Source organism: Notolabrus celidotus, chromosome 9, assembly GCF_009762535.1.
Source record: "Notolabrus celidotus isolate fNotCel1 chromosome 9, fNotCel1.pri, whole genome shotgun sequence".
NCBI classification, from domain to species: Eukaryota; Metazoa; Chordata; class Actinopteri; order Labriformes; family Labridae; genus Notolabrus; species Notolabrus celidotus.
Genome location: NC_048280.1, coordinates 23719373 through 24263923, shown reverse-complemented (window position 1 = coordinate 24263923; position 544551 = coordinate 23719373). Strand labels below are relative to the sequence as shown.

General features: G+C 40.1%; 32 protein-coding genes and 1 long non-coding RNA gene across 72 annotated transcripts; 22 read left to right on the top strand and 11 right to left on the bottom strand.

Annotated features, from left to right (window-relative positions):
* Positions 1-2990: 2990 nt before the first annotated feature.
* LOC117819610 lies at positions 2991-6489 on the bottom strand. The gene is made up of 3 exons (XR_004632573.1): positions 5618-6489; positions 3778-4274; positions 2991-3310 (listed from the first exon to the last, which is right to left on the bottom strand). It is a non-coding gene; the product is annotated as an uncharacterized LOC117819610 (long non-coding RNA).
* A 2906-nt stretch (positions 6490-9395) lies between these two features.
* On the top strand, positions 9396-10331 carry LOC117818878 (dual specificity protein phosphatase 18-like). Its single transcript, XM_034692003.1, has one exon. The coding sequence runs from the start codon at positions 9499-9501 to the stop codon at positions 10090-10092; it is 594 nt and encodes a 197-aa protein (XP_034547894.1). The 5' UTR covers positions 9396-9498; the 3' UTR covers positions 10093-10331.
* Positions 10332-12267: 1936 nt separating this feature from the next.
* tgoln2 (trans-golgi network protein 2) lies at positions 12268-18800 on the bottom strand. The gene is made up of 4 exons (XM_034691918.1): positions 18549-18800; positions 14961-15706; positions 14251-14334; positions 12268-14162 (listed from the first exon to the last, which is right to left on the bottom strand). The coding sequence occupies exons 1-4, from the start codon at positions 18601-18603 to the stop codon at positions 14157-14159; spliced, it is 891 nt and encodes a 296-aa protein (XP_034547809.1). The 5' UTR covers positions 18604-18800; the 3' UTR covers positions 12268-14156.
* Positions 18801-24546: 5746 nt separating this feature from the next.
* tcf7l1b (transcription factor 7 like 1b) lies at positions 24547-57256 on the bottom strand. Of its 4 annotated transcripts, none has more exons than XM_034691037.1 (12): positions 56349-57256; positions 56145-56217; positions 55929-56056; positions 37417-37500; positions 29901-30036; positions 29324-29426; positions 28672-28755; positions 26749-26886; positions 26484-26646; positions 26249-26356; positions 26029-26080; positions 24547-25463 (listed from the first exon to the last, which is right to left on the bottom strand). In XM_034691037.1, exons 1-12 carry the CDS (start codon positions 56532-56534, stop codon positions 24982-24984), a joined length of 1737 nt encoding a protein of 578 aa, XP_034546928.1. In that variant the 5' UTR covers positions 56535-57256; the 3' UTR covers positions 24547-24981. The 4 variants fall into 4 exon arrangements, with proteins under 4 accessions (XP_034546928.1, XP_034546930.1, XP_034546929.1 ...); XM_034691039.1 differs by having other exon boundaries at positions 56145-56214; XM_034691038.1 differs by having other exon boundaries at positions 26484-26643; positions 56349-57255.
* Positions 57257-72533: 15277 nt separating this feature from the next.
* Positions 72534-79703, top strand: ube2d4 (ubiquitin-conjugating enzyme E2D 4 (putative)). Its single transcript, XM_034691734.1, has 7 exons — positions 72534-72848; positions 74407-74470; positions 74603-74634; positions 74734-74811; positions 74914-75019; positions 76895-76988; positions 77100-79703. Exons 1-7 carry the CDS (start codon positions 72825-72827, stop codon positions 77143-77145), a joined length of 444 nt encoding a protein of 147 aa, XP_034547625.1. The 5' UTR covers positions 72534-72824; the 3' UTR covers positions 77146-79703.
* A 1708-nt stretch (positions 79704-81411) lies between these two features.
* Positions 81412-93961, top strand: dbnlb (drebrin-like b). 2 transcript variants are annotated; one of them, XM_034692050.1, is made up of 15 exons: positions 81412-81599; positions 84335-84390; positions 84624-84736; positions 84816-84890; positions 85181-85330; positions 87169-87246; positions 87611-87762; positions 87879-87933; positions 88125-88193; positions 88476-88599; positions 88919-89038; positions 89340-89414; positions 90084-90142; positions 90243-90330; positions 92625-93961. In XM_034692050.1, exons 1-15 carry the CDS (start codon positions 81517-81519, stop codon positions 92759-92761), a joined length of 1434 nt encoding a protein of 477 aa, XP_034547941.1. In that variant the 5' UTR covers positions 81412-81516; the 3' UTR covers positions 92762-93961. The 2 variants fall into 2 exon arrangements, with proteins under 2 accessions (XP_034547941.1, XP_034547942.1); XM_034692051.1 differs by lacking the exon at positions 88919-89038.
* Positions 93962-97250: 3289 nt separating this feature from the next.
* arid5a (AT rich interactive domain 5A (MRF1-like)) lies at positions 97251-104745 on the top strand. 2 transcript variants are annotated; one of them, XM_034692214.1, is made up of 7 exons: positions 97251-97376; positions 98541-98611; positions 100705-100873; positions 100956-101008; positions 102583-102680; positions 102761-102920; positions 103006-104745. In XM_034692214.1, the coding sequence occupies exons 1-7, from the start codon at positions 97349-97351 to the stop codon at positions 104206-104208; spliced, it is 1782 nt and encodes a 593-aa protein (XP_034548105.1). In that variant the 5' UTR covers positions 97251-97348; the 3' UTR covers positions 104209-104745. The 2 variants fall into 2 exon arrangements, with proteins under 2 accessions (XP_034548105.1, XP_034548106.1); XM_034692215.1 differs by lacking the exons at positions 100705-100873; positions 100956-101008.
* A 3627-nt stretch (positions 104746-108372) lies between these two features.
* On the top strand, positions 108373-114678 carry gins4 (GINS complex subunit 4 (Sld5 homolog)). 2 transcript variants are annotated; one of them, XR_004632569.1, is made up of 9 exons: positions 108373-108647; positions 108756-108842; positions 112805-112918; positions 113017-113114; positions 113200-113288; positions 113458-113548; positions 113672-113776; positions 114060-114395; positions 114486-114678. XR_004632569.1 is itself a non-coding variant. In XM_034693012.1 (8 exons), the coding sequence occupies exons 1-7, from the start codon at positions 108549-108551 to the stop codon at positions 113766-113768; spliced, it is 675 nt and encodes a 224-aa protein (XP_034548903.1). In that variant the 5' UTR covers positions 108373-108548; the 3' UTR covers positions 113769-113776; positions 114060-114678. The 2 variants fall into 2 exon arrangements, 1 of the variants encoding a protein (XP_034548903.1); XM_034693012.1 differs by having other exon boundaries at positions 114060-114678.
* A 1275-nt stretch (positions 114679-115953) lies between these two features.
* LOC117818417 (phytanoyl-CoA hydroxylase-interacting protein) lies at positions 115954-123904 on the bottom strand. Its single transcript, XM_034691276.1, has 5 exons — positions 123798-123904; positions 123437-123614; positions 121559-121733; positions 121241-121358; positions 115954-119596 (listed from the first exon to the last, which is right to left on the bottom strand). Exons 2-5 carry the CDS (start codon positions 123602-123604, stop codon positions 119050-119052), a joined length of 1008 nt encoding a protein of 335 aa, XP_034547167.1. The 5' UTR covers positions 123605-123614; positions 123798-123904; the 3' UTR covers positions 115954-119049.
* On the top strand, positions 116598-118049 carry zgc:77112 (uncharacterized protein LOC406459 homolog). Of its 2 annotated transcripts, XM_034691277.1 has the most exons (3): positions 116598-116672; positions 116804-116878; positions 117068-118049. In XM_034691277.1, the coding sequence occupies exons 2-3, from the start codon at positions 116859-116861 to the stop codon at positions 117936-117938; spliced, it is 891 nt and encodes a 296-aa protein (XP_034547168.1). In that variant the 5' UTR covers positions 116598-116672; positions 116804-116858; the 3' UTR covers positions 117939-118049. The 2 variants fall into 2 exon arrangements, with proteins under 2 accessions (XP_034547168.1, XP_034547169.1); XM_034691278.1 differs by having other exon boundaries at positions 116598-116878.
* A 4839-nt stretch (positions 123905-128743) lies between the features above and the next one.
* Positions 128744-133312, top strand: polr3d (polymerase (RNA) III (DNA directed) polypeptide D). Its single transcript, XM_034692998.1, has 9 exons — positions 128744-128899; positions 130591-130758; positions 130892-130935; positions 131030-131184; positions 131301-131425; positions 132099-132258; positions 132444-132691; positions 132768-132920; positions 133034-133312. The coding sequence occupies exons 2-9, from the start codon at positions 130597-130599 to the stop codon at positions 133148-133150; spliced, it is 1164 nt and encodes a 387-aa protein (XP_034548889.1). The 5' UTR covers positions 128744-128899; positions 130591-130596; the 3' UTR covers positions 133151-133312.
* A 1218-nt stretch (positions 133313-134530) lies between these two features.
* LOC117819068 (glycerol-3-phosphate acyltransferase 4-like) lies at positions 134531-150308 on the top strand. Of its 3 annotated transcripts, none has more exons than XM_034692272.1 (13): positions 134531-134734; positions 135458-136102; positions 139068-139137; positions 139239-139539; positions 141623-141697; positions 141815-141904; positions 146580-146673; positions 146818-146933; positions 147519-147574; positions 147692-147777; positions 147908-148036; positions 148304-148383; positions 148950-150308. In XM_034692272.1, the coding sequence occupies exons 2-13, from the start codon at positions 135935-135937 to the stop codon at positions 149056-149058; spliced, it is 1374 nt and encodes a 457-aa protein (XP_034548163.1). In that variant the 5' UTR covers positions 134531-134734; positions 135458-135934; the 3' UTR covers positions 149059-150308. The 3 variants fall into 3 exon arrangements, with proteins under 3 accessions (XP_034548163.1, XP_034548164.1, XP_034548165.1); XM_034692273.1 differs by having other exon boundaries at positions 134531-134738; XM_034692274.1 differs by lacking the exon at positions 134531-134734 and adding an exon at positions 134888-135076.
* A 1690-nt stretch (positions 150309-151998) lies between these two features.
* inpp5l (inositol polyphosphate-5-phosphatase L) lies at positions 151999-171385 on the top strand. 3 transcript variants are annotated; one of them, XM_034691766.1, is made up of 16 exons: positions 152000-152539; positions 159062-159103; positions 159367-159467; positions 159835-159922; positions 163957-164020; positions 164615-164718; positions 164995-165047; positions 166119-166238; positions 166494-166578; positions 166668-166763; positions 166851-166925; positions 167206-167279; positions 167377-167488; positions 168339-168410; positions 168499-168543; positions 169714-171385. In XM_034691766.1, the coding sequence occupies exons 1-15, from the start codon at positions 152480-152482 to the stop codon at positions 168538-168540; spliced, it is 1188 nt and encodes a 395-aa protein (XP_034547657.1). In that variant the 5' UTR covers positions 152000-152479; the 3' UTR covers positions 168541-168543; positions 169714-171385. The 3 variants fall into 3 exon arrangements, with proteins under 3 accessions (XP_034547658.1, XP_034547657.1, XP_034547656.1); XM_034691765.1 differs by having other exon boundaries at positions 168499-168558; XM_034691767.1 differs by having other exon boundaries at positions 151999-152539; positions 168499-171385.
* Positions 171386-173643: 2258 nt separating this feature from the next.
* On the bottom strand, positions 173644-176179 carry nkx6.3 (NK6 homeobox 3). Its single transcript, XM_034691769.1, has 3 exons — positions 175277-176179; positions 174492-174661; positions 173644-174186 (listed from the first exon to the last, which is right to left on the bottom strand). Exons 1-3 carry the CDS (start codon positions 175686-175688, stop codon positions 173956-173958), a joined length of 813 nt encoding a protein of 270 aa, XP_034547660.1. The 5' UTR covers positions 175689-176179; the 3' UTR covers positions 173644-173955.
* On the top strand, positions 173968-219111 carry sorbs3 (sorbin and SH3 domain containing 3). 14 transcript variants are annotated; one of them, XM_034691755.1, is made up of 22 exons: positions 173968-174163; positions 187441-187622; positions 201445-201500; positions 202625-202816; positions 203028-203100; positions 204760-204896; positions 205080-205143; positions 206258-206293; positions 206378-206468; positions 208735-208843; positions 210337-210387; positions 210559-210666; positions 211296-211351; positions 212788-212861; positions 213408-213469; positions 213649-213695; positions 213893-214007; positions 214112-214237; positions 215194-215745; positions 215866-215957; positions 216060-216166; positions 217554-219111. In XM_034691755.1, the coding sequence occupies exons 3-22, from the start codon at positions 201489-201491 to the stop codon at positions 217613-217615; spliced, it is 2166 nt and encodes a 721-aa protein (XP_034547646.1). In that variant the 5' UTR covers positions 173968-174163; positions 187441-187622; positions 201445-201488; the 3' UTR covers positions 217616-219111. The 14 variants fall into 14 exon arrangements, 11 of the variants coding, with proteins under 11 accessions (XP_034547646.1, XP_034547647.1, XP_034547650.1 ...); XM_034691756.1 differs by lacking the exon at positions 187441-187622; XM_034691759.1 differs by lacking the exons at positions 173968-174163; positions 187441-187622 and adding an exon at positions 188159-188297 and having other exon boundaries at positions 213411-213469.
* On the top strand, positions 178702-182586 carry LOC117818739 (E3 ubiquitin-protein ligase NEURL3). The gene is given in 5 exon segments (XM_034691768.1): positions 178702-178783; positions 179866-180003; positions 181086-181598; positions 181722-181883; positions 181999-182586. Coding segments are annotated over 4 exon segments (930 nt in total). The 5' UTR covers positions 178702-178783; positions 179866-179972; the 3' UTR covers positions 182223-182586.
* Positions 219112-221909: 2798 nt separating the features above from the next.
* pdlim2 (PDZ and LIM domain 2 (mystique)) lies at positions 221910-263343 on the top strand. The gene is made up of 10 exons (XM_034692347.1): positions 221910-222301; positions 232806-232934; positions 234834-234985; positions 238133-238202; positions 238555-238700; positions 240052-240115; positions 253952-254070; positions 258671-258819; positions 259520-259631; positions 262027-263343. Exons 2-10 carry the CDS (start codon positions 232842-232844, stop codon positions 262217-262219), a joined length of 1098 nt encoding a protein of 365 aa, XP_034548238.1. The 5' UTR covers positions 221910-222301; positions 232806-232841; the 3' UTR covers positions 262220-263343.
* Positions 263344-267757: 4414 nt separating this feature from the next.
* Positions 267758-311178, top strand: adgra2 (adhesion G protein-coupled receptor A2). Its single transcript, XM_034691016.1, has 19 exons — positions 267758-268879; positions 289949-290020; positions 302103-302174; positions 303222-303293; positions 303395-303466; positions 304008-304171; positions 304566-304779; positions 304895-305059; positions 305141-305339; positions 305449-305598; positions 305701-305862; positions 305995-306195; positions 306301-306490; positions 306942-307150; positions 307258-307385; positions 307476-307599; positions 307683-307831; positions 308559-308648; positions 308798-311178. The coding sequence occupies exons 1-19, from the start codon at positions 268572-268574 to the stop codon at positions 310215-310217; spliced, it is 4161 nt and encodes a 1386-aa protein (XP_034546907.1). The 5' UTR covers positions 267758-268571; the 3' UTR covers positions 310218-311178.
* A 3172-nt stretch (positions 311179-314350) lies between these two features.
* Positions 314351-331387, top strand: rab11fip1a (RAB11 family interacting protein 1 (class I) a). Of its 2 annotated transcripts, XM_034692043.1 has the most exons (6): positions 314351-315080; positions 324025-324461; positions 324598-325477; positions 326652-328340; positions 328716-328812; positions 329784-331387. In XM_034692043.1, exons 1-6 carry the CDS (start codon positions 314731-314733, stop codon positions 329985-329987), a joined length of 3657 nt encoding a protein of 1218 aa, XP_034547934.1. In that variant the 5' UTR covers positions 314351-314730; the 3' UTR covers positions 329988-331387. The 2 variants fall into 2 exon arrangements, with proteins under 2 accessions (XP_034547934.1, XP_034547935.1); XM_034692044.1 differs by lacking the exon at positions 326652-328340.
* A 1995-nt stretch (positions 331388-333382) lies between these two features.
* Positions 333383-338333, bottom strand: prlhr2a (prolactin releasing hormone receptor 2a). Of its 2 annotated transcripts, none has more exons than XM_034692416.1 (3): positions 338042-338333; positions 335430-335917; positions 333383-334750 (listed from the first exon to the last, which is right to left on the bottom strand). In XM_034692416.1, exons 2-3 carry the CDS (start codon positions 335894-335896, stop codon positions 334114-334116), a joined length of 1104 nt encoding a protein of 367 aa, XP_034548307.1. In that variant the 5' UTR covers positions 335897-335917; positions 338042-338333; the 3' UTR covers positions 333383-334113. The 2 variants fall into 2 exon arrangements, with proteins under 2 accessions (XP_034548307.1, XP_034548308.1); XM_034692417.1 differs by lacking the exon at positions 338042-338333 and adding an exon at positions 337642-337712.
* A 10108-nt stretch (positions 338334-348441) lies between these two features.
* Positions 348442-354822, bottom strand: got1l1 (glutamic-oxaloacetic transaminase 1 like 1). The gene is made up of 8 exons (XM_034692897.1): positions 354570-354822; positions 352678-352859; positions 352281-352401; positions 351470-351687; positions 351223-351373; positions 350564-350729; positions 350170-350312; positions 348442-349344 (listed from the first exon to the last, which is right to left on the bottom strand). Exons 1-8 carry the CDS (start codon positions 354742-354744, stop codon positions 349199-349201), a joined length of 1302 nt encoding a protein of 433 aa, XP_034548788.1. The 5' UTR covers positions 354745-354822; the 3' UTR covers positions 348442-349198.
* Positions 354823-359283: 4461 nt separating this feature from the next.
* adrb3a (adrenoceptor beta 3a) lies at positions 359284-369534 on the bottom strand. Its single transcript, XM_034692899.1, has 2 exons — positions 368213-369534; positions 359284-360157 (listed from the first exon to the last, which is right to left on the bottom strand). Exons 1-2 carry the CDS (start codon positions 369520-369522, stop codon positions 360130-360132), a joined length of 1338 nt encoding a protein of 445 aa, XP_034548790.1. The 5' UTR covers positions 369523-369534; the 3' UTR covers positions 359284-360129.
* A 43572-nt stretch (positions 369535-413106) lies between these two features.
* On the top strand, positions 413107-436727 carry LOC117818767 (AP2-associated protein kinase 1-like). 12 transcript variants are annotated; one of them, XM_034691816.1, is made up of 20 exons: positions 413113-413523; positions 413808-414013; positions 419473-419591; positions 420078-420186; positions 420836-420978; positions 421117-421238; positions 421328-421409; positions 421555-421687; positions 421824-421927; positions 422180-422259; positions 422344-422507; positions 423147-423322; positions 423718-423903; positions 424408-424595; positions 424867-425060; positions 425146-425214; positions 427384-427485; positions 428295-428462; positions 428793-428885; positions 434122-436727. In XM_034691816.1, exons 2-20 carry the CDS (start codon positions 413854-413856, stop codon positions 434964-434966), a joined length of 3237 nt encoding a protein of 1078 aa, XP_034547707.1. In that variant the 5' UTR covers positions 413113-413523; positions 413808-413853; the 3' UTR covers positions 434967-436727. The 12 variants fall into 12 exon arrangements, with proteins under 12 accessions (XP_034547715.1, XP_034547714.1, XP_034547711.1 ...); XM_034691824.1 differs by lacking the exon at positions 434122-436727 and adding an exon at positions 429447-429571 and having other exon boundaries at positions 413107-414013; positions 428796-428885; XM_034691823.1 differs by lacking the exon at positions 434122-436727 and adding an exon at positions 429447-432965 and having other exon boundaries at positions 413108-414013.
* Positions 436728-438318: 1591 nt separating this feature from the next.
* On the top strand, positions 438319-442613 carry med22 (mediator complex subunit 22). 2 transcript variants are annotated; one of them, XM_034692978.1, is made up of 5 exons: positions 438319-438452; positions 438647-438819; positions 438979-439059; positions 440483-440691; positions 442054-442613. In XM_034692978.1, exons 2-5 carry the CDS (start codon positions 438697-438699, stop codon positions 442244-442246), a joined length of 606 nt encoding a protein of 201 aa, XP_034548869.1. In that variant the 5' UTR covers positions 438319-438452; positions 438647-438696; the 3' UTR covers positions 442247-442613. The 2 variants fall into 2 exon arrangements, with proteins under 2 accessions (XP_034548869.1, XP_034548868.1); XM_034692977.1 differs by having other exon boundaries at positions 438320-438452; positions 438669-438819.
* Positions 442614-446352, bottom strand: c9h9orf78 (chromosome 9 C9orf78 homolog). The gene is made up of 9 exons (XM_034692975.1): positions 445951-446352; positions 444909-444968; positions 444746-444797; positions 444573-444643; positions 444371-444448; positions 443898-444095; positions 443612-443748; positions 443423-443527; positions 442614-443064 (listed from the first exon to the last, which is right to left on the bottom strand). Exons 1-9 carry the CDS (start codon positions 446025-446027, stop codon positions 442967-442969), a joined length of 876 nt encoding a protein of 291 aa, XP_034548866.1. The 5' UTR covers positions 446028-446352; the 3' UTR covers positions 442614-442966.
* An 8-nt stretch (positions 446353-446360) lies between these two features.
* On the top strand, positions 446361-450645 carry nfu1 (NFU1 iron-sulfur cluster scaffold homolog (S. cerevisiae)). Its single transcript, XM_034692976.1, has 8 exons — positions 446361-446492; positions 448475-448563; positions 448648-448783; positions 449413-449479; positions 449587-449704; positions 449917-449980; positions 450087-450261; positions 450366-450645. Exons 1-8 carry the CDS (start codon positions 446434-446436, stop codon positions 450402-450404), a joined length of 747 nt encoding a protein of 248 aa, XP_034548867.1. The 5' UTR covers positions 446361-446433; the 3' UTR covers positions 450405-450645.
* A 1789-nt stretch (positions 450646-452434) lies between these two features.
* On the top strand, positions 452435-467917 carry gfpt1 (glutamine--fructose-6-phosphate transaminase 1). The gene is made up of 19 exons (XM_034691475.1): positions 452435-452566; positions 455108-455215; positions 455543-455650; positions 455771-455896; positions 455986-456044; positions 456134-456268; positions 456356-456417; positions 456506-456585; positions 456674-456782; positions 456892-457055; positions 459590-459685; positions 459985-460082; positions 460310-460430; positions 460812-460969; positions 463547-463661; positions 464084-464211; positions 464431-464598; positions 465109-465270; positions 466234-467917. The coding sequence occupies exons 1-19, from the start codon at positions 452560-452562 to the stop codon at positions 466276-466278; spliced, it is 2049 nt and encodes a 682-aa protein (XP_034547366.1). The 5' UTR covers positions 452435-452559; the 3' UTR covers positions 466279-467917.
* A 2647-nt stretch (positions 467918-470564) lies between these two features.
* On the bottom strand, positions 470565-493220 carry antxr1a (ANTXR cell adhesion molecule 1a). The gene is made up of 18 exons (XM_034692222.1): positions 492714-493220; positions 490067-490138; positions 489896-489967; positions 489228-489309; positions 488956-488989; positions 488237-488316; positions 487493-487561; positions 486924-487004; positions 486035-486095; positions 484721-484819; positions 480559-480628; positions 480375-480453; positions 480050-480145; positions 477932-477973; positions 476691-476786; positions 476038-476205; positions 475181-475261; positions 470565-472224 (listed from the first exon to the last, which is right to left on the bottom strand). Exons 1-18 carry the CDS (start codon positions 492866-492868, stop codon positions 471814-471816), a joined length of 1848 nt encoding a protein of 615 aa, XP_034548113.1. The 5' UTR covers positions 492869-493220; the 3' UTR covers positions 470565-471813.
* Positions 493221-496189: 2969 nt separating this feature from the next.
* Positions 496190-508116, top strand: LOC117818610. Its single transcript, XM_034691560.1, has 14 exons — positions 496190-496326; positions 496411-496669; positions 496785-496854; positions 497083-497230; positions 497307-497409; positions 499916-500181; positions 500426-500521; positions 502913-502923; positions 504456-504778; positions 505258-505318; positions 505557-505707; positions 505813-505909; positions 506252-506508; positions 506592-508116. The coding sequence occupies exons 1-14, from the start codon at positions 496291-496293 to the stop codon at positions 506865-506867; spliced, it is 2154 nt and encodes a 717-aa protein (XP_034547451.1). The 5' UTR covers positions 496190-496290; the 3' UTR covers positions 506868-508116.
* A 2911-nt stretch (positions 508117-511027) lies between these two features.
* Positions 511028-517283, top strand: LOC117818966 (arrestin domain-containing protein 3-like). 2 transcript variants are annotated; one of them, XM_034692129.1, is made up of 7 exons: positions 511028-511448; positions 513127-513168; positions 513282-513342; positions 513520-513670; positions 514064-514160; positions 514239-514495; positions 516020-517283. In XM_034692129.1, exons 1-7 carry the CDS (start codon positions 511187-511189, stop codon positions 516281-516283), a joined length of 1134 nt encoding a protein of 377 aa, XP_034548020.1. In that variant the 5' UTR covers positions 511028-511186; the 3' UTR covers positions 516284-517283. The 2 variants fall into 2 exon arrangements, with proteins under 2 accessions (XP_034548020.1, XP_034548019.1); XM_034692128.1 differs by having other exon boundaries at positions 511030-511448; positions 513124-513168.
* Positions 517284-519010: 1727 nt separating this feature from the next.
* LOC117818967 (arrestin domain-containing protein 3-like) lies at positions 519011-522754 on the top strand. Its single transcript, XM_034692130.1, has 6 exons — positions 519011-519269; positions 519365-519425; positions 519511-519658; positions 519761-519857; positions 521474-521730; positions 522241-522754. The coding sequence occupies exons 1-6, from the start codon at positions 519011-519013 to the stop codon at positions 522496-522498; spliced, it is 1080 nt and encodes a 359-aa protein (XP_034548021.1). The 3' UTR covers positions 522499-522754.
* A 1826-nt stretch (positions 522755-524580) lies between these two features.
* On the top strand, positions 524581-527107 carry LOC117818608 (arrestin domain-containing protein 3-like). Its single transcript, XM_034691559.1, has 6 exons — positions 524581-524839; positions 524930-524990; positions 525090-525261; positions 525472-525559; positions 525651-525907; positions 526445-527107. Exons 1-6 carry the CDS (start codon positions 524581-524583, stop codon positions 526571-526573), a joined length of 966 nt encoding a protein of 321 aa, XP_034547450.1. The 3' UTR covers positions 526574-527107.
* A 3505-nt stretch (positions 527108-530612) lies between these two features.
* LOC117818607 (piggyBac transposable element-derived protein 4-like) lies at positions 530613-532649 on the bottom strand. The gene has a single exon (XM_034691558.1). The coding sequence runs from the start codon at positions 532647-532649 to the stop codon at positions 530613-530615; it is 2037 nt and encodes a 678-aa protein (XP_034547449.1).
* Between the last annotated feature and the right edge of the window lie 11902 nt (positions 532650-544551).

Sequence of the window (544551 nt, the reverse complement as noted above, 5' to 3'; positions counted from 1 at the left end):
TTTTTAAAGGACACCTATTTTTGTTTTAAAAAGATGATTAAAACTTGATCAGAAATTAGTTTTTATCAGGCCCACTTTCTGGTTAACAGTTATTTGTGTGCCAACACACATCCAACACCAAATAACAGTACAACAACCAATAAAATTGTGAAAGAGCTTAGACTGCACCAAAAAACAACTAATCCTCTAACCTGGGGAGTTGCTGCCCCCTGCTGTTACACTGCTATCATGAAATCTCATGTAAGCATCCAGCATCACACTGGAGGACTTATAGTGTACCACTATTTTTCATCAAACAATACATATTTTCAGTCTCAACATTTGATATGTTTTCTTGGCAATATTTTTAATTAAATTACCTGCAAACCATCAGAAACCCCTTTATTAACTTTTGTAGAATTGGGGTTGTACATATTAAGAGGGAGTTGACACATGGTGATACAATTGTTTCACCTTTAATTATAAAAGGACCTACAAGCACTTTAAAACTAACTCTCTTTAACTCTAACAGCATGAAGGCTTACAAACCATAAAAATGTATTAACATTTTTATCCATAACCTCAGGGGGAAAAGGGTTCTATTGGACTCTGCTTGTGTTTCACCTGCTGCAGCGGTAATCATGCTTCAGAATGATTACAGCAATCACCAGAGTAGAGATGTTATTTATCATAATGGTACTCCTGGAGGTGGCACTCCACATCACCATAGAACTAAAACCCTTTGTTGTTTAGCGACAGTTTGCAGAAAACATGTTCTTTGTCAGGACTCTGCTATATGTGGACATGGACGATTTCAACAACAGTCTGCCTGGGTGTTTTTTTGACAGACTCAGTAGATTAAACAATTTCAGGTAAATAGATAAGAGAGGAGAAGTTGTTATTTAACTGTTTATTACAAATGATACAAAAATACTTTTTTAAGACAACTGGTTCATTAGAAAAAATAAAATATATGTACATATATTATATATAGTTGTGTAGATTTAATTGAATTTCTTTACAAGCAACATGATTCAAAGATGATGCTAAATAGGGTATCTGAGGGCTGGGAGCTCATTGGATACAAAAAAGTGTGGTCGTGCATACTGTTTGAACTTTTCTTCAATATCTGCATACATTCACACACACAAACACACACACACAGACACAAACACAAACACACAAGCACACACTCGGTTGTGTTCTCACTCACACACTCATATATACACAGTCAGGCATGTTCAATCAGGTCTTTAAAACTTCATCATATTAGTACATTCAAGAGGTGACGCAGCTCCATAAGATCAGGGAGCTTTGCTTAATTCTGCCACTCAGCGCATGGTTAGTGGTTTTAGTTAGTTGTTGTTAGATGATTAGTTTATTAGTGGGTTAGTTTGTTAGTTTGCAAAAAGCTTTTATGTTAGTCTCAGTTTAGGTTGATGTTAGTAGGTTATTGGAAGAACAGAACTTGTCTGTTTAGCACAGCACCAACACGACTAGAGCCGTAGAGTTTTAGCAGCATGGTTCATCGCTAAAAAGCAGAGGATGATTTACATTAAAGCTTCCATACAATATCATTAACTCAACATTATTAGTACCACATCGCATGCTTTAATTTGTAAAAATTTGGTTTCAAAAATAAGAAAAGACGGCAATGTTAGTAAGAACACAGGAAGACTCTCCCTTGTTAGTATCAACCCCAGGATAATACGTTAGTAGTGGATTTTAAGTTGGTAGGCTTGTGCTTTATTTTTTCTCATATGATGACAACAGGCGCTCATCTGCAAAGGTTGACCACACAGAACACAGTCAGTGAGAGAAATATGTCTCCAAAGATGTGAATTTAGCTCATCAAGAGCTAACACAACTAATACCATTTTGAACCAAATCATCATTACTTCAAGTATGTGGTCAACCCAGGGTGATATCAGCAGCTGTATCGACTCCTCTTTTCATTTAGAAGTTAGAAAATTGCCTCCCCAAGTCCTGAAACCCTTCTTAACTTATCTTTTCGTGTTTTCTTCGTTAATGATCAAACTAAAGTTGGTGATTTCTAGCAGAAGGATTGCAGGATGATGAGAGAGGAGTGTGTGCCAGACTGAGGGCGTAAAGCAGAGGGTTAGTGTGTTAGAGAAAAACAAGGCCAGCCATCAGCATTCAGATTTCAGGTTAGTAATCATTGACTGTTAGCACACATTAGTATTGTTAGATATTAGTGAGGTTTCTGTTAGTAGAAGTCAGACCTGGGTTAAAAAAAAAGAAAAAAAGCTATTTGCACATAATTATTAGCATTTGTTGTAATTTGTTTAAGTATCAGATGATGGGGTGTGGGCATCAGGACAGTTTAATTGAAGCCAGCAGGCATCATTATAAAACTACACACCATTAATCTTCTCAAACATTTATGTGGTTATCTGAATCACAAGAATCCCGGCCTTCCCATCACCTCCACCAGGCCGAATCTGATGCTAATAATCATCTGTAAATACTTTTTTCTCTCGTGTCTGGTATATTTAGAGGCTAAAAGAAGAGCACTCTAGATTTTTTAACTCTACAAATCATCAATAAGCAGCTAGTAGCTTCAATACCCTTGCAAATTTCTGAGAAAAAACACATGCACACACATACACAAAGAACAAACGCACATGCACACAAACACATGCACTCCCACAGACACACACGTGCGCCCACGCACAACAGTATAAATACACAGAGTACGTATTGTTTCAAGACAAACAAAAAGCATACTGTGTGAATAACACATCATCAAAATGTGAGAAAACTAGTCATCCTTCTCACAGTAGATTTTTTTTTTTAAACATTACTGGCTCAGAATATCAGAGCTTTCCTTTCTGGATCTGGCACAGATACATGCTAGTTTCTTTGAGAAGCTAGGACAGCATTGGTGAACCTCCTCTTACACAGGGAGAAGGTGTTAGACAGTAACCACAGTAACAGAGCAGAGAGGTCACTGCACAAAGTAGAGAAAGAAAAAAAATGCACAAGAGGTGTTTGGCTGCTGCAGTGTTTTTGATCAGACAAAAAGAAAATACAGTGCAGGTGGATGAGGCTATATTAGGATTGGTCACAAGACAGCAGAAAACATTGCAGTAAATCATTTTGGACTCCAGTGAAACACCTTCCTGTTAGATGTGAACGCACTGACAGTGATTTCAAAGATTGTTTTATCTACTTGAAGCCTATTTGACTGAAACACAGATGCATCAGAAATCATCTCATGTTGCGGGAACATTGATCCTGTTCCCCTGAGGGTACGGGACAGCAAGAATGGCACCATGCGTCGATCACAGCAGGAAGTACGACACAACAGCTGTTTCAGAAACAGAAAGAAAAATGAAGGTGAACTTTGGTGTGATTTTAAAGATTGATCTGTTTCCTTCCTCCTTAAAAACCTTCACATAGGCATAATACCCTCCTAGTGTACTAAAAATGCAAACATTTCCCATATAATCCTGCATAATGTTGAATAATGATTCAGAAGAGCTGATTATGCTAATCTGATTTCGTCATATGGTCTTCACTTTCAGGTTGGTTTATCTCCTCTCTTCACTGTAATCCTGCAAAGCACAGTATAGCACATAGCAGAGAATATGGCAGTGATTTAACACATAACTAATCTCAGCCAGCATTGAGGCTTAGCGCACACAAACCCACACACACACACATACACAGAGCAACGCCTACTGTATGTGGGCAAAAGCAGTTTATATTCATCTAGACCTCTTTAACAAGTCTCAGTGTGGAGTGTAAAGTGAGTATGAGGGAAATAAAAGTCACCGTGGTGTAAATCTACAGACGGGTCCTCTTTGTGAAGCAGTGCAGCAGAGGGCGATGGAGCGATGATGCAGCTGCTGAGGTCTAGTGCGAGCCCTGATCTGCTTTTCCATCGATGTAGCTGGAGAGGAAACAGAACAGAAAGCAGCAGAAAAAGTGGGACGCAACTCAACTGTTCTCCAAAGAGACCCCAGGGACTTCTTCCCTTTTAAATTTTTGACCTCTTTTTTGAGACAAATGGGACTAAAATGCACCCACTGCTTTACCATATAAGTCACATAGTCTTGGCTCAATTAGAGTTATATATGTAACACTGTTATCCCTCTATATGTTACTACTGAACAATGAAACTGAGCCTCCTTCAAGGTTCTACTAAAGAAAACTCAGCCTGTACACATAACCTGTCCTGCTGTCGGGTCCTCCTCGTTTCTGACTTCAGATATGTCAGCAGCTCTGGGGATGAATCCACACTGTCCATGTAACACTGACCACAAGGTCACCTATAAAATAAAAGCATGATTAACGGTGTTACAAATCTATATGTGATATTACAGCAAGGTTTTATAATGCATTTGTTGTATTAAAGGGGCCTTAAATGAATCTAAATACATACGTAAAACTGGAATTCAAGATCAGCACTAATGTTCGACATGTATTTTTTGTACATTTCTTTGCTCCAAGCAGTGTAAACATATAGTGGCTGCAGCTCCTGTCATGGATAATCTACAGTAAGTGGAAATAATAAAATAATTTGCTGTACTGCAGTGGTGTACTCAGGGGCCATCATGTCTCAAAGAATATTAGCTAAAGTGCCCTCTTGGATTCCACTGTAGTAGATAAAGAATTAAAATTGGCCTTCTCTGGTGCCCTTTCAGAGTGAAATGCATGAAAAGTGCCCTCTAGTTGCCCCATCAATATAAAAAACCTAAAGAAGTGCCCCTGGATGCCCCTTAAATGTATAAAACGTTTAAAAACTCTGGATACCCATGTTGTTCATTATGTTATGTTATTTATGTGGTATAATTGATAGTTACAATAAGAAGTAACAATAATAATAAAACATTTTATTTAAAAGCGCTTTTCTCATCACTCAAGGCTACTTTACATAGGGATTAAAACACAATAAATAAAATAACAAGAAGTAAATTAATAGTTTTGTGTTTTCCTTTTTTATAATTCAGTTTCCAGCAAAAATGGTCTCATAAATATTCACCAGACCCCCTCTTGTGAACACTGCCTCAATTTTTTTTTTTTTGAAGTTTATTTTGAGGTTTTTGCCTTTATTTGATAGGACAGCTGAAGCCAAAATGTTGGGAGTTGAGAGCGGGAGAAGACATGCAGGAAATGATCGCGGCCGGGAATCAAACTGGCAACCCCTGCGACAAAGACTGTAGCCTCTGTATGTGGGGCACCTAGACCGCTAGGCCACCAGTGCCCCATTGCCTCAATACATTTAAATTCACCCTAAACTGTGAGTACCAGGGGTTTGAAAGGAGGTGCCCTTTTTTCGCCCCTGTCCTTCAAACAGCCTGAGTACGCCACTGCTATAATATAGACTGCACTGCTTTAAGCAAAAATATGACCAAAGTGTAAAATGTCTTAGTTCCAATGTAATATATGAGCCTATGGCTTTTCTATTTTAAAAAGTACATTTCCTTTTGATTATTTAATTTCATTCTTAAGCTCTTATGATTTCGGAATGAGAAAAGACTACAGACGTAGACCCTCCTTTGCACGAAGTTATTGAGTCGAAGATGGTTAGTAGCCTAAATAAACCCGTTTGATGAGCAAAAGATCAACGTTGCATAAAAAAGACGTGGGAGGATAAGGCCATTTTTCCTACCAGTGATCTTCAGCGCCACATGCACCTATCCGTAGCATCAAACCGTGAGAAACGATCACTTCTTCTTCTTCTTCTTCCTCTTCTTCTTCTTCTTCTTCTTTTTCTATTTTCGTCCATGTTGAGTCAACGCTCTCTGACCTGTACATCCACGCCGTGTGTGTGTGCTCTGTCAGCCGCCTGCAGGAAAAGGCTGCTCGCCCTCTGGACTACACGCTCCGCACTAACATGAGCCGCGGAGGAGCGTCGTGTGTCTGTATGGCTGCCGAGCAGAGACGAGCAGATGTGGGGAGTGCCAACAACAGCTGCGCAGTGACTGGTCCGGTCCGGGGAGAATACAGGATAAAGTGGGAGCCGGAAGCCACAACAGGACAAAGAGAATGGATGGGAAGTATTAAAGAGAACAGCGACGTCTTTGACGAAGCAGGAGAGCACAGAGCTGAATTAATGAGCGTGCTCGGTCTCCAGCTGCTGCCACAGGTTTATTATACTCCTTTGTATGCGCGCCCTTCATCCACCATCTGTGTTTCCCGGGCAACAGAGGACTGCCTGCAGGCTCCACCAGCAGCTGAAAGAGATCACCTCGAACCAAAAAGACACCACTAGTCTCATAGACTATAACTTCACTGACAGGGACACACTACACATTGGCTATAGTTTGTTAATAGGATTTAAAATCCTGCTGATGGTTTATAAAGCACTGAATGGTTTAGGCCCAAAATACATTGCTGATCTGCTGCTACTTTATGAACAATCTCGACCTCTGAGGTCATCAGGTACTGGTCTGCTTCCAGTCCCAAGAGTCAGAACGAAAAATGGTGAAGCAGCGTTTAGTCACTACGCACCACATATCTGGAACACACTCCCTGAAAGCTGCAGGTCCACTCCACTCCAACTCTCACCTCTTTTAAATCAAAGACTAAGACCTTTTTATTTAACACCTATCTTTGTTTATTTTAACTCATATTAAATGCAAATTTCAAAACTTAAATTTACTTTTGATATATTTCTAATTTTCCTTTTCTTTTCAATGTTTTATTATAGGTTATTTGTCATTTTAGTTGTGCTCCATTATGCTTGTCTAAATGTTGCCCTTGTGTATGAAATGCGCTACACAAATAAAGCTGCCTTGCCTTGCCTAATAATGTTAAACTTAATTGTACATGGTCGAGCTCCAAAACACATGTAATAATTTCTAACTCTGATTTATCTACAAATGGTGTTTAGCATTAATATCAGAGACACAGCTTAATCATCAAACTTAATCTTGATGATTTTTGGTGTCTTGTATATTGGGATGTTTTGCTTAATTCCCAGAATCCATTGTAACTTTTTGTCAATATGTCAGTGACATTTCAATAACTGTGATTTCTTGTCAGTTTTTGTGAAGAACTTTGTGAATCTAAAAAGACAGGTTATAATTAATAGGATTAAAAGGATTTCCTGTTGTTTGTAAATGAAATAAGACATGTGTAGGAGCAGTTGTTGGCCTCAGAGTGGAGGTAGAGGGAGCTGTAGGAAGAGCAAATTTAGAGCTCCTCATAAGATTTTGACTCATCATATGTTGGAGTGAGTTCTAAGTGTGACTCCAAGCACAGTTTAATTGTAATGTGCACAAAAATAAAGTGAAGACTTTTCTACTACATACTGAAAACCTGTTGTACATCAGTGATCAAAACTGAGTAAATGCAATGGTGGACAGTAACAAAGTAAATTTACTTGAGTACTGTACTTAAGTACATTTTATGAGTATCTGTACTTTACTTTGGTATTATTTTTTGGGGAACTTATTGCTTTTACTCCACCACATTTGAAAGACAAATATCATACTTTTGACTCCACTATTTGTCTCTGTCTCTAGTTACTCAATACTATTGCTTTAAAGTCAGCTGATGAACTTCTTTTCTTTTCTTAAATCGGATCCCAAAGACCGTAAACTGTTTGTGTACTTGCGTTTGGTTTGTCTAAATGGTGTAGCCATACCTCGGGTGAGCCTAGAGCAAAGGCAGAGCAAACCTTATTCAGATAAGTCTGTTTATTTAGTTGTGGTAATGATTGCTATGGACCAGAAGGATGATGATTCTCTACCTGAGCACCATGGACATATTTTAAGCCCATGTTTGAGGTTTTTGAAATAAAGAATGAATCGTATTGTTGTAAATCTCTGATCCGTTTACCACACAAACCTCATTACAGCCTACCAAGCATCGACATCTACCTGAGAAAGCATGTCGAGGTCTGTAGCTAACAAACTTGTTTTATTCTAGATGAACATTTTAAACCAACTCATCTGTGCTTGTAGTAACTTAGTCACTGTTAATATTTCACTGTATACTTTTTACAGATTTGAAATAATGTTTTCTAGATAAACATAACGTAGCAGAAAACACACGTGCATTTTTGACTGCACCCAAAAAGTGCTTTGAATACTGAAGTATTTTCAAAAGCAAGTACTCCAGTACTTTAACTCAAGGAATAATTTGATGGAACTACTTTCACTTGTATTGGAGTAATATTTGACCAGTAGGATCTATACTTTGACTTAAGTAATGAAGACGTGTACATTGTGCACCACTGACTAAATGTGAATTAAGCAGACCTCTAACATGGCAACAATTCTTCAAAATAGCCTGCATGATATGTTTTTTTTTAACTTGGCCTAGCTCTTTTTACTTTGAACTGCACTGCCAACTTGATAAAGACCAACTGGTTTAAACAGTAATAACAACACTTTTCAATGTATGTATCTTGAAATAATTGCATGACTTTTAGGGTCTAACCATATTGGTAGATTATAATTATGTTGTTACATTATTATAGCATTACATTAACCAACAGTTGCCCTAGTCATACTGGAATCGTATAAAAATACTCCCAGCGTGACTGTGAAAGATGTCAGCCTAATTTGTGTAACCCATCTGCGTACATTGACAGAAGTGGGAGAGACTGTACTTCCTCCACCAGCTGAGGAAGTTCAACCTGCCACAGGAGCTGCTGATACAGTTCTACTCTGCAGTCATTGAGTCTGTCCTGTGCTCTTCCCTCACTGTCTGGTTCAGTTCTGCAACCAAATCAGCCATGAGGAGACTGCAACGGACAGTCAGGGCTGCAGAGAAGATCATCGGCGCCCCCCTGCCCTCTCTCTAGGACCTGTACTCCTCCAGGATGAGGAAAAGGGCAGGGGAAATCCTCACAGACCCCTCTCACCAGGGTAACCACCTCTTTGACCTGCTGCCCTGCAGCCGGTGCTTCAGAACTCTGAGCACCAGAACATCCCGGCACTGGAGCAGCTTCTTCCCTCAGGCCGTATCCCTCATAAACAATCAAACTGTAAACCACTAAAGACTCCTGTAATATATCACATACATGTTCAATACTTTGATTTCCGGTCCAATACCTCAATATCCATGTGCAATATTGTAAATTATTCCATAACATATCTTATTATATTCATCTACTACATGTGCTCTCTGGCTTAGGCTAATTTTAACTTATTTCATATCTTTAAAAGTACTTATTTACCTTTCTTTGTACAGATAGTATTTTTATTTAGAATTTTTGGATTTGTGTTTATTGCCCTTACTGTCTTGTTGTGTCCTTACTGTCTTGTTGTTAAGTACCAGTGCTCCATTCACCACGTCAAATTCCTTGAGTGTGCGAGCTCACTTGGCAATAAAGCTTTCTTGAAACTTGAATCTTGAATAATTTGGATGTTTCTTTGTGATAAAGGACAAAAACGTAGTGAAAAGCCCATCCGGCAGGGGGCGACACAGTATGCGCTCTTATACATTTGGCCTTCCTGAGTTGCCTTACACATCCAGCAGTAGCTTCTTCACAGAGCCCTACAACACTCCCATGCTACTTTAGCGCTGTTTTGTAACTTTATGAAGTCTACCTGCAGTTTAGGAGCGGTGAACTTCACATTCTTAATGCTTCGGTCTGGACCTCCAGGTCTGTCAGGCCTGTGCCGAATCACCGACCATCTGTATCTCAGTAACAGCAGAGCGGCTAACGATTCCTCCCAGGTGACTCGGTGCAACATTACCTGCATAGTGAACGTCACTGAAACCAGGGGCAGCAGCTCTTCTCCTCCAGGGGTGGAGGAATACATACACATCCCGTTATCTGACTCCCCCGTGTCTCCTCTTTGTGAGCACTTTGACAAAGTTGCAGACAAAATTGAGCAGATTGTGGTTCAAGGAGGTCGGACTTTGGTGCACTGTAATGCCGGTGTGAGCCGCTCCTCCACCCTCTGCATGGCCTATCTAATGAAGCACCGCGGCGTGACGCTCCTGGACGCCCACAGGTGGGTGAAGTCCTGCAGACCCATAGCGAGGCCAAATAATGGCTTCTGGAAGCAGCTCGTGAGGTATGAGGTGGAGCTGCGTGGGTGTAACTCTGTCCATATGGTCGACTCCCCCATTGGAGAGATAGCAGACATTTATGAGGAGGAAGCCAGGAATATGATGTCACTGTGAAGAAGTCCCTGTGCTGCTCTGCAGGGACATAAGTCAACAGAGGAACATATTGCTCTGTGTGTGTAACATCCCTGTGGTGATTAATGATGTTTACTCAAGTAAAGGAACATGTGCTTCCCGGAAAGGAGTAATTACAAGCATCTATTCTCCTACATCTATTTGACATCTTTGTATATTGTAAATAATAAGCCTCAAACTATCAATGTATTTTTTTAAAGATTAAACCAATTATTCCTCAATGTTATTTGTCAATGATTGGGGCCTGTGTCACATTTTAGTTCAAAAGGTGGTTTCAGTTCCTCCAGATTATTCCCTGTTTGAATTTCCTGCTAGGTTCAACAGTTTCACTTAAAGAGGACAGGCGGAGAAAGCATTTAAAAATGAACTCAAGCAAACTATACTCAAAGTAAATATAATGGCTCCACCTTTAACAACTACAGCAGTGAGATGCTGCATACACACTGGATGTTTTTGAAACCGCCCACTATATTAGTAGCACATTATGATTTGGCCAACATTCAGTACAGAGCTGTCAAAAGTATTCAGAATCAGAATCATCAGAATCAGCTTTATTCGCCAAGTATGCTTGAACACACAAGGAATTTGACTTTAGTAAACTGTGCTCTCTTTGTACAAGGCATAGGAATAGGAATAAGAATAAGAACTACAATAAAAAATAAAATAAAAATATAATAACAATAACCTTAGCTATAAATACAAAGAAACAACAAATAGGCTTGACTAATATGTACAGGCCAAAATAATATGATAAAGTGCAGTGGTGAGTTGCAGAGGTAGTTTTTACATTATAAAAATAGTAGTTAAATAGTACAAAAAATAGAAATATGGAATTCTGCTTTGAGAATTGTTGCATTGTGTATCTACATGTATATTCACATTACACATTACATGTGTATTCACATTCATTACTCAAGTAGAAGTATAAATACTAGGGTTTAAAAAGACTTCTGTAGAAGTTGAAGTATCAATTCAAGCTTTTTACTCAAGTAAAAGTGTAAAAGTACTGGTTTCAAAACTACTTAAAGTATAAAAGTAAAAGTAATGTAAGGGGAAAAAATGCCATTAAGGACAAAAACTTAGGCTGTTCCACAGGGGCCTATAGTGCACTACCCCACCTCCCAAAAAAACATGTTTCTAAAGGCCATAATGACTATAATGTTATATGAATATTATAATGTATCATGTTTATACTTCTGGTCCAACCACTATCAAATTCACTCTATCCGGATGTCGCGATTTGTCGGGATACATTTTTGGAATAAAAACAAGCCGAAATGAAATAAGAGTAACAAGGCTATTTCTAAAATGTAAGGAGTAAAAAGTCAGCAGAAAAATAATTACTCCAGTAAAGTATAGATACCCAAACTTTCTACTTAAGTAAGGTAACGAAGTATTTGTACTTTGTTACTTGACACCTCTGAGTATGTAGTATGCAGTATTTGAAAAAGAACAAAATCTGCAGTATGCCAAAACTACCCAGATGTCATACTGATCCGGGAAAATTTTTCAGTATGCATCGGACCAGTCGACCCTCATGTACTGTTTCCCATAATGCACAGCGCTAACGTTACGCTTCTTCTTTTTCGTTATATGACGGGGGCACTCAGTTTTTAGGTGCTTTGAAAATTATTAAATTCAATATAAACCACTTCTTAACTTTTTAAATCTTAAGTGGTGTTAAAGAAGCAGTTGCGCTGTGTGCTTTGTCGTTGTTTACTTCTGCTTTCCGACGCCTGACCCGGCACACTGCAGAACAGATCCAACTGAATAGTCATACTACATACTACCTTTAAACGTATGTAATATGCAGTACGTACTGCATACTACATTTGTGGGTAGTAACAGGTGGTTTCAAAAAAAGACTTTCCTTGTATAAACTATTAGGTCAAACTTAATCCTGTGTAATGAAGCCAAGGTTGTTTTTAAGCGTCCCATGTGATCTTACAGTACTTCTGATAATAAGGGCCCAGTCTTCTGATGATGCTTTGTGTAATTTTGTATGCAGGACTTTTTCAACTTGCATTTGTTCTCTATCAAATAAAATATCTAAATGCTAACTGTTACACTAACTCATGGGCTTTAATTGAAGAGGCCTTAAATCAGTAATGTACTTTTTCAGCAAGCAAAAAGAAGCCAATCAAAGTCAACTCAGACTCAAATATACAAAAAGCTTTTATTTTCAGATCAGCAATCTTCTGAATTGGTTTAGCAAACAAACATCTGTGCAAACGTAGTTTTGAAAGACAGATGTATGGAAAGCAATTCCTTACCAAGTCAAATAAATAATTGTATAGCCTTGATAAACATTTTGAAAACATGCGTATTTCATGCTAATTTTAGTATGACAGTATGAAAGAATGACTCTTGATTTTAAATTAATTATGGTGCTTTTGTCACAGATGAAAATAGTAGTTTGTTGTAAACAAAATTTGAATTATAAAAACGCCAACAATTCTTTGCATGTTGCACAACAAAAATAGAAGTTTTAAAGACAGACATTTTTCTTCCAGGAAACCATTATTTATGTAAGATGTCCTTTCATTATGACATGGAAGGCTCTTGACGTTATGACTGCCACATAGTCTTCAGTGAGCAAACAGGCAAAAACAAGAAAGACAACTCACAGTTAAAATGTTCACAATTTGGCACAAGTCATCTGTTATCTCTGAACACAAACACATCTACTCTACAATTAAATTATAAGTGGTAAGCCTATCCCAAGAAAGACATTGTATCTTATAGTGCACTTCCACCAGTCCACAGTGCAGTTGTGGGCTAATTTCCTCCAACAAAACAGTTTTGAGATTCAAACCTGAAACATTTTAGATCAGAGTTTCAACGCTACAAACGGCACATAACTGGCCACAGAGGTGTTGGGTAGTCATACAGTAAAGTATTCAGTATTACAGAGAAAAATAGACCCAATATTTTTACACCAGTCTTGCCACAATCTTGTGGTTAAATAGAGGCTTTTACGTGTATATCAGACACCCTGACAGCAGCTGAAAATAATTGTTGGCTGTATTTTCATAGGATTTCTTCAACATATCTGATCGTCATGCTATTGCTAGTTTACCCGGAGTCGGATGAGAAAATGTGCCGTATTCTAAGTATGAAGCTACAGGCATCAGGCGGCTAGCTTAGCTTAGCATAAATGCTCTTGAAGTCACACACTTTCAAACAGTAACATGTTTTTACAATGTTAAGTGTTGGCCGGAGTCAAAAGAGATAATGTGTGTACTTTGGAGCTAATTGAAGCTGGATTTAGCTAACTTTGGATGTAGTCTAGCTTGCTGTTTCCCTATTTTCAGAAGTTATGCTGGGCTATGCATACTGATATCAAATGTTACACTTTACTTTGAGATATTGGAGTGATATAGTTCTTTTCATCTAACTCCACACAATCAATTTTTTTATTGTCAAACTATTACTTTAAGCACAGCCTTTATCTCACATTATATGAGGGTAAAGAGGGTTAGTACTGTTCTAACATGTCATTTGGAAATGATAGGTTTCTTTTACATTCATTTCGCCAACACTGCATGGTTATGAGCATGAGTAGAAACCCCATTGTGATACTTCCATACACCTAAAAGGACTCTTGATACATTTTAACAAACATTTCACATAGCCATAAAGGAATTACACACTGTCAGTAAAACAATGTCAGATGGCTTATTAAAGTACACAGTGTAATTACTGACGTACTGTACAAAGACTGAAGTCCACAAAGCTAATATTCTCATCTGCTACTGAAATATCCTGAGTCAAAACCTTAGTCAGGTTAAATTGCAAAATTACCTTCAAAGTGGAAAAGACACAAGTGCAAAACAGCATGCTTATAACAACCTCCACTGCATGTCAATAAATCTCTCAATAAGGCAATGGTGTCATATGCATAGTCATACGATAAGCATCTAAAAGGTAAGAATGTGGAAGCAACACAGAGCACACCAGGGGAATAGCTACAGCCAGTATGCATTCACCCACTTCAGACATCAGCCCCAGTGTTTCCGGCTGCTCCAGGCAATGGCTTAACAAGATCACATCTGGAAGAAGAAGAAGAACAAAGAATGACACACACATATAATGTATTTGATTCTAAAAAGGTAGCAATCCTTCACATCAACAACTTACATGTTGCTCAAGCTTCTGGTAATCTGAGGATTTAGGTCGACGTGCTGCTCTGGCTCTCTTTCCCTCCAAGACGAAGGCAATTATCTGGAAGAAGCAGAGGACAATGTATTGGAGAGTTTTCAATCAAACTCAAGAATACTTTCATTCAAAACACGTTATCAAAATATAGTTGTAAAATATTATTATGAAAATAAATATAAAGTTAAGATTCATCTATATAGAAGATTAGTATACTAGACAGTTTAGTTATATGAAATGCTTTTACCTAGTTTCTATCAAAGCTAAGGAACCGTAAGCTTTTAGCGTATATTCCAAATACCCATCTTTACCTGGAGTATGTGTCTTTGAATTTTTATTTGCCTGTTCAGCCTAAGAAATATATCTGAAACTCACAAATGAACACCATGTACCACACATTTAGCTGAAGGCAAATGATGCTCCCTGAATGACACTGCCATGGGTACACAGAGGAGGTAGACTTACCTCTGATAGTCTTGCTCAACTTGATTAAACTAGGGTAGTATTAAAAGAGGAGCACAAAGCTTCGTATGAATAAGTAGCAGAATGATTTCTGACTTTTGAAGGCTAAGATTAAAATTCTACCGTCTTCCTTTCTCTGTAACCTGAGCCCACAAACCAAAATGGTTTGCACAAATATGTTTGCAACTCAAATCTGGGTCAGGAAGTGTGCCAAAGTAAAGTTCAAGTACCTTTCGCTTGTTGTGGTAAGTGATGTAGAGCACTGCCACCAACACAGCAGCAGTCACAAGGTAGGCGAAGAAATGACTGCTTTCTGCGTCATTCATGTCATTTCTATTCTCTTCTTCCTTTTTTGGTTTATTTTCATTCTTTCCGTCCTCTGTTGTTGTCGTTTTAGTTTTCACAGCCACATCTGCTTTTGTTGTCTTCTCCTTCATTACCGTCTCTTTTGTCGTCATTTGTTTCTGTGTCGCCTCTGTTGTTGTCTTTATAGTCTTTGCATCCACATGTACTTTTGCCGTCGTTGGTGTATTGGCCTCCGGTGTTGTTGTTGTAGTCTTCACATCCGCATCAACTTCTGTTGTCATCTCCTCCGTTACCAGCTCTTTTGTCGTCATTTGATTCGGTGTCGCCTCTGTTGTATTTGTATGTTTTTTTGCTGTCATCGGTTTATTTGCCTCCGGTGTTGTTTTATTCTTCACTTCCAGATCTACTGTTTCTGTCTTCTCCTTCTTTACCGTCTCTTTTATCGCCACTATTGGTGTATTTATATTCTTGCCATTCCCCTCTACTGGTGGTGTGTTCTCCTTGGTCCTTGGTGTATTGTTCGATGCTAGATTTGATGCATTTCCTCCATCAGGGTCAATTGTGTTTTCTACTCCCTTGGAGCTGGATCCATCTGATTGATTGGCATTGATCTTTTGTTGATCTGATTGGATTGCAGCCCCTCTGTTGATAGTTTCCTCCAGTGCAAACCCTGCAATAACGAAAATAAAACAAAAACTGTGATATTTCGACAGCAGAACACAAACAGAAAAACACAGATGATACAATATCATCCAGTCTGTGAACCCATGACCTATTGTCTCAAGACAATGAATGTGTCAGGGAACAATGGCCAACATTTTTGGCAATCTGGCAGCCAGTGGTTAGCAATAGATGACTTCCAGCGTAAGCCTCTTTTTCTATGCACTTCATCATTTACCGTTCAGTTAGCAGCCGTACAAGTGACCATGTGGTCTGATCAAAAGCAAAACGATATTCACGCCTGTAGATGCCTGTGAAACACTCACTGTCATTTCCTTGGTGTGAACCTGAAAATTTAACAGATTTTCTTGTGATTAGCTTGACCCCAACTCAATCGAAGCAGATGGCTGTCTAACATGAGTCTGGTTCTGCTCGAGGTTTCTGCCTTTTAGAGAAAGTTTTTCCTTGCCGCTGTAACTAGCTAAATACTGCAAGGTGCAATGCTAATGGTGGAATAAGATGAGATAAGATCAAGTCGTGTCAGTAAGAGTGGACTGGATTGTATCCTGTCTTAATGTTGGGTCTTTGTTAATAATTTGACAGAGTAAGCTCTAGACCTACTTAAAAGTGTCTTGAGATGCAGTTTGTTGTGATTTGGCGCTATACAAACCATTTGGTTGGTTGATTGATTGAATTTAAAAGCCTTAAGAAAACAACTTTTATGCCTATTTGTTGCGTGAAGGTCTAATCAATCAAGTCTGATGTATTCCAGGAAGTCCGGAAATCTAAATGCTGAATAGTTTGGTGAGCCAGCCCAAGCAGATTTGTTGCTCAGTTTTAAAACTCGGATCTAAAGCAGATTTCTAGCTGATCTTGCATGCAGACATCTGTTTAGAGATAAATACATTGTCATAAGATTACCCTTGATGAGAGCCAGGATGTTGCTACAGCAGATTTATCTGATTTTCTTGTGCAGACCAAAGCCTGCTGAATGTTGCATGATTGATAAATGCTATTTGAACCAGAGGCTTTAATAAGAACTATTCCCATTGTCGTAATTTGACAGCCGGTCACGCCCCCAATTTTTTGATTTCACAATTTTTTTCTGATAACGTTGAATCGTAATGTGTCTACTATAGAATGTGCCTTGTTGGGACTGAATTGGAGAAAAATCCTAGGACTAGTTCATAAAAGTATGCACTCTTATTTGGGCGCCTTTTTCCACATTCAAAGCTAGGTGGCGCTCTTCCTGTTGGTTTTAGGATATGGGTTTTGTGCGTCCTGATGTCCTGAGTATGCATGTCTGACATTGTGCACTTAGCTCATAAAAAACCTCTATGGGGCGTTATTTTATTCTTTTTCTTAACCCTTTAGGGGCGCAATTTCTTGAATTTTTTTTGGACAAGAGCCCCAAAATACATACACTGTGTTCCAAATTGTTATGCAAGTTGCATTTTTGTGAATATTTTGAAAATGATGTCAACAGTCGTTTTCAAATTTGTCAAGAAGTCAGATAGTGAATATATTTCTTCAATTGTGTGGTTTAAATGATGCTTTTCAAAGTATGTTGGCTGTATTTTTAAATAAATGCAGAATCTGCAGAAATAAGCGTGCCAAATTATTATGCAAGTTGGTGATAAGAGCATATAACTTGTGAAAATGTAAAACTAAGCACCATTGTAAACGTTCTATTGAGTGAATATAATAAAATTTACTACAAACTTCAACAAAAACAACAGTTTTCTTTAGATTTGTATACAAAATAAAACTGTTAAAGTCTTTCAAACATTTCAGATCTAAAGTGTTTCTCAAATGTCCAATATAACCTCCTTTTCTTTCATTGAGGTTCACAGGTCACTGGTAAACTGTTTTAGTGAGGTTTCTGATGACTTCTCTGCTGACACTGTGAGCTGAACCTTGAATGGCTTTCCAAAGATGCTCTTTTGAGCTGTATTTCTTGCCATTACTGTAAATTATCTTCTTTATTATTGACCACAAGTTCTCAGTCGGGTTGATATCGGGTAAGCAGGCAGGCAAGTTCAATAAAAATATATTTTTTAAAAATAGAAAGTATCAGACATTGTCGACTACATTATTGGCTGATCATATCAACATGTTTTATGTAAGGGACATGGGCTGCTGACCTCTTGTTTCTTCTTCATCTTTTATATTCAGAATATATTATGCTCATCCCTACCTTCAGTTGTGTTTGCTCAAATTGTAACAAGCTGAGTGACATTACAAAGACTGAGGCTGGGACCAGGGTTGCTGGATGTCTAGGCGTATAATTAAGCTGCTAAGTATACTCTGTTGTGTACACTGCACTTAATAGGAGCTTAGAGGCGACTGGAGATCAAACATGGAGTAAATGAGGCCTATTGTTACGATACCATCAGGTTTCACAGGTAATACAACCACATAGTTTCTGTATCTGTCCCCTGTCAGTTCTGTTTGTGTGGACGATTTTACGATAGTGCAAATGTCGTAAAATCGTAAAAATGATAATTGGAGGTGTTTGATTGATATAAATTAATCACAGCACATGATACATTTTCAGTCACTACATTCAGTTAATTTTCATTTAACTTGTTCGGACACAACACTGGATATTTTAAGTTCACATATAAAAGCAGAGGCATTAACATAACTTTTTGTTCTATTATATATACCAAAGACAGATGGACTGTTTCTCATTCTCCCAAACCCTGACATGTTCAGTGACCTTTAGACTTCCCTCCCCCCTTGCTTCGTGAATTGATATGACTTACCGGGAAGTAGCCAAATTAGCTAATGTGGATTATTGTGGAGTCAAACATTTCTTTGAATGAGAAGAAAACGCAACTTTCACTCACCTGTGACCAAGCAGAGGCATAAAAACAATGTCAGAGACAAGACACCCGTCCTCATTGTGTCCCGGATAACGATGAACACACGAAAAGCTGTCAGTTTAAGCTGCCTCCTCTTTGTGTGTGGACGGTCGGATCAGCGTTGTTAAATGCAGGACGACAGGTTGGAGGTTGCCTCTTGGTTGGATGGTTTTGCAGCAGGCTGTTTCTGCTACCGTGTACAAATCACAAACCAGCAGCTCTTCTTCTTCTGCGGGAGAACGCACGCAGGGGAGTTGCTTACTGCCACCTAGCGGTAGACTCTGATATAACCATGGACTGTATAAAATATAACAGGGCTATGTGACTGGTGTACGCTAGTTCAGTTTATCCATCCATCCATCCATTATCTTGACCGCTTATCCCGTTAGGGGTCACGGGGGGCTGGAGCCTATCACAGCGTGCTTCGGGCGGAAGGCAGGGTACACCCTGGACAGGTCGCCAACCTATCACAGGGCTAGTTCAGTTTAATACTAATGCATTTATGGTCCAATATTTTAATCAGTGGTGGACAGTAACAAAGTAAATTTACTTGAGTACTGTACTTAAGTACATTTTTTGAGTATCTGTACTTTACTTGAGTATTATTTTTGGGGGGTACTTATTACTTTCACTCCACTACATTCAGAAGACAATTATTGTACTTTTACTCCACTACATTTTTTTATCAACGCTCTAGTTACTCACTACTTTTGCTCTGAAGTCGGCTCTTGAATTTGTGGAGCAAACACAGACCAAGATTTCAGTCAGATCAGGCAGATCATTTAAAGGTGGTAATGATGGCTATAATTCTCCACCTGAGCACCCATGGTCATATCTTCAGCCCATGTTTGAGGTTTTTGAAATGAAGAATGATACGTATCATTTGAATTGTTCACCCTGTTTCCCACTCTGCCCAAACATACAAACATTCACTGTCCAACCTGAGAAAGCGTGTTGAGCTACTTAACATTTGTTTCATTCCAGATGAACGTTTCAAAATAAGTTGTCTGTGCTTGGAGTAACTTAGTGTCTGTTTTTATTCCATGATATGGTTTTTAGAGATTTCAAGTGACGGTTTCTAAATAAACATGATGTAACAGAATGTACTCCTATGTATTCTTGACTGCATTTATATATTTTAAAAATACAATGTTTGGAGATTTTGTAAGAAGTACTTTGAATACTTAGGTATTTTTAAAAGGAAGTACTTCAGTACTTTAACTCAAGTAATAATTTAACAGAGCAACGTTCACTTGTATTGGAGTAATATTAGAACAGGAGGATCTATACTTTGACTTAAGTAATGACTCTGTGTACTTTGTCCACCACAGACTTTAATGCTCTCATTACTTTTCTCATAAGGTTTCTCATAGAAGATAAAGGAAGCAAATGTATTAGGTCAGGAAACAAAATGCTCCTAATTGTACCAAAAGTAAGAAAAAAGACCCACAGTGAGGCAGCTTTTTATCAGACACTTTTTATATATACTGCCTTATTTTAAATGATTACAGACACATATTTGATATTAATTCAGTTATTTTTCTTTTTTTAATTTTCTTTAATCTATGGTGAATTATTTTATTATTTATTTAGTTATTAATTAGATCTTATCATTTTATGATTTTTACAGATTACCTCTCAGCATTTACTTTGCTGTATTTATTTTTTATGTAGTCTCTGAGTTTATTTTACTGGGTTAATCTTTTAGTGTTTCTTTATCCCAGTAATGTGTTTTATTTTGATGAGTTTATACATTTTATTTTACTTCCAGTGTTTCCTCATTAAGTTTGCATGACAGCGTTTCCTCAGTTCGTTCGGCAACTTCTTTTTTATTTGTATTATTATTATTATTTCCATATATCATGTTCTCAATCCTACATATGGGTTGTGGTTTGGGTTTGGGGGTCGGGATTGGGATAGGGGGATGGGGGGTCTTCTTATTTTTTTGTATTTTAACTTAATTCTATTTTAATCTTTTTTTGTGTACAGCACAGTTTATTGACTGATTCATTTGAAGATAAAGTTTAAGTCAAAAGTTTGAGTCAACAGATAAAGTTTAATTCAAATCAGAATTAAATGCCAGTTTCCTCTGTCATTTCACCCTAATACATTCTGATTAAGTTGTAAGATTGTACAGCTCTTGCATCATACTCTGGAAAACCCCACTGTAGCCAGAAACCCGAACATTTCCAAGTAACAGGAAACCATCCTCCTACATATTCAGATATAATCCCATACTGTATTTATGTCAACAGCACTGCAGTTTTAATTTTTGTTTATTATTGAGTTACAGTTAAAGCTACACTGTTTCATGGGCTGCATGTCAACAATCATTATAAACGACTGATTATAAGTGATTTAAACCTTCCACCCACACATGTGTCATCATGTTGCTGTTTCCTGACATGAGACATTTTTGGGAACAGGGAGGATGTAAAGAAACTTCCTCCCCTTTACAAAAGCTGTCATTGCACAATACCCTCATATATCATTTTATTTGAGTTCCTGAGAAGTGGTGACAGCTGATTTTGTACATGCAACAGTACAAACAGGCACGAATGGGAGGATATACCTGGCTTTTTTGGCTGCAGTGTTTAGTTTATTATCTGCAAAGCACATGCCAAAATAAGATATGTGATGCAGACTCAGATAGCAATAGCAAAATCAATTTTATTATAATTTTATTTAGAAAGCACATTTGATTACACGTAAGTTCAATGTGCTTTACATGGAGAATTAAAAACATAAAAACCTTTTTCCAAACAGAATAGATAAAAACAAAAAAAAACAAAAATAGATACACCCAACATACATCAGACACTGCAATCAAACAAACAGCAATTGTGACTGTACATGCATCCAGTCACAACAGTCATTATATCATTCATACGCTTCAGAAAATATATATGTTTTGAGTTATTTTTTAAAGTGGAGACAGTTGTTATGGACCTCAGGTCAGCAGGCAGTTTGTTCCAATAAGATGGACTACAGTAACTAAAGGCCCCTTCACCGGACCTTGATTTGACTGGGTACATTTAAAAGACTTCCACCTGCTGACCTAAGGATCCTGGTCATGTTATACACTGTGAGCAAGTCAGAGATGTACTAGGGAGCTGAACCATTGAGTGCTTTATGGACTAATAATAGGATTTTTAAATGGACTCTGTATTGGACACACGTGAAGTGAAACTACTTATTGTAACTGCAGCCTATTTGTTCTTAAATTATAAAGACAAAGACAGCACTAATGACGTTTTTTGAATCTACAAGGATCTTTTTTTTTGGTCATTATGATCTGCCAGGAGGACCGAGTGTTAAACCTTTGGGTTATTACTGCCCTCTACAGGCCAGGTGCTGAAATGAAGGAGATATTCACTCAGTATGAGACAGTTGTGTCAGTATTTAACCTCATCAGCAGATGGCAGTATTGATATTTAGTGCAGTTAATGAATACAATGTGACACAAGCACATCATGACACCAGGTTATTATATTTGCAAGTAACTGCAAGACCTATAAATGCAATGTTTTCATCTAAAATCAGTTTCATGGCTGTAAAATAGTATTCAACCAGAAGAATAAAATACCAGTAAGTAAAATGGTGAATATAAAATGACTTCTTCTTTCACCTCAGCAATAAAAGGGATATTTAATAGTTGTTTAAGGACTCAAGCTGCAGATGTGCAGCAGCTTCAGAGGTGAGATAATCATGAAAATGTTAATTGGAGGTGTTTTACATCTCAGTTGGGTGCGGGGCACCTGTGGGTTCTTGTAATGAATATGTCTTAATTGTGGCAGGCTATTTGACATTTGAAAAGTCCGATGATCCCTCTCATTCTTGAACATCATTTGCATTTCCGTCTTTAAGGTCAAATGGGTATGAATAATACATTAAGGAGGTTCTTAAGCTCACAGCAGCCATACCTATCCACACAAAGGCACCAGCTGAGTGTTGCTAAGCTTGCTGAATGTTACTGAAACAATCAATTAATTTCACTTTGGGTAACCACATGTGAAGCAAAAACTGCATCCTGTTATTAATGGGAATATAAGGTCATGAGTCAATGGAAGACACATGGTTCCGCCTTTTCTGCTTAGTTTGACATAGTTCTCAATGTGAAAAACAGAATATTATGAGGAAATACTCAGTGTTGATGCGCTTTTTAGACTAGATGGGTGTGTTTTTCTGTGGTTACCAATAAAAATGATCTCCTTTTTAAAAAAAACAATCACATGACATCTCTGTGTGCATTATTAAGCATGAGAACTACCCAAGGGTTAACCTGGAATAAATTCAAGATCAAAGGAAGGCCCAAAAAAGAACCTTGGCAAGAGATTGGAAGAATTTAATGAGAAAAATTAACATGTATTAAATCTGACCTCGTGCTTACATGGCAGATGTTGAGTGGAGCAGCAACCAGGTAGGTTGTTAGAGATAAACAGCGTTGTATTACACTCGGAGAGGGGCATGGGAATCTTTAGATAATACACTGTTTATTCTATTTCATATAGATATTAATAACACAATGAATGTGAGGAATTCTAACAATGAAACTTTTGGTAATAATCATGTTGAGATTCAATGGGATTCCCTTCAATGTTACGGCGTTAATGCAAGATAATAAGCAGGCCTAGGTAGAGGACTTTACTTATTAAAAGACCAACCTATAACCAGCACATGTGATGTCACTTGGGGACTGAGTTTCATTATAACAGTCCTGTCTGAGGAGAATCGAACACCGCTCTGGATGTTTGGCCTTGAGGAGGCAGATTTTCTGGCTTTGCTGACAACTCATTACCTGTAATTTCTCTGACGGATTGGTGAAATAGGCAGCAGCAACACCAGATACGATGTGACGGTTTGTGTCGGGAATGATGTAAGAGGGATCGGCAAACAAGCAAAGAATTATTATGGCTAATGATTGCTGAAAACAGAGCGAGGGAGAGGTGACAGAAATGGAAACATGCCCTCAGTCCACCTGTGTGAAGTTATGTTCAAATTGGAAGAGACTGAAATTGACAGTAACAAATTATTAAAATGTCTGCACATTAATGATAATCTCACTTATTTCCCAGGTACTTCTGTCAAGGTGAAATCATTACATTGGCATATAACATGGAGCTTAATATCAGTTCACTCAGACACTGCACACTGATGGTACTGTCTATTACCTGGATTCTTCTCTTTACAGGTTAGTTTCATAAAATGATGGGAAATTGAAAAGCAGTATTTTCCACTTACTTGGGGGGGTGGGCTCAGTGGGTTCTTCCAGGCCGCCCCCCCCTGCCCCGATGTAATTGGTCCATCCCTGGCACCACTCCTCATCTCCAAAGCCACCAAAAACTGTAACCTACCTTGTGTATTTTTCACTAATTGAAATGCCTAATGAGGTCCCAAGGGCTCCATCCCATTACCTCTGAGTTAATTAAAGCCTAAGCCGTGTGCCAAACGGTGAATAAAGATGCAGTAAAAAGTGCGAGAGGAACAGGGAACCCGAGCAGGGTTCGGTGTGCGGGGACGAGGCTGACCTGCTTTTCTGTCATTGTTGTGGGACGCTGCACTCAGAGAGGGAGCAGATGTCTATTATTTTTTTATTTGTATTTATTTTAGGCTTCACATTTTGTTACCCTGGATCAGACGCTCATTTTCCACTGTGGTTAGCCTAATTCTGCTTTATTAATCATTAAAATCTGCCACCATCAGCAGGGCTCTGAAATGATGATCCCTGTTTTGAGCTGCAGCACAACAAGACTTGAAAAATGAAAGGTGTGTTCTGGACTTTTATATCACGTGTGTGTGTGGCTGTAATAAATTATAGGGCTCATTTAATCTACTATCCAACGCCTACAGAAGGCAGTTATCATTTTGTTGTGCTCTGTGGTTACAATTATGAGTACACTAACCCAAACCGCATGACCCTGTTAAAGAATCGTCTTCTTATTAAGTGAGAAAAACAAACTAAAAAAGCAAAGAGACATTTCTTTTAAGAAACAATTCAAATGTTTATTTAACATGTCAAAGAAGGGGCACACACTCGTGAATTGAAAGGGAGGGGCTGCAATTATTGGCCAGTACTATGACTTCAACTTAATACTAACATTAATCAGGTTTTGGCTAAAAAGAAAACATGTTTTTTGTTCCTTTTTGAGTTTTATAAAGAAACTTTATGTACAATGGTTCTTTTATACAAGAGGTTCAATGGATAAATGCATCAAAAAAAGAAACCAGTTCTGCAGTAAACTTTACAAAAAATACATTTTTGTTTTTCATTGAGAGATGTAGAAAAGGAGACGGTCAAATATTGACCAATAATAATTCTTCCTTTTCATTATTTAGAAAAAAAAACTTGTTCTAATACCTATTTAAAAGAAAAGCAATATACAGCACAATAAATGAGGGAAAAATTGCCTTTGCGGTTTCATTCAGTCGGTTTGGTAACCAGGGAGAGGGGCTGCGACTGGAACAAGGCATGATGGGAGTGAAGCGCCGCCTGATGGAAGGGAGAGGGAGGGGAGAGCATGGAGTGGTGAAGGGAGGTGAAGGGGATCGGCCGACTGAGGATGGGTGTAGTCGAATGGCTACCTGAAGTACCAATGGGGATGGAGATGGCAGGTTGGGAGGAAGAGGAGGATGAGGAAGAGGGGGAAGAGGAAGATGTGGATCCAGAAGCTTTCCCAAGTAGGGAGAAGTGATGATGCATGCGCCCCTCTGGTTTGGTGGTGAGCGATAACGGCTGGGCCTGCTCAGAGTGGGTGGCGGCAGGAGCAGCGGGGGAGGCCAAGGCTGCGGAGGGAGTGGCGGGCGAGTCCAGCATGCTGCCGTGAGACGACGCGGGACTGTCACACATCTTCTCCGAGGGCAGGTACTGCACACACTGCTTCTTGGTTCTTATGGAGAAGTCTGGGGGAAGAAAAGGAGAAGAGAAGCTGAATTATGGATCTGCTGCTGGCTGCAAATCTGGTTCATGTCCCTCAATGGTTGACTGAAGTGAGTGATTATTAAAACAGCGACGACGATGGCGGTGAAAGCTGTGAAACATGACATGTTCGAATCAACTTGGTATCACGTTACAACAGGGAGTGAAACAGGATGTTAACTCGATTCAGATGGTATGCAAAAACACGACACACTACATTAAAATGTGCACTGGGGTGTGGAACACTCTTATTTTGGCGAATTACAATGTTCACTATGTTGCAACACAGCAGACATACCTGCCACTATTAGCACTGAACCTCATAAGCTGCTTGTCAAAGTATAGAAGCAGGGAGAGAAGTTAGTGTGTGTTAGTGAGGGAAAGAATGCATGCAGAAAAGTGAGGGTAAAACTAACACAATAAAGGAGCAGGGTCACAGTTTGCACAGGAATATAAAGCTCTCACCACTAGTTTCAACAGCTTTTCTTTCTTATTCAAGTTTGTGCAGATAAAATAAACAGAGGTGGTCAGGAAGAAAAGGCCTCTTACCTTCTGGTTTGGAGTCGGGTTTATTCTCTCTCTTCCTCTTTTTCCGCTTTCCCTGCTCAGATAGAACAATGCCGTTAAAAACTGTTTTCAAAGTGAAAGTAAACCCCTCAAATGACTCAAAAGAAAGTACTATTAAGTGTTGCAATCACATTTGGCTGATTCATGTGGGAATAAAAGTGTTTATTTGACAAGATCTGATCTATGGTAATGTGTTACTCACATAGTTATCCCGTGCTGACCATCCTGGATAGAGCTGTGAGTGCAGTTGCCGCTCTTTTCTGGCCAGCTCGTAGTATTTGGCTTGTTCCTCTCTTGACAGGGAATGCCACTGCAGACACAAACAGGAGACATCAAAGGGTTGTAAAACACACACACACACACACACACACACACACAAGTATATAAATATAAATATATATTACACTCAAAAGCACATCTGTGTCTGTGCCACTTACCCGTCTTCCCAGGATCTGGTTGATGGCGGCGCTCTCTTTCAAAGTGCACTCTGCCACCACTTTGGCTCTCATCTCCTTCATATACAGCATGAAAGCATTCAGAGGTTTCTTTATATGCGGCTTCTTGTCCTCTTCTTTCTTCGAAGGAACAGGGGATTTCCTGCTAATCGGAAACGTAGAAACAATGCTGTTAATAAAGTGTGAGAAGAAATCGAGGGGGGGAAATACTGTGCACACTTTGATACACTATTTCAGATGTCCCTACGCATGAATTGAGGCGCTCATGTCATTGGGCTCCTGTTTGATGGCCGGGGAGACGATGGCAGGATGGGGAATGCCGGTCTGGTGGAGGCTGTGCGGAGGCGGAGTCACCATGTGAGGGGAGAAACGGCTGGACACCAAACTGAGGGGGTAAAAAGAGGAGAGGAGTTTTAACAGCGAACCTCCATTGACCTGACAAAGAAAAGGTTCAGTTAACTTTCCTCACTGCTGCCCTGCCTCACCCCGAGGCTGAAACTCACTGCGCCTGCTGCATCCGTCTAGACTAAATTCACCCACACAATGAAGGAAATGCTTGCTTTTTTGTTCAAATAAAGACTTTTTCAAAAGCTCCTTTATTCAGACATGGCTGAAGAAAAAGTGGAGTGTGTTGTTACCATGGCGATAGCATGGCTGTGACACCTGAAACCACTTTCCGTGCCACGTTCCAGACCACGGAGACGGCCGTCCACACAGAACACCTTCACAAAGTGTCTCCCTCTATTTCCAATTGTTCACACAAAGGAGCATTGTGATGAACGGTGGGGGAAATTAAGCTCCATATGAGTCTGTCACAGACTGGAGTTAATGATAGGTTCAAAGGAAACAACTGTTTTAACTCTTTGACATGGCACACTTTATCATGAGACACAGGGCTCAATAAAGCCTTGTGCTCACATGAGGTGAGCGCAGTCATCAGCTTTATCTCATTTTCCCCCTTTTATACAGAGACACAGTTTTCACTTCAGTACAGAGGCATTTTTAATGTTCACAACCGTCAAACACGACCACATCCGCCCAGATAAAGAAGATAAATCCTTCTCTGAATAAAAAATGTGAGTGAAGAACTTAAAATTTTAAAAAAGTCTGTAATTAAGAACTGAAATGTTGCTTTATTTTTTCATCCTGTCTTTAAAGCACTTAATAATTCATGCTGCAAGGAGGTGCCATTTTATTCCCTTAGTGACTATGTCTGTAAATATCCAGCTTAGTCCCTGATGAGAAACTCTGATAGCACACAAATATTTTGAAAATTAATCTCCCAACAGTCTTCATGTAATGTGGTCATATTTATAAAAAAAAAAGATGCCGGTGCCATTAAGTTGTTCTCTTACTTGCTTCGTTCGTTTATACTCCATAAACACAACTTTAAAATCTTAAGGGATATAAATAATATGACAATATATGTTGATTTGTGCCACATTTGGCATAAATCAAATCGGGTGCTTCCATGAGCTATGTTCCTATGGTTGTGAGCCTGTCCCAGGACGGAGCTACAACTGCTATCGATCACACAGAACCCTCTAAATATTTCCTCTCATGCTACCAGCGGAAGGCCCGCTACAAATCTTTTCTATTTCCAAAGAGGGCGAGAGAGTTAAGTCTGATGGGACGTGTAGGTTCAGATGAGCTTTGATTTGTCCTAATCGATTCTTGGCCCTTTCATCTCTGCATTATGTGAGCGTGTGCGTGAGTGTGAGTGTGAGTGTGAGTGTGTGTGTGTGTGTGTGTGTGTGTGTGTGTGTGTGTGTGTGTGTGTGGTTAAGAACACTGGCCTGACCACAGAAGTTTAGCTCTGAGAGAAAAGACAGGAGAGCAGAGCTGAATGCCAATGATGTGCTCAGTCTGTTTAAGAAGCTGAACCTGTCAGTAGTAGACTTACACTTTACTGAAAGTCTCTGCCCTGGTTATGTTTTCCAAAATATATATACTGTGTATGCTATTTTCCATTAAATATTGCTTAAGAAGCTTAGAATTTGAAACAATGCAACTTTAAAACAGCACACTCGCATTTTATTTGACTTAACGTCGAAGAAGTCTGGCGAAACAGCAGGAAAATATGATTACACCATGGGACAGAAAAAAAAAAACAGATATTAGGTTTCCCCCTTCGGGAGGGTCAGGGTGTTGCTGAACTTGATCTGCTCACCTGGACATGGATGCATTCATCGCTAGCGCTGGATATGGGTGACGGAATCCCCCCGGAGGGATGGAGTACATGGACTGACCCTGCCTGAGAGACAGAGGGAGACAGAGGGAGAGAGAGACAGGGAGACAGAGTGAGTGAAAACTGCAGTACGAGGTGGATCAAACAAAACTGACAGCGAACCCAGCAGCACTAACCCTCTCCTCATCTACTCAAATCCCCTACTTGTGGAACAGCACAGTAATAATTGATTACAGAAGCGGTAGAGAAAGCCATAAATGATCATAAGTTCTTTCTGGTGAATTCAAATGTTTGAGTTTGTTATTCTGCCGATGGTGTGCACCTTAAGATATGCAACATGAAACATCATTTGGACTATTCATGTTTTTCTTCTTGCCTTTTAACTTGAACTTGAACAGAATACTGTAATGACTCGGATATAAGACAGGGTTTTTTATCAGATATATCTGTGCAAAGTGGGATCATCTTATACTTGACTTCTAGTAATTACCAATCAATTATTATTTCTAAAATAAACAGATTTAGTCTACATCTTAAATGTTCCTCAAGCTTTACAAATTGTTTGCCAACAGCTGATATGACAACATCAGTACTTTAAATTTATAAACCCTATCTAAGATTTAAAGACACTCACTGTTGCATGAACCAGCCCAGAGGGTGTGCGATGGAGCCGACAGCACCAGGAGACAGCGGGTAGTACGGAGAGAGCTCTGATGGGTGAGGTGTTCGAGGAATACCTGCAGGTGCCATGGAGAGAAAAAAACAGCTTCAAAATGTGTTTGGCTGACATGCCACGGAAAAAAAATTTAAGTTATCACAACATTGTTAAACATCCCATAGAAGTTTATTCTCTATCCTCTTCCTTGTACTGTTGTAACTCCATCCAGTATTTACGTGAAAGGCAGCCGTGTTACTCGCAGGTAGCGAGGGTGAATCTACTTTGAGGAATTTATGAGTGACCAACTTTCAAGGTGGAAAAAAGATGTGCATAATAAGCTGCATAGAAGGTAATACTTATTAAACACATTGGTTCCTTTCAGGTTTCAAGACTTGTTATTACCCTGTAATAAGTGTCTAGATTAAATCCTGTCATGAATTCAACCTGCCTGAAGACAAAGGTTTCATTCTTATGGGCACATCTCAGGATTATGTTGAATATGACTTAAACAGATGTAGTGAAGTTAAAACAGCATCCATCCATAAGTCTTTACCTGTCTTTGGGTCGAGGATCTCGGGAGAAAGGTGTGCTGGCGGTGTCCCAGGGGAGAAGTGTTCATTGCTGTATGTGATGAGGGGCGTCAGTGGGTGCACGTGGTGGGCGTGCTGTACCACAGGGACTTTATTGGACTGTTGATGGAAGAAAAAACAGAAGAAGAAGAGACATAAATGAGTCAGTAGAGGACAATATGTAACACATATATTACACAAAACATTTAAAATATAGTGATTCATAAACCATGTATGCCTGGATACAAGGTGATATGTTATGGAGAAATTATGCTAGTAAACAGTCCATCATGTGTGTAAGCACTGCATGGTAAACATCACAGTCTGTGCGTGTGACCAGCCCTGTGATGCAATCTGGACCAGCACCAAGCAACACTAAAAAAGGCTTTACAGACACATGCCAAAACCATTACGGCCGTTTAGCTGAGGAGAGAACTGTTTGTTCAGCCCAACAAGAAAAACAACAGTGCCACCGAGTCCAAGAGTCACAGCAGAGAGCCACAAACAAACACAATCACACAAAGGTAAACTAAGCAGCCATAAACAAGTGGAGACATCATCTCCCACTCTGTCTGACACCCATGGGTGGATTAAACCACCACGTGTTACTACACTGCGACTCTTCTGTGTAACTTCAGATGAATTGTATCGACAATGATGATGATGATGAAGACAATAACAATAATAACCAGCGTCTCTACTTTCATTAGGCCTCACTCAGCCTCGCAGTCATTTCCCCTGGCTGCCGCACTGAATGGAGCACTTGTTGGCTCGACTTGTCACATGGGAGGGTCAAGGGGTGGGGGGGAGAAAGGAGTCTTGTTCCTCTAGGCTAACCTTTCTTCAATATCCCTCCCCAACCCCCTCCTCAACCTCTCGTCTCTCTCCAATGTGGTCTGCTCGGGAACAAGGTTTGCATTGAGACTTCTGTACACTCTCCTGCTTCACGCTGCTCAGAATTGTTCCAAATCTTACCTTCTTTTCCTGCCACCTATTTTTTTCACACAGTCAAACCTTTTCCTTCTTTCTAAACCTTAAGCAAATTGGTTTCTCCCCCGATCTAAAGCACGCTTTGATTCTGCTAATGCCAAACGGAGAGAGGAAAATATTTACTGGTGTTAAACATGGCTATATTAAGATCACTTTGCTGTCTTGGTTTTCTCCAGACTCGGAGCATACGAGGTCAAAGCGTGTGAAGATGCGCAGAAAACACGATTGAACACAACAACACAGGAAACGCTTTGATAAAGCTTCAAGGCAGAAATAGTGTCGACATGCCGGGTTTGAAATCCCAGGTCCCACATGTCATGTATATTTGAGTTGTGCTTTGTTGTTTGACTTGGTGCAAAATATGCCTGAGTTTTTCCTATATTGTGAGGGCTGCTCAAGACCTCTAGACCTGGGTGCCAGCACATTTTGGGAAGCACTTCAGTGAGAATTTGAAATGATGCCTATCAATTATTCATATCCTGGAATACACCAATCGTGCGCTCTAAACATATTTCTAAGTTTGAATGCACGAGTTTTGATTCAGGGCTGCCTTTCAGATCAAAATGTGGAGAAAAATTAAGTTAGCAGGTTGCACACATGCAGAACTAGTCTGAAATGTATCCTACCTGCCAGAGTTTTTCCACTGAGAACAAGGATGGCTAATTCATCAAGCAAATTCCTCTTTTTAATGAGGACATTTGTGATTTAAATCACAGTTTATCATCTTTAAACTAATTTGGATTATAAAAAGCTCTATGGAGCTCCAAAAGCACAGCATGTGTTTTTTTTAAATCATGACTTTAAACCAAACACTCATGTATCAATGCCTTCTTTCACTCTGCCTCATGTGTAGGGGTTATATTCCTGAGGCCCATGACAGCTTCATACGTCTGGTTTCATGAGCGTAATAAGGAAACCACAAGGAACATGAGCTGTGTTTTAAATATAAACAACATCTACATGATAGGACAGATAAAGGGCAACCTGGAACCAGATGGTATCTCCATCCACAGGCAGAAAGCATGCTCTCAACATAGACAGGTTTGTTGCAAACATGTCTGCAGCCGTGCATAACTCTGAGCAAGAAAGTGAAAACACCCAGAGCTGGTTTTAGGGAGATTAGACGTGGTAAGAGGAAGGTTTAAGAGGAAAAAAATACAGGAGAAAGTTGCTGAGGCGGTGCAGAGAAAAGATGTCCGTCTCTTAAGTTGGTTTGAAAGTAAAAAGGCCGAGGTGGCAGTACCTCGCCTGGCTGTCCAACTTGGAACGGCGCTAAGAAAAGCACAGTCCTTGGTCAATGTGGGTGGAGGGGTGGATTTCATTCAAGCAAACATGTTTTTGGATCCTGCACATCTGAATTGAATTACTAGGCAAACAGCCGATGGGGAAGAGAGCTTAGAACAAACTGAATAACCCCGCAGCTTTGTGTGTCTTTATGCTCGGTGATTCTGGGTGGGAGGCTCAGAGGCCTTTCAAAACTCCAGGAAAGACGGGGCTGAAAAGAATGCCTGGCATGCTGAGAAATCCAAGCCTTGTTTGTCAACGCCAACAGGAAGCGGACGTGAGAGAGGGGGAACTGGCCGTGTCATATGTCTTTAAAATCAACGGCTTTCAGAAAGTATGCCATTCATCACAGACAACGTGTGCTTTACGTCTGGTCATCGCCTCTGAAAAGGTTGATAACGGTAATATGCTAGCTTAAAGGGATGCGGTGTTGTGTTACCGATATCAGCATCCCCTGGGGTTATTGGATAAATCAGCAGAAATCAGTGTTTGTTGACATAAACATGGACAAATCTCAGTGGGATCTACTGTGCGGATGAGTATTTGCAAATAAACAAACACGTTCCGATTATTTTCTTGTATCACTCATTCTGCAATGCTAAATCTGTTCGCTTCAGAGTTTCCTTATCCAATTTCTGAAGAGGATCTCATCCCTGCAGTGGCCCAGCAGGACTGCAGACCTTCAGATCAGTATTCAGTTCAGTCCTCTCAAAGCCTTTGATTTCATGATGGATCCCGGTTGTTCACTGCCTAATGCAAAACGAGAAAATCTCACCGGACCCCCAGTCAAAGGTCTGTCCACAGAATATGGGTCGAAAGCGAGCACATGTATCGCTCAGAGAGGAGAAAAAAGCACATTTTCAATTAATATCTCAACTTAAAGCTCTGAGAGTTAGAGATTGTACATGCAGGAGGACAAAAAGGCATCTGAGGAATGCTGCTCCAGACTTGAACACTTGAATTCACTTAAACAGCTCGCTGAGTAAGTGACTTATGACAGGCTGACAGGACCAGGACCCTCTGTGTCTCAATTACTCCAGACATAAACACAAAATTTAAACAAAGAGGGTGATTCTCGTAAGTGAAGATCAGCACATTTTTGAGTCCTGATCTGATCAGTACGTGACGGACGGACACCCGGGTCAGTTCCCCCTCATTAAGGTGTCTCAGCTCGGTCTAATCCAGACTAACACGGAAATTACTGAAAGTGACTGAATGAGCTCAGAGGAGGAAGTGAGCAGCTCTGACATCATGATCAGGAGAGCGTTAATTACTGTGAATTGTCGTGCCGTTCAGGATGAGTGTGAGAGGGGAAAGGTTCAGACAGAAGAGACTTCTACTTCCCTTACTGTCCATTTCTTGTCTATCATCATCTTTCCTTTTTTTTCTTTTCTTTGCTGTCTTTTCCCCCATCCTTCTCCTCTCTTTTCTTTCTTTTTCTTTTCATCTCAAAATCAATTCCTCTCTCCTTTCCTTTAATATTTTCCTATTTGCTTTCCTCTGCCCTCTTTTCCTCTGGTATTGTTTTGGTTTCTTTTATTTTCAATTTGTTCTATTTCTTATCCACTTATCTCCTTATCCTAGTTATTTTACATTCCTCTCCTGGACTTTCCCTTTGCACCCCCCTTTACTTTGTATTCCTTTACATTGCCCCTTCTCCTTTGTTTCCTTCTTTCTCTGTTCTTTCCTTCTGTCTTTCCTTTTCTTAAATCCTCTCCTCTCCTCTCCTTTTCTTTCCTCTCTCCTCTCCTCTCCTCTTATTAAATCCTTTCCTCTTTCTCCTCTCTTCTCCTGTCCTTTCCTTTCCTTTCCTTTCCTATCCTATCCTATCCTATCCTTTCCTCTCCTCTTCTCTCCTCTCCTCTCCTCTTATTAAATCCTTTCCTCTTTCTCCTCTCTTCTCCTGTCCTGTCCTTTCCTTTCCTTTCCTTTCCTTTCCTTTCCTTTCCTTTCCTTTCCTTTCCTTTCCTTTCCTTTCCTTTCCTTTCCTATCCTCTCCTCTCCTCTTCTCTTATCTCCTCTCCTCTCCTCTCCTCTCCTCTCCTCTCCTCTCCTCTCCTCTCCTCTCCTCTCCTCTCCTCTCTGGTCCAGCTCAGCCACTCCTGATGGACTGACAGGTTCCTGTGCTGCCTCACCTGGCCCTGAAGCCTCTTTGATGTATAATTCATGAAGAGGAAGACCTCTGAACACCGCAGCTTATATGGGGGTTTGGAGGTGCTGGGTGCTGGACGTGTGTGTGTGTGTGTGTGTGTGTGTGTGTGTGTGTGTGTGTGTGTGTGTGTGTGTGTGTGTGTGTGTGTGTGTGTGTGTGTGTGTGTGTGTGTGTGTTTATGTGTGTGTTTATGTGTTTGTACGGTGGACTTCGGTGTGTTCACAGGAAAGCATCTTCCCAGTCATCCCACCACCACACCGCCCTTACTAGCAAAAAGCAGTACCTACTGAATGCTAAACAAACCTGTCTGTTGAATAATTGAGGATCTCAGGCCAGAGCGGGCTGCGATTAGCATACAGGCCTTATGGACCCAATCTGCGCTGTGACACGATGGTCTTCCCCTGGACTTTCCCGATCAGCTGAATGCTGAGATTTTCTTATTTTACATGCTCTTGGCTTGTTGCCAAAAAACACTTGACATGTCAAAGCAATTTTTAACTATAATTGCGTTGATTTCTTCTGGCATACGCAGGAATGTTAGATGATATCATTCTCAAAAAAAAAAAGACTCCGCATTGTCTGCATGTGGTGGCTCGCTAACAGATGACTGCTTCATTTGCAGAGCTGCTTAACTGAGTAGGCTTCTAAAATCTGTTTCTAGCAAACTAACATCACGCATAGTTGACATGCATGTTACATATAAGACACGCATGTGGCTACAAGCAGGTCTTGACAGATGTTCCATCAGAAAACAAAACAAAGCTGTCAGATTTAACACATGCATGCAGAATGACTGCAGGAGCACAGGTCTGCAGCTAGAGTCCACGCTGGTGTCTCCTCTCTCTCTCACTCTGGCTCCTCTTGGCCCTGGGCAGTAATCCCTGGCCCCCTGTGTGTGCCCATCCGCTCCCCCTGCTCTCATTAGTGTAGTGTGGGGGCCTGGGGAGCCTGCAGGCCTGGGGAGCCAGCCTGCTGCTCCCTCTCTCCCTCTCTCTCTCGCTCCACCTCCACTGGAGTAATGAGCACATAATCAGCCTGGCTCCCTGTCAGCAGAAGCACAGCAGAGGGGCATGTGGGCTCCTGGCCCAGAGTGGGGGGTAAGGCCACAGCGGGGTGTTTCGCTTTCTATCCTCTGTGCTCCAGAGTTCAGCGTGCCCGGTATCAGAGCCTCCCAGCACACATCAAATGACCTGCTAGCACAGGTCAGCAGATCAAGCATTGCAGCTTCCTCTTTTAGTTTACATACTGCAAGCTGTTACACTCTTCATGAACTTCCCCACCTTTAAAACTACTTCAAGATGAAGAGTAACAAGAACTGAAAATAACGTCATCTAATATTCCTCTTCTGGCGGTTTAAGTGTTTCATTTAAAGTGTGTGGCCTTTGCCTGCCTTCAATAGAGCTGCGGTTCCCTCAGTATGAAAAGAAGCCTCTTCCTAACCTGTAGAGGTATTTATCAGTTCATATGTGCATGAAATAGTCAGGGAAAGCGAAACCTTTCAAACTTCACAATGCACATGATTAAGGATATGCAAGTGAAAGCCTTCACATTCTCAGACTCGTACAATGTTTCTTCCCGTATTGACTTATCTGGTTTAATGTTGTTTAAAGAGATGAAGGCTGACAGAAAAACACAGAGCCACATGAAAAGTAGCAGCAACCACTGAAGGACAGAACAGAAACAGTCCAACACAAGAAGTCAACCTCATTCAGCGTACTTTCATTTCCTTTAAATTCAACTGTACTCATTGTTTTGACCTTTCCTCTTAATTCTGTCCCCCAGGTTTTAAGTGTGACACATTTGCTGGATTACTCAAAAAAGTGTTTCCTGCGAGAAAACATCAAACAGTAGCTTCATTGTGTTGGAGTAAAAAAATCAGCAGGGTCAACAACAGGTCAGCATTTATTCTAATAAAATATCTCTAATTGGTTTCTATTGAGACTTAAGTCAGTCCTGGATTCCCATGAGCAAACTCAGCCTCCTTAACAACAAGTTCCCTTTGACTGTGCTCAATGAAGACTTTGTCATGTGCATCACTGCGATTATGTGATCCAGCGAATCAACCACAAACTCAGCGAGCGCGTCTAGCCGGGATATGTAAGGTCAAGCAGCTGAGTCACAACAGCTCTTTTTTTTTCTTACTCAAGTGTGGTGATAGTGTTTTTTCTGCTCAACAAGACTTCCTGGACCTGAAAACACCATGATACAATCTAACAGGTGAGATGCTAGATAAACTCTCCAGGCTTTGTGTTATCTCGTGTTTTTAATCCTGAACACACACATCCCTCAGCGAGAGCCACAAACCAAACAGGTCTGCTGAGGCCCCGCATTGTCTAACCCGAGTGAGACACCCTGATGACTACTTCACACCTGTGTGGGAAAGTTCAGGAACGACAAGGAGGTTCAGACTTGAGAGATTTATGATGGAGACTGAGTTACTGTGGTAAAGACAGACGTAGTGTTCAGCAGTTCAGCCTGCGGGTGCTGCAGGGGTTGAGTAGTGGGAAAGAGATGTACACAGATGGATGGGAACTCTTGCATTTAAAATGTACACAATGACTTCATTATCAGGAATAACCACATTATGGTGAGAGTTTGATTAATGCGTTTATATGCTTTGCAGTAAACTGATTCCTCCAATAAGTTTACATGATTTGTCTGATAATTAGATGAATGACTCGTAGGAGGACGCCCGGAGGAAACATCTTATTAGTGCTGCAAAATAATGGCGGGGAGGCCGGGGACGCTGCTGGTGTTCTCATTCATGAATTCGCTGAGCTGAAGAGTTAAGTAATTTTATGTGCTTATAATTTCACTGTAGAAATGTTTGTTTCCTCTTTTATAATATCATGTGTTCTCTTGTTCTTCATCTTTCTGATGCATGCAGTCAATTAAGAAAACTGACAAGTGTGTGCTCATGAAGGAATAATCAGAAATACTGAGGATTACTGCAGCCATATTTGAACTGAGCTATGACACAAAATCCTGTTCAATACTTTTTTACTTCCTAGGCATATATACAGTGTTTAAGGCTTGATCCTGTTATTAAAAGAGATCTTTTTGTATCCACTTACTAGATGTCCTGGTGTTGGAGAACGGGAGTCTTTCAGTCCTGCAGATCCAGGGACGTCCAAAAGAGGCCATTTCATTTGCAGGTACTGTGGTTGAGAGAGAGAGATAGAGAGAAAATCTTTTTAAAACAGAACCAGGCAACAAACATCAACAACATTTAGACTCAATGCTTCTATGAGGGACTTGTGATGAGGTACCTCTCAGGGGCTTTGCTGATCTTGTCCTGTACATGCAATAGCAACGTTTTTTTTAATAATCCTGCTTTCTTGTAACTTACTTTTATACAACTCACTGTTAATCTTTACTGTGAAAATCTATGCAAAGGCACTCCTGATCCCAGAAGCCTTTATAATTAACTACAAGAAAAAATATCAGTCGTATCCCTGATTAATTCATTTGCATATGTTCATATAGGGTAATCAGGATTCATTTAGGTCTGTTTTATATTCAGCAGAAAACTCCTCATGGTAGGTTTATAAAATGCACTGTAAGGGGGACATGATGTAGAGGAGAAAAAAATTAAACTTTCAAAAGAAGAAGCATCTTTCTCTGAGTTTACTGTTGCTATCCTAAATGGACTTAATATTTCCTACACTGTGTATCAGTGGAATGAATGGTGTCCAGCCCAAACACCTGTATGAGACCCGCATTGCTGCTGGAGTCAGACAGTCAGTTTTGGCACGGGGGAAAGCAGGCAGAGCGATGTGAACACAGCGGACTGGTGGAGGACTGTGAAATTGCCGTTTGTCAGGGAAAAACAAGAGGCCAGCTGTGGGCGCCCATCGCCGAGCGGGTGGGAAGAGACAGCTGGAAGGAAGCTGCATGTACAGAGCTGCTAACATCACGCTCACTCCTGTCTGTTTGTCTCGATTGGTTCGGCCTTTTGACCCAAAGAAAACTAGTCCCCTCCTAGTTTTAGGTACACTGCTTCTCCACATAGGTATCAAAGTTATCATGACAGGTTGTGCAAGTGTTTGCTCTCACTCTTTTCTCGTCACACTTTGCAAAGACACCATGTTCCTACTGTTGTTCCATGAAGTACTGCAGAGGAGGTTTTTTTTTTATGATTTACTACTTGATGCAACAAGCTGAGCATGTTTTTTTTTGTCCTCCAGCAATGAAGATAGCATGAAGCCAGAGCTCCAAAAGCACGGCTCGACCATCTGGTTTATGAATCAGTTTAAATACCGGACACAGCAGCTTGTCATGCATGTGGATTTTTCTCCCTGGTGCAATTTCAAATTAATTAAAGAAGGTTTTATATCATGGGTTATGTTATGCTCATCCAGCCCGCATGTTGTTCAGTTCTTTATTTAAGATGCCTTTTGGGTACGGAAGTGTGTTATGGGTTATAAATTCCGCCTGTAAGAGGCTGTTGCAAAATCTTAGCACGCATCCTCTGTTATCATTCTGCAATGTATACTCTCGCTTTTATTTACATAGCATTGCGCTTATAAATTCCTGTGCACAAACAGTCTGACGTCCACCCAAAGCAAACATCTGATGAGTGGAAATGACAAGAAATAGTGCTTGACACTTAAAAAAAATGACTGAGAGAAAAAGTTAAAAACAATATATGCAAGGCTTTGTCTACTTTCCAGAAGGTGCTGCAGGATAAATGATGACAAACAAGCAAACTGGAGGAGTCATGCATTCAGGTTGTGATTTTTAAAACTTCATTCATCACTCTGGGTTTGTAAGAAGGAAGGAAGCTTGGATGGCTGTGGGTTAAAAATGGAAAAGACATTATAGCAGGAGGGGTGAAAAGGGAGAAGGGAAGGAGGGAAAAAAAACATTTTCAGGAATGAGTTTGTCGGAGCAGGCAGAGGGTATTGTTTCCTGACAGCTGGGGTCCAACAGAGCGCCCAGGCAGGGGGAAGGGGACCCTTTTTCCCTTTCGAAAAGAGGGGGAAATTCTTGGAGTTGACATCAGCCCTCTTCGTTTTCACTATACTGCTCAGGGCTGAATCGCAGGTTCCAACTAATGGGCCCGAGTCCATACAACTGTCAGGAGGCAGTTGCTTTTAGAGGCTGCTAGCTCCCTATTGAAACTTTCCTCTGCTGTGTGCAGGGTGCCTAATGAATGCTGCTCTCCGGAGAGAAAATCCAAAACAATGCAGTTTTCTCTGTCTAATCTATGTCAATCATGAGTCCTTCCACAAATGAAACAAGCGCTATTGTGAACGTTTGGTCTTGCCCCGGCCGTGCCCACCCCAGCTCTCCCACCCGATCCGTCCCTTTTTTTGACAGCTTCTGCCAGCGCGGAGGAACATACCCCCGGGCGTTTTTTTTCTGAGCGCCTACTTTTCTTTTAATTGCCAGTGTGCCCTGTGGAGAAACTGTTCACACACTTTCCCCCCCAAACATCCAGCCAGGTAATGCCAGCCGCTCACTGTCACATTAGCTGCAAGCAGCACACCGCTCTCTAACACATGAGAGGGAGAGAGAAGGAGGGGGAGGGTGTTTGGGTCTGTGAGCTTGTTTCAGGAAACAAAAGGCGAGGAATTGTGGGCCACGCTGCTCAGCAAAAACTTTCTCAGTGTTACAGAGAGAGAAAAAAAACAAGGGAAGTGTGAGGAAAAAAGTTTGAATGAGAGCCAGCACTTAAAATGGAAGATTCATACAGTTTTGACATGGCTTAAGTGATATTCTGTGTTTTTAGAGGATTAAAACTAGAGATAGGCCAATATCAATGTTTCTGTGAGACATTTAGTAATGCATTACACATGCCCTTATTTTATTGGAAACAAATACAGACATATGGTTGGGCCCATTGCAATGTCTGTTTCAGTCAGGGAGCTGGGGGCTGTGGTAAATCGACTCGGACAGAGTACTGAAAGAAACCAAAGGGAAGTTTAGCTGATCCATTTTCGTAGCTCTCTAATTGTCTTCCAGCCTTCCTGCTGCCTCCAACACTCAGAATAGACATCAGTAGATTGTGCTACTTTTACAGGACCCAGATGCGACAAAGGTGGCAGTGATGCCACTGAAATTTTCCAAAAAAGCTACACTGGAGCCCTTTGGTTTTCTGAACACAGAGAATGCAACATATGCTCAGGGGCATGTGGCCTGCCAGAGCTGGGTTCTAATTGTTACATCGCTCTCACAGAGCGCAGGAAAACTCAGCCAAGAGTCTTTGTCATCTCTGAAGTGTGTGCTGCCATACTGCAGACCAACATCAGAGCACCGAGAAGAGACAGATGTCTGGACATTTGCTGTCAAACTAAGTCAGACACTCTGCCAAAGGGGGAGAAAAATCCCAAAGTTTGCTTGCAACTATCTGCCGCTTTCAGGGCTGCAGTGAGAAGTCGTAAAAAGTGTCAATCAAACAAAAAGTAAAGTGAGAAGTCGTGTTTCAGATAACTTTTTTATATCAGGAAAAAAGGTGCAAAGTTGCAACAAGAGTGCTTTGACTCCGTGAAAAAAGCAGATGCCCTCTTAACCATTTCTGTCCAGAACAGGCATGTTTCTGCAGGCTATGCAGAATTGATTTAAGTCAATTGATCACAAGCAAACAACCAGACAAAGTCAAACAACAAATAAAAGAGCGACCGTGTATAAAGTGGCAGCTCAGACGAAGCCTGACGCTTGTGAAATGGCTTCGCCCAACTTGTGGTGAATAGCAGAGCAGCAGGAATGCCTCCATGGATCGCTCCAGCAGATAATGTCAATCACCCACTGTGTGGAGAACCCCTCCCCATTGTTTTCTTTTACCCCCCAACAGAAAACAAATGGGCCGCACAGCTTGCTGTTTGGCTGAGGTGTTAATTACCGTCCCCTGCCCATATGAACAGCAGCCTCAGACAATAGCCCTGTCAGGCCCCCTGCACAACAGACCCTCCCGGGTTTGCTCTGCTGATATCACCTGCTCATGCAGGGCCATTGACACCTCAACCTGATCTATGCATGGAACACAATTAAAGCCTCCAGGACAAAGACAATGCGATAAGCAGTCCCCGCCTTGTCTCAGAGTTTGCATTAAGGCTCATTGTTTGCCAACATTAGAGGCAATTAAATTGACAATTCTTAAGCAAACCTCTGCAGTCATTGTGCTAATTAGTGTGTAATTGATGGGGAAACGACAAGCGGCTCAGCCGGTCAAAGCTACAATGCACTATTGGGCCACAGCAAATTTTTCTGAATGGGGACCATGTCCTATTATCCGGTCCACTATGAAGTAAGTAGATTAGTCAGGGAGGAAGTTATTAATTAAAGCTATCTAAGAGGAGGTTACAAAGAGAAGAAATGAAAAAAGTTCCTTTTTTAAATCTAGGCTGTTTAGATTTCTATCTGTGCTGTGGGATTTATTTCTTCTTTCTTTAACTTCCAAAATAATCAGCTTAATCGGCTACCGTGCAAAAAATAAAAACTACCTTTTCCCTCTTTCTGCTCTGTCTTAGGTCGCACATACAGCGAGCTGTCTTAGTTTACATTATATTAACCCTGAGAAGCCTGTTGGTCCTGTGGTGGAGATAGCATCCCGCTAATGGCGACCACATTTGAAGTGTCCATTAGCCCGTAGAGGAATGAAGTTAAGTGACTATGACAGGGGCACTCCCTCAGTTTGCCGGGCTTCTATTGTGACCTGCTTGGTCGTCCCGCACTCTTATTCACAGCCAGTAAAAAAAACTGGGTCAAAGGTCAGACATCCAGAGTGCCGTGGTTTCTATGGCAACATGGCCTATTAAGGCCAGGCTCATTGGCCTCTTAACATGCTCTTGTACACAAAAGAACTATTAGTGCAAAGAGGGGAGAGAGGAGAGTGAAGAGGGGAGGCAGCGCAGGGGAGGTCCTAACAACACAGCGCCAAGGTTTGTCCAAGATTTCCAAGATGGTCGACACTCAGCCTGCGCTATCTTTGACAAGACGTGGAGGAGTTTCACGGGAGACACATAAGAAACAGGTTTATGTAGTTAAAAAATATGTCTAAAATTTCCCTTTAAGAAGGAAAGCAATGGTATCACCTGACATCCTTATGCAGATTCTGCCCAAGGCTAAACTGGCAATCAAATTCAGTTTATTTGAAAAGTCTTGGGAGTAAATTTACTGCTGTTTCGTTAATAAAGCAGCATTAACAGAACACAAGGCCAACATAAACCCCTCCAAAAAGCTTCTTTAACATTCTGTCCCATTGACTGAGCTGCCACTTCAGCAGGAGTTTGCATTTTTGCAACTCAAGCAATAATTTGCATCAGGGTTTATTTTTTTTGTGTTCCTTTAGCATGACATGATCCTGAGTTACTGCTTCCTGTATCCCCTGCTCTAAGTGCGGCAGAAGGGCTCGAATGAAGCCGCCACTGTTCTTAATCTGTCTCTCCGACTTTTCTGCTACTTCTGGTGCGATGCAGTCGAAGGAAAACTTCTCCAGCCTGCCGAAGGTTAAAGTTAGGAATGAGTGAGTAATTCTGTTGCGCAGCACACCAGCAGGTCATATAAAACTCACCGTATAATTAAACACACAAGAAAATAATTATACATCTGGTTAGTGCAAGGCCATCTCATAAAGACAGAGAGGAGGGTGCGAAGCTATTCAAGTCAATTATGTGAAGTCAGTTATGTGGTTTCCCGTACCTGGGAGATCTGCTTTCAATTGTGACAGAGCGCTTGGTTTAATGTCAGTGTGATCTGATGTCAAGACGGACTACACCTCAAATGTCAGAGATGTCATCTTTCTCCATGTCCTGTGGCATTGTTTGTCCAGGAACACAGCTTTTTATTGTTTGGGGAGTAGCCTCATTTCATTGAAAGTCACAGCCATAAACGTCCGTATAATTAACTCCAGAACACGAGGTGGTTAGCAGTGCTCGGCTGGATGTTTACTGTAAAGCCCCACTTCGAAATCAAAAGTGTGCGTCGAGATGTAAGGGTTCGCACGTCCCAGACTACGCCAATGACACACAAGTGCGAGGTGAATTTTTCATTTATGACCAAACACAAATTGACTGGAGACAGCATGGGTTACCGATATAATACAGTGTTTCCTGCCAAGGATTTTAGGAGGCAATAATAAGTCCTGCATGCACCCCTCACACTGAACAGGGCAAATACCACAGCATGGTAATCACTCCAAACTCTCAGCAAAGACACAAAAATAATCTTCAACTCTTCGTTTTCCAGATAAATATTTACCCCCATCCTCAGAGAGTACATTTGAGTGCGTCTGCTAAAAGTGTCTCTTTTTTTCTGACGGGGCACAGTGGCTGATTGTGTAGTTTTTTTTCTCGTAACTTTTCTTGGCTCTTTTTTTAAACTTCCTAAAAGCAGCTGACAGTGGCAGGAGAGGCAATGAGACATCCTGAAGGCAGAACGTCAGTTTTGAAAAACTGAGGTGGGCACAAGTGGGTGTAGCGGAGAAAGCAAGCAAGGGAGAAAAAAAAGGGCCTAAATTAAACACATTTGTTTCTGCTCTCACATACCACAAGTCTTATGAAAACAGAGGCCTGATTGTGTTCCCTCTGCAAGTCCACCCCTCCTCCTCTCTCTCTCTCTCTCTTTCCCTCTCTCCACCACCACCAAACACCACCACCCAGCTCCACACCCCCTCCACCCTGTCCTGAGCAGCAGCACAACCCCCCCTTCACTAACACACACACACACACACACACACACTCACACACACAGCTGCCTGCAGATGCCTCCTGTGTTTGCTCTCAGTGTGCAGGCGCAAATCTCCAGGCCCCGCAGACTTCTGGGCCCTGCCTCATCTCAGATTTTACTACCTGACATCCCTATCACCCCACCGCTAACCCCGCTCACTCCACTCCTCGCCTCTTTTACGCCCTCCCCTCCAGTTCTGACCAAACACACAAACACACATGTACACACACATTCAAACACTGCATGCATGCTTCTACTCTCTGCCCTGAGACTGAAATGAAACCAGGATCAGTTTTAGAAACATGAAAACATTAGACAAAAATGGTGTCATCTGCATATTGGAGAACCACAAAAAATACTACTAACACGTAATGCTTCTTGATCCTACAAATAATCTCTGTTGAAATATAATTCCTGGTATGTGACACAGGATCTAACTGGAAAAGAAAATATTCTCAAAAGTGGTTACAAACTTCTACAAGTTTGACAAAGTGCACAGCTTACTACCATGACATTCCCAAGGATTAGTTATGCGTATTGTCAGCATTCTGCAGGGAGGTCTGGAGCGTCGCCAAAGCATTTTTATACCTGAAACATTTGTAAAAGTCATTCCCCCTGCTATGAACAGGCTTCATTTTCATTACGCTGAGCACAGTGATATTGAGCCTTAAATCATGCAAACGTGATCAGTTTGGTCATAAATTAAATTTTGAGTTTGCATCAAGCAAGTGTCCTTCATGTCTGAAACTTTGTAAAGAATTATCAACAACCGTGGGCTTTGGGGGTTGGAGAAAAAGTCTAAGAAAGATAACAAGGCAAGATGAGGTTAGGTCATGAAGTCCTCTGCCTCGTTACGGTTCAACAGGTCTCTCAAAAGCAAAACAAAGGAGTACAAACACAACCAAGGGATGTTTTTTCTGCAGAGGAAGTCTTTTTTTGATTCAGTCAATATTAAATTAGCATTTTTCGAGAGGAGACATGATCTTGAGGATCTTGCCTTCATTTATTTAAGCTGATCCAGTTGCAAATTCAGTGAAAAATGTCATCCTAACACTAACCAGACGGAGAACTCATGGCTGGACGTGCTATTTAAAACAATATATACAGCTGTTGCTATCTTTCAGTTTCAATCCATTCTAACAAGAACGGCAAGGTGATTACGATCTTGGGGCTGCTGTAAATATCAAATTCCCAGGGACAGAGTTTAGGAGGCCCCTTACAATTACACAGTTTTCAGGAATGCAGAGTATGAACCGCATCAACATGGAGCTGAAGACAAAATGCTCATGTCCCATTTTGGACGTCGCTCCTAAACCACGTGACAGAGAGAGTTTACAGACAGCTTTACAAAAAACAACACAGAAAGTTTATCTTTCTTGAAGTTATCTGCAAGCCTTAAATCTGCCCCACAATACAACAAACTTCTCCACCATCCAAACTGCAAACTTCTGCAAACAATTAGTGTTAACCCCAGAACTGTAAGCTGCTCAGAGAGACAGAGAGAGGGAGAGAGAGAGGGAGAGAGAGAGGGAGAGAGAGAGAGAGAGGGAGAGAGAGAGGGAGAGAGAGAGAAGGGAGGGGGAGTGACTGGCGAAAGAGAGGGCTGCTTGTGCACAATTACAGCAGGGATTTATGGCCTGAGAAACAATTTATAAATCACAGCGCCTGAGCTAATGTGCTCCAGATTGTTCTCCATGCAGCTGCAATTTTGGTCCGCGTGAAACAGCATAATAAACCTGGCTGGAGGACATGTTTGGGTGGTGGTGCTGGTGGTGGAGGGGCAGGGAGAAAAGTTGAGATTGTGGGTGGTGGCTGATGCAGGAGAGGCTGTGGGCTTGCAGAGTTTCTGAGGTGTTTCGAACAAAGAAAACTTTTATTTTCAACAGGATGGCGTCCGATTTCACTGGGGTTCAACTTTTGATTACTGGAGTCAAGGGAAAGATGAGAAATATAAATTCTCAAGTCATGCCGTTAAACCAATGTCAGGAATGTTTCACAGTAGCTGGAAAGCATAAGTAACAAAATAAAGCCTGTTACTGAGTAATTACACAAGTTTCCACTGAAACAATTTAAGTTTAAAACCGTAAACCAACAACAGTTTTATGACCTCATTGTGAAACTGTGAAGCCGTATAATTGTTGACACAAGTGAAGATTAATTTAGGGGTATAATAAGAAAAGACAAATGTTGCAAACTGATCCCATCATTGTGGCGACCGGCCGGTGTGGACGCAGGGATCGGATGTGTGGGGGGGAAGCCTGAGCTTTTGTGGCCACTCAGCCAACTGGCCCTGAACCTTGACCTCTAACCCTTCACCCTGGGGGGCAAACAAAGCTCTGAGTGACATCTGAAACTAGACACTCTGTGGGGAGAGAGTGTCTGGACAGGACTCAAATAACCCCATTAACTCTGCAGAAAAGATTTATGGCTTTTTGTATTCTGCCCCAGCAAATCTCGAAAGCTGGAGAGTTGAGCGGGGCCGTCAAAAATGATCGAGCAATGAGAGGTGTGTGCTGGGACTCGTCTTGTTTACTGAGGATCTCTGTCCCTCACCGAGATAAGCAGGAGTGTTCCATAATTAACGACCTGGAGTGGAGTTGTGATTAGCACAGATACACACATATGCCAACAGTTAGTCTGTATCCACTAAAGTCTTCTTAATGCGACCAACATGAAGCTCATCTCGAGGCAGTTTTAAGAGTCACTGATGCATATTCACCAGCCCCTGTGATGGATTCCATACAATGGATTACGTAAACAGCCCTGGCATTAGCATGGTGTAAACAAAAACAGAGAGAAAAGTTGATGGTAAATGTGCCGCAGTTGAATGCGAGCCTCCGTCGCCAGAATGCTGAAAGCCACTGTAGTATTTAAATCAGGCGAGGAGGGAGGAAGACTCGGCCAAGCATTCTGTAGCTCAGCTGTGAGGCTCTAAGCCGTTGCCCTAGGGTCTTTGTCCTGCCTTTCAGGGCAAGTCTGAGGTAGTCAAAGACCCTATTCATGACCGGCGCTCCCCCTGCCAACACACCCATACAGCCCCAGTCAAGTCAGCCGAGAGCTATAGAGCCTTCCCATTTCACACGAGAATCAGACCTGCCCCTAAAGCCTGCTTCAGGGATTTCCAATAGCCAGCCCCTCCAACCCATGTTCAAATCAAACAAAAGGGCTCCATGGCCTACTCCATGTCATATAAGGCTGATTAGATCTTTTTTTCCTAATGTAGCGACTCTAAATTTGAAGCAAATAAGTCAGCCACATTTGTAGGGATTTGGTGTCAAGCCAAGGAAACCGTGAGGTGTGAGCTGCCATCCAGCCCCCGTCATTAATCATCTGATTCAAGGATTCAACAGAATGAGTGCAACCAAATGCCAAACCTGAGTATATCAAGTGATAAAATCCCTGTACAAAGAAACCTTATCTTGCAGCTGATCAGCTGAGTTGGGGGAATCCCACTAACACTGAAGAGTGTCTTGTGTCTGAGGAGCACAAGGCCTTCAACTGCTGCCATCACTCTTCACTTATCCAGATCATTAGTTCGCCATCTTACCGGGAAGAAGATGAGGTCAAGAAAAAGTGATGTTTAACGTCAAAATATCAGACCATCACCGTCAGAGGTCCCTGCTGTTCAGTCTTGCGAGATCCACAAGTCTGGTTCCAGATAAGGAGGCTACACATTTTAGATGACACGGGCCTTTCCTCGGCTTTAATCAAATTTGTTACACTGCAGAACATTGTGACTTTTTAACAAGCACAATTGGTTTATGAGGGTAACTGGGGGGAAAGCAGGGGCACACAGAGGTGAAGTTATTATCAACATTAGGATGAGCGGCCTGATCTCATGGGAAAACGGCAAATATGTATATGATATTTAACAATTACAGACTATATGGAGGCATAGTGTCTGGGTTTACTTTACGTTAATCCAATAATATAACTACTCCATCTTTTGTCCATTCAATCCTTATTAAACCAGTGACTTTTTCAATCATATTAAGAAAAAAACTCCCATGAGAAGTTGAGGTTGGTTAGAACTAGTTTTACTTCCCAGACGTCTTATAATACGTGCAACATTTTATACAATGCACTTTTAAACTTGGCATCTTGACAACTTAAACATGGATAATTCCCTGTTGCTTTAAGATTTACAATATATTACGTAGACAACGTTAGTTTTAAGAGTTTCACATGACAGATGGCAGAACAGTCTCATCATTTACATCATCAGTTTATGTAAGTGTTGAATCTTTATTTTCTCATTTTCTCACTTTCATAAAGTAAAGAGACAGATCTATAGTGTATTGATTGCATAAAAATGTGGGTAGGTTGGAAAGTTGTTTATAAGCCATTAAAGTAAATCGAGCATTAACTGTTCAGGATCCGTCTGCAGGAGTTTGCACGTGTTCGCAGGTGCAATGTGTTGACTTGACATGCGTCTGTCTGGGGACACGAGCCGCCCCAGCCGTCCACCGTTACAGGACAAACTCGGTGGGAAGCAGCCAAACTGATTTACAACTTCTGCTGGAAGAACAGCTGCTCTGCTCGCTGTCAACTAACCTCATCCTGGACGGATATCCATCCACTTCTTAATTTAGTATGACCACTACAACCTCCCTGATCCTGCGCTCTCAGAACGAGGCCTTTACCAGACACACGCAGGGAGGGAACATGTCTCTATGTGAAGTGAAGCAGAGCCCGATACCACTCTTACATGTACTGATGCAACATGTGCATGATCTGATAGCTCCATGCTGTATGCTGATTGGGTTGTGACTGAAAGGGAAGGGCAAAGCATTGTGGTCCACGGTGAAGAAACGGTGCTCTGTGGGAGACAGAATCCTTCAGATAAGTGAGAGCCTCGAGGTCTGGAAGTGGGCCCACTTCGGGATAACAGGCAGAGGACTAGCAGGACCCGTATCTGCCCCAGTTTATGCTCCCACCACCACATCTCATCAACAATCTCTCTCTCACTCACTCGCTCACCCGCTGCCTGCAGAGCTTAAACTGAAAACAGCTGCTTGGAATACCAGACTGATGAAACCCTGTTTAGAGCGTTTTCTTTCTCTTCCTGCTGTACAATCACGTTTTATTAGCATGGAGAGAAGCGTTTAAGGTACAATTATGGAGGGAAAACATTTCTTTATGTGTGCTAAACAGTAGTGGTTATAGCTATGAGAGGGCCAGATACACTTAAATGGGACAGTCCAATAGCACAGTTTGCTGTCACTCCACAGCACTGCCTGTCTGTAGATACAGGAGCAACTGTTATCATTAAATATGAATCAATGTATTAAAGATTTATCAATAGGTGTAACATAGCTGTAACAAGAAAAAACGACCTTTAGTGACATATCAGGTTATATCTATGTTTTTATTGTGATGCCACGGCTGACGCAGTGCGAAACACGACAGTTCACAGTACACAGCGAAAATAGCTTTTGGTGACGTTTACCACGATACAGATTATGATAACTGCGGAAATGAAAGCTGCACACACATGTAGACTCCAGCAGTGGTTTACAACCTTTTCCAGTCAAAACCCCCCAAGAGTGATATCGTGGTGGGTGTTTGTGGCCCCGCCCCCTGTTAGCCACCACAACCACTCAGCCTGTATGTGAAAAACATGATGACACAAACAAGGGCCATCAACTGCAGCCATGGTGTAGCAAACACGCTGATAGTCTGACATTTCACTTGTCACTGTCACAGGCGATGTAATGCAAAAAATGCAAGTCAAAAATGCTATTTTATATTCTATATGGGATTCCCACAACCATCTGGTTACCCTCAATAATTATCTCACAACTCCAAGGTTGAGAATCACTGGACTAGAGGGAAAAATCTGCAGAGATATGAGAGAGCACTTTTTCCACAAGGGGCGCTGACATAACACAAACCCAAAGTTTCTTACTGGAGCTTTAAATATAGAAGGGAGCTTCATGGAGGTTTACAACAAAATGATGATGATGATGATGATGATCATGACAATGATGATGATGATGATGACTAAAACCAAAGGCTACAGCACGGGCAGGGCAGGAATGTTGAGTTCATTTCTGTGTCATATCATTAATTTGATGTCTGTAACCCCCGGAGTATAATTATTTTATTATTCACTTCCTGATTCTTTTGACTGAACACTGAAATTGCTGCCAGACCGATCTGTACATGTAAATGAAATGATTGTTATATTTAAATGTCCTGTTAAAATGATTCTTCATGAACAGTTACACTGATCTGAAGTTTGTTTGAAGATGAGTACATTCACTAAAAAGTTGCAGTACAAATGAATGTGCCACATTTGTCTCATGGAAGTCATAACAGCCTTTTTCTACCACTTATAAAACCTTATCTTACACTTGATCAAATTAAATACAAATGTTTCTCAACTTATGGAAATGCTGACATGGCAAAAAAAAAAAGAGGGGGGTAGGCTCATGGGGCATTTTAATGATAAATGTGTGAGTTGTTTAATCCAAAAACAACTTGTTTCATTCCTGCGGTCACCTGGGAAAGAGTCTGACTCCCCTCCTGATAAATCCACAGGCATCCCCCTCCCCCGCCTGCACCAGGACTTCAGGTTGAAACCACAGCATAGGCATGACTAAGCTTGTGTGATACAAGTCTTTACCTCAAAATTCTAACTTTTCAAAGACTTTTCCTATTTTTTTTTTATAATGAGCAGCTGGAAAAAAGGTCCAGATAGCATATTACCTCAACCATTAAGTGTCTGAACCAACACACTGGAAAGTAGAGGCACAAGAAGATTCCTCGCACAGAGGCTAAAGATTTTGTGTTAGGTGTTTTCAAACTACACCAGTAGTGTTTGTCAATAGGATGTTGGACAGACATGCTCAACAACACACCATTAACCGTTTCAAAGCCATACAAAAGACATTTCAGGGTGCACTCAGACATGTTACAGATGCCCACCTTTGGCTTAATGTCTCTCAGCACAAAACACAAGTTCTCCCAAAATTTCCACAGGAAAAAGAAACGCACCAAACTCAACAGCAGCTCTGGCCAAACATCTCAAATGAGAAAAACACATTAATTGATAAAAACACATTTGCACACATATTCATCTCAGCACATCAAAGGGATTCATTGATGTCACTGAACATGGGGAGTGTGCGGCTGGAGAGGGGAGATGCTGGTTCTCCTTTCCTCAAAGGGTGCTGAGATGCTCCTGATGGGCCCGGCGCGCGAGGAGCCAGAGAGCGCTATAAACAGAATTTCTAATGCCAGGCGGGCGAGTGGGTGGGTTTAGGTAGTGAACTAGCGGGCTAGCAGGGGTAGCAGGAGGGATTGACGCCAGCTCATGCTTTCCACAGAGACCAGCAGTGGGAAGGAAGCAGACCAGGACTGACACCATTTCAGTCAGTTACTATACGAGTGATGTTCAGCATCCCCACTCCAACACGGAGGTTGGATGTGCAACTACTTCAGACCCAGATCACAGACGGTGAATTCTCTTCACGCCTCATACATATGGCTCATGCAGAGAGAGAGATACTGTGTATCAGGACAATGCTTGTACCATGTTACAGCACCATAACTGATTTTAATTATGTTGCACTACTCAACCTGTCCTTATTATTGACTGTTTAAAGCTGTAACAATGGAATAATCACTTAAAAGGAGCTTAAACATCAATATTTTTTAGAAATTAATAATTTTGGTGAAATTCAAACAAAATTAGTAAAGCTTTACTTACCCTAGTTTATTTTATTGTGAGCATCTGTTATAAAAATCAAAAATACACCCACTCACAATACCAGTTTGATTGTTCATCTATAGTAAACTTTCAAACTCCAAAGCACCCTCTCTTTTTTAGCAGTTGCAGTGTATTTCTCGTGATGCCATGGTTGCGCAATCTTAAATACAAACTTTGTTTTTCTTTTTATGTCTTCATCAGGAAATCTTCCTTAATTTTTCGTCTTCTGGGAACAAGTTGTTCCTTTAGTCATTTTCAAAACAAAATCTCTTCGGTTGTGAAAGAAGCTATCAGAAGACGCCACTTTTCACCCAAGGAAATCATGACGAGCATCTTTCACAACTTACTGACACTTTAGAGACGAAACAGTTAATTGATGCCAGACAAATAATCTGCAGATGAATCAATAATGCAAATAACCTGCAGCTGCAGCTCTTAAAACGCAAAAGCATAAATCTATATATCAGACAACCCGAGACAACAGTTCATCCAAGTTGTTATTTATGCAAAATAGAATCAAAAGCTTCTATTTGACATCAAAAAGTTAAATATTTTGCTTCTTCCATAAGAAAGTCATGATTACTGTTATATTTCAAACTATTTTTGACAAATTTAATTAAATATTCTCAAATACTCAACAGAAAAATCTGAAGGCTCTTATTCTCAGCCAGCGATGGCATTTTTGTGGCTGCCTGCGATCTGTTTGTAATTGAACAGAGCCACCAAACTGATGTCGATGTGTTTGCCTTTGAAGGAAAAATCTTTTAAAACCTATAAACTTAGTCCAAACTGTTGACTCTGTTGACACAGCGCTTGGCTGAGAAAATATTTGCGCGCTAACCTTCAGGAACACAACACGGAGGTTTGTCAGAATGTGAACGCAGCACACTGTTCCCTCTGTTGCAAATGTATCCACTGAGCCTCACCTGAGCGCCCCCTCCTCCTCCTCCTCCCGCCCTCCCGCCTGCCACCAGACTTTACGCACACAAACTCAGCAAGGTGAGTGAGCCACCTGATGAAAAGACGCCTCCACACACACACTTACACACACATGGGGTTTGCTTGTGCAGGGAGAGGCCCCTTTTCTTCAGCAGGACAATGTCTGTGTTGACTTTTTCTTTGTCTGCACATTTTTAAGCACCAAAAGCTGCAGAAAGAATGGATGTCGGTGAGGCATGCACATACAGCCGCTGACATGTTCAGACTTATTCAAGCCCTCCATTCATATCTCAAACTATTCTCTATTCAAGTATCATGCTCGGGAGCAAGAGTTTGTCCTAAAGATATATTTGACCGTCCCCACCTCTCACACACATGAGGCATTTCTCTCTTTAGTGACGATGATGATGCACCAGCAGAGCAATGCCAAAGTGCTGATGAAGCTGACAAGTGTTGGCGTCAAGCTCGAGTGTGTGTTCACCAATTAAATCTGGCACCAGTCTGTCACTACGGGAACAATGCGGCGATAATCACTTCAATGAGTCGACAAACAATGAGCTGGATTTGTCCTAGAAAAAAAATCCCTCTCTCTCCCGCTCCCCAAAGCAGTAAGCAGGAGTCTGATGGTGGAAGGAACATCTCTGCAAACATTAAACCTCCTGCTCAACTCTCAGCGGATTACAGCAGAATGTCAGCTCGGAGCAGGCTTTAAATCAGTTATGCTCGGCCCTCAGGGGAACTGTGCTGATCCCATGTAGGCCTGTCTCTCATTGCTCATGATAGGGTTGCCACATCCAAATTTGAAAGTTCAGGCCTCAAATCCTTCAACATGCAGCACATTGCAGAGTTTGATCACAGTTAGGCAACCCTGAGTATCCGTTGCACAGCAGTTTGTCTCATTAAATACATATATGTGCTTTATTAACCCCATAAGGGTGCATTGTCCTAGTCTTTAAGACACAAAAATACTCTATATAAGCCCAAAAGTCAAAAAGTCCATGCTACATTTCTCCTGGAAAAATAGAATAAGTTGTTTACTATCGATTGCATGATCTGCCTGAGAGGCAGAACGTAAATGTGTCCTGTGTAGCACAAGTACAACCACATACCACACCATACTCATAAAACAAATCTGTCAGTCTCAGCAGGCCTTTTCCAAACACACACCGTAATAATCAAGTGTTTGCAGGCTCTAGGGATTGTTTGTATCTCAGATCCTGAGAGGTGACTACATAAACGAGGTTACCCCGTGGGCAAATTTTTATCTCACGAGCCAATCAGCCTGTTCCACACAGTGATTATGCAAGATAAATGTTAGCCTGGAGCTCATTAGTTGAACCAAGATGACGGCCAGACGTGGGTGCAAGCTGCTGGCAAATATCACCCAGAAACCCCTGCCTGTATTGAACTTCACCCACAGGTGTAAACAAAGCAAACCTCCTAGAATGCGAGGCCTCAAAAGGTTCCAAGTCGTCAACCAATAAATCAAACTTGCAGCATTCAAGCAGAGCCATGTGCAATGCTGAGACCTTAAGACGGCTGCTTACTATGCCAGCTATTGTCTGCCTGCATGTTTTCTGCCACGCTGATGATTGACAGTGTCAGCTCGCTATGTCCCATTGACCTCATTCTTTTTCTTTCCTTTCAATATGGAGGATTATTCCTCTGAATTTTAAATCCTCTCCAATTATTTGCTACTTTGCCTCAAGCAACAGGATCAGACTTTTTTAATTTTGAACTTTGTTTTAGCTGGACAAAACACAAGGAAATAAGAGACACAAACAAAGCAGAGGGTAGATAATCAACTAATGAAACTTCAACACTTTGGAGCGTATGCTTTGTTTTCTAAAAAATAAAAGGTGTTTGCAAAAGAGTTCAGAAAAAGCACTTAAATACAAAGATGCATTTCTATTCCAGCATGTTCATATCTATGTTTTTCCTGCAAAAAGCAGAACAGACAATCTATACAGTGTTATGTATCACCTAGTGTGGGCAGAGTAGCCATTTAGTTAATGAGCCCCAATGGAGACCTCCAATGAAGCCATCAGGACTGCTCAGAATAACAATGGTCAACTAACGCCTTTCTAATTGAATGGAAGGTAAAGGGAGGCGAGGGGAGTAGTGGGCCTGGAACAGTGAAAAGGAGACAGAAAAAAAGGAGGGGAAGAGGAGGTGGGGGTGAGGGGGTTGTCTTTTCAGTCAGATGCCTGCCAGGCCTTAACGAAAGTACTTGTTTTTGGGGGGGATGTGACATGGATTGGGGGAGGGACAAGCTCGAGGGGGGACAGATCTCCAGCAGGGATTATTTCAAGGAAGTTTGCATAGTCCTGTACAAACTGTAACAATAAACAGTGTTGTTTTAGTGCTTTAAATTATGCAAATGTGTTACTAAATCACATACGAACAGTCCAATGTCTCATTTAACATTAGTGTGGGATTCATTTATGTGAAATCAACAATAAGACATGTTATTGTCTTTCCCGACTGCTGTAAAAGTATCGCCAAGTCACAACTAACTGTACTTGCTACAAAACCAATGCATATGTGGGCGATATGAAGCAACTTCTACATAAACAACACATTTTAAGACAGACTGATAACCTTATTTGAACTTTTAAAAGTCTCTGCACGACAGCTGTCACTGAAGCTGCATCGAAATATCTGACATGTATGATATAACAGTGTTGTAACTGTAGGAAATGGCTTCAGGAAAAACTGAATTTGTACATTTTTGTAAAAAAAAGCTGTGGGGGAAAAAAAGGACATAGCAGCATGCACACTAATCCTTGTATCAAACTTTAAATTTCTTGTAACTTTAAAACAAATCTTTAGAAGAACATAAGCCTCCATTCTGTGAATTGCAAGTCCCTACAGGAAACTAATAGTGCAAGCACATAAATCAGCTTTGTTAAAGAGTATAATCAAGATCCTGCGTGAGTGTTACGGAGTATTTTCGACATGGAGCTGCCATAAATCCTTCAAAATAACAAAGAATGACTAATGTGTCTGAACTTTGAGCCAAAATGAGAAGTTGTCAAGCACGAGCCCTGCGGAGGGTGTGTGGCAGTTAGACATGTTAGCTATATCCCCAAAAAAGAACAAAGAAGTAGTTAGTACTCCTTGAGAGGCCACTCAGAGGGAATATGGCGGTCTGACGGTGCACAAGGAACTTTTACGCACGGACAAAGTTTTAGTAGTGTGCGACAAAATGTGGAAAAGACAGTAAAGGGTGTGTGAGATGAGTCTATACACAGGAGCACTTACTGGTCTTGCACCGGGGGACAGAGACCCGTTAGATAGGTACGGGTTGGTGAGGTCTGGGATCATGAGAAACGGGTAGCCAGGATAGTGAGGACTCTTAAAAAAGCCTCCATCTTGCTGTCTTCTCAGTGCTGCAGGGAAGGGAAAACCTCGAGTCAGTAAAGGCATACATTGAGATAGAACTGCAACCAAAATCTAATAAAATACAGATAGTTTTACCTTCGCTGAAGAAGTCTCTTGTTTTCTCATAACTTTCTAAGTCTGGTCTGGTTCGGGGGCGCCGCTCTGCCTGCTGACACGGAGAGAAACACACACACACACACGGAGGGGGAAGAAACTGTTGAAACTTTCAACACTATTTAACCGTATTTCTTCCCATGCTGTGACGCATTGGGAACAGTTTAATACACTGAGTTTTCTTACCTCTGAGTCTGACGAGCTGCTGTTGTTTTCCGACTCGTTCACTAACGAGGATTTCACATCATCCAAATCCCTTTCCGCCGATACGTTTTCGGATATCTTTTCCTCCTGCTCCCCTTCGTCTTTGAAAGAAATCATCTCATCATTCGCCCCCAAATCATCCCCACCGCCTCCGTTCAGCTGTGGCATTTTGCAGAATGTTTGATATCGCTGAGAGGAAAAACAATCGCAAGAAGAATTTGCGTTTTTTGCTGGATCTGAGTAGTCCAAACGCGTCTCCGGAGTAGTAAACTAACTACAAGAAGCTGTTCATGGTTCAAAACTCCATATTCATCCTCTGACCAGGGTTCCTCGGTCCATGGCGATGATAATCCACAGTTAAAATTGCAACAGAGGCGCTGAAAGAAAATATCGATGAATGTTTGGCGTCGGTGGCCGGATGCGCAGAGAGTTGGCAAAGTTTGAGCTCCTTCGCAGCTTGTGGACAACTTGTGGCCCCTGTGTGTGTCTCCTTGTTGTGCTGCTGAGGAATGGGACTCTCTCACCTCCTCCTACAGAGCCCCGGGACCACATAAACTTCAGTCCAAGCCACAAAGAAGGTTACTATAGAACAAGAAACACGTCCGATTTCATCTCCTAATATCCATGTGTGAGAAACAATGGCTGGAGTCAGAAAAAAAGAAGCCAAACACAACACGAGACGGTGTGGCTGCAGTTTCCTTCAACTCAGTCTCTCCTGCTTTCTTCCACATATGCGACGATTCTCAGTTCTCCCGAACAAACACAAAAGTTTGGAAATTGTAAGAGAGCAATATGAGAAGAAAAGAGTTCAGCTGGATGTGGCCGCCCTTTCCCTCCACATTGCTGCCGGGGAATGCGCCCTGAAAACTACTTGGTTGTTCAAGTGGAAGAAAAGCGCAGCCCGTCCGTCCGTAGGGGAGGAGTTTGCGCTGAAAACCGACACTTCATTCAGCAGCATGTAGATCAGCAAGTCTCCAGCCTCAAGCCACCACACCATGAGACAGAAAAGAAGAGGTCTGAGCATGAAGAAATATTGAAAGTGTGTCTATTAATGACATGATTAGTAATCAAAACAGTAATATAGTTGCAAAATAATAACCCAAAGTTGTAACTCATATACCAAAAGCTGATGTTGACTATTCAGAAATATACACAATAAAACTAAAATGATGTATTTTCCTCATTAGATAGAATATAAACTTGCAGTTTATCATGTGGTGTGACCAGCTGATTCCCCCAGCATTACAGAGACCACACAGCCTCCATCTGTGAAAATGACAGGCCAGGCTTTAGTGAGAAAGTCATAATTACACACTGCCATGTAAATTGCACGTCTGTGTGTCCTGAAACAATACGCTGGGAAACACAAAGAGCAATAACACCTGGGATAAGCATGGTTCATTATAGCACAAATATAGGCATGACAGAACACCCAGGCCTCCTGTGACAGGAGAAGTATGGCTCACTTTTCTCCCTCTGCTCTGAAATACATTGTTGTTTTGAGGAACAGGATTGGAGGCACACTTTGGAGGAAGTCTTGAAAGAATAAGGGATGTGGTTACAACACACAACCTGAGTATAAATCTTATCATGGCCGTGATGTGTTTTTGGCCCAATGTTTGCTTTTAAAGGCTTTAAAAGTTGCCAGTTTTCCACATAAGTTAACTTTTACTCTCAAACTCTTGCAGCACATTTCCTTATCCACTCCTCTCTCCTCTTCTCTCAATCCAAATCCAGTGGACCTCAGACTTCTCTTTACATCTGATGCAATCGGACAGGCCTCCCCTGTTTGAGAAAAGAAGTCATTGATGTTGTCGACTGCGTGTCAGCAGGCTGAGCGTTGACTGACAATTCAGCAGGGTCTCCACGGGCCTCATTAGATCTCCTCTCCTCCTGGGTGTTTGTGTGTGTATGTGAGCATGCACATCCGTGTGTGTATTTGTATTCAGTTTAAAGCAACATATACGATGGTTGCATCCTGCATTTTCTATGAATCGCTCGCAGGGTCGTCATTGAGGAGAGGGTTTCTACACAGAAATGCACATTTTCACTTGCATGTGCACACACAGGTGGATATTTGCCCTCAGGGTGCAGATCATTGTTTTCCTGGGCCTCATTATGCACAGAATGTGAGAGATTGCTTCTTCCAAATGATGCTCGTGCAACATTTTGTTCATCCCACTTGATGATGCAACCCTTAAAATTGACACTGACCTACAATGCAGTTTTCTACACCCAAATCCATCCAGAAACTCAGCAAATAGGGATCATTTACACTGAATCTATCTCATGTCAGAGACTTAATGGACTATGTATGTCCCAGCAGGTGTAATTACAATTATTCAGTGCTCATGCACCATAGCATCATGAATGATTAAACAAGAAATCAAATATTAAAACAAGTCAACACGCTGAAAAATAATAATGACATGTATGAGCAGTTTCTGACGAGGAATATATCGCTTAAATCTTGACACTTCTCACACAGGCACAACTTTCAACTGGGTGCTATAAAGCACCACCGGCATGCAGTGAGTAGAAGTAAGCTGTAACAGCAGAGTGAGAAGTTACATGTCTGTGATAAATAAAATAAAAAAAATCTAGTGGATCTGGAATGTTTAATTTGAACTAAGAGCACCAGGATAAGGAAAACAATGATGATTATTACTAGTGTAACAGTTTGACCAATATGAATTGTACACAGTGCTTATAATAACATACACATTTAGAAGATGTGTGAGATACTATTTTACCATCTCATACAATACAATACAAAATGAAACGAAATGAAATGAAACAAGAAGATAGGATACACCTCAATTTTGCAACATGAACATTTAATAATAGATGGTATACTTAACTAAAATAAATAATGTGATATGTCAGTAAATGCATTGTATTTAATTTAATTGTTTTGTATCATGTCATGTCACATCGCAATATTATACAATACAATACAATACTGTACAATACAATATAATAAAATAGAACCAAATAATAAAATATGATACCGTACAATGTGATATGATGTAATACGACATGATACTGTAACACCATACAATAACATTTGACACGATGTGATCATATACAATATGATATGACAAGATACAATGCAATACGATAAGAAAAGACACGACACGGCAAGATACAATCAGTTCCATATATGATACAATATGATTCAATACAATACTACGAGACACTACGATACTACAAGACAATACCATAAGATAAGATCAGATACGATTAGATAAGATCAGATACGATTAGATAAGATCAGATACCTGATACAATACGAGACAATACCAGAAGAGAAGATACAAGATACGATAAGATACGATAAGATACGATAAGGTACGATAAGAGACGAGACAATACGATACAACATGATCCGATACAATCAATACCATATATGATACAATACGAATTAATATGAATTAATATGAATCAATACGATACTACGATTTGAGACAAGACAAGACGATACGATACAATTTGATAGAAACGATATGATCAATGCAATAAATGATACGATCCAGTACCATACAATGCGTAACAATACAATACAATGGGATCAATATATTACTTGAAAGGATACGAGATGATCCAATACGGAACAATATGACACGATACAATGTGATACAATACAATCAATACCATATATGATACGATCGACATGATATGATATGATACAATTTTATAGACGATATGATCAACATGATATATGATACGTTAAAAAACAATACAATATAACGATACAATACAATCTGATCAATACGTTACATGAAAGGATACGAGATGATACAATACAATAAATTGTCTATGACCCAAATGCTGCTACAATGTAGCTGCCTCTACTATCAATAAATTAAAACATAAAAACAAACAATGACCCACATATAAACAGGGAAGCACATGCCAATAAAATCCACAAACAACATGTATTGCACATTATCCATTTTGAACATGTTTAAAAAAAACACACAAACCTTGAAAACACAATATAGAAGTTACAGGCTTCCTTTGAGTGTTTATTTGTCAGCCCCAGCACACTGTTTTATTAACCAAAGAAGGTATACTTTTATGACAGCCAAGTATTTGAAGGTAATTAATTTTCTCAAACCTGGAACAAGCAAAAATGCATTTAATATCCCTTCAAATGTACCTTCCCCGTCCCTCCTTTTCTCTTTTTTGCTGCCTCGTTAGAGCAGGATTGGTTTTAACTGGGAGCTGATGAGGGGTCAGGAGAGATGCGAGCAGCCACAATCTTAGCCCGCGGGCAGATCGACTGGTGGCCAGAAAATTTATTCAGAGGGTGCTGTCCCTGCATCTGCCTTACTTTGAAGTTGCTCTCTCTACTCCAGCTTGTCGTACGTGACTGTGTGTTCATTTTTTTCTTCTCCCTCACTATAGAGAGCTGTAAAAAAGGCAGAGATGGGGTACTCATGTGGGTAGACACCCATGTATGTGCTCCTTTTTCATTGTACATGTGTTGCTATGTGCATGTATGTGTGATTGTGTGTGTGTGTGTTTGTGGGGAAAGGGAGGAGAGAGGGAGAGATGCTGTGTGCCAATCCATACTCGCTTTGGAGATTTCAAGGTCATTCTTTCATGTTTTGCCAACCACCGGTCAATCAGTTCCCCAATCAAAGTGGTGCTTAATTCAGCAGTAATTCCCATCCTCCTCATCACGCTCTCGCCGCAGTGTTTCAGAGGTGCGCAAGCTTTTCCCTTGTCTTTCCCTCTGATCTGCTGCAGAGTGTCCAACACATCCTGCCAGGGCCAAACCCGCCCTGTCGAGCTCTCTAATAATACTAGTTAAAGTGTGCGGAGGACATGTCAGATCACACAATGTGCTGCTGCTGCTGCTGCTTCCATCCATCTCACTTCAGGAGATGTAGGTCTCTCTTGATTGTCTTTGAAGCCTACCCAAGTCATGTTCTTTTATTCATACAATGAAAGCTGCGGAATAACTCAATTTGGTTTTTAAAGAGTGAGAACCTGCAAGGAAACTGTATGAAACATAAATCTCAATAGTTATGATAGATTCAGATCATATCTTTGTACATAAATATTCAAGATCCTGCAATGTATTTTCCCTCACATGATCCCATTGAGTAAATATCCAACGTAACAAGATGATCAACAGATTTAGAAGACCAAAAAATCAACCGTTTGCCCCTTAGACAAAAGCACCTGAACTTACACAACTCCTTATTTGCATCACCACATTAGCTCACCTCCTCAGTCATCACGCTAAGTCTGCATGGGAGTGCCTCATGCAATCATAGATCTCACAAAAATAACCTCATATCCGTTTTAATCCTCAGAAAGGTCCCCTTTCCAGGCTGGTATGGGCGTATATGGCATTTAAGACTGTGTGAGGATATGATTAGACGACAGTTTTTACTGCCTACAGGGTGTAACTGAAACACTAAACTGTGCAGGGAAGAGGAAAGAAAAAGAAAGTTTCATTCCTGCCTTTTTGCCTCTCGCTGGTGTTTTGTTGCGTTTGTGGTATCCTTTTTCAGAATGAGGCTGCCTTCAAGACAAGAGGGGAAGAAACACTCACTGCAGGCTTTAATTCACTGAGTGTTGACTTTGTTTATGATCAAATTAGAATAAAGAGAGCTTTTATCCGGTAAGACGCAGAGATGTTATCCACTGAGTACCTCCACTAATAAATGAGTGAATAAAGACCACTCAATGCTGCTCATGTAAAGCATGTCACATCATGAGACCTACAAGACATCAAACATGTCAAGGTTGTCCAGTAGGAGGGTTTGCATGGTTGCTAAGAAGAGGCTGCTCACGCCTTTTCACTGAAATACATGTTCATGTTGTTCTGTGTTGCAGGGGATGCTTTTAAGGAGCATTATTCCTGAGAACTTCAAAGCCTGCAGAAAGCACTCTCCTCTTGGAGTGTGCAGCAGCTTGAAAATGTACTTATATTTTCCAAATGGACAGGAAGAGGCCCTCACTGGTATTGAGGTGATGCTAATGCAGTGTGGTGCTAGTTTTTCGGTGTAACTCAACTTAGGGCAGCAAAATACAGCCTGTATTAAACACTATTAATCTTTTACAGGCTTTGGTTTACATTAACTTTAATTTCCCGTAGTTTTAATTACAAGAGGACAGTTACGCTCTTTATTTTGCTGTGTCTGTATGGAAATTTATGGTTTAAGGGGGAAAAAAAGCTCAGCCAACAATGCCAACAGGTCCTCCTGGACATTTTTGTAACAGCTCTGTGACTACCATAATTGTCCACAAAGCCTGACTCAGACTCTTTCCACATGCTGCACCCAGGCTTTTGGTTTTATTGATCCAGTTAACACTATCGCTCGCGGGGTCACAGTCTTCATCCGTCTGTGTTTTCACAGCTGAGGACGTGCTGCACCACTCCTCGGAGGACTGGAGATTCTTTCCTGTGATGTAAACCCCCTCGCCCAAGCGAGAGGCTGTTGTTGACTTTATTTAATATGTCCGCCAGATTTTTATGAGCATTACGCAAATGCAATGGTTTGCATTATGCGTGAACCATACATTCTGCAGAGGCATGCATGGCTGCAGACAGCTGGAAGTAACTCGAGCCACTCGGTCACTTATCAGCGCTGGCATCCCTGCCATTTCCCATAGCCATCTTCAGGCTGGAAGAATCCAACCATTGTTTCTGTCTCTGTGGGCCCTGTGTTAACTCAGCACTGCCCCGCTGATTGTTGCAGAGATATTAAAGAAAATGGTAGATTTGTCTTTGTCCATATAACCCTGTCTTGTGACATCTAAGCTCTATGTGTGTGTGTATGTGTGTGTGTATGTGTGTGTGTGTGGGTGTGTGTGTGTGTGTGTGTGTGAGTGTGTGTGTGTGTGTGTGTGTGTGTGTGCGTGCGTGCGTGCGTGCGTGCATGCGTGCGTGTGTATGTGTGTGTGTGTGTGTGTGTGTGTGTGTGTGCCTGTTAAAGGGGTTCTACTTGATGCGGTTGAAGAAAGCAGCTGCACCTGCTCTGTATGTCAACAACAGGGTCTGGAGGACACACTCAAGAAGAGAGGTGGCTTTCACACCACTGGCCTCACTGAAGCTGCTTACTTTCCAAAGACAACAATGACCACGCTGCTCTGCTGCGCCACAGAGCTCTCAGCCCTCTATAGGCTTGGCGCCTGGTCTGTGTGGCCTCCAGATTATCTCCTCTGCATACAAGCTTATTGGACTTCCTCATGTCCCCTTGTTTTTTTGCCTCTAAAGTTTCCAGGATGCTTTTTGACTGTCTGTTTTACACATAGAGACAGGATCCCCCATGGGGGTTGTTAAGAGGTTACAGGGGGGTAGTAAAGAGGTCAGGGAGAAACTGTCAGTCTATTTCCTTTCTCTGGCCTTGGGAAACTTGCACCACAAGTCCTTTGCATATTTTTAGCATCCTTGCATGGCTTTTGTCTGAGTGTATCCACAGGAGATGATAAAGTTATTCCCAGTCTGTGAGGGCTTTTCTTTCTCACATTAATTACTTATTAAAGGTTGTGTTTTGGGTGTCGTGTTTTTTTTTTTGTGTACCCACTATAGAATGACTGTGTCCAGCAGCACGCAATCAGACTAATGCCCAGCGTCTGGAAACCATCATCTTTATGTGTTGCTGTGTAAATTTTTCTTGCATAGAATAACTGCTGGTAGTTGCCTCATACTTGAGTGTGTGCAGCTGGTAGTGTGTGCACAGTCACAGGAGGAGGGGCTGCCGTGGAGGAAAAAGAGCTTGTATCTGTGTGTTTATACCAAACTTACTTCACTTTATAATCTAAATTTATGGACATGAGGAGTTATTATGCGACCACGCAGCCATATTTTGACAGGAGTTGTTTACATATTTGTTGATATGCGATGGAATGATGTGAGTAATATCATGAGATATGATCACTTTCAGGGCCATCAAAGTGGGCTCTTGTTTTTAGTGATAGTAAATGCTGTCTTTGTAGACTACAGATACATTTTGTTGGTATTATTCCATCAGAGGGGGATTTAGATGCCATGTTTTGTGGTCGTTCAAGTGGCTGTGAACTCTTTGCTGAGAACTGACACATTTTGATCATCTCTTTTCAATGTTCAGGCAGGCATGTTGAGGTAGAAAAAAAACCTGTTTATGATAAAAAATAACTCTCAGAGTACAATACGAGGCAAAGGGCTAATCCGAGCTCTTAGGTTAGGGTGAAGTGAGGTTAGTTTGAGCCTTCCTACAACTGCTGGGCAGTCAAGCTCATTTACATTCACCTAGCTCAAATAATACTGCTCGCAGACATGTCTTACCTGCTGCACCACATTTCTCGTCGTGTTATCTTCAGGTACATCAATACCTCTCTGTCTCTCTCATCCATTCTCAGTATGTGGCTCAGTGTGTGGTTGTTAGACACGGCTCCACTCTGCCTGTCTGTTAAATAACTCAAGTAATTTTAAACCACTGTACATGAGTTTACATCATCTTAAAACCATGTTGACTATTATCGTTCATTGAGTGCGACAGGCACTATTTTTGTCGTTACTCAAGCGGCTCTGTGTCATACAGTAGGTGCTGCTTCTTGTACAGTGTATTTTCTGAAATAGACTGTGGTGAGAGAAGAGACTCGAGCTCTGTGAAAAAGAGCTACTGTTAAAGTCCTCTGAGTGAAGAAAACCACCTTGAAGATATTACATAAACACAAAAAGCGTTAAACCGCATTAAAATGATGTCAACCGGGCTGTTGTTCTTGCTTTTTTTATTCCACAATACAATTATCACCCGCTTAATGGAAAGGTACGTGCCAATAAAAATAAGTAATTTCTGTTTTTTGCGTTGGCCCACCTCTCCGTGCTCTGCAGCTGCAGTACGCTGTGGAAAACAAACAGTGCACTGCAGCTGGGCTCCTCAAGACTGCGAAAGGGGAATTTTAATCCCTTTTTTTTTCTACTTTGGCACCAGTCTGATTTATTTGGTCATAAAGAAAGGAAAAGCACCCCACCATCTGAAAAGGATTGGGAAGTGAGAATGCATATGATGCCAGAGCCCCAGTTGCAGACATAGAAATGCAACAGGCCAGGAAATGAATCCCCGATAGGTCAAAGCGCTCAAAGCACAGAGGCGTCTAATTAGCTCAGATAGTGACACATTAATGAGATACCTGCACAGCCTGGATCACTGTCACACACACAGGGAACACAAAGAGCAGACAGGACAAGCTGCAGTGCAGGTTTTTACACTGATATCATTTACAGTTACACTTTTATCACCATGAGGTACATACAGCCAAAAGCTAACCTCCACATGTCTCCCATCCATTCCCTGCAGCGCAGCCTGGAAACAAACTATCTCTGAGAGCCTCAAACCATTTCCAGCTGTCACATCCCTGCTCCAGTCTCTAACTCCTAACCTGATATGACGGGGCAAGAAGAGGTGAGGGTCACGCCTCCAGGAAGATTCATAGCATGTAACTCAAACTGTGAGCATTATATTCATAATTACCTGTGGTTTTAAAGTGAAGACGGCCAAGTGCTGCACCTATTGTCTCTCACGTTACCATTATTAACTTATCATGTTTCATTAGACAGGACATGTCTTCATACAGACAATAACTAGACAATGAACAACAAGAAACCACAGCCGCGCAGTAGAGGAATGTAGCAAATATAGTTACTTGTGTACTTTATCTGAGAACAAATCAGAGTAAACGTTCACTTGTGATGATGTCGTCATTGTTTTGAATCTGCTACGTGAATGAGTAATATTGTAATTATTACCTGCAACACATTACATTCGCATGACAGCTGTAGTAATGTATCACTTTGCTGATTTTACATAGGCTACAATTAACAATAACTTAAAAATAAAATGTTGTTACTCTAGATAACTGTTCTAGTCACTGCATTTTACAGTAATTCATCAACCAATAACAAAACATTAGATATCACAACAATTACAGAGGCTTCTGTCTGTATAAACAATACCTCCATGCAGATGACACTGTGATGTAAGTTATACAAATTATGAACCTAGCATGTATGTACCATCACTCAATAGAAAGAGGCTGGCACATTTAAGAAGTTTATAGTATTACCTCTTCCTGTTGAAAATGTGTTATTTGGAAAGTACAAAACATTTTTTTGTGATTAATGGCGGACAAGATAACAACAGGGAAAATAAGACAAGAGACAGGGCTGGAGAGGTCGCCAGCATTCCTGGATCATGTTTAAATATGGTTTCCTTTGCAAGGTACAGTTTTCACCGGAACTTGTGGATGCAGTAACAAACTGTGTTCACAAACAATGCTTTGGAAGCAATTTTTAGCCCATGCAGTGATTTCCACTACAGAGTCAGGTCTTGTTTTAAGTTTCCCCCCTGAGGGCCTGATTATGTTTCTTATGTAGATTATGAAATCCCAAAATTCTTTGCAATTTCATGCTGAGGAACAGCAATTAGTATGAAGTTGTTTAACTCTTTGTTCACAGAGTCATGAGAGATTCAACCTCTCTGGAATTCCCTTTTGATATTCAGTCATGTTCTTGACCTGTTGCAAATTGACTCAATTAACTGTCAGATTTTCCACCAGATGTTTATTTTAGCATTACACAACTTTCTTTGTGTCTTTTGTCCCTGTCCCTAATTTTTTTTTTTTGGAACATGTTGCTGGCATCACATTAAGAATGAGCATATCATTTTCATAAAACATGAACATTTTCTAGTTTAACAACTGATGTGTCATCCTTGCACTATTTTCAGTTAAACTTAGGGTCTAAATGATTTTCAAACCGTCATAATCTGTTTTAATCAACATTTTTAGCGCCCTAACACTATCAATGTCACTGAATGAAAATGTGAAACTCTTGATGTATCAGGTTATCTGTTACCTCAAATGTGATGTAAAACACAGATGAATTAAACCACATCAGTCTGGGGATGGATACAAACATGAAGGATCACAGCTTTTTTTCTATGCTGTCAAGGTACCTTAGATAGCAATCCATTAGTATTAAGCAGATAAACTGCAATGCAACAAGCATCTGGAATATTGTTCAAAGCATGGGTTAGCTTAGCTCCATAAAAAAGATGAATGTGTCCCTGTGAATGTCCAGAGAATAGCATGTATCCTCATTCCTTTCCTCCAGCACACTGAGGCTCAGGACAGGCTGCAAGCCCTGAAGCTCTTCAGTTCAAGTGCAATAAAGAAATAAGACTACGGCTCAAAAGCCTTCTTCTCAAAATCATCCACACAGGATATATTGCACACAAAGACTCAAATTGAGTTTGTGTGTCATCTCAAGAGAGGTGTGAGAAGTTTCCATTATGGCAGCGCTGTGTCTCTGTTTATCATAAATGTCTGCTGCTATAACGCCGCTTATTTAATTGGGCTGCAAAAGCAGCATTTATATGGCTGTTTATGTGCTGTGCTGTTTAAAAGGTCAATGCAATCAGGGGCATGTATCTGCTGCATAGTCTCAGGCAGTGTTTAAGCTCCATCTGTGGTTAAAGTATAACATTTGTGAGGTGAAAAAGACATGATACATACACTCCATGTTTGGTTGTTTATTACTGAAATGATATGTTTTACCCTGTGTTAGTAGCTATTAATTTGAATTTCCCATTTTTGTATGTGAAAGCTTACTAAGACTCAATTAAAGATATGCAAAGAACGCAGGCGAGGGACAGAGCCCTACACATGCACACTATAAACAGTCAAGATGGAATAGTGAGTCGGAGCTTTGTCCTGATTTCATTTCCTGAATCTCTTGATAATGACTGAATGAAAAACGGTGACAAGAGAGGGAAATAAGCTATCTAGCGTTTTTGTTTTTTAAGGAGTGCATGCACAGAAAGAGAGGGGGGTCTAGCTCTTTATCAGGCCTTACTATCCAACCTCTTACCTTCTCTTTTCGAGCCTTTAGGAGCATCCTGTGACCTCCGACCTCTCGGACAATAGAGGCCAGGACGTTTCCCAGTGAGCGCCGATGGAGCCAACAACAGGAACATGAGGGGTGCTCCTGGGAAACAAACTGTTTATTGTGCAGCAGGATGGACAGCCCCCCTCCTCCTGCCCCAGTCACTTACTTTCACACACAATCACTGACACACACTGCACACCTCTGCATTGTGAAATCCTGTCAGACAACAGGTGGCTGCAACCAGAACTCAGAGAGAGGGGAGTTGCATACTTGGCTTTAGTGAGAAAAAAAGGACAACAACTTTATTATTTACTATTTTTAATACCCCACGGTCTCCAAGTATAACCATACACTGTGACTAAGATGATCCTCTGCCCTGATTGTATCAGTTCTTATGTTTCTTATGAAACTACTCCTTTTTTACAACTCTAACACAGCCAGTTTGTTTCTTCTTCTTTTCTCCTCTGTCTGCAGGCTGCAGATGATAAGTTTATATTTAGTCGGACTTTCTATTTGATAACCACTCAGTTTGTTGGTGCTGCCACTGCCTGTCTGTCTGTTTCAGAGGAAATCCCTCCTTTGTCTCTCAAGGAAGCTCAGCAAACTGGGAAAACCTGAAGTTGTCATCGGAACTCAAACAGCTGGAACGCATTTAATCACTGAGAGTCATCGCTTAAAAGTATTAGTCAACACTCCAGACTAGTTATTACCTTTGCTCTCTGGAGTGTACTCATTGCAAAAGCAGCACAGTAAAACAGTTTCCAGAGCTGTCAATCACTGTGCCAGAACTGTGGTGCAACACAGAGACACAGGGGGCTCGGGGGGATTGCTCTTTAAGTGCTTAACCCTGAAGGATTACTGGTTCTTTATGACTATATGTGTGGTTTGTGCCTGTGCTCCACATGATGCACATCTGATAAGGGTGGATCAGAGGTGACAGTCACAGGGGACGGGATCTGAGCTCATTCTTTCTGCTCTCTCTGGGGAAAAATAAATAATTAAAGAGGAATTAAAAAGAAAAACATAAATCATTTTCAGGATGATGAATCCATAACTCATGTTTGCTCGTTTGGTTACAACAATGTTTGGTGATTTTAATCCAAATGTGGAAAGTAAAGCACATTTGGATGAGATCTGTGAAGTTTGGAAAAATAGTTTGTGATTTTGTGTTACGTCATTACATTTCAGAATAAATTTTTTCACATTTTTTTAACATATTTCCTCAGTTGCTGAATTAACTTCATCCACTCAAGATGTTGCATGTTTACATAACATGAGCTTAAAAATTGGATGCATTGCAATTGTATGATCCTCTAAATATGAGTAAGTTTTAACAATTATGATAAAAAATATTCAGAGCAAACTCTACAATATTACTCTTTGTGTGCTGAAAATGAGTCTAAAATTATATTGAGCTAACAAATCATTACTCAGTCTGACATTTTCAGCAGTTGTTCTCTAAAAAACACTAAAATTAAGTATTATTTTTGTCCCAGGACCCCTGCCTGCAAATGAGACGTCCCGTAACCAGCAATGCAATTAGACCAATAAAACCTGCAGAGCTCTCTATAGCCATAGTTAAAGCTTATAATACTGTTTAATAAGCACATCCTTCAAGCTATAAATGTTTATATGATTACATCATTCAAACTTTGCAAGCCAAAAGAAAAGAAAAAAAAACGTGCAGCCATGTACCAGCTTGTTCAAGTGTACAAACCACAAGAAGACAAGCTAAAGTGAGGGAAATTTATTTACCACACTTTTACTTATTGATCTGAGGTTTTTAAACTCACTAAAGCTGAGACCCACAGAAGCAGGAGGAAGATTTGAGGAGCACTCCTATAGGTCAAAGGCCGCCTTAACACTGACAAGCAAAATCAAATCACAGCTAAGGAAATGAGCCATGAAACACTGATTGCTCCGTACATAAAGACCATTTTTCCACTTGCTGGGCTAAAGAACTATTTGATTGTGCAGAGTGCTGACTTCACTGCAAACATGAGCACCGCTTGCACATATTGCCTGAGTGTATAATCAAATCATGACCATTGATATAAAGAGTGAACAAATATCTCTTAGTACATGGAAACAATGGATCTTTGTTCCATAAGAGAGCCTTCAGAAAGCTAATACACTGACCCAAGGTAGGGACACCTCTGGGGACTGTGAGCCCAGCCTGAGCTCAGCATTAATTTGTGGTCCTTTTATTGGATAATTCAGACATTAGTGAGATCAATTTAAGTCAATTTTGAAATTTATAGTGAGCTTGTGTGCTTTGTCATGGTAAAACCATGGGAAAAGTGCCCCAAAGAGAAGTATACTTAAAGTCTGACGCTGCTTTGGCATAATTTGTACAATAGGTGGAATGCTTGTTGTGTTACTGATGATTCATGTGACCAAAAAGACACATCACTGGAGTTTGCTGAGTCTATGGTTTCAAATAACAGCACTATAGGCTATTTTCCTCATGAGACAGGTCAACCTACTCCCACCCATATCATCCCAGTTGTGACACTTTCACACCTCGGCTCATCAATTCAGAACTCAGAGCGCCTGTCCTGTAACAAAAAACTGAACTTGTGGAAAAAGGTGGGAAATTCCCCATACAGGTCACTGATATGTTGCCTTGAAGAAATAAGACATTACTATCTTATTGCTTTGTACGTTTACAGAACATCACTGAAGGGCTTACAAGTGTATTTGTCAACTACAAACCCTATAGGCTTTAACAGTAGCAAGCAAACCAATGTGATTTGAGATTTCAGAGGAAACTACTGTAAGGAGACTGTGGGAGGCTTTGTGAACTGAGGCTTTAAGCCAACAAAGTGTGGGCTTGACTGTCTGTAAACCTCATGCTGATAAATGGCCTCTCCAAGTAGACAAACTCAGAACACAAGGCCCCTGCTGCACAAGAGCCAAACTGCTACCTCTGCTGCTGCTGCTGACTGAATCTGATTACAGGCAGGCCCCGAGGACAGGCAGGTCATTGAGAGCACAGAGATGAGCAAACAATAAGATATTATCTGAAGGAATCTTCAGCTTTCCAAAGGAAAATGGTCCCTCTCAGTGTCACATTGACGATAGGATCCTCAACCTGACACTGAATCAGCCATTTAAGAAGAATGAACACTGCCACCCATTCATACACACTCACTAAAATAATGAGAGCTCTTTTTTCACTCTTGTTTAAGACATATAAAGGAGAGCTCATGAGGCTTTGCGAGACAAGGCTGTGCAGAAACCAGAGCATGCAGCTGACTCAGATGAATATGCCTTTACAATGATTGGGTATTGAATGAACAATTCTATAGTCTTTTTCTTTATTCTTATGTACATGTATATAATACACGTGTTTGGCTTCATTGTACTTTGCTGCCTCATTGTAAAGCACTTTAGCACTTTGACAAATTGCAAAACAAGAACTTCACTCCCCATTTGCTTCTGAGACTGTAATATATCAAATATAATAATGACGCTGTGAAACTTGCAGATGAACAAAAGCTTCCCGACAAAGATGATGTACAAAAAATATTTTTGCCCAGTATGCATGTTTGTGTTTTTTTGCTCTTTTCAAACAGTGACATCTTGTGGACACCTGGCCTCAGTTATAACACATGTTGAATTAATATACTGTGCCTTTTTGAAGCCATGTATAAATCTGTTGTTACAATGCCTCTTTATAATCTTGCTCATGAATACAGTGAGCTTAATAATAAGGATCATACATTTATTTAATATTGTTGGGTATTTATTTAGAAGATAAGAATAAGAAACATAACTCTTGACAAGAAATAAGGTATTATTAAGTGGCAAACAAAACATATATCAATTGTAACATCGACCAAGTTAACCAAAGATTTCTAGATATCTTGTATTATGGGGAGGTTGCCTTTTAACACTATAGCTACCTTGGTAAATATAGGTTTATTAAAACTTACACTACCGATCAAAAGTTTGGACAAACCTTCTCATTCAATGATTTTATCTATTTTAATTATTTTCAACATTGTAGTTTAGTACTGTTTTATTCCAAATAATTAAAATAAATACAAACCCTTGAATAAGAAGGTGTTTCCACCAGTGTTTGACTGGTATTTTACATGTGGGGATTTTGTGTAAATATCGGACGTAACTATCTTCGTTTATAAATGAAATGAATACAATCTTGATTTGTTGAATTGAACCGTGTCAAATTTGCTAAAGTATGAAAAATTTATATTAAAACTACAACAATGGACGCTGTTTTTGTCAGTTCACGTTTTGAAAGACAAATCTCGCGATATTAGCCCAAACGGTTTGCCAGGCACGAAGAGGAGCAGGGATGAGAGAGGAGAGCAAAATATCTCGGATGTTGTACAACGTTAGCTTTGGAAATATCGACAATTAACACAGCTTTTCTCACTTAAATTGTTGTAGAAATTCAAAAACCCCAAGCCTTATATAAGTTAGCTGTTATCTGCTGATTATACGTAGAGTGAGATTTGTAGGTACGCGTCCACAGAAGCCAAATTGTATGTGTGAAGAGCTAACTGTTAGCTGACAGGCTACCTAGCATAGCCATTGATGCAATGGCGTTGAAAAGAATTCAGAAGGTGAGTGTGTATTTCTCTCATGTTACTCATAGTACCCTCTCGTTTATTCGTTTTGCTGTGTGAAGGATGCTCCGTGGTAGTAAAACCGCAACGTATCATTTTCGTAAAGCGCATGATAGCCTCACTTGACTGCTTTTAATGTTCATTTTTTAATATAATTCACAAACAAAGACGAGCTAACAACTGGTGGCTCAGTTGGTGCAATGCTACAGTAACGCTAACTATCACCACTGAAACGAGGCCTTGCTTTTGTTGACAGCTGACAGTGATGTTTGAGAGTTTATCATTTGTACGTTTCTTTCTAAGATGGCTAGTGTTAACAAACAAGCTGAATAGAGCACTTTGACACAGCAGCTTTAAGCTAGCTTTGGTCTTTGGTTTGATGGATTGACATGATCGAGGATTGTTTTTATTTTGTAGCCTGTCAGTTGTCTTTATCCTTGTTGTTGGACACTTACAGTAGGGCTGATGATGTGTCTGGTAACTCAATGACAGCTGCTTGCTGGTTGCCAAAATTGAACCCTAGTACTGTCAGTGTTGCCATATATGGATTGGTAAATGGGGCACTGGAGCAGGCCACGGTGTGTATTTATATAACAGAATGGATACGGATGTTAAATAACGAGCTTAATTTAAATATAACCATCTGTTGTTTTGTTGTCTTTCCTCAGTGTCATTACATGGTGTATAATGTGGTTCTGTACAATGACCTTACTCCCTCTGCCTCGGCTATTCTTGTTCAACATGTTTGTTTCATGTCGCTATGTTATGTAGTTAACATCTGTTGGCTAAACTGAACTGATGACTAAAATGTTAATGAAGTCATCTGTTCCTAAAAGCACCATTTACATGTCAGCAGCTCTGCATGATGGCTGTACTGGACAGCAAACATTGCTGCCCTAAAAAGATAGTAATTGCAACTTGGTTGTACTGAGAAAAAAAAAGTGAAGAAAGTGCTCTTTACATAAAGCCAGACATTACATGGAGTACGTTTTAAAGAGGCGAGTCTGTGTCCTTAAATCCCCTCAGGATAAGTGGAAGTTTTTCCAGACTAGATTTAAAAGATAAATCATCTTTGAAATCATCTAATGAAATATTCTTCTTGTGTTTGGATCCACATGTACCCAATATAAACAATGAAATGTGATCAATATTTTCCAACTAACTTTAAATTTAATTCATTTTATTTTACCATGTAAGTCAATTGAGAACCAATTCTCATTTACAATAGCGACCTGGGCAAAAGGTAACACAGGTGGCATGACAATAAATAAAAACAAAACAAAAAACAGAGAGGACATACAGAGAAACCTAGAAACAGAACAATGCAATATAAAAATATGACAGGAGTGAACAACTTAAAAGCAATTTAAAAGCAAGTGCAGTGATGTTGAGTAACGGGGTGCAATACGTTTTTGAAAGTGGCGAGTGGAATGAGAGAGGTCAGTTTTAGGGATTGTTGCAGGTGATTTCAGTCGTTTGCAGCAAAAAACTGGAAGGAGGTGCTGCCAAAGGAGGTTAATTGACGATTTTTAATTGTGTGATTTTCTGTCTTAAGGAACTGTCTGACCTGCAGAGGGACCCACCTGCTCAGTGCTCTGCTGGACCGGTTGGGGACGATCGTGAGTCAATTTAATAATGAAACACCGCTTCATCTGAGTTTTCTTGTGTTCCTTATTAAATAAAAGAAGTGTATGCATCAGGAGTTTTAATTCAAGCTGTTATACTGAATCATTGTTAATCTTTTTTCCTAGTATTTCACTGGCAGGCAACAATAATGGGTCCGGTAGGTGAAACTTTATCTTAAATCAATTCAAATTTGTTTAAAATAAGCAAAAGAAACAGTAGAGTTGCTGTGTAGAAACTTGTCTTGTTCTTTTTTTAGAGTGACAGCCCATATCAGAGTGGAGTGTTTTTCCTCACCATCCACTTCCCAACAGATTACCCATTCAAACCACCAAAGGTGAGTTATGAGGCACACACAGTATGTCATCTCACCTAGACTAACCATTCATTCACTTCAATGTGTTTAATGTGTTCTACTTTCTTGTCTGTTTTGTCACAGGTGGCATTTACAACTAAAATTTACCACCCAAATATCAACAGCAATGGGAGTATTTGTCTGGACATACTGAGATCACAATGGTCGCCTGCACTTACCGTATCGAAAGGTAAGATTTACAGTCAGGTGTCGGCCGCATGAGCATGTTGACATTTTAATTTATTAAGGCAGCTGTGACTGTTGACTCAGCATTGACTGCATGAGGGGCCCCACCCCGTCGCAGCATAATGTAATGCAAGCATCATTAATGTTATTTACTACAGAAAGGTTTGACAAGTTCAACCACGCTGCCCACGATTGACAACATTCAGCATTTACTTTTGGAAACAGAAATGACATAATGCAGATTTTTTTAAAGGATGTTATATTTTAAATGTAAAATTAAGCGTTGTGTTCTGTTTTGCTAAGACTAAACGTTACAATGTGACTCCTCTTCAGTTGTTGTCCAGCACTTGTATGCTTTCAGGTGATGTCTTTAATGTGCTATCAGAGAGATGAAATATACTTCAGTTTGTTTTTTTCAAATCCATAGTCCTCCTTACAGTCTACAGATCATTCTGTAACCTGCTACCCTTAACTTGTACTTTCTTGGAACACTGCTATTCCCATTAATTACAAACAAAGTCTGCCTAAATGATCTATAAAGCATTGCTGACACATTCCCTCTCGTCTTTTAATCTTTTTCAAGGCATGTGCTTGTTTCAGCTATAATACTTAAGTCAGGCATTAAGACTACATCTAACTTTTTACTATGTTAAATCATGTCCATTACATGTTTAAAGTGTCACATTTAAGTGTAAAAGGCGTCTGACCAAATGAAATCCAGTGTTGATTGTGAAGTTTTGAAATAACTCTCAAGGATTTCTCCTATTAAGTAGGATTTATAAAGTTTAATGCATGAATGATTAAATCCATACCAGTAAATGTTTATGAATTATAATGAAATGTCAGCGTGCAAAAATGATATCACGTGTCTCGTTATCTAACAGTATTGTACTGATTCTTTGAATAACAATGCAACATTTCCCAACATCATAGGGGTAGTGATGATATGAATTTGATTAGATAAGGAGCCTACCTTTAATAAAATACAAAATAATAAGATGTGTCGCCAAACTGGAACAGAACCAGCACAGGCTAACCCACAGTGGGGCTTTTGTATGTATGTATGTATGTATGTATGTATGTATGTATGTATGTATGTATGTATGTATGTATGTATGTATGTATGTATGTATGTATGTATGTATGTAAAAGTATGTTCATGTATACAATATATATAACTTAAATTTAATCAATCAAACTGTATTAATATAGCACCTTTCATACAAATCAAATGCAATTCAAAGTGCTTAACAGTGATTGAAAACAAGAAGCAAAAAAAAAAATTGCAAGACATTAAAAAAACATGGACTTTAATATAGAGACTAATGCACAACAACAATAAAATATAAATGTATAATTAAAATAAGTTAAAGCATCAAATTAACATTAAGAATATAAAAAGTTAAAATAAATAAATTAAAAAGGGTAGGGAAAAGAGTTGAAGATAGAATAAAGGCTAAATATATCAATAAAATTGAGTAGATAAATAAAAAAACAAGATAGTTAAAATTAATAAAATAATAAAACAACATTAAAATCAGTGAAGACACATTAAAGTAATACAATTTTTAAACCCTACATAAAAGCCAGACTGCCTAAATATGTTTTCATTTTACTTTTTAAATTCAATGACCTTAGACATTTTTATCTTATCATAACAAGGAAACATTTGTATTTACAGCCCTAGTAAAAATTCTTTATGTTTTTGATGAATCACCCTAATCAGACTGCAATGCTTATCAAAAGTTGTGCTTGTGTAGTATCCACTGTTGGTCTAATAAAAAGAAAGAATTCATAGCATATAAAAAAAAACAAGCTAATTTTGACACTGAGATTCTGTTTATGCACACCTAACACTTTCTGGTTCCTTCTTCCACAGTATTATTGTCTATCTGCTCTCTTCTTTGTGATCCAAACCCGGACGACCCACTGGTACCAGAGATCGCTCATACGTACAAGGCTGACAGGGAAAAGTGAGTGTAGACATGAGATTCATCATATCACTCCACTTTCCTATACTGACTCATTGTGTTTGGTAGAAGTTCTGCGTCATTGACCTTTTCAAAACTTTGTGTGTTTTCCAGGTACAACAAATTAGCAAGAGATTGGACGCAGAAGTATGCAATGTGAGAACGCCAGGAAGATCAAAATACAAATGAGAACAAAAGAAACACGTTTGATTTGTAACTTGAGGCAAATGAGCAACAGAGTGGGGAAAAAAACTAGACAACATCTATCTTTTGGAGGAGGAAGCGATATAGAGGTACAGTGCCACCTGGCTTTCCATGTGCTGAGCTGCTACCATGTGCTGTCCTTCATGTACGGATCTGCTGAGCAGGACCTGATGGGCTCTTTAAAGCACTCCCATATGGAATACCGGAAACACTTCACAGCCCATACCGCCACTCTCAGACTTTAAACTGTTACTCCTGCTATTGTGATTATCACTATGATGTTGCTATTTATCGTTTTCACTGTCCATGAGTCATATCGTCATGCTACTCAGACGCAAACTATTTGATTTCTTTAGGAGGTTGGCTCTCCCTTCATTTCAGAGGTACTGTCTGTGTCCCACTGGATGTCTTGTTCTTACTGTACTTCCATGTATTTAGTGGCCTTTCTGTGTTGTTATTTTATCGGTAAATGTGCAATTGAGGCAGAATGTTCCCTGTTCAACATAAAATGGTGCGGTGCCATTACCAGCAGCTGATCTGTTGGCACATACTGTCTCTACCCCCAGACAATGTGAAAACGTTAAGAATCATCAGTCTCCATCTCCCACTGCATTTCAAAAGCGACAGTATTAAAGGTTTGGACGACACTGGTTAGCCGCTGTTACGAGCTAGCCGGCGCCTGAGTTGTTGTTGTGCTCCAGTCCAGAGGGTGAATGTCAACTTCTATTTCTCTCACATATGCAGTCATTGCTCTCATATCCCATATCAGTAACCACCCACATAGTGCACAGAATACTACTGTTGACTCGCTAATTTATGTGTAGCTATGAGCGCAGCTACTCTTCGGCCATGAGCCAAGCTGTGTGCCACCTCCTCAGTGCAGTGACTCAGGTATCTAACCAAATCATCAGCCTTTACACGCAGTGACCCATGGTGAGAAAAATGACCAGGTCTGGTATCATCAGCCTGGGAGGAAGAAAACTGATCCAAGTGTAGTGGTTTGTTCTTGGATTACAGTCACGCTTCCCTGACGAGGCACAATTATCAACGACAGATTAGCAGCCCTGATAAAATACTGTCTTAGAAGTTATTCATCATCCCAGTCCACCTCCCGTTAATATCCTTTAATTTATTTTGAACGACAGCTTTTAAATGATGCGACTACTTCTCTGATTTAAATGGCCTTTTGTCACAGCTGGCGTCACTAGCAATGGGATCTCAAAAAACTGAGCTGAGTAAATTTAAAGTCATGTGCAACTAACTTGTTTCTTCAGGTGAACAGATACACTAACCTGCTGTGACAATTGAATTAGCTCTAAATGTCTGGTACGCTAAAGTTTAAAACCATTTGTATGTTCATATTCATCATCAGGTCTGCTGAAGTATTTTGTTTTTGGACAAATAATCCATTCTCCTGGGTTACACATGCTTGATCTTTGCATTGTATTTTTAAAACTGTAGTTTTAGGCCATTATATATTTTTTCCATTGAAATCACCCAAATTCAAAACATGATTGTGATGTTTCATATGTATTATTAGTTTTAATATAATCCATTGTGACTGAAGTAGTTAGGAAATGCTATAATTTGTCTTTTTTAATCTTGGCTGACAATGTGCTGATGCTGCCAATATAAAGGGAATTATCTGATATTTTAAAGGAGGAATACATTTAGTTATTGAGGCATTATTGACAGGATTTATCCTGAAGGTCCATAGTAAAGCATGAAATATTAGAAGCTTTAATTGTATAATTAACACCATGGTTTAGGCGCCAAATATAGATTTTCACCACTATTAGCAGCTGTAGAGAAAACAAGTTGTTCTGAAACACAGTATAAACTTAAAGGTTACGAACATATATCCTCTAAATGCAGTAATTTTTTCTTTTTGCTGCCAGATCATGACTGAAAAAGGTGTGTGTAATAGTTCTAGCTCAAACTTTGTGTGTATTGTTGTTTGTTTATCTGGCTAATTTATTTATTTGAAAGCTGAGTATCTTCCAAAAGTACGATTGAATGCAGCCTCGATTCGTCATGTGAGTGATGTGACATTGACTCCCTTTGTCCACTGTGCTCAGTAGAGTTTATATAGGCAGCTTGGCATGCTTTGCACTCTGGAGAACCTCCTCACAGCCATTTGCCAGATATCAGGGATTTCGTTACAATTCATCTGCCTAACACCTCGGACTGAAATTTTAGCCTTAACCCTCATTCTGTGTATATGTAAAGAACGTTGTCATAAACTGTAAATTTGCTATCAGGGCTGTATCCCCCCCCCCCTCGAATGGGTGAGTCATGTCATCAGCAGACACAGAAATCTGCTTTAAGAGCACCAATATTTCTGTTGAAAATTTCAGCCTGGCTTTCTTCTGAATGCAGGACCAGCCTTCATGCATCCTTAAATCTGGAATATGTGTGCTTGAACTGCCACCATGAACGTCCTCACATAGCCTACACAAAATAACTATTGACCTTGTCATAACATATGAATAAAGTTCATCTTGGTTTACCATCGTCTGCCGTCATTTTTCTGATTACGATAAATCCTTTATTCATTATTCAGCACCTTGAACAAGGAATGTAAAAATGTAGTGTCTTAGTGAAGAATTTCAAAGTGTAAGATAAATGACACTGACTTTATTCCATTGAATTAATGAGATATCTCTAAACAAAGACTTTGTATCTCAAATTAGTTGCTCATTGTTCTACATAAATGCATCAAGTCCTTTTTTAGAACAGTTTGTCTCTTGTTTCCCATTAAACTGATGGAAATAGGCCTCTAAAACTGACACAAGACTTAGAATCTAATTTGTGGTTTGATACAATATTCAGAATTCAAACAGTAGCTGGATGAAACTGTGGCAGTACATTGCATGTCGTCAATCTGACGTTATTTTTCACAAAAGCTGAATAGAAGTCTGAAAAGTTCTTATTGCACAGTGGCACTACACTTTAGTGCAGGGGTGTCAAACATGCGGCCCGTGGGCCAAAACCGGCCCGCCAGAGGTTCCAATCCAGCCCGCAGAACTACTTTGCAAAGTGAAAAAATTACAGAGAAGACAATAACTGCAATTTTTCAATAAAAGTAACTACTATTTCAAATTTGTCCTCTGGGGGTAGCCTAAATCATAGTGCTGACTGAGATCACCTGAACTTTCCAGGGACTTTTTTTCTCAAAGTGAGAAAATAAATTACTTGTTTGCATAATCTGGTTCAGATTCATAAAGACTTTTTAGAGCACTATAAGATGATCGAATAACTACTAACACTAGCCTTACGCCCCTGCATACAACACTGTGGAAGCAAACTGTTCATGCTGGAGCGGAGGGGTCCACAATAATCAATTGTACCTTGTTCATTATTATAATCTCTGTTCTTTTGCTTTAAACATAACACACTGTGTCAAGTGTATTGGTAACATGTGTGTTTGGTGTGTTGGCAGCAGGTTTCAGGGCTTAAAGAGTAAAATATTTGGCCCACTATGAGACTCATCATGGCAAAAAATACAACAGCTGTTTTTGCAGAAAGATAGTTCATTGAATGTGAACATTTTCAGAATGTACTTGTACATGTTTTGCTCTAAAACAAAGGGAAACATTTAGAGTTGTCGTTATTTATAGGTTATTATGTTATGATTTTACTGGTCCGGCCCACTTCAGATCAACTTGGGCTGTATGTGGCCCCTGAACTGAAATGAGTTTGACGCCCCTGCTCTGCATAAATGCATCAAGTCCTTTTTTAAAACAGTTTGTCTCTCGTTTCCCATTAAACTGATGGAAATAGGCCTCTAAAATTTACACAGGACTTAGAATCTAATTTGTGGTTTGATACAATATTCAGAATTCAAACATTAGCTGGATGAAACTATGGCAGTACATTGCATGTCGAAGAGCTGCCATTATTTTTCACAAAAGCTGAATAGAAGTCTTGTCTGAAAAGTTCTTACCGCACAGTGACACTACACTTTAGTGCGTTTGATTAATACATGTGTCAGGCGCGGCTTTTACAATACAGACTGAAATCTCCATAATGAGCTATCTTTGTTTTTTTGTAATACCATCCAAAGTAACAGAGTCGTGTATCTTCATGATCATCGGTGAATTTATCGTGAAAATGCACAGTCGGTAACAAAACATGCTTAAAACTACAACAAGCCCCGCCCTGCTGGATCACCCTGGTGATCATATCGAGTTCACTGGTGCTGAAACGTAGCCACAAGCTAAACCAGCTTCCTGTACATTGAAAGGCAGCATCATCATCGCCACTCCTCCAGTAGGAAGGGCGCATCCCGGATAGCTAGCTGGCTAGCTGTACTCACTGCAAAACGATGGCAGTTAACCTCAGCAAAAACGGACCTGCATTAACATCTGCATTTAAAGAAGTGGTGGATGAAAAATCCAACACTAACTGGTAAGGACTAGCTTCAATGAAACAGCGTTAGCATGATGGAGCATGTAACATGTTAGAAGCAGTGTTTGCTAGCACTGAGCCAGTCCTCAAGTTAGTTAATGTTAACCTAACGACAGAGAAACTTAACCTTTCACATAGTGGTATTATGTTAACAAAAGCTGAGCTTCTTCATGTGAAAAAGTCGATTATGTGTGTTAAAGTCATCTTTGTTTACATGAGAGTTTAGCTTCCCATCTATAGATGAAGTCCCAAAGCTAAAGATGAGCTCACTGAATATCGAGTAACACAGTTTATAAGCTGAGCACACTGTCCATTTATCATGTCTGTTATTTCATGTGTCTTTGAGAAGCTTGTGAGTCATGTAACTAAACGTGAATGGGTTGCTAACCTGCTAACCTTGCTAACCCACCCACTTCCTGATCACATATCAGAGGCTAAATGTGATCAAATATGGTAAAGTCAAATCCAGGAACTTCCTCTTTGTGTTACTAATCTCGTCTGTGCTTGCCTTTATGTTATATCATACCTGCTGCTGACATTGGCAGTGTTTAATGATGACCTAAATTGATTTCTTAATTAACCCTAGACAGAGATTACACAGGGAGTCCTGCTGCTGCTGGCCCAATTACACTGAAAGTGTCTGTGTTATGAACGTGTGCCACTCTGTAATCAGTATAAGATAAGATGAGATATACTTTATTTGTCCCACGTTGGGGGAAATTATTTTGTTACAGCAGCTTGCAACAAGGGAGAGGGGAAATACAACAATGTGCTAACATAGTTAAAAAATATAATAACAATAATAATAGCAATGACAAGGGTAAAATACGATGAAGTAAAAATAAAATAAAATAAAATACGGCAACTATTACAGATATATACACACTATGTACACTTCTATCTGATAAATAGATAAGGTAAGTTATTACACGATCAAAACCTGCTGCTTCTGTTATCCTTCTCTAACAGGGAACAAATGAGAAAGACAGATTGAAGACTGACTAGTCACTGTGAGCACTTACAGACTGTAGATGTCATAGTATGAACTTAATCCACTTTAGATTAGTGAGTTTATGTTCCTTCTCTCATTCTTACCTGCATTAACACACGATGGCGCAAAACTCGCACCCTAAACAGAGTGTAATGTAACATGGAGGGTAACTATTATGTCAATAACAAAGCTATAAACGCTTAAATCACTGTAATAAAGACTGGTCATATAAATCAAGTCTCTCTATTGGCTCTCTTTGTGCTGATCAAAGCAAAGTCATGATGCTTCTGTAGTGTTTCTATCAAGAGGAGACCTCAAGCCCTGGGCTCTAAATTTATAATCAAGTAAAGGATTCCTTTGAGTGTGATTGCTTTCATCGTCATTCATCCTGTTCATTGGCTAATTGTTTTATTGATGTTTAGTTGTTGTCATTTAATGTGAAACATGCTGTGTCCCTAAGCCAAAAGTTCAGACTTTTCCAGTCATACTTAGTCCAACCAACACAACAACAAAAAACATTGATTAAATTTGATTATTGTAGATGCTTAAACCGGCACACTAGTTTCTGTCTTTGATAAAGTTATAGCTCTATACCCATCTTTTTTTCCAATTAATCAGCATTGACTACAAGGTAACATAGCAAAAATGTTAAACTTCGAAAGTGCCATTACAACAAACTTAAATAATGTAACTACACTAACCTGAAACAATAGAAGTCACTCTGGTAAGGTATCCATCTCTGATTTTGTTACTGTACAGCAGTCATAAAAATCTCCTTATACCTTACAACAGGGGTTCCTAAAGTGTGAGTCGAGACACCCTGGGGGGCCGCGATACACAAATGGGGGGTCGTGAGATGTCTTCCAGAATGTTTTTGTTTTTCAATTATTTTAAAATAGTACATTTGTCCCATTATGATAAATAATATCGACAAAAATAGTAGCTAAACTTGGAAATAAAACCTTGAAAATAGAAAGTGTAATGAGTTCTCTGCCTTTCTTTTTGCCAGATGACTCCTAAGTTTAGGGTTAGTGAACAGTGAATTATCAAAAGCATCAGTAGCAGTAGGTTAATTCATAACAACACAGGAAACACAGCCACATGCTCATTTAGGTAGGGTCATTTTCTGCAGACCAACTAACTAAAGCCACATAAGTCACTTTGAGGGACAGTGGGGATCGCAAGTCTTTGGCACCAATTTTTTGGGGGGTCGCAGGCTGAAAAGTTTGGGAACCCCTGCCTTACAGAAACCAAGAAAGCAGTTTGTCCTGTCCACATGTCGTTCAGACGGCTCATGTGTCTATATGAAGGTCACTGGAGTGAAGAATTAAGATTTCTCCATGTTAATTAAAAAGACAAAAAAGAGCGGAATGTACCTTTTACATCATATGACTCAAGTATTTACAAGAAATCCAAATCGTGCAGAGCTGTTCAATCTTGAGTTATTTTTATGAGGCCCCTTTAATTTCAAGCTGGTGTAATCTGTGCTAAAGTCACAGACACAGCTGATATAAAACAGGATTAAAACTGCAGCAATATTCAGAGTTTGTTTATTTGCACTTCTCCTATAAAGTGTATCCAGTTTGAAAAGAGCTTAAAGGTGCTAAAAATCTGTTTACAAAACATCCTCTGTTACCGTGGTGTGAAATAAAGCACATCCACCCTCTGGATTAATCCCTCCTCTGTCAGCCTGTGTGACTCGCCTAGTTGGTATTTTATTGTCCTAATGCTGTGTTTTCCACAGGGCCTTGTTCACCTATGAGGGAAACAGTAATGACATCCGCCTGGCAGAGAAGGGGGGTGAGTGACAGACTTGATTCTGTAATCACCTTTTTATGATCTGAACTCGATATTATCAAATGCGTTCAGGAATTTCATTGTCAGCGCACAGCTGCAGCACTGTAATATCAGCACAAAAGGATTGCTTGCCTTTTGCTTTTGCACCCCTTCATTTGTAGAGAGAAAAAAAAAGTCTGTAGTTACAAAACCAACCACAGAAACCGTCTGAATTTTCCACAACGTTTGTGTTTCAGATGGAGGACTGGAAGAGCTGGTTGAGGAGTTGAACAGTGGAAAAGTGATGTACGCTTTCTGCAGAGTCCTGGATCCAAACTCTGGTCTGCCAAAATATGTCCTCATCAACTGGGTGTGTGCCACGCTGAACTATTCCACATTTGTTTGTCCTTTTTCTTGTTGAAGTTGAGGAATAATTGTTTGTGTTTCAGACTGGAGAAGGAGTGAAAGATGCCAGGAAAGGAATATGTGCAAATCATGTCAGCTCCATGGCCAATTTTCTTAAGGTAACACCGAACTCACATTTTGAGTCTGATTTGAATACACATTTGAATTTCGTCCCTGGGAGGTTATTTGTGGGCTGAATTTTGAGGACTTGAAATAAAAGAAACCCAAAGAAGACAAACACTGCACAGCAAGCTGCAGGAATTCTTGGAATAATGCAACAGCTTTGTTGGATTAGTCCGAGTCATTCGCACCACACCAGCAAACAGCAAACATAAACAAACCATGGGGTGGTGTGTGCATGAACTCATCCGACTGAGCGATTAAAGAGCTTTTATTTCCCGTCTTTCAGGGGGCCCATGTCACAATAAATGCCCGCGCCGAGGAGGACGTGGAACCTGAGGTGATCATGGAGAAGGTGGCCAAAGCCTCAGGAGCGAACTACAGCTTCCACAAAGAATCCTCCAGCCGCTTCCAGGACAGCGGTCCTCAGGGTCCTGTGGTATGCAGGAGTGTTTGCTTATGCTTCATGCTAGAAAGATAAACAGAGGGCTGGATCTTAACAAGGCTCCTTAATCTGCTCCTTAAACAGATTTTTCCTCAAATGTTTGTTTTTTCTCTTTGTCTCAGGCTTTCCATTAAGCCAGCGAGTCTCCCATTGAGAACAGTTTTTCAAAACAAGCAGCACAATTGGAAAAAGCTGGCCATAAAGAATGACCTAAATTCATTGAATATAGTCTCTGTCTTATTTTCCTCCCCTGTTCTTGTAAACCATGTTCTTTTTATAACTCAAATCGACGAATGGATGATATCTGATGTTGTACCGGAAACAAAATTTGCACTTCTTAAAAATACACATAATTTATGAATAGTGTGACCTAACACATATGGTGTGACATGAGACAGAGAGGAGCTGTTTCTTCTCTCACTTCTATAAGGAGTGACTGTGTGACAAGTTGTAATAACGGAAAGAAGCGGCAACCCCTGGCTGCGAGAAATGAAGCAAGTGAGGAAGCGCTAAAAACTTCAGTTCCTTGAGTGTCCGCTTGAGGCTGGCTCTGGAAATACCGGACACCACACATACATCCATTCAAAAATGCCGATCTTTACAGCAGAATTAAAAATGTTTACTGCCTGGTACAAAAAATGATTTTAGTCTGAATAGCTCATTTCTCTATCGGCACACACTGTCCAGGGGGTGAACTTTTTTCATAACTCAGCCTTTTCCACAATGAGAGGCACAGCTGACTTGATTGACAGGCGGGAACACTGTAGCTGTTAGTGAGGAGGCTCAAAGCCCGCCTCTTTAACTCACACTAGCTCGACAGAAGTTAGGTTGACTTCAGCATTTCCAATATGGCATCCGCCGATGATTGGCTTCAAAACAGCTCTTTAGAAACAGATGGCTGACGTCACGGAGACTATGTCTATTTATTATACAGTCTATGGTTCCAACTAGAGATGTACATTTTAAGTATTTTCTGTGAACGATTTTTGGAAATGTTAACGATCAATAATCAATAAAAAAAATATCTATATATTATTCTTATGTCAAAAACAAGGCCAAATAGTGTTTTTTCTACCCAAATTATACTTTCTACAGCAACAAAATGCATTTAACTGACGGGATTGAATACGGTTACATGTTTAACACTGATTATCAATGATCAGGCTCATAAAAATATTCTCTGTGGACATATCTTATAAAGTGAAGGCTCAAAATACTAACAGAAAAGTACTTCAGACTCACAGTGTCCAATTTTCTGCCTACTCGTTCTTATTGAGAACAATAAACGTGTATTCGGTCAGGTGTTAGCCAGGAGCGCAACCGGGTCATAATCAGTCTAGCTGCAGAAAATCTCAGCCTGCTCTGATGTTCCTGCTCTGCAAACATAACGTACTAGCAATTCCCACCAGTCTGCTGGCTTTGCATCCATAGGTTAAAATGTCCTATTTAAAGTTGTCAACCTTCGTGTGCGTGTCGTTGTTGGCAGCAGTTGCGTATTGATCCTCTTTAACAAGCGGAGACCTGTCACTCAGCCGCAGCCCCCAGCTGAGCGTCTGCACTGTGAGCAACACCATTAATCAGCTGATTCACATCAAAACATGCTTTAAACTTAAAACACCTCCCTGATAGCTGAGTGTAATATGAGACCACATGATGTTTGTTCCACATGACGGAAAATTAAAAACAAAGATGCGTGTTTCGAGTAATTTCTTAACAATCAATTAATCGATAATTGATTAATTGTGTGCATCCCTAACCTGTTGTTAATCTAATTCCTCTTCATTTGGATTCTTTTGTGTTAAATGTTTGTTTTTATCACTTCTGTCTCGCAGGGTTCAGTGTACCAGAAGACCAACGCCATGTCCGAGATCAGAAAGACCAACAAAGACAGCTTCTGGGCTAACGCAGAGGTAGGAACCTGAATGTATATTTAGTATCTGCCGTAGTTAACTGAGTTCTTAGCTCTTCAACTTTGAGCATCTCTTAAAAATGTACCTCCTTGAACAAGGTTTTGAATCATTGAAAATACAAGAACTCAGTCATTTTAAGATGAGCACTTTTGGAACATTGACTTAAAATTCTGCATAGACAAATTAAAGGTAGGCAGTTTATCCACAGTCAGCAGAAGCATGCATGTTTTTCCTTTTGTTGCACTCTGCTCATCACTGTACCTGACAGTGATGCACCCTGAAAGCTTGTTCACATTACAGTTTCCTAGATAAAATATGAAATAACCCTTTCCAACCTGACCTTGGCGGTCTGTGTGTCTCCCAGAAAGAGGAGGAGAAGCGCCGCCAGGAGGAGCGACGCAAGGCAGATGAGGAGCGCCAGCGCCTGGAGAGAGAGAGGAAAGACAGGGAGGCCAACGAAGCAGTGCAGAGGGACAAGAGGGACAAAGAGAAGGCCAGTCAAATTGAGGAACAGAAGTAGGTTGCAGATGAAGGAGATGCTCACTGGTTATTAAGGCGGGTTATTTAATAAATCCTGTGAAAGGCCTCAAGTTACATTTCCTCTGATAACTGAATGGACTTTTGTTTGACAGGAAGTACCAGCAGAAGCAGGACTCTGTGAGTAAAGAGCAGGAGAAACAACGCTGGGTAAGTGTCTCGCTGTCACATCGCTGACTCTGTGGGTAAAGGGGTAACGCATGTCAAGGAAACGGACAGAGTTGGTGTGAAATTTACTTTATATTGAGTGTGTTGAAAGTTAAAGAAGTCTAGGTTGTGCACACTTAGGTTAGGAGGGTAGCTAATGTGAGCAGATCCAACATTTATACTGACATCATCAGGAGGAGGAGGAGAACGAGGCGGCCCAGAGGAAAGCAATCAAGAGAGGTGAATCTATCGAAAAGGCCAATGTGAGTTCCCCTTCCCGAAAGTGCTCTCTTCTGGACAAACTACTCCTTTTATTCCGCTACCTGGAAAAAAAACCAAGTGTTTTCTTCTTCTTTTCTTCTCCTTCTTTGCAAATCTTCAAAGCCAATTGCAGCACATCTGTCCTCTAGTCTACGCTGCATGATCTCTTTCCTTCCTCTGTGACTATTTACAGATATCAGACATCTCTCTGCTCTCTCAGTCTCTACATTATTTATAACCTGTGGTTTCTAATCATGCCTATTGTTCACTGTCTCTCTCTGCAGGAGGCGGCATCTCTCATCTCTCAACGTGCTATGAACCCCAGAGAGATGTTCAAGCAGCGAGAGAGGGGCATCACTCCCAGTGAATCAGACGTCCCCTCTGCTGCACCTGCGAGCCCCCAGCCAGGTATTCCCCCCTGTACACACATTGACCCCTCTATGTAACAGCTCTGTAACTGCACTATTGCTCCGCTGCACAGCTCTGTCAGCCTCCTCTGTCAGGTAGCGGTAGGTAGGTGTGGTTAACGCTGTCTCTTCTTAGAGCTTTGACTCTCCATCAGACTGTGTGTTGGTCTCATAGTCCAAACTAAACAGTGTGTCCCCATCATGTTGTAGCCCTTTCTTCTTCTTCTTCTCAACCTGTCTGCTGTGTTTTCTCTCTTTTCTCGCCCATTTCTTTTTTTTGTTTGGGCATGTTTCGGGGCTCCATGTGTGTCCCTGCTCAGGGCGTCTGCAAAGCCCTTTTCTGTCTAAGCCAGTGTATGAGTCTGAGCGAGCCAGCTCACCTCAGCAGCGCCAAGCTTCCCCAGTGCCAGCAGGCTCCGCCTCTCCTGTCCATGCCACAGGTGTGAGCTAACACACACACAAGCATCACTACTACATGCATACAAAGCGGGTGTCAATTTTCATACTTAAATCTGCATGCTTCATTTCTCATTGTTGATTCTGTGTGATCATCTCCATAGTCCTCAAAATCATGCATTAATCATAAATCATGCCTCCATTCAGTGTGCTCTCTATTCAGTTTTCTTTGTCCCAGATTTGAGTTTTGAATTCCTTGGTTGTGGTGGTTTTCTGCCTGTGTGGACTTGTTTTTGTGTCCCTGTGTGTACATGCATGTCTGTGCTTGTGTTTTTGGGTGATAAGAGCCTGATGTGGATGATGGACAGTCCAGGTGTGAGTATGATGAGCAGGAGCCGACCCCCGAGGAGCAGCCGAAAGGTGGGGCTCATTTTACACAAGAACCAGCCTGAGTTTGAACCCTTAATACATCAGCTTCCAAGCCCTTCCATCCGCTTTTCACAAAATGCTGTCAGAAGCACATTTTATCCCCTCCTGCTGAACCGTGCTCTCGGGATCAGCTGCTGCCACCTGCTGGTGGATAACAGATGGCTCAGTCAGCACCCTAATCTGAACAGAACATGGATGTAGTGATTCTAGAGAGTAGTCTTGAAGCCTATCGACTGCAGTTACCTTAGTTAAGGATAAGTCAACCTAGCAAGAGGCAAAGAGACAGAGTGGAATGGAGACAGGTCCTTAATATTTAAACCTCCTCACTCACAGCTACAGTGTTCCCACGTATCAGTCAAGGCAGCTCAATTTATGCAAAACTTGTAACCTTAATATCTTCAAAACTGCATATTTTAAAAATCCACTCTTAGTACAGAGTGTGCGAACAGAGAAATAAGCTAACCACACTGATAGTGTTTTTTTGACTCAGGCTGTAAACATGTTTCTTCCTCCTGTAAAGACAGCCTTTTGTAGAATACGTGTGTATGTGGCCTCCAGGGCTTCTGAGGAACTGCATCAGTTTCATTTCCCAAGACCGGAGGATGCCACTTTGTCAAAACAATCTCATGTGAATATCTTTTTTTTTTTTTTTTTCTTCAGAAGAGGCACCAGCTGCCAACTCCTATGTCCAAGAGGAAGCTCACGAAGAGCCCGCTCAGGTGATTGTTTACTCATCTCTAACAGGAAATGCAATTATTTTTCTCCTTTTATGATGCAAATGATTCTGCAACACAAAACTTAAACTGTTTCCTCTCCAAGGTGGAGGAGACTAACTCGTATGAGGTGACTCCAGAGGAGACAGCAGACAGAGGCATCTGTGCCAGAGCTTTATATGACTACCAGGCTGGTGAGTTCTTGTTTAAAGGTTCACCATTCCCTCAGCAATTGTAATAACAATAATAATAGTAATCTTTATTTATAGAGCACTTTTCAAAAACTATGTTACAAAGTGCTTAACAATGCCTCAAGGACATGTGCAAAATAAAGAGCATTTAAAAAAGCCATACATTCAGTGCAAGTGTCAACACCATTAAAAGAATATGAAATCATAAATACATAAAAACAAAGTAAAAGCCAAATAAAAGCCAAATAAAAGCAGGACCCTGTGCAAGACACCTTGATCAGATAAAATCAGCAAATGCTCTTCGATAAAAATAAGTTTTGAGCGATGTTTTAAAAGAGAGCACAGAGTCCGCCAACCTAATATTCTCCAGCAGTTCATTCCACAGCTGTGGGGCTCGGACTGCAAACGCCTTGCCCCCCCTTGTTTTAAGACAAGTTTTTGGGACTGACAATAGCTCTTTGCCCGAGGATCGCAGGTTGCGCACTGGAGTGTACGGTGTTAAAAGGTCAGAGATGAAACCAGGGCAGAGACCGTGCAGAGCTTTAAAAGTAACCAATACAATCTTAAAATCAATTCTAAAACTTACTGGCAGCCAATGTAGGGAAGCTAAAACAGGCGTGATGTGGTTGTGTTTTCTGGTTCTCAATAAAAGCCTGCCAGCTGAGTTCTGTACTATCTGCAGTCTGTCGAGGGATTTTTGATTAAGACAGGTAGAAAGGCTGTTACAGTAGTCTAACAGAGTTGATGTAAAAGCATGTAAAATAATTTCAGTGTCTTTAAAAGTTAAAAAAGATCGTATTTTTGAAAGATTTGTAAGATGGTAAAAACATGACTGTACGAGTTTTGTGACGTGGTATTCAAAATTTAGGTTGCAATTGTCTCCCTGATTTTATTTCTCAGTGTTAAAAGAATTTCTTAAATATAAATAAAACCCCACAAGCAGGTTTAGCTAGTTTTGTTAGAGGCTATCAAATTATTAATAATTTTTTATTGTGTGTTAAATCACTGAATTGTAATAGGTAATCACAATTTATCACCTTTTTTATGGCCTTGCCGTGGTTAAAATCCCATTATTTTTCATTACAAAACTTTTTTTTAGTTCATATTAATGTTGTAAAGCAGTCCTCATTAGTGTCTTGATTTGGGATTCAAATGTACCTTATGATCTTGACTTTTAGATGTATTATTCAAATGAATGCTGCACTGCTCCACCAGTGTGCTCTGAAACCATGAATTAGAGAAAGAAGGCTTCAAAGTGCTTAGCATGTGAAATACAGTGTTGTTGTTGTTTTTTAAGGATAGCACTGTTACACTTTATGAAATATGCAGCAGTGCATATGCAAAATGTGCAGCACATTTTAATAAAGTGCATGACGAACTAAAAAAAACCCAGAGTGTGGTTGAAAACTGAGGAGCGTGAGGATTATATCGTTGTTCTCGGCCTTGCACCAAGAAACTAATAAAAAAACAGAAGTCCCAAAACTGAAATCACAAAAATGAAGTGAGATGTAAAACTAGAGTTGCCCTTGGCTTATACAGTTCTTTGATTTAGCATCATCCAATGGTCTGTGGTGACTCACACACTCCAAAATAGTGCTCTGTCAGAATTTGTGAGTTTGTTTAGCTGCACTTTCATGCTTAGCTTGTAGGTGATAGCTTAAACTCAAAGTACTTTAGCGATGTTTTAGTCAGTTAGTTAAGTTAGTAAGAGTTTTCTAAAGTGAAACGTGCCATTCACAAGTGCAGTGTTATTTTCCATCACGGCGGCAGCAGGAAGATGCTGCGGTGGCTTGGCTACGGTGTGCTAAAAGGGACAACATAGTATGCAATTAATAACAGAAAAATAACTTAAATTTAGCTTCTTTTTGGCTATTATTTATAATTACTCTGTTGTTTTTATCTATCTATCAATCAATCAATCAATCAATTAATAAATCCTCGAGAAGAACCAACTCATGTTAGACAGCCATCTGCCTCAACCGAGTTGGGGTTGGAAAGAGGGATAGAGCAGAATAAGAGAGATATAGCGATGATGGTGAACTTTTAATGTACAAGCTGCTTTAAATAACAAAGTTTTATCAAAAGAAAATCAGCACATAGGCTAACCCAAAGTTATTTGAGTAACTGTTATCACCATAACACCGTCACCTCCTTGCAAATGTAAAAAGTGCCTTCAAGCCCAGACTAGCTTCAATAATACATTGGGAAACATTTTGAAATAGTCCTTTATTTGTAAAGGTTCATCAATTTAAAAGAGTGTATGCTCATATTCATGAAATGTTGCTCTCCTCTTCCAGCTGACGAAACGGAGGTCTCATTCGACCCCGACGACATCATCACCGGGATCGAGATGATAGATGAAGGCTGGTGGCGAGGCTACGCCCCGGACGGTAGTTTTGGAATGTTCCCAGCCAATTACGTGGAGCTCGTCTAGCCGAGCAAGCCCCTTCCCACCCCTCCACCGCACCCCCAGATTATCACAGTGGCAGCCCTGTTAGAGGACCTCTGCAGTAAAATAACACACAGCAGTGAGTCCCCGCACACACTCGTGAGGTGATGAGGCTGAAACGGAACAGGTGATCCTCCACATCATGGACCAATAATCGGATGGTAATCGCGGGGCCAGAAAATGTTTTCCTCATATCAAGAAAGTAATTCATTAAATTGTTGATGTTGTGAGCAGCTGACGGCATAGTTTAGGGATTTGTGAAGACCCCTAGACCGACCAAAACTTCCCCAGATTCCCCTGAAACATCCATCTCTTTACCTTTAAATGTGATGCAGTACGATATCAGCCTTCTGTTGAGTCTTAAATGAAATTGTGAGCGTTTATGGCACTTGTAGTTAGCATTCCTTACAAAGTGACTTCAGTTCTATTTCAGGTATTTTTTTTTTACTTGTAGCAAATAGGCTCCTGTACATTTCAGGAAAAAAAAAAATCAAAGATTGTGGTACCAGCTACAGTATAATCCTTTGCCTTGTTTTTGCCTTTCTTTACTGGAAGACTGAATTATTCTCTTTTTTTTAAGTGATTGAACCTTCATCCTGTGTGACTTTCAAACCATGCTTTAGTACTGATCTGACTGTGTTTGAAGTGAATATTTGCTGTGCTCTGGGTGGTCCACTTTAGTGGGGAATGCATCAAAAAGTTAAGTTTCCTTTTAACTGTGAGTATTTAACGGTTCCTTTACATTTCAAGTCCTTTATTTTTCATCTGAACCAGATTATTTCAACATATTTAACACGTCAGAGTACAGCTGCACAGAAGAAAGAGTAAGTGAGTGAATCATTTTATTTTGAATCTCGCTGGTCTGAGGTCTAGTTTGAGTGCACATAAGATCAATAATGTGTGGTATTACGGTGCCAGGAAGAAGGGAAGTGAGTGCAGTGAGTGGTGGCATTCAGATAAGAATTAGAGCACTATGTCAGCTGAATTTGAAAGCCAAATTTATGCAACTTCCTAGTTTTTATCATGGAACAAAAGTCTTGCTCTTTAAGCTTTTAGCTCTGTCCACAAGACAAAATGAATCGATCATGAATTAAAAAAAGGGCATCATGTATCCAATGCATTATTCATTTGTTTTTCCAGAGTCTATTGTAATGCACATTCTTCATAATAAAATGAATAAACAAGCCCTGTCCCTTGTCTTCTTTTAGTAAGCAGAGTGTACCAAAGTGTAGCATTACAGAAGCTGCATACATCTGAGATAATAACAGAAGAAGTCATCAGGGATTTTCAGAGGTCTAACAGGAACACAGGCGCTTACACACACACACATACAGTTTGTTCTCTTCACTCAGTTTCCTGGAATGAGCGAACAGCTGGGGAATTCACCTCTAAAGCATAGGTTTCATTTTCATATGAAATATCTGATTTTACTCTCCCACACCCTTCAGTTCAATCTGTGAGTGACAAAAGATGTGACCCGCAGAATGAAAAATATTTGATTTTATTTTAACAAAAACTTTATTTCTGCATTATTCTCATTCACTTCCCTTATTTTTGCTCTTTTACTGTACTCAGTCACCGTATAAAAAGATATATCTCAATAACTCCTCTTTAATTTTTTAGTTAATCAATTTTATCTGACTGAAGAATGTCATTGGAGATGTTGCGTTCAATGTCCAGTGTTGTCGGGGCATTTGACACTCATTTAAAATCATATTGAGCCAACTTTATTAGAATATTCCTAAAACAAAAAAAACATTGAAATTTTAAATCATGTTAGAACATGATGTAATATTTCATAACACTTTTTAAATGGTGCTTTAAATACACATTTATTTTTTAAACATTAAATACCAGCCTTTCAGATTTGAACTGTGATAATATTTTTAATATCAGCCTTTCACTGAATGAATCAACTTTGAAATTTCCGCCTACACATATACCATCTTAAACTTAAAATGTAAGAATATTAACTCCCACTTTTAAAGATTAACACCTCAGCTATCTTTAACCACAGGTCTTCTAAACAATGAACTGCATCTTTAAACTCTGTGTGTTCTGGAAAACCTCACTCTGCACACAGTTAAAGACAGTTTCTCACCATGACTGATATCTTGTTGCTTGTTCTGTAGATTGTTCCAGAGAAAGTGACTCACTATAGACAGGAAATCTTTTCTGTGCTGGATTCACAATATTTTCTCCTCTTGTTCTCATTTACGCCCCTCTGCCCTCACCTCAACCTCATATGTTTATGTCAGTGAAAGTCTGAGATGAATAGCTGGGGATTTCTTCAATCTCAACAACGTTTGTGTTTTCTCATCACCTCGACATCTGCAGCTGAGGGGAGATTACTTCATACAAGTTGTGCAAATACATAATAATTGTCAAAATAAATAGAGTAAAAGAGTACTTACCTGTAAAGCTTCATGTATGATACATTGCGTATGTGTTATTCTAGAGTATTTCATTGCACCACACACCTGATCTTAAGGTGTTTTCATCTTTACAATCAGACTTCCAACTGCTCTCATTTTTTCTCACCGTCTAACAAATCAGATCAAATCATGACTAAAAACATTGTTGTGTCTCACAAGCTAAACATATTTTTATTCCATTTTTGCAGCGAGCCTCGTTTCCACATCGAAATTCTCAAGAACACACAACAAAAACTTGTTTTTTATCTTTTGAACATAAAAAGTCCCTCTGAGTTTTGGACAGTCTGTAGATATTTGGTTATTTTGACATTTAAATGTTAATCATTTTGAAATGTCACACTCTATCCGGAGCAGATGGGGGAGCAGGGCATCCCCTTTTTAAGCAGATCAAAAACAAGCGGAGGAAATGTGGAAAGGGGAGTGAAGCTTCATTAATCTTCAGGCTTTTTATCACGAGATCTGTGTCATTCTACTGAAGGAGGGACAGTGGAAGAACGCTGTGATAAGACATCTGTTACTGGTGAAGAAACGCTATAAAACAACCTTCCTCTTCAAGTTCTGTTAAAAGTACAGTAGCGCCCAATATTACTGGCAGGGGGCCATCAACATCATACAGTAAGACGACTCTATCTGACTCATCTGGTAGTAGAGAAATAGCTGACAGTTTTATTATTATTCATTTCAAGTGGAATTAGCTTCTTCTGCAATGGCCTTGCATTCTATTTTTAACTCAAACCGTAAACTGTTTAAACAAAGGCCAGTAGAAACTCTTTTCAAGAAGTGGTTCTTTACCTCTTCCTTAAAATGTAGAGTTTAAGATCTGTGCTGCTACCAGCCAGTCTGAATTTTTTTTACCTTCATACCAACTTTGAGTGAACACCTTTGAGTAAAGAGCCTTCATACTGTTTTCAAATTAAGTGAGAGTTAAAGCAGGAGATCTTTTTTTTTTTTTTTTTTTTGAAAAGCATAAAGCAGTTTTATTAACTGTGTATTCTAAATGAAGACCACTATCTTTAATTAGAGCAACCTAAAGTAGAGCATGTCTCTAACTTTCCTCCTGCAGCACGGCGTAGAAATGTGTGTTAATGTCTCAGACTGTAAATATTTGCTGTATACAGAATAATGACATCCCCATCAAATAAGAATCCTTTTCTCAAACATAAAGGTCAGAAAATATATGTATCTCTTACAACTCTATCTAAAAAACCAGAGAGAATACACATTTAAACTGTTCATCATGTTTGTCCTACATTTTTGATCTTCTTCTTCTTCTTGGGCGATATTCTGTAAAAACAGAATGCCTTAAATAATATCAGTTCCCTATTTGAACAACATTTTTGTGTCCAATTTATTCTGAAAGTGATATAACAAAAATAAACATTATTGTATTATTTTAATCATTTCGACTAGAATGAAACGTACAGTTAATTAGGTCGTAATAATCTCGCCCCAATTAGTATTAAATGCTTAGGAAAGCACTGATGCTCATGCTAATGGTTAAATCATCTACTTAAAATAAATCATTTTGATAATGGAAATAGAGAATGGAAATTCTTCAGTTTTAGAGAACTGTACAGCTTTATTTGGACTTCAGCTCATTTGTGGTTTCACTTCCCCAAATACAGATACTTTGTTTAGTTTGAGTCCAGTCTGCACTCAGTGGCTGACCAAGCTTCAGAGCTTGTTTCACCATATATATATACATATATATGTCATAGTGAGGTTATTCTAACATGTAAACTATCTGAATGTTATCATTTAATGGTCACAATAACTTAATGTATTACAAAGAATAACCTTATATAACAGTTACATGTTTTGCTAATGGTAACAGATGCCTCTTGTGTTATTTCATCTAGAAATATGTATGAAACAACACTGACACTGCCTGATCAACGCTAAACTCAGCAACACTATATTAAGACAGGTGTTGTGTGAAACAAAGAGGATGAAACGGAGAAGAGCAATTGTGGGGGTTAAGTGACCAACTAAAAAAACACACTTAGATTCTCAGACTCAGCTGCTGCAGAGCGATCAGCCCACCAATGAAACTGCTCTGTGGAGAGGACTTCCTGTTTGGTGGTGTGAAGTTGAAGAACAGACTCGTGAACGGCTGTCACAAAACACTGTAAGAGCAATGACTGGAGGACAACTTCTGGACATGGGTAAGAATTTTTAAAATCTTTATCAAAACAAAATTATTCATACTGTCTTATATATTTTCTACAAGAGGTATTGATTCTGATTTAAATCAACTCTTTTAATGACTTTGTTATTACAATACATAAAAACTGTCTGCTATTGAATAAAAAATATTATTATAATAATTTAAGTAAAATAAATAATTGAACTAAAAATACTTCTATTCATAAAAACAATCATCAATTAAAAAAACACTTTCACAATATTTTGACTGCTACATTGTGACTTACAGACACAATGATATTGCTAATCTGGCGCTTGAGGAAGCAGGCCACTGAAATACAGCTTCAGTTGTACATCCTTGAGTAATGATACAAAATATCAAAAATAGGTCTTCAGCTTGTGAAATGCAGAACTTAGAGGCCTCTAAAAGCAGAATCAAAGGTTCAAGCCACAGCTCAGGAAACAAGTGATCTGAAAAGAGAGCGTATTGGTTTCTTGCACAAATTCTATCGCTGTGGGTAAAGCGTTGACAGGTCTTTCAGGGTTAGACGCTGTGAAAGGTATTTCATTCTCAGAATCACGTTTCTAACCAAGCGCTCATGATTTGATTCATAAAAGCCTTTTATTTTACAATGCATCAATTTGGTCCTGATTATTGAGAAATACGTGAGAAAAGAGCAAAAAATACACCCAACAACAAGAGTACAAATATGCAAATTGTTTGACTACTTCTTTTATTTTAATAAGAGAATAAAAATGTGTTAATTTTACATGCTGGTTTGCTCTGTTGCTTCAGACGGTCTCAGACTTGCCAAATACTGTAGTTTATGTGTGTTACAATATCACACAGTGCAGCACACAGGCGGTTTTATTCTTGAGGAGGAAGTGGTTTTGCAACCTGTGGTTTTATATCAGACTCAGCTGACAATATGTCCTTCAGATTTTACTCTTTTTTCCTTTTTTTGTACTTATCAATTGTCTGAAAGTTTCATGCTTTACACGAATGAGATATTCACAAAAGACACATTTTAACCTGAATGAATTTCTCATTTCTGCTGTAATCAAGAGGGTTCACTTGTGTTTCTTTGAATGGGGAAGTGCTCTGTTGTTTGACTGTAGTTCTCTGAATTCAATTTCACACCACTCATTAGTCGTAAAATGTCTTCTTCCTACTGTGTTTGCAGATCCAGAGGACCATAGTGAGACGTCACAACAAACAGTAGCCAGTGATGAAGAGCACAGGGTGGAAGACCAGGTACTGACCTCATCCTCTGCTGATGAAATATCAGTTTAAGCCCTTGCAGTTTTCATCAGTTACAGTTAATCTGTGTCTTCAGACATGACTCCTGCGTTGCATTTTCATTTCCCTTTTTTGGTGAATTTTAGATAGTGCTGAATTTTCTGAAGTGATGCTTGTGTGCATACAGTTGTTTCATCTTGATGGCTGATTGTGAAATGAGTAACAAAGATGAACTGATTCTGCTTGGTATTCTCAGGGGGCTGCGAAACGCACGCACAGCTCAACACTTACATCACGCCACAATATTTCATTGCACATACAGAAACTGCCGAAGGCTCTCACAGCCTCTGTTCTGGAAACTAGAATGAGAGGTACAATATGAGAAACTCAAATTAGCTCACCAAATTTCCATGGCTGAAGATAGTTGAAAGCAGAGCGGTTTCTGTGGTAAGTGCTGGCCTGACGATTGCATCAATCCAGCACGCCACTTACATTCATAGCGAGAGTCACAATTCAACACTTTGACATCAACATCACCCACGCAGATTTCCAAAAAAATTGTTGAGTGGAAATCAACTGAGTGTTTCACAATGATATTCAATCTCTAAGTGAGATCTATAAGAACAGGGGCAACTGTGTGTAGTTGCCCCTGCAAGTGCAGACATTTCCTGTTGGCAACCAACCATGCATAAACCTGAATCACATCTGAATCTGAATGAGCCCTTCATGAATTTCACTCAATTTTATGCAAATATCAAGTTAAATTCTGCAGTTGATACATACTTGTCATCTTTTGATTTTATGTCACAATTATCAGCAACTATCAGGACTTACAATACATTGTTGTTCAAATTGTATATATTTGAAATCTGAACATAGTACGAGTTAAAGAACACCAGTGTAAAGTTTTAGTTGTTGTGTTGAGTTGCTGTTTTAGCTGGGAACAGTTCAGCAGTGTGGAGTTGCCAAACTGTGACTCAGTCGGGGCTATCTTGGTTAGAGGTCTGCACCTTCACTATTACTCACTCTGGAGGCAAACTTCTCGGAACCAGGAACCACATAGAGGAACTTGATTCAATATGAAACCACCTTGAGCCGTTATGTTGTACAATGACTGCCACAGAAATAGGCCTCTGGTGGTGATTAAAGTTTAAAACACTGACTCTGACCATTGCGGTCTCTGCTGACATCAAATCTCATGAAGTTGTTTGAAACAGAAGAGATGTGAGATTTCACATTGAATATCTGCTATGATAAGCAGTTTTCTCTGACGTCACTGCATTAACAGAAGTTAGGATATCATCATTAGGGCTGGGGCAGTGTTCCCATGGCAGGAAATATTAGTGGTACTGGGGAGGGTTGACATTAAAAACAAATAAAAGCTTAAAGCACAAGATATAGTTTTAAAATGTATTCATAATGGTGGTAACACAAATAAGTTTTCTTCATCATTTACTTATCTTAGGGTTTCATCTTCTGACACTCTATCTACGGAAATCTGTCAACCTGATGGTTTTAATCTTCATGTCCTCACTGTTTCATTTCTCCTTTCTCGCAAACCACAAACTGTGACATTGTCAATTTCTGGCACTTGAGTTCTTGGTAGTCTTGGTTTTAGCACTTACCATCTGACAGAGCTGTTGACACATGTTATGCAGAAATACACCAAACACACCGCTCATTCTTTGAAATATTCCAAAGCAGTATCTGAACTCAAAATCTTCTCATCGGTCACCACAGATTCAGATTGTTTTCAACACTTACTGTTTTAAGATTCTGTCTTTTAGCTTATGTTTGTTTCTTGAAGGGACATCTGTGATACCAGTGTCAGACAACACTCAACCAAAAACCCCACAAGTCTGCTGCTTACTCTCCAGACAGGATGTTCAGTGGTTACCTATTGAAAGTAGCGGTGAAACCCTACTCTTCGATTTTGACGTTTCAATTCAGCATTTGCATCCCAAGAGATGATTCTGTTTTGTTTCTGTTGAAAGCACCTTCAACTGTAAACGCTGTTTGCAATGAGCTGTGTCACATTTACGGGATTGTCTTGATTTTTTGCGGAACAGAATTTTTTTCAAGTAATGTATTTGTTTTCTCTCTGACAGGCCTCTCCCTCTGTCATTGAGATTAATGACTCATTGACTGAATGTGAGGAAGACATGAGGCCCGATCTAGTGCAGATGGAGGAGAAGGCTTTTGTATCGGGTCTGCACTCTTTTATGAAGGACAGAGCTACACCCATAGAGAGGATCCCACATCTGGGCTTTAAGCAGAGTGAGTTATTAGAACTTAACAACAAACATATGAACTTTGAATGCAGGCCGTTTAGTTCAAATGCGTATTTTTCAACTTTCAGTTAATCTTTGGAGAATCTACAAAGCTGTGGAGAAACTTGGAGGATATGATTCAGTAAGTTTTTTTTACTGGTGCTTAAACATTGATGCATTTTGTGTGTGTGTGTGTGTGTGTGTGTGTGTGTGTATTTGTGTGTGTGTGTGTGTGTGTTTGCAAGTGTCTTGTGGAAAGTCAGCTATAGGTCAGGCGCTGCAGCATGGTGGTTTCTACCACACCGGAGCACTTTGCACCTCTGCTCTGTTGTCTTTGATGTTGAATCTGTGAGAAAGCTCTGAACCTGCAGCTAATATTGTAATGGCACCAAAGAGGGGAATTGACCCCCACTATCCTCACTAATGTTCCAAAATAATTTCCGTGGCTTACATGTTTATGCATTCAAAATCAAAATACTGAAAATCAGCAGACATGAAATTTAAAGGGAAACCAGACAACTGCAATCTTAATACCTCAGAGTATATTAGGTTGTGATTTAAAATTGTTAATTCTAAAAAATTGCATTTATGACAGTAGTGTACAGTACAAGTTTGCCTCTCATTGCCTCATTCCAAAACAAACAGCAAAAACAGGAGATGTGATGTTTTTTGACAGGATAGTTGGCTCATTTTGAGAGTCCCCTGGTGGCACAAACTAATCAGACCTTATTTTTGTTCATGACATTCAAGAACTTGTTTGGTTTACTGTATCCCTGGTTGCAGCGAGTCATTACAAGCCTTAATGCTCGAATAATCAATTTCGAATTCAAAAAAACTTCTATTCGGTTGTTCACACTACTGGCCAAATGTGAACAATGTGAACTGGTCATGGTCCTGAACTGACCGACAATAAAGATGACACACACTTCTATGAACACATATGTGTTTATAGAAAGCATGGAAGTTAGTGAAGTCAGTATAGTTTAAGGGTGCACAATGAATTCGATGCAGACAATAGTGCGGAGAAAGAAGGGAAAGGGTCAGTGGCATGCCCACTAAATGGGCGTGCAATTTAACCATTCGGCTAAATCCAGGGTCAGCATTTTTAATATTGGGATTTTGGGTGCGAGTGACTCCGGCCATCTCGTTTCAGTGACATCAAAGTTGCAAGCAACCTGACCTGGATGTTCAGACTGTGATCCAACCGTATCTGATTTAGGACCACATATGAAGGTGCCAACAAGACTTGATAAGATCAGATTTCACATCGTAATAAAAAATATATAGTCAGATTTGGACAAAAGCAGTGCATTTGTTTTCCCATGTTCTTTTTAAAACATTCACAAACCCTGAAAATGTCATTACTTTGAAGGCTGAATGTGAGAACTCAAAAGTTCACAATCTGCTTTTTGATGGGGGCGCTGGTGGCCTAGCAGTCTAAGTGCCCCACATCCAGAGGCTATAGTCCACATTGCAGACCATTTGCTGCACGTCTTCCCCCTCTCTCTACTCTCCACGTTTCCTGCCTGTCTTCAGCTGTCCTATCATAAAAGCAAAAAAGCCCCAAAAAATAACTTTAAAATTATCTGCTTTTTGACAGACTTCACTTGCTTGCTTGTTGAAGCATCAGTATTTCACAACCTAGGACAACAACGAAAGACAAAGAAACATTCATGGACATGTGTTGCACATTCTAACCACTTTGTCATCCAACAGGTGACGGCGAGGCGTCTCTGGAAGAAAGTTTATGATGAGCTGGGAGGAAGTCCAGGAAGCACCAGTGCTGCCACCTGCACACGCAGACATTATGAAAAGTGAGGATGATTCTGTTTCTGCTATACCTGTCCACTCCCTTCATAAACAGATTCATAATCATATGTATATTCTTCTTTAGGCTTGTGCTGCCTTTTGAAAGACATATAAAAGGTGAGGAAGATAAACCTCTGCCTCCCAGCAAACCACGGAAGCCGTACAAGAGAACTTTAGACAGTAAGCTCAACAAGCCTGAGAAGAAGAAGAAAAGGTCCCAGTTGGAGAGTGAGATGGATTCAGAGGTAATTTACTATCGAGAACATGTCTCATAAAAAGCAAAGTTTAAGTTTGTTATGTGTGTAAAGTTTACTGCATGTCATTTTATAGGGACATGCCCAGGAAAGTCCAGAAGCTGCCTGTCAAAGTGAAGCAGTATCACATCCTCACCACGCACTCTGGAGCTCTGATCGACTTCATCTGGACAGCTCTCAGCCAAAAAGAGCCAACAACACTACCATCTATACTCGCCTTGTCCCGGTCCCCACATCCAGCCCCTGGGCGGTTCATATCCCATCTACTGTCGGAGAGGTCATCTCCCCTCTAGAGAAAAAAAAGCGGATGGCTCAGGCTAGTCTGAACTTACCTCCAAGTCCTCAAAGTGAGGACAAAGAAAGGCCCTCCGTCATTCACTGCTCACAGTCTCCATCTCGGGCTTCTTCCAACCAAAACTACAACTCCTCTGATGGCTCCCCGCTGCCTTTATCCTCCTCCTCTTCTCGCAGCCCCTCCCCTTACTCTGTGTCATCAGAGGATGGTCCTGAAGGGAGTGAAGATAAACCTGCAACCGAACTGCCCAAAAACTGTTCCAGCTCAGCCAAGAATGCATCCAGCAGCAGTGTAGACAGCAAGTCTGCAGGCTGTTCTCAGGTATCTAAAGATCCTGTAGGACAGAGGAAAGGTGTTCCTCAAGCCTGTGCCCAGTCTGCAGATTTGATCAAAGTCCAGATTAAAGACACAGCCTGGGGGCCAATCCTTAAAGAGGGCGGTAAATATATCACCCATCCTTTTCATCCACCCCCTTCTTATGTGATGCCTGGCTGGCCAACATCTTCCTCTAGTTTCACCAAAGTTATTCCCAAATCTGTGCAGCTCCTTCGACCAGCGCCTATTCGGCCAGGTTATAAAATCCACCAGGACAGGTCGATGAAGCAAGACGACTCACATACTACTCCCAAGAAGCAGAACAACATGGCTCCTTGGATTTATCACACAGAGAAGAGGGACAAATCTAGAACAATGCGACAAAAAGTTCCCCTGACCCAGCAGAGTGTGCCTCATTCTGTCTCCAGTATACCGGTGTCAACTGTTCTGCCAAGCTTTGAGAGATCAGGGCGAGACCCTCGGCACCAATTACACCCTGCATTTCTCCACCACAGAATGAGACTACCTGAATCTCAGCTAATGTACCGTCATGTCCTGCCTCATTCTGGCTCTGCTGTCTACCCTTATCCCTACTCCATTCCTCTGTTGAACCCCCAATTTGGATATGCCCTACCTGCCATGAGTCCCATCTATCCTCATAAAATGTAATTCTTTTACATTTTTAACACCTGTCAAAAATGTTAAGAAAGTAAGTTAATTTTCACACTGAAGTCAGCTTTTTTTACTGCTTAGTTTCATTTGAGTGGTTTTTTTTTTCAAGTGGGACACATGCCTAATACATAGCTGTCCTCCAGTGAACTTAGAAATAAGCTGACTGACTGTTTCGACTCTCTGCTAACAATACAAATAATACTGGAGGGAGAATTTAATTTTGTTGTGTAGCAGATTTTAGCACCCAAGTTTATCGAAAGTTTGTTTTGTGTGTTCTTTTAACAATTATGGTTTAATTTATTGCAATAAAAAAGTATAAGACCCTTGATATGAAACTGAGTGGAGTTAACAAAGTCTAGAAAAAAGACTAATGCTTACAAACACCAAGTTATCTTACAGATGAAGTCTTGTGATCACCATTCTTGCACATTTGTACTCACTTGCACAATTTAGAAATATTTTATTAAAAATAAAGAACATTATTCTGCACTGTAAAGTGTGTTGAACATGATTCTGAATAAATATTACAACATGCATCAGTGTTAAATATTTTCAAAGATATTGAGTTGTTATAGACTGTTGGTGCGCCCTGGCAGTGCAACACCCATGACCTCCATGTGGCCTCATATGTAGGTTATCAAGAGATGAGCATTTGCTGCAAGGCTCGGGCTCTGTAGCTATCTTCTTTTAAATCACGTCTGAAGGCATATTTCGACTGAAAAGCCATCGTGTAACTTCTGAATTGTATTCATGGTGCTTTCTTTCTTTATTCTTTTTATTTATTTAATTCAGGCATTGTTTTTCTTTTTAAATTGTTTTTAATTATTTCTCTTATCCAGCGGTTGTTTTAAGTTGACCCCCCTTTCACTGTTAATGTTTCCATTCCTGGATTATTGCAGACATTATTGTTGGGGGTTTACATTTAGAAAGCACTTTGTAACGTCTGATAAGGGCTTGGCCTTTAAATAAAAGTAATAATAATAGTAATAATAATAATCATCATCATCATCATAATAATAATAATAATGATAATAATGATAATAATAATAATAATTCACTGAATAAATTACTTTACACTTAGCACATGATGACAGACAGGAGTAGGAAAAGTACAATTCATGTCAGGCAGGTATAGTAACTAGAAGTTTGCATAGCCTACCTAATTCTGCTCACCAAATGTTCGATTACCATTTATTTTTCATTCATCCCAGGACTGGCCTGTTTACCATCTGCAACAATCATGCTAATAACGCAACTTGTGGTGGGTGGTTGAGGGTTAACTGCGTTTTAAAAACGGGGTTTCCCTTGATCTCTGTAGGGGTATTTACCAACACATCAAAGGGTAAGAACTTGTAATTTGAGTGTCGAAATTCATATAGATGACGATATAGGCTACCTATTATGGTGGCTGGGAAGTGCAATGTAAATTTACAAAGGATGGAACACTTTTACAAAGTTGGAGACAAATTTACATTTTGGAAAACATTTTTACATTTCATAAAAGAAAATGACATTAGCAAAACACATTTACCAAGGCTAAAACAAATTTATATTTAAGAAAACAAATTTACAAAATCAGAAACACTTTTACAAGCAATGAGACAATTTTACAGGCAACTCAACATTTTTACCTGTCAAGAAACAAAATTACAAAAGGCAGATTATGACAAAAGAGAATGTAGCAACAATTTTCAAAATAAAAGAAGTTGGTAATATGAAAATGTGCAACACGGAATTAATATATACTTGACATTAACAGCTGTTTACACTTAAATATTTTGATTCAGACTGATAAGAGAACACCTCAAAATGTGTTCCTGACAATCACAGCTATATCTGATTTGGAATTTCAAAATAAAAGTATACACCAAAGGCTGATTTATACTTTGCGTCAAATCGACGGCGTAGCCTACACCGGAGGTCTGCGTAGCTTCCATACCTATGCAGAGGCCTAGGCATGTAGCTGACACGCTCCTCCTCCAAAATGTAACTACGAGTAGAATCAACGCGGACCACAAGCCCTGTGATTGGTCCGCTCGGCGGCCTTGTATTTCCCACATTTACAGCACATTGGGGATCCCCGCTCATCGGCCTTGTATTTCATCTCCTCTTCTCTATTCTTCCCTGTAATCATGTCTGTATGATAAACAGCAACATATACCAGCTGTTGATCAACATAACACGCTCTGAATCACTCTGGAAAAGTAAACAGAGATTGTAGCTGGGTCGGAAGCAGGCGACCGGCTACTAGAAAGTCTGCACTGCCCTCAAGCGTTTCGGCAGAGAATTGCTGTGCGACAGCGACACATCTTCGCACAAGTATGTGGTGCTCTTGTCCGTGTCAGCCCCTGCTGCATAGGGGCAACTCAGAAGTATAAATCAGCCTAAAATTTCCAATGGTTTTATTTTGAAAATCAAAACCAAAAACTGTCCCTGAGGGCAAGGCTCAAGAGTTCTCAATTTTTCTTTTCAAAGAAACAATTCTATTCATTTCAGAAATAACAGTCAAAAGAAAACACAACTTAGTGTTTTTTGTTAACCAATTTAATATATTTATTACAACATAAAAATCCAGTATTTTAATTTTTTCACATTATACAAACCAGAAAAGGAACCAACAAAGAGACAAAAAAATGACAAAATAGATTATTTTTGATACCCCACATTTGATACACAAATGGCTAAAAAAGTAACTTACCCTCACAGAGAGCTAATACTGTGTTATGCTTCCACATAAAGCTACTATGTGCTGGGGTTATCCAGATCAACACTAAAACACAAATCAGTTGTCTATTTGAATGTGCAATTTTAACATACTCCCCTCTGGAGACTGGAGAGCTATGGGTTTTCCCTCACATCCTAAACTGGAATTTCTCCACCAAGAGGATGGAGCTGACCCTTTACCCACTGCAAACACCTGTGCACTGAAATTATTATGGCTTCCTCTCCACCAGACCTACAATAATTTCAACAGTGCCATGAAATTGGGAAGTATGGTGCAGTGAGTGAGACCAAATTTTGAAAATTTTATTTTGTGGCAGCAATGTTACCCTAATCCAGTAAGAATGAATTATATTCTTAACGAATATGAAGAGGACAATTAAAAAAGATAATAATTATCATCTCATTCCTCTGTCTCTTGGAGTGAAAGAGGTGAATTTCACATTTTTAAATGAGACATATCCTACAAACCAATTTTGAAGACTGAATTGTAATTATAACTTATATCTCTTTTTTTAAAAAGACATTGAAGGCCTGAAGGTTGGAACTCGTGTCTTTTTTTAAATTGTGAATTAGTCTGGTCAATCTGGAAAGAGAGCGAATTTGCAAAAACAGATATCTCTGTTTTTATACATTTTCAAAAAAAAATATTTCTTTGTAATATAGATTTTTGATAAAGTTACATATTAAGATACCTCTTGTTAGTAATGTCATTTTAACTTAGTCAAAGCCATCAAACTCCAATTGATTAATAATACCTAAAGCTATTAATAGAAAAAAATATGCTTTCTGAAAAACAGTGAGTTAAGTGCAATTGAACTTGGAAAATTGGCTACAGTCTGACTAAGAAGGGAATAAAGTTTGGTCTTCTTGTTGCAAATGAAAAATTAGCCCTTGCTCTCAGGGAAAGTTATTTATTCATAAATGCAGATATATTGAAATTTAACCCGTCTTTAACCTCTTGAGGAATGAGTTAAAACTCTTTGGTAAGTCCTCTTTAAGATAGCTCTGTGTTGTATGGTATTCATTTATTCAAATTTCTTTCTTTCTTTCTTTTGTACATCTCTCGGTTTATATCTGCAGCTATTCTTGCTCAACCCGAGGTTTATGATTAAAATGTCCTGATGCTGAAGAGTTAAGTTCAATAAACATGTACAATAAAGAGCTTTGGAAAAAAAACGTGTACGGTGCAATGTCAATTTACCTCAGTTTAGACTGTCAGGAAAGCAATGGTTTCAAGCGACGCTGAAATTCGGTTTAATACAGTTAAAAAGTCTGATGTTTACTCCGACAATGAAATCAAGTACAGCTTAAATGTCTGCTGAACTAAAGCTTTTTTTGTAGTTATCTTTCATTGGTGATATACGTCGCAAAGTTCGTGAGCAACATTACCTTTAAGGCAAAACTCGGGGTTATTAATCGTACTTACATCTCGCGAGAGTTGTCCAAGTGGCGCGAATAAACAAGGAGGTTCTCGTGTACAGAGAGGTTGCTGTCTCCTGTGATCTGTATCAACTTGGTCCATTTTATTCCTTCAAACTGTGGGTCAAATTGTTAAAATAGAGTCTGAGCTATACTTTAACTTAGTATTTTATTTGTTGGCATCTTAAAGGAAAATGTCGGACCCTTTGTCTGATGAGGGGAGCGATATCCACCAAGATGACAGCCAGGAAGATGTTATGACTCCGGTGGAGCTGATCTCTAAACTGGAAGAAGTGAGCTGCTGTTCCTTACACTGCCCTGATAGTATATAATAATAATAATAATAGTATAGTATGTGATAGTAAAAATACTTATTGAAACACTCATTCTGTAACTCGCAGGCTTGGTTGAACGAGAAGTTTTCCCCGGAGTTGCTGGAGAACAAGTCAGAGGTGGTGGAGTGTGTGATGGAGCAGCTCACACACATGGTAAGTTATATTATGAGGGATACTTCAATTCTTTGTTGTGTTTACAGTATTTCTCAATTGTTAAGAAAACATTTCTCGACATCCAACATACTTTTCTCAACACTATAAGCACAATACCAAAATTTCAAACTACACTCACCAAGCCTCTGACTCTTCCTGCAAAACCAAACAATGTTGTCATATCATACCCCAAGTCAATCAAAATTACAAACAATACTGAGCAGTCATTACACACTACATCAAAAAACTGAAAACACAATGCTCAGGACATGAAGCTGTAGAAATAATGTTTATTGTTCACAGTAGGCTAAATGAATTTTGCAAAAAATAAAGAAAATCCTCTTTGAATTTAGCCTCTGTGTACAGTAACAATAAAGTGCCAACAAATATAAATGAGAAGAACATGGTATATCACAGTAGCTCTGATTTCATCAGAAGTTACTGTTTGTCTTTCTAGATTTTGCTCCCCTCCTCTTCCTCCTCGACCACCTCCTTACACACGCTCTTCCTCTGCCTCTCAGATTATTTCGGTCCATTGTACAACCTTCAACAACCAGTGCTCTCTGAACTGGCTTATATTGGTTTCCTCACATCATTAGACACAAGTGTGATCAGTTTTGAGTGGTTGTGTTTAAGCTGTGACACCTGTACTTAAAATGTGTTTCACTTTTGCTACCTGTGCTTACCATTATGCAACACAAGTGCACCACTGTGCAAAATGTGTTTTACTGAGTGAGAATGTGTTTGCAAGTTGTGTCTAACAGGTGAAAAGTGCTTATGGTTTTGCCAAAAGAGTGACTGATTCAATACATGGGTTCAGGCCGCTAAGGAATTTGGTTCAGACAATAGGGTTTAGTGCTGTAGCGATTGAGAAATACTGTAATGTATTCTCAGAAATATATGTTTGGTTATATGTCAAAACTGTGCATGTTCAGGTGCATCTCAACAAATTAGAATATCGTGAACAAGTTCAATAATTTCCATCAGTTATTTAAGAAAGTGGAAATTTGATATAGCCAAGACTCCTCATGTAGATTAATGCGTTTCAAACATTTTTTTTTTTAAATTTGATGATTGTAAAAATATATATTTTAATATATTAGATAATTACCAAAACAGTATAAATACTGTGCATCTCTCAGTCTAGTAGTTGATACACACAACCACAATCATGAGGAAACTGCTGACTTGACAGTTGTCCAGATGATAATAATAATGATAATAATACTTAATTTATATAGCACTTTTCAATACAATAACAAAGTGCTTCACAGTGGGCAATACAAGCAGGAAGAAGTGCAAAGCAAAATGAAGCGATAGAAAATAAAATGAAATAAAAGCTTAAAAAACATACAAACTTATGAAACAGACCCTTAAAATCAGAGCTAAAATTAAATAAAAGCACCCAATAAAAGCTTTCCTGTAAAAGTGTGTCTTGAGTAATGACCTAAAACACTGGACTGATTCTGCAAGTCTGATCTCCTCTGGTAGGCTGTTCCAGAGTGTAGACGCCCTGACTGAAAGAGACCTGTCCCCTTTGGTTTTCAGTCGAGTCCTTGGAACAGCGACCAGGTTTGTAGGGGGGTAAAAGCTCAGAGATATTTAGAGGGGCAAGTCCATGTTGTGCTTTAAAAGTCAATAAAATAATCCTAAAATCAACCCTAAAAGCAACGATCATTTACAGCCTCCATTAGGAGCCAAAGGAGGTCATTGCTGAAAAGGTCTGCTGTTCTTACGCTTCTGTATGGAAGCATATTGATGGAAAGTTGACCAGAAGAGAAAGAGTGGAAGGAAAAGGTGCACAAGCAACAGGAATAACCGCAGCCTTCAGAGGATTGTCCTTAAGAGTTGATCCAAGAACTGTTGAGAGGTTCGCTAGGAGTGGACTGGGGCTGGTGTCAGCGCCTCGAGAGCCACCATGCACAGATATCTTCAGGAAAGGGGCTTCAACTGTCACATTCCTAATATAAAGCCAGTCCTGAACCAGAGAGACTGTCAAACCTGTCTCACCTGGGCTAAGGAAAAAAGAGCTGGACTTTTCCTCGCAGGTCAAAAGTCACAGAAACTTTGGAGGCACACATTCAAAGTGTTTGAAGTCCAGTGCAGTGACTGCAGTCTCTGTTTGGGGTGCCATGTCCCCTGCTTTTGATAGTCCACTGTGTTTATCAAGGTCTAGCCGTCTACCAGAAGATTTAGGAGCACTTCATGCCTCTATCTGTTTACATTTTTATGACGATGCCAATTTCTTTGTCCAGGATGATGTAGCACCTGCCCACAGTGCCAAAACTTCTACCACATGGTGTGCTCAACATTATATCACTATGCTTGATTAGCTAGCCAACTGGCCTGACCTGAACCTCCTAGAGAATCTGTTGGATATTTGCCAAGAGGAAGATGAGAAACACCTGACCCAAAAATACAAACCAGCTGAAGGCTGCTATTAAAGCAACCAAGCTTCAGTCACACCTCAGCAGGGCCACAGGCTGATCACCTCCTCTTTATGCAGTATTACAACTCTGTCTGAAGTTTCGACATTGCACTTAAAGGTGACATATCACGCTTTTTTCATCAATATATATTGGTCTAAGAGGTCCCCAAAACATGCCTTTAAAGTTTATGCTCAAAAAAACACTTTGAAATCAGATTTTGGCATGCCTGAAAAGTCCTCTTCTTCAGTCCTCCTCAGAACACTCTGTTTTCCCTCTGACCACGCCCCCTCAGGAAGTGGATGTGGCCTCGGCTCTCCAGCACGTTGATCTAATGTTTACATGTTGGCTGAATATACACGGCTGCTCAGAGATCGCGTTACTTCAACCCTCTGAATCTGATCCAGAATCTGATCCTGACGGAGAGGCGCCTGTAGCAGGACCTTTCTGAACGATTGGTCATAGATTTAGTGTTTCTTGTTGTTTTATTTATCAGTATGTAGACGTGTGTCTTGGTACACAGCTACGAACATGTAGCTATGTGGCTATGCTAACTAGCGCTAGCACTTATCCATGATAAATAAAAATCATCCACTAGATCTTCAAATCTGCAGACGTGGGGAGTAAAACCGACGTCTGCCTGAAAGATAGCAGGACCTTTTATGAAGGATTGGTCACAGATTCTGTGTTTCTTGTTGTTTTATTTGTCAGTATGTCGACGTGTGTCTTGGTACACAGCTACAGCTACAGCTATGAACATGTAGCTATGTGGCTATGATAATTAGTGCTAGCACTTATCCATGACAAATAAAAATCATCCACTAGATCTTCAAATCTGCAGACGTGGGGAGTAAAACCGACCTTTGTGTTTATTAAGACAGCCTACAACTAGCATGCCTCCCTCCTAAGCTCCTTGTTAGCACACATTTGTGCAGGTAATGAAAAACGGGGGAGGGATTCAGTATTATTTTATACAGTCTATGGGCTGAACAAGCTCCGAGCTCTGACTCCGTGACAGACCGGATATTGTTGTTACGTAACAAAAACACGGAAGTCTGAAACGGCTCGTTTCACACACATTTACAGAAAGGTGGAGAAATCAAAACAGGGGCAGAATGGATTTTTTTCATTCTCGGGGGGTTGTAGACATGCCAGGGAAACATATTTCAGGTAAAGAACCATTAAAAAGTCAATTTTGCATGATATGTCACCTTTAATGCAATGTTAAAAACGTTTTTTAAGATCATACTAAAGGGTGAAAAAATGTGTTATCTATTTGTTTACCTTATTGTCTGAAAATGTATTGAGACTTCAAGACCAAAAACTGAACTGAACCAAAAATAATGTATATATTGTTCCACCCCTAATGGAAAATAAGGACACCTGATCGCTCTATGTTTCCTGTTGTCATCGTACAATGGATGCATTCTGGCCACTCAATCATATTCTAACATATCTCAAACCTTTTGCTTGTTTTTAAGAGGTTACTCTTCATTCATTGAATGTTAATATGTGACCGTACTCTGACTTTCACAGGAAGCCAACCTGCAGCGTGTGAAGAAAGGTGACGCCAAGGCCGGCATGCATCGCATGGAAATCGACCGGATACGCTTCATGCTCAGCAGCTACCTGCGCTCTCGTCTGCAGAAGGTCGGTCAAGTCGGCTCTACATCACGGAAAATAAAGCTTCCATCATAATCAGTAGTTTTTGACTGAACATGCTTGAACTTTCTGCTGCTTTGTTGTAGATTGAAAAGTTTTTCCCACATGTCCTGGAACGGGAAAAGTCCAGAGGGGAGGCCGATCCATCGCTGCTTTCACCTGAGGAGTTTGCCTTTGCCAAAGAGTGAGTATAGAGAAGTTAAACCAGAGTTGTTTGTTGATTTTTTTACAACTCTCTTGGTGCAAACAAATTTTCATCTGCTGTACAGATACTACGCCAACACAGAATCCTACCTGAAGGCTGTAGCGTTGAAGCGTATGCCCCCCAACCTGCAGACAGTGGACATGCTCAAAGCAGGTAAAATCTCCCTCCATTCTGTAAACTTCAGAAACTCTCTTTAGATTCACCAGCCGTCAATGACCCATGCTGGTTATATTGCTATTAGCATGCGCTGGCAGATGGTGACATTTGCTTTGACATTTTGTGACCGTCACACTAAGTCTGATATATCCTAATGTAATCCTAGTGCCTGAGCCCTGCCTGGACTCCTTTGTGTTCCTGCGGGTGAAAGAGAGACAGGAGAACATCCTAGTGGAGCCGGAAACAGATGATCAGAGGTACATTTGTGTAGAACTTGTTGCCACTTCTGTCACTAGGTGGCAGCGTTACGATTCCACATTCAATACAGTTGTATTTTTCTGTATGGATACTGAATAAACTGGTCTTCTGATCTCTGTCAGAGAGTATGTTGTGGATCTGGATGAGGGCTCTCAGCATCTGATGCGGTATCGAACTATAGCACCACTTGTCTCAAGTGGAGCAGTGCAGTTAATTTAAACGTGGAGGTAAGTTGCATCAAGTGTGACTGGGTAGACTTTCTCATTACCTCAACACTGCCCTCACAAACCCTCTTACACCAACATCTGCTAATTCATTTCTGCAGATCTTACATAAGCAACTGCTTTGTAGTGACATCTGGATTTATTTTTAGCTCCCCTTTTTTGGTCTGTGTGCCTTGGCAGCACATTATGGAGTAAAAATGTCTCTTTAAAGAGTCAATATACTGTTTGTTTAGAATATATACAGACTCTTTGTTCGGCTGAAGTGACAAGTCTTTTTATGTTCCAGGTTTGCCGGGTGATGTAGATGTCTCTTTTAGCTCCGAGAGGTCATACAAGAACAGTGACCTATTTTTTGTAACATTTCCGTAATGAGGAGGATCAACAGCAAAGAATACATCTGGAACTGTCTTATTGTTTGCATCCCTTGTCAGAACTAAAGGACTTGTTTGTGAGACACAAACGCAGACATTTGCGGCACCGTGTCTGCAAGTCATTGCTGAATCAACCCCGTGCACCAGACCAGCTCGTGCAGTGCTCGAGTGTTATTTTTGGACCTTTTTAATGATCAACACAAGTTTGGTTACATAATAATGTTTTCTGGTGTGATGGTCTCTGGTGACTGGTAAATACCCATCTAAGTAATCTGGTAATTTATGGTTGGTTCCGTTACTTGATCCAGATGACTCACATTGTTGGACTTTTTCCTCTGCAGCTCTATAACGGGATACATCAAGTAACCTGAGGGTGAAATTTCATCAGCTGAGTTGGCATCATGGGTTTGCCAAAGTGTACATTAATGTGTGTATGTGTTGTTTATGTTGCTCACCATGTTCATATGAGATAAAAGCTTGTATAAATATGCATTTCTGTAACTATAAATAGTAAAAAAAAAAAAGACAGCTTTACTGCCTCTCTCATCCTTTGCTTCTATAACTTAATCCATACAAACTCTAAGTTTCTTGTATTTTTAGTTGTACCTTCAAACGAAACATAGTACATGGTCTTCAGTCAGACATGATTTTGTAAAAGCATTGTTATATAAGACTTGGAGAAGGGAAATCACTGCCCATTATTTTGCCCTCACACAAATTGCCTAGTAATTGGAACTAACAAGCGACTGAGGGATAGAGGGGTTTGTAAAATTGAGCCTCATATGAACTGACTTGTACGGTGGCCCTGAAGGTCAACTACTCAAACATTCAATGAACACAAAAAAAACACTAAACCCAAATGCCTTTCATGGTATGCAAAAATAATTCAGGGACTGGGAAAGGGATAAATCAAACACTATAATAATTCAAAAAAATTTAAAATATTGCATAAAAGCACACAAATACTGATAAATAAATAATAAATACAATTTTCCCATATGTGATTTTTTTAATTAATTTTATGAAATGTTTTTGTTTCATTAATTTCTTTTCTGCTCTCCAATTTATTCTTTATTTTTTTTTTTTGCAATTTTTGAAATATTTTTTTGCAATTCATTTGGTTTTTTTTGCGTTATGTGAAATGTATGGAAAAGGTTACAGGCCACTGGGGAAAGAAATGTAAGTCAGAATTGTCACTTTAATCTCAGAATAACAAAAAAATATCTATATTGCACCTTCATTTTTTTTTCTTTCAGTGGCTCTAATCGTCTTCTATAGAAATGTGTTTGTGTTTCATAAAATACTCGTTTTTTATTTTGATTACAGAGAAATATTTTTCAGTTCAGTCATTTATTTTGTCTCATGTAACATTTGTTCAGTTGGCCTTAAAGGCCACCGTTGGGGCGCTGGTGGCCTAGCAGTCTAAGCGCCCCACATACAGAGGCTATGGTTCTCATCGCAGGGGTCGCCGGTTTCGATTCCCCGGCTGGTCGACCATTTCCTGCATGTCTTCCCCCGCTATCTACTCCCCACATTTCCTGTCTCTCTTCACTGTCCTAACAAATAAAGGAAAAAAGCCCAAAAAATATAACTTTAAAAAGGCCAACATAACCTGTTCTGCTAAAGCTGCACCCTTGTTCTACTTATGGGAAACAAGATTTATTAGAGGAAGGGAAATATCGCTTGCTTGAAATATAAGACCATACAGAGAAGTATTTAGAGGATGTGATTTAGTATGGTTCAACTAAAATGAATGCAAAGTGCTGTGAAATTTTGAAAGTGCTTATTTGGGAGGAATCAAAACAAGCATTGATTGTATTGTTTATTTAATGCAGCACTTAACAGTTTTAAATGAATCAGCTTCCTGGACTTTATCATCCAATAAGACCTAAAGATACAAATTAGCCAGTATGCTCCATTGTACACCACATTTAAGGTCTTCAAAATGTCCAAATGTGTTGTTTTAAATAGATTTCAGTAAGTGTGGATGTGTGCCAAAGGTTCTATGTAACTCAATATGTCAACATTACATGGATTCATCTTGAATATCTTCCTCAGATAGGTGAGGAGCATGCTGAGAGTTGTTTGTAATCTTGCCCTCCTCAGAGTGTCTCTGAACTCTATGGCAGTGGTCCCATCAAGACAGGAACGAGCCAGGTCTGAGAATAGAGCCTGAGATGTCTGGAACAGTTTCCACAATTTAGAGCAGAGTTACATAAAGTAGAAAAACATGAAGTAAACCGGGACAGCACATAGACATAGTTCCATATAAACCTTTATATGTAACATTTTTCTGTTGACATTGAAATATGGAATTATGAATATTAAGCATTGGTTACTCACAAGGAATGTTTAAAGGAGCACAAAACCAAAAGACTGCGCTGATTGGTCAGGAGAGAAAATAGGGAGGAGTTTACAACATGACATTTTATAACTGAGGTAGTATAAATAGGATCCAGGGCCACATTCTGCTGCGGGCAAAGGGGTGACTTAGACTACTGATGACAACTTGCTGCCTATGGAAGTGTGTAAGTCTGATTTTGGACTACTAATAGACTTCTTTTTTGGTTACATCATGATTGCAAAATTATGGACATAGATTTTAAATGCATGACATTACATCTTCCTTATACATGCATTTTTTTTTTGCATTTTTTAGAGCTCCAACCAAGTTTGAGAAAGTATTTCCATAATTTCAACACCAGTCTACCACAATGCCGATGACTAGTTTACGGTAAGCCCAGAAATTGCTCTTTCTGTCATTAAACAAATGCAGCTGTTAAATTTCTACGATTATGTTGCTTTTATCTTGTAATACTTTCCTCAATATCCTATTATTTTCACAGTTACAGTATGTACATGTGTGTTATCACACTTCTTGTGCGTCAGTCTGTATTGTAAACACTTTTTTTTTCTTTCACAGTGTCCTGCCTGTGGTTGACCTCAGGTCAGCAGCTCAGTCAGCTGGACTTGCTGAGCTTGCTGTCACACTGTGCTTAAACCAGCGTAAACAACTGTGTCCTCATGTTTGGGTCCCCATCCTGAAGCCGCAGCGTCCCTGCATCCGTCCTACAGCTTCACATCAGCTATCCCCTGACATCTTAAACCAGGGCTTCCTCAATCACCTCCTCCCCCGTTTCCTTGAGGACTTGAATGATGATGATGATGATGTTTTGATCCCAATCAAGAACAAACACGTTGTTTTCGCTGACTCCCAGGGATTGTCTCTAACAGCCGTGCGAGAGTTTTCGGATGAAGAGGAGCAGTCTGACCTCGACCTCCTGCCATCGCTGCAGGATTTGGGAAGCATGACAGAGGACGGCTACAGCTGCACCGTCAGCACCTGCTGCCCGGGAACATGCCTCAAACTGGGCTTTCCACAGCCCTCGGCAGATTTTCAGGCCTTTCGAGCCAAGCTGGCAGAGAGCATGGTAATCCTGGAGAACTGCAGTGTCACAGATCTAACCATACAAGGAACGGTCCGAGTGAGAAACACCAGCCCCCAGAAGGATGTCAGTGTTCGCATCACCTTTGACTCTTGGCAGACTTACAGAGATGTGCCCTGCACGTACCTAAAGAAACGCTTCGGAGGACCTCAGACAGACATCTTTGAATTCAACATTACCATTCCTAAAGTGCTAGATGCCAAAAGAAAGATAGAGTTCTGTTTAAGGTATTTACCTGGAGGGCAGAGTGAGCCTTTTTGGGACAACAACAATGGTCAGAATTACAGCATTAATGTGTGCGTTAGCTCGCATCTCTGTCGGGGCAACAATCTGTATGAGAGGGCATAGTTCAACCTGTCTCTTTAATAGATCACATCCTTTTTTGTAGTTTTTACTTTAAATTGTTCCTTCTTGTTTGTTAAATCATCTCAATATCTGTTTTGCATAAAAGCTTTTTAAAACTTGTCATCATCTCCAGCTTTCTTTCACATTCAGACTCAAACTGATGACCTTTGTACTCATACTCCTCTGACTGTCCTGTCACGTACGACACTTTGGATGTTCTTCCCTTCCTGCATGACTGTCATGCACCAGGGAGGGGGTTCCTTTCACTGTGGGCATCGCTGGAATTCCCATATAGGTCAGAGATTATTAGGCAGGGACAAACACAAGCCCCAAAGCAAGAGCTGAGCTAATCTTAGCTCAGCTCTGTTTAGAGAGCAGAGGTTTGCTGTCAGAGATCATAACCCGATGTTTTTTTTTCGACAAGCTTTGAGAAGCATTACTGTGTTTGACGGGGGGGACGCAGAAACATTTTAATATAAGACATTTGGAGATTAAATGTTCCTTTTTAAAAGACAGAACATCTGGCAGTGACTTTACGGAGAGAGCATTTAGAAAGTACAAACTGAAACACATTTGGTAATACGTCTGACATTTAAAACCATTAACTTATAAAGGGGCAGCATTTGCAAGCCAACATCTGCACTTCTGGGTTGTGTGAGACAGAAAAAAACAAAGTCACATCAAACTATTGGGCCATCATAACAGAAACTGAAAGCAAACACAATTCAGGAAAAAAAATACATTTGATAAAGATTGACAAAAAATCCACAAAAACACCAGAGTTCAGATAACTCAACAAATAAGGTTGACTAAAGCCTATCACATACTTCAGATTTCTTTTTTTAGCAGTGGATTGATGTAAACTGTACTTCCAGCTGTGATCATGATGAATATCTGCAGGACGCTGTTAAATCTTTTAAAAAATACTCACTATTCTATTAGAGGCAGGACGGGAGAGGAACAGCAGCATGCACACACCCCGAGAGGTGGGCTGTTTCCATGTACTCTGGCCTACACATGATGGACTCTACTGTTTTGTCCTTTGCAAAAAACGTGTCTTTTCAGTTTAGTAGGCCCAAACACATCCATATCTCATCCCACATCAGCATCTCCCTCAACGCCCTACACTGATGTTGCACACTTTGCAGCTCGGGTCCTTCTTGGCATTGGCAGTGGTCAGACTCTTGAGCTGGTGGTGCCCGCTGATCTGCTCCACGCTGCCCTGATCCAAGTGAACCGGCTCTGAGAAAAGCACCTCAAGGATGACATCACTGGCATGGCAGTATAAAGGCTCTTCCCCTGGACTCTGGGGTTCAATGTATGTTAGGAAGGGATTGGAGCCCAAGTCCAACATAGGCAAGCGGGTGCGACAAAAGGTGTCTCCTGCAGAGCCTACAGGGGCCAGCACCAGTACTACATAGTGATATGCTGTGTACATGCAGTAGAAGTCTGCAAAATACAGGCTGATGTTGGGGTTCAGTAGATGTCCAGCTGGTATCTGGAAGCGCAGGGGGCCGTAAGGAGAGTCTTTGGGAGGGAGGCCTGTATCAAACTCAGTGTTGCAGCTGAAGAACACCCCCTGCAGTTTGCCGTTGATAGGAGAGCCATGACTTCCACTGATGTCTTTTAGGGCCGGACGCATCAGACTCCCACTTTCCCTCCTAATCCAAGATTAGAAGACAAAATATTAGCATTATACTTATGGAAAAATAATCCTTTTTTAGAGATAGAACTACTAGATTTTTGTTTAATGCGTGGGTGGATACAACTTTCCTTTCTACTCTAAATTAAGCTACATGGAGAAGCTAGCCAAGACCAGAAACTGCTTTTTTAAATTTTTTACAAACACTGAGGTGTTAAAATGTGGTTTTACACAAGTTATGTGGTGAACTCTTTCTCAGCTAGGTGCAGTTACTTTTTAGAGTCTTGGAACAAAAACAACCAACAGACTTCTGGAAGTTACTGTTTCAAGCTAAGAAAGGGTGAAGTGCAATGAAACCACAGCACGCAAGCGTTTCAGCGGTAATTCGCTTTATGCAGAATAACAGGCCGTGTGGAGCATGGTAAGGATGGTACACCTAGGCTGTATTCCAACTTCACAACATATTGGTAGTCACCTCACAAAATGTTGCCTTCAGCAATGTCTTTGAACAAACACCTGAATGTAAGTGCAGCTAAGTATCTGCCCTTGGACCAACACCAACTCCAGTTATTTTCTCCTAAGTTGCCAGTAAACAAAGGCAACCAAGAGAAGATGAATTTAATCGCTAAGTGCTAGTTACAACAGAAGCCCAGAAAGTTGGCCATCGCTTCCAGAAGGTACATCGTCAAACGATAGCTGGTGGGTTCCACAGTTATTCACAGTGAAGCTTGTAAGTTGATTAGCTGCCGTTGGAAGAGGACATGCTAGTTGTTTCTAACTTTTTCAGTCTTTACACTAAGCTAAGCTAAGCTAAACACCTGCTTGTTTGTTGTTTTCTACACCAACCTTCATTAAAAGAGGTCTCAAATTGAATGTACTGTCGAAAGTAACTGGAAAATCAGTTGAACCAAATACTGAATACGGCATTGTTCGGTGTAACTCCACCCACAGCACCACTTTCTTCACGAGAAACCAACCTTCATGGCCTTTGTCACTCTTTTAGCCAGATGCTTAATATTGCTTAAATGGAAATCCCCCCACACCTCCTTCCCATATAGTGTGGTTAAAGGACATCCTTCACTTTGTCAAGCTGGAGAGAATCAGTCACTTAGTGAAAGGCTCCCTGAGGGAATTTCACAGGATGCCGGACTCGTTCTTTTACTATCTGCAGGAGCTGAACCTCTCTGATATACTTGGTTAGGTGATTACCTTTTTGGCAATTTTCAAAAGTGATGTTGAGGGCGGCAGACTGACCAATAACAATTTACTTATTTATTAATTGTTTTTATTTTTTATTTTATTTTATTTTTTTATTTATCTATTTACTTAATTATTTATTGACTTTATCTAGCTATTTATTTATACATATTAATTAGTGTATGCTTCTCTTTATCATTTAAATTTTAATATAATCTGTACTATTGTTGTTGTTATTGTTGCTGTTGTTGCTGTTGTTGTTGTTGTTCTTGTTGTTGTTGTGTGTCACTGTCTGTGTGCTGTCTTGGTTTTGTTTTGTTTTGTTTTGTTCGCATTTAACAAAATGTCGATAAACATATCTGTGGAGAAAAAAAAAAAGAGGTCTGGAATTTCTCCTTCAACATTCAACAAGAAGCAATAATTTGCTTTTAGGAGTATAATACATCCAAAGGAGAACAGCACTGACCTGACATAGTCGAAGTAGTCTGGCTGCTGGTTTCGATAAAACACAGAGAATTTCAGCAGCCTCCCTGCAGAGCCTTTGGCCTTGTCAAGGAGCTGCTGTAGGTGCTCCATTGCGTAGTCTGCAAAGTTGATATGAGATAAGAAATCATTTCAAAAGTCTGCGCTGCTTTGAAATGCAAATGACTAACAAATGCTGAGACAGAATTTATTTTTTTGTCACTTCTGTGCTCTGCAGTTCTTTGTCCTGCTCTTGTATAACTTTGGTTAGAGCTGTCAGACTGTATTACACTATCAGTGTTACTATATCTGTGAGACATACCCCCAGTGCAAAACTCCACCACCTGGCTCCACTCTGACACCTGGTAGTTACCGTCGGGCTGCCGGACAGCAGTTTGGACAGCAACACAGTACTCTGTTCGTGGGCTGAGGAACCAGTGTCCCCTCACTGCCATGGGGAGAGGCACAGCTTTGGCCACCAGCTTGGTCGGCACATCCTGGAGAACAAAACAGGAAGGAGCTGACATTAGGGACAGACTGCTGCTGTACGTATAATCTACATTTCAAAGCAAATGTAAATGCAGTTGTTAAGCCATAAACTTTGCCTTATTAGCGTGATGCTGCAATTAGAGCCCGAGCTGCAGTAACCAAGATACATCTTATCAAATCAGTGCCTTTGTTTTGACCAAGGCCTCTGAGAAGCTCAGCTAATTAACCACAGGCTCAGAGGCTTATATATCCATATATCTCTGATTCAAGTTTGTTTGTGCCTCTTTATATATCACAGAGAGAGCATGTAACCCATTCAGGAGCAACTTACCGACTCCGAACCCTGCATGACTTCACAAAAAGCTGTGAATGTCAGCTGCAATAATAGACCATAATTACAGTCAGTACTTTGCTTCTGAAGCAGAGGGAGATCAGAAATGTAAGGCTGCAGCTACTGGAGATAAATTTAGACATGAAACAGCTGAAATGCTTAGAACATTGTGACTTTTGTACATTCGACCAATGTAACAAGGTAAAATTCTGTTTTATCTTAGGTTGTATAGCCCAAAGTCACGCTAGCAGCTGAGCTACATGCTAACATCAGCTTGATAACAAGGTAGCTACAAAGGCAAAATGCTAATGCAAATAATTTTCTTCCATGACAATTTTGTTATATTTAGTGAGTTGGCATGCTAACATTATTGTTTAGAAATATATGATGAGAAAACAGTTGTTTTAAGATATTTTATTTTGGCTCAGGACAGAAATGTCCAAATTATTGTAGCTAGAGCTTAATTTTGAGGGCCACTAACACCAAATAAGCCTCCCCTATAGGCAACTATTTATTTTATTTTATTGTATTCTATTTGTTTATTTTGTCAGGGACAGTGTGCAGCAACTTAGCTGTACCACAGTTGGCTATAAGGCATTTAAATCAGTAGTCCCTGGCAGGAGACAGAGACAATGCCTCTGTTATATCAAACATTACTCCATACAAACAGCTACACAACAATACAGAACCAATGCACAACTACACAAGGTAACAAATGTCTGTTCAAGGCAATCCATCAAATTAATTTGTTGAGATATTTGAGTCCAGTGTGGTGGCCATCCCTCCAGTCAGGCCTCAGGGCTAAACCAGATTAGGTAAACACCAGTATGTTTCCCATGCCAGGGATGCAGATAATCTGCAGCTTTCAGAAAGTTGCTGCTAGCAAAATCTGCCACAAAGCAACTCCTCTGCATGAAAATCTATACATTATTAAGAAAAGATCAAGCTCTTACATTTCTTATTCATGCGAATGATGTCTGACATTTGTTAACATGAAAAGTGTTCTTTGCCGCAGAAGAATTTGTCAGTTTTTGTCCCTAAAAAAAGAAAACAATGTACAAGTGAGTCACTGGCCTCAAGCCATTGACTGGACTCATTTTCTTTCTTTTTTTGCTTGTATTGAATGTGACTGAGAGGGCACAACTGATGTTTTCTGTGCTCAGACTAATGTAGAATACCATAATGTGGTTCAACAAATCTGTTAGCCTACTATGACTCCAGCTGCATGCTTTCCGTTCTGATTTAAGCTGTCCGGTCTTATTTTGAAAGGGTGTAATGAAATATGGAGGCAAAAAGCACAAGAGGAGACACCTAGGGGGAAAAAATACATCCAGGCAAAGGTTACAGAATGGACAAAAAGGGGGTTTCACATTGTCTGACCCTGTGTTTGAAGCGGTTAGGGTCCCTGCTCTCTTTGCGGCTCAGGTCAATGAAGAAGTGCGTGGCTCTCGTTGTGTCCTGGGGCGTCATATCCCACATGATGCGGAAGGAATCGCAGGTGACCTCACAGATCTGGATGTTGCAGGGAGTGCAGAGCGGGACATCCATTATGAGTCGTCTGCCATTAAACCGAGAGATGAAAAAAAGAGTTAGACTGGATTGTAATCTGGGACTGTAATACCGGTGCTGGTAACATCTGGTAACAGGGTTTAAAGTATGTCACAAAAAGAGTACAAAGCGAACACTCAGAGAGTTCAGAAACACCCCTGACTGAATACACCTCAGACAGAATCCAATTAACCTTTCATTTAGGGTGTTTTATTCACCATCCTGCTCCTTTCTGGCCTCCTCCCCCTTTTACTGCCCTTAACTGACATTTCCTATCATTACACAACTCAATACGCTCCCAGCTGAGTGACTGGCCTCTGCTTTCCCCGCACATTTCATAATCCACCTACAGCAGTCTCCCAGCAACCGCACGTCTGCAACCTCCCTCTATCTCCTTGTCCTGTACGGTTCTCAAGAATGGAGTCGACAACAAAAACCCAGCTGCACCCTCAGCACTAATTTAAGCTAAAGGTAACTTTTCATCACTTAGGCCTCCTCGTTTTGAGTGCAAACCTTTCAGAAACAGCTGAGCAAGTGAGCTCCTTGCAGCTCGGGAAATCTTCCAGCAGCTTTTATGTTGTTTGGGCAGAAATAGGTGGGTTTAAGTAGGTATCAGCTGCAGGTGATGTATGATCATATTTCCTCAGTTGCCCATCAGTGGTTCGATCCAGGCGGCTGCACACAGCCTTGAGTGCAGGGCTGGGGGTAATCTGATGATCAGGGTGTGTTTGTGTTTGATTAGCTGTCACCGCTACTCCCATAAACTGATGCTAAGTCTCTGCAGTGTGTGCACTCTGGTCATCTCTTTTTGCCCTGAGATTTAATCCACATCAAGTTTGCTCCTAATTTTTATTCATCTAAATTGTTGCTTCAGCCATCTCCTCAAGTATTGCTTACATGCCCAGTTAAAAATGCTGCTCTCGTTATGTTGCACACTGCATTTTTCCTTTATTAAAACTGCCCTCCAACTGAGCATATGCTAAATCACAGATGCGCCTAAAAATAACCCAGCAAACAATCTTGGCATGCTCCTTTTCTTCTCTGTGTGATCCTATACAGATGCCTGCTCTGCTGCGGTGTCAGAGTCTCAGTCTGAGGTCTGTTAAGGTATCCTCCCGTCAGTATGATGGACAGGCTGCAGCAGCTCATTAAAGGCTGTGAACTGTGAAATTTGTGCGGTAGCTCGTTCACATGGGGGGCCAGTGGGGAGAGATTGTCTGTTGCATCACGCACGTGTGTTTCCACGCGTCTGTCTCATCCAGCTGCTGCTCTCATTTCTCGCCACGGAGTCTTTTCAGAGACTGAAACTGGGGCAAAAGGAAGGGTCCTCACAGGACAAGTCATCAAAGCCTTGTGTTTCTATGTGTGTCCCACTTTTTGATCGAACACATTTGAGCACAGTTCAGCAGCAGGTTTCCATACCATTCACACAATCCCATCTCCCTCATGTATAAATCATCCTGTAGAGCGAAATATCAGCCAATTATATCTGCTTGAAAACTGGCTTTGTTTCTTCTAATCATGCAACTGGGTCCAACTAATAATTAAAACAGAGACTCGCATAATAAATCATCATTTATCCGGCAGTGTGCGAGGGCTCAGTTACAATTCTCACACCACAGATATGTTGTTTTCTCTGTGAGACAGCATCATGAAAGAAGCTGCTGCTTTCATGCATATGGAGCAGGGCACGGAGAGCAACTCTGCGCTTCAAAGTCATGTTTTCTCTTCCAAGGAGAATACTTTAAAAGAGACTCAAATGGCTCAAAAGGGAGGAAGAAAAGGCACTGTTCTCTCAGTGCAGTTTTAAAACTAAAGAGGATAAAATGGCCATGCTACTGTATGAAACACTGAGAAATATTGTGCAAACTTTGACAAACAAGCTGAGACATTGTGTGACTAATACAGTTTGACACACTGCACAACTAAACCAAGCGTGAAATATTAGGGAAAAAAGCACCAATCACATCTCATGGACCAGTCAAAGCTGCTGTATTTAATGTCCTCACTGTGTCACATGAAATAGCATCAGTGGGATGTTATAAAGGCACTCAATTGGCAAAAAATATCATCACACAGGAACAGAAGAACATGCAAGAAAAAGTCATGCACTGGTATGACTTTTTGATTAATGCAACGTGAATAATGCTCAAAATAAAACACACCATTAAAGCATCTGTACAACTTCAGTTCAAAGATAACAGATTACACACTACATGTCTCTTTAAGCCAGCTGATTTGAAGTAATTCCTTACTTATGCAATGAATGATGGAGAAGATATGAGCCCGTTTGAATCCCAATATCTCCTTCTTCCCCTTTCTCCTCGCCTCCTGTGCTGCTGTTGATGATTGGTCCCCCAGGAAAACTGATAAGGAGGTGAAACGAACACACAGCCTCTTTTCCCTCTCTTCTTCCTTCCTTCCGTCTGTTTCTCTCTCACTCTCTGTGACACACAAACACTCTAACCCTCCTCCCCTCCAACTCCCTCACTCTCCCTCTCTCCCTCTCTCTCTCTCTCTCTCTCTCTCTCTCTCTCGCTCTATCTCTCCCTATCCCATTCTCATTTTTGCTCTGGGCTTTGATGATTATGTTTACTTGACTCACATACACAGCCACACTGGGTGAATTAAAACCTAAAAAAGCACAGAAAAAAAAAAGAATTGTCCAAGTGGAGTGTGACCACATTGAGAGTCAGTCAACCTTGTCAGCATCATGCTCACGCTGGTCAATCATAAACACACATCACTTGCCAGTAAGTCTTCCCTTAGGGCACAAAGATCCACACACTCTTAATATAGACTGAACACTTTACTGCTTGTCACCTCTCAGATATGGAGACAGTTTGCACTTGAGAGGAAATAAATGAAGCATTTTTTACATGCTCCAGTGGCTTCAGCTGATTCAAAAGAGATTACGCTGATTGATGCCCCAGTGCTTTCCATAGAGCACCATCAAGACCTCAACAATATACATGTGCCAACTGTTATGCCATATGGACTAAACTCCATGGGCTACCTCCCCCCTCGGCCAATCCCGAGGCGAGGGAGGCCACTGTGTGAGTCCAGAGTAAGCAGATTTCCACTGGCATTCATTTTTCTAAAGCAATGTTTTTGTACTGTTTCAACCTCGGGGGGGGGGGGGGGGGGGGGGGGGGGGGGCAACTTCATTTGGATTTCATTAGAGATTAAAAAAGAGACCCCATCCAGATTATCGCCTGTAATCTGATGATAAAACAATAGGCGTGGACATAGAGGAAGATAAACAAAGGGGTAAACTCACAGTGAGAGCAAAGTCCTTTTACAAACATGTAATATTAGAAAAATGACAAAGATATATTGCCATAATTCCACAGACTGTGAACTGTATTGAAAAGCTTCATTTCTTTCTAGCCAGCCACAGATAAGTGATACCCTCGGAGTGTAATTAAATTGCAATCATCCATCATTAGTCATGCCATGACGCTCTGCCTCCGTCCAAATAACCCTCACAGCTCCAGAGGTGGGAATAGTCTGTGTGTTAGTGGAGCGCTGGCTGTGCTTGTTTAAAAGAGGATGTTGTCCTATTTACATAAACTAGTTCTGATGTGTTACAAAGGGCGATATCTGTGTGTATTTCAGCCGTCCAAACATTAGCATTTTTTAACATTATGCAAAATTGTGTGGAGACCAAAAGAGACAGTCCCAGTGTTCCATCCATTATCAGTAGGACCAGACACCATCAGGGTGGAGAGGATGTCTGGCCTAGAGCAACAAAGAAGTCAGAAACGGCCTGGAGCAGAGATTTATTTCCCTCTTGTTCTTGAGGCAGCGTGGGACCAGAACAACTTGTACTTATGAATGTACCGATGCCCTGACCATATTTTTTATGTGTTTTTCAGATTTCTCATACAAATGTCAAATGAATGTCAAAAATTCACAATTTGTCCAATGCTGACTTAATATTATTAATGTTATTATCATTATTATTTATATATATATATAGTATGTGAATATGTATTAAACTGTCTGTGTGTCTTTTTTGTGGCTAAATCACTTTGTGATGTTCTGTCTGTGAAAATAATAATGATAATAATGATAATAATAATAATAATAATAATAATAATAATAATAATAATAATAATAATAATAATAATAACAGTTATGACCATAATAATAGTAAAAAAAAAAAAAAAAACATTTAAAAAAAAATGCTATCATTATTGTTATTATATAGCGCAGAAATTGTGCAATTTTTAGACAAACACACAAAAACCAATAACATTTTGCAGCAATTTGTGAATCAATTGTGCCAACACAACTACAGTAAAAAATATCAATCAATCAACAAATCAATCTTGATTTGTATAGTGCAAAAATCCCAAAAAACATTATCCCAAGATGCTTTTAATACCAGCTTTATTATATTATATTGAAGTGGTGTAATTAAATAAACTATTATATTGGATTCTAATTGTCTGATACGGGCGTTGCACTGATTTTCAGTCTATTGCCTATGCTGCCATTACATTAAGCAGTTTATGATTTTTTATGGGATTTCAAGTCAAGATGAGGTAGTAATGAATTTTCCTGCTTGTTTACATCAAAAGCCCACATGAATAAAAATGTAAATGTGAAACCAAAAAAACACATACATTTTGATACACTAGAAATCGTTCTGTGTTATATATATTTTTTCTTATGTCAATGTGCCATTTATATTTAAAGAAATGGCTCCTTTTTACATTTTTTGAATAAATGCCATGCTAATACAACAATTATCTCAAGGATGGAGCTAAGAATACATTTTCAACCAGTAAGAAGCACTAATACGAAAATAAGTTGCTTTCCTAATTCATGGTGATTCTGTTCACACATACTTATATGTATGTGGGTATTATTTGGGTATTATTTAACCAATTTTGGCTTATAAGTCTTGAGCGTCAAACAGTTCTCAAATCATTTCAGCAGTACTTTGTACAGCAAAAAAAGGACCAACTGTCCCATTTGCTTAATTCAAACTTAACACATCAATATACTTTTTTTTATAAACTCGTAACATTTGTTAAGTCCATTTAACAGAGAAAATATCTACATGTAAATAACTCTGACATTCTAAATCGGAATTTGATGAATATGCGGGTCCTCCTGCGCAGGCTTGACGCACGTGAACACAGGGGCTGATGACACTGCGGAAGTGTCATGGCGCCGTGCGTCATGCAGTGTCAGAACCAGCACCCTCACTAAACAACTTGTAATGACTCTTCTCAGACAAGTTTGGGATTAAAATTCAAAAAAGGACATCCCAGGGATCATAACGTGAGTATCTGGAGGAGCACAGTTGGTCGAAAGTTATACTTGACTGGGTTAAAGTTTGACATACTAGTATTGCACCCATGTATTCGTGTTTTGGTTTGGCCACGTGTTGCTGAATTTTAATGTTCTTAAGGCGAATTTATTGAATATCACGAGCCAGAGTCAAGATATTGATCCCTTTAAAAAAAAGTTGTATTTTAGGTTGTAAATAAAAAATGGCTGCCAGTTGTTTATGGCACTGATGTCCTAGCTTTGCTGTGATGCAACACCAGAGGCCCATTTGATTATGGAAATTATGTTTGTCTGCATTCTCCCAAAATAAAAGAGATTTCTGCTGAAAGAAATCTGGGGGTGACGAATGATCAGAGGTTTTAACTGTATTCCCATGTGTTTTTCTTTGTTTACCTGCTTATTGTTTTTAAGATTATTGCTCATTAGATGCAATTACTCTTTTAAAGTAAATGCTAAACTGGTTGGTCTCCAGGACTCAGAAAATACATTGAAAGTTAGAAATACTTAAATAACTATGTACACTTTGTTGTTTAATGGAAACCATTAAAATAATCAATGCAGAAGAAAAAAGTACATGTACAATGCAATGTAGTCAACCTTTTAATTCAGTGTAAAATTATACATCGTACTTACTGGACCAAGGTCAGACTTTCTCAAATTTACCCTGACATAAATCCTTTGTGTGATAGATGTAAACAATCTACGGCCTCGCTGATTCATATGCTTTGGCCCTTCTCAGCCTTCCAAAATTACTGGTCTCATGTTTTTGACATTCTTTCAAGAGCGCTGCAAGTGTCCCTACATCCAACTCCACTAGTTGCACTTTTTTGGGTACCTCCTCATGCGTTGGTCCTACCTAAAACTAGAAATTTCCTTCTAGCCTTCCTCACTTTACTGGCCATACATCTGGTTGGATCAGGGGATTCTCTTCATTTCAACAAACTAGGAAAGATTAAACATACTCTGCATTGATCCACGAAACCATTTTGTAAGAATATGGCTGCCTTTCTTTGAACTAATTAAAACCCTGCAGTTCCAAGAACCACCTCACTAAAGCCGGTTGCAGATTTGAGTTTTTCTTATTTTTTTCTCTCACCATCGACTATTTTTTCTTTATTTTGATCCTTTGAGGCTTTAACTCCCTTCTGTAGTTCAACATCTATATTCAGGGAAGAACATGTTCTGTTGTTTTGTAGATGTAGATTATCCCATGTGGTGTTATTTTTTTTAATTTTTCTGTTTGTTTGTTTATTTGTATTATTATTATTTTTTACCTTTTATACTTATTTCTTTTTTAAATATTAACCTATTTATTTTATTATTTTATTTATTTTCTTCTTTATTTTTTATTTAAAATTATTTTCGTTTATTATTATTATTTTTTTTTCATTCATTCATTCACTTATGTTCTCATTATGTTTTCTTATACAAGAAAATCAGCTCTTGCTCAAATTTTTTTACATTGATCCTTTGTGTATAATGTGTAAAATAATAATAATAATAATAATAATAATAAAAATAATAATAATAATAATGTGGTCAGCTGTTTGCTACCACTGGTAGCTGCTCCTGTTATTACATTATGGATAATCATGTGATTAAGTTGACTAAAGATGTCGATGAATCAATGATGTTTATCACATCTATATAAGGTCTCAGTTCAATTTGTTTTATGTCACCAGTTCAGGATGGCAGATTCAGGTTCAAATGACCCCAGTGGGCAACGTGTGCCAACCCCTGGAGGAAGCAGTGCTGGGATGCTGACTGGCCGCCGACCAGGTGGAGTTGGGACACCTGGCCGTCTTCCTGCAATAAGATCCAGAGACCTCACCCTAGGGGGAGTCAAAAAGGTAATATAGTAAATATATGCGACTGTTGTAGTATGTGTATAATAACATTTACATTTTGTATTTTTGTATATGTATATAATAGATTTTCAAATTGATTGAATTTAAAAATGTAATATTTTGTTTGTTGTTTTAGAAAACCTTTGCTCCCAACATTATTGGCCGAAAAATCAAAGAAGAGTAAGTTTGTAATTGACATCAGCAGAGCTCAAATATGTCATATTAAATGGATTTCATTCTGATTGTGTATTACTAACTGTGTCTGTTGTTTCAGCGCAAAAGCTGAAGGTGGGCCACGGAGAGGGAGGAGGGATGAAGGCCGCGGTCGAGGCCCCAGAGATAGAGGCAGGGGCCGAGGTCGCCCAGAAGTCATCCAGTCTCACTCTATTTTTGAACAGGGGCCTGCAGATATAATGCTCAAAAAGAGAGGTAAGAGTTCAGCCTGATGACTTCCCGCTGCTGTTTTCTCTTTTTGTAAAAACTTCATCACACATGCATAACTGTGTCGTACTTTGATTAAAAAGAGTCCCATGTATCACTCACAGGTGGATATGAAGAGGTGAGAGATGCTCCGAGCGTGGGACCCTCACCCATCATCAATATTAAGAAGGAGAAGAGAGAAACTGAGGAGGAGACCAAAGAGATTCTGCGCAGTTTGGAGCGAGATAACGTGAGCCCCATTTATTTATTTTTAACCTAGCATGAGGAGTTTGAACCATAGACTGTATAATTAACGGACGTAGTCTCTGTGACACCACCCATCTGTTTCTGAAGCGCTGTTTTGAAGCCAATCATCGGTGGGAGCCAAATTGGAAATTTTGAACTCAACCTAACTTCTGTCGAGCTAGTGTGAGGCAAAGAGGGGGCTTTGAGCCTCCTCGCTAACAGCTACAGTGTTCCCACCTGTCAGTCAAATCAGTCATGTCCTTAAATGGGCAAAGCTCGTAATCTTAATATCTGCTGCTACTGTTGTTTTAGCGTGCCTGCTCATTGCAGACTATTATTGGTACAAAATATAGTTCCATTTTGGCTCACCACGTCACTACTTCATTACTCCTCATGGTGGTGCTAATGACCCTGATCTGCACTCTTCCTTTTATGGGCATTTGTATTCCTCAATTAATCAGATATACCAGAAATAGCTAAGTCAAATCATTGCTATGGATCTTGCAACCGTGTTACAAAGAAGTTGTCTTTCTTTCACTCAAAACACGCTAAACAGATTTAGATCTTCATCAGGTGAACAGAGGCTACCAAACTGTCATAGAGTGATGGTTCTTCACAGCCACTTTGAGATCTGCTTTTTACAAGATCTTATTCTTCCTTCTTACTCTTTCTTTCAGTTTATAGACGATCCCTTCCTGAGGAGTGAGCAGAGCAGCTGCCCCGTCCAGCTCCCCCTCGCCGTGTCAGGTTGGGGATTTACGGAGGAACACAATCCGGCTGCTGTTAAAATTGAGAAGGTAGATGAGGATGCTGAACCCATGGAATCCTCGGTGGAAGGTAATTTTGACTTCACTAGGTATATTTTTAATCAGTTTTATTAATATTTCGACACTGGATAAAACCCAAAAGTCATGGGAATAGGCAGCAGCTTCCAAGTCAGCAGCTTGGGTTTCCAATATTTTTGATAGCTTGTGAATACACGTTTAAAAATCTCTCTGAAAATACACTCCTTCCTCTTTTAGTGAAACAGGAGCCAGTGGAAGTCGATATAAAGAAGACAGAGGCAGCGTTCAGGCCTCCTCCTCTCCCTGAGCCTGAGGTTTTACATGACCTTCTACACAGGTGGAGTCTGAGCAAAGGGGATGAGCTGTTCTTCATGCAGATGCCGGACTCGCTGCCCGGTCAGCCCCCCACCAAAGAGCACAGACCTGTGAAAACAGAGGTGCAGTCAGAGGATGGACAGTCTGTGCTGCTGAAAACTGAAACTCAGGTAGAAAGAGGTTTTAACTGAGTTTTAAATACATGATAGTAGTGAGGTAATAAGGTGGGTTTTTAATTTTCAACAGGAGGATGAAGAGGAAGAAAACAGCTGCTGTCTGAAAGACCTACGGGAGGGTCTTGTGGGAAAGATGCTGGTGCGGAAGTCTGGACGGGTTCAGCTCATACTGGGACAGGTGACACTGGATGTGTCTCTGGGAACGTCATGCGCTTTCCTTCAGGTGCGATAAATACATCCCACTATCTGTCTTTCTCCGTACTGTATCTGTCATTTTTTTTCTCTCCCCACGTTCTTTTATTTATAACACACCTTTCTCCTCTTCTCCTTCCCCAGGAGCTGGTCTCTGTCGGCACAGAGGGAAGAACAGGGGACTTGACTGTTTTAGGGAATATCAAACACAAAATGGTTTGCTCCCCAGACTTTGAGGCACTACTGGAGAGCAGTACTTGATGCTCATGGAAACTGATGAGTGGGTTGACTTATGATGGGTTATGTTGACACAATGTTTACGGTTTCTTTGGACTTTCTATGGACGCTGGCAACCAAACATGAAACACACATTTGAAGGCCTTTTTTTTTTTTTTTTACAAAGTGGCTTAAACAACATTAAAATACACTATATATAGAAATGACTTCATTTGCTTGTTGAAAAGACATACTAATTAAGAGTTGAAAGATGTACCAAGTTTCTGTTTTTTTCTTATTTTCTCTTTCTGCGATTACTTGAAAAGAAACTATAGATTGATGTATATGTATGAATAAATAAGTTTTGTTATTCAAATATCTTGGGTACTACCTTTTTAAATTGGCTCTCCAAATTGAGATTTGTTTAGGTCAAAGTTATGAGAGATTTCCGCCATATTTCCAAGACCTATATTTCTGTTGATCAAAGTGTTTTGCACTATATTTTAAAAGATCATTACGGTTACACAGCCCTGTACCCATCGTGTTTCCCTTCAGTCTCATCATGCTCATGCTGATGTTTCTCCTTTAACTAATGTATCCATTGCAGCTGTATAATTACCTTTAAAGCTGCTGTTGGTAGGAATACTGTAAAAAAAACGTTGCTTTTCTCTGCAGGGTTTGGAGAAAAGGTCATAATGCCCATCGGTACTCATCGGTAAGTGGAATAATTTGAGACTATTGTGAAATCTCTAATTTCTAATGCCTTTGTATCAAGCAATGTTATTATTCCCCTCATTCCTGTTATGACAGACCAATCATAGCTAATCGCCAATCCTCTGTCCTGATTGGTTAAGGGGCGGCCCCTACTACGTTCTCCGATTGGTTATGAGTCCGGAACTATCATGATTGCACACGCTGATCTGTGTTGGGGAGCTAAGAAGAAATCTGGTTGGGAGGGATAGTGTTGACATTCAAAGTCAATTCAATTAAATTCAATTCAATTTGCTTTATTGGCATGAACAAAGGTATGTTGTTGCCAAAGCACATAAGATTCATACACATATATACATTACATATTATATACATTACATATTTTATTCGCATTAATAAACAATGGTGTCACCCATACATCTCAATATCCTCACTTGATGCGCTATGCTCATAGAACCTTCACCTAAAATCAAATATTATGGGATGGTGCGTCCCTCAGGCTGTGACAGTAAGACATATTTAGCAGCCAGTTCTTCAAGTCCCTCTCTCTGAACAGATGTTTACTCTGTGACAACCAACAGCTGATTTAACTCGGTAGAGGGAATTCTTGTGCTATTACTTTCACTATCAAAACATTGTATTACAGCGCCCCGTGTGGTCAAGCTATTGTCACTGCAGTACTGTGCTTTGACCACCAGGTGTCCCTGTAGGGCTGAGACTGTAGGTGTAGTGGTGTAGTAGTCCGGCTGATGGGGGTTGGTTGATAAAATACGTAGCCAGCAGCGGGCCGCCCGTGGTCTGATCATGTTGTACGTCGGGTGGAGTTTGGCTCCAGTCCGCAAGACAAAGACACAAGTGATAGAGCTGAGAGAGCTGAGGGAGCCTACTGTACCGGTGCTGGACTCAACGTGACTTCAGGTTGGTGAGCTCTTTTACATTACACATTACAGTCAAAGCTTTAGAGAATAACCTGTTCGAATGGAGGTCCACGCTTTAAATACGAGCTTTAAAGTAAAAGAGGTTGTCTCAGCATTTCACCCGGACGGTCCTCTCGAGCTAGCCGGAGGAGGTGGAGCACGCGAGGAAACAACATTTAGCAACACTGTTAGCTCGGAGGCCAAAAGCTAACTTTTAGACTTTTAAACGTCGGTGTGAGAGCCACAGTCTGGAGTCTTGAGTCTTCAGTCTTTTATGTGCCTGTGCTAATCTGCCAGAGGCTGAAGTATCTCTTGTGGATCTGTTGGATGTGTTGTTTGTAGGGTGAGTAATGATGAGGCTAGCTAACAGTGTGAGGGCTGTCTGCGGGATGGAGCTGCTCGTTAGCCGTCCTGCTGCATCATCAGAGGGGATGAGGAGGACGGAGGGCCTCTCACTTTATCTCTGCACAGGGGATGATAACAGGACCGTTTTCATCAATACTATTCAAGCAGTGTACTGAAAAGAGGATGCCGGACTGTTAATCCACTTTAGATTATGATCATTCTATGCAGACTAGCATTCACTTTGCGCTCTTGTATTTGCACTGTAGGTAAATGGCAGCGATACACAATTACTGTCTTGCATTAATAAATTACACGTTATATTCTCGGGTTAAAGAGGACATGTTATTGGGACTGACTGTTTGTTTGTTCATCTTTGCAGGTCGTGTCACACAGAGCTGCAGACACCCGGATCTACCCCCGGACAAGGGAACCACCTGCTGTGCCCACTTTGTTTTTGTTTCATTGTTTACATCTCTGTCATCAGCGGGGAGGCTTTGCTCCAAAAAAAAAAGCAAAGGACATCTGCAGCAAGGACTTGCTATTATATCATCACATCTGCTCTGAAGACTCAACCTCACTTTCCTGCAACAGGATTCAGAATGAAGTCTGAAACCAATTGGTGAAAATAATGAAATTCATTGACATTGCCCAATTGGGCAACACCAAGATGGTCACTTGTACTCTTGTTGGTTCTCTGTTGTGTGTGAGTAGAAGTGTAAACCCATAGTGATCTTGATGAGGGCCTCTTTCTGACAAAAGACAAGGGCCGTTTGGGGCCAGGAGGTGGAGGAGCTGTGGGTCCTCTGCTGTCTGATTCAAACTATTCAATACATTTCGTAGCCCTCCTGACTTCAAGATGGTGCTCTTTTTTAACCCCTTCAACAACCTGGTGTGCATCCTGCTCGGCATCTCCTTCACCGTGTGGTTCACTTTGCTGCTGGTGTTCATCATCGTGCCTGCCATCTTTGGGGTGTCCTTTGGCATCCGGCGACTTTACATGAAAACCTTGTTAAAGCTCTTTGAGGTAAGCGTGATGCTTTATGGTTGAGTGTTTACCATTTATTTGATTCAGTCTAACTTAAGTTCAAGGTTTTGTTTCAAATGAGTTTTTGGTAGGGATGCACAATATTGGGTTTTTTTTGCCGATATGCTGATATTTTACAACTCATCTCTTTTTCATCATCTCAACTCTTTTTCCGCACACCTAAATCATCATTTCTCTTCTGTATTGGAATTAGCGTACAGTATTACGGTGATACTCTTGTCACATTTGTTATGTAATATTCATTTCTTGTACAAAATAAGAAAAATATTTAATTCCTAAAATTGCATATTTAGTCATGACAATTGCTTTCGAACAAAACGCCTACAAAAAGATTAATGCTACTTAAAACTTGGATGATGCTCTCCCTGAGACAATCATAACAAGACCCACAACCAGGGAAAATTTGGCCAATTGCACAATTTACATTGAAAGTAAACCTAACCTCTGTTCACAGTGAACATGTGAAAAGTGCAACTGTACAGCAATTAAACCCAAATTAAATAAAATGGTTAATCTTTGACAGTAAATGTGCCTAAATTAGTCAGCTACATGTACCTTACAGACTGCTGCTTAAATTAAAATTTAACTTAAAACATGAGCCCAACATGTGTGCAGCTGCTCATTATTTTATCAGTTAATTATATCGGCAGATATCAGCATGTTGGCCGATGTCCAGTAGTTCATTTTTAAGCCATTATCGGCCGATACTGATAACGTGCTGATAATATCATGCATCCTTAGTTTTTGGTATGTGTTTAAAGCTGAGGATGCCGTGGAAAAACAATCCACTCCATGTGAAACAGTTTGGGGCAGAATTTATAGTCAAATAAATGAATGATTAGCATCTCCTGCTCCTGCTGAACCATACTTTGTTAAAGTGTGCTCTATCCTGCGAGGACAGCTTGTACTGGTTACGGATTTGCTTTCCCCCACCCTTTCAAATACCTTGAGGAATTTCTGAGCTTGCAAAAACACTTGTAGATATGATTATTCAGCCTTAGTTTCTTCCTCTAACTCTGCTTGTTTCACATGCACCTCTCAGAGAAGAAGAAGACACTGATCAGGTGCAGGCTTCATGCTTCCAGTGTCCAATCAGTGGCCATTGTGTTCACTGGCTGATACAGATTAACATCTCGGCCACAGAGCCGTCTCTCCGTGGTTATGTAAGAGGAGAAAACAGGGGTACAGACCTTGTCAGTAGCTGTTATCCGTGACAGGGTTTCAACAGCCAGGGATACTGTTCATGGATTCTCACTCTCTAGAAAAGAGTTGAATCACTACTGATGGCTAATCGGCTTCAGTCATTGCAAGTTCGACTCTATGAGATGTCAGTTTTAACGATTTATTAGTCACCTCCTGAACGAGTGCAGATGTAGCTATCCAGTTTCACTCCCTCTTCTATCTGTGGCATATCTTCTCTAGCAAATCTGTCATCACTTTCCAGTCTGTTCCTCTGAGAGCAGTTCTTGTGCCAGAAATAAATGGACCAGTGGGAGATATGAGAGATGTTCTTAGCTCATAATTCCAGTAGCAACAATTAGATTTGGAGAAAAGGTCAGAGGACAGACGCAGACATGCAGACTGTATGAAGCATAGTCATATTTTTCTGGTGTATGCTACATTACATTGTTGATTTATTACTTAAGTCTTCATTTTAGGCTTTTGAGTTAAATATTGCATTTTATCATGAGCCTAACTTAGCATACAATCAATACATCTACCGGTGACGTTAATCTAAAAAAAGACCTCCAGTTGTGTTGATGTTTTTTGCAATTAGGTGGTCAAAGAATTGCATTGCTCCTCTTACTTTACAACACTATGGTAGAAGAGGTTATTGCTGTAATCCTGCAATTGTAACACTTTTAGGGAACAAAGAAGTCAAACATCCTCTTTAATACTTCAGAGATGGACCAGCTCAGTTTTATTCATGTACGTTTACTGGAAGAAGCAGCCATCTGCTTTATGTCTGCACAACCAAAGACGTAGTAGCATCCTCTGGAGCTGCAGTTTAATATGCTGACTCACCCAATAATACATCTCGTCATGGTACTATTTTGGCTAACATAATTCAATCAAAATGATTGATCACAGCTTTCTTGGACTAAATGGATTACAGTTTATACAAAAGTAGATTATCAGAAAACCCTCAGAGTGGTTCTCAGCCTGACTTTTGCAGCCACAGGCTCTCTTACTGTGTCAATTAACATTCTTGGAAGTTTTGTGAAGGTGCCCCTGGGCCCGATTCCAGTGTTATTTTGCATGCTGTCAGTGCATTCCAACATATTGATTGATGCAGACTGACTTTGGAGTTATCTCATGCTGTGGTATGAACTGAAGTGGGAGACTTTTTGGCAAGTAAAGTTTCACGAGCCCTCTTGCTTCTTCCCTAGCTGGAACACTTTGTCCTTTTCTTGCACACTCTGAGCCTGACCTGCTGGTTTTTGTCTCAGCATGCAGAGTGCAAACAAAGTTCTACATACTAAAGAAGGAGAAGTGTAAGATAAGGCGTCAGTTTCTAAAAACAAGGCTGTGGCCACAGATAAATCTTGCACTCATCAGCTTATTTTCAATAAAAGCTCAATCTTGTGTCTTTTAGTATTGTTGAAGTCTTGCACTTGACACTTTACAATTTAACCACCACACTGAACAGACAGAGTGTTGGTTGAAACCTAAAAAAGTAAGCAGTGACTCTGACTGTCATAAAGAGTTAGCATTGTTCTGTTGATTTGAGTTTCTTGAAATACAGTATAAATTTAGAAAGGTCAACTTAACAGCAGTCTGCTAATAGTAGTACCTGGCTGCTACTTGCTTGGTTTCTTGGCTCACTTAATGTTCCATGACCTTGTGTTTCAGACTCCCTCTAAGCAACTGTTAATGTTCTAACATCTTTGTAAGTGTCTCATTTGTTATAATATAACATCAAAAGGCTGTTCTTACTTTGCAGTGGGCCACTCTGCGGATAGAGAGAGGAGCAAAGGAAAAGGATTACCCCCTTTACAAACCATACTCTAATGGTGAGATGTGCTGTCAGTGTGTTTTCCTATAAATGTGTGTACTCCATATTGCTTACACCCCCCCCCCCCCCCCCCCCCCCTCTCTCTCTGGTCTGCTCCAGCTCTCATTGCCAAGGAGCCCACCTCTTTAGAGGAGGAGATTAAGGAGATCAGGCGGAGTGGCAGTAACAGAGACCTAGACTCAGCCTCCGAGTTTGAGATGTCTGACATCTTCTACTTTGCTCGGCGGGGAGTGGAGAGCATCATGGACGATGAGGTAACCAAGAGGTTTTCAGCTGAGGAGCTTGAGTCCTGGAATCTGCTGACTCGCAGCAACAACAACTTTCAGTACATCAGCCTGAGACTGACCGTCCTATGGGGACTGGGCCTGCTGATCCGCTACGGCTTCCTGCTGCCTCTCAGGTATTAACTGGACCTCCAAGAGTGGTTATTTAGTATTACATGAGCAAGCCTTTCCAAACAAGGTTTTGAGGAAAACATGAACACCTTGCAGTTCATGTAATTCTCTCACCTCGGTCTCACCCGCACACAAAAACACTCCACTGGTTTGCCCTGCCTCTTTGTGGTTTCCCTTTCATTGTATGCATCTGCTGTGTTGACCATCCCCATCGGCAGGACGTTTGATTTAGTTGCACACAAAAACAGAACTTGGGTATCATTTATTTAGTCTGCATTTCCTTTTGTTACACCAGCAGGTGAGCTTGAGAGTAAAGCATGTTGATGATGTAACCATGAAAGTGATTGAAAGCCACACATTAACTCCTGAGGCATTGGGCAGCTGCAGATGCAAAACAGTGGCATCAGGTGTGTGTGTGTATGTGAGTGTGTGTGTTAGTGTGTGTGTTAGTGTTTCATCTCCTCATTCAGATGAAGAACATTGAAAAGGCTGGCTTGTGTTGCCAGTTATTCTTTGGTGGCTGTTAATGTGTAAGATGGATATGTGGTAAATACTGCTTAGAGACAAGAGGACGACGCTTACATATTAGAACTTTATTTTGCTAGTTAAAGCTGGTATAAGTAAAACACAAATCTTGATTACTGCAGCAGCAGCAAAGTAAGTGTTCTTATCAGTTCATGCATTATCCTCTGCATGTGATAAAGTCTGCTGTGGGATCTGAGCAAGTGGCAACCTCCTGCCACGAGAATTGAAGCCAATGCGGAAGTGCTAAAAACTTCAGTTTCTCAAGTGTCCGCTTGAAGCTGGCTCCAGAAGTACTGGAAACCACATACATACCAATTTTAAAAAAGGATTTTTTTTTTCATAACGCAGCAATTTCGAAGATATTAAGATTACAAGTTTTTCATTATGAGAGGCCCAGCTGACTTGACTGACGGGTGGGAACACTGCAACTGTTTGCTTGGAGACTCAAAGCCTGCCTCTTTACCTCACACTAGCTCAACAGAAGTTAGGTTGTGTTCAACATTTCCAATATGGCTCCTGCCGACGATTGGCTTCAAAACAGAGCTTCAGAAACAAATGGGTGACGTCATGGATACTACGTTCATTATTTATACAGTCTATGGATCTGACTAAAGCAAACTTTTAACGAACACCTGTTGAGGGTTCAGCATTCAAACTTTTACTGAGAATATTTGATGAATCCACCCACAGTGCAAACATTTCATGGCTTTTATTCCCCACATCCTCAGTTTGGACTTGCATCCTGTTTTCTGTTGTAACTGCTGAAGTGTTAAAACACTTCTAGTTGGAGTGGATGAATTTGTAGGCACCCAGAGTGCTAACATATGAGCTTGACATGTTCTTTTCTGCAGCTGCTTATTGGGGACCTGTAAAAAAATTCTAATCATGGACTTGCTACATGCAGTTTGAGACTCGCATTGAGTGTTGGCACACACATCGAGTACACGAGGGACTTCCTCATTCAGGGTCAGCTTAGAGAGAGTCAGGGACAGTGACTCAGTACTAAGCCTGGCTGGCCTGTTTCCAATTGCCAGTGGGGAAACAAATCAGGCCACCGCCGCACAGGCGGACATCATACCAGCTTCCCATCCAGCCAATAGACTCTGCCATTCAGTACTTGCCCAGTTGAACATTGCAAAACTTACATGAATCTTTAACTTCTCTTGCGGTTGGCTGATCTTTGCATAATTTCATCAGCATCTTTCCAAACCATGCATGATTGCTTCATCCAGATTATGGTGACCTGTTGGCTGGATTAACTATTGCCTGAAATGCCCGACTGCAGGTTCTGATGGAAGAAAGCAGATGAGAGTACTTTCATTATATCTCGTGGTTACAGTTACTCGTGACCTTTACATGTTGTAAGAAACTTTTATGACCAGCGATCATGTTCCTGTATTGAAACACTTGTAAAAAGACGGTTTCAAGTTTGTCAAACACAAATACACAACCTTGTTTTGTGCATTACAATACAGCTTTGTTGTAAGATTCTTTGTGCAGGGATTATGTGTGACCTCTCTCTCTCTCCCTCTCTATCTCTCTCTCCCTCTCTCTATCTCCCAGGGTAACTCTTGCCTTCACTGGTGTAGGACTCCTTGTGTTCCTCACCTCTCTTGTTGGGCTGCTGCCAAACGGAAGGTAAGACAGATTTGTTTAATTTATCAGAGTTATCGGGTCAGATGCATCAATGTGATTATCTCTGATCTGACCTCTAGACACACAAACTCATCGTTATGTGCTCCTTTTTGCTTGCAGGATAAAAAACTTTCTGAGTGAGAAAGTCCATCTGATGTGCTACAGAATATGTGTCAGAGCTCTGACTGCCATTATAACCTACCATGACAGGTAAGGCCCCCACACTGTTTTAACACACCTGCTTACATCATGTGACTGCGGACTGTAGTCTTATTAACACATCCCCAGTAGTTTTTGAGGTGGAGGTTTTAACACGGTAGACTTCCGGGTAAGGCCCTAATAGGTTGTATTGGATAATAATAATAATAATAATAATAATAATAGTAATAATTATAATTATAATAATTGATAGAACAAATAGCGCTTTTCTAGGTATTCAAAGTCACTTTAAATAAAGTGTCAAAAAATAAAATGAAAAAATAATCAAACAGAACAAAGACGGAGGTGGGGAGGGAGAAGAGGTTATGTGTTGTAGGCTATTTTGAACAGGAAAGTCGTCAGGTGGTTTTTAAATAACAATAATAATAATTTTATTTTTTATTTTTCAAAAACCAAGTTACAAAGTGCTTTACTTGGGCAGCAAAATAAAAATAAAGCAGGCAGATCATAAAAACAGACAAGTCAAGATAAAGAAATAAAACATATTTTAAAAGACATAAAATTCCCTTAAAAGAAACTCTAAAGGAATGAAATTCTTTTAAAATATATTTCTTAAGATGGTTAAAATAAAATAAATTTAAATACAATTCAGATAAAACTTGTGAAGGCTCTGCAATAAAAGTATGTTTTAAGGAGGGATTTAAAAAAGCTCACTGACTCAGCAGACCTGATCTCCTCAGGCAGATGGTTCCAGAGTGTCGGACCCCTCACTGCGAATGCCCTGTCCCCTTTAGTTTTCATTTTTGTGTTAGGAAGTGAGAGTAGAGAGTCAGAGTTGCGGATGTGTGAAGGGAGACAGTTCCAGAGAGTTGGGGCAGCAATTGCAAAGGCTCTGTCCCCCAAGGTGCGGTGCTTGGTCTTGGTTAGGGGGGACAGGAGATTGGCATCTGATGATCTGAGGCGGCGAGATGAGGAATGGCATTTGAGGAGGTTGGTCAAGTATAAGGGAGTGAGGTTATTTAGGCTTTTGTAGGTGATGAGCAGGATCTTGAAGTGGATTTGGTGCTGTATGGGGAGCCAGTGAAGCTGCTGAAGGATTGGTGTGTGGTGAGCTCTGGAGGCGGAGTGGGTGAGGAACCGGGCAGCTGAGTTTTTGACATATTGTAGTTTCAGGAGTTAGAGAATGCTGATTGCAGTAGTCCAGTCTGGAGGTTAAGAAGGCTAAAGACAGGAGAGGGTTCAGGTGAGATGAAGCACATATGGGACAGTTAGTTCAGTCCAGGACAGGATCTGACAGACTGTATTCATAAACCTGACACACTCAGGTAATCTAATTATGTCAGTTATACTGCTGCCTTACTTTGTCAGTTGTGATGATAAATGGATAGTTTCAGGGTTTGGACTTTTGTTGGATCATCAAGAACAACTTAGAGGCCCAATTCAGGCACTCAAGGATGAGGAGGATTGCTAACATTTTTCGTAACTCAAACTTTTTTACTTGAACAACTTAAACAGTTTCCTACGGAGCCCCCGTAAAAAAAGATATTTTTGATATTGTGTGCACAAGTTATTATCTTGCTTGAATGTTTCTATTCTATCTGTGATATAAGGCTCTATGACTCTATTCCTTTATACGGTGAATCTGAAATAAACAAACAGATATGCCTATAAAACTCGGGAGTAATCCTCTGTTATATTGATTTTATGATTTTGCTTTTATGTTCAGTAATTTGTGCTTAAAACTCACATCAATCACTTTTTAACCTCAGCTCATCACATACCGACTGTTTAGAAATAGATGTATGCTTATGACCTTAGGGACCTTTTTAAGGTCCGTCTTTTCGCCGTTATTAAGCTCAGGTGATGTGAAGTTCCAGAGAAGTCAGAGCCTCTAATCAGTGAGTGATGTTGGATAAGGGGGCGTGTCTGACAGCGAAAGACTCTGGCTGATCCTGTTGTCTTTTAGTGAGCGAAGCAGATGATTTCTGCTGATGACAGTACCATGTCTACAAGAGCAACTAAAATATCTCCGTTGGACATACTGAGAAAGTAACATTTGATTAAATTTGTCTTCTCCATCTGGCTTTATGTTGACAACACATCTGAACTAGTTGGAGAGGTTATAATTATCTTGCACGCACAAGATAACATCCTGTGTACACAGCATAAAAAATATTTCTTTACGGGACTTCAGGGGCTCCTTTAGTTTCCTGATTAATTCCAATAAAAAAGTTGTTGTTTTCAGCTCTAGCCTCGAGTGGCTACTTGTCCATTCCCACAGAAAAATTCTAGCTTTCACATTTATCTTGATTCAGTTTGTGATCAAGAGTGTTGGCTCTTTACTATCCCCAATCACTTGTTTTTAAGGTTAATCTTTATCATAGGCAGTGGTGGACAGTATCAGAGTAAATTTACTTGAGTACAGTACTAAAGTACAGTTTTTGAGTATCTGTACTTTACTTGAGTTTTTTGTTTTTTGGGAAACTTATTACTTTTACTCCGCTACATTCAGAAGACAATTATTGTACTTTGGACTCCACTACATTTCAATCAGTGCTCAAGTTACTCATTACTTTTGCTTTGAAGTCAGCTCATGAATTTCCTTCCCTTTTCTGAAATCTGATCCCTAAGACAGTAAATGTGTTTGTGTAGTTCTGTTTGTCTCAGTGGTTTAGTCATACCTGTATATCAAGCGTCTCCATGGTTGAATGTGGAGCAAACACAGAGCAAATTTCCCTCAGATCAGGCAGTTCATTTAGAGGTGGTAATGATGGCTATAATTCTCCACCTGAGCACCCACGGTCATATCTTCAGCCCGTGTTAGAGGTTTTTGAAATGAAGAATGATACGCATCGTTTGAAATGTTCTCCCTGTCTCTGCCCAAACATACAAAAATTTAAAGTGTGTTGAGCTATGTTACATTTGTTTCATTCCAGATGAACATTTCAAATGTTTTTATTCCATGGTATAGTTTTAAGAGATTTCAAGTAATGTTTTCTAAATAAACATAATGTAACTGAATGTACTCCTTTGCATTCTTGACTGCACTCATGCTTTGCGAAAATACGTTTTGAGATTTTTTAAGAAGTACTTTGAATACTAAGTATTTTTAAAAGCAAGTACTCCAGTACTTTAACTCAAGTAATAATCTGACAGAGTAACTTTCACTTGTATTGGAGTAATATTTGACCTGGAGGATCTATACTTTGACTTAAGTAATGAGGCTGTGTACTTTGTCCACCACTGTTAATAAGTAATAACTCAGCATGGGCTGGAACTGGTTGATTACTTCAAACTCTTCCTCTACAGTGTCAGCTTATCAGCCTTGTGATTCATTTCACAATTTCTGAACTGCTTCCGTTAACCCTGTTTGCCCTATGTTTTTGCTAAATATATTTATGGATGTTAAATATACATATCATTTTATTCTAGAAGTTATTTGTGGACTACTAAACTTCAAAAGTCTCTAATCAGTTATTTAGTTTTCATGTTCCTTTAGAATATCATATTTTAATTAGGGTGCTCTTATATAACTCATCTTCTTCACAAAGCTCTGCTGTCCAAACCTGATCCCCTGCAGGTCTGTTGTTGTTAAAAGAGAAGGCTATAAATGAGATCCTATAATGGCAGATGAGTTATCTTTGGAGAACAGAAAACAGGGTGTGTGAGCAGTTGCGATCTGAGCACCCAGAGTGTAAGCATGAAAGGGAGGGTGCCTGAGGCCACACTGTCCACTTTCATGTTCATTCCTGTTGGTATATGAGCTTAGGTAAAGCACAAACCCCAACTCATCCAAACTAATGCTCTCTCTCTCACACAAAACCAGGGCATATGCTCTGTAGCTAGAGTATATTTTACACATGAAACAAAAGCTTTCACTGTACAGAGTGGATTCAAAACTGGAGCAGCGTTGTGTAGGTAGTGAGAACAGATTAAGACAGATGTCAGATTGAGAATCCATAGGATCAAGACATGAGACATGTCTTTTATGAGGGAAAATGCATCTTCAGGAAGTGAAGGAGGAAGTTGAAACTTTGTGTGGTTGCCTATCTACTGTAGTCCTTCACAGTTGATGCTGGTTTTAGGTTCACTGAAGTTCATGTTTGACTGAAGATTAAATTAAACTGTGGTGATATTATCTCAGTTAGAGGGATATTATTTCTATGTTGTCGCTTTTTAAAGGATGTTTTTTTTAAACACTCATCTCCTACAATGCCAGACAAAAAAAGATGCAGTTTCAGTGAATTTGCAAAAGGAAAAATAAATAAATATATAAGGCATTGATTGTTCGATATAGATTCAGTGTGATAAAGATCTGTCCTAATTTCGCGTGAGTTTCTGAACGTCTGCCATCAGAACGTGGTCAGTTGTGACACGTACTGCTCTCTAGTCTGGAGCTAAAAATATGCCGTGACATAGGAAGTTGTGTGCTCTCTCTCTCTCTTTCTCTATTTAAGATTGTAACTTTATCTTTGGAATGTAGATTCAGTATGTACAAGTCCTGCCTACTCTGGGGGTTGAACCTTTAACATTTCCACCACTGGCAGCTTTGAAGCGCACCACATTGTACCCTTCCTTTGAGAGAATGATATTGACCCATAGTTGCGTCGCCTTTTTGCTCAAGCACTAAACTTGTAATGCAACACCTCCTGCGTAATCCTGTAAGCCTCCAGAAAGTACCTTTTATTATGATCCATAAATGAATTCTTCCTGTCCTCATTTTTAGTGAAAACAAACCTAAAAACGGAGGAATCTGTGTCGCCAACCATACCTCCCCCATTGATGTCATCATCTTGGCCAGTGATGGCTGCTATGCCATGGTGAGTTTACTGCTGCAGAGCAGTGCGCTACAGAAAGACTGCAGTCAGTCATTTATTATCTGCAGCTTCTTGTCTATTCAAATGTCAATCCTCCCAGAAATACATTTGTTGATGTATAAATGTATTTGTGTTGTGTTTCATCAGGTTGGACAAATTCATGGTGGCTTGATGGGGGTCATTCAGAGATCTATGGTCAAAGCCTGCCCCCATGTGTGGTTTGAACGTTCAGAAGTCAAAGACAGACATCTAGTGGCAAAAAGGTAGGATTACAGATTTACTATATTATTATATTATTATAATTGTCATTGTTATTATAATAGTTTTGTTATTGTCATTATTATTATGATTATTATTAGAGTTTTTATTATTGCTTTATTTTGACATGTATTATTTTATTATTACCATTGTTTTATTTTTATTATCGTTTTGTTATAAATATAATTTTCCTTTTAACATTAAATTCTGTATTGTTGTTTTGTTATTATAGTATTATTATAGTTTTATTATTGTTACTGTTGTATTGTTATAGTGTTATTATTGCTATATTTTGACATGTATTATTATTGTTTTGTTATTACTACTGTTTTGTTATAAATATCAATTTCAGTTGATTATTAAATATTTGTATTATTGTTATTATTATTATTATTAATATTATTATTATTATTTTGTTAAACATTGTTTGATCATTTCCCCTTAGTCTTTCAGGAAGTATTTTTGGCGTGTAGTCAAAGCTACTTCTACATTAAAGTATAAGTCAGTCTAGATTGTGTTAATTCCAACTGTGCTTAGAATATCTTAAACATAGGTTTTTAGTAATAACCCTCATCCTTTCTGTTATGCAGATTGAGCGACCATGTAGAGGATAAATCAAAACTGCCCATTCTCATTTTTCCTGAGGGTAAGTTTTTTTAAGATCTAGTAGAGATAGGACTTCATAATAACAATGCAGTGTTTTGTTGTTTGATTTTTAAAGACAGCAGCTGATTTATTTCTTATGCATGCTCTTTATCTGCAGGTACCTGCATTAACAACACATCAGTTATGATGTTTAAGAAGGGAAGCTTTGACATTGGTGCCACAGTTTACCCTGTGGCCATTAAGGTAAGAGTCGTGTCATTTAGTCCGTGGTGAAATGTTATCCCGACCATCTGCATGTCTGAACTTCAGTCAACACTCTGTTTCAAAATAAAGCATGTATTTATTGTTAATTTGGTGTGTTTGATCATCCCAGTATGATCCCCGTTTTGGAGACGCCTTCTGGAACAGCAGCAAGTTCGGGATGGTCAACTACCTGTTGCGCATGATGAGCAGCTGGGCCATCGTCTGCAGCGTGTGGTACCTTCCTCCCATGTCTCGAGGGGTAAGAACATGTTCAGCTTAACCCTTGTTCACAACAAATGAGCATACAGGAGGAACAAAATGTATTGCAATTCATTTTAAATAAAAAAGGAATGTAATTTCCAGTTCTACTGCAGAGCTCTCTTTATTGCTTCAACAAGATTTGTATAGGTGGGAATTATGCTGGAATGACCACTCTCCCTTATAAGAACAAAGCATGGTCGATAGTTGCAGTGCTTTTATCATTTGTTATGCCATGACTAATTGTTCACCTGTGGTTCTTCAACAGGAGGATGAGGACGCTGTTCAGTTTGCAAACCGTGTAAAGGCAGCAATAGCTAGGCAAGGTGGACTGGTTGACCTCCTTTGGTAAGACAACACACATTCAGCTTAAGCATGTCAACCATTTTCATGACTTCAACATGTGTTACCATTCAAATCACTGGGCTGCAATTGGTTAGTAAACATTTTCACAACAGACACTTTGAGAGAGCTTTGCAGAGAAAGTGCAGGTGTATTAAATGTACTTTTTATTTTAAACTAGGAAGATCTAGTCAAATGGTTTTGGTATCAAGACCACACTTTTTTTTAAATTGTGCAACCTTTACTTCTGTAAAAAATGGTCATCGCACTTAAGCAACAGAGTTTAACAAGGCAGAGTGAGGGAAGTAGTGGAAAGTAATGTTGTTTCTCTCCCAGAAAACCATGAGAAAACTTAAAGTTGCCATACTGCCTTGTCAATCACAGTTCATTCAAGGTTATTTCTCCTTTTCCAGTCACCTTCTGTGTAAAAACCTCATATGAAAACTTTGGCTGCATATTAAACAATATGTTCGTGATGCTACATATTTGGTTTGCATTGCATTTGCATCGGAAGAACCCAATCCCAAAAGAACATGGCAAAAATTGTTGACTAATTTCAAACTCCCTTGCAGGGACGGAGGCTTGAAACGAGGAAAGGTAAAGGATACCTTTAAAGAGGAGCAGCAGAAGCTGTACAGTAAAATGCTCGTGGGCACCCAAGAGGATCGCAGTCGCTCCTGAAGGACTTCTTCGTAAAGGTGGACTGTCTCAGTGACACACCCCAGACAACTCTGACTACATGAGCAGTCAGCAGGCTCGTGTCTCTACTGGAGTTCCCTGACTGGAAAAAAATCCCTCTTGAAGTCAACAGCACTCCATTAAGCTTCCTTGGTCACTGCCTCAGCTCAGCATGTTCAGTTTGTGTCGCTGTTACGGGTCATTCTGAGTCTGCTGCCCTTTGTTGGAAAAGCTTGACTGAGCCTTGCTTCCATTACAATGAAAGCAAGGTACGCACGGAAAAAGGAGCAATGTCTTCCGTGGTGGCAGTTCTTTTTTTCTCTTGAGGGAAATCTTGTGTTATTGTCCGTCATTGAGTTCTCTGTTTGATTGTCTAAACTTTTAACTTTTTAATTTTACGTTCATGTTTGTATCACACTGCGTTAAGGTTACAGATCTGATCATAACTGGGAGAGTTATTGTAGATAAAAACTAGTTTGTTATCCAGCTAAAACCTGTAACTGAGTTGAGGTTTTGCATGACTGGCTTGTGCCCATAATTTTGTGCACATTACCAGATTTTGTTACATTTCAGATATTTTTATGGGCTTTTTCCAAGAGATGATAAACTTTTATTTTATGCTTTGTGTTTTACAAAAAGTCTTGTATCAAACCATGCGGTCACTATCGTTGTTATGGTGCTGATGAGCTCAGACATGTTGTCAGTTTCTTGTGTTTTCCACGGAATGTGAGAATCCTCACATTATGAAGTGGTGATTGTGCAGCTGCAGGTACTCTGATGGATTGAGGCCGATGTTCCTGTTTGAGCTAACAATGCAGTCCAATCACTAATTTTATTTGGGATACTTTTAGCACTGTCCCTTTTAATGCCCATGGAACAGAGTGATGTAGGGTTATTACCATGACAGTCTGTCTCCTGCCTAAAACATAGATATCACATATAGCTGATAAATACTAATACACTCCAGAAAGGCATTATGTTTTCACAGGCTTGTGTAGTAACCATCTTGGCTAATTTGTTTTAAGTAAACTGTAAAACCGTTGGTCTTTATTTCCACTTTCATCAACAATCTTCAAAGAGGGACAGTGTGCATCTTTAGTGTGTACTGTAGGCTGCAGCTGAGGGACATGGTGGAAGGCCTCAGAGAGCAGGAACCCGAGGCACTCGTCCCTCTAGTTTGCTTTTATCAGGGATAGTCTTTTTGACCGTGTCAAATCTGTTCATCAGAATAAATGTTCAAGAAAGTGACTCAAGCTTTGACTTCAGTGTTTTTTTATGCTTTGTACACCCTCTATAATGTCCTTTTTTCAGATCCCAGCACAGAAGCATGTACTAAAACCCCTGAAACATATTTGACCTAAGTGGGGCGCAAAGAGCAATATACTAAAAAATGATATTACAACTTGTTGTGTCTTCAGATGAAAGAAAATTAAATGTAACATTCAAATAAGACATTTTCACAGCAGCCTTGTTAACTACAACTAGACAACTGACCCCCAAAGTTTATGTTTATGCTTCAATTAATTGGCTCTGGCTTTTCTGTGCTATTCCTGGCAAGCGAGCGATTTCCTGTTGGAATTATTGTCCAGTGGGCACCAAGCTACTACAACACCATCTGGCCATTGGGTCTAAAGCTTTATTTTGATGTTTACTTCTTTTGTATACATTCCCCAACTCTCTATGGTGTCTAAAAAACATGTCTTTCTGTTGTTGTATGTTGCTGTTTTTTTCTCAGCATCTCTGTCCAAAAGCCAGGCCTCTCTTCCTGGCAGCAACAAGCTGCCTTGGTCTCCTTTCAGGAAGGTTTCCCCCTTAACTCTCTTTGTTCTAAAACCGGTGATGGACATGGCAGCATTCTTTAGAATCTCTGTTGCAATCGTTTCAAATGCATCTGTTGACGTTGGTGAATAAAGGAAAGAGGAGGAGTAGGAGGAAGCAGGGGGCTCAAAGGGTTGGCTGTGTAAACCATGCCATGGTTGAACAGCTCACTTACAGCACTATGGAGAAACAAAGTCAGGCCCCCGGCAGTCTTTGCTTTAGCCTGGGCTGGAGCCCAGGCAGCTGGACGGCACAGATCCATTTCCCCTCAACTAGAGTTAAGTTCTAAGATATGGAGGGAGAACTACTGCTGTGTTGAGAAATATTGTGGTTACCCTGCTGTTGTGACGACTAGAAGTTGAAGGAGGTATGCTGTTCTAGAGAAATTGCTTCACTGTAGTTTTTTTTAGATAAACCCAAAACTAGTGGTTGACTATAACTGCACAACAGAAATCTGATCAAGCAATTTGATTGGACCAGAGGCGTTCCAGAAGTGCTGTTACACACTATAACAGCACTGGGACTTAAAACTATAGGTATCAGGTGTAAGGAGTACTGTTAATGTTATGTCTGTCTGAATTGATCAACTCTTATGTTACCAGTGGTAATAGATACCTAAGGATAAATGTTGATAACGCACAGTAGTCTTTGTGTCCAAATAATCATTGCCACTGATGCTGTGCAGGTATCCAGTATAACAGCACTCCTTCTAATTTAATATTATTTTATAATATGTAGGCAAGTGAATAGCCTTTCAGTTTTATTATGACCATAGAGAAGGCAAACTGTGTGTGTGTGTGCGTGTGTGTGTGTGTGTGTGTGTGTGTGTGTGGGAGAGGATATTTCATTGAGAGAAAAGAGTTCCAAGGAAAGAAAATGACTAACTTCCTGTTAAGACAACACAGACTTCTTTGGTATGTTGACTGGTGTGTAGACAAACATAGTTAAGTCAAACTTTTTATGTCGTCTCTAGAGTCATGATAACGAAATACAAGTAACTTGGAGTGATAAAGCTTGTTAATGATATTGCATATTGTTGTTTCTCAAGCATTCAAATACGATGCGAGTAACATGGGGAAGTTTCACTTTTGGGCTCTAGCTACGATGCTTGCTCTGCGTTGATGAACTCAACACAAGGAAGGCAGAGAGAGAGACAGGGTGGAGGGAGGCGGAGCACCGAGTTTATTACCCAACACTGACTAAGTGCTCGGTCCGGTTGTCTGAGCGTTTGTCAAGGCAGCAGCAGATGCGCCGTCCAGGCTGGTTTAAGTCCTCTAAGAAGCCACTAGTCCAATTAACGCAGAGGAGGCGGAAATCCACGCATGTCGGCTATTCAACTCACTTACTGCTCTTCTGCTCGATGATGGAAATGAACACCGCTCAGAGATATGACAACGACCTGATCCTAAAGCCCGCCATCACCAAACAAGTTGGAGCGACTCAGAGTCATCACGGGGATGCTGGTGTATTTTAAGCAGTTGTAGGTGACATAATAAGAAGCCTTTTTTAAGCTCCTGGAGAGTGCCTGCCGTAGGCCTTCTGCACGCGCGTCATTTGGCGACGCTACGGAGTTTCCTCGCGCTGTTTGTGAAGGAGGCTCGTGAACATGGAGACATTCACTGATGTGCTGCTCGTCACTGCAAATGTCGGGTCACTCTTTGACAATGTAAGTATAGACTGGTAAGAGTTGTATTACAACCACTCCAAGCTGTCATGCTGCCAGAGGATTATACTTAATGCTGTTAGGCTGAAAGAGCAATAATGAGTCGACAGTGTAACATTAGAGAGGTTAGTTTGGACCTTATATGGCTTCACTTGCTCGCATACATCTTCAGGTGTAACAATGTAACAACTCGTTGCCCCTCTGGCGCTAACTATACTGTATTGTAAGCGACGTAACATTTATTACGTATCTAATACCACAGTCTAAGACCACCGTCTAAAGCCACCGTCAGAGCCGGCCCTAACCGACTTGGTGCTTTAGGCAAGATTTTAACTGGTGCCCCTTGTATTATAACCAACTCCAACAATCACATCACATATACACTGAAAGACAAGCTTTATGTTTTACAGGTTTCCTTTGTTTTAAAATAAAAATATCCTCTAAAATAAAATAACATTAATAAAATGGTAATAACACTGATACTTAGCAGGAAAATAATAATACAATTTCAAAATGCATAATGTAATAGTAGTAGAATTTGTTCAGTCAATATATAGGCTAAGACAATAATTTTCACAGTGCAGACACTTAAAACAAAGCAACAGTACATTACTGTTGCTTTGTTTAAAGTGTCTGCACTGCTTCTGCCTTTTAGTCATGACTTGTGGTGACTAAAATGCAGAAGCAAAATGCTTATTTAGGCCTAGCCTACATTTGCTATCTTAAGCTAACAGCTTCCAAAGTGTAAGGAAAACAAAAACAAAACCAAATCAAGCAAATCATGAACACTTCGAAAACTGATTTTCATACCATTATTTTTAAAGCCAAAAGTGAATCACAAGCTTTTAAATGTTTACTGGCATCGTTCCACAATTCCAAAATTAAATTAGATAAAACAATATTCTTTTCCTATTATCTTCAAATTCTCTTCCTCACTCATTTAGTGGCGCCCCCTATGGATGGCCGGCACCCCTAGCATTTGCCTATGCTGCTAATGCCACGGGCCGTCCCTGACCCCAGTCTAATACCACAGGTAGTGTTGGCGAGTCATCTCCCTCTGAGCAGCACGCGCCGAGACATTTATTTGAAATGAAAATCAGCCACGAGACCAAATTGACCCATTATTACCTGTTGAGCGTTCACATTTCATGACTCACGTTACCAGCTTGAAGTCTGGGGAGGACTACTTAGGGGCTGGTGTTGTAACAGGTTATAACTGTGGCACTGAGGGGGCAGCCATGAAGATATATTAAAATGTTCAACTAAACATACATGACCTTAGGAAAACATAAACCTTTTTATTATTTCATTTTATTTTCTATATACAGAAATGCATAAAGAAAAAGTATATTAATTTAGATATTGAGAAGAAACAAGTCGCCTAGAACAAGCAGAACAAAGACAAGCGCCTGTTAATAATTAAGGAACAAATTAGAGGTTTATCAGCGTAAAATAAATGATTTTTTTCCATAAGTCATCAGAGAAGTTTGACTCTATGCTCCCAAACATCCATGACCTGTCATGCAGGGGTGCATCTAGGGGTTGCCAATCGGGGGGGCCATGCCCCTGCTCGAAATCTGATTGGGTACCCCAATGGCCAAAAATCCAAAACTATTTATATATCTTCTCAATTTGGTGTAAAAATGTAAACTTTCTAGCTAGTGTTGCAAACATAAACTGTTTATTAAAATGGATATCATAAGCATTCACTGAATAAGAAGCGAAATATGTAGGGCTCTCTCTGCAGGTTATAAGCCTCGCCTACACCTTCTTAATAGATGAACAATGGTTTTACAATAAAATAAATAAAAAATAACATTTATTTTTCTGAAACAGGGTTTATGTCATTATAGTTAGTTTTTATACTGAACTATGTCTAAGTGGTCATTTTTCTGAGCAGTTTAATCATAGTACGTAAGAAATGATTGATTGATTGATTGACAGCTCTCGTGGGCTTGTGGCGTTCTGTATTGGATTAGCAGAGTAGAGGAAGTATGGCAGGGAAAAAATGTAGGGAATACTAACGCAAATGTCATTTACTTTTCCATCCCTTTTTCATATTTTACAATGGGTGTTAAAGTGATATATCAGTTTTTTCGAATTGGGGTCGTATGAGTTACAGTACACTATTGCTCCTGCTGGCCACAATGCGTGCCGGTGAGCTCTTCCCCTTTAATGAGAAAATTCCCAGAGGTCCAGCAGGTAAGCTAGGCTATTTTCTCTGCGGACGGGCCGCCTATTTCGCGTAATTTCGCCAAGTATGGTCCAGGCACTCATCACAGGCTAGTTTATTTTTCGGTAACACATCTTTCCTTTTGTTCTTGGTCATGGACACATATCTTTTTAAGTCCTTTACGTTTTAAACTGGGAAGATTTCATTCTACTGTATTTGTTTTTAGAGTAAAAAAAATACACACATGAACATCTTGATCATTTTAGTAGCTAATGAAAGTAGCTATAGTGGAGACAGAAGGGCAAATATATGTTTTGTATTTGTTGTACAGATATAATTCATGCCACCCTGGCAAAAGTCAGTGCTCAGCTTTGCTACTTTAGTGAAAATAATTTGGCTCCCCCTTCTCTCATGAACCTCATTCATATTCTCAACCCCCCAAATGAATCCTCTTCCACAAGTTGGAACTGCCCTTAATGCGATCAATCCCTTTAAAAAAGAACCCCAGTTGTAATGTTAAGCAGAGGGCCTGCATTACTCAGTAGTCAGTTTATAGTATACTTATAATCCTATATATAGCATGCAGGTCATCATCTTTGGTGGTAACGCTGTGTTTCTGCAGTGTTGTGTAACCCTAGACATTTCTAGAAAAATCCACATGAAGGATTTTAAGAGTATAAAGCAGATTCTAACACTTCTTAACACATGAATAAATACTGAGGTCTTTCTGTCCATGCTGGGTGAACAAAACTTCCAACATAGCAGGGAGGAGAGCTCTTACACTCATGGAAATTTGGCACAGGACCATGTTTCCGGTTGCCAGATCTGTCTCCAATGAAAACATGTTAGATCCCATTGTGGGAGTTATGTAAACAGATGAAAATCTTCCCCCGTAGGACTTGAGTTTTTCTACTAAGTTAGGCTCGCTATTCTCTAAACAAATACTCCTGAATGTACAACCAGTCTTCAGGATAAAAGCCAGACTTTAAGCACATCAGAGGATAAATCCTACAACTTTAGAATGCTAGACAAGCCAAATGTTCACGCAGAGCTATTACCCAGTGAGACAGTCAAAAGTCTATTTATGGCACACCATAGCACTAATCTGGAGATTATCATATATGTGTAACGACTAAAAATAGGCTGCACTGCACACATAAAAACAAAGCAAAAACGTTCTTTTTAACAATACAGATTGTGTACTTGCTTTTGTTGCATGACGCACTGCTATAAGAATGCAACAAAAGACTAGAAGGCACCCTCAGTTTGAAATTCTTTAGTTCCTTTTTCTTTTGACCACCACAACTGCATCCTGAGTATAATGTCTTTAAAAACATTCCCTCTGAAACACATGCTAGAATTGATTTATATGAATCAAGGTTAGTGGAAATAGTGGATACATGCTGTTGCTCCAGAGTCACGAGAGACAGCCACCCTGCCTCACTGCCATGCAAATACACTATGCAAAGCCATTTCTCAGCTAATATGAGCCCACCTGGCCTCACAAGAGATTGTTCAACTCTGCGGCTGTACTTCTGAATAAACTCAGAAGCAGGAGTGTAAGAATCAGAGACACAAGAAGCTTCTGTCACTGACAAGGTGATGCCCCACTGTTTACTCAGTTTTACAAATCCTGTCACTTGCTGCTTTTTGATTTTATAAAAGAAAAGGCCTGCTAAGTAAGCCTTAACCTTGAGTGACAGATTGTTTTGTTTAAGGTTTATTTGCCGACCTTTATTCATCATAGTTTACTCAGCTGTCAAGTGTCCATGCGAATTGAAGCTCATCATTAGAGGTGATGTATGGACCCTGGACGGATTATATGCAGCTACTCTTGAATGAGACTACATCCTGGAACACCAAAACAATGGAAAGCTCAGAGGTTAATATCTACAGACAATCCTCATTGTTTGTTTAAACATTGTCAGAGTTAATATTAGTCCAGAGTGCTTCCTTTCTGGGATTCATGACTTCCATTTGACCTGCTCATCTGTTAGCTGGCGTTGTACCTTTCAAGACAGAAGTTATACGTTTGGAGAGAGATTCCTTCCTTAAAACAGATTTTTCCAAATAGGAATGTTGTGGAGCAAGACACAAGTATAAACTCCCACATAATTTTCACCTATGTTTGTAATGAAAACAATAAAGTCTCTGAAGCATTAGTCAGCTTGCTAAGTTAGTGCTCGCTTGTGTAAAATGAAATACTGCTGCGCATCTGCAAGGAGTTTTTTTTACTGGTAACAAAACAACAAAACAGACGCAATTAAGTGCAGATGCCTGTTTATGACTACAAAATAAGTCAGACTCTTATCTAGAAGATCATTTTTTGACAGTAAGTTTAATGCCTGTCAAAACAGTCACCAGGTTGGATTTCTGAGAAGCATACAGTACGCAGAACAAAGAGCCTTTGTTTAAAATTGGCCACACCAATTTTTACAGCTGTATGGTAAAAATTTAAAAGAGGGCATGTAATAAGTTTCAATCCAGAAACAGGTATGTAGTAAAATCAAAGAGTGAAATGTACTATCTTGTTCACAGGACTGCCAAAATAAACAAACTTTTTTTTTTTGCTTTTTACCTTTATTAGTTACCCACCCAGTCATAATTATTGTTTATCTTATCAACTGTCTTTAGGAGGTAAAAGAAGGGAATTCAAGAATAATAAGGTTTTGTGGAGACAAGTCATAGACTGTGTGAATAATGGACGTATCCGTCATGACATTGGCTATTAGAGGATGACCAAGCGGCAACCTCTGGTCTTAAAATATGAAGCCCATCTAGGAATGCTAAAAACTGAAGCGTCCGCTTGAGGCTGGCTGCAGAAACACCGGAAACCACACACACACATTCAAAAAGACGATCTTTGCGTCGATAATAAAAATGTTTACAGCCTGTTTCATAAAAATGGTTTAGGTCTGAGTAGCTGTGTGATATCAGCACACACTATAAGGGGGGTGAACTTTTTTAAAACTCTGTATTTTCGAGGATAATAAATTTACAAGTTATGCCCAAATAACGACATGGCTGACTTGATTGACAGGCAGGTACCCTGTAGCTGTTAGCGAAAAGGCTAAAGGCCCGTCTACTTACCTCACACTAGCTCGGAAGAAGTTTTGTTGTCTTCAGGATTTTAAATTTGGCACCCGCCGACGATTAGCTCGCTCAAAACAGCGCTTTTTATTTGGTTGATGTTAGCATTGTGTTCACAGTTTGAAGCTGGGGTTGGTAGTCAGATTTAGATACACTTTTTGTTATACTGGTTAAAATGATCTTTATGTCCCGATGGCAATCAATACATAATGTGTTCTTAAAAAAGAGCGAAAAAAAGCTGCTATCTACAGCCGGAGTAAACCTGGGAAAACACTAACCAATCACCGTTTTTGGGGTCCAAAATTTTAAACCAATCAAATCCTGTCCTGCTGTTCTGCCCGCTCGTACATGTCCCCGGCGTGAACTCCGAGTCCCCGTCCCCTGCCTCTGCTTCCCCTGCCTCAACTGACTGCCCCTCTCCCTCGACCCCGGGCCTGTCCCCTCTGACCCGATGAGGTGCTTTGCTCAGGACTGTAGTCCGGATCAGAGTCTAAAAAGCTCTCACCATGGGGTCTCTGACAAGCAAAATAATTAATGGCATTCAGTAAGTCCTACAGAAATGTGTATGTAATGTAGCGTCTGTCCGGACGCTGTAGGGATGACGAGTCGATTCGTGAACACGTTGAGTTTTACTAACCGGTCACTGTCGGCCGTGATCACGCCAACCAACAAAGCAACAATCAAAGTTTGAATGAATGAAGAACTTCTCTTATCCTCTCCTCTCTCCCGTTCACACACTCTACACCTCTCCTGATGCCTTCACGAACTGTCAACACTGTAGGAATTAAGAACATCTACACTGAACACATGTAACACACAGCAGAGCTGTTACAGTATTATATGTATTATAGCTTTTCTCCTGATATCGTGTCACTAGTACAACTGGATAATGCTAGCATGACAGTTGTGTGTACTAACAATAGCCATGTTTGTCTGTGTTTCTAACTTTCACTATGATAATGTTTTGGTGAGGACCGGTTTTGAATCAGTCATGATCATATGGTCGCAAATCAGCGGAACTCGTGCATGTGAACGGGGGCGTCGTTTTGGAGCAGCTCCGAGGGGAGGGGGGGAGGGGTTAGACGGAGTCATGAGGAAATGCTACATTCAAATTCATGCTAGTTTTCCGAGACTACCAACCCCAGCTTTAATGCACTGCCTCCTTGTGGCACAGAAATTAGCTAATGAAGGTTTGTTATTTTTCTTCTTCCAGAAAATGACATACTGTACCTTTAATGATTTTTCTCTTTTCCATGTTATAGGTGGGTGAAATTCAAAATGACTGGTTACAAGAATTATACAAGGTAAGTTTGGGACTCACCTTGTCAATTCACAGATGTGAATGTTGGTATTTTCATTCATTACACTGCTGCTCCATTTTCCTCTGGAAAACTGACACTGCTGATAACTGATAACATGTGACAGCAGATATCCAATATCAGAAAAACTCTGCATGACCTCCATGGATAGTTAACCTTATCCCACCACACAGTGTCAACCGTCTTCACTCATTACTACTCTGTAATGTAAAACCAGTTAACAAAGACTCTTTGCATCTCTCTTACAGACCATTCACAGCTACAATCCACAGTTCATCGCCCTGCACTTCCAGGAAGTTGGAGGGAAGGACTACATGGCCAACATGGGCTATGCTGAAAACTTCTTTTGGTAAAACTAGATTGATGTACACTTGTCTGCTGCTTATTCATAGATTGTCCTGTAATATACTATATTTATTTGTTTGTATGTTTTTTGGTGTTTGAATTATGTATAAACTGCAAAATATCCATCGCAAATTGTTTTAGGCCAAGTTGGCATGTTCAGATTGCATGTTTTGTGTTCCAAAAAAGGTCCAAAGCCCCAAAAATATCCATATTTAAAAAGCAAACAGGAAACAAATTAACATTTTTACTATCAAGACTCTGCTAATTAATGCCCTGCCAGTTTCAAATAAATTAAGCTCTACGTCAAAGGGGATTGAGCTTTTATTCCCTTACCTGGCAAAACCCCTGATGTCTCCCCCTGTTGTTTGCAGGAGCATTGAGTCCAGTGAGGAAATGAAGGATTATGACAGGGTCTGCATCTATGTGGACAATCATTTCCAAGCAGAGGAAAGCTTCACGGTAAGAAAAAAAACACAAGACTTCTCACTCAGAGCAATTCATATGACCCTCCACTAGATGGAGGCCTCCTCCAGTTAACGCTCAGAGGTAGCAGGAGGTGTTCAATGATGTTGAGTAAAGAGCAGCAACCAGCAATTATGCATACAAGCATAAGTGTTTGCACTTTCAGACTTGATCATATCTGGATTTTGTCATTTTACTGTAAATTATACAGACCCAGTGGATTTTTCTGATACAAGAAATTACATTTTGATCATGACAGGTTTCTACATGCCTGAAATCAATATAGATTTTTGTGTTATTCCTTTATATTTCATTTTTTTCTTTTGTTTTTCCTTGAAAATTGAGAAATTAAACTGAGATCACAAGATTTGAAAATGTAGGTTTTTTTAAAAGTTATATTTTTGGCCTTTTGCCTTTATTTGATAGGACAGCTGAAAAGAGACAGGAAATGTGGGGACTAGAGAGCGGGGGAAGGCATGCAGAAAATGGTCGACCGGCCAGGGAATCGAACCGGCGACCCCTGCTACGAGGACTGTAGCCTCTGTATGTGGGGCGCTTAGACCGCTCGGCCACCAGCGCACCCGAAAATGTAGTTTTGATGAAAGAAAAAACGTGTTAAGGAACTTGAAATCAAAGACCTATGTATAAAATGTTTCTCCATCAGAGCCTGATGCAATTAGTGGGATCAGTTATTAATACCAGTATTGAAAAAGCTTTTGATACAGCCGCAATGTTAGTATCGGCTATGAGCAGTCCAATGCTGTGATTTTTGAACTAATAACTGAATTGAAATATATTACGGTTGCCACTACTTACTGTTTTAGAAGCTGTAAAGAAGACAGCAGGAGAGTTCAACATTTTTTCTAAGCAGCCAGAATTTCAACAGCCAGTGTTGCATATTTTAATGCTGTACCTATTTTAAATTCAAAGTTGAGATGATTAATACTGCTAAACAAAAAGATGAAGCAGTTTTATGCTAAATGTTAGGGTTCCTCTGAGGCTAGATATGGTATGGCAGGAGAGGCTGCAGCCTGAGCTCTTGTGATCCGAGCATGGTAGAAAAACAACGGTGGCTATACTATCACAAACATGCTCGCTGGTATACAGCTATTAAGAAAAAATATATATATACATATATATATGTATATATATAGGTATAGGTATATAGCTTTGTAATTTAAGCCCTCATGGCATTTGAGGGCTACTCAGTATGGATTAATATGGATAGGAATCAGTATACAGAGGCAAAACTATGTATCACAGCATTCCGACTTATAGCCGTGCATATTTGTAGCACTTTTCATTATCTTGTTTGTGACGTATGTGTGTATGTTTTTTTTCCGGTTGGGTTTAAACACATCACGCTTCCTTGCAAAATCTCAGACATATTCAAAATCAACAGCCTAACAGTCTGTTTGTATCGTCCATCTCTTAGATGTAGCATGAAACAATGCTGTTGTAGTTTCACAGTGTGGGCACAGACTGAGGACATGTCCTTAAAGACAAGTCAGTCAGGTCTCTGACTGCTTATCTTATCACCATCAATCTCTGAACTCAGACCCCCCCTGGAAGCCTGAGCTCATGCTTTTCAGTACCTGATGACATGCTGCTCAGGTCATGGACTTGACTAACTTCTTTTTTTATGTCCCTCTAATAACAGCACAAGGAAGTTTTCCTTCTTTGTCTTGAAAGTGAAATATGTAGTTTCCCGTAATAGGTTTGTCTGAAGAAGCATGTCTGAAATTCTGTTCGGTTGCGAGTAAGACTTCCTCCACCTGAGAAAACGTGTCAGTATTTCTTAAACTATTAACCCTTACTCCTCCCATGTGAAACCCTCACACTGTGCGGATGACAGAAAGGGTCAACGGCTGCATTTGTAGACCCAAGGTGTGTGAAGTAAAACAGGGAAAGTCAATGGCCAGGTGTTGGGGAGACAGGCCAAAGTCAATACATTTAACTCTAGATTAAAAGTATTGATCCCAGCCTATTTGTGCACGATAAATAAAGTGTGAGGGGGGAGTAAAAGACAGCTGGGACTAAGTTTCCCCTGCGCTCTAGTGTTCGCACCCTCCACTGTTTGCCCTGAGAGCCCCCTTCCACTCCCACCTCTCCTAATGCCTCATTCTCATTTCGTCTGTGCCACCTGCATTGATTTTCAATTTGTTTCCCCCTGGCTGTGGATCATCAGTTATGTGGCCAAGAGAGAGTTTGGGGGGTTCTCCTTTCAGAGGGGCTGCAGCAGCAGAGGGGGCAGACTTGCATGCATTCCCAGTACAAATGGTGTTTTGATAAAAAATCACTTGTAAGTCAATATTTTTTTATTAAACTGTGCACAAACCTGATTGATGAAGATGGGTGTTTGGCAGAGTATGTGGAGGAGAATGTGTGTTTGAGTGTGTGTTTGCACTTTCCAGACTGTTTAAACATCAAATTGTTACAAATCCAACACAAAAATGGCCGAAATTAGATCAGTTTCCTGATTTTATTACAAAAATACAACCCTTAAGTAATCATTTTGATCTAATTGTGAGCTTAAATACAATACAATTGTATAAATCTTTTTCCCGCTGATATTCTTCAGCATTAGCAGGAATATAACTTTCATCAGCTTTGGTCAAGTAACTCCTTATATGTAGTTTCGACAAGTTGTTCGCTAATTTCCACACACTGTACCACCGAGACCCTTCAATTTTATTAAATGAGGATGACTTTGGCACGGAAGATAAATGATCTCTTCAGGGAGAGATCTCTCATACTCCGGCTGGATGTGTGTGTGTTCTTCCTTGTGTGTTTGTGTATTTGGGGGGTGGGGGGGATTGCACAGTGGTCCGTCACGCCCCGAGCCCTGTGAGCGCCAGCTGATTTTTCTTCAGCCCCCAGTCACAGCAGCGGCGTTGGCAGACAGCAGGCCTACTGCTTAATACCTTTTAAATTGTTTTAATTTTCTGTCTTTATTGATCTCTCAGGGCATGATTAATCAGATCAGTGGAGCAGGCAGTTAGTACATTAAAAATTGTCAGCCGCGTGTCAGGGATGATTGGGTGCTGAAGTGTGAGCGTGAGGGGGAATGTGTGTGTGGATGTGCTGGGTGTGTTTGTGTGTTCACTTCGGACGTCTCTATTCTTTAAAGTTTCATGTTTCTTTGGGAGAGTAACAATATACTGTGTGTCAGACGGGATCATTCAATACAAAGCCCACAATTCAGCTCACATAATGGTGGAATGAAGAGTTTAATTCATCATGTCAGAGGTTGAGTTCAGATGATTTCTGCTGTTTTTGTCGCCGTATATAGATGTTGAGTTTTCATTGTAGACTACTGCTGAAAAAAACGTTCTGGATTGGTCACACTGAGCTCAATTGTTCCAATTAAAATCGTTGAATTAAAAGGTTTGATGTTGCTATGTTTGGATGTGAAGAAATTAGGCACATTTTGGCTTTCTGCATTTTTGCAGCTTTGAGAAAATGAATGACATCAGTGACAAGAAAACGACATTTCTGGCGGAGATCAGGCAAAAGCTGTCTTCATCCTCCTTCCTTCTCCTTACCCTTAATGTCTATTAAATGCAGATATTTTATATTTTTATTTTAATGTCTTATTTTGCACTACCTATCCGTTTATTCCTATAGCAATGTGTGAACATTTTTGAACCACACATTTCATAGATTTCTACTTTTAGTCTGATGTTGTGAAGCATTCATTTTTGTATTAAATGGTGCTTTAATATTAAGTTTATTCTTATTGAATACAGATGATATCCCTGCTGTAGTTTTGGGGTCTTGTTTGGGGAGTTATGTTCATCTTCGTCCACCAAACCTTAATACATTTATGTTCTTTGTCCAAAATTAAAGTTTATTGCACAACATTTATTTAGCATAGCAAGAATGTGTTTGGATGCCCCCCACAGGTGTAAAGTCCTGTACTTTTTGCAATGATTTGACTTAAAGTGGTCATAATAACTCTTATTATATATATATATCTTATTTGTATCAGTTATTGTAAATTCCTTTCCTCATTTCCTCTCTCTGCACAGGCTCTGGGCAGCATGTACTTCATCCACAAGACACTGGAAAACATCCACCAGTATGATTTTAAAGGTAAACACCTCTCCTCGCGTCCATGTTTGCATTGACTCACATCACTTAAATGTTTCTCAGCTGGTGATTGATTTGTATTTCTGTGTTTTTACTGAAAAACATGATAAGTTTCACCCCTCCCCTCGCATCTTGTACTGCTTTGGTAATGGCTCATAAACGTCTCATAACATCAGCGCAGTAACATCAATGTTGCATATGACTGGCAAGTTTTTTAACATCAGACGTGGCCGGACATTTCTCTGTATAATGACACTTTGATGGCCAACATTTCCAACCGTGTATTTGCAAAGCACCTGAATTTAAAGTGGTGTTATTTTGCTGCAGCATAGTCCAGTCACGTTAGGCGTGAAAAAGCTCCTCAGAAAAGCTTATGGAAGAACCATAAACATCCCGCAGCTGCCACCGGCTGTGCAGCCCAAACCGATTGTTGTTCACCAAACACAATCTAATGGCTCGCTTATGGATCCTCTCATCACGTATGCCGCTCTGATGAGGTTAACACCAGTTTATTGATTGCTGTTTGCATGTTTTCTCACTCTTTTACATGTCACCCCTCTCTCCCTCCCTCCCTCCCCCCTCCTCCCTCTCTTACAGCTCAAGATTTCAAAGCAGTGTCGGGGCAGAACAAACACGTGGGCTCTTTGGATGGTGTCACCACAGTGGAAAAAGAAAAATTCCCAAAGAATTTCTGGCCTGATGTGAGTATGTATGCAAGAGTGTGCATCTGTGTATGCCTGCATTTTTATGTGTGTTTGTGGGTGTGTGTGTGTGTGTCCAGGTGTGGGGAGGGGGATGTGAGGGCCAAAGGGAGATGTTGGGACAAATGAGTCTACTGGGGCTTTGGTGGGCTGTCTGCCTGCTCTGACAGGGAGATGAGACAAATTATGTGAAAGAATCAATAATTATCAGTTTGTCCCTTCAAAGACACGGCTCACTGCTGTTTAGTGACTCACTCTCATCTGTTTCTGTTACAGTTCAAGTGGTCCAGGAAGGGCTTCATGAGGACCCGCTGGATCATACACAACCAGTACGTAACTTCACCCTCAAAAAGAAAGTTTAGGCTTAGACTCGTGCACTTTTGGTTGTTGACCTTTTGATGTTCACATGATGTAAAAATGTTAACTGCTTTATAAAATAATAAACTGTGATGTCCTTTCTGTTTCCACCACCTCAGAGGGATGAATAACAAAAGAAGTGAAACCAAAACAGTGCAGATACAGCACTTTACAGCTTTATTTCTGACCCTTATCTTCTGTTATACTGTTTTGCACAATTCCTGCTCAGCAGACAATAAAAAGGGAAAGGGGAGCGTTTTATTTGTAGGACAGCTAAAGGGCAAATACTGGACCTCATCAGGCCATTAGAAACACCATTCCAAATCAGAGCTAATGCTGCTTTGTATCTGTGTTATATGAACCTATCAAGTCCACCATTTCAATTGAATTAGTTGATAAAAGCCAGTGTTGTGCATGTCTTGATTCTGCAGTCCACACAAGGCTAAAAACAGTCAAGGCAGGTTTTTCACGAAAGCCAGTGTTCAGAACTGGATGCCAAGCTTTCAGCAGGTTGAAAAGAAAACCACTTCTAGTTAAAATAAAACTCCTGTCTACTCTTCTCTCTTATGGCTACTAAATAAAAGACTATTCTGTATTTTATCTTAAACATATCCCCAGGCAGTGCTTCACAGTGCCCTTGTACTAACCCAGACCAAAGATTTAACATTAACAAGCTTTCATTCATACAGAAACAGAAACTTCCCCAAATAAAATCACGTGTCCTTGCATGCTCTGCTGTGAACCTGTTTTTTATTTTTATTCTTTTAAAGGGCCACAACATCCCTTTGTAAGTCGACACAGCAAGTCGGTTGGAAGAACATTAATTGTTCTCCAGTGACAGCTGAAGAAAAGGAGTGAGCACAAAAGACAAATGTGATTGTTTGTGGACTCGGCATTAACACCAGTTCACTCACTGATAAAGAAAGCTCACACATTTTGTTACACACATTCACCCTTCATAGTCCCGGCTTTGGTGCTGTCTGATTGTTTCCTCTTCCACCTGCTGCATATCAACGTATTGTGTCTGCTTGTGTTCTTCACAGAGCTCTGGACCTGGTCAATGTCCACCTGTTCCACGATGCCTCCAACCTCATTGCCTGCAACTCCAGTCCATCTATTTACTCAGCCAATCGCAAAAATGCTCTCACATATGTCATCAACAGGTCAGATTTTTAAATAGACAGAACTGTGAAAACTGTAAAATGTGCAAAAGAACAGAAAATACATCACACACTTTCCCTATGTCTTTGCTTTTATACAGCCTTTATTTACTTGTAAACTGGACTTTCATATGAACAAAAAGTCAGAGCTTTAAAGGGGTTCATAGACTACTGAAGGTATAATCTTATTTATGTGAATGTGTCCAAATAAACACCAAAACATTTGTATCTCTGACAGTGCGTTTTCATTCTTTCTAGGATATCAGACAGCCGATTCACTCCTCAGCCTTTCTTCTTGTTTGGAGATTTTAATTTCCGCCTGGATGCGCTGAGTCTGGTACAGGTATGAAACTACTTCCTCCAAAAGCTAGATGACTATTCCAAGGTCGTGTATGGACTGAGTCTTTCTCCTGTTTGTGTTCCTGCATGCAGCATCTATCCACTTCGGCAGAAATTCAGACAGTGAAGAAAGACAGCAGTAACGAAGTGGAGAGGATCATCTGCGAAGAAAAAGACAACGACCATCAGGTGATTCAAACTTGTTCAGTAAACACAGCGACTGAAATGTATTTTTTGGTGCGGCTTTTGCTTTACCTTCCTTTAATTCCCCTGCAGGTGTTGCTCCACATTGAGGACAAGCTTTTTGCCTACATGCACCAGGCAGTTTTCAGGGAGGACAACGGCAGAGCGGTAATAAGACAATCTTTTACCCACACTGATCATATCAGCAGCACCACAACGGATACTTTCTCTGTTACTCGTTCAGCTGTTTTTCTACAACCTGGCTTATCGTTGCAATCTTCACGTTAGATCCTGTCAGTAGATCTGACCTAAAGAACAACCTGATTTAAATGTGATAGTTCCCTGGCCTTTTACCACTGCCCTAGTTTCTCTTGCTTGTTTTGAAAATATTGAAACTTCCTGTAATCCCTGCTGATGATGACCCATGGTCTGTGTCCGCTTCTTTCAGCTTTTGAAATATGACAAAGAAGTTGCAGCCTTTCATGATGTAGTTGGAGAAGAGGAAATCAAGTTTCCACCCAGGTAAGAATTGTAGCAGAGTCTTAATCCGAACACACTTTAAATAAATGCACAATTCTTTTGATTATGCTTTTTCTAAAATGCACTCTCTGTCTCTCAGTTACCCCTACAGTGAAGAAAACACTAAACCAACCCAGTACATGAACACTCGCTGTCCTGCCTGGTGTGATCGTATCCTCATGTCACACGCTGCCCAACCATTCATCCACAGGGTCGGTCTTAACTTAGTATTATAAAAGCTGAAGAGGCTAGTTCAGGCTACTAATGATGTATTTCTGTTATTCAGCTGTTTTATTCCAAACAAAATGCAGAATAGGTTCTTTTGATGAAGGCACTCAAGGCTATTTACAGGTCTATACATTTTAAAGAGGTTATATGTTGTCAGATAAGGCTAAGAGGCTAGCACTGTCAAAACTAGGAGGGATCCTAGGCGACTACATTCCTAGTCTTTCAAATGGAAACTTAAATTCCGACAAGCAACTAGTCCAGAGGTAAGAAAAAACTCAGGGAAAAAGTCCAATTTGAGCATGTTTAATTTAACGTTTAAACATCGAATCAAAGAGTTCATAGGTAAACAAATTCAAATTTGTTTGCCGAGTGTGGCTACCATTAGAGGAGCTAGCACCACAAGCCTCCAGCCCTGCCTGCAGGTTAAAGTCCATATGCATGTGCTTGTGTTAGACATTAACCAGACACAACTCATGTACTATCTCCATTTTTAAAATCAAAATACTGAAAAACTGTGCCAATATAAAATGCCACATGTGATTGGTTACATCCAGGTAATGGAGCATTATAGCATCACCAGTCGCCAGAGCTACAGCCTCAGCTAGTGACAGGTGGCTGTACCACAGCTTAGACACAAAATATGAAGCTGTAGTGAAAGTTTATGCATCACTTCTAGTTTAGCGGCTCTGTTATTGGTAATAAATGTTGGTAGTGTCATATCATCCTATTGTCTAGCCCAGTCAAAAGGTCAGTTTTAAAATCAAACATAGAGAACACATAAAACTGAAGCCTTTGTTATTTGTCCAGCTAATAAAACATATTTTTTCTTCTCAGAGAGATGATGATGATGAGAAGACGGTCAATTACAACACAGTGGGTCCTAACATCTGCATGGGAGACCATAAGGTAACAGTCCAGATATCATGTACACTGTTCAGGAACATGAACCAGACATGTAGAGTAACTCTGCTGTGTTCTTTTTATCTTCTTGCAGCCTGTTTTCCTGTTCTTCTCCCTGAAGACAAATGAACATTGACAGGTATTTCCCTCAGTGGTGAGTGCATGTGCCAGAGAGTGAGATTCTATAGTGTATAGGATGCAGAGTTTTCTGTAGTAATTCCAGAGGGGGAGATTCAGCGTGTTAGAGTGATCACAGTAATCTTACACTGCTCCCCTGAGAGTCATAACCACGGCTGGCCCATTGGAGCCGGGATATGAACTAAGATGAAGTGCCTGCGGGACACAAGAACTCCTTTGTGTCCAGTGTAGACGCACCACAGGCGATCAGCACCTTTCACTGATCTATGTCTATTGAATCCTCTCCACTGCCACCGTGGATACTTGCACTAAGTGCACCTCAGGCCCGCTCTTCATTAATTACCATCCTGATGATCGGCCAGAGAGACATGAATTTACCGGACAGCATATTGGCATTTTTACGGCCACGATTTTGTTTAGCTGCTGTTTAAATGTACTTTTTTAAGGATGGACTGCTTTTTCATGAGGGTCCTGCAAAATGATGAGAGCAACACAATAAAGGGACTCCAAAGATGCTATGACCAGCTTTCTTGTAATCTGGTGTCGCTTCCAGGAAATTCTAAATTCTGATATCTGGAACCTTCTGCCCGAGGAGATCAGGTCTGCTGAGTCAGTGAGCTCTTTTAAATCCCTTTTAAAACATACTTATCGCAGAGCCCTCCCGGATTTTATCTGAATTTTATTTGACTTTATTTTATTGTAACCATCTTAAGAAATATATTTTAAAATAATTTTATTCCTTTAGAGTTCTTTTAGGGGAATTTTATGTCTTTTAAAATGTGTTTTATTTCTGTATCTTGACTTGTGTGTTTTTATGATCTGCTTGTTTTATTTTGCTGCCCATGTAAAGCACTTTGTAACCTGGTTTTGAAAGGTGCTCTACCAATAAAATTATTATTATTATTATATCCTGAAACTAAGTGGTACATAGTTATTTGTAATTACAAAAGATTGGTTAACTTCAGCTATGAAAGGCGGTGTCCTTGTGTGCTCGGAATGCAAGTTTGTATGTCTTCTAATTGCCTTTAGCGTTCTATTAGTAGTGCCTGGTAATTTATATAATGAGTGTCATAATGTTCCACAACCACAGTATCATTCTTTCGCTTTCGCTTCTGATGGCATATACTGTAAAAGGTGTGTCTATGTTTGTGTCCGTGCATGTCTACTGCAGGTCTATAACCACGCCATCCTCAGAGCCCTGCCACAGTATCAGCACCAGAGGGTAATTAGCAGGGTGATCACCCATCCCAACTCACCCATTAGCCAGCTGTGAACCTGGACGTAGGAAGAACCCCGTTCTCAAATCATGTCTCACATCTGATCCCAGAGTAACATGATGATGACCACCATCAATGATATAAGCACAGATTCTCTCTTTGTAGACGTGAACATTTTGTCACAGGAACAAATACTGATGTTTGGACTGCAGCTTCTGATTGGACCAGGCTCTATTCATGGTTGCAACTGTTGAACAATTTAGATGCTGTCCTTTAAGACAGTGTTATAAAACACATCATGCAATTTAGTTGCCCTGTAAATAGTTTTAAACCGCTCCAGTCTGCCAGGAGAAATTGAACTAGTTTGCTTTTACACACTTTTAAAAATCAGTTAAATCAGCTAATCAGAATCCAGCGTTGGGAAGCTGTTGCATGAATAGAAAATTAGCGTTAAAATGAGTGACAGTCTGTGTTAAAACTTAATAATAAATTAGCATCAATTGATTTTTTTTAACTTGGAGCCTCCTCCTCACACCAGCTTCAACTTGATCACGTTTCTTTTTTTTAAACACATTTTGATTCGTCCATCTCAGGATTGCAATATCACAATGGCAGAGAAATTACACTAGACTGTTTACAAGACATTTGAACGCAACAACTCAACAACTACAGCAGTCTAGTCTGCGTCTGTATGCCGTGGTGAGAGCTGAATAATGTGTGTAAAATAGCAGCAGTGTTTCACCCTGATCAATAAAGTAGCAGTCTTTGATTTGTTTCTTCATGAACCGTCCGTACATTAATACCAAGTGCTTTACTCCGGAAGATTAACCCAGCAGTTTTGTGGTTTTCTGTATTGTATCTGTCGTCACTCAGAGACGGTTATCTGTTTATCTGTTTCTTTGATGTCTTTGCAGAAATCTCTCCGTTCTTATCCTGGTTGGCATCAACCTTATTTCATTGCCAAAATCATGACAATGTTGGCTGTACATGTTTACTTCTAACTGTAGTAAAAACGTTTGGATGTGTCTGTCACGTGGCCTCTCTTGAACTTGATAGAGATATGTATTCAGTTATCACGCACATGTGTGTGCACCTGCACATGTATCACACGATACAGAGGGCACTGTTTTTGTTTGGATGTCTTTGATTAAACCTCATTTTGTTTTTTTGATAAATAGTTTTCTACGGTAGCAGCAGTAATATAAGTCTGATGTCTGTTAAGAGTTAGCTGTTTTTAGATCTGGCTTTATTAATGACTAAATGAAAGAATTTTAAACATTTTAGTGATTGGTGTCCTCCATCCATCCACCGTGAAGGATTGTAGTGAGTGGCTGATGTGTGTGTTTCCTTTTTCTGTGAAAACATCTTCTGTTTTACTGTTTTGGTGGAACACAGCACACACGATTTTACATTTGGACTGTCAGTCATGTTTGTTCAGTGGAATCCTACATTCTCCATAACAAGATTAAGTTACAGATCATGTCTGTTCAGTCTGAGAACAGTTCTCTGTTGACCCGTCATGAGTGGAGCTTGTTAGATGCCAGTATTACCTTTAGATTAACTCTGGTCAAACACTACATTATTATGATATTTCTCTTTTTGTGAATAAAACGTCACCCACATAAATTTGTTTTTTGGTTTTTATTGTTTTTACCACACTGCACATAATGCAGCTCATGTCTGGAGTTTTGAGACTGAGGCAACAAAAACAGTCAACACTTTAAGACGCACCTGAAGGACATGCCCATCACATCTACAATCGCATTCCACAATCTCCTCAAGCTGATTAACCTGAAAGGTTGGTTAAAGTACCACATACCACAAAAGTTACACCCTCCTAAAAGCTGCTGCTCTCCAGGCTTTGGCTTGGGTAGAACTGAAGAGTCAAAATTGAGCAAATAAAAGACTTGTGATTCTATACATTATATAGGGCCAAGATGAAAACAGAAATACTAACTTTTGTGCAGGTCTTGACGAAATGTAGACCACTCGCATGCAAAACTGACATAGACCCATATTGCCTGCATTTACTTGAACCTGGCTGTACTTTGTGTTATTCATTCAGTTTCCACAGCAAGACAATTTATCTGTCGGGGTGAGCTGTGCTTGTTTTGTGGCCCAAGAAAAAATGAGACCTTAAGCAGAGGAGGTATAAAACTGAAATTGGCTATTTAGGATTTTCTGTTCAGATTGAATGTCCTTAAGTTTCAACACATCAAAAGATCTATTTATATTGTAATTGCATTTCATTTTTGTGTTGATTCAATGGATTAACCCTGACAAATACAGATTTTCTAGCTTCCAGGTGGTTGGAGGGAGAGAAAAACATTAAATCCCACCTAAGAATGCATATATCATAAAGATTTTATGTTGCTAGATCATACTGAACTGAGGAATTTGCAACTTCCATTGCATGATGTTCAAATTACTACAAGTACACTACAGCACAGTTAATTTTATCATGTTAGTTGTAAGTAATCAAAGCAGAAGTGTCAGTGCAGCATTCCTCAGCCTCTCTTTTGACAGTCACCCTGCCTGATGGAGGCTATCTGAACCATATGGAGTCTAGATCACTGAGTCTAAATGGTGAATGAACCACTCTGTTTGTATTGATTTTATGCCGAGGTAGGTGGTGGGGGACATTGTTTTCAATTAAACCTCAGCACACAGTAAATCACACACGATTGGACCTTTAACCTCTGCACTTCTCTGCAGTGTTTGTGCCTTTTTGTTTGCAGTTACAACAAATTTAGCAGCTGAATTTGAGTTATTGTAGCTGCATCATGCAATGTTACATGGATTTATATTGAATACTGTATCCCACCAAGTTAAATAACTCAGTCACAATCATGTATTCTTTTCAGAAGTTTATAACACTATTCACCTTAATAGTTGTACAATGTATTTCAAAAGCATGTAAACAGTAATAGAAAAAAAATGCACTTAAAACTCCATAAACATTATAGATAGAGTAGCATTTGGTGCTTGTGACAGAAAAATTAAAGATGTTTACTACTTTACCCATAGATGTATCAGATTTTCAAGTCTGAATGTACAACTGACAGATATTTGCCACCCAGTCATTATTTTTTCCTCCTCAGGGTGTAAAATGTTTCACATTCAAGATATCACTTGGAGGCAAAGATATGGTCCTATAGGGCAAGGGTGTCAAACATACAGCCCGCGGGCCAAAACCGGCCTGCAAGAGGTCCCAATCCGGCCCGTGAGTGACTTACCAAAGTGAAACAATGACAGAGAAGACATTAGCTATTTCTCAATAAAAGTAACTGCTATTTCAGATTTGTCCTCTGGGGGTCTCATACAATCATAGTGCTGATGGAATGCAACTGAACGCTGCTCCGGGAGAATATTTGCAGTTTGCATAATCCAGTGGAAAGTCATTTACTTTTTAGAGCACTTCAAGATCCAATCAACACTAAAGTTTTTGTAAATGTAAACTTGTAACAGCAGGAGCGGTGTATCCACCTTTTTGGAAAAAAGGAGCCACATATGAGGAAATGCTTAACATACACGTGCATACGTCATAGGTCCAACTCATCATGACGAAAATACAACAGCTGTTTTCTAAAAAGATAGTTCATGTAATGTGAACATTTTCAAAATATACTTCTACTTTTTTGCACCAAAACAAAGGGGAAATTTTGAGTTGTCCTTCTCTATAGGTTATGTTATGATTTTACAGGTCTGACCCACTTGAGATCAATTGGGCTGTATGTGGCCCCTGAACTTAAATGAGTTTGACACCCCTGCTTTAAGGATTAAAATATGTAGCATGTGGCGTTTTTGTAGTTTTTTTGTAGTCTCATTTGAATTGAAAAGCACAAAATTAAAATGCCTTACATTTTGAAACAAGAGAACATACATAACTTAATACTTATTTATTTTATAAGCAGTAGCACCATGCGGTTTTTAATGTCATTTTCTTGTTATTTTACAAAATGCTGTTTATGACACATTCTCTTCCCAAAGCAGTGGAACATTGAACGCACCAGAAATGAGCTCTTACAGTAACTTATAAAAGTAAACGTATTTCAGCTTAATATTTTACACAGCCGGTTTGACCTTTAACTCCTCTTGTTCACAAATGACCTCTGCTGAACATGCTTAAAAGCTCATTGATTAAACTTTGATGACCATGAACTCATCATCACAGCATGCAGTGACCATAAAGTGTATCAGACGTGGTGGGGCCCAAGGCGCAGGACGGAGAAGGCCCTGCGGTGTTTGCGAAGCAGCAGTCGGATCTTGTCGTCGTCAGAGTCCGGGTCCAGAGGCTTGTTGTACTCCTCGTCCTCCACCTCGTTCTCCGAGGTCTCCCCACCTTGCCCCACAAGACTAGCCTGCGTGGAGCTCGGCTCAGAGGCGCTCTTCTTCCGCCATTTGGTACGTCGGTTCTGAAACCAAACCTGAGCACACAACACGGGGAACTGGTTTAAATTAACCTGCACAACTTGTTGTCTTAACACGTTACATAACATTAACAGTTTGTCACATTATGTCTCTGTTCTTGTGTGGTGAAGGCCTAACCTGTTCATTACAGGCCTACTCTGTTATTAATTAACTTGTTTCTGTTGCACTTTTCAAAATAAGAATCCCACATTGTTTCACAAATGCACACAGAACCAAATAATCACATTTTTTTTTAGTCCTGACTTACACAAAAGCACAATTAGAAACGCTTTAATTAAGGTGTACTTGCTGTCATCTTTACCTTGACCTGTGACTCAGTCATGCCCAGAGAATAGGCCAGTCTGGCTCTCTCAGGCCCGGCCAGGTACTTTGTCTGCTCAAATGTTTTCTCCAGAGCAAATATCTGGTGTCCGCTGAATGTAGGTCTGGTGTGTTTCTTCCTGCCTGACATCTCAGCAAGAGGACCACTACCTGCAAATATCAGACAAATCAAATATGCTACACAAAAATAAACAACTGAGGCATCTCAATTTACAAAAAAAGATTCACAACTGTCATAAATGCAAATAGTTTTGCCCTGCTGAAAACAAAAAGATGGTGACCTAAGTATACGTCTGATATAGACTCAGTGAGTCTTTTGAAAAACCTTTTGTCCCCCCTTATCATCAGTATAGAGTGAAGTTCTGTGGGACATTACAAAACATGTGAATTAGCTGCAGCATCTGTATCTTATTTTGAATGGCAATTTTATGGACTGTTTTATTATCCAACATAATGCTGGATAAACACATCATCCCCAGTTAAATCTAGCTTGTTTTTCAAGTCAGTTCCTGGAAACATACATTTAAACACAAAATTAAGAATATTAATTATACCTGGAAAAATGTCTTATGTATTCCCAAACATAAATCCAAGCCTGCATTTACCTACATCACCATACATTTAGGCTTTAAAGTTACTGCGTATGTATGTTTTCTTTTTCTGATTTAGCTGCTTACATCACATTAGATAATCACCATTAACTTTTGAATAGTCAGAGACAGACATAAAGAAGTGGTGGATGATATCTGCAGTGTGGAGACTCACTGTTGGTGCACTGCTGCCTCCCTCCTCTCCACTCACATCCGCTCTCAGCCCAGCAGCTCACACTGCGACCCTTCATGGGGCACTCAGTGCTGGGCTTGGAGAAGCCGCCCAGGTTGGTGTTGTAGTCTCGGTTGTAGTACACAGATGTGCTGGTGACAGAGGGGCCAAACCCTCCCATTGTGGAGTATCCAGACAGCAGGGTGGTGGTGCCCGTGGTGCCCATCCCTACCATGGAGCGGCTCAGGATGTCGCTGATGCCGTGTGGGGTCCCTGGCAGCTGGCTGTTCAGGCCTGGGTTAAGCTTGTAGAAAGAGTTCGGCACAGAGTACTGGCACACCGGGGCCTTCAGGTCTGAGGGGAACTGGTTCAGACTGTTGTTGAAGAGAAAAGACCCCTGGATGTTTGGATCCATGGGGAAATTGTAACTCTGACTCCAGGTCTCAGTAATACATCCAATAAGATCCAGGCGGAGAAAGACCTCTGAGGGGCCCACAGAGAGTTCTGGTTCTCACGGGCGATGTCTGGATTTAGGTTCACACCTCTTTCACTTGATATTTAAATAATTGAAAGCACCAATAGAAATTGTAACAGTCCTTAACGTTTCCTAAAGTTTGTACGGCATCAGTTTGTACTTGCCCTGCACCCTCTTCTCAGCCACAATGTAATCTGCGATAATCCCATATCTGATTCTTTACGAGTCCTCCGGACACAGATTTTCCTAAAGAGATGTCCCTCCAGCAGGCTCTCCTCTCAGAAATCATAAATAAGCAGTATGTGGAAATGGAGTGGCACCTTGATAAAGATAGGACGCATTAGAATGCAGCCCAGGATTGGTCGGGGGTCTCACGGCTTTAATGTCTTTCTATTGGCTCCTCTCTGAGAGCCGAGCCTTTTATTGGACGGGAGCAGATTAATAGTGTTTTGAACAGGTGGAGTGGGAACAAGTTGATTTTTTGATGGCCTGCCATGTCTGACCAAGTGTGGTGGAGGGGAGGCGGCTGTGCACTGAGTGCAAAGAGGAGGAGGAGATGCTTTACCCTGTTTACTGATTCAATAATGTAGAAATGAGAAAAAAAAAAACTCCATTCTATGTTCTCAATATAACCATTACCCAAACAGGAGAAGATTAGCCTAGCTTTTATTTTGTAATTCACTTAATTTTACACGTTGCGTTCACATTTTAGGCTGTTTCTTTGCATCATAACCCTCAAACACTTTTTATTTTATAATTGACTATATAACTTGATTTCCCTTGTATTAGATGCTCTTTTGTTTCACTCATATTTTTGTATCAAAGTTTTGGAGCATTCTGCCCCCGCCCCAAATGTCCTTTGTGTTGAATCAATTGTTAATGAGCTCTATCTTATTTTTATATGTTTCCTTCTTCCTTTTAATTTATTTTAAACATTGCAGATTAATACTGAAGACATCAAAACTATGAAATAGTATGGTTTTGCCATAATATGGATTACAACAGTAGTCAAATTGAGCTTTCCATTGTGTACTAACCCTACCTCTGAACAACACAACTGATGGTCTCAAACACATTAAGAAGGCAAGTCATTCTACAAATGAACTCTTGACAAGGCTCATGTTAATTAGAAACCATTCCAGGAGACCACTTCATGAAGCAGACTGAGAGAATACCAAGAGTGTGCAAAGCTGTCATGAAGGAAAAAGGGGGCTATTTTACAGAATCTAAAATATAAAACATATTCTGTTTTGTTTAACACTTTTTTGTTAATTAAATAATTCCATATATATTCTTTAATAGTTTTGATGTATTTGGTATCAATCTACAGTGTTTCAAATAATTATAACAAACAAAAAAATACATATCTATATTAGATTGACTTCGTAAAGTGCAATTACATTTTTAATATATATTGTTCTCTTTGTTATTAAATTCTGCTGGCCATGACCATAATGATTGGATGAACCCTAAGTGCTCTCTTGGTTCTTGTCTATGAATGTTGTATTGTTTGTTTGTCTGTGTGAAGAGAGTTTCCACATAGTGGACAAATAGAGTTCTATTCTATTGCCAAACCCTTATGGAATTTACACGATACCAAAGTTACAAATGAAGTTTTTAAAGATTTTAATAAATTCCAAGTCATTACAAAACTGCACCAAATGTCACAAGACACAAGATCTTTTCAAACAAAATACTCCCCTAGCTCGGAAAATAAAGAATCTGCAACACAAAATGAAAACTCTTTTTATAGTCATCCACCCAAAGGGAATCAGCATTTCTTTTCTTGTCATAGAAAAAAAATGAAACAAAACACAAGCCTTTGGTTCAATCTCAGTTTCTGTAACATCTTGCAATTAAAGAAAAATGAAAGAGAGAAAAAGAAAGAAGGAAAAAAGAAAATAAATAAATAAGTAAAGAAAAAAAATCAAACAAACAGAAGAAGGAAAGAAAGAAAGAAAGAAAGAAAGAAAGAAAGAAAGAAAGAAAGAAAGAAAGAAAAATGTGAAAAAGTTATCCATTGAAGCAGCATGGTCAAATAAATCTAGATCTGGGACCTTATTTCACAGCATTACCGAGGAGGAGAGAAACCAAAAAATAAAGTGATAACTGAAACATGTTAGTCTGTATCTGATGTTTGTCTTTACTTGCATGAGCCCCTTTGGAAATAACATTACTCTTATCACAGGATTCACAGAGTGTCTAAAAATAAGTCATAAGCGTGTTATTTTAATGTCCTGCAGGGTTATATCCTGCAAACACTGAAACAAATCAAGAATTCATCTTCCATTTCAATATTTCCCAGAATTAGGATTCCAGTTTCCCGTAAATCACATCAGACATCACATAGGTTTCATTTTGAGTTGGCCGATTGATTGTCCTTGGTTCCTGTCATAAACCTGAATTGAGGCTGGAGATGGGCCAAACACCTGAGATTCATCCATCCTAGAGTTTGGTTATAAGATAGTCATTTGAAATAACATTTTTTAAACTATATTGTCCAAAGCATCATTTATTTTGATTTATACGCCATATTGAACCTTGAAAACCGAAGTCAAACAAATGGCAATGCCTCACTCATGCTGTTTGTATGATGGGGATAACATTTTTACAAAATGATTTGAGATTTAATCTCTTTTATGTGAAAATAGTTTTAATTTAACACTCTTTCTAAATGAATGAAATAAAAATGAAACCTACGTCATTCAAAGCTCTAACACATGTTCTAACATGTCCACATTTCCAGCTTCTGATTCAACAAGATGGGTTCTGTAATGTCCATATGTGTTTTGGGATGTCGGGGATTTCTCTGACAAACTCATGTGATTTCAGTCACAGCTGCAGAAATCCCTAGTAACTTTCCGAGAGTGATGATGTCAACTTGTAATTCCAGACACGGTTGCATCCTGTCACATGAACAGGAAAGCCAACCAATAAGAACTAGAGGAATGAAGGCATGTGTGTCCTGTGGAGGGCGACAGAGCGCTGTAAACACAGATCCGTGATTACTGTGAAGAAACCAGGAAACAGTCATGGTATGAAACTTCATCATCATAGCCTCATTGCATGCTCTCATTTTCACAACACTGTGACACGTATTAAGGTCCTTGAAAACCACAGAAGAAGTCAGGGAGGTAGTGGTAATTTTCCATCATGTTTCCAGTCAGGTGACTTTTCCAGAGTTGGTCTGTTCGTGTTGGGTCAGATTGTGTTGCATTTCCCAGAGCCTTTTTCCTGTGGCTGAGATGAAAGGACTCTGTCTGGCTCAGGACTTTCAAATATGAGCATATTTATATATTGAATGTTAGAGATACCTAAAATGTCAAATACAGAATCTTTTATCTGAAAGACCAAATATACACAACATAACATACAAGAATGACAATCAAAGTTCTGAAAAAATCTACTATATCCTCATGCTAAAACGTTCTGTAATGTGTTGTTGTTTTTTGTTTTTGTTTTTTTAGCACAGACATGTCCACAAATGAGTCCTTTATATTTGCTGTGTAAAACACAATCACAGGAAAATAAAATATAATGTGAGCAAACAACAACTTTTGTACCACCATCAAATATAGGAAGCATTAAGTTGAAATTGATTACAAAGTGAGGACATGTTAGAGAACATCAACATTTTCTTTATTTGGTACTTTCAAAATACAACCGGCGTCCTATCAGTTCTGTTTTGTGCAAAAAATGCACGTGAATTCTGCATAAACTTTGACGGACAGCATAAACCCAATCACAAGATGATATCAGTAAACACAGACTTGTTATCTATAACTTCTAACATGTGATATCACATAAGAAATAAGCGTTTCCATTGTTTTACTGTCTCAGTTAAACTATAACTGCTGTACATCAATATCTACATGAAAGAGTTACTTTTCCACGTGTGAGCAGAATTTATATACTACTCAAGTCTCACATTGTGGTTTTATGTTTGCATGGCTGCTCTAAAGGTCACAGAAACATAAGATAAACAGAAAAAAATGTTGGCACCGTGCCCTTCCTGTCCTTCCTGCCCTGAACTTTTTCAAAAAATTTCCAAACTTTGGTTCCTCCCTCGGACCCGCCTCTTTCACTTTCCTTGTGGATTGTTGCTGTTGTGAAGCAGCACGTGCTCTGCTTAAAAGCAGCCAGCACTCCCTCCTCTTGACAGTTGAAGCAATACATACAGACGAGAGCAAACTTCTGAAGACAAACACTTAGAGCCTCTTCAAGATGATGAAGGAGAACTTCAATGAGAACTCTGGTGAGATTTTTATTCTTTATGATTTATATTTACAGAGAATGTGTTGTTTTTAATGCTCATTTAAATATAAAAATGCTTTCTTGATCACATCTCTTGTTTAATTTAGGTAGCCAAAAGATTTTTAGGATTAGTTAGATTTTTTAAATCAACTTAATGCCAACACTTAAAAATAGTTGTAATTTTAAATGTTGAATTTTAGTAACATAAACATTTTAGAATTGCTTTTTATGTTAAAATGAAATGTTTGAGGTACTGAAGAACACTTGGTTTAAAAATGTACCTTAAAGTCCATTTTATTCACAATCTTTTATCATCTCTTTCCCACAAATTATTTATTACAAGGCTTATTGTTTAAATATTAGGTGTTAATTTAACATTTAACTGTTTATTTCTTATTAGTTCTGGAAAAGCACTGCAGGCAGGAAGATGTATGAAAACAAAGAAGAAACTGAGGATTATTTGTACTGGGCAGCAAAATAAGGAAGATAAGACATTACTAGACGTGGTACAATTTACGAGAAACAGTCAGTCATTGCTGAGCAGGGTATGCAGCATTTACATACAGGAAGTATGTGTGTTAATGGTATTGCTTCACGTGCGAAAAACACCTTTCAGTAAACATGATGACTGTTGGCGACTAGATAATACATTTACTGCATTGATTATCTTTGCAAGAAGGATGTGGTTGCACATGATCTGCAAAAACAAAACTATCATCTACTTTCGTTCTTACTTGTTTACAACTTTATCTGCTTTTATTATTTGCTTGTGTGTATCCCTTATCTAAATGGCCATATTGAGGTTTATAATTAACGTTTAAGATGGGATCAAATTAAGATACTGGCACGGTAGAAATAACAAAGATTAATTTTTACTGTTCAAGATAGTCCCAAGCTGTTTTGATGCGCACAGTTTTAAGCTGTTTTATGAGATTGTTTGGTAAAATATGTAATTTATTAACAAGCTTAAGTGATTAAATTAGTTTGTTGTAATTTTTTATAATCTTAGGTTTTGCTGAAATTTGCAGTTCAAGTTATTTTTATATAAACCACATCCATAACTCTGTCTTTGTTCCTTTGCAGACATTGTATCAGAGACAACACACAGGTGTGGCTGGCCTTGCCTTGGGCCTTTGACTTTCCACAGTCAGGCAGCAGGCAACAAAGTCAACCTGAGCCATGGTTGCTGCCGCGCAGAGCGGAACAGGGACACCTTCAAGAACGGCGTGGTGTTCAGCAGCCGTCCCGTGAAGCCCATGGAGAAGATTCGTCTGCGGGTGGAGAAGGATGTGTCAAACTGGCATGGTGGTCTACGTGTGGGCTTCACTAATGTCCCGCCATCATCCAAGTCTCTGCCACTGCCAGCCATGGCCATCCCCAACCTCACCAGCACCCCTGGGCACTGGGCCGCTCCTGTGCTTGAGTCCTTGTGCAGCCGGGGCTCAGAGCTGGAGTTCTGGGTCTCATCTGGAGGCTCCATCTACGTCAATGGGCACAACAGCAACAAACACAAGCTGACGACAGGAGTGGACCTCAGCCGGCCGCTGTGGGCCATGATCGATGTCTATGGAAACACATGCTCCATCCTCCTCCTGGGTATGTCTACAAGCATATGAAAATGATTCTCTGTGTACTGCACAACTGGTTTTTCCTTGAGGCTGTGCGCTGTAAACTGACTAGTTTTTCTTGTTGGTTTAATGTTTGTACTCTTTGCTGCAGGCTCGAAGAAAGTGACCTGGTCTATCACAAAAACCTCCTGTCCTGTACCTGAACACCTCACCTCACATGCTGTCAACCCACACAACTGGTCAATCAGTGACTTGAGCCAATATGGAAGCAGTGAAGAAACCATCTCTTTTCTTGAAATGGAAGACGGAACAGGTAATACTGTCATTCAGGACTGATTGGAAATCTTTGTTTTTCACTTTACTAACCAAAGAAGAGGAGGATGTAATCAACTAACACCAGTCTTGTTTTGTAATTTCTCTGTCAATAGATGCAAGCAGTACACTGGACTGTGTGGTGTGCATGGCAAAACGCGCCAGAATAACTCTGCCTTGTGGCCACCGGTGTCTGTGTATCTACTGCTCTCCCAGGGTCCTCAAGGAGTTTGGATGTTGCCCACTGTGTCGAGGTCAAGTCTGAGCTCCATAAGAGGAGGAGAGACGTGGGAACCTTGCAGGGGAGCGGGTTCCCCAGAACACAAGCTATACTGAGTGACTGTGACAAGAAAACACTATGAACTAAAACTACTGAATGTATCCTGGTCAGCAAAATGCTGTCACATGATATTACACTGTGCCTTTGTTAATGTGTAAATGTTGTACAGAAGGTGTGAAATCAAATATGCTGAGGTGTTAATGTGATGATTACACTTGTGCTCTGATCATGTGAACAAAATAAGTGAAAACTGGAAAATGAAGAAAACTGCACTTTTACCATGAATGTGATGAGAGGATAAAAGTTTCAGGGCAAAACTGGAAAGTGAAATGAACTCAGCATAATGTAAAAAATGTTTTTGATTGTAAGGCGTATTAAGCCTTTGTGATCATGTAAACTCAGAATCAGTGTGTATAGTTGTAAAGTTGTTTGTGAATTTTTCCAAAAGTATATTTTTATTTCTGTAAAATATGGATGTAAAAATAAATGTTTTATTTTTTACCAAAGTCTCACTTTTGTGTCACTCAAACAAACTGTTGAGTGAAGTTAGAAAAATAGAGGTTTAAATCTTCCCTGGCAATTTTTTATCATCATTTATCATGTTTGAAAAGGGAATCTGACAGGACAAGCTACCTTCTATTGTAGAATATATATATATATATATATATATTTTGCCTTTCAATGGATGGGACAGCTGAAGAGAGACAGGAAATGTGGGGAGTAGAGAGTGGGGGAGGACATGCAGTAAATGAGGCTAGAATCAAACCTGTGACCTCTGTGACGAGGGCTATAGTCTCTGTACATGGGGTGCGTGCTGAGACCGCTAGGCCCTATTTTATATTATTTCACTGTTTTATTTTATCGTACATAACCGTTTCTTTAATTAGATAAAGTTTGCTAAGATCAAACATCTCTTTTTCAATAGTGTCCTTGCCAATACTGGCAAAAGCACAGTTAACAAGTTTCTCACAGAAAACAGGAAAAATATGGCTGTAGAAGTAAATGTTTTATATTCACTATGTCATCAGCATATTACATTATTTTAATGGTATGCGCATCACAAAACTTCCTAAAAATATTGGCCCATAAAGACAAAACATGTCCAAGCAACATTTTACAAGGAAAGATTTGATGAATCAAGGTCAATTCAAGGTTCAACTACTGGCCTTAAAAAGCTAATGTTTAATCCACTCTGCATTTTATATCAAGTCAGAACGAAACACTCAAAATATGAGCATAATTACCCTTGAGAGTGTGTTATCAAATGATTTTAGAATTATAATGCAAATAAGCATTTGTCGTTTTTATATGAAGAAACATTTAAAAAGAAAGACTCCTTGCGTACAGAAGGAAAGATGACTGAGATATCACTTATTAAGCTAAATACAGTCAGTAATCATTGCTCATAGGGCACAAAGTGCGTTAGCAAAGATTAAAATACCGCTTTTTTTTCATGTGATCTGGCAAACATTCAAATGTAGAGGATGAGCAACCAGCTAGTTTCACATTTACGTGTTTTTATTTTCATCCTTTGTGTAGGCGTGTACTTAATGTTTATTGCAGCAAATGATTTACAAAGGTGATTGAAAATGTGTTTTGTATACCTGACCTTGAAGCTCAAATGTGTCTGGTGCAGGAAACTGGCACTATCAGCACCATCAGTATGGGAACGAAGCTGATTTGCTTCCAGTGGGTAAAAGTATGTCGACGTCAGGTCTCACGTTCAGTTGCAGATATGCAGATGTAATCTTCCTGGTATGACTGAAAAGGAACGTTCAAAATGCAAACACACGTTTTCTCAATACTACCAAGCGTGACCCTCATAGTTTGCATTTGAAGGATATGCATCTAATCAGATTATTAACAAGCATTCACCTCATCCACCTGTTGAGGTCATAGTTTGTATCGATACAGGGCGCTCAATGTTTTTTCAGGTCATTTCCTGATGACTGCACAGGCTTGTCTTGTTTCTTCTGTCCATTTATGGTCCTGGAATTTTAAATTTATGAATCAGATAAACAAAAGGAGGAATTAATACATGAAAAAATGATTACAGTTCATCCTAAGGTACAGTGGTTCAATCAAGCTAATCAAGTTAACTGAATTCCCTGTTTGGGCATCCAAATCCCAGAAAATCAACCAAAGAATTAATAACTAGGAAATGATTTTGCCGTATAGATATTTTAAAAGATTTGAGAAACCATATGAATACTTAATCATAAAAGTTTGGTGAGGAATTGAAAAAGAAACTATGATATGCCACATATGTGAGGTGGATGGATTATCTTGGCAAAGGAGAAGTGCTCACTAACACAGATTTAGACAACTTGTGAACAATATTTGAGAGAAATAGGCCTTTTGTGTACCTAGAAATGTCGTAGATCTTTGAGTTCAGCTCATGAAAAATGGGAGCAAAAATAAAATAAAAAAGGCTAAAATGCTACAATTTAAGAATATATATATATATATATATATATATATATATATATATGTAGATACACACACACACACACACACACACACACACACACACACATATGTATACATAGTGATGTTTTAAGTTTATTAAAGCAACTATAAGGAGTTTTCAACTTGCTTGAAACAGGCCTGTATTAGTACAGATGCTTGTTTTATGATCAATAAAGTTTTCCAGTGAATGATACATTTGAAAGTTAAAAGATAACAAAAATGTTCCATTTTATGTCCAAAAACACATATCGGCTTAAAAATAAGATATACTGCTTTGTCAGCAGAGGGCGCTAAAATGGACATGAGTTAAAGTTTCTCACAGGAGCTTTAATTTGGATAATTTGTTAGCTCTTTGTGTTCAGTGTTTTTTTTTTAACTTGATTAATTCTATTAAGCAAGGAAAGGAAAGGCAAGGCGAGTTTATCTATGAAGCACCATTCATACAAGAGCAATTCAAAGAGTTAAAACAAAACAAAAAAACAGAATAGTAACAAAAAAATACAACAAACACTTAAAACATTTAAATTTCATATGCAGCCAGTTATGTTTGATCAACTCTCAGTGAGCAGTGCATAAAAATGACAGGGTAACAATCTGGAACATTTACACAAGTTTGATAAAAAACAAAATCAGGGGAGGGGGACTCAATAAGTTTTAACTTAGTCCTGTTCTTTTTTATACATAAACTTAGAAGTATGTTATTTATAGTGATGAAATTAATGTATACTTAAATAAATCAACAAATACATACTTAGCTACTGTGAGGAACTTTTGATTTGTGTTGATTTTGGTACCCTCTGTGGACAAAGTGGTGATGCTATGCTTTTAATGAGGGATCGGAAACTGAATCCACCCACTCCGAGGACCTTGCCCTTTGTTTATTACATTTTTACTGATAGGCCAAACTGGCATCCCACTGTTTTTTTAACAGTCAAATGTATCACATTGAGAATCTTTAGAAAATGTGAAGTGTTAGCCGTAGAAAATATAATGAAAGGCTACTTTGGCAGGGTGCTGTAAGTCATCTCAGCTGACACTTACCCTGGATTAATGATTTCAGGCAGTAACAATAAAGTAATTGTCAATTTTGCTGCTCATGGTCTTGTTTGCTTTTGAGGGACGGAAAAGTGATCAATTTATCCTCATAAGAGCTTCTAAAGAGTAAACAACAGGGGAAAATAGTTGATGAGTCAATAGATAAAGAAGGTTTGGTGACACTGTTTCTCGTGACCTCAAATTTATCTGCAGATGTAATCTTGATCGGCAATGAAAGGATTTTTTTTGTATTTGTTTTTGTTGTTTTCATTCATTACACATGCGTGAGAAACACGTTTGGTGTTTAACAGATAGACATGCTCCAGTTAGCTACAAACGAAACCGTGATCTATATTTATTTTTAGAACAAACTTGATATTTATTTTCTGATGCATTGTGGGAAATTACACTGTCATTCAGTAGTTTAATGCAATGATTATATAGCTTACACAGTGCCTGCATCACACTTGTTTTTGCCCTGCACGATTCCACTGATTTCACTCCTATAACAACTTATAAACATGCATCTTATCATATCTAGAAACATTCAGCCATATATTTCTTTTTAAACCTGAATCAGTCTCTTCTACCTGACTGTATTAACTGCATAAAAGCTTGGGTGGCATTTTCTCCAGCAGAACACAGATAAAACAAATCTTATCTCTGCCCCTGAGCTTTTTTTTCCCAGCATGATGATAAGTCTTGATTTGTTTTTGTTTTTTAATCTTGAGCTGTCAAACCTGCCTGGTGCAGCTTAGGTGCATCTACAGACATGGTCTGGATCAGCCTGTAAAGGGTTCGGTTTGCTCTTCCTTTTATTGTTTAATCCGGCTTGTTGTCTGCAGAGCTGAGCTGGAGATTATTGTTCATGCTTTTGTTTCATCTCAGCAGCCCTTCTTTGAAACGCCTACCTGTGATTCAAAATGCTGCTGCTAGGCTGATGACTAAATAGTCTAAAGGGTTGCATGACACAACCATCCTCATGCCTTTGCACTGGTTTCTGCCAAATTCATAATCGTGTATCATCCATTGAATGATTATACACCTGCTTACAGAGCCAGACTTTGACCCAGACTTAAAACTAAAGGAGATTTACTTATCAGGTTGCTCCTAAGCTTTGGAACTGTAGTCGTTTTTATGGATCCATTCATTTAGACTTACTTTTTTTAAATCTATCAGTCTGTTTACTTACTAACACATGACATACATTGAGGAATCTAAGTATTACATTATATAGACATGTGTTGATGTATGTATGAATGACCTCATTCAAACAATGCCGACTTGTTCTTTGAATCACTGTCTACAGCTTGCTGCTGGCATGTGTGTGACTCTGGTGACATCTGTCTGTGATAATATGGTAAAACAAAATATCTACATGCAGTTCTTCCCAGAGCCACTAAGTGGCAGTGTGGTAATATTTATAATGGGAGCATTCTTCTTCTGAACAAAGTCTGTCAAAATCTGTGTGTTCACTGAACTTTATTTGCAGACTCTAGACTCTAAGTTTGACATGTAAAGTATCAGATTACCGACCTTGCAGATTAATTATTGAGTCAGTGATGAAATAAGAAATGGCACAGTGTATCTAAATGTTTCCTTTTACATTCTTATTTCTTCTGATTACCCTGGAAACATCTTAAGGTGTCACTGTGAAGCTGTCAGGTGTCATGGTGATCAGTTCCAGGATCTGACTTGAAGATGGACTCAGGCAGATATGACCTTTGTGTGCTGATCTTACTGCCAACCTGTTAAATATTTATCTTGGATGTAGGAGCTGTGAACTGCTGTTTGGAACCCAGCCGGCATCTGGAGACTCATAAAGTAACTTAACAGAGGCTTCCGCCGCTGACTGTGGTCTGACAACTACAGCTGATCTGACACTGATGGATTTCAAGAGAGGAGAGCAGTGGCTGTAATCCTCATGGCTTTGGTGCAAGGTTTTCCTCATACTGGGTGAGTCTGGTACTGGAACAGAACATGGAAATACTGAGACGTCTGTTAACATTTTGTGTGAGTGTGTGGGTGTCACAGTAGCATGTGCATGTGTATGTGCAGTTGGAAAAACTCTGTCCTAAATGTAAAGATGCACAGTGCTTGCAGAGCAACAGGTGAGCCAGACAACTGAGCCATCTGGACTCACAAAAACACTCCTGACTGTCTTTTGTGCGGGATCTGAAAGTGTCAGACACAACATAAAAAGACAGTGAAAACAATGCTTCACTATAGTAAAGATGCTTAAGGATTATTCATTGAGATGTCTATGGATTTCGCCTCCTCTCTGTAGCACGTAAAACACTGGAGGGCGGTGCCACCGAGCCCCATCCTGTATGGGAATCTCTATTATTTCCAGCTGTGGATGGAAACTATTACTGAGCGCCTTCTCCCTGATGAGAGTGGGAGTGCACGCTCACACACACACATGCATAACACACGCCTACGGAGCCTCGGTCAGACATTCAGACCCACGCTGAATCATTGAGCAGAGATAAAAGACACCCTGTTGGTCTGAGAAAGAGAAAGAGAGAGAGAGAGAAAGAGAGAGAGAGAGGAGAGCAGCAGAGGATCCCTCCTTCTCGTTCATTCACTTCCTCCCTTCCTCTGCACTGAGGACACCTCACTGCTCAGACTGTAAGTACTGTACAACTTCTACTGCTGCTGCTTCAAACTAACTTTTATCAAGGAGAGTGGACTTAAGTTTGAAAGATAGGCGTTTCGGTCTCTGTCATGTGATCTTTTCCTGGAGAGTTTTTAGCATCATGTTCCTCTTCATCAGACTTTATCTCCAGAAACCACACAGACAAACAAGACAGCGTGTTTATCACCGCTCTGTCATTGTTGTGACACGCTTTTCAGCGCATGTTGAGCAACAGTTGAGCAGTTGTATGGAAAAAGGCGGGCTTTGCCGCAGCAGATGCCAATCTTTTTACTGTCTACGGTTCAGAGGATGCTTATCGTCAAACCCCTGTCCAAGAGCAGCCTCCTGTTTTGGCTTTTATCTGTTGTTTTGGTCTGAAGCATCTGTTTGGAAATATATCTCATTTCTTTCTGTTTTCCTGTCCTCCAACAAACCTCTCAAAATAAGCATCCTCAGAGGTCCTGTGATGATTAATGATGGAGATTGTTTGTCCCTCAGTTCTGAATTCAGAGCTCAGAAAATATGTTGTTTACAGCTAAAATAAACCATGATGCTTTTGTGTTTGTTCTAGGACAAATTCCACAAGTGCTAGCTCAGAACTAATCCTCTACCGTGAATGACATATATGGGCTGTATGATGTCCAGAGCTCCTTGTATGTCCTCCTCTCTTAAACCTCACCTGTCAAGTAGCGTCTTTTCATTTGATTTATCTTAATTTTTTCATGTTTGCAGACACACTGTCTCGTTTCTTGAGAAATGCCCAAGGCTATAGCCGTTAAATTATAGATTATATAACAGCTTAATGTCATGGATTGTTCACTCGCTGGAATCTTTGGCGGTTAGGTTTTTAATGAGCCTCTTTAGTGACATAAAGGACGATAATAATAACTAAAAGAACTGGTTCTTTTAGGGCTGTCACAGGATGACATGTAATCGTTGAATTTAAGAAAATGAATCATGATTAATTTCATTTTTAATTATATGTTTAAAATTCCATTATTATTATTATTTATTTTTTTTTTTTTATTATTATTATTATTATTATTATTATTATTGTTATCTTTAAGTTATATTTTTTGGACTTATTTTTGTCTTTATGGATAGGACAGCTGAATAGAGACATGAAACGTGGGGAATAGAGAGAGGGGAAAGACATGCAGTAAATGGTCACGGCCAGGAGTTGAACTGGTGACCTCTACGATGAGGACTGAAGCCTCTGTATGTTGGGCGCTTGGACCGCTAGGCCACCAGTGCCCCGAAATTCCATTATTTTACATTTCAAAAGCAATTCTTACCAGTGTCTTGATCTGGGAATCAAAGCAATGCAATGAACGATACTTAATAAACTTCATGTTCAGATTTTGTATTCATATAAACGCTAGACTGCTACACCAGTGTGCTCTGAAACCATGACTTTGAGATAGGAGACAGCTTCAAAGTGCTTGTTTTTTTAAAAGCAATGGAGGACAGTGTCCAATCAGTGTCAATACAGTCATTCTTAATTACTCCGTGATTTCCAGTGATTCCAAGTTAATGCGACAGAATTTGCACTTTTCATGAGTTCCAGTTTTGTTGCTTTCTCTGTTCCATTCAGGTCTTGTATGCATATATATATATATATATATATATATATATATATATATATATATATATATATGTATACTATATATGTTGTTCCCCATGGCAGTAAAGTACACATGGATGGTCACAACATGCCAACCTGAAGATATCCATTAGATCTGAGTCTTCCACATTGATCACTGGCTTGCAGTCAGTTGCTATCTGTTATGCAAGCGCTGTTAACTTCTTTAATTTAGTTTTATCCACAGGTCGGTGGCGACTCACACACTCCAAAATAGAGCTCTTACGTTTGTGATGCACTTGCTAGCTCAAATCATTCTGATTAGCTGCATCTGTAAGCTTAGCTCTTAGGTGGTAGCTCAGACTCAAAGTACTCCTGTGATATTTAAATTCCATATGACTCAGAAAGCATATGAATTTTAAAGGGATATTTTTGGGCCTTTTTTGCCTTAATGACAGGACAGCCGAAGAGAGACAGGAAATGTTGGGAGCAGAACGTGGGGGAAGACGTGCAGCAAATGTGGAACTGGCAACCTCTGCGACGAGGACTATAGCATCTATACATGGGGCGCCCCGTGTATATGACTTTTGGCTTGTTTACTAATCTGTTTTTCCGAGGTTTTCACAGTTAAATGTGTCGTGATAAAGCACAGAGTTGTTGGTATTTTCCATTATGGCGGCAGCATCACATTGTGGTTAACATGTTAACGCTGTCAGCCGTAGTTTCTATCGATATCTAAAATACATGTATACAGTCATGTGTATTAAAACAGTGTCTGTCTTATTAAGCCATCAAAGATTATCCATGATACATTTTTGGACATTTGACTGGAACTATTTCTGGTATCTAAATTGCGCTTTACCTGTCATAATGCTAAATGTTGATTTTCATGATGATCTTTTAGTGGTCATAATGTCATTTTGATATTCAAAACTGAGTATCAAAAATTGAAATTGTAACCATTAAAAATTGAACTGTTTAATACCTGAAATGGGAGTTTCAGGCAGCTTTCTGTCACAGATATCCAAAGGGTTAATTTTTTTCAGTAATTCTTTAAAGGTGACATATTATGCTCTTTTTCATCAAAATATATTGGTCTAAGAGGTCCCCAAAACATGTCTTTGAAATTTATGCTCAAAAAACACTTTGAAATCAGATTTTGGCATGCCTGTAAACTCCTCTTTCTCAGCCCTGCTCAGAACAGGCTGTTTTCTGTGTTTGTGCCTTTAAATGAGAATGAGCTCTCTGACCACGCCCCCTCGGCTGTCCAGCACGTTGATCTAATGTTTACATGTTGCATGCATAGGACATGGCTGCCCACAGACCCGCGTTACTTCAACCCTCTGAATTTGATCCAGAATCTGATCCTGACAGAGAGGCACCTGCATCAGGACCTTTCGGAACGATTGGTCACAGATTTTGTGTTTTTTGTTGTTTTATTTGTCAGTATGTCGACGTGTGTCTTGGTACACAACTACGAACATGTAGCTATGTGGCTATGCTAATTCGCGCTAGCACTTTTCCATGAAAAAGAAAAATCATCCACTAGATCTTCAAATCTGCAGACGTGGGTCCGACCTTTGTGTTTATTAAGACAGCTTACAACTAGCATGCCTCCCTCCTAAGCTCCTTGTTGGCACACATGTGTGCAGGTAAAGAAAAACTGAGGAGGAGTTGTATTTTATACAGTCTATGGGCTGAACAAGCTCCGAGCTCTGACTTCCGTTACAGACCGGATGTCGTTATGACGTATGAAAAACACTGAAAACTGAAACAGCTTGTTTCAGCACACATTTACAGAAAGGTGGAGAAATCGGAACAGGGGCAGAATAGATTTTTTTTCTTTTTTCGGGGGGGTTTGTAGACATGCCAGGGAAACATATTTCAGGTAGAGAACCATTAAAAAGTCGATTTTGCATGATGTGTCACCTTTAAGATTTTATTTTAGTCTTTTTTGCCTTTGTTTGATTGAGAGTCAGAAAATGTAGGGAGATAGTGGGGGATTGCATACGCCACATTCTGTTGGGACCAGGAATCTACTGCACCAATATGACAAAGACTGGGGCCTCTGTACATGGGGCGCCTGCTCTACCAAATGAGCTAAACCAGACACCGAAAGTGTCCCTTCTGAACAGCATGGCTGTCATAATGGGTATACGAAATGCTCATTCAGTCTGGAAAGAATTGAGTTATAGAAAGTTGTAGAGGACATTCAGTGTAGCTGTTGTGTTAAAAGAGCTTGCTGTATGTTTGGTCTGCACAGTAAAATACATCTATCTGAGAGGTAATGACGTCAGAATAGCCCTCTTCTCTGCTCTGACAATGTTTCTTTCGGAGCTGGCACAGCCTTGTGTTTGTTTTAGGAGAGATCCTGACACAAACTGAACAAGGATACACTGTGTAAAGAGGTGTCACATCCCAGGCCAAAAACCTCCAATCGCCTCTTGCGTGATTACCTCATTACACTGCAGAGTGACAGGGTGTCAGATGTGCTCACAGCGGGGTGAAAGTCCGCTCTGACAGGACAAAGATAATGAAGGGTGCCTCTCTGCCTGCAGCTCTGCTCTGCTCTGCCTGGCTCGCCTCTTAAGGTTCAGCAACTCAACTGTTTGTCAAAAACAGGCTTACTCGGAGAGAAGGGCTCGGTAAACGGATATCTGCTCTGAGCTGTGCTGTGCCAAGCCAGACCACTGAATTATTAAGAAAGAGCTGAGTCCTTGGGTTTCAAGCTAGAGCAGGCCTGCACAAACACACACACAATCCGGACACACACAAACACAACCCAGTTTAACTTTATTCTTTGCGCGGTGAAAGTTTATTGTCTTCGCCCAAAGTGCACATCAGTTTAACAGGTGATTGCATCTGTTAGCAGGTGACTTGCTGTACCTCTCACCTGCATTGTGGACCTTGTCTCTTGGTTTATCTGTACTTTATTTGTTTATCCATTAATTTATCTTTGCAAGGAAACACAAAATAGATCCAGTAAACGGAATATTGAACAAATGCAACACAATCAGAGGAGCCAGAGATACTTGATAGCCATCTGATTTGATAAGAACAAAGTCATTCCACATGCTATTCTCCAGGAAAGCAACAGAACCTTTTCCTTTTAATGCTTTTTACTTAAAAGCAATTAGAAATCTGTTGACGTCTTGTCAGAATTTCTTTGAGTAGAAGTTATAAAAAAGGTTACTCCAGTGAACATGTTCATTTCAGCAAAGGCAGTTCATATTAATAACCTTAAAAATGTCTTCACATAGTTATCAGGGTGACACTTTTTCTGTGGACCTGCTTCAGACTCAAACCAGTCTCTCATCACGCTAGATTTTAGGTTCTTATCTGTTTGTCTCTTTTGGCAAGAACTGCGGGCAGACTGGAAATCCTTGTTTTATTTGCTCTGGTATTTAATGAAAAAAAGAAATGATCAGTAGGTTTTGAGAATAATTGTTCTTCATTCCTGCGTGAATTTCTGTGGTTTTTACAACCATCCTGCTGGAATTTGAATGCTGTCTGACTTATCTGAGCACTTACAGCATCTCCTGATTTGAATAATTTGAACATCTCTCAGTCTCTCTTCCTTTAGCTGTGGCATGTAACAGTAAAGCTAGTGTGCATGTTTGTGTGTGTGTGTGTGTGTGTGTGTGTGTGTGTGTGTGTGTGTGTGTGTGTGTGTGTGTGTGTGTGTGTGTGTGTCCTGTCAGACATGAGCTACACAGAGCAGAGTAATGACTCTGAAACACTTCCAGAGCTACTGGAACAGAAACAGCTTCCTTTCTCTCTTCATGCCTTTGGTGAGCCAGAGACCTGGCCTTTGCTCTTACACACAAACACACACACACACACACACACACACACACACACACACACACACACACACACACACACACACACACACACACACACACGAACGCACGCACGCACGCACGCACACACACACACACACACACACACACACACACACACACACACACACACACATACACACACACACACACACACACACACAAACAAAAGCAGTGGGGGAGGCATGGGTGAGATAAAGTTAAGGAGAGTTTGAAGGAGGGGGCTGACATGGAGTGACTGTGCAGAGTCTGGGAGGTGGAGGTGATGAACTATTTGTGTTTAACCCCGCGCTGTGAAATATCACCTTATCACAACAATGGGTCTGGCGAGCCAAGAGCAGGGCGCCTTTTGAAACAGGGGGCCGAATGAAGTGGGGTTGCTATGGCAATGCCTGTCAACCGGGAAGTCCTCCTCAGCGAGAGGCAGGGCAGGGGAGAGGAGAGGAGGAGAGAGAAAGACAGAGTCCTGGCTGGCATTAGAGTGAGAGAGAGAGAGAGAGAGAGAGAGAGAGAGAGAGAGAGATCAGGGAGTGTGTGCAGTGTTGTTGACGTGCAGGCGAACAGAGCAGAGGTGTGAGTTCACTTGTGGGTGCTACTTTTTAAGGTGAGTACACTCTTCTTTCCCATGGGAGCACAGATTTAAATCACAGGGTGTGATATTAAACATGGAGGAACTTAAGTTTGCTTGGTTTTTTTGTGTGTAAAGGTTGAGTAACCTGTCTGACAGCTCAGGCCTCCACAGGATTAGCGTTGCAGAATTACTCAAGAGCAGCGTCTTAAAACAGTGATGCATTCATGGATCACCTGTAAACAAGCTGACCAATGTGGTCTGCGTAGTTAGGACACCTGTGGGAGTAAAATCACTGAGCCTTTTGGGCCATGAGAGAGACAGAGAGAGAGAGAGAGAGAGAGAGAGAGAGAGAGGGAGGGCACAGTGGGTAGTGTTTCCCAACATGTCATGCCTCATTGCTCTGCCCGGTGTGTTCACTGACACTTGAGAAAGTCAGAGGAAAACATTTCTACTGTCAAGACCGTCCCGTTTCAGCTTCCAAAAGCTGTAATAGTCTGAAATCAGGACGGTGCAGTCATCACCGGTGGCTCCCCTTACTGTCAGGGTGATTTCCACAGCCGGCTCTGATTCCCTTTGTGATATAACTGAGGGGTCCGGCTGCCAGACCTCATATCCACTGGCTGCTCTCAGCTTTGAAGATGCAGGGTGACAGGCGTGGGGATCTGGGAGATTTCTCTGTAGTTAGTGTGAGTGTTTTCTCATGCTTTGTCTGACACATTGGATCACAATTTTACTTTTAAAAGTCAGCTCAAATAAGAAAAAAATCTGAGGAATATGCGTTTCATGTAGGAGTGAATCTGATAAAACTTCTTGGCCAGAGACAGAGAGATAGAGGGTCTTTGATTTATCGCCCTGCAGCTCTTCCTGGGAACGCATCGCCTCCCCATTGACAAGACGCACTTGGGCCAGAGGAGCACCATACAAGGAGGTGAAATACTTCTCTCCTGATAAATCTGTGTATCCCCCAATAACCGCATATCATAAACTCACGGCTGCAGGACCTTGTATGGGCTGTGTCTGCACATCTGCTAAGATGCAGAAGGCCACATAGCTGCAGAGTGACTCATTTTTATGTGTTTAGAAAAAAATGCCCACTTTATTTACTCACCAAATGTGCTTGTTATTTCATTCTTACCACTTTTTTTTAAGGCGGGATTTCTCTGGCTTTACGAGCTGATTATGTAACTTATTGGTCAGCAGCAACACTGTGTACGTGATCATGAATTATAAGACTTGAACCTCCTGTCTGTCAAGTTGTTCTTACTCAATAGGACATGGTTGTACAAAAGTCATCTGATTACAGGTATTGGATTGGATCAAATCTTAAAATTGGGTCGTTAAAAAGTAAAAAAAACAAATAAAATCAGCTTGTATCAGATAATCTAATCTCAGTGTTTACCTGGATTTAGCTTCAAGCTTGTGTTTAAAATCTTGTGTATGATTTATATAACTTTGGTCCAAAAAATCTGGAGTATCCTGATCCCAGCAGAGGCTTGATTCAGTCCCGGTACAGGTATGAAATGTAATGAAATCAAACATTTCCAAATTGACATCACTGTTATCCAGATTAAACCTTTGAACAACAGGGCCTCAACACTGCATTAGATTATCAGAATCTGTGCTAATGTGCAGCAACAAGGCATAACCTCAAATTTATGAAGATCAGTGGTAAACTCAAACTAAATATCCACCTTATGCAAATATTGAGCTTTTATTTTGAAAGCTTCCCTTCATGTATCTGAGCAGGACTTAGATCCGCACATGGGACAGCCGTGCGTAGAAGTTCCCACCTTAAGAAGTCAATGATTAACTTTCCACTCTGCAGCCTGCACACAGAAGCACAGAACAACACTCGTGCTAATGAATGAAGACCCATTCACCACTGACACTTTTATTTGTTTTATTTAAGTCTCAGGACCTCCAGTCATTGTCCCCGCTCATCACTGACACATTCTCCACCTTCACTAGTTGTATAGATGATGTACGGACAGAGTGCCCACAAATCATTACTCTCCTGATGGTGCACTCACAGATCACAGAAGTTCATGGGTCAACGCTGGGACAGTTATTCATTAGGGTGTGTGTGTGTGTGTGGTCACCTTGACAGCCTTGTATTAGAGAGGACAATGCAAGAGACTCCGCATGAGGTGGAGGAGGAGGTCATCAGAGGTTTCGTGCTACTCAGAAAGACCTTGATGAATCTTTCTACAGAAGAAACTGAATGCTAGAGGCAGGAAATTTGATGTATAATAAGGGGTGAGCAATACTGACCTCATAGGAAATTCACTTATGAAGCAAGCCTTAAACCATAACTGTAAAGTGGATGTTTCTGTCTTTTATTCTTTGTCTGTAGCTCTGTTATCATTACGTTACTCTTGTGTTCCCCAGCTGCGGAAACCTCCCATAGTGTTTCACAGGAATCACAGGGGTGTGGTGAGTTCACTGACCTCGTATCTGCTGAGCAGGTCTGCTGTGCCTCAGCAACTTCAGATAAAAGTCTGGTTCCTCATCCGCTTCTTCTGTGTAAAAAAAAAAAAGGAGAGAGGAGATAAACCTTTGTGCTTCACCAATGTAGCTTGTTTTTCCATCACGAAGATGTTAGTGGAAATGTTTGACTTCTGTTTTGAGTATCAGTTGACAGAGTTTAATAACATCTGGCCTGATGCGTCCAGGGACCGGATAAGTTTCCTGGGGGCAGAGGAACAAATTTCCATACTGAAATCCCCTGGCTCTCATTTCGGATGTCCTCAGTTAGCCTGCAACAAAATAAATGTAAAGCCTCAAGAGAAACTGTGCGATTTCCCTAAACTGGAAACTTGGAATAATAATGATTTGAACGTCTAAAACAGGACATGATGTCATCCTCAGCTGAGCTGCACATGGGCCTTTTACGGGCTCTGTTTTTCCTGATCCTGCGGAGATAATGAACCTCTCACCTGGCAGGGGTTTAACTTGTAAATATGTGGGCTGTTGAGTTCATACATTTCAGTCAGACAGCAATAATAAGGCACTCACACACTACCAGTCCCCGTGTGCAGCTAATGTCTGCCTCCTCTGTTGGCTCAGTAATTTTATAAGAATGCACTGAGAGAAAATCCACAGAGAGCCAGACCTCTGCACAGGGATTTTCTTCATCAGATATCAACACTCATTTTTCCTTTTTAGGTAGGATCGTGTTTGCTGCTCTCAAAGGGGGAATGCATGCAACTCTGGGGAATTTCTTGAACTCCCTAAGAGAAATGAGACACAGAGACTGTTATGACGTTAGCTTGCTCATCAGGATGTTACAAGGATGAGGCATTTCAATTTTTGGGTGTCTGAGTGAAGGGATTTCCAATGTCAGCTGTTTTATTTTAAGAGAATGACTACATGTTCTAAATAAACTACATTTTCACATTTCTCTTTTTTCACATTTTTCTCAAGAAATCTAGACAAAATAAAGAGTGAGGTGGGATTTTAATGATAAAGATAAATCAGAATTAGGTCAATGTTTACGTAGGAGCAACAATTCAGTCCAATAATTGAGGGTCAGATTATTGTTAAAACAGAGCTTCATGTATTCCTTTATATAGTTAGCATTAATGTAAAATGTCAGGGTTTAATGGTACAGTTTTAATGAACTCATCTTAGATTAAAAGTCAGCTGAAAAGCCTCTCTTACCTATGTCTTCCAGGAATTTCAGAGAAAATTTCTGGAGCTGTAACCCCAAAATATTCCAAAGTTGCTTTTTCAGTAGTCCATCTCAGTGTGAAGTGGTCTCTGTCATAAAAGGGGTGTGGTGGGCAGAGGGCAGATGAGTTGTGTGAGGTAGGACATGACATTAAAAAGTATACTGTAGATGTCACAACATCATGTTTAAAACATGATGGCAGAAGCTTTGTAGACAGTTATAGTGCATACAGTATATATGAATGTTATGTGTAAACAGATGCAAACATCTTCCATGTTGTCGTCCCCTTCTTCAACCCCAACGATGAATTTTCCAAAATATGTCCTGCAAGGTTATAACATCTGTTCCCCTCCACTCCATGGAGTATTTTTTTACAGGCAGCTGGCAATTACAATTCTTGTTAAAGTATGAAGAAAAAGTTGGCTGTTTGCATTCACATGTGCAACTCACTCTGAAATTTCAGGAAGTTAAGGTTATTTTTGTGCAAGTGTGAATGCAGCTATCCATACATACTGTTAGAGACTGTTTTGGATTCACTCAAGTTCCAATAGTAACTGTTAAAGACAAACATATTTTGCAACCATGACAAATACTGACAGATTAGAAACATCAGGTTGATTAAAACTGAAACTACAGGCATGTGATACAATTTACAAATGTCAAAACACGCGATTATAAAAGATGATTAGAACAAAAGCCTTTTTCATATTGCCAGTTCAATGCGTGATGTCTTCACTCTTGTAACATCTCGCCTTTGATATGATAATCACTGAGATGTAATGGAGGGAGCATGTTGTCCCACATCTGAGGTAGTAACAGAGGCAAGACAGAATCACTTGGAAACTGCGGAGTGTGTGTGTGTAAGTGTGTTTGTATGTTAAGCTTGTGTATGTTGTGTCTCTCCAGCTTTTGCAATGCCTTAATGAATTGTAAAGTCACAAACTGGGACACCACTATAACAGCACTGCAGGATTAATGTAAGAATAAGGCATGATGACAGCAGAGCTTCGTTAAGGTGCTGTTCAGGACTCTAAAAAAGGGCTAATGCCAATGGTATTTGAGAGAGATGCTGAAAGAAATGTTCAGCCTAATATGCTTTAATAGATTCAAGCTTTAAAGCTATATTGTTACAATTGATAAAATACATGAAGACATGTTGAGTCTAGCCAGAAACTCCAAGTTACAGCTTGTTTCCAAGGTGTTAGAAAAGATAGGCTGATATTATCCATAGGAGCATCTGTTCTTTAAACTCGGCCATGTTAATGTCTGTGACTGTTGCTCTGGAACTCGTGCACATGTTGGTCTAGCACAATTGTTTAGCCTTAACTGAGCCTGGGAAATTAGTCATATGATGTGGGGTTTTTGATATCAGGAAATAATACAACAATGTTATCTTTGTGACCGTTTTTAATGCTATCTCAACTTCAGCTTGATTTTTTGTATGTTTAACCTACGCCACAAAACCTGTTGGTGTTTAGATAAGAGATGTATTTAGGAAGCACTGAGGCTGATTCAAAGAGATGCTGTTGAGTTGTATTAAGGGAAATGTAGGATCCAGTGCTTGACTGTTCAGAGATAAAGTCAATTAATCAGATTTATGTGGCGTCAACTTAGAGTTGTGTTTCTCTCAACTTTCTGGAAGTTTCTCTTTGATTAAGTTTAAATCATAATTTTATTGGGAGATTTATTTGTGTCACTCAAAACACTAAACCAATGTTGAAATGCGTGAGGTTTGAAAACACTTGTGCGGACTGACCTAATCGATACCTGAAAGGCACCATGCCTTCTCCTCAAGACGTCTGATTCCAGAAATCTGGTGTGTAAATTGTATTTGTTTAACTACCAAATAATTCCTCCTCTATTTACCTCATCATGAGTATGATGGGACCTTTAAAGTGAACTGGAGGCCTGCTGAGAGACCTGGCATGTCAAACACATTGTAAAAAGGATTACTTTAAGCTGTTATTTGTAAATGTATCTTGTTTGCAGTGTTTCCTCTTGTCAGACGGATAATGAACCGGCTGTGATTGCTCTGGGCTGTGATAGGTCATCTGTCATGCCTGAGCTGTAATGCTATTGTTGATGACACAATCCCATATTTTTCCTGTTATGTAATGCAGTTTATTGGAGGACGATGACTTAGATAGAGTGTCATCATTGTCTGGAAGCAGGAACAGTGATTCTGTCAATGCTTTCTACTAATCTGGTGCACAGAGACACAGAGTTAGTTCAGTTTGCTCGGCCCTCACCACAGTGATTATAGACTCTAATGTTTGGCTGCAAATGCCACATGGAAAACTCATCAGTGAAATTGTGTTGGACAGATTTCCGCCTGTAGTACCATGGCTCATTGCTTCTTTCTTGGCCAAGCTGCAGTGCAATAGTTTGATCCATAACAGAATCCAAAATTTTCTCCATGTGCCCACGTATGATCTTTTTTTTCCAAGCTACGACAACACATGTTCTGTTGACCCATGTCCAGTGGTCTACTTTCAAACTCACAGTGGGAGCTGGGGGCCCAGTTTATCAGGGATGCAGAGCTTTACAGGAGCTGTGGTTTCCCTGCTAACACAATCATTATGAGCCATTTAGTCACCGTAAACGAGAGCTGCCTGCCTCATCCAGGAGCGGAAACAGTCTCCCTCCTCTTCCTCCCCATGTCTTTGATGTCAAACAGGAGGCCTAATCTGAGGTGCAATCGATTAGAGGCCGGTCTTCACTTTCAGTCACAGACCTCCTCCATCAACAGACCCTTTAAGTCTGGATCATTGCAGAATTGTATCACTGGTAGGAAAAGTGAAGGGGGTCATGTGAGTCACACTCATTGTTTTGGGTGGGTTTTTCCTTGGAAGCAGGGAAAAAGTGAGCGACACTGACTTTCCCTCTTTTAATGTGATGGGATCATACAACAGCTGTCGAGTCTGGCTGGATGTTAAATGTGATTTATGACAGATGGACCTTGTGGGACCCCACACAACAAATCCCAAAGAATTCAAAGGGCACGATTTAGAATGAAATATCAGAGATGAAATCTTGTGTCTTTGGACATTTATTGTGTGTTGCTTATGACAAAAGAACAATGCTTTCCCTGACACACCTACAGATGTGTGTCCTGTGGCTTTCGCATAAGGCATTCTAAAGAATACACATTTTTTGGCCGTAGTTGAAACACTTTGCTCTATTTCACATGAAAGATTTCAGACTTTTCATCTGTGCTCTACATCCAGGTTTGAAACTCTATTTATGGCTCTGTCGGAAAAGAGGTGATGTCATGCTTTCAGTTCTTTCTGTTGTTCCACTTGTGGGATTTTAGCTGGCACAGGGGCAAACATTGAAGCGTATTTTTTGAGTTTTTGAATCTTCACACTGTTGTTTTTAAATGCTATATACTTTTTTAGCTTTCATAAAAGAAAGTAACAAGGGCAGTAGGTGTACTTTCATATACAAATGTTCATATTTATTTTGTTTTTTACAGATTCTTTTGATGCGGGGAACAAGAGTTTCACCATAACAGATCACATGCAGTCTCAGGTAAGGCATTTATAATTATGTTAAAGCTACTATAAGCAGTTTTTTGGCTGCTCGTGAAATTAATACTAATGCCTCTTTATGACCAACTAAAAGCAAATGAGACCAACGTTGTCACCTCTGATTTTCACATGGCAACTTTTAATGCCTGAAAAAGCTGCTAGGGGTTAGTTGTCAGATTAAATGGAGAAGTGCATGTTTAAAGACTTAAAAAAAAATGTAATGGCAGTTATTCACAGTTGTGTATGTGTATTGTTTCAAGACAGCTAGATGAGATGTGTTTCTTTGTTAAAAGCACTGCTTATGCATTCAAAACAAAGATTTAAGAGCAGTGTCTTTGTTCACAAGGGTTTGTAGAGTTTACACAATCCAAAGTTCCTCACAGTAGCTTTAAATCAGGATGTTTCTACCTTTTACCAAATGCTATTGTCTTAAATGAGCAAACTTAAAATCCAGAAAAAACACTCATGAGTGTCTCACAGGTCAGTCCAATCCAGAATCAAAGATTCATGCCTGTACTGCAGATGACAGTTTGAGCATTACCACTTAGCACAGGGTCTTTCCCATGACCCCTGGCTTCCACTTTAAGGCGACCAAAGCACCTGATTCACACACACACATAGGATCTGGACTCGCAATTCTGGGTAGGGGAAGTAAAAAAGATCACCATGGAGACCAAAAGACCACTGCTAACCCTGCTGGACTTTGAGGTTGACATCCATGGCCCCTTCCCCACCTCTGTGGCCCCGGCTCCACCCCCCTGGCTGCAGAACAGGCAGGCCTGCTGAATGGGGAGTTAATGGGCTCATAATGGTCCTCTCCTGTTTCAGAGCCCCCTCCCTGCACCTTGAATGAGGCCTTTCTGCAGTTGTGGCAAGAGAGATGATGAAGTGGGAGGAAAATCACATCCCACTGCTCCTGCTTTAAATAAATTAGGGGCCTTTTCATCAGAGACCCCCCTCCCGACAGAGGCCAGTTATTCTCTAGAGAATAGCAGGGCAGCTAACAAGTTCACATGACCTCCCCCTAGAGAGCGGTGTTTACGCAGGCCGACAGGAGGACATGACAGGAGCAAAGTGCACACATTGTTTTTGTTCATCCATATTTCTCATTTCCTCTGTGTTTAGCACCGCACGGAAACGGTCGGGGATCAAAATGGCTCCAGGATTAACTTCTCCAGAGAGCCTGAAGTTTCCTCTGATCAGCAGCAGATCCTGACATCTCCAGAGCTGAACCATGAAGTGGTCATCTCACCTGGACTTCCCACACCTCCACTAAGCCCTTTTCGCTCAGTGGGGCTGCCATACACAGAGATGAAGGTATGCACAGTGACGTCCAGCATGCTGGGTTTATAACAAGGCTGAGATGGAGAGCAGGAATTTAGAAAACAAGTGCTCCTCCCTGTGGAGAAATGAGGCATCACAGGCGTAAACTTAAGCAATGGACATGCTTTGAAACCAACAATGTTCAAGCTGTCTGTTAGATTAGAGTTATTGCTTGTATTAATTTGATATCACTGCTTTTCTCAAGGTGACGGATGTGAATGGAAGTGGATCAACACCTCTGAGCTTTGGATCTTACTATGGCCCCTCTCAATCTCCAGGTAAGTTTATGATTGTTTCTGAAATATGAAACAGCAGCTTGAAAAGTCACAACTCTAAAAAATCCATCTACGCTTGCTTTATTTTGATATTTTGCTGTTCTGGCTTTTGAAAAAACCTGAAAGAAGCTGAAACAGTATAAAAAATATGAGCACTGGGAATGTGAGTTTAATCTAGCAGTGAATTGATTTGAGTACAGTTGAAATGAAAGTGCTCTGTGTGGTTGAAAACTCGATTGAAGTTGAAGCACTCAAAATATACAAAATTCCATGTGTTGAAAGTGTTCCGAAGCAACACTTTTTTACTTTTTTAATTAGAAATTTAAATTCCAATCAACTGACTAGTCTAAATGTATGAAAACACTCAGAAACATGACACGGCTAACGGGAACACAGCATCTATTTCAAATTAGTTTGCCGAGTTTGGCTAAAGTTGCACCTCCAGCCTTTGGTCCTAATGTCTGTGCTGGTTATGCATTGCTCATTATGTTTCATCAGTTTAACTCAAACAGCCTACATAAAGCTTTATCTACATACCTTGTTGAAGACTTCACCTGTCATCCATGCTTGTTTACATATTGATGGTGGAACATTATAGCATAATTGCAGTAGTCTCTAACCAGCACTACAGCTCCAGCTGGTGGCGGGTCAATGTACTACAGCTTTGACACAGCACATGACTGGCATCTTAGGCCTATAACAACAACATTACTGAGAATTAGTTAAATTTACTAGTTATTCTGGAGCTAACTATCCAGGGTGAGGATGTTTCATTGTCTATTCAACTAAATCACACACCTCCCTGGTATGTAGCCTATGCGCTGAAAGCTGTTCAGTAAATCAAGTGCAAACAGTGGAAGTTGAGGGAGGAGGAAGAGCTATACTTTTTTTTTGCTGATTAAAGTTGACCAAAAGAAAACTTGTGAAAGGATTGAAGTATCAAAGTGTAACATTGGAGTTAGTGAAATCCTCAGTTGAAAAGAGACAGGTTGCCAACCACACACATGTTTCCTGGAACTGCTCTAAGATAAAACCCTTCTGGGATGTTGTAAATAGGACTATGAATGACACTACAGGTTATGAGATTTCAAACAGTTGTGTCGTCATGTACTTGGGAAACATTGAAGAGACTGTTCAAGGAAAAGACAGGTATCTGATTAAAATTTTACTCATAGCCAGTAAAAAAGCTATCACCAGAAACTGGTACAAAGCGGCACCCCTGAAGAAAGAGCACTGGTTTGAAATTATTCAGGATATCTATATAATGGAAATGCTGACATACCAACTAAAGCTCAGAAGACATACCTACGACAAAAACTGGAGAAAATGGACCACATACACGGAAAGTGAGAACAACAAGTAACTGAACTGTCTTGAAGTGACTAAGAGGGAGGACTCACATGTTAGAAATGCCCCAGAAAATGTTTATGTATGTTCATGTATTGTACTATAACTGTTTTCTAAAATGACAAAAAAGAAAAAAAGAAAGTATTAAAAAAAAGAAAAGAGACAGGTTGGTTGATGGCGTATCGGTAGATAATACTTAGACCAATCCTGGCTTCATGTAATGTGTTAGAGTTTTAAGCTCATTTATTCTCAGCATCAACAAATAATCAAAACAGTAAATGATTAACAATAAAATATAATTGTGTTGACTGTTAGCAGGAAGACTGTCCAATGGCGTCCAAAATTGCTCCACGTTGCCTCGCAGCTGGACCCCCAGCAGAGAGGAGAGGCTCATCAAGTTCTCAGGAATCGGTCCTGTAGATGAAACTGGGATGCCCATTGCCTCCAGATCAGTAAGACAACAATAATCAAAGGAATTTCTTGAATTTAATGATTTATTATTTACTTTTTACCTTATAAAGCTTGTGTCTTATATAGATTTATGTTGACTTTTTTCTTCTTGCTACACCCAGTGAGCTGCTTTTCTCAAACATTGGTTTACCTCCTGCACTCTGCCCTCTTTTTTTTTTAACCAGAGCGTGAACAAACCCCGAGACTGGTACAAGAGCATGTTCAGACAGATTCACAAGAAGCCAGAGGGTAAGCCCGCTCCTCCTCCTCCCCCTCCTCTCCTCACAAACACAGCAGCAGAGAGAATTCCTCTGTCAGTGTCAGGTACCTCTGAGGTGATCCAGCAAACAGATTATGGCAGAGGAAAAATAAGACATGATGAAAGAGCCCTAAAGTCTTATGTCATGTCTACTTATTAGCTCCGACAATAATCCAGCCTCTTATCTCAGCCCCTTAGTCCTAAATCTGGCTCCTTATTTGTCTCCATTACGTGTTACGTAATAGAAAAACATGCCCTGTTATTTGTGTTGTTAAAGACACCAATTGCAGACGGCAGGTTTTAATGAATTGTTTTGGACCACTTTTATTTTAGTGGAATACTTGGAATTCGTTGCAAGTGATGTGTCTCCTTAAGAAATGTTTGACACAGATTTCTTGCTACAGTGTAATTTGTTGATGTGGACTGGTGATCTTTAGTGAAACAAAGATGACAATTCTACAGTTTTTTTTAACTTTTGATACTGTCAGTATTTATTAACTGTATTTTTGAATGCAGATGCAAACTTGCAGCAGATACATTTCAGTATGAGGATTCACTACTGTTACCTGAAGCTACTGATAGCAGTTTTACAGATTAAGAAACAGACAATAAATCGTAGTATCTCTCGTTCAAGACCAACAAAAGGAAACCAGATCATCAGCGAAAAGAAGATGATTTCTATTTATTTTTTTAATGACGTTCAGCGCTTCCAGGATATCAGATGAAGTGATAAACATAAACAGCAAGCTGCACTGCCTTTTTTTCCCCCACATTTTTTGTAGCAAAGATTCACAGTAAGTGATACTACTGTTGAAAGATAGCTGGATGTTTCATCACGAAGGTACTACTCATTCTGTGAAAAGAGATACAGCTTTATCTTCAGGTTTCACCAGATTCATCACAAACTACAAATTAGCTTTAATAGAAGACCCAAAGTGCTCTTTTTTTTGCACTGGTATTTTTTGCATTAAAAAATGCAGCCATATTGTAAGGGAAATCATACTGCAACAAAGAGATGTATGACATTTTAATGTGATTAATTTATGATAAAAAGAACATCAGTGATGAATTCTAAAAGTTTCTCTGTTGTAACTTGTTTACCAGACCTGGAGGAGGAATCAGAGCGGTGGTCAGCTGAACGTAAGTGTTTCTACCAACCTCCACATTATTCTGCTGTCCAGTTAGATAACCAGTTTGAACCTAAGACTGATCTGTCCTGATCAGCAGGACTCCAGTCATCTGCCAACACTGAAGAAAATAATGAAGCAGACAAGAATTTATTCAGACTAACACCCTACGGAGCTCTACCCGACTGGTGAGTTCAGTTTGATGTTCACGGTTTGTTTCAGGGTCAGGAGGGTTACTTTGATTATTTCTGCATGCACGCGTCCAGCTACCAGGCAGATACAGGCAGATTTACAATCATTTGCTTTTACACCTTTAGGCAGTTTAATAAAGTCATGAGTCAACATGAGCTGCATTTTTTGCTACTTTGGTAAGAAGATTAAACCCACGGGCATTTATCATGAACACGCACACAGTGAGGAAGGAGGGTGGGAAATACACTTTTTGCTTTCAAGTAGAGGAATAGATAAGAAGGTTGATGCTTGTCTCACCTCTGTACTCTGAATATGTCTTATTATGTTGATACAGCAAGCAGCAAGTTAGCTTGATTTAGCACAAGTAATGAAAACAGGGTTACAAAAAGCAGTTCATTTAAGCATCTAACACAAGAGATATAAAGTGTAAATGTATGAGTTTCAGAAAAAAAATTAACTTGGCCTGATTCACTATTTCCTCCTTAGCTTAACCAAATTAAGCTAATGTTAATTTGCTAGCTTCACAATTGTGTGAATCTTTTCATCCCACTTTCTATGATACACATATTTTCTAAATGTATTTAACAGTTATAATAAGTTTATTTATATAGCACCTTTAAAAAAATGTTTTACAAAGTGCTTTGACAAACAAAGCATGGTTCAGATAACAAAGCAAGCATTCAGACAGGGTGGAGGAATTTTAACCATGCAAAACAAAATGCAACACAAGAGGTTAAAAAGAATATTCGTAAATTAAACAGAATGAAGTGGTGGGACAATAGACCAGTAAATCATTGTTGAGAGGTTTTCCACGGGTAAATAGATAATATAAATAAATACATAAAAATGGATGAGTAAATAAAAGCATTAAAAGGACAATAAAAGAGGTTTTCAGAATAAGAGGACAACATCACATCGGGAAAACTAAAAAAAGTGAAAAAGATAAATAAGAACATTAAAATAATACATGAAAAATAATAATAACAATAATAAATTAAACAATAAATAATCAAATAAAATTCAAAAAATGTATGAGTTTCTTAGTTGTGATTTTTGTCTGTTTTTAATGTTTGGACTAAACTAAGCTAATTGTTTTCTCCTGTATCTACTATTTGCGCAAATCTAAGCTAGCTGAACCCTGGCTAGCTTTATTTTATGGACAGATTGGTTTGAAACTTTTAATCTTATTTCTTCAAATAATTACAATCAGTTCATAGAAAGGACATAAAACTAACTCTACATTCTGTGTACGGAGAGCAAAATCAGACTCGTTATGCAATAAATAAATTTACTATGGGAATCTAATGTGTAAATAAACTTTATATAAATATGACCAACTTAAAGGCACAAAATAAAGAAATACAATCATTAATTTATAACAAATTATTCTATATGTATAAACAATAATAGTGCACTGAAGGTTAAATGTTTGTTTCTGCTCAATTTCAATTAAAAATATTAAACCGTCCATGCTCTAATTGTTGAAAAAAATCCATCTTTACAGGACAAACTACTACAATGTTATTTTATTCTATGAATTCATACAAATACATCATTACTCTCAGGGTAGACATACAACTGAATGAGCCTTATAGTGTTTATTGATTTATTTATGGGTGTTTGGACAAAGCTAGTCTAGCCGTTTTCTAATATTGTGCTAAACTAAGCTAACTGCCCCCTGGCTAGCATTATTTGATGGATAGATTGGTTGTCTTACTTTCTGAAAGAAAACAACTACAATTCACACTCAAGGTAGATGCAAAATGTAATGTTTGATGAATTAATGAATGATGATTTATTTATTTATGAGTGTTTGGCCAAACTAGTCTTCCCTCTTAATCTATGCACTTCACTAAGCTAACCATATACTTGGTAGCTAGCTGTACGATGCAGAGAGTTGCATCAAACGCAAAAATGTTCCAAATACCAAAGTCTGTGTGTAAAACCCTTGACATAATTCACTTTGATGTAACATGAGCAAGATAAACAAGCAAAAGTAAGAACATAAAAAGTTAGTATTATTATGTACTTCGGATGAAACTATATCAATAAGAATCGCTTGTGTCATCAGATAAGCTTTGCAGGTGATGTCTAAAGTGAATACCTACCCAAACTGCAGGCCAAGCGCAGCTTCGGGAAAACTTGTGGGACAGACAAGTTAGGATTTGTTTCTACAGGCTCTCACAATGAAGCCATGATTAAGTTGCTGTCCGTGTGTCTGTGTGTGCTTTTGTGTGTGTGTGCTGGGGTGTTATGTTTCAGGAGTGAGGATGTAGATAAGCTATCAGACCCGGGAAAGCAGCACCCTCAACCTAAAAGCATATTCGACTTTGAGCCTGGAAAGAGCAGCGCTTCAGAGAGCCACAACCAGGTATGGCTTCACAAGACTTTGACATAGGCCGTGATTTCCCTCTGATGCCTGCAGAAAGAGATGTTTCTGCAGGATTCTTTAACCTCCAAATTCATCCTGCATTGTTGCCGGCTCTAATCTCTGGGATTCTTTGTGTTGTCTTGCACTGTTTTCCCATAGCAGGTCTTAAGAACAGGTTTGAGGATAGGCACCTTTTCTTAAAGGATTAGCATCATGTTTCACCTTCTCACGCGAGGACACTTCTGAATGTGGTCTTTCTGCTGCCTATCTGCTGCTTCCTACCACATGTGCTCACTTTTTCTTTTATCCAGAGAATCCAACCAGCTTCAATCTTTTATAAAGTAAGCTTTTCATACAAGAAAAGGCGGGATTAAAGTGTTTATACTGGTGTTAAACAGAGATTCAATGATTTACAAGCTGTGGAAGCTGACACCTGACTCCTGTTTATTTATCCCAGGGGCTGTGATTTATTGTCATGTGTATTGTTCACTGTCCAAGAGCTTTTATAATAGAGTGTGCAGTCGTTTGTACATGTCTCTCTGCTTAAAAAACCCCCCTGGTGTGTTACAAAGTGTAGTCTCTATTTCAATGGCTCTCGTAACAATGTCCCAGATCTGGTGCAAATTGTGTCTTGTGTCTGCGCCTGTAAAGAAAAGGAATCTTTGTTTTCACTCCCCCACGGGAGCAGAGGTGTCTTGTGATCCGTATTATGGTTTTAACCTCTTGTGGTGTTTAATGGCTCACAGCATGGAGACTTATTTCATTTCCTCTACATGACAGCGGCCTATGTTAGATCCCCTGGACGAGGTTTAGAAAAGCAGCACGCAGACCATATCAAGTGTTTGGCTGCCTCTGGGTGACAGTGCAGTCTAGGATTGTAGTGAGGAAGACTCCCAGCTGAGGGAAAGGATTTGGCGTTCAGGGAGACACTTCTAGCCAAGGCTACACAGACAAAAATGCAAAAAGGGGACAAGGGGTCTGAGGTTCTCACTAACGAAGCCTTATAAAGTAATGCTTGATAGAATCAGCTGTTTGCGAGGCATTTTGTAACTAGTATTACTGACTAATGCAATCAGTGGTACCTTCAAGCTCTGCCAGCACAGTGACGTCCAGCCTGTGTCCAGCTACAGTTTGACAAGCTGTCACTGGGGTTTTGACATTTCTTCATTTCAAAACCAATCAATTTATCTTGCTATGTGATGAATTGTAGTCTACACAAGCTTGAAAGCCTCTTCAGCAACATTCAAGTCGACCAGATAGAATATCTGTTCCTTCAAAACATATCATTTTACTAGACGTCTTGTTTTTGGTGATGTATCAAAACCTTGTGGAGGTGGCAACATGCTGACAGACATTCAAACGGTCACACAACTACAGTTCATCTTATCAAGGTCCTTACAGCTAAAGTATGTTTGATAGATGTCAATGAACAAAATCAGTGCAAAGATGTTAAAACAAACTTTAGTTTTGTGTGTTTCCTTTTCATTCACCAGGCTCATTTACCCCTGAAGAAACAACCTGAGAAACCAAAGTCTTCCATCGAGGTAAGCTGCCCCTGACTCAGTCTCAGTTTATACCTTCCTCCCTTCACTTCATTCAGATTAAGAAAACAGATCATTACAAATGGACACCATTACTTCCAAAAAACAGCTATTTAGTCCTCTATGTAAGTATTTTAATTTTGCCCTTCATACTCCATTGTGGCCTGACCTCAGGCCAGTCTTGTCTCTGAGCTGAGTCAGTTTGAGGCTGAGCTGGACTCGGAGATCCAAGGCCTGGAGAGGAAACTGTCCCAAATGAAGCAGCATCAAGGCCGGGGTGAGGTACTGAGCCCTCGTCTTGACTGTGTCTGCTCGAGCATCCCTCCTCCCCTTTTTCACCCACATGTAGCAGAATCCTCACCCGCACCCACCCTCACCCTGTCACCTTTACAGAAGTCTGAGTGAGACCCTCCCTGCCTGCTAGCTTTAATCTCAAATGTTGTTCTAGAAAAAAGTCCTGAAATCTTCTGCCTGCACGTTCTGTGAAACACCTGCCTGCAAAACCCCCTTCCCCACTCACAGGAAAACACAAATCTGGCTGCAAAATGAAGAAGTTTAGCAATCAGTTTCCTCCGGATCATGTTTTTGATTGTGTTGTTTTGCAATCCTGCAGTGCTTGTGTGACAAAATCCTGCAAAATTTGTGATTTAGTCTCCTCTTGTGCCTGATTCTTGTGTGAATAAATCTGCTTTATCTCTTTGCCTGAAATCACAGACAGCTCAGACGAATCATGAGTGGTGGTGTTGTTTGTTTTTTAGCCTGAGGAGGATAGGACCCTGGGGATTTCTTGCTCCTTTGGGAGTGGTCAGCACCTCCACTTTGTCTGAGTTGTTGTGAGATTTCCTCTGAGCTGTGAGATACAGTACGCTGCAGGGAGCAAACTTGTGTTTAACTACTCACTCTGCTTTCAGGAGGCCAGAGGCAGGGATACAGTGACTGCTGCGAAGGCTGGGACTTCAAATTACAGGTCAGTGACTACAAAACTAAAAGGAGCAATGTGGGATATGCAACTTTAAATAATACATTGCAATTTTTATGAGAAGCTTTTCTGCTAAGTTTTAAAAAAAAGTCTAACTCAATGCAATATTCCTCACATTAACATGTCCCTCAAACATACTAATTCACTCAAAAAGCATAGTTTTTCTTGAACATACAGCCTTTCTTGAAGCTTTTCCCTTTATTCATTCTTAAGAAAAATCTGCAGCTCCAATTTCTCTCCCTGATGGTGTAACAATGAACTTAAATCACACCATTGTTGTTCAGCAGGTCTTAAATGGATATTTCTTTCCTAACGTGTGGATTGTAGAGGTTAATGGAGGGTCAGCCATCACGTAACAGACCTCCTCTGAGCCCAACACCCAGGCTGTTAATCCACTTTGATGTTGCTTCATCAAGTGGGAGTAACTTTACAACATTTCTCCCGGCTGTTTTTTTTTCACTTAATGAAATGCAGCGCTCTGATTGGACAGCACAGCCATTAAAACTCTGCAGGGTACCTTTTTCTGATTCTGAATCAGGTGACTCCCTGTTAGGGAAGCTGTTGAAATTTAACAAGCTGAGGTTCAGTATTTGTGACTTCAAACAGCAGGCTGCGTTCCACATTTCTCACTGTGTGTGTCATTCTCTCTCCAGGAGGATTCTCGCTGTTGTTTGCTAAGCTGGGTTCACAGGTTTTGACCTTTCCTGGCGGGGTGGGATGAGGGGCTTTCTTTTAAAGAGCCTGTTGCTAAGGACATGTGGAACTAAACAGCAAAATAGCCCTTTTTTTTTGTTACAGTTTCCTGTTATGTCGACAAGCTGTTGCATGTGTCCCAGCTGTAAATGCTGGAGTGCTTCCAAATCTGACTGGAAATATGCAAATGAGATCAGAGGAAGTAGACAGATTTTTTTGGGAGGATAATTCAACTTTCAGACTTCATTAGAACCAGATTTTCATTTCAAGGATAACAACAAGAGCCACACAGTCATCATCTGTTTGACCTTTTAGCTGTAATATTATCTGTCTCATCACTGTCCAGTGTTTGACACGCAGCAGCTGTATCCAGATGTGTTGCACTGTAAATCTGCAGGAATAAGCCACACAGACACAGGCCAAAGCATTCTGTGTATTTCAGCATGTTTGATAGTCTTTTGATTGTTTTGAACATGTAAATGAAATATATGTGCATTAATAACTAAAAAAGATTTACATTAAGGGGGGGAACAGTTAGCCTGTGCAATTATTTTAATCCCAAATTTTTACACAAAGTAAATAATAAATATTCAGAAAGGGGCGGGATAGGGCATAAATATTTTTACACCTTGGCTTCTCATCAAAAACTTTTCTGTACCTGCATTTTATGAGCATTTACAGTTGTGAGTGTAAGATAAACATAAAAAGTGTAACATTTTTTCAATTTTCAGCAATCCACCAGCATCAAAGCAGCCCGTCCACCACTTCTCTGGCACGCCACCATCAATCTCAGCTCCCACATATGGTAAACATGGGGTTCCTTCACCTACAGCACACGTTCACTTTGTGAATTTCAGCAAACTCTCCATAAGTTGATCATGTCCTCCCCCCAAAAATAAATCAGCACGCTCAGTAAACAGGCTGCTCATTGAATCAGGCAGCGTACATTTGATGATAGCTGTTAGTAATCCAATATATTCATTCCTAAGGTCCCATGATTCTCTTTCATTCGGCTGTGGTATTTCACATTTTGAAAGAGAATGCTGGTGTGAACGTGGAGAGCTTTCACAGTTTTTTCTTTGCTAAAAGGATCAGCTGGAGATGGGTGGGGAGGAAGCCCACAAAAATAGGAAGTGGAACTCGGAAGAGCTGATTAAAGATTGGCTTCATCCAATTGTTTTCCTGGAAATTAGTGCAGCGAGCCAGCACGAATAACTCAAAAGATAGTTTTGTGTGAAGGCTTTGATTGCTTTTTCCATAGCAACACATTACAAAACAACATGTGCTGAACAAAAGAGTGCATGTTTCATTCTCTCTATACAAATCATTGTGCTTGTACTTTCTTCCACAGTAGAACGTCTTTCGCCTGCAAATGAAACCATGGAGCTCCCGCCTAAGAAAGAGGAGAAAAAGGTATGTTTCTCTGACTCTTTTTACCTTATAAGGCTGCAGAATTGTTTTCAAATCCATTCTTTAATGTGGTTTTTAGTTGTGGCATTTGGTTTTAGTTAGTCTGAGTTCATTCTGGATCACATAATAACTGAAACTGTGCAAAATCTCCCCAAAACTGAATGGCATGTTTGTTTTTCCAGATGAAAGCAGCGCGTGCCAAGTTCAGCTTCCAGGCTCAGTCGCCAAAGTGAGTATCATTGTGAGCTAATATGATAAATATGCTATTTCTGTTCCTGCATAGTTGTTTTAATCTTTCTGGGAGAAAACAATCCAACAACAATTTAGATTTATCAACTGTCTTAATAGGATTTTGAATAAGTACATTTTGAACTCTTATCAGATTAATTTGTCTTCTGTGTCTGACTTCTTTTTTCTTTTCTTTAGGGAGCTAACGCTGCAGAAAGGCGACATTGTTTACATCCACAGGCAGGTGGATGCAAACTGGTTTGAAGGAGAACACCATGGAAGAGCTGGCATTTTCCCCACAACCTATGTGGAGGTGAATTTCTCTTTCGTCTGACATTTGATGCTCTTTCTTTGTTGATTTGTGTTATTTGGGACCATTTTATACTGCCTCAAAACTCTGTTTTTTTTCCTTCATAGATCCTTGCTCCCACAGAGAAGCCAACACCAATAAAGTCTCCCACTTTCCAGGTGCTGGACTACGGGGAAGCTGTGGCTCTGTTCAACTTCAACGCTGACCTACCTGTTGAGCTTTCTTTTCGTAAAGTGAGTGCTGCAGATGACTTCTATCAAATATGCAGGCAATTTTGAACATTGAAACACATCAGTTTGTCATCAGTCTCTCATGTCTGCGTTGATGCCACTCCAATGTCTTAATGCTATTCAGGAAGATACCAGATGCTGCTTAGCTTAGCTTAGCTTAGCATGAAGGCAGGAAACTATGAGACAACTAGCCTTTAACCCTTTTAATGAATGTACCTTCTTACAATTCTAAAGGCAAGGAAAGTTTCTTTACATATATATGATTATGTTTATTTAGATACAGATTGAAATCATGAGGATTAAACAACAAACTCAAACAATAAGAACATTTTAATTTTAAGATACAGATTAAAAACTGAATTTATTAAAATCATGCTAAAAGAGAATTAACTATACTCAAAGTAACTTATAAATGATTATAACAGATTTAAAATGACATCATAAATAATCTGTGCCTTTTTAATGAGAGCAAATTAAAGCTACAGTAAATTAAACTACAGTGCAGATTACAGGATTCAAATGTACATTATCTACCCACATATATTTATTCATTATTTGTGCAGTGACATCAGGAGTTCAAGAAAACACTTAGTTGAGCCCTTATGCTAAGCTAAGCTAAGCTAACCATAATGTAACTGTAGCTTTAAATTGACTGCATGAACATGAAACTTGTATCCTGCTTATGAAACAATATGGGGACACTATGAGGACCTTGGCAAAAATTGGCAACCTGTCAATACAGATTTTTCTAATATCATTACATGGAATTATAGAATAAAATGCAGCTTTAATGTCACTTTTCATAGTATGCATTTTAAGATAATTCATCTCTTTTAACTGTTATGCTAGAATTGACAGACTACTTGTCATCAAACTTATGGATATGATTTTCTCTAGATATTATTTAAATCTTTGTAACATTACCTGTGAGAATTAATTTATGTATTTTTTCCTCTCAGGGTGAGGTGATCAACATCACCAGGCGTGTTGACGAAAAGTGGTTAGAGGGACGGATCACAGGGACCAGCCGGAGTGGCATCTTTCCGGCCAGCTACGTCCAGGTCAACAAGATGCCCCGCACCAGATTCTCCTCAGACGACTACTCACCCGGCCCCATGTCCCCTGTTTCCCCTGGACCCCAGAGTCCAGGACGTCCCCTCCACTCACCCTGCCCTCGCTCACCACTGTCCCCCTTCACCCCTACCTCCCTCAGTCCCAAACCCGGTCACTCCCCGCTTAATCCATCCTCACCTGTACCTTATGGCAGCCCAGCTTCACAGTCACGCTCCCCCACCCAGACACCTGTATCCAAAGAGACAGCCAATCGGTGGCCTCAAAGCACCTCCAAACCTGTTTCACCCACCAACCAGAACAGCCACTGGGCAGGGACACACTCCGCTAACGTGAGCACCAACAATCGAGCTGTTTCACCATCCAATCAAGCGTCAGCATCTGCACACAGAGCTGGAGCGTCCACTGCCAACACTCCCAGATACACTGACCCTGCTCAGGTCTGCTCTCACTGCCTGTCTGCCAGGCCCTCACTGTGCTGTCACTGTTTGTGTATAAAGTAGTGTTATTCATCATTCATCATTTCATAACGTTTGACATGAGGTTTTTTTCTCCTCCAGGGTGCAATACCAAACCAGTCTGCTCCACACGTTAACTCCCTGCCGCACTCTCCAGCGCCAAGCAGCCCCGGGTCTGTTGCACAACGCCAACCGTACGTCTTAGTGTTTTTATTTGTTCACACTGCTGCAGAACAAACAAAGTGCTGGTAAACTTGTGGCTAAGATGTTGTGTTTGTTTGTTCTCTCTGTTTTAGATTTAAAGCTGTTTACAACTACAAACCACAGAATTCAGATGAGTTGGAGCTCCGAGAAGGAGACATCGTCCAAGTGATGGAGAAATGTGACGACGGCTGGTTTGTAGGTAAGACATATATATTTTTTAAATTCCTTCACTTTGGCCCGTAGTTAGCCATATGGTTTAGTTGTGCACCCTTATAGCGGACAGCGCTGGTACGATTCCAGCCTGCAGCCCCCCTCCTGCAGTTCATTCCCCTACTCTCTCTCTAGGTTTCCTGCTCTACCCAATGTCCTGGCCTCTCTAGTTAAAGATGTAAAAGCCCCCAAAAGGAAAATCCTTCTTTTTTCAAAATTCCTTACTTACTAGATCTTTATTTTTTCAGCACAATGAATGGGGTCAACATACAAAGATATGCAACAAATGTAGGTACAAATGTACTAAAACCAAGTTCCAAAACAACTTTATTGCCTCTTTTAGATGAACGTAATATCAATCTCAATCATCATCATACTTACAAGGTGATAATTCCCATTTTCATACTCATCAAACCATTCAGGGAGCCTCTGTATCCTGTATGAAGATTCAATTTTTCCTCAAATCTTCTACTTTCTTTGGATTATATACCATTGGGGTATTATACACGGAGAGTGGAAATGCATTACATTTCTTTTAAAATGGAAAAGGCATGAAATATTTTTTCATTAAAGGCAATATGAGGAGTTTTTAAAGTGATTTTGAAATAGTCTCCCTCTCTTACTGACAGCTTATCATGACCTACATAGTAAATAGAGATTACAGCTTATTTCTCCATTCCAAATTTTAGTGCCTGTGTCTGATCCCCCCCCCCCCCCCCCAAAAAAAAGTCAGTCAGTACCAGTCAGTATTTGGCCCTTAACAGTTAAGTACTGTGTGGCTTTTGTAAGCTAACAGTAATAAATCACTGTGTACAAAGCTTTGTCCTGGTCACAATTGATCATTTTGTGTAGCTACAAATAGGTTTCTCATCACTCTGCACATTGCAAAAAGTTCCTGAACAAAGAAACGCAGTATTCAAAGGAGGATCCGTATTCTACAACAAATGCAGGCTTTGGCAAGAGCAATGAGTGAAAGAGTGGGTGATGGTGATCATGGGAATATGCAGTCTTCATCCCTTAAAAAAAAAACACCAGTTTCATCTAAGGGGTCACCTGAAACAACACAACATGAAAGCTCCACACAGTGCCTTTAAAGGACCCATGGTTTTAAATTGTAACCTTAAAGTGAAGTAACAGTAGGTCCAGAGTGCACAGCATAGAAAAAATAGTTCATAACATCTTATCCAACAAAACAACATTTTTGAGGCAACCAAGTATTTCCTTTTCAGTCAGTCGTACCACAACATTCAGCGGTGTTAGCACCCCCTCTAGTGGACACTATGCTACACTACAGATACACTTCTTTTCTTTAAGCATATCTACATACAATTAGTTGTTTTTGCATTATATGAAGTGGGCTCTTTTCTCCTCTGCAGGTACGTCAGAACGGACTCGTGCTTTTGGAACTTTTCCTGGGAATTACGTGGCACCGGTTTGACCTCCTCACTTCCTGCCTGCCCACAAACACCTGGACTCACATGAGACCGAACAGTCACTTAAACTCACTCCAGCAGACCCTGCACTGACACCACAGCCTTTCCTCATCACACCCACCCATCACACACTGAAATAAATTAGTCCGATAGCATGTTCATGAGTGAAAGCAGGGAAATGGAAGTGGTTTTTCACCTCACCTCCCTGCATGAAAGCATGAGTGTGTGTGTGTTCCACTGAGAGCTGTGGAGTGCTTTCACACACACCACATTAGAGGAAGGAATGAATGCTGATGATACTGTTTCAGATGCAGAGAATGGGCTGTTTTGTTCCACAACTGTTTGCAGATGTTGGAAATTTGCATTCCTTCCCAGTGAACAGCACAGATCCTTACTGATACAGTGTGATCCTTTATTCAGTTCTTTTTTACCACCACAGAACCACTGCCTACAGTTTTTGAAAAAGAATGGCAATTTTTTTTTCATGGCATTTCAATTGATTAACATTTCCTTCAACTATCTTCCTCAGATTTTCTTTCAGATCTGTGAAAATAACCGAGACAAGTGTGAGGAAACGACATGAACACCTGTAGACAGTAAAGCACAGTAAGGGCTCAGGCGTGTCATATTAAGTTTACTGCCTTTCATTAGACTATGCAGAAGAGCAAATATAATGAATGCATGTTGTGTTTTCTAAAGCTTTTTGGTACATTTGTCCCTCTAAAGCCATGAACGGCAAAGCCAAAGGTGAAAGCAAATGTCCTGCTGTACTATAAAATGCTTTGATCTGACATTATATTTTAAACCTTTGTCAATCTGATCTGGTAAATGTCTCCACAGCCAATATTTGGATGATGTTTTGAAGTATTTGAAGTACTGCTGTATGTGCCAAATTGAACCTTTTGTGCAATCTGATCTTTTAAATCCTCCACTGAACAAAACCCGCTCACTTAATATTAACTACATTTGCTACTGCTGCTTTTATGGTATTGTCTCTGCTTCCTGGATTAACACGTTAACAGTATTTCTAAAACCACTAACATGTTTTTCTGTTTTAGTTCAGCCCTTAACAGCTGTGGCATTTCTAAGCCTGATAATGAAACACTTATCATGAAGTCTTATCATGCAATTTCATAATATATATCTATTGTTTCGCTGTAAAAATGAATCGTAGTAGACGTAGGAGATGATTGTACAGATTGTAACCTTTTATCAAATTGAAAGTATAATATATATTTGCTTACAAAACAATGTATCTCATGTATGGTACGCATTTTTTAAAGCAATTAAACATTACAGAGTGAGACTGAGAGACTCTTGTGCTCATGTCTTCATTTGGTAAATGCTTTTCAGATGTTATTTCAATAACGAGGGGAATAGTACATTGACATTTACTTCAGCATGCCTGTATTTGTACTGAATCTGTCAGATTTACAACTGACTGGTTAAATGGTTACCAATTAATACATCAATAAAGATCAAACACACCTATTCTCACTAAGGACATGAACTGTGAAGGTATTTCTATGATTATCCCAAAAAGTTAGTCTGACAATTAACAACCATTCTATTTACAACTGAAAAAAATCTTAAAGGCTTCATAAGGGAACTTTAGAGATTATATAACAGAGCCTTTTGACAAATTAGAATGTGGTGAAAAAGCTCAATATTTTCAATCAGTTCAATACAATTGAAAATGTATGTGTTCTACACTCAAGTGTCTCTGAAGTTTTTCAATAATTTTTCCTTTTTAATCATTATAATTAAGGCCTGTAGCTCAAAAGCTAAAAAAAACCCATGTCTGAAGATATTAGCATATTTTATTTTGAGTTACTCTTCTAATTTTGAGTTATAACTAAAAAACAAAAAATCTAAATATTCTAATTATTTTTGATTTACATGTATTATCAGTGACCCCTCTTTATGCAAACTTGTATAATATAATAGATCTTTGTTGTCATTGGTGTGAAACAATAAGAGGCAGTTTATAGCTCTTCACATTGGTATAATGGCTAAAAATACAAAATTTAAAATAAAAAAAATAATACTATGGAAATAAAATCAATGCACAATGGGATAATATAATCTGTTACAATAGCACTATTCAACACCTATCTGTAGGAGTCTTGATGATGATAAACATTTTTTTTTTTACTTGTGTTGACATTGTCCAATTGAAAAAGCTGTCGCTAAATGTTGCCTCTGGTTAAGAGGACAACTGGTCATGCGCACAAACCATAGACACACAAACATGAGATCCAGTGCTTCAGTTTATTTAACTCATAGGTAACAAGTCAATGTTGTGGATTTAGACTCTGATGATTTTGTCCATGTACAAACAATGAAAAAGACTGAAATATTAAATAAACAATGTAAAGTAAGTTAAGACTTACATTAGAAATGCATCCAGTTCAGGTAATGTATCTCAAACAACAAGGTATACTATAAAGGTTTTTATAATGTTGAGGGAGTAGCTTGGTCAGGTGTGACGTGGTGAGGTGTTGTGATTGACTTGTGAATTAACACTCATATTTGTTGGTTTTATATCTATTTTAAATTGTTGAAGTACTGAATTATACTAGATTACATGCAGTGTGTTTTCTTATTTTTTTCCAAATCTATTAACTCTTAGGTGGAGGGTATGAACTGATCTAAAATAAGAGGGTGAAACTGAGGCACTCCTTTTTAAAGGTTAAAATGCCTTTATTAATGTGTCATGTTAGAAAGTAGAACATAATTAAAGATACTTTTCACAGGTTTTTCCTGTCTTGTTCAACACCTCTGAACATATTGTAGTCCAGTGAAACACAACCACGTCAACAGCTCAATGTTAAAAACAAACAAACAAACTAGACAATGATAAACAAAAAACTTGACAAACAAAAACCTTTTTGCAAACAGATTTACTGGAGTAAATGAAACTGCATACATGTTCAAAGGCTACATCTAAATGTCTCAAAAACAAAGGAAATGCTGATTGATTTTCGTCAGAACCAACCAGTCAAGGTATCAACTGTCATCAGTGGATTTGCTGTGGAGACAGTGAATCAGTATAAATACTTAGGCACAATTCTTGACGACAAACTGACTTTTAATGCTTACACTGACGCCATTTGCAAAAAGGACAATCAGAGATGTTTTTTCTTGAGGAAGCTGAGGAGGTTTAATTTGAAATATTTTATTCATCTTTTATTGAGTCTATTTTAACTTTTACAATGATCTCTTGGTTTGGTAACCTCAGCACTTTTAACAAAAACAGGCTGGGTTGGCACTAATCTTAATGATCTTGGCCATTCTTACCAAGTGAGAGCCACTCAGAGGGCAAAGGCCATCCTTGAAGACCCTCACCACCCCCTTTATTCAGAGTTTAGACTCTTGCCAACAGGGAGGAGGTTCACATGTACTAGGAGGGCCAGATCAAGCCAATATCTAAGATAATTTGTGCCCTCAGCTGGTGGGTTTTTAAACAAACTGTAGGACCTTGCCATTCTACATTGGATTGTGATACCTTTGGTCTAATGTGCAGGAAAGATGATGTCATCCATGGGAGTTGTATGGATATGTATTTAAATTAATGTGTGAACTTGTGTTTGTTATTGTGTGTATTGCTTGTGTATATAGGATGTGTGTAAGACTGCTGCTGTGAACCAAATTGCTCCTTGGGGACAATAAAGATTTTCTAATCTACTCTAATCTAATTTACATCAGTTGTGTAATGTTAAAATATGTTATGCTAATGCTTCATTGATCATGTATTGACATTTCAAAATAAATGTGCTTATGTATAACATTGTTACAGGGGATAAAACACTCCCTTGCTAATATTACTCCCTACAATGTGTCAGAAAACCAGAAAACCCACATAACGAGAAAAATCTATTTTAAGAATGTTAGTCATTAGTAATTAAATTAGTCATATAAACGTCATTGATGTCATGGGAGTGCTGCTGCGACATTTGGTACATTTCTTTCATTGTGAAATCTCATGTAGTTTTAAGAGGTGGCGCCAGTCACGTGAAAATACACAAGTTCTTAATAAAGATAGAAGGTTAACAACCTGAAATACAAGTCAAATAAATATAGATTTAGTAGATAAAAAAAGCTCAGGACATTTTATTTTTAAAAACAAACGAGTATTGAACTATTTCTTCTTTGTCTTTGAGAAGAATCATTTGTTGTATTTGACTCTGTTTGAACCGCGTACAACTCTATCTCGCGTCGTCAGCAGGTGGCGCGCGCACCCAAAACCCCATTCAGCTCGTTCTCGAATAAATTGCTCAATTATCGCCGTTGCACCCTCGTCTCCTCCCTCCTCTCTGATGCACGCGACACGCCCCGTGCTGCTGGCTCTGTCAAAATCTTTTATTTTGGTAATAGCACATGGCACCGCGAGCCCATTTCAGTGATAGCACTGCGCGCGAGTCTACAGGTAGTGTTCATGCCGCGCGCCACTTAAACATCTGAAACATCAGGGGACAGACCGACAAAGGACTACCAGCTCCTCATTATCGCTCCAGTGTTTCAATATTGACGGACAGGGGTCGAAAAGCTGCTGTTTACTCTGTTTTTTGGACATTTTTTTGTTGTCAGTATTTGAAGTAACCTGCTGACTTCAGGGTGTGTGCTCAGCGTTTTGTCGAGGAGCTTCAACAGGTGGAGAAGGCAGCTTTAATTAACCTGCACTCACATTGGTAAGTAATAAAAGTTAATACAAATTATTTATCCTTCCTTTACTTCCTTTTTGCTGACTTATAAATGTTTGTAAATTCCCTTGAAGCTGTTTAAGCTCTTGTGGGTTAGCCTGCTTGTTTATGTGCTGAGTGAGAGCAAATTCCCAAATTGCTCTTTTTTTGTTTTTATTACATCCCATTGTCATATTTCTGTTTGAAACTGCTCTGTTTTTATTATTTTAATGGGAGTACATGTGATTTATTAAAGGTTTATTGTTGTCTTGAAGCCTTCGAGACTCATAACTGTTCATAAAAAGTGTGGGAAAGCTGTAAGGCTTGTTAAATTATGATTGATGTCAAGTATGTGAGCAGTTAAAGAGTGCAGCACCCACATATAAGCTGTTTTGGCTAATGATGCATGTTGAAGTGGAAATTGAAAGTCAGACTAACTGACTGGAGACTTTCAGCCCACACACAGAGATTTCCGCAGTGTGTCTGTATTGAGGTGAGCAGGTATTCTTTTGCACATTAAGCAGTCAAGGTGATTTGTGGAGGGGCTGGACCAGGTGCAACCTCAGGAAGCATTATGTCAGTGTTTCTGTCACAGTGGTGGCCACACTGTTATCTTCTCTCTCCTCCTCTTAAAGTGGCCTGTTCAGGGTGGTGATGACTCTAAATTAGCAGGTCCACTTTAGTTCAAGTTCAAGCCAGCTCTCCAGTGCAGTAACTCAATGTTGTCCCTGTTTGAAGTGTCTAGACATTGATCGTCCCTCTGCTTCATTCATAAATAGATGGGCTTGTGAGCTCAGCAGGTTGGAAAGCACTTAAAGGTGTTTCTCAGAGTTTATGTAACCAGAACAGTCCCAGTGAAACCCCACTGCCTGCTGTTTGTGTACCTTCCCCATTGTGACTTTGCCTTTCATGTGCCTACTCCTAACCCTTCTCTCGCTTTATATTGTGTGTATTTCCTCACTTTCTGACAGGGAACACTTTGCTGTTCCGTACATAGAGGATACAGCTGAAACCATTAAGGAGCCAGGAACACACCACTGTAATTTTGGAAAGAGCAAAGCGGTTATCTTTTTAAGAAAACAGGGGAAAAAGCCAGAGTCGTAACTTTCCAACTTGAGGCAGGAATTTTTTTGTTTGTTTTACACTTGCACTGAGGTTTTCACTGAGGAACATTTTAGTCTAGCTTTGCAAAATACCACTGTTTCTTATTTAGCTCGGTGCCTAAAACTGGCAGCTGTGATGAGCATGTGCACCGTTCTACAGGAAGTCAGTAAGTCTGTTTTGTCTGAATGATGAAAGTGGTTTTCTGGCTCTTGTTTTAGCAGTGTGGTTTTCAGATTTAGCGACAGCAGAGGCGTCACAGGACTGTTACTTCTTTCACAGTGAGTTTAAAACAAACAAAAGTTTGTTTGTTTTGAAGAAGTGTCACAACAAAGGCAAGTAGTCCTAAACCAGCTTGTTTCTAATCTAAATGGGAAAAGTGTCTCAGTTGCATGAGTGAGGATGTGATGAAAAAAGTGCAGGTGTCTTTTTTGTAAGGTGGTGCATACATGTAAAGAGGATGTGGTTAACTGGCCTGATTTGCTATGCAGCAGTGGGAACAGCAGAAACATGATCTCTACATCAGGTTGGTGCAGAGGGAGATAAGTGAAGCTGGTACCACAGAGTTCTTATCTTCTCTACCCCATGGTGGACCCAATCCAGCTCACTGTAGTAATGCTGCGACAAAGCAATAAAGCTCTAATCTAAGAAAGTGTCTCTTTAAGATAACTTAGAGATTATGTAAGAGTATGGCATGGTAATAAATAGAGATGGACTGGCATTACATTATCTGTTAACACCAAGTGGCAACGTCCAACCGGGCAGCCAATGCGGAAGTGTTAAAAATGTAATAAAGTTGATCTTTAGAGCATCCAATGTGGTTCCAGCCAACGATTGGCTTCAAAACTGCGCTCAGATGGCTGACGTCACGGATACTACGTCCATTATTTATACAGTCTATGGTTAACACCCCATGTTTTCTATTGTCACACAGTAATTAGTCACGGTGTCAGATTTGTCCATTGACTGGAATTCGTAGCGATACCACATCCTGCATTTCAGGCTGTATCAAAAGACCAAGCCCCATGCCAGTGCTGATACTAGTTTTGGTATCAGAGAAACTCGGTTCACAACATCTGATAAGTGAAATGTGAAGAGTGAGATAATAAACTTTGCTCCAGCTCAGATAGAAACCCACTCATTGACACAGTGTTAGCTGAGGTGCACTGGAGAGACACTATTCAACTAGGGATGTCCTGATCAGCTTTTTGGACCCCGATCCAGATCAGATTTTTTAACATTTAATATTTGCAGATACCGAGTCTTGATCCGATACTTGTTTGCCTAGATAGTAGTTTCAAAAGAGGTAAGAGAGTTAAGTTTTTTTTAATCCTCTGACGAAAATACGTAATTAACAAAATAGCTCAAATATGTCTTCTGTTTGTTCCATTCAACTTAATCCAGCTATCATTGTTGTAAAACTCTCTCATCTTCTTTACAAGCTCTGCTGTATGAGCCCCTCGAAACTGAAATCTTCATTCATTTAACACTCTAAGTATTGATATTAATCCTTTTAGTAAAATAACGTGATCATATACTATGTCGTGCCGCCCAGCTCTCTGTAACAGTTATAGGACCGTGTTACAGCATGTTAAACCCTTCAGCAGCACGCATCAATGTTTTCTCACTGAACAGGGAGTAACCTCAAAAATTACAGGTATGCCCCCGTCTGTAATTATTGTGTTGACACATAAGCGATTAGTGATCTATATAATAATACAGACACCTATTAGCCAACACCCCTTTTGACATCATTTGTTGTTGTTTGATATTTCTCATCTCCCTGGTGACTGCAGCTCTGTCTGACCATATGGGTGTGATTTGGAGAATGCCTTGAATTTTATCTCACTGTACTCAGTTCAGGGAGAGGCCGGCTGCCGCATTCTTCTCCTTTTAATTCAGAGGGTGTGTGTGTGTCCAGGTAAGTGCCAACCAGTCAGGGCACTGCGTGACACACAGGGCAGAGTCATCAACACAAGAACTGCATCACTTGCTGAGGGCAGCGGAAAGTTCACGCAGGCGTGTGGGGCCAACAGCGAGAGAGCCCTGACAGGTGTGATTCACGCCGCGAATATTCCCCCTGCAGCCACAACAGTTCATCCGAAAGAGAGAGAGTGTGTGTGTGTGTGTGTCTCCTTTTTTTGCATCAAAGCGTCCGGCTGAATGTTTTGAAGTCTGTTATGTTCATCAGCCATTCTTTCAGTATTAGCACATTGGAGAGTCGGTGCTTGTTCAGTTCAGTGCGGTGGATTCTGGCCCAGAGTTCAAGGAGAAGACAAACAATCTGAGTTATGATCTGTAGTCTTTCAGGGAGAAGGTGAAGAGTTGGTGCTCAGGTGAGGCTGCCAGACCTTTTATTATACAGAGGTTTTGTTAGCTCCCCACTTAGTTAATTCAATCCCCTTCCACAGCAGTACATGTGGTCACAACGTGTTTTGACTAATGCTTCATTCCTTGGAATAAATGTGGTGTTAATTCTTGGGATTAGCTTTGTTTAACATGTGAATGGTAAGGGATTTTCTGTGTTGCACATGTGTATTGTTTGGCTGTGAGACTCATTCTTTCAGTTTACAATCTTAATATAACCGTCGACATGTGAACTGGTTGCTATAGTTGTGTTATGTGGACATGTTGATCAAAGTTAATGACTCAAAGAGGTGACTCATGATAGTATTTGCCACACATCAGCAAATTACGCACACACACACACACTCGCACACACACACACACACACACACACACACACACACACACACACTAAAGAACCTTTAACTTCACGTTTGGATAAACATGCTGAATTAAAGATTGCACATCAGTTTGGTGTAATGGTATGTCTACGTTCCTCAGTTTAAATGACAGCCAGGTTCACCGCCTCTGACCACCAGTGAGGTACACTAAGGTTTGTGGTATGTGTGTTTCTTTTTCTTAATTCTAGGGAGAGGCGTATGAAAAGCTACTTAAATACAGGTGATGTTTAGCATACACAATGTATTGTCTTTTAATTTGGCTCTTCCATATATTTTTTATGTAATAGTATAAATAAATACCCTAAACTGTCGACAGATTCATCTTTATTAAGATGTCAGAGTGGGATTATATATGTATTATTATAAAAGCCAATATCAATCAGTATACTTTATGTTTTGACACTAATGTAATCAATCCTTTGAGTTTTACCACCAGCCCAAAGTGTGTTATTGAGAACCTTTCCAAATGAAACCCCTCCGGCTGTCTGCATGTTGGAGCAGTGAGTCTAAAACCCCGCGTTTTGAACGGCCTGTTCTTCCCCTTCATACCTCCAATATCTCTCCTGCCTGTAGGGACAATCTCTTATAGATGTGACAAGTGCCAAAAGGCCTTGAACCTACAGTGTATCTACACGAAGGCTTAAACTTCCACTCCAGAGAGTGTAGAATATCTGAGCAGAAACTGACACACGGCTTGAACTTTACTCTCTTATATCTCACTGAGCCTTCCGCACAGACGCTTGATTTACACAAAGAGTGCCAACGCTGAGATTTGATCCTTCACCGTCCCAAATCTTAACATTTTGTTCGTGTCAAGATAGCTTTCACTTATATTTTCTGCCCGCACAAAGTTATATATTTTTTGGGCATTTTCACCTTTAATGGATAGGACAACTGAAGAGAGACAAGAAATGTGGGGAGTGGAGAGTGGGGTAGGACCAAGCGGCAACTTCCGGTCTAAAAATATGAGTCCAATGCGAAAGTGCTAAAAACTGCAGTTCATCGTGGATCCGCTTGAGGCTGGCTCCGGAAGTACCGGAAGTCACATACACACCAATTCAAAAAAGCTGATCTTTACAGCAGAAATAACCATGTTTACAGCCTGGTACAAAAGACGAGTGCAGTCTGGATAGCTCATTTCTCGATCGGCACACATTGTACCGGGGGTGAATGTTTTTCCAACGCAGCAAATTTTGAAGATATTGAGATTACGAGTCTTCCAATGAGAGGCACAGCTGACTTGATTGACAGGCGGGAACACTGTAGCTGTTGGCTAGGAGGCTCAGAGCCCGCCTCTTTACGTCACTATCACTCGACAGCAGCAATATGGCTGCCGCCGCCGATTGGCCTCAAAGCAGCGCTTCAGAAACAGATGGGTGACTTCACGGATACTACGTCCATATTTTTATACTGTCTATGGGGAGGAGTAAATTCAGTAAATGGTCAAGGCTGGAATCAAACCTCTAACCTCTGCGAGGAGGGCTACGGCCTCTGTGTATGGGGCGCACGCTAAGACCCCTAGGTGCCCCACACTTATGTCCATTTTGCGCTAATAAAACTTGATTGAATTCCACTGCGGCATAAGCTCAGCTGACCTCAACCGTTCATGGATTTTTAGCAGCCATTCACCCTACCGTTCACTATATGTAGCTTGATTTACCCAATAAAAACACATCTTTCTGCGTGTAATGAATAAACCTGCCTGTGGGATTTGGATGTCACCTGTCAAACTTGACACGTTACTCTACGTAGGAATGCGCTTTAGGAATGCCGAGAAGTCATGAACTTGTCCATTGTGTTGGAAGAGAGAATATTTCACTACACCTACTGCACCTGTTTCCATCTCCTCCAGCTCTCTCCCGGCTGGGCGGCTGATGCTGATCTGTGAGCCATAGAAATCACAACATGACTGGAATTCTTCTCTTTTGTGCTGGGCGTGTTCAATTGTAATCTCGAAATTGGTGTGGCAGCAAAGAGGAAGTCACCAGAACCAACTTCACTTTTTTATGGGAATCAGCAGCTCCCCACCAGTGTTTTGACTTTTGACAGGGCAGGTTTTATCAACGGGTTATCAGCAGCGTTTTGTTTGCAAAGTAGCCTTCAAACCTTTTCACCGGTCAATTAAGCTCAGACCACGGGTGTGCCACTTCCCCTCGCCACCGCTATGTGTTGTTTGTCAGCTCTGCCGCATACTTTCACTTTGACATTACCCTTCGCTAATGTTTTTTATGCTGCTTACACTGAACGTTTATGCAGAGAATTAGCAGGGTGCCTGTGTGATAATCGGTGCTGTTTTAGAGAGACGCTGCAGAGGCTCATGGAACTAATTGACACCCCCAAAGGCTGGGAAAGTTCGGGCAGCTGCTCCCTGTCATTATCACAACTGCACTTACTTCTGGAGGCCACAGCAATTAACAGAGCCTAATGGTGGGGAGCCCAGTAACCCTGCTAATTGGCCCAGACTAGTAATAAGTGAGTGGGCCTGCACTGCATGTACCAAACACTTGAGGAATGTGGGGCTGATTAAATCGACTGCTGTTTGTAGGGATTGAGGGAAGCAGTGAGGATGATGTCCCAGATCCACTCTGAGCTTTCTTTGCTTGCTTTTCATACTTCAAGATGATCTGATAACTGTATTATGCAATGTTTGTAATCATTGACAGGCTTTTATTGTTTTATTTACTGACATGGAGATCATGATTCACATTCCCCTGCTGGCCACAGATTGCATTTCTGTCTTTACTTAGTTTGCTGGTAAATTTCTAACTGAGATCAACAGACATTAACTTGTGATTAACTGTGACACTTACAGTATTAAGAGGTGTGGAACAAGGCAGAGCTGTAATTACATCAGAACTAAATGAGTATCTTCTCTGCTTCTGTGATACTTTCAGTAAATGTCTGTGTTACCAGAGAGTCTAATGTAATGGGCAGTTTGTCGTGATGATATGGTGAATCAATCCAGCAGGCACCAGCTCTTTTACAGAAAACAACAACCAACCATTAGGTGTAAGTTCTGCTTTTACTTCTGAGTGTTGTTGGAAGATGAGGCTATGTTTATGTTGTGAGTAAAGCAGTCTGATGTCAAAATGTTTGGATGTAGGCATAATTTTCAAAGAAGCAGTCTGTATTTAAGAGATGTGTCACTGTCTGTGTGCACTAGGGCTGTCAACGAATATTCTAAATTCGAATATATATTCGAATATTAAAAAAAAGCGGAGATTCGATTGTGAAAATTAATATTCGACTGTGGAAAAAAAACACATCAGCGGCTGCTTTGCGAGTGACGGGTCAGGGACAGGTCACAGGAGTCACACATGCACAGCGTGAAGCAGACGGCAGAGAGAAATCCTTCCGTCCCCAGATCCTCAGTGCGCTCTGAACGCGTCTTTTTCTCCGCTGGGAATATAGTGAATAAAAAGAGATCGGGCCTCTTCACATGTGGACTGTCTTCTTCACATGTGGACTGTCTTGTGTTTTTGGCAAATAACCTGTCCGGCCTAAGACCCTACATTGACAGTGGACTAAAAGAGCCACACAATCAGTGACACTGGGATAAAATGCAGTTTTTCCTCTCTTTTTTTTATACAAGCGCCAAGAATGTAAGTGGACTACTTTTTCGTTTTTAACTTTAACTTCAGTTAATGTTAATATTTGCTTGAATCACTGAATGAAGCCTGCCTATATTAGGGACAAGAGTCGGGACCTTTAATTGCTCGCACAAGTCTTGTTCAGCACTCACTCAGCGCATTACGCACAGAAAGGGGAGGGGGGCGAGCGAGCGAGCGAGATGTCTACAGTCTTAAAAGTGTTACGGTATAGACCATTAGGCCATTTACTTGTTTTGTAATGTGTAGGTATGTTTTAGCCATGTTAAATCTGAAATCTCCTTGTATTAGTTTGTCCACCTGTTATTGACATAATGCGCAAATATATTCGAATGGTTCGAACCTATGTTTTTTTTTAGAGCGAATATTCGTCATTTTGGAGCAATTCTGACAGCCCTAGTGTGCACCTACATGTTATTGGTCACACTAATGTCTCCATCTGAAATAAATGTGAATTTTCTCTGTGTGTGTTATATCGTGTAAGCCCTGGTTTGTTAATGAACCTGCCATTGCAAAGCTCATCATCACTGCCTGCCACAGAGCCCTGTGTTTGCACATGCAGTCTTTAGCGTATAAGAATATTTGGAATAGCATCACACGTTATTGTCATGCCAAGAAAAACATTCGCACGAACCCAACCATGCACTCTATTGTTTAAGTTATACAAATTTTTAAATTATATCTTTCCTTTAATTTTTGGTTAGTGTAGCTTGTCTTTTAAAGTATACTCATGTCTGGTTTTGGCAAACTTACATTTGAGGAGATTGTAAATGCTTTAGACGCCCCGTTGGAAAAACAGCTACAGGGACTCAATGATAATGTATTTAACAGGCTCTCTCTCATTGCCAACACCAGTGTTATGTTCTGCAACTATTCAAGTTATACAGACACCAAGTGTTTCAGGGGACATTATCATCTATGTCTTAGCTAACAACAACAATACTATTTTCAAAAATGCAACATAACCATCAACAACACCTACACCTACACCTACACCTACACCAACACCACCACCAACAACAACAACAACACTAACAGCAGCACTTATATCTCCAACAATAATACAACACCATCACAACACTGAAAATCTACAACACTGACAACACCAACAACACTGCTTCACAAAACTGACAACAACAACAATACTAAACACTGATAACAACACATTTTAACACTGATGACCACAACAAACAAGGCTTAACAACAACAGTATTTAAAATTGACAACAACAATGCTTTACACCGACAACAATTATGCTTAACTACACAAACATCAATTAAAACAAGGTTAACAGCACTTACAACAACAAAATCAACGATGGTTAACAACAACAAAAACAATGCTTAACAACACTAACAACAACAATACTTAGCACTTACAACAATAACAGTGCTGTACAACTATGACAACAATATTTACATGTAGAACATAAATATTTATGACAGCAACTACATAAACAACAGTAACAATCATAACACAAACACTTATAAAAAAAAAAATGTAATATTTACAACAATAGCAACAGTGCTTACTAGAACAACATATATGTAGCAGCAACTACACTAACCATGCCAACAACAGTAACTATCACCATAACACTAACAAAATCACAACAACCTTTACACCTACAGCAGCAGCTACTCAAAACCAACAACAGCTACAGTCTAAATAACACAAGCAACACTTACAACAACAATCACAATGAAATAGAGATTACCAACACAAACAAGAGCAACACTCAACCTCACTCATTACAACAACACCAACAACATACACAACAGTAATAGTCACAACAGGACTGATGCTAACACCTTTAACACTACCTACACCAACAGTGACAATGAAGAAATCACAACAATAACTTTGGAAGAAGTTGAAAGCGCTAAAACAAACTGGCATACTGATCAAAAGTTAACTTTGCAGTCAAACAACATTTGATGAATAGCTAATAATCCTTGTAACAGATTTATTTACAAAGTGGTCATTCACATGGATCCTTGTTGTTTACAAAGAGAAAAGCTTCACAGACTACTAGAGGAAATTGAGATTTGTCAGACAAAAGCATTTACCCTTCTGTCATCACCAATCATCATTATACAGCATGTAATATTTTAAAGGTTTAATTCTCACCAGGAGTTTGACATCTACATCTGTTACACGTCTGTCTTGCCATCAAGCTGTGCAGATTTGTGGTTCCCTAAAATTCTGTAAATATTCAAAATATGTTAGAATAATCGGTGCTGACAGTCCACTGCCAAGATATCATTCAGATGAAGGAATTTGTCTCTTTTAAAAAAAGGACATTGGCATTAAAGTCTGCAGATTAGTTTACAGTATGATTTGTTCTCCTTTTTATATTACATTAATCCCATTCCTGAAATCATGTTGAGTACTTAAACCAAATATCTAAATTCATGGTTTCAATGTACGTCGGTGTCTCCAATGATTTGATTTAAAAACTAGATTTACAGTCTTAGGATTCAAAAATGTGCACCAGACTTTGTAGAAAGCTAAATCTATAAATTTCCATGCAAAGTAAACGATACAAATTCAATATACCCCCCAAGGAGCAGCGCTACAAAACACTGAACTATAAGACGGGTTTATTTATGCAGCTCCATCATATAAACACGTCTCAAAGGACTACCAAACTACATGTCATATATCATTCTACACTTGTATACTGTAGAGATATACATTACACACAATGGTCACAACAAAACATACATTGTGCTTTTAAGACTTTTGTGTTTGTTTGTTTCGCTCGTCTCCAAACACCATTTGGATTTAATGAAACTCTTTAACGATGTTGGGTCATGTGTGTATGGTTTCAAATTCTTCCCATTCTTTTTTGATGTGGTTACACAATCCATGTCAAAGGGACTTAGGCGAGTGGAGGAGAAGTTTTTGCTGAGGATGAAAGGCGGCTTTGGCAAACGTTGATTGTCTTCACCTGCTGATCTGGTGTTAAGCCTATGTGATTCAGATATGTACATGTTGGATTCCCACCTTTTATTCTCACTTATGTTCACTGTTTCTCTCCATTTTTTTTAACAGAGATTTGACAAGTGAGTGTGCTGGACAGATCCCAAAATGGCGCTGACAGTCAACCTAATTGGCCCATCACCGTGGGGCTTCAGGATATATGGAGGAAGAGACTTCAAGAAGGCCATTACTGTATCCAAGGTACATGTCAAAAGCGCTAAGTTTCTTAACCTTGTCGCACCTTATCAAACCATATCCTCTGTTTTTTGAACGCTCAGCCTGTAATGGCATGTCACGCAAAGTCAACTTCCTCCTCACTACATCTCTCTTCTTGTCTTTGTTTTTGTCCGTCGACTTTTTCATACCTATTTCCTTAAGAACTGAACCCTTCAGAAAAGAATGGAAGTAGATTACATTAGAAGGAAACCACTGATTACAGTTACAGTGGAAGCTGAGGTGGGAGGTGGGGGGTTCCTGACCCCAGACTGTAGTGTGTGTTTGTGTTTTTGGTGCTAATGTGCATGCATTACCACGTGCATCAGTCAAATTGCACTTTAAGCACGTGTTTTTGTTTTTACAGACCAAATTTTCTGAGTCATTGTTTAAAATGGGGAAAATAGAATGGAAGAAGTAGAAACCTTACCACTGTGAGCAGCCAGCGCAGTAAACACCACCAGGAAAGCTTGTCCAGATTAACTTCTGCATGCCAGAGACACCCAGCTCTGCCCACTGCACATCCTGCTCTCCTGCCTGTTTTTTTCCAGAGTCTCACTCAGGAGCTCCTCAAACCCATACATGAAAAATTATAGCTCACCCATGGCAGGGCACCCATACTTCACATAGACACAGACACAGACTTCAAAAGCATTTATTGTTTGCCCCCTCTTAACAACGTGTGCTAGAAAAACAGGTTTTCTTCATGATTAATAGTCAGATTTTTTTACTGCTCCCTTTAAACAACACCAGCGTGTTTGCTCGTCTCAAATATCAAACAGATTCTCTGAAGTGACGGGATTCCTGCAGAGACAGAAACCTCTCCGCTGAGATCGGTTTGCAAAAGCCCAGTGTGAGAAACATCTTGTCTCATCCCCCCCTGCGCCCCGTCGTGAAGCAGCCACAGGGTTGGACCATCTAGAGTGTTTGGTGCTTGGCAGAGACACATCACGGATGCCCTCATTCTTTTATTCTGGTTGTCCTCAAAGATAGCTCGCCTCTGATTCACTTGGGCACAGGCCCTGGAAAAGAGCCCCCCAACTGCTCGCAGTGTTTATGTGAAACCAGGCATGTCCTGATCAGAAAAGGCACACACTATTGTGGGTCACCACAGCAACGCTTAATTGCCTCTGGAGTGGGCCCACAGACATGGCACCTCTGCCATCAAGCCTGCCAAAACAGACAAACAATGGGTCGACTGGCACTCTGTTTGCATCCATTTATATCTATTATTTTGACTTTTATCCTCTTTGTTTGGCTCTGTTTTTATGTTTTACTTTACATTCCTCATTTCAGTGCGCCTTTCTGTTTTGAATTATGAGGTGAGAAATGTTTGTGGCTAATGTCAGTCTTCTCTCTTAAGTTTAACTTGCGTTACTCTCAACGTTTTGCCTTTTGTTTTGGTATGCCTCTGTGTTTGTATGATTATGCTAAAGCTGAAAGTGGTGGTGAAGACGTTATGTCTCAGCCCATTACTCTGGAATTCCCTCTAATGTGAGGGTATAGCATTGGCTTTGACATGCATTAAGGCTGGATGCAAAGGTCGGACTCAGTCAAACCATCAAGTAGTGTCACACTAATGACTTGTTCCTCAGGGTGTCATGAATCTGTCTGCTGCTGTCCGGCACTTCCTAGTTCCATGTGTGTGAAGTGCCTTGGTGTCTGCTTGTATTCACGCTTTGATTTAATGAGCAATAATGAGAGACAAATACATTGAGAGTGTGGCAGTGTGAAGCAATTATCAACACCTTTTTTTGAATGTCAAACCCAGACAAATGATCCAGACACAGAGCTGTCCACGCCTGACAGATAGATGACACACAGTCAAAGTTATGTTCAGAGCATGACCTGGGGCCAGTAACTGCAGCTCATTCATCTGTTTCACAGGTCAACGGGGGCAGCAAAGCAGAGACGGCGGCACTGCAACCTGGTGACATTATCTTGGAGATCAATGGTGAAAACACAACCGACATGCTGAACGTCGAGGCCCAGAACAAGATCAAGAACTCCAAGACTCAGTTGAAGCTGCTAGTGGAGAGGTAACTCTAGAGATCGAATACTCCTTGTACCCTTAATTGTGTCATTAATCTCTGCATTTGTAAACAGAAATGGTCACTAAACATTTCCATGGAGCTGTTGCAGCTTAGCTCCACATCTAAACTACTTTCTGTAGTGAGTGCAGTTGCTCTAGCTTCCATCTTTCTTTACCCTGCTTTAACTTTATCATGCAAGCACTGTACAAACAACACAAGTGATTGTAATCAGGAGAAATGCCAGCATGTATGAGAGCCACACTGTTCCCGTCCCTCGTCCTCCTTAATAAACTCTGTTTTGAGAATAGTCGAGACTGCGTTTGGATGAAGGCGACTTGGCTTCTGAAAAAGGTTATTTTAAGCCAGGGCTGCTCTTGGCTGGCATTTTGATTAAAGGTCCTCCCTAAATTCTCATTTCTTGTCACTACTAGCCTATCACTTTTTTTTTTTTTTTTTTTAGTCCTCGTTTCTTATGCAAACAGACTTGTACATACACACTCTCACACACGTGCACATTCACACATTTCCTCCTTGGATGTCCCAGGTCCATGTGAGTGAATTTTTCCCTTCTGACCTCATGTCTCAGAGCAAGCCAGAAACAACACCAGCGCTCCTTACCCGCACAGGACAATGCCACTGTGCCATGTGCTGAATCCCACTCTGTGTAAATTCCCTACAGTTTTCAGCACCAAAACTCTTGTGTCACAGTCTACTGTCTGAATTTACTTCATGGAGGTCACACGATTAAGTGGGAAATAGACAGGTCCTTGAGAGTCGAGGGGTAGCACAGTTCTGTTATGTTCAATTTGTTCTTGCTCAATTGAGTATGCACCCTTCTTTTGTAGCTCAACATCTGGTTTGTGGGCACTGCCAGTCTTCACACAGATGGTTTTGCCTAGAGTGAAAGAAGCTTGCTTCAGCTCTTCTTAAGAATAGAGGAGTGGTGTTTTAGGCGTGTCTGCTGCAGTATACAGTAGTAGCGGTTAGTTTTCGGTGCAACATTTGCAAACTGGTTATTTTTACATGACAAAGCAACCACACCATGACTGTCTTGTCACTTCCCCCTTTGCACTAGTCTGGATAGTCTTGCAGCTTCTTTGTTTAGGGTTAGTTGTCCGTTGATGCCTTGCCAATGATGTAACATGGATAACCCTATATCGTACTGTCTCTCTGTGATACTGTCTTATTTGCAATTAATTTCATTTTATATGCATGTTTAAAATGACCTTATTTAGCATTTTATATCAGTATTAACAATGTACAGCAGCTCTTACAGTGTAGATCATTTTGATTACTCACTGACATCCAGTGATCCCTGGTTAATGCTGCAGGTCAAAACAGTTGCACTTTTAAGGTGTTCCAGTTTGGCTGCTTTCTCTTGTTTTGAGAAACTGTTGTTCTCCATGTCGATATAACTTATGGTCGACAGTAAGTTATATCAATCAATCAATCTTTATTTGTGTAGTGCCAAATCACAGCAAATGTTCTCTCAAGACCCTTTTACAAACATAGCAGGTATAGACCGTACTCTGTTATATTACTAACTAAGACCCAACATCAAAACAGGATAAGATCCAGTCCGCTGTTACTGGCAGGACTCAATCTTATTTCATCTTAATCCACCATGAATAGAGCACCTTGCAGTGTTTAGCAAGTTACAGATTGACACAAAGTGCATATCACTCCTGTCTAGTCAACTGAGCTGTCTGTGATTTTTAGAGTGTAATGTGTTGTTCAAAAGCACAGTAGTTTCATTTTCCGTCACTGTGGCAGCGAGAGCAGGAAAACACTGCGACGGCCAAATTATAGTGTGCTGAAAGAGACAAAATATCAAGCCATAAAAAAATCAATAGAATAGGAATCACTTGTTAATTTCGAACCTTTATCGCATGATGATTATTATTATTATTATTATTATTATTATTATTATTATTATTATTATTATTATTATTATTAATATTAATATTAATATTATTAATATTATCATTATCATTATTACATGTTTATGTTTCAAAAGTTTGATGGTTGTTTTAAATGGTTAATGTTTCAGTGTGGATAAGTGCAGTATTTCTTTTTACACCTTTCGAAGAATCTGTCCTCAGGTTGGTGAACTCCAGTTCAGCTTGTTGACAGCCTGAAATCAGATATTTGCATCCCTGTGGTGTAAAGTCACAGATAGGCTTTCACCAGCAGAAAAATCATGATCATTAAAAGAGACACTGACCCTGGTCAATACACTGACCTTAAGTACACCTCACTGATCATGACTTCCTCTGGTTTTCTGATGTACATGGTAGATAGCAGAAGTGTAAAACACAAGGTGTGCATTTTTAAGCAATGCAGTTTGTTATTTATTACTTTCTCACAGCTGCAAACATAAAAGTCTCTCATACAGGAAGAAACATCTTACACCTCTTGTATCAGTTTTTGTCTTCTTGCCATCTCTTTCTTGTGCGCTGTACGTGGAGCACAGGCCATGAGAGGTGTGTTTCTGGGTGATTTACCACAGGCATCCAGGCCTTCCTGTGTGCCTCATTACCCCAGGCTCAGCTGAAGCCAGTCAGCCTGTGGCCCTGCAGCTGGGGGTGGGGGGTTCCTATGTGTTTGCATTGGCGCCTATACAGCTCATATTCCTCATCCAAATCCAGTGATGGAATTGCTCACAGAATATGTTTCCTATTTAAGAAAGTCAAACAACAGTGACTGGTTGGAAAGACGAGAACCATCGAGAGAGTGTTTGAAAGGAGACAGTGTGCTGCAGAAATCTCAAAGATTCATGGGAACAAACTGATGTATGCATGCCAGGACAGTTTGAAAGAGATGTCAAAAAATGAATTTCAGCAGAGGAGCACTTTGAATTATGACCCTTCAGGAAATGTATCGTTTTTCCCGAACTCAGCATTTTTCTCTCCAGTTCTTGAATGTATTACAAACTTTGAGAACAGTAGCTTTTCCAGATTGTCATTAAGACCAATTTTTGAAAGAGAAACTTAATTAGCATGAATTGGCGTAGTTCTTCTTTTTTTTTTTCCTTTTCTTTCCTTTTTCTTTTTAATTCAGCAGCGCTTGGATCAGACTTTTCTCTACACCCTAGAGTCAAACTGGGATTAGTTAGATATCACTGCTGACCTCCGTTGTTTTCTATCTTTGCAGACCTGAGCCTGCTGGACCTGGACAGACCAACGGCATCAGCACCCCTGAGCAGCTCACTGGACGCTTCCAGGTCAGTGAGGCAGCTCCACAGAGGCTTTAGTCTTTACACAGTTTGACTTCATTACTGGCACATTGCTGTAGGGACAATTACACAGATCATAACTATAAAGTCAGTGCTGCAACTCATCAGAGCTTATAGCTATGATCAGTGTAATTGTGCTTGTGTTATTTGGAGAATGTGTTTTAACTTCTCTATTTATGCTGCTTTATTTTTACTCTGTTTTGTACATACCTACTTATTGTCAAGATGCACAAGTAGTGTTTCTATTTATAGCCCTTATATTACTACAATTTCAGCAGCAAAGATCAAGTTATGTTCAGGTGCTGATGCATTAACATTCCTCTGATTGTATGTTTTGAAGGAGGCAGTAATCGTGAGTCGAGATGAGAATCAGAACTACAGAGAGTACATCTCCAGCCCTGCATCAATGTCGCCAGGACCTTATTCACCAAATCCTCCTGCCAGTCCTGACGGAAAGAAAGAGAGACTGACGCCCACTAACAAGAGGTATCTCAAACACTCAAAGAAATGTTAGAAATCAGTGTTGCTATGCACAAAAATGACATTTTACTGCATGTGTCATAAATTAATTAATGAGGAATACACTCTGGACAACAAATATGTAGAAGTATGTTATGTCCAGAACTTCTAAACTACTTTTTTGTAAGATGTAAGTTGTTGGACTGATACTGAAACCTTTGCTGCATTGTTACTTGTCTTACTGATGTGGTAACTAAAGGAAAGGATTAACCCATCAGTAGTCAAACTCATTCGATCTGGTTACATGTAAATAACATTTTGGACAATCAGACTGAAACCTTAGACTCAAAGGACATTCTTTCAGCACGAACAGGGTCTAAGATAAAGTCTAAGGACATTTCAGAGTTCCACATTTCACATGGACAGTCGAGACTTTTTCAGGAACCGGTCCATTCACTGCTTAAACAGGCTTACATCAGGACAAAAGGTTGCAACAAGTGCTCTCTTGACTCCACAACAGGCCCACAGTCAATAGGTTTGGGAATAACAGACAGAAAGTGGAGCCATGGGATTGTACTGTAGTAACAAAGGATATGCACAGGATATCACATTCCAGCGTTTGCATTCAGGTTAACAAAAGGCAGAATGTGGAACGTTCACCGCGCTGCCTCTGAGCGCGTTCGTCTGACTCTCCTGACAACTTTTTCTGGGTCACAGGTCAAACTCTGATTTAAAGACTCATCTGGACTGATGGAGAAGCTTGCTTTTTAAATAATATGGCATTCATTCTTAATATTATAATATTATTATCAATGATATGTCTTTAATATAACATAGCTAAAGAAGAAATGGTTAAATTGTGCAGGTATTGCAGTTGTTACTTTTCAAAACATTAATAAGAAAAGAAATTTAGGTTGATAAGCTTCTTTAAAGTTAAAGTTTACTGGTGCATCAAGAAATACTACAAACAGAGCTGCAGGGTATGTTTTTGTTTAATACATTTTTGTTGCCATGATTACTTGTTTAGTATGTGAAATTGCACTAAGGACAAACAAAAATGCTAATCAGTGTTTCCCAAAGTTCAAAATGATGTCCTCAAAAGTCTTTTTGGTTCTTTACTTTGTGAAAATAAAGACATGTCCTTGGGAAAGAATCTAGACAACTTTAGAGGTTCAGACAGTTTTCAGAAAAGAAGCTCAATAAGACTCCATTTGTAGCAGCTCTGATTGTGCACACACCACTTCTGTGAAATCAGTCATCAAAATGTTTAATAAATGAACTAAACTTACAGGGATGTTTTTCTTTCGTTAATTAAGTAGATACCAGCAGTACTTCATCAAATAAACGACTTTATGAATCTGTTGTTTTCCTGTTACAGCATCCAGCTGCGTTCATGGTCTCCAGAGGAGAAGAGTCAGCGGCTGTCCAGACCCCCGTCACAGGTAGGTTTCTGTTGTTTACTTCAAATGCTGCTTTGGAAGCGTTTCCAGCTTACCAGGCTTTTCTTTGAGGTTCACAACAAACATTATCTCAAGACACTTTTACAAACATAGCAGGGCTAGACCGTACTCTATGTTAGATTATTGTAAAAGACCCAACATCAAGTCCCATTTTACTGACAGGACTGGATCTTATCTCATCTTAATCCACCATAAGCATTGCACTTCACAGTATTTAGCTAGTTACAGCAGCAAGGAAAAACTTAATTTTAACAGGCAGAAACCTCACGCAGAACCAGACTCATGTTAGACAGACATCTGCCTGGACCAAGTTGGGGTTGGAAAGAGGGACAGAGGAGCATGAGAGAGAGAGAGAGAGAGAGAGAGAGAGAGAGAGAGAGAGAGAGAGAGAGAGAGAGAGAGAGAGAGAGAGAGAGAGAGAGAGAGAGAGAGAGAGAGAGAGAGAGAGAGAGAGAGAGAGAGAGAGAGAGAGAGAGAGAGAGAGAGAGAGAGAGAGAGAGAGAGAGAGAGAGAGAGAGAGAGAGAGAGAGAGAGAGCTAGTGTTGTTGTCAAGACCACATTAACCAAGACCAAGACATGTTCGAGACCAGAGTGCACCGAGCAACAAACAAGGTTTTGTTTTTTCTCTTTGTTGCCTTTCTTTTGACGCTCTGTGAGAGACTTTTGACTCCTTAAGTTTCGTTTTTTTCTCTTATCACAGTAAGAGTGCATCAATGGTGGTCTCAACCAGTCTTGATATAAAATACGGAGTCCGCCCAGTGCCGGTCTCAAGTACTACAACACTAGAGAGAGCTATAGGGTGCTGGAATAGTTCATTGTTTAAAACATCTGCACTTTGTACAGAGGCTATGGTCTTTGTCTCAGCAGTTGCTTGTTCCACAAACTTTTTGCTGCGTGTCATCCCCCTCTCTCTACTCCCCACATTTTCTGTTTCTCTTCAGTAATCCAATACAGGCAAAAAATAACCCTAAAATATTTAGAGTAAATAAGTGACTTGTACTTTTGGTAATGATATGATGATAAGCTCATGGCATATCATGCGCTGGTTTATTACACTGCGGTTGTAGTTCACTCGGTCAGTGAGTAAGTCTGTAATAACAACATAACTCAGTTAACAGCCTCTGATGAAATAAGCTTTGTAGACTCCACAGTAATGTTTTGAGACTTCACACTACAAGCCTCATAAAGAGAGGGGTTTGACATTTTTACAGTAGGGAGTGTATAAACTTCAAAGGTCAGCCATTAAAAATATCTGACATTCAGCTGAACAACAGTCTGCAGCAGTTTTGTTCAAAACCCTCTCAAAGAAAAAAAAGATTCCTCTTTGTCAAAACAATGACCTTAACCTTTGCTTGTCTAAATGCAGACTCATTATTCTCTGTAAGCTGTAAAATATGACATGCTGTAAAACACAGACTTGGGGTTATCATGAGACTGCAGCTAAGCTATGCTCTGCTTATTTACCGTTCCAACAACAAAACCAAAAAGGGCGACTCGGGCGTCTGGAAAGACTTCAGTGACTTGGAGAGAAAATGTTGTGGGAAAGTTCGTCATGAGCTATTCCAGCTATGTCTCAAGCGTGGGTCCCACTGGAGATACAACATGTGAGATGACAGAGCAGGAAAAAACATACAAGACCTTTTGTGATGGCACGAGGAATCCTGGCTGTATTTATAACTCTGGACATTACACAAAGTTAGAAAAATATGCAGAGGTTTGAACTTCAAAACATTCGAGCATTCCTTCTGAGACGCAGCTGGCTCATAGGATCCATTTTTAACATTTCTCTCTCAGTTTGGGATTCCTTTCGTTGTTTACACGTTAAATGAAAATCAGATGCAATGTCACTCACAGCAGAGTCCAGCCTCAAAGACTCTGAGAGAAGTTTTCATCTCTCTCACACTGGGAGAGAGATGAACGTCAAGCCATTGATGGAGGATGCTGTCATTGCTTAATCTGCACATTTGTGACAAGTCTTTATTCAGTAATGTGCTTCAGTCATGAAATATGGTCTCCAGATAAATATAGTCTTCAGGAATGTAAGAGCAGAGTCACTCCTAATATCTAATTTGATGTGAGTGCAAAGCCACACGGCATGTTGTCTCCTTCCAAGTTGTTTTAAGGCAGGGGGTGTGTGTGTGTAGGAAGTCTGTATGTGCAGACATGAATCAGCTTTCTGACTGGCTTGCTCTTCAGGCATATTCTACTGACACAAGTGTGATATGTGGTGTTCATTTGGAGGACGGACGCCTCAGGCAAACAACAGGCCAAACTGGAGATGATGTAGCTGTCTGGCCTCAAATACTTATTAACTTTGTTTTGGAGCCTGCATCCTTTTGGCTAAAAAGACATCAGAGTTTAACCATTGCAGATTACAGCTATGGGTTTTGGCACTTTTTAAGGGGGAACTCCACTGATGTTACTAATGAGGATCTCTTTACCTGACAAGAAAAGTACCACTTTGCCTGCAAAAAAATAGCTTTGTTATCTTCTGTGGCTTTTTCAAAAATGTCAGATGATGTCATCATCCTTGTCTAAGGTTTCAGCTAGTGCTGGGTGATATTGAAAATTATTTTATCACGATAAAATATTTCATATCAGTCGATATTGATAATTATAATAAGTATTGATAATTGCAGATTTTTGCTCCTGAGTGAAAGTTGAAGACAGTTTGTTAGTTTGTATCTGGATTTAGTTTTCTGATGAACTTCTTGAATCCATCATTTCTGATGGTGCTCATAGGAAGCAGGTCTTTTGTGTAAAATTAGATTTTTTGTAAAGTTTTAGTTTGTGCATTCTTATTTTTCTCAGATTGAGGTTATTTTCATAATTTGATTTACATTTAAAACAAATATGTATAAAATCATGTACTTTGTTTAGTAGAGTATTGTTTTCAGTTGTGCTCTCCCCCTTTAGATCACTAAGGGTTACAGGCAGAGTGATATTGTTTCCCACAGTGCAGTGAATGCATCACGGTTATTCACGATAGTCACGGTGGACATTAAACGTGTTTGCAGCCAAAGTTGTCTCTGTGCTCTTCCTTTACCCACGTCCTGGAAGACGTCTCTCAAAGCGAGAGAGAGAGCGAGAGAGAGCGAGAGAGCGAGAGAGCGAGAGAGAGAGAAAGAGAGAGAGAGAGAGAGAGAGAGAGAGAGAAAGCGAGAGCGAGAGAGAGCGAGAGAGAGAGAGAGAGAGAGAGAGAGAGAGAGAGAGAGAGAGAGAGAGGGAGGGGAGAGAGAGGGAGAGAGAGAGAGGCTTAGGCAATCATATTTTGTTTTAGTCCAATCCTGTGAAGTGTTTGTTGCAACCTTTACCACTGGTATTGTGACTAGTTGAATTGGCTGGACTTGAGCATTAGCCAGGCAATCATGTTCCGAAAATTGTCCTGTGGGATTATGGGAATCACAGGATTTAGTATTTTTGGAGTTTCCTGGATTACACTTTTTTTCATGTGAATCTGCAGATCAAAACACTAAATGGCTTTCTAAATCGTTAAATCATGCATAAGAAAATTCTCAGATTAACCTGGGTTTGGTCTAATTGCCTGAATAAGTCAAGAACTCATCTTTAGTTCAGCTTACCAATGTGACATGTTACGCTTCATCATTATATCACATCTCACTGAAGTAATCGCAAGCCTTCGTCAAAAACAGATTCTGATGTTTACAGCATCAATCCAAAACCACATTCAAAAACCCCACTCTGTGGCAGAAAACCATCGCGGGGCAAAAACTTCCGTATTGGCCGTCCAAAAAAACACACGAGAGCTGTGTTGTGGCTTTAGAGCTCAATCAGCGGAGCCCCAAAGAATGACCGTGCTTCTGTCATAGCTGCTAGCAGTCTGCCCAAGACGGCATTGCGTGTTTGTGGTATTCATGGAGTCGCCTGTTCTCGTTACCGTTTTTAAAAACTGAACCTCTTCTCTCATTTTTGTTTTGTTGGAATCCATATCGACTCGTATCCTCTGGGAGAAATGACATTCCTCTTTCTAATCCTTTTCCAATATAAAGTTGGACCTTTTTTAGGCTTTTAATGACCACTCAGTTTGTATCTTTGAATTAATATCAAGTTATACGTTTTGAAAAGGCTGCAATTTGAGATGCTTAATCACTGCCTTGTCCACCCTTTTATGAAATGTTCCTGGTTTTAAAGCTAATTTGGATTGCTCGCTCTCCTGTCTATGCCTGACATCCACAGTGTTTACCATTATCCAGCCTAGTGGATGAGAATTTTGGGTTTTGGCTGACCCCGTCCTCCCAGGCATGGCTACCCTGGTTTTAAAGTGGTGACGAGCCTCCCGCCGCAGAGCTATGATTAGTGAGTGGAGTTCTTTCAGAGTGCTCGGTGGGGAAAAGGCTGGGAAGAGGCCTGCATTGGGCATACTGTGCATTATGCTGCTCAGGCTGGCAGGAACACAGTGAGTGCTAAGATGTGGAGCCCCCATGACAAGGGCCTCTGTCCTGTCTGAGAGGTGCAGCAGAGTTCCTGTATCAGGTGATCATCCTCTCTGAAAAGCTCCTAAAAGGCTTTTCCACCCCTGTTTTGGCTCCCTGAGTGAGGAGAGTGGGATGCGCAACAGGATCCCCCGTTTTCCAGGGTGTTGGATGTCCTGAGAAAAAGCCTGCGTACAATAGTTTCTGTGATTGCAGAGGCTGTGGAAGGCTGGTGCTGCTTTTCCCCTCAAGTCACAAGGCCTGTCGTTGTGCGATGAGAGCCGGAGGAGACGGGGCCGGGGTGGAGCAGAGCGTACACCAGGGAGCCTGCTGACATTCCCAAACTGTACTTAAGCAATCACAGCACTGTGCTCAGCCAAGAAGCTGCAGAAAAACACAGATATTTCCCTTTCCCTCATCATTGGGTCCAAAAACAGAACACATATTTAAGATAACATGCAAAATTTTAACTGCATGTTAAAAAAATCATAAATGACTGGCATAGAGAGTTGACTTTAAATGTACTTTAGTGCAACCATTTGTTGCTCCTTTCTACCTCGTCACCCGACTCTTCCCTTGATGTTGGAGTGTCTGCATTGACCTTTACATTTCCCATAACATGAACATTTGGCCACATGAATGAGTGTTTTTCAGGATGTCTGTACAGAACATCTTGATCCAGCTCTAAAGGGTAGTGGGCTGAATAAAAGGAAAGTGACCTTTTTGAATCTGAAGCTGTGTTTAGGTTACTGTAGGAAGCATTCGCCCTGCTGTAGTCACAGCCCAGCAGCTCACACTGACCTCTGACATGAAGAGAACATGCACAGGGAACTAGAGATTCAAAATGCATCACTTAAGACATAATGCTCTCGATTAGTTTCGTCATGTCATGCTGCGTTGGCTGCGATGGCTGCGTGAACAGATTTTAATATCTTCTAGCTAACCACCATAACAAAAGGAGAAAAAGGCATCCTCATTTCCTGGAAGCCAGGCATGCCATCATATCTGAACTACCGTCATGATTCAGAGCATCTGTTTATATCATCATGAGATAACCACAACGAGATCACTGTTGCGATGAGCGGGGCCAAACCCAAACTGCTTTGACCCGTCACTTGGCCATTAGGACCTGGCTTCGTGTCTGCTTTTGCAGATGCTGCACTTTGAGGTTCCTGAGGGTTTCCTTAGTGGGCTGCCTGGTCTTGGCTGGGAGAGCATGGCTTCTTATTTGTTTATATATATATATATATATATATATATGAATAAAGATGTTCCACCTCCAGCAGGGTGACACTCCATGCAAACCCAGCTTTCCTTGTTATGCTAAATTTGGAGTGGTGGCCTTGGCTGTCTGACATGTGTCACTAAGCTTATCATTCATAGAAGGCAGGGTTAGCATCCCACCGCACGCTGTCCAGCCAGTTCCATCATTCTCCTGCAGGCCAGCGGCCGACTCTGTTCTGCTCTATTCTCAGGGTTTTGGTGGACTGGAGTGCAAAGCTGCGGTCATCACTTTGGAGCAGAAATGGGCACCTGGCATGTAGGAATAGAACTTGAGGTTAATGTTTTTAAATGAGTCAAACTTTGTATGCATGCACTCCTGCTAAAAGATTGAATTATCACACAGTGTTTCTCTTCAGAACTGGAGCCTTCTGAACAGTAAATCAAGTTAACCCCCTCACTTGTAGCTGCTTCTTCCCCACCCTTAAATGCATATCTTCTCTACATTTCCCTGCGACTGTTCCTTGACGTTGATGGCTTGGAATGATGTGCTATTTCAGGTCTGACATGAGTGGGGCTGTTGTTTGGTTTGGCAGGCCGGTGCAGCGCTGGGCCAGTCCAGTGTCAGGGGAGCGGTGCTGGCTGTGGCCACTGTGGAGGGATGTTTTCGTCTTCTTCCTCCTCTGCACAGTGAGCTCTGTGGCCAAGCAGTGTGAGGGCTTTTTCATGTGGACCCGTAGCCATTGGGCTTGGGGTCCATTGTGGCCTCTGCCTGGGGAGCATGCCTCTCCTCATCCCTCCTGATTGATCAGCGTGTCTGTTTTTCTTTCCCCTGGAGTGGAAAAGCAAACTGGGGCACTTTTGATTCCCCCTGCTTTCCAGGCCCCTCGGGCGCACTCATGGGGACACTCTGCCCTGAAGTTTTTTATGGGGAAACGCTGGCTGGGAGAGATGGGCCTTTTTACTGGTTAGTGCTGTTTACGAAGGCAGTTCAGCGTTGTGTCAACATTCCTAAAGTTGTTGTTCAGGGAACGATGTATATAACTGCCCCTCAGTGTATTCATGCCAACAAAAATAGACATGTCAGCATATATTCCCCTACTTTTACACAGGACAACACCTACATTTAAAGGTAGCGGTTACTATGGCTGCATTTGTTGGTCATAAATCATAATTGTAAAGCTGGTAAAATGACATCTGCTGTTAACACTGAAGAGTAATTCTGCTCCACTGACACCATAAAATGCATACTTTTCTGACATTTTAGATTCATGTTTCAGACATTCGAGGAAACTCCTGCAGAAATCTGAGTAAAAGGCTGTCCTGCGCGTTGGTGTATTGAGTTATAAGTCATGTTACAATGTTTTACAGTAGAGAAACTGTACCTCTGTGTGAATCTAGAGAGAGACATACCAGATGCGTTCTGTCTAATTACTGTCAGGCTCATTTACTAGTGTCACCTTTATGGAGGGGTTTTCTCTGATGAGCTGTTAAAAATCGCTCCACAGTGAGACCTCCCACCTCATGATGCTGATGCTGATCTGCACACTTGGTTCATCTTTTTGTGATTGTCCTGTATACTAAGAGGTTTCTACATGAACATAAATTAAAGTCCAGCAATTTTAGCCCGACCATAATGAACTCCAGATGTCTAATGGGCTTGATATGCTGCTCCAGTCGGAGCCTTGTGGGGAATTTAATAGGGATAAAAAATGTGTTGCTTTTAGCACCCTTTGTGTATAAATAACTGCTTAGCCTCACATTCATTCCTCATTGTGTTTCTGACTATTGGTAGCTGTGTGTGGAGTTCCTCCTCCAGACCACCTACAGTACATGTTGATCACATGAGACGGCTTTGGCTTGATGCAGGGCTCTCAATGAATTCACTCTGCCATTACTGTTCACACACAATCAAGTTAATCCACATTTAGTACGTGATGAGCTGTAGAAGCCATTGACTTTACACTGCAGAAAAACACTGCATCAATATGACCACACTTCAGTGTATCAATTAGTCTGTTTGCATTTATTATGATGAGTCAAGATTGAAAAAAGGAACTGTAGTCTGATTGGCATGAAGTTACTCAAAATCCAGCTCTCACTTAGCTGACAGTGGAAACCTTGCACGGACTGGATGACTTCATACTCACAGTCATCCCGTTGTCTTCGTCCCTCTGCCGCTCATTTGCTCTCTAATCTTGTACATATGGTTTATATCTTGAGCCGTTTGATGGTGTGTGGCCATGGTGGGTGAATGCAGGGGGAGGTATTAGCTTTGGCATCACGGAGATCTGTCACTTTATTCCATGTTATTGAATGCTGCACAGTGTAATCCTGAGCCAAGTATTTATATGTAGAAAGCATTAAAGAGGATTGAGAAGATTGAGCTTGACGTCTACAGCTTACAGAGTTTGCTGCAGTATGGACTGGGTTCTGTACACACACTAGAGTCTCTGTTTGGAAAAAAGTTCCACTAAGCATGCTCTGAAGATTCTCCACACAGCTTGTGTTTATTAAAAGTTGCATTTTGTAGAATAAAGGTTATTGGTTTGTCACTTAAAGGATGCTCTGTAGAAGTTTTTGCTGTTGGCAGTCTGCACCCATCAGCTCACTGGTCTAGTCCATAAACTGAAAGAATATTAGATGTAGCCGGCATGACATCACCATAGACTGTATAATAAATGGACGAAACCCATTTGTTTCTGAAGCTGAGTTTGAAGCTATCGTCCACAGTTGCTGACTCAACCTAACTTTGTTCCATCTATGATGCAAAGACCTTTTAGCCTCTTTGCTAACAGCTACTGTATATTGTTCCCACCTGTCAGTCAAGTCAGCTGTGCCTCTAATTATGCAAAACGTGTAATCTTAATATCTTCTAAACTACTGAGTTATGAAAAAATTAAACCCCTGTAGAGTGTGTTACGATAGAGATGTGATCTATTCAGACCAAAACCAGTTTTTGGACCAGGCTGTAAACATGTTTTGTTGTAAAGATCAGCTTTTTTGAAAGGTTGTGTATGTAGTTTCTAGTACTTCCGGCCAGCCTCAAGTGGACACTCAGTAAACTGTAGTTTTTAACACCTCCCCATTGGCGTCATTCCTCGAGGCCAGAGGTCACCATAATCTATAAGTTTGTGGCCGAATAAGCGAATAAATCTGTATATGAGAATCATTGAACAAGCTAACAAGCCAGGTGTTGTGAGCAAAAGAATACCACTGAATACTTTTTTATGCCAACTAGAGATGTTGCAAAGCCACCAATTTCCTCATCTTTTCAACAGAAATTGAAATCCTGAAAAACTAATACATGTAAAAGTCAGAAAACGGTCAAAACTGAACACAATTTGTTTAACACAGCCAAACACAGGATCACAGTTTGACTAATGTTAGCAGGGTTAGCACCACTTACCTTTGGTCCTCCTTCCAAGTTAATGTCCGCATGCCCATACTCGTTATACATCACTCTGGTCAAGTGGTTATATGTCAGTTTAACAAGACTCAGCCTACTTAAAACTGTATCTCCAGTTTCTATATTAAAGTAGAGCCAATACATGCTGGGATGCGAGATGTTATCAGTCATCTGTGCTTGGTTATTTGGGCGGTAGATCATTATGACAGTTTCCATTAACCAGATTGACTGCTGCATGTAGTAGTGGGTGGCTGGACTATACCCTATGGACAACATATGACCTGCATTTTGGGCCTACAACACTTAACATATAAATATGTTCAACCAACTGGTAGTTCTGGTGCCAACTAGCAAGTTCATCCCTGGTGCGAACACACATTTAACTTGAGTTCTAGATTTTTCTCACTGAAAAAGCTTGAGCACAGACCTTTTGGGAAGTATGTTTGCCCATTGAGCCACACACACAGAGCCACATTATTTCTACCATGTTTACAAGAAAAGTCCCTAAAAGGGAAGTAGAAACATGCTCAGTGACTGATTGCTGACTCGCTTTTGGAGCCAGCTCCAAGTGGCCATTTGTTCAACTGCAGCTTCTGCTTTTACCTTCTTCTTTGAGGTTGCTTTTTGGCCTGATCATAATTCCAATCATTATTTTCATGACTAAGACCTTCAATGAAGTATCTGTGGTGGGATATGAAGCAATAACAAAAGGTCAAGAATGTTAATGGGGTGAATTTTGATATAAAACAATGTCCTGAGTTCAGCCTTCTGTTGTGATTCATTTTTTTACAGAACATGGACGCAGTAATACACCCTAACTCAGACATAATTACAGGGCAGTGTTCATCAGTGACAGTGGATAACAAGCAGGTTAGCGTCCGCCTTAGGTCTTTGCTTAGGACCTCCACCAACGCACACTGCTGGATAGGAAACACTGCACACGGCTCTGATTATTACCCAGTCCAGGATGTCTGCCACCCCCCCTCATCATTGTAGTGCAGCAGTCATGTCTGTGGTGGAGACAGTGAATGAGCACTTTCTTGCAGCAGCACAAAAAAGCTCCCCTAGGCATTGCTCCTGTGTGCTACTAGCCCTAGTCTATAATTGAAGCAGCAGGGTGGTAATGATGATGATGATGATGATGCAGAGTGGCTCGCTTGGAGCCAGACTGTAGGCTTCTACACCGGCACTGTCTTCAACTTCTCCCATGGGCCGTGATCTGAAACATCTGCCATCTCTTCAATTCACCATTTCCTGTTTGTTTGTGCCTTGAAGTGGCCAATCGTAGCCGGGGGCTTGTTTTCAGTTTACAGCCATTCTCTTTCATTTTGACAGTTTGGCCAAAATTTCTCCCACCAGCACAGAGCTTTTCTCTTAAACATAAACCACTCACACATGTCTTTCATTCACTTTGTGCAAATCTTAAACTTCAAGTTCAGCTGTCCAAAAAGCTTTTAAGAGCCTTAAGGTTTGTCTTGAAAATGGATTATTAACACAGACAATTCATGCTGCTACCTCTTATGGTTTCAAATGAAGAAATCATGTTTCAAACTGTTGTGTAGAATATATGGAAGCACGGGTGTTGCGCCCCAGAAGTGGCACATTTCATGTCGGGGTTATTATATATGAAAATGGAGCTGATTGTTAGTAATGTCACATTTTGCTGACGCAGAAGGATGAACTGTGTCTCTCCCCTCACACACGCTGGGAAGGACTCCAGCCCCCTTGTGTCTGCCAGGGATAAAGCTGGTATAGAAAACGGATGGGTGGATGATGATTCAAATAAACAGCAACCAAACCTTCCACGACCAGTTTGCCATCTTTGCAGCAGATGTCTCGTCTCTCTGCAGAGGGACACATCCCGCAGAAAGATTGAAAGTTTGGTAGTCAAGTTCCTTGAAAGCTTGGGTCTAGTATTTCAAGTTTTATTGCACTCAGTAGCTCGAAAGATCTGCTTTGTCAAGACTGTGTTGGGTTCATTCAGCCTGGACTCTTTTGGTGGTGTTGCATAAAAAATTGCATATTTTTCGTACTAAGCCTAGGCCACTTAAAACCGTAGAAAACACAAACACAGGCATCCTTTGATGCATTCAAACTGCTCCAACTTTGGCGGAAGTAGTTTGTTTGTACAGATTTCAAGCAATATTGTTGTATCAGCTCAAGGCCAGCTCAGCATACCAGTGACTTGCCCTAATGATCCCCGGTTTGTTGACTATGAGCTCCTAATTACAGTACAGTGCATCTTTAATAAGAGCTTCCTCCTCTCTGCAGCCACAGAAACCTGGAAGAATCTGCCAGTGACTTTCTCCAGTGGTCTCCCGCCTCCTAGACAAAATAATAGGCCTTCCTCGGCCCGCCTGTGCCCCTCCCTGAGTTTGTTGATGCGTGAGACACAGGGACAGCGTTGGCAGTGGCACGGTGCAGTTTACGTTGCAGCGCTGAGACAAGCCGTGTGTAATGGTTTGAAGTCTAACAATGGAGCAGTGATGATTTTAGAACAAAGATGTTTGGGGGAGCCCGGTTTCAGCCAGCCGTGCCATGGTAACTGCTATAAAGGGCTGGCATCGTAGACTGGAGAATGGATGATGTGATGGATGAGCTGCTCTGGTGGTACAGACAAAGTTTTTTTGAACTCTCTAAGGCCGAGCTCTTGTTTTTTTCTTCTTCTTTTGTTGTCTTTTACTTCATTGCATTCCTCTTGAGTCATATAGATCTGAGTTGAAATTCTTGGGCCGTTAGGGAGCATGAAGATCCACATCCAGTAGCCAGACACTTATGTAACATCGGCTTTGTTTGCATTAGAGTAGATTCATATGCACATACTGAGTGGCTTCACTGGATCTCCCTGACAGAATCCCTAAAACATGCATGTCTGTCAGGTATATGCCCCTGAGATAGTTTCACAGCAGGAGAGAGTGAAGACGTCTCTATTCCTGCACTATGATGATATGGAATATGTGATCCTATTGGCCTGCAGTTATTATTCCGGGTTTATCCTGGGAGGAATAGCAGTGAGACATCCCAATGATTGCTTCTGGTAAAGGCTTCCTGGCACGCACCGCTGATCTGCCCACTCACCGAGGAGAGAGCAAAGGAAAATTGGACTCAATTGGGAACAGAGACATTGTTCAAAGAGTTGCCGAATTGGAAGCTGGTGCTGGCATCGCACACATGAATCTTTGACTCTGCCACTGTGTCAGCATCCAGCTCCAGCATCAGCTTCAGCTGGAGCCTCAGTCGTGCACTGGTTCAAAAAAGAAAAACTGTGTGGAGGCGTTTCTGCTTTGGATGGAGCCTGTGTAACACGGATGCCAGCTGGTGTCACTTGAGGGGGAAAAACAGTCAGTGAGCCTTATTGTGAAACTTGTTCTCTCTGTGGGCTGTTTGATTTCACTCACATTTTTTCCTGGACTGTGTTCAGACTTAAAATGAAGTAATAACTCTGTTTCCCAGGCAAATTGGGTGTAGGGAAACAGTTTGAGGACTTCTTTACACCAACAAACAGTTGTTTCCTTTAGTTTGCATATTGAACAGTGCATGACTGTGCTGTCTGTGGTCAGTGGTGGTCAGTTCCACAGGAGCACACAGTCAGATACCAGGCGGTGTTGTGGTTAAAAACAATTTGTTTGTTGGGATTCCTGACAGTAAAAGTGTCTGTGGTGAGTTATGTGCTGTGCAGACTCAGTCCAGGTGTGCTGGGTGTTTAGTGCAAACATGTGCGTGAAGTCCACTGACCAAACTCTCTCTTCTGACACAATCAAACTTCAATAAGTCAACCTTTATTGCTGCCTTTCATTCCTGAAGATACCAGCAGCAATAAAAAGAAGCCATTGGCACATCTGTTGAGTCCTCTGCTCATACGCCTCTTGTAGATATGTGGCGCCCTCTTCTGTCCAAAGACAGTCACTTAACTTCCTGAATCACACTTTGCTTTGAGCAGAAAATGTCAGACCTTTCTATATGAAACTTCTTCTCTCATGTCCTGATGAGGGAAAGTGTTTAAAACCACCATAAATAATTATAAGATTTAAACTGCATCTGGAAGCGATTCAAGCACTTACTGGATTTTTCCCATCAGACCATCGCTTGAGTCTGTGCCAAACATCTGTTGCCACACGATCAGCTGAGGGGCTGAAGTGCAGCGCTGATATAAAGGGTGATCAAGATAAATTATGTTGAGTCAGACTGCTGCGATCATTTAGACTGATGAGCATGCAGCACAGGAATGTTGGGTGTGACTCATGCAATAGAAACTTTGATAATGAATGATGTCCTGTGCTCTCAAATAAAGAATCATACACAAAACTCTCAGTCTAATATAGAGCTGCTGATGACAGGTCTGCAGTGTCCTTTCTGTTCTGTCTCCACACATGGATCTCATTCATCCTGCTGGTGAATCCCCCCTGTTTTGATCTTGACTGATTATATCCTACATGTCAGTCCGTCCGACATGCTTTATTCCAGGTTGTCATACACTACAGTCTGCTAAGATTTAGAGCTTCCTGAAACAAGGACTCCACATTTCAGTGCCAATATGTGCAGCAGTAATCCAGAAATACTGCAGCCTCTGTGCTGAACATAGCTCTTTGTTGGACTTTTTTTTTTTTTTACAGTAACATTGCATCATGGTCTAAGAACTTGCTCACTGTCTCAATAGATTCTTCAACTCTGGTCTGCAAAGTCTCTTTCAGCTGCTGCAGGGAGTTTCATGCTAATTCACTCTCTCTTGCTTTGTTGTGTCCTCTTCCTTCTTAGGAGTTCTCCCCTTCAGACTACAGGAATAACTCCGTGTCCAGCAGAACCCCGACCCCACCAGGGCGCTACTCACCTCAGAGCCCCACTGAGCGGGATGTGCCCACGTCCCCTCGTCGCAGGTAAAAAAACAAACACTTATATTAACACATGTTCAAACACCATGTGTCAAAGTAACTGATATGTGACTGTTATCCTCCAATCAGGATCACAATCAGCTTTTATTGGCCAAGTATGTGCACACAGAGAAGGAATTTGACTCTGTTTTAAGAGGCTGTTTTTGCACAAACACAAAGACATGTGGCAGGGCTGAATCGCACAGACCATGTACAAGGGCTACAGTGCTTGCCGCAGGTGGCTCAGATTAAAATTCATTCCATGTCCTTTTGCTCCATGTCACTCCCCACTAGGGATGGGCATTTCAAGCCAAAACACTATTCGATAGTCACTGGCATCTATTCAGTGATTAATCGTTATCAAGCCCCCATTAGTAGCGGGCACCGGCAGAGTCAGTCTCGACCTGTCAGCCATTTCTGAATCTCATACCACTACACATGTATTCCCAGCAACTGTCACTACTGTTTTCTTCTTCTTTTTTTGCTGTTTAATGCAGTAAGCATTCTTCTTATTCTGTTATTTAATGCGGATAGCAAACAGCTTCAAAACGCTCTACAGCCACAGTATGGCGGGAACACTGTATCACAACCAGGGGTCGGTAAAACCATGTCTGTGGTAGAAACGATGAAAAATGGTACATTTAAGATCGATAATATTCCCATTACTTTTTCTTTTTTTTTTCTTTAATTAGTATTTTATTGATTTTTACATAAGACTTATCACATTTGGGTGAAAAACAAATATCTATTTTTTTTAAATGAAACACAATATGTAAATGAAATAATAATAACAATATAAATGAACAGATAGATAAGAATAAACACATTTAACTAATAATAATTGAAACCAAACCCACAGTTAAAAAAACAAACAACAACAACAAAAAAGAAACAGAAAAGAAAAGAAAAACAGACATGCACCATGATCAACTCCAATTTAATAGCAACAATACAATTCTATACAGTATGTGTGCCTTAGTTCAAACTTGATTTTTAATAGGTGAATGAATATTTCTCGCATTCGAAAATCAAGACCTGTCCTGTCCTCTCCATACATAAATGCAATAACACAATAGTTTGATGATAATCATTACCAATCAGGAACCTTTGGTTGCAATAACACATTGAGTAGAAGTTTGATAAAATCTTAAGGAATCAACCACGGATGGGTCAAATTTTCAGCAATCGGTTTGTGATGGTTCTTGATTGATTGGTAACGTGGGAAACAATGTTAACTGCCCAACATACTCAACATGCAAAACAACCTATAAATGATTTCTGTCAACTTTTACTTTCTCATTACAACTTTAAAAACATTGTAACACTCTTCAGTGATTTAAGTGTTTGACTACAGAAGATGACTTCCTCACTAACAAACATTTATGCCTGATGAGCAGGCAGCGATTCAGCTCTATCTGTAAGCAAGTACAGTAACCCAGTAATTCAAGACTTGATGATAAACATGATTTTAACTCAACAATTTTAATTGGTTTAAAGTAAAACAAAAACTTTCATAGTTGCAACTTCCTGTTAAAAAAAAAACCCACTACATTTTTATGTTTCGACAGGCTTGACCAAGGTGTTGTCACCTGTGCTCTGTCAGACACATTTCCAATATTAAATCCTCACCTTCGACCGCTGAGCAGCTGCTGACTCTTAGTGTTTCGACTTGTTTTGCAGCTGCACTCAGAGTCGACAGCTCCAAATGAATGTGGAGCCTTTGGGAAACACTATCTCCTGTCTGCCACCTGCACTGCAGTTTGCTTTTCCTGTCCCGCCCCCTCTAATGAGGTGCTGCAGCTGTAATTTGACTCATTGCATAGCGTGCAGGTGCTGCCCTGTGTTTTTGGATTCACTTGACTTACACTCAGTGTTTTTTTCTCTCAGCAGTCATGAAAATCTTCTTTTAGTCTCCATCATAATCTTTTGTATCCACTGTCTCAGCTGGAGAACTGCTGTGTGTGTTCTCACAGTGCAGGGTGGTTGACTTTGGCCCCAGTGCCCCCCCCCCCCACTACCTCTTGGGTTACCAGGGCTAGTGATATGACGTGTCAGCAACTGCAGTCATATCCAAACACCCCATATTCCCAAAAAATGTCTGATTTAACTCCCCCTGATCGGCCCCCTGTCTGTAGCCCCCAGCCTGCACACAAGGCCTCTCCCTGCTGCTCCCAGCCAATCACACACTCAGTGACACCCATGTTCCCACCCCTTTTGTGTCGCATGGCCAATGAGTTTGAGCCTGGAGGCACACCTTTCGGTCAGACTCTTGTTTTTCTGTCTGGTCCAGTTCGGAGAGAGGTGTGTGTTCTGCATCTGCATGTGTGTGCTGATTTTTCTGTTCTATGAGAGTTACAACTACAGAGTTAGAAAAACAGGGACAGTTACGGGACAGAATAGTTGAGCTCTCTTCTTTCTTGAGGTGAGTCTTGTCATTTTGAGTATTGTCATTTTGATTTCTTTTGTCTGGATGTAGAAACTTTAGCTTAATGCTCCTCTGCTCTGGTTTGAGAAATGTGGGTTTAATTTAGTCTTGTTATCCTGGACATGTTGTGGCTACAGTCATGTGCTTTGACTAGATCCTAATCATTGTTCCTCTGAGCTGAGTCTGACTTCAGAAAGCAGCACACATTCATTGTATGGATGTGAGAAGATTTTAAAAGCCCAAAACATAGAGGACAAACCTTTCTTTTGTGAAATCTTAACTCCTCTTTCAGCAGAAGTCTGCCTGTTCATATCAGTGTTCCCTCTCACCCTATCCTCTGTTATTTGTTTCCCTCCCATTTGACCTCGACTTTCCATTTGTTTTGAGATTGCAATTTCAGCAGGGTCGGGGAGTGAAGCGAAAAAAGGGGAAATGAACCGAGGGTGGAGCTGAGCATGTGGAGAACTTGGAGGGTGTTCTTTTAGAGGTCTGGTTTCAATTTGAATCATGCTCTGGGATGCAGGGGAAAGGAGTCTGAGCATTTGCTTTGGTCGCATATTTGTTGTCTTGTCTGTTTACCATTTCTTGTTTCAGCCATGTTCGTTTAGCGAGAAGCCTAAACCTTGAGCTGCAATCCTTGTGACAATAAAACATGTATGAAAGCACATAAACAGACAATCTTGTACCCTGTTAAACCCCATGAACATTTGAGATGTGTATGGTTCATTTGCATTTAAAAGCACATAAATGTCCATCATTATTGGTGCTGTAAAACAGAGTTAATTCTTATGCACATTGAAACAATATAAAAACACCATGACAATGATGCCTTTTAGACTCAGAAGCCACTTCAGGCATCAGCCGAATTCTCACACAGTCACGCAGTGATCTGAAACCCTACAGAGTCCAAAGTCTCTCATGACAAACAGCTAAATGTCTTGGCTGACCAAGTCCGCCACCTGACCGCAACCAGCTGAGCATGTGTTTCACAGACCCTCCAACACACAGGACTAGAAATCCCTGCTGCACAGAGCATCACCAGGGAAGACACCAAGCCTGTGCTGGTGTTTGTGATTTATTAAAACCGCAGACTACAAGCGTACAGAACAGTAACTTCATGTTTGCATGTTTGAGGTTTTGGGTAGTAGTCTCGGAGAATGTTCTCCGTAGCACAGGTGTTGGCTAAAGAGTAAATATTTGGGCAGATTTGTTGCAAGTGACGACTGATGGGACAGTCGTCAGGTTGAGTTGACCGAGACAGGCTGACAGTGAGGCTACAGGTGGAAAGCATCAAACCACTCCTGGCTTGTGTTGTGTGTAGTGCACCAACCGGTTCCTGCAGCTCACACCAGAAAAACACACTTTGTTCCTCTGTCTCCCTTTTACTTTGTTTTTCATTACACTTTTGACTCCCATTATATGATCCTGCATGGTGGGATGGGATTGCTTTCAACATCACATTAAGTATGGAAGAAGTAGTAAAAATAATGTCTTTCCCTTCACACCGGGGATGAAGAATTTGCTTGTAAAATGAGCTACTGTTCTTTCTTCTACTGTCTTAATGAGCTGACGGCGTAAACTACCTGAAGGGGAAAGCTTCCTGTCTCCACCCACCTCCTCCTGAGCATTAAGTGACAGGAAACGCCCACAGGATGAAAGTTAGAAGATGTTTTTTTATGGATGTTGTCTTGGCTGTTTAGTAGATTATCACCAAAAGGAACATTTCTTGTGCCCTTCATTTTCTGTGTGAGGAATAGGATTTCTTTGTAACTTGTACAAAAATGATTGAACCTTATAGTTGTTATAGTTGCTCTCTCACAGACTTCATAGCTTCTGTCGTCAGTGTTATTTTCTGTGTATTTTTGCCCTGAGGCTGTTTTCTAAGTCAGAACAACTCCTCTGGTAAGTGGATATGTCAGAGTCCTGTTGAGCTTAACGGGTGATTGAACGATGTTTTGGTCCCTTGCCCGTGGTGAGCAATCTAGGCTTCATAGTCGAAGGTCAAAGCCTCAAAGGCAGCTGCTGCCCCTTCCTTCATTTCCTCTGGATTTAGTTGCACCAGACTCACAAGTCTCTTATAAACGTACATTTTCTGCTGAACACATCACTAGGGGGCTCAGCATATCACTTCAGAGAGTGTGATAACCTGTGATCTCTTTCTTTTGTTTCGTCACTCTACAGCAGTTCGAGCTCTGAATTTAACATGCAGAGGTTCGACAAGGAGTCAGAGGTGTACAAGATGATCCAGGAAAACAAGGAGTCCCGCACAGCGCCTCGTCAGTCCAACACCTTTAAAATGCTGCAGGAGGTCCTGGAGGCCGATGAGAAAGGTGAGAGTGTGAACAATATAAAGGAGAGGTAACGACTGACTATTTAAACAAGCAGCTTTTAAAAGTGTCCCTTTACAACACATCTGGGAAAAACTCTAGTATGGTTTTCAATGATTGGAACATCAACGTGTTTGCATTGACGAGCTAAAACAATTGGTTTGCATTCATTTTCTAGATTTATGCAGTTGGTTTATCCCTTTAACCCCTTTGCACGGGCTGTCAAATAATGCAAAGGGATTCATATCCAGTGCAACATAAATTATATCATTTCCCACAGATGTCTTTTAGAATCATCCCTGGTGTAATGTGCAGAACAAGCCAGTGTCAATTCTGTCCATCTGGCCGTCACCTGTGCAGGATGTGCTGAACAGCTCTCCTGTGAGCACTTTATGATGTGAACAGCATGTCATGGAATGTGTCTGTCCTCCTCTCGCCCCCCTCTAGTTTGATAAATGTCGGGGTAAATAAGTCCAGATCGCGATAACATTCTTTCATGACGTGATAATGACCGATGTGTGCGAAGCCATCACTTGAAGCGTGTCCCGTGGGTGATGAGCTGTGATCACAAGGGGGAAACACAAACACGCTCCACTGACAGACATACATGGTACTGATGTGATGAGTAGAGAAATGCAGACCTGTCAGAACAGCACTATGGGCAGCTGTGTTCATTTGTGTGAATTTGTGTGTGTGACCTCAGAGGCAGTCGTGCGGTTCCCAGGGAAACTCTCACCCAACCCACCCCAAACCAGCACAGCAGTGGGAGGAGCCCGGAAAAACCACACCTGTGATAAGTGTGGCACCAGCATTCTGTAAGTTCACTGTCACCTGCAATGACGCGTTTACTGGAATAACAAAGGTGTGTCAGTAATTTCAATGATGGTTTGGCCTGCAGGGAAAGATGTTCCACAAGCATTTAGCCTGTCTGCCTGTACTATTAGTATCATTAGTACATGTTGAAGTGGAGTCCAAGAAACAATCAGTTAAATCTACTGGTGCATTGGTTTCTGAATGTACTTTTCATTTTCTTATTACTGAATCAAGTAAAAAATTATTTGCATATTTTATTTTTGTCCTAAACACATCAGATATGAATTAGACACAAACAAATAAGAAACAAATAGGACAAATAAATAAACATTTAAACAAAAGAAAACAGGAACACATACAAACAAGCGCTCATTAAATAAAAGTAAGCTGATTGAAAATAAAAATAAACCCATTGTTCGTTCACAACTCAAATGATGCCTCATTGCAACAACAGCAATAATTTTATCAACATATATTTGTATTTTAATATTTGAATTAGACTTTATAAACTAAAACCACTATCATGGCAATGTTTAATGCATCATATGTAAATGCTTCTTAAAACTAGAAGTGAGGGAGGGAGGGACTTGTGGCAGTCACTGATTGGCTTGTTAAACAATAGTGAGCTAGAGAACATACAAACCCTTCCACAATGAAGACCCATAGATGCAAAGCTAGATTTTAAGCCCCATGGTCCATTGGAGAGGGGCATCAAATGTTAATAAAACATTTTTTTGGATGCAGGAAGAGTCATCAAATTATTTTCTATCATGTAGATTGTGTCTGAAATTATTCACCCATTCACTCCTGTCTACTCACTGGAGAGCATAATTTAAAGGACTTTATTAAACAGAGGTCAATTTTCATTTTAATGTATTTTAAAAGTCCATCTAAGAACAGGAAATGCAAATTAACTAAGGCTGGAAATGCTGTAGTGTGTGATATTGGCTTTACTCCCATTACAAGCAAACATTAAATACAACCCCAATTTTGAAAAATGCTGGGACACTGTAAAATCTTAACAAAAACAGTTTGCAAGTCATTTTCACCCTATATTTAATTGAAGTGCAACATACCAAACGTTAAAACTGTAAAAATGTATTATCTTATGGAAAATATATGCTCATTTCAACAGAACTGTGTGCTAATAGCAAGCTGGGTGGTTCATCTACTCTTTAGAGAAGAGGACAAAGTGTCCAGGATTTCAAAAAGGATATCAAATTTGGATTTATCAGACCACTCAACAGTTTCCCTCTTAGCCTCAGTCCATCTTAAATAGACTGGGCCAAGAGGAGCCATCAGCAGTTCTAATCATGTTTGCATATTGTTTCTTCTTTGCATGGTACAGATGTAACCCTCCTGTTATGTTGCGGGTCAAATTGACCCTTTTTAAAGTAAAAAAAAAAAAAATGTTAAGTATTTTTTCGGTATGAAACTTCTTCGGCTTGGCTTAAAAAGGTGAAATGAACCTGTCAAATGAAAATGGTTAATTTCAAATATTTGCAACCCCCTTTGCATTTATAGATATAGATACTGTTTGTGGCTCAATTTGACCCGGAAGTCAAGGTGGAGGATAAAAGGGGTCAGAAGTGTCAAATACTAATTGTTTCTTTGCAACTGTGTGACATATTTCATCCCAATCCTACACACACACACACACACATACACACACCCTTTTATTTGACTGAATTTCCCCCCCGGGATAAATAAAGTATTTCTGATTCTGATTCTGATTTTAACGTGAATTTTCATTAAAAAGGAGTGAGATATCCTCATTAAACCATGATATGTGAGGATTAAAGAACACTATTGCACTGAATATGGATTTAAATGCTTATTAATGGAGTTACTAATGAGATTAAATAAATGTTTATTGGGATTTTTGGGTGTTCTGACACTCTTTGATAATTAAATATGCCCTGCGTTAAATTGACCCAGGAACATTATTGCTGTTCCTGAGAAACAAACATAACAGGAGGGTTAACCTGCATTTGTAGATGGAACAACAAACTGTGTTCACAGACGATGGCTTTTGAAAGTGTATTTGAGCCCATGCAGTAATTTCCACTACAGAGTCATGTCTGTTTTGAATGCAGTGAGAGCCCAAAGGTCAAACTGGGGTCAGACTTTTTTATTATTATTATTGTCTGTTGTCTGTTATGTGTAAAGACAATAATTATCTACAATGTTGTTTTTCTTCATTGTTAAGCCAAACACTTTCATATCAGACACATAAAAAAGTCAAAACAACTCTTGAATTAATGGTAACATGAGGTTAGACAGCTGAAGTCTCTGGCTAAAAGCCAGTATGCTCACTTGTTTGTGAAGAATCTAAAAATCAGCTGTAAGCAATGTGAGGTGTTTATCTACCGTCTGACCGCATTCGTCTCTCCACAGCACGCTGGCCGTACGCATCACAGACGACCATTACCGCCACTCAGAGTGCTACACCTGCACGGATTGCGGTCTTAACCTCAGGATGAGAGGTCACTTCTGGTTTGGAGATGAGATGTACTGTGAGAAGCACGCCAATCACAGGCACCAAAACCAAGGGAGCAACCCTCAAACCACTGTGTCCCCCCGCCATTAAGTCTGCTTGCCTCCCACCTGCTCTGCTCTGCTCTGGACCGAGACTGCTGCATGTCTACCTGAAGCTCCACCTCTCCTGACTCAGACAGACCTTTTAAAATAAGGGTGTGGAGGTGGACACTGGTCAACAGCACAGCCCAGGATATGCTTTTGTGATCACATTTAACCACATTTTGCAATATAATGATTCACTTTCTTGCCTTTCTTCTATCAGTATGAAAATTGGGGCTTTTTTTTCTTTTGAATAGCCAATCTGCAACGGCCTCTTTAGGTCTATTCTTAGCTCTAATGATGCACAGCTGCTGTGGCCTCGAGCCACATTACATTACAATAAGGCCAGTTTTATAAACTCCAATGCTTTAGACACACTCAACAGGACCGTCTCTCTGACCCCGAGGGTCCGGACTATCAGCTGAACCTCCTGATGACACAAAGGGACCAAAATCTCACCTACACTGCATGCCAACTTAAAAATGTACTGTACACAGAAAGTGCTGTGTGGGTTCAAGCTTTCACTTGCAGAGGTGTGGTGGCTTCTGCTTGACTTTCCTCTGTGTGAGACTGTGTGAGACTGTGTGTGTGTGTGTGTGTGTGTGTGTGTGTGTGTGTGTGTGTGTGTGTGTGTGTGTGTGTGTGTGTGTGTGTGTGTGTGTGTGTGTGTGTGTGTGTGTGTGTGTGTGTGTGTGTGTGTGTGTGTGTGTGTGTGTGTGTGTGTGTGTGTGTGAGAGAGAGAAAGAGAAGAAAGGTCTGAGTTGTTATAGACACACAGCAGTTTGTGATTTTGCGCTAGAGTCAGGCCAAAAGCCCTCAAGATTTTCTACATTTCTTTTTTAAGAAGAATTTATGAGTAGAAATAATGAAAAAAATATATTTACTGGCTTGTTTTGCTGTTTTGTTTCTTATGAGGGACTATAGATTCATACGATATACAAATATTTTGATGTTTTTGTGATTGAACTGTATTCTATAATATAGATCATTTAAAGAGCATAATGTATGCACAGTGCATTTAGTGTGAGAAGAGTTGATGGTGATACTACACATGTCCAGTTACAGCAGTACTCCCCGATACACTATGTTTTCATTTCATGTGGCACTTAATAAAATCGCACAACTTGAAGCTTCCTCGCTGATGATGATGATAATGATGATAATGATGATGATGATTATGTGTGATTTACATCAGGTGAGAGGGTAAATGTGTCACTATGCATATCTTTGCTATGCTTACATTACATGAGTTTACTTCACAATATTGATCTATGACAGGTGGCAGACAGCAGTTCAATCAGTAGAGACAAAGTTTGAAGATTAAAGGTTATTTATTACAACTTAATGAATAATGAAACTTGACAGAAATCTTTGGCGGAAGGACTCCATGGGGATAATTTTGTGAGTGTAGGATGTGTCCAGACACTGGTGGTGGTGGTTGATGAATTCTAGGAATTGAAGACTTTGTGGAGACCAGGTGGAGATGGGGAGGTGGATGTGAATGCAAGAAGGAACTAGCTGGAGAGAGAGACACACATTTAAAGATAAAGCAGAAAGTTGATAGGCTGACGATAAGGGCGTGCCACTGAGCTATTGGATGACAGCCGCCACTGATTAACCAATGACCGCTACGGAGCATGCAGCTAGAAGCGGGTGAGCTATTGAACGAGGGAGAGGAGAGTTAAACAACTGCTGTGATTGATTTTATAGTCTTCCTGTCTGAACTTTCGCTAGAGCTACATTTGATTCTGTCCCTTTTTTGTATTTATAGATCACGTATTGTTGAATGTTCATTTGACCTTTTTTCCCCCCATTGCTGTGAGAGCACAGCTGAACTTCTAGCAATTACTCCAGTCGTTGATGCATCTAGATTAGTTTCAATGGGTGTAAGTTATTAATGTTAGTTTATAGCCTTTTTACAACTCACAATGCACCCTCCATTTATCAATAGATCAATCTCAATCAACCTTATTTGTATCGTGCCAAATCACAACAAATCTTATCTCAAGATGCTTTTACAAATAGAAGGTCTAGGCCATACTCTATGTTAAATTATTAACAAAGACCCAACATCAAAACAGGATAAGACTCAATCTTATCTCATCTTAATCCACCATGAGCATTGCACCATGCCGTATTTAGCTAGTTACAGCGGCAAGGAAAAACTTCCTTTTAATGGGCAGAAACCTCGAGCAGAACCAGACTCATGTTAGACAACCATCTGCCTCGACTGAGTTGGGGTTTGAAAGAGGAATGGAGGAGAAAAAGAAAGGGAGAGAGATGATAGTGATGAGATGAATAGTAGTAGTAGCTGTTGCCGCTGAACCAATCGAGTATACAAAAAACTGATTGACGTAGATGAAAAAAAAATTATAGTATGTTTCCTGTTCAGATTCCCAGTTTACCTTTGACCTTTTAACCTTATAGAGACAGATGATCAGAGTATTCAAGGTTAAAAAGAAAAAAAGGGGTGTGGACATGTCCCTGTACTGAAAGGACAGGTTTGTCAAGTAGGGTGTCACCAAAGTCTGACAGAACACAGGTACAGTAATGCTGCATTTTTCAGAATGAGTTCTAACTTGAGTGCCTTGTAGGAACTTTAGATGTTGAGTTTGAATGAAACTATTTCAAAATGTACTGTAAGTCGTTAAGACGGGTAGTAATACTTACTTTATGGTGCCTTTAGCTGGAAACATAACTAGCAAAGCTTATTTTGAAAAATATTATTTTGATTCACCCTGCTGACCAGGAGAGGGCAGCATTACTGCAGTTTCAAATACACCCAAGCCCTTTGGAAACACAGGAAAGTTGAGGAGGGGGGGAACTATGGTAGAACAATGACCAATGCATCCATAATTTCAGAACGTGTTATGCATCAAATGCTGATTTCATTACAGATTTAGAAATCTGGACCTTCAATCAATCAATCAATCAATCAATCAATCAATCAATCTTTATTTATATAGCGTCAAATAACAACTAATATTATCCTAAGATGCTTTCCAAACAGAGCAGGTCTAGACTGTACACTATGTTACATTATTAACAAAGACCCAAAATCAAGACAGGATAAGATCCAGTCCCACCTTACAGACAGGACTCAGTCTTATCTCATTGTTATCCACCATGAGCAGAGCACTTTGCAGTTAAGGCATCAAGGAAAAACGTCCTTTTAAAAGGCAGAAACCTCGAGCAGAACCAGACTCATGTTCGTCAGCCATCTGCCTTGAGAGATTACATTTTTAGGAAACATCAGTTTGTCTAAACACACAGAAATGAATAGATTTAGTTCTTCCTTTAATGTGGATCCCAAAATAAAATGTACCTACTGTAAATACTGTACATAAATAGCATCATAACACTGATGCATTATTAATACACTGTATGTATAGCATTAAGTGCTACTTGCCACGACTGCTTCTAGGTCTCCTGCCAATAATAATTCTTAATGATGGACAGAGGTATTTAGTGTTAAAGATATGGCTCCACATTATGATTTGATAACCTCATAAACTGCTGAACCGGCGGGTTTAATGCCCCCATAAATCCTTAATTAAAACCATCCATGCAGGAAGCGGAAAGACTGGTTAGCTTGACAGAGGGGGTGGGGCTTATGTGTGCTGCACATCCCACCACTAGATGTCATGGCCTCCTCAAGAGAAGACTATAAGAGCGCCTTGGAGTGGGTCTGTTGTTTTCTTTCTTTTGTTTATCCTCTGGCAGAAGCTGTAAGTATGCCTCACTCTGAGCCGTCACTCGGTCTGGTTTACATCTCTGATTGCAGCAAAAGGAAAAAAAACAAAAACTCATTGTTTTGAGACATTTCTGTTTGATTCAGAGGACGACTATGGGAACATGTCCATTCATCAGTCACCTCTTGTACGGTCTGTCTTACATCTCAAAAGCTTGCATAACTACCTCCAAACGCTCCCCTAAGACATTATCTCAGCTCTCCTTGTTGAGCCTGGGAGCTGCTCTGCGTTCCACCTTTCCTCCCTGACGTTCTCCCATTTCTCAACACCCCACCTGGAATGGAGTCCAGATGTGGAGCATGGAGACGGAGAGATTGCTTTGCTTTGCTATAAGGAACGAGGGAGGGCTGGAGAGAAAATGTTGGAACGACATTAAAGTTTGTCTGGATGCCATTAAGTACAATTTGATGTAATGTGCAGTTTGGGACGTGACATTTTAAATGGAAACTGTGCTCACCAGATGAGAGAGATTTGGGCTTTGCAGAGTCAGAGGGGGGTGTTGTACTTGAAGCTTTATTTAACAGCTTGGATAAACAGCCCTCTGTTTCAGGCGCCCGTCCGCTCCTTGTGCTTTATTTCAATAATCACTCTGGCTTTCCAGAGTACAGTATCATATACAGGAATAACAAACCCGGGGTCCACTGTGCGGGTCAGAGCACAGTGCACCATTATACTGCAGGCTGTGCTTGCATGACTGAGGTGCCTGCAGTCTGGATTTGTCAGCGAATACATGTCAAGCCCAATTGCAGAACTTTTCTTTTCAAAATCTTTCCTGTTTCACCTTCTCATATTTTGAAATTCTCTCCAGATTTGAATCGCTCGACTCTCCATCCTCCCGGGCCTCTTGGATATCAAACAGTATTTTTAAAAGAAAAATGTATTTCAGGAACTTTCCACACACAAAGGCAAAACTGTGAAAAGCAGACGTTGAGGAAGTTTATGATCCTCTGTAGTTTTTGGAACCCACGTTGGATTCTTTCCGGGGGGAAATTTCATATTTATTTTAGAAAAGTCGTTCTTTCAACAAAAGATTTGAGTCATTAGAATATTTTTCTTGTAGAGTATCTCAGAATCTAAGAGGCTTTGTCAACATGCAAGAGTACTGCCAGCCCATTTATCTATCTGACAACAATCAGGACATAAAGTCATTGACAGACACTAACTCTTAGTTCAGTTTGAGTTTGTCTCAAGTTCTTGTCAGTGTTTTTGAAAATGTGTCTGCAATTACAGGAAAGCTACAGTGGCAATCCACTACAGTACCTTTATGTTGCCAGTGGCCTCCAAGTAGACATAAAAGCTTTCTGGTATAGAAAACAACCCACAAACTCATCTCCGATATGTAACCATCTTCAACACAACAGCTGAGTCTCCTTTCACTTGTGTCAGAACTTCGTTTCAGAATTGTTATTGCTCACACGCTCACACACACGCTCACACACACACACAATACGCCAGAGACCTTCAGCATCCATTCACAACTTTAGTTGGTAATCAAGTCCTTCCTGCGTTCTAAAACCTGGATGGAAACAGACAATCAAGATCAATCAGCTTTTCATATGGCAGTGTTATAATAAATTTTCCCTGCATCATGTTAGGTGTGAAGTCTTATTGTTATGTGGAACAATATGTATACTCCAGGCCTTTCTTTCTCTCAGACATGAAGATGACTTAATAAGCCACTGTTCTCTTTTTCTTCTCCTCTGCACTTTACCAAACACTGTTCCCCGCCAAAACAACTTCAAGAACCTTCTGGGTTGTGTGTTGAAGTGGGATAAAGGTGTGCGTTCTGACCTCAGGTGGGGTTCCTCCCTGGTTCCAATGTAAAACCTCCTCTCTGTCTCTCAGTCCAAGCTGAATGCGCTAGGACCGCGGGGACCAGTGCGCAGGCGCAGACGGAACAGGCGCACTTGGGGTTGCAACTAAGTGAGTTTGAGTGTGACAGAGGCAGGCAGGCAAAAACCGCTAGATTTTGGGAATTACACAGGAGCCGATGTAGATCAGCACAAGTCTTGTCCGAACCTTTCATCTCAGTTTGAATGTGTTGGAGGTTTCGTTTCAGAGCGATCATCAGGGACCTTCAAGATCCGGGAAAAGCGCGGAGGAAAACTTTAATGAGAGTAGCGGCACAACTGAGAAAAGTTTGAGAAAATCTTTTTTTTTTTAACTTTTTCTAAGAAAAAGTGACAGCGAGCCTCTGGCTGTGACTCCTTGGTGTCCCACTAACCTCTGGATTAACTCTTGGAGAGGAAGATAGCGGTAATCTGGACACTCCCAAGTGTCCTTAAAGTGATGTAAACCTCTCGAGGTAATTAATGAGAACACCAGCTTTTTAAGAGAGAAAGTTGCGCATGTGTGGAGGTGTGTAAGGCGTCTGGATGGACTTACTCTTCCTTTGACTTCATATGGACCAGAATGAGCTGTGCGCCCGGGCTGCCATGACATGACGGGACAGTGCTGGAAAATCAGGACTGTTGATTTTTTCTAAAATGAGCGAATGAGCGGAGGACCCTCAACTTTTAAGTATTCGTTCAAGAAAATACAGTAAGATAACCCCTCATCTTCTCGACCCCCTCACCCTCCTCATTGAAAGCTTCATGTTGGAGATATGGGATGACTGGAGGCGGGGGTGCAGCTGAGGTGAGCTCCAGCCGAAGGACAATGTTTGCGCCCGGCGTTGGCATCCCTCCGCTGCCGGGGCGTCTGGTACTGATGCTGCTCCTGCTGTGCGCCTCCAAACCCAGGCTCTCCACGGCCTGTCCCGGGTTACTAGCCTCCACCAGCGGCTGCAGCTGCACGGACGAGCGGGGGAAAATGCACGGCGTCCAGGGCCAGGCTGCTGGGAGGAGAGTCAGTTGCACCAAGGAGGAGCTGAGTGAACCTCCGGATGGCAGCCTGCTGCCCAACAGGACCGTCACCCTGTGAGTCTGAACACTCTGACAAGTCCACTGTTAACTCCACAGTAATCATTTGTCACTGTAGTTTGCTGAACACACTGGGGCCACATAATGACCTGAGATTGGCGTAGTTGTTGTGCTCTGTTGTCCTTTAGTATCCTATTAAAAGTTTTATTATGCTCTATTTTCAGCCAGCATAGATTTTTCTATGGTTACATTTTTTTCAAACTATATAGGATCTATAATGTTTCCATTAACTATATACTCTGATGGTATATTTAAAATGTATACATGCATTTATGGACAAATGAGTGATGGTAAAGTTTTCCAAAAGGCCCACACACCCATGCCTCTGAACCTATGACCTCAGATTTAACTGTATTGAGGTCTTGCAGCAGTAATAAGGCTTATTAGGTCAGAAGTTTACATCTTGATCTAGTTTAACTCTGCTGTGGAGGGCTGAGCATCGCCTCTCTGTGAAGCATTTAGGGAAGATCAGCGAGAGGGCAGGCTGACTGTAGCACCCATCAAGGCCCTGCCTCTTCGACACGTCTGTCACTTTGAGTTTGACTCAGACAACTCCTTCTTTCTCCCACCAACACCCTGTCAGCATGGTGTGTCTGACTTGGCCTTGTGGAAGTAGAATGAACAGAAACACATTTTATTTTGTGTATTTTATATAAGAAAACTCCCAACCCATTTGGTGGGAATTAGACAGAAACAGTTCTTGGCTTGGTTTGGTATTTTTTAATTAAGAAGAAGTAATTTGTGTGGTATTCTTGGATCAAACTTGTAAGGGCGACATTGTGCGCCAAAACACACTATCTCTCAAGATGGATGCACCACTAATCTATCAGTGACACATATTTCTGGGGTGCTGTGTTGCAGAATGCTTTTTTCACAGCCGCTCAGACTTTCTGTAGACGTTTCCCATTCCCACAGTGTGTTACTGTCTCTGTACTCTGACCCAGTGGGAGAAATGTTAGCTGCACATGGGCACAATGTAAAAAAACATGTTCAACTGCCCCTCTGCAGCGAGCATGTGAGGTAAAGTAAGGGGATTTATGCCCCAGGAGAGCTGAAACAAGCCAGCAGTCCATTTATAGGCTCTTATGTTTCTTGCTTAATAAAGGCAGGATAAACATCTGGAGAACACATTGCTGGAAACCAGAGGGGGGAAAAAAAGAGTTGGGTGGCAGTGGTCGAGGTGATTGAAGATAATCTTCCTTCTATGCGTCTACTAATTTTGGTTGAGCTGTTTTTGTACACATGTCTAGCATTCTGTGACACATTTATGATGCTGAGTACGCAGAGCAAACATTTCCACCCTCTTTACCTTTCTGGTGTCTGGAAAGTTCATTTTCCCTAAGATTGGTTTGGTTCCTCAAGCGCCCTACTCCCGTCCTCGCTCATGACATTAGCTCCAGATGTGGAATGTGAGAAGTTGTGTTGATATTCGTGTTATTCCTGACATTCCTCAGCCCTGCTCAGAGACTACAGACAGTATCCCAGGTGCAGCAGGGAGCTTTGTCTGTGCCTTACGCTGCCTGAGTCCCTCCCTCATCGGACAGCCTGACAGCCGGCCATGCCGCCCTCTCTCTCTTGGAGGAATCTCTTCTCCGTGCTGAGCGGGTGAAGGCTGGAGGACACCAGGCTCAGGGCTTCCGGGGCCGGCTGCTATGTGTAATGCACAACAGCTGGCCCCTGTGAAACATTCCAGCTGAGGCCCCTCAGCCTCATGGGAAATCCCAACGGGGATTTGTTTATTAAAACTATTAGTTGGCTGTTTGTTGTTCCTGCCAGCCGTAAAGGAGCAACCAGTCAGCCTAACATTATCACCTCCTCCCTTGGCTTACAGTGCCTGAGCTGCACTTTGATTAAAGATTTCACATTTATCCATTTATCTGAACACACGCTTATCGCTGCTTTAGAACGCATCCTGCTATTCTCAGCCATCCGCCATTTTTTATCCCACTTTCCCTCTTTTCTTTATCTCCAGCTCCCTGTTTCGCTCCCCTTCCCACCCCCTTCTATCATGAGTTCATCCACACGCAGTAACTCTCAACCTAAATATTTAGCCGTCCTGGTAGGAAACTGCCATGTCCAAACTCTTTCCAGATGTGAGCCTGTGCAGCCTTGTGTTTAGGCCTAATTATGCACGGCTGCAGAGGAGCCGGAGCACTGAGAGAGGAAGAGGAGCGGAAGGGTAGAGAAAGGGAAATAGATAAGAGTGTGAAACAGAAAAAAGTGCTGTTGTTTGAGGGGAAATAGGGGAAAAATGAGGGAAGTGAGAGGGGATGAGCGTGAAGAGAAGAAGAAGAAGAAGAAGAAGAAGAAGAAGAAGAAGAAGAAGAAGAGGGGACCATGAGGGGAACAAAGAAGGAGAGCAGAGAGAGAGAGGATGGAGGAGGGAAAGGAGAAGCTTGGCAGGCGGTTCAGAGGGATGTGCCCCTGGAGACTGAAAGCTCCCCAGCCCCTGACTAACAGATCTTCAGCACTGGGGTGAGAGGGAGGAGGAGGAGGAGAAGACCTCCTTGATGCATCAGCATTGCTCCAAGTCTCTATTATTATCAGTCTTCTCTGTGTGAAAGAGGAACCTTTGTTATTGTGGCAATGAAAGATGTCCATGCATGCTGATGGATGCATCGCACACACGCTCATCATATAGAAACCAAGCAGTAACTCCTCTGTGTGTGCTGCATGCTGGCAGCTGTGTTTGTTTAATGTTTTAATGGAGAACAGACAAATGAGGAGAGCGTACAGTGGCAGTCTATGTGTGAAATATGCTGGTGCTTCATAGCTTGTGGTTTCAACCCAATTCAAAACTGTGCTCCTCCCTCGGCGTATTTTGCTGTCATCGTCCTCAGTGACTGATGGCTCCTGCACAGCGGGTGCCAGCCCGGGCACACATGCTCAGGGTGGGGGGTCAGTGTGCCCGTCCTTGGCCTGATGCCCCCTAACCCGAGACAGCTGCAGCGCACCACAGTTGTTGTCTGCAGCGTTGCACTTGAGACCAATTTGTCAGTGTTGCTGGCTGGAAGTCAGAGGTTTGAGATAAAAATATTCCTTTCAGGGCAGTAAAAATGTTTTTATCAGCAAGGTCACAGTTGTTAAAGTAACAGTTTATCCTTTGGCATGTGTTGCTGAACAATGGCTTAAACTATATAAAGTTTAGTTCATTCTTTGTAAGACAATACTTAGTACACCTAGTGACTGTTTTACCTACTACAATGATTGACACCACTCTAATGCCTTTATACTACATATGCAACTAAAGCTTGCACACAGTTAGCGTTAGACATGTTGTATTACAACCAAACCAGTTCTCTTCAGTAGTGAAGAGAAACAGTCATACCCAAGAGGTAATTTTTTCCTAACCAAATTTTGTGCTAATGCCTGAAACCACCAAACTTTCTCTACTCCAGTACTTTCTGTGGTAGTGTACATTTAAGCTAGTTTGCACCACACTGAAGGGAGAAGAACTCCTACCCCTTTCTTATATGCTTACAATAAGAAACAGACTGTCAGAAGATGTATAAGTGTTTGGTAAAATAAAAAACACACCTTAACCAGAAAATGCAGCTGAAAGAAATGGAGCCAGTAACTAGCTTACAGACTAGTCACAGAGAAAATAGTAAGCTGACACCGTCAAAAGCTCTCAAAATCTGCCTATAAACACTTATCAACTTCATAGCTAACTAATTAGGTAGTGTCTCTTTATTACACACGCAAAAGTGCAAGCTCTTTCCCCTATTCAAATCTTTTTAGGTAAGCAAGGCTAAGGTGACCAGTGACTAGCTTGTGAGACAGAAATTGTTCTTCACATGCATCGATGAGCAAAGTGAGTGTCTCAAGCAACTGAAAATATGTTTATTTGTGGAAAAAATAGCTTAAAAAGCAAATATATCTCAGTTTAAGTGCTTCCATATTAGCTCTATGTGCTTTTTTGGCTGTTAAGAGTAGACACTGTATAAAGAGAGTTAAAAAAATCTAGCTTGTTCACACAAACCAGCAAAAACTGTTTCCAAAATTCAGGGAAAAAGCTTCTCCTTGGTTCATAGAATTAAAATCCTTCATTGATACTCAAACACAGTTTGACCTCCAGTTTCCTCCAGCGACATTTATATGCATTCTCAACAATAAGCTAACACTGTGCGTGTTGTTTTCTTCCCTGCTGTTAGCATGTTCCTCTTCTGTTATTTTGTATAGGACCTAGCTTGCTTTCTGCTGTTGGAAATGTTAAGCTAACTGGCTCCTGGATGTAGGTCTTTATTAATCAAAATGAAATAAAAGAGGTTTCAATCTTCACACCTCTCTTTTAAAATGTTTAAATATGATCTTTAATATGTTTTTAGGTTATTTTAAATCATATCAATACACAGTGTAGCTACAGTATATTTAAACTTTTTTAGTGATTCAATAATCCTTTTACAACACAAATTAAATCAGTCTGTCACTGGAAATGTTTGAAAGTTTTATGCGCTTATTTAAGACATCCTGCCACAATCTTTTGGTGGGGTGGAGAGCCTTGTTTTCACAGTTAACCTCACATTTGTCTGGTTTCTCTGTATTTAATTGAAACAGTCTGTCATCCTTCACTGCATTTGATGAGTCCTCAGCGAGTCTGTTCACTCAAAGTCAACTCAACCCCTCAGAGGTTATCTATTGGCAACAGTATTAATCTGCGTCTCTTTAATCACAATTTTCTCTCCTGAGTCACATCTTCGGTTCCTTACTTGTGGCCCACATGTGGACTGCAACCAAAAGGGCTCGCAGATGTGTTGGTGGTTTGTGTCGGGACTATGAGTCACTATGCATTGAGACGAGAGTATGAAGCATCTTGAACAGTCAAGTTATCAGTAAGGGGGGTTTTAATAGCAGAGAGAGTGCTATTACCCAGGCATTCCTGCAGTGAGATGGCTTATTTATGTGGGGAAAGGTGTTGAGAGAAGGGGGAGTGGGCTCCCTTCCACACATGTTAGATGGGGCAGTGGTCAGCAATAAATCAAAATAGCAAACAAAAGGGTCCGACACTGGATACCTGACTTCTGCACCTGCCAATGCCACACAAGCCTGGGGTTTATTGTGCCCTTGCAGGTCAAAGTACCAACACTGAAACAGGACAAATCCACTCTCCTACTGTGCAGCTCTGTACCTGCCAGCCTGTTTGAATGATAAATGCGTATTTCACTTATCACCTCATTGTGTTTGTTGATTAAATGTTGCAGTATTTCAAAATCTGGCAGAAACAGAGAGTTTTGTTGTTATAGTAATCTCATACTCCCAAGTGGCTTTTTGTTATTTTACTCTTTCCTTTCCCGGCACTCTCTTCTTATCTTACTCCAAAAAATGCCTGACTTTGACTTTTCTCTGCCAGTGCTAACTTCCCTCTCCCCGTGTCCGACCGCAGCGGCCCGCAAAGTTCCTGCTCGGGGTCGACAGCACATGGATACAGGCGCAGATAATGGATGTGTATAGTGGGAATGCCTGTGGCTGCAGTGTGTTAGTGTTTCTGATCTGCTTTCTCTTGAGAACCGTTCGATGACAAAAGTGCAAGTCATCCAGTGGGTTTCAAGAATTCACTAATGTAGTTTGAGTACTTTTTAGCTGCTTTTTATTGCACCAAAGTAAAACATATTAACTTACAGTATTCACGTTTAATAACTTATCTATGTCTTTCAATATGAATAGTGAAACTTAACTTGCAGAGTCAGAGGATGGGGAGAGATCAAGCGGCAAACTCGGGTCTAAAAATATGAGTCCAATGCGGAAGTGTTAAAAGCTGCAGTTCATCGAGGATCCGCTTGAGGCTGGCTCCGGAAGTACCGGAAGTCACATACACATGAATGGGGAAAAGACGATACTTACAGCAGAAAATAAACATATTTACAGCCTGGTACAAAAGACGAGTGTAGTCTGGATGGCTAATTTCTCGATGTGCTCTCACTGTAGGGGGGTGCATTTTTTTCTAGCATGGCAATTTCGAAGTTATTGAGATTCCGAGTCTTCCAATGAGAGGCACAGCTGCCTGCAGGAACCCTAGTTGGCTCAAAGCCCACCTCTTTACGACACAATCACTTGACAGCAGCAATATGGCTGCTGCCGATGATTTGCCTCAAACAGTGCTTCAGAAACAGATGGGTGACGTCACGGATACTACGTCCATATTTTACACATTCTATGGGAGAGATGCATGACATTACGATGTGATAACAGTTTAAGGAACAGACTGAACATACCTTAATATATTACAAGATCATTCAATTTAAAGCACCAGTAAGGGGTTTTAATCTGTTTATGAAACATCCTGAAATTAAAGCTGATGTATTTTTATGACCTACAAAAGTAAACAAAACCACAAAAGGCCAAAATGACAATTTCTCGACTGTTACCTGCAACGCCTGAAACGCATTAACGCGGGGTAGGTGTCAGAGAAGACCATTTACAGCACCCTGCCAAAACCGCCCTGTTAAAATTTTCAATGGCAAAAACTCTCATTGGGCCTCATTCACTAACAGTGGGTATGGACAAATATGTGCTTAAACCGTGTGTCCAATCTTTGAAGCACAAATCTGGGATTCATCAATATATTCTAACTTGAATTTATTCTTACACTGCAAACAAAATAGAAATTTCTCATACCATGCGTTCTCACAAATGATGACGACCAACTTTCTTAGAAAATGTGAACACATAATCTTTTAACTAAATTCAAACTACTTTATTTAAATGAAAAAAGCCTTTAATAGAATTCAATAATAAAAACTGTGAATTGATTAAATGTATTAAATAACCATAAAATTGATGCCCTTTCACCCTTATCATACTCACAATATTGAATCTTAAATTAAATACTTGGTTTACAATTAGAAATATGACAATGTACATATTAAAATGTCACATCTCTGATGTTAATTCAGTTGTCGACCACTCCCACCAACAGTGCCATAAATTAGCGCATCTGTTGCCAAAACCAGTTGATGAGTTAGAACCTATTTAAGGGCATGCGATAAAAAAAATGTATTACAGTTTACGTCCAAGAAAGTAAACAATGGCAAATCTAGCATTGCTTGAAGACATTGCAGCCCGTGCAACAATCACCTCTATTTCTGCTGAGGTGAAATTCTTTGTTTTTTTCCTTTAGGGGCCATCTTTAGCAACTTAGTTTTTCCAACTCAGTGCTCTTGTCTTGATGCACTGAACAGGTGTCCTTTTAAAGATAAATTAGGGCGTGGTAGTATGCTGATTGCAGGTTGCGGGCACGCGCCTGTCAATTTAGAATTATTCTGATTCACTAATATACGCAAGGTGGTCAGAACAAAATTGGCTGGTCCACACGTGTCATAAATCCAACAGTGTTTTTGTGCACACACTTATTTTATGCGCAGAGTAAGAACTTTTCAATAAAAGATAGGCCAGAGTTCTAACAGGGATGGTGATGGTCGCATGCCCACAGTCACAAGCACAAAAGAAAAAAGTTTCCTGTCTTTTCTTTTGCTGCAAGAATAAATTGCATTAATATTTGACAGTTTGTGACAAACATGACACAAACCAGAAATATATATGCAGACAAGAGAAAAAGAAAAAAAGAAAAGAAAAGAAAGAAGAAAAAAAAAAAGAAAGAGAAGAAAAAGAAAAAATAAGAAAAAAAGAAACGAAAAAACTTCTACGCATTTATTATGAGGCCCAATGTATGGTACATTTCATTATAAAGAATTAATTAGAATGATATTACTTTTTACAAAAAACGTGCTCAGTGCCCTCTGTGGACAAAGAGGCGCTGATTTGTCCACAGAGGGCACCAAAATAATATTTTTTTTGAAAACAACTCAGGTGATCCCAGGTGGGTATCTTTAAAAGCCTGCTCTCATCAGGACATCATGTCCAGAGTAACAGCATATGTCCAGGTAGCTTTAATAACAATTACAGTCCAAATATCTTTTAATCAGTCCTAAACATGTTTCTGCTGTATTCATCTTTCATGTAAATGATCAGTAAGTTTGGATGCTGAAATGAAAAACCTTTGGGATTGAAAATTTTTGATTGCAAACAAACAACTACAATTTCAAAGCCAACACCAAGGCCCAGCTGTGGTTGAACTGCCTGACAGGCCAGGTACAGGTGAGGGCAACACAACTGACATGCTTTTCAACTTCATTTTGTGTGAAGCAATGCTCTGTTCCTTGTGGTCTCTGCTAGTGTTGCCAGTAAACAGTTAGTATGAATGTCAAAACAAAGGAAAGTGCTTCAGACAATGACTACAAACAATAAAATATATATAAAAAAAACAAATAAAAAATGTGATAGTTTGACAACAGGATAAAGGTAAACAGTCCAAAGAGCAAATGGACCGGCAGCTAGGCAGAACCAGAGATGCTTCAAGTACCACTTGTTGCCATTGCTGTCACCAAAGACAATGAAACCCTGCAAAATTGTTTCTAAATGTAGGTATTTTTTTTAACTTTACAGCTATAGCCCCTGTTGTGATAAAACTGCTTCCACTGTCCTCCCACGTTTATTACTAAAGGCATGTCTGAACTTACCGTGGCTCATCCATTAACAGAGTATTTGATGTTTTTCCCCGCTGTGATTAAATGCAGCTAAATGCTGAATTAGCAATTAACAGTAATATTAGGTTATTTATACAGAAGTACTGTCTTTCCAGACATCTTAAGTGAACCACAACCTACATACTATTCTGAATTCATTGAACAAAAAATGTCATGCCATTTTTCAACACAGAGTTGAACGCAGCGCTCCAATCAGGTGTTAGATCAGGAGAAGCCACATTAGCTAAATGCTATCATAGCTTAATCCCTGTTTACATGCTGTTTGTTCTTTCATTAAATCCACTGCTAAGCATATGTAATGCTTGACTTAGAGAGAAATTTCCACAAAGGAGAATATCATATGGTAGTGGATTGCATTGTATTTATAAAGCAGCTAAATATCATGATTTATTGTCATGTTTATGTGAAAAAGTTGGAGCTCTGAGTTCTACTTTGGCTGCCAGGTTTTAAGGTCTAAAACAATCAAAACTGAATGTCAGCAGTAATATATCACATTTTTCAGTAAACAGTTGATGAAAAAAAGATCATGTCTATCTCTTTTTAATCCTCTCTCACCACTCAAAACCATCTCAATGTGTACTATGCTATTACTGTAACATAAAACCACATAATATTAAAAACATGTCAGTCGGATTCTTCTTTCCATCTCTCCTTCTGTAAATATGAGCTGGTTTACACCCACAATCAAAGGAGCTGAAGCATGATGAAATAAAACTGGAGGCTTTATTAAATTCTCTGTTGATGGAAGAAACCACTATTTAAAGATACAGTATGAATGTGCATTCCTGCAGCCTGAAATCCAATCACTCTCTGGAAAGCATTTTGGTCTACCATAATGTAATAACACATGCTTTATGATTATTTCATAAATTCTTGTGTCAAAGCTAATTGATTCACAGTAATTAGGACTGGGGTGATGTAAACACTGATTGTGATACTCTGTGGTCACAGTGAAAGGGGGAAAAAACACAACAAAACAAAGACACAACCTTCTCTCAGCTTCTCTAAAGAACGGTGAGAGTATCTGGAGCAGAAAGATTTTAGTCGACTCTTTGTAAAAGCAGCCTGATTTTTCCCAGCAGTCTTTGCTCAGGAGCAGAAAACAGAGGCTGGTTATGAGACAGAACAATGAGACAATGTTAGCCAGGCATCCACCACATTCCTCTCTCTGTCTGAAAAGACTAAATTCACTAAATTGCCTCATTAAAAGTGTAAAAACACTTTAGACAGCGATTAAACTGACTATTGTGTTCCTGCTCTGCGGCCGTAAACTTTCCAATTTGGTTTGTCTTGACTTGTCTTTGACTCCAAATATTGTAATAAGTTATTGCGGCTTCACAGTGAGGCGGCAGCATGTGAACTTGTGATCTCTGGCCGTTAATATTTATCGCAGCTACTTGTTTACATCTTTAAAGTCCAGCTTCAGTAAACTGTGTACAGACGGCACAAGAAACACACTTTAGGGACAGTTCCTGTTGGCCAAACTCGATGAATTGTCTAATAAGACATCCTCTGAGTGGGGGACCTTCCTCTCCAGAAGGGGAATTGTGTATGAGTGTGGGTATGCGTGTGTGTATGTGTTAGCCTGTTTGCCTGTGCACACACATATGGGAAGGGCGTGCACGGCCACAGCTCTCAAAATAGTCTCCAGTCCTCCCCTCTCTAATTAGAGACATTTCAAAAACCTAGATTTTAATTTTAGACTGCAAGCTTTCGGACCACTTATGCACACACACACATCGGGTTAAACATACACACTTCCCGTATAAATAAATCTGATAGGTTGCACACTTGTGCATCTAAATCTGCACACACACACATGCAGCCACAAACCACAAAGCCTTACTACCCGGCGCAGGCTGGTAACCCAAGCACAATGCAGTATGCTCTATAATAAGTGGTTGCACATATCAAATGCAGGAGCACACGCTCCGTATGGAGCCTCAAGGCAGGAAAGTATGATAATAAAACCAAGCAACGCAAGATTCTCCTCTTACGTTAAATCATCACACTCATTTATCACTCTAATATGTAAGACAAGAAGCTCTTCCAGCCTTTAATGCGGCTTCCCTTGCCCCCCTCTCTGTGTTTGATGACTGAATTACTCAATTAAAGAGTGATTTCACAAAAATATTTTGCATCCAATTACATGGATGCTCCTTTCCATGACAGGGCAGTAAATGGGGCTTGAAGCTTGGCAGCGTTCCCTGGTGGCCGCTCAGAGCCCCTCTGGAGGGTCGGGCACAATGGGCACATTCACATCTTGACATGCATTTGCTGCTAAAGTGCCCGTTGTGCTGGAGGGCATTTAGTCTCTTCAGAGACGTGACTCTCTGAGGACAGGACCAGGGTGCAGGGGGCTCCAGGGACCACTGGCTTAGGTGGCTCTCCGTCTTTTAACGATGAAAGGGTTAAGCTTTTTTAGACGGACGCGGGCACTGAATAGTCAGCGCAGTCTGGAGGCCTCTTATGAAGTACTTATTGTAACAAAGATGACACAGCCAACTCCCAGCCTGAGAGATGGCTCTGCTTATGCTCCTCTTTCATTCCTCCTCCCTCCACCTTCCTCCTCTTCTCTCTGCAGAAGTGTCCATTAGCAAAGAGAGACAGAGAGATGAGAGTTTGGTTCAGCTGATGCTGCTTTTTGAAGCCTGACACAAATACCAACTGTCAACCAGTGCACATGTGCAAGCAGACACTGTTAATCATATGAGATTGTTTTCATACCAACAAATGAACAATAATAATCATAATTTATCCCACAATGCAGCCTGCACAGTAGCAAATGTACCCTAACATAATCAAGACATCTGCACTATATTCATTTTACAGGGTTGGCTGACCCAGTCTGGCCAATATGAAACTTTGACTGTTTTATTTTTTTTTCCACAGCCCACTTACACACGTTTCCTGAATTACAATTTACTTTTCCCAAAACTATAAACACGAAAAAGAAGCCACACTTAGTCTGGCCAAACCTCAGACATCGGAGACAAAATTAAACTCTTTATTCAAAACATGTTATCTTCCACCTAAATTAAACTGCAGATTACTTCCTGACTTTGGAGGAAGAACAGGAGCTGCCAAATACTGAAAAGCCACTGAAATAAGTGAAAAACTGCCATCATGAATCCAGACGGGTAATTTTACACAAAAATGTGAGATTCCATAAATACTAGACTTGAAACATCAGGATTTATGGGGACTAAGACAGGCATTTCAAACTGGTAGACCAGGGAAGATGGGGAAACAGAAAACACAAAATTTTATTTTGATAGTCATGAAATTTAAACAAAAATGATTTTGTTTTTTATTTTTATTTTCACTGAGAACATTATGATAATTACAACACTTACTGTAAGTATTGATACCACATTTTTTAATTCATTGTTGTAGCCAGGTTATAAAAGACTCATTCATTAGCTTTAAAAAGTACTTTGCAGCTCTACATCAAATGACGCTTTCTGTGTAAAAAATCATGAGTTTTTCTCAGTCATGTGGTAACAGATGACATTTTACTTTTCACAGCAGTAAAAGCACAATTTCAAATCTTAAAACTGATAGAACTGAGCTATCATTAAAGTCATTAGTAGCATCTTTTTTTTTTATCTGACCGGTCAAGAGGCCTATTAGTGCAGAGAAGTGTTAATGATGTACCATGGTCTGCTGAAAGTCTCTGGAAAAAATCTATTACATGTATGCACCATACTAGCAACTGTACAATTTGTGCCAGTGACACACACTCATCCATACAAGCACACACACACACACACATCCAGTGACATGCCATCACCAGGAATTCTTGGCCACTAATGAAGGTCCGCACCAATTACTGCTGTGAATGTATCCCTATAAGAGCCCCAGCACAGCAAGAGGTAGTGTGCATGTGTGTGTGTAAACGTACACCAGTGACAAAAGTCATAGACCGTTACATCAAACCCAATTAGCAGCAGCTACGAAAAAAAATTCCCCGTACTGGTGAACGTATAACTAAGACGGAACAATCACGCAAGCTAAGTATGGTGAGCACAGACACCTGTTCCTGCTAATAAGTGCTAATGTTTAAAAATGTACAACTAGATTTCCTCCGTCTGAAATAGCCCTAGCAATGAATTCTTGGAGTTTGTTAGGGCAATCAACTGCACAGCAAGACATATTGTTGTCTGATGTTGTTATAAGAAATCCATAAAATGTGCATGAGGATTGATTCACTCTTTGGAGCCTCCCTCAAGTAGCAGCTTTAGGTACACCACTTTCAGACACATCTACATTGTCAGATTTTTTTAGCCACAATGATTGCTGCAGTATAAATATGTAAGAGATAATGTATAGTAAGCAGGTGGTTATGTGAGAGGTCAAGTGAAAACACTGAAGGTAACTTTAGACAAGGTGAACAGCACTTCTGCAGATATCTTTATGTTAACATTTCTGTCCTCTTCTCTTCTTCTTTGGAGTCTACACACCTTTAATTACAAATGCAGCAAATGTAACAACTATTAACATTGTTACATTGTTCCCTACATCTCATAATTCAAGTTACTATTCAGAAAACAGCAACTTAGTCTGCTGCCGTTGCCTGGATTGCAGGATGTTTCGCCGCTTCTCCCTATCAGAGATGGTTTCGGTCCAGTAGCTCCTCAGGCTCTCACATCTGTTCCCATTTAACTGTCATTATTCTCTGAAGACTCTCAAGACCAGTCTGAGACAGAAACTAATGTTTTTGCTACAATGTTTACCAATTTAGAACTATAACAGAAACGTACGTTTTTGCCACAGTGTCAACAGGCAGAGGTGAAATGTGAAATGTGACTCTTTTATGCATATTGATTTAATGTGACATGTGCAATCAGGATGACCCTGGCCTTGCTTCTGCTGTTGAGATTAATTGCTGTCATTAGTGGGTTTTGACCAATCAGAATCAAGTATTTAACACAGATGGGCAGTAGCAGGCTACATCTTTGGGAGAGTAAGTTTGGCTATGGAAACAAAATCTGCCCACCAGCACCACAAGACTTGCAGTTACTGTTACTTTGTTTGTTTCAAGCAGGTGGGGTCCATCTGAAAGACTATGTATGCCACACTAAGCTGTTGCTGACTTTAGCTTTATGCTAACTTTATGCTAACTTCAGTGAAAGTGTCATTCTTCATATCCATCCATTGACAAAAAGATTACTTTACCCAATATGTCAAATTATGTCTCAAACTCAACCAATGTTTTCACAGGCAGTCTACTTTTTTACATACAGTGAAACCAAGATATGATACTTGTATCTAGTTCATAATTGACTCTGAAATGAGCCCGCTCCTAGTCTCTGAGGTTCAAATTCAGTCTTATGTCATTTGGTTTTTGATCCACTAGATGTGGCGTTTGGACTGAGTGAGCAACCTCAGAAAACCTGCTAACAGCCAAATTAAGTAATACTGTTTTTAATCCATCTTTTGGTTCAACCACAATATTTCTGTTGATCCACGTCGTCTGTCCTTAGTACTCAGAGTTCAATGTGTGTAATGTGTATATAAAGAGAAATGATGCCATGTATGTTCTCCTTTGTGAACTGCCAACAGGCTATACTTTAAATGCAACTCTGGCAAGCAGAAGCAATTGGAAAGCAAAGAGGGAAAATGCAGTAAAACACATGGATGGTTTTGTATAGAGTGTTCTCAGCTGTAACATACACAGTTAAAGTGCTCACACAGTGAAAGCGCTGTAAGTGTAAAAGTGGATAATCGTGTTGCTTTGAGCAGAATTTAATTACCACCACGGAAAATTCCCACAAGGCTAAATTATTATTTCTTTATTTATACATTACAAATTTAAGCACTGCTGTGACACACACCAGTGTGTGCATTATGGAGTCAGCATGCTAATTAAAGCAGGCTTAATTCAATAATGACGCTGTGAGACTCTCATTGAAAATCTCTCTCATTATCTTGCTCCCATTGGTCTCCGAATTAGGACGGGATTTATGGCACGTTACCAATCTCTTTCAAGGGTTCTTGTCTTTCACCTTGCGTGTGGTCCTCGAGGGTAAGAGACCTTTCCAGAGTTAAATGATGTTTACACAGAGGCCTGTTGGGTTGTTTTGACTCCCTTTATTAGGCTGAACCTGCGTATCTCACTCTCTGTAGCCTTTGGAGTGTTGGATAAACTTTGCATGCTGTTTTATCTGCAGTGAGTAACATCCAGACTCAATGCAGCAGAAGCTTCAGGTGGATGCTGCAGAACTGTTCTCTGCTCAAAATAAGGGAAACATGACTTATGGTCAAAGATTATAAAAAGTAATGAGAGCAGGGAGCTTAGCCTGGAGATTAAATCTTATTAAATCTAAATCCCTCCCTAAGACGATTTTTCTGTTTGTGGTTTGCTGTAGAGGCCTGCAGCTACAGAGAGCTCACTGTCTAAGTCCAGAGTGCATAAATATTTAGAGGGCACCACGGGCCAATCAGAATCAGTGCTGCACTCAAATGCATCTCAATCATGTCCGCGACTGAAGGCCAAACCAGGACGGAGCATTTCCTGTAAACTCTTTCCATTCATAGAAAAAAAAAACTCATAAGATTTTAGTGTGTCTGGAAGGAAGGCAGGATGAGTTTGCAAAGATATTGACACCAAACACTCAGTGGTAACACACTGCAAACAGGACATCCTGTTGAGTTTGAGTTAATAGCGTTTTCTCGCTGTGGTCAGGACAGCAGATAGAAGGATGTGTTTTCTCTCGCTGTTCCTCTGCACCAGGTTGTGATCTGGAAAGCTAAACGGACTCTGTTCACAACACTGTGAGCCTTCAGCTCCACCACAGAGACGAGTCCTCTGTGAAATGATTGGCTGACAATGACCCAAAACCAAAAGCAGCTGGGAAGCATGCATAGGTACACACACATACACAAATGTACACACACACACACACACATACACATACATCAGGCCCTCTGACAGACCTGAGGCAGTGTGTTACAGACAGAGAAGACGAGCAGAAGTAAATCAGTGAGCAAATAGGATTTGCGACATGCTGTCATGCCCCTGTGTGGCCCTCAAAGGCTTTGTGGGTTTAGGAAGCAAATTGAGCAAACCAACAAAGTGAGTGGCATGGCGCAGGGAGGAGCCGCTGCGGTTTACTAGACAAGACTCTTTATATGCTTTCTACTTCTTCACACTCTGTCACGCACCGAGGAAACCCTGAGCTATCACTGAACTACAGCCCGCTCTGCGAAACATTAAACACAGTAATAGTTGGCACACTTTTTAGATTATTAATACAGTAAAACATGAAATTGACAAAAGAACATGGCTTTTCAATCTCTGTTTATAGTGGTCGACTGATGATGATTTTTCAAAGGCTGGTGGCCGATGTATAATGCCGATATCATGTTGTTGTTGGTTTTTGCATTTGATAAAAACATCTTCAATCAGTCCATGCACATTAAAGTCTAATACACACATGGTTATCTTAGCTAGTAACATATTTAAGATGTATTTTTAATTAAATCATGGAATAGGAAAATACATGGTTTATGCTGTAGATTTCAGAACATGACATACTTTCTTTTACAAATCCTATTAAAAAAGACTGAGGAGATATGTCAGAATGTAGAATGTAGAATGGCGAAATGGACTTAAAGGGAAATGCTAACAGTTCAACAGCAACCACACTGACAAGATCATTTTTTGTTTGCATTTTTAATCAGCCACATGAGCTCAGGCATTAACCGATTATGTTTTTCAAAAATCACTGCAATTAAGTGGCCGACTGATTCATCAGTCTAACTCTATCTCTTTAAAAAGTATAATACATGAAGTCTGCCTTTAAAGCATTTCTTTTATGGAAGAACTTTTTTGTTGAAAGTTTGTAAGAGCACTTAAGCTAGTTGTTAAAAGAATCTATTAACTCATATTTTGAGCCATTTTTTGATCAGACATTGCAGTTGAGCACCTTCATTTCCAAAGGTTTCCATTTCCTCTTCTATCCTTGGCAATTTGCTGCACTACCAGCTGGCATGACAGTCTGATATTTAGCTTTTATATTCTGTTTCTATTCATCTCTGAATTTTAACCTTTCTACAGAGACCAAGAGTTATTCAGAAATATGCTTGAAAGCTCAATTATATAAAATCAACTTATTATGGAAAATATGACCCAAAATTACTGCAATCAAGTAAATTGTTTGAAAATGCTTGCAAAATTGGGCCATTTGGAGGCAAGTGTATAGCCAGAATATTAAATTTGAACCAGTTTGAACAAAAACATACACCAGAAATGTGAAAAGTCACAGCAGAGACTAACAGATGCTTACTTGTTCAGGCACCTGGTAGATTTTATAATCAAGTAGAGACACGTCACCTTTTTGTCCATATATATTTTCATGTCAGACTACTACTGAATAAAAACATAAAAGACGATGATGGAAATTGGTGGTAACATGTATGTGTGTGTTTCACAGCTGTTTCACTCACCCTGTTTAACCCCTCTGTCATGACTACTCCACACATGAGCAGGGCTGGTGTCTGTGTTTCTCTTTGACCTGCCTATTCTCATATGACCTCCTGCTTTTTGATCTTCATGTAAATGAATTAGATAAAATGGCTGAATGGGACTCTGGAGCCTGACATGTGGCCCTGTTTTTTTGTACATGGTTTGGAGATGGATTTAATTAGCCTGTGTGAATTCTCAAAGGCTTTTGTGGTCTGAAAGGGTTAAGTGAATGAGAGATACCATCCATAGTCTGGATTTAGTTAACAAACTGTCAGTGTACCATACTGTTCAGTGCTCTTGAAAGCAGATTAACTCAATCTGCCATCTGATCTGTCACTTAAAACACGGGGAGAGAAGCCACTCATGTACAGTAAGGCCTTAGTAAGAAGACTGGACTTCTATAATTAAGTAGCTTCTCATCTTCTCTGCCTGTTTAACTCTCTCAACCTTTGTGTACTGCAGAGATGAAGGATGCACCCTTGTCTGCTTCAGCTGTCACCTGCCTCCAAACACTGCTGCATCTGTCTGCTGGCCTTGCAGGAAGTGCTCTCTCTACAACCCCTGACCTCTGAAACCGGGTTCTGAATAAACAGCTAATTGGCTGGGTTTCCTGTTTAGCCTGATGGGAACATTGACTATTTCTGTCTGTTTACAGAGCTCTGCCTCTCTCTCTTTCTCAAAGTTGTACTCTCCGTATTGTTTATAAAAGAACAATGTCCTTCACTACGACTCTGCTCCAAACATCAGGCTTTTGCAGGATTATACAGTAGTGACCTGCCTCTGCAACTCCCCCCTGGTTCCTGGAAATCTGCCCCTTTTGTTGTCTGTGGGAGGGTTTCAGTTAAGTCATTTTATGGTTTTTGTTTATTTGTAAAAGTGAGCTTTCAAGTCATGTTGTACAAAGTAGCAAAGATAATTGAAATATTATGTGTTGAAGTATCTTAACATGAGACGAATGAGAATCCTCATGATAGGATGATACATGTGATTTCAATTTTTTCCAAACATGCACACAAATAAACACATCTGCACAGGTTTTGGGGAAGGAAATGAAGAAATCATATGTTTGTGTAGCATGGAAATATTTGCACACTAAAGATCTATGCACATACATGCACACTCAAGGACACCAAAACCAAACATGTGCGCAGCCACCAAACAAGTAGTTTAGTTTCTGCATGGTAAGCAGACTTAAATAGGCATTATCTGTATCTAAACTGTCTGTGTTGAATTAAATGGCTTGCTTCTTAGCCAGATGTGACTTTCTCCTCTCCTATCTGTATTGAATTATTCAGGCAGTTCCGGATCTTCTGCAGCTTTCATCTCAGGTCTGCATCCAGTTATAAGAGAGGTACTGTGCCCAGAGAGTAGGGAGAGACCTTAAGGTCCAGGAGTCATGGGTTCAAATCCAGGCTACAACATGAGAAGATCCCTCTGCATTAGCTTTAAATAACGTCTTGACTTAATAACTTTGATTTATTCCCACTGTTGACTGTTGATTTGTTAACATGATGTGTTTTTTCCGATGCTAAAAAGGAAACTCTGATCTGGGGTGATGCCAATTTTTCAGTCTTCAGCAATGATTGTGGATTTTACGATTTTACTAAAACGGTGCGTTTTCACTGTTGAGCCTGAAATGGTGATCTGAGGATTTTAAATGCAAAGTGAAGCTGCTCATTTTCAGTATTACAGTCATTATCTGTGAAACAGCGCTTGTCTCTTGTTTGCAGTCTCGTTTAAATATCATTCTCCAGTTTCCAATTTTAGAAGATGATTGTTGTAAGGCGTTGAAGGAGGTGCTCAACACAACAAGAGCAGAAGATTTCCTTCCTATGTGGCCTTCATATTTTATACCTTTTTGAACAAATATATCTGTCCTCACATCTCTGAAGCAAGCAAGTCCACTTTGTCTCTGTATAGTATATATTTAAATCTGGTTATTAACTAAGTTGGAAGGTGCGGAGCTGAAGGCGGTATTTTAATTGATGTGGCAGGAAACAGGGGGTGGGGCGGGGTGGAGGAACTGCTGCTGCTGAATCTGTAAATCTCACAGACTGTTCACAATCCGCTCCCACTTATAAAGGCGCTCACACAGCTCCGCTCTCTCGATTAAGAACATACTTAATGTTGCCCACAGCCCATTAAGCGCCATGTGGTAGCAGCAAGGATGATGTGAAGCTGGAGGGTGTGTTAATGATGGCGAGCTGTCGCCAGGGCAGGGCCTCTGGCCTGCTGTACCCTGAGCTCCTGCTGAGGGGACGTGGGCAGGTCTGTTGAGTCACTGGGCAGAGCACAGTGTTGTGGAAACACTGAACCTTGTCTGCTCATAATTATGTTCTATAAGGCAAACCTGTGGCAAAGGGCAAAGGGGGTGTGCTGTAGTAAAAAGGTTAATCCTGAAACATGATGCTTGGGTTTTAAACATGAAGAGAAAAAAATAGAATCTCTCTTTCATATCTAAGTTTGGTGCTTTGTATTTGCACAGCCATCCATCATAATCTTGAATCATCATTTGCAAAATACAATAAAACTCTTCCTGCAAAGAAACCTTTCATTTAATGCGTATAATGTATTTTCCAAGAAAAACTATACATTGTAAGCTGTGCTGTAAGATAACTGTGATTTGTGGGACTATGGCTGGGCTTATAGACCAATAATAACATATAATGGTGCAGAAGGAAAAGGCTAGATTCTATAAATGCTATTACATAGCACATACAGACAACAATCATCCAAATCATTGTTTATATGAAACTAAAGATATACAAAGTACTCAAGTTGTCAACAATAAGGACTACAGCACTGGCTAGAGTTGATAAAGCTGATTAATCTAAAATGACTATGGCACACTGATACACTGCTCCTGCTTGCTACCAGCTTTTGCTAGCTTACAGTTCTCCTCTTCATTGTCCTCAGAATACTATGTATTTGACAAAGCAATGTCTTCTAAAACATTTGAGCATATTCAATTCTAGACTGTATGAAACATCGATGTATTCCCTGTGACGACACATTTGTTTCTAAGGAGACGTTTAAGAGCCAAACAATGGTTGGCGCCATATTGTAAATGCTGAGCCATCCTAAACTTCAATCTACCTAGCGGGCTTAGAGGTAGAGTTTAGGAGGGCTTTTAGTTTCCTTGCCAACAGGTACCCAGCTGTTTGTCAACTTGGCCATGCAAATGTATATATAACTCTGAGCCTTTTTATTATCTTGACAGATGTTTGTAAAGATATTCCCCCATGTACTGTGTGTTCAAACAAATATATGAGCGTCTTAGCCACAAACCTTTTGTTTTTAACCAGGCTGTGAACATGTTTAATTCTTCTGTTGACTGGGCATTTTAATGTGGGACCTATTGGGGATTCCTTTACTTCCATAGCCAGTCTCAAGTTACCTACAGCTCTCTTCCCTCAGTAAGCTGAGCTAAGCTAAGCTAACACCTGCTGGCCAAAGCTTCAGGCTTTTACAAAAGAAGGCTAATAAGAGTTTTAAAAAAGAAAAAACATCACACCATTCTTTGTCTTCTATTATTTCTGACTCTGTGGCAAGTCCCTTTAGAAGTGTTACTGCAAATTTCCATTTCCCATGATCCCTGTCTGACAAACTCACTTTCAGTATGTCATCTGGTCTGATAAGAGTCCGGTAAGCCAAGTGACTGGCCAGTAGGGAAAGGGCTAATTAACATTGCCTTGCACCATTTATTTGATGTGGCAAGACATCCTTTTGATGTAGAAATGTATGCAAAATGATTATCAAGATTACAGCTTCCGCCCTAATCTTGATGTCCTATTCTGTCTTTAGCATTAATTGGAAACATCTTAAGCTAACATCTCTGGTCAGGCTAATCTCCTGACTGCACTGCAAGTGGACATTTCAGCTGACTCTCATCTTTTTCTTGTGATCTTTACAGGTTTAACCTGCACACTTCCTTAGCACGGAAGTTGATTGCCAAGATAGTAATTTAGCATAACTGTGTTCAGTATCATCATTTGCTTCATTTTTTTGTACTGGAATACTTTTAAAATACTCTGGTGTTTCTTTTTCTTTTAGGATACTGAGCCACAACAAAATCAGAGTTCTGAAAAATGGATCCTTCAATGGACTTCTTGCTTTGGAGAAACTGTGAGTAGCAAGGTCTTAATTAATTATCCTAACCTATTATTTTGGTTCTGCATTGTTATGATTGTTTTCATGAGTGATGTATGCATTCATGGCCTGTTATTTTATTTTGCCATTTGTAGAGAAATACAGACAGGATATCATTGGGATCTGAGCAGCTCTGTGAACTTCTATTCAATCATGGGCTTCGGTCCAGCAGGGAGGATGATACACTCAGACTGGCTATCACAGAGTTATGTTGAAAAGTTCCCATAATTACACTTCAGCCCCGTATTATCAGTTAAGCCCTACACCACCGGACAAGATAAGAAGGATCTCTGGAAAGAGGTGCCTGTGCTGTTGGCAGCTTTGCCTGTGCTACACAGACGGTCTAGATTTTCTTAGTAGCAGTGTTATCTATTTGAATGGTGTGTTAGACAGATGATAGACATGATTGTATATCAGACTATAAAATGTAATGGCACTTTGGGGGACAAACAGAAAACAAAAATATGTTGGAGGCGCTCTTCATTAGCATTACCAGCAGTAAACTTCTATCTATCTGTTACTGGTGTTAAAATATGTCAACAACTATTTGAAGTTATGGTTCCTACATGACGAATCTTTAATAATCTGGTAGTCCGTTGTCTTTCCTTTAGCCTCACAATGAAGTTGACATTCCTGAGATTTTAGTTCCTATACAACTATAAGATGAACTGCCATGACAGCTGATACATTCATTGTCTATGAGGCTAAACCATAATAGATATATAGACATATAGAGTTTGCAATAACCTGAGCATCAACATATTTGCATTAGTATTGTGAGAATGTTAGCATGCTAATGTAAGTCCAAATGTAGTCCAAACAAGAACTTCTGTTCTGATTAGATTCAAATGAGAGCTTGATAGCTAGCAGCAGGTTTCGAAAAATTAACTACGATAAGTTTCTCGGTCAACAAAACAACAGTAATTAGGGTCAAAACTAGCGTTTAGCACCTTCTAGCTACAGCTCCTGACTCCTTTGATGCTCTGATGTGAGAATTAAATGTAGTGTGTGTTTTTCCCACCAGAAGGTGTTCAGTTTTACAGAGCATGCCAGTAAAGCTTTATGGCGTCTGGGTAGCTAACAACACACATAGTGCAGCTTCAATCTGGAAACTGTAGGATGGTACACACACTTATTTTGTTGGCGAGGGAGAGATGGGTATTTTGAAAGTATATTAGTTCCACATGCCACTCAGAGCTGCCACCCATGAAGCTAACAAGCTTCCCAAAATGTCAAAGAAGAGAATGTATGGTAATTTGCTGCAGTTGTTAGCTTGTTAGTAGCTACCTGCTGGAGCTCACACCAGACGAACCAGTCGAGAACAAAAGCTAAATTTGCTGAATTTGCTGTTTTTATGTCTGGTATGTGAACGCCCAGGGTGGATGATTCTATCTTCCTCAGTTCTCACCTTAACTGTTTGGCACCAAAGCTGTTGACAGGAAGACACAAAACCAAAAGTATGTGAATAAAAATGACTTTGAAGAGAACAAAGCTAAAGTAGATCTCTAGGTTAAAGTTTTTTGATGTAAAATGACCCGCTGTTGCTTGTTTTTGTAAGTGCGGACAAGGATCCCTGTAGAGCCGTGGGGTCGGTGGGTCGGGTAACCTGAGCTCACCCACTAACTTGCCCTTGTAGCTGGAGCAGTGATAAAACTAGCAGGGGGCAACTGGGTGGAGCTTTCCAGGAGTTTCATAACAAAAAAAACCTGAGAAAAAGACACAGAAGAAGTAGACAATCCAACACACACACACACACACACACACACACACTAATTTGCTCCACACAGAGAGGGATGTGGGCGTCTGTTGTAAGGAGAGGATATAACGTAAATCATCCAGACCTCATTTCACTCCTCTGCCTCAACCTCTGCTGGCTCTCTGACACACAGCGGTGGAGGTCTGCTCACTCATTCTGACGTCTCCAACCTTTAATTGAGCCTTACACAGCTTATAATTACATCTGAGCTCATGGTAAAATTGCTGTCTGATGTAAAAAATGCAACATTGAAAATTGCTGTGATGGAAGGGTTTGAAGGGAATGAAAACAGAAGTGAGTCTACAGTAAAGGTTTTGCCTCTGTTGCTTTTCCGATTTCAGTTTTGTTTTGTCTTGTCGGCCCGCCATTGCTCTCCAGGTCCTCTCATTGTTTCCAGTGTGTCGTCTACATGTGCTTGTCATTTGCAGCAGTAGTGAGCAGTTACTCATATTCTGTGGTCAGCGCTATAATCAAAGGCCGGCCCACTAGGGCTGAGTAAACACACATCAGGGAATTACACTGCATTTCTTCCCCTATGTGCCGAGGATAAACACTGCTCCCTGGCTGCACACACACTCTCACTCTCCGTCCGTTAGTCTGTCCTTCCTCTGTCTGTGTACTGTAACTCTGAGTGCTTCCTAGTATGGGCACCTTTGCGTCTTGTCTCGCCATTTCCAGGTCTGGTAACTCTCTCAGCAGACACACACTCACACCCACAGACATCTATTCAGCTCTGAATGTAGTCTGATCTGCTGTTGTTTGTTGGAGAATACAGCTCCCACCCTCCTCCAGGCCGGGGCCAGACAGTGCAGCAATCTACACAGTTAGCCCTTTCATTGGGACAAACCTCCTCAAAGCCACTGCTGCCTTCATAACCTGCCAAACCACCCAAGTGCAGAGGAGCAATTTAGCCTTGTTTGTTTTGCCCTCTTACTGGACTACTGTGTTTTTGCAGCCCTTTTAAATAGGCTTTGCCCTCCAACAGCTACATTTAGATCTTGGAATACCTCATTTTGTTCCAGCTTTTTGGGGTTGAAACACCAGTTGATTCATACCTGGCATTATGCAAAAGAGGACACCTGCAAGCACACCATTAGGGCTTGGATCTTACACTTGTGCACCTATTTGAGTACCTCCACCTCTGTTCTTGCCCTTTCTGATGGGAGCGGACGCTGGCAGCCCCACTAACGAGCCGGGACCTTTATGAGTTGCGGACAGATCCCAGCAGCCTGTCCTACGCTGATTTGAGGCGAGGTAATGAGAATAATGAGCAAAGAGGGCTGAGGCAGTCTGGCTCTTGTCCAACTGGGCCCCACTGCACCATGGGACACGGGACAAGCAGGCAGGCAAGCAAGCAAGCAGGGCACAAGGGGCCCTCATTACCAGGTCTGCTCGCCCTACAGGGAGAGAGGGAGCAAGGAGCAGAGAGGGGAGAGCAGAGGGCCGGGATGATGATGGATGAGGGAGCTGCAGGGCGCTCTCAGTGGACAGGTCTAAAAGGCAGGAGTGAGGCTTGTGGTTAGAGGCTCAAGGTGTTGGCAGGGTGATAGACTTTGTCAACAAGAGAGCCTGAAGTGATCCCTACAGTACCTGATAGATTAGAGTTGTGCTTCTGCTCTGATGTGGCCTGAAATAAGGTATCTGGTATCGAGGTGTATGCCTATCAATGTGCTGATCCAATTTCATAATCAATAGGCACCCAAAAGTCAACTTGTCTCAGGTAAACTACAGTGTGACAGCAACAAATGACAACAGTATAGTGCTCAGTCAATCATGCAGCAGAAGTATGTGGCTATTTAATTGCATTAAAGAGGAGGAAAGGTAAAAAGAGTAAAGGTAAAAAATATCCAAAAAGGTATCAGAACATTTCTACATGAAATAATTGCACTTTTATCTTGCTAAATAAAAGAGTACACAAAGGAGACACCTTGCAACATCATCAAAATCTTCATTAAAGAGCTTGAAATAAGGAGTTGCTTGTGCTTTATGGAGAGCAACAGGAGTTAAGGGAAGTTCGCATTGAAACCTGTGACCAATAACTTGCACAGGGCATCAGAGTGTGCACAGGTTTAGGAAAAAGTCTGCATCAAAGAAAACATATATACTATAATCTCATTATGGATAAAAAAGCTGAGGCCAATAAATTACTTTTTGACTTGATAATATCTGTTTTACAAAAAAGTGGGGGAAAATGGACCACTCAGCTTTTGCCTGAGCCTCAATGAAACCAACCTTGAAATCGCTGCTGCCATTCTGAGCAGCTGGGGTTAGGAAATAGTCCAACTTAAACAACTTTACCATCTGACACAGGGGAAGCGGAGCCGAGATGGCTAAAGATGGTATGATGGCTGCTGAGCGGGAGAGAGAGGGAAAGAGAGGAAGGAGCAGGGAGGGGGAAGGAAGGGAAGCACTCTCCTGCATTTTGTCTTATATAAATCTGAGTTTGTTTTTCTTGGTGGGAGATTAACAATATTTCCACACGGGCTAAGCAATTTACTGTGAGTGGTGGGAACAAAGCAGAAGTGGGCAGCACTTTAGCATGTAAAAACAGTGGAGAAACATGTTAGCATGCCAAGGAGCCCTTCAGTCTAGACCAGTTTGGGTACAACAAGGTTCAGATTGTAACAGTGAGATGTGGAGTTCACAAACTGCAGAAAAATTATCATTTGTGTTTGTATTTCCCCCCACACACGCCATCCAGCAGCCCTCAGTTACGGTCATCTAATGAGAGTGCATGACATGAAGGGGTGGAGCGGGTGAGGAAGGGGTTAAGCGTGCTGGAGAGTGGAAACAGAAAGGGGGGTGCTGCTGGAGTTGATAGACTCCAGATGTGTCTTTCAGATAAACTGAAGGAACGGGGTGTGTTTGTATTGCAAGCCTAGCTCAGTCATGGCTCTGGGGGTTTATTGAAACAGCGAGTGAGCCCCCTCATAAGCCCATTACCAAATCGTACGCTTTATATGCCGGTAACTCTCGCTCGCACACCCATTCTGCAAACTTGATATGGTTTCAATGGTAGAGGAACTTGAGCTTTCTCTGGACCTACTTCCCCCCACTTCCGTCTGTGTGTCTCTACTTTATTTTGCATCTCCTCTCTCTCTCTCTCTCTCTCTCTCTCTCTCTCTCTCTCTCTCTCTCTCTCTCTCTCTCTCTCTCTCTCTCTCTCTCTCTCTCTCTCTCTCTCTCCCTCTCCCAGTTCTCTGGTTCTCTCTCTGTTCCTCCCCCTTCCCCACTCTCTACATGCTTTAGTCCACCTACTGGCTGAAATCTCAATCACGGACATGAGGCTCACTATTCATTGATGATTTGAATGAGAGGCGTTTGTCCCAGTTTCCTTCCTAGCTATTACTGTACGTCGTTTCAGTCTTATGACTTTATTACTTCTGCTAACGTCTGGGTGAAGATGTCTGTGTGACTTATAAGACTTTTGGGACCTATGAATCAAATATCTCTACACTAAAACTGTAAAATCAGACCTATTTTCAAGATCGGTGATAGGGAAATGGGGGAAAATAACATTTTAATGTTCAGTATTTCATGTGTCTATCCTTCAGGAGCCTGTCAAGTCTGACCCTGAAAAACTTGACTGAGATGCAAAAATGGGCAACACCCCCTTCGCTCCGAAAGCATGATCTTAAGTCAATGAAAGTCTGTATTTCCAGAGATTTCCATGGCAGAATAATCCCAGCCCTTCTAGCTGCAAACTACAGAAACACACAATCAGCAGAGGAGATTTTATAGTTTAAATAAAAATATATATTGCTATTTCATAGTTCATGAGGCTCAATGATCTGCACTTTGATCCAAAGTTTATAACCATGTCAGCAGAGGCAGATCTTGGAGCTCCATTTGTTTAAATCATTGTGCAGTTACAGTAGTTATATATCAGGTGGTGGTTGTTAAAGTTTGAATGGGAATATATCTAGTGTGTGATCCAAATTGAAGCAGTTTTTTGAATACAATAGTAAAAATAGTCAGTCTCAAGCTTCAAGGCTGCCGCAAAGCCACTGGTTTCCACATGAACAAAAGCTTGATTAGGTATATCCAATCTGAGAGGAACCAGAAAAAAATAAAGAAAATAATCTGGGGAAGGGGCAGCAAAGCAGGAAATTAGTAGAAAAACAAGAGCTCTGCAGATCCCGGTTTCCTGTTTTGGGGGGAAAGGCAGGAGTACGTTAGGGGCTGGTGTTACAGAGCCCCCATTGTGAGCAAGTGTGTTGAGGAGTAGGGAGGTGGGGTCTGCGGGGCCATACACAGGGACGATTCTGCTCAGCACTGAATCCCCTAACCCACCTGCCCCTCCCTACAGGGGAAAGCTAGCTTGTAAAAAAAGGAGAAAAAGGAAACTGTAAAAATAAACGAGCAAGGGCCTCTGCGAGAGACGCCAACTAGACAGGAAATGACACGCGGCACAAAAATGGTCTCCAGTGACCTCTGTCAGGAACCAAGGTGCCAGCAGCCCCCCCTTTGCTTTCTGTCTCTAACATGCTTTCATCCATCTGTGGACTTAAATGTTTGTTTTTTGTCTTCAGGCAGTTTCTTATATTGCTTTGCATCAAGAGAAAAATCAGAGTGAGTTGGCCCTGTAATGCAATGTCTTTCCATTAAGAAATTCCAGGAACAGGAAATTCTTGATTCCAGTCTGGCGATAATGAGTGGCTATTCCCCAGCTTCAGTCATTTTCCCAGCTCCCTCTGGGGCCGGGGGCCTAAACAATGTCAGTGGAGCACTCCAGACCTGGCCGCTGTGCTCCTGATAATGGAGCACTCCACGTCTGGAGCGCTGTACAGACCGTGTCTTCATTATTACCCTCTTGCTGCCCTACAAGCACATCGCTCCTCTCCAGCCTGCATGGGGCCCAGGTGCTCATCCCCTGTACCCGTAGTTAAATTACTCTCAAGAATGGCAGCGCACCAGCCCCATTGATTATAAGAAGGTTTTTTTGAGGAGAAAAGACGTTCTTAATGGCAGCTGCTGGTGTTAGGCCCCTGCGGCAGCAGACAATGGCCCCTCCTGGTTTAGGGGTGAGCTTGAGTCTGTCACACAGGCCTCATGTGGCGAAGGGTATAAAGCAGTGCACTCTCAAGGTTGCAAAGCATAACTCAAAGACATAACAATGATGAGTCACCACCAATCATGTAGCTTTTTGAAGAAGTACACGCTGCTCCTGAAGATAATATGAAAGCCATTGCTACAAGTTGCAACTTCTAACCTTTGAGACTCTGATATTTCCACGTTCATGCCCTCTCTGAAGTATTTCTCATCTCAGCTCTGATCCTCTGGCTCGGTGACAGCTGTTGTCATCAGTGTGAGGGCCGCTGAGCTGTGAAGCTGTTGTCAGGCAGGGCTCTGTCTCCTCCAGAGGGCACACACACAAGTCATCGCCTGAGTGTGAGGCCTGCTGTTCAAACTGAAGGTTCGCAGTAAAGCTGCAAATAAACCTGAGAGTGTGAGGAAGTGGCAAGGCAAGGGGCTGCAGTGGGGACTGAGCCTTGATTATGGTTTACAATATCTGAGGTTTGGGCTAAATGCTGACCTCATGTCCTGTTGACTTCAGAGTGGTGAGCTGTTCACATTCCCCAAGTTGGTGATAAGAGCGTGTATCAGATATAATGGACTGCAGATACTCTTCAGGTCACACAGCATTGTGCCCTCTAAAGCAGGGTGTAAAGGAGCAAGGCAGGAAATGCAGATGATTTTTCTATTTCTAATTGACTGAGCAATAAGTTAAATTTAATACTTTCTTGTTGTACTTCAGGAGAGTGTTTCAGATTCAATGCTATGTTCACCCTCCTGTTTCTAACACAAGTATCTGTACTTTCTACTTCTTACATTTTATAAAAATGGAAGTATAATAAGCTTTAATGTTCTTAAGGACAATAATTGATTGTTTTTAATTTACATCAAGTTCTTAACCCAAAAAAATGTAAACCTAATTTTGTAGAACAGTGCAGAGTAAAGTCAGTTCCTTGGTGTTTCCATCACCACATATCATGCGCAGCAGGCATTACATGCTGAAAGCAACATTGAGGAGATGTGAAGCACAAAAGACAAGATAGGGAACAAAGCTACGGGGAACATGCAAGCAAATTAAGCTGCTTGCAGTGTTGAAGCCACAGAGCCACAAAACCCAAGCTGATTCGCACAATGTTGCAAAGTTAATGTTTATGTTTTAAAAATATTCTTGTTACCTTTAATTTCAGGTTTTAATTATTTTAATATGGCTACTTTTTCGCTTATATCCTATGAATGCATTTCTGATGGTAATGCACCAATGTATTGGTTTCACTTTCATATCAGCTAATATCGGTGTTGAGGACAGCATCAACCATCAGCAAATAATGCGCTATAAACCGATCTCATTAGCTGATGGGTATCTGTTGTGTCACATCAGTTTCACGCTGGTGTGATAAAACATTTGTTGGGCTGAAGAAGTCACTTGTTGAACACACCCTTGCCTCACATGAGAGGGAAACAATGGCGATTCTGTTTCATCATCTCTGAGAAAGATCAGAGGCATGCAGTTTGTGGGACATGTTCCAAAGAAAATTCTTGTGGAGGTACTATTATGACCACTTTAATACATCAAAGCTCCTAGCTCATTTGAAAACAGACATGAGGAATTATTAAGAGGTGATGCAAAAATCATCAGGGTCTAAATCGGCTGCAGCTTAAATTGTTATTTGTGAAGGTCACCAAGCAAATCATTTTACCCGACTGGACTTGGTTGAAGTATTTAAAAACATTTAACCTGTGCCAGACTCTATTCCAGTTGTATACAGTGTTTAACTTTCATTGATCATGACTTGGTGTCTTCAGGGGTTTATGCCGACTTATAGGATCGTCTCACTCTGCAAATACATATTTCAGAGGAGGTCAGTGTTATACAGCAAATTCATGTATGTGTATGAGTGTGAAAAGGGCAGACAGGAGGGAGGGACGTTCATAAGAGGGAGGAAATGGTGGGCAGTGCTTCTCCTTTCATCGCTGCACTAATGAGCCCTGTGACACAGACTAGAAACAGCAGTATTGTTCTCCCCCCTCGCCCTGTTCAACAAGTCCTATGCAGCTACTGACACACAGAAACACATGTAGCTACATTCAGAGAGTGACACTAGAGACATAAATATTAGTAGATACATTATGAGAGGCCCATTATGTTTTCTGCAAGATGAATTTTATGTTTATGCAACAAAGCACTGTTTTTTTTAACTACATCTCAGTCAGATTCATAGAGGTGGAAAAATCTCCACCATTTTAGAAGCTGTGAAGTTGTTGCAAAGTGTTTCGGCTAACAAGCTGGCACACAATCAAAGATCTCCACTGAGCAGTCCAAGACTGTCTGCTTTGAGACAAACACAACAGACCTCAGCCTTTTGGTCTTGGGCCAGAGACTTCTGCTCCATCATTATAACCTGTCTCCTGTCTATAATCCAGATATGAGAGATGGCTTAGCAAGAGCTTGGACCAACAGCAAAACCTCTGATCTCTGACTCTATCTCTGCCATACCGCATAGTGTAGTTTTTTTTTTCAGGAAGCTGTTTTCTGAAACGTTTTTCGTGCCCTAGTTTGATGAAAATAGCTCATCTCTTGGAAAGCGAACAGCAGAATTGTTAGGAGATGCCTGAGGTTGAACATGGTGTGAGGCAGCGCAGTCGAGAGCAGCGATGACAGATAATCTTTGCGGAAAAAGGACCAGAAAAATTCCCTGAGGTTTGCCTACCACAGTGACATCTTGGGTTGAAGTGAAACAGACAAAAAATTAAGCCATGGAGATGTTGCTTTTGAGCTCCTGTAAGGAAATCCTACTCTGCGGATGGTCTGATGGGTGAGGGCTTTTTTATGCTGTATGAACATTATACCATTCTTACCCACATCAGCCATGTCCCACTGATAAACATCTCTTGACCTGTTAAAATCCTGCTTTTTTTCCCCATTTGGCTATTAAAAAAACTTGAATTCAAAACGTAATGCAGATGGAGAGGAGCATCTGACTGAAGAGTTTGACAAATGGATGTGTTTGTGTGTGTTGAGAGGGAAGAAGGCGAAAAAAGAGCTGGATTAGAGTTCAATCTTCAAAGGAGCTGTATAAATTAATATTTATGATTAATGAATTATATAAAAAAAGCAGCATAATGACAAACCTTTTTCTAGCAGTTTTAGACTCCAATAATATTTTCTTTGGTTCAGGATTTACATCTTGCTAGCCTCAAACCCAGGTGGCTGATGGGATAAGATTTCCTATCTGTCTTCAGAAATACCCTGCTGTGTCCCACTGGAGGAGCCAGGCTTAAAGAAATCAGGCTTAAAAAAAGTCTCCACTTCCTTTCTTTTTAGAGAAAGAAGCCCTCAGTGCTGAGGAAACAGTTCACATCAAGCAAAATATTGACACCACTCTCATGTCTGTGCATGAAGCTACAGCTAGCAGCTGGTCAGCCTAGATCAGCGGGAAAAATAGAACCGGGGGAACAGCTAGCCATGCTCATCTCTGGGATCAATACACTTAATGTTCCTTTTTTTATCCTTTACACATATGATAGCTTCAAAGGAGATGTTAATATTTTGTTTTACAGCTGGTATTCGCCTGGCTAACTCTTAGCTCTAAGCAGCAACCTACTGCACTCTTTGCTAGTTACATGATTTCTGCTTATTGCCCAGAAAAGCCCACAGCTCTACTTCAGCTGTCTTTCTTCTTCAGTTTTCTTACAGACAAACTAACAAAATGTAATGTGCTAATCAGTAGGCTAATACTAGTTAGCTAATTATGTTAGCGTTCACCAAGCCACACTGCAAAAACTGAAATCTAAGTAAGATTGAATATCTCAGGTAAGGGTGAAATTTGCTTATTTTTAGCCTGATAAGATAGTTTTTCCCATTAAGCAGTTTTAAATGTTAGAGTGTTTCACTTGTTTTGAGTGTTTGGGTCCTAAATTATCTCAGTAAGATATTACAGCTTGTGACTGAGATTGTATGACCTATATTGAGTAATACATGCTTGTAACTAGAATATCAACTATTACAAAGCTCACAAGTTTTTTAAAGTTATGTTTTGGGGCATTTAGGCCTTTAATGGATAGGACAGCTGAAGAGAGACAGGAATGTGGGGAGCAGAGGGTGGGGAAGGACATGCAGCAAATGGTCCAGGCTGGAATCGAGCCTGCGTCCTCTGCGATGAGGGCCACAGCGCCTGTACATAGGGCACGCGCCTAGACCGCTAGTACAACAGTGCCCCTAAAACTGCTTTTTCAAAGTGATAATTTCTTATTTCAAGCAAGAAATAAGAAATTATCACTTTGACACAATTGTATCTCGTCACACAGTTACAACAAATGACAGCCAAATGTAATCCACTGTTTTATTTTGAATGTAACAATAGAAAATGTGTACTTCTATATATTAGTACAGTTGGCACAGTACTGTAAACTGACACTTAATATTTAAACATTTCAACAGTTTCAAACAGAAATAATTGCCACCTCAACTCAGAAACACAGATTCTTTCCCCCATTTCAAATCACAACTTAAAACATATCTGTTCAAAACCGCTTACTCCGTCCGACTCCAATTGCACTGTCATTTTGTTATTGTTTCTATTTTTTTTCTTACCCCTTGTTAGTTTATATTGTTTTCATTTCTGACTCTGATTTTGTTTCCTTTAATGTGAATTCGTGTATATATATATTTCTATCTGTGCGGTGTCCTTGAGTGCCGAGAAAGGCGCCTTTAAATAAAATGTATTATTATTATTATTATTATAATTATATTCAGATAAGTTCTTCCAAATTACAAGGTAGACAATGATCCTAAATAATGAGAAACATATTCTAAACTTTTGTCTTTCCATCAAGAAAAGTAAATTAGTTATTTGTATAACTTTGCTGGTTTCAAGAAAGGTAATGCCTAGTGCATCTCATTACGTCAAGATCCTCATTACTTAATTTAAGAATATTTTTCAACATATTGAGAAAAGAAGTCTCCTAATTTTTTAATTCTATCAAAAAAAATGCACTTGTTATCAGTAAAAATACACAAATTTTAAGGTATCTGGGTTCATTGAGGTTAGATATTTTTACTTTTTAGGCTGGCTTTTTGCAGTGCAGGCTAGTAGTTTCCCTCATTTTTCAGTCCTTGCATTATGCTAAGTTGTTGGCTACAGCTACAATAATAAAAAAACATGAGGGTGGTAATGATATTCTCTTCTTACTCTGCTGGAGGAAGCAAATAAGCCTGTGTCTGAAAATGTAAGACTATTCACCTAAGACATAATTTTCTCATTAACCTAATATTTTCTGTCTCCACAGGGACCTCAAGCACAACTTAATCAGCACCATCATGCCTGGAGCCTTCCAGGGCCTGTCCGAGCTTCGGAAACTGTAAGTAGACATTAACATGATCCACATTCCTTTGGTGTTAAGAACAGAAAACATATTAATAGACATTTATAAAGCCAGGCTTGGAAATTGTGAATTTGAATTTTGTAAAATGATAGAGGCAGGGTAGTTTTTTTTTAGATATGTGAGCAGCATTGTTTGCCAAAACTGTGTGAAACTTGTCCTAGCAGCTATGTGAGGAGACAGGCACGCACATCCTCTCATATTTATCTTGAGAGGATTCTGTTTTGGCTGCACATGTTAGATGTTATATTGAGCTCCTGGTGTTTCTGGGACAATAAAGGCCTCCTTTACGAGTACAGTGTTTACGCCGATCTTTGCGGGAGCCTTGCAGTGTCATCTCTTGTGCCTCGCTCCACCACTGTTGAAACCTCAGGGCCACGCTGAGGCTCCTGACCAACACTGGATGTGACAGGACGGCTGTTTGCAGCCACTTGATGCACGCTCATTGTGTTTTTGGACTCTGACGTCTGGTTGTGCCGTGGGTCAGACTTAGTCGTCTGTGCTGCCCCGCGTGACTCCCCATCCCTCCTCCCCCTTCTTGTGTTTTCCCTGCGAGGTCTGGGGCTTCTCAAAACAAACAGGGGGAGATAAACACATGCTCTGGACGGCTCTCTGCTGGGTAATGTCAGAGGTGCAACAGAGCAGATCCCTCTCTGGCTGTGGCTATACATCACACTCAGAGGTGGACGGCAGAACAGGGGCCCTGTGTTTACCCCTTTGCTGATAAACCTTCACTGGCGTCCCATTGAGGAGAGATAAGGGAAAGTGTTGGAGACTTTGGTCATGCTTATTTAGATGTTTAACTATCTAATCTTTCTATCTGTGGAAAACAAAGAAGGCACAGAAATACCTTTATCACCATTTTATAATAAACTACAGCTCCTTGATGTTGGGTGTGTACTGTTGGACCAGGTATCCCAAAAACAACATGGGCACTGAAAGAGTAATGATATCACAATTTGTGACTGAGTTGAGTTCTCTTGTTGCAGAAATATGAAACACATTCCTTTGTTTTTTCACTTCTAGCGACCTCTCCAACAACCGCATTGGCTGCCTGACTGCTGTCATGTTCCAGGGGTTGACCAACCTCACGAAACTGTAAGAAAAAGATAAATGTGTTTCCTAAGTTTTGTACATTTCACAATAACTGGGAAAGCTATTAAGTTAACGTGTTTTTTTTGTACTTGTGTTGCTGCTAGGAACCTCTCTGGCAACATCATATCCACCCTGGATCCTGGAGTGTTTCAGGAGCTGCCGTCCCTCAAGCAAGTGTGAGTATGAGACACTGAGACGCTGTCTGCACTCCAAAAGAGTTCACTCGCGCAGCATACCATTCCATATCTGAATAAAACAATCAATATCCAAGACAAAGATAACATTTATTTTCTGTTCATATTTATTTGACCTTGGGTTGCTAACTGTGTTTTACAAAGACAGTTGAGAAAGCTAAATAAGCACTGGGAATTTATTTGACGTGTATTTGTTTGAATTAGGATACATTCATCTATGTGGTACTTGGAGATGAAACACATATTTGAATGCAGGCTGTCATAAATCAAAAGAGTGGACTGTCTAAAAACAATTCAAATCAAAACAAAGGTTTGCTCGTTCTTTTTGTTAAGAGAACTGCTTGTTCTTGCAAAAGACGTTATTGTTATTTTAGGGCGAAAATAATGAATTAACAGTGTAAGGGTAGTGTTTTTATGTACAGGTATGATATGTTATTCCTGGAGGTAACACTGTATCTTAGCAAGTAGAGATATAACTGAAGTCTTTTCTCACATAATAAAAGACCATCCCTCTGCTCTCCAGGAACTTCAACTCTGAATACCTATCGTGTGACTGCGCACTGCGTTGGCTTCCTGGATTCTTCCGCAGCACTTCCGCCCGGTTGGGAGATGAAACTCTGTGTGCCTACCCAAGAAGCCTGCGGGGAAAACCCCTGCGAGGACTGAGGGACAGTCAGCTGACTTGTGGTGAGAGCTGGGCTAGAATGGGGCACATGAATGAGGCGGTTCACCGCTTTGTTTCAGCGACTGTTGACTTGTTGATGAAAAAGAGAGCGCACTCATCATCGTGCTAAGAATCATCCCAATATTTCTTCGAATCAGTAAACCAGAAGTGCTGAAACAGATCCAGAGAAGAAGCTCAGCAGGGGCATATTTCTAAAAGTATCACGGAGTTGTGTTGACAAGTAATCCTGTGGGTTGCATTTACCAATTTGCTTCTGCCTGCATTTAATCTGCTCTAGAGCTGCAGACTCATAATAGCTTCTGTGGAAATATTCAGCTGAGGTTGAGTAATGAGTGAGAAGAAGAAATAAATTATTGTGACTTTTCTCATCTGTGCTCTTTCCATCATGTTGCTCAGATGGTCCTCTGGAGCTGCATACCTTGTCACTGCTTCCATCCCAGCGTCAGGTGGTCTTTAAAGGTGACCGCCTGCCTTTCCACTGCACTGCAGCCATGGTGGACAAGATCACCACCTTACACTGGCGCCACAATGGTCAGCAGGTGACCTCTGACCCTGAGATGGGTGTCCAGCTGGAGAGCAATGTGTTGCATGACTGCACCTTTATCACCAGGTACAGAAAGACACTTTTTTTTCTGTGCAGTGAATTTATAAGCATAAAGAAGAATATTTAACTGCTGCAGACTCACTGGAGTAGGTATTGAACTGTCTCTGCTCTCTATATCCAGTGAGCTTATTCTATTCAACGTACGTGCGGAGGCCAGAGGAGAGTGGGAGTGTGTTGTTTCCACCGGGCGGGGCAACACCTCTCGCAGTGTTGAAATACTGGTGCTGGAAAACAGCGCCTCCTTCTGTCCAGAGGATAAAGTTGTCAACAACCGTGGAGAGTTCAGGTTAGTAAGAGTTAAAGTGATTATGATAACACACCTGAAGATTCAAATAGGCCTCTATTCATTCAGTTTTTTAATCCCCAGGTGGCCAAGGACTCTGGCAGGCATTACCTCTCATCAGTACTGCTTGCAGATGCGATACTCTTCTCTATCTATGGAGGGAGGTCTTGAGCAGAAAAAGGCTTCCAGATTCTGTGATGAAAATGGAAAGTGGAGGGATGCTAACTATACGGACTGTCACTACACTAACGGCATCACTCGAGTCCTGCACACCTTCATCCTGGTCAGAACTGCTGTCCCAACAATACCTCAATTCTTAATCAGTTTAGATGTTTGAACAGTTTTATTAGGATCATGTCTTTTCCTTCATTGCTTTTTGCTCTTGCTTTCAGAGGCCAATCAACGTGTCCAATGCTGTGACTCTAGCTCATCAGGTTCGCACATACACCCTGGAGGCTGCAGGCTTCACTGACTCTGTGGATGTGTTGTATGTGGCCCAAATGATGGAGAAGTTTATGGAATATGTCAAACAGTTAAGAGAGGTGAGTTAGATTGAAGTGCATGTTAAAATGTCTCCATACTGGTAACGTGTGTGCAGTGTTTTATAATGACTTGACCATTATTTTGGTGTGTTCTTGTCCCAGTTGTCAGAGGTGTTGGTGGAGATGGGTAGTAACCTGATGCAGGTGGATGATCAGCTCCTAGCGCTGGCACAGAGAGAGAAGAGGGCATGCAGCTCGATAGTTTACTCTCTAGAGACCCTGGCCTGGCCTCAGCTACACAGTCATGCTCAGGACTTCTCAATGGTAGAAACTACTGTCCTGATATGTCTTTGTTAGGTGTAATGGAGCATTTTTTGACTTGTGTTTTAAAGCTAATTTTCTTTTCTGTGAATGAACTAATCGATAAAATGTCACCTTTTTTTTGTAATCATACAGGTGTCGAGGAACATCGTGATGGAGGCCCACTTCATCCGACCCGCCCACTTCACTGGCATAACTTGCACTGCGTATCAGCGTCGGGACATCTCAACAAGCAGCCTGGGAGCAGACATGGGAGACTCCACTCATGAGCAGCAGCTTCGATTCCGCTGCAGCACCGGCTCCCATAACACCTCCCTCAACAATTTCCCCCTAAAGGTGAGCCATGCTGCACCCCTTCTTGTGGCTGCTATTATCACTGTGTCATCAGTATACCTGTTGTATCTGCAGTCACAAGAACATACAGTCTTATTTCTTCTCCAGAACTCAGTAGCCCTGGCCTCCGTGACTCTCCCGGTGACTCTGTTTCCTCCTGATGCTCCTGCGGACTGTAAGCTGCAGTTTGTAGCCTTCAGAACGGGCAGGTTCTTCCCTCTGTCTGGGAACTCGAGCAACAATGGCGAGCACTCACGCAGACGTAGCGTCAACACTCCTGTCATCTTTGTTGGCCTCGGTGAGGAACAATCTGGGACTTAATTGTGAAATCTTGGTCTGTCACATTTAAAGGAAATCCTAAAATACACCCAGAAGGACAATTAACACACATGAGCCTTTTTCTCATAATTTTCATTGTTGATAAATGTGTAAAGAAATGACTCAGTACCATTAACTAAAAAGGCATGAGGTCAACAAGGAAGCCAATTTCCCTGCCAATAGCGATGCTCTGAAAAAAACAACGTGCATTATGTGTTTTGTCTAAGCTACAAGTCCTGTTTACCTATATTTAGGAGCAGTGTGAGTTGCAAAAACCTATCATGCAGTGTTAAAGATCATGGCAAAAACTTAGAATATAAAAAAGTGACTCATTAGACAACAGTTTCCATGACGTATGTTTCGGTTTAAATCACAAACAAACATTTTAGTCATCATCTTTAATTGTAATTTCCCCTCACTCTACATGACAGATGGCTGCAGTATGTGGAACCACTCCGAGCCCATCTGGGTGTCCTTGCGCCACTTGTCCCCTGGTTCTGACGCTGTGGCAGTCCAGTGGAGCCTGAAAGCACTGGAGAAACAGGGAAGCTGGAACCAGGAGGGCTGTCAGCTGGTCCACAGTGACAGTAGCACCTCTACCATGCGCTGCTCTCTGCTCAGCAACTACGCTGTGCTGCAGGTTGGACAACTTTCAGCATTTAACTCATCAAAGGAAGGACTTAAATGACTCATGATGGATCACAAAGGTTGACTGAGGCTTTCATTTGTGTTATCTTCTCTTTCTAGGAGGTTCCTGACTTCCCCAATTCCTTACCCATCTCTGTAAGGGTGCTCCACCCGGTGGTGTATGCTAGCACTGCACTGCTCCTCCTCTGCCTCTTCACCATCATCATCACTCACATACTGCATCACAGGTACTGTTTTGAATGTACACAAAGAGACTTTTGCAGCACCTTTTCATATCTGTTTCGTCTCCTCATTATGCCGCTCTGTTCCCTCTGCAGCACCATTCATATATCAAGAAAGAGCTGGCACACTTTACTGAATACCTGCTTTCACATTGCCATGACAACAGCCATCTATGCAGGAGGCATAAGCTTAACCAGCTACCCAGTGGTTTGCCAAGCAGTAAGTTCTCATCCATCACCATGTCCTCATTTTGACAAGTGGAACGTAAACCTGTTGTCTCACCAAACTGTACCTTGTGACAGGTGGGCATCGCCCTGCACTACTCCTCTCTCTCGACCCTGCTGTGGATCGGAGTCAGCGCCAGGGTCCTCTACAAAGAGACTGTGTGGAGAACACCGCGGCCAACTGAAGGAGAGCCTCCTGCTCCTCCTACTCAGCGACCTATGCTCAGGTCAGTGAGCGCAACACACCTTCACCCACTTCTGCACTGTGAGATAGTTGTTTTCTGTCAATATGACATATGTGAAAGACAGATGTGGGTGTTCTTGTGCATGACCACCCAGACTGTGAAGCGTCAAAGTGGGCCATTGTGCCCCACCACCAAAGTCCCTCTCTTTTAAAGGAAAACTTGGAGGGACATAACAGAGTATTGCTGTAAGGCACAAAAATGCTGCAAGCCAATATGGACCAAGAAAGGAGGGGGGAGGAATGTATGAAACCAATATAACAGAGGCAGAGGGGGTCATCATAAATCTGAGCAGGGTGGTTCAAGGGGTGCACTGTCTTTCCAAATCTTCCCCTATATTTCTCCACCCCCTGCCCCTGTGATTCTGGAGCTGTAGTCCTACACTGTGTTGCTGACCTCACTGGCCCTCCCACCATCCCTTTGTTGCCTACTCGGCCACATGGGATCAAGCGGCGATAAATCACAGACTTCTGGAACCCGTACTGACCCTTGTAACACTCTGGGTGCTAAGCGACTGAAGGATCACACAGATTATCGACAGACTGAGAGACATACAAACACAAAGAGGAAAAGGACACCCACAAGAACTCTCTAAAAACATCACAGGAGCCAAAGGGTCAAACGGCATCCTGTAGCCCAAAGAAGAATGTATTTACTTTAAAAATCTACAGCTGGGAAATTGTGTTTAACATGCTTTACTCTGTTTTTCAAGGTTTTATTTGATAGCGGGTGGAGTTCCCCTTATCATTTGTGGGATCACTGCAGCTGTCAATGTTAACAACTACGGAGACAACAGCCCTTAGTGAGTACTTCTTTTTTAACTTGAACCATCTGAACTCTTGACTTTGTCTTGTTTTGTTTGGTAGAGTGAATACCTCGGTGTGATAAGTTGAATTCACAGACATCTCCTTGTTTTGCTCTGACTCAGATTTTTTTTTCTGCCTCTTGCAGCTGCTGGCTGTTGTGGCGCCCCAGTCTAGGGTCTTTCTTTGTCCCTGCTGGCCTGGTGGTGTTGGTGACCTGGATCTATTTCCTGTGCACAGGGATCCGCCTGAGGCACCGGGTAGCCAAAGAATGCACAGGAACCACCCTGTCCACCCCTGTGACTGAGAGCCAGCCTGCACTAGCAGGAAGCACCAGCCTCCTCTCCACAGACTCAGCGGTGGGGCCTATTACTCCTGTTGTAACCCCAGAGGACCAGTACTCTCTTAAGACACAGTTCTTGGTGCTGGTGGCAACTCACTTCCTGTTTGTGGCTCTGTGGTGTTGTGGAGCCATGGCAATGTGGCTGACGGGGCGCACCAGCTTGTTGTTTAGCTGTCTCTATGGGATAGCTGCTACAGTTTTGGGGGTGTTTCTGGTGGTGCATCACTGCTTCAGACGTCTGGATGTGCAGGCGTCATGGCTTGCATGTTGTCCACGTTATCGTCGCTCCCAACCGATTTCTACCTACACACACACCTGCACCACTGGGAGTGGAGTGCAGACCTCTGAGCAAGGATCACAGCTTTTTATTAACTGTCATCCACCTGCTGAATCTCATAACTCCTCGTCAGCTCGGTCATCTTCCACACCGAGTGGAATCAGTAGTGTTGGCCCGGGGCCCTGCAAGCTCACCAACCTTCTGCAGGTGGCACAAGACAATTCAAACAACACAGCACGGCCCCCTGCAGGCAACAACACCAGCACCAGTACTGATAACATCACCAAGCCCACAAACAATGTCCTGCCTATCATTAACTCTGCAGCTCCTGTGCACCCCCAGAGGAGAAAAGTGGGGAGCAGGACTAAACAAGGGAGTGGCCAGTATCACCATCGAGGTGAGGGCAGGGGTCACTACCGCCTTAAAGCTCTAAGGACTGCAGGAGGAGGGGGCAGCCTGGGAGCTTTAGGACCCTCTGGATTAGATCACCTCAGTTCTTCACATGTGGCTTACAAACAGGCCACAAGTGAAAATGGAAGCATACACCACAGCCTTTCAGAGACCCAGACCAGTCTGCTAACCAATGGGAAGCGCGTTGGGGAATCAGTGGCAACAAGCCCCTCGGAGGGCAGTGACGGGGGCAGCAGCGGGAGCCGCAAACCCTTTCCCCTGCTGCCCTCTATGGCCAGCAGAGCGGCCATGCATGGTGCTCAGAGACGATGCGCCAGCAAAGACAATTTGAAACTTGCTGCTGCGGCAGAGCGAGAAACTAAGCGCTGCTCCTACCCTTTGAACAGTGTCACCACCACTGTGCCGGGGGCTGCTGCTCCAAACGGCACCTTGAAAAAGTCAGTACTGGAGCTGGAGCAGGACATGAGTGGCACTGACCAATCACAGAGCTCTGTTGGGATGAAGAGTGGTTTGTGGAAAAGTGAAACCACAGTGTAACCTACACTTATATGTGAACTTCTATGCATGACCTTAATGGACTCTTTAAATGACTGGGTTATGTTTTAATGGTCTCTTGATTATTATAATTAAATAATTTAAGAAGTTAAATCATGGAGGCATCCAGGACCCTAAACTGGTACTTTTGCCTCTGTTACATTGTAAAAGTTTGATGTGAAATGTTAAAAAAAAAATAACAAGGCAGGTTTTTGTATTGTAATTTTCAAACACTAGATACTCGTTTATTTTATTCATTTTGCAAAAAATGTACAATATATCTCTGAATTAGCATATGAGGTTGATTTTGGATGTCTGATGAAAGCTTTACTTTTTTCTTAGTAATTTTTCTATGCATATCAACCATTGCATGAAATGGAAGGTGAGAAGGTCCATTTCAAGAGTTCAACTTTATGCAGTTAATTCATAGACAACCATCCACCCTTATTTTTGCCTTATGTCATTGTTTGCCTGTGCTAATAATGTATGCTTTTGTGTGTTCTCTCTGTGTGTGTGAGAGAGTGTGCTTGTGTGTGTGGTTGTGTGTGTATGCGTTACATGTATGCAAATACAGTTGGAGACTTATTGCGTCATTGTGGCTGTACAAAGCCGAGAGTGGATTAAAAAAGCTATTTGAGACTTGTGAAAATATGATTGATTGCTTAATATTCATTTTTGATGTTCTCCAAACAGCACTGATAGAGCCCCACTTATCAAATAAGTTACGCAGGAATAGAAGACAGGAGTTGCTTCTATCATGCAGCCACTTTATTCAGTCCTTGCAAATTACTTCCCCCTCCTGGATGGTAAAGGAACTCTTGAGTCTTTTTCAGGGATCATACATGTGTTGCAAGTCAGACAAATCTTGCAGGTTGAGCAGTGATAAACTCATCCAAATACTAAACAAACAGTAAACACTCTCGCAATAATTTGTAAGATAACATTAAAAAAACTTCAACATTGATTTATGCAGATTAAGTACTTTTTATGACTCCATCTGTTTGTGTTTCACATATTCTGCATGTTGAGTCATAAACATCATACTTCCCTTTTTTAGACATTTTGATACTATTGTAACTCAGGAAATAACGTTGACAGGAAATTGTGTTTCTACTATGCAGCTCATTGTCATGGCTTTTTCCATTGTTCTTCAAAGAGGAAGTCTTCATGAAACCCAGAGAAATGCATACTGTATGCTGCAGCTGTAAGGTCTCTTAATATGGTCAGTGTGTTGTGCTAGTGTCATGTTCCCTGTGTGCACTTTTTGAAATGCCCTGAATAGTATGTATTCAGGATATAAAACCCAAAGCTTCATCTTCAGTTCTCTGTCACCATGACTTATGGAACCTTTCATTGAAATGAAATATAAATACTGAGATATACCTGTTTGGTTCATGATTCTGTGTGGATTTCAGTGCCATCATGATCAGGGGCTTCATGCATTTCAGGTTGGGACTTATCTGAGTAAAGCTGTAAGGGTCACAGCTATGTCTAACCTTAGTTTTAGTATGAGAAACCAGGAGTTTGTTAATCAGTTATTTGGGGGATCTAAATGACATTTAAACACATGCATTTGCAATATAATTGCTTTAATATATACCAAAATGCGCATTACTGCCACAGGCTTTTCTAATTATTTACAGTTCTGGCTACAGAACAAAATGAGCACATTTAGTCTGTGAAACATAATCAGTTTTGCATGTTCTACCCTACACAAACCCATGAAATGGCTTCATATGAAACTCTTGCTCTTAACTCCAGGCCCCAGTATCAACCAGCTATTTATAGAATATGAGCAGAATTCTTTCTTCACTAAATGATCTTGAAGGCCAGGTTCAGCTATCAAGTTTCTTGGTATTGCAGTCCTCATGATATATTGCATGCATATGTTCACATTTTATATTTCCAGCTTTCTTTTGATATTTTTTTTAAATGAATTTCATGTATTGATAGCCTATGGCACATCTTTTATATTCATTTACTACTTCAGTAATATTTATTTTTTTCAAACCTTCCAATATATTTCACGTTGGTGAAATCTTTCACATTGATCGAACAATTATGACCATGTTCTACCATGCTTTTATTGAATCTGTTGTGTCCTTTTCTTTGGCAAAATCTCTCTAAAGGAAAGTAATTAAATAAACCAAATTGTTAAATGGTCAAGCCGGTTGACTGGTGAGCCACAGGCATACCAAGAATCTTTGTACACTACAGCGGATAGCCACCTCTACATTAAACAATGCCTCACACCCTCTGCACAGTGATTTCCAGCTTCTTCACTCTGGACGACGGTTTTTAGTCCCTAGGTGCAGGATGCAGCGGTACAAGAAAAGCTCTGTTCCTGCTGCTATTACTGAGCTGAACAAGCAATAGCATTTCTTTTATCCCACAGTCAGCCTCCAATTTTAAGACTTGAGCCCAGATTTTCTTATTTATTCATGTGATTTTATAGTTTTTATTAGTCTTTATTGGTTGACTGTTTTCTGATATGTGTTTTAAATGGAACCTTTAGCACTTTTATCATTTTATCATGTCTATTAATTTTACCATTTTTATTGTTAGATTAGTTTTAGGATATTTTTGTATGTTTTGCACATTAACCCTCCTGTGATGTTTGTTTCTCTGAAACAACAATAATGGTCCCGGGTCAATTTGACCAACCAATTCAATTATCGAAAAGTGTCAGAACACCAAAAAATCCCAACACACATTTTTTTAATCAAATTTTTAACTCCATTACTAACTATTTTAATCAAGATTTGGTCCATTGGTGTTCTTCAATTCTCACAGATCATGGTTCCATGCAGATAACTCACTTGTTTTTCATTAAAATTCATGTTAAACTTTTATTATAATGTACATTGGAAAGCCCTAAATATAAATACAATTGTTTTACATGACATAGATTTTTGTTTATTGTATTTTACATTTTTATTTTTCATTTTTATTTTTATGAAGTGATGTTGATAAGAGGGCCAGTGGCTTCTACTGTGACTTAGGAATCATAAAAGTTATATATGAAATATCTATTTTATAACAATTATTTAAAAAAAAATCTCAATAAAATAGTAACTAGGAAGTCCTCAGTTCTCCACAAGCCATGTAAACATTAGCAAACTTTATCTTCTTCGGGAGGAAAATGTTTTTCATTAGGGTCGGGCAACGTGGGTAAAAATATTGTCTCATTATTTTCCTATGGCAGGATCACGATCTGGATTTCATTGCACTTCTTTTTCGTGTTGTTTTTAAAAGTTTTCTGACCAGCAGACAACATTTTTAGAACAAAATGATTATTTTCCTGAGTTCTTAACAATTTTTATGCACCAAATTTTGCATTTTCTGTACAATTTCATAATTTTGATATTGTCTTGTGTCCTCTTTTGTGTCTTCTGAACTTTTAGTGTTCATCAAGAACATTTTTACATTATGTTAAAAACATTAATTTAAAAACCTGTCAGCTTTAAGAGTTCTTGTGTTTCTTCTTTATTGCCGTCTTGCAGAATTCCTGGAGCTTTGGCTTTATACAAGTAGTCCATATGAAGCTTTTTGAGACGTTTCTGGATTCACTTTAGTTTTGTTTGTGCGCTTGAGGGAACCCCCAAATGTACAGGTGATTCAGAAGTTGAATCATGTTTTTGCTATAAATAACACCTTTTAAGATGGAAGCTTGGGGCCATAAATAAATGGACCTTAGGCCTCGATTGGCCCCCGGGCCGTACTTTAGCCATGCCTGGGTTAAGTAGTTTGTTCTGTTTGACATCTGTTTTCTAACTCTGTATTGACCTAACACCTCACTGGCTGCAAAACAAGTTTACCTACGGATACAAATAAAGTAACCCGAACCTGATATTTTACAACTTTAGACCCAAAACAAAGAGATACAAATGATTATCGTATATACAAGCTGAATGAACATCACTGAAACCAGTTCAGTATTAATTGGTATCTTATCCATGCCTTCGATGTCCCTTGCTCTGGTAAGCTGATTTCTGATCAGTGACTGTCAGTGCTGCTTAACGGTCCACAACAGCTCGACTCCTTCCTCCTTCATTGTCCAATCACTGAAGGGGTTTGTAAAACTGACGGAAATATCAGCCAATCACAGAGCGCTATGTAGAGTATGGGCGGGGACTCACAACATCAGGGAAGTAAACTGTTTTACTAAGCGGAGGCAAGGCAAGGGAAACGTTCTAATGAAAGCCTCCTAAAGGACTTAGTCATAGCGCAGTTATGTCTTGGTCGGGTTACACAGGATAGTAATAGTTTTATTATGTTTAGTCGAGGTTTAACGTAATTTCAGTTTTGTTAAAGTGCAGTTATAGAGGAGGGAGAAGCATTACGACATCAACCTGAGCTTCCTGAACTGAAGTCGGACAAGGTAGCCTGAACCTCCGACCGCAGAGGCCGCCGAAGAAGGAAAACAAAACACAGCCACGGGAAGGGTTAACCAATAACCAAACACAGTGAGCTATTTGATCAAAAACAATCAGGATACACTTAACGGACTTTCAGGATGTCTCTGGCCGACCAGAGCCAGCAGTGGTTCCCTACGAGTGTCCAGGTAACGGTGCATCAGGGTCGTAACTTGCGTACGAAGGGCAAGAATGGCACCAACGACGCCTACGCCATCATCCAAGTGGCCAAAGACAAGTTCTCAACCTCCGTGGTCGAGAAAACTGTCGCTCCTGTTTGGAAAGAGGAGGCTTCATTTGACCTGCCACTCTTCCACCCAGGAAATGCTGAACGCTGCACTCTGCATGTCGTAGTGATGCACCGGGCTACAGTGGGACTGGATAAGTTTCTGGGTCAGGCTGTGGTGAACCTGCTGGATCTGTATGACGACAAAACCCGAAAAAAGACAGAGTGAGTACACCGATATGTAGGCCACTGTGCAGAATCACTCACAACACCTACAGGATGATATGCAGAAAGCTGGGATTGCACTCTCATTTAAGGTGTTTTCCCAACTTTTGGCTTATGTGTGGGAGTTTAAATCCACAATGTCATACTTTTCTCTAGCCAAAATGTAGCAGCACCATATCTTAGAGAAGGGGGCTCCAAACTTTTTTCAAAGAGGGCCACATTTGATGTTGTCAGAATACCTCAGGGCCAGTGGCTCCTACTGAGACTTAGGAATCATAAAAGTTATATATGAAATATCTATTTAATAACAATTATTTTACATATTTTCTCAATAAAACAGTTACTAATTAGTCCTCAGTTCTCCACAAGCCAAGTACACATTAGAATACTGTATCTTCTTCTGGGGGAAATGTTTTTTTTTGTTAGGGTCTGGCAGTGTGGGAAAAATATTGCCTCATTATTTTCCTATGGCAGGATCAAGATCACACTTCTTTTTCATGTTGTTTTAAAGACTTTTCTGACCAGCAGACAACATTTTAAGAACTAAACAATAGTTTTCCTGCATTGTGAAAAAAATTTTTGCACCAAATTTTGCCTTTTCTGCACAAATTCATAATTTTGATTTTGTCTTGTGCCCTCTTTTGTGTCTTCTGAACTTTTAGTGTTCATGAAGAACATTTTCTCATCATGATAAAAATATTAATTTGAAAACCAGTCAACTTTAAGAGTTCTTGTGTTTCTTCTTTATTGCCATCTTACAGAATTCCCAGAGCTTTGGTTTTATACAAGTAGTCCATATGAAGCTTTGAGACGTTTCTGGATTGACTTTATTTTTGTTTGTGCGCTTGAAAGAAACTGCAAATGTACAGATGATTCAGAATGTGATTAATTTATTTGCTATAAATAACACCTTTTAAGATGGAATCTTGGGGCCATGAATAAATGGACCTTGGGCCACGAATGGCCCCCGGGCCGTACTTTGGACACGCCTGTTTTAGAGCATCTGCAACTTTTAAGAGAATGAAAACGGCCCATCCACATGCTCTGCAGTAGTCCAACACCACCTGAGTGTTCATCGCTGAGACTGACATAATTGACATGTGTCTTAAAACAGTTAAAATATCTCATCCTTTTTGTAAACTACAAGTCAATAATTTAGGTTTAATCATTAAAAAGTTCACCTATACACTCAAAGTCACGATGACCTAAAGTAATCATTTTGATAGTTGACCTTTAAGACACCAGAAGAAAAAAAGCATAGAGTAAATTTCCTTGTTTCAGTAAATTTGGCACTTTTTTACCTTTACACAATATAAATCATACACAATATACGAGGCATTGAAGGGAATTCCTTGTTTTACTTCAATACTAATATGAGCCGTCAGTCTTTTGTCCACTCTTGCCTTGTTTTGGACACAAGTTTATGTTTGTCCTTTCAGTTAACTTTTGTGTAAATAACCTACCTCAAACTCAGAGCATTTTAGTCAGGCCACTAAAGGGAAGAAAACATAATCTATTAACCTTGAAATGTTAACACTGAGATAGAATCTCCCTCCTCTTATCAGTGTCTGAGACACAAAACAGAAACTTTAAGGATTGTGTGAAAACAGACCAAGATAAGTCTGATCTCATCACTTCCCTCTCCCTCCCTTTTGGACCAACAATTTTACTTCCTAAAAACGTACAACTGTGTCACTACCAGCTTTGTAAGTGACGCCTATGTGGAGATCATTTTCCCACATTGGTGCTGTTAATCCTGCGCATTCTTCAGGGCTATTTACTAGTGTACAACACGTCTGCCGATCACGCCCAACTATGTTAAATGAGTCAGAATGACATCTGTGGTTTTATGTAGAATGGGTGTGACACGGGTGTACCAGGCATCAAAATAAAACATTGCATTAGAGTTAAATCTGTATTTACACACCCTCTTATGTAAGTGAGATTTTTAAAAATAAACAGTTTAATTAAGACTAATATAACTGTTTCCCACACTGAATAAACTTGCTGAGGGTGGCTTTTTTTCCTTCTAAAATGACCTTTGGTAAAGTCTGAGTGATGCTGTGGTTCTCAGCCTGTAAAGCTTAGTGTGACAGTGATCTCATTGATATCTTTATTGCTCCGTCATATCTCAAATGTTATCTTGTGTTTGCTCAGGACGTTTTTACTGTACTCTTTAATGGCAAAGTTCACTCCTGGCTTATTCAAATTCCAGTCTGAATGCCACCACTCTCCTTATTGTTCTCCTGGCCTCCTTCAGGACCCAGTGTGCAGGCCGGGTATTGGATGTTGCTGTTTTGGCATTGAAGCGTGGGGTGTTAGATTACGATCCAGGAGGTAAAGGAGCTGATACAGGCTGTGACATTGAGAACTTTGTTTTTCCTGCTAAAAGGAAGCTCTGCTGTTGCTTTTATATAAAAGTGGTTTCAGGATGAAATTGGGTTATCTGAGTTTATTAATCAGCCTGTATGATATTACAACAGAGACAATTCACTGTCACAGATTATCAGACATTAATGAGAACTTGTCGACTATTTACAGAAAAAAAAATCACTGTTTTTAAATAGAATTGAAGTCAAATCAGGTATGAGGGATTTATGAGTGCAGAAAAGAGAGAGATTTTTTAAAAGTGTCAGCAGCTCTGAATTATTTTTATGGCTTATCATTTTAATTACGGATCAATACCGCTGTTATTCAGGATCACTCTTAACTCTAATATTTCCTTGGACCGCCTTTAGCTTTGAGTACCGCACACGTTCACCGTGGCATCTTTTCACAACAATCAATTAATTGATTATCGATTAATTGATTGTTAAGAAATTACTTGAAAAGCGCATTTTTGTTTTCAATTTTCTATCACGTGGAACAAACATCATGTGGTCTCATATTACACTCAGAGGTGTTTTAAGTTTAAAGCATGTTCGATGTGAATAAATAAGCTGTTAAAGGTGTTGCGCACAGCTGGCGGCTGCAGCTGTGCGTCAGGTCTCCATGTGCGTAATGTCCAATGGAAGGCTCCCACCTATTTGTTTCGTCAAATCCAGGTGGCGACTTCTTTTTGGGAAGGGCAGTGTTTTTTTAAATCACGTACACTATAAAAGTTAGACACTGAGCCTATAAAATGTTTGGCATTAATGTTAAAAAAATACCAACTTTTTTGCAGAAAAGCTGCATCTTATAGCTGAGTTGATAAAATGTTCTTTTTAGGGCAGGATATCCAGTTACAGTATTGGGTTCCAGTTGTTAAGCCAACTGGAGTAAGACTCGGTTGTCGAGATACCTGAGCCGTGATATTTTGTAAACAAAAAGCCCAGCCATGGGACTGAATAGCTTCCATCACATACTCTCTCTCTCTCTCTCTCTCTCTCTCTCTCTCTCTCTCTCTCTCTCTCTCTCTCTCTTTCTCTCATAGAAAGTTTGCTTTAAGTATTTTCCTTTTGTCATTGATGGTCCTTGAAAACCGTAGTGCCACTTCTCAGTGAGTGTGAATCCATATTTTGGAGGGACTTGTCTGCTGTATCTTTCAGTATAGTTGGCTCAACTTTATCTGTCGTCGACACAGGATAAACACACACTTTTTCATTAATCATTACACATGAGACGAGAGGAGTGCCCTTGACGGTTATTAACTGAGGGAACCTGCCCAGCAAGACCAATGACAGCATGCGTTGGGCACGGCTCTTTAAATCTGCACAAACAGAACAGAACATGTACGCCCAGTTGTTTTGTTAATAACTGTAAAAATGCATTGTCTCTGCGGTGTTAACCCGAGCTGCAAGACAAGAACAACCAGCAGGTTCCTCTGTTGCATTGCAAGGGTTGGTGTCTGTGTTGTGCTCTGCTCACCCACTCACTCACTCACTCACTCACTCACTCACTCACAAGTTAGCAATTATTTGACTTGGCATGCATGGTGCTGGGTTTAGGGAGGGAAACAAGGGATGTTTGAATTAGGCTCAAGCTAACTTTCATTACATCACACTGAGCAGATCCTCCCGAATGTTTGAAAGTGTTTGAGGAATGTTGGTTTACTCCCATGCTTCTTTCCTGACTGCTATTGTGATTCTCCAGAGAGCCCGTTCCAGTGGGTGAAACAGTGATCGCAAATTAAACCTGCTACATTACACTCCACATGATAACTGTGTGCTTAGTGTCAGCACAGTGACAGACATCATAACCATGCCTCAGTTTATTTTTAATAACATGAGATTAAACCTTTGTAGGTTCCCCATATAACCCTGCATAGTGCTTCAGAATGAAATCATGAAGTGCCAACAGCTGTTGCCACAGTTCATAGCACATATTTCTCCACACAGAAGTGGCTCTTTGGAAACTTCTCACACTCCACAAACTGAATCAGTGTCTGTTTGGCCACTTTGAAAATGTGATGCATTCACTGGCTATTTCAAAATTTCAAAACTTAATCACTACTGGGGTTGCAAAATTCCGGGAATTTTCAAAGTTGGAAACTTTCCATCGGAATTAAAAGGAATTTATGGGAATTAATGGGAGTAAAAAAGGAATGTGCTAAATTAAATGTTGGCTCTTAATAGGGAACTTAAATATAGTTGGGGAAAGTAAACAACCAGATTTCATGCAAGTACAGATGAATATGCTATTCCTCAATCACATACACATAGCACATTGCTTGCTGCAGGGCTATTGAGACCACGCCCCCTACATGCACTGTGCATTCCTCCATCACATGCACAGATGATTTCTAGAATCCTGCAGAGGCTTGAGAAGCTTGAGGACACCAACCCTTACAGCCCAGTTAATTCCCATTAATTCCCATGGAAAGTTTTGAATATTTCCAAAATTCCCTAGCTTAACTTCCCATGGAAATTTACTGGAAAATGTCCGACCCTTTGCAACCCTAATCAATACTAAAAGTTGCTGTGTATTTATCATAGACTGTATAAGTAATGGACATAGTATCCATGACATCACCCGTCTGTTTCTGAAGCGCAGGTTGAAGCCAACCATATTGGAAATGCTGAACTCAACCTACAGTTGTGCTCATAAGTTTACATACCCTGGCAGAATGTATGGTTTCTTGGGTAGCTTTTGTTGTCTTTATGATATAAAAAGAGTAAACACAGTTGTTTGATAAAAAAATTGCTTCACTCAACCACTAACCATGAGTGAAATTTCTTTTTCTCTTATCATTCATATTCTCTGAAAAATGGCCAAAATAATCACAAATTCTGCCAGGGTATGTAAACTTATGAGCACAACTATAACTGCTGTCAAGTTAGTGTGTGGTAAAGAGGAGGGCTTTGAGCCTCCTCGCCAATAGCTACAGTGTTCCGACCTGTCAATCACGTCAGCTGTACCTCTCATAATGAAAAACTTGTAATCTTGATATCTTGGTAACTGCTGTGTTATGAAAAAATCCCCGACCCATACAGTGTGTGCCTATCGAGAAATGAGCTACAAAGACTACACTCATTTTTTGTACCAGGCTGTAAAACATGTTTATTTCTGCTGTAAAGATTAGCTTTTTTAATTGGTGTGTATGTGGTTTCCGGCATTTCTTGAGCCAGCCTCAAGCTGACACTCGAGGAACTGCAGTTTTTAACACTTCCGCATTGGCTTCAGTTCTCGCGGCTGGAGGTTGTGCAGCTTTTGTAATTATGTGCTTATTTATCTTGTTAAAATCTTTATTTACATACAAAATTGATCACAATTTGTGCTCTATGTTGCTAAATTTGAAATAAAAAACAAAACAAAACATGAACAACAAGTCAGCTTATCCCTCTGATACCTCTGTAAGGCTTGTGCAGGGCAGATTTAAGGTTGCACAGCTCTATTTCAGCCACACAAATGATTTGCAGCCCATCCCAAGTCAAGCTGGTGTCACTTTTCTCTCCACCTCACCGTTCATTCCTCAACCCCATTAGAGGATTCTTTTCTTCACAGAGGTGGAACGTTTATGACAACCACTCGTCACATGACTGGATGTCCCTCTTTGACACGTGGATGTTGGATCTCTGGAAATATCTGCAGGAGATTGTTGTGGAGGGATCATTTCCATTGGGATTTACAATAATTATGTATGACATGGATAGAAAGTCTGCAGCAAAAGACAGGGTAGACTTGCAAAGTTGTATCCCACAATCAGAACTACTGTCCTTTTTTTATACATGACATTCTCTCATGTGATGTGCAAAGTCTTGTATTGTTATAATGGAACATTGTTTTTGTGGTGGATAAACAAAACTAACTACAAAGAGAATAATAGAGAGAGATATAATGTAGATCCACCCCGGTGTTGTTTTGTGTCATGATAATGTGTGACTAAGTGTTACTATTTGGAGATGAGTTCACCCTGAGGTGTGTCGGATGTTCTGGTAGCATCAGTGCACTTCACTTTATCAGCAGTGTTCAGACACATAATGTAACATCTGAACTCTGCGCACGTAAATGTGTGTAAAGATCAGCAATTGGAACAGTTGGAGGACTCTGCTGTTGAACAAAAGAGTTCAAAAGGGGAAAAGCTTGTCATAATGGGCACTTCTGCTCCAGTAGTAGTCCTGCTAATAATAGCAAGGCTTTAGTTCAAGCAGGAAGCGTCTGCATGTAATGGCTCTAATTGGTTGTTTTGGCTTTGGTTTTAGAAAGGACTCTCCAGAACACTCCTACTTTTCCCTTACAGACAATAAGAGCTGATCCCGTACAACAGAGAGGACATGAGGGGGGAAGTCGAACAATGCTGTGATTGTTGGGCTTTATCTGCGGTTGGCATAGAGCTCCAAACAAGGACTGGAACAAGCAGTGTACTAGTTAATGACACCTGTCAGTCTCAGGTCTAACAAGACGGAGCTGACTAACTACAGACCCGAGAATTTACTGTCAGAGCTATTACAGACTATTACACAGGACTATTTACAGCATGTAGTCTTTTTTATATTCAACTTGCAGTAAACCCAGTTAACCCCACCTTCAGTGTGTTTCTTTGTTAACATGGCGTGGCCAACCCACTTTCAAATGACTCTGAGGTTAAATATATGATTTGGTATCAAGCAGCAGTTAAAGAAGTGCTGGGAGATATTGAAAAAGATGTTATAACGATAAAATATTTCTTATCAGTTGATATCGGTAATTATCACATAAAACAATTCAAATTATTACATTTGAATAAACTGAAAGTATATTTAATTAAGTGTATTAAGACTATTGCAACTAGCATTTAAGGCACTTAAGTGTCCCCCTGCCTTTCCAGTGGTTGGGAGTGGTAATAACAGTTTAAATATATCAAAATTGTATCAAACATTTGTTATATTTATATTGAGAAAAATTATATAAAATTATATCACGATAATTATCATTATTGATTTATTGCCAAACCCTAAGTTAAAGGTTAAATTACATTTGTATGGACCAAGACTCTTTATTTAAGCCCACAGTGATGTCTACATAGTAGGGATGGGCATTTCAAGCCAAAACACTTTTCGATAATCATTGGCATCTATTCCACGATTATTCAAATAACCATCCCCCTCCCACACACGCACACGCACACACACACACGTCCCATTAACAGCCGGTTTGTGTGGCAGTTACGTTAACCTGCAGCAGGACGAGGTGCTGCCTAGTAGCAGACACTGACAGCTTCTGTCTCGATCATTACATCAGTGTTTTTGTGACACGGCGTGGCGTGTGTTTAAATTTTACAGCCATGCTCAGTCTCTGGAAAGAAGTGTGTAGTAGTGTGAGATTCAGAAACGTAGAAATCACCTATTGCTAATGTTTTCTTCTTCTTTTGCTACTTAATGCAGTTAGCATTGTTCTTCTTCTGTTACTTAATGTTGTGGCGGGAATACCGTATTACAACAAGACACTGTTAAAAACAATGACAAATTGTAAGCAATTCGTCGATTTTTACAAAGTGAACGAATATTCAAATATTCGAAAATCATTGCCCATCTCTACTTCATATTGCTCCCTTTTTCAGAAAGACCATGTGATACCCAAACATACTTTTTATCACAATGTGTGAATGATTTATGGTTTATTCATTTTTGTTGTGCATTTGAGCGCAATGCACCAAATGATCCTGCAATCAAGACTATTTTAAATATAAATAAATCAATGAAGTGTTTTTGTTCTAAGTTTGATCAATTTGTAAGTGTGTTTGTTAAAAATAAAAGGATGGTCACCACGTGCTCTTAAAGTATAGCAAAAAGTATATTTTAGTGTATACGTATTTAAAGGCACAGTGCATATTTATGAACATTTCAGCGTAGAATCCATGTAAATATGCCAAAGTTAGCCATAAGGCTAATTTTCATTCATAGTCCCAGGCAGGTCAAAACAGAGTTCATACCAAACGATAGAGATAAATAACAGATGGAAACAACACATCATGATAGCATGACAATGAAAACAACAATACATCACAAGAGCATACATTTATACAAAAGTGAAAATGAGCAAATTAAAGTGACGTTTAGCACAATAGAGAGATATGTCTGGAGTTGGACCAAATAAACATGGACCAACATATCAGTATATCATACAAGTATAAATGGATGCATTAAACCCATAAATAGTTTTTTGAGGAGAAGTTAACAGTAACAGTTTGATGTCTCTCCTTGATGTATTTTAGATAACTTATCTAAAAATGGAATTTAATACCCACAGAAAGCATAAACACAAAAAAGATCTTACTTTTTCATTTAGTTTCCATGGAATCATTGAGATACGACGTGACCTGCTTTATTACGTCTCATTGAATCAAGGCAAAGGGCCCTGAGGTCAGATGAAAACTGGTCATGCTTTTAAATTGTTGTATTATGGGCAATGAGTTATATTAACTAGTGGATATGTATCAGTGTTTGATGTACAATATAATTCCATTAAAACATTAAAAGGGGGAATTCTTGTTTTCCTCTGAAACAAAAAGGAAAGCATTCTGAATCATCTTTTCCTTCTTTTGCAGTTGGTTCAAACTGGTGGACAAAAGTGGAAAAGAGGACAAGGTGCGAGGGGAGGTGCTGCTGGATCTCATTTTCATGAGAAACAACATGTCAGCGAGCATGTTTGACCTTTCAATGAAGGAAAAACCACGCTCCCGCATCTCCAAGCTGAAGGACAAAGTCCGAGGGAAGAAGAAGGAGGGTTTATCTGACTCTGCTTCAGCTATCGTTCCCTCTGTCAGCCAGGTCCTCACCGACAGTGAGGGAGAGCCTGATGCGCAGTCACTCAATCAGTTCCCAGGAACCAAAAAGAAATCAAAGCTGAAAACACTCTTTGCGCCCAAATCAAACCTGCAGCGTAACATCTCACAGTCCATGTCTACTCTGGGGACTCTTCCTGAGAAGAATTCCTCCCCTAGTGGCAGCCGCTCGTCAGGGCTCAATGTAGACTCTCCTGAAGGTAACTTTACCCCTCTGCACTCTGCGTGCTTTGTATGGTTACAGTACTGTGTTTTCTCTGCAGCGCAGTGCAGGTCAAATAATGGTGTTTTGCATGACAACAATATCATTTTGCTTCACTGTCTCTCCTCCCTCAGGAAAAAGGAAATTCAAATTCCTGGGACACAAGCGATCAGGCAGCTCTGACAGTAAGGTCTCACAGGGTCCTTTCTCCTTACTGGGTCGCAACAAGCAGAGCGCAAGTGACCAGAACAGCGTGTGCATCAATGGCAGCCATTTTTACACTGAGGAAGAATCTAAGAGTGGATCTACTCTTAGTCTGAACAGCTCGGGCCAAGGATCTGTGGAGGACGTCCGCAAACACACCTCTGAAGTCCCTGTAGACGCCTTTAGTGTTCCTGTGCCTTCCATACAGGTAGAGTCCTCAGACATGTCAATGTTGGAGCAACAGCACCATCTAGAGGAGGAGGAGAGAAGACAGGCAGAGGAGAAGCGCATAGCAGAGGCCAAGAGGCAGGAGGAAGAGGAGAAGTACAGGGCAGCTGCCAAGAGGCTTCAGGAAGAAGAGGAGAGCAGAATACAGTTAGAACAGGAGATGAAGAGGCGCTACCTTGAGGATGAAGCCAGGCGGAAGAAACAACAGGAAGAGGAAGCAGCGGAAAAACAGAGGCTCGAGGAGGAGTGGCGCAAAGCTGAGGAGCAGAAACGCCAGGATGAGGCCTCCATGAGCGACAGACTGTCCTCTCTGTTTGGAATCATCAAAAAGAAGGAAGAGAAGAAGGAGGAAGCGCCACCATCTATCAAAGAAGAGCTTCCGCCAACCCCTCTTTTCAACTCAAAAGACCCCGATCCAACAGTCTCCAACCACTCCTCTAACCCGTTTGAGGACGTCTCCCTCAGCTCAGATCCTCGATTCAGCAGTAATGAAAGTAATCAGAAATCCAGCTTCAACCCACAAGGCCCCTCTGCACTGGGCTTCCTCAACCGCACTGCTAAAGTGTCTGCAGTCAAACCCAGGTAGGCTTCCTGTTCTTTAATCTACATTCTTTCAACATTTGCTCCACACTTACATAATAAGGTCAATGATATGTTAGTTTTACGCTATTGTTTACTTGTAGTCACACTGTTTTTAGACCTGCTTGGCGGGAATTTGAACGCTACCTTAAATACTAAACTATTGAAGAAGAGAAACTGCACATACTGTCTATGCTTGATCTTCCAAAAAGAAGGTTTTACAGAAACTGCACAGGAAAGAGTTCTTGTTTGTTTTCTGTGTCATCCATGTGAAAACAAAAGGCACAAAACACATCAGAAGAAGCCATTTAAGAGGATGTTTTGCATTATTAAGTATCACCAAACACCATGTCTGGCTAAACTGAAACTTGGGAATTTCACAACTTTGACTCAAACATGTGACTCTCTTGAATTACCAAAACTTTCAATTCAACCCAACGGCTGTTGATGGGCCAGTTTGACCGGTTTGGCGCCTGCACAGATGGGAATCTGGGTGGGGCTTATGTTTGCGAGGATGTTGTGGAACAGGTAGTGGACTGAGCAGGGCTCATAAGGAGTGACTGCGCCACAGAGTTCCTTTCTTTGAGAACTTCTCGGTGGATCTAAATTGGTTTTTAGATTGTTTTCACAGTTATTTTCTGACTTTTATTTTGTATTTGCTTCATAATGGTAAGAGGCTTGTGATTTCATTCATCATTGATGTTACAGCAGTCTATGTGCTCAAGAGGGTTAGCTGATAGCAGCTGGTAGTTCGGGTGTTTAAAGTCATATCTATTATTTAGTTGTGATCTTGCATTTTGATGTCGTAATAATAATCTGAGAATTCACATGTTAGAGTGTTAAAGCAAGAATGTCATGTTGTAATCTTCTCATATTTGACAGCCAACATGTGGGCGGACCAAAGCTAAAAATGGAGTCAGAACTATGGCACGTGTGATTGTAAGATGCTTCTTCTTGGTTGACATTGAACTGTGGCAGCCGTGTGATTGAAGTTGTGAAGTTAGGTACAAATTGAACTACATTAAGGCCAACCTGTTTTTGGTTGTAGATTTGAATTTAACAGTTTTTGATGTCATGTATTCTACAAGTTAAACTGGTGATGGGTTGTACATTGATGGAAATGACCTCAGGTGATGGTCACACTGACCTACAGGCATTTGTTTTCACTCTCTGGCAGATCATCTCAGTCTGAGGAGTCTGAACCTGCTGACTCCCAATCCCCCAGTCAGCCGAGTCATTCCCCAGTCACCTCTGAGCCCACCCTCTTAGAGTCCCCTGATAATTTGCCCAACCTCCACTTGTCTTTGGCTCCATCCAATTCAAGTGAAAGCCCGCCTGGTTCCCCTCGTGGCAGCACAGAGGATTTGTCCTCCGTGGGATCTTCACCCACCATGGCGGATAGGAAGAAAAGAGCCCCTCTACCGCCCTCACATCCTGTCAGAGAGATCAGGAACCCTGCATACGTGGATGTAGATATGCCACAGAGCAACAAACCGACTCTACCGCTTCCTGATTATGAAACCCTTTTTCCTCAAAGGAGGCACGGAGTGCAAGGCCAGCCTAGATGGGACAACATAATTGCAGAAGTCAATCATAGAAACAAAGACCCTGAACTAATTGGTCCAGAGATGAGCGTGGATGGTCCAGAGGAGCCTGAACCCAGACTTAGGTCTTCATACACACAAGAGAGTCCTGCTATGACCTATTATCAACCACATGCTCTGGAGACCAAACCTGTGTCTTCAAAAAAAGTAGCAGCCCCAGCTCCCCCTAAGTCGGTGGCCCCTACATCCCCTCGATCAGTGACAGATCTTACTCTAGGACTAAGCCAGAAAAGTGCTCTCCAGCCCCCTGTGAGGTCTTATCAATCTCCAGTAACAGGACCTGCAAACACTGACGTTTCAAGCAGAGAAAGTCTCCCAGGAAGGTCTAGGGATGAAGCAAAGAAGGTGTTGCGCCCATCACCTGCAGCGTTGAATGCAACCAGACCAACCAGCCAGACAGACTGGGACTCAACACCCCAAGACGATCAAAGACAAACGCAAGTTGGTGCAAACAAAGAGCCACCCACAGCCAAACCCAGACAGAAAGCCAATGGCAAAGAGCCATCAAAGCAAGAAGATTCTGCTTTGGCACCAGTCATTTCTGACAAAGATCTGAGCAGTAAGGTCCAAAGTAGTCTGGATATGAGCAGCACAGACAAAAGGCACTCAAAGGACAGCTTTGTTGAGTTTGACCCATTTCCTAGTTCTGAGATTCTCACCAAAGATCCATGGGCACAGCCGAAGCAAGACAAGGAAAAAGATCCTTTTGCTGGCAGCGTCCAAAAAGGCCCAAAACTGGAAGATCGAGGTATGACTGCATCGGATCTAGATGACATTTTCAGTAAGGTGAAACCAGCAGATCCATTTGTTAGTTTAAATGGCAGCAATTCAAACGTGGAAAAAGATGAAGTCGATCTTTCTTTTCTAAGAAGGAACTCCAGCAGAAAAAAGCAGCCTCCACAACCTACACCTTATCTGGATAAAAACAAGTCCAAATCTCCACAAGCACCTGTACGTAACGATGAAACAAGCACAACAGCAAATGGAGGCCTCGCCGCAAAAGATGAGTCGGTCACACCAAAGCTTCAAGCTGTTGTGAAAACACCGAGCTCTCTTTACAGAGGAGAGGATGCATTTGGAGCTGAACCTTTTAACCTAACCTCCTCACAGCCCCTCCCTGTAGTCATGGAGGAACCTTCGTCTAAGACAGGAGGTGTTTCAGGGGAAAAAGCATCAGGGAAAGCGTGGGTCTCGCCCTCTGAGACTCAGCCTGTCAGTGCTCAGAATAGCAATGGAGGTGGGCTAGCCTTGTCTGCACGCAGGTGAGATTGAACAGGCTGCTTACAGAGCATACATTTTAGGACTGTTTATGTAGACTGCATATGGAGTGAGGGCTGCTGCTGTTGTTGTATCGGGAGGCAGATGGTGGTGTTGGGATTAACCCTGGGGGTGTGACTACTTTAAAGGCTTGTGATTTCTTGGAAATTGGCTTCTTTTCGAGTTGTATTCTGAACATTGCATTTAGATCACAGTGGGATTATTTGGAAGATTTGTAAGACACGAGGAAATATCTTCATTTTTTTTTCTCCTTCCTTTCATATATTAATAACCGTTCTCTGCAAGGTTTCTGAGCGCATTATTGTTCATGAAGGATTTCCTTCGAAGGCTTTATGACGATGTATGCCTTCTTTTTCCAGGCCTCATCCTGTGAAGCCCATGAGCTCAGCTGACCCCTTCGGCAGCCCTGCTGGGAAAGAGATAAAAGCCCGAGACAGCACACCAGGGAAAAACCAGGTAATATAATGTTGACATGAATGATCAAAGCAAACTTGTTGACATATCACATCACTGCAGGTTATTTGTATTTTCATGTTGGACGATTCATGAGAACTATAACTTAAAAAGTCCTACCATCCTCTCACATGAGGGACATTTTTCTGATTTATGATTTAATCTTTGTAGTTGGCTGTTGAATAATTGCAGTCACAGATGGCACTTGCAAAGTGAATATATTTTCTCATCCTTTGCCAGCTGACTAAAAATATTGTCAGGAGTAGTTAATGTTTGTTGTTGAAAAGAGCAGAAAGTAGACTCTTTTTTAAAAGGTCAGCCAACAGGATTTCCACTCATCAGATTTTTGCTCAGTTGTCAACAATGAGGCAAACATCTGTCTTCCAAAGAAGTTTTTACACTGTAGGTAAATATTATAAACATGACATAAGGGGATCAGGTGGAATTTGTTTTCTTTAAGATAACAAATGTCAACCCTGCATCTTCAAGAAAGCCCTTTGCTGAGTGTTTTCTTTACAAACAAACCAAAAGGCCCTAACAGCTTCATATGCACTGAATTCAATCAACCTGTTTGTATATATCTGAATGTATTCAATTCAATTCAATTTAATTTGCTCTATTGGCATGAACAACGACATGTTATTGCCAAAGCACATACAATTCATACACATACATTACATATATATTCATAACATATTATATTCAATACATATTATATTCATTACATATTATATATATTACATATTTTATACGCATTAATGAACGATTACCCATACAGCATATCTCAATTTCCTCACTTGATGCGATATGCTCATAAAACCTTCACCTAAAATCAAATATTATGGGATGGTTCGTCCTTCAGGCTGGGACAGGCAGACACATATTTAGCAGCCAGAGGAGCTGCTGACCCTTCCCTCAGGAGAACTGAAAGTTTCTCTTCTGGGGTTAATGTTATTGGTTCACTGTATCCTCAGGTCGGAGACTCTGTAGAAACCGGACCTTACACCCAGCTGACACAGGAGGAGTTGATCACACTGGTGGTGAGGCAGCAGACCGACCTCTCCAGGAAGGACTCCAAGATCGTAGAGCTGGAGGAGTACATCGACAACCTGCTGGTCCGCGTCATCGAAGAGAAACCCACGATCTTGAACTCTCTCAACTCTGCAAAACCAGTGTGAGGAAGACAGTCCCACCTCAGCACGCGGTCGTGTACGTGTGCGATGGTACTGGTGCCACTGTGTGCTGAAAGATCTCTATGAAGGTCTCAGAGTAAAAGCACTTTTTTTAATCTTCAAAGTCAGACTGGTTTGAGTATGCTGGGAGAGTTCCTGATAGAAATATAAGTTGTAGCGATTACTTAATAACAAGCAATGTATAAGCCGTTGAATATATTTGTTTTGACACTAAGGTACTGGAACTTTTCTAAAAACAAAACATTATGCAAAGATATATTCAACATCTTGATTTGTATACCATACTTGTTAAACTTTTAGCTTTATTTAATGAACCAATAATGCAGAGGAAATATTTGTTATTTAAAACGACTCCCAAGCCTTTCTCACCCTTAATATTGTAACATTTCTATGTGATACATGATCACTAACATAGCCTTAAAAACCATTCCAAAATCATGCATCACTTAATGATGGTAAGAATTTTGCATTTCTCTAATATAAACATTGTATTTCAATTCACTTGTACAGCATGTCTGCAGGCTAACGCTATTAATAATGACCTTAAGAGCTGAAAACGTAAAGATTCTTTATGTAATAAGTGACTTATCCTTCGCCCTCTGAAGTCTTATTTTTTCATGTTCCTTCTTAAGCCTAAATACAGGCGTGTATTACTCCTAACGGCTAATTATATTCCCACTGTTTCACTCACCACAGATGAATGTCTACTTGTCCAGTCCTTAAAACTGTTATATTGTGCCTATTACTACATTAAGCAGTTATTCTTTAGAGAACCAGCAATATAAAATGCAAGCAGCTACTATGTACTGTACACAGCAGCAACACTAGATGTTCTTCCATGAGGTTGATATGTAGCTCGTGCACATCCTTTGAAATGTTATGCAGGTAAAATAGAGGATCAAACTCTTCTGATAATAATGTAAGATGTTTTGATCCCTGTGATTTTTGTGTTGTATTTATAGAATAAAACCAAGAGATAATCAATGATTAATAATCAAAGAATCGATAATAGACCCTGTGTCTGTCGTTACAAACCAGCCTTGTCTTTATATTTAAGCCACACTAATGAGTGAACCCTGCATCTATGCCTTTGTATTATTTTATTATGTCTCAGCAAAAACTATAGCAAGCAGTACTCTCCAGAATGTACATACCTGTGCCTTCCTTACCTTTTTCATGACTTTTCTGTCTGATCTGCTGAATGTACAGTCGTTGGCTACCTCTCTTCTTTTCCCAGAGTGAGCGCTCACAGGAAGTGCATCCTGATATATTGTAGTGTATTTGTCTTACATGAAAGTAACACTACAGTTCATGTATAAGCTTCAGAAAGAAGTGATGCTGAGCAGAAATGTGGTTTATTTGAAATAAAGACACTAATTGTATAAGCAGTTTGTTGTGTCAGTAATTATTTACGATGATCGTATGCCTCTACTTAGGAAAGTTCAACCAACAATGAAGAATTACACATCATCTATGTTACCATTAACATTCAGATGTGCTACGCAAGCTTTGCTGAGTCTTTAGACTTATCTGAATGATCGAGAATAACAAGCAAACGTTGCCATGGAAACACGTTTAATCGTATAAAAAATGCATTTCAGACATTAAGACACTGCAGATGAGCATTTTATTATTTTCATAACTAAAGGTGATGCATTTGAAGATCATGATTTCTGGTGGTTCAATCAGCAATGTGTCCAAAATATCTCTTCTTCTTTAACATATGAGATAAGAGGTAGGAGTGTTCTCTTAAAATAAAGTATGTACAAAAAATAAACTTGAAGAAGAATTGAGCTGCCAGCATGAAGCCTGGCAATCCTTTTCTGTGCCTTAAACAACTTTTGTCCAAAAACTGGTTAAAAATCTGAGACACTCACAGTTACACCGCATGACATAATCGCTCTCTATTATAAACAGGGGCACTGTGGTGTACTCCCAATCAATCCTCAATCCATCCTTCAAATACAAAGCTGAAAATTGCCACCAACAAGTTCCATTTTCCCCTGCATAAGCAACTCTTACTGGAGGCTAGTTTGAAATATTTTCTCCTCGTTTTCATAAATTGAAAGTATGCTGTTCAAACTTAAAGTGGAACTGCAGCAGTTAAGCATATTTTACAGGTTTTGCAGTGTGTTGCTGCATACAGAAAAAGCCTTTTGTCACAAACAGAGTTATATGTATTGTCCCAAGTAATGTTGCATTGTGGGTAAGGAGGATTGTGGAATAGACAGACAAATGTGGTCTATCGGATTCAGTATTACTCTGATGATATCAGACTTTTTACTACAAAACAAAAGTCAATCGTTACAGTGTACACAAGAGTACTCTTTAAGGGCTTCCTAACCAACAGTGCTTCTTTAATTTGGCTACCAACTTATGGTATCAATAATGTGGTTGCTTTTTGAGTCAAAGCTGGACCACATTTGTAGCAGTCAAAGCCTTGTTTCCACCAATATATCTTGGGATTTTTGGTCCTAGCGTTTCCTTTTTTGGGTCTAAAAGTGCAACATGCAGGTTGATGGTCCCAGTGAATCAGTGTGTTGGAAAATTATTTTTAAAGTTTTTATCCAATTAAGTATATGAATTAATAAACAACAGTAGCTTCTCGAGCAATTTTTTGAATTATTATACTTTCAAAAACAGACAACTGGATGTGGTGTAGCATAGCGGAGTCCGCCGGTTAAGCTAATGTTCAACATGAATAAATATGGATCTGAATGCCAGGTTTGTCTGTAAGGAGGAAGAAAGTGTTAATTCACCTGCACACGACGGTGCTCAAGCTTTTAATTATGAGCTTGTTTGAAGTCAAAGAGAGCAGGAACAGGACAGGATTAGAAGAAATAACGGCCACAGGAGTCGTGAAGATGAGGAGAATGCTGGTGAGTGAGCGATGTTAGCCAACCGTATTTGACTGTTTGTACACATCACAGGTTGTTAGTTCATAATAACTGAGTAACCATAATAATAAATTATGGTGAAGATACACACATTTTATAGTGTGTATCTGAGTGTTATCATGCAGATTGTTTTGTCTATTTGTTGCTCTGTAACCAGAAACTGCAGTCTTTAGTGTAGTCCTTACTTTCGCTGATACATACAGCCGTAGAGGAGTCATTATGCTTAGGAACACATTTTATTTTACTTTGTCACTTCAGCCCATAATTATCCTGCATCTCCGTCTTCTCTCTTTGTTTTGCATTTTTCAATGCTAATAAAAGTGAACTAAGAGAGAGAGAGAGAGAGAGAGAGAGAGAGAGAGAGAGAGAGAGAGAGAGACAAAGGCAGATACAGAGGGGAATTTATGTGCTTTGGCAATAACATGTCTTTGTTCATGCCAATAAAGCAAAATTTAATTGAATTGAATTGAGAGGGGGAGAGAGTAATGACAGCGTCCTAATACTTTATTTTAAAGGTGCTTGTGTTGGAGAAGTCAGCCCGAATTTTAAGCCTTTACTTTACATTGTACTGAAACAAGGTGGGGGGGCCTGAATCCCTGACGTGACGTAATAAAACGCTTTGTTGGAAAAAGGGGTTTCTTGTAGCATAACTGAACCACATTTCCCCTTAATCTGCACCCTTATGTCTTGTAAAACAAGAACAAAAATTATTAACCTTCTCTGCAGTTACTTCAAGACAAAGTTATGTATTAATGCTATAAAAAAATTATAGATTTGGAACACTACTGCCCTTGTAAATGTCACTTCTTGATCTTCACCCAATCAGAAATTAAGAAGGGGCGGGACTTATAATATGGCCGTGGTCCATATTGGGGAGAAACAAACCACACCTATTTTTTTGAGGTACAAGCAAGAGGTTTACAGCTGCTGCTAATGCTGTAACATGATTTATGTCTCTTTTGTTTTTGTTAAATGCTATTGAATGAAGGTAGATATGAGGCATTTTTACCACCTTTGATGAAGGGAACTTTGGAGACTTCCTGATTCCTGGTGGGAATGCATTGACTTCCTCAAAAGTTCCTGGTCCTGGGAAATTCTTGTAGTGCTAACAGAGCTTTACATACCTATGTACTTCTGTATAAAGTAAATGTTGCCAGAATGACATGAGTATACTCTAGTGTACAAAGAAGTAGACAAACCAAGACAATGGAGCTTCACAGGACCACACTGGCTGTAGCGCAGTTGTTAGCAGAGATTCCGATGCGACGGCGGCATGTGAACATTTTGCGTAACTCAGCACGAAATCGGTCGTGCAGCCAGGCATAGAGGAAAGGGTTACAGCAGGAGGAGCTCATCGCGCACAGGTGACAGAGCAGCTGAATGAGCAGGAAGTAGCGCTTATCGATCAGGTCAATGTCAATGTCTCGCAGCACGTTGAACACACTGATGGGCATCCAGCACACCCCAAACGCTGCCACTACCAGGCTCACCAGCCGGAAGGTCTTGCGTTTTCTCATGCGCTGGGCCTCTGCCTGGCTCTGGGTGTGGTGTCCCGGCACTACACAGTTCCTCAGTTTGACAGAGATGCACATGTATGAGATGCAGAGAGCTGACAGGGGCAGGACATATGTGATGAAGAGGGTGCTGTATGCATAGGCCAGCCGCTCCCTCTCCTGGCCCATCCAGAACTCCTCGCAGATGGTGAAACCCTCATTCTTGAACTCCACGTGGTAGGTGTGAGCCACAGCTGGAGCCACCAGACCACAGGACAGCAGCCAGATCCCGGACAGGAGGTAGGTGCATGCCAAGACAGAGATACGCTTTTTCAGAGGATGAACTGTGGCATAGTATCTAGGGAGAAACAGAGAGGAAATCTCAGCTGAATTATATGAGGGTGTGCATCAAACTGTTGGTGATAATGGAAACTGGACAAACTAGAGATGATTGCTGGAAAAAGAATGGCAGCATCTACACTTGCTTGCCAGCAACAGTCACCAACAGAGAGCACAGCTGTTAAGCACCACAGATATTAGAACATCAGAAAGCCGGCAATGCTAAATATAAAGCACCAACCTAAAAAAGAAATGCTTTTAGCTTCAGAAAATCCAATCCAGCTCTGCCAATGTATGCAAGGCCAAAGCACAAAGCTTAGTATTCATGTGTGAATCCTAAGAGCCTTGTAGAAAACGCTTGTTGTGGGAACAATTACCCTACTTACGTGTCCTTTATCTAGACATGTTAACATTCAGAAGTTTCATCATCAAAGCACCCTGTAGTGCATGAAGAAAAGCTCTTCAAGAGGTGTTATCTCTGATACATCTCAAGTACAAGTGTGGCATGTATAACAAGAGTTGTTCACCATGGCATTACTGTGTAGTCTAAAACACACTGACTAGTTTGAATAAATGCTTGAGGCTAATAACCTTTTACCTTTAGGGATGTGTCTGTGAATCGCAGTATGCATGTAGATGAGACTACAGAATCTCTAAGGGGGTTCATTTATACATACCATTGGCTCATTATCACCTACCTGTCCACACCAATAGCAGTGAGAGTGAAGACCGACACGTACACCGTCACAGGCTGGATTAGGTACACCAGGTAGCACATGAAGCGGCCAAACACCCACCCATGGGGATTGAAGGCATAGGCCAGCGTGAAGGGAACACACGTGGCACACATCAGCATGTCTGAGAAGGCCAGATTCCCGATGAAGAAGTTAGTGACGTTGTGCATCTTGCGGGTGCGACAGATGACGTAGAGGAGCAGGTAGTTGCCGAAGACGCCCACCAGAGCGACTAGGGTGTAGCAGGGGATGATGAGCAGCTTGAAGGACTGCAACAGCTCTACACCCACAAACTGAGGGCTGCTGCGCTTGGAGGAGCCGTTCTGCAGAGCCACCTCGAAGACCTGATCGCTGTCATTCATATTCAGCTCATGCAGAATCACGCAGGGAGGGGTGAGTTCAGCTGGCCAGCCACTGCCTGTGCCCTCCATCCCCAGGGGGCTGATGTCAACCTGGAGTGGGGGAAACCATCTTTATGAGCCTGGCAATCAGTTTCCGGCATAACTAATTAACATATACAGTATTACCCACTAAACATGTCCCTTTCATTATAATCCTGTTAAATGCAAATATGCTTTACACTTTAATAAGCAAGTTCCTTCATAGTTCTTGACCTTTCTGTAGCAGAATTTCAGTCTTGTGAAAACCCCTGTAGCCTACTGGTGATGACTGCCCTTTATTAGGGTACAGTTGAGTTTCCATTGGACAATTATATTTATAAAATTGACACAAATTTGTCCCTTTTTGATGTTGTAAGAGTGGGTTTATTGCTGTTATACAAATCATCCTTGAAGGAGGTTGTCCTTAACTGTCATTTTGTGTTTCTTTATAGCAAAGTTTCGTACGCAGGACCGCAGGACCGCAGGACCGCAGGACCGCAGGACCGCAGGACCGCAGGACCGCAGGACCGCAGGACCGCAGGACCGCAGGACCGCAGGACCGCAGGACCGCAGGACCGCAGGACCGCAGGACCGCAGGACCGCAGGACCGCAGGACCGCAGGACCGCAGGACCGCACCTCTTCCGGCACTCTTATAAATTCTGACATATTCCTCTCCTCCCCTTTTCTTTCTATTTCTTTCTCTCCTCCTATAAGTATAGCCCTAAAGGTGTCTCGTCTGCCAGAGAGCTACGGCAAATCCCCTAATAAACTTCCCAGAACCACAAACAGTGAGAAGTTCAACATCAAATCAGAATCCCTGTTCCAATTAAATCAATAACTCATTGTGAAATAGCTTCCTGTTGATGCTGTGGTCCTAGTGAAGCTCCTTCTTAGCAAAACCATTGAATGTTAGAGCAGAATGACTCAGATTTGCTCTTGACGGTTATCTGTCCATACACTCTGTTAGTGTTCACAGCACAGGAGGTGCTGGATCCATTTAGATCAATTCAATGCAATTACTATATTTAGCGCAACTGAGGGAACGTCCAGGATGCTGAATATAATGACAGTATGACAGGATACAAAGTGAACTTAAGGCTGGCACAGGGATGATGAATTCACTCCGCAGGGTTAGATTTTGTAGACACCTGCTTCACTTTCAAATTACAGTTCAGATTTGATGGTTACTAAAAACCTGTTGAGGAGTTATTTTAGAAAATTTGATTCGACCACAAATATTGTTTTTTGTAAAGAAGGATAGAGCTGAGTATTAAACATACTTTGTGTAGCAAAAACAGGTGCCTACAATCAGGCTAGTAGAGGTCAGGTCTCTGCTCCAGATTCAACCACAATGTGCAACAATTTTTACAGTAGTCTGGATGCTAGTTAATTAAAAGTCGCACTACAAAGGCTTATAAATATGTGACAAGAAAAAAAATCAGATGATGAATACATTTGATACAATACAACTTTTTGGTGACTTCTTAGTGACAGACAAATCGTGCACATGAAGATATAGGGTGTCTAATGCTGTACAGATGGAGTAGAGTATGTAAATTTTTTTCTCGCTTTGATTTAGTCGCTTTTCTTCCACTCCTGTATTATAGGTCTTGAATATTCTTGCTCAATTCACTGAAAAGGTCTCACATCTTAAAGGCAGTAGATTGTTCACTAAACTGGCGCTATTAAATCAGCCATGTAGTTTAAATAGACAAATCCATATGCAGAACTAGTCTGACTTATTTGAATCACAGTTTCTGATCTCCGTCAAGAAGTGGACATAAATGTATCAGACCTGCCAGACCGAGCATGTGTCTTGGATAAATTGGGTTTATCACCGCTTTTTCCCTTCTGTCAAGGACACCTGAGACTCTCTGACTGGTTGGTTACTCACCCATCAAATCAAAGTAAACAATATTTTCAAAATCTCATCTCTTGCAGCGTCAGAATAATGCATGTATTTGGATGAAAGGACATGCCGAGGAATAATCAAGAACAAGCTCAACTCAAGCATAATCAAGAATTTGAAAAATAAGTTTGTAGATAAAATCTCTGAAATTGTTCTCAATCATGCAGAATTGATGCATCTGTTTGCGTCTTTTCAACTACAACATCTACTGCTCTGACATTTAGATCGGCTTATGACTCACCTACAGAACACTGCAATTTCACACCCAAAGAAGTCGTATACTCACCGTGTCTTGTTGAATCCTCAGTACCCAGACACAGAACACGCGCTCAGAACAGATCCAGCGCGGAGTCCCGTGCGCCTCTGGAGAGCTGCGCGCCTCTCACACAAATTTACGCAGGACTGTATCCGTGTCCATCCGCTCTCCAGCGCTGTGGTATTTCAGTTGGCCCCGAAGAGAATTGATCTGCAGATTAATTACGTGTGTGACCATCGGGTTGGAGCTTAGGAGGAGTGTTGCCAGGCGATCAACAGGTGCAGTCCAACTGACGCGCGTGAATCGATGTTTACAGATTAACCACTTCCCACTTCAATCACAAATCGTGTTATAAAGCTCAACCTAATCCTTCATTACAACCTTTATCTGCTGCTCTTTTTATTTTCTATAATATCCTTGTAATATCCCTGTTGTGATATATTACACAATACCTGACTATCAGCTACTAAAAGCTTTTCATACTGCAAAATACAAAGGAACAATAAAATTGCCATTATAGGTTTCTGGCGTCTGTTAATTCACAAAGGTCACACTGCTGCCCTGCTCTCTGCGATGCGTCAGAGGTCAGTCCTTCAGTGTCTCTGATGTTTGATCTGTCCTCACAAATATTTAAAGAAAGGACAGAGGTTCAGGCTGATAACAGGCGAGGTGATGTGATGTCTGGGTGTTGAGTAGCCTTTGTAAAGAGCACATTGTAGATTCTGTTTTTCATTAGTGCAAACCGACTCCCGTTTCCCTTAAACAAGCTTAGGTGGAGATCACACAGCTGTGGCCACGGGCAGCCATCAGAGCATTGATTCTGAATCAACAGCCCAGCATGGAAACAGGTGACTAGGTGTACTGTGGGGGATCATGATGAGATGTTGAGAGCAAAGGTTCTTCTCAGGGTGGTGGACGCTTCATGTTAAGCTTCAAGGGCTTGGTTGTAATCAATACAGGGTTAACAGTTCTCTCTTCTCTTCCTCCATGCACCTATTCATAGCGCAGCAGGATCTGTTTTTGCAGAGCTGAGCCACAGACTGTAGCTGGGGTTATTGGAAAAGTTAACAAAGAACAAAGTACAAAAAAAAAAAGATAAAATTGAAAAATGACAGTTGCACCTTTTGGCTAAAATGTGTTATTTCAGTGTCTTAATTGTTTGTCAAGTTATCCAGCAAAGAAAGAAAATCAGGAGACTAGTGAGTTACCAAAAATTATTTTTTAAAGTTTTGATGAGTAAGTGGAACACAAGGGTCTCATTCTGAAGCAAAGGTAACAAAAGAAGTCACAATTAACAAGAGCCAGAATGGACTTAGACAAAGCGACAGTTGTAGCATTTGTAATGTAGAAGACACATTTTTACTTGTACAATCAAAGCAGACACTTAAGCTTAGGTCGCATTTTAAACAGTTTGCTCTTTTGTCCTCTCTGTTTCTGAAATGTGGCTGGCACTACTAAGATTTTAGAGAAGAGTTTGATGCGTGGAACAGTGAGTGAGCCTGTAATTATTTTGTGCAGCACAAAGAGAAAGATCTTTTAGTGAGACAAGGGAAGAAATCATTCACGTGTTTTAGCATTGCAGCTGATCACCAGCTTCTTGTGCAATTTGTGTAAACATGTTTCTTCTCTGAGGCTCTAAAAAGCTATCAATTTCAGAAAAGGAGCTGCATAGTGATGTAGTAGTTAGAGCTGTTTCTTCATAGCTAGAAGGTTTTTGGTTCAAATCACAGCTGTGGCCTTTCTGTGTTGAGTTTGCATGTTCTCTTTGTGCATGCATTGGTTCTCCAGAACCCTCCCATAGTCTAAAAATATGCTGGTTAGGTAAATTGTTCACCAGACATTTCCCTTAAGTGTGAGTATATCTGGTGGTCTGTTACAAGCCCTGTGATTGGCTGGCGACTTTTCCATAGTGTACCCTGTCCTCGCCTGATGACATCCATTATGAATGCACGGAATTTAGCATAACTTTCTCTCTGGTTCATACATATATGAGTGTATAATATATTCTTTGCCCTTAAATCGTTGTTCCTTGTGTTTTGTACTCATGGCTGACACTGGAGTGAGATGAGCAAGGGGGCGGGCGTTTTCTGTATAAGTAATGTTTTAGATGGAGAAACTCTACAACCAGGGCTTTGATAGGTAAAGGAACAAGTGGCTTCACTGCTCTTTGAGGGCAAAGGGGTTTAACCCATAGACTGTATAAATAATGGACGTATCTGTGATCTCACCCATCCATTCCTGATTGCTGTTTTGAAGCCAGTTGTCAGCAGGTGCCATATTGGAAATGTTGAACACAACCCAATTTCGTCCGAGCTAGTGTGAGGTGAAGATGCAGGCCTTTAGCCTTTTCGCTAACAGCTACAAGGTGCCTGCCTGTCAATCAAGTCAGCCATGTCCTTATTTGGGCAAAACTTGTAAGTGTTTTTTTTTCAATCATATTTTTATTGGGGTTTAAAAAAAAAAAAACGTACATACAAACAAACAAGAATATAAACAAGGCAGCTCAGACATTTTACAAAAGGACAGACCACTAGAAAATATAAGATACACAAAACAGGTTATACATCTTACAAATGTTAAAGGTGGATCAAGAAGATGAAAAGGTAAGTCAGTCAGTTAGGCACCCCGCATTCACATTTGCAGACATGACTCCCATTACAGCTATATTCAGGGTAAGGTGCAGTTCATTGATCTTATGTGTCCTGGTTGACAGTGTCACTTCTGTTAAGGAAACCTTGTAAAAAGTTGCTGAGTGCAGCATACATGTAAGAAACTCCATGGGCATACACTGCACGATCATTTTGTGCCAGTTTTTCTTCGTTGGTGGCTTCCCCTTTATCCAGGATAACAGAATGTTTTTCCTTGCAGCATATGCTAAAAGGTTGAACAGTCGTTTGTGATGTCTGTTGAGAAGCTTCCTGTCAGGAAGGCCAAGAATAAGACAAACAGGGTCTGGCTCAACCTCCACGCCAAATATTGTACTCAGCTGCTCTACTATACCTGACCAGTACGTTCTATTTTGGAACAGGACCACATACAGTGAGTATAGTCTCCTATCTCAACTTTGCATTTAAGGCATAGAGGAGATAAAGTGGCATTCATTTTGTGATGAAGGCTGGGTGAAATTTGCAGTCTATGTATAATTCTCAGCTGTATTGACCACGCCCTGTTGCATACATAAATCCTTTTCGCATTTTCAAATATTTCCCACCAGTCCTCATCTGCAAATCCCACTCCAAGATCTGCTTCCCACATCCGCTTGGTGGCCAGGGTATTAACAGTTGCAGTAGATCTTAGTAAACCATAGCAAAAGCCAATTAGACGTCTTCTAAGGCCAAGTGAGAGTGCGCTCTCGATTTGAGAGGTTTCTGTATTAACTGTTAATGTTGTACGCTTTAGTATGAAGTCTCTCACCTGCAGAAAGCTAAAGAAAGTGAGGCCTGTGAAGTCACATTTTTGCTGTAACTGAGTAAGAGACATCAAGGCAGAGCCAGTGAATAAATCTCCTAGCACTTTTATTCCCTTAGCTCGCCATTTCTTGAACATAGAGTCGCCAAGACCCGGAGGGAAATCAGGGTTCCCTTGAATTGGAGTATGGGGAGATGTTAGATTGGTTCGACCCTCCAAAGACCGAGCTAAATTCCATGCCCTTAGTGTGTTCAGGACGATTGGGTTTGTACAATTTTTTTTTTCGCTGAGGCAGGATCTATGAGAAATAACAGATTTCGGAGTGGACAACTACACTGGGCAGCTTCTATGTAAAGCCATGTGGAAGACTGATCTTCCTTCAGCCATTCAGCCACGAACCTTAAATGTGCGACCACCTGATACCATTTCACATTTGGAAGATCCAGACCTCCAGCAGCATTGGGTAATTGTAATTTTGCTAGCTTCAAGCTGGGTTTTATTTTGTTCCAAATAAAAGAGCTCAGCCAACCTTCAAGGATCTTAACCAACTTATTTGAAAAAACAATGGGTACCATCTGAAGTGGATACAAAAGCCTTGGTACATTCATTTTGATGAGTGCAACCCTACCCAGCCACGACAACGGCAGGGACATCCAGCGATCAAGGTCACCTTTTATGGTATCCAAGAGAGGTGTAAAATTAGCACTATACATCAAATCAAATGAGGGGGTTATGCATATACCAAGGTATACAAAACCTGAGGGGGACCAACGGAAAGGGAATGGATCAGGGGATTGAGTAACAGTATGAAGAGAACCAAGTGGCATACCCTCAGATTTAGAGAAGTTGATCTTATAACCTGAAAATGAACTAAACCTAATGGTGTCAATGACAGATTGAATAGAAAGATTTGGACTTGATAAAAACGAAAGCGAATCATGTGCTTATCATTTAAGCTTATGCTCCCTCTCTCCAACAAAGATTCCTGAGATTGTGGGTGATTGACGTATAGTCTGGGCCAGCGGCTCGATGGCCACGGCGAAGAGCAGCGGACTCAATGGACAGCCCCGACAATTTCCACATTGAAGAGAGAAATTGCTTGATCCCTGACCATTTGTGATGACCGCTGCCTGTGGGCCATTATGAAGAATTCTAACCCATTTTAAAAAAAAAGTGTCACCATATACAGCATATCTCAATGTCCTCACGTGATGCGGTATGCTCATAAAACCTTCACCTAAAATCAGATATCATGGGATGGTGCGTCCCTCAGGCTGTGACAGGCAGACACATATTTAGCAGCCAGAGGAGCTGGTATAGAAGTACTGGTATAATCATGGTATAGAAGAGGTAGGGCCATTCGACGCGGTCAAATGACTTCTCTGCGTCCAGAGAAAGCACCAGACCGGTGTCATCCTGCCCATGCATGTGTTCAATAATATTGAGTGGCCTCCCTACATTGTCTGAAGAGTTCCGGCCCTTAATAAATCCAGTTTGGTCTGCATTAATGATATGAGGGAGGAAACGTTCAAGTCGTAGCGCCAGCATTTTAGAAAGCAATTTCAAATCAGAATTTAATAAGGTAATCGGCTGATATGAGGCACAACTCTCAGGGCATTTTCCTTTTTTTAGAATAAGTGAAATATTGGCCTCCCTTAGTGACGGAGGGAGGATTCCTGTTTCAGCCGAGCAGTTCAACATGGCTAGATAAGGATCAAGGAATAAATTAGGAAATCTCTTATAAAATGCACATTCAAAGCTGTCAGGGCCTGGCGACTTTCCAGACTGAAGCTTTTTGAAGTCATTAAGAATCTCCCCCTTTGAAAAGGGGGCATTTAAGATACATCTTTGCTCCTCTGAAATCATGGGGAGATCAATGTTGGAGAAAAAGTGATGCATAAGTTGAGGAGTGTTATCCCCAGATCTATTACCTTCAGCATCCATGATTGAAACTATGGTCTGTGAGTCAGGGCAAAACTTGTAAGTTTAATATCTTTGAAAATACCGAGTTATGAAAAATTCCCACCCCGTACAGTGTGTGCTGATATAGAAATTAGCTACTCAGACCTGACCTGATTTCTGAACCAGGCTGTAAACATGTTAATTTCTGCTGTAAAGATCGTCTTTTTTGAATGGGTGTATATGTGGTTTCCGCTGTTTCTACAGCCAACCTCAAGCAGACACTAGATAAACTTAAGTTTTTAGAACTTCTGCATGGGCTTCAAATTTTAAGACTGGGAGTTACCCCTTGGTTTAACCATGTGCATATTTAAGTTATCCAGACATTTATAGGGACACCAGCAGACACGTCATGACCCCAGGGTTGTGACGGGTAATGTTCAATCTGTGCATCAAGTCACCTTTTCTTAGCTAACTAATTGGTAATATGTTCAAAGTTTACAAAATGTTGTCGCTGTTACATTACATTTAATAATTTTTTTATGACAATGGGTGACGTTGCTCATGGGAAATGCAGTCTTCATCCCAGAAAAACACCATCAATTGTGTCCAGAGAGATCACCAGAATCAACACACGAAAACTCCTCATAGTGCCTTCCAAATGTGATCTTCATAACAAACACTACATTTGATCTGTATATTGAATGTTCTTTGTACATGAACAACATCAGCTTTGTGATTTTATTTGAGGGAGAGCAAGTAAGACAGTGAAAGTAAGTTAATGTAGGGTTAGAATTCACATAAAGTGCCAGAAAATAACAGAGAGGTACTAAAGTTTTTTTTCTCAAAGACATTAAGCCAGCGAACAAAGACTTCACACTAGCTCTTAAGCTTTTTGTCAGGTTAACTATCCAACACTCTGGAAGGGTTGAGGCTGAACTTTTGTCTAGAGTGTGCGAACAAGAACATCCAAACTTGACTTTGAATGGGGCAAGTGCAACCTTCAGGAGATTTTGATGGATAAAGTAGCAACAAGAAACTCAAACAATGACACGCAAACTGCACAGAAGCGTTTACGGACACAAACAGACACTTACTCACATTCCTGTGTGTGTTTCTGACGGACTCTTGACTGATAAGCTGTTCGACACAGCAACACTAGCATTACAATCCACCACAGAGTGTTCCCAGTATACAGAGAGCACTTGTTTGAAGGTTGAACAGTGAGGAGTCACTTTGATTTTAAAGGCAGTTTTACACTGAAGTGGAAGAAGTCAGCTGCATAAAGCACTAGATGGCCAGTGAGAGATAAGAAAGGAGTGGAAATCTGTTTTACAGTGTAATCTATCCCGTGGCATCAGCAGTCCTCCGTTTTGAAACAACCCATTCAAATGGCTCCTGTCAGTCTGATAAATACACCCTGCTGCTTTCGTGAATGCAAGCTCTTGACATCATGATCCTTCAGATTGAAAAAAAGATAGCTAGTGCGAGGCATCTGTTCGCTCTTATCTGACATTCAGCTTGAATGACTTGCATTATCAAAAATTCCATAATACAAGTTGGATGTTATTTCAAGTAGTTCAGAACCTACAAAAATTGCTGCACTCAAAAGCCAGGTTAAAGTTGTCTTATATAAATATGACAGATCACTGATGAGACAAAAGAATGTCATGCAAACTCGGCTACTTTCCAGTGTGATGGCAACTATGGAAATACAACCCAGTTGTTTCTTTACATTCTACTGAAAGGTTCACAAACTGAGCTGGTCATGACTTGAATTACAGGCATATCGTGCACCACATACATTTTTATTTTTTTTATGTTTTTTATTTATTAGTTTATTTGACAGGGGCCATGCAAAACAAAAAACTGTCAAGCCAGAGTTAGCTATAAGCTAATTTTCATCTGTGGTCCCTGGGCAGGAAGATGTAAACAAATGCACAATACAAATGATAAAAAACATACTAGCATTTAAAACAATACATAGGCTACTCAACACAGTCAATCACTAATAAAAACACATTTAAAATTACATTTCATTGTCTCTAATTTGATGCATTCAGATGATCACATAGTTGTTTTTCCTTGAGCCATAATTTCGCTTTACTTTTAAAAACACTGAGGCTTGTGCAGTCTCTTATGTGAGTTGGGATTGAGTTCCAAGTCGGGATTGAGTTGGGATGCTGTGTAAAATGTTCATAAACAACAGATATTGATAGTTTGCAAATCATTTAAACCCCATATCTAATTAAAATTTGGTCCAAAGATAACATATATCATTTCCCTTTTGCCTTTCCCCGTTTAAAATAGTTCGTAGCACTGCATGCCGACAGTGGAAGAGCAACTAGGACAGCCAATAGAGGTGACTAATACGCCAGAGATCTTCTGAATTTGGCAAATCAGCCCTCTCTATGAGAGCAACAACTTCTTGGAACCATAGACTGTATAAATAATGGACTTCCGTGTACGTATCCGTGACGTCACCCATCTGTTTCTGAAGCGCAGTTTGAAGCCAATCGTTGGCAGGAACCATATTGGATATGCTGAACTCAATCTAACGTCTGTCGAGCTAGTGTGAGGTAAAGAGGCAGGCTTTGAGCCTCCGAGCCAACAGCTACAGTGTTCCCACCTGTCAATCAAGTCAGCTGTGTCTCTCATTGGAAGACTTGTAATATGAACATCTTTGGTATTGCCGTGTTATGAAAAAATTCAGCCCCCGTACAGTGTGTGCTAATCAAGAAATGAGCTATCCAGACTACACTTGTTTTTTGTACCAGGCTGTAAACATGTTTATTTCTGCTGTAAAGATCGGCTCTTTTGAATTTGTGTGTATGTGGTTTCCGGAACTTGCAGAGCCAGCCTCAACTCGAGGAACAGTTTTTAACACTTCCGCATTGGCTTCAATTCTCGTGGCCGGAGGTTGCCGCTTGCTTGGAACTCATTACCGAGTAAAATCAGAGAGTGCTGCAGCTTTGCTAAATTTAAGTAAACTGCACTTTAAACTGAAAGATTTCTGCTTTTTTCAAATATTATGTTCATTTTAAGTTTGATTTCAACATGTTTCAAAAAAGCTTGGACAAGGACAACTAAACAATAGAAAAAGGTGAATCACGGCAGCTCCATTTGCAAGATGATTTAAAAAATAACAATAGTAGGTAAAATGAATAACTGCATTTGGGTATCCTTTTGAGCTTCATGCATCCAAAGTTTTTAAGACTATTTCTGATATAATTCTAGCTAAGCATTCAGGTCATGGCAAAGTCAATCTGAGTGAGTTCAAAATGTGATGGCTCCCTTTGTCCACATGATGTTTTTTGACCTCCTCTGTGCTCTGGCACATTATACTTAGATGGAGAAATCAAAATACCAAAAACAGTCTCATCAATCAATAGGAAAAAATGATGAAAGTTTTAATCCTAGTTTATTCTCTTTGTGTGTGATAGCAAAGAGGGCAAAAAACATTTGATCCTTTCATTCCAAACAGGCCTTATAGCTGATTAGATAGTTTATCCCAGGGGTTCCCAAACTTTTCAGCCCGCGATACCATAAATTGCGGTGCCCACTGTCCCTCAAGGTGGTTAAGTGCTCCTCACTGCCATGGGAATACACTAAAGGCAAATCCAAAAATGGAAAAATAGCTCACAAAAAAGGCTTAAGATTCTTTATTTAGCTGATGGATAGCAAATTAGACTACCTATGTGCACATATTCTGTTCCCTGAGCTGCTGTTTTACTGTCAGCTGTACCACTGATAACATTGTTTATCTAGCTAAGTCACCTCAGAGGTCTTGTGGCAACAAAGAAAAGTGGAAAACAGATTACATTTTTATTTATTTATATTTAAATCAATAATATATATATGTAATATAAATGATATATATGCATATTTCTTATATATGGTTTTATTTAAAATTAAACAACTGTTTGTGTTTATATTTTTATAAATATCTAGATTAAAAAAATACTATTTAAAATTGTTTTTGTTTTTGGAACACATTTCACAACCCCCTTATAAGTGGCTTGCGGCTCTGCAGGGGTCCCGACCCCCACCTCGGGAAGCATAGGTTCATCCAATGTTACAATTCATTACTTAGACTTCCATGAAATGCCATGGCTAAATCTGTGTTTAGGATGTTAATTGGTATTTCAGAGAAGTTTATTTCTGATTCAGTGTCAACATATTGTCAGTGGTTCAACGTGATATTCAAATAGTTCTAGGATACATGGCTTTTAAATTTAGTAATTATCCAGTGTATGTTAAATCTTAATAAGGATTCTTGAAAATGCTGAAATGAACCGGAGACCTCCAACTCACTTTCTCCTATGACAGATTGTTCAGTTTCCATGGTAATAACTTTATTCAAGGAAATTGTCTTAATATATGTGTGCAGGGATAAATAGGCATTAAATATAAAGCCACATAAAAAACATATTCTAAACACAGTGTGCATGTTAGGATGCTCAGATGAAATCAAAGAGCCCCAGACAGCACCTAATGGCTCAGCCTCAGACTATGATGTAGATGTTGATTATCCTCGTTGTTCACCCGAGGCCACTAAAATGAAAAAATTGAGCACACCGCCTCCATTAAATGCCTTGCAGCAACCTGTTTCTCTGAACTAAAAAGCACACAGTAAAAAGTACCATGTCTCTCAAATGAAAACAGGCTTCCCAAAAGGCTGCATGTTTTTCAAAAATCCCAAGTTTTTCTTTACAAAATAAGTAAATAATGATAATTGACTGTCCATTACTCCCACACGTACTAGCATAATGCAAGGCTGTAATATTATGAATGTGTTCAGGTGAAAAAGCATTTTGGTAAAATAAATTCACAGTATTGAGTCTTAGTTGTGTGCAGAAGAAATGCTACTTAAGACATTATTTAGACCATGTGACAATAACACTCCAAAGATATTCCAATAAAACATTAACTCTCTTCATAAGAGAGGTTACTCTGTGGGAGTAACCAAAACTTAAACTCAAGAAATTTTTTGTTGGAAAATAAAAACTACATCAAATTAGTTGTCATTTGACATCTAAAAGAAATGCATCAAGGTTGTGGATGAAAATATGGTTATGTTCAAACAAGAAGGAATCATATTGACCCAAACAAAGCAAAGATCGTTGTTGACAATGCTTAGTTCAGACTTTTTATTAGTTAATGTTTGCAATATAAAGTCAGCTAGGATTTATTGTGTGCACAGCATGCTTTTTTCATTACATGTGACATTCATATTGCACCAGAGTTAACAGAAGCTGTTAGATTTTCTTATAGATCATGCATGTTTTTGAGCAGCAAGCAATATACATCTGCTTGCCCAAAGCTCATCCCTTTAAAGGTGACCTTTGGAACATTAATATGCTCTCACATTCCCCTTATGTAAGATAGTGCTGCTAAATGATGTAAAATGCTAAACTTGACGCTTTCCGAGAATAGAGTTCCACTGAAACAATGAATATAAATCACATTCTACATTTTAAAATATCAGTAAACTCAGTTTTAATGTCAAATGATCCCTGCCCTTTTACAAAATGTGTCACATGTACCAGTTCACTACAAAAGAGGAAGGATTGTTTGACATTATAGGAAACATGGTTGTTAATTTTGTGCTAAGACTCGAATCAGAAGACTACACCTCACAATATATAAAACCACAAAAACAGCCTGGTGTCTGTTGCAATTACTAAGAATTGGATCTCTGTCAGGGAAATTCAGCAATCATTACGACTCTACTTTTTGTCTGCATTTTTAACAGGATTGTGCTTGTAATAGCTGGAACTGCAAAAGTAACTACTATATAGAATTTCAAAGCGACACATAAAAGGTTCAGTCAGGCCGGAAGAACCATTTGACGCTGTCTTCAGATCTTGATCAAAAGCCTCACGGCCAAAGTGAAGTGCTCACAGCCAGATGGATTGACTCAGCTATGTAGTCTAAGTTGCGGCCGTTGATTGCACTCAGGTTTAGACAGCCACTGGGGAGCAGGTACATGTGTCTCCTGTTTGACAAAAACTCCAACTGCTGACCTAAAAAATACACAAAAAGCACTGTGAATCACATGAGTAATACTTGATTAATTATTATAAAAATAGGAGCTTTTTTTTTTAAACTCTTTAAAATGGAGCTATTTTTAAAAAAAATCAGCGTATTTATGTTGTTTTAGTATATATAATACAGTAATCTCAATAGATAAATATTCAAATATACTGTAAATGTTTCTTAAAATAGTTTTCCATTTCATATAAGAGCACCAACATCATGTATACCATTTTAATATACTGTATATCATAGACTGTATGAGAACAGCACAACAGCTCAGGTGAAGCAACAACATTTAGAGCTCCCCCTGGTGACCAGCTACAGAATAGGTGATTAAACCCGCCTCCTCCATGTTATCAGATGGAACATGGGTCAAATTAGAACATTAAAATACAATTTATATATACATTTTTCTCCAACATGCTTTTTCTCATGCTGACTTACATTTGAGTGTTTGTTTTTAATATAAGTTAAGTTTGAATTACTTATTTGATGTTAAAAATAGGGGATGTGACATCGTGATTGACAGCTCTCTCAATGCCTTGGCTCCAAAATACATTACCATCACAAAATGTCAGTGCTCTTTGATGCATCATTTTGGCTTCACTTCTTACATTTGAAGGAGATGAAAGTGCATCATTCATATACATATACAGTCAATGATGATCACTGCTTCAAATTTAGGCATAATTGTGCCAAAGTAAACCAAACACTTGTCAGAGCTATAAATAAAAGTATTCCATGGTAAAAATTTTGGTAAATTAGCTCAAGAAAATCCTGACAGAGTAGAAAATGTGTTGTATTTAGCTCACCATTCAGGCCAGTACAGCAGTACAGTCCACCTTGTTGAGTTAGGTGGTCCCAACAGCCTGGAGTTCCTAAAAGCCTCAGCCTTTGTCTCAAGATTTCTCTGATCAGCATACATCTCTCCACAAGGTGCTTAACTTCACTCTGCCTGGGAAAACAAAGAGGGCCACATCTTGGAAATAATTTCTAATGTATATGATTCAACTTTTGACAATTACAAAGGATCTTTTAAGAAACAGATACACGTTGAAAATGTTCAACTTTGTTGCAAGTAAATGCTAAGGACACTGCAAGTTATTCTAACCATCATCGTGAACATTCACTGATACATCAGGGATACTGCTACCCAAGCAACATTCTTTACACATCAGATTGTCCTTGAAGTAGAGCATGACTCACCATTCAACAACATGGGCTGGGTTACTGAGTACTGCTGCAACAACACGTGCTCCTGTATCAGATGGCTGTGCCCAAAGGGATCTGACTATCTTGTCAGCATGAGACTGCACAGATAACAGGAGAGAGTTTTGCTTTAAGACGCATATGAGGTGTCCCACAGCCTCACCTGGTTAGGAGAAAAAGAAGATGGGGGTATATGAAATAGATGTTTCAGTAGTGGTAATATAGTCATTCTCACACCAAATTCTGCTTTGAAAATGGAGATGAAAAGGGGTCCTTTTGAATAACAAAATGGAATACACCACCCAGCTCTGGCCAAATTAACACAGGAACAGGCTAGCTGCTCTGCCTCACAATGAGATACCTGATTCCCATATAAAACCCACCAGATAGTGAAATTGGCAGGCAACAGAAAGCGTGACAGTCACTCCAAAGATACAATGATCATGAATTTTGAGTAGGAATGGGTAAACGTGAATACAAAGTCCCTCTTCTCCGTTCTCTGACTGTGCAAAATGGAACGAAATTGGAATTCAAATTGACTGGCTGGGTTTTTTTATTACAATTTGTGTTGATTTAACATCACGTTACACTTCTATTTTCTAATATGGGCTCATTTTGGCATTTGCAGTCACTTTTCCCCCAAATCACGTCCTCACCATATAGTCCAAAGCAGTGGGAGAGCGACTGAGCACAAAGTAGCTCTATTCCTTGTGATGCACAGTACTGTACAGGCCAGGCATCCCACTTTAAATCACCATGACAAAGCCCATGCACAGGCAGCAAGAGGAAAGGGAAAAGCCGACGCCTCTGTTGGAATAGAGCCAAGAGAGCAAATGATAGTGTAAGTGGGAGTGAAGAGCAACTTGTCTACATTTAAAGAGTATAAGCTTAAACATCAGTTACCTTCATAAGCTGTGTAATTGAAACCCATTGATTCTGAGAGAGATCGGCTCCAGTTGGGTAGTGGGCAGAAGCCGAAAGAACGACAACACTCTGTTCTGGAGCATCCTTCAGATCCTCCAGAAGCTTCTCAAAACAAACGCCTCGCTTCTTATCATCCCAGTAATAATACTGACGGATATCTTGGACCCCTGCTGCCAAGAAGATGTCGGCCAATGAGTCTGCAAGAAGGAAAAAGACAAAAACAATAGAAATCTAAAGCAGATAAATCTTAAAAACAAATGTTTTCCCTAAGTGGAAATTCAACTTTTCACTCTGCTGAAACAAACTTTACAAACAAAGGCTGAAATACACTAAAACAAACACAAAAAGGACCCTTCGGTGACACCAATGAAGAGATGCAGAGTGAGGATTGCACACAGAAGAGTGCCTTGAGCAGTTGAGGATTCAGTGCCTTGCTCAACCAGCCCAATGTCCTAAACGTAGTCTAACTTGAAGCAGTGACCCGCTGATTCCCAACCCAAATCCCTACCGACTGGGCTACTTCCACCTCACTGAGATACTGATGCTCCATAATTAAAAAAGAGCTCACAGCACCTGGTACTCCCACACAGTCTCCCATCCAAGTACTTTTGTTCTGATCACACACCGGATCAACTACAAAATACTTCTCCTCACCTTCAAATCCATACACAACGTCGCCCCTCCATATCTCTCTGACCTCCTCCATACTGCCACAGCGTGCGTACTTAAATCTAACACACTTGTGGATGAATCCTTATATTCTCTTAAGACAAGGTGTGGTTGTGTTTACCATCACAAGGTGAGGAGAGGTAGACTGGCCCGCACCAATCAGCCTTGACTTGCCAGTGTCGGAAGAGTTCAGCCCCAAGACGCACAGCAGCAGTAAATCCAGGAGTTTGGACACCTAACACCTGTAACATATGTCAGGAAACACCAAGTAAGTAAGTTAGTGATACAACTGATTCTAAAACACTTCAGGGATGACCTTTTATTTAGGTAGTTGCAGATATACCAATCTCCATGACTTAAAAGTCCATATTTAAAGATTTATGTGCACAATACCTTGAGGTAGTGTCAATGCCTATTAACTACAGGCAACTGCTTTTCTCCGCCTGATTGGTGCTGTGTAAACTGAGGTGTAAAGTGCAACAAAGCTATAATCAACTAGGTAATTGCATGGCAGTTACCCGGTTTTCTGTGACAGCCCGACAGCTCTTTCCAAAAGTGACCTCTGTGACTTGCTGAGTGAATCCTGTCAGACCAAGAGACGGTGGATACTCTGGACAAATTGTGGGATCTGTGCTGAACTGTTGCTTTATTTTTCCAACAAGACCCAGTTCAAAAGTCCTCCCTTCCTCGCTGTAATACTCTGTGAAAGAAAAAGAGAGAGCAATTTTCAAAGTAAAAAATCCTTTGTGAATATGCAAAGAAATCAATATGATATCAAAGTAAATTGGAAAGAAAATGACGGTAATAATGTGAGAAAATTCTAATTCCAGAAAGTGCATGGCTATGATAATACAGGCCTATGAGAACATTCATATTTATTGTTGTATGGGTAATTGTTTATTTGGTTTGCTGAGCTCTACATTAAAATATCTAGGAGTGGTTCCTCAAAAAAGTAAATTGAAAAATCCCCCAAATTCAATTTAATAGGAGGGATACATTTAAACTCCCAAAAGCCAGACATAACATTTTATGGTTACAACAGCAAATATGTTTCATTATGTGTTACAGATTTATTTTCGTCCTTGCAATATGTAGCCTATTTTGAACACAAAATATTCCTGACATTTTTCTGTCCCCTTTTGAAAAATCTTAATTTACATGTTGACATTTACCACAAGTTTTGGTAACAGTAATAACAAGGCACTGAGGGGTTTATGTAGCCCACACCGCATATATTAAAATATAGACTAAAGAAAATGTAAGAAAACACAGACAAAATTAGTCTAACTTCAATTATTTAGTATTAATCGCAAAGAGCTCTAGATTTCATCTTTGAAGTTTGTGTGGTATTTCTGTGTTTTCAGGTTGGTCAGGCTGAATTTATATTTTGAGAATTTGCTGGTTTGATGTGTAGTCTATATACACATGGTGTATGGTCTAAGCCGCCTAAAGGCATTTAGATCGATTACACTGCCCCTCGAATGTAACTTTATGCTTAATTTAGCTGGTCTGCAAAAAGTAAATACACCTCCATGCACATGTGGCTGTTTCCTGTGCTATTATGAATTAACTGCTTCTTCTGATGCTTTGTTATTGCCAACTAACCCTAACTCTAACCTTAGGAGCAAGCGGCAACCTCCGGTCTAAAAATATGAGTCAAATGTGGAAGTGCTAAAAACTGCAGTTCATCAAGGATTGAGGCTGGCTCCGGAAGTACCGGAAACCACATACACACCAATTCAAAAAAAGGAGGAAAAAACATGTTTACAGCCTGGTACAAAAGACTAGTGTAGTCTGGATAGCTCATTTCTTGATTAGCTGACACTGTTTGGGGGTTGAATTTTTTTCTAATGCGGCAATTTCGAAGATATTAAGATTACAAGTCTTCCAATGAGAGGCACAGCTGACTTGATTGACAGGCGGGAACACTGTAGCTGTTAGCTAGGAGGCTCAAAGCCCACCTCTTTACGTCACAATCACTATGGCTGCCACAGACGATTGGCCTCAAAACAGCGCTTCAGAAACAGATGGGTGACGTCGTGGATACTGCGTCCATATTGTATACAGTCTATGCTTAGGAGTTATCTGGCAACAAAGAAAGGCAGAAAACTAATTAAAAAATGTGTTTCATTTCAAATGTAATTACCTTTCCTCCCAATATATTGGATAATGGACAAAATATGAAATTTTAGATTACTTAAAGAAAAAAACCCATCTTAGGACCCCCCCTATTAGTGTTTCACGACCCCCCAGGGTTACCCGACCCCCACTTTGGGGAACCCCTGATTTAGACAACAGCTACAAACAGGACGTGGTTTCAATTAATTAGGCGGGAAACCCCTTTGCCAGCCTCTATGTCCGGTCTGAAACTCGACAGCTACTTTAAATGAACGCAGACGAGTGGACTCACCTTTCCCTGTCAGGTTCTCTTTCCTGATGTGATAGTCTTTCTTGAAAGTGGACAGCAGCCTTCCTTCAGAAGTCACTGATGCGTTGAGAGTATCGGTAAGAGCAGTGTTACGACATGTTGAGTCTACATTTTGTTTGAGCCCGTTTTCATTAAGGCAGCTGCCGGGTCGGCTCATCTTGAACCAAGGCAGGTAAATCAGCCCGCGAGCTGCGAGCCTTTTGTTTACCCCTTGTTGCCATGATTCGGCACGTATTTGGATACTGTCACCCAGGCAACGATGATGGATGAGTTTGTCACAACCTAATTTGAGGGTCTGGTTAGTTTTCTGGGTTATCATCAAATAAGCTGGCGGCTGTGTGGAAATGAAAGGACCTGTTGTAGAGGAGAGGAGACAGTCCCACATGTGTTTGTTCCAGCCTTTAACACTAAAAACAAATCAGTTCAAGAGGACTTGTGCTGCTCATTACAGTTGTTTTGATGATGCCCTATAAATTTTCAAGACATTAACTTTGACAGAAGAGGCACTGTTCAATCATACAGTTGTGTTGTGGGTTCACTTAAGGTAGAATAAACTCCCTAACATAATTTCGGAAGGGACATTTTGCTTCCATCAAGACTACATCCTTGTGGATGATTTTTTTTAGACCTCTTACTGTTTTTAGAAATCAAGCATTATATTGTGGGATTGAGTAAAGGAAATGGGGGTGCTGTAACACACTAATGTCAGACATGATAAAAGCGTCTGGCTTAGAAAATGCTTCTTCTGCTTCTTCTATTTTTTTTTTACTATGATACATGTAGCTGTTAAACAGTGCTCGTTTATGATACTTAATTTAATGTGACGTGCAGCAGATTGAAGCTTTTAATCTACTCCCAAACACATTTAGGTCTTGATGATCAATGTGCATCACTTCTCTGTATAATCAATCATACATTATCCACGAACCATAATAAATGCACCCAGTCTCATTCCAGGATCATCTCTGTGCTGTTTAATTTATCAATTTTTTTTCAGTTACAAGGACCATGCATGTCAATTAACATTTCTGTAAATATGCAAGAGTTAGCCAAAAGGCGAGTTTCCATCCGTAGTCCCTTGCCAGATGTTAAAAATAAGCTCCCTAAGAAGAACAAAATAAGAAAAGGGAGGGAAAAAAACACTAAAGAAAAGCAGAAAATCAAACACATTAGAGAACAAATAACATCTTATGATTAAAAATGAGTAAAATCTACTTAAAGAGATAACATGATAGTCTTAGAGAAAGTTGCCATGGACATGGAATACATTGAGCATGCAAGACAAGCAGAAAGCAGCAATAAGGAATGTTGAGTAATACGTGAAGCATGTGAGACATGCATAAAAACAAAAAACAAAGCATTCAAGGCAAACACGAAGTAGCATTAGGCTAATATTAATAAGGGTATCCATGCTGTTCAAATCTCTATTAATTGCAGCTAAAATAGTTATAAATAATCCCTATCCCTAGTTTATTTAGCTGTTTGACAAAGTTTAAAAACTACTACTATCGGGTAGCAAAATCATGACATCATCAGCTTCCCCACAGTGTGAGGCTCTTCAAAATTTATGGTTGTGCATATGGCATCTTGGAGGATGAGGTTTTCTACTTGGTAGAAGCAGAACTTTATAAAAAAAAATAAGGCTTCAAAGCAGAGTAAATGTTATGTGGTTGTTATACAGAAGAGAAAATGTTTTGCAGGCTGTGCTGTTCTTTTTAATGAGGCTGGTAGTCACAAATAAGTGCACTAGATGGCAGTAGATTGCCAAACCCTGGAGTCAGTATGTCAATTAGGTGAGAAGGAGTAATTTGAGAAAAGGCACCGAGGACCTTTCTTCAGACTGGATTCAGAGTTTGTCAGGAAAGAAAGAGGAGGGTTGTATCCATTCATGACAGGTAACATATGGGGCACTGTAGTTTGTGGTTCTGAGACAGAGTATTAGCCGAGATATTTGTAGCTTTGCCCTTCTGTGATGGATTTTTCTCTGTGTGAATATTAATGTCAGGAGAGAATTGAGAGCCAAAAAGTGTTTTTGTGTCACTCAGACTACAAAACATTCACCTTTGACTTTGTTTGTTGTATGTTCCCCCCACTCTCCCAGTATTTTGAGCTGCAGTAAAATATCTGTGTGATGTCAGGTTATCTGTGTTTGCCCAGCTGTCTGTGAGAATAAGACAGCGCCAGAGTTGAAAAACAAATAGAAACAGAGAATCTTCTGTTAATTCTGTCAATCAAAACAAGTGATTATTAGAGTAAAAGACTTCTTGATTATATTTCTGTGATAACGTCAGGGGTTTATAGGTGAGTAGAGGAGGATGTCATGATAGAGGTTGGAAGGTAGACCCAGTGGTACGCTTCAGTGTAACCCTGCTGAAGCTAGTTACTTATCAAATTTAGGCTTTATTGACTCAATTGAATTTAAGAGCTCCTAATTATGAGCTCTGAGGTTGAAGATTGACATCACAGGACCTTTTTAGTGTCTGAAATGTGTCATGCTATCCAAAAAAAAAAAAGGATCACACTGATCAAGGACTTTGCTTGAAGTTTGCCTTGAAATAAAAGAACAGAATATCTTTTATGCAACATATTCTTACCTTGGTCCTCTCTGTGTGAATGCAGTCTGATTTGATTGAGTGCCTTCACCCTTTCTGCACCTGGTGACTGTTTTGCATTATGAACTAATATGTTAAACCAAGTGGTTAATTGTTAATAGCTCTTTGGACGCTCTTTTCCCTTTTATATCTATCTGATCCCGTCTTACCTTGAGTGTTAGCCTCTTCTTTCTTTCTTTCCCCTAAAACCTGCGTAGACTTAATTCAGTCTAACCAGGTTAAGAAAAAAACATAGTAATAAGAATCAGCTGATATGAATGGAGCTAAACCTCAGACAGGATGAGTTGGAATGGCTTTTTGTTGGAACTTGTTTCAGTTGTCACAAAGCTTGACTGCCAGAGCTCACGCTGGTTTGAGTTTGTTTTCTCATGTCCTGTGCTTGGCTCTTGGTTTCTTTGCAAAAGCTTTAAATTACTCCCATAACTTCAGAACAATGTGTGTTCTTAAAAAAGTTGCAGGGCCTGATGCTGGGTTCTGTATATGAAGTATCAATTAAAATAAGGAAGCTGAATTTAATTGTCTATGGACCTCACATCAGTATTTTTTTAACTAGTGAAGAAGATGTCAACATGGGGGTCTGGACCCCTCAAGGAGTTCTCTTGAAAGTCTTGCGGATCAGTACATGATACAGTGGTGAGGAAAAAAGCTGCATCATTGTTATACAAAGTAATATAAATTTCTTGGGAGTTTTCTTGATTTCTTGAAGAGGTGATATTACGCTCATTTTTAGGTTTTACGCATAATCTTCCTCTGATAGCTATGGAGTAGCTTTGCAGGATTCACAATTATTTCCTTATCTCAAGCTGGTGTCTTTAAAACCCCTCATTTCGCACTCTGTCTGGAAAGCCTTGTTTCAACTACTGTCTCTTTAAGGCCCACTCCAGCAATCCAGCAATCCAGACCCCAGCATTCATGAAGCAGCCTTCAAGTTGTCTCTCTTTTTAAAATGACAAATTTGCTCTCTTTGAATTACATTTACCAACTTGTGATGTCATGAGTTGAGCAAATCCCATGTTGATCTCACTGAATTCACATTTGACTTTTTGAACAAACCATTCAGAACACCTTGCAGTCTCATCCTGCGATTACTCCAACACTTGTTTACCTAACAATTTGAAACGTTGCCTCACGCATAGTTTGATATCAAACATTTTAACTTGATATTTTTATTTTTGAAATATGAAGAAAGCACAATACCACCTCTTACAGCAAAACTGGATAATACTTACCTGTCAAAGCCTCTTAAATGATGCCTTTTTTTGCGACTGACATCTGCCCAATTGATTCAATTTACGCTTGATTTTTAATCAGATTTAGTTCATGTTTGGCATTTCTTTATGTTCGGATGTAAACTAGTTGTGGTGATGACCTGGTTAAGCTTTTATATCTAAAAAGTTAGTTGAAAGCGAGCCCTTGAGTATAATTTTAACTTAGTACCATCAAGACTGACTTTACATGAAACTGATGAAAGGATCATCTGGAAATGTTTAAGATGGTTAATTATGTTAATCAGATGGTAGAAGTAGTAGTAGAAGTAAAATATTTCAATGACCTTATGACAGCCTCTCCTTAGTCATTACTTACTCATGGCGAGTTTGCACACAGAGCACACAAGATCCATGATACACAGTGTTATTGATATTTTTATTTCTCAATTCAACAGATGACGTCATGTAAGAAATAATGCACAAGGTGTTTCAGAATAAAAAAATAATGGATGGCATGGAGGTGATATCCTCTGTTTAGACATTTCATTTATGACTTTGTTTTGGATTTTCTTTTTTACCATGACCATTTTATCATTTGTTTATAAAAATGTAAGGGAATTGACCGGCAACAGAATTTGCTTAAGTTATTTAATGCTGAACCTTGAACAATTATTTAAACTGATTGCCAATTCAGTCCATCCAAGATTTTGCAGGGATACTGTGATGCATTTAAATTGTTGAAACACAATACATCCACTGTGGTCCACTGGGACTCTGATTCTGGAGCTCACAGAGGAGCCCTCAGCTTAAACAATTATGGAAATAAATAACACCCTCTGGTGCTGATAGAACAGCGAAGAGCAGACAGGATAATTCTTTAACAATTTAGAGAAGTTTATTTGATGACATACATGCCACACCTTTGGTAGAAATGGGAGTATTGATCCAGCTCGCAAAAAGCTGCAGGGGTTGGCGAAGATGTTTGTCACAAAAAGGTGCAAGTTTGGTTGAATTTGTGTGATCTCAAACTAACAATTTCCTGGAGGGACTGTATAATTATTGGTAGGGATTTTGTTGAGGTTTCCTGAACAGACATTCAAAAAGAAATAAACACTTCTTTGGTCATGGTATGAGAGAATAGGCCAGAGGATTTTAAGTAAGCAAGTCCCAGGTCCAGAAAAAGAGATTCTAGGACATCAACTGAAGACTCTTTGCCATGTACATTTTTGTTTCTTCTCTAAACAATGAAGACAGCCGTGTATAAGTTAGGCAATGTTTGTATTTTGCTACAGAATTAACATGTGTCATAAATAGATAACTTACCAGGCATTAAAAGTCAGTTTCAAACTTAAGGCCACGTACACTGTGTCCAAAGTTTTGCTGGAATGCTCTTCAAACCTCCATTTAAGTATTATCCTATTTGTGAATGTTGAGTCTACAAACAGTTCTTTGAGGACACTGGTCAGGTGTCACCTGACTTCTGACAGGAGCGTGTTGCAGCAATTATCTCTCATCCAAAGTTCAGGTCGCATTGGTCGCACTGACTAAATCAGCTGTTTTCAGCCCAGTTGCATCTCCTCTGCTATCCTCACATGACTTCGTTTTTCAGGCGTGGTGGTGGTGGTACTCTCACTAGTCGGTACTGTTTGGCCCCAGCTTTTGCAGGTATCATCGTTACATCTGGATGATGATACTTCTTTCAGTAGGTTGACATTTTACAGTTCATCCGTCTTTCTCCTGCAATGTGAAGCTGAAAAGAGATGGACAGATTAGCATTATAGTGAAGCATGTTGCTCCCACAAAACCCATGAGTGTTCCTCACATTACTTTGTGTGTTTCAACTGTATGCAGATGATACATTTTTTTGTTCTATTTTGGATACAATAATGGGACCAAACATCAACCCATTCGATTTTTTATCCTCTCTTCTCTGTTATGTGATATTTCACTCGGTGAACATATTAGGTTTTATTCTGAGTTTTAAGCTTCAATTGGTTTACAACATTTTACTTTCCATCTGATAAGAAAGCTACAAGTTGACAGCAACACTTTGCTGTCTCACAGGTAATAAGATGTGTTGTTGTATTTTACCCAGAAGGCAGCATCTCTTTCACTGCTGCATCTTCTCCCCTTTCCTTTTCTTGCTTCATACAGAGACGGTATGCAAAGTGACTCTCGTCTATTTATACTCCGGGATACTTTATTCCCCCTCGACAAAACAGGAATTCTGATGCTATCAACTCCACTGTACATGTCTCCACAGGAAGACATAAACCACCTGGACCTGTAAGCTTCACAGAAATGTGAATGCATGTGGGAGAAAAATATGCAGGAAACCATTAACAATGTGGCTTCAACAGAATTCCCAAAGTGCCGTAGACCCTTTTTTTTTTTTTTTTTCAGTTTGTTCGGTAAATCATGGGGGGCTTTTGTCTGGTTTACTCGTGTCATGTGCTGAAGAGTAGTTTCAAGCTGATGCAGTTGAATGATTTAATGGAAAAGACTCCAGGAATAATATTGTGTTGCACATTCTGTTAAATCTGATATTCACACGTGATACATGGTTTATTTTAAATCACAAACCACGGACATTGCATAGTTTGCATAGATTTGCAGTCTCGACTGAAGTTGAAGAATTTCAGTGCACAGAAGTTGAGGAGACTCCATCCATCATCTCTGCCTCAATTGTAGAGAAGTGTTTATGATATGCTCTGATTACATTCTATGCTGCCAGTATATTAGGTTGTACACCTATTTAGAGCTAACACAGCCTGAGAAAACAGACCTGTTAAAAATCTAATGTTGCATCATGACGGTTATAATACCTTTATTCGTATGATGATGATGATGAGGTTATGATGCTCAGTTTTAGTTTAAAGGCTTGTTGTGAAAATTAAAAGTAAGTGAATGTAGCCACTATGAGATCAGGCCGCCTATTAGCCATTTTTGAGACCACTAATGTCATGCAGTTATGCAGTCTTTGCTTAATGTTCATGTATTAGCTGGCTGGCTGATATTAGCAATAAATTGTCAGGAGCTGAAATGTTCAGTTAAGTGAGTACAATCAGCTGAGGTGACACCTCGCAGACAGTTTGCAGCACCCTATCAAAAAGGTTATGCCCTTAATGATGGATAACATTAAAGCAGCAGTAAGCAAAATGGATATTCCAAAACCTTTCGCCTCTACCTGTGCTTCCTCAAATCACACCCCTGAGCCCCTGCCTATAAAAAAGGACGACCTAACATCAAATTGTTGTCATCGCAATCCATCTATTCCACTCAGATAGTTGTGTTACATAGACTCAGAGCACAGAAACAGAGACAGCTGATCAATACACACCCAAAAAAGTTTAAAGTAGCAGCTGCTGTGCTTTCAGCGCTATGGAGGCGGGAGGGAGGGAGTGAGAGAAAGAAGGAGAGTTTGAGGTTTGAGGTTGTGCTTGTGCCTGGTGGGATAGCTCAGTTTTTTTTTTACCCTTTTCTATCAAGTGGCAACCCCCAGTCTCAAACTATGAAGCCCATGCGGAAGTGTTATAAACTGCAATACATCGAGAATCTGCTTGAGGCTGGCTGCAGAAACACCAGAAACCACATAGACATGAATGGGAAAAAGACGATCTTTGCAGCATTAATAAACATGTTTACAGCCTGGTTCAAAAAAGGGCATGGCTCTACGTAGCTAATTTCTCTATCGGCACACACTGTGGGGGGGGGGGGTTGAATTTTTGCCCAAATAAGGACATGACTGACTTGACTCCCGGATGGGAACACATAGCTGTTGGGTAGGAGGCTCTTTACGTCACACTATGCCTGGTTGATTAGCACATTTCCAATATGGCTGCAGCCATTGATTGGCTTCAAAACAGCGCTCAGGAACAGATTGGTGACGTCACGGATACTACGTCTATATTGTATACAGTCTATGTTTTCTATCCATGAATGGATCTTTGGTGGAAGAAGGTGGAGGGAGGCAAAGGACTCAAGGGGTTACAGGATACTGTGGACCAAGGCACCAAAATAAATATGTAAAGGAATAAAGAAAAAAGGAAAAGAAACTAAAGTAGTGAAATAAAAGTTTAAGTAGGAGATTTGAGAAGGAGAGCTGGCATGTCATGATTAAAGGTTTTACAAAGCTGCTGTGATTGGCTAGCTACATGCAAGCTAACCCTGATTGGTTGTTTAAACCAGCCTAGAAGGTATATGTGGATCACAGATTAGACACTTATCTGTTGATGTAAAGGAAAATTCAAATTTTGATATTCTGATCAAAAATTCTTACTTTGACTTATTCTCTAATTAAATAACAATGATGCCTGCTGTAGCTTTAAATATCAATTCAATTTAAACTGCTGAGTAACACAAAAACTCTGACTGTGTACAGTTGTCATGACTAGAGAATGAAGTAATGGTGATCAGAACTTTTTTTGTTGAACCATGGTGTAAAAAAGTTCAATTCTGCTGTGAAATTGCAGATGTTAATATGGTGTCTAACAGGTATTGATTGCTTGACTTCATATTTCTGTCCCTGAAGTTACTGCTTGTTTGTTTCTACATTTTTACACTTGATGTCATAAAAAAAAATCAATCCCACAGTGAATTAGTTCAATGCTTCTCTACTGCTGCTAATTTTTAATTCAAATGATTATTTTCATCCGCTAAAGGTGGGATAACTACAGCATCAAAGTACTGATGTTAAAACTTTTACTGCTGCTGTAATGCACACTTTTAATACGATACAAAGTCGAATAGTATTGCTGCTTTAAGTGTACACTCCAGTTTTCCTGACTTTTATCCATCCACATCTGATCAATTTGGACCTAAACAGTTCTCAGGTGAGCTCCCAGATGCCTCCATTTAAAGAGCGTGCTGCAGTGTGATTGTTTCTGATATCAGCCAGGCTTGAGAGGGAGAGTGGAGGTTTCCCTCAGGTCAATACCACCATGTTTTGCTTTACCCTGCTCCTCGTTTCATGCTGCCTTGCCCCTGATCCCACCCCGAGCTAACAAAATGCATATTATAGTCGAAGAAGAAAACATAGTTCAGAGCACACCAGCCTTTCTAAAAATACATCAAACAATCCAAATGTGTGCCAAAATGACATGCTATGCAGTGCCTTACTCGAACAGTCGGGCTGCTTGGAGTCACAATGAGGTGTAACCTGTCTCACATTAGCAGCTCAGTGAAGTAAAAAGCTTGTCAATCACACACCCAGCTTTAGTTCTTGTTATACACAAGACTAATCCAGCACAGTGCATGATACATTAGCAATGTCTGTTTACATGTTTCTATATTTTCACATTTCTTCTGCTATAACACAGTGACCGTTATGAAGCTCTGGGAGGGTACAGCACACTTGGGTGGGAAACACAATTATATCCAATGATACAGTTTATTCCTGTAACACAGTTACTTCAAATCCAAAGGTGCCAGCTTTATAAACACAATGTTCTTTTAGGTCTGTTTTCATGTAACATGTCTGTTATATTTACACTATCATTTAGAGTAATGAACCATTAATGGGGACATTGGTGAGCCAGTATTTGTGCTACAAATGGTATCCTCCATTATCTCTGTGTTTTATGTCACGTCTTGGTTATTTGTGATTTCTTGTACCCAAATATATAAAAAATAAAGGAGATTTAATGGTGTGAGCAGGTTTTATTTCTAAAATGCAGACAAGAACATGTCCATGTCCTGTCAGTGGTGTACTCAGGTTGTTTGAGGCGGCAGGGGCGAAAACTAAAAAAGGGCACCTCCTTTCAAACCCAAGGTACTCACAGTTGATGGTCAATTTAAAGTATTTTGAGCATCTAACACTTAATTTCCTCTATTGTGATGAATATTAATGTGAGCAATTCAGTTGAAGAATGAAAACACAATACTTCTGATACATTTCTATATTATTGATTATATTACATTACAATTAACATAACATAAATAGCTTCATGGGCATTCCAGGGGACACTTTTCACATGTAATTCCCTGGAGGGGCATCCAAAGGGCACTTTTGTGCATTTAATCCAACAATGAGCAACCCAGAGGGTAGCTTTTTACAGATATCCAGAGGATCGTTTTGCAAATTAAGTTCAAAGGAAGTGCATCCAGAGGACACTTTTTTCAGGTTTATATATTCAAGGGTCGTCCAGAGGGCCCTTTCTCACGTGTTTTCCACTGAAAGGGCATCCGAGAAGGCAATTTGTAATGTTTTATCTAATTCAAGATGGCACTTAAGCGCGTTTTCTTTGGGGCAGGAGGGCACCACTGAATCCTGGTATTATCCCTGTGCCATTTGTCTGCTTTTCTCATGAGATCCTACCACTCATTATTCTTCTATTGTTTTTCTTGGAGTGCATTTCATGGCCACATTATGCCATTTTCTCACTTTCTAAACCAGTTTTTTTCTCAGTTGTTGAGCAACATGTTGACAAGCATTTCCCCTGTGTTTCCTAAGACGGAAATTTTGATGCACAAGCTTAAAGAAAGCTCTATAATTACAACACGGTTAAATGCTCTAACATGCCTGTATGGCTCCTGTGCTATTGCTGTTCAGGATATAAAATGTTTAGCACTATTTTAGTTGAATTCCAGAGTTTTCAATTGTGGACAACTAAATGCTCATTAAACTGTGAACATTCTCTTCAGGACAAGTCTATTTTTTGACATCCTAATACACTGAAGCCACCTGTTTTACTGAAGAGCAACATTACTGGCAAAGTCGAAGTTGCTGAAAAGAAGTCAAAAAGTTAAAAATAAACTCGTGAACAGCACGGCTTCACATATCTGCCCTCACCTCCACTTTGATGATCAAAGACATTTTAATATGTCATCATGAAATATAACTTAGCAGAACATTTATCCAGGGGGATCCATGAAAAACTGCAAATGTCACAGAGCGTGGTGCATACGTGACAGAAGCTTGGGGCGGCTGTGGATGTTGATAAGGGCAGCAGTGATATGCCTGCATGTATTTCTCTGAAAACAAAGTCACTATTGATGATGGCCGATTTGTGCAATGTGCTGCAGTGCAGACACATTTCCCTGGTAACCATTCATGTCAGTGGCTGTCTTCTTTTATACCTGATTATGCACGCTGTTACCAGGTATAAAAGAAAGTATGCTGCTTAATTACTCTTTTCTGTTGCTAGTAATATATACTTAGTGTCAGAGGTATATTGCGCTTTGAATTGGCCTTTGTATGATTGGTGCTTTATAAATAAACTTGCCTTGCCTGCAGATGCTATTCCGGGCATGTAAGCAATATCTACCCACTAAGCAGTTCTGCCTCTACCTGGAAACATCTTATTCCTTTGTATAACCTGAGCTGTGGCTCTTCAGAAGTCACTCTCTAACAGCTGGTCTTACTTATGATTTTAATCCAGTTCAAAATGGCAGGGTGAGTCTGCTGAGCCTTTCCTCTGGGCTGATTTACAATAGAACACTCAAGGCTCCTTTTAAGGAAGGCTCCTTTTTATATGCTCTAAATGCTTCCCCTTTCACTGTCCCATTGATTTTTGTCTGATAAAATACCACTGAGAGGATGTCATTTAAGCAGAGAAGAAAGTGATATATAGAGTATAAACTAAATATTTGAAAATCACTTCCCATCGTCATAAAGTAGGATTACTTCTGGGAACTCACAGGGAAGTGAGTGTCTTTGATGTAAATCTTGTTCCTCTTTAATTAATTGTAATGTAACTTAAATAATGTTGTGAATTTAGATTTAACTTTCTTAAATTGGAAAAGACATTTAATATTTACATTTATTTACTGTTAACAAATGGATTAATTTTAATGATAATTTAGGAGTTCAAACTTAATAAGTACATCATGATAGAAATTCATATACACTTACTCATTCATAATTTCAATCAAGTTATTCAATCATTTATCAGAATGTGTATTAGCTTGAAAACTTTACCCTTTGTTACAACAAACAGAAGCTTACGACTGTGAATTTAATATTTAACATTTTATATTCGTACAATAATATTTTTGTGTTAATGGGAATTAAAAAACTAATTTCAAATGAAGAATACTAAATTCAATTTAAAACCAAATACTGTACTGTAAAAAATCAAGCCTAAAATCTTTATACCCACTTTTCTTTCACTTATAATTGAGTATGAGTCCAGATCCTATTGTAGATCTACATCCCATTTGTTCTTTACAGTGTTAGTGACCCAAATATTAAGCTGACCAACCTCAGTTAACCTGGTTTAAAGAGGGTGTTCTCATTGGCTGTCTCAGTGTTGTAAACAGCCTCTCAGTTCTGGGGGAATCTTGTGTGTGGGTGATAAAGATTTATCAGCTGCAGGGGGTGTTTGGGCAGGGCACACTGAGGCCCACTCTGTGGCCCAGAGACACACTGATATTTAGAAATGTGCTGAGCAGTTCTCAGAAACACCACACAGGGCTTTTACAGAACACAAAGTCATCGTTTCTTTATCTGATTTTCTAAGGATACCACATAATAGCACTGACAAATAAAAGTTTTCTCTACCATAAAATATTATTCTAGTCATTTTTGTGTTAAGCCTTCCAAACACAGTGCCAGTGACTGTGTTCTACTGAACTGTGATCTGTTACTTATTTTTACAACATTAACATCAGCTAAAATAAAGGATTGATTACAGGTACTGCAGTAACTGATAGTGGTTCCATACTCAAACCATTATTGAGTCATGCTTTAATAAAAAAAAATGTTCAGTTTCACTTTTCACATTTTAATATTGTAAAATCTCAATAGCGGCCAATGCTTCAGATGTGATTTATTTTTCTGCACTATTCCACATAAATTATTGTACTTACAGACTGATTGTACGCATACTACTTTATTTTTAGGAAATACACAGCAGACATTAAAACATTCAAAAGTAAAATATTTTGTGTAGTGTACTCTTCCTTTTTTGTAGAAGTGGTGAAAGTTTCATTAGTAGCATCAAGTTGATATCCAGGATGCCTATTTAATGCCTTTAATCTGGGCACACTGTGTATTCTGAAGGATTAGAATGCACTATACCAAAACAATGAAATGATATACTAAGTTAACCTTTATCATACGTACAAGCAAATAATAATTTAAGAAATGTTGAATATATTTTCAAAAAAAAAAAAAAATGTTTTCAAATATCCTTGAAACTCATTATTACCCTAAAACAACATGGCTTTTATCATTTTGATTTGTCACATCATCATTTTATTTTTGTATGTATATGTATATATGTATGTCCAATCAAATGATATTAAATATGACGAATTATCTTTGCTAATTGTCTTCTCTTTAACTGGCTTTGTGTGTTTTTGTAATCCTAATTTGCATGAATCTACAGGTCTCAAAAGCACGAAAGAGACTAGTGAGTAAAGAAGACCGCTTATTTACCTGCAAATTAATTCTACATTGTAAGCCTTTGCAATTCTGCTTAACAGAGCAAGTGATCTGCTCATATGTCACATGGTAGACTCCTTATGTAACCTTATTCTTAGTCGAATAAGTGTGTAAACAAAGGGCTTTAAAAAAGGTAGCCTCAGATGAAAAAACAAACAAACTATACAGTACAGTGGAGACTTGATGTGAAGGGTTGGTGTTACTCTCAAATATGATTCACCTAGGTGTAATATAAAGAAAGTAGTGTCATAGTTCAATTGTTAGATAAATAAATCATACTTTTTATTCTTGAACACATAATTTCAGATTGGATAAATAATTTGTGCCCCTATCAACATGTCAGTTTTAGCTATTTATATTCTCATTGTGTAAAAACAGAAGTGACACTGTAGGAAAATGAAAAAAGTTAAAGACACTTACAATGTGGTTTCTGGTTCTGAAGAGTCACTGAACTGTGCGCTGCCGTTGGACTGCAGAGGTCCAGATGAAACCTCCTCACTTTTGCTGCTTCCCTGAGTGCTGGTCAGGCTCTCGTTGCCCTCCATCATACTAGCAGTTTTCTGAAAGGAGCTGGCTCTGCCTGAATCAGCCTGCCACAGGAAGCAGGAGCAGCGAGTCTGCAGCTCTTTGTAGAAAGTGTTCAACTGCAGGGCAGGCAGCCACGGACAGCCCAGCAGGTTCTTGAACGCCGTACGGAACTCTGGACTCCTGCAGTAGATGATGGGATTGAGGCCGGAGTTGATGTACCCCAGCCAGTTTAACAGTCTGAAGATCCTATCTGAGGGGACTCTTTTATCAAATGCGTTGATGATGTTGGCCACAAAAAAAGGAAGCCAGCACACAGTGAAGGTCCCCATGATGATGCCCAAAGTCTTGAGGGCCTTGTGCTCTTTCACAACCATGACCCGCGACGATCTCCGCTTGGAGCCCTTTCTCCGCTCTATATTGTTGCAGTTATTGGATCCTATGCATGCCGACGGCAGGATGTTGTTGATGTTGGGGGAACTTTGTATCTTTGCTGTCAGACACTCGTGTTGGAAACGCATTCGATTCTTATCTATGAGTTGAACCTGCCGTGTGGCGATTAAAAAGACTCTAGCATACACAAATATCATTATGAGCAGAGGAATGTAGAACGACACAGTCGAGGATATTATTGCAAAGGCCCTGTTGGTCACAAAGTCACAGCATTTAGGGTTATCATAGCAAGTCTTTGCTGCTTCATCGTCATCTTCACGCCAATACCCTTTCATAATTGGTACAAAGGAAATTAAAGCGGACACAACCCAAACTAAACAAACTATTACTCTTGAACGTCGCTTGTTAAGAAGGACCTTGTATCGGAGTGGTCTTGTAATGGCTATATACCGATCCACAGCTATGACGCAAAGAGTCTCAATGCTTGCCGTCACACACAGGACGTCCACAGAAGTCCAAATATCGCAGCATGTTTCACTGAGCTGCCAGTTTCCCGTCATGACTATAGTGGCCCCAAGAGGCACGACCAGGACCCCCATGATGAGGTCAGCGCACGCCAGCGACATAATAAAAATGTTTGTTGTTGTTTGTAGCAGTGAAGTTCGCGTTACAGCTATGATGACCAACAGGTTTCCTACCACTATGGTCAGTATGATGGGGACCAGTATGACCAGGCTCCAGGGTCCCAGTGCAGGATGGTAGGGTGCTGTCGATGAGTTAGTCACATTTGAAGCGCTCAGGTAACCTTCCATACTTTACCCGCTCAACTCAACAAGAGTTATATGGAGATGTGTTTTTCAAGTCTGAGTTAAAAAAAGCACATCTTCTAATAAGCATCATAGTTGTGGGTGAGTATTAAGTCTTCCTACTTAATATTCATTCTTCACTTCTTTTACATTTCACACCCTGAGAGGTTGTTTTGAAGTTTTCAGGAGGCAAAAGTTCCTTTCCATGTTTCAAAGACGTTGTTGTTCCTGGACGTTCTTCCAGAGTAGGCATGGTTTCCAAAATAAAGTATCCAAACTGTCCACAAAGCCAAAAAAAAAAAGTTCCCAGGGTTGCAGAGCTCTCAAGAATCTGGGAAATGTTCGGTTAAAAAAAAGTTTTCAGGAAGAAACCCCAGCTTTGTCCATTTAAATTCGTCCAGTGGGAGTAGAGTAGTTTACTGTGTTTTCACTGAGTCCTGTATGAGCCACAATGCCACAGTTGGACTGTTGAAGATCAAGCAACAGTAACACTGCTGCAAGAACCACCAGAGAGCACCAGAGGGGCTGCACCCTCTCTCTCTCTCTCCCTCTCTCTCCCTCTCTCTTTCTCTATCTCTCTCTCTGTCCCAGTCTCTCTGTCTCGTTCAGGTTGCCCAAGATTGCATTGGCTGTAATCGCACCCTGGCTGAGGGCGGAGGGGAGGAGTTAAAAAGTGTGCCTGTGTGCTAAAGTCATACAGGGATCAGTACCCTAATAGAGCCACACACACAGAAAGAATCGTACACACACTCTCACATACAAATACACTTGTATATGTCTGTAAGCAAAGATCAGCTACTGCACATGAGCAAGTACATTGTTTGATATGTTATAAAGTCTCATTGTGCCTGAAAAAGTATGATACTGTATTTCTTGTAAGTTCAAACATATACGATGACCATTAGCTCTTAGTTCTTGGTGTCAGTGATGTTGTGTTGAATGTAGCAGCAGCTACACTAAACTTACTTAAACCTAAACCGTACCTGTCACCTGACTGTGTCAACAATGTGACAAGCTTTTCTCACTATCAGCTATTGTTGTCATTGTTAATGTGCATCATTTATTCTAACACAAGCTTTGTCAGAAACACAAAAATGTTGGACTGTTTTGGCAAATGTAACTCTATAATTGTAATAACACCTCATTATCTCCTTTTGAATACTACGAGTTTAAAGGTCCCAGAAGTTTGGTTTCTGATACTGTTTGTGGTCTACTTTGCAGACCACAAGGCACGCGGCACCCCCAACTGTACAGAGCAGGAAATAAGTGCCCTTCCTCTGACTCAAAGCAGTAAAAGAAAATAATAGATCGTTATCTCAATGTTACTCAAGCTTGTGCACTGAAGAAGAACAATCAGCCGAATGCCTAGGATGCGATTAACTTCAGATATTCAGTGCTCGGCTGCGATGCTGGGCTCTCTTGTCACCGGGCAGTTCCTTCTTTGGTCTGATCAGCTCAACAACTGCAGCTGTGATTACTCTGCTATTATTCTCACCTTGTAGTTTACTTTTACTTAATGTGAAGGAAATATTTGCGGGCAGTCATGAGCCTTACATGATGATTTCACAGCCTAAGTATTTCTCATTTCATTCATTCATATTCCACCATTTACTGTTTTTAAATGCAGTTTTATCCTAGTAGGGCTGTCGCAATGTACAGGTATTGACAATAACCTTCTTTAAAAAAAAAAAAAAAAAATAATTGATATTGTGCTAAAAATAAGCACACAGTACCTTGTTGGTTTATACTAGGGGATGGTAGTTATTATCCATGCTGGTTGCCACTCACCATACAACAGAAAAAAGACAACAAAGCAGCAGCAGCAACTGGCTAGCCTTTACAGCAGTGTGTGGCCATTACTGTTGCAGAAATACTATCAGAAGAAATGACAGATGAGAGCAAGGTACTCTACTCACACCCCAAAATAGTCCTTGCTAGTATGAGAGTTTTTTTTATTATTTAAAAAAGATGGAGGCATCCGTTACGCAGAATGACTTGGAGAAGAAGATAGAAGAAGCCCAAGGGGGTACCGCCTGGCCCATAACTTTACTTTTTTGTCTTTCTCTCATCACTTTTCTGTGTAATTTACATCCTAGACAAACAGCTTTTTTAAGTCACTGCACACATAACTACTCAGCACCTAACAGCAGAACGTCGGTTTACAACTAGGTTATCATTTAGCAGCGAAATGAGACGCATTCTTATCAAAGAATATGGAAGAGCAAGGTAAAAGAAAGTGTGCACCGTGACTCTAGACCACATGCATCAATGATAAAGTTGCTCTGTATCTGTGAGATATGTAAATAGCAACTGTTAGGGGGCATATTTGCCAAATCAATTTTGATATTAGGTGATGTGAGGTGATAAATCAGTGTTGTGTTCTGATGCTGCGTAACAGCAAACAATAAGAACATTAAACTGAAGTTAATGTATATTTTTCAAAGCTTTAGCTTTTTCAAAACTCCTGTCGACACATAATTATTTTATCACTCAATGGTTTTGAGGAGAAGTTGACAGTCACACAATGTCTCCCTTCCCTTCCGCCTCCTCAACGTCAAGTTTTTTTTTGTTTTCTGTCTGCGTCACTTTGTCACTCATCAGACAGGAAGTTATGGAGCTGTGAGTGCATTTACAAAAGGGAAAAAGCAGGCGAAAGCAAAATACAGAGGTCTTTTTAAAGTTGATAACCAAGAGGCCCCATCTGATGGCATTTCTGCTGATGAAGGTCACTGCTGTGCAGCTGACAACTTGATGGATGGTCTTTTGTCTTCGCGTGAGAAGATGCCATTGGTGAATCTGAACCTGGTCCTAGTCAAGTCAAGCATGACAGCTGGCACAAGCTGCGTTGTTGATAGTTAAATCAGCTCTGACAGCTTTCTCACCATTACACAGAGCCTCGTGATGGTAACATGATTGTACTGTGCATGCAGTCAATCTTATTACATAATACATCATTGCGAGGAAATACTTTTTTTCACTTTGCATACCTGACAAGTGATTGTTGTTGATTGTAGTTAAAGTTTAGGATTCTTTTTACATTTGTTGTTATGTAATGTACCCATTAAAATCACATGAGTGCAAGCTGGTCAAGACATCAGTGATTTTTATGTTTCACTACATGCCAAGTAAGGGATAATAAATGGTGATTGGGTGGTTATGGGAAATAGAATGCTGACAGGGTGAGACAGGTCCCGAAGCAATCCATACATTATCGTGCTTACTACTGGGCTGTTAACTTAAGATACAAACACGTTGGCAAAAAACATTGATTGGTAGATTGTTTTATTGATTTAAAATGATTTATGTAAACAGTTTTTAATAAAAATTCCACAGCAGTTAGCGGCCTCCATGGATTTTTCTCTGCCTGTTGATTTATCATTTAACTGTCCTCAATCAGCTCTCCTTTTTCTCTGAGCTCTGCCATTCACACACTAAGGAGGCAAATGTCACCACTTTGAATACTGCTGCTACCCTCACCCCCGCTCATGTTTACACTTCTTTGAAGCAACCTAAAGTTGAATTCACCTGCTCCGCTGCCATTACTATGGTTGCTGGACAGGATCCAACATGTAAATATCCTAGTTGTTTAGCCTGCCGATTCAGTGTGCTGACCAAATCTAATGTTTTTGCCACATAGTTTACCAATACGATGTTAACAGAAACTAACAGGCTTACCTCACCATATGGTCTGTGGTGTGGTTTGCAGAAGCATAACGTGCGAGAACTCTTTTCCTCGGATTGATTTGATATGACGTATTATCGGTTTGCCTCTGGCGTTGCTTATGTCAGTGAAAGTTAATTACTGTTGTCAAGGGGTTTTTAAGGGGTTTTGACCAATCAGAATCAAGCATTGTATACAACTGAAAGATCAGTAACAAAGCCAGGTAATACGCAAAAATAAATGACACCCACCTCTCCCACAGGGAATTTGTTCAAAAGAGAAGAACGAAGGGACCAAAACGAGTTTTGAAAACGTACAATCTAGGAGGGAGAGGCTGTGAATAACAAAAGGACATTATGCAGTTGTCCCAATCACACAAGGGTAGATTGAGTGCAACTTAAACAATAAGGCTTGGAGAGATAAAGGTTCATATATGACCCTGTTACACCATCTTTGAGTTATATAATTTGCAACTATGGACACATATTTGGCAGCAACTGTACACTTCCCCAGCCCAAAAAAAAATACCCAGATTTAGAGTCTACAGAATAATCTGAGATTTGCTTAGTTCATGATGGCAGGTGATACATCATCAGCGCAGACGTAAGGCTTTAGAAACCCTGTTTATTACACACTCACATCCCACATGAAGTGTATCCTGGGATTGTTTCCTTCCTCTCCATGGAAACCTTATAGAAGATCTGCTCCAATCAGCATGCATTCAAAAAAACGCCTGGTATTTCCCTTCTAACATATAGGCATGGCCTGATCTGTAGCTGCCATCTGGAGCTTACATTTCAATTTACGTTGCAACCTATCTGGTCCATGCCAGCACTCCCATGCTTGGAAAGTTGCATACAGTAATTCCCCCACTTGATAAGCCTGAGGGTGTAAATCTTGTCAATGTCAGAGTTTGCTCACATGAAATTTTTAAAGGCAAGATGTGGATTTGTTTCATCTACTGCCTCCACAAGATGATGTTTTCATCCTCTAAAGTGCTCCCCATTCCTTTTCCAGGAGGAGACAAAAGATAAGTTTAATGTGTTCTTCCTGTCAAATAAAAGTTTGAACCAAGGCCAGCAGCAGGATTGTGAACTCACGATGCAAAGGGATCAAACTGTTCCTGAAATTGAAGATTAAATCCCAAAGTAATAAAGTAGTTTTAGTTGCAATCCTTTCATACCACCTCTAAGTACAGATTTAGTAGGTTTAACTTTTCTGTACAACAGATCTGTAGAAATCCCTCCTGTTTACTTGTAGATTTTTTTTTTTTTTTACAGGAAACTACATTAGCTGTAGTAGCTAGCTAATCATGAGCAGAGGGTGGTTACAAGTCCTTAACAGTAAAACCCTCAGAAAACTGTTGGTTCAACTTAAGCTTGTAAAAGAGATCTAATACAGTAAAATAATATACATCAAATGTATAATAGTATCCATGAAGAATCAGGAGGAAATGAATGATTGAAATCAAATTTGACCTGAGAACATATCCTCCTTATGTATGCATCCTGTGAGGGTTGGAGCCCAAAAGAAATTCCTCTGCCGGCTAAATATGAAGTAGGAGACCATGTGTTGAGGTGATTGGTGGACAGTTTATAGACTGAGCTGTTGAGCTTAGCACAACTATCATGTCGTGGGTAAATCATACTCATTATGCTTTGAGTGGAACCACATGCTTAGTGTCTGCTGAGGGCAGCAAACAGGAAATACTGGGACTTCAAAACATTAATGTTCTTCTGTACACTCTCAGGAGAGACATCTGAAATTATTGACCATTTCTGGTGGCATCCAAATGAAAATCACTATAAAAAGAGACACTCGTACCCAGTGCTCAGGTTCTTGCGAGGTATAGAGATAACATTTTACATTTAATTTGGAAAACTGACAGCACCTCTTGCAATATTTACATATTGCGCACAAAAAACTCTTGTTTCTTTATATCATATAAAGAACTTAGGGCTCTTAAGTTTTGAACTCAGTTCAGAGTGAGATTTTGGCAGGGGGTGCAGACAGACCACGCATCTTCTAATCTGCATTGGATACAATGATGCTATTTTTTGATTGGATAGCTATATTTCTTTCTTTCTTTTTGACTCTACGGGAAACCCACTTAATTCCTAACTGTTCCACAGTGTAAAGAAAAGCAGCGCAACTTGGTGGACGTTGTGCTAGTAATTACTCTGCGTGAGAAATACAAAGTGTTGCGTGTGAGTGTGGGAACATGTTGAAATACGTGTATCTCACGCCCCAATGCGTGAGACTTGAGAGCCCTGAGAACTATAAAGAATACATGTATTTCGATGTAATTGCAGAATTTGCAAAAAATCTGTAAACTGGCTATTTATGTTTTCTCTTTGATAATTAGGATACTGAGAAGATACTGAACTCTTAAAGGTGTCAGGTAGTATGAAGTTACAGCGAACAGCCAGTTAGCGTCGCCTTTCTGTGCACAGACTGTTGAAGAGTCAGCAGAACTTACTGCTCCTATAGTCTGGGGGGGACACACTAAAAACTGTACTATTGGACTCATCTAATCATTATGCTAATAATGAAAATATACATTTTATCAATAATGCACTTCACATTTGAAAAAAGAAATGTCATAGTGCTAAGCTGTCTAGCCAGCTCTCATTTTATTATTTAACAGACACAGGGGGTATGCTAACATTTAGTATTTTTCTTAGCAAGCTAAGAAACCCTGGGAGATTACTTTAAGCAACCACCAACTGCACTTAGCCATGCTAGTTTTCTAAAAAATATGTCAGCGATGAGAAAGCAAATTTATGTAGCAAGCTAACGTCACTTGACCAAACAAAACAAAAGTTGCTCCATTAATGAAATTTCTGTTCCTCTAAAATTTCACCACCTTCCCGTTTGACAGGCTTCACTCTCTAAGAAAGGAAGTCAATGTTTTCCAAAGTGTTACAGGTGAATAAACTTCCTTTGAGAAAAAAATTACAGGTAACGAATATGCTTCATTTTGCACTCACTGGAAGAATCAACTGGAACGTTGGTGACAAACTAAATATAACACGAAATATAAAAAATAAAGATAAAAATGTTTTATATTATATATTTTTATTTGGGCCATACAGAGACCTGATTTATTTTTTTTAAAGCTGAAGAAGACGTGTTTTTGTTTTTCTAATTTCAGTTGTATTGGCCACAAGCTATTTTTAGGCCAAACTTGTTTTTGTCTGACAAAGAATGTGACACAGTGCAGGTCTTTGATCGAGTAATAAATTAATGAACACATTCTACTAACTACACCAATGCAATCCTTTTGTTTTATGTTTACTGGTGTCATACAATTCTATATTTCCAAAAAAAGTCTTGGTTATCATCAAAAACTTGATTTTCATCTGCTGAGGCATTTTCCATGGTGTTGAAAGGTGCATTGATGAAAAACCCAATTTTCCCTCTGCTAATAGATGTGGGTCTCCCATAAAATTAAAGTGTTCTGTTTTTGAAGGTTAGAAATGATGGTCCACTTATGTTAGCAGACTCCATTTCATAAATAACATTGGGGAGAGTTTCCCACAGCTGGCAATGGAGTGTAGCAGCTTGAGTCCTTCAAATACAAATCAGTCCACAAGCTCATATAGAATAATGAGGGACACAAGGAAGGTCTTGTTTTTTAAATTATATTACAAACATATTTACTCAATGGCACCTTAAGAAGTTAAAACATTGGAACTAAATGGGCCTATAGTTCCTTAAATGAAAGCAGTATTTCTGGCTCACTTCAGCTTGAATTTTCATAACTGATGAACACTGATGAGGGTTACAGCAAAGAGATCGTTCTCATCTGGGATTTGTTTTCTTAACTTAGCTATAGAAACTCTTCCACAGCAGTTTTTTACGTCTAGAATAGCAGTCAAATTTGTTCATGTACTGACCCTTCATAAAAAGGTGTGATTAAACATAGATGTATGTCCTCCGCCTATGTGAGGAAGAGGATTGTGACTTTATGTCAGAAATATCTCTCCCAGGAGAATGGGAACATATTGTCTCTCCTACGGGCACCATGTTAATTAAACGTCCCCTCCCCAACATGTAGGAAGCCTTGCTTGTGTTTTCTTTGGGAGGGGTATGCATACATGACCAAGCTTCTAATGACCCAGTGCAACTTTCAGTACAAAACACATGAACAGATCACATGTTACAAGCAGCTGGACACAGATTTCAAAGCAAAGCACCATCACTGTACATTATGAACAGTAACCTTGCTGACGTTTCACTTTAGTAAACGCTGAACTAAAAATAAGTGTGACCTGCTTTGCCCTGCTGTGCTGTTACCATTAAACTACTAAACCTCTTAGTGAGGAGGAGAAGGTCGATACCGGGTTGTAAATCTTCAAGATTGCTGCTGATAGCCATTACAGCATGCTATTAAAAATCCATACAGCCGCAAGGTCTGCCAGTATTGCTCAAAGGCACACACTAAATTTCAGTCAGAGGTTGACATTAGCTTTATATTTTAATAAAAGAACAGGTTTGCTTCTGATCATCCTCTGCATCAGTCAGAGTGAGGAAGGGTGCAGGCGCCAGAGGAGCTCTGGTTCAGCTCTCCTTTGGTCCCGAGGGGATCGATAAATGCAGCTAGCGTCAGCACCATTTTGGTCCTCTGCAGGTTTCTGGAGTTTCTTTGACATTAATTGTCATAATTACTCATTACCACCTGTGATCTCAGTGAAATATTGATGGCAGTCCAGGTGAGATTCAGCAGTAGGTGTGATCCTAAAAAAAGATTATCCACACAGGGTACTTTGATGGCCAGAGTCATTTCAGTCTTGTCAGTACAACAGAAAAATTTCAGACAAAACAACTCACAGTTAATTAAGCGTAGTAAAACAAAATAGGGGTACGAGAACAGCCAAGAACAAACATGGGAAGCCAAACAGCAGAAATGGCTGAGGAGAAAAACAGTGTGTCATTTTGTGCCTGTTATGTAACTGTTGGTATGATCATTATACTCCTGCAGGTTGCCACCACAGGGTCGGTGGTTTGATCTTCCAAAGAGACATTCTGATTTCTTTTTGTTATACCAAACTTCAATGTTTTTATTTCTCTCAGATAACTGTCTTTTGTAAAAAAAAAAAAAAAGAAAAAAAAGAAGGTATGTTTCCACAAGTTTTATTTAAATTATACTTTTCATTCGATGCAACAGGTTGCCATTTTTAAGGATTTGCAGCTTTTGAGAATCTGCCCTAACTTGCATTTTCTGTTATTTCCATGAGATTACTAAATCTGTCTGTCTTAATATAAATCGATCAATCTTTATTTATATATCGCCTAATCACAACAAAAGTTATCTCAGGATGCCTTACAAACAGAGTAGGTCCATACTGACCATACTCTATTTTATATTATTAACAAAGACCCAACATCAAGACAGGATACGATTCAGTCCCATCTTACATGCAGGACTCAGTCTGATCTCAGCTTAATCCACCATGAGCAGAGCACTTTGCAGCAATTAGCAAATTACAGCGGCAGGGAAAAACGTCCTTTTTACAGCAGAAACCTTGAGCAGAACCAGACTCATGCCATCTGCCTAAACTGTGTTGGGGTTGGAAAGAGGGATAGAGGGGGAGAAAGAAAGATGATAGTGGTGAGATGGATAGTAGTAGTTGTAGTTGAGTCAGGCACGCCCACAGCAGCAGGCCGTCTATGGCAGCATCTCAGAGGAACCTACGAAACAAGGGAGCTCAGGGACTCCCAGAAAGGTCTATGGTTAGTAATAGAAGTTGTGAAGTTTTGTGGAACATACTGTTGACTGTACCATCAAATACTTTTCATATACAGTTTGTCCTAATAAGCATTTTCTTTGCGTCTTCATTCACAAAAGCCTTAAGAAAACAAAACCTGCAATGTTATTTTTTCTCAGTAATTGCCACATCTTCCAAACTTTGCACTGCGCCTTGAATGCTCATTTACTTGCTGAATACAAGATCAAATACAGGGAATGATAATGAACGCCACAGAGTCACATTACTGTCTTGTGTTTCCAGCAACTAGTGCACATAAAACATCCATCTGGCCTACATCTTAGCAGGAAATAAGGCAGATTGAGCCAATCAAAGCAAATAGAGACATAGTATATCCAGTTTATAAAAAGGATGATACATAAAGACAGACAACCAGTCTGAGTTATGGCCAATTTAAGGTTTTCCCTGCATCAATTTATTTGAACTGTGGGAGAAAACTCATGAAAGGCAAATAGAGTCTGCCGGATTTTAACCATCTTAATGGTAGGCAACAGTGAGTCTGACAGTGAACACCAACTATCTGACACCTGTGCAGTTTAAAGGTTATTTTTCTGCATTTTAGAAGCAGTAATATATTGTTACTGCACTACATTTAGTTGCAGCTCTTGTTATTTATAACATGATGCTGTAAAACAGATTAAACCACCAGGAAATATTTGACGTTTTTACGGGTTGCTACACTGGAGTGATCACACATCACTGCAACACTAATTACATGTGCTCACTTAGACTCAATAACACTAATCCCACCTTTATTTAGCTTTGACAGCTTTAAACAGATTGGACTTTATGAACATCATGTTCACAATGATAAGATAAGAGCAGTCCTGAGAACCACCCTGTGTGCCAGTCATCCTTATCTTCTAAATTTTTTCAAACACAAGATACAGCAGATTTCATGTTGTGGTACTATGTAAAATCTAAACCAGATAAAATGTTTTCCGTCTCATTTTTATTCAGGGGTGTTGTTGTTATAAGAAACTGCTTCTATCTTCAGCAGTCAGTTTGCACGGCAAAGTCTTACATTATAATATGTGTGACAAATAAGATATTCTGCAGACATTACCTGGTGCAGCATACTGACTCACTTGAATACAAATGTGTATACATAAACAATGAACAGGGGGGAGATAAATGTGTATTTTCCAAGCTTATGTAGAATCTAAGTTCAGTGTTAGGGAGCAGTTTTAGCCCTGCTCAATAAACAAGCTGTACCACCCATTTTCCTTGGCTGCCTCAAGTCCAGCCTCAATAATTAAGATGGAAAAGCCCGTTAATCAGCTGGAAGATTTTTTTTTATTTATACCAAGGACATAAATGGTCCTAATTTGGGTGCACAAACCCTCTTTTGACCAGTCTGCATCCTCAGTGGTCCTCCTAGAGACCAAGTGTTTCTAACAACTTGTCATGTTTTACAAGTACGGTGCTGCAAAGTTTCAAGGCAGGTCATTGTATCTCACCTTGCCCTACACCACCCACATTAAGTGGCCATATTAGAGATCAAGACATTTACTGTATTTAAGACTCAGACTGAAAGCTTTCTGAAATCATTCTTGGTAAATTATGATTTTGTAGTCGAAATCTCTCTGATGAAGCCGTGAATGATTTGACCTGTAACCTTGACTTTCTACACAAATAATATGCGTTGATCAACCTGAAAATCAGATGAACAAGGGGACAAACTGGACCCACTCCCACCAGTACACACAGTTGTTTTTTCTGCGGTGAGTTGTGGGGACATTACACTGATTTCTATTTACCCTTAATCTCTGACCTGAGCCTGAACCCCTATCTTTTAACCTATATACTTCTGCTTACAGTTCCCATACATTCCTACAGGTCTGTTCACACTCCAAACACACGTGCATGGGGAATTACATACATCAGCACAAAAGCAATATGTATGTAAACATTTCTGTCATTATACAGACAGAGGATTGAGCATGCAGGAAGAAAGCATAATAGGAAGACAAAAGACCACCATGTCACGCGTGTGGGGGAGGGCTGGAGCCAAACTGTGTCATGTGTTTTTTTAAGGAATGAAAGCTTTCACTGAGGTTTTAAAATGTAATTAAATAAAAAGCCCAACAAATGTTTAATATTTTGATTTTTTTAATTTTAGATCCGCTGGCTGAGACTACAACTCAAATCAAGTGTAGGATAAGGAAAGACATTTCAGGCATCAAAGAGAGGAGGCTCTCAACATACTCAGAAGAGCAGAGATACTCTAAGACTGCTCGTCTCTGGAAGATGTTTTGGGTGATCTGGTGGAGAGGAACAGCAGTTGCTCACTGGTGACACACTGAGGGAGTCTGTACACTAAAACAAGAAAAGCCAAGTATCGTGCAGTTTTGAGTCATCCACTGTTTAGAGTAAACAGGGGCATGTCCACACTCCTTTGGCTGGGGTGCCTCAACTGAGGCTCTGTCTTTTGCAGGGGTGGCATGAAGTTTTTCTGCCCACACATAAATGAATAGCATTCATTTACAATTTCTTTTTCCACTCATCTACTTTGACTACAAACACTCAAGTATTCTAAAGATTATATGTATTCCTGAGTATGTTGTCTCATTTTCAAAGGTTATACCTAAAAAGTGGCAACATTTAACTCTTCTTAGCTTAACTTCTTTGTACATAAAATATTTATCTCCAAAGTCACAATCTAATATATATTAACAAAAGGAAATGTGCCACATGAAATGCAATGCTTTTTCTGTGGATGGTGGTTGATAGTTTGTGGTCTCTCTTTAAAACACTGACTGAATGAGTCAATACAGTTTACGCTTGCGCAGAATGCAGGCATATGTACACACCCTTTGAATTATGTTGTGGGTTGACAGATTACAGGAAGGAATCTCTAATTGCGGATTGTGAATGTGTGTCTTGATTCATACATTACCTGGCATCTTGGTTATCTGTGGACAAAAATAAAAATGAGATGAACTATTATAATAAAACAGGAGTGTTGGCAGGTATGCTAATTAGCTAATTAGCTTGCTATTATACTTGTTCACAAAGATGAAGTGAGGAGTTATGTGAAACACACAAAGAAACACCCACACAAGTAACAACTCCCTGCTGGTTAATTACTTCAAGTTATGAAATGACAGATGATGACATTCCATCATTTAGTGAACAAACTTTCATCTATTTTCGGTTTCAGTCAGGGAGACTGACTGGCATGGAGTCATAGTTTGTTAATGGCATCTAAATTGTTTGGCTTTGGTGAAAACAATCAAAGCTTGAGCTCTCTTCCTGGCTGTTCCTTTGAAAATGTATATTGTGTCACTATGTCTATTAAGGAATATATAGATCGCCTGAGAAAAATCATTTATTAAGAACTATCCCATAAATCAGAGTAATTTTGTAAATAGTTAATTTTCTACATGCCATCAAAAAGTCAATCAGGGTTCATTAGAGGTGGCCAATCAGATCTCAAGGAGGGCCCATTATACCTCTAGCAAACCCTCTTGATGCACCCTTGAGCTTCAAAGGGAATGTCTGCAGGATTCTGGCCCAATGGTTTTCTGACCTTTTCTTGAAGAATACATACCTGGACACCTCATTTCAGAGGGAGGGGTCCCTATCTTGAACATACATGTCTAACGACAGTAGGACACCATTGAGGTTATTGAAGAAGGTTCACCTCTCCTTCTTTCAGGGAAGGGGTGAAGGTTCAGCTGAAAGGTAAAGTTAAAAAAAAGTCCATTTTCTTTTGTATCAAGCTCTGAATAACATGGATGGCTGTGAACCTTCAAAATATAGGAAGACATAGTCTTTCAGTTTAATTAGTTGTAAGGGATATTCTTACACAATGATAATTATGGGACGAAAAAAAGGGCTGTAAGGGCTCTATCTAAAACATCTATCTGATGATTATCAGGAGTGTAGGACTGCAACTCAAACATCATTTACATTTGTGCCTGTGCATCTCTGCTGTACAGACCATAGAATAATATAACACAAGAAATTGAAGGCCATGCATTATTAAGCCTCTTCCCGTATAGAAAGCATATGGTTTCAGGAATTTGTTAATTCATTCCTTTAAAATGACCCTTGCCATTTTGTTTTGTTTTTCTCCTAAAGTCCATGTTTGGTTGGTGTTCACTGCCCTTACATATCCATCTAAGGCATTATGTTTTTAACTGTAACTGCTGTACCCTGAGCCTATCAGCACCTCATCAGACAATACAAGGTTTCTGCAAAAGCATGTTTCTATCAGCAGCTCTGAGAACCTTTTGATTTTGTGCTCACATTCAAGGATTTATTTTAACACTGATGGGTTGTTAAAAAAAAAAGCTAAATAATGTACCTTTCTGTGAAATTTCCAAGTCTCTTAAAATGTTCATTTGTTCATGAAATAAAACTATAAACTTCCATTTTAGTAACCGTCATCTTCATCATCTATCTCTGCTTGTTAATCACCCAAGCAATTTAAACTTGTTGATGTTTAGAGCCTGAGGTCAACATTCTTATCTTGCAGGTTTTCAAAACTAAAATTGATATTGACCTGAGCTTCAGTGGCGTCAATTGCAAACTGAAAGTTGGTTTTACTCACAGTTGATGACATTTTCAAAGAGGGCATGCAAGTGGGAAAGCAATTACCAATGGGCACACAGTGTGACTACATCTTTAAGACTTTGTTAGAGGGCTCAGCCCCTGGCGCCATGTAGAGTATATTGTAATAAGGCCTAACATGCTGATGGGAGATAAAGCTGGGAAAAGGAAATGTAGAGGAAGGGGAACTTCATCATGTAATCTCCTACTGAATGATCCCTCATTGAGAATACCAACACGCTGTAAAAGATAGACTTCATTTTTCTGGGTTATACTTTAAGAACAATGTCACGGTTGGCGCTTTGACTCTAGAGAAGCCCCAAGACAGGTTCTCTTATTGCTCTGCTGGTGATCCCAAGAGGTTTGAGAGATAAAGGGACAAGAGGCCAGCGGGGGAAAGGCGGCATCTGCCTCCTTTTGTTCTTAAATTCCTGTGCTGCACGCAAGTCCCTTGACATGCTCACCTCCTCGCTGCCAGCCAGACTAAGACCAGAAAGACACACCTCAAACCTACTTTACCACATGACCTGTTTGCCTGTTTGTCCACAAGAATCTGGACTGGCCAGTTTATGCTTGAATTGCACTGGGGAGACAGAGCCATAGAGCGAGCAAAAAGATAGACGTGTCTGCGAGAATGTGTGGGTGGAGGAGGGATAAGCTTGAAGGGGAAGATAGGTAGGAGAGGTTTAAGACTTGAGACAGCAGAGGGACTTGAATGGCATGAAAGTACGAGCGTGCACCCTTCGATAGCATCTCTTCAGCCGGCTTCCTTTTGCTTTGGAACATTGCTGGCATTGCTAATGTTATATGTAGGCAGCCGACGAGCTTAGACCTGTTCCCCTAGCTTTTAAAATAGACCAGCCAGTCCCTGTGTTTGGTTTTTCTTCTGTAGCAAGGCCAGCCGAGTACCAGCCTAAGAATGCAAACAGGACATCTCATTGCTCTGGGGAAACCAATCCTCATTATGTGGGGGAAAAAAACAACATGGCTAAAGAAACATGTCTCGCTATCCTAAGTCATGAGAGATACAGCCCAGTCAGGGAGCCAAAAGCAGTAAATGCTGCCTTAGATAAAGGGAAAACTTTTCTGTCTACACTTTTTGGAACAGAACTTTCACCACAATTCACCAAAACCAGAAGATGTGCAGTATCAGGCAGATTTTATGTTTACAAGGGGATATCAACCTTCTATCTATTGCAGAGTTTGTTGCAAAGATGTGATTGCAAAGTGCAGCTCAAGTTGTCACCTAATTTCCAGTCAGTTAGTAAAGCTGGCTTAATGCACACTGTGTCAAAAGGGTCAGCCAAAGGGTAGAGAAGCGGGCGATGAAACCACGATTACTCCGTGTTGATTACAGATTAGAACAGAGTTCTAATGGAATTACATGTCATTGAGACTTTGATTGCTCCTATAATTATCTGCTTATCAGCAACAGGCTAATCATGTTATGATCAGGTGGGTTTCTCTACCCTAATGTCCCTGTGTGCATTTCCCTTTGGCTGTTGAGAATCAACAGATTGTAAATCAAATTCTTCACCAAGCAGCACTCTCTGTTCTTTCGAAATGACAACTCACAGCTGTTTGATTAATGGGTTTGATTTTGATTTAAATGGGACTTTAGTCACACAAATGACGACTTACAAAAGTCTATTTGGTTTTGATTGCATGAGTCACGACGTCCTCTTACATTTTCCTGTTTTAAATCTGATCCAAACACTTTTGGACCCTTGGGGGGCAGCAGGATATACTTTTTCATGCCTTCTGTTACTGTATCAAATTCAGTTATGTACAAATCTAACAGAAACCAAGCAACATCAGGATTTATCTTGTAGTTTTTGATTAAGTTATAATTGTCAATCCAAAAGTTACTGTCCTTTTATCCTTTTTCCTTGTTTTGGTCACCACCTCCTAAGGTTAAGATCTGTTCGCTAGCGTCAAAGCAATCTGAAAACCGTCGGTTCACAGTGATCCCGTCTCGCCCCATAATGCCTCTTTTACTACCATCAATACTGGAACAGTAGCGGGAGGACTTGTGTACAGCTCTGTGACAACTGTATGGAGGCAAGACATTACAGGTGCGTAAATATTAAGCCTAGAACTGGCGATATGAATAGGGCTCACATAGCCCCTGGCAGCTATGTCTGTGTCCAAATTGTTAGGTGCTTCTAGTGGAACCAGGGGTTACCCATTAAGGACTCAAGTCAAGATTTTCTTTTACGTATGTTGGCATTGTTAAAAGTGCATCTACAGATTTACCTAGCAGGAACAGAGTTGATGTTGAGAGGAAACACATTAGCCTGTTAGCTGCTTTTGCATGCAGGTGTCTGTTGAACAACTCTCATGAAATGACTGATAAATCATTGTTAGATGACTGCAGATTTAATTTAGCCCTGTTTTCTCTCTGCATTGACTGTTTTCCTGCATACAGCCAATGCATGTTGAAATCTAGTAGACAATAATATTTGAATGACAAAAAAAAAACATGTTTTATTTGGGGTTTTATAAAGTGTCTCTTTCACTGAAATCAGTTTCTTCTTAGATACAGATGAAACACATTGAGGCTGACTTAAACAAGAAAGTTACTGGTTTGCTGAACCAACAAAATAAGCTTACTTAAATACAATAATTTAATGTGGAAGTCTAGCTCTCTTGAAGATTTAATATGTATTTGTTGGTATCCTCTGATGTTATTTACCATAAAGAATCAACAGGGCTATGCATGAAACACAGTTTAAGTATAATGTTGATGACTGTAGTTGGATCTGTTTTAAATGTACTTGTCATACTCATGCATCAGCCTAATGTGCACCAGTACATGTTTCTTTGTGGGGTTTCTACACATCCGATAACGTTCTACCTAAACCATTCTTTAGTGTGTCTCTCTGTCCTTCACTGCCAGAAATCTAGACTTGACATTGCAGTTGCAGCTTAATGCTGCAAGATAAGACCTTGTGTTAGCAAAAGAGTTGTCCCTTCATAAAGAGAAGTAGCAGAACCAAGCCAAATGGGCACTTAGTGAACTAAAGGAAGTTGTTTACTAAGATATGGAAGCAATTGCATTCCGTTTTTGTGACTCCTGCATGTAACTCATAGAATAGAATAAAATAGAATGTACTTTATTCATCCCGTAAGATGAATAAAGTACATTGTGTATCGAGAAGTGTATAGTATACATGTATACTGTGTTTCATACATGTAACTCATGCTATCAGCTCTGAAAATAGTTCTGTGTTTACCTATTTTTATTGCAAATGTGCAGCGCATACTGAAAAGGAAAGATATTTTTTCTTTTCAGTGTTTACGCCACCAGCAGTTTTGCATTCCTGTGATTAGAGACTTATCCTGTTATCCCCCGTTTACTGTTGTTGTTTTTGAAACCTTCCATGAGAAAATTGTTTTAGTTGTAGAGTGGCCTTTAAAGGACAGGCTGAAGTTCAATTAACCTAATGGGTGTTATTCAAGATCTGCGAAATGCAGTAACAAATCATGAGGACAGCAATAGGGTAGGCAGGGTAAGTTGTACCAGCCAGGTCGCACTAACAAAGCTACAACTTGTGTACTTTTTCGAATAAAATTAATGTTAGCGATTTTAAAGGGGTACCTTATGGATTCTAGGTTGTACAGCTACTGCATTATCAGCTGGAAATCCCTGATTTAAAAACTGTCTGTTCTCACATCAGAACAGCAAACTTAAAGTGTACTTAAAAACAAAACTCAATATTTAGTTGTCATATATTGAGGTAAAAGCCCTGCTTATTCCTCTAATTATTCCATACTGATAACTCATGACCGCTTAATTCGTTATAAAGTCCACCAATCAATGACAGCACAAATGAAAAATAAGAAGTATATAGTAATTTCAAAAATATAGGTTTCTTTTTTAGGAAATACTCTGAGGCTCAGAGTTTAAGAATATGTTATCTTGAGAGGAGACTTGGTAGGGGTTGTTGTAAAGGATGTTCTGAACAAATTTCTTAGTCATCAAAACGGAAATGTTATTAATCTCCAACTAACTGCCTCGTCCAATGGTAGAAAAACAGCCAAAATTTAGCATAATTTATTCACCACAGCTCAACATTGGACCACAGTATCTGCAGGTATAAGCAATGTGTAATTTGCAGGTTTAAGTCTACATACCTGTGCTTTTTTCACATTGCTTTAGTCAATTGTAACCATACACAGCAGACATAAGACTACATCAAATAATCAAATAATCAAAATATTTTTTGTGCCAAGCTGCGAGATGCCATCTGTTTAATATGCTTGTGTACCATCAGGTTGTAGAGCGTGATGCTGCAGCTCCCTAGCCAGTTAATGGTGGCTACAGATTAGACACATTATTTGACTGGCATTTTTGGCCTACAATAACAAAAATATACATCATTCTTTAACCAAATAGTAATTCTGGTATCAACCACCAAGGATAATGAGGTTTGATCGTTTAGCTGGACACTAGTGAAATGTGTTTAAACAACTACTTGGAGAAAAAAGGTAAATGGCTACCTTGATCTTTAGCTTTGGAAAAGTAAATAATAAGATAACAATTATAATTCTGGACAGAAGATTGGTTGTGTTTCCTGTTCCCTTAGTCCTGAGCATACAGACCAGCGTAGCCTCCGGTCAAAGATTAAGCTGTGTGAAAGACCATGATCCCATGCGCATCCATGCACGTAAAATTTTGTCCATTACCTTATGTGCTCTGCATGTTTGTATTTGTTCAACTTCTTCCATTTAATTGAATGCATATGTCTGTTTAAAAAAATCCAGCTGCAAAATCCCATATGTAATGATTGTTGTTCTACTGTGTGCCAAGTGAGACATGTCTGTAGGGGCAGCTTAATGAAGGATGCAGCAGCGAAAGTAAAACATGTGTTAAAGAATTAAAAGATACGCAGAGGTGGATTATCCTGAAATAGAGTTATTTTGCACTTGATGAAGTTACAGAGACTTTCTGCCAAGAGTACGTTGTTTAAATTAAATAAAGTTATCTGATTATCCTTGTCTATTGTCATGACCCACTTAGCTTTTATAGAGTGCGTGACAGGCTATGTGTTAGTGTTTTTGTGAGAGCCACTTGGAAAGATGAGATCAGCAAGAGTTAATACCATATATAAAGAGTTCACTTAGTAAGCCTCAGTGATTTGTGATGCATTTTGGAACACCCACAGAGATAATGGCATCTACAGTGAGCCATGAGAAACCAACAGAGTTTTTATCATTGAGTCTCTTAACAGTATATAACTGATTGAAGTCACTTCAGTCTGTGTATAAGTCCGAGTCGACAAACTTACTACAATCAATCATCATTCTGTGAAATAAATGTTATTTAAGGACAGTTTTTCGCTGGATTTTTAGAACAGCATGTGATATAGTTAAATTTTCATCTTTCTTGTCCCACTCTTGTGTTCTCACTCTCTCCTGATAGCTCACAGAGTGTCTTCTAATTGAATTCCTCATTTATCTCAGAGTGAAATCATGCTTTCCTCTTGAGTTAGCACTTCCTGGGTTGCTGCTTGTTTGGTTTTCTCAAGCTTTCCTCTACTTCTCTCCCACTATGATATATCCCTGAGGCCAGAAGGACAGACACAGTGGACTAAGGATAATTTAATGCTTTACTGGCAAGCAGAGTGGCAGTGTATCCAACATGTTGGGTGCGTCAGTTTCATTGGAAGCAAATAGTTTATTTGTCCTACATTGTATTGTCTGTCTAAGTGAGATAGCATGGTTTCTGTCTGCAATAAAATACCTGCATTTTTACATTCTTCCACAGGTGTGGGACAGTTTATCTCACTGTAGATTACAGACTGTCTCCATTTCTATCATTTATCAACAAGTGATCAAAAAATATCTGTTTTTAGACATTTGCTGATCATAACAGCATGTTCAGAGATCCTCCTGCTACTTGTACTAACACTACACATGTGCAAACTGTATCAAACTGTATGTTCATATATAACAGGTGCACACTCTCAGGCTGGTCATTGACAATCTCCAGGAACACAGCGAATCAGGTTTCCCTTTTGAGCTTTTTTTAACCTTTGGTACATTCATGTTACAAAGGAAATTTCCAGTGCTCCATGTCAGCTTGTTGAATGAATGGTGTTGCCGTGTGTGCTGTGTAAACTTGGCCCCCATCAGTGGTTGCTTGAAGCGAGGGGAGTCCAGATGGCATGATCACATTTGACCAGGCTTTGACCCTATACTGTTGTTTTACAAAAGCCTCACAACTCTAGGAATCAAAGGAAGTATTTCAAGGTGCATGAAAGCCAAATTCAGTGTGGCCGATTGGATTGTTTTGCATGTCGTGTATCACTTTTCAGCTCCATAAGAGGGTAGATGAGGGATGAGACCGGCAAGCTGTTCAGCCTGGGAATCTGATTCTCACACTGTTCTGAACACTTTAAAGCTAGGGTTGGTAGTCACATTTAGATACACTTTTTGTTATACTGGTTAAAATGATCTTTATGTCCCGATGGCAATCAATACATAATGTGTTCTTTAAAAAGAGCCAAGAAAAGCTGCTATCTACAGCCGGAGTAAACCTGGGAAAACACCAACCAATCACCGTTTTTGGGTCCCAAAATTTTAAACCAATCAAATCCCGTCCTGCCGTTCTGCCGGCCTCCTGCGCGTACATTTCCACCGGCGTGCACTCCCCGTCTCCTGCCTCTGCTTCCCCTGCCTCTACTGACTGCCCCTCTCGACCAAATCGGGGCTGTCCCCTCTGACTCGATGAGGTGCTTTTCCCAGGACTGTAGTCCAGATCAGAGTCTACCACGGGGGCTCTGACAAGCAAAAGAATAAATGACATTCAGCAAGTCCTACAGAAAATGTATATGTATTGTAGCGTCCGTCCGGACGCTGTAGGGATGACGAGCCGATTCGTGAACACGTTGAGCTTTACTAAGTGGTCACTGTCGGCCGTGATCACGCCAACCAACAAAGCAACAATCAATGTTTGAATGAATGAAGAACTTCTCCTCTCATCCCTCCTCTCTCCCGCTCGCACTGAGTCTACTCCTCTGCTGATGCCTTCACTACTTGTCATCACTGTAGGAATTAAGAACACTTACACTGAACAGGATTAACAAACAGTAGAGCTGTTCCAGTATTATATGTATTATAACTTTTCTCCTGATATTGTCACCGGTACAACTGGATAATGCTAGCATGACAGTTGTGTGTACTAACTATAGCCATGTTTGTTTGTGTTTTAACTTTCACTATGATAATGTTATGGTGAGGACCGGTTTTGTATCAGTCATGATCATATGGTCATGAATCAGCGGCACTCATGCATGTGAGTTGCGGGCGTCGTTTAGAGGAGCTCCAAGGGAAGGGGGGGAGGGGTTAGACGGAGTCTTGAAGACATGCTACATTCAAATTCATGCTAGTTTTCCGAGACTACCAACCCCAGCTTTAAGAGGACATCATAACATATGAATGTTCTCTTATAAAGTAGATCAAAGTTTGCATTAACCACATTTCTGCAGAAGAATAATTTATGCCAGGGGTTGACCTTGGATGTCCTGAGTCCCCATCCCCTAAAATCTGATTGGCCACCTTAAGGGCTTTCTGCCTGTAGACTAAAATGTTCATTTTAGCTTTGCTGTCTTGGGCTGAGAGCAGCATTGGTGTCACTGCATTGCAGCATTTTTTCAAGGGGGTTCTTTTTACAATGAGGTTTTTTGAGTCCCTACAAATTAAGCCAAGAAGACCAATTGTTGCCATTTTGTTGTAATTAAAAAACCCATACACATGAATGTGTCCACTTTGTGTTTCCCAAGCAGCAGCCTCCAGTCTCAAAATATGAAGCCCATGTGGAAGTGTTACAAACTGCAGTTCATCGAGCGGCTGCTTGAGGCTGGCCGCAGAAACACTGAAAACCTCATCGACACTTGTTCAAAAAAGACGATCTTTGTAGCAATAATAAACATGCTTACAGCCTGGTTCGAAATACAGCTTTGGTCTGAGGAGCTCATTTCTCTATCGGCACACACTGTACAGGGGGTGAATTTTTTTTAGAACGGAACAGTTGGGAAGATATTAAGATTCCGTGTTTTGCCCATTTAAGGACATGACTGACTTGACTGAAAGGCAGGAACACTGTAGCTGTTGGCGAGGAGGCTCAAAGCCTGCCTCTTTATCTCACACTAGCTCGACAGAAGTTAGGTCGCTTTCAGCATTTCCAATATGGCTCCCGCTGACGATTGGCTTCAAAACAGAGCTTCAGAAACAGATGGGTGACGTCATGGATACTACATCCATTAATTATACAGTCTATGCTCTGAACACTCTAAGAGGACATGGTAACGTATGAATGTTACTTTACAAAAGTGATCAAAGTTTGCATTAAAAAAAACACATTTCTGCAAAAGAAGAATTTATGCCAGGGACTGACCCCCATCCCCTGAAACCTGATTGGCCACCTCAAGTGCTACCTCATAAACTATAAAAGGCTTTCTGTCTTTAGACTAAAATATTCTTTATTTTTTTGCTTTGCTGTCTAAAGCTGAGAACAGCATTAGTGCCACAGCATATTAACACTTTTTTAGGGGTTCCTTTTTACAATGTTTTTGAGTCCATTAAAAAATAAGCCAAGTAGACCCATTGTTGCCACTTTTTTGTAATTAAAAAAATCCATACACATGAATGTGTGATTTCTGTGTCTACTTTGATCTGATTAGTGAAAATATAAATGGAAAAGAGATGCCTTTTGACATTTGATGTGCACACTTGTGGGTGCAACCAGCAAGTGCCCCAGCTGGGCCATGGTGGTTGAAAAATTCAGGACATGCCCATGGCAGATAGAGAACACGTTGTGCTCTTTATGACTGAGTGAGCAGAAATAGTCTTTGATCAGGCAACAGAGTATCCGCTTTGAAAAAACAGCTGTAGCTATTAGTGTGTGTGGTCTGAGAACAAGCCTCTCCCTTAAACTCTGTATTGTTTTGGCCCTCACTGTACTGTATGTGTCAACTCTCCTGGGCTTTAGGGAGTGACCTGCGTCTGCGGGATGGTATGTCACTTCAGTCAGGCGCCGTTTGCAAATCCAGACACATTACATCAGACTATCAGATTCCTTAAGGCGTTTGTGCTAAATTAGATCAACCTGCATTTCACCTTTTACCTTCTCCACTAAACCTCACATCCACCTGCAGCCTGTTTTGTTTCCACCTGAAGCACAGAAATGAGTCAGCAACTTAGGAAAAGGGAGCTGTGGGGACATCATGACACACCATTGTGCAGCAGGCTTATCAGTACTTGAATTTTGCAACTACAAAAATATGATGAAACTCCGATGTCTGTGATTAGACAACAGTGCGAAAAAGTGACCTCACTGGCCCAGATGGATTCCTAGGAGAACAGGTTCGTTTGTAGAAGCTTGTACTTAGTTTCACTATGACAGTGTCTGAAAGTACAGAGGCTTTTCTGGTGAATTAAGGCTATAATAGCTGAACAAACAGTGTTGTATTTGTGAAACTAGCGTAATCAGCGATCCAAGAGATAACACAGGCTGTTTTTACTGGACCAGACAAGTGGAAGTGAGGACTTGGACAGAGCATTAAGGGAATAAAGATTTGTGGTACATGAAACAATTGTAAAAAAGAAAATAGAAAAAAAGGCAAATGTCTGGATTTCTTCATGCCAGCATGATTAGGCTCAGACACACAAACACACACACATACCCACAAAAGGCCAATGGGAGATGTGGGAACTTCGCTCAGACCAATGGGAATCCTTATTACAAATACATTCTTCAAAGACTCGTTCCCTCGAGACAAAAGGTATATGTTCTAAATAAGAAAACAAGAGATAGTTGCATGAACCTATATATTTATAATGACAGTGCCTCTGGGGTTTATGTCAGGGCCTGGAGAGCTTTTTACAGTCACTTTGAATTGCTACATTGACATTCCAGTCATGTTCTCAGGCCCTCATGCTGGTCTCCACATTGACATTGCTTGGGTCAATCCCTGCCAGTTAAATACAGATCAAGTTCTGTTACTCACTGTCCCAGCAGTGAGACAATGGGACACTCGGTAATTGAATACAAACAGTTTCATTTGTGTTATGATATGCAATCGATGTAAAGGTAATAATTTAGTGTTGGACAGTACCAAGAACCTTCCCGAGTCATAAATTAAAATTGGAGGGGGAATCATGATGCTGCCTCATACTCTTTCCTGTTCTGCATCATGCTCTTTTCCACTCTGTGGTTGATACTGTGAATGTGTTGGGCTACATGTAGCATTAATATTAAGGGAAGAAAAAAACTGTCATTAATTATCAGACTGGTTTTACTTCATGACGCCCCCATGTTTCACATAGAAAACTTGTGTTGAGGGCAGATGGCTAGAGACTCAGTTTGGATCACTTGTGCTCCCTCTTCACTCTTCCTCTCCCTTAAGCCTGATTTATACTTCTGCATAGCCTACTCCGCAGAACTGCGTAGCTCCCTTACCTACGCAGAGGCCGACGCAAACGTCCTCCAAATTGTAGATACCAGAGCATCAATTATTCATCATTACGCACGGTCTCACTGCAGTGTTTCATATTTACAGGAAACACACTTTTATTTCACATTACAGAGAGCTCAAGTCCTTCAGAGATCTCCTCTCTGATATTATCTGACAGAAGTTTGATCCGTGAATATAAGTTGTAATGTGCTGGTTTCATCACGGACAGCTTGGCCTGCGCTCTGACTGATTATGATGATATGATGATATGGAAGATAATAACTGCAAGAACCGGGCATGGCTTTACTCCACAGTTTTCTCATTAACACATTAAACACATGCAGGTGATGAAGATGTGATCAGTGTGTGAGGCAGCCGTCACTGTGTCTCTGCACTCCGCGTGCGTCGTACAGAAGTCTTTATTAAAAGTATAACTACACGTAGTGACTCTGCACAGCGTTAGAAACATTAATAACATGACTGTCACTTTGCTCCGTGGCTTATTTACGTCCTCTGATGTTACTTTGGTTTTACCTCCCGACGAACACGTAAGGATACGGCCCATGTGTTTCCTCTACACTTTGGAGAAATGTGACGGTGAGACAAAGCTGATTAAATATTTGCTGAACTTTAAGTCACGCTTTTATCTTTTAATGACAGCTTATTGGAAACGACTCACCACAGCCACACATTCAAATAGAATATGCTGGTTTTAGTGATGATGGTGACGCGGGTCTGTTAATGTTGTTATTCAATGAATGAAATGTGTAAAAGGCATCAAAATATAATCTGACTTCAATTCTCCCTTTCTCAAACTGCGTCGCCAATTTCCCCTGCCTCTAAAATGTACGTACGCCTTGGTTAGAGTTTGCTTACCGGTAGTCACATTTTCACGTCAAGTTTGTTTTTTATAAATCACAAACTTGGCGTGAAAACTGGCGTACGCCAATTTCAGGTCCCGTTTTGTGCGTAAGCAACCTTTATAATTGAGACCCCTGGAGATGATATTTAAACATTCTTAAACAGAACTAAAATCACCCAGCTGTCTTGTCTTGTCTGTAGTGGCAAGTATTAAAAGTTTCTCTAAAGAAACAGACAATTTTCTTCCTAAAGGGTTGGTTCAAATATACACAACATATAAAAGCATATCCCATTTTGAAAGATGGATTTCTGGCCCTGATTTCTGAGCATGTGTTAAAGAGATGATAAGGAGATGAAGGTGAAAGTTAAAAACAAAGTTTCTATTTGTCAAACCTAATAAATGTTTAAACCTTGCTTGCTTATTTTTGAAGAGATGTGAACTCAGCAAAAAAAAAATCTAGTGAATTCTTATAATTGGTAATAATTTATTTCTTGATAACTCTGGATTAGTACTTTAATTGTGTTGCTTTTAAAGTTGGATACTAAGTACAATGAGTAAAGAAGTTAATGAACAGGTGTCTGATGATTTCTCTCTTTCTAATCATCTTCTTTCTTCATCTTACTGTCCTGATCAACTGAGTACTGAGTATCTTAATCCCTTCCTTTTTTTAGGATACTTTTCATTCATACTATTTTCTGATGAGGAATGTATCACTCCAGGATACCATTACAAAATATGTTTCTGTACCTTTGTACGCTGGGATCTGAGAGTTAATGACCGCTATGCCAGCAGCTGTACTGTGTCAGATCATTTTTACTTCACTTTCGTAATCTTTTCCTAGATTATTTTTTGGGGCATTTTTGCTTTTAATCACTGATGACAGCTGAAACTGCACTGGAAAAGCAGGAGGGAGTTAGAGGGAAATTCATCCAGCAAAAAACCCGCTGAGAGAAGAGCTCATCTCCAAATGGTACATGCTTCACTAGGTAAGTTATAGAGTGCCCTGATTTCATAATGTTTTTGCTATTAAACCATTATAGCCACATTCAGACTGCTGTGTAAGTGTTTTAGCCATCGGCCAAGTATATTTCTGCGCCTCTGCTACTTTTTCTGTAAATTCCAGTGTTTTATAAGACATACAGTGAAAGCTTTTAGGGTGTGCATTATCCATGATAACATAATACCTTTGACACTATGTACTGTGCCTGTGATGGGAAGTCATTTAAGTATGATAAAGACTCTGGACATTAATGGATTTGAGTTCACTCCAGAGAGCTGTGTGGGCAGTGACATGTTGTCACCGAGCCATGGAGTGTCAGTGTCTTCCCTCGTGATAATTGTCATAATGGCAGGACACGTTAGACACCCTTGATTAGTAAATGGTGTGCTGAGGACACAGAATTGCTCTGTTTAGGCACTATAATCAGTGCAGAGTAGCTCTGAAAAAAGTAATGTTCATCATGTACTTGATGCAGCTGAGAGATGCCAATTCTCTGTATTTCACATTTAGTTACCCAGCATTAATGATGTAAGGTCAGAGGCCAGCAGGCACAGTGGGATAAAATGATTTTAGTCGTATGCAGTGAAGTGAGCTTCTTGGTGCTTCCACACCTGCGCTGACTCTGCTTGGTTATGACACACAACTCATCCTGATACTCCATTAATCTCTCTTCAGTCTAATGACATAACAGCTGCAGGAGAGAGGGGCTAGCAGAGTTGGAATATCCTGAAAAAGTTGTGTCCCACCCAGCTCCCCCTACTTTGAGTGAGACTATTAATAAAAACAAATTATGGAAGAGGGTGATGTTCAGGCAACAGAAGAATAAATTACTAAAATAACCAATGATGATGATCTATTATTGGTGGCTGCTTCATTTTCTGATGCAACTAAACTCAATGGGTATACAGTTGCCTATGGTTACATTTGATCTACAATAGCAGGGCAGAATGAGCTTGAATTTAGTGTACACTTTTTTGGGTTGGTTTATAATTTATAAATTTATATCTCTCTTGCTGTCAACTGAACCGCTCAGTGCATTGTGTAAGTTCTTTATATATTGTTTATATGTGTTCTTTGGAAGAGAACAGTCTTAAATACAGATTGAAAATAAACTTCGAAAATGTAAAGATAAGGCAGAATAATGTTACCAAAGTTTGTCAATTGTTTGTTGTCACGTATGGAGAAAAGTAGGAAGAAGAAGACCCAACAATGCAGATTTTAAAAATAAAGGATTTAATAACAAAACTTACTTTAGAAGAAAAACACGGGAAACACAGAAACAAGAGGACACAGGCACATGCAGCTGGGTAGACATACAATGATCTGACAAGAGGCAGGGGAAACAGAGGAACTAAATACACAGAGTAATTAACACAGGTGTGGAGCACAGGACAAAGATGACACTAATGAGGTGAATCAACAAGGAGGGAAACACAGGGCAGAAAGTAAATAACCTGGAAATACAGGGGATTCAGAACTAAAAATTAAGACAAGACTAAGAAACACCAGAAAGTACAAAAAGAGACATGGTCCACAAAACACAAGGGACACAAAGGATAACTGATACCGAATAAACACAGGAGAAACCAAGGCATGAAACACATGGAAAAACTGAACTAAACATCAACTCATGACAGTTTGTAGTCTAGCAGGAACTTTTCAAATTGCACTAAATTAATGTGCTAAAGCTTCCAAACTGATTGTTGACCTTTCAACTTTTTCACTTAAAATCAAGGAGAGTCGACACTGGCAAATTATATATGGCTAATTCCAGCAGTGAGGATGCTAATTGCTAGCTTGCTGAAGATTGCTTGGATGCTAAACATGGAGAAGAATGAAGACAATGACCAGAAAGTAGAAGATGACTGTCTGGTTTAATAATTTTGTAAATTACTGTTGTGGGTTGATTTAAGCTATTTCTGTCTTCTGTCTTGTGCTAGTTGTCAAGCTAGTTGGGGATTTTTTTCATCACTAACTGCTTACAGTGGCAAGTTCCTCTGCCATCACGCCTTTGTGCTTACACTTTAAACTCTGTGTATGATTGGTGTCCCGCTATGGGATTTCACAGTTTGTACACAGTGGGGGCTCCACATACACACTGACAGAGCGCAGTTCTGCCTTGCTGGCTTTCTGCTACACATTGCCTCTGTCTTTCCTCATTATGCCTCAGATGGGGGATCAGAGGTCCCTACAGCATTACGCCTCTGCGTGTTACATGTAGCAAACGAGGCATAGCCGGCGTAGAGATATCTGACCTTGAAATAGCAGTATGTAAGAGCCAGCAATTTCCACATCAATTCTATTTTATTCTACTTTACCTTTTATAAATCTAGAAAGTGTTACAGTAAGTTTTCACTCACAGCTGACTTTGTAGATCCACAGACGCTTTCAATGGTGACTGCTGTTGTGATTGTATGTGGTTGTTTTAATTTTGTATTCTTATGTGCAGACCTAACTAATGTGCATTTAGCAATAAGCATTCCAATTTTATATCCCAGACATTAAATCAGTTTTCTACCAGTGATACATTTTATACAGTTTTATTTACGGCTTTATGGTCGTCTGATGAAGTCTGTTGACATAAATCATTGTATCACTCCATTGACAATGATTTGTTAAATGCGGAAAACAAAGAAAACCGCAAAAGCATATCAGCTTTTTATACCACTTTTTATAAAAGCCGGTGAGTGTTCTTTTATATTTCCTCTGGATGGAATTTATCTGTCCTGATGAAGAAGCCTGAAAAAAAGAGAAAGTTGAGGAGACGAACAACGGCTTCCAAAAACTCAAGTGGAGCCAAGTGCTGAGGTAATGGCTTTCCCACAACAACAAACTTTGTTTTTTGTTATGGGAACACAACCATTAGTGCTTAGACACTATAATAACATGTTTTTAATGACAGCTAATGTTCGTATTATAAATTATTATTCCATTTGATTACATATGGTCTCATTTTGTAGTTTTGGACATAATTTCTTTCAGTTGTGGTACCATATTAGTCATCAAAGTAATCGCTGAGATCTGGAATAGTCAAACATTGATATAAAAAAACTCTGATGTAATGCAAAACATTGAACCGTCAACTGATAAAACAGTCCAGTCAAATAATATAAACCTTTTAATTTAAAGATAAAACCCAATCTATAGGAAGTATTATGAATCCAGTTTGTTAGGATAAGGGTTATGATTCAGGTTAGGGTTAGGGTTAGGGTAAGGGTTAGGGTTAGGGTTGTGATTAGGGTTAATGTTAAGATTAGGGTTAGGATTTGGGTGTAGGGTTGGGATTAGAGTTAGGGTTAGGATTAGAGTTAGGGTTAGGGTTGTGATTAGGGCTAAGGTTATGATTAGGGTTAGGGTTGGGATAAGAGTAAGGGTTGGGATTAGAGTTAGGATTAGGGTTCGGGTTGGGATTAGGGTTAGGATTAGGGTTCGGGTTAGGATTAGGGTTCGGGTTAGGATTAGGGTTCGGGTTCGGGTTGGGATTAGGGTTAGGGTTATGATTAGTATTAGGGTTAGGTTTAAGGTTAGGGTAAGGCTTGTGATTAGGGTTAAGGTTATGATTAAGGTTAGGGTTAGGTTTAGGGTTTTGGTTATGATTAGGGTTAGGATTATGATTAGGGTTAGGGTTAGAACCAGATATAAACTTAAGCAAACAGAACCAGAAACAAACTCAAGCAAACCCAACCAGAACCGAACCAGAACCTAACCGTACCGGAACCCAACCAGAACAGAACCGTTCCAGAACCCAACTACAATCGAACTCAAGCAAACAGAACCAGAACCAAACTTTAGCAAACCCAACCAGAACCGAACCAGAACCGAACCAGAACCGTACCAGAACTGAACCAGAACCGAACCAGAACCGAACCAGGACCGAACCAGATCCGAACCGTACCAGAACCGAACCGTACCAGAACCGAACCAGAACCGAACCAGAACCACAACCGAACAAGAACCGAACTCAAGCAAACAGAACCAGAACCAAACTCAAGCAAACAGAACCAGAACCGAACTCAAGCTCAAGGGTTAGGGTTAGGATTAGGGTTAGGGTTCTTGTTCAGGTTAGGATAAGGGTTAGGGTTAGGGTTTTGGTTGTGATTAGGGTTAGGGTTATGATTAGGATTAGGGTTAGGGTTAGGTTTGTGATTAGGGTTAGGATTAGGACCAAACTCAAGCAAACACATCAAGAACCATACCAGAACCGAACCAGACCCGAACCAGAACTAAACCAGAACCGAACCAGAACTGAACCGAACCACAACCGGACCAGAACCGAACCAGAACTGAACCAGAACCGAACCAGAACCGAACCTTACCAGAACCAGAACCGAACCAGAACCATACCAGAACTGAACCAGAATTCAACCAGAACCGAACCATACCAGAACCGAACTAGAACAGAACCGTACCAGTACCGAACCAGAACCAAACCAGAACCAGAACCAAACTCAAGGGTAAGGGTAAGGGTTAGGGTTAGGGTTGTGATTAGGGTTAGGGTTTAGGGTTAGGGTTAGGATTAGGGTTAGGGTTTAGGGTTAGGATTAGGGTTAGGGTTGTGATTAGGGTTTAAGGTAAGGGTTAGGATTAGGGTTAGGGTTAGGGTTGTGATTAGGGTTAGGGTTGGGATTAGAGTTAGGATTAGGGTTAGGGTTATGATTAGGGTTAGGGGCAGGGTTAGGGTAAGGGCTGTGATTGGGGTTAGGGTTAGGATTAGGGTTGTGATTAGGGTTAGGGTTGGGATTAGAGTTAGGATTAGGGTTAGGGGCAGGGTTAGGGTAAGGGCTGTGATTGGGGTTAGGATTAGGGTTAGGGTTAAGGTTGTGATTGGGGTTAGGGTTGTTAATAGGGTTAGGGTTAGGGTTATGATTAGGGTTAGGGTAAGGGTTATGATTAGGGTTAGCATTAGGGTTATGGTTAGGATTAGGGTTATGGTTAGGATTAGGGTAAGGGCTGTGATTATGGTTATGATTAGATTTAGGGTTAGGGTTGTGATTAGGGTTAGGGTTAGGGTTAGGATTATGATAAGGGTTAGGGTTAGAACCAGATATAAACTTAAGCAAACAGAACCAGAACCAAACTCAAGCAAACCCAACCAGAACCGAACCAGAACCGAACCGTACCAGAACAGAACCGAAGCAGAATCGAACCAGAACTGAACCAGAACTGAACCAGAACAGAACCTTCCCAGTACCGAACCAGAACCGAACCAGAACCGAACTCAAGTAAACAGAACCAGAACCAGAACCAAACTCAAGCAAACAGAACCAGAACCAAACTCAAGCAAACATTATTAATGTCCTCAGGTTGGCATTGAGAAAAATCAGATGCCTCAGTTTGGATAGGCTGATCCGATTTCTCCGCTCAGTGAATATTTGCCTGGTCTTCAAGAAGACTCTCTCTGAAGGAACAGATGTAGCCAGGATACACAGCCTCCCCTCCATCACCTGTATCCTATATCCTTGCATGTGATTGGCCGCATGGCCGCCATGCTGACCAATCAAAACAAAGTTCTGCTGTGAGCAGAGCTGTGGATGAACACTGAGAGCTAAGCAGTGAAAGGAAAAAACTGGGAGCCGGCTCTCTCTCGATGTGAGCCGGCTCTTCTGATTCACTATAAAGCATCGGCTCTCGGAGCCGCAGCTTTTGATCATGACACATCACTAATGTGCTTAATCTTTTCTCACCTGTAAGGGGTCCTTGGCTCCAAATAGTTTGAGAACCCCTGCTCTAGCTAGTAGGAGTCCAAATCCCGATAGTGAAAACAAACAGAACAAAAAGAGCTGCACAGCTGCACAGAAACTCCAGGTTGTAGACATCGCTGATCATAATAGACATCGCCACGCAGGAAGACAGTTTACATTTTTTTAAATCTCTGAGAGATCTTCAAATACAGAGTGCGTCTTTACACAGGTTGATTTTTTCAGAGTTTACGGTAACTCAAATAAAAAAACGTGACATTTGCTTTGTTTTATATCGACCACTTAGCAGGCTGAATATCATGATTAAGCAGGTATATTTTGAGTTTGAGTTGAGTTGAGAAACATTTGCGGCCATTTTTGTCATTCAGTTCTATTTCGGTCATTAATGCACTGATCCTCTGATCATTATTATTATTTAATTAATTTTATTTAACATCCTCTTTTCTTTGTGAGTGTGTCTGTCCTCTCTATAATGAAGACCCTGTGTTTTTTATTATAACAGTAAAATATGTTATTTTCTTTTCATACAAGCTTCTGCAAAATACTTACCTGTATGACTTTCTTTTGTGCTAGATGGTTGTTTTTACCTTTAGCCAACAAACAAAACACATACAACAGTTATGAGTTTGGACTGAAAAAAAAAAACGACATAAGATCCAGTCCCATCCTACAGTCATATCTAATCATCATCCAACATGAGTAGAGAACTTTGCAGCATTTAGCAAGTTACAGCGGGAAGGAGAAGCTTCCTTTAAACAGGCAGAAACCTCTAGCAGAACCAGACTCATGTTAGACAGCCATCTGCCTCGAACGTTTTGGGGTTGGAAAGAGGGATAGAGGGCGATGAAAAAAGAGAGAGCTGATTGTGAGATGTATAGTGGTAGTTGCACCTCTTCTGGCATGTTCGTACCAGTAGGCCGTCTTTGGCAGCAACCCAGAGAAGCCTAAGAGCCAAGGGAGCTCAGGGACTCCCAGAAAGATCGATGGTTAGTAACTTTAATGCAACAGGAAGACTTAAAGTAAGTGACAGGCAGACCGAGAGTAAAGGCAGGATTCCAGTGTGGCAGTTACCATGGCATTCTAAGCCTATAGCAGTATGATCCCAACGTTTTGACAGTGCCATCACATCTGTTTTGCTGTTTTTTCTGCAGCCCAGTAGCCTGCAGAAAGCTTGAGTTCAATCCTGTGGACTCATTAGAGTGGTTTTAAAATCCATTGGGATTTTGTTGTGCGTTTTATGAATGCAGTCAGCTGTGAGAAGATGTGGATGAACTTGATACAGATATCTGCAACAGTCACTCAGTGGAACAGGTACTCTTATTACTTTAAAGTGGAGCCAAAATACAAGGTAACTTGGCGCTTTTTTGACATCATTGGGAATTCCTAAAGTTAATTTAAAGCAATGATGTACACCTATTGAATTTAATGGTTAAAAATTAAATCAGAAGGAAATCAAAACCATCCACAAAGGAACCATTACATTATTGTTTGTTTCCCTAACCAAGCACTAAAATATGCAGACCGTCATGTAACATATTGCATTTCCAGTTTCCAATAGCCAACCACAAACATCTGCTATTAATGACTGTGCCATCATGAAACCACATTCATTTGATTTGCTTTGGGGAATTCTTTGGGTATGCATAGATTAAACATGGTATTAATGTATGAGAAAGCTTTTACAGACTGAGGTCCTTGATTTGAAAGATCCCCTCTCAGGGGCAGTGATCTCAGGGTCATCTCTATAAACTCAGAGAATCATGGAGATGGTCAGTGTTTTCTCACTTCGTTTTGCTCGGGTAGACTTTGGAAACCAAACAAACATCACACAATTTGACACAGGGGAATATCCAGACATAGTGTGAGTTATACTGAAACATTTAAAATAAGTAGACAAACAAGTAAAAAAAAATCAATTGCTCTCTTCTTTCATTTATTATGTCCTCTTACAGCTCTCCCTTTGCAGACTACACATCTTCAAACATAAACGAGGTAAATGTTCCAACTGTTAACAGTAATGCAACGATCTCGGCTGCTTATAGTTTAATTAACTTTGTAGCAATTGGTACCTTAGAGTTGCTGAGTTGATGTCTCTGGCCTTGCTTTTGCTTTTGAGAATTACTCACCCTTGTTGTGGGGGTTTGACCAATCAGAATCAAGCATTTAACACAGTTGTAATTATGGATTTAATAAACTTCAGATGTTTTAAAGGATTCAAAGTTGTTCCATTTAGCCATGACTGACACAGATGTGTTGCTCAAATGTGTGATCAGTTCTAAAGTGTATATCCACAATACATGATGAGATGCAAAATAAAGAGTTACCTGACAGTGAAGCCCACTGGTGACTGTCATTTTTTTTGTAGCACTAGTATTCACTCAAGGCTTTGACATAACCAAGGTAATTTCCTCATTGCTGAAAAAGTCTTATCTTCCAAAACAACCGCCTGTGTTTACTAACACAAGGAAGTCTTCTTGCTTGGTGTACTGTGACCACAAATATTCAAAAAAGAAATTCGGAAGAAAGAAAGAAAAACAGGGTAAGATGCTCCTCTCTTCTGTCTGTGAGCAGGACTCCACCCTTTTACTGGAGAGAAGAGGTACATTCCTCAGGAAGTTTACCCGTCGTCTCTTCCCTTCACCCATTGCTCTTCCTGCCTCATCTGATCTCCGCTGATTACTGTCGGCTGGGTGGGCTGATAACTGATGGTAATGAGGAGAGGAGACCCATGGACATGTACTGGTGTGAAACTTTTACACTCACAGTGAACCTATGCCATCATTTTAAGAATCACATCTTGTATATTAGACAGAGGGATTGTCCTCAAAAATTATGATGGCATTTCATGAGGGTCGAAGGTCAGTGTACAGGATTTAACAAGTTGAAAATAACTGAAATAATAAATCATCTTTGCAGCCTGGTACAAATAACGCTTTTAGTTTGTACAGTTACGGCCAATGGTTATGAATAGATTTACATAATTGGGGGCGTGGCTCAAATGACTGACAGGCAGGCATGATGTAGCTGTTTCCCAGGAAGCTCAAGTTCCACCTTTACTCCAACTATTTGCAATATAAAACGTTGATCGAAGGTCAGAGTGAGTCAGCATTTCCCACATGGCAACTGCCACAATCTGGCTTCATAACAACTCTTAAAAAAAACAATGTGGGATGTTATTGAGATTACTTACGTCTTATACAGTCTATGATACTAGCTGACCTTAAAGCTGACCCATATATCTAAACTCATGGTATACATCTATTTTGTTATTCTTCGTATCACAGTATGAAAATAAAAAATTAAAATAGTACTTTATAAGTGTTTGAACTCTGGAACCTGCTACCTTTTGCCATCAGGACAGCGAGCTCTCCCTGTGTTTCTAAAACCAAACTCAAGAGCTATCTTTTAAATATAGCTTCTAATTTGGAGTAACTAGTCTATATTTAAATTATTGTTATTGTAACAATTGATTTGATCTTATTTAATTATATTTTATTGTTATTTATTTATTTAATTAATTATTTTTAGAAAGTATTCATTAATTATTTTATCCTTTAACTTTTCACTGATATTAGTTTACTCCACTGATTTTAAAAAAATGTTTGCACTGTCTTGATTTTATTTTATTTTAAAGCATTTCAGTATAATCTTTCTTGCCTTAGTCTTTTACTTTTGATTGATCACTAAAACTCTCCTGTTTGTTTGTTCTATGTGATGCACATTGGGCTGTTTGCTTGTATACGCATGAAAGGTGCTATACAAATAAATCTGGATTTAAACCGTAAACTGTGTAAAAAGATAATCATGACAGCTTCTGAAAAGTGAAGCCAAAACATTTAGAGTTCCTCCCACTAACTGACTGCAGAGGGTCCCCTTCTCCATGTTGACAGATGGGAGATGGCTCTTCTATCAAACATGGTTTCTGTCATTACAGTTATTTTTACAGTGCTAATTCTTGATTAAGTCGGATTAATTACTTTTCTGGAAAGTTTAGAGTTTTGGTTAGATTTCGTTTTTCAGTGATATAAAAGGGGTATGATAGCATGATTGACAGCTCTAAATTGCTAGGAAGGTAAGACCATTTAAAATAAAGGGAATTAAAAAAAAAAACCTGTGCTGTATTTCCCAGAGTGATTTCAGTCCGCAGCAACACGGTATCTGACTCCATCCAAGGGTCATTGATATGATTTGATTTTCACACCAAATACAGAGGCTGCTGAGGCTGCTGAGGCAGCTGCGTCAGGCTCCATCAGATAGTGTTCCTGGCAGGTCGGCAGTTTGTCACCTCTGCCGTCAACACTGTCATCCTGGTCAGCACACCTGCTGCTGCAGTAATCAGAGGACTAATCCAAAAGCTGCTGCTGCATTGTTTGTGGCTGACAGAAATACTGCCCGTCAACACAGGGCTGTGACAAGAGGCACGTCCCAGTACAACACACTCTATTTGTGCATTCAGTACTTTGTGTTTCAAACATACTCAGAATCTTATTAAAGGCAGAGCACAGGGGCTTAAGAGTACATAGTGGAGTTTACATTGCTTTCCTCAGCTGAATTTATGAATGTCCTTTGGATGCTGAATGTGCATGATGACCTGTATGTGACCCTGATAACACAGAGTTTTCATGTGTAGCTGCTTCCATATCTCAGGCAGGGCTTAAGGCAGGTTTTAAAAGGATGAATGCCATATCCAGGGTAGAGACAGGAAAGAGACTCATGCAGAAAAGAAACCAAAAGTTTTATTTTGAAACTCAACAACATCGTGATAGCTTTTTTAGACATGTACAGAAGCGGACAGTTGGATTTAATGTTCAAACATGGAGTAATTGCCTATTGACAAGTACTTTGTTCCACGTTTCCTCTCTTCACTCTGTTTTTAGCACCTGGGTTGTGCTTGGATGAGCTTTTAATTCAAGTATATGGTAATTTTCTAAAAAGTTTCATGCAAAAAACTACCATTTACAGAATCCAGGACACTGACCAGACACTCAAAGCTCCTGTGAAAAACATCAGTTTGCATTGCTTTATTCGATACACGAAATACACATTTTGTTTAATCACCCCTATGGAGGACTAAGAAAGGAATTAGCTTGTGTTGGTTGACAGTAAGGCATCCAACAAAGTTTATACACTTTACAGCCAAACTCAAAACACAAAAAGGGAGATCTGTTTTCAATTTTCTGCACAGTTTCTCTAAAATGCATATAGTGCACCTTGGGTGGAAAATCAAGTGAGAAATGGGTGCATTCAGTTAGAAGCATCCAGGCACACTGAGGAAAAGGACTATGTAATTGAATAAATGCATCTCCATCCAGTGAAGACTTTGATGAATTTAGCAAGTGGGGACTGAAGCAGAGAATGGAGGACGACTCTGTTCAGGTTCAAAGGAAAGGCAATATTCTGTGTCATGAACCAAAACCTGCACCAGGCTGGGTTAAAGGAAGTGGTTTCTTTTTCCTTCTTATATTCAAGATGAACTTTACTGCATAGTTAGTCTTCATTGAAGGGCCAAATGTATCTCAAATGTGCCTGATTAGCTTCCACACCACAGAAATACATCATCAGACCTGAACCAAACCTTGATTCAACTCTCCATTGTTGAATCATAAGAAAGCCAAGCTTTTCCTTCTGATGATTGAGATGATTGACTTTATCTCACAGGAGGATGAGATCCGAATGTATAGTGTGTCTGCAACTCAGTGAAGGACAGCACCCCAGCTATCACATGTGGAAACATTTGTTTGCACTTTTAAAAAGCCCTGAAAATTTCTGGATGCCCTCGTTCAAACATGTCCTTCAGAGCATGAAATCTTCCCTGTTGAGGGGGTTGGTGAGCTGGTGAAGATGAGTCTTGGAGTCTTGGAAGGCAGGACATGACATCGAAAGCACACAGTGGAAGCGACAGTGTAATTACAACATGAGAATGATTCTCCTTCTTCAACCTTGGATGTGTTCATTCGTGCTGTTGTGTCACTCTTCCAGGTTTGCACCAGTTGTGTGGGGTAAAACCTCATCACCCCTGCTTACTCACCTGCAATGATTTCCTGCTGCATTCTCACATTTGCCCTGACTTCTTGCAGAAATTTCACAGGGGGGCTGGCAGGGAAAAGCCCTGGACTAATCAGGGTGAAACTTTCAGCTGTTTGTGTCAACATATGCAGCCCACCCTGAAAATTTGGAGTGGATTTTAGGATTGGTTTGGCATGTGTGAATACAGGTGAAGCCAAGGTGATGGAATTTGACAATCCTTCCTTTGACAATCTTGTCTGATTTGCTCTCCAAAAATAAAATATTTATTTTAACACACATATATCTTAATAACGTCACTACTTTGTTCTGTTTTCAACCTGGTGATATCTAATCAAACTTGGATGCTGGTTGATGTTTTTGATTATTTGCAGTGAGCAGGAACATGCCATATGTCTCTGTTGTTATGAACATTAAAGATCGTACTATCATTACAGCACATTAATATTTGTATGCACTGCATGTTTCTTTCTGACTTGAGTCACCATCAGTGAACAATTAGCACCCAGTTGTGACAGCCAGACAAAGGACAGCACTTTGTGAGATGTATTATAGAAAGATAATAAAGGTCATTTCAAGCTGAAAAGGGCCAATTGATGACACAGCTACCTGTATTTATGAAGATAAAGGTCAGACTGTTGACCTTAAGTGTTTCATTTTCTTTTCAACCATAGCTTTCAGAAAAATCTTAATTAAGATGATTCAGTCATCGAAGTGAAGTAGAGCTCTAAGCATAAAATATGCACAAAAGAAACTCTGCAGCTTGGAATGTTTCGAAGGTCTTTTTAAGTGCATACTTGAAACAAAACTTTGCACAGGGACGTGTCCAGACTTTTTTGAGACGGGTGGCCAAACAGGGGCTTTGACTTATGCAGTAGTGGTAACACAACAGAATGGCAACATGTAAATCTTCAAAGCATAATTATTTGAGGACATAATAAGCATATGTATGTCCAAACCTTAAATTCATCAATCAAAAAAATGCAAGCTTCAGTTATCAAGTCAAAATGTTTCCAATAAATGCATTTTGACAGATAAATAGTGGGATGGAGTATGCTTGTTGTTTTTGTTGGACTGTATCCTCTCCTAACCACCTGAATCCTTCTCATTAACCAAGAGTGTGAAGTCTTTTTCTATGAACTTAAAGCACTAACACAAGGGAATGTGCTACATTTACATCATAAAACTACTAGCAGCTTGTTATCACACAACCTAAATAGTTGATTTTAACACAAGTTCCGTCTCTGACAGTGCAAACAGCGAATCATAGTGAGGGATTTTGGGGTGGCGCCGGGATTGGGCAATCAGATTTTTTTGGGGGGCCTGTGCCACCCCTTGCCACCACACTGAACACACCCCTGTCGAGCAGTGTATTAAGTCATATTCTTTTACAAAAGTGGGACTTAAATGGAGATAAATGGAGTTAAAACTGATAAATGATGAGACAAGAGTAGTATGAGAAGTTTTTTGATTACTGTGCACATACTTTTCTCAGAATTTTAACATCTGATTGTTTTCTATTGACAACGTATTTTACTACTATAACTACAAGCTTAAAAAGAGTTTTAGAGTCACTTATAAATAGATTGTAATATTTCAGAATATTGAATAGTTAGGCCTCCGACATTTGTTGCTATAACCCCAAATTCAGTGATACATACATATGTGTTAAGATCTCTATAAGAGCGACAGATCTAACTCATCTAATGACCAAACTGCAGCTCTACTCAGACACCATTGAACTCTGTGCTTATCCTTGCTGATATGCTTAAATTATGCACGTTTTTGGTACTCTGCCTTTTCACATCAGACGTCTGAGCCCAGACACCAAATGTAAGAATGTTTTGGTTCTCAGGGGGCCACACAAGATGGGAACAAACCATGTTATAGCTTTTGGATCAGCAAAAATCTAACACACTGTAGATGAACGTAGGCACCAAAGCGCCATCATTTATCACCAGAACACTAACAACCCAGCAGCTTCAATAGCTTAATGGCTCAATTATTTTTTAGCAAAATGGTCCCCACATGTTCTAAAGTCCTGCTATGTTGGTGCCAAGGCATTAGCTTTGCTAGAACAAATTTCCTGCACTTAATAAACAAATCATTATCCATACATGCACTGACAGAGAAAGATTGGAGTGCATTACATGAATCAACAGGCATGTTTTTTAAACAGTTACTTTATGTCCTAAGTATGTAAACCTCTCTGAGTATAAATGTTAAACACATTAACTGTGTGCTGTGTGCGGTCCTGCAAACACTTCAGGTGGCAGGATGAATGAGGAAAGTGGCTTCTGTGAAACTTCTCTTGTCACCAGAGAAGTACATATGTAGGAGGAAGATATTTTTTCTCTAAGGTTGAATATCACTCCCTCTACAGCTTCACACACATACAGACAAACACACCTCTCCCATTGAATAAGACATAAATGTTCTTGGTTTTATTCTTGAATAGGGTTTTAAAGTTGGTGGAGAGGTGGATGAGGAAAAGACGAAGTCATATTCATAAATGATGAAACAGTGCCCCCTGCAGGAGACATACACTCTCATAGAGATGCAGCAAACCTTTGCAGGCCTGTTATGAAAACTAACTTTAAAGTAGTGAAATGTTTCACTCATGAATTTCAGTTTAAAGGATGCAATTTTCTTTAAACTGATTTTGCTATTTATTTGTGGAGACACATAATCATATTAAGGTTCAGTAGCCATTGTGCTATGAGGGCTTCAATGGTTTTTTTACTCATCTTAATCCATCATGCGTATTGCACCTCGCAGTATTTAGCTAGTTACAGCGGCAAGGAAAAACGTCCTTTTAACAGATAGAATCCTTGAGCAGAACCAGACTCACGTTAGACAGCCATCTGCAGGTGAATGATAAAACCAGTGGACCCTTTCTTTCACCTAACAAAAAGCACCTTAGCATGCAACACAACTATCATTAATTCTCTCTACCACAACAATTGACATCCTCACATCCAGCAGCCATTTTTGAGTAATACTATATATGCACTAGGACCCATGCTCGCACCCATGGGCCTGCTGGTCTAAAAATGGCCACAGGTGGCGGGTTGCTGTCTTTTGGACGGTGCCATGCAGCAACGAAAACCTCTTACATGAGGTAGCATATAACTATCTTGTTAAGCATTTCTAACTTTTATTGTTTTGCATTATTGTTATTATCAAATATCACCAGAGGGGCTCGGTACAATGCTATGCTGACATATGAAATATTACTTTTCTTGATATAGACATTTGAAAACTTGAACTTTTCAACTACTTTTTGTCCATTTATTGCATTTCAGGGACCTTTTTCAGTGTCCCTAAGAACTGACAGTATTGAAGACAGTAACACAACTAATCAATAGTCATTGTTGTAAGTGTCACCAAAAACTCAATAAGGCTCTCATATAACCACATATTGTTATTAAGACTGAGTAAGTGCTAGTAACAGCATGATACACCTTGTTTTTTTTTGTTTTTTGCTATGGGGATAACTACTATGTCTGAGTATTTTTTTCCAAAAGGCTATAGTCTGATAATATATCACAGTTTGACCTTTCATTCTAGGCTAACATTTATTAAACTTGAGGTTGGAACCTCATATAAGATCTCTGTTAATCCACATAAGCTCACAGAACTCCAACAAAAGTCGGTGTTCAAACAAATGAGAAAAAGCCTTTAGCAATTTGACAAATAAAATAAGGAGACACAACAGACAGTTATCCCTCATCATCTTAGAATCTAGAAAGTTAATTGTGTTGGATTTTTTAGAACGTTATTGTCAGACACTGCACTGCTAATGTTTCAGTGACGACATTTCACCATACACATCTTTTAGCCTTCTCACACTTATTTTATTCATGGAGACACCCTCTGTCAGGCATGCAGGGTTTCATATCTGCCTTCAACTTCCACTGCAGCAAATCAATACAGTCTAGATCCTCACATTTCTCCTTTGTTTTTTCTTTTATCATTCAGATATCTGAAATGACAATATATTGGAAATGAGCTTTAGTTAATCTCCTATGTCATATCAATATTCAGTCATTCAACAAAAAGCAAGAACAAAATGCAAACCCATGGGATAAACTTGAATTAATGCAAACAAAGGAAATACAAGTCATAATAAAGGTTTTCAATCATGTGTGCACTCATATTTTGACTCAGTCATCTGGACCAGTCAGTCAAAATAGTCTGAATCTTCTCTTAGAATAAAGGAGAAACGAGATGGAAAAAAGTACAGGCTAAAAAAAAACGAGTTTTATAAGTGGTTAAAGAAGTCACTGATTCTGCACGCCTTACCTCAACTGGTTTGTAAAGCTTGTTAAGGTAATACTTTAAAGCGGGGGCGTCAAACATGTGGCCCAGGGGCCAAAACAGGCCTGCCAGAGGTTCCAATCCGGCCCACGGAACGACTTTGCAAAGTGAAAAAATTACAGAGAAGACAATAACTGCAATTTTTCAATAAAAGTAACTACTATTTCAAATTTGTCCTCTGGGGGTCGCATAAAATCATAGTGCTGACGGAGCGCCCTGAACTGCGCTTTTTTCTGGGACTTTTTTTCTCAAAGTGAGAAAATAGATCACTTGCTGTTTGCATAATCCAGATTCAGATTCATAAAGACTTTTTGGAGCACTATAAGATTATCCACTAACTACTAACACTAGCACTACACCCCTGCATACAACACTGTCCAGCAAGCAGACTGCTCATGCTGGAGCTGAGGGGTCCACAATAATAAACTTTACCTTGTTCATTATTATAATCACACTCTGTAATACACTCTGTGTCAGGTGAATGGGTAACCTTAGTGTTTGGTGTGTTCGCAGCAGGTTTCAGGGCTTAAAGAGTAAAATATTCGTCCCACTATGATAGGGGTTCCCAAAGTGTTGGTCGGGCCCCCTTGGTGGGTCACGAGACACAAATGGGGGGTCGTGAGATGTCTTCTAGAATGTTTTTTTTTTTTTTTTAAGTTATCTAGAAATAGTATATTTTACTCATTATAGTAAAAAAAAGAATAGTAGTTACACTTGGAAAAAAAACCTTGAAAATAGAAAATGTAATGAGTTTTTTTCTGCCTTTCTTTTGCCAGATGACTCCTAAGTTTAGGGTTAGTTAACAGTGAATTATCAATAGCATCAGTAGCAGTAGGTTAATTCATAATGGCACAGGAAACACAGCCACATGCTCATTTAGGTAGGCTTACTTTATGCAGACCAGCTAAATGAAGCCACATTAAATCACTTTGAGGGACAGTGGGGGTCACGAGTCTTTGGCACCAATATTTTTCGGGGTCGTGGGATGAAAAGTTTGAGAACCCCTGCACTATGAGACTCATCATGGCAAAAAATACAACAGCTGTTTTTGCAGATAGATGTTTCAGAAAATGTGAACATTTTCAGAATGTACTTGTATTTTTTGCACTAAAAAAGAGGGGAAATGTAGAGTTGTTCTTATTTATGGGTTATTATTTTATGATTTTCCTGGTCCAGCCCACTTGAGATCAACTTGGGCTGTATGTGGCCCCTGAACTGAAATGAGTTTGACCCTGCTTTAAAGACTTCGGGCCAAGTTGTCTTTCTTTTAATTACGTTTTGCACATGAAGACATCAGAGCCTGTGCACAGATGAGACTGACAGGAAGTCGGTGTTACTGGACCAATCACATGAAGCTCAGTCCAGCAGCAGGACGGAGTCAGTAGAGAGGACGAGAGGACTCTTCTCTGTTTGTAGCTCTACGTTAGCTCTGTCACTGGGCTAGATGACCAGCCTTCTTACAGGCTGCTGGACGGGTCTGTCCTTTCACCGCGTTACTGACGAGTAGAGCAGCTGGTGGACTCATTTAAACCTCGAACGGAAGACAGCGGTGGAGATGTGTAACAAGTTACATTGGAAATCAAGGACTTACCTGGCTGTGAGGGGTTCAGCTGACAGCTGTCACCGCACCTAGCTGCTTAGCTAGCTGGCTAGGTGAGCTAACCGGGCTAATTTAGCCAGACAGCGTTGACTTCCACATGAAAGCTCCATATTATTATGATTATTGTCTGTCTCGGCTCGATTTAGTGTTATAGCATGAGTTAGCGAAGGAGCTTTGAAGATAAAGTGTGTGATATTGTGTGTTCCAGCTGGTTAGCCAGCATTTATCACTTAGCTAGCTCGCTGCATTCATTCAATTATTAAAGAACTACAATTACGTCAACGCCAGCACCTCGACGTCAACACTGGGTCTATCTACACCTTTTTTCTTACTAAAGTAATACAATTCGGTGCTGACTGTGCTTTGGATAACCTCGGGGAGAAATGAAGAAGTTTTTTGACACTCGTCGAGAGTTGGTGAGCTCCGGGCCTGGACCAGGAGCCGGGGGAGGAGGCGCTGGATCCGGCGGTGGTGGTAGCTTCATTGGACGGGTCTTCACCATCGGACGATATCAAGTGACCGTGGAGGAGATTGTCGCAGAAGGTGAATTGTTGTTATTATGTGGCTTATTAACACACTTATTCACACCAAAACATCCAGTGGTGGACAAAGTACAAAGCTTCATCACTTAAGTCAAAGTATGGATACTCCAGGTCAAATATTACTCCAATACAAGTGAAAGTTGCTCTGTCAAATTATTACTTGAGTTAAAGTACTGGAGTACTTGCTTTTAAAAATACTTAAATATTCAAAGTACTTCTTAAAAAAAATCTGAAAACTTGTTTTTTCACAAAGCATGAGTGCAGTCAAGAATACATAGGAGTACATTCAGTTACATCAAGTTTATCTAGAAACCATTACTTAAAATCTCCATGGAATAAAAACAGAAACTAAGTTACTCCAAGCACAGACAACTTAGTTTGAAATGTTCATCTGGAATGAAACAAATGTTAAGTAGCTCAGCACGCTTTCTCAGGCTGGACTGTGAATTTTTGTATGTTTGGGCAGAGTGGGAAACAAGGTGAACATTTCAAATGATATGTATCATTCTTCATTTCAAAATCCTCTAACACGGGCTGAAGATATGGCCATGGGTGCTCAGGTGGAGAATTATAGCCATCATCCTCACCTCTAAATGAACTGCCTGATCTGAGTGAAATTTGCTCTGTGTTTGCTCCACGTTCAACCGTGGAGACGCATGATATACAGGTATGACTAAACCACTGAGACAAACAGAACTACACAAACACATTTTACCGTCTTAGGGATCAGATTTCAGAAAAGAGAAGAAAATTCATGAGCGGACTTCTAAGCAAAAGTAGTGAGTAACTAGAGCACTGATAGAAATGTAGAGGAGTAAAAAGTACAGTAATTGTCTTCTAAATGAAGTGGCGTAAAAATAATAAGTCTCCAGATACTCAAAAAATTTACTTAAGTACTGTGCTCAAGTAAATTTACTTTTTTACTGTCCACCACTGAACACATCTAACAAGGTACCCTGTCTGAGTTGTGCCACATTGTCGTGAAGATGGAAAGTTGGGGAACATGAGTAAAGAGAGAGAGCTGTCTGTATTTATGGGGTTGTGGACCTGCCAGAACACCATCCTATCAAACAACATTACTTTCATTATTACACTCAGGTAAAAGGAACGTCATTGCCAATGATACTTAGGCATAGTTGTACCAGCTATACCAACTTTTCAGGCTTTAGTTTGCCTTCCTAGGTCTAACCAGCAATATACTGAAAACAACAAGATGTAATGACTGAAAATTTAACTTTTAAAGAGGTTGTTACACAGTTCTGATTTGTTCAGATTGACTTCTCTTCATGTTATCACACACATTACCTGAAGGCTGGGAGGAACTTTGTATAACTGGATTGTCTACTGTGTGGTTGGGACCAATGCCTTGCTGAGTCATCTGTCTTGATATTTGCAAAGGGTGTAACATATCCCAAATGTAGATTTTGAGAGTACTGATGATCATATCTTTCTTGGTTGGAAGGAGGTATAGTTGTTGTAGTAATGTATTGTCATACACATTACAACAGTCTTCCATGTTGTTCCAGGTGCATTAAAGTCGTTTAACGAAAGGGAGTTTTTTTCTGGATTTAAACAAAGTTGAACAAGCTCCCCAACATTTTGGAGGTCTCCAATGGTCATTTGTTTTTGCAGTGAGAGGTTGCCATGCTGTTAGCTAAGAGCACCTGTTACTAAATAATAGATGACAGACGACTGATTAATTTATCAGTACTATATAGATGGGTATCCATCTGTTTGGTCGCATTGTGGCTTTATGAATGGGTTGGACATTTAATCGCAATCCTCACCCGCTCTGAGATGTCAGTGGAAATTTTCACATTATTTCTTTGTTTCTGTGAATGAGGACTCATGTGGGTTTCTTATCACCTCTGAGAAAACTTTGGACTTGATGATGACATTCACTTGACAGAGAGTCAGCATCGACATTGATTATGCCATACGAACCGGATTTTACAAAGAAAGTTTGAAACAGTCATTTCTAGGGGTGGGGATTGATAAGATTTTATCAATGTCAATGCCATCAATCCAATTCCTTATCACTTCTCCTAACGATTCCTGAGTATTTTTTTGAGGAGGAAAAAAGTACTTTTTGCACAGTCTTCCGCACCAAAAGGAACCATTTCATTTTTTCTAAAATGATGTCTGAACTTTGAATTTGGAGAGGAAAAACACTTTTCCTCCGGGGGTCATCGCGAAGGTATTTTACCTGCTCTCAGTGCCTCATTTTCGGCCGTGTGAGTCTGGACGTGGCCCCTGGAGCCTGGAGGAAAAAACGCTTCTCCTGTCCATGTTTCCTTGTGGTTGAAGGAGTTCTGCGACGCAGAGTGTGTGACGTAATGCAACGTCCCACTACGTGACGTGATGTCGTGCTGGGAAATGAATCGTTATAAAGAATCAATAACATTTGAGGTGTACAATTCCGATGAAATTGATCAATTGGAACTGGTTCTAAGCCGGATCCGGTTTTCGATTCCCACCCCTAGTCATTTCCTCATGATTAACAATCTTTTACAAGTTGGGATGCTTTCCAATGGATCATATTTTTCTTGCACCCACTGCTTGCAATGGGACTCCCTCAAGTGTCAGTACACCTATCTAGTCGCATGGTGTTTGGTCTATTTTGGGCTAGCTTTTAGGTTGTTTGTTAGCTGCTCCATTTGGAAAAGGGTTCCTCCTCTCTGTGTGCTTCCTTTTGTTGTCAGCTGGCCTCGGGGTGAACCAAACAAAAACTTCACATCACACGGATGAAAGCAGTCACAGAGACACGGTGGCTCATGTAGTTTTGGGCCTAAAGGGACATTTTTGGATGTGTGTCATATTTGTGGTTTTAATTTGAGACATTTGACCTTCAGGTAGGTGTCTGTGATTTATTGACAGTGAGTACTTTGAGGATTTCGTCTTCCTTTAATGAAAAGCTGCTGAAACCATAAGCCCTGTTTTGGATATGTAGGTTGAAACAGTGAATCTGAGGCTTCAGTGTGTCATTCCATCCTTTGTAAACTAAAATCACCCAGTTTTCTCTTAAAAAAATGTGCTTTTACTTACACTGGAGAGTCTCTACGTCTTTATGCTAATTTTGTCTCAGCCTGCTGAGTAAGTCTTGTTGTCACTGAAGTGTCGTGTAACCTTTCAGCCATCCTGTTAGTAAATAGCGTAGTACCTGTGGGTACATGTGCAGCAGTCCCAAGCCTAAACGGTGGTTACATAAGTTTAATTTCAGCCATGGCAACTTCTGACCGAACAGTGTAACCATCCAGCTCACTTTTCATACGAGAGCCCAAAGGTATGTTTTTGTGTGAGCGTGTATGCATGAACAACAGAGGTATAATCCTAACAGTCTGTTTACTTCAAGAGGCAGCAGCTATTTGTAGCTGTACTTACAATTATTTGTTCACACTGTCCACTTGGATTGTAGTCCTCTGCTAAATGTTGCTTAAGAAGGCTGCTAATCCTTCTAATTTCTTACTGGCATCTCAGATTAGACTGTGCAAGCGCAGCGGGGGTTCAACTGTCTGAACTACACCAAACACCCGCACACACAGTCTTAAGGCTTGTGTTTCACACGAATGATGAACTTTACTTCCCTTTCTCTGTTCTGTTTCAGGAGAGGGATTCAGTAGTTTTATATTCTCTCATTTGAATTTGCAAGCACACTCCTTTTCTGACACTAATCACTCAGCCAAGTACTCTGCCAGGATGTTTGTTGATCCAACATGGTGCTGCTGATTTTTGCACTTCATTGTGATATTTCCAGCCTTGAATTCATCACTGATGACATAGAGAAGGAGCACGTTTGATTTAATAATAGTCTGAGGGGTTTTGTGTTTATTACACCATCTGTTATTAATTAGTTTTGTGGCCCTGCCTCATGTTTTTGTACCTCATTAACTTCTGTAATAATACAGCTTACAGTCATGATGCTTAGTGCATCCCTATGAAAAGACAGGCAGACCAGTCACGTGGAGCTGTCCTTGGCGTAGTGATGCTGGCGTGATGAGTCAGTTCATGGCATTAACACAAGCTGGGAAGAAAAAAAACGGTGATGAAAAAAAGCTGCAGCAACGACAAAATCCGACCTTTACAATGAAAGATGCTACAGCATAAACACATGACGCATAACATCCAGAGGGAACCAAATCAAAGGCCTACAGTGAGGAGTTATTGAAAACACAAGACTACACCTAATTCACAGTTCAGTGCAGTAAGGCGAAGGCTTTTAAAATAAGTTTTTTTTTTTTTCAAAGCCGTTTACTGAAATTTTACACAATGTGTGCAGAAGATGAACTTTAGAACATTCAGTATATTTTTTAAATGAAACAAAAGAAACAGTAATGACACAATAGATATATTAGTGAGTTAAAAAATGTACATAAAATCATTTGACTTTGTCCATAAAATAGTGCATGTACAGACTATACATGTACACATATTACAGAATGACATGTATCTATGTATATGTATGTATATACAAGGCATACAATTCCCAGACATGTATGACAAATGACTTGAAAACAAAAATACATAGGTAAATAATTGAATAAATTAAATTAATTAATTAATTAAAGAAAATATAAATACATAGGTAATAATAATTTGAAATAGAAAATCGACAAATAGTTAAATAAAATAACAAATAATAATAATGAGAATTATACAAATAAAAGAAGAAAAAATGACATATATGATATAAATTAATATATGAATAGATGAATACATATTAAAAATAAAACAATAAGATAGAAGCATTTTAAAGTAATTTAAAGAATCTTGAACTCTGAGCTTCGTGTGTGAATACCAAATATATTCATCTCTGTGTGTCTGCATTAATCATCTGTGTGCTTGTTGGGTGTTTTGTGTTGCTTTGCAATGAATACAGTCATCCTGTGTTTTTTCCCACATGTCAGCATCAATGTGACTGAAGGTGTGATGATGAATTCTCTCACTTCCTGTATCATCACTCAGTGTCGTCTGCTTTTTGCATCCTTCCCCTCAGCACATCTGCTGACTCACACGGTGACGTTTAAAGACGCTTTTAGCAGTTTGCCAGCGAGTCAACCAAGCACTCATCACATTCAGTATTCACTTTGAGCAGTCCTTTACTTACATGATTAATGTGAACTCTTGAAATACATTAATAACATTACTCCATTGTTTAACAGCTGGTCTCATTAGCTGCAAGGATGAATCGATGTCTAATGAGTCAGGGTCAGAGCTCAGTTTAAAACTATGTTAGACAAGCTCTCAGGAAAGATAACTTCTCCTGTACATTGAAAAGTGATAAGCAACTGACACTTGAGATGAGTTGAAAAGTAATGATGTAAATGTTTAGATTATGACCACATGTCTTGTGTTATAAAGTAGGATTTTGTGCAGTACTTGTTCTGATGTTGTTTGTTGGTTTTGGACACTACATTTGTCTTCATTCTTTTTCTGCTTCTCTCTCTCTCTATTCTCTTACAGGAGGTTTTGCCATAGTGTTTTTGGTGCGTACTCATCAAGGCGTACGTTGCGCACTAAAGCGGATGTATGTCAACAACGAACATGATCTGCAGGTCTGCAAACTTGAGATCCAGATTATGGTGAGTGAGGCCAAATGTTGGTTTTGTGTTGATGCAACTTTAAGAAGGATCACATGAGCTGATGTCTCATTACACTAATGATAATCTTTGTTGTATAAATGTGACTTTCCCTGTATGCTTGTAATCCAGTTTACTTCAAACGTAAATCATTTTTGATGCAGGAAGTGAAAAGGTTGTGTCTTCACTAATGCTTATTGATCACACATTCATTCTAATAATGTTGAATCAGCGATTTCTCATGTGCCAGTTTCCCAACTACAGTCCTGCTGTAAGTGAAACTAAGCAGTTCCTACAGCCACACCCTGGGCAGCATGACTATCAGCTGATGATTATCATCATTACTTACAGACTTTTGGCATAGACTCAGTCTATCTCTATAGATAGAAATAGGAGAAGCAGATACAAATTTTTTTTTTTACAATGAACCAAGCTAAATGTTTTACACTGTTTGTCATTGTTGCTCTCTCTTTTCATGTGTTTGTACAGAGGGACCTTGTGGGAAACAAAAACATAGTTGGTTTCCTGGACTCCAGCATAGCTGCAGTTGGAGCAGGCGATGTGTGGGAAGTCTTGATCTTAATGGACTTCTGTCGAGGTAAATCAGCCCCCCCCTTCATCCTTTGAAATGAACTTTCCATTACACCGGGCCAATTATGATTCTGTGCTGTCTGAAGTCATCATTCAGAGGAGAAATAACTGAGTGTGGTTATTCATTTGAAGGTTGCATTATAATAGTATTTTGATGAAAAGTCTCAGTGGGTTTGATTTATTAGTTCTACTGAGTTATTTTGCCCTAACTTCGTTCAATTGTCAAATCAGATCAGATTTAAAATGATGTTGGCAGTGTAGAAGATGTATTTGGCTTCAGATGTAATGTCCTAGCCCAAGAGGTTATTACAAAGCAGTTATTCCTTTCTTAGTTTGTTTGTTTGTTTTCTTTTGTCATTTTTGATGGTGATGTTTGCTGCTCCTTAGACGGTTAAGCTGATTTTATGTTTCACATTGTCGTCCCAAGGTTAACTTATACTTGCCTGAAACAAACTTAACGAACCTCCAAGAGACATTGTAGAGATGTTGTTTTGGCCTCCTTTGATTTAACTAGAAAGCCTCTCACAGATTAAAGTGTATGTTTGTATATAGGGTGCATTAAAAGATATGTTCTGATCATTAATTGTGAGGCACAGTTTTTGCATGGTGTCCGACACGTTTCACTGATCTTTCCTTGACATGTTTGTTCTCTGTAGGTGGGCAGGTGGTTAACCTGATGAACCAGCGGTTACAAACTGGCTTCAGCGAGGCAGAGGTGCTACAGGTCTTTTGTGACACGTGTGAGGCGGTCGCTCGTCTCCACCAGTGCAAGACTCCGATCATTCACCGAGATCTCAAGGCAAGACAAATTCAGATCCAAATAAAAACATATTACTAGATGACGGAAACGTTAGCTAACTAATCTTAGATGTAATTTGTGATGACTGCTGTTTACCTCGTGTACTCTGACACGTCCAATCTTGTCTTCCTCATGTAGGTGGAAAATATTCTTCTGCATGACCGGGGACATTACGTGCTGTGTGATTTTGGGAGCGCCACTAACCGCTTCCAGAACCCTCAGATAGAGGGGGTCCCAGTGGTGGAGGAGGAAATCAAAAAGTTAGTTTCTTTCAGCCCTTAGTTTCTTTTTTCTCTTTTTTCTGTTTGTTTTTAAATTCTGATACTCATTGGTCCGCTCTGAAAACCAGGTACACTACTCTGTCATACCGCGCTCCTGAGATGGTAAACCTCTACGGTGGAAAAGTAATCACAGCAAAAGCAGACATTTGGGTGAGAGACACTATGTTGTTTACCTGTATGTTACTTTTTTGCACTGTATGATCATGTTAAACCTCTATAAGACATTTGCATGCGTACTTCTGAAATACTAGACCCAGCCTTATATTTACAGGAAGCGTGTTGTTTCTGTTTACAGGCCATGGGCTGTCTACTGTACAAGCTTTGTTACTTCACCCTTCCTTTCGGAGAGAGCCAAGTCGCTATCTGTGATGGAAGTTTCACCATCCCAGACAACTCACGCTACTCCATGGACATGCACTGTCTCATCAGTGAGTAACCTGCTCCTTAGATATACTGTACATTAGCCCTAAACTCAGCTAGTACTGTTTGTGTGAAGTTACAGTGAGTGTGCATATGAATTAATTTGTGTTCCAAGCTGAAATCCTCTTTTTGTTAATACCTCAGGATACATGCTGGAACCTGACCCAGATAACAGACCAGACATCTACCAAATATCCTACTTTGCCTTCAAGCTGGCTCGACGAGAATGTCCAGTCCAAAATGTACATGTAAGTCACCACAGCACGAGATACACACATGATTGAAACATTAGTAATCTGTATGATTGTGTCTAACGTTAAGAATTTGGTCAGCCTCATTTTTATGTTTCTCACAGACATTTTAATTATCTTGCATGTAGGCACATTTTGAAAGCTATAATTCAGGCAAATTTCTGACCTTTCTGAAATATTATTAAAGCAGGCAATAATGGTGCATTCATGAATGATGCATAAAAGTTGTAAATTCCCCCACTGTTGTAGAATTCCCCTATTCCTGCAAAACTCCCGGAGCCCATTCGAGCCAGTGAAGCAGTGGCCAAAAAGAGTCAAACCAAAGCCAGGTGAGTTACAAGCAAAGTATTTGAGTGATGTCGCTGTAGGAAGCATTTTCCATAATACTGCGTTTTTGGTTTGCCTTTAATCAGGCTCACAGACCCTGTTCGTACTCTGGAAACCTCAATCGCACCTCGGCAACGACCCAAGGCCGGCCAGGCTCAGCCCCAGCCGATATCAGGCATCCTCCCCATCCAGCCGGCTCTCACCCCTCGCAAGAGACCCAGCGTGGTTGCTGGAGCGCCACAGCCCATAGGTATCAGTAGTTCTTATTTACATCTGCGGGCCAGGGCAAAGGCCACTTGTACTAGATAACAGGGGCCTTGTAGGTTTATTGTAGCATATCCTGGAAACAGCATGCACAAAGTGACCTCTTCTGTTTATTCAGTGTAGAAAACTGCTGAAGACTTTGACTCAAAGTCAACAAAGGGCTTTTATGTCAAGTAGTTCAATTGAACCTCTCCTTAAGGACTTTGTTTGCCTGTTCAAGAGTCCTGCTTGTGTAAATGTAATGCACAGTAGAAGCTAAACTAAAGCTTGATCCTGATTGTGCTCAAGAATATTGTAGAGTGCTTCCTACTTTTTGCTTGACAGTGCAGTTGAAGCCAAAAGCTGACCCTCATATTAGTAGTTGCTGAAAGGTTCAACCTTGACCTTACTCATTAGAAGGTCTTTTTTGTTATTCTATAGGCCTCCAGTTACACAAATGCTTTCACACAGATACAAATACGCAATTTATTCACCTTTATTTTTTTTAAAACAGGTCAGGAGTTTGTTTACTGAAAAGCTGAGAATGAGACATTCAGCTGTTAAAGCTTGCAGGTACATTTCTTTTGTAAAAGGAAATCCTCATGAGATATTTAACAGGCATATCCACCTATTTCCTCCCCTCTAGGTGTCGGTATGGGAGTCCTGCCTCCGGCTGCAGCTGCTGTCCAACCTCCTCAACATACTCCTGCTGCACCACAGCAAGCTCAGATGGCAAACATGCAGCAGCAGGCTTCACAGCAGCACCAGCAGCTTCTCATGAAGCAGCAACAAGCCTTCTTAAGCCCACAGAGTAACCAACAGGTAGGCACACTGGCCGAACAAGAGTGGTGAAACTGTTCAGCCACATTAGATGTGTTCAGCTTTCACTCCTCAGGGATACTAAAGGAGCAGTGATAACGCACAGATTGCAGCATTGAGCCATTATCTAAAGCAAACATGTGCTTTGGCCCTGAACTTTTGTTTGACCCTGACCACTGTAGTTGAGATTTTACATATACAATACTATCCAGTTTGTGTTTTGAACACAGTATATACGTTTTTAGAAGCAAAGGCTTTTGTGACTCTTGTGAATAAGAGCTGTGATTTGTCAACAAGGTAGAAAATGAACCCTGAAAGTTTCGCTATAACAGGAGCTGCAGTTATAAACCTTAACAAAGTGGGCCTTCCTCATGCTTGGCTGTGGTATCCCTGTGTAGCATCAACTGGTACAGAACCTCCAGCAGCAACATCAAACGCCCCCTCAGGTGTCTACCAAGCTGCAGTCCAAAGCTAAGCCTGTTTCTCCAGTTGTGAAACACCAACATGTAGCCCCCATCCATGAAACAGCAGCTTCTCATCTGACTGCGATCCCAGAGTCTGCAGCGGTTGACCCAGAGGCCTTGGTAACATCCTTCTCCTGCTGCCGCCTGCCGCTCTTTCGGGGCCACAGAGTTGATTACCGGCTGTTCTCTGAACCAATCATAGTCCAATTTTCTCCTTTCTTCCTCTGGGGCACAGGAAAGACACAAACGCTTCCTTATGATGTCTTATTTATTAGAAAGTCATCATTAGACTCTGTAGAGGTCATCTGATAACCAAATCATTAGTATTGCATTCTGAACTGCTTCTTTAAACTGTCTTTGAGGTGAGGTTTAGCACTTTTTCATTGGTGGGTTGTACCTGTTCATGTGTCACCTCTTTGAATACTTCCTTTCCTTCTCTTTAACAGTTTTCGCCCCTTCTTGGTGATATGCCTTTTCAAGAATGCAAAACCTGTCTTGTTTTTCAGTGGATCTTAGTGCTTGATTTTTCCATTCAGGGGTTTGATTTGTCTGTTTCTTTTTTATAAAAATGTCAACGAAACCATTCCTCACATTCTCCCCTTCGTATCATTGTTCCATTAACAGACGGCTGGCAGAGGTCTGCACAAAGTCGGCTCCCTCACGCCCCCTTCCTCGCCCAAGATGGTCCCTAAGAGCGGCCACAGACGCATCCTGAGTGACGTCACTCACAGCGCCGTATTTGGAGTCCCAGTGAGCAAGTCCACCCAGCTCCTCCAGGCAGCCGCAGCTGAGGCCAGCCTCAACAAGTCCAAGTGAGCAGAATTAACTCCCTTCAGCGATCTGAGGATGAACTGTCCTTTCATAGCGCTGAGTGTGGCGAGGAGGGCAATAGACTGTCCATTCATATGAGGAGGATAAATGACTCTTTTACACCTCAGAGAATCCAGCTCGAGAAGAATCGCCCAATTCAGTCTTTAAATAACTCTCCTCGTTCTTATTTGCATACATCAGTAGGCTGCTACCACTCACTATCAAGTTTCACTATGCGGCCTTGTTTATGTTTTCCCCCTCTGTGTGCTGCAGATCAGCTAGCACTACTCCTTCTGGCTCCCCCTGCTCGTCCCAGCAGAGCGTGTATCATGCAGGTGACGGTGACGCCCAGGCAGCTCTCGTCGCACCCATCTCTACATCTAGCTGGAACCCCTTTGGCGATGATAACTTCTCCAAGCTGACTGCAGAGGAGCTGCTCAACAAAGACTTTGCAAAGCTAGCTGAAAGTAAGTATCACTTCTCTGTGTATGTTGAGGCAGCTTTGGTTGTGTGCTGTAATAATAATAATAATTGCTGTTTGTTTGTGCACAGCTGCTGCACCAGGAGAGAAAGTCACAGGCTCCAGTGAAGACCTCATTCCTGGGCTCGGTGCTTTCCCAGGTACGGCTTTGCTTCGTCGGTTATCCTGTTTGGTGCTTTGATGTTATACCGACACGCAGCTATTACATGATTATTACACGATCATTCAAGTGTTTCGCTGTCTTAAGCTGTCTTAAAGGGGTTACTGTTTGAACATTATCACAAAAAAGCATACACGTGTCCAGCCAGCTCCCTTCTTCACTTGTTTATGTTTTCACCACTCTTCATTTGCTCTCTTTCATCCTTTATTTAACGTGCAATGTTAAGCTGAAAGACCTGCCTGCACCGTGGCTGCAGGTCCAGCATTTCTGACAGTCCAGGACCCTTTTAATACCCTCTCCCTCTCTGACACCACAGGTAATTTTCTTCTAACAGAACCAGCTTTGCTTTTAAATCTCTCAGGGCTCGAGGCTCTTGAACAAATATATTGCTCTCTTTCGTTATTTATCTAGTTTTCCTGGATATCGTACTTCCCAGAGGTTAGCTTAAGAGCGCTCAGTTTGTGGTTCGGATTTGTACACGGTCTTATCTTGTTGACATTGCACGCAGCTTCACAGTGGCTCCTTGTCAGCTGCCATGAATAGAGACCGTAGCTACAGCTACAGATCACATCTCATTTGCAGACCTGTGCTTCTGCTGTTGCCTGGTAACATGAAGGACAAATTCTCCTTTGTTAATTGGATTGCTTTCCTGCTGGACGAACCTGCTTCCTGAGGGCTGCTAAGAACAAGAGAAAGTCAAGCGAGCTGTCCTGTCAAAATAATGCCACAAGATTTAAAGGTCTCCTCTGTTTAGCCTTTAGCTCCCGTCTTCTTAGTTATGTTGCCTCCTTTGTGCAGTTACTGTTAAGGCCTGAACTGAGAGGATAAAAATGTTGAGGCCATTACATAATCAGGGTGTGGTTAATCTTCTCCACCCAGCCTAAGCTGTCTATTTGACGCTCTTTGCATAGCTCGCTCAAATGGGATGCACACGAGAAAACACAGTCTGACTCTTGCTGATGAAGCTGAGAGATCTAGCTGAGCACTACAGCCTCTTTAGAACTGAGTGAAATTACAGAATACAACATTCTACTTGAATTATTAGCTTTCTTCTGACACTGTGTGTGATTTGTGAAAAAGCTTCTCATCACTGTTGGACTCTTTCCATTGTGAAAGGGGCAAAAGGTCACATCTGCTGTGCCATTTTCTGAGCCAGCACTCCCCCTGTCAAGAACCCCCCAACCTTCAACCCTAATTTGCCCCCCAAAGCAGTTTCCTGTAAGTATTAGCTGAGGTGAACAGTCAGTGATTTGTGGTTTCATGCATGGCCTGTATTTCATCTTAATCTAGTTAGTGTTTTATTATAACATTACAGTAGCATCACCCGAATAAAAAAACTGTAATGAACTACGACATCATCTTTTGGACTGTGAGGGTGGACATGCACAGAGGGTTTGACTGCTGTGAAGACACTGACTGATGATTGTTGGGCTTTGCATAAAAAAGTGTTTGTTGGTGTTTCCAGGTTAATATTTGTTTCAGAACCTGTTCAGGCAAAATTCTAGAAGAGTTTTGTCCTTTGAATGCATGGGATTTCATCCTGCCTAGAGTTGCAGTGTGTGGCTTTTTGAAGGCAGAACTAAATACACTAACATAAAAATGATGTTACTCTTACAGAACTGTTCCTTTGACTCTGCAGGGAAACAGTTTTTACATTACTGCACTGAACTCTGCATCTCATTGCTTTGTTTTTATAACCTCTTTAAAATATTTCCCCCTAATATGTTGGTGAATAGTTTTCCACATTTCTATACTTTCATTTGTCTTTCATTTATGCAAACTTGCCTCTATTGGCCTTCCCCTCCATCCATCCTCTCTATCTCTCTCTTTGGCTCACTCACAGAGAATCTAATTGAGGGACTGACGTTCCCTGACCTCTTAACCTAGTTGACCCCTTCAGTAGATCAGCAGAGCACTCCACTAGAGCTCTGTTTTTATCTCCTGCTTTTCCCTTGCCTGCTCTACATGCTTCATCCCTTCTTTCCCTCTTTTCTTTTACTGTCACTATTTTGATGACAGAAAGACCCACAGGACAACAAAGTTAACACAGTCTTCACTATTTTGATCCCCACTCAAGCTAATCCCCATTCTTCAAGGCTACTAATGACCTTTGTGCTTCCTTTCCCCCCCTCCTGCTGTTTCTATGTAGTAAGGGCAGAGATGTGTGTGGACTCACTGATTCCTGGTCTGGAAGCCCCGCAGGCTCAGAGACATGCAGGACAGCCAGAGCTCATCCCTGCCAGCATGCCAGGTTAGCTTCTTGGACTGCAGAGAATGATACATCCATATTTTCACATGGATTTGCTTGGTGTCTGGTTTTCGTTATCTTCATACTGTCTTGAGCAATAACTTATCTATCAGAAACGATCACCAGTGTGTCTGGAAACACATTCCTACCAAAACAGTGCAACAATAACTTATTTAGCCGTGCTGCCATATTAATTCACTGACTTGGAGAAATACACTAATGTGAACTTGAGACTGTCGAAGGTGTGAAATGGTTCCAATACCTAGTCCTAAGTATCCACCAACATCAAGTACCCCTCCCATACTTGTGCGATGAATAAAACATGTATAATATTTTGAGAAACACACTCATAGCTGACATTGTGCAAGATGTTATCAACATCATATTCTCTGCTTATACCCCTCAGTTTAAACGTGTTAAAATTACAAACTAATCTACCTGAAACCAGCTGATTTTTTTTTTATGACTTATTGATTATGGTATCAAATTGTTGCATTACCCAGCATTCTTGCCAATACAACATTAGAGGCTGATACCAAAACGGGAAATAACCTATTTTGAATCATTAATTCTTCTGTTGACATGCTGTGGCAGGATTTGGACTAATAGCTCCTGCTAAAAGTAGCAGAACTGTATGCACACTCCCTTCAGCATTCCCATGAAGACTTTCCTTCAAGGCTGATTATCTGACGCTTGAGAGATGAAACATTTTACTGTCTGTACTAACAAGCATTTTCTAAGCTAATAATCTCTTTTCTTCTGTATTCATCTCAACCTCTTGTCTCCCTCGGCTTCGCCCGAACCTGTCTCAGACTCTCTCACTGGGGAGGACTCTCTGCTGGGTTGCAATCTGTTATCTCATACTTCTCCTCATGGAAGCCAGTCTGTCTCTGCTCTCACTTCCTCCTGCTCCTCTGCTCCTCCCGGCTCTGGCTCTGGATCCTGTCTGGAGGAGCTGCAGCCCGCTCACACGGCTTCTGGTAAGGCTCTTTTCTTTACTGCACCCCTTCAGCTAGCTTTTTGTTTCTGCTCTTACCACAGATGACTGTTCCTTCCCAAAGCAGGAAGGTCTGTTCCAAACTAGGAAACGTGTGATATAGAAGTTGAATACAAGACATCAGTTGACAGCTTCACAGACCCTTGACTCATTCATAGAAGAGCCAAAAAGCCACCAAAAATGCATGGCTTTTAATTACTGCCCTGCCCCCATCTATTTTTAATCTATCCTCCTTTCGTTTTGCTCTTTTCTTTGGCTGAGTTAACTTCTTTTCCCCTTTCCATCATTCCTCCACTTCCTCTTCCTTCACCAGCAGACTCTGCTTTCCTCATGTCATGTGTGGAGAAGGGCAATGACGACGAGTTTGACCCTATTCCTGTGCTCATCTCCAAAAACTCAAATCAAGGTAAGGTCAACCAAATCTCGAGATGAGCACTCTCACCCGCTGACCCTCAGACCACTGTAAGCCGCACAGATGAATGACTTAGCCCTGTTAATTCAGCTCCCATAGCTGGTTCCTGCTGATGTGAGATGTCTTGTATGGGTGGGCATGTTACATCAAGGCTTTTTTTTATCCCATCAAGCTCTTACATTAGTCATCTTTCTCAAAGCTAGTGATCCTCCGCCCTGCAAGTGTTTGGCTCTTTGTAGTTTACCTTCAAAGCCTCCTCATGTTAGAAAGGCATTCCCTGACTCTCCCCTGTAATAATGCAGCTGTGTAAAAAAAAAAAAAAAGATGATCCCAGCTCACACTCTGCCTCTGTTTCTCTTTCTGCCCCCGTCATTCATGCATCTTTCTGCTCTGCCATCACCTCATCCTCATCAACCCCTCGCTTTTAATTTCTCCATACATTCTTCTGTTAATATTACTTATTCTTTGGCTTGTTTTTCACACTCTCCCTTGGCTCCTCCATGTCCATCTCTGTCTCTATCTCTCTCTCTCTCTCTCTTCTCTGGCATGTTTCAGGTGGTCACTCGCGCAGCAACAGTGGCAGTTCAGAGTCCAGCATCCCCAACTTGGCCCGCTCCCTTCTGCTGGTGGATCAGCTCATCGACCTCTAGGGGGGGGTGGGAGAGGTCGAAGGGGCTGTGTGCAATTCTAACAAAGGGATGTGGGGAGGGCGGGAGATAGAGATGGGGAAGCAGAGGCACTAAATGTAGCACCTCGTGAAGTCAAACAGAGGAGCTGGCATTGATAGGTTCAGAGGAACCTTTTGTTAATGTGCCTCCTTGGCCTCAGCTCCATCTCCAGTTGCCTGATAAGCTGGTTTCATATATCTCTGCTGGCTGTGTGCATTCCCACGCTGGTTGAACAAATCTCTTCATTAATGCCTGAGCATATCGTCTGCTTCTGTCCAGCTACACCATGGTACTCCTCATGCTTTCCTTGCATTAATATCCCTCATTGAGTGCACTGCCATGGGAATCAGCTGCAGTCACATGCACATAATAAAACTGCTTGATCACAGCTGAAATGTGCACACTTGCCGTGTTGGTTTAGAGTGGAAGCTAAATTCCATACAGCCACCTTTACACACAGTCCCTCCAGTACTTCCACCCTCTTGTGTTCAAAAAGAGGGGGGTCAAAATGCTGCAGACCTCCAGGAGAGTGTGATTCAGTTTCCTGTTAAAACTTTGAACCAAACAAAGACGCAATTTGAGGGAACAACGGAGAGATGTTTGAACCAGTTAGTAAGAAAATAGCTTTGGGCAGATATCTTTGTGGTTTACTGTTGAGCAAGGAGGCTGCTTCTACCAAACATTTCCCCTTGATACTCCAAACACACGCACATACAGTCTGTGCTGCCTTTGGAAATCAACTCTGTATGATCAGTTGCTACTTTTCTCTTGTAGGTCAGTAGCAATATTTCAAACAGCTGTGTATCTAAGCTAACATAGTGTGTGTGTTAAAAGCTGCAGCTTCGTCTTGACTGTTTACTCTCACCTCTCTCTGGATGTTAAGCCGATCATTAGTTCCTCTAAAAGTACAAAAATCTACATCTGGGTTAAAATGTTAAAGCTGGGGATGTCTGCTAACACAGCTGATGCCTCTGTTGCCATGGCAGGATGCTTTCATACTGAACTGTACGTGCTGCGCTTTGTAAAACCTGAATTGGTTTGTGTGCATTACAGCTCATGAAGCCACTATCATCATATCTTTGACTCAGTGTCAAGATAAGCACTGTAGAAACAAAAGGGAATCACATATTGGACCTGTAGCCATGCCAAAGCTTAAGCCTAGACTCTTATTATGCTGTGTCAGAGTTGGGACACAGTGTAGACTTCATTGATTTACTGCTAAATCTCCCTCTACCACTGACATCCCCTCTCTTATCAATCCCTTATTTTTTCATCAATCACACTGACGTCATTCAGGCAAACTCATTTCAGCTAGAGCAGAAATACTGAAAACTTTGTGTACATAAAAGTCACTCTTTATTTTATCTAATTTTTACTCTCGTCAGCACTGGTATAAGATTTTGTTTAGCGTGTCATATATATACATAGGCATTTCATCTGTCTTGATATGACTAATGTGACTATTATTCATAGCTCTTTTTAATGAATGTTTGAATTTATTGTGAAATATGTACAATTGACGAGCATATATAGATAAAGAATATTTGTGTATGAAGCTGTAATTAAGAGTGTAAAGCTCCAAAGTCCCTCTGTTGTTTTTCTCTCTCCATTCATGTCAAGCATCCAGCTCTAGTGCTTCTCTTGAAGATGTCATTATGGATACATGAAACAAAGTGCTTATGACTTACCTGACTGGTTAGTGTGTTGTCGGTTCGCTGCAGTTCTTAACATGATACCAGCAGTTGTACAATGCTGGATAGAGCTAGGATAGGACATGCAGTAAAACAGAGCTAATGACGGAATTTACTTCCTGATATCTCTGTATCACCTCTGATGACTTTTGTTTTTTGTTGGCTCAGGACGGTAAGACAGGGTTTTGAAAACTGATCTAACTTTTTCATTACATCTCTAATGTCAAAATCCTATGGGGCGCAGTTTGTAAAATTGTGCACACTGGAAATAACAACAACAGTTCTCCACATTTATCTCGAAAACGCCATAAAAACGTAGTGTGAGTTTTTTAAAAGTCGCTTTTTAAAAATCTCTTTAGAGCAATATTTGTGATCTTCACATTTAATTTTGTTCTGAGAAATATATTTAAGTTACAATCACTGTTAAATACAAATTCTAAATATAAATATACATTTTAAGAATATAAATGTAAAATGTAAATATTTCAGTCAGACAACTCACGTTTAAATTGTTTATTGTAGCAGCAAATACTTATTCACGTTTGGCACCCAGGCTCCGCCACAAATTCATCAAGGCGTTGACAGGCAGAGGGAGATGGGAGATTTTCCCAGTTTAAATAGACCGCCAATTTGAGAGGCAGAGGGCGGGATTGGATGATGGTTATGAGAGTGGGACATGTGACGTGTATAGCAGTGCAGCTCGAGTTGTCTGCCAGAATTAGTTTGCAGGCGTTGCTCCATAAATGTTAAATATAAATGTAAATGTTAAATCTAAATTTTAAATCTAAATGTTAAATCTAAATTTTAAATCTAAATGTTGTGTCTAAATTTTCTGACGTTAGTACCAAAATAAAAGCTTCATAAAGCTAAAACATTAACATTTATATTTAAATTTAATATCTAGATTTAACATTGATATTTATTTTTTTAACATTTATATTTAACATTCATATTTAGTATTTGAATTTAACAGTGATTGTAACTTAAATGTATTTATCACAACAAAATTAAATGCAAAGAAGAATATTGCTCGAAATATGATTTTAAAAAGCAACTTTGAAAGATTCACACTACGTTTTTAGGATGTTTTGGAGCTAAATGTGGAGAATTGCTGCTGTTATTTTCAGTGTGCACAACTTTACAAACAGCGCCCCATATAATCCCACCAAGTATTCCATTAAACTTTGGCCATCACGTAGACAAAAGTCTATATTATGATAGCATATCACATTAAGATGTATAGGTATAAACAAGATGCAGTATAGTTTCTCTAACATGCCATCCTTATTGTAATCAGTATGACATATTCCAAAGGATAGTCTTAGAAATCAACAACACTGTAAGAACTAACACATGTAAATACAGCTACACCTCCATCCTTCCCTCTAGTGTTCAGTTAAGTCATTTGCATCTTTGTGGCTAATCTATGCAAACCTCCAATAATGTTCCATGCAGTCAGACCCGACAGTGCTGTTTTCTGTAGAGTTCTAGCCCTGGCCTGTAGAGTTTACTTGTGTTGCTGTGTGAAACCGATGTACTCATTGTGCTGGCTGGGCTGATATGGTGGCAGGTATTAAAATTACTTTGATTATATCATAATATGGCAGAAGTCCATATGTCGAAGCAGGACCATAATGAAGTGTGTGCATATATTTTTATGAATTAAGGTTCGAAAAAGAGAGACACTAAATAAAAATTCATGAATGTGAATGTAACTGGAGTGTCTTGGGGCTGCATTATTTGATTTTGACTCAGCTGAGAAACCAGCCTGCAGGCTTTATTGACAGTATGAAGATTCATTCATCCATTTTCACTGTTTTAATTAGCTGCTGATCAGATTTTCCTTGTGGGACCCAAATTAGATTACAGATTCTCCTAATGTAACTGTATTGGAACCACTCAGGCCGTTTATGCTGAGGTTTCAACATTACACCATTATTAAGCTAAGAGAAATAGCTCAGCACATCTCAGTACAAACAGACACTTCATCCAACAGATTTTAAAGACTCTTTATGTTTCGAAGGTTTTCTTTCCTTCTCCTTGTTCAAATGACTCACTTTTATTCCAAGATGTTCTGTGCCTTGTGGATGTCCGTAGACGTGTATTTGGAACACACTCATCTTCTCTCTACTGTTTGCTTTTGTCATGAGTGGTGTTTGTTGTTTTGATAGCTAGCTCTGAAAGTTGTTTTTCAGTTTATTTAAAAGGGAGTAAACACTACGACACTAGCTGTGAGCAGAATCAAACAGACGAGAGTTTATTTAAGTTAAAAGATGCTTTTTCCTTGAGTGGCTGCAACTAACATCTCCGCAAGAGCTGCTAATTAACAGCTGCTGCCAACGCTGCTGAGGTAAGACTGATCTGACTGTGCTCGTCTGTGCAAACCTGTCTGTCCCTAATGGCCTCTACTTTTGCTGTGAAGACTGTTTTGTCCTTGTTTCCACAGACCTACTGACTCCCTCTGAGCTCCCCCTACCTCAACACACTCAACTCTTACTAAAAAGCCTATGTGCTGTTACAGTTTCCCCTCTAACATGGGACATAGTTTTGGAGGTTAAGGATACTGCAGCTGTGCTGAAACTAATTTGTGGAAACAAGGTTTTATGTTGTCACGGTAGAGCTGGTTAGTCTTGTCTGTCTCATCTTGTCAGAGTAGAATGTGTATCGTTGTAGCCCTGTACCAGTTTGTCACTGTTGACTCTTAAATGGTTACAGATGATCTCATAGAATGTCATGTGCTTAGAGTATGATGGTCTTGTAGTTAAACGGGCAGCTGGACCTCTGGTAAAACTTGTCACAGAAACTTATTGACTGTTCAGTGTTTTTGTTCCACTCCTGATAATGTTTTTCTCTCTCTGCTCTCTAATCCAGATGTGCAAGGAGAGACTAATGGCTACTCAGCTCTTGATGAAGGACAGGATGCCGAACCCCCTGAAGAAGATCCTCAAACAAATGAGGCATGTGTGCACTCCAGCGAAGAGGAAGAGGATGAGGAGAAGGAAGCCCATAAAGAAGAGCAGCAGGACGAGAGAAGCACTGAGGGTGATGTAACAGTACATGACTGCAGTGGCTCCAGACCTCTGCTGATGGACTCTGAGGATGAAGAGGAACAAGGACCTCAGTTAGAGCTCCACTCATCAATGGAACCATCTCAACCATCTGCTACCCTCCATCAGCCTCCTCCCGGCACTCTTGCTCAGAATTATTCCCAGCAGGTACAAGAACCCGCAAATGCAGCCGAAGTTGCTGCAGATGTCTTCTCAAAAGCCCCCTTCCGGATTGGGCTAGATGATACAAGTGATGTGTTTGCCAATGCTCCGTTTCCTCACACCCTCCTGAGCGCCGAGCAGCAGCTTGACGTTTTCTCTCAGGCTCCCTTCGGCAAAAGAAAGGAGACTGCCTACCATCCTGAGGGCAGGGGTTACAGCATGAATGCAGGAGGCCTTCATGCCGTAACCCCTGATCAGGGTGCTTTGGGACAAGTAGCCCAGCAACCATTCCGCCCACAAGCTCTGGCCAAATACTCGCGACACTTTGAGGGAACCGTGCCCCAACAGCCGGTAGCAGCTCACAGAGTTGTGTCTAACGTGAGCAGGCAGGCCGCTGTGGCATCAGTCCCTGTTGGACCTCGTCACTCATGGACCTCAGATGCAAGCCCTGTAGACCCTTTTGTCTCTGCACCCTTCCACCTCAAGGCCCCGCAGGAAAAGCCTTGAGTGCACACTCAGAGAGGAGGGCAGTGGGTGTTAATGCCACTGAATTATGCAAACATAACGGCCACGCTGCATGCTGTCACCAGCGCTGCAGCTGGACTGCAGACCTGCATGGATCTCATTCTTAACAGGCTCTGATTAGATTTGATAGTGCAAGGTCACCTTCACACTTGAAACCTTCTTTAGAGTAAGGAAACTGGCAACAGCTCCAGTCTCATAGTATCACTTTATTTTAATTTTACCTGTCGTGTCCTTTATGAATTCCTCCCCATCCTTTTGGTACGTACATCTAAACAAAGACAACACGGTGGTCAAGCATTGATTGTTTTCTTGCCTACCTCAGTTACATTCTATGTCAACGCTATGATACCACACAGTGAGAGGTATCTGCAGCTTTGGCAGTCTAGTTTCCTGTACATTCAAGCTGTAATGTGAAATTATGATCCGACTGTGCTTCCTTACTCCATCATATTAGTTATCAGGAAGAACAGTCCAAGCTTGAATCTTAAGGTCATAACTTCACAGAGGCTTGGAAAAAGGAAAAGATACTGTAGCACATCAGCAGTCCCTCAACACTATTTTTGTTACGAGATGTTTCTGGTGATAACGGACAAGAAATCTGTATCCTGCCTTATAATTATGCCCTCAAAATCAATATTTTGGGCTCTTCATGCTTCACTGTTTGTTATGATGATGCTGGATAAAGATGCAAACACACTTCAAGGATCACATTTGTTGATACGAAATGTAACTTTTTTGTTTTGTCACGTGTGTTATGTTTGTGGTTCCTGTCCTGTCTGATAAAGGTGGAGTACCAGTGTTTTATTCCATGATACAAAAGAACCATATTTAACATTAGGTCTAGAAATTCATGATAGTAGTTTCTTTATGTTAAAGTAGCTGATTCACTTTTATTTGTTCCTCTAAAAGATGTTATCCCTGAAGCCTTACACTCTCACAGTACTTCCTTCCGAACACATCAAACAGCATTAATCACATTTGCCTTTTTACGCCCTCCAAAAGAAACTGCTGCACCCACATTATTTTATTGCACTCATAGTCATTACCAAAAAACTGTACACCATCATGTACAATTTCCTGGTTGCTGTCTGCACAAAAATGTTCATTGGATCTGTGATGCTTTTCTTAAATATACATCTCTTCAAACTCAAAATATGTATTACCAGTGACTCACAATTACTGCACAACGTATCCTGCAACTTAAAGAAACAGCACTCAATACAAGTATTTACAGCAGTTTTCCAGGCAGCAATTGTAATAATTGTTTCTCGTCAGGTCTTGAAAGGTGACTGGTTAGTGACATTCCTTTATTTCCGTAGCAGTTTGGGGATATTTTATCATCTTTGTGCTTTTGTCAAATCATGGGGCACTTTTGGTTCCCACCATGGCACTTTTTAAACCTGTTTCATCCCAAAATTTGATTCATTCGTTCTTTTGTTGCAATGTAAAGTTAGGTTTTCTTTTCTTTTTGAGCTGTACAATCTTGTACAGATGCTCTTTTTTTTCTCACCCAATTTGTAAACATGAAGGTTGCACATAGCCCCTGACACAAAAGCAGGGCTCCCTGAGAATGTGTGTTTGAATGTAACACAGCTGTTTAACGTATTTTGACCCATTTCCAGAGGATTTGACATCTGAAGATACTGTTGGACAAGAAGCACTCAAAATACTTATTTTGCTGCACAATCTGCCTTTGAAAACTATGTTGTAAGTCATAAAAATTATTAAATGAATGTAAATTAACATGGTGTTATTGCTGTCATTTCCTAAACCTGAAACATATTTAATAAGTTTGTGATGGACTGATGCAGTTTGAAATACAGAGAGCCTAAAAAAGAAAGAAAGAATAACATGATGCAGGTGGAAATGTGCGAGGCTTGAGTCATAAACCAACTTGTCTATTCTTTTTCCCACCTTTACTGTAGGTGATATAACTTTAATGCAGCAGGTAGCCGGATTAGGGCCTTTTTCAACACAAGGGGTGTTAAGTCAAGCTGTCAATAATGTGCATATGAAAGTAAATTGCAGAGTAACAAATTACAGTGTTCAGCAGAGGTTACAGCTTGATTATTATTATTGTGAAATCCCAACAGGAAGCGCAAAAAATATGTAGTTTCAGTTTTAAACGCGATTCGCAAGGGTACGTATTTATGTAGATCCCGCCTTTTGCTCCGATCAACTCACAACCATGCACATTTTGAAGTAGACACTTTGACAATCAAAACTTATCAGATATAATTTCTCTAAGTCAATTGGTGTGGGCGTGGCACCTCGCTACATTTGGAGGACATTTTGCCAACCTCTAAACATTAATAACTCTCACATACAATAATGGATCAGGCCCAGGCCGGTCATGCATGATAAGTGCCCCAGCCTGAACGCTTCCATAGGCAAATATTCGCCAATATCATATAGCACCCCCTACTGGCAGCAGAAAATCACGTCCTGCAGTTTTTATCCAATCAACTCCTGCTTTGCTCAGAATGTTGTTGTCACACTGGAGATGAACATTTGTCAAAGGAATCTTCCTAAGTCAATGGATGTGGGCGTGGCAACCCCTCAAACTTTGATGTCTCGCCATGAAACAGGAAATACTTATAGCTCCTTCATACAGTGATCAATCTGTTTGAAGTTACATCAAATGATCAGGGTCCATCTGTCAGCACACCTATGGACTCATTTAGCTACTACAGCCATAGCGCCACCCACAGGAAATACATGGTACTGACATTTATATACATACCCGATACCCGATCTCTTCCAAATTTGACATGTTTCATCATGGACCCAGCCTGAACTCATCTATATACACATGTTTGTCATATGAATAGCGCCACCTAATGGACACGATGAGTATTTACTCTCAGAACATGTTTTTAACATGCTTGTGATCACAACTCTTTCTATAATGATCTGTGATGAACAATCCTTCAGAACATAATTAAAGACACAGCAGCATCCAATGGTGACAGGCAGTACTGCAATGTACACAATGCTGATAACTGCATGAGTATGCTCACAGTTTCAGCCTAGGCAGCACAGCAACACCTGCAGCACATCAGGCGGTGGCTTACATCAGGCGGTGGCTTCATCAGGCGGTGGCTTACATCAGGCGGTGGCTTACATCAGGTGGTCGCGCACATCAGGCGGTGCTTGCACGAGGGACCGCACATATCCGCTTGCAGTTTTAATTTTATTTTTTATTCTTCCCCCTATTTTTTTTTTTTTCAGTTGAATTGTTCATGTTATAGATCACATTAAAGGTGGAAAAAGTTCTGACATGATTGATCTTGTTCTCATTTTTTTTTACATCACAAAGCCTGGCATTTTTGCTCCACCAGCAGAGGGCGGGAGTTCACCGACAAACCGGATGTTCGTCGGTAGTCGTATCACACGAAGAAGAAGACAGGCCAACGTTCTTGTTAGCAAATTAGCAACATTTTTTTTTTTACAAACTATGCGGTAAAAGTAAGTGGTATATTCTACATAAGCTTTAATAATAAAATGTATTTATGCAATATCACAAACACGAGACCATGTTCGGCCATTGTTTTTACTAATCACTACCTGTTAGCACGCGCCTTCTCATGCTACCTAACGTTAGCTAGTGAAACTATCTTTTCTCTTTTACGTTAAAATGTAGTTCGATGAAATTATGTCAGTGTTCTTTCTCAATGTAAACAGATAACGTGGTGTTGCCTTCCTGAGCACGATGGCGACTCAGAGAGTGCTCCCTCAGAGCAAAGAGACTCTGCTGCAGAACTATAACAAAAGACTGAAAGATGACATCAGGTCCATCATGGACAACTTTACAGAAATCATCAAAACAGCAAAGGTACACAGATTTAATTTGCCTCTCTTTCATCTTTCCCTGTGGCAGCATTGTTACTGTCTTTTCCTCTTTAAACAGTGTGTCTGAATATTGCTTTCCAAATATATGAGTAATACGTGAGTATGTCAAATGTTAACAAACACACTTTTTCCCCGTGTACAGATCGAGGAGGAGACACAGGTTTCCAGAGCAACCCAAGCAGAGCAGGACCATTATGAGATGCACGTCCGAGCTGCCAACATTGTACGTTATCCAGCTTATACAAAGGCCTTCAGAGATTGTTTTTCTCCTACAGTTATTAACCCTGATTGCTGTTTCATGTTTATTTTTTAATTTATTTATGAAGTTTTGAGTTTATACAACATATAAACATAAACACACACAGACACACTGAACTTGTACAGACAATACCCCACAATAACACCACCACCCCCCGACCAAGGGTACACCCTAAATACAGAGCAAGAAGAGGAATAAACAGAGTAAACAAATTGACAAGCCAACAGATGGTAATAAAAAAAAAAATGAATAAAAATAAAAGGAGAGATAACCTCACATTAAGTTGAATGTAGAAATTGACATCTATTGGCAAGTAAGACAAAACCCAGATATATATAAAAAATAATCAAATAAATAAAGATCCAATGCATTCAACAAATGGAGACCATACTTTAGTAAATTTGTCAGGGAAACCTCTCAGTGTATGTCTAATTTTCTCTAGTTGGAGTTGAGAAAGCAACTCATGTACCCATCTTCTAAAGGGAGGGGGTTTATTAGACTTCCAATTCAATAGGATGAGTCTGCATTTGATGAGGCTACTAAATGCTACTGCTTTCTTCTGTGCATTTGTGGTATGCGTTTCTATAGGCATCAGCCCAGAAATGGCAGTGAGTGGGTTGGGCTAAAGAGGCGTATCGCATAAAGCAGAGAGGCAGTCAAATACAGAGGACCAGAAATTGACCATGGAGGGACAGGACCAGAACATGTGGCCCAAGGAGACTGGGTTGGGATTAACAGTGGGGTTTTTTTTTTGGCTAACCTGTCGTTGGAGTAATGAATTCTATGTAAAACCTTGAATTGAATTAACCCATGTTGTATGCGAATGGAGGAAGTGTGTACAGCAGAGATGCAATTCGCCTAGACATCCTCAGGAATTACTGTTACAAGATCCTGCTCCCAGGTCTCCTCCCTGATTGCTTTTGATAAATTATGGTAACATCAACTTTTGAAGAGGCTAAACTTTTTTTTATTTAAGTAAGAAATATAATATTATTACATTACTTTAGATAAACTATGTTTAACAGTATAAACCTACAACTTCCCTTGTAACCAACAGTTAAAGAAGCCATATTTTGGTGCCTTTGTCTACTCAAAGCTGTCTGTGAGACCAACAATTGTATTTTGTTCAGGCAGTGTGTAGTGTAACTGTTTTATACACTTGGTCTCAATGTTAGATACTCATAGTGAGTTTTTTTTTTTTTTTAAGTTTTGGATCTCCAAAAAAATGCCAAATGGTCTCGTGGAGAAAGAATAGCTACACACTGTTTGTTTGTAGTTTCCCATGTTTTATGCCCGATACTTCGTCTTTAGCCTGTAGACAGTCACAGAAAAATTCACATTTTTATTCTCTTTTTAACCCACTTCTCACTTATTTTTGTCCCGTCAGGTTCGAGCTGGCGAATCTCTGATGAAGCTGGTCTCTGATCTGAAGCAATTCCTGATTCTGAACGATTTTCCCTCCGTAAACGACGCCATCAGCCTGCAGAACCAACAGCTCCGCTCGCTGCAGGAGGAGTGCGACAAAAAGCTGACTTCACTCCGCGACGAGATCGCCATCGACCTGTATGAGCTAGAGGAAGAATATTACTCCTCCAGGTACAAGTAGGCCTGTACTTGCCCTCATCCCACCGCCCCTCTGTTGCCACATGCCCAGCACCATTTAGTGTCCCACCTTTGCCATTCACTGCTGAGCCTGGGGGAGGGGGGTTACTTCTTCCAGCTTCCAATTATCAACCCTTGGGTTGAGTTTCCCTCATCTTCATATCCAATCGGCAGCATTCATCCATACAAAGCATCACTACGCTCATCTCACTCAGTGACTTTGAGTTGTTGAAAGGAAGTGCCTTGAGTGTTTTTTTTCTATTACATGAAAAAGGTCAAAATTGGTCAAAGCAGGGTAGACTGCAGCTTTGAAGTGGTTTACAGCTGATTACCAGCAGTTTAAATGAGCTATGATAGTTCAGTTTGTGATGGACTGAATGATGCAGTTTGAAATACAGAGAGCCTTACAGGTGACACGGATTCATTTCACCTCGATGTTTATTTCTAAATGATGATCAGATTTCTGGTTACCTAATCTGCTGCATCTCAAAGACTTCAGAGAGGCTCTAGCAAACATTGTCAGGTACATGGGAAAGATGCAAAGTTAAGTGTAATTGTAAACAATGAGGCCTTTACTCTTTGTTTTATAATGAAAACATTTTAAACAAAGTAATGACCTTGTAAAATGTTTGGTCTTGCTTCATAATGAATTGTGTAGTGTGTTTCTTTGTGTGGATTCCTAGAAACACCACATTTTGAGGGAGACGGGTTATACATTGAAAGAACCAACATGTTATCAGAGAACAGATTTTATAGATGTATCATTCAATTAAGATAATTTATCATAAATGTATTTGATGTATGAAGAAAGATTTTAATGATGGACTGTAGATGAATGAGGTTTGAAAAGTTAGGTGTTTGTGATTCCATCCTTTTAAGACCTCAAGTGACACCCGCTGTAACTCCACAGCTGGAGACGATCACACAAGGGTTTGTTATTATATGTGTACGAGTTTGTTCCAGCTGTTCCAATCGACCCAGGATGATTTGAGAAATAAAGTAGAGACAAAATACTGCAGTAGTTTGTCATGTTTTCTGCAAGAAAGTACGTAGAAGTGTCTGTCAGTCCTGTTTGGAGCATGCTGGGTGTGGGCCTTCCTTCTTTGCTGCACTTGCTACGCTTTCCATCAGCAACTAATCACACCTTTTGCTGAGTTTAAAATCATTACAGTAACTAGTGAGCAATCAGCCGTCCTAAGCATTGATTTCGTTTCCACTTCTACATGCTTTTTATTGTTCGTGCGTCTTTACGTGCTCCTCTTTGTGTGACTGTGCTTATTCTGACCTGCCGCTCTCATCTGCTCCTCTCTTTCTGTGCTGCGCTGATTCTTTGTCTCCGGTTTCCGCTCTGCAAAGCTACAGTCAGTGGGACAGCACTGATCTGCCGCTGTGTGAGGCCTACCGCCGCCGAGACAGTTGGGCCTCCCTGGGCAGCAGCTGCAGCTCCACGCAGGGAGACAGAGAGGACACGGAGGAACCTCCTATACAGGAGGCAAACCCCCAACACCACATCAATGGACATGGGACATCTTCTATAGAGAAGCCATGAAGAGAAACATGGAAACAGACTGGAATACTTGTGTTCAGTTTGTACTTACTTTTTTTGTTTGACCAGGTCTGCAGCTGTAAAACATTTTGTGTTAGGTGCTAATACTAAAACAGAAGTCAGGAGGCCCAAACATTGATGTTTCAACGACCTCAAACACGCATGCCCTGATTTATATGCTGTATATACAATGTAGAGGGGAGGTCAGTACATTTGCAGCTTGTGAAGTGTTTGTATAGTTTTATACTTGACTCAGTATTGACAATAAGTGCATGCTCTTATTGTAGTTTGTAAGCTAGTTCTTTTGTACGGTTTCCCCCTTTTTTGTACTTCATAAAGCACTGATCAGATTAAAGAAAAATTCAAGGCATGTGGTTTCATGTTTTAATTCCTGATGACTCTAAAACATAATTATTCCACAAAATGTTAAGATTGAACTGGGAAAAAAAAGAAGGATTACACAAACTACTTTGACTCATCTGACAATCAGTCATCAGACAGCGTTGAGCCTCATTACCGTCTTACATAAAACATGAAAAAGGAACATGTACTGTATTCAGAAGACCAAAGGGCAATAGTTAAAGTATTTACAAAGTTCAACCCTGTCCTGTCTGGGAGTCATTTGATATCTGTCGAGAAAAACTGTCAACAAGCTATCTTCATGGCCCCATAATTGTTTTTAAAAATGGTCAAACAGTCAGGGTATTTCTTTCTTTGAGCTCCTCAATATCGGCGGTTCATCTTCTTGAACTTCTCATAATGGTAATCATCGGTGGCCTTTTCATTGTTTGGACGTTTGCGGTAATTTGGCGGTGATGTTGCTGGGGAAAAACAGATGAAGATATTAATCAGACTACAGTTTTTTAGAGCAGGGTTCCGAAAACTTTCCAGCCTGCGACCCCAAAATATAGGTGGCAAAAACTCAACCCCACTGTTCCTATAATTCAATTGCTTTAACTACTATTTGTGTTTATATTTTTCACAATAATGGGTAAAATATGCAATTTTTGATCATTTGAAAAATAATAACATTCTGGAAGACATCTCCAGACCCCCACATTGGGAACCACTGTTTTAGAAGAGTGCAAAGTAATTACTTAAAAGCTCATAAGTAAACTGCAGACTACTGGTGCTGAACAGCTTGACTATGCATATAAATATACATGTGCAGTGTTTTACCCTCTGGTCCTGGTTTCTCTGTGTCTCCTACACGCAGCGGCCTTGCTTTTGGCTCCTCTCTGTGTCTGTGGTGCCTCTGCGGTGCGTTGCTGTCCTCATGATAGACTGGGAAAATACAATTGCAAATGAGACCAAAATTTCATTTCTCAATTGCTACTGACCCGACATATTGAGAGCAAAATGACTCACAGCGATTGTGTTGGACGTAATTGACAGCAATGTTGGTGGGCACAAAAGATGTCCCGTTGTCTTTTTTCTTGTTCCTTTGTTCTGCCAGAAGCTTTGCCTTTGCTTCTTCTGTTGATATTATGTTCTTTATCTTTGCGCTGGAAAGAAACAACACAGCATCAGAGTTGCACTTTTTATGTCATGTTGTCACTGCATTAACTCAATGCAAAATCTCCTTCTTGCTAAACAGAATGAGATTCTAAAAAAATAAATAAAAATGAATCTTTTGAGAATTTTCAAAACATACTCAATGCCAAGATCGACTTCAGGGATCCCACTCAGCATCTGATTGGATAACATCTCCTCTGTTTTCTTGGCAGAATTGACGCGGATGTTCTCAGGCAGCTCATACAGGTGATCCTCTGCATTTTTCACCTTAACCCTCTGTTCCTCAGCTTCCACCAACCCCTTCTTCTTTTTCAGCTCTGTCTCAATATATTTCATCCTGTTAGAATGAATACAGGACAAAAAGATTTTGAATACCTCCATGAGACCCTTTGTGAGTAACTGTGTGCAAGTGTACATAATGATGAATACTTGAATGAACACTTTTCTTGAATGTTGGAGGCTATGTTATAATAATGTTAATTGAAATTTACTTTTATTTTTCATCTAAAGCTTTTATGAATCATGTGCATGCTACATATTTTATAGTGCCATGGAGAGAGAGGGTGTTTCTATAAGTGTTAAAATGTAATAAGGGTGAAAAGGCTCACTTACATATCTGCATCCTCGTCTCTTCTGTTCGTTTCTGCAGAGAAGGATGTGCCCAGGTTGAGGTCTGTCTCCTCTTCTGTCCTACATGTGGAAAAGAGGTCATATGTGATGACATACATCTTCCATTCCAGTAGTGACATACATTCACACAATATGTGAAATGTACTGTCAAAATGATGCATGACTGGCTTGATGAGTGACTTACATGTCCCTATTCCTGTCTTTGACTTTCTTCATGTCCACAACCCCTCCAGTCTTCAGCTTAAAGGGGTCATTCTATAGGAAAGGTTTAGTAAATGATACAGATATTTACAACAAACAGATATTTAAAGAAAATATAGAGATCAATCAAAAATAACTTTTAAAAAGGGTCCTTACATCAATGTCATCTTCTGGCGGCAGCATGTCTCCAACCAATAGGGCTGTTACACTAAACAAATGTGAAATGCAAATAAATACTTAATACTTTTTTGTATCGGAGAGACTAGAGGATCGTTATCGGTGATTGAGAGACACAATAAACATGTTGGATTTACATTACCTGACTCCAGTTTGTCGTTTTCGCAAACCCTGGAGCTCTTTTGCCTCTTCAACTTTTGATCTGTACCAAAAACACACAAAAATGATGCATGATTACTGAAATAATCACCTAAAACTGAAGCAACAGTTAGCATTTAATTTTGATTTTAAAATCTTTTTATTGGACTTTTTCCTTTTTTTATACATGAATTTTTGAAAATGCAGACCGCCATAATTCATCAGAAATGTGAGTCCCAAGGTCTTCAGCCCACCTTGGGTGGCCATTTCTTGAATTGAGCTGTATAATTTGGATGTCATGCCTGGCTGTAAAGGGTCCCAAGCAAGAAAATCATCTATCTGACCCCGTATTGGTGAAGATGGGAAGGGCACAAACAGCTTCTTGACAAAATTCAGTACTTGAAGGTATCTATAGAAGTGTGATTGTGGAATGCCATACTGTTGTGTCATTTTTACAAAAAGAATAAAATTATTGGCTTGATAGAGGTCATTTAGACATCTTAAGCCTTTTTAGACCACAGCTGATAGGCGGAGTGAGTCCAAGAGATATGGTGAGAACAGGACGTTACCTGTAAGAGGCATCAGAGGCAGTGCCTCAGTAAACTTGAAGTGGGACCTCAACTGTGACCATATCTTCAGTGTATTAGTGGTGCATAGAGCATTGATGTTAAATATACCGGATTACACGAGGCCTGCTCCATTTCAGACCACTTCGGCCCATGATTTTGGTAGAAATGACACCCAGTAAACCATCTTGTGAATACTGGAGCCCCGATAGTAATGCAAAGGCCCCATCTGCCTAGTTTCTTTCCAGATATGATTTCCTTATCATTAGGATGGATTTATTCCAGATAAAGGACCAATTGGACCACTTCTTTAAAAGTGGATTTTGTAATGAAGACAGGAATTGTTTGAAAGAAAAACAGAAAGCGTGGCAGGTAGTATTGAAGGTCTGTGGGTAACTTTGTAAATGTCAATAGAGTAAACGTATGCAAGCAGCGTGGCGTATTTGTGTTGATGTTTTTGAGTTTGAAAAAGTATGTTACCTGACTTCTTTGGCTGTCTCATCTTCCTCTGAGTCTGATGAATCCCTTCTCCGTCTGAAGCTTCTCCCACACGGCATTTTCAATCTTTCAACGCAGACAATCTTTAGTTTTAAACGTCGCAAAATATCCCTCGACGACAGCGGATGGTTATTGCGGAGGACAGTATTCTTCTTCTTCGAATTAAATTAAGGCAGACCGTACACTGGGAAGTGTAACACTAACCTCCACAGGCTGGGTTTTGTACTTATTGTACAGACCAGTTGAATTTAAGAAACTTCAATCGCTTGATGGATAGGATGGAAATTGCGTGTCGGTGGAGAAGATTTATTTTCTTCTTATTATTATATATTTTAATGGCGGTTGGCAAACAGCTTTTTGGTGCCCTTCCGCCACCACGTCGGACAGTTTTGCCGAACGCACAAAACTAATACATCACTTCCGCGATGAACTTCCGTTCATTGGTCTTATTCAATCACAACAAACATGGCGACTTTCGGACAGGTCGGCAGGTTGTTCGGTATTTCAGCAAGACTTTCACGTCCGTAAGTCAATTTGTTTGCTGGTTGTTTGAGTGCGTCGCCTCCTTGTTGTGATTTGTCAGTGATTGTGTGGATACACTAAGCTCCTAATGCGAAGAGCCCGTCTCAGGTTTACTATCAGCGGCTCGGGAGCTAGTCGCAATGTAGCAGACTAAGTGACGCAGATTGATTCAAACTCTTCAGAAAAGTAAAATGGTATGAATGTGGCTTTATTTTTTTTTTAAATAAACTTTTATTTCTGCAGGCTTCCATCGCCTCTCAACGCAATGTACAAATGTATAAATCAAACTATGGCAAGTAAAGTTGATTTATAAAAGCCACCTTCAAATTAAAATCAATGTCTTGCGTCAGCGAGGAAGTGCCTCGAGTCTATTTCGTCGTCTGCACATTTCAATGTCTGAACAGTTATATGTGCAGAGCTGTTAAAGCCAGTCTTCACACATTTAGTGCCATTAAAAGTAATTGTTTAAGCCTGAATGAATGGCAAGCCACACCACAAGTTCTAGTTTGTCTTGAGTTATTTTTAACTTCTTTGTCATGTTCTGAGTTGTTGTTATGTTCGAAAATAAATCTTGCCAGTCACAGTAATCACTTCGGTAATTTTCACTGCACATGGCTTTTGAATGTAATTCAATTCAATTCCAATTAAATTTTGCTTTATTGGCATGAACAAAGACATGTTATTGCCAAAGTACACACATTCATACACATACATCACATATATATTCACAACACATTATATTCATTACATATTACATATTTTATACGCATTAATGAACGATTACCCATACAGCATATCTCAGTGTCCTCACTTGATGCAGTATGCTCATAAAACCTTCACCTAAAATCAAATATTATGGGATGGTGCGTCCCTCAGGCTGTGACAGGCAGACACATATTTAGCAGCCAGAGGAGCTGCTGACCCTTCCCCTAGGAGAACTGACAGTTTCTCTTCTGGGGTTAATGTTGGGAAGTTTGGTACTATTTTAGTAATTTCCCAGTAGTGGGAATCTCTTAGTAAAGAGAACTTGTTGCAGTGGAGGAGGAAGTGCATCTCTGTCTCTATGTCCCCTGTAGAGCAGCGAGCACATAGACGCTGCTCTCTGGGCAGCCATGTCTGCCTGTATCTCCCTGTCTCTGCAGCTAGCTGGTGGTCACTCAGCCTGTATTTGGTCAGGATGTATCAAATGTGATCCGCAGGTTATTTAGAATGGCAGCAATGTTTTCATTTCCTTTGTTAATGTAGTTTAATTCATGTCATGTGTTTGTACAGAGTTGTCATCCTCATAAAGATTATTTTGCATAAAATTAAATGAAACTAAAAATGAAGGCTTCATTGTTTCTGTGTCATTCAAATCAATCAATAAAAAAATATGTGTTGAAACTTTGTTTACAAATAATACCACATCAAAATGTCTGTTTATGATGGCTATCTGTCATGACTACCACATTGTGTAGGACAACCACAGTCTAGAATACAGTTAAACCTTATCTATATGTTAATGCAAATGTTGAGTGAAGTCCCCTTCTCAATGATGTCAAATGATGACAACAACATAACAGGGGTTATGCGAGGTTAAGGTATAGCTAGCTAGACAAGATAACATATTGCTCCTTTACAAAGGGATTAAGTATTGCGTACAAAGGAATATTAAATAGTATTACTCAACCAGTTCTATTGGGAAAAAAATTGGGAGGGATAAAAAGAGCGTTATTTTGTTAGGGTAATATGATTTGGTATGAACTGTGACTAAAAGAAACTTTGATTACTGTCCTTAAGTATTTCCATTTACTGCTATTCTACTCCACTGCATTTCAGAGGGAATATTTTGATGACAATTGGAGTTACTTTGCAGAATAAAATAACAAAAATGACAAAACACAAATGATGATGTATTTTAATTTGGCTAGGAGAAGAGGAATTTTATACTATAATTGATCATTTGATAACCTCATTTTCTCTCCGTGTTGTCTCTTTCTGGCAGTGGATATCAGTGTGCCACTTCAAATTGGCCTTCACAGAACACAGGATTCTCACACAGATGGCCACAAAACCCCCTTTGGGTTGTTCCTGGTTTGTACCTGCAGCATCCATGTGGCTCTGTAACTGAGAGAACACTCTTACATAATAGATGACGCGTTATTGTGTTTTTTCCAGGAAGGACAATGTTTGTGCAGACTCAGGACACACCAAATCCAAACAGCTTAAAGTTTCTGCCTGGTCGCACGGTGCTTGAATCAGGAACTATGGACTTTGCTGGCCCTCGTGATGCACACTGCTCGCCCTTAGCCAGGTATAAGGCCGCTTTAATGTAAACAAAGTAAAACATTTTGTTATGCAGTGTCGGGAGAAGCACACAGATATCTTATAATATTGATGATGGCAATGTTACATAATCCATACCTGGAATACATCCATTATTATTGTTAGTTACACCTGTGTGTTGCAAGTCATCAGCACTGATGATAATTTATAAACCCGCTGTACCAGTTGCCTGAGAACCGTCCTTATGTCTGTGCTCACATAAGAAGTTTTAACTTGCTGCACACAGATAAAGCAGTGAGAGTTCTCTGTATCACTCAGGTTGTCCTTGAGTCTGCAGCCAGTGTCTTTAAAGCTGCACACGCTGTTCTGCCTCCCCAGATGGAAGTCACACAATACAAGTGTCTCACTATGTCTTTACTGATTATATTCCATTACTGTGGTTGCTTGTGTGGGTGTTAGATCATGTAATGTTAACAGCTCTGAAAGGAAATACTGTGCTCTAATGAATGACTGATATTAGATTAGAAGTATGAACCATGTAATACACATATGTACAAAGTTAGTGTTAAGAAAACTTATAATTTTTCAGTTTGTATTAACCTCAAAGTTTGGTTTGGTAAATAACAAAACGTATGTAATGTAAATTGTCATCTTCAGACAGCTGTTTAGAATTGATGGAGTCAAGAGTGTCTTCCTTGGCCCGGATTTTATAACCATATCAAAGGTAAATGTCCACGTTGAAGCTCCATGCCATATACACAGAATACCTTAAAGTGGAGGATGAGTTATTGTCATTGCTTTGAACCGCCTGTTTCCTGTCTCTCTTTTAAGGCTGATGATAGTATGGAGTGGAGGCTAATCAAGCCTGATGTGTTTGCTGCCATCATGGACTTTTTCACCACAGGTCTTCCTGTTGTAAACGAAGACAGCCAACCTAGTGCAGATACAGGTATGCATCTCTTTATTATCATTACACAACATGTTGTGTAATGGTAGCTATTAGAATACCAGTCTAGGAACGCTGTTGTTCTCCAATGCTGCTGTACTCGGTTTCTTTTACCTCACTAGCTTTTTTAAATGTCTCGGGCTGCCTTAAAATGTCAGCGGAACCTTTAGTGCAAGATGTTTGTGATTGTAGAACAATCATTTCTGTTTCTCCAGCACCTTCTGATGATGACGATGAAGTTGTTGCCATGATCAAAGAGCTGCTGGACACCAGAATAAGGTAGTTATGTGTAAGGGTGTTATGTAATACTATAAGTGGTTGTTATTTGTTGACTGACTGGCATTATGTTCTTATTTCCTCCTTGTTGGTGATCATTTTCCCCCAGGCCTACTGTACAGGAGGATGGAGGGGATGTTTTGTATCGGGGGTTTGAGGATGGCATTGTTAAACTAAAGCTGCAGGGCTCTTGCACAAGTTGTCCCAGTTCTATTATTACTTTGAAGAGTGGAATCCAAAACATGCTGCAGTTCTACGTCCCTGAGGTTGAATCAGTGGAGCAGGTTTGTTCTCATGTCAGAGGATATGTTGTGAACCTGCATTAATGCATGCTTCTCATTCTGCTCTTTGAAGTTATTAACAAAGCCTTTTTGTTTTTCTTTCACAGGTGAAGGACGAGGATGAGGAGGAGTCGGCACAAGCTTGAGCCCCAACCAGCAGAACATTTACACATTCCTCCCCTCCTCTGCCACTTCCTTTGATAACATAGTTTCATTTGAGCAGCTAAAGCATAGCTGTGTGAAACAACATCTCATCATCAATCATCTGGATGTTATCAGTGAAGTTGAATATACTCTCTGTACAATATTTTAGGGTTTAGAACAAAAAGAGCCCTGTAATAGAAACTAAAGACTGTTGAACTGAAATAAATCATATTTATTATTTCACTTTGTTACACCTTTTCTGATTACAATGCATTTCAAAAACGGCCTCCCTGACTAGGATACATACACTGTATTTATATCAATAAAGTTTATTGAAATATTTTATGATTACACTGCCTCCTATTGTACTATATTTTATGAGTGAATACTTTAGGTGCTTAACAATGCCATTTTACAAGCCTCTGACAGGGCAGACTGGAGATTACTGCAAGGAGATATCACGCTCATCATTTTAATTTTTAGAAATACTTGAATTATTTTGAGTTTAACTTGTACCCTGTGATGAGTTCATGATTTATGTTTCATTAACCAAATATCTGGGTATTTAAAATACATGAAAGTTTGAAGTGTTAATTGACATGAAGAGGCATTTAGACACATAACCCCTTTTTCAAACTTAATTCTAACGTGCTCTGGACAACTTATATGCACAACCCATCATATTGATATTTCATTATTAAAGCTGCTGTTGGTAGTCGTGATATAAACATCAGTTTAGAAAAAGATTTCGAATGTTAACACTACCCCTTCCCACCAGATTTCCTCTCATTCACCTCCCCCTCCCCTCTCTGCTCCCATAACCCCGTTAATAAAAGGTTGTTGTGCGCGTCCTATGAGGAAGAAGTGGCTTCCCAGCCAATCAGGGCAACAGAGGGTCGGGGAGTAGCTCTGATTGGTCTGTGATAATGGGAACAAGGGGAATAATAATATTGCTTGATACAAAGGCATTGGAAAACGCAGAGATTTTGCCATAATCTCAAATCACTTCACTTACTGATGAGTACCGTTGGGTATTATGACATTTTCTCCAAACCCAGCAGAAAAAAAGTAGGTTTTTTTTACACCATTCCTACCAACAGCAGCTTTAATATAGACTGAATATGGCTTTCTTTATGGGGATATTGAAAGGGGGGTGTCCAGAACTTTTTGACCTGGGTGGCCAAACTGAGGCTCTCACATAGGCAGGGGTGGCCAGTGCATTTGCAAATAAATAACATTTACCCTTTCTGTCTTCCCAACCTACTTTCATTAAAGTATTAAACAGTTGTTATATTCTTTTTGATTTAAAAAAAAAAAAACTTGACAAAGTGGCATACATCTACTAAGCTTAATTCTTTAAGGACTTACAAAAGATGTTTTTTCAAAGTCACATTTGAGGGCACGAATAAAGAAATCTACTGTCCGCCTTTTAACTCATCCCAAGTCATAGATTTTAACAGAAACCCCACATCTGACAAGGCAAATGGCCAATCATAGTTTAGGATTTTGGGGTGGCCAATTAGATTTCAAGGGGTGCCAGTGCCACCCTTGGCCACCCCTATGGATATTGATAGTTTCAGTTACAACATGGGGGGAAGCCCAAACGAAAAACTGTCGTAAAAATGGATTGGATTAATTAATAAATGAACAAATATTATACAATCGAGTGTCTTTTGAAATATTCAAGACATTACTCAAGATCAGAAGTGGCATTTGTTTCACCCTGCCCAGACCGTTCATTAAAGGCTCTATTAAATTGACCGCTCTGTAATTACATGCTTAATTGTATTAGTTATTAAGCAGTAGTTACAGTGCAGAATTTGTTCATCACATTTTACATGCAGTGTTGCATTTGGCAGAGAGTATAAGGTTGTCCTTGTGCAATGATGTTGACTTTAGCTGTGTATTGAATAACAGCAGCCGGTTTGGTTAACAGACGGTCTTGCCTCCAAGGATCTGCATCCTGATGCCAGTGCCACGTCAGGAGTGCCTACGTCATACGGTGTCACTTGACTGACAGGTTCTTTGACCAATCAGACGGCGCCATGGAACGAGGCGGCTGGCCGTGATTCAGTGAAGCCAAAGGGGGCGAAGCTTCTCTGACAGGCGTTCCTCCCAGCTACCCGAGTAGCTGTTACTGGCACCAAAACTGTAGACATGTGTGGTGAGTACTGAGTCAATTCTACATTTAAAGCATTTATTGGCTAACTAATTGTATTCATAGTGTATCAGAACTATAGGTAAGACAAACATAAAGACACTAGCTGAGGCTACTTAGTTGAAATTAGCTTGGGGTTGCTAAGCTGAGTTAGCGAACAGGAGCTGGTGCTGCGGATGCTGTTAGCTTTCCATCTATAAAGAAATCATTGACTCTTTTTTTGTATCTGCTGTCTCTGTGATTCGAGGATACATGGGATTTAACTGCAACTCGACATGCATGACTAACGTTTAAAGTGATGTTAGACAGCTTCCGTGGTTTGTGGGCACAACACGCCCAAAGCGTAATTTTCAACTAAAAATGATTAAAGCAGGGACAAACTCATTTCAGAAAGGGGCCACATACAGCCCAAGTTGATCTGAAGTGACCCGGACCAGTAAAATAATAACAGAATAACCTAGAAATAAGAACAACTCTAAATGTTTCAGAAGTTCATTCTGAAAATGTTCACATTTAATGAAGTATCTTTCTACAAAAAGAGCTGTTGTATTTTTTGCCATGATGAGTCTTATAGTGGGGCCAAATATTTTACTCTTTAAGCCCTGAACCCTGCTGTGAACACACCAAACACATAGGTTAATTCACCTGACAGAAAGAGTGTAATGTTTACTGTAAAATAACAGAGAGATTATAATAATGAAGAAGGTAAAGTTGATTATTGTGGACCCCTCTGCTCCAGCATGAACAGTTTGCTTGCTGGACAGTGTTGTATGCAGGGGTGTAATGCTAGTGTTCTTAGTTAGTGGATAATCTTATAGTGCTCTAAAAAGTCTTTATGAATCTGAACCAGATTATGCAAACAGCAAGTAATTTATTTTCTCACTTTGAGAAAAAAGTCCCGGAAAAAAAGAGATTTTATGTGACCCTCAAAGGACTAATTTTAAATAGTAGTTACTTTTATTGAAAAATTATAGTTAATGAATTTTCTGTAATTTTTTCACTTTGCAAAGTCGTTCCGCAGGCCAGAGTTGAACCTCTGACGGGCTGATTTTGACCCGAGGGCCTCATGTTTGACACCCCTGGCTTAAATGCTCAACTTTTAATGGCCATTGGTTAGTGTCAATATTGTCTTATGATGGCCGTCTGCTAGATAGGGTTGTGCGATACATTCGTCGTTACTGTCCTACTGCATTGTCTGTAAACTTTAAATGAGGGAGCAGTATCCGGGAATGAACGTGATCAGTCAGGCAAAAGCAGATGTTTTGTTTTTCTGGTATCTGTGACTGTCCCAAATTGTCTTGTCTCATCCTGTCACACATATGTGGCTGATAACTGATGCCTCCCTGCCTCTCATCACTGTCACCACAATCTGAGTACACCAATCAGACTAGACAGACTAGCTGGTATCCTACAGACCCAAAATAAAAGTCACTATTAATATCTTTTGGCCCAGTTGGGTGTCACTTTGTTCCTTTGTTTTCTGCCCCTGTTAAACCTGTTTCTAACGCAGATGTTGTTTTGGTGATGTTTCCTTCTTTATTAGCATCTCACCCCTCACAGCCATCCTCTATCACTTGCTGATCTCAATGAGAGCTCTGTTGAATGAGGCAGCCCCCCCCCCCCCCCCCCCCCCCCCGGCTCTGCATTTGCATTTTTTTCTGTCAGTGCTAAGCTGTAAAACAGGGCTGTATTTCATGCCTTCCCTTGGGCCGATTAGGGTGGAAAGTTCTCTCAGTGTGAGTAACTTGCTGTATAGAAACTGGGCTAGCTGTGGCTGGGAGGAGGGCAGGGAGGATTGATGATCATTGCTGAAATTTGTCTGTGTAATGCTGAACTCTTGAATCACATGGATGAGCCTATCAATGCATCATATCCTTAGTGTTAAGATGGTGTCACAGTTGCATAATTACTTTTAGAAACATAGAGTACCCTGGACATTAAGAGATCTCCTGTCACTTCGACTCTTCCTTGCTTTCCCACATTTCTCTTAGGCAGGGGATATCAACTTGCATAACCCCTGGGTACACCCCATTGTCTTAAAGCAGGTCTGCCCAGATCAAAACATGTTTTTAGTTCACTAAATACTCCCGTAAGACAGGTTCCTCAGGCGTTATCCCACATAGATGTTGAAATAGAATACTAAACAGGATGACAGAGTCATGTGTGTCTCACTTGGTCTTGTTTTAAGGATTAAAATGACATACCTCTTGTTTTAAGCAGCCGTAAAGGCATTTTGTCTCATTGTAACTGTAGGTTAGAAATTTAGTATAATCATTTCAGAGTTCTGTCTGAGGAAGAGGCATATATTTTTTTATATGATTTTACACACTTTTTGTAAACAAAGACAAATATTGAGTTAAAAAAAACATGTGAACCCTGTTTGCCATCTTACCCTAGTATAGGTACACACATTTGGGTATTACCGCTCCCTAAAACTGAAATATATTGTATATGTTTCAGGTATTTCAATTGGTTAAAAAGAAATGAACTAAACTCTGTTTTAGTGGGCTGAAGCACTGAATCTTCACATTTTGTTCCTGTCTCCAGGAATCTTTGCCTATCTCAACTACCATGTGCCAAGGACTCGGCGTGAGATCCTTGAAATTCTCCTGAAAGGTCTCCAACGCCTGGAGTACAGAGGCTACGACTCAGCGGGTAAGAGACGGAAAAAGGCTCGTATTCAGGACAACACACAGTTTATGTTTCAGGGATTTAGGCATGTAAACAAAGTAAGACTGATGTTTGCTGTGAATTATTTATAAGACATTATGTTGCCAGAGTAGACCCCCCTACCACTAGTGGAGATAATTTACTGTATGTGAAGTACATACTGTACAGTTCATGCAGGTTTAAGTATTTTTTTGCATGGATAAGTTGAGTGTGGTATTTTTTAGTCTAAATTGAACAATTAAAAACAAATGATCACAAGGTTAGCTTGAGGATTTGTGATAACTGCATGCTTTCTCTTCTCTATTTCCTTAGGTGTGGGAATTGATGGCGGCAATGGCAAGGACTGGGAGTCAAACGCCAAGTCAATCCAACTGATCAAGCAGCGTGGAAAAGTGAAGGCTCTTGATGAGGAGATCCACAGTAAGTTGAGAAAAAGTTGTCAATCATTTACATATGAAGCATTAATTTCTCATCTGTTGTACAGATGTACAGATGGAAAATGTAATATTGTCTGTCGGGTTGTGTTTGTTTGACCTGTAGAGCAGCAGGATATTGACTTGGATGTGGAGTTTGATGTCCATGTCGGCATCGCCCACACCCGCTGGGCCACCCACGGGGTACCAAGCCCAGTCAACAGCCATCCACACAGATCTGACAAGACAAATGGTCAGTAATGTTGGAGATAGAAGCTCATTCACTCCACATAGTGTTGTAACCTCACATTTTTCAACCAAGTTTGTCTCTCTGGTCTGCAGAGTTCATCGTAATCCATAATGGAATTATCACAAACTATAAAGACCTGAGGAAATTCTTGGTGAGCACTTCTCTTTTGTACAAAGTATTTTAAGTTTCCTTCTCACTGGCAGGAAACAGGACTAACTCTGTTTCTCTTCGGCTATGCAGGAAAGCAAAGGCTATGAGTTTGAGTCAGAGACTGACACAGAAACCATCGCCAAGCTGGTGAAGTACATGTTCGACAACCGAGAGAGTGACGACATCAACTTCACTACACTGGTGGAGCGGGTGATCCAACAGCTTGTAAGGACCTACCTAAGCACATAGGTGTTCCTGAAGTGATCAGCAGTTAAAATAGCCTACCTAATTGTATCCTCTTCCACCTGTCAGGAGGGTGCTTTCGCCCTGGTCTTCAAGAGTGTCCACTTCCCTGGAGAGGCAGTTGGCACAAGGTACACTCTGCTTACCATGCTGTCAAAAAAGTGCTGTTGTTTATTTCCGATGAAGTTGTTTTTTGCTCATATAAATGTCTCTGCACAGGAGGGGAAGTCCCTTGCTAATGGGAGTGAGATGTGACCATAAGCTGTCTGCAGATCATATTCCTGTGCTCTACCGCTCATGTGAGTTAAAATTTCAGTCTTAAGTCTAATCTGTTCACATTTGATTGCATAACTCTGACTGAGACCCAGTTTTTCTTCCTTTTTTCAGCTGGTAAAGAGAAGAAGAGCTGCGGTTCTCTATCCAGGACAGACCAAGACACCTGCCTGTTCCCTGTGGATGAAAAAGCCGTGGAGTATTACTTCGCCTCTGATGCAAGGTAAACAAGCCTCAAATGATTCCCCATTAAACAGTCTCCTCTGTTCCATACGTCTTAGCTTGAACTGTGAAGTGTAAAGTAAATATTTAATGTTCTCCCATCACTACAGCGCAGTGATCGAGCACACCAACAGGGTGATCTTCCTGGAGGACGATGACGTGGCTGCTGTGAAACAAGGCCGTCTGTCCATTCACAGGATAAAGCGCAGGGTCGGGGACTATCCAGCTCGTGCTATTCAGACCCTGCAGATGGAGCTGCAGCAGATCATGAAGGGTGAGTTGAATGTCCTCCTTTGTTCTGTTAATTTCTCCTGGCCATGTTTGAATATGAATCATTTGTGCACTAGCTTGTAATTATGTCCTGAACCCTGTTATTATTGTGTAACTCCTATTGGTACTCTCTACCTTAAGTGGCTTTTAACATCAAGCCCCGAGGCCATCTTTTTTTACCAGTCAGCTGTTACCAGCCCTGCTGGAGTAGTTCTCCTTTAGGGAAGTAACTGCTATAAAAAATAACATCCGAGTCACAAGATATTCTCAAAGTAAAGGTCTATGAACTTTGTTTAATTGAGTATTTGCATTTACATCAAATAACAATGCTGTAGCAAAAAAAAAAAGAAATAGGAAATTTGGAGTCACTGTTTTCAAGTAGGTTTTTTTGATCAGTGTTCATTTATTTAATGTAATTATCTTTTACTTGGCTAGAACAATTATGGACTGTAGGGAGTTACTGGTCCCAGCAAAGCAATGGTCCGGCACATGACACCCTGTAAAGCCTCAAATTGAACATTTTACACCTAATTTGTTTGTTCAGACTAAACAAACAAGGTGAAATGTGTAAACTAGTGTTGGAAGCTGAATTTAATTTACAAATAAAAAGATGGCATTCTCGAATGAAAAAAACTTCTCGGTGCTGACTCAAACACTATAAGCAAAAAAAAAAAAGTGTCTTCATTTTGAATTAAAAGAATAAAACCAACTTTAAGAAACATAATACAACTTCCCAGATGTTTTTAATCATCAACAATGTAGGTGTGACTTTAAAATGACTCCCAAGATGACAGAAGTTTGTTTAAGTGATTTTCCAGTGGTTTGACAATTTGCAGCAGTTGTTTAAAAATGGATCATACCCACTTTGTTGATAATAAGCTGATGAAAGCCTTGGGAGGAAGCTTTTATGTTTCTTGAGGCTACTGTTAATCTTTACTACTAAAAGTGGCATACCTTATTGTGAGTGCTGACGTCTATTTGCTCAAGGTGCTAATTGTATCCTTCCAGGAGATCATGCTGTTCCACTGTTTCCACAGCTTGCTTTAGCTCTATATCAACCCTGCAGTCACAAGAGTGACATCCTCTCTATTTACCTTCAAGAAAGGCAAATGTCAGTGTTCATTAAAGGGTTGCAATTTTAGTATTGTACTATTTTCATTACTGAATAATCTGCAAAAAATATCCTTAGATAATCATTAATCAGTGTAACATCAAAATATAGCGACACTTTCAACTGATACGTTCACTTGTTTAATTTGACTAACAGTCGAATAAAAAAGTATTACTACATTTAATCAAAAAAAGCAGCAAATCTGGATATTTGAGAAGTTGAAAGGTGGAAATATTTTTAATTTTCACTGAATTGATTATCAGATTTTGATATGATTTGAAAGTGTTATTTCGAACATGTAAAAAAAGTAATAATAATAATATTAATCTGAAGCTGCGAACAAAAAAAGGTAAATACAATGCAACAAAATAATAATAATAATAATAATAATAATGATATGAATAATTTGAAAAATAAGAATAATCAGAATATTATTAAAGCGTATAATCACTAATATGATATATATATATATATATATATATATTTTTTTTTAAGTTATATTTTGGGGCTTTTTGCCTTTATTCGATAGGACAGCTGAAGAGAGACAGGAAGGGTGGGGAGTAGAGAGCAGATGAGGACATGCAGGAAATGGTCGCGGCCGGGAATCGAACCGGCGACCCCTGGGACGAGGACTGTAGCCTCTGTATGTTGGGCACTTAGACCGCTTGGCCACCAGCGCCCCACTTATATCCACAAAGGAGAGGGAAGAAGTAAAATGTATTTAATCCCACCCCTTCTCGGTTTTTAATTAATTATTAATAATCTATTTATTATTTATTAGTACACACACACACACATTTGCAATAGATTTCAGCTCTAAAGGGGACTAAAATGTTTTGTTATTAGCATTGTCCTGCCACTCTGTGTGTTTCCTCCCTTTACACTACCTCAGTAGTCCAGCAGAGGGTGGAGGTGATCTGACATTGGCCGTTTTCCTCACATTCCTTTGTGGTCCAGTCATTACTCAGCCTCTCTCCTCTGTTTTAGTTTCTGGAGCCTTTCTGCTGAATAACCTAATTCGCATGACCCAAATTACTGTCAGAGGAAGGCTGACAAATGCTTGCATATTTCACTGTCAGAGTTTATTATTGATGGAAAAACACCATCTCCCCAATGTCCTGCGTTTGTTTTCCCTCTGGTTATAGGGTGACCTGCCCTGTAACTCTGAATGTGTTAATGAACAACACTAAAGACTCCCTACATTTCCATCTTTCAGTAAAACATTACAAAGTGTTTAGTTGCTCCTCAGGGAGGCTATGGTTTGCGTTTTCAGGTACTTAATGTAAGTCAGTACAACCTTTTTGTCAGATGGCCTCGTGGGGGCACACACTTTATAAAAAGTCCATCACTGTGCTCTTAAGTGGCATTTACCTTTTATTTTTTACTGCTGTTGGCAATGAACCTTTGTTTTGATCCTTCCTCCACAGGCAACTACAGCACCTTCATGCAGAAGGAGATCTTTGAGCAGCCAGAGTCTGTGGTCAATACCATGAGAGGGAGAGTCAACTTTGATGACAACACAGGTCAGAGTGCTGTCTGATGAATTGTCTCTGCAGAGAAATGATGCAATGCCTTTCCTGCAAATCAGCCTTGTATTTACACTCTATTTGGCTAACATTTCCTCAAACACATGTACTTCTCAGTTAAAGATCACACAAAATAAAGCTTATTCTTATCAGTCAAATTTGTGGAATCAACACACTGACATATGTGCAAAACGTGTTCATGTGTCATTGCTGTCTGGGGCTCTTTTGTGGTCTTTTTTAATGAGGTGGAAAATATCTGCACGGAATGATAGATGAACTGTTTGTTTTACTTCCAGTGACACTGGGTGGACTGAAGGACCACATCAAAGAGATCCAGAGGTGTCGGCGACTTATCCTTATTGCTTGTGGCACCAGCTACCATGCTGGAGTGGCGGTGAGTAGCCACTAACAAAAAACCTTTTTCTTCTCTGGTATTGAAGCACATAATGGAAACATGACTGTTCTGCCATCCATGTTGAATCCAGCAGACCGGTTTGAAATGTGAGCTCAGTGTTGTGTGGACACAGGTGTGAGGGTCGTGCGCTGGCACCGTCTTTGCTCTTGAGCTTGACTGGCTTGTTTTAACAACGTGACGCTGAGCAGTGTTCTGTTGCTTTGCAGACTCGTCAGGTGCTGGAGGAGCTCACCGAGCTGCCTGTCATGGTGGAACTGGCCAGCGACTTCCTGGACAGGAACACTCCAGTCTTCCGAGACGATGTGTGCTTCTTTATCAGTCAGTCAGGTGGGGAGACTGCTGCCATCTGGACATGATCGAGTGCACATTCCCCAGTTGTCTTCCTCTTTCCATACCTGGGAGGCACTCTGTTTCTTCCTGATTTATCTTTCCTGTGCTCCGGTCGAGTCTTTGCAAACTGCATAATCAAACTTCTGCTTTACACTGAAGTACTCTGTACCTGCACTGTACTTCCCTGCTGTAGTCCTCATGAACATGTAATTTCTAAATGTCTTTGTTATTCTGTGTTGCTTTTCTGTGAAGCTGTTTCATATCCTTGTGTGGCGCAAACACTTTCCCCTAACAAACTAATAAATCAGCACAATTTTATTGTCAGAACTGTTACATTGCATAAATTGTTTTGATTTCCCATTTCTTACAATCCTGCAGGGGAAACAGCTGACAGCCTCATGGCCCTGCGCTACTGTAAGGAGAGGGGAGCTTTAACTGTGGGTGTCACAAACACAGTGGGCAGCTCCATCTCCAGGGAGACCGACTGTGGTGTCCACATTAATGCTGGCCCTGAGATCGGAGTCGCCAGCACCAAGGTGAGCCAATGAACCTATAATGTGTGTAGGAAAACTCTCATTGATTGCACACTGTCTCTCAGACACTCAGTGACTGAAGTAGTTCACACGCTGATGAAGAAAAGTAGTTAACAGGTCTGCAGAGGGTTAAATTTCACAACACTCACAATAATCTAGACTGTCAGGTTTTATGCAGCCATGTTGATTGATTGTTAAAATGTCAATGCAATTTTTACAACAAATATGATAGTAGTTATGTTTTATGATGATACATTTTATTTATGGGCGTCTTTCAGGACACTAAAGGTCATCTTACAAATGCAACAACAATAAAGCAGACTTAATATCATAGCAAACAGAGGTAAAACAAACTAAACGATATAAAAAGGAAAAGAACGAATGCAATAATGAAATGCAATAAAAGGCACATGTGACTTGTGTTTAAACTGAATATGCACTTCTAAAAAGGTGCGTTTTAGGCGGGATTTGAAACTGGGAAGAGAGTCAGAGTAATGGTTTGTAGTTTTTCATTTATTTGATCATCTCAAATGTTTATTAATTTGATGAAAAATCTAATAGCTGTTGTATTTTTTAACTATTGGTACGACAGTGACAGCACTAAAGACGTCATCATATGTTCAAATATATTTTAATATTCTAAACACACTTAATAGAGCAAAAGGCTTTTAAAATAATCTTTAGTTGCTGCCCTAATTTTAATTAACGTTCCCTGCAAACTTTTGACTGACTTGATTTCTTTTCAAAGACAAACCAGTTGCTGGCAGTTCAAGTCAATGGAAACACAAATACAAATCTATGAGAATTGCCTCATTAGTTCTGAAACTGTACTTCACATGAAATGACACAATGCATATCTGAACTAATGGATAGCACCCAAGATAGAAAATGCAGATTTTCACACTGAGCTTTAAGAAACTGTACACAGATTTGTTGCATTATCTCACAAATGAACTCAGCGCCCACCATCACTCAATGAAACCCAGATGAAAACTCCACTGTGAACGCAGCCCCGCCTCTTGGAAGCTGACATTTTCCCCCAGTCTCATCCCACTGGGAATTAAAGCAGCCTGAAAAACTCATCTCATCTCAACTCATGTAAAGCTAGGATCCTAGGTTGCCCCCCATCCCACCCGCTTCTCCAAACCAAAAAGATTTGCCAGTTTGAGCAAAGTATAGGAGCATTTGAGCTCCAGCTAGTATGTAGAGAGAGAGAGAGAGAGAGAGAGAGAGAGAGAGGAGCAGGTCCCTCCCTGGCCCAGCCCTTCGGCTTGGCTCGGTGTCTCCTGCGCTGCTCCAAAGTCCCAGAGCACGCCTCAGAGACGCCATCATTTACTGCTTGGCTGGCTGGGCCCCATCCCCACACCCAGCTCAACCAAATGCTGCACAACCTAGCTCATCAAATCAATTGAGAACATGTATAACACCCAACTGCTAAATGACTTGACACTCTTGTGCATGGCCTCTAGTTTCTCTGTTTCATGCTAATTTGAGTTTTTTGTGAACTGGAAAATGGGAAAAGGAGAAAGAAGTCTTCCATCTCCTTTGATCATATTCAAGATTTATGGAATAAGTTAAGGCTGAAGATACTTTGATACTTTCATAAAGCAAATCCTTCTGGCAGGTCAACTGACGGTAAATAAAAGAAGACATCCTTTTGGAATTACTTGGCCTATCTACAAAAGTGTACTTGCCGAGTGTTTGTTTCTGTTCATGTTTCAGCTGAATGTAGACTGGTCATTTATTTGTTCTGCAAGAAGAATACTAAAGAGTTAGTAACAAAAACACACCACAGTTTACAATGTGGATTAATAATATTGCCACATCTGACCCTACAGTGCAGGCTGTCAGAGTTGTGAGGGACTGTGGTTTGCATGCTGTCGGGGGGGAAAATACAGTGTAAAGGTTTTACAGCTATTTTCTTGGCTTTAGACACTGGCATTTCTGAGTCTGGAGGGCCCTGTGAAATGACTTGGCTTCTCTTGAGCACTGATTAAATCTCCCAAATGGGCATGGACGACCTCCAAAGTAGTCAAAGACGAAGGCATAGAGAGAGGAGAGGAGAAGAGAGGAGAGGAGGGGGTGTGTATCCAGAGTGATCAGAGAGTGTGCTCTCCTCCGCTGTGTTGTGTGTTAACATAATTTTCCAGGATGAGTAGCTTGACTGAGCTCAGCTGCACGCTTTTTAATGCTGCTTTGCGTGCACTTAACCCTCCTCTCCTTCCATTGCTCATCTGGTGCAGATTATGAACTGGAGACAGAGCTCCCCATCGAAACCAAGAGACAAGAAGTACAGGCTCAAGGAACTCCTAAAGCAGCATTTTATTTCAGCTTTTCTGTGCTCGGTGCAACTGCAAAAAGGAAACTATGATACCTTTTAGTAAACTGGTCACAAACAGCACAATCGCAGGATCCTATGGCTTCTTCTACATTCACGCATGACTCATCTGACAGCTGTCGTCTTTATAATGCAGTGGATAAGCCAATGAAATATGAACCTGCTTTAATATCCCCACTTTCTTTATACTGCTTGCATAAATAACCTTCTACACCTTGTTTTTCTAACTTTTTCCTCTGCAGGCTTACACCAGCCAGTTTGTGGCCCTGATCATGTTCGCACTCCTCATGTGTGACGACAGGATCTCCATGCAGCCCAGACGTCGTGAGATAATCCAGGGCCTGAGAGTCCTTCCAGGTAACTCACGCCACGAGCAATCCGGTTCACTCAGGGATACTCTGATCATGTGTGTGATTAAAAATTGCATATGGAAAAACAGCTTTTAGAGCAAAGATCAAGCACATCTAGAGCCTGCTTCATTTTTAAGTTGTTTGTTCAAACAATCCCTGCTAGAAGAAGCTTAATGAAGAGGGAAAGATCAGTGGAAGCAAGAGCTTTTGTCTGCAGGCCTTTGCATGCTTCTTGCAATCTAAAGCATATGATGCCATGCCTCCTAATGGTAAACTAATCAGGAATGTCTGGCTCCTCTGCCACTCCCTGCACAACATGAGCTCATGTGACAGCAGAGCATGTTGACACAATTTATCATACTGTTTTTTAGTTTTGTAGCTGAATCCACAAATGTGTCTGTTCTTTATTTTCTGCTCCCTCTTTGTTAGATCTGATCAAGGAAGTTCTCAGTTTGGATGATGAGATCCAAAGGCTGGCAACAGAGCTGTACCAGCAGAAGAGTGTGCTGATCATGGGCAGAGGTTACCATTATGCTACCTGCCTGGAAGGAGCACTGGTGAGCACGTCTTCCTCCTTATTTTCCACCAGATTTTCAGATAGCTTTTAAATATCTGATTCAAGCATCCACAAGTGATGTTATCAAATACGTATCAGGCAGCAAGAATGTTTCCTTTTTCATTATACCGGACAACACAAACCCCCCCCTCTTTCATATATAATTGCATCATACTTGTGCTTTTATTTTCTTCCCTCGCCTGTTTTTCATCTTGTGTAGAAAATCAAGGAAATCACATACATGCACTCAGAGGGGATCCTGGCTGGAGAGCTGAAACACGGTCCTCTGGCTCTTGTGGATAAACTCATGCCGGTGATCATGATCATCATGAGAGATCTCACCTACGTCAAATGTCAAAACGCTCTGCAGCAAGTTGTCGCCCGCTCGGTAAGGCCCAAACATATGCACCCTTGATCCTGTCTTAAAAATCATGTTGCAGTGTTTCAGTGATTGACCTAGCATTCACTTAGAAAAGTTCTCAGGAAACACTCACATGTCAACAGGTCAGGTTTAAAATGACACAACATTACACCATAAGCTTTGTGATATATATGAAAGTATATGCTCTAAAACGGAGAACCAGAAAAATCTGAAGTTTGAACGTTTATATTAATACACTGAAGGTTTGATGAAAACAGCACATTGTGAATGTTAAGTTAATTTGCACGGCCATATCTACGCCACACCTCTGATCCTTCACCTCAATAAACACGAGGGAGGGGTCGCTTCAGCATGACATCATTACTGTCAGTAATCTGCAGCAGATGTGGGTTTAAGAGGTGTGAAAATCCTCAGAGTTAGAGAGGGATGGAAAAGCAGGTAATCTTTAGATCTTGATTTTTTTGACTCGTTTTCCGGTTTAGGAACACGCTGACGGATGTTTGATTTTTTTTGCAGGGCCGCCCCATCGTTATCTGTGACAAAGACGATTACGAGACTATAAAGAACTGCAGCCGCACCATCAAAGTGCCTCACTGTGTGGACTGCCTGCAGGGAGTGCTGAGCGTCATCCCGCTGCAGCTGCTGTCCTTCCACCTGGCTGTCCTCAGAGGTTATGACGTAAGTGCCGTCGCTTCAGGCTCAGCAGTATCTGACGATCTTGACTGTTTTGACAAGATGACACCGATGACCTCATCTGTTACTTCTTAAGAAATGGTTAAATATTCCACGGTCAAAACTGACATGTCCACTACTGTGCTTGGTTTAATTGGTGCTTTACATCTGTGAAATAGTTCTAATAGAAGTAAACAAGTTGAGAACAAATATTTTGACAGTTAGAGGTACATTTTCCAAAATCTGTTGCACCTCATTACAAGAGAATCATACAGATGTAAGGTCAGTGTCCCTGATTAAACCTCCAAAGTCCCCGATGCCTATGACGGCATGGAGAACAACTGCTAGAAATCAATACAGTGTTTGTCTCCTGACTCACCTTATTTTGGCTGCAGAATGTATACTTCCCTATTTCAAACATTGTGCCAAATGCGATGGTGACTTAAGCTGACACAATGAGACAATTATTGAGGTAAATAGCTCAATCAGAGCATAAATAAAGACTTCCAATAGTTTATTTTTAGCTCTAAAAGAAAAACAAACGGACTCTGTTATTAGTGTTTCTGTTTTTTTCTCACATTTTGGAAGTAGCTTACTATTCAAACAGTGTTTGTGCCTTTGTGTACTTTGACCTTTAACTTCTAGTAACTCAGCAAAGCCAGCAAAGTAAACCTCTAAAGTTCAGCTTGTAAATAAAGTCTGCACTGTTGCTGCGGTCAGCTCACAACTGTGCCGATTAGCACGCTGCTGTTCAGACGGAGATGCAAACATTTATGTGAGCGCGGCTCCGTCGCACGCACTTCTTTTCTTCATGTCCAAGTATTAAAAAGCATCTGATGATTTTCTGCCACATTGCTGGCTCACACATCCACATTTGTTTCTGTTAAATCAAACCTGTCAGAAGCATTCAGTCAACACCATTAGCCATTTCCCCCTGCATAGTAAACAATCTCCTCCGTTTGATTACAGGTGGACTGTCCAAGAAACCTAGCCAAGTCTGTGACGGTGGAGTGAAGTGCACCGTTCATCACTTGATAACAAATGCCTGGAAGACACAAACACGCATGCAGACGAGGAAGGAGGGTCTGTATGCGGGAACCAACAGAAGATAATGTCCTGTGTATGTGTCTCTCGTGTCACGGCCCTTTTTAATGCAATCTTTTAGTCAACAGTCGTGTATCTCCCTGTTGTATATTCTCTGTATCTCAACTTCTCTGTTTTCCTCATCATTGTTGTATTATTGTCAGAAAAGTTGGTCTGTCGTTGGTGGTAAGGTATGGGCTGGCACTGATCTGGCACTGAAATCTCTTTGTAGCAACTGACAGGATATTTTAAAGTTACTAGAACTAACGTGAAAATTGCTTAGATGTGGTGTTTAATCTCTTTTCAAGGATTAGAGTTAATGTTAAAGCTGTCAACTGACAAAAGTTACATTTTCAAGAACTTACTGGCTGCTTTTTCTTCTTTAGTGCAATGATTTGTAGTTTAGTTGGGATATTTTTTTTCTTTGGCAGCTAATCATTCAAAGTGTCTTTACTCCACAGTTGAAGTAAGAAGCAGTCTTGAATCATTCCAAGCCACAGGTCAGCACTTCATAATTGCAGCGCAGTTTGCCAGTTTTGACTCAGTTTCTCTGTTGGACTTTCTTCTGAGGACGTAGCGTCACAAGTGAGATGACAGAGGAGCTTGTGAATACAGCCCTGTATAAAAAGTCTCCTACATAAAACAATAATATCCGATTTCAAACTCTGGTTTTGATTCTGCTTTGCTACTGAAGCATTTCTCTGCTTACAACATGTTCGTACTCTAAAGCTGCTTGTGCGCCATTTAGTTTTCCGATGTTACACTTTGTTGCCACACTACTCAAAAAAAAAAAGAGACATTATTGCTAACCTGAGGTCTTAAGTTTACATTTAAATTACAAACTGAAGTAAATCCAGCTAGATGAAGCAACAAACCTGAAGAAGGCCAGCCCACGCTTTGCCACCAGGACTGCTGCGATATTGGGACCATTTGAAGCTTTTTTCTTTTTTGTTACATTTGTTTAATTTTTTTTTTGTTTAAAAAAGGAATTTTATATCACTGAAGTTACTCTCTGATTTGAAATGTGAATGTTACTGTCATATAAAATGTCCTGTCAAACCAAAAAATCCTGTCGGTGGCGTTGGCAGTTGTAAACCAAAACATATATTTTTTTATATGTTCTATTGTTTTGTAGCCAAACATGAACTGATGCTGGTACTGTAGAATGTGTGGTGTGATGACGGAGTAAAGGAGGGCAAACAAAGGAGAGTGATGTACACAAAACTGTGTAGTGAAGTAACAGGAGCTGCTTTTTTAACTCATCACATTTTTGGTTTTAAGATATTTATTTTGCTTTTACAATCAAGCCTTAACTTTATTTTGGATTTCTTTTTTTCCTCCTGACATTGAGCTTCTTCTGAGCCAGTGAGAGGGTTTGAAAACTGGACAATGTTGTTACAGGTACTTTTGTAACCCCACATATATTAGCAGACTTCATATAGGTAGACTGGACAAAAAGACACTGCACTGATCCTCAAACATCTGTTAGAAGTTAATGGGTAGCTGACGGTGTTGGAGCACTATTTATCAGTGAGCTGATGCAATAAAGTGTCAAGTACTTCCCTTTTTATTTGTCTGAGCCCATTTCATAAAGTGAAGACTGTAAATGTTAAGCAAGAATAGACTGGTCAGGATATATTTCTCAAATATTTTATTCAAATTAAAACTGTAAGACTTCTTTTTGGACAATGTTGAAAGTTTAAAAGCCTGATTTTTTTTTATCTTCATGCACATTTTATACAAAAATATTGAACATAAGACACTCATGGGCTGCTTATGAGTGTTGATGGATGCCAAATGATTCCAAGAACCATTGTGGAGTAGCCAGCCACAGTCTGTAAGGTGGACAGTACTCTTCTGGTGCATCCATACAGAGTTTTCAGAGTTGTGAAGTCACTGCTCAGTAATGAAGAGGTAGAAAGTGCTGCATGGACGAGGGCCATGATACACATGCAAAGAGAAAGTGAGTGTGTGCAGATTGCCAGCACAGTCTTCAGCATCATCTTTAAACACTTGGCAGCTCCTCTTCCTCCCCGGCACTGACTACAGCAGCTGCTGTTCCCCAAGGTGAGTGATGAAAGCCAGGTGGAGCAGCTTGAGCGTCCATGCTTGTCTTCCTCCGCCTCATGTGAGAACCCTGCCAGCGTTGACCTGACAGATGCGTTCAGCCTCAGCATTGTTGAAAGGTAAAAAACTAAACTGTTGGTGAATGCAAGTGCGATGCTTAAAAGGATCTCACTGCACTGATTGAACACGATAATGGCTTCCAATGCAGCTGCAGAGTAACCACTGACGACAGCTGCAGCTCTGGACAAAGACGGTCTCCATTGTCCGACAACAGGGAGCATTGTGGGTAGTATTCCCTGTAGGAGCATCAGCTGAAGTAGTTGTGGTAACAGCCTCTGTGCAGCAGCCAAATCATTCACCTGCATCAACCAATCACAGCTGCTTTAAGGTGTCTGAGTGGAATTGAATAACTGTTGGCAGGTGCTGTGACCTTAATTGATTCTGAAATCGCTCTTTCCTACTAAATGGTGGCCTACGTAGAACTCAATCTGGACACTTCCACAGACGCTGAGCTGTCACACAGGTTTAAAGAAAGACACTAACAATTAACTCGTCCTAATTAGTCACGTTATTACACCACTTCAGAAGAGTCTAAACTGGATCAACTAAACGGGTCAGACACAGCTACAAGCTAAACTTTTTATCTTAATGACGAGCCAAAGTGTTGAGCTGTGGGAGAGTTTTTTGGTCTCCAGCTGGATTTGCTGGAAGCATTCTCTGAACACAGTTTTATCATGTCAGCAAAGTTTATATTTATCCAAACAAAGACTTTTGATTCAAGACATCTTATCTTGACAAGGTGGATTGCTGGGGAAATCCATAGGCCCTATAATGTCCTGTATTGGCTTTCTTTAAAAATCTGGAAATATCATTGTCATAAAGTCAAATGCCTAATTTTACAAAACGTCCTATTGAATCATCAGACTTTGCTTAGTAGCTTCACAAAGCTGAGAGACAACTCAAAACCAAGAGATTAAAAAGAAATACAACACCAAAGTTAATAATTAAGCATTCTACTAAAGAAGCATCTGCATTTGCAGTGTTTACATGATGCTGACACACAGACTTCAGTTTGATGAATGATCTTATCCTGGAGGAACACATGAGCACATTTTTGACAATCCTATCTCCTACAAAATTTAAAGGAAAGCCAGAGATGATTGAACTTCAACACAAAGCTGGCCTCACTTAGAGCTGACAGTCTACAGCAAACTCTTTTGACTAAGCTGTCAGTCATTAATTAAGGTTCTGGGGTTTGTTGTCAGTAAAATCCTCCCCAAAAATTACTAGAAAGTCAACAACACCCGGCTTATTAGCAGAGCCAAATGTTGAAATGTTAATCATATAGGAGAGTCTGTGTCATAGATATAACCTGTGATGCAATGTTTATATATGCTTATGTTAGACAGCTGTGCTGTAATGGTTCAGACTCAGTGGAAACAAAAGCTGGCAGCAGCCAGGAGACATCTTGCACTGAGTTTGTTTGACATGAGAAATGTACTGAAAGCTGCCCAAAAGAAAATGTGTTTGCATGTGGACCAACTTTAAATGACCAAATAAAATGTCAGGTACCAATCAAAGTCACTTTCTTGGAGACACGCAGAAGGTTTAGCTCCTTATTCAACTCTGTTCTGTCCGCTTTCTCTAAATTATGTCACATATGATTAGCACCAGTGCACCTTTTCTGCAGCCTGTCCACATTTCCTGCGGATTAAATGTGTCTAATATTTTCCAAGATAGCTCACTCCTTTTGCACATGTGACATAATGCAACATATGAACATCTGGTGTTCGTTAGCCATCCTCTGCATACTCTTTTTCCATCAGAGTGGGTGAGTGAGGTCTTCTGTGCTTTTGGCAAACAGTAACTCTGCTCGGTCATCCTGATGTCAAATCAGTGGTCTAAAAAAAAGTGTCTTGCCGAAGTTTGTTACAGAAGTGCAAAGTAAATGAAAGGCGGGGGACATCTTTTATAATCTGGAGTTTGTGAATTAAGAGCTACATAAAGAAATATGAACCCATTCAAGTGTTTACAGCGGTTTGATGAAAGCATCAAGAGGAAAGTAGCTGTTTTCAAGCTGCTAGTGGGAATCGTAAAGGTTTTAGTGATTGTAGTTAAAAGAATATACAGAATGACAGAGTCCATTTTAATACATTTGAAGTGTTTACTTTCATTAAGAATGGAAAAAAAGGTGTTTACAATCCAAGGTTTTTTTTGGTGCAAACTAACCTAGTTTGTAAACTGCACTGCACAGCTGATACTAATCCACTTCATATGAATCTTGTGCAAATTAACCAAATGCCTTTGTTAAAGCTGATATATCAGGCACATTGACTCAACTGGCTGTCAAGAACACACACTTTTTGCACAGTATCTCTCTTTCAAACACTCACACAGATTGTTAATCAAAATTAGTATTTACATATATGTTTAGGCTGTAGTTTGATGAACACGACTATGTGCAAAACTTTTCCCTGGCTGACTTTTTCTTCACCCACATATTGTTAGACTGAGCATATTCAACATCTGACTTGACTGCAGTCGTTTTGGTCTCGTCATTTTTTTTAAAATAAGGCTGCTTTAGTGTCTAAATCAAACTTCATTGTAACTCTGAAGTGCACAAAAATAGGCCAGCTATGATGTAGCAGATTGTGCATTGCTGTTTCAATATGCTTAGTGCACGTGTCTTTATCAGCAATGACTATTCTTCTAACCTTAACAAACTCTAAAAAATTGTTTCTCAACAATAAGAAGTATAAAACATATTTGTGTTACAAAACAAGGTGGAAGTTTAAAAAAGAAAAATGCTGACTCAAACACCTTTGCATGCAGTTTCCTAACATTCAAGAGTACAAAATGTACAAAAACAAGAATTTTTCGATTCTTCTTAATCGGCTGTGTGTGAAACATTTGCAATAAAAGTCTTGTAATTTTCATCAGGAAAGACAAGAGTGCAACACACAAATTCAGGAACATATCTCACTGCTGCGACCAATTTGACCACGACTGGGCTCCTTGTTGAGGGTTTGTACAGAGTTCAGTCTCTTGTTTCTCCGCTGGTTCAAGATTCATTCAACTTTTTTTTCTCATTGAGGGAATGATATGGCCTTAAGTAGCTCTGAAGACCATGAATGAATGCAAATGTTTTTGACCTCATTTGAAGGGAATGTCTGTGTGATTCAAGCATTAGATCAATTGCACTGTTGGGCTAAATGTGTACAAAAGTCACTGTAGACAAATAGCAGAAAACAAGTCCTCACTGCGCCTCTTCACAAGGCAGGAAGGCCACAGAGCACAACATCACACCTGTGCTCCAAGCAGGTACAATCAAGGATGGTCATGTGCTGACTGCCTCAGAGTTTTTTAAATCATGTTAAACTCTCTCCGTCTGCTGGGGCCCTACAGGCCAGGGCGAGGCGGTGGACGAGCGGGTGGAGGGGCTCGATTGGGAGGAGGTCCCTGTGGCGGAGGTGGCAGAGAACCAGTCGGGGAGCAAGAAGGTGGAGGAGTCGGGGGAAATGATGGCGGGGCAGGTATGTTCAGGTTGGTTGGAGGAAGAGCCCGGTTTGGAGGCGGTGTGTAAGGGGGAGGCGTGGCGGGAGGGGAGGGAGTGGTGGAGCTGGGTGGAGGTGTTGGAGGAAGTAGTGGCAGGGTGGAGAAGTTGTATAATGGTGATGATGAGGGGCTGCTGGGGGTTGGTGGGAGGCTGCCCTGAGGGGCAGGTGGAGGCGTGTAGATGGGAGATGAGTGGTTGTAGTGCGGATAGTGAGGAGGGGGAGATTTTGTGCGGGTGAAGTTCATGCATCGGCCCTGAAAATTCAAAATAAGGGCAGATTTTAGAGAAAGTCAGAGTGATGGTAAACAATAAAAAATATCATATTCCTTTTCACTCATCACATTTCCAGCTGTACAACCTTATTTTATAAATCACTTTCCCTATTTCAATGTGGTTTACCTTGCTGAGTGTATGCATTTTGGACTTTTGATGTCATCACAGTTCACAATAATAAGTATACAGAAGAGGATTTGGGCCACTCCATTTTTTTTTTTAAGATGTAATTTTTTTTTAAATTCTGGGATTAAAGTTAGAATTTTGATCTCTGGATCAACATGAAATATTAAGAAAATATTTAAAACATTTCCTGAAATATTCTGTAGGACAGCTGAATCAGTTCTAGATCGAACATTGTTTCTTGTTACTCTCACTGATGCTCCTCGCCTTTTGTCTGAGCTTAAAGGCACTTACAAGACTGTGTCTTAATTCTCAATCTTAGCTTTAGTTGTGGGCAATTATGCGTTTGTCTCTACTCAGCTGGACACAATAAGATGCTGTCACTCTCCCCCGGTTCATACCAAAGTGAGGTCATAGAGGAGAGACTCTCATATTCCAGAAACAAACTACACCCGGGGAGCAGCTGCACTGAGGGGATCAGGGAGGTTCATTGGACTGATAATGGATGACAGTGCTGCTCTGTGCCTCTCAATTACCAGAGGAGCAACATGACCTCTGAGACAAAACCAGGAAAATGATACACGTCATACATAAAATACAGAAGGCTCAAACTTTATTTATTTCCTTGGTGCCTGAGGGACAGGGAAAGACATGGATTTCAAGGTTCATTCTTGTGTTGTATCATAAAGTCAGTTAACCTAAAAATCCCTTCGTGCATACGGAAATCTACTGTGTCATTAAAGCTTCAAGACATGTAGTGATGAGAATTCATTTCGTCGTTATGTTCCCCGTGTTAGGTTCTTTTATAAATGACCAAAAACAGAGGCTCAGACATCTACGACACGTAACAGGAACCTGACTTGTGTTTCTGTCTGGCAGGCAGTAGGATCAACATGCCTCCCCCCTTCCACTGCTGCATTCATTTAGGGGAAGTTATAAAAGCAAGGCTTTGACAAGAGGCTCTTAATTGCAAGCAGAACAAGCTTGTTTACTGCACATCATGAAGGATACTAGACCCCCTTTTTTCCCCAGCACACTAACGAAGAGCTTTTTAGTCTGGAGGATGAACATATACAGTTGTAATTGCAGAGCAGTTTATGAGCTGTAGTAACTAATATGAAAATGCATCTATGTTACATAGATGCATGCAAGATACACTGGTTGATTCACAGACAAATAAATATGCAATACATTCATCAAGCGGGAAAAAGTGTCACCATACTTTGGTATTTTAATAATCTGTCATTCAACACCATATCAGAACCACTTTTTTGCATGATGGAGCAAGTGTAGAACAAATAATATAAAACCAAACCTGTGAGGAGTTTTTAACTGGTTATGAAACAAAGCAATACTGATGCCTCTTTATGATCTTCGGAAGCAAATAAGACCATGAGCATGAAGACTAAAACTACGTTTATTTTTGAAATGGCGAGGAGATGAAGATACTGCTTTGACCACAAGAGGGCACCAAAATTCACCCAAATTGAAAGTTCCTCACAGGAGCTTTAACAGCTGCTCTAACTAACACTCATTAACATAATGACTACACTGGCTATCATAATGATTAATAGTTCAATCATATATGAGGGAAGCTTATTTTTGCGTGAGAATGCTAAACTTCTCCAGGCTAACATCGTACCGATTTCTCTCCAGTAAGATCATGTTATTGTGTTTATTGGCTGGGCAGCCACTTAATAAGATTCTATATGCATGGTGTGTAAAGTGTTTTAGCACTTTGGCTTTAATAAGACTCAATTTTTTGTAAGCTGGTCTGATATAACTATATAATGAATTGTCTAAAAACCCAAGCACTGATTGCAGCATTCTGTGAGCTCATCTGTATCACTTGCAGCTATGTGATGCTTTTACTTAATGAAACCTTTATCATTACATAGGAATATCTTACTGCATAAATAGATGTTTCTACACTATCAGCTTAACATCATGATGTTGGTCTCTTTTCAAAAAGTTTCAAATAAATCACATTTTACCCCTAGGGAAACTGTGCCCTAGTTATTCCCTCACTACCTTTGTTCCTGTGTGTGCAGAAACGGCAGCCCATAATAGCATCCTTAAATCATAGCCACACGAGCAGCTATACATTCCTGGAAGTGTTAAAACAGCTGTTTGCCATCCTATACAGCCTGAAGAAGATAACCAGGCTGTCTTCAGATGTATATGAAAGACTGTCTTTAGGAGCAAACATCACTGTCTGGGAGTATATTTTTGTACAATAATAAGAATTATAAGTAATAAAAAGAATGCAGTGTTATGTCATTTTGACTCAAAATGATTTAAAGAAGGCAGAGGAGTAGATGTTTCTGATCTTTATCTTTCTTTATCTCCATCTGCCAGCATAAATCAACATTTGTTACTAAATGAAAGTTAAGCATTAGCCTTTTAACACTTGATTATTACAAACGGAATCCCCTCAAGCTCCTTCTTTCAGCACTTGTTGATCCCACAGTCTCAGACTTCACGTTAGCTGCCAACAGCAGAGGTCATCACACTGTTATCCCCCCACAGCAGCTGCCCTTTGAGGAATCACATTTGCCTTTTCCATAATGGCTTCTCCAGACGCATTTACATTGCAGCGTACTGTAGCCAGACTCAGCAGACTGAACCCCAACTCACCACAATTTTTCCCATGAGTCACTCTGAGCACTCTTCATCGCTCACAGCTGGTCTATTTTCCCAACATTTTCGAGCTATAAATGAAGAGTAGCCAGAATGCAAAATGCATAGCCAATGCCTTACATCAGGCTGCCTGTAGTCATATTATTCTCTGTGCTTCTTTTCAGTTATTCTTACCTTGTCTCCAGGATGAGGTCTCATTACAGACACACGGTCATAGCCTTTTCTCAAAAGCACCCACAATGCATCCAGTTTGCTCTGTGGAAACAAGAAGGGAACCACATTTTCAAGCCATCTAATCTCGAATTATCTTCATCCAAAGCAAAATAACTCACAAATCCGGTTTCTGGTATCTCTCCTAAGGACACAGCACTTAAATGATGTGCTTTATCAAATTCCTTTAGTTATTTCATTGTGAGAAAGAAGCAATGGTTTCAGTGTATTGTGAGCTGAATCTTCATAGTTTTTAAACGGCAAATATTTGTAGGATAAGGGCAGGAAATGCAGCTGTTTTTCTTCCCAAAACTGCTGGCTGTGCAAACCTGCTCCCTGGAGGTCAATTCTACACAAGTCTGGTTTCTATTAGCGATCCCCCCGCTGACTGGGAAGGGTTTAGAGTGACTTCTTTAACCCCATGCTGGCTCTGGAGGACAGGACTGTGTGCCAGTAGTCACCTAAACAACATTACCTTAACACATTTTATGCAACATTTTTATACTGCTGTGACTTGCAGGGTTTAATTTTGAACAGATGTTGTACTTCATGCATAACACATGCTAACAACTGGAAAAAACGTTTACCCAAAGGAGATTTTTAACAGCCACGGCTGTTTCATTAATTAAGTGTAAGCTGAGACATATCACAGATTTGTTGGTCTAATATTTGATAAATAATCCTCCATTTTTGTATTTTCTTTGTCCAGCAGTTGAAATCTAGATTTTTGTGTGTGTTGAGTATCGTCAACTAATAGACTTTCTGCAGACCAGACTCATTTGCCAGACACATTCTTCCTGTCTGCTGTTGTTGCTGTGTACCTTGATGGGTGAGTACCACTTGCGGGGCCCCGGGGGTTTGTGCATGCCATTGTTGAGAACCCGCATGGGGGGGTATTCAAACTCCTGCTCAGGCATCTTCACTTTGGCATTTTTGGCCTTTTCCAGCTTTGCTCCTTCTTCAGTGGAGCCTTTCTCACCCCAGCGAACCTAAAGATGAAGGAGGAGTCTGACATTTATAACAATGATGCACACTACCTATGTTGTAAACATAGAAGGAAAAAAAGGGTCAGGAAGGTCCTATTGCTCTGTCAGGCCTGGAATTCACAGATGACAAGGTTCAGTGTATTGTAGTTGTAATTCAAAAAAGTTTGTTGCTAGCACTGTTGCCTCGTAGCAAAGAGGATCCTAGTTCTAATCCATGGCAGCAACAGGAGCCTTCCTGTGTGGATTTTGCATTTATTACAGTCCAAAGACGTGCTCATTGGGTTGATTAATGACTCGAACATTTGTTGGGTGTGAGTGAGTCTGTTGTTTTTTTCTGTGTGAACCCTGTGATTGACTGGTGACCATTTAAGGCTGTATTTCACCTCTAGCTAATGACAGCCCACCCTCAAGTAAAGCCCTTTACTTTGTACACAAACCCACAAACCCCAAAGTATTGTTTAGAGAACTTGAGATTAACTTAATCTCACCTCCATCCTTTTAATTCCTCCAACTCCTCTTCCTCCGTAGTACGAGGCATCTACAGTTGGCCATTTCTTCTTGGGGCTTTCACAGTCTTCATCATCCTTTGGAACAGTAACAAGAAGTGGGTTTTAGTGCGATGTAGCTAGTAAAGAGTATTTGCCAACCACAATTAAAGGGTAAATTGACTTTATGGACGAATGGATTGACACCTGCTAGCTAACAGGCAGCAACTGGAGATGCACTGGAGATGCACTGATTTCCCACTTGCTGTGTGTCATTCTCACAATCACCTCACTAAAGTACCCTCCCAATCTGGCAGTCTATTGATTTACCAGTCAAACTTTCCACTTTCTCCAACTTGCAGGCCCTTGTGTTGTTTCAGATATTATCTCATTACTGGAGGAGCAATGAGGTTAGAGCCTCGTTTCCAAATTCAAACAATTTTTTGCTGCTACTGCAATAAAAGTTTCAACCAATTTGACCTGAGTTGTGTGACTGAAATGCATACATGTTGAATAAACACCCACAGTAGGAGCTCCCGGGTTTAAAGCCTGCTTGTTAGTCACAGGGAAATTTAGCCGTCAGCTCCCCCACTAAACCCAAATTCTCTTCTCTCTGTGATGTCGGTCAATCAGCTGAAATTTAAAAGCCGCCTGGTCAAACAAGTGATCAGCTCTTTAACACACCCTGTTTTACTTATTATGTACCTGGATGTCAGACAGAGGAGGCCATAGGCCATATGGCTGCCACTAGAGCCAGATGTTGGAAGGAATTCACCAGTTAAACCAAATTTTCTATTTACTTGGTGCAAATAAATGCAACATGATGTGTTTACAGTCCGAAGTAGGCTTTCTGTTTTTGCTCTGGGATTTTGGGCAGTCAGCGAAAAAAAAAAAGATGTTGATCAAAGTCATGTGGGATAATGTCATTGGTCAGTTAGGTTATTGTTTCATTCCAAAAGGATCCGAAAGGGATTTAAAAAGAAAAATTAAGACAAAAGAAAACCGTCAAAGTCAGCATTTTATTGTTATTGCACGAGGGCGTTAACTCACATCACATTTCATGAATTACTGAGTGAAATCATAAATGAATGCCATGTAGCGAGTCAACGACTGCATGACCATTCAAGGTTTAAGATGTCAGAATAAAGGGAATAATTATACAACTTAAACACTGGCAGCTGTCTGATTGCTAAATAATGGGCTTTATTTGGAACCGTAAGAAACAAATTAAATGCGGCTCCTACCGAACTCTCCTCCACAGGTGGCGGTGGCGGCTCATGAATGATCTGAGGGAGGAGAAAAAAACAAAGGATCGCATGAGAAGAGAAGGAAGTGAGAGGACAACAAAAGTCACACACAAGCATCTCGAAATAGATTTTTATAAACTCTGCATGTCAGAGAAATGTTTTCTATGTGTGCAACAAGATAAAAACAAAGCAACACATGGCAGAGGAACTGTTTTTTTCCTCCAAGCCTCTACCCCTTTACAAGAGCGATCAATGCACTGACCTAGAAATCTGCTGTCCAGATTTTTTGGCCTGACGTTGTTGATTAGGAAAAGGGAGGAGTACCAGGCTCATAAATGGTGTATTATTCGCCCTGACTTTCTGTATGGAGCAATGCGATCCATTACATCTAATTCTATTGATCCTTTTTGTTTGTCACATTATCTTGATTAATACCCTTTATCCCTTTAGCTCAAGTGTCAGAGTATGTTGTAAAGCTGCTATAAGTCATCACAGCTTATTTCAGTCCATAAACTAACTCCTCTTTGGACCTGGACATACAGTATGTCAGAACTTTAGCTGTCAGTCGCCAGTTTTGTTGCGTTACATTTGTTGGCAAATGCAGGGATACTGACTCAGTTTTGTCAATTTTCCTTCGTGCTTCACTAAATGCTGGACTTCTAAAAGAATCCCCATGGTAACAGAGCATCACTTTCCGAAACAGACTTGCTGCACAAACTCCAATTTACAATTTAATGGACAAGAACAGCAAAAGTAAAGGGAGGAACAGTCATGTTGTAAAGCTGACATCTCTCTCTGTCTCTCTCTCTCTCTGTCTCTCTCTCTCTTCCTGGCAATTCTTCTTTCCAGCACTGGAAACATTGGATTTGGATCTTCATTCGAGAGGAGACAGACAGATTTTGTGAAGGAGTGGCTGCTATCAAGAGAGTTAGTTGACATATAATGACGCTGGTGGTTTGACCACTGTCTAAATAATGGCACAGACATGAATCCATGGCAGATTGCTGCCATGAAACTTTCTTTTCTGGTGGGCTATCTTTCTTCTAAAACCCTAAATCCAAACATCTCATTTCAGTTTCTATTTCCTCACCACTAGCTGGAAATTCCAAATACTCGGCCCCAATTACTGGTGGAAGAGATTACTAAGTCTTACCAGTGAAGGCCATCCAGTTAATATTCAGTGGAGGTGTCAGCCGTTTTTACTCAGAGGTCACCTGCTTTGACCTCTTGGAAACGCAAATTATTTCAACAGTAGCATAATTACTTTGACACATGTTAACCTGGTGACCTTGAACTTTTCTGGTTGTAGACCAAAATCAGCTGCAGGGCTGCAAAAGGCCAAACACCCTTATTGACTCACAGACCTTAACCTCATCTGCAGGAGAATGTTGTTTAGGCCAATAAGATGCCGTAAGAGGGCGTTACTCAGACAAAACAGACTTAACACATCTCTGTAGTCTTCTTCTCCGAAGCAATACAACTGCATTCATTTAGTGTTTGAAGCAGCCTAAAGTTCAAAAAGAGTCAACCAGACACATGTATGCATGTTTCGATTGCATTAAGGGCCGTGTTCACTAATGCGTTTTTTTGTGATGGGAGCGCCCACGACCTCAATTTCAGTGCGCTTCTCACCAGCGTTTACTGTTGCTAGGTTATGAAAGTTGTCCTGCAGCACTTCCATTTCCCTTAGGTCTGTTTTAAATAGTCTGTATGCTTCATGTTTGCTTTCATTCAATGGCATTTCAACAAAAACTGTAAAAACTATTGATAGAAATGTGTGTCATAGCATTATCAGCAGCTCTTTACTTGAAAGTATACCTTGAAAATAAGAGTGTGATAACTTTTCTCCTTTGTAAGGATGTCTGTCATTGCTGTTGGCAAAGCTATTATCAAAAGTCCTGCCCCTTCTTAATTTTGATTGGTCGATGATCAACAAGTGACATTGATGAGCACAGCGGTGTTCCCAAAGTTGAACTGTTCAACTAAGACCGCTGCGCTGAGGACACTGGAAAAATATTGGAATGGAATCATATTTGGTTTGAATAGAAAATAGGCGACGCCATTGCAAAAACAGCATAAGTGTACAATGCACCTTAGTGTTCTAGAAAAACTCACCACAGTGCAGCAGAGAGGCCAGAACCACCAGAGGAGAGCCAAGACCAGGAGCAGCATGAGGATGAGCAGAGCAATGGCCAGGATGGTCCCATCAGACTGGAACAGAGACAGTCACGTCAACACAGACTCGCTGAATATGTAGAGCACTAAAGAAGATAAACCGCCTCTTCAGAGTGGCTCTTTCGGTTAGAGCTTCCATGGAGTCAGTGGTTAGTGACTTATGAGTTTGTTATCTGTTGTTAGCACTAGCTGTTTTTTTCTTTTACTGCTTCAATACACCATAAGCAAGCAAACTATCCATGCCACTTCATAACATTGTACTCACACAGCCCACAGTGGTAATTGTGACCGAACTGGAGATGAAACTGATTCCTTCGTTCATACTGACATAAAGGTTTGCTGCCCTGGTAAAAGAAGGGGACAATATCTCTGCTGTCATTTATGCAAAATCTTACAAAAACATTGTAAAAAGAAGTGGCACATTCATTTTAATGAATTACAGAACTTACATCCCCTCATCTTGGAGCACTGGTGCAGGGCAGAGGAGATATGTATCTTCCACAACCAAAGGCTTCACCACTGTAGAAATGAGGGAAAGAGGTCATGAACAACAGCCAAAAAAAACATTCCAGTGTTGCCTCAGAGAAGCGATTCGATAGTATTCAATAAGGAGGTTTCTACACTAAATCATGACTTTGATTATCTCTCAGTTTACATCATTATTCAACCAGTACAGAATGATGACTGGATAACGCTGCATTACTACATTTTAACTCAACAAGGGGGGGGGACCATGCACATTTCTACAGAAGTTAAAAAGTGTCACATCTTTCACTGTGATCGGATTAGCAAACTGTCTGATGTGAATATATCTTCCGAACAACTGCTTTGTTGTCTGCTGTCTCATGACATGTATGTCTCCTCTCAGCAACACTGATACAACTGTTTCAACACAGCTTTTGTTTTTCAGGCTAATCTAGATCCCCCCTCCTATCCAGCTGGCTTTTAAGGAGAGTGGTTCCAACTAGCATCGTCGCCCAAGCCTGTGTTTATCTTGGCATGGGGAGAGCATACCCCAGAACTGAGGGAATCAACACAAGCAGCCGTATGGGTTGCGGCTGAGCTTCTCTAGAAACACCATGCAAACCAGAGAGGAGGGAGGAGAAAGAGTTGGAACAACTCTGCCAATAAACACTCAGAGCCAACATAAACTGGCCCAGATCTGGTCCTGCTCAGAGTTAATCTGTGGATCCACCTTGCACATGATGGCCTTACACTAGTAGAGCATGGCAAAAAGGACTTAGAGCTTGCTGAATGACAAATTGCAGCAAAGTCCAGAGGAGTGCTGAGTGTGCAGATTGTCACAGATCAGATCCCCTGAGTACTGAGCTGTTGGTTGATATCCTGAGTCCATGTCATGATGTTTTATTGGACTGTGTACTCTCTGGAGCGTACAGAGAGGTCATGGTTTACTGTGAGGGGCAGACAAGTGTCAAGAGTTCAACTTCAACCAGTAAATTACTTGAATTTACAGCTTCAGATAACTGTAGATATACTATTCAAGAGACAGTCTCAACATGGTCAAAGGTTATGGTCACAGAGCAGCATCTCTGAGTAACACTTGAATCTATCAGTGGAGGGAGGGATTGCACTTGGATGGAACAGCTAGTTTCCTTCTCACCAAGAGTTTGTTGAGAGGATCGGTATCCACTATTTGGAAAATATGAAAAGATAGCCTGGAGCTAGTTAGCTTAACACAGGCCTAAGACTGTCCAAGGGCATTAAAAACATCGAACAGGACCTCCAAAGTTTAATAGTATATTACATTGAGGTTGAAAAAGAGGACATCTGATCAGCTGATAGAGAGGATGACGTGTCAGTATGAATCAGTGCAGCTCAAGTTGCTTGCCTGAACTAACTTGCAGGCGGTGCTCTCCATATATAAACAATTTATGAATTCATACAAGAAAAGTATTGAAGAAACTTGCAAACTAGGGGCATTGATTTAGTTAGCAGTTATAATGCATGCCCCATGCACAGAGGCTGTAGTCCTCAAAGCGTGCAGCAAAGGGTTGAGTCTCCCACCCTCAGCTCTTTGCCACATGTCAAATCTGGCAATGGGCTGAGTGCCAAATTTTCCACTTTCTCTTCCCTGTTTCCCATTCTATCCACCTATATCCCCTCAAAAAGAGATACAAGTTCTCCAAATAATCATATATTAAAAAGAATTAAAAAAAGGGTAATTTAGTGGGTTTTTGACATAGACTGTATAAAATATGGACATAGTATCTGTGACGTCACCCATCTGTTTCTGAAGAACTGTTTTGAAGCCAAACATTTACGAGCTAGTGTGACGTAAAGAGGTGGGCTTTGAGCCTCCCAGCCAACAGCTACAGTGTTCCCACAGGCAGCTATGCCTCTCATTGGAAGACTAGTAATCTCAATATCTTCAAAATTGCCGCGTTAAAATTCACCCCCCTCACAGTGAGAGGACATCGAGAAATTAGCTATTCAGATTACACTCATCTTCTCTATCAGGCTGTAAATATGTTTATTTCTGCTGTAAAGATCGGCTTTTTCCCATTCATGTGTAAGTGACTTCCGGTACTTCCGGAGCCAGCCTCAAGCAGATCCTCGATGAACTGCAGCTTTTAACACTTCTGCATTGGACTCATATTTTTAGACCGGAGGTTGCCGCTTAGTTTTTGACTCACTCTTGCCAGGAACAACAATTTCCTGGAGACTTGTCATCCCCAGGTTTGATGAAATAGTAGGACCAAAGCATTACATTTTTACATCTTGTTTTCATTCAGATGGTAGAAACTGGATACTAAAAGATGATAGATGGAGCTTTGCATTAGTTTATGCGGGACATGAAAGTCAATGCCCTAGGTGCAATAAGCTGTCACACTGCTAATGGTTCCTAATCACTCACAAACCAATCACAACCCAATGCCAGAGAGCATCCAATATTAGTGCAACTGTATTTCTGTTTGGCAATAAATGGTAACATCTTTGATGAGACTGTTCCTGACTGAAAGGATTTCAGGAGGTGATGCCAGGAAGATTGTGTTACCCTTGGATGGAGCTAGCTTGAAACTTCCTGCTGTTACAGTCTTTGTGCTAATAGAAGTTTATAGGCTGTTGAATGTAGTGTCATATTTTGCATGTAGCCCTGATGGTAAGTTTCCAGTTTCTTTCCTTATTCCCAGCAAGACAAAAGATAAAAGCATGTCCAAAAAATGCTGAATTTCTTCTCTAAAGCCTTCTCTGATCAGTCACACAGTTCAGTGTTGTCCAAAGCAGCATAGTCGCAACATCTGTCACCAAAATGATGGACAGTTCAGAGAAGTACCTGCCAAATCGCAGCTGCCTGACTGTGTTAGATTTTCCTGGAGACACAACTCAAACACTGATTCATCTGCTCGACATATGCTGTTGCATACTGCTGCTCTCCTTTGTACAATTCTACTGTACTTGTGAGGCTGAGGAGGAGGCACCATCGAGGGCAAGTACAGATATGTGGGAGAGAAGAGAAATGGTTTCCCTTAAAGTCAATAACATATTTATCTCTAGGAGAGCCAGCACTGGCCTTATTATTGTTATTTAAAGTCCACCCCTGATGTGAAGTAAATAACTTCCAGAGGATTCATTGTATGTAAACCTTTAGAGAAGTGAGCGACTCTGGGGGAGGAGTTAATGAGTAAAAAGGGATTGACGTAAGAGGATAATTTTACTCTAATTGTTTCCATGTCTGCAGTTTGTCTGCAGGAAGTTTGAATACTGAAAGAGTTATGATTCTAACTAAACTTTAACAATAGGTTGCTTCTTGGAGGACTTTTACAATTGTTCAGAATTGTACTAAAAGAGTAAGTTTTGTGTGCTGAACCTTCATGGAAGCACCAAAGTAAACACAATCACACCGTAGAAAACTCTCTCTCTCTCTCTCTCTCTCTCTCTCTCTCTCTCTCTCTCTCTCTCTCTCTCTCTCTCTCTCTCTCTCTCTCTCTCTCTATCTAAAATCTTAATAAGTAAAGCATGTGTGCTATCATGACTGCAGTATTGGTGTGAAAAAGCAGAAAAAGATGGTAAACATGCTACATGGAACTATGACTACAACAGACCTTTTAGAAAGAAGCTAACCCAGAGAAAACAATAACGAGTGCTCCTGTCTTAATAGAGCAGACATCTTGTTTGTATCTTGGTGCTTGTGAGTACTTTGCTTTGTAATTAGACCAGCACCTCCTGCAGCTACTGTGGCACGCCTGGTAGGAAGTGGTTTTAAAGGCTGTTACAGTAGCTACCAGTAAAAAAGGTTAGGAAACTACTTTTATCCCCAAGGCTTTTTATTTTCAGCTCCTGCCTCGTGTGTGGTACTCATTCTCCTTTATCTTGAGTATCTGGCTCATTTCGAGGCTGTAAAATTAACCAACATGTTGCTGTGATACCGGTAACATCAGCATGGCTGCTTGTTTGATGCCCGAGGACCCCAGCTGTGAGGCTGACCTACTGACTTTTGGGAAGCTCAGTTGTGTAACTTAGAAGAATGTTACAACACTGCTATATTTCACAATCTGCTCGTGTTGTAATCAGCTTTGAGTCAGCTTGCACTTGATGAAAGCATGTAGTAAATCAATGCAGAGAGAAGACATCTCCTGAGGTTTCACTCACTCTTTGTAAGGGTGTCATTGATGCGGAAGCTGCACAGGACCTTATCCACATTGCGGGCATGTAGAAATCCATTTCCTCGTACTACGACTTGGAAGGACTCTGAGAAAAGAGAAACGTATACATGTCATACTAAGAATTAAGTTAAAAACATTAACTATAAGTGTGATATAGGGTTAGGTTTTATAACGAAAAGTCTTCTAGTGTTAGAAAAAATCTCTATTGCTTTGTCACAGTTTGACAGACTTGAAATTCTTTAATTAAGGGAGAGATTTTGTGCTCAGAGAGAAGTAACAATACCTGTGCAACCATGCAACAATAAAAGTTTGTTACAATTACTGAAATGGTATAACTCAACATTATATGTTAAAAACCAGGACGTTCTGAGATCACTGTCAGCATTGAGTCATTATAAACCCTCATCTGGGCCTTTTTTGAAATAATTCATTATTTCACTTTGCTACAGTGCCTTGATTACTTATGACTTTTCCTAATTTTAGGAGAATTACTTGTGAAAATGATATAGAATCAATGACCTGCATCAGAGGTCTGCATGTTAAAGTGTGTAAATGTAAGGTTTTTTTTTTTAAGTTTGGGGTCTCAAGGAATTTTCCTAGGCTCTATGTCTGTGTTGTATTGAAAGTCATTTATATGCAGGTCTATCCTTTCACAATTTATAGATCAGTCACTTCCAGCCTCAGTCATTGGGGTTTTGTAACAGCATGTGCATGGCATGAAATGCAGAGTTGTACCTCTGACCACTTAGATTTTGATTGGCCCCCATGAGCAGAAATCTCCGAATCTCCCTGTATTTCTCCAGATTCATGTCCATACAACATTTTTAGTAAAATGTTTTCTCATTGATTTAATAAACCTAAACCTTACTTTTCCAGATATTGGATTTTAATGAGTTGAAACAAAGAAACATGACCTGTAATGAATAATTCAAATTCCAGCTTTCAAAAATGCAGCTGAATAAAATATCATCAGTGAAATTATTTCTAGAAAAATTTCTTTTTTGGGGCGCAAGCTTGACCTAATAGTTAAGTTGCCTGCCCATGTAGCAGGCGGCCCGGGTTCAACCTCAGCCTGCAGCCTCTTTTCCCTGCTTTCTCCTCTATCGACTGTCCTGTCCTCTTCAAATAAAGGTGTAAAAAGATTGTATGCACCAAAGTGGAAATATTCACGACACATTATCAAGATCAACACTATTTGGTTATATGGCCATCTGAAAACTATGATGCAACCACTGCTGCAAATAAAATAAACCACATAGATTTAATGGCTTAAAATATTTGGTTGGGTTCTTGGTCTTACCTCCTGCACAGATACTGGAAGGCTCTGCAGCCAGGATCTCAATACAAGACTTTTTCAGGATCTGAGGAGACAAGAAGGAAAAACACAGAAACACAGAGCTCATCAATGTTAATCTATTTAGCAGTCAGTGAAAAGACCTCAGATGTTTGAAAATATTGTATCTCTATGATTTAAGGGTTTTATTTTGGTGCTTCTTTTTTCTTCCTTGTTTATCTCTTACAGATTGCGGTCATCCTCTAAACTGTTTGACTGGTTGAGATTTGTCACGGCTGTCTGCTGGTGTGGAGTTTCCATTGATTCTCATGTCTGTTCTGCACATGTATCAGTACCTGCTGCTCTCCAGGAACATACCATCAGTTATCCTGAAGACATACAAAACTGATCCGTGACCCACTGCCCCACTCAAATGAATTTGAAGTGACAGTGTTTTAGTTTGCTGCTAATCTGCACCAGATGACAAGCAGCTGCCAGACCTTTAACTCGGCTCAATAAAAGTTGTATCTTTATGACAACAGCCCCTTCATGACAAACTGTTTTTCACTTCTAAAGTACAAAAATGTATGTCAACAACATTGAGATGAGTATTCAGAGCGGCACCACACACTTTTATTGTGTTTGGACAGCCTGTGAGTCGGATGAACAGGCACAGGAAAGTCAGAGTCACAGCAAGTTTTCCTTGAATTACTCAGCACTGGCCAGGATCCATGGACTACATAACTTGTGGTGTTTCAAATCTGTTTTGCCCTACATCCCGGTGACTGAAGCTCTTATGTGAAGTTTAGTACAAGTTCCTAAAAGTAGCATGTTCAGTTCTTCATGTTTCTCTGCTTAACAAGTACATGGGTGCTGTTTGAACATGATTATGGGCAGAACTGAAACTTCAACTTACTGAATCAATGACCCCTTGCAAAGCTTCAAATCCATCATTGACGGGGAAGACATGATCCTTACTGTCAGCAATCTTTGCAAGCTAGAGTAGAAAGAAGTTGTTAAAAAAATACAAAACACAACTGCACTCATCCAAGATACAGAATAAACATAGCTTCCAACATGACTGAGGCTGGCTCATATGCATGCCTGCTCGACATACCTAAGTCTCTAAAAGTAGTATGGGAGGTAGAGCCCTCAGTTATCTTGGAATCACCTACCAGTCAGGGTCCGGGAGGCCGACACCCTTTAAGAGTAGGCTTAAAACGTTCCTTTTTGATATAGCTTATAGCTAGGGCTTGCTCAGGTTTGGACTAGCTCTTAGTTATGATGCTATAGGTTTAGACTGCAGAGGGAACTGACACACTGAGACCCTGTCTTTCCCCTCTCTCTCCTCTGTCTGCCTGTCACTTACTATAACTCTCTCTGTCCCATTAAAGTTACTAACCATAGACCTTTCTTGGAGTCCCTGAACACCCTTGTCTTGTGGGTTAATGTACAGACTTGAAAAGGCATGAAAAAGAAACACACCTGTGTCTCATTGAAGTCCTTCACCCCCACACAGTACACGGAGGCACCGAGACTTCTGGAGCGATTGGCCTGTCAGGTATATGCACAGATTCACAGTTGAAACAGGAAAATGCTCTGCACCTGGGTTCAGTTACTCTGCATTTCATAACATCATCCAAAACAAAGACACAGAAGAACTGTGTTTGCCTAGCCTCTATTACAAGATTTTACAAGAAGTTAGGCAACACCATGTTTCCATTGGATATCAATTCAGACGTCATAAAACAACAGTAATGTCACACAGATGACCGAATGCCAAACAGTGCGCACAAGTCAGATACTTTGTTTCTTAGTAGCAATGACAGTGGATTTTTGTGTTGAATGACAACCTAAGACCTCCCACAGCTGTCAAGAGGAACATTTCTAGCTACTGGGAGGGTCAGCCCTGACGTGCATGCTGCCGACATGTGTCTAAGAGCACTCCAAGCTCATTGAAGCCTCAGACTTTTGCACGCTTTCACCAGCAGAGTCTGAATGGTCACATACATTTTAGATCTCAGTGCAGATGTGAGGAGGAAGATTGGGCTTGGATGTTTAAATTTGGCAGACCCTCTGACCCAATTTCTTCAGACTACAGGAGGAGGATCAAAGTGGAGATGCATAGGCTGGTTAGTGTTTGATGTGGTCCGTCACATCCTGACTTGTATGTTTCACCTGGATATTGTGTGTGTGACCCATTTCACCTCTTTTTTTGTAATCTCTCACCTCTCTCTCAGCGTAGTAGAAGAGATCCTCATGCAGCTCTCCATCTGTGAGCGCTATGATCACACTGGCAGTGCGGTAACCTGCAGGCAAGAAGGACTTGGTCATCCCAGTTGCAATTTCACTCATTTCTGAACCTAATCCTTCTTTATAATTTTTATGCTTTTATGTAGGGCTTAACAATTTTATTACTTTAATGTTTAATATTGATTTAAATGTTGTTTCATATTTTTTATTAGTTTTAGCTATCTGCTTTTAATTATCGACTCAATTTTATTGATATTTTGCCTTTATTTCATCTTCAACTCTTATCCTTTTTATTTATTTGTTTAAACCAATTATATTCTTAATGTTAATTTGATACTTTAACTTAATTTAACTTAATTACAGATATTTTATTGTTTTTGTTGTGCATTTTAAAATCCTTTTTTTAATGTCTTACCATTATTTTTTTTTCTGCTTCTTTCTTGTTTTCAATCACTGCAAAGCACTTTGAATTGCATTTGATTTGTATGAAAGGTGCTGTATTAATAAAGCTTGAATGATTGATTGATTGATTGATTGATTGATTGATTGATTGATTGATTGATTGATTGATTGATTGATTGATTGATTGATTGATTGATTGATTGATTGATTGACTGATTGATTGATTGATTGAAATCTAAACCTGATCCTTATTATTTCTTTCATTGGCCATAGCAAAGAAAAGGACAACAAACCTTCAGTGTTTCCATAGTAGATCTGCTCACTGGCCTGTGAGAAAAAAAAATAAAGCGTTTGTTTGAAACAGTAGATGACCAATCTGGTAGCATGCAGTGCACTAAGTAACTCCTTTGTTCTTTCACACAAAATTAATTTAGACATCTGAGAAAAAAAACGTGTGGTCAAATTTTTTTTTTCTCGTGACAACTTATTACTATTTTTTTCTCACAGGGCTGTGCAGGTGTTGTGATTGCTCTTGAAACAGAGCAGTTATAAAGCCGATGCTCACCCTCAAGATGCCCTCATGCATGAAGGTGTCCCCTCCAGGAAGTACCCCATGCAACTCCTCCAGACCTTTACGAATGCGTTCCCTGAGTAGACAAACAGAGGAAGAAGTAATCCAGATTGCTGATAATCTTATTTTCTTTAAAATATTTGTTTTGTCAGACTCATTTGTGAACATACTTTTGACCAAAGCCAGACACTTCAAGGCGTGGTAACGGAGTAATAGTTCCCATAAGGGCGGCATTTGCAGAAAATACCAGCAATGTGCAACAGATGAGTGAATTGAAACAGTAATGGTGTGTGTTGGCTTGACAAACTGAAACACAGAGAGGCAAGAAATGAGCCCTTTGTAGAATAAATGTATGAGGAAGCAGAGAAACAGTGAAAAGATTTTGTGGCTCTTGAGGAACTCAGCTAACGAAAGATGAAGACACACAAGCTACCCACAATGTGTCAAAAAGTACACAGTGGAGTATTTGTCCAGACGGACAACTGTACAGATAGATCACAGGGTGAAGAAGTGTCTGTCTGGAATTTCTTCATGGTTGTAAAAATCTGAGAAATCATAACTGTGTGTGACCTGTGTCCAAATCTGGTATTACACTCATTCCTTTCAGCTGCATGAGAGAAAAGCAAAGGATTGAAAGTGTTTCTAGGGGGATCTGCACCCACCTGTCTTCTGTCAGGCCCATTAGGATTCTTCCCTCTGTGGAGAACACAATGAAGGACATCCGCAACTGTGGACTAAATCAAGAATAACAGACAATTATTCTCTGTTAGATCAGTCAAATCATTCTGTGTTACAACATTTCCCACAGTGGCTTGGTGACATTTTTTTTTTACCTTATGAATTTATGAGCCAGATGTTCAACAAAGCGGTAGATTTCAGTCCAGTGATTCTGCACACTCCCAGATCTGAGGAGAGTAATAAAGACACAAATAAATTACAGAATGTTTTCAACCTCTTTGTACGGTCTAAAGCATGTTATTTGATAACTGTTAGTTTTATTGTTGACAAATTAATATATCATGAGGCAGACTGGACCCCGTCCAAAGACATTTTAAAGCCTGACACCAGACTTAATTGAGAACAAGAACAGAAAATTAATAGAGACCCAGAATAAGTCTGAAAGATCAGTGCCTTTGTTGTCACTTTTGTCTCTCCCAAGTTTCTTTGTGTCTCCTCTTGGTCATTTTTTGTTTTCTTTGAAGTTCTGTATCTCTATGAACTAATGTATGCACTTTTGGTGAACCTCTGTGTCACCTCTGTGATTCTTTTTATGTAATTTCTAAAACTGTTCTGTTTTTGTAGTGCCTTTGTTTTTCATCTTGTTGCCATTGTACGTCGCTTTGTAGTTGTTTAGCATCTCTATGGGTTATAGTTTGTGTCAAAAAATGATCACTGAGGATTCATTTGCAGTGGTTTACTGGCCCCCATTGGGCATTGTGCTTGTGCCCAGTTGGTCAGCGACACATTTATCATAGGAAAATAAATAGCCTGCAGGGTGGTTTTGCCTGAGTGTAGTCTTTGGGTGGCACAGCTGGTTTACTGTAAGAAGTAGCAATGATGTTATACTCCTCAGACTACTGTTAACATCTTTATAACGCACCTGTAATTACTGTATATACATGCTTTGAAAGCCTGCATTCAGCTCTCCGAATACTTCTTGGTCAGCGTGGCTGTTTAAGTCTTGCTCTCCATTCCGTCCATGCTAATCAACTCAACACTGAGCTAGTGCTTTTCACATTGTTACTTGATGTTTTTATTGGATTAAAGGCCGCCAAAATGGCAAGGGATTAATCATTGGCGGGAGAGAAGCTACTCAGTAGAGTTGTCTAATCTGATTATGTAATTATCTTTAGATAAACAGTTGTATCAGATTAACAAGGAACAAGTTTGGAGCTCGATTTTATCATTATTAGAACTCTTTGTTTCTATTTCTCTGAGCCTCCGCTGACATTTCTCTAAATACCTATTTTTCCAGTGTTACCATGACAAGAGTCCCACCACAAACGGCTCAGCCAACAGACTCAAACACAGGAACATCTGGAGGTAATGGACAAGAGGGCAGTGAACACACGGAGAAGAGAGATCAAGCAGACACTGTAAGAGGACTGAGGGGCAGGTGGAGGATATTACTGCAAAAGGCAGCAGAAAAATCTTAGATAACATTTGGTGGCGCGTAAAAAAAAGTTAAAGGAACAGCTGACGCATGGAACTGAAGTTTGATGACAAATGCGGTCCGGTCACACATGTAATATAAATCTTGGTTGTTAAAACATGCCTCACACTAACAATTACACTCTATTACATACGGTTGCCTAATTTCCTCTCAGGGACACAGCAGTGTGCCTGAAGTTGGCACTTAAATTTACTGTATGACAGCTGAAAAATCCATCAGCAACTCTGGAGGGAGAGCACCAGATTATGGTTCTCCAATCCAATTCTCAGGATTAGAAAAATGCTGAAAGGACAGAGTTAAAGGATGAGTTCCTTGTTGACCTAATTGGCAAACACAAATGCTTGTGGTGAAAAAAAAAGCGGTTCAGAGCCAGGTTTGCCGAGCACAAATGTCATAGGCTAAGTATCTGCTACAGTCCAAAAGAAACAGCCTGGCTAAGTTCAGCGTCAGTTCTAGAGCAGCTATGTGTGCAGAGTTATCTGTGGTGTAAAAAAAAAAGCTCTCCCTACAAGTTCCAGTCTGGAAAACTTAGATGAACACTGCTCATGTGTGACACAGACACTTTAGAGAACTGTTTTCTCATGAGTGAGGAGATTGCCTAAGTTTGCAGAGTATAGTTTTATTTACTCTAGATACTTACAAGTGGGTGACAAAAATGCTAGGAAATAAGAAGAACCATATCCTGCATCATTAAATTGTTACTGATTGAACTCAGTAGAAGGTCAAAATTGTAGTTTAAAGGGATGTACATGTTGCATGACTAACAGGAAACACAGAGATCAACAAAAAACAGGTTAGATAAACACGGAAACTCTTTCCAAATCCAGACCAGTGTATCCACATGACTCTGCAGGGATATCAAACATCCTGGTCAGTCATGCACACAGAAGCAGTCTGACCACATTGTATCTTTTATGTTAATGAGGATGAGCACTGAGTGTAGAACAAATAAACTTCAACACACAGCTTACTATGACCATCTAGGGATGTATGCAAAGTTGAAATGTAGACCTAACAGAGCAATGCATCAACAGCCCATCCATCTATTTTTCTGCATGAGATGACACCAGGGGGGCGTGATGATGCCAGAGATAGTGATGACATCATGTTGATATTTTGGCAGACAATCATGGAAGAAGCATGAAAACAGCCTTAATGCTTTCATATTGACTTTATGCATTAATGATTTTTGACTTTTTGAAAGAGACAAGTCAGGAGAGGATTCGTGGTCCATAAGTATCAACAGAGACCATCCCACTTATCTATCCTCTGTAAGTGTGTTAGATAATGTGTGTCAGGTCACTTACTTGTCTAAAACAAAGTAGAGATCAAATCCTCCATAGCAGGAGGAAGACCCAGCCTGCCTCCTGTCCTGGTTCGGTCCAGCATTTCCAGCAGTCAGAACAACCAGCGCAGCACCACATACCACTGGAAACCAGGAGCCTCTGCAGCAAGAAGGCATTATTCCAACAGGAGAAGCTCTAATACAGATGGGATGATGACTAAAACCAACTTCAGGGAGGAAAAAGTTGGGGACAGAAAAAAAGAAGAAAAATGTTGCACAGTAATTCCACTTTGCAGCTCTTCTGTCAGTTCTCCTCAGACGTCTTCACCATCAAAGAAGAGCAATAATCCAAAGGAGAGCAGAAAGTGTAACAGAGGTGGAGAAGGGAGAGAGAGAGCATGAGTGTTGTTGGGACCCTCTCATTATCACAGGCTCAGACACAGCATGCACACAGATGAGAGGAGCTTCACCACCTCCTACAGCTTTCTGTTCATGACAAGGCCATGCAACACAGAAAGCATCAGACCCTGGATGTCTAAGAGTCTTTGCAAAACACACACACACTCTCTCTCTCTCTCTCTCTCTCTCTCTCTCTCTCTCTCTCTCTCTCTCTCTCTCTCTCTCTCTAAGAAGGTGATGGAGAGTATATTGAATTGAAACTATTATGTCTGCTGTCTTGTCCTGCCACCTAGTGGTGGTAAGTGGCTGCTTGCTCTACAAAGTAGACCATTATAAACATGAACTCAGTGACACTGAAACTGTGTCAACATGGTCTTGACAAATCTCTTCTTTAAAAATGTATGTTGTTAGTTTCAATTGATAACTGAAGGGTACAGACATGGAGATCACAATGTTGGGAGAACATCCATAAATCCATCACCTTTCTGATTTTCCTGCCAAGGTTGTTGTGGGGCTGAAGACGATCCCAACTCTCATTGGATGAGAGCAAAATGGGGGCTGGTCCAGGTCGTGATTTTGGTTTGGTGAGTTCCTTATGCAGAGTAAGAAGCTGGTTTGTAGCTTGTGCGTTTGTTTGTTAGCTTTATCTTTGCATGTAGTGGATTTGTGAAGGTTTGTCTTTAGATAGAGAGTGCAGGTGTATCTTTTGAACTGTTTTGATTCTGGTATTTGGTAATTGAATGTGTGAAGTACTAGTTTTAGGAGGCATCATAGTCTGTTTAGTGTCTTTTGGTTTGGTAAGTTTGATTGTATTTTTGCTCAGATAACATCATTTGGGTCAGTTTTGCATGTAGGGATACAGCATAAGTGCTGTCTGGTGAGGGGCTGAAGACAGATTGTGTTACTTTAAGCCATTTGGACAGAGTTGGTTGTTTGATGTGCAAACCTTTAAAAAGTGAAAAAGAATTATTTGGAAGCGAAAAAACATGAAAAGGTGAAATTACTTCTTCTACTGCAAAAACCTGTAAAAGTGAAAAAAAAAAATATTAAAAATGAAAAAAAAAAGGTGAATTTACTTCCTCCACCACAAAAAACATGACATGACATCTGCTACCAAAGTGAAACAAACTTTCATCTGAAGAGAAAAAACATTAAAATGTGGAAAAGTTTTTGTCATTAATTAAAAAATCATGAAAAAGTGACATTTTTTCTTCCAAAGAGAAAAAAAACATTTAAAAAAGGGTAAAAAATTTCATTTGTAGCGATAAAATATGAAAAAGTCAAAAAATTTCATCTGAAGCGGAAAAAACATGAAAAAGTGATTTTTTTTTAACAAAAGAGAATAAACATGAAAAGTGAAAAAAATATTTTGAAGTGAAAGAACATGAAAATATGAAAAATCTTCATCTGAAGCAAAAAAAAACATGAAAAAGTGTTTTTTTTCATCTGAAGCGCAAAAACTTGAAGTAAAAAAATGTCATCTCTAGCGAAAAACATGATAAAGTGAAAATATTTTGTCATCAATCAAAAAATCATAAAATAGTAAAAAAAAATGAATCAGAAGCGAAAGACATGAAACGGTGACTAAAATTATTTTGAAGTGAAAAAACATGAAAATAAAAAAAAAATCGTCATTAATCAAAAAATCATAAATAAAGTGAAATTTTTTCTTCTAAAGAGAAAAAAACATGAAAAAAGAGAAAGAATTTCATTTTAAGCGAAAAAACATGAAAAAGTCAACATTTTTTTATCTGAAGCGGAAAAAACATGAAAAGTGAAACGTTTTGAGCAAAAGAGAATAAACATGAAAAAGTGAAAAAAATCTTTTGAAATGAAAGAACATGATAGAGTGAAAACATTTTGTCATTAAAGCTGCAGTGAGGAACTTTTGTTTTGTATCGATTCTGGCGCCCCCTTGTGGACAAAGTCCTATACATGCAAAAGTAATGTTTTCAACAAAAACCTCATCCTGTTGTCTTTTAACAGTCAACTTTATCCGGGAATGAGATTATTTTCCATGAAAACAGTAAAATAAAGGCTTTTTCTGAAGCGAGATGTCCATCATCTGGTCTGACACCTGTCCCCCTCAGGGCGGTTTCAGGCACTCAAAATGACAACAGAGAAGGTGTCAGTGTTGTTTCTGATGGTCTTGTTTGCTATTGACAGTCATAAAGAGGCAGCTGTATTATTTTCAGTCTGTTTCTCAGCCAGTTCAAAACTCCTCACAGGGCCATTAATCAAAAAATCATGAATAATGGAAAAAATTTCATCTGAAGCGAAAATGAAATAGTCACTAAAATTATTTTGAAGTGAAAAAGTATGAAAAAGGGAAACAATGTCATCATTTATCAAAAATCACGAAAAAGTGACATTTTCTCTTCCAAAGAGAAAAAACATGAAATAGTGACTAAAATTATTTTGAAGCGAAAAATAATGAAAAAGTGAAAAATTTTCATGTGAAGCAGAAAAAACATGAAAAAGTGAAAAAAAAATATTTTGAAGAGAAAGAACATGAAAATGATAGAAAAAATTGTCATCTGAAGCAAAAAAAGAAAAGGTGAAAAAGTGTCATCTGAAGAGAAAAAAACTGAAAAAGTGAAAGCATTTTGTCATTAATCAAATAATCATGAAAAAGTGAAAAAAATATTTTGAAGCGAAAGAACATAAAAATGTGAAAAATTGTCAAGTGGAGCAAAAAAACCTGAAAAGGTGAAAAATTTTCATCTGAAGCGGAAAACATGAAAAAGTGATTTTTTTTCATTTGAAGTGAAAAAACATGAAAAAGTGATTTTTTTTTTCATTTGAAGTGAAAAAACATGAAAATGTAAAAAAAATTGCCATTAATCAAAAAAACATGAAAAAGTAAAAAAAAATTGCCATTAATCAAAAAAACATGAATAAGTGACACACATTTATCTGAATTGAAAAACATGAAACAGTGAAAAATTTTAATGTTTTTTCAAGTCCCAAGATAAGTTTTTTAACTTTTTCATTCTTTTTCTGAACTCAAGCAAACATTTAACATTTTCATGTTTTTTCTTTCACAGGAGATTTAACATTAACGCTGCTGCCTTGGCTACGCCCTGAAGTCATGGCTGGTTCCTTTGGCATTCCCTGCGCCTGCGCAATACAATGACTACGCTGTGTTGGTATTGTGGGTGGAGATTTTCTGACTTTAAGCGCTTAGATGTGTGCTTCTCATGCTCCTTTGCTTTGACCTAATGCTCTTATTCACTGTAGGTAAACTTTTGTTTTTATTAAAGTAGACCTTATTTACACCGAACTGTTCTTATTTTGACTCCAAACCAACGATGTTGCAGCCAACGATAAAGAACTTTAACATCCAAGTCGACCCTTTAAATGAGAGGAACACTGTTACCAGTGGGGACCTGGTGACAGGACACATCTCTTTCGAGCTCACTAAGGAGACGAAAGTCACATCTATAACCATGGCAATGAAAGGAAAGGCGATGGTTCACTGGTCGAGGAGTGCTGGGAAGGGGAAAAGGAGACATTACTCTGCGAAGCTGGACTTCTTCAAATTGAAAAACGTCATCCTGCAGGAAACCAGCAGTAGTAGTAAGCCAATGTGCACGCTATTGTATACAGTGTATGTGTGCATGCCGTTTAAATCAATGCTGTAAAAGTTAATCTGTTGTCCAACAGTGTCACATGGTCTGTTTTCTTTTCTTAGTTTCTGGGGTGGGGCCAAAACTACAGCCTGGCACGCACATGTATCCATTTTCATGTCAGCTTCCACAGGGGTATGTATGGCAACTTCTCTTCTTTGTGGCATTGGGTCCCTTTGTTTTGAAATCCGATGTCTCATGGTGCACTCAGATGTGCTTTGGTTGTCAGTAGAGATAGGATAAACAATAAATCAGTTTGAACTAAACTCAATTCACATCAATGTTACTCTGTACCATGCTATCTCAGGGCATATGGATAGGCTGTTGTTTCTAATGTCATTTTGTTTTTTTGCATTGATATAGAGACTTCCCACCCAGCTATATGGGGCCTAGTGCACACATCACATACACCTTGACAGTAGGCATCAACAGGCCCTGGCATTTGTCCAAGGACACTGATGCTCAGCTGAACTTTGTAAACCGCATTGATACCACCCAGCCAGAGCTGTGGGTAAGTGTGATCCTTTGCAGGTTAATTGTACTGTAGTTTGATTGAGCCCATTCATTTGTCCCCTCTGTCTCTGCAGGCTCCTCTCACAGGATCCAACAGGACAACTCTGTGCTGCCTTTGCTGTGCGTCTGGTCCCATCGGTCTGACGGCTAGAACAGAAAAGAAAGCCTTTACCCCTGGTAATGTATCCATCCATCAAGGTTGGGGCGCCTGGCAAAAATACATGATTCTAGACTGATACATATCAGAACTTGGTAGTGCAAACAGTTTTAAGGAGTATTTGTGCTCTTCAGCTAACAAAGGCTGTCCAGTGAGCTGACCAGCTACTATCATTGAGTAGTAGGGATGTCCCGATCAGCTTTTTTAATATTGAATATTTGCTGATACAGTCCTGATCCAATACTTGTGTTTGCCTATATAGTAGTTGCACAAGAGGCAAGAGAGTTGAGCTACACACTACTTTAGTTATTTTCTCAATTCTCTTTTTCCTTTCACAAAAATAAGTAATTAAAAAATAACTAAAACATGTTTATTCCATTCAATTTAATCCAGTTAGCATTGCTGTAAAACTCCTAATCTTATTTACAAGCTCTGCTGTATTAAACACACGTGTGTTCTAGGGATGCACCGATTCTACTTTTTAGGTCCTGATACCGATATCGATACCTGGACTTTGGTATCTGCCGATACTGATACTATCCGATCTGATCCCGGCGGTCGGAAGTATAACTTTAGCACCCCGCCCCGGTATCATTTGTGTGCGGGAAACACATTAAAATTAGAATCATGACACAAAATAATGCAAACGAGCTGACATGTTCAGGTAGGCTGGGGTTCAGGCAGAGCAGTGTCAGAAAGGCAAGGCAAGGCAGCTTTATTTGTATAGCGCATTTCATACATGAGGGTAACTCATTGTGCTTTACATTAAAACATTAAAAGCATTGGAGACATTCAGACAGGCATAAAAGAACGCAATTAAAATGACAAATATAATAAAACAGAAAAGAAAAGGAAAATTAGAAATATATTAAAAATTACATTAAAATTTTAATTTAAGGTGAGTTAAAATAAGCTAAGATAGGAAGGCAGTGGCAAATAAAATAGTCTTAATCTTTGATTTAAAAGAGGTGAGAGTTGGAGCGGACCTGCAGCTTTCAGGGAGTGTGTTCCAGATATGTGGTGCATAAAGACTAAACGCTGCTTCACCATGTTTCGTTCTGACTCTAGGGACTGAAAGCAGACCAGTACCTGATGACCTCAGAGGTCGAGGTGGTTCATACAGTAGCAGCAGATCAACAATGTATTTTGGGCCTAAACCATTCAGTGCTTTATAAACCATCAGCAGGATTTTAAAGTCTATTCTCTGACAGACAGGAAGCCAGTGTAGAGATCGAAGAACTGGAGTGATGTGGTCTACTTTTTTGGTCCTTGTTAGGACTCCAGCAGCAGCATTCTGTATGAGCTGTATGAGAAAACATCATTTACATGATGGTGAACTGTACCTGGGTTCCAAGTGCTAAACCAGAGGCTGGAATCCCTTTATTTCAAGGATCCGGAACAATTAAATCCAATAACCTGTCTGTTTTTTCACACTTTGGATCTATTAATAGAAGGTTTCTTACTTCTTTGCAGTTGGCTACAGCTGACGTAAACTTCCTCCTTTGGACTTCCATTATATTTTCCAGTGCGACTGCCATCCGTCTAAACATTACCGCTGCACATGTGGCAGGTTTCCTGCGGAGTTTTTAGCAAAAGAAGCGTTACATGCAGCTAAACTGCTGAGCCTCTGTAGTTATCTTCCATCATTGTCCACCGGGCAAAAATGCACAGACCAGCTGGCACTTCTGATGTAGGAGACGCACATGGCTGTTGTAAACACAGAAAAGCATAGAACTGAGATGAATAGATCTGCCTTATGGATCGGCACTATATACCGGCCCCTTGTCACCGATATCCGATCTAGCTTTTTGAGTCCAGTCTGGCCGATATCAGATACCAGAATCGGATCGGTGCATCCTTAGTGTGTTCTACAATACAATCTAAATCATGGCTTGAGTTCTACATCAATGTCCCATTTATTATTTTCTCATTATGTATACACAGTTAAGCAAACTCAGATCGCTCAATTACACTTGCACGTCCAGCTGCAAATTGTGTTCAGTGACAGCGGATGTAAATGATTGGATGAGATGATCGACCCAAATGCTGATCACCGATCAATTAAGAAACGCCCAGATCGGGTCAAATCTGATAGTTGAGATCAGGATTGGGACATCCCTTTTGAGTAGTCCATCACTGAGGCTCACTTTAACGACCACTTAGTGCTGTTTTCATTACACTTTGTTTCTCACAGAAACAATGTCTCTTTTCACTATCCTCCTGTTGCTCAAAAAAGTTATTTGTAGTAGGAAGTAAGTCTGTACTTCCAAGTTTATTTCTATTGAAGGAAGAGAACTGCAGTCTAACTGGCTGCTATTACTGATTTTTGTTTGTGATTGGCTGCATAATCCATCCATACTGGGCAAAGCTGTAATAATTTTCTCAATGTTATCAGCATAAATTGAATCACGTACCCCGTACTTAGATTGTTTTATTGCCCATCCCTAAATCCGTCTCTCTGATGTTGAGGATTTCAGACCTGGTATCAAACTAATCACATCCAAATTCTGTCCGTTCATCTTCCAGGAGAAACTGTTAAAATAATTTGTGACTTCAGCAACACCTCGTCACGGATATTGACACCAAAGGTCACACTGCAACAGAAGCAGGTTTGCTACACCCTCAGCAAGCACAGTCATATGATGTTAATCAAGAAGTTGGTGAATTTAACTGGAAATCCAGTCAGTGCCTTCACTTCGAATGTGCAAAATGACATCATGCTGACTATTCCCCCATCTACGCCGCTCTCAATCTCCAACTGCAGCATCCTTGAAGTTGACTACTTCGTTGAGGTTGGTAACTGAAAGATAGATTGTTCCTCTTTGGCTGAGTTATTTAGAACATATATTTGGTACTTTTATTTTGATGCTAAAATACTTCTAAACATAGTTTAAAAGTGGTGTCCTTTTTTTTTTTTTTTTTATCATTTTCTATTTTCAATAGATAAAAAATCGGATTATCACCTGGTTAATAAAAGCAGCCCCATAAACAATTTCTAGTCTCTTTAGCTTTTTTTCTTTCTTGTGTCCCCTTTAGGTGAGCCTATGTGCAAGATTTTCTCACGACCTCACTGTGCTGATTCCTATCATCCTGTATGACCCTTCAGCAGTCACTCAACCTCCGCCTTATTCGTGAGTAGATGTGTGTATCTCTCATATTGCTTCATGTTGCATGATTGTGGATTCTTTTTATTTTCTGTTTGGCAACACACAAAATCATTCTGACTTGTTGATGGGAGAGAATCATTATTCAGGGATGACCACTACCACTTAGCACAGCACATTTACAGTGCAGTATTAGTTATATTAAAATATTAACATTGAAATAACTTTTGTATTTAGATTTATCTTCTTCTCTGTTGTTCATTCTGGAATTCCTCGGCTGCTGCGTTTAGTTTTCTTTTTACCTAGTGAGCATTTTTCCATCTAAATTATGTCGAAAAGACGTCAAATAATGGTTCAAAAGTGAACGTTTACTTTCAGTATCTTTTGGTATGTTGACGTTAATTCAATGTCTATGTGTAGACAATATTACCCCCAGGAGATCTGCTCCTGTCACATGACTCATCACTCATTCACACACATATCAAGGGCGATTTTTAAACTGTGGCTAATAAATGAAGCAAAATAGTACAAAGTAAAGTAGACACAAGAATCAGGAAGAAAAAAAAAGCCACAGAAAAAATCCCGAAAAAACGTCCCTGCATCCTCTCCACTGTGCCATTGAAAAATTAAGATCACCAAGATACAAAAATGCAAATATTACAGTAAACAGGAGAAAGAAGTCTGGTAGTTTCTCCCGTTTCCTGTAATATTTGTAATATTTAAATTTTGTGTTTCGGTGATCCATTTTTTCAATTGCACAGTGGAGAGGATATCAGGATGTTTTGTGATTTTTTTCTGTGGGATTTTTGTGATTCTTGCGTCTACTCTACTTTACTTTGTACCGTTTTGTATCATTATGTAACATACTCTTTTGTTTTTGAGTCACCTGGCAACAATCGCTGATAAATTGGACTCACCCACCTTGTTGGTGAGATGCTGATTAAAGCCTCAGGCTGAAATGCGTCTTTTTTCTTTTCAAAGTTTTTGAACTTTATCGCAAGTGCTGACATTTTTCAATTACAGTGTCCACTTTGGGTCAGCACCGAGTATTTTTCGAGTATTTAGAGCAGTCTTGAGTGAGCATACCAATCCTTTTCTTATGATAAATGAAGTGCCTTAAATGATTATGAAAGTGAACAGGATATCACGTTCACCATCAAAAAATTGTAAGCACGACTGGGAGTGGAACGCACAACCCACCAGTGATGAGTTCAGCACTCATCACTGTCAGCTACAGAGAGCTTTATAAGTGGTTTTCTCATTACTTAACAGACTATGGGATGTTGTTTGATATTTGCTGAGATTAATTTGCAATTGCAATTGCAAAACAAAAATAATTTTGGTCAAAACCATACAAAAACAAACAAACAAGCAATACAAATTAGGCAAATTGACCATGCAATGCAAGAACACACAATAATAAAAAAAAAGAACAATTTTAGAAAGTGTATCTCAATGCAAACAACCAAAAATTTACAAACAGCTCTGTGTGTGTTCATTAATGTTCAGTCCGTTCAATCCAGAATCCACTCCGGAATTCCTAACCAACAATTCAGTCCGTTTCGGTTAAACAAAAAATAATGTCAACTCAAAAATTCTCTCTGGGTTTTACCACAGACCAAGGACAACTCCAAAACAAACAGGAAATATAAAAAACAAAATCAGTGTGTCTCTCCGCCTACAATTGGCACAAAACAACGTTATATCACAGTGTGTGCAAAGAACCTCCTTCCAATGCTTAAATGAACAATGTTTCTGAAATGTAAGTAAAAATTGTGTTGGGAGACACATTCATGCTCATAATAGAATTTTCTCAGGACGAAAAACTGTTGAAATTAAGTTTTAGCCGTCCAGACCTGCCTGTGTTCAGCCAAATTTCAATATTGAAATCCTGGTTAGGGCTCACTGGGTTGTCTACGTCACTTTACTTCATTATGTGCTATTGAGATATGCTGTTCTATGTGTTTTCATTTTTACCACTGCAGTTCTTGTCCTCACCATTTCATAATAATTTGCTCTTCATAGTGTTAATGTCAGTACTTGTACTAAAGTTAGCTTTTTTAAAACTTGTGGTATGTTTTCAGGGAACTGTTTAAATTGATATCAAACTTCAGATCTTTTTATGAAAACTGTTTTTCTGAGACCTACTTGAAATTATTGTCGGTGCTTGTCAAAATTTGATACAAGATATCACCTTTATGTTACAAAGTGTCATGTTGAAGTTACATACACCAAAGTGCTTTTGTATACACTAATAATGACTCTTCAGTATGAGGAAACAATCCAAAGACACAAAGCTTGCCTAAACTGTCTCATAGCACCATACTGCTTTTAGACAGGCTGTCTCATAGTTTTTACAATGTGTGTTCGATCCACTTTAAACCATTGTAAACATGTGTTGACATCTATTATGTTGTAGCATATGACTGAGTACTGGTGGATTAAAGCTGAATGTTTTTAACCAATGATAGCCATATTTGATGTTTACCAAGATGTAATCCTAGTATCCACTGCTAGCATTCAGTTAACATTCTGTTTCTGTGAAGTGAAAATTATTTCTGTGTGTGAAATCCCAGCTTCACTTCCAAAGAATTGTCTTGTTTGAAATTATAAAATATAATATGATATGAATTACTGTTGTACTATTGATATATTAACAAATATAATCAGGGGTGATTTATACAGAAATGTTTTACTTTTCTTTTATCTTTACATCTGTCTTGTTTGTAACACGCTGTTGTCATCTTAACATGTAAATTGGCATGTAAATACTGTTCAGAGTAAACTGTGTTGAAGAAGTATACTAGTTACTTGTTTTCCATGCCTGATGAATATAAACTTCAGTACCTGTTTACAAACAATGCATTTCAACTTGTTCAGTTTGTGCTTTCAACAGCATTGAAAGAAACTTTATTTGATTTAGTAAAGTCATAGTTGTGACTTGCCAAAGTGCCAATGTATAAGGTGCAACAGTGTGGTAGTTTTTGGTCACAGATATGTACAGTAATTTATCTTATTTGCACTCCTTATGTTGTCGGCTTTCAAGTCCATGTGGGCTGGGCAGCCTTCTGGTGCATAACACATTGAAAAATAAACTACTACTACTACTACTACTAATAGTATACCTTACAATCAGAATGGACTCTTCTTTGCCGACATAGGCAACATTGGCTTAGTTTTCAGGAGGGAGGTCTCCTCTTTGATGTTCAACAGTTATTGTGTTTGTCTAATGTTGAATTTAATACTGTGTTTTTTTCCCCTGTTTCATTAATCATGTAAAACACCCATTTTTTATGTTTTGCGAAAGCCTCTTAACTGTGAAAGGATGCAGTGCATATTCAGTCCAGTAGGGGGCAGCAGCACTGAGGGTGTCCATAAAAGAAGCAACCTCCTTACATTATGTTAAGAAATGCTTATGACCTTTGTTGGCCCACTTTGAAGTTCTATTTTATTAGAAAATCTCTGAAAGAGCATATATTTTCATTTCAAGCATGATTGGAGTTTTACATCAACCCAAAATATTTAGGATAATATTTTCAAAAGATAAGATGAACTATAAAATAAAAATGTTATACTCTTTTTTTTTTTTTTTTGTGCCATGTAACTTTTGGTGGCAGCTTTTTCACATCATGTTAAGCCACATACACACAGTTGATATCAAGATGCTGTCAAGTAGTCTGATATCACTGGGCCATATACTTTATGGAACACATTATCATACCAGTTAGGAAAAAAATGTTTGGAGAGTTTTTATGTCTAGAAATAGACTACACATAAATGTATGTTTCCTGTCAGTCCCCTGTATCTTTTCTGACATGCATTGCCATAATTTGTCACAAACTAAAGAAGGCCAGGAAATTATGCTTTCAGACCTTTTCTCAGTCCAGTGTAACAAGTGAGCATGATTCATAGCTCTGATGCAGTTTAATAATTACCTAAACCAGAGTGGCTATCTGATTTAGACACACCTCACAACATATAGAATCGAGTTCTGTTTTATCAGGCACTTATTTGGTGGACACACAGTTTGTCATGTCAAGTGACACTAAGATTTCGGTGGGGTATAAACCCATAAACAAAAGTAATATTTTCACTAGTGGGGATTATATCACTGGGGAAATTACATTAGAACTGGCAAAAGAATGCAAAATAGAGTCACTCAGTGTGAAGCTGAAAGGAAAAGCAGAGGTCCAATGGAGAGAGCATTACGGAAAAACAATTGTAACCTTTCATAAGAAAGTGAAGTACTTCAGCATCAAACAAGATGTAATCCAGGTAAACCAGGGTAAGTGAACTTCTTCTGTCATTCAGTTTAAAAATTTGCTTTAACCAGATGTAATTAGAATATAATATATACAGCTCCAAGTTAAGTGTTGTTTAATCTGGTATTTAACTCTTTGTGTTTTGGTTATTTTTGTATATCTAAATACCCAGTTTACTTTGTCTTGTCTGCTATTTATTTGTATCAATCCATCCTCCATGTATATATATTAATGCATACAAAAGTTGTCCCCCATTGTGTTTACTAGCATATATGACAGTCCCAGCAAGGTAACCTTTTGTGTTCATTTTCTATTACTTTGATGAATATGTGAAATTAGTACCAGCATCTGCATTTAAGCAAATACATGCTGCAGTTGTTAAACAATTCAACCTTTCAAAGTGGGAAACCATCCCAATAATTGTAGTCTACCTGCAATGTATTTCTCTGAGCTCTCTTAAGCAGTAATTTAGGCCTCATTATGTAACTTTACTGCCTTTTAGGTAACAACACTGTCGGCCAGGGGTCCCATGTCTATCCTTTCACCTTCCAGATCCCTGCACAGTGAGTTTGCTTAATCCACTATTATTTTATTATTTATCAGTGTCTTATATAAACACATATGTATTTCTTTCACATTTTGATTTAAAAAAATTTGTCATTCTGTAAAGAGTCTTTCATTTTCACATTACATGATCAACGTAGTATAGTTCTTCTTCATGCTCTGTGGGTATGCGCCTTTCACAAACGTGATGTACTGCCACTGAAAAGCTGTTATAAATAACATTGTCATGTCTTACAGGGGCCTGCCTTCCTCCTTCAAAGGCTCACATGGAAAGATTCAGTACAATCTGGAAGCCAATCTGAGCAGGTCTATGAGAATGGACAGCAAAGCTAAGGCAGAGTTCACCCTTATCTGCAGTGGGAATCCAAACGGCGATGCACTAGTGATGGTGCCTTCCTGACAACACACATTCACACACATCTAACAACCCTACTGTATGACTTGACTCTGCTACAATAACAGTTTACTAAATGACTTGTCATTGTCCACTCAGGCTCCACAGCAACAGGCCACTGATAAGAAAATGAAACTTTTCACATCAGGAACAGTGGGGATGGATGTAAACATTGCACGGACAGGATATCATCAAGGTAATTTCTATCCTGTGTGATTGAAAATGATACACTCCCATTGCAGATGAACTTCATAGTGGGTTGCAGGGAAAGATAAACTCTAAAGTGTAGCTCAAAGTCCCTTTTCTCATGGACCTTTAAAGGGTCTAAAGATAAGACACAAATGACTAACATGGCACTAGTGACAGAGATAATCAAAATAAGTTATGTAGGTTAAAGGGATAAACAACAGCATATTCAATCTTTGTTTTTTACAAGTAAAGTTTGTTAACTTTTCAATGCACACTTAGTGGTTTAATTTGGGTATTGTGGTATGAATGACATGACTAAGTCATTAAGCATGAGCTCTGTGTTTTTCAGGGGAAGGCATACAGGTTGTGGCCTCCATTCAGAACAGATCATCTCGTGAAATCAAGCCCAAGTACTGTTTGTATAAGAAGTACAGTTACTTTGCAAAAGGAAAGAGGAAAGTGGAAACCAAAGACATCCTTAAAGAGGTGGGTGAGCCAATCCCACCTTCTGCAGGTCAGACCGTGACAAGGACCATCACTATCCCATACGACACATGTGTGTCCATCTTAAACTGCCAAATCATCAAAGCAGAGTACCGGCTCAGGGTGTGTATCTCTCTTCACAGAACATCTGTTTGTGTCAACAAGCCTGCATTGTGGTTATAATAAATGCTTTTTCTCCATAAAAGGTCTACCTGGATGTCAAATATGCATCAGACCCCCAGATCAAGTTCCCCATAATCATCCTACCTGCTTTACCAGGGTCTGATGAGGAGCAGAAGCCTGCCTATCTTGCCTATGGATTTGGCGCATTTGCAAACTCAGACATGCACAGAGGCACCGACTTCCCAAATAACCCATCAACCACGGGTCCTTCTGCTCCACCTCCATCCTATGGGGCACATCACATGTACCCCACATTGGCTAATTTGGATGAGAAATCCTACAGTGCGTTTAATTCTTAGTGTGATACAACACTTTAAAGGGTAAGACAAATTTGACTTGGTCCTAGTTATCTACACTATAGCATCTCAGAGATTCTTGTGTAAAGTACTAAGAATAAATATAAAATGCTTACTTTTAGGGAAAATTAGACATAATCAACTCCTGTTTGACTGATGATTTGATTTCTGGTAGATGAGGTTCTCAAATTGACCTCACATTTTTTAGGATATTTGAGGAATATTAAAACGTTGATTATTATGTCATGAAGAAAATGAATTTGAATTTGTTCAGTTCTTTTGAATAAATAATAAAAACAAACAGGCATAATGATCCTAAATTAAATATTTTATTTTGGAGTTGATACCACAAACAGTTTTACACCATAGACAAAATGCAGCTCATTCATTCCAAGCCTGTTTGCTTTGTTAGCCAGTCAATTTTAGACCAATACCTGAGCCATGCACATGGGCAATGAAGACTACCCCAATTTTGAATAGATTACCAACATGACACTTACAAGATGTAAAAACTTAACATGAAAAAAAAGGAAGCCGGGTCAGAGATCTGAAAAACTGTATTACATAGTCCTACATTATCTTACTGTATACTAATAATACTGAAATAATTGAGACATCATATTAGACTGAATGCACACTGTGCTGAGGCTCCCTGCAGATCTGTAAACAACACTGATTCTCAATAGTTAAAGGGGGTATTTCATTCATTGGTGAGCTTTATGCTGTATCTCTGATACCTCTGTAGTAGCTTCACATGATTTAAAGCTCATATAATAATTTTAGATCAGGCTTCTCTGTATGCAATCAAATGATCAAATATCAAATTATTATTTTTATTATTTTTGTATAATTTTAGTAATAGTAGTAGTAGTAGGAGTAGGAGTAGGAGTAATGGTTTTAGTAGTAGTATATCAAAATGTGCAGTATAATCCCATGAATACTTCAACATACATTTATCTGACACTTTGAAACTTTGCCAATGTTTAGTATTGACATCCAACATTGTAACTTAATATTTATTGGCAAAATATGAAAAAGCACAATACCACCTCTCTAAGGAATATCAATTCATTACAGTATGATTTACTCCAACCAAGATATTAATTCTCAGGCACGAGATTCTGTCTCTAACATTAACTCTAACACAGTCAGTAAGCCTTAATGTATGATTTGTGTGTTTTCTCCACCTGGAAAATAAAAGCTGGATGAGTCTGATGGTTGTAATCATAGTTCATTGGAGATTAAAATGATATCCAACTGCCTAAGTGATAACAAGTGACCTTTGTGATGTGTCTTTTTCCTTGTCACCACCAGTGCAGCCAGAATACATCTAAAAAAAGGCAGTGATCAAGTGCTGTAATACATAGTATGAATTAATTCAACAAAATCATAAAACACTACTCATACAATATTTTATACAAAAAATAAATATACATAAGAATACAAAAATGTAAAACCTTACTCGGATCTTTGCTTTAAGTATCCACAGGATGCCCATCATGGTAACATTATGAAATAGTTCTGGACTTGGTTTAGCTGGTCTGAGGCAGGGGCTGTCTTCAGGAAAAAGAGCTTCATGGGAAACAGTGCCACCAAGTGGTAAAACGATATCAAGATATAAGAGATATTAAATCTAATAAAAAATGTTAACCAAGCCGATTAACATCCCATGAGTAGCTAGGTGGGGATGTTATTTTTTTTATGACTTTTCTTTGTTTTGTTTTTTAACATTTTCACCATGAAATGGCAAGAAGAGGGCCTTAGGTTATTACATGCAACAGTGTTTAGCATAACCTCAAAATGCTTTGCACATGGTATGATTGATACATTATCATTGACCCCCAGTCTTACAAAATTCACTGATTGGATTTTGATTTGATGTTCATTCAGTTTAACTGACTGGCTCTGCTGCAGAGACCTCACAGATTATGATGGATGTCATTAGCAGTGTTTTCCAAAAATGTTATAACATGACTTGCAACTGTTAAGAGAAACAGAGAAGTGCCATGTAAACAATAAATAATGCATGTTATGAGGCAGTGGTGTATTCAGGTTGTTGAGGGGCAGGGGCAAAAAAACAAACAAAGGGCACCTCTTTCCCACCTTTCAAACTCTTGGTACTCACAGTCTAGGGTTAATTTAAATGAATTGATTCAGCTGTAACAAGAGGGGGTGTGTGAGGGTCAACCCCCAGAAACATTTGAGCATCTAAAACTTAATTCCTGCATCGGGGTAAATATTTTTGTGAGCAATTGTGGTGGAAATTGAATTATGAGAAAGGAAAACACAATACTACTCATATATATATATATTATAATTATATTACATAATTGACTTAACACAAAATAATTGGGCAACCAGAGGGCACTTTTAATGTAATTCACTGGAGGAGCATATTCAAAGAGCAATTTTGTACATTTAATCCAATGAAGAGGAACCCAGAGGGCATTTTTTACCAATTCATCCAAAGGATACTTTTCCACATTAAGTTCATAAGAAATGCACCCAGAGGGCACTTGTTTTTTTTTGTTGTTTTTTTTACATGTTATACATTTCAGGGGCATCCAGAGGGCACTATGTGATGGAAAAAATTCAGACATGATAGTATGTTGTTTTCTGTGTTAATCAGAAGTTAGTAAATTACACCCACACAGACCTTCTGAGATTTATATATTGTTATCTGTCTGAATGTCTTTTTTTTTTTTAAACATGTTTTTATTAAGATTTTCAGAAAGTTTTACAGAGTATAAAGAATAAAGTCAGACAGAAAAGCAAACAAACAAACAAAACAGGGCTTACATTGCAGGACATTATGCAAATGTTTAAAGAGAGGTAAGCGCTGAGCAGTAAAATCCGGCACTGGCCGGGAACTCTGTCCAATGGCAAGATAATCAGAAAAAGGCTGCCTGATGTTGAAAAATTTGGTAAGATTGCCCATCATGCCATACTGGATTTTCTCCATGTGCAGTACACAGGTGAGGTCAGATAGCCAGGTCTTGAACTGGGGCACAGTGTCAGACTTCCAGAGATTTAATATCACTTTCTTAGCAATTACCATACCATACATGATAGTGCTCTGCACAGAGAGACTTTGATTATATAAAGATAGAGAATACCCAAATAATGCTATCTCAGGGTCCGGTTTGAACACACAGCCATACATTCCAGAAACCAGTTGAATATCTCACACCAAAAGGTATACAGCCTTGGACATGTCCAAAAAAGGTGGGCCAGGGAGCCCTCAGCAGACTTTCAGCAATCACACAGAGAAGCAGTGGTGGACAAAGTAAACAGCTTCATTACTTAAGTCAAAGTAGAGATACTCCTGGTCAAATATTACTCCAATTCCAGTAAAAGTTGCTCTTTCAGATTATTACTTGAGTTAAAGCACTGAAGAACCTGATTTTAAAAATACTTAAGTATTCAAAGTACTTCTTGAAAAATCTCAAAAAATTGTCAATTCTCAAAGCATGAGTGCAGTCAAGAGTACATAGGAGTACATTCGGATACATCATGTGTATCCAGAAACCATTACTTGAAATCTCAAAAAACTATACCATGGAATAAAAACAGAAACTAAGTTACTCCAAGCACAGACAACTTAGTTTGAAATGTTACATCTGGAATGAAACTAACGTTACGTAGCTCAGTACAGTCTCAGGTTGGACAGGGAATTTTTGTATGTTTGGGCTGAGTGGGTAACAGTGTGAACATTTCAAATGATACGTATCATTCTTCATTTCAAAAACCTCAAACACGGGCTGAAGATATGGCCATGGGAGCTCAGGTGGAGAATTATAGCCATCATTACCACCTCTAAATGAACTGCCTGATCTGAGTGAAATCTGCTCTGTGTTTGCTCCACGTTCAACCATGGAGACATTTTACTGTCTTAGGATCAGATTTCAGAAAAGAGAAGGAAATTCATGAGCTGACTTCAAAGATAAAGTAGTGAGTAGGCTAACTAGAGCACTGATAGCAATGTAGTGGAGTAAAAGTAAGAAGTCTCCCCAAAAAATAATACTCAAGTAAAATACAGATACTCAAAAAATGTACTAAAGTACTGTACTCAAGTAAATTTATTTTGTTACTGTCCACCACTGCAGGGAAGAGGTTGTGGGGTAATTCCCCCTCCCCCCTGAGTAGGCTACACCACTGTTATGAGGGAGGATGGAAATTTGAGACGCGGTATGTGAAGCGGAAGTTTAGCCTGTTCCTCCTCGCGACTGGGACACAGGGACACACCCATCGACAAAGTTTGTAGTGGACTCCATTGCAGTCTTCTGCTAGTTTTCCACTTTTCCTGTGTTCAGCTCTGCAACATGCCGTCCACCGTAAAGAGCCTCAAAATCACATATAATCCTATTAATGAGCAAAATACATTTACGAGCGGCGACTGGGTCACCGGCCAGGTTTCGCTGGAGGTGGCCAAAGACTGCGAGATAGACTCTCTGATGGTCCAATTTAAAGGGAAAGCCGAGGTGATGTGGACAGAGAGGCACGGTCAAGTTACTGTTGTGTACCACTCCAAGGACAAGTACTTCAGTATTAAACATTACTTTATTCGTGACAAAAATGCGGAAGGTACGTTGAAATATAACTGCATGTCTTCGTCGTTCTTTGATTCTGCTGGTTTGAGTTCATTTGTGGACACCGTGTCCACACCATGGTCCACACCATGGTCCACACACGGCCAAGCGATACGTGTTATGGCATGAAAGCATAGACTACATACTTTTCACCCTGGATCAGATGCAGACGCAGAGATAGCCTACAGATCATTTGTGTTTGAAGTGATCAATTAAACACTATTACTTAAATGTAGTCTATATTACAGTCAGTGGTGGACAGTAACAGAGTAAATTTACTTGAGTACTGTACCTAAGTACTTTTTTTGAGTATCTGTTCTTTACTTGAGTATTACTTTTGGGGGGAACTTATTACTTTTACTCCACTACATTCAGAAGACAATTATTGTACTTCACTACATTTCTACCAATGCTCTAGTTACTCACTATATTTACTTTGAAGTCAGCTCATGAATTTCCTTCCCTTTTCTGAAATCTGATCCCTAAGACAGTAAAATGTGTTTGTGTAGTTCCATTTGTCTCAGTGGTTTAGTCATACCTGTATATCGTGCATCTCCATGGTTGAACGTGGAGCAAACACAGAGCACATTTCACAAAGATCAGGCAGTTCATTTAGAGGTGGTAATGATGGCTATAATTCTCCACCTGAGCACCCATGGTCATATCTTCAGCCCGTGTTAGAGGTTTTTGAAATGAAGAATGATACGTATCATTTGAAATGTTCTCCCTGTCTCTGCCAAAACATACACAAATTCCCTGTCCAACCTGAGACTGTACTGAGCTACGTAACGTTAGTTTCATTCCAGATGAACATTTCAAACTAAGTTGTCTGTGCTTGGAGTAACTTAGTTTCTGTTTTTATATCATGGTATCGTTTTTGAGATTTTAAGTAATGGTTTCTGGATACACATGATGTAACTGAATGTATTCCTATGTATTCTTGAATGCACTTGTGTATTTTGAAAATACAACGTTTTGAGATTTTTAAGAAGTACTTTGAATACTAAGTATTTTTAAAAGCGAGTACTTCAGTACTTTAACTCAAGTAATAATCTGACAGAACAACTTTCACTTGTATTGGAGTAATATTTGACCAGGAGTATCTTTACTTCGTCTTAAGTAATGAAGCTGTGTACTTTGTCCACCACTGATTACAGTAGGCTAAACCTTGGATTCACCTGTTTTGTTTTGTTTTGTTTTATTTTGTTCCTTTACAGTTTGGAAACTGGTAGCTTAATAAAACACAAAATAAAGGCTAGGCTTAAACAAGCATTATGCTTCTGCCTATGCCTTTTCAGCATCAGTCATCACTTGATACATTACTGGTGCTTTGTTGAAAGTACTGGTACTATGAAAATTGTGTTGTGTATGATGACCGAATAACACAATACTACTACTTCTACCACTAAATTATCACCTGGTTTAAAGATATGAATACAAATAGACCTATTTGGAGTCATTGATGTTATTGAAAGATTGGCTAAGCACGCATTCTTATTAGTCATTAGTCATAATTTAAATGACTGCCCCATCAACTCATTTTGGACTGTTTTTCTTTGGGCTTTTGAATTGTGATGCATGTCTTTTCACAATTTTCTGTCATTTTTAAGACCAAATGTTTAAAAAATCAAGAATTTGCTTTCAAATCATTGTTCTGAAATTCTCTCCAGAAGATGACAACGAAACTCTCCTTATAAATCAGAGCGGCGAAACGTGTAAGTATTGCGACTTTTCATGGGGTGAACCCTTTAGAAACATTACAAGAGCAAATAATTAGATGTAGTTGGCAATTTTGTTAACAGTTTTGCATTTTTTTCCTGCTTTTTAGACAGCAGTGTTGTTGCTCCAGGATGCCATGTTTACCCATTCTCCTTTCAGATCCCTTACCCGTAAGTAATAGTTTTTCCTAGCAGCGTTTGCTGTACTTAGATCCTTAAGCTATGAAAACATGGTACTTGTAAATAAATATCTTAATATGTTAATATTGAGTTTTCCAGGCTTTTATTTTTTGTGTTTATACTGCTCGGGATCCTCGTCTCTTCTCATATCCATCTGTCCCTCTGCAGGAGCATGCCCTCCTCCTTTACTGGCTCAGTTGGGAAAATTTACTACACACTGAAAGCCAAGCTGAGCAGATCCATGAGAATTGCCCAGAAAGATAAAATTCGGATCAACTATGTGACGAATGTCATCACGTACAACGACCTTGACATAATGGTATGTGCTGAGCTTTGTTGTCATTCCTGTTTCTCTTACAGGGAAACATATGCATTTGGCTTGTTTGCAGCTGTTCAGTGGCTGAAGTCTGGCCCCTGAACAGCTGTTTAGCACCTACAAATATGTGCATTGAGCAGTGTGCACAACCCCCAATGCCTCCAGGTAAATGTTTTCTTTACCTTTTTTCTGTTTTCAAAAACTACAACTCGCTCAGTCAGTAAAAAATATAAATATTGATCATATGTCTGAGTACACTCCTTGGATTGGCTCATTAGGTTCACTAGGTTCACCAGACACTGAAGGTGGATATTTGAAATCTTGGAGTATAATTGTATTTTTTTACATTTTACTCTGTTTTTTATTAATTAATTAATTTCTCTGCTCTTCTTTCAGGCACCGCAGCATGACTCCAAGGACAAGAAAATGAAGCTTTTCACATCAGGATCTGTAGCCATGGATGTTAAACTTGAGAAAACAGGCTACTCCCAAGGTGAGAGCTGTAGAAGTAATATTGACATTTAAAAGTCTTATACCAAGAGTGGTTTATCTTTTACTGTTCATTTTGCAGGAGAGGGGTTAAAAGTTATGGCCTGCATTGAGAATAACTCGTCTCGTGAGATCAAGCCCAAGTACTGTGTGTACAGGAAGCACAGCTTCTTTGCAGATGGCAAAAGAAGAGTCTGCACAAAAGACCTCTTAAAGGAAGTGGGAGAGCCCATCCCTCCTTCTACCAATGTGAATGTTTCAAAAGTCATTCCAATCCCCCATGATGCTGAGCCCTCCATCCACAACTGCAGTATCATCACAGCGGAACATAGACTCAGGGTAAGCGCTTTTTTCCTGAGAAGTGTTAAAAACTTCATATGTGTATAACAGTTTTCCAACTCTTTACTGCTTAGAAGGCAGATAATCTAACTATTTAAATTAGACTTGGACTTAGTTTTAAATTATTCACCAAATAAATGGCATCAGATAGATTGTGATAAAGGTCAGTGCATTTCTTAGTCATAAGTGTAAAGTGTCATAAGACAAAGGTCTTATGACACTTTACATAAAGAACAGGAAAGAAGAAGGAAGAAACATGTTTTAAAAAAAACTAAACATGTCAGACTTCTGTAATAGCACAACTGAAATAAAAAGTGGTGGAATATTATTTGTGAGTATACCTACATATCTAAATATGTTTCCCTGCTTTCTGACCTCTTACAGGCATTGAAGCTTTAGCCCAGCCCCCCCCCCTCTCTCTCAATTCAATTCAATTCAAATTTGCTTTATTGGCATGAACAACGAGATGTTATTGCCAAAGCACATAAATTCATACAGTACATTATATGTATTCACAACACACTACACTCACCATATATACATTAATCACACACCATATTCATTACATATTATATTCATCACATACATATCAACCATATATTCCATATTTTATATGCATTAATGAACGATGGTGTCACCTATACAGCATATCTCAATGTCCTCACCCGATGCGGCGTGCTCACAAAACCTCCACCCAAAATCAAACACCATGGGATGGTGCGTCCCTCAGGCTGTGACAGGCAGACACATATTTAGCAGCCAGAGGAGCTGCTGACCCTTCCCCCAGGAGAACTGACAGTTTCTCTTCTGGGGTTAATGTTGGGAAGTTTGGTACCATTTTAGTAATTTCCCTGTAGTGGGCATCTCTTAGAAAAGAGAACTTGCTGCAGTGGAGGAGGAAGTGCATATCTGTCTCTATGCCCCCTGTAGAGCAGTGAGCACATAGATGCTCCTCTCTGGGCAGCCATGTCTGTCTGTGTCTCCCTGTCTCTATAGCCAGTTGCAGGTCACTCAGCCTGTATTTGGTCAGCATACGTCTTTGTTTTGTATCTCTGACACTGTACAGATATTCAGATAATTTATAATCACGGTTTAGGGTCAAATAACAATTCATCCTACTCTGGGTCTTTGTTTGGTTTCTCCAGTGTTCTAAATACAGATCTTTGGAGTGCTTTGTGATGAGTTTAATTTGGTTGTGTTTTGGATCAGTGCTGATTGGAGTCTGGCTGATTAGCTTCCTCACCAGCTGACTAAGGGGACAGTTTTCAGGGTTCAGCTCTTGGGTTTTTAGTGCTTTATATTGAAGTGAGTCTTTTGGGCTTAAATTTAGATGGGTCCAAAATTTGATTGCCCGTTTCTGAATGTTTAATAGTAATGGGAAACTTCCCAGTTCTCTCTCTCTCTCACTCCCTCCCTCCCTCCCTCCCTCTCTCTCTCAGTTTGCCAAAGGAGTTGGCTAAGCTTAAACAATGTTTATGACTGTATTACATTTCTGGTTGTATAGTTATAATATTTTTTTTGCAGGTCTATCTCGATGTTAAATATGCTTCAGATCCAGAGATCAAATTCCCCATTGTCATCATGCCAGCCTCTCAGGTTCCTGCTGTGGCAGCAACACCTTCTGCTTCAGCCTTTGGATTTGAACCATATGGAAACACAAACCCACCACAATGGGGCTATGTACCGCCACAACCACCAGTAGCACCGCAATCCCTGGATCTTCCACCTCCTTATGGAGCACATGGAATGTACCCACCTTTGACAGATTTTGGTCATAAATATCAGTGAAAAGGAACCTGTTAAACAATCGTCGAGTGTTGCTAAAGTGTGAGGAATGCCTGTCCTCATCACTTACAGGTGGCACTCTGAATTCAGGTCAGTTAACCAGTTGGCAATAATTAACCTTGGGGAACAAAACAGTTAATTTAAGCATTTTATGGCAAGGAATCTCTCTAAAGACTGAAGTCATCAGGGTTATTTCAGGTATGGCCAAAGAATCACAAAATGTTACACCATGGACAAGGTGAGGCCACTTCCAAGGTGTTGAATGTCTTATAGAAGCTGCTACTTGATTGCCTTATGGACATCAGGAAACCAAACACATTTCAAGCTCATTTCACACTAGTGACAGAAAGTCAGAATCTCATTACCTTTGCAGGTTCACTATGACCATTTTTTTAAATACATCTCTTTCAAAAATCCCAAATGTATGGTAGTGCAAAACATAGCTACTGGATTTATTGCATCCTAAACTATTTGAAGATAAGCTGCATACCTAAGTGTCTTTTCAAAAGTTTTTTTATAACTGATCTAAAATGAACTATTGTTATGTGTACAAGAAAAACATTTCCTACTTTCTGAATGGGTAATAATCACTTTCCTTTTTCTTTTTGTACAAGGTGAAATACATTAACTTGAGATGCAAATCATCTTTGTAATAGAATGCTATTATGTGTAACTGTTGAAACATTGTTTGTATTGTAATGAGTTATGAAGTTGTGACTCAATATAGCCATTATTGTCAGTTACATTTCTCGTATGTAGTCTGAAAATACATTTTTGTATTTGTTTTTCAAGTATCTGATATTCAAGTGCTTGCTCCTTTAATTTCATGCTATATTGAGAGTAGGTTAGTGTTTCAGACAACAAAAAAATGACTGAATAAAAGGAAAATATAGAATAGTGGCTGCTGTAAACAATCCAGGTTAAACTGGTTTACTGTAATCCTGTAAAAAAAAAAGAAAACGTGTTGACAGACCTGTTATTAAATGATATGTTGATGCAAAAATGTCTGTGTGTTTATTGTTTCCTTTGTTTCAGTTATTATTTATTATAACGTATTGCTTTGTAACAGTAACAAAGTAAATTTACTTGAGTACTGTACTTAAGTATCTGTACTTTACTTGAGTATTATTTTTTGGGGAACTTATTACTTTTACTCCACTACATCTGAAAGACAAATATATTACTTTTGACTCCAGTCCGTTTCTATCAGTGCTCTAGTTACTCACTACTTTTGCTTTGAAGTCAGCTCATGAGTTTTCTTTTCTTTTCTGAAATCAGATCCCAAAGACCGTAAACTGTTTGTGTACTTGCGTGTGGTTTTCTAAATGGTGTAGCTGTACCTCAGTTGAGCATAGAGCAAATGCAGATCAAAGGTTATTCAGATCAGTCCGTTCATTTAGTTGTGGTAATGATGGCCGAGAAGGAGGATGATTCTCTACCTGAGCACCACAGCCCTATTTTAAACCCTCTTTTGAGGTTTCTGAAATAAAGAATGATTCGTATAATGATTCTAGATGAACATTTTAAACTTGTCTCAGCTTGTAGTAACTTAGTTTATATGTCATGGTATACTTTTAAGATATGAAATAATGTTTTCTAGGTAAACATAACATAGCAGAATGTACACATGCATTCTTGCCTGCACTCATGCTTTGTGAGTATACGACCTGAGATATTTTAAAAAGTACTTTGAATACTTCAGTATTTACAAAAGTGAGTATTCCAAGACTTTAGCTCATGTAATAATTTGACGGAACAACATTCACTTGTATTGGAGTAATGATCTATACTTTGACTTAAGTACTGAAGCCGTGTACTTTGTCCACCACTGTTCTTCAGAGTAGATTAGGGATCACTTTAGCCCCTGTCAGCATGGTAAACATTTTGACATGCTTTGGAACTATGCTTTTTTACCTTTGTGCTCAAATTAAATATTACCTATCAGCATCTGTTTAGAGTATACAGAGGCTTGGTTCGTCTAGCTGTCCTTTAATTTAATGACTTTGGCTGGAAAATTACAAATGTATGCCTTTTGTATCTCATGTCCGATCCAATCAGAGTGGTTCATTATCATTATTGTCTCAAAAAAATACTCTCCATAATTAAGTCTGAGGATTATCTTATGTACCTGCAACATTTTTTGAAGATAAGGATGGAGCTTTTGCTTGTAAGAAAGCTAGTGAAACACTTTGTAATGTTTCAACATTTCCTCTCCCCTCCTGTGTTCTTTCTTCAGCTTTAACTTCCTTTGTAAAATCCACTTATGTCATATATCAAGTGGAAAACCTGACAACTCAAACTTTTGTTGACATGATTGGAAAATACCTCATGTGACACATTGGGTAAGCATAACATGTGATGGTCATAAACCAAGTTCAACAGGTTGATCACAGGCTACTATCACTCCACCCACTGAGATGTTTTTAATAGAAGAATTTCACAACTTGCTTTACTTTGCTTTCATTCAGTTGCAATTCAAGCTGGTTAACATTTTTTTTAAACTGTGGTTAGTTTTCAGGGCTGGATGCCTTTTCCACTCATTGTCACTGTGTCCATGTGGCTCACCTACTGTATGTATGAGTAAACAGGAAAAAAAAACAGGTTCCACAAGTTCTGCATGCACGAGACCTGATAAAAGCAGACCAGAGCAGCTGTTTAGGGTTCACATAGTGTGAGTTTGCCCTGGTGGTTGCAGGGATTTTGATTTACTATTGAGTATTGTGGAAAAAAATGACCATCAAAAATTTTTCGATTGAATATGACGCGATCAACAGCAGGAACATCTTTACAAATGGAGATACCATGAATGGAAGAATCATCGTGGAGGTCTCTAAGGAAACTAAAGTTCAGGCGCTTACTTTCATAGGAATGGGAAAAGCTGTGGTGTGCTGGAGTGAACATTATGGACAGTATCATCATCATGTGTACAGGTCTAGTGAGAAATACTATGAAGTCAAACATCACATCTTAAGAGAGGCAAGACAAGATGGTAACGTATGAAATCAATATCATTCTTAGCTGATATTTTGGATAATGAACTCTATCTAATTCACAGCTCAAAGACGTAACATACTTTGTTTCCAGGCACTGATGTTATCGGGAAAGGAAGACATGTCTTTCCCTTTGCCTTCACAATTCCTGACAGGTGCCTATGCTTTACTTATTATTCCTATTTAAGGTAGTTTGTTTTTTCTTCAGTTGAATACACGTTTTATTATTGTATTTGACAGAAAAATCCCCTCAACATTCAAAGCCTCCATTGGAAAAATTGTTCACAAAGTCAAGGCAGAGCTGAAACAGTCAATGAAGCTGACAAAAAAGGCCAAATCACACTTCACATTTGTGTCCAAAGCAGACATGGACACACCAGGACTGATGGTAAGAAATCATTCATCTTTAAAAATGTAACTTTCACAACCCAATGTTGTCTAAGCAGAAAAGACAAGCTGCCTTACATTGTGGTGGGCGTCTGTTTTCCAGGAACCTCAGTACAGTTGCAAGGATAAATCTGTGAAAGCTTTTGGCTCTGGAAGCGTTTCAATGGATGTTCACACCAAGCACATGGGATACATGCAAGGTAATAATGAAGTTTGAAAGAGGTTACCCTATCCGTGAGTGATTTTGACATACTGTCGCTCTCTTTGAGTGGAAACAGCTCTCTTTATTTTCATAAGCAGGTATATCAGGTTTGACTTATGAATGCATACAACAGCGTAACATTCTTCCGAAGAGGAACAATCTGGTTTGATAACACTTTAACTCCTCCCTGACTCTGCACTGCAGGGCTTGTTTTGGAGGAGCTCCGAGAGGAGGATGGGAGGGGTTAGACGGAGTCCTGAAGACATGCTACATTCAAATTCATGCTAGTTTTCTGAGACAACCAACCTCAGCTTTAACAGGCAGTAGCTTTATTTGTATTTAAATGTAGCAAATTTCATTTTGTACGTGTTTATTTGGGACTTTGGGCATATATCTTATTTTTTCTACACCACATTAGGAAGATTTATGTGTTGCCACCAAGGGAGAGGTTCCGGTGGCTGGTGGTGAGGCTCTCAGCAGTGTGACTGCCCCCTGGTGGCTGGCTGCAGTATAGGTCAAAAAATCCGTCAAACTTAAAAAAATAAATACACGTCGTACGAATGTTTCTCACATCCGTATGCTGTGGTGATATGTAGTTAGTATTTGAGTGTTTTGTGTTCAAAGCCTCTTTTTCCTGAAAAGTTTCTTTTTCGTTTGTTATTAGAGTTTAAAAAACGGGGTTTTACTTCCGGGTTTCCTTTGATTCACAGCTGCCGTGGAGTGAAACTTCAAAGGACACACAGCGTCTTGTGACGTCACGCTGTAGGGTAGAGCTTATTACAGTGGCTTCACAGGCTCTGGCTGCACAATGGCGACGCCCAGGAGAGGGATTTTTCGGCTTCAGAACCGTACAACGGGAAGAGGCGGAGCAACGCTGTCCATTTTTATTTACAGTCTATGGTTGCCACCCTGTTGTGTTTCCTTTCAAAGTAAAAAGAATATACACAGGGTTATAACCACTGTATGATACTTGAATGATAGTTACTCAAGTACATAGTGAAGACAGAGATGATATATTCTATAAATGTATACTCCAGTTGCTCCTGTCTATGTTAGTACCTCAGTTGGGCCACCCCAGTTAAAAAAAATCTGGACACGCCCCTGCCTTCAGGGTAGATGTGGTGCAAAGTGCAGGGAGTGTGCAGGGCTTGAGACCCACAATTCATGGAGGGTTGAGAGAAGGATCTGTTTGTTCAGTGTGTTAAGGTGTCCAGCAGGACGTCAAGAGAAGACAGCGATGCTGCTTTAGCCTCATGATCTTGTTCGGATAAGGCTGGAAGCCTTGAAACAATTTTGGTGAGATTTAAAAAGGTTGGAGAGAGTTTCTTTAAGATGGAATGCTCAAACGTTTCTCAATGAAATAGAGGGAGAGAGCAGGTAAATCATCTTTGGTACAAGAGCAACCAAAAGTCAAGAGCTACACGCTTAAAATGGTAAAATGCTAAGGGCAGGTAGTTAGTAGTGGGAGGGTAAGCAGGGCTGTAATCACATTGAAAGAGACAGGCAAACTGAGGAAGAAGGTTCAAACTGAAGAGCATATACCTCATATCTTTATTAACAAAGGCAACTTTCTTCTATCTCACTGCTGTTGGTTTCTATGTCTCCATTTCACAGGAAAGGCTATTAAGGTCGTGGCTGAAATCAACAACCGCTCATCTCGTTCAGTGAAGCCCAAATTCACACTGTATGAGAAGAGGAGCTTCTTTGCACAGGGTCGCAGGAGAGTTAACACAAATGAGATCCTTAAGGACAAGATCGAGGCCATTGCTTCGTCTGGCAAAGAGACTGTGACCAAGGTGATCCCAGTCCCTAGGGAACTACCTCCCTCCATCCTGAACTGCTCCATCATCAAGCTGGAGTACAGACTGAAGGTAATGTTCACAGTCAAAAGCTAATTTTATGGCCTGTATTTCCACATTTCCTCTTTTCATTGTTCAGAATGTATTATTTCGACTTTTATTTTTTAAAGTATAAGACAATCCGACAATGAAAAGACATGTTTCAAAGGCAATAGCATTTTCTGTACTGAATGTTGATGAATCTACCATCTAAATGGCACTTTAAGTTTAAGACACTGTAATGAATATGGATGCAATGAATAACCTCAAGAGTAAACTATTGGAGACCTCTAGTGGCCAAACAACGGCATAAGGCAAAATAAGACTAGGTGGCTTGAACTACACTGGTACAAACTTCTTAATTATAATCACCAATTTCGTAACCATCTCACTTTGATTGTTTGTGGCAACGAACAAGGTTTGTCACACTCACAGGATTTAAGTAATAATTCAGACTTTGTTTGTTATTCGATGATAATATTGATACAAAGAAGAAGAAATCTAGAATTCAACGCTAAAAAGATAATCAACTCTGTTTCACAGATCCATCTGGATATCAAATGTGCTTCAGACCCAGAGATCAAACTCCCAATAGTTGTCCTCCCTGCCTCTGAAGCTTCTACTGTGAAACAACCACCTCCTTCTGCTGGTTTTGGATTTGAAGCTTACCCAAACCCAGCACCCTGGGGCATGACACCACAACAAATACCACCAAGATCTATGGATCCCCCACCTCCATATGGAGCTGCAGCAATGTACCCCCCTTTCACTACTGATGGACAATATAAGAATGCACTCTAAACATGAATCAGATTTATCATTGCACACAATTAACATGTAGGCATAAACAGCTTTACTCCTCAACAGCTGTTGACAAACGTGAATGTTGAACTTTGGTGTTGTTATCATTTGAATGCATGTTACACCTACTGTCTTAAGACAGTGTACATTACAGAGGAGGCAAAGCCAATGTATATTGATTACCAGATGTATTGGATACCCATGAAAATTGTACATAAAGTATCTAATAAAGTGCTTTTTACTTTTGTAAAAATAACTTTTCAACATTTAAGATTTAATTCTAAATCTTTGCACATGAAATATATGAGATTAACTAATAATTTGAAATAGGCCTGATTTAAGAACTTTTCCAGAAACTGTGACTTATCTTCCTGAATATTCTTTTTCATATTATCTAATAATATCACTATTTATTTTATTTAGGAAGACCGGGATCAGTTGTCGCCTGTTTTACTCTAAAGTCAATTACTCATGATGAATGTATCTTACAGTGGTCATTCCAAGATTAGAGGTGAGCTTGAAGCTGTGCATTGGAATGGGGTTTCCCTATAATTCTTAGAAATTAATTTAACAGCAAGTTATTAACCATTAAAGTCAGTCTGACATACTGTAACAAACAACCCCATCACAGGGTTAAGCCAGCAGCACCAAATTAGTTTTAAAATCAATGAAATCTCTTTAGTGCTCACCATTGCCCTTTGCATTTGTATGTTTATTTTATTTCTTTATGTCCAACTTTTTTCTTATCAAGTAGCAAACTAGAGTTAGTGTGAGACAACCAGCCCCACCTGACCTTTGGACAAAAATGTTATGCTAGCTCCTACATGGCTTTAGCTAGCTGGCATAACCTAGGGTCAAATCAAAGCTATTACGTCTGCTTTATAATAAATGCTTGAATTTGAAATGAGTACTAAACCTACACAAATACAAAAACAACATCTACCTGAAAAATTACTCTGACCCCTAAAAATACCAGAATGTCTTCTCACCTTAATTTTTTATGTCTGCTTCAAAAACTGACCAAACAGAAATGGCATCAGACCAAATGCTTGACATGAGCTCAATGACACAGTGCCCTATTGTTTGGATGTAGTAAGCATTGTGGCAACCAAAGGTGATAACAAATAATGTTTTGCTTCTTGTCATCACCTCGCTGATCAACCAAACATGTGACCACTAGCTCTCCCAATTAGCTCATAAATGCTACCAACTAAGGCAAGTTAGCTCCTGTTAACAGAAGAGAAAACTATGCAAAAAATAACTTTACATGAACCAACTATAGGCCACTGCTGAACATTAAGATGTTACAAAGACAAAGGTTAAGGATACGTAATCTCTGAGGTTTCACATGCTAACTACTGTGTGCTAACTAGCTTAATTCTGAGTTTGGATGCTCAGTTGAGGTAACAAGTGAGAGTCAACAAGTCTTGTCCATACCTTTCTGTATTTATTAGTCTTCTGATTTTGTTTACATAAATACTCTGTTAACAGTGCATACAGTAAAACTGCAAAGTTGCATAAAATGTAAGGTTTTTACTTCATATTTTCACGTCCTTTTTTTCTTTATGAGTTAATGGATTTTAAAAGTAAAGTTTTTGATAACCACGTGTGGCTAAATATTTTCCCCATTATTTATTTTTTGAAAATGTCACATTTAAGAAAAAATTTAAGCCTGAGCTTTGTTTGATTAAACTGTATCTTGTGTTCCAAGCCATCATTTCAATGTAGGAGTCAAAGTTTAAAGTCATTTCTGAAAATCTAATTGGTATTATCTTTTGTCATGGTGTATCTATATCTTAGTGTGGTTGGCCTAATATAGCCACCAGAGCTCCAGGATAGAGTTACCTGTTTGAAAGTGACACCTGCAGCACATGTCACCTGACCATATGTGTCACAGATACAGGTGGTTTTACAACTACATATACAAGCCTCTCTCATCAACCAAAAACCACTCTTCACAACAGCAGGAATCATTTCAAATCTGCTTTCTGTAAAATCATTGGATTTATTTTGCACCTGAAGAAGCTCATCCTTAAGGTTACCATTTAGGACCGTTCTAAGCTTATTTGATGTTGTCTTGTCATGACTGTGAAGCATCTCTCGGTGGATTACAACAAAGTGAATGAACGAGGCACCTTCTCTCCCGGGGACACCATATCTGGGAAGGTGACAGTGGTGACCAGCAAGGAGACTAAGGTGCAGTGTTTTGTTGTCAAAGCCAAAGGAAAAGCTAAGGTGGCATGGTCTGAACAAAATGGACAAGTCACAGAGGTTTACAGCGACAAAAAGAAATACTTTTACTTTGAACATATTATTCTTCAGGACAAAAACAAAGGCGACGGTGAGTATTGGCTCTCGTGGTAAAAACTGATGAACACTGAATGTTTGTATAAGAAGAAGTTACATTAAACTTTTTGTGTTTATCTTTAAGGTTCAGAAATCATGGGGCAAGGGAGAAACGTGTTTCCATTCAGCTTTGAGATCCCAAATACGTGTGTGCAAATACAACCTCACAGTTTACTATTAACACACTTCTTACAGATAATGACATATCTTTGATATTCATACCTATCTTTATTGTATCCTTGCAGAGATATGCCTTCGTCCTATGAGGGGAAATGGGGCAAAATTACATATAGCCTGCGAGCAAAGCTGACTCTGTCGATCTGGAGTGTCCACAAAAGCAAGACTGAGTTCCCTTTTCTGACCAAGTCTGAGTTCCCCTTTGCCTCTAAATCAGATATGATAATCATGGAACTCAAGGTGTGGGACTGATTATCCTAAATACTTAAATTTAGTTTAAGCATTCAGTTGTGTGTCATGTCAGGTTACCTAGCTTAGTCAATACTATCAGCCACCTTGGTGGACAATAAATATTTATTCTGATCTATAATATTCAACAATGCAGATAATAACAGCTATGTGATGCCTAGAGATTTGCTTTCCTGACTGTTTTATGTCCTTATGTATCAGGAGCAACAAAATGCGACCAGGATTTCCTTTCATGGCTTTGAAAAAGTTACCATGAATGTTACCTCTGAAAAAGTGGGATTGAAGCAAGGTAAAAGTATCCACTTTTAATATATATATTTTTCTCAATAGCCTTAACAGAAACATTAGTGATGTTTTATTTTTCTCCTTTGTATGAACAGGTGAAGCAATGGGGGTCTCTGTAGAAGTAATCAATGAAACAGCCCGCACAGTAACACCGAAACTCTACCTATGTGAGAAGCAGACCTTTGCTGCTCAGTCAAAGAGGATAGTGCACACAGATGAGAGCATGTTTGGGACTGGAGACACTGTTCCAGGTGGGACGAGCCAAACTATAACCAAAGTTCTCAGTATTCCTCCTCAGCTTCCCCCGACCTTCTTCAACTGTGGCATGATGAAGCTGGAGTACAGGTTCAAGGTATTGCTGTAGTTTTTACAGATTCTTTAAAAGATTATAAATTACATAATAAGGTAAAACTGAGTCATTTCTTTCTAACAAACACTCATACAAATACAATATCTGAGTAAGAGCATGTCCAGATGAAAAAGAGAATGAATGATGCCAAGAGTGCCACCTACTGGCTAAGTAAGAAATTAAGGGTCAGAGGGAGAGAGAGGTAGGCTTGTGTACACACTGGTGAAGGCTGGTGTTTGGAAAGGGAGTCAGATTACACCCCGACCTGTTCTGTTTTACCATCAACTCAGAAGAATCATCCAGGATTTTCAGAAAAACTGGTGTCATGACAGAGTCATAGATGTTTTTGAATAACATGAGTTGTGAATTGGTGCTGCATAAAAAAAGATTTAGTGATTGAAAAGAAGGCAGAAGTTTCTTATTGATGTAGTATCAGGTTCAGCATAGTTTTTGCAGTGTTTTTGTTGGATATTTGAAAACGAAAATCAAATTACTCGCTGAGCTCATTGCACATATTAAAAGTATTTTTTGTGTTTAAAGGTCACTCTTGATGGCTTTCCTGCAAGTGCTCCAGAGATCAAACTTCCTCTGGTCATTTTGCTGGGTTTGCCAAAACCTCATCAACAAAAACCAAAAAGATCCATCTGGTTCCGAAAGCTCCCTGGTTAAGAACAAGATGAAGAGCTAGTGCTGTGAATGCTGTATGACAACGCAGTACAATTAAAAGACTCAATTAAAAACAGAAGACTGTTCATCGTACTTTCTTTTAAAACAGAGATGATTTTACTTGTGCATAATAACACTACATTATTGGTTTGACTGGAGTGTCAGTGGTACCGAAGATATACTGCACATTTACGGAATTTTCTGTGATAGGATTGATGGAAGAGTTTGCAAATGGTACTGACGATGTATTGTAAATTTACAGAATTATCTGTTTTAGGGTTGACGGAAATGTCTGTAAACGGAAAGTGTACTGGTAATTTTCTGCCAGGACATTAAACAATATTTTACGGGTCTTTTTTCTTAGAATGTACCTTAAAAGGCTTAAGACTGTGCTTATTTAATAATCTCTTGTCCACTGGATGGAGATGCTTGTCACTTAGCAGTGTACCAGGAACTATTCATTTAAATGCAAGTGCTCTTATCCATTAGTCAGAATTCCAAAAATCTTTTTTAAAAAGCTTTATTTTAAGTACTGGCTCTGCATTGAAAACCTGATTTGGAAATATGATATGTGAATACATACTGTGTTTTTTGTTGTAGACAGTAAAGATAGATCTTGTTTGAACTACTCTACACAAAGGTAGTGCACTTCTCTTAACTATGTCTGATTTCATTTTTTGAATACCCTGTAAATATTTTTGTTAAATATTTGAGGGTTCAAGATGTTTTTTTCCCAGAAAAAGTTTTTTTAATGGAACTTGTGAGATGTTTCAAGGGAAACTGGCCTGTTGTGTCTGCAAACAATTAATGGACATGTGAAACTGAAAAAAGAACCCAACAAGAAAGTTTTCTGTTAGTGTTCATAGGGTACTAAAAGTAAAAATGAGTGCATAGCACAGCATTTACTTTCAACGTCACATTGTTTTTAATGTTTGCTGGATATTTTTGCTTATTAAAACGTTACTTGTACTGTGTAAAATGTAGCACAACAGTGATTACTATTTACAGTACCGAGTATATCAGTATTCAGACTTTGTACAGGCGAAAATAAAGCTGTATTTTGATCTTTGCTAAAATAGTTGTAGTATAGTTGTATGTAGTATGTAGTATGTAGTATGTAGTATAGTTAAAATAATATCTCTTTTTCTAATTGAAGGAAAGGCGTCTTTCCTTTGAGATACTTTTTATTTGAATGGATACAGTATAGAAATACAGATACAGAACAATTAACATTTAAGTATTTATTCATCATCTCCTCTCAATCATGACTGCTTGGAATGGACATTCAAACATCCCAGCAGAGAGAAAAACAATGAATCAGAGAGGGCTGAGAATTAGATGTTTGGCAACTCTCACGCTCATCCCTGTCCACAGACTCATTTTGCAACAGAGGGAAGCATTGAACAAAGGCACATTCATGAGTCTAACAGTAAATGTGTTGCCCAACCAGTGGTTCTTAAGTGAAACCAGGCCCATGTTCTCGTCAGAGAGTCAGTGATTTCTCACTGCCCAGGAGGGAAACATGTTGAGAACAGAGCAGTTTATGGTGGGGATCCATCCTGGAATCATTAGATCTGGCTATTGTGACACCAGAGAGCACACCCACCTACCAAAGAAAGAGAGAAAAGAGTTTGGATCCAATGTAAATTTAAGGCTTCACAATGTCACGTTCATCTTTGAAGACAGAAGAAATACTCTATGTTCTCCTGAGAAAATAAAGTCACTAACGCATAACGCTGAAACACAGGCTTCAGATTCATCTGTTCTGCTGCACATGTCCTCAGCAGTCAGCACTGCGTGGGAACTACAAAATCAAACTCATACTTTAGCTCACATCTGCTGCAATTGACTTGTCATCATGTGTCACTTGAGCCTGTTAGAAAATGTATTAATATTTGACTGGAAGCGCAGAAAATGTGATACAAATAATATGCTTGGAAACAGCTTCTAATGTATCAATTACTGTAATCACTTTGATAGCATAATGACTATGTGGGTAAAGAAAGATTGACAGCCATGACATAACTAAGCACATGTTGGAAATACAGGGTCTTATTGCTGTGTGACTGAGTAGAACAGGACAGACATTTGCGGAGTGGTTTCATGCAGCAGAGTACACTGTGCATATTTAGCTCATTCTGCCTCCTACACCTGCATAAAGCTATCTGCAAAGCAGCAGTGAGATTCGTGTTCTTCAGTAATCAGAGTAGAAACTTTCAGTGTGATTTGGTGTGATGCAGAAAGCAGTGTGACAGATTCCTCTCATCCCTGAGCCTTACACCTGCATGACGGAATCTCCAAAGCGGCAGCTTTATGTCAGTCTTTTAATTTTTGTCGATGTCTTGGATGTGGTAATGCAAAGCCTGCCTGGTAACCAGTCTGGCTCCATGTACAGTGTGCAGGCTGTCAAACAGCCAGCTCTCCCTGTTAACAAATACACACACACACACACACACACAAATACACACACACACACACACACACACACACACACACACACACACACACACACACTCACTCACCACAGCCTTGCCTGGTTTTGCAGAAGGGGTAAGGAGGTGTGGCCTCTGGCACCTCCTACCTCCGTAGCCAGAGCGAGTACCATGACAACCATGCGGGCCTGCTGGCGACTCCCTGTCTTCATCGGCCACGGTTGCCATGGTAACTCCCCAAAGGGGCTCCTGCAGATCAGTGGGACGGCCGTCCAGTTGACTAACCCTCTCCCAGCTGGGGAACGGCTGAGGAAAAGGGAGAGAGCAGAGTGGTGGGGAAGGGGGGATGTAGTAATATGTGTGTGGCTGAGTGTGTGTACGTGTGTGTGTGTGTGTGTGTGTGTGTGTGTGTGTGTGTGTGTGTGTGTGTGTGTGTGTGTGTGTATGTGTGTGTGTGTGTTAGAATGTGTAGGATGGCACAGCAGAGCCTGAGGAGAAAGAGAGAGATTGACAGCGTGCTAAAGAGGGAGAGAGGAACGAGAGAGACCTCAGGAGGAGACACAGGAGACCAGTAGTCTGACCTCCTGAAGCGGCATATCTCTGCCTACATGCAGCCGCTAGCTTGCTAGTCTGATAACCATGTGGACAGAGAAGCTTTGAAGAAATACACAGTGTCTAAACTAACAACAGATTTCTCACTCATAGTTCTTCGCTCTAGGGATTTAAGTAATTGCGCAAATACTTACTGACTCAATTCAAATAATTGTGCTAACCCTGTACCAATAAGACACAAATATTCCACTCAAAAGTGTGTTCGTGCCATCTTTCTTCTGTTTTCCAATCATGTCAGTAACAAGTACCACTTTTTGGGGTTTGGACTGAGTGTAATAGAGCCACAGATGGCTGTGGGTCTGTGGTGCGGTTGGAGAAAGAGATGGCATCACTAGGTCCGCTGGCTGCAGAGTACTGAGGGGCTTTTTCTGCTCTCTAATTACTCCAAGCTGTGTCCCCTTCAAGGCCCAGAGAAGCGCAGACTTTCATGGATGCGAGGAAGCAGGGGCATCCAAAGCTGAGCCTGTTCTCTAACAAAATTCACTCAATGTTCAAATTCCATTCTCATGTTTTTTTTCTTTTAATGTGAACTAATGGTAGTTCATTCTTTCATAATACATAAAGATACAAGAGATTTGGATAAGTACATCATACTGTAGTTTTTATTCTGGAAAAGGAGAGAGATAAACTTCCCATAGTAAACATTTTCAGTTCTACTTTAAGTGCAGAAAAAAGTGATTTCTTCTTTTTCATATAAAAACCTTTTCATTATTTTAAATGTATAAAAAAGTGACACAAGGCAATTCTGTCAGTGTTACAGTAGGCAAGTTGCCAAAAACATTCTACACTAATTCAAATGATCTACAGTCTCTTTTTATTTTCTCTATTATGCGTGCAATAATACTTCTATCCTAAAACTATCTCTACATAAAGTGAGTGACTATATTGTGCACTTGTAGTGGTAACCTTTGGAATTACAAATAGTTTTACTGTTTAAAAAATCCCTCGACACAAGTTGTTCAATTACACAAAGGATATTAAAAAAAATCAGTTCATTTTTATTTATGAAACTCAGAGAAGCATCCTCCCCTGCATAGGTGGACGTTGCATATCTTGCAGCCAAAGACACTCTCATGCCTCAGTCCCTTGTTGGTGCAGTTCCTGCAGCGACGGGAGCGCTCTGACATGCGCTCCAGGCGGTGTCCGTACTCTATGGGTGAATCTGCGTGTCTTTTGCGGGCCGCTCGCTCCATGCCTCTTGCCCCTTGGTAGTCTCCGATCAGCTGCTGCGCCAGGCGAACACGGTAGTGGCGTTGGGTGAACTGCTTGCCATTGAAGCCTGCTGGTGGTGTTCCTCCTCTGCTCTCCCTTTGGATAATGTAGGCGTTGACGATGCACAGATTGACGTAAAACCACAGAAAGTAGCGCCACCACTTCTTGCAGGGCCTGCCAACCTGGTAGCACTCCCTCAGCTGGTCACACAGGTCGACACCCCTCATGTTCTCCTGGTACAGCAGCAAGGGCAGAGGTCGAGGGACACCAAAAGACAAACCTGAGGCCTCTATGCTGTCACTCTCAACCTCCCCATCTGTCTCACGCTGCTGCTGGCATGGACTGATACCCACAATCCCCGGAGCAGAGTTGGTGGAGAGGCAGCTAACCACTTTGACATCCCTCGTCACCGTAGCAACCAGGTTTCCACGCTGGCACTGGTAAAACTCACCTTGGGCCAGCTTCCCAACATTACAAGGGCGTAGGACTTCAGGGTAACCTTTTCGTCCTGGCTGGGTGGGCCCACAGGCATAGAGTCCGTCCCTTAACAGCCGCTGCATAAGGGGCACTGAAGTGAAGAAGCTGTCCATGAAGAGGTGGTGGTACTGACCCTCCAGGCCACGGACCAAGGAGGCCACCACCCTGTAGCCCAGGATGACTGCTGCCTCATCTTCACTAGGCTTTCCTACATAGATCTTTGCTCTGTGGCAGTAACCAGAGCGGGAGTCACACAGCATCCACACTGTCAGCCCCTTCCTGAGGGGCTTGGAGGGCATGTACTGGGTGGGGGAGAACCTTCCTTTCATCACAATGGCACACTTGTCTATGGTCAAACAGCGATTGGGTGTGTATGCATCCCACATAGTGTTCTCCACCACATCAAGGAGAGGTCTGACTTTGAAGAGGGCATCATACCCTCGCTCTCCTCGCACAGGCTCAGACTCGCGGTCACACAGCTGCAGGTACTGAGTGAGTTTTTCAAATCGCCTGGCTGTCATAGTTTTTTTGAAGCCTGCATTTCCAATGAAAATGTCACTGGCCCAGTACATGCCAGTGTCTGGAAGCTGATTGATGCCCATAAGAATGTTCAGACCTACATAAGCTCTCATCTCCCTCACATCAGTGGGGTGCCAATGGGGGTCTGATTTCCCACTTCTCCTCTGCCGATAGAGGGCGTATTTGTTTGTTTGTTCCACCATGTGTTCAAAAAGAGAATCTGGGAAGAGTATCCGGAAATAGTCACGGGTGTCAGCATCGTCCCCCAGCGAGTGCTGAGGGCCGCTGACAGCAGAGAAAGGCTCGATCGAAATTACCTGGTCAGGTTCGCCCCAGAAGTCCGGAGAAGTGCAGTCCTCGTCCAAGTCTTCTTCAAAGCTGAAAAAACTCCTGCGCTCCTCCTCCTCCAAATCGGAGAAATCAATATCCGAGTCGTTTGAGTTGCTATCGGAGTAGTTAGTGGAGGTAGAATAATAACAGTCCTCTGCGTACTCTTCCTCGTCGTGCTTGAACCCATTACTCCCAGTCACCAGAATTATGTTGCAGCCTCCTCCTGCGATGAAGCTGGCCGCGTCTGCAGCCTCCGCCGCGGCTGCTGCTGTGCTCGTGAATCCATTCTCCCCCTCGCCGTCCTCCTCCTCCTCCTCCTCTTCCCGCACTCCGTCTTCCTCGTCCGAGTCTGGCTTTCTGTACGGAATTTCAAACCACTTCACATCGGCTGAAAGATTAAGTGGAGTGTCTTGGCTGTCGCACACCGTGGTACTTTCTGTGTCCGCGCTAGTTTCCAAAATAGTAAAAAGCTCTCTCCCTTTTCTTGCCGTCGCCATGTCGGGGTATTAAAGTGCCCCTGCATGAGTCTTTTTATGTATATTTTTCCAACGTGGGGGAGTAATCGCACAAACCGGTCATCCGAAATGAACTGATGTGCACTTAAAGGCAGCCTCTTCTCCAAAAACTTGCTGGTCGCGGACCTATGCGGCGTCTATAAGCCTGATTCTCATTGTTTCCGCTCCTGGGTTTTCTGGGCTTTGTAGCGCAGTGTGGCCGCAGACGTCAGAAGCTGCATGCATGTCCTGCTTTGTAGGGCGTTTTGCGACTGCAGCTGGTGGGGTTGCTAGTTCGCTAGGCTGGCAGATGGCCGCTTGCTGTTCTAATGCCCGCTGGCATTCACCACTATCAATAAGCCGGATACCCATCTCCGAGGCCGCGGAGATATAGAAAACACTGCGTAAAATCCAAACATCAAAACCATATACTGTCAATCAACTGTCTCACCGACACAGAGGGGTGTGTGTGAAAACTTTCATTGCCAAGTGTACACATTTCCCAAACTGTTAATTAACTCCTTTTATCCTAATAAATGTTTTCATGAAGTTTATGAACACTTTAATTTATATATAGATGAAAGGGAAATACGCAAAAGGCACACACAAGATGATTAACATGCACTGACAGATGTTTCCACAACACACTGGACTCCTTATTTACCCCTATTGCTAAAAAGACTTCACACTGAACTCAGGCTTGTTCATTCATAAACATGCTTCTTCCTTCTGACAGGTTCCTACATGAATCTGAAGCCCTATAGGCTATTGTGGAATTAGGGACCTCCCTCTATTTTCTGAATGTGGGCTGATACTCGTGTTTTTTTATTTTTTTTTATTCTAGAACTGAGGGTGAAGAGCTTTCCTTGATGAACTTGATTGATCCTCTGCTGGCTCTGCTTGCACACTAGTAAAATGCAGCAGCTTTTCTTCTTTCTAGCCTCATTCACATTTTGTATTTTCTGTGTAGATATATCAACACACACAAAAACATTATTTTGCCAGGATGTGTTGCATGACCTTCCTGAAACACTTACCAACTATAACACTTGTTTCTAATGTAATGAGCTCCATTATACACCTTTTATAATAACGCACTTTCATTTGTATCACCTGTAGTCTTACATGTGTTGTTTTATTATTAAATAAGCTAGTGTTTTTATCCCTATCCTCATTTAACAGGTTTTTACCTCAGGTGTAAAATCTCTAGGATCTGAAATAACTCTATGATACGTAATCACTTAATAACATCTATAAACCTGCACAATAAAACAATAGTTTCAATCATTTCAGTGTAATTACAAATGGAATACAATAAGCTATACTTAATTGATTGACACAGTTTAATAATCACACATCAAGAGCTTATTCAATCACTTTTATCACAACATATGGTATGAAACACAAGACTTCATCTCTGGGTTTGACTCAAAAACAGAACCTTGGTTGTAGTTTCCTTGCTTGCTTGGGTGGAGACTGGTTAAGTCATGTCTTCTCATATGGGGGGATGGGCTACAGGAAGGGTCCTTTCCAAATTCTTTTAGCTGTGGCCTGAGTCTACATGGCTGGCTGAGCAGTGGTTTGCTGCCCCTGGGCCCTGCAGCCGAGGCACAATTTATGCATCCTTCCTCACAAGCTTATTGCACAGATCCCCGTTGTCTCAGTGGTATCATATTGCATCTCTAAGCTTCAGGCCTTATTGCTGTTTGTATCTGCAGAGAAGGCAGTGTGGCTGTGTTAGCAGTGTGCACTGGGAACCAGTTTGTTAAAAAAGCAGTGGAAAATTAGGGAGGCTGTGGACCTCCGATATCCAGCCCAAAAATAGAAGTAAGAGGGAAAAAATGGCTCACTCCAGCGTTTCCAGGCCCCTGGAGCAGAGTGCTGCAGCAGACCCCTTTGAGACTCCCGCGGTGGGGTGGAGAGACGCCGACCAATGGGGGCTCAGGCGTTGAGTGTGTGCATGTGTGTGTATTTGTGTAGGTGTGTGTCTGTGCGGCTAACTCAGCTCCTCCACAGCTCAGATCCTTTTTCTCATGGATGAGCTCAGGGATGGCTTCTCTCTGGATGTGTGTGCGTGCATGCATGTGTGTATGTGTGTGTGTGTGTGTGTGTGTGTGTGTGTGTGAGTGCGCGTGCGTGTGTGTGTGTCTGCCAGCATGTGAGCAAATGGTGCAACCACTGCAGCCCCTGCTAAAGACAGACCAACCCTTCTTTCTGTCAGTTCCCGAGACAGTGTACGCTGTGTGCGTGTGCGTGTGTGTGTGAGTGTGTGTGTGTGTGTGTGTGTGCGTGTGTGTGTGTGTGTGTGTGTGTGTGTGTGTGTGTGTGTGTGTGTGTGTGTGTGTGTGTGTGTGCCTTATTAATAGTGATGTCTCCTTCCACTGCTGATAGCATCCTTAGTCTCAGTCTGATGGGATTTAAATTGAGAAAGTAAATCAAAGGCAATATGTTGGATATGATATTAGCTTGTCAGCTTATTTTAAACAGAAGAGTTAACTCCAGCTTTTTGGTGAAAGTGACTTCTGATTATTTTAAGTAAACACATTTTGCCCTTCCAGAAATGTTCTAATGAAACTGCTGTTGGATAAATGAACTAATCACTTAGAAAACTGTAATATCATTAGGATGTATTAACTGACCTTGAAAACCCCTTACCTTTTTGCCCCCGTAGTGGGGGCAAAAGTGGCACACTGCCCTCTTGTGGTGCTTTTAGACCAGTTTTGACTCATTAACACAAAGTGTGAGCAAAAATGCTCAAACTGGGTCATGGTTGGTGTTTTATACTTAGTGTCAACATTCAAGTTCAATCTTTGTTGTATTTGTGATAACAAGGCGACCACGTTTAGTGTTGTCTTGAACATACAGTTATTTTGTTACATTAATTTGCATTATGTTGCAATAAAATCTAGAGTTGATAGAAACCACTGTCTGCTCACCAGTGTTATTTTTTGTTGATTATTTGTATGCTTTTGTTACATATTATAGTATATACTGTTATTAAATGAAATAGTGAACTTGTGTGATTGAACAGCCTGGTCCTTCAAGTATCTGTCCGACTTCGATGTTATAACCTTCATATTGTATTGTGTTGTACTATAAAACAAACAACCAAGCTTATTTATTCACTCTGTATTACATATAAGTAATGACTTCTCAGTGGGCAACAGGTTATACTGAAGAAGCCGCAGCTAGAATTGTATGATTACTGTTAACCACTAGATGGAGATAGAAGCCAAAATAAAGAGTAAGGGAATCCACTGTGATTGAAACAAAATCTCAAGATTTATTCTGCACAAAGTTGTCCTGACAAAGCAGGGGACCAGAATGCTTTGTAAGAAAAAGTTTATCTCTTTTGTTAACACTAACCTATGATCAGACTTGGCTCCTGGTTGTCCCACAATGTGTTCTCCATTACACTCTGGACCAGGATGAACAGACCAGGTCAGTGAGAGGCCCTGGTCTTGGCACAGTTTTGGTTTCTACAATTCTATAATTCTACAATTTCATTTAGCAGACACTTTTGCCCAAAGCGACATACAACACAAGCAAGAATTTAGACTGGAGGGACAAACCTTAGTAAGTGAGACAAAGTGCTTCAAGTTGATTGGCCATAGGTTCTGCCATCTAGTGCCAGAAGAAGTGCCAGTTTTTTGTTGTTTTTTTAAAGATAATGTATCCATAGCTAATCAGAACAAATAATTCAAGTCAACAATATTGTTCAACATTCAACAGCATTCAATATTCAGTGTTTTCTGAATATTTCTCTGCTGGTTCTGGTCTCAGTCAGATCAATCTGTGACATGTCTTTATTATTGTTACAACAGTTGTTCACTTTGCATGTACAGTGTCTAAAATTTAGCGACATGAGAAACACAGAACAGAAAAACTATACCCTACACAAATTCCTGTGTTTAGTGTGTGGCTGCTGAAAATGTAGATGAATAAGAAGAGAGTTATTGTTGTTTGCAAAATAAATTGTATTGATAGAAGTGTTTAATTGGAAAATCACATACTTATTGTGCATCACAGGGGCTTTGTTTCTTGAAGGCCACAAAGTGAGGAGTGATCACCTCTGATGACTAGCCTTTTTCCACATACTGTACCTTTAGGTCTCCGAATATTGTCTTTATAAGCCAGCTTTAGATTATAAGTAATGTTTGCAGCAATTTATGTACCATTATTTACAATTTTTCTCTGATGTGAGAAAATAATTTAGATGGGTAAGCTGATGACTGTGAGAAATGAAAGTACAGTAAAGTTAAGTTACAAATAATGTTTCATATCTTCTGTTGAATATGAGACGTTTTTCTGCATGTTGACCCTTTTTTGGCAGAAAACATTTAGAGAAACATGTTTAAACTCCTTCATCAAAGTGGTTCCTAGATGTTGTGCCTATGATTACATATACCTTTACAGCTGTTCTCCTATTTGATACTAATAGTTTGTATTATTATTGTTAACAGTTGTGTTATTTGAGATACTCATGCTTGGAGATCCATTTCATAGATGTTTGTCTTCACTTGTGTAAATTTCTGATTTAAGGCTTACATCTGGTTTGAATGCTGACATGTTTTGTTAAGGTACATGTGACTATTTTAGAGCTTGTCTTAATGTCTTTAGTGGTAGTAATATAGACATCATGATGTTTCCTAGATACCATCTTATCAATACAAATACAAGTAAAGAGCCTCCAGAGTCCATGGTGGGAAATTGTTTAATTTAAGTTTTATAGGAGGTAATTATTGGTTTGTGAGTTATGTATTTTTGTTCCCATTGTGAAATGCCTCCCATTACAGGAATACAGTTTTTATGTTTCCAAGTTTCAAGAATTGAAACTTGGAGAATCCCATTTTGCCATCTACCTCTGTCTGAGCATATGGGTGTTATTATTTTTGTTATGTGATAGATACCCACAATGACACATCAAAGACCAAGAAATATGGCACATTTGGGGATTGTGCAAAAGTGTTTTGTCTGCTGCGTACACAAAATGACCGGAACCGTCCTCAGATGGTAACAAACAAACAACAATTGTTTTGAAGAATGTGTCACTCATCCTCGGACATATAATTCCCTCCACCCATTGCATGCATTCATGGAAAATCGAGTGCTAAACATAATTCATGATTTTTATGAAGGGAAAGCTAATGTAAAGTGGTGATCATTGGATCATCCTCTTCAGTTGAATGCTCTGCTGTGATTTTATTATTAGCAATAAATCATCTGTTTGCTCCGGAGTCCCTCAGAACTGTTTACATGTTGCTTTTAATTACATCCAAATGGCCTGGCTGGGAAAAAGCCTAGCAAATGGATTGCGGGTGTTGTGCACCATTATTTATCAATGCTGTATGAAACAAACAATGCATTTATTTAATATGTGAGTCAGATGAAAGATCAACAACGTGTTTTCCTTACTAATAACTCACAACAATACAACAAAGGAATACAGCTTTAGCGTTTACTTTAAAGCTCCCTTGAGGAGTTTTTAGATGGTAATGAAACAGTCCGAAATTTAAACTGATGCCTCTATATAACCTACAAAAGGAAACCAGACCATCAGAGGAGGATTTTTTTTAACCTATAGTGTTGTTTTTTATGCCTGTCAACTCTTTTGCAGGGTAGGTGTCAGGCATTGTACAGCAAAATTGCCAAAACAGCCTTTTTTGGAAGTTCTTCCAAGCCAAAGATTCAATGTGAGTTGCAATTTAGATGTTAAATAAAATAGGGTAAATCATTGTCCCCGCTTTGTCCACAAGGGGGTGCTAAAATGAACAGGTTTTTAAAACAGCTTTTATTTTTTCATGTTTAGACAACTGCAGTTCTAAGTAAATATGACTCATCAAAATCTAACTGATAACCTGATACCTACGAATTTTGGGAAACCACATTTACCATTATTTCAAAAGCAGCACATTGATCCCAGTGACAAATTGATTTCCTAACACTGTACTTACGTGACAAATGTGAGGTTTTGTTTCTAATCATTTCTTGAAGCGTATCATTGTTTTTCTTTTTGAATGCTGCATCTGGCTAAAATCTGATTTATATGAGTCTGACTACATTTGCACATGACTCTGCATCATGCATGCAGCTAATCCATGCAAATTACTAACACTCAATGTCTTACAGAAGGTCATGAGATGATACAGTAATGAGTTTGTGTTTGGCATCTCATCCTGATGTCCTCTTTTTAAAACTCACAGTTGTTTTCAGTTGTGGTATCATTGTTTTGCTCAGTGGTTTTACAGACACGATTCAGGATTAGTTTCCCCAAAAAGCTAGTGACCAATTATATCATTTATCATGGGAAGTGAGATGTCTTTAGGTCTGCAGCTTCATGCGCAACCTAATGTCAAAAAAAATTATTGCGCAAGGAAGCTTGTAAGTCTTTTTGGGGTCTTTCTTCTTCCTCTCAAGAGTAAATCAACGGATTCTGTGGTCCTGTTAATACTGCCTTCTCATGTTAGAGGACAGGAAGGAAGTGGCCACATATGGACGCTGTTACCATCCCTTGAAGCACACTTGGGGTCATAGAACAAGGGGGTGTGTGGGTTGGTGTGTTTGTGGTGTGTTAGTGGTGGACACTACAAATCTCTGAAAGGTAGGTACACAACCACCACGACTTACTGCTACAGTCATTTCTAAGGCACTAACCATTAAATGCCCCCAGGGATAAATAAAGTATTTCGAATTGAATTGAATTATTTTTTTCTTTGAATAGTTTGAGGCTAAACTGGGCTGCTTCGAAATACAAATGACGAAAGGTAAATAAGGAAAATAAGGAAGAAACTTAACAGATGTGTGCAAATTATTTCCTTAGCTCACTGTTAATCAAAAGTGATTGGTTTCACCAGTTATTATGATGGCACCATTTTTTATGAAGAAAAATAGATAATTTTATCATAAAGCTGATTTGTCCCCTTATTTTAAAAATGACATATAGTTATAAACAAATTTTGAATTTTGTTTTCCTTTCAATTTTTCGCATTTTCATCTTGCATGTGTGTTTAAGTAAATGACTTTCAAAGACTGAAATGGTACTGCTGAAAGCTTATTGAAAGAAATAACTGTCTGTGAATATGCAGTCCAAATTTGATGTCATTCTGAGCTTGATTTCCAAAGATACATATGATAGTGTAGATGCGGTTCATTTCAGAGAAGCCTTGATTTTTGCGATTTTTGGTTTTTAATAAGTTCCAAAAATCAACCAAAAAAGGTTATTTTGCAGGAAAATATTCTTATACATCCAACCATTTCAACAACTAGACTTGTCAAAGTTTTGAAGAAATGCAGTTGTGCTATGTTCTACCTTGGGTGGGGATGGCTAAATTTGTAGGGGGCATTGGTTCCTCTATGTATTTAGAGTAGGGAGCAGTTAAGAGAGAGAATAATACATCTGCATGTGGCACTGTTTCAAACTGTCAAGCAACACCTCCAAAGGAGAAAAATGACTGTAAAGGATGTGTTTAATGCAGGTTTCTAAACAGAGCTTGTTAAGGCCTTTCTATGAGTAACATTATAAGTTCACCAGTGCTGTTGGTTTTACATTTCTTTCAATTTATTTTCAGCTTTAGCACTATGTTGCTTTTCTGTAGAATGGCACCACAAATGTTGTATTGACTACAGGAGACAAAAAGTATGAGCTGTTGGTGTTTTGAAGTACATGACTTAGGTTCAGACACACACTCGCTCCTTCAGTGTGAGCAGTAAGAGCAGAGGGCAGGGGGGCCTGTTTCTGCAAGACATCATCTCCCTCAGTCTGACTGACTCATGTCTGAGAGACCAGGAGGAGACAGAGGGGTCTTTGTAACACTCTCAGTTCCCACATCTGAACAACTTGTCTCATCTGTGCAAAAATATTTTTCTCTTCACTTGAGCACATGCAGTGTTAGATTTTCCTAAAAAAAATAAGTGTGGGCTTTACAGATACAAAGGTGAACACTGCCCTGTTAACTGACATCCTACATGGAAATTTAAGAAAATTATAATTTTATATCAAAGTTTATGATAGTTTGAAATTATTACCACTGTGACCAGTGGTGACCAACTGTTTTGTTATGGATTTTCCTCCTCACTCAGCAATTTAAACCCCTTTGCCGTCATTACATGACATACCAATCACACCCATGACATAAAATATAATGGTGGTTAGGAGATTCCCTGAGCAACTAGGACATTAGAAACAAACAAATTAGGTCATTGCATTGGGCAACTGAACTAACCTCTTTGACCAAACTGTGGTACGTGTTTCTCCAGGGTTGTGAGAAGTGACTGACATGGGCCAATACACAATATAGGGGCAATTTGTGTCAGTGATGTGATGGGGTACTGTGTGATATTTATAAAATTCCTCTGCTGACACTATTTTCAAACTCAAATAGACATACAATGTGAAGCTGTTTTCCAACATGAAAACTGGCCTACATCTGGAAAATCAGATCAATTTCAGTAACAAATATTGTACTTTTTATTTTATTGTACTTAAAAATAATGACATGTATAATACAATACACTGTTAAATACCAAACCGATGGCCCCAAGCTTTCAGCCTGAGACCTCAAACACAACATCAACAACAACAACAAAAAGGGCGATTGCAGGCCTCTGGTCAAATTTCAGAAAACTACAAAAAATATATTCCTCTCCAAACTTTCTATATTTTTAAATCCATAAAACTTCAACCTTAATAACTTAAAAAAAAAAAGCAAAGAACCCCAGGCCTAGAACCTTGGACTTACCTACTGCAAAACTAGCTCCACCTTTACCCGTTTAAACTGGATGCATGAGAATTAAACAGTATGATAATTAAACCCATATTACATAAATCACTTTTTATCTCCAGTCATCTGCACATCACTGCTCCATTTCCATGCCATCCTGCCAAGTGAAAACATGTTTCAACATTCACAACTGAAACAGAGGATGTTGACATATTTGGCTTTGGGTGAAGGCAAAAGAAACCCAACTAAACAACCTGCGCTGTGACCCTTGTATATATGATGGATTTGATCGTTGCTGGAGCTATCCAAAATTGAGTTTATTAAGATGGATGGCAGGAGATAAATCTGCATTCTGGTGCTGGACGAGGATTTTAAGAAAATTAAGTAGATTAAAAAAAAAAAAACAGTTAACAATTGGAATGATAATTCATCCTGTGGTTTGTGTGACCTGACAGGGATTTGTCGAAAGGTTGTGTTGACGAGATTCCTTTTGTGGATCATTCATCATGTGCTGTTAAACAGTTTAAAGAAAGAAATGGTCAGAGTGTGAGTTAAACGAAAATTCTCCTTTGTGTGCGTGGATTGAAGGCACACACATCAGATAATACAATATTCTGTAAGCAGACTATAAAACGTGTTATGTGTCTTTTCTAAGGCTAGATTACTTAGAATACAGAGAGACACATAATTAAGATCATGAGATATTTCATATCCACTCTCCTGCCAGTGTCAGCCAATAACTCCCAGGTGGTGAGTCAATGAGTTGACTCATGGTCTGTCTATTCACAAACACCCTGCCAAATTTCAGCCTATGGATCCAGCCTCTTTTCTCAGCCTGACCTAGTGACACTGCTTCAGTGTCATCCTTTAGACATTTCCAGACATGTCCACATATGACGAAATACCACAATGAGCTGTACAAGTGCCTGAAGTAATGAGAAGGATTAGGGAAGCTTCCCTTTCTAATACTCTGTGCTATAGATGTTAGCTGAAACACTTTGAAGCTGCAGAGGTACTCTACAGGAGGGTGCTAAACCTATATCACAAAACCCTGGTAGGTCAAGTCAGGTCGAGTCAACTTTATTTAAAGCTGACCAATGTGCTGTTCAAAATAATAAGGTACAAAAAAAAAAAAGAAAATACACATTACATTATGATACAAATGCATGATCTGTAGGGATAAAAATGTTTGAGCTTGAAAGGCCAAAGACAAGAGATGGGTCTTCAATTTCAGGACTGGGGGCAGATCTTTTAAAGCATTACGCTGTTCCCAGATTAGGGAAAGCTACAGCAAAGGCTCGATGGTCCCTGGTTTTCAGCCTAGTTTTAGGCACATCCAGGAACAGCTGATTGTTTGACCTCTGTGCTCTAGCTGGAGTAGAAACATGTAGAAGTTCAGCCAAATTCACCCCAACACTCTGACTGCAATTTTTTGAGCGATGGAGGGAGATGGAAAGGTGTTTCAGCCGTACAGAGATGCAATTGCTTTTGCATCTCTGATCGCCCGTCGTCTCATTCTGCTTAATTTGAAAAGTAAGACCCCCCTGCCTTTTTTCAGTGGATTCATGACCTGATTATGTTCCTAAAGTTAGAGAAAATTAGGTACTCCTTTCGCGGGTAAGTTGAGAAATACAACAAGACCTGGTCACTAATTCTTACACATGTCCAAAGTTTAACGCTACCTCAAGGGGTGTGGCTATTTCTTTTGATAAAGCTGTGTATTGCATCATTAACAGTAAGAGATTGTGTGCTATATCATTTCATTCATCTTTTTGTGATATTGTGTTGACTTGCAAAAGTTTAAGTATAGCTTCTTCCATTTGTATTTAATCAATTTAGTATTATTGGTGTATATTTTGACATGTATGTCCATGCATATACCTGTGTAGATATATGTATAAGTATGAATATGCATTTTTATGGGTATGCGTATGTATGCACTGTCTATGCTTATACATGTCAGTGCAGGCAGATTTATGTGGGTATAGATTAATGAATTACTTATTCCTAGTTGAGGTTCCATTATGCCACAATTACTCAATTGAGTATTATATGTAACTCTGTATTTGAGAAAAACACAAATAAAGTCTAAACAAAATTATAAATTTGGTCCAGTAAGAGCAGCATGAGGTGTGATGTGGTCCCTCTTTTTCTTCCAGGTAAGGAGGCAAGCAACAGCATCATTTTCAACTAGCTGCAGGCATTGAATAGATGGCTGCTCTAAGCCCACACACCAAGAACAATAGTCAAGAAGAGATGTTATAAAGGCATGTATCACCCTCTCTAAATATTTTGGATGGAGATGGGTCTTCACTTTAGCTTTGAGTCTAAACTGCAAAGAAGCTGGACAACAACAACAGGAGAGATATGTTTTTCAAGTTTGAAAATGGTCAAAACAGGCACCAAGACTCTTAACCAAATAGTGAATACTACAAGCTAAAGGGCCCAGAGCTCACACCCAACAGTTCAGGGTGTCCAAACGCCATGACCTCAATCTTTCAGTTTCAAAGGCTGGTATATTTGTGCGTCACTGGCAACACAGTAGAACGAGACATGTTTTTATAAAATAAGCCCTAGAGGCAGCATATAAAAAGGAAATAGGATTAGGCCTAACAGCCCCTAAAAGTGAGAGGAGGTCTCTCAGAGAAATAATCATCCAGGTGGACAGAGATCAACACAACCTTCAGCATAAATCAGCATTTAAAACCAGACTTAAACTTTAAAAATATGTAAGAGAGAGCTTTATCTGTCCTTCAGTGTCTGAGGAGCTGTACTGAAGTCAGCATCAGTGGAGCTTGACTCATGGCATCATCTACGTATAAACAATAATGTTGTATACATCAAATAACTGATGAATACTGATTGAGTAACTTTTTCCCAATCTGCCCCCAGAAAACAAACACCCTGAAAAAAAAAACAGCCCTTTATTACTCAACAGTGAGGAGTGTTATTTTCATTTCACAGCACCAAATCCTGTGGTCGGCCGGGTGTGAAAATCTGCCTGTTTGTGGCTCGGTACAACGTCACTGGTTGTGTTGCAGCACTGCTGTTTCCATGATTCAGATAGGGAACATTTACTGTAGATTGAACAAGAGAGCCAACATATGTTTTGCTTAAAACAAAACAAAAATGTTACACACGTAGATTAATGAGAAACATTTCTTTTGTGTTAAAGTTTTCATCTG

What these genes read in the sequence shown, in the direction of transcription:
- LOC117818878 (XM_034692003.1), top strand. Translation starts at nt 9,499, where the DNA reads ATGAAGTCTACCTGCAGTTTAGGAGCGGTGAACTTCACATTCTTAATG.
- tgoln2 (XM_034691918.1), bottom strand. Translation starts at nt 18,603, where the DNA reads ATGAGGACGGGTGTCTTGTCTCTGACATTGTTTTTATGCCTCTGCTTG. An exon ending in ATGCCTCTGCTTGGTCACAG is followed by an intron (nt 15,707 to 18,548) that starts GTGAGTGAAAGT and finishes TCGTTATTGCAG; the next exon opens with GGTTTGCACTGGAGGAAACT. An exon ending in CTTACCACAACAAGCGAAAG is followed by an intron (nt 14,335 to 14,960) that starts GTACTTGAACTT and finishes TGCTTCTTCCAG; the next exon opens with ATAATTGCCTTCGTCTTGGA.
- tcf7l1b (XM_034691037.1), bottom strand. Translation starts at nt 56,534, where the DNA reads ATGCCACAGCTGAACGGAGGCGGTGGGGATGATTTGGGGGCGAATGAT. An exon ending in AAGAGACTTCTTCAGCGAAG is followed by an intron (nt 56,057 to 56,144) that starts GTAAAACTATCT and finishes CCTTCCCTGCAG; the next exon opens with CACTGAGAAGACAGCAAGAT. An exon ending in ATGAGCGCCTCAATTCATGC is followed by an intron (nt 26,647 to 26,748) that starts GTAGGGACATCT and finishes GTTTCCGATTAG; the next exon opens with CAGGAAATCCCCTGTTCCTT.
- ube2d4 (XM_034691734.1), top strand. Translation starts at nt 72,825, where the DNA reads ATGGCGTTGAAAAGAATTCAGAAG. An exon ending in ACCCATTCAAACCACCAAAG is followed by an intron (nt 74,812 to 74,913) that starts GTGAGTTATGAG and finishes GTTTTGTCACAG; the next exon opens with GTGGCATTTACAACTAAAAT. An exon ending in TGCACTTACCGTATCGAAAG is followed by an intron (nt 75,020 to 76,894) that starts GTAAGATTTACA and finishes CTTCTTCCACAG; the next exon opens with TATTATTGTCTATCTGCTCT.
- dbnlb (XM_034692050.1), top strand. Translation starts at nt 81,517, where the DNA reads ATGGCAGTTAACCTCAGCAAAAACGGACCTGCATTAACATCTGCATTT. An exon ending in CCGCCTGGCAGAGAAGGGGG is followed by an intron (nt 84,391 to 84,623) that starts GTGAGTGACAGA and finishes TTTGTGTTTCAG; the next exon opens with ATGGAGGACTGGAAGAGCTG. An exon ending in ACCTGCGAGCCCCCAGCCAG is followed by an intron (nt 88,600 to 88,918) that starts GTATTCCCCCCT and finishes GTCCCTGCTCAG; the next exon opens with GGCGTCTGCAAAGCCCTTTT.
- arid5a (XM_034692214.1), top strand. Translation starts at nt 97,349, where the DNA reads ATGACTGGAGGACAACTTCTGGACATGG. An exon ending in AACTTGGAGGATATGATTCA is followed by an intron (nt 101,009 to 102,582) that starts GTAAGTTTTTTT and finishes GTCATCCAACAG; the next exon opens with GTGACGGCGAGGCGTCTCTG. An exon ending in AGAGTGAGATGGATTCAGAG is followed by an intron (nt 102,921 to 103,005) that starts GTAATTTACTAT and finishes GTCATTTTATAG; the next exon opens with GGACATGCCCAGGAAAGTCC.
- gins4 (XM_034693012.1), top strand. Translation starts at nt 108,549, where the DNA reads ATGTCGGACCCTTTGTCTGATGAGGGGAGCGATATCCACCAAGATGAC. An exon ending in TGATCTCTAAACTGGAAGAA is followed by an intron (nt 108,648 to 108,755) that starts GTGAGCTGCTGT and finishes TGTAACTCGCAG; the next exon opens with GCTTGGTTGAACGAGAAGTT. An exon ending in GAGTTTGCCTTTGCCAAAGA is followed by an intron (nt 113,115 to 113,199) that starts GTGAGTATAGAG and finishes TCTGCTGTACAG; the next exon opens with ATACTACGCCAACACAGAAT.
- zgc:77112 (XM_034691277.1), top strand. Translation starts at nt 116,859, where the DNA reads ATGCCGATGACTAGTTTACG. An exon ending in ATGCCGATGACTAGTTTACG is followed by an intron (nt 116,879 to 117,067) that starts GTAAGCCCAGAA and finishes TTTCTTTCACAG; the next exon opens with TGTCCTGCCTGTGGTTGACC.
- LOC117818417 (XM_034691276.1), bottom strand. Translation starts at nt 123,604, where the DNA reads ATGGATGTCCCGCTCTGCACTCCCTGCAACATCCAGATCTGTGAGGTC. An exon ending in GGTGGAGTTTTGCACTGGGG is followed by an intron (nt 121,359 to 121,558) that starts GTATGTCTCACA and finishes TCAACTTTGCAG; the next exon opens with ACTACGCAATGGAGCACCTA. An exon ending in GACTACTTCGACTATGTCAG is followed by an intron (nt 119,597 to 121,240) that starts GTCAGTGCTGTT and finishes ATCTTGGATTAG; the next exon opens with GAGGGAAAGTGGGAGTCTGA.
- polr3d (XM_034692998.1), top strand. Translation starts at nt 130,597, where the DNA reads ATGGCAGATTCAGGTTCAAATGACCCCAGTGGGCAACGTGTGCCAACC. An exon ending in CCCTAGGGGGAGTCAAAAAG is followed by an intron (nt 130,759 to 130,891) that starts GTAATATAGTAA and finishes TTGTTGTTTTAG; the next exon opens with AAAACCTTTGCTCCCAACAT. An exon ending in GGCCGAAAAATCAAAGAAGA is followed by an intron (nt 130,936 to 131,029) that starts GTAAGTTTGTAA and finishes CTGTTGTTTCAG; the next exon opens with CGCAAAAGCTGAAGGTGGGC.
- LOC117819068 (XM_034692272.1), top strand. Translation starts at nt 135,935, where the DNA reads ATGGTGCTCTTTTTTAACCCCTTCAACAACCTGGTGTGCATCCTGCTC. An exon ending in CCTTGTTAAAGCTCTTTGAG is followed by an intron (nt 136,103 to 139,067) that starts GTAAGCGTGATG and finishes CTTACTTTGCAG; the next exon opens with TGGGCCACTCTGCGGATAGA. An exon ending in GGACTGGTTGACCTCCTTTG is followed by an intron (nt 148,384 to 148,949) that starts GTAAGACAACAC and finishes ACTCCCTTGCAG; the next exon opens with GGACGGAGGCTTGAAACGAG.
- inpp5l (XM_034691767.1), top strand. Translation starts at nt 152,480, where the DNA reads ATGGAGACATTCACTGATGTGCTGCTCGTCACTGCAAATGTCGGGTCA. An exon ending in CAAAGAATTTCTGGCCTGAT is followed by an intron (nt 164,719 to 164,994) that starts GTGAGTATGTAT and finishes TTTCTGTTACAG; the next exon opens with TTCAAGTGGTCCAGGAAGGG. An exon ending in CCCAACCATTCATCCACAGG is followed by an intron (nt 167,489 to 168,338) that starts GTCGGTCTTAAC and finishes TTTTCTTCTCAG; the next exon opens with AGAGATGATGATGATGAGAA.
- nkx6.3 (XM_034691769.1), bottom strand. Translation starts at nt 175,688, where the DNA reads ATGGATCCAAACATCCAGGGGTCTTTTCTCTTCAACAACAGTCTGAAC. An exon ending in GAGGCAGCAGTGCACCAACA is followed by an intron (nt 174,662 to 175,276) that starts GTGAGTCTCCAC and finishes TGATATTTGCAG; the next exon opens with GTAGTGGTCCTCTTGCTGAG. An exon ending in TGACTGAGTCACAGGTCAAG is followed by an intron (nt 174,187 to 174,491) that starts GTAAAGATGACA and finishes TTGTGTGCTCAG; the next exon opens with GTTTGGTTTCAGAACCGACG.
- sorbs3 (XM_034691756.1), top strand. An exon ending in GCTGGGACTTCAAATTACAG is followed by an intron (nt 211,352 to 212,787) that starts GTCAGTGACTAC and finishes TTCAATTTTCAG; the next exon opens with CAATCCACCAGCATCAAAGC. An exon ending in CTAAGAAAGAGGAGAAAAAG is followed by an intron (nt 213,470 to 213,648) that starts GTATGTTTCTCT and finishes TTGTTTTTCCAG; the next exon opens with ATGAAAGCAGCGCGTGCCAA.
- pdlim2 (XM_034692347.1), top strand. Translation starts at nt 232,842, where the DNA reads ATGGCGCTGACAGTCAACCTAATTGGCCCATCACCGTGGGGCTTCAGG. An exon ending in TTGAAGCTGCTAGTGGAGAG is followed by an intron (nt 234,986 to 238,132) that starts GTAACTCTAGAG and finishes CTATCTTTGCAG; the next exon opens with ACCTGAGCCTGCTGGACCTG. An exon ending in CCTGGAGGCCGATGAGAAAG is followed by an intron (nt 258,820 to 259,519) that starts GTGAGAGTGTGA and finishes GTGTGACCTCAG; the next exon opens with AGGCAGTCGTGCGGTTCCCA.
- adgra2 (XM_034691016.1), top strand. Translation starts at nt 268,572, where the DNA reads ATGACTGGAGGCGGGGGTGCAGCTGAGGTGAGCTCCAGCCGAAGGACA. An exon ending in ATGTCAAACAGTTAAGAGAG is followed by an intron (nt 305,599 to 305,700) that starts GTGAGTTAGATT and finishes TTCTTGTCCCAG; the next exon opens with TTGTCAGAGGTGTTGGTGGA. An exon ending in ACCCAGTGGTTTGCCAAGCA is followed by an intron (nt 307,600 to 307,682) that starts GTAAGTTCTCAT and finishes ACCTTGTGACAG; the next exon opens with GTGGGCATCGCCCTGCACTA.
- rab11fip1a (XM_034692043.1), top strand. Translation starts at nt 314,731, where the DNA reads ATGTCTCTGGCCGACCAGAGCCAGCAGTGGTTCCCTACGAGTGTCCAG. An exon ending in CTAGCCTTGTCTGCACGCAG is followed by an intron (nt 328,341 to 328,715) that starts GTGAGATTGAAC and finishes TTCTTTTTCCAG; the next exon opens with GCCTCATCCTGTGAAGCCCA. An exon ending in GCACACCAGGGAAAAACCAG is followed by an intron (nt 328,813 to 329,783) that starts GTAATATAATGT and finishes CTGTATCCTCAG; the next exon opens with GTCGGAGACTCTGTAGAAAC.
- prlhr2a (XM_034692416.1), bottom strand. Translation starts at nt 335,896, where the DNA reads ATGGAGGGCACAGGCAGTGGCTGGCCAGCTGAACTCACCCCTCCCTGC. An exon ending in ACTGCTATTGGTGTGGACAG is followed by an intron (nt 334,751 to 335,429) that starts GTAGGTGATAAT and finishes GTTTCTCCCTAG; the next exon opens with ATACTATGCCACAGTTCATC.
- got1l1 (XM_034692897.1), bottom strand. Translation starts at nt 354,744, where the DNA reads ATGAGCCGACCCGGCAGCTGCCTTAATGAAAACGGGCTCAAACAAAAT. An exon ending in AGAGAACCTGACAGGGAAAG is followed by an intron (nt 352,860 to 354,569) that starts GTGAGTCCACTC and finishes TTTCTTTCACAG; the next exon opens with AGTATTACAGCGAGGAAGGG. An exon ending in CTGCTGTACTGGCCTGAATG is followed by an intron (nt 349,345 to 350,169) that starts GTGAGCTAAATA and finishes TGTATTTTTTAG; the next exon opens with GTCAGCAGTTGGAGTTTTTG.
- adrb3a (XM_034692899.1), bottom strand. Translation starts at nt 369,522, where the DNA reads ATGGAAGGTTACCTGAGCGCTTCAAATGTGACTAACTCATCGACAGCA. An exon ending in TCAGAACCAGAAACCACATT is followed by an intron (nt 360,158 to 368,212) that starts GTAAGTGTCTTT and finishes ATCTCTTTTCAG; the next exon opens with CTTCACATTGCAGGAGAAAG.
- LOC117818767 (XM_034691816.1), top strand. Translation starts at nt 413,854, where the DNA reads ATGAAGAAGTTTTTTGACACTCGTCGAGAGTTGGTGAGCTCCGGGCCT. An exon ending in AACTTGAGATCCAGATTATG is followed by an intron (nt 419,592 to 420,077) that starts GTGAGTGAGGCC and finishes GTGTTTGTACAG; the next exon opens with AGGGACCTTGTGGGAAACAA. An exon ending in GCCCGCTCACACGGCTTCTG is followed by an intron (nt 428,463 to 428,792) that starts GTAAGGCTCTTT and finishes TTCCTTCACCAG; the next exon opens with CAGACTCTGCTTTCCTCATG.
- med22 (XM_034692978.1), top strand. Translation starts at nt 438,697, where the DNA reads ATGGCGACTCAGAGAGTGCTCCCTCAGAGCAAAGAGACTCTGCTGCAG. An exon ending in AAATCATCAAAACAGCAAAG is followed by an intron (nt 438,820 to 438,978) that starts GTACACAGATTT and finishes CCCCGTGTACAG; the next exon opens with ATCGAGGAGGAGACACAGGT. An exon ending in GAAGAATATTACTCCTCCAG is followed by an intron (nt 440,692 to 442,053) that starts GTACAAGTAGGC and finishes CGCTCTGCAAAG; the next exon opens with CTACAGTCAGTGGGACAGCA.
- c9h9orf78 (XM_034692975.1), bottom strand. Translation starts at nt 446,027, where the DNA reads ATGCCGTGTGGGAGAAGCTTCAGACGGAGAAGGGATTCATCAGACTCA. An exon ending in AAACGACAAACTGGAGTCAG is followed by an intron (nt 444,798 to 444,908) that starts GTAATGTAAATC and finishes ACATTTGTTTAG; the next exon opens with TGTAACAGCCCTATTGGTTG. An exon ending in CGCCAGAAGATGACATTGAT is followed by an intron (nt 444,644 to 444,745) that starts GTAAGGACCCTT and finishes CCTTTCCTATAG; the next exon opens with AATGACCCCTTTAAGCTGAA.
- nfu1 (XM_034692976.1), top strand. Translation starts at nt 446,434, where the DNA reads ATGGCGACTTTCGGACAGGTCGGCAGGTTGTTCGGTATTTCAGCAAGA. An exon ending in ATTTTATAACCATATCAAAG is followed by an intron (nt 449,480 to 449,586) that starts GTAAATGTCCAC and finishes CTCTCTTTTAAG; the next exon opens with GCTGATGATAGTATGGAGTG. An exon ending in CTGCTGGACACCAGAATAAG is followed by an intron (nt 449,981 to 450,086) that starts GTAGTTATGTGT and finishes ATTTTCCCCCAG; the next exon opens with GCCTACTGTACAGGAGGATG.
- gfpt1 (XM_034691475.1), top strand. An exon ending in CAGAGGCTACGACTCAGCGG is followed by an intron (nt 455,216 to 455,542) that starts GTAAGAGACGGA and finishes CTATTTCCTTAG; the next exon opens with GTGTGGGAATTGATGGCGGC. An exon ending in GGAGAGGCAGTTGGCACAAG is followed by an intron (nt 456,418 to 456,505) that starts GTACACTCTGCT and finishes GTCTCTGCACAG; the next exon opens with GAGGGGAAGTCCCTTGCTAA.
- antxr1a (XM_034692222.1), bottom strand. Translation starts at nt 492,868, where the DNA reads ATGCCTTCTTGCTGCAGAGGCTCCTGGTTTCCAGTGGTATGTGGTGCT. An exon ending in CTGGCTCATAAATTCATAAG is followed by an intron (nt 489,968 to 490,066) that starts GTAAAAAAAAAA and finishes TTCTTGATTTAG; the next exon opens with TCCACAGTTGCGGATGTCCT. An exon ending in CAATGACACCCTTACAAAGA is followed by an intron (nt 480,629 to 484,720) that starts GTGAGTGAAACC and finishes TCATTTCTACAG; the next exon opens with TGGTGAAGCCTTTGGTTGTG.
- LOC117818610 (XM_034691560.1), top strand. Translation starts at nt 496,291, where the DNA reads ATGCTCCTTTGCTTTGACCTAATGCTCTTATTCACT. An exon ending in AAGTTGACTACTTCGTTGAG is followed by an intron (nt 500,182 to 500,425) that starts GTTGGTAACTGA and finishes TGTCCCCTTTAG; the next exon opens with GTGAGCCTATGTGCAAGATT. An exon ending in AAGCAGAGTACCGGCTCAGG is followed by an intron (nt 506,509 to 506,591) that starts GTGTGTATCTCT and finishes TCTCCATAAAAG; the next exon opens with GTCTACCTGGATGTCAAATA.
- LOC117818966 (XM_034692128.1), top strand. Translation starts at nt 511,187, where the DNA reads ATGCCGTCCACCGTAAAGAGCCTCAAAATCACATATAATCCTATTAAT. An exon ending in TCGTGACAAAAATGCGGAAG is followed by an intron (nt 511,449 to 513,123) that starts GTACGTTGAAAT and finishes AATTCTCTCCAG; the next exon opens with AAGATGACAACGAAACTCTC. An exon ending in AAATCAGAGCGGCGAAACGT is followed by an intron (nt 513,169 to 513,281) that starts GTAAGTATTGCG and finishes CCTGCTTTTTAG; the next exon opens with ACAGCAGTGTTGTTGCTCCA.
- LOC117818967 (XM_034692130.1), top strand. Translation starts at nt 519,011, where the DNA reads ATGACCATCAAAAATTTTTCGATTGAATATGACGCGATCAACAGCAGG. An exon ending in AAGAGAGGCAAGACAAGATG is followed by an intron (nt 519,270 to 519,364) that starts GTAACGTATGAA and finishes CTTTGTTTCCAG; the next exon opens with GCACTGATGTTATCGGGAAA. An exon ending in AGCTGGAGTACAGACTGAAG is followed by an intron (nt 521,731 to 522,240) that starts GTAATGTTCACA and finishes TCTGTTTCACAG; the next exon opens with ATCCATCTGGATATCAAATG.
- LOC117818608 (XM_034691559.1), top strand. Translation starts at nt 524,581, where the DNA reads ATGACTGTGAAGCATCTCTCGGTGGATTACAACAAAGTGAATGAACGA. An exon ending in GGACAAAAACAAAGGCGACG is followed by an intron (nt 524,840 to 524,929) that starts GTGAGTATTGGC and finishes TTTATCTTTAAG; the next exon opens with GTTCAGAAATCATGGGGCAA. An exon ending in TGATAATCATGGAACTCAAG is followed by an intron (nt 525,262 to 525,471) that starts GTGTGGGACTGA and finishes CTTATGTATCAG; the next exon opens with GAGCAACAAAATGCGACCAG.
- LOC117818607 (XM_034691558.1), bottom strand. Translation starts at nt 532,649, where the DNA reads ATGGCGACGGCAAGAAAAGGGAGAGAGCTTTTTACTATTTTGGAAACT.